General features: G+C 39.5%; 2 protein-coding genes and 1 non-coding gene across 13 annotated transcripts; 1 reads left to right on the top strand and 2 right to left on the bottom strand.

The window, feature by feature from the left end:
- Window positions 1–125,565: 125,565 nt before the first annotated feature.
- Window positions 125,566–177,209, bottom strand: NEDD1 (NEDD1 gamma-tubulin ring complex targeting factor). 2 transcript variants are annotated; one of them, XM_019961130.2, is made up of 15 exons: window positions 177,080–177,209; window positions 174,791–174,934; window positions 170,591–170,685; window positions 166,762–166,878; window positions 164,798–164,938; window positions 154,894–155,123; window positions 150,232–150,433; window positions 149,678–149,873; window positions 146,488–146,616; window positions 140,555–140,602; window positions 139,193–139,395; window positions 138,002–138,155; window positions 136,678–136,834; window positions 126,617–126,683; window positions 125,566–126,173 (listed from the first exon to the last, which is right to left on the bottom strand). In XM_019961130.2, exons 2-15 carry the CDS (start codon window positions 174,924–174,926, stop codon window positions 126,069–126,071), a joined length of 1,980 nt encoding a protein of 659 aa, XP_019816689.2. In that variant the 5' UTR covers window positions 174,927–174,934; window positions 177,080–177,209; the 3' UTR covers window positions 125,566–126,068. The 2 variants fall into 2 exon arrangements, with proteins under 2 accessions (XP_019816689.2, XP_019816690.2); XM_019961131.2 differs by lacking the exon at window positions 177,080–177,209 and adding an exon at window positions 176,716–176,856.
- Window positions 177,210–220,352: 43,143 nt separating this feature from the next.
- CFAP54 (cilia and flagella associated protein 54) lies at window positions 220,353–533,239 on the bottom strand. Of its 10 annotated transcripts, XM_019961126.2 has the most exons (68): window positions 532,876–533,238; window positions 522,714–522,819; window positions 518,385–518,528; window positions 514,793–514,964; window positions 510,272–510,330; window positions 505,403–505,546; window positions 503,488–503,601; window positions 503,268–503,369; window positions 496,458–496,656; window positions 493,675–493,856; window positions 493,431–493,587; window positions 492,269–492,354; window positions 491,164–491,298; window positions 489,324–489,474; window positions 484,613–484,689; window positions 479,783–479,911; window positions 479,309–479,435; window positions 471,871–471,957; window positions 471,658–471,779; window positions 460,987–461,163; window positions 456,930–457,022; window positions 456,482–456,667; window positions 446,553–446,689; window positions 442,684–442,831; window positions 440,610–440,765; window positions 435,112–435,234; window positions 424,269–424,397; window positions 422,479–422,593; window positions 420,510–420,599; window positions 419,586–419,712; window positions 410,637–410,748; window positions 410,183–410,283; window positions 404,385–404,615; window positions 401,962–402,104; window positions 400,112–400,293; window positions 398,366–398,593; window positions 389,897–390,120; window positions 389,661–389,796; window positions 387,184–387,292; window positions 367,083–367,235; window positions 364,769–364,963; window positions 362,566–362,653; window positions 362,065–362,274; window positions 358,648–358,714; window positions 356,330–356,512; window positions 353,876–353,962; window positions 347,279–347,401; window positions 341,760–341,813; window positions 336,396–336,603; window positions 332,903–332,982; window positions 331,137–331,306; window positions 318,618–318,723; window positions 316,306–316,450; window positions 315,352–315,509; window positions 315,001–315,180; window positions 314,774–314,900; window positions 301,524–301,679; window positions 300,132–300,237; window positions 299,179–299,275; window positions 291,781–291,879; window positions 291,136–291,277; window positions 282,536–282,709; window positions 280,858–281,081; window positions 275,652–275,825; window positions 255,327–255,433; window positions 252,274–252,415; window positions 243,205–243,279; window positions 220,353–220,553 (listed from the first exon to the last, which is right to left on the bottom strand). In XM_019961126.2, exons 1-68 carry the CDS (start codon window positions 533,193–533,195, stop codon window positions 220,434–220,436), a joined length of 9,510 nt encoding a protein of 3,169 aa, XP_019816685.2. In that variant the 5' UTR covers window positions 533,196–533,238; the 3' UTR covers window positions 220,353–220,433. The 10 variants fall into 10 exon arrangements, 7 of the variants coding, with proteins under 7 accessions (XP_019816685.2, XP_070645667.1, XP_070645666.1 ...); XM_070789566.1 differs by lacking the exon at window positions 275,652–275,825 and having other exon boundaries at window positions 532,876–533,239; XM_070789565.1 differs by lacking the exon at window positions 341,760–341,813.
- Window positions 403,938–404,009, top strand: TRNAC-GCA (transfer RNA cysteine (anticodon GCA)). Its single transcript has one exon. It is a non-coding gene; the product is annotated as a tRNA-Cys (tRNA).
- Window positions 533,240–576,716: the final 43,477 nt, after the last annotated feature.

Below are 576,716 nucleotides of genomic sequence, written 5' to 3'. Positions count from 1 at the left end.
TTCTTTTCATCACCTTCCCATATTTTCCACAATAGAGTTATGAATATGCTATCCCAGTCCTTCTTCCCATTTGCCTATTTATAGTTCAGTTACCCTTTTTAAAGATTTATTTATGTATTCCCTTCTTTATTTTTGGCTGTGCTGGGTTTTCATCATGTACAAGAGACTTTTCTCTAGTTGCAGCAAGTAGGGGTTACTCTCTAGTTGCAGTGCGTGGGGTTCTCATTTCAGTGGCTTCTCTTCTTGGGGAGCACAGGCTCTAGGCACACAGACTCAGTAGCTGTGGCACACGGGTTTAGTTGCCTCAAGGCATGTGGGATCTTCTCAAAACCAGAGATCAAACCCATGTCTCCTGCATTGGTAGCCAGATTCATAACCATATGACCACCAGGGAAGCCCCTATAGCTCAATTACATTTATCTCAGTAACCATTTCTCACCACTACACATTATCTTTAATTCATTTCCTTGCCTACTTTCTCCTAACACTAATTTCTTCAGAAAAGATTTAAGGTTTCAAACATATTATAATAAGTGATTGAAAGAATTTTAAAAACTTCTCTGAGATAATAAATATTTAAAACTTGAAAGTTTTTAAGAGAAGAGAGAATTAGCACTTTTAAAATACTTTATTCCCCCCCAAAAAAAATCCAAAAATAAAATACAAATGAGTGAAACTGGGCTTTTCAGAAACAATTACCCACTATTTGAATAGTTTGAAGTATGTTACAAGAAGGGCTGAGGGTGTGGGGGAATCAAGTAGAAAATGAGACTATTCAGTGACAGGTAATGTGAAGTCCTCTTTAAAATGACCAAGCAAGAAAAGCTCAGGATCAGCATAAGCCACGTGTCAGAAAATAATTTTAATTAAATAGCATCAATTCCAAGGAGAAAAAAAAAAAAAAGATGTAGAAAGCAAAGCTGAGAGTTGCATGGAGAAAGGTAGTTTTCCTCTCGATTTGGAGAAGTGATGGAAGGTGAGGACCTAAGATTCACTAGGCCCACAACCGGTATGTGTACTTGTGCAGGCTATGAATTGGACAAAGGCTCTCAGTGAAGGTGTTGAGTAAGGCAGGATCCCGACGGTGTTCCCTGGTGTGTGCTTCACAAATCCGGAGAAAGGGGTAGTTTTTTCTTGTCTCAAGGGATATGTCTGTACCATGAAGCATCTTTTTCTAAATAGTGATTTTATTTTTTTAATTTATTCAAAGTGAAGTTTTAGTCACTCAGTCGTGTCTGACTCTTTGCAACCCTATGGACTGTAGCCCACCAGGCTCCTTTGTCCATGGAATTCTCCTGGCAAGAATACTGGAGTGGGTTGCCATTCCCTTCTCCAGGGTATCTTCCCGACCCAGGGACAGAACACAGGTCTCCCGCATTGCAGGCAGATTCTTTACCATCCGAGCCACCAGGGAAGCCTATTTTTATTTACCTGAGTTGAAATATAGTTTATTTACAATATTATATTGGTTTCATATATACAACATAATAATTGGTCTTTTATAGATTATACTTGATATAAGGTTATTATAAAATATTGGCTACATTAGCTTGGCTGTATAGTACATCCTTGTAACTTATCTGCCTGGTAGTAGGTACCTCTTAATTCCCCTCAGCCACTTTTCTCCTCCCCACCCACCTCCCCTCTGGTAACCACCTGTCTGTTTTCTGTATCTGTCAGTCTGTTTCTCTTTTATTTGTTCCTTTGTTTTATTTTTAGATTCCACATATACGTGAAACCATACAGCATTTGTCTTTCTCTGTTTGACTTATTTCACTAAGCCTAAGACCAACAGGTGGAGACTTTTTAAATTGCTTCCAAATTCTTTGATATTCCACCTGTCAGAAAGTGAGATCTATACTCCACTCCCTTTGAACCTAAGCTTTTTACTGTTCTATCCATAGAATATTGGAAGTGACAAAGTGGCAGCTTCCTCCTGCTGCATTTTGCAACATTCACTCCTGGAAAGTGACCACTATGCCCTGAGGATGGTCAGACAGCATGGAGTTGTCACTTGCAGGTGTTCTGCCTCACAGTCACATCTAAGGTCTTGGTCAATAGCCAGCATCAACCAGCAAACACAAATGGGAAGACACCTCCAATGGATACTGAGCTACTGCATCACCTCCACCCTTCTAGTCTCTCCACCAATGCCCTAGATACTGTGGAGTGGAGACAAGCCATCACTGCTGGGCCCTGTCTAATTCCCTGATCCACAGAGTCTGGGAGCATAATAAAATGTTGTGTTTTTTTAATGCCACTCTGCTTTGAGTGGTTGGTTCTGCAGCAATAGATAACTGGGACATCATCCACCAGGACCTATTTCTAATTCATGCAGAGGCTCTGTACAGGCTAGGAGCCACCCTGACTTAAGCTCCTTCTAAGTGCTAAGCCAGGAAACAGGTTACTGAACTGAATCCTCAGGCTCATGCTATTGTTAAATATTTCCATTTCATGAAGCCAGGTCTCTACAGCAAAAAGCCTCAGCGTCATCTCGTTGTGTACAAGGCCCTTGGCTTATCTCTCTTGAATTATCTCTCTCCAGCTCCCAAATCCCACACTGCATTCTACCTACACTCACAGCTTCCAGAACACAGCTCTCTCTTGCCTCTGGGTCTCTGTGTAAACTGATGCCTCTCTCTGAAACATCTTTCCTACCTTCCCACCCCCTACCTCCACTGTTGTTTTCTCATGCTCTACTTTAACTTTCTAATACCAAAACTGTCAGTAATGCAAGTGGGTTCTGTATTCTTTCATCCTAAACTTACTATCACTCTGGAAACTTCTTCCGTAATACATCTTGTTCAATGGCTTCCCAAGAAGCCTCCCAATGCACCTCCTCCACTAGAAATGCCCTCCAATGGTAGCAAGGCGAGAAACATGGCTGCTGGCCAGATTCCAAGAATCACCGTCTTAATATCTGTCACCCTGAAGCAGGCACAGATGAAAAGCTTGGAACCTCATTCCCACAGAGAAATGATGCAAATTCAAAAAGTCATAAAGTCAATTTTATCCCACTTATGCAAGGGCATGTCTCACAAGGGCTTCAGGATGTTTAAATCTCTTACTGACTAGAACCTTAGGAGTAAGCAAAAGTGGAAAAGAGCCTAGAAATCACATTTAGGCTTCGTTGCATTTGGCCTGAGAAAAGCTGTTACGAGGTGGCGTTGAACTAGCAGTAACATGATGACTCGCAGCCTAACCTGGCTGCAGTGGGCATTTCAGATGACTAAGCTCGAAATTAAGGCTCTGGAAGTTTATAAGAACAACTTAAGAGCTGGGAATAGGGAGAAACTGATTTCTTCCTGATGAATTTTTCACTCTTAGTTTGGTTTCTTCTACATGTAATCCCCACTGTGAGACAATTAAAATAAAACCAAAAGTGATTGGATATGAGAAAATGATAACTTTGATGTGGAAAAAAATGTACACAGAATGAAATGAATGCTGCTCTCAAATAAAACCTTTCAGGTATTGTGAAACAAGACAGACCTAATCTCTCAAATAACAAAGATTAAGCAAAAATGATAGAATGTGAAAGTCAAAGAGACTCACCGGTATAACTGGAAAATTGATAGACACCCGGGAGTTTCCAAAATGCTTTTTAAAAACCTGAACACATTCTTTGATACAATACAAAATCTGTGGCATTCCATGGGAAAATAAATGTTTATTTCCAATCTTAGCTTTCAAATATTTAAATGAAAGCAGACAGGCTCTTTTCCCTAATACTGAAGGCACTGGCATGCTAATAAGCATTTCAATGAGAAAAAAAATACATGTATCTCTCTGAATTAAAGTGAAGTCTATCTCACTCTTCCTCGTCTACCTACCTTTTTTTCCCCTTCTGTCAGGTCTATTTTGTCTGTCTTCCCTATCTCTCCTTTTATTACTAATATAATAGTAACAACTGTCCTTCCATTTTCCGTCTCACTGTAACTCTATTTTCAATCAAATGACCTATTCATTGTGATCCTACCCTCTGGGAGTAAATCTGCTAGCCCTCAGGACAAACATGAATACATTGTGGGGTTCTCATCAGACTGGAAAGTACAAACAAGCTGAAAGATAAGACAGGAACCAGATTTCCACCATACCAAGCAGCATCTGACCGTAAATGCTGGCATGTTTCAAGAACTGGGCCCTGGACGATGACCCTAAGTAGGAAGAAAGAACGTTCACCCAGGGAATTTTGCAAGCAGAGATATAGGGGTAAGAGAAGGCATTATTTGCTAAGAAGTTCAGTCCAGTAGACTACTTTGCCTTAAATGAAGAGTTTACATAGGCAGGTGGTGAGAGAGGGTTGCAAAAGCAGAGGGGATGCAACTGTGAATGAGTAAGTGAGTGAGTGAGTGAGTGAAAGTCTCTCAGTCTTGTCTGACTCGTTTCAACCCCATGGACTATAGACTCCATGGAATTCTCCAGGCCAGAACACTGGAGTGGGTAGTCTTTCCCTTCTCTAGGGGATCTTCTCAACCCAGGGATCAAACCCAAGTCTCCTGCATTGAAGATGGATTCTTTACCTGCTAAGCCACCAGGTAGGCTGCCTTGAAAGCCAGGTAAGGGATTTAGACTCCACTGCCCACCAGAGAAAGCCAATGGTGTTTTTTGGTGGGGTTTTAAAGATTTGTCTTTGAGATCCTCCCCTCCCTCTCCTTTCATTTTAGCCAACCATCATTTTTCTGTTATTTGTTACACTTACAGAATAAAATGCACTCCTTATGCTATTCTCTATTATAAAATCAGGTGAGCTAAAGGCTTCATATTACCTTTAAAAGTCATATATATTGCTGGACTTCTGTAAGTAACCAATAAATAAATGACACTCAGTTCTGGTCATTTAGATAAATAAGATTTTGAAGGTTATCTCTCAGATGAAAAGAAAAGAAAAAAAAAACAGATGAGATAAATCCAAGTCCAGTATAAAATCCAGGAAATGTCATTTAGGATATCTGACATTTCCCATGGGCTTCCCAGGTGGTACTAGTAGTAAAGACCCATCTACCAAGGCAAGAGACTAAGAGACACAGGTTCAATCCCTGGGTTGGGAAGATCCCCTGAAGGAGGTCGTGGCAATCCACTCCAGTACTCTTGCCTGGAGAATCCCATGGACAGAGGAACCTGGTGGGCTACAGTCCACGGGGTCACAAAGAGTCAGACACGACTGAGCGACTGAATGCACACACATATAGTTGCTTTAAAATGCTATGTTTGTTTCTATAGTACAACAAAATGAATCAGCCATAGATATACATATCTCCCCTCCCTTATGGACTTCCTTCCATTCAGGTCACCACAGTGCATTAAGTAGAGTTCCCTGGACTACAGAGTGTGTTCTCATTAGTCATCTATTTTATACCTGGTAGTAATAGTATACATGTGTCAGTCTTGATCCCCCAGTTCCTCACGCTCCCCATTTTCCCCTTGGTATCCAGATATTTGTTCTCTATGTCTGTGTCTCTATTCCTTCTTTGCAAATAAGATCATTTATATTTCTAGATTTCACATATATGTGTTAATATACAATATTTGTTTTTCTCTTTCTGATTTACTTCACTTTGTATGAAAGTCTCTAGGTCCTTCCATACCTCTACAAATCATCCAATTTCATTCCTTTTTATGGCTGAGTAATATTCCTAGTTGACATACTTATAAAAGTCATAGAAAAATACAAAATCCACCCTGCCATCAAAATAAAAAAGAGTTAGAAACAACTATTACTAGACTCTTGGAAGTATTTTAGTCGGCTATATGGCTCATGGATTAAAATGTTTGCTTGCCGGGCCACTGAGACACTGGGCTGAAGGGCAACCTGAGCAGCCAAGGCTGTTTATTCCCTCTCCCTGCTCTCTTCCCACCTCCTACATCTCACTAAACTCTCTCAATTTCTTCAGACTGGAAATCCTAGAAAATCCTAAGGCAAGAACTAGAGAGTAGCTGGTGCGTGCTGTCCTCGTGCTGCACATTGTGGGAAGACCTCTTCCCTCCCAAGGGTGCTTGAAACATCACATGGAAAGGTGGAACAGAAAACATCCTGGATCTTCAAGGAAGAACACACTCCTTAAAGTGCTTTACTTGAAGTAGTCAGAAAAAATTCTAAAAATTAACCTGGCAGTCAATTGTACAGTATTTGATACTGTCCAAGAGGCTGTGCCCACAAAGATATCCATAAAGAAAGCTATCAGGAAAGCAAAGATTGAGGAAAAAAAGACATAAGAAAGCAATAAGCTGAGTGCAAGAAAAGCTGGGTGGAACAAGAAAGACTTTCAAGAAAACTAAAACTGCCATAGCAGAATGAAAGCATACTGAAGACAGTAAAAAGTTGAATTCGCATTGTAAAAAATCAAATCAGAAATAAAGATGGGGAAAACATGAGTACTGCCCTCTTTATGAATGTCGAGTAAAAAGGCAGAACAACTAACAGCATGTGATTAGCAAGACATTGGTTGTAATAAGAGATGTAGGCAAAGGCAGGAAAGATCAGCAATGCAACTCTTGATCTGCGTGAAGAACTTGTGGATGAGTCAACAGTTCAATCAGGCAGCAAAGAAGTTGGAAAGGACGTTAACTACAATCTTAGTAGCTGTACTATGAAACTAAAGGCATAACCTGAACCAAGGAAAGGCCACTCCTCTCCAGAGGGTTTGGACTCAAAGCCCCATCTGGTTTTAGCAATGATAGAAAAAGAAATGGCATTTCATAGTGAGTAAGCCTAAAGACACTGCCAGGGTGAAATCCTGGCTCCCTCACTATGTGAGCTTGGTCAAGTTACTTTATTTCTTTTTTTGCCTAAAAAATTAAATTTATAATTAAATTATAAGATGGAAATAATCGTAGTTCCTTCCTCATGAGACTGCTGTGAAGCTGAAAAGAGTGATATTATGTACATCACTTCATCTGGCACGTAGCACAGTGCTCGGTGAGTTGTTGCTATGCTGCTGTTATCATTATTCAAATCAGAGGACAGATTTATATACATGGCCCTAGAGATGAAGAGAAGTACACGAAGATAACTTAAAGAAATGCAAATTCCAAACAGGCAGTCTTGGAACTAGCTGCAATACTAGGTGTAAGATACCCCCTGCTCAGATCCAAAAAAAAAAAAAGAATTGAATAATTCAAACCAGAAGGAACAAATCTCATCTAAAGGCAGTGGATCAGGAGTCCCCTGTTGTCGTAACAACAGTACTACGCCATCACCCTAGACCCTATGCATCCTGGTCAAAAATCTCTAGCCAAAATGCCTTCTCAGCCAGTTGATGAAACACAGCACCCAGGTCTCCCTGGCTTCAACTTGTTTAGATTGGCAACCTTGATTTATTTTCCATAATAAAATCTAGTAGGTAAGTGTCTTTTCCCTCCAGGAAGTCTGCATTAAATATAGAAATGATAACGTAAATCAAACCTACAGAACTAATACTTTTATAGTACATGTAGGAATTGGTTTCAAATCATGGGGCAGTATTTACAAATGTAGTTTACAAAGAGGTTTAATGTTTAATAACATATGGCATATCAGTGAATATGACAGATTAGCCTCAGAATTCCAATTTAAAAGGGGTAATTGGGTAATGGATTTTAGACTTTTACCTTTAAATGGAAAGATTTAGAGAATTTAATCAAGTTTGAAAGTATCAGAATGGCTAGGAGAACATGTGATTCATTATTTAAGGTTAATTTATTAGATTTGCTGGTGTTGTTAAGACTTGACTGGTAGGTCAGGCATTTGAAAAGCTTAAAAAAGAAAACTGAAGGTATTAAATGTATAAATGGATTTTTAAATACTTAAGGGTATTTTATTAACTAAGTTGTAAAGGGACCTGCTTGAGAGTTTAATGTGTTCAACATAAATTGGTCAAATATTATACAAAGGCTCCCTTGAAAGCAATTGTTAAAATTTACTAGATTCATAAATCAAGTAATAAAGTGTGCAAGGTGGACTTCAAGGTTTGAGAAAACTAGATTTCTAAAAAACTGTACCTATAATCAGTGAATACTAAATTCAAATCTTGAATAACAGCAGAGCCTTTTTCTCTACACAAAAGCAGCCCTCAGACATTAAAATATCACAATTGACAAGGATTTAAACTAAGAATTATAAATGTTTCTGAAAATGAAACCATATATGTGAAATAGAAGGAACAAGCAGACATGATTAGGAATTACTTTCCAAAGCTAGAAAAAAAAATGATTTGAGTATACACGTGAAATGGGCTTATTACGTTCTAGGAAAAATTAGGAACTAATATTTTACACTTAAAAAACTGAATTACAAGGTGAAAGAAGAACAAACTCATATTAGACCCCATGTAGAAAAAAATGTAATACACAAGGGAAAAAAATCAGGCTAGCCTCAGACTTCTCTTCTTTACAATAAAGGGTACAGAAAAATAGATCAACAACTACAGGGTTTGAAGGGGAAAACTTGTTATCCAAATACTGCCACTTCACCAGCTTCCTGTCCATGTATGAAGTAATGATAAAGACATTTTCAGATAAGTAAGAATTCTAAAAACAGGCTAGAAGATATATTTCCATGAACAAAGATGAAGTAAAATAGAAGCCTGGAAATCAGGCAGTTGTGTATAAGAGGACTATGGTGAGCATTCAGTTCAGTTCAGTCACTCAGTCATGTCCAACTCTTTGCAACCCCATGGACTGCAGCACACAAGGCTTCCCTGTCTATCACCAACTCCTGGAGTTTGCTCAAACCCATGTCCATCAAGTTAGTGATGCCATCCAACCATCTCATCCTCTGTCATCCCCTTTTCCTCCTGCCTTCAATCTTTCCCAGCATCAGGGTCTTTTCCAATCAGTCAGTTCTTCGCATCAGGTGGCCTAAGAATTGGAGTTTCAGCTTTAGCATCAGTCCTTCCAATGAATATCCAGGGCTGATTTCCTTTAGGATGGACTGTTTGGATCTCCTTGCAGTCCAAGGGACTCGCAAAAGTCTTCTCCAAGACCACAGTTCAAAAGCATCAATTCTTCGGTGCTCAGCTTTCTTTATGGTCCAACTCTCCAATCCACACATGACTACTGGAAAAACCATAGTTTTGACTAGACAGACCTTTGTCGGCAAAGTAATATCTCTCCTTTTTAATATGCTGTCTAGGTTGGTCATAGCTTTTCTTCCAAGGATCAAGCTTCTTTTAATTTCACAGCTGCAGGCACCATCTTCAATGATTTTGGAGCCCAAGAAAATAAAGTCTGTAACTGTTTCCATTGTTTCCCCATCTATTTGCCATGAAGTGATGGGACCAGATGCCATGATCTTAGTTTTTTGAATGCTGAGTCTCATGTGAGCATTACATGAGTTAAAAATAAAAAGTTAAGCTTATACATCAGTATCTCTTTTGCTGTCTCGTATACAGGGTTATAGTCTTTTGGACTCTGTGGGAGAGGGAGAGGGTGGGATGATTTAGGAGAATGGCATTGAAATACGTATAATATCATATATGAAACGAGTCACCAGTCCAGGTTCGATGCACGATACTGGATGCTTGGGGCTGGTGCACTGGGATGACCCAGAGGGATGGTATGGGGAGAGAGGAGGGAAGAGGGTTCAGGATAGGGAATACATGTATACCTGTGGTGGATTCATTTCGATATTTGGCAAAACCAATACAATATTGTAAAGTTTAAAAATAAAATAAAATTTTAAAAAAATAAAAAATTAAGCTTAAATAATTGCATTTTTTTTCAGGCCAAATGGCATGGAAACGCCATCAGTGTTCATGGGCCCCCACAGACATCGTGCTTCCTTAGACACCAGAGCACACGGGTGTTCTTGAGAGGCACAGATTAGGGACAGGAGAGGCACTGTGCAGGGAGCCATGCTCTCTGATATCTCCACCCACACACTCTGGCCAACCTCCAGAATATCTTCCCTTGGGGTGACTTCACTTGAGTTCTTCACATGTCTTTCTCTAGGAATCCAGTCCATTCCACAGCCTGACTCCATTGACGGGCCTCCTTCTTACTTTCCTCCCAGAAGCAAGCCAAGGACATAATTGTTGTTGTCCTTCTTGACACCAAGAGAGGCTGGTCTTTTCAGAGCCCACAAAGAACCTCAATGGATATCCCCTTTCTGCAAACCAGTCACACATTTTCCCCATCTTTTGAGTTAGAGTTTCAAAACTGAGTTTTTCTGTTTTGTGTGAAATACATCATTCACATGCATATCTGCTCATATCTAAATAATCAAAAGTAATTTTTTTTGTTGTTAATAGCTTCTCTGGGATATAGAACAGCCAAAACCCATTAAAAATAATCAAGAACATTTTTATTCATCAATTTAACAAATATTATTTTTGACTTACAAGATGGACATTACAAGAGCTACTAAAATGAGTAAAACTTTGGTCCCTGCTCTCAAGTACAGGAGAAAGAAGTGAACAAAAATAATTGTGGTAAAACAGTGTATGAATTAAGTATAGTAAGTGTGGTACAAATAATGAAATATGATAATTCATTAAAGGAAAAAAGAATTTCAAAAGAATAATAAAAGCATCTATTACATATAAAATAGACAACTAATAAGGATCTACTGTAGAGCACAGCAAAAACTCTATTCAATACTCTGTAATGGTCTATATAAGAAAAATAATCTAAAACAGAGTGGAGATATATATATATGTATGTATGTATGTATAACTGATTCACTCCGCTGTATACCTGGAAAGTAATACAAACTTATAAATAAACTACATACCAATAAATTTTTTTTTAAAGCATCATTTTGGGGCAACATTAAAATGGACTTTCCCTGCAGTCCAGTGGTTAAGACTTTGCCTCCCAAGGTAGGGGGTGAAGGTTCAATCCCCAGTGGAGGAGCTGCTGCTGCTTCTACTAAGTCACTTCAGTCGTGTCCGACTCTGTGCGACGCCATAGACAGCAGCCCACCAGGCTCCCCCGTCCCTGGGATTCTCCAGGCAAGAACACTGGAGTGGGCTGCCATTTCCTTCTCCAATGCATGAAAGTGAAAAGGAGCTAATATCCCACATATCTTGTGTCCATAAAACCAAGACGTAAAACAGAAGCAATACTGTAACAAATTCAATGAAGACTTTAAAAATGGTTCACATTAAAAAATTTTTAATAAATAAATACATAAAATTAGTGTAAACAGAAACATTTCAAGAGAAGGCTGTGAGGTTTTAATTTGTTGCTTTTTAAAAAAATGTAACCTAACAATTTATTCATTTTTTCTTCCCAGGTGGCTCTGCAGTAAAAAAAAACTGCTGCAATTCAGGAGACCCGGGTTCGATCACTGGGTTGGGAAGATCCCCTGGAGAAAGAAAGAGCAAACCACTCCAGTATTTTTGCCTGGGAAGTCCCATGGAGGAGGAGCATGGCAGGTCACAGTCCAGGTTAGCGACTAAACAACAACAACAAAGGTTTATTCACTATATTTTGTAAAACTTTAGTTATGGATTTTACTAGTTGGGACTTGCAAATCTAAGAAATCTGATTTGAACTTTTTAGTTTAGAGGAAAAAAGGAATTTATTTTTTTAGAATAATACTGGAGATGTCTCAGATGATCAAGAAGGGTGGAGGGCAGAGTTCTATAATAATTGGCCCAGTTTTTATTAAGTAACCAACCCTGGATCAGAGGCTGAGTACATGGACATCTTTTATAACAATGGCAGTTCCTAGAGACCCACAAGTTTGAAATAAAGGAAGTAAGAGTTTACAAAAGGAAAGAGAAAACTGTAAAGCCCTGCTTGCTCAATTGTATAAAATCTTAGTTCTTTAACACAGAAGAAAGATTTCTCTCTGAGCATTATTCAATATCACATAAATATGGCTGGGCAGCCGCCTCCTTGCTTCTATTTCAGGTATAAACATAGACTATAAAAATCAACGGAACAACATGTACCATAGGGAGAAAAAGGAACACCTCTAGGTATGGCTGCTTATCCTGAGTACAGAGAAATCTCAGGTACAAACTTCTCAGAGACCACCAAAAATAAAGGCTTTGATGTGATCTATTTTATGAGATGACATTAAAAACAAAAGATACTCACATCTCCTTGAAGTTTTCCAGTTCCATAACCAGGCTATGAAAAATGTAAGTTTCACGCAGGCCTCTTCACTGCATCTGTGAACAAGTTAAAATTTTATTTAACATCCATTTCACCTGGTCAAATCTGAAGACAACCACCCTGAATCCTAGTGTTTCACCACTCCCAGACTGCGACCTCATATAACTAAGACACTCGGTAGGAAAGATTGATTAGCTCGGGATCTTCAGAACCCTCCCCCAACCCAGAAAACTCTATGCCTACTGATGTTCACTTTTATACAGTAAGATGGTCATTAAAGGTATACGTATTAGAGAACAGCAGGCTTTGCTCTGATGAGTGTCAGCACACAGTACAGGAACATTCATGGTCATTACTAGTACTCCCGTGAATTTTTCTGAGATAATTAAAGGGCCGGAGGCTCAGCACACAGCACCACACGCAACTCTCAGATTATTCCCTGAGCCCCTCAAGGAATGCTGCCAGATTTAGCAGATAAAAGTACAAGGCATCCGGTTCAAGCTGAATTTCGGATAAATGAGCAATTTTTTCAGTAGAATTATGCCCCATACAATAGTTGAGATTTACTTCTACTGAAAAATTAACTATTATCTGAGATTCAACTCTAGCTGGGTATCTTGTATTTTATTTGGCAATTCAATGCTCCAAGTTCCCTTTGGTAATACCTTCAGTCCTTTTCCTGAAAGGTTCGAAGAATTAAATTTCAACCAGCTTTTTGCCCAAACTCTAACACTTTTTTACTTCCTCAATTTTGTGGTCACCAAACTCTGAATTCAGAGAATACCCAAGGTATGAGAGAAAAGAGGGAAAGCAATAAATAAATAATAAATAATTTCTTTCCTCTGGTATAAGTCTACCCCCAAAATAAAGCGCTTGGAGTACTGATGATTATACCTTGCTGCTGCTGCTGCTGCTGCTAAGTCGCTTCAGTCGTGTCCAACTCTGGGCGACCCCATAGATGGCAGCCCACCAGGCCCCGCCGTCCCTGGGATTCTCCAGGCAAGAACACTGGAGTGGGTTGCCATTTCCTCCTCCAATGCATGAAAGTGAAAAGTGAAAGTGATTATACCTTGGGTTAGCCCTATTTCAGACACAGTTTATAGGATGGTAGAAATCTCCCATGGAAGTGTGCTGTTGTTACCTCCTACGATACTGACAAGGCACGCTGACAATACCAGATGCATTCTTGCCGGGATGCATGAGCCCCAGTACAGAGAAATGCTACTGCCCCAGCCGTTCCCTGTCCATATATCATAAGCATGTGCACATTCTTACAATGGGCCTGCCACAAAGGACGGAGGAGGCCATACATCACCTCTCAACACCTAGAATTTATATTTAAAGCTACCTTTGCAATGTCAGGTCTGGGAGGTCCTTGTATTAAACACAAATCATAAAATACTTGAAGAATGAACCCAAAAACCATAACTCTGCCTTCAACCCAATGCCTCTACTGTCACTTCTATTTGAGAATTTTTAGTAGTTATTGTTGAAGTCAGGATATGTATAGCAAGGTAAGGGGGCTACATTTATCCAAGAAAACAATATAATTCTAGAACAGGGGGACAAAAGCTTTTCATCAAAGACCTTAGCAAATAAAGTTTAAAAACAACCCCCCAGGTCACATTCATTAAGTGGCCACAAATCTGATTGCTGGAGCTGCAACATGTGACTCTGTAGGCTGACAATGAAAAGAATGAATTAGGATTTATTCTGCTTTATGGTAGTACTTCCTATATTTCAGGGTAATCAAACAGTTAATGAGGGAAATTCCTTCTTTATGGGAAAACTCTCCATTAGTAAATGAAGAAGCTATGATAAAACTAAGCCATCACATTTTGCAAGCTCTTCAATGAAATAATAGATCTAGACCACAGTCATCAAGGACCCAAAACTTGATAATGAGAGGACGAGGCTGCCACACCTGCCCCCACTCATCCGTCTGAGCATCACTTCAAGGGAAACAACCAGAACTTCTAGCTTCAGGACATGAAACAATAGGAAGTACAGAATACCCACCACCCAGCAAAAAGCCTTGTCTGCAAACTGAACCTGAATCTACTTGAACCCTCAGATCATTATATCATCCTCTCTGCTTTTGTGTATGTTTGAAATTTTTCATTTAAAAACCAGGTGTTGAGGATGTTCTTGGAAACCTTTGCTTCGACCTTTGCTTCAGATCCTTCTAATATGCATTAGTTCCCTTTCCAGCCTAAATATATTCACCATCCAGAATAGCTGAGTTTTCCTTTGATGACTGAGGTCATCATTTCAGGCTTAATACAACAGACTTCAAGTACAAGTTTCCATAGTGACTGATTTAAATCATGTAAAGGAGATGGCACTTTATATTAATCCCAGAATATTTATTCATTGATCATAAATAGTTTTCAGGATCTTTTCACATACTAAGTATTGCTACCATCTATTTTCTTGATGTCTGACCTTTTTTCTCATGAAAATTTTAAAAATATTCTAAACCACAGTGAGTGGAGGTGAGAACTGCAGCTGTTAAAACATACTGGTTCATTGGAGGTTTACTTTATATAAAAAAAAACTTATGGCAAAGGATGGGGAGGCTTGGGCAAGGCAATATTCTGTAAAGGTGCTGCTACCCACTCTTCCCCTTCTGCATGCCAGACTCTTGACTGAAAAATACGATCAACTGTATGTAATAAAAGCTGTCTGCAAGTGAGGCTAACTGGTTAACTGGTAACTTCATGAAGATAACTAGCACATTGAGAATGACTGAACTTTGTGTACAGGCTCAGTTACTTCAGTTGTGTCTGACTCTTTGTGGCTCCATGGACTATAGCCCACCAGGCTCCTCTGTCCATGGGATTCTCCAGGTAAGAATACTGGAGTACATTGCCATTTCCTTCTCCTGAGCCAGGGATCGAACCCAGGGTTCCTACATGCAGGTAGTTTCTTGTATTGCAAGAGGATTCTTTACCAACTAAGCCACCAGGGAAGCCCTGACTGAACTTTATTCACACATAAATATAAAGGAAAGTGAGTAGGGGTCTAAAAGAAACACCTTGTAGTTCTTTTATGGAAAAAAAAAAAAAAACTGCTGGAAACCCTTAGCCACTGAGGGGAGGGAACTGTGCCTCTGATACAATCTCAGTTGTTCTTCTTCCTCCATTCTTGCCATCCTCTTCTCACTCCACAATGGAGTAACTGCATTTGTCATCAATGTCCTTTGGTTAAACTTCTCTTAATGCACTTCACAAAGTTCACTTCATGCGTCCTCACTATCAATCATTTTGCTGAGGATAATGCGATTCCTGCCAGTAGCCTCTCGAACATGCTGGCTGCTGACCTTCTGTATTAACCACTGCCATACACTGTTTGTCTCTCAGTTTATGATGTGTTGTGACTTACTGCCTGTCTACTCTCTGAGCTCTTGATGGGCTATTCTGTATTTTTTGTCTGACTGTAGCAAAGGAAACAGAACAGTTTGGTTTTATTTTTGGTTTTATATTTGTGGGAAGGGCAACTTTCTGATTGCTGAAAACTGACTTTTTTCTTCCTTAACCTATTTATGTTCCAATGCCACTGGTCTTGAATACACCCATCTCCCCTCTGGCTTCCCCTGTGGGGGACTGTATGTTTCTCACCATGCCATGCCCAGTACAGAATAGACTCCAACCCCTCTGAGGATGGCTTTGCTTTTTTTCAAATCCTACAAATTACTGAAACTTTGCTTATGGGTAGAAGTAGAGATCAAGGCTCTAAGAAAAAAAAGGAAATTCTACAAAACCCAGAAGTGAGTTTAATAGGAAAGAATCCCTCTCTCTGTGATCCTTGCCCTTTTCTGATAAGAATGAAATGAAGATCTCTTGCCTCTTTCTTCCTTAAATACTCCTTTTCTCCCACCTTCAACCCTATTTCCTAGACACAATAAAGCTTGAAGATTAAGACCACCAAGCATCTGTGGCTCAAGAGGTACAATAAGTAGAGACTCAAGTTAAAGGCTTGTGAAAAAATGCCATTGCCTAAAAAGGATATGGTAAATTCAGAGGGAAGAGACGTAAGTGCTAATGGATGCCTCTGGAGGAATGAGGGCAACGAGCAAGAGTCCAGGAGAAAAACCCAAGACTTCACAAGAAAGTAATTATGTTGCAGATAGAATAGGACCAGAATCTATTTTTAAAAAATGAAAAATCCAAGGGCCAAGAAAAATGGGTCTAAAACCAGGGACAATCATCCTGAATGTATTGAGAGAAAAAAGGTGAGAATGGGGAGGTTGGACAAGTGAATGGAAAATCACCCAAATACGAACCTGAAATATGGTGCTTCTCCCTAATGATCCTTGTATCCAGCCAGAGGAAGAAAGGACATTCAGAAGAAATTGACAGACCACTCTCTTCCAGATGACAAAAGGGAGGCTAAACATAGAAACAGCTCCACTTTGGACTGAAGAGTAGAAGCAAGGTGAGTGAACCAAGATTCAAAATTGAAGGGGACAGAAGCAAGGGAAGAGGCTGTGGCAGGAAGTGGAGATAAATCTCTGCCATTACCAACACAATGAGAGTGGGATTTAATGTTCCGAACTTGGGTGGGGTGAACTGAATAAAGGCAGCTCTCTCCATGGAGGCCCCTTGGCTTTCTCACTCCCAGAGTCTTCAGTTCTGCACCCAAGCTTTCAAGATGGGCTGAGCTGTAGTGGGTGGAGCAGAGGTTAAGGAGATGCCATTGAGGTGGAGGGAAACAGAGTAGGAACAAGGTAGCTGGCAGCCCAGAGAGATCAATTTTGAAGGGAAAAATTCTCTGTCCTGGATGTCTTAAGAGAAAGAATCTAAGGTTACTCAATGCAGCAATATGTTTAAATCCAGACTTATAGCCAACAATCCTTTAATAACTAGTTACTGATCACCTACCACATTCAGGGCACCAGCAGTCAAAATATGAAAAGAATCAAAAGAAAATAACCTGTGATGGATTCATTTTGATATTTGGCAAAACTAATACAATTATGTAAATTAAAAAAAAAAAACTTCACATAACACCCAGTAAAAAAATAAATAAATAAATAAAAATGTTAGTGCCTTAGTGAAAAAAAAAAAAAGAAAAGAACGAAAAAGGTGGTCTAGAAGAAGAATTAATTTCCAAGATGGAATATTAGTAGCCTTGGGTTACAAACAATCTTGGACTGTTTCATTTGATCTAAATACAGATTCTATGCATCCATGCATCTAGCCAAATATCCAACAAACAAGCATGCGGAACACCTACTATTTGCCAAGATTTGTACCAGGTGGTGGGAACAGAAAGATGTTAGACATGATGCCTAACACGAATAGCTCTGCCCAGTAGGGAATGAGGGGGGAAAATGTTTAAACCAACATTACAGTGCAACATAAGCACAAATTAGATAGATGCCCAAGGTACTATGAGAGCCTGGGAACATCCAGATTGTAAAAGGGGAGGGAGGCACTCCAGTCAGAAGGAACAGCATGGGCAAAGACAAGAACAAGACCAACTGCAAGGCAGGTTCATGAGGGGCAAGTAGTTCCTGTGACTGGAGTCCTGGAAGCACAGGAGAAATGGCAGACTAGATCAGAGCAGAGCTTCTTCAACTCAGCACTACATACATTTTGTTCCTCTCTTTGTTGTGGAAGCTGTCTGGTGCATTGTAGACTGTTTAATAGTGTCTCTGGCTTCTACCCACTAAATGACAGTACACACACACAAACACACACACACTCATGGTGACCATCAAAAATGTCTATAGGCATTGTCAAATGTCCTCTGTGAGGTAAAACTGACAAATTTTGATCCTGGTTGAAAATAACTAAATTACAGAGGTAGAAATGGGTCAATTTATGAATGGTTTTACATGGGATTTGGATATTTTCTTCTAAGCAGTGGAAATCGTGGAAGGAATTGACATGATCATATATGATCCTGAGACCTATCACTTTTGTTTGGAGGATCTGCAGAGGGACAAAGCTGGAGTAAGAAGCCCAGTCGGGGGAAGTCTACAGGAAGAGTCCAAGCAAGGGCAGGGGATGCAAGCCTGACCAGGGTCAGTAGCATTAGAGCAGAGAGAGGAGAGCAGAAGATAGGAAAGAGCTGATAAAATGATGTCATGTTCCCCTCCCTGCCTTCTCAGTCAAAATAATAACCAAAAAGCCAACAAAGTAAATCTTAAAATGATTAGAACTGGTAAATAGATTTACAATGTGATGATAGAAAAATGAATACTTCATGAAGCTTTCCTGAGAACGTATTACTGCTTTTTCGAAAATCATTTCACATTAAAATTAATACATTCATTTATTTAACAACAACACTATTAACTTCTGGGCTACTAGAAAATAAAAGAAACTATGTGTAAACACATGTAGGGTTACGTGTATAAAATGAAACCAGGAGACTTGCTGGGTCGGCGGCCAGTGAAACTTCAAGAGACCTCAACCCTCTCTCACCACTGCTTCAGAAGCTTACCTCATTCCAAGAACAAGAAAAAAAATAAAACTTCAGGCAAACAGCCCTGCCTTTGTCAAGGAGGTGCTCTTTCCTGCACATATGCAAGCGCACACTGTTCATGAACTTATATGGCACCAATTCCCCAGTGATCTCAAAGTGTCAAGGCATTGCTGAAGGCAATTAATTGTTTCCTCTGAGAGTATCTTCAAGTGGGAAAATTAAAAATGCTTTTTTTAGAGATGACTGTCAGATAGCGACACACAGGTATACCACTTATCATTACCTTCATGCCCATTGAGATCTGCAAAAGCAAGGCAGAACAAGAGTAGCTCATACCAACGACAAGTCATCCCACACACTGGGCTGTCCAATCATACAGCATCCCGGTGGTCCTCCAAAGGCCATTTTCAGCCTTCTCCCAGCACCAAACCTGAGACTTACATCCACTGTCTCCTCTGTAACAGCTCTGCATCACGAAAACACAAGACCCTGTGTCTGCAGAGGCCATCATACAAACCGAAATCAGAGTAAAACCATAGTCAGTAGGTGAACCAGCCTTGAGTATCATTTAGGGAGGGGAAGCACTGAATTGGCTAAATTAACATTTTTCTCCTTCGAAGTCTTTTTTATTCCCTTACCTCTTCTATTTCATTTTCAGCATTCAGGTAATTGACATTAACCAGTCTCTCTGGAGACCGCTGGTCTTTCCAAGGAGACTGTTACAGGAAAAGCTTATTCCGCCCAAACTTACTATTACTGAAACACCTCAGGAGACATAACATTTATAAACTTCCTGTCACCCGATGTGCTGTTTAGAAGCCATTCATTTTAACTTAATTTGCAGGCCTGAAAATCTCAAGCTCACTCGCTATATAAAAAGTGACTTTTTTAGCGATTGCCCATTATCATTTTGCCTCCTGCCAATGGTACAAAGTTAAAGAGCACACAGAGCTGGAAATGTTTTGTTTGTAGTTAAACAACAAGCTGCAAGGCAGTTCTTACCCAGAGGGCAACCTTTTTCCCTCTTAAAGCCTAATAATAATACCAGTGCAGCAAGTCACTCCTTCTCTTAAGATGCTGAGACTGGTGATACACTACTTTAAGGTCAATGAATGTGTGTGTGTGTGTGCGCGCACACACACGCTCAGTCAGTCAGCAGTGTCTGAGTCTTTTCGACCCCATAGACTGTAGCCCACCAGACTCCTCTGTCCATGGAATTTTCCAGGCAAGAATAATGGAGCAGTTTGCCATTTCCTACTCCAGAGGATCTTCTCGACCCAGGGATCAAACCCAAGTCTCATGTCTCCTGCATTGGCAGGTCAGTTCTTTACCACTGAGCCACCTGGGAAGCCCAAGATCAATGAATACTTCAGGCAAATCTTTCCTGCGACCGCCTCTTCATTTGTTTCCTTTAATATCTATCTGAATTGCTATTATTTATGTGGAGAAGGCAATGACACCCCACTCCAGTACTCTTGCCTGGAAAATCCCATGGATGGAGGGGCCTGGTGGGCTGCAGGCCATGGGGTCACTAAGAGTCAGACACAACTGAGTGACTTCACTTTCACTTCTCACTTTCATGCACTGGAGAAGGAAATGCAACCCACTCCAGCGTTCTTGCCTGGAGAATCCCAGGGACGGGGGAGCCTGATGGGCTGCTGTCTATGGGGTCGCACAGAATCAGACACGACTGAAGCGACTTAGCAGCAACAGCAACAGCATGTGCAGAAAACCAAAATGCTTACCCTCAGAAAATTCTAATTGCTTATATAATAAAGTACCAATTTATGATACAGCAATGAATAAGCTAATCACATGACTCACATGTCCCTCCTCTAGTGAAAGTGAAAACCGCTCAGTTGTGTCCAACTCTTTGTGACCCCATTGACTATACAGTCCATGGAATTCTCCAGGCCAGAATACTAGAGTGGGTAGCAGCTCCCTTCCTCAGGGGATCTTTCTAACCCAGGGATCAAACCCAGGTCTGCCATACTGCAGGCAGATTCTTTACTGTCTGAATCACCAGGAAAGCCCAAGAATACTGGAGTGGGTAGCCTATCCTTTCTCCAGAGGATCTTCCCAACCCAGGAATCAAACCATGGTCTCCTGCATTGCAGGCGTATTCTTTACCAGCTGAGCTACCAGGGAAGAGATCACCAATTTACAACCAAATACTATCAATACCATTAAGATCCTTAATGGTATACAACCTAGATTCCTGAAAAATAATTATCTGGACAACCTTGGTATAGGTCATTTCTGACCTGGGGTCACTGCTACCCACCTAGAACCAGAAGTGACAAATAATGCAGTTGGTAGTTTAGGGGTAAGAATTCAAGATTGTGAAGTCATTATCCACTGAACTGCATGCATGAGTTAGGATCTTATATTTGGGATGAGAAACCATATTCTTTCCCAGTAACTTTGAATCCCTGAACCGATATTCTTAAGCCAGTCAAATAGAACCACACTATTTGGATATTTATGTGGTATTCATTCAACAGCTTCCCTGAAACTATTTTTGGTAGGATCACCAATGCCCTCGTTTTTTGCTAAATCCATTCACTGGACACTTTTAAATCCTCACCTTAACAGACTTTTATCTTTGCTTTTATCCTTTCTTGTCGGGCTACTTTTGGGGAAACTTCCTCAACTTTTCTCCCAATTACACTGGAGAGAATGTTCTATTTGAGCAATTTTCTTTTTCTGTGTTATCTTTGGTTTTGTCATCAGAGTGATGCTGGCCTCATAGAATGAGTTTGAAAGTGTTCCTTCCTCTGCAATTTTTTTGGGGTAGTTTCAGAAGGATAGGTGTTAACTCTTCTCTAAATAGAATGTTTGGTAGAATTCGCCTGTGAAGCCTTCTGGTTCCAGACTCTTGTTTGTTAGGAGTTTTTTAATCACAGTTTCAATTTCGGTACTTGTGATTGGTCTGCTCACATTTTCAATTTCTTCCTGGTTCAGTCTTGGGAGATTGTATTTTTCACTTTTCAAACTTCTTCTTATCCTTCTATGGAGACAATAACATGCCCTATCTTGTCAAATCTGAGGACAATAGAGTTGTTTTTAAATTATTTTTGTTTCCCTGAATTCTCTGTTTCTTCAGGGGTCAGTTTTTTGTGATTATCTTCTGCATTCTCTTCCAAGCTGTGAAAGTTCTGAAATACAAGACTAACTGGGAGCAGAATTTGTCCGCTCAAAGGCTTCTGTTTAAAGGGACAGGGTGAGGAAGTAAGAGCCAGCTTTACTTATGGGCCACAGAAGGACAGAATGCGAAGGGCTTGACTCCAGGGTGATAACACCCACACTAACAGCCAAGTTTTCCCAGAATGTATGTTCAATTTCTTGAGAAAAGAACACTCTGGTTTGTTTTGTTGCTGTCGTTGTATTTGCCTAAAGGAAAATGTTTGGTTTCTAGACTTTCTTAAGGAGAAAGTAGACTATGTGTTCTTATATAAACAAGTTCTTCAAATATAAACCTTTAATATTCCACTTTCTGGAAACTCATTCCCACTCAGTTATCTACCCTCTTTGAGCTTCAAGTATATATTCTTTTTTTCTTCTGGGTTTATTGAGATATAACGGACATACAGCACTGTATAAGTGTCAAGTGTGCAGCGTGATTTGATTTAGAGCCATCATGAATGATTATCACCTTAAGTTTAGTGAACATCTATCGTCTCCTATAATAGATACGAAATTAAATTTTTTTTCTTGTGATGAGAATTCATGATTTACTCTAACTTTCATATATAACATAGAGCAGTGTTAATTATATTGATTATGCTGTACATTACTTCCCTAGTACTTACTTATAACTGGAAATTTGTACTTTTTTGTCTTCATCCAATTCCACTCCCCCCACCCGGGCCTCTGTTAACCACAAATCTGACTCCTTTTTCTGTGGAGTTTGTTTTTGTTTGTTTTTGAAGTATAACTCACCTATAACACTATGTAAGTTTCTGCTACACAGCACAGTGATTTGGCATTTCTATACATTTAAAAATGATCACCACCATAAGTCTAATCACAGCATGTCACCATTCAGAGATAGTATGTTGTTTTTGACTACATTCCCCACACAAACATTTCACACCTGTGAGTCATCTATTTTGCAACGGGAAATCTGAACTGCTTAATCTCCCTCACCTATTTCTTTCCTCCTCTACCCTGTAACCCTATAGCAGCCACCTGTTTGGTTCCTGTACCTGTAATTCTGTTTTTGTTTTGTTAATTCACTTGTTTTGTTTTTTATTTATTTATCTATTTATTTTTGGCCACACCACGTGGCTTATGGGATCTTAGTTCCCTGACCAGGGATCTAACCAGGGCCGTCAGCAGTGGAAGCACGGAGTCCTAACTGGACTGCCAGGGAATTACCCTTGTTTTGCTTTTTGGATTCCACGTATACGTTAAAGTACACAGTCTCTGTCTCTCTCTGCCTTGTTTCACTTAGTGTAACACCTCCTAGGTTCATCCGCATTGTGGGAAATGGCAAGATTTCACTCTTATGGCTAATATCACATTATCTTTATCCATTTCTCTATTGATAGACATGGGGGTGACTTCCATTTCTTGGCTATAGCAAATCATGCTGCAATGAATCCAGAGGGGACTATATTCTTTCTAGTTAGTGTTTTTGCTTTCTTCAGATAAATACTCAGGAGTGGAATTGCTGGATCATATGGTGGCTCTATTTTTAGTTTTCTGAGGACTCCTCACACTGTTTTCCACAGCGGCTGCACCAATTTATGTTCCCACCAACAGCGCACAAAGGGTTCCCTTTTCTCTGCATCCTCATCAACACTTGTTATTTGTTGTCTTTTTGATAACAGCCATTTTAACACCTGTGAGGTGATATCTCATTGTGGTTCTGATTTGCATTTCCATGATAATTAATGATGATGAGCATTTTTTCATGTGCCTGCTGGCCATCTGTATGTCTTCTTTGGAAAACTGTATATTCAGATCCTCCTGCCATCTTTTAATTGGGTAAGATTCTTCTTGGAATATTCTAAACAGGCTACTCCTTCCTCAGCTACAACCTCCTCTGCAAATATTATGGCTGGAAGTTTTCTCCCAATCTATAATTTACTTTCCAGAACTGGAAACAGTTCATCTGTCACTGCTCTGTATGTAAACTGAGAACTCAGCATTGTCTCTCCTATCTTTGTTAATCCAACATGAAACTTGAAATCCACTTATTACTAAGTTTCTTGTAATGATTCCAGCAGAGGCCAACAGCTGACATATCTTTAATTATTTTTGAGAAATCATACAAGTGTGATAGTCTTTCTGAATCTTTGTATATTAGATAATGTGTTTGTTTGTTTGTTTGTTGGTTGGTTGGTTGCTTTCACACATTAAGATTTTGGATGAATACTTTGTTCAAAACTTTTTCCCTCATAATTGTTTTTTGGGGCTTTAAAAAACTTATTTATCTATTTTGGCAGTGCTGGGTCTTCATTGCCACACACGGGCTTTCTCTAGCTGTGGTGCGTGGGCTTCTCATTGTGGTGACTTCTCTTGTTGAGGAGCTTGGACTCTAGAACTCAGATTCAGTAGCTGCAGCATACAGGTTTAGTTGCCCCTTGGCACGTGGGATCTTAATTCCCTGACCAAGGATCGAACACATTCCCTGCATTGGCAGGCAGATTCTTAACCACTGGACCACGAGGGACGTCCCCCTCATAATGTTATTATCTACTGCTTTATATTATAGAGGTTACTCTATCACTGGTATTTAATATGGTAGAGATGAAGTCTGAATTCTGCTTGATTTCTGTTCCTCTGCAAAAACTTTGTGAATTCGAGATTTCATAGCAATGTTTTTGTCTATAAAGTTGAATTATTTTTGCTGGGACATGCCTGAAAGCAAGTCTTACCCTGTTTATTTTCTGTGGGAATTACTGAGTGCTATCAAATGCTGACTCAGTCTTTCTTCCATTTGGGAAGGTTTTCTTCTTTATATCTTTTAGTATTACTTTGATACCATTTGTGCTGACTTTATCTTCAGAAACTCCCTACACTCATGGTTTCATTATCTCATCTCTGCATTCCATATGGATAAACTTCATTATTACCATGTTCATCTCATTACTTTTGCATTCTAAAGGAGCCTCTCAACTTCCTCTTCATGGTAACTGACATCGTGTTTTCTGTCTCGATAATGTCCTTTCTTCCTTCCAAAGAAGATTTCAGAAATATGTTTTAGTTCCATTTAACAGGTCATTTCTCAAAGTATGCATTCCATATGTCTTCTCAAGACAACAGTCCCTTTTTTAGAAGTTGCAGAAACTATCCAAAGGTTCCATGTTGATTTTATTTGTTTGTTTGGTCACCCTTTACAGAAGAGTTTTATCCAGTTCCTCTCTTCAGATGGATAAGTTGCAAATATTGCTGTTAATCCCCTTTCTTCTCACCCCCAAATAAATACACCCTAGATTGCAAGCATTCCCTGTTGTCTAGATGCCAGTAGAATTCCCCTCTCAGACTCCAAAGCAGGGGGAAACAAAGGTGACTATTTTACATGCAATAGTCATATCCTTATGACAGAAGATTGTATTTCATTGTCCACAAAAGCCATGAGAATATCTGCTCTTCTATATGCTCTTCTATAATGTACCCTTACCTCTCCTCCATCAAGAGGTGGTATCTAACACCATCCCCTGAATGTGGGCTGGCCTCAGTGATTCACATACTATCAGAGCACAACAACACTGACTGCTTCATGATTTCTGAAAGTAGATCATATTATAATAGGCCATGTATTTTCCATCTGCTTGATCTCCAAATTCTCCCACTTAGAACCCAGCTGCTGTGCTGAGAGAAGTCCAAGCCACACAGGCCATATGTAGGTGCTGCGACTGACATTTCCAGTTGATCACAGCCTTCAAGTTATCCTCACCCAGGTGCCAGACATATGAGTGAAAATACTTCTAGATGATTCCAGCCCCAAGCCATCTGGAGGGCCCATACACTGTGGAGATGAGACCAACCATCCAAGTTACTGACTCACTGAATCCATGAGCATCATTCAATGGTTGTTGCTTTCAGCACTTATGTTACAGAGTGGTTTGTTACACAACAGTAACTAAAGCTTCCAACTAAATTTCTTATATGACTCAGCCACTTACCCACTATAATTTTGACAGGCTAAGAAGGAAAGAATTCTGGTTCCTGCTGTTTGGGGTACTATGACTAAGTTTATTTATTTATGGATACATTTCATTTGAATTTGGGAAAGAGTTGAAAGAAGGCTAACAGTTCTTGTTTTGATGTCACTTCTTATCTCCATTTCTTTCTATGGCTGACTTCACATCCCAGATATAGTGTTCCCTTGTCTGTCTGCTCCAAATGTCAGTCTTTTGCACGACTGAGGAGAAGGCAGAAAGGTCTTGCCTGCCTCAAGAAGGAATTTCCATGTGTGACTCTGAGGAGTATTCACATGGCTTTCTCACTAGTAGAGACCCCAGGGGGTACACAGTGGCATCAGGGGTGTCTCTTCCTGCCTTTGCCCTCTTTGGCCCTGCTCACATGTTTAGGAGTTCCACAATGCAGCCTCCTCTACAGTCGTCTCATTCCCACCCAAGCTTCCCTGTGTCACTGAAAACAGCCCCCCAAAACTGACAAACTATGGCTTTAAAGATGGGATAGAGAGTTTTCTTAAGGCAAGAAATCTCTACGTAGTGAGAAAATTATTTCCATTATTTAAAAGTTTTAAGATCCCTGACTGAATAGGGTGTTTCCCCCATGAGCACATAAATTTTGTCATTTTAGATCACCTGCAGAGTAAACACAGCTTAGCATTCTGTCTCAGACATGGGAGCAGTCCAAACACAAGATGCCAAAGGGGTGTAATTCACACTCAAGAACCATTGTGTCTCTACAATTCATAAATATATTATGCCTTCTGTGAACCTTTATTATTTTCAATCCAGACCCTATCTTGGGAATAACTTGTTTCAAAAGTTTATGACTCACTGTGTAAACTAATGTGTTTTTTTCTTCTATTTGTCCTAAATTTCTCTTCTTTCAGGCTTCAAAGAGTTCTCCCTGCCCATTCTTGTGCTTTGGAATTTGGTGAACTCAAACATTTTGATGCCCTTCATGGCTTTGTCGACTTTGATCATCTCCCCATGCAGCCTTCATCTCTGTGGGCTGAAAGTCTTAATCTTCTTAGTTTGACCTCATGTTTCAGCCCACATATTCCCTTAATTCTTTCATCTGCCCTTCACTGGCCCTTCTAAGAATCATATTTCTTTGTTAAGGGGTACTAACCACAGACACTATTTCAAGAGCAGGTGTTCCCAGCCTTATCTTTAACTCTCTCTAGTGGACTATTTAGTCAAGCAGACTTGTATGTTTCCAGGAGGTGGGGGCAAACAGGAAGGTAGAAATATTTCAAAGTCAATATCAGAGCACAGTTTGGAAATATTTTGTCGCCAGAATGATGCAAAGGGAAATTACTCCCTGGGCTCCTTTGGTATCTATTCAAACTTGAATAGCCTGATTTCCAAAGCATGTGGGAACTACAGCAGTAAGCACTGTAGGAAAAACAAAGAGCCTATTTTTATACAGAATGTTCTGGGGTGTGTGTGGGGGGGAGACACAAAACCAGAAAAACAACTCCACATTTTGTACATGGGGAAAAATTAAAAATAGGATGGCAGCTTCGTTTTGATATTTTGGTTCTTGGAAGCTGTTGTTTTTGTAGAAATGGAGAAAAAATAAACAAATGGAACAGAAGGTGTTATACACAGGAGGAATATAAACACAGACTCATAGTATGCTAGTGCTGTGAAGAGAACTCCAAGGCTCCAACACAACAGGGGCTTCCAGAAACCAGGCTTTGGACCAGAGATGGGCTGCCGCTGTGAGATCCACATAGAGGGGCTTGTTACAAAAGCCCATGGGGACCATATTCCTAAAATTACTGATTCAACAAATCAAGGGTAAGGTCTGGGGAGTCTGTATTTCTTTTAATTCCTTAGAATGATTTGATAATCAGGTATATTTGTGAAACACTAATCTAAGGCCAGTGGTTTCCTACCTTTAATCCTTTGCATTTTCATAGCATTTTGTTTTGGCAGAACTCTTCTCTTATTGAAATCCCACTTGGAATCTAAACACATGAAATCCTTTAAGAGCAGCTGCCCTGATGGGACTGGGGTGACCAGGCTGAGACCTCCTTTACAATTGCACCCACTTGCTCTTTAAGTGACCCTTCAGTATAACCAGGGAGTTCAAAAGGTGACACAGACACAGCGTGAAGGCAACTGCTCTGGTCTTGTTTCTTGATCATATGGATGGTGGGGCTAGAGCCCAGGGAGGTGGTGCCCACCAAGTTCACAGAGTAAATTAGAAGACGGGTCAACTGGAACAAAATCCCAGATTGTGTGCATAGCCCTTCCCTGGCATCCAACAGCAGCCACCAAGGCACTGGCTGGGCACAAGGTCCACCGTCAGCTCCCTCCTCAGCACCAGACCAGAGCTTCCTGGCGGCTCCAGGTTGCTCTCCCTTCAGAAGGTTGGGCCAGCCCCTCACCCCATGGCTGTCCTCAAGGAGCCCAAGGGGGATGCATACACTCATCCTCCAAAGGAAGGCTACCTCAGTGACAATTCCAGGCCTTTCCCTAGGCTTCCCGTTTTGATTACAATTCCAAACAAGGGCAATGCCAAAGAATGTTCAAATTACCATGCAACTGCACTCATTTCACACGCTAACAAGTTAATGCTCAAAATCCTTCAAGGTGGGCTTCAACACTATATGAACTGAGAACTTCCAGTTATACAAGCTGGGTTTAGAAAAGGCAGAGGAACCAAAGATCAAATGGCCGACATCTGTTGGATCATAGAAAAAACGAGGGAATTCCAGAAAAACATATACTTCTGTATCATGGACTATGCTAAAGTCTTTGACTGTAATCACAATGACATGTGGAAAATTCTGAAAGAGATGGGAATACCAGACCACCTTGCCTGACTCCTGGAAAACCTGTATGCAGGTCAAGAGGCAACAGAACCAGACGTGGAACAAAACTGGTTCAAAATTGGGAAAAGAGTATATCAAGGCTGTATTTTGTCACCCTGCTTACTTAACTTCTATGCAGAGTGCATGATGCAAAATGCCAGGACAGATGAATCACAAGCTGGAATCAAGCCGGGAGAAATATCAACAGCCTCAGATATGCAGACAACGCCCATAGCAGGTGCGTGCATGCCAAGTCACTTCAGTCACATCCAACTCTTTGCAACCCTTTGGACTGTAGCCCACCAGGCTTCTCTGTCCAGGGAATTCTCAGGCTTAAACACTGGAGTGAGTTGCCATGCCCTCCTCCAGGGAATCTTTCCAACCCAGGGATGGAACCAACGTCTCTTATGTCTCCTGCCATGGCAGGATTCTTTACCTCTAGGCAGATTCTTTACCTCTAGCACCACCTGGGAAGACCACCCATAGCCGAGCTCCTGCTAAACCAGGAAGAGAGCAAACCAGGAAGAAGGTACGTAGTACCTTCTGTAAGCTACCCACTTCCCTTTGATCAACTACCATCAGCTCTCTTTTTTAACAGAATATTTGCACATCCAATGAATATGTATGATGCAGATACAAGTTATGAATGAAGCACAGTAAAACAAATTCCCCTGAAACTGCCACCCAACTTAAGAAACAGAGTATTTCCAAAAGAAGTGTCCATGTGCTTCCTCCCCAAAGCCATCCTTGGGCTCCGACCCCTCTACCACTGCCACTACCATCCCGAGTTTGGGTTCTTTAGCCTTCTCTTGTGTTTATGTATCAAAATGTATCAAGATGTTTATGTATCAAAAATGCCTATGTCACTAAATATTCTATTATTTGGTTTTGCTCCGAACATTAAAAGGGGGCATCATACTGTTGTGATTCTTTTGTCTCACCTTTCACTTTGATGTTTCTGACATGAGGCCATGTCATACACATAACTGTTTCCTCACTCACGGCTGTCAGGTACCCCACATAACGGGATTATACACATACGCCACACTCATCGCTAAACAAATTGCTGAGTGCTTACTATGGACCAGGCACCATTCCAGGTGCTGGAGATGCAGCAGTGAACACAGACACACTCTCTCCCTTCACAGTGCTTAAATTCCAGGGGGAAGTGTGCACGGCACAACTTATCCTATTTTCTGTCGAGACACATTGGTTTGCTTCATTTTGTTCCAGGTTTTTCTGCTATTACTAACAGTGCTGCCATGGACATGCTGAAGCCCTTTGTGCTCCTGCACTGGAGTCTCTGCAGGGCAGTGGGTCACAATGCTGAGGGCATATGAGAGCTACCTGGGGAGTTCTGAAAACCATCAGTGTTCAGACCCTGCCTCCAGAGACTGTTTCTGAATGTCTTGGAAGGGACCTGAGAACAGGTTTTTTTACAGACTCCCGAGATAGCATATTCAAACGCAGAGACATTACTTTGCCAACAAAGGTTCATCTAGTCAAGGCTATGGTTTTTCCTATGGTCATGTATGGATGTGAGAGTTGGACTGTGAAGAAGGCTGAGCACCGAAGAATTGATGCTCTTGAACTGTGGTGCTGGAGAAGACTCTTGAGAGTCCCTTGGACTGCAAGGAGATCCAACCAGTCCATTCTGAAGGAGATCAGCCCTGGGATTTCTTTGGAAGGAATGATGCTAAAGCTGAAACTCCAGTACTTTGGCCACCTCATGCGAAGAGTCGACTCATTGGAAAAGACTCTGATGTTGGGAGGGATTGGGGGCAAGAGGAGAAGGGGACGACAGAGGACGAGATGGCTGGATAGCATCACTGACTCGATGGACGTGAGTCTCAGTGAACTCCGGGAGTTGGTTGACGGACAGGGAGGCCTGGCATGCTGCGATTCACGGGGTTGCAAAGAGTCGGACATGACTGAGCAACTGATCTGATCTGATGTGATTTTACTGGGTAATCTGCTCTAAGACATAGGAGTCTGCCCACTCCCTCTGAACCCACTAAGTTTCTTTAAGAAAGTACCAGTTCAAATGACACATCTCCTGTTCAGCCTCCTGTGACCACCCTCCCCCACACCATCCCTGACCCCCATCATGCATTCACACACTCAGAATCATTCTGTTCCTTTTCTGTGTGCACACTGCCTTCCTGTTCATGTCACCGTGTGATGTAGGATTGCAAATGTATAGTAACACCTTGGTCTCACTCATAATCTGTGAGCCTTATGATGGACAGACAGGCTGTCTCATTTGTCATTCCAACACAGTGCTTGGCACAGGGTAAATGTTGGCTAAAAGAATAAATAAATAAGAGATGTCTAATGTTTTATTACAAGTTATACTGAAAAATTACTTAGGAAATGGAAATGTAACAAAGCAAACACAACTGTGCAGACTGGAAGGAAAGGAAGAAACATCTACTTTCAATCTCTTGAGAAGGAAACCCAGTTGACTGTAACATATCACAGCTACTAATAACAGATCAATAGCTTAGAATTCTCAAAATGCAATTCACAACCTGGCCACTCAGGCAAAAATTAGCTGGGGAGCATACACAGTTCCCAGCTTCACTGGAGACAAGTGACTCAAGAAAATTCAAGACAGCCTGTTGCAGTAAAAAAAAAAAAAAAATATGGAATTGGACAAACTTGCTTAGCTTCCTGACATAGCATACTCAGTCTCTAAGTTGTATCCAATTCTTTGTGACCCATCAACTGTAGCCCACCAGTCTTCTCTGTCCATGGGATTTCCCAGGTAAGAATTCTGGAGTGAGTCGCCATTTCCATCTCCAGGGAATCTTCCTGAAACCCACATCTCCTGTGTTGGCAGGTGGATTCTTTACCACTGAGCCACCAGGGAAGCCTCCCTGACATGGCACATATATTTATGTGCACAAATAAATAACTGTCCTTTTTGAGGAGGTCTATGAAATGGGAATATTTGTCATTCCTAGCTCACAGGCATAGCATAATAACTGCCATCACTCTGTCAGTGATAGCTTCTGTTCGATGTGTTTGCCTTATGTCGGGCACTGTGCTGGGCACCCTGGAGATGTCCTTTCACAGTGTCTCAGGTGGAAAGTCTCCTCTCCACAGTAGACAAGTTAATGGACATCCCTGAGCTCCCTCAACCGGCTGTCCAGGATTTAAAATCTATCTGATCCCAGACTTTTGTGTTAGCAGTTCCAGATGAGGTCAAGTCCCTTAACCTTTCCGAGCCTGGGTTGCCTCGGCTGTAAAAAGGCAGACACTATTAGTAATTACCACATTCATTGCCACACATATTCAATGAGGCAATTCACATATTCTCAAAAAAACATATAAAGGGCTCAAATGATGCTCATAGCTCTTACATCTATCAACACCACTGCCTTCCTTTTGTGTTCATTTTTCCAGTTCTCTGCCTCACGGAGGACATCATCATCTGCTCAGTTATTCAGACCAGAGCATGTAAATAAGTCTTGATGATGCGCTTGCCCTGAACCTCCACGTCCATTCACCAAGGCCATCAGGTCTCTACCTCTTCCCATATCATTGCCACCTCACTACCTCGGGTGAAAGCTACTGCCTCTTTTCACCTGTTACCTCAACAGACTCCCTACTGATCGTCCTGCCTGCTTCCCATAAGCAACCTCCACCTTCCAGCCAGAGTGACATTCAAAGACGAAATCTTCTCCCCAAATGCTCCTGTTCAAACTCCTGATGAAGTCTGTCATTCAAGGTGATACTGTCCTCCACACCACAAGGGGGCACCTTATCATAAATTTATCCAACCCAGAATACTTACCCACATATTGTCACACATTTAAAAAAATTTATTTTGTTGAAGGACAGTTGATTTACAATAAATAAATAATTTTAAAAAATGGTAAAGTCTAAACTCCTCAGTACACAAGGACAAGTGCCAGCCTGATCTGATCTGACTTCTGTCTCCAGTCCCACCTATTACCATTTTGGCAAAACTCTATTAGTCTTTGCCTTGCTTCATTCCATATTCTAAGGCCAAATTTGCCAGTTACTCCAGGTGGTTTTTCCAGTAGTCATGTATGGATGTGATAGTTGGACTGCAAAGAAAGCTGAGTGTTGAAGAACTGATGCTTTTGAACTGTGGTGTTGGAGAAGATTTTTGAGAGTCCCTTGGACTGCAAGGAGATCCAACCAGTCCATCCTAAAGGAGATTTGTCCTGGGTGTTCATTGGCAGAACTGATGCTGAAGCTGAAACTCCAATACTTTTGCCACCTGATGCAAAGAGCTGACTCATTTGTAAAGACCCTGATGCTGGGAAAGATTAAGGGCAGGAGGAGAAGGGGATGACAGAGGATGAGATGGTTGGATGGCATCACCAACTCAATGGACATGGGTCTGGTTGGACTCCAGGAGTTGGTGATGGACAGGGAGGCCTGGCGTGCTGCAATTCATGGGGCTACAAAGAGTCAGACATGACTGAGCGACTGAACTGAACTGAACTCTGAATAGAAGTTAAATAAGCAAGTGACAATATACAGTCTTGACATACTCTTTTCCCAATTTTGAACCAGTCTGTTGTTTCATGTCCCTTTCTAACTGTTGCTTTTTGACTTGCATACAGGTTTTGTAGGATGCAGGTAAGGTTGTGTGGTATTTACATCTCTTGAAGAATCTTCTAGTTTGTTGTAATCCACACAGTCAAAGGCTTTAGTGTAGTCAATGAAGCAAAAGTAGACTTTTTTTTTAAATTTTCTTGCTTTTTCTATGATTCAACGATGTTGGCAATTTGATCTTGGTTCCTCTGCCTTTTCTAAACCAGCTTGTACATCTGGAAGTTCTCGGTTCATGTACTGCTGAAGAGTAGGTAAAGAATACCTGGATCTTAGCCTAGGTAGGATATCAGCCAGCATGTGCCAGGTGGCCAGATTATACGGCCCATGACCTTCAACTCAATTGGAAGAAACTGCCCATCAGGAAACTATTCATGGCTGAATCTGGGGGCAAATCCCAGCAGATAAATCTATCCTTTCTCAAAGCAGACAACACTGACTTTTAGCAAAGCTGAGAAGTGTCATTCTTTCCAATATATTCCAACATATTCCAAACCTCCTAACTCCCATTTTCCTTTTAAACCCCATGTGCCTCTGCAGGCACTAACTGGTGGCATGGCCTCCACTCCTACACTGTCTCCCAAATGCAGTGGGAGTCACCTCCTGTCCTGTGACTTGGGACTGCTCTGATTGAAACTGTAAGACTAACTTTTAGGGAGGTTCTTTCTCAACTCACATTTATTTCCACTGAGAATCATCCTCAGCAGATTCCTAAACTGTAGCTTCTGCAGTCTGAGCCCCTGGGAGTTTAGTGACAACCAATACCACTGGCCATTGCCACAGGCACACCAAGACAGTCTCTTCTAAGCCTTTGAATATTCCAGATGAATAAGCATTTCCTCATGCAACATCTTTTATTGTAGGAAGACATGCCTCTAGAGTTTTGTTTCCCTGCACTGCCTTTTTAATCCCATTCAAAAAGACTAAGTAGAGGTCATAACATCCTTAATCTCTTGAAGTGGTCCCTATTGTTCCAATATATGTAAGTCTAGTATCATTTTCTGAAAAGGAATGTCTCTTTTCCTTGACTGCCTCTTTGTTTTCTGGTCGAGGCATCCATTTTTCTAATATTCTTCTAAAGAGTCTAGTGTGAACTCCCAAAGTGAGAGAGAAAGTTATCAAGTCTGTGAATTTTGGGTCTTTTCGGTTGGCTTCTTTGTTCAAATAAATCTAGTCTCTTTTCTATCTTTCCTACCCCGATGGAATAATACCAACTAGAACATATGTTCTCATCAGATCAACATCAGACTCAAACTCCAACTATTAATGCCCAGATGGTCCCCATTAATGTTTCCTCTTGCATGAACCAAACTCACATCTGATTCTACATGTTGAGCATATGACCCAGGACCATCAGTTCAGTTCAGTTCAGTTCAGTCACTCAGTTGTGTCTGACTCTTTGCAACCCCATGAACCGCAGCATGCCAGGCCTCCCTGTCCATCACCAACTCCCAGAGTTTACTCAAACCCATGTCCATTGAGTCAGGGATGCCATCCAACCATCTCATCCTCTGTTGTCCCCTTCCCCTCCTGCCTTTCCCAGCATCAGGGTCTTCACATGAGTCAGCTCTTCACATCATGTGGCCAAAATATTGGAGTTTAAGCTTTGGCATCAGTCCTTCCAATGAATATTCAGGACTCATTTCTTTTAGGATGGATTGGTTGGATCTCCTTGCAGCCCAAGGGACTCTCAAGAGTCTTCTCCAACACCACAGTTCAAATGCATCAATTCTTCTGCACTCAGCTTTCTTTATAGTCCAACTCTCACATCCATACATAACTACTGGAAAAACCATAGCTTTGACTAGATGGACTTTTGTTGGCAAAGTAACATCTCTGCTTTTTAATATGCTATCTAGGTTGTCATAAATTTCCTTCCAAATAGTAAGGGTCTTTTAATTTCATGGCTGCAATCACCATCTGCAGTGATTTTGGAACCCCCCAAAATAAAGTCAGCCACGGTTTCCACTGTTTCCCCATCTATTTTCCATGAAGTGATGGGACTGGATGCCATGATCTTAGTTTTTCTGAATGTTGAGCTTTAAGCCAACTTTTTCACTCTCCTGTCTCATTTTCATCAAGAGGCTCTTTAGTTCTTCTTCACTTTCTGCCATAAGGGTGGTGCCATCTGCATATCTGAGGTTATTGAGATTTCTCCCAGCAATCTTGATTCCAGCTGTGCTTCTTCCAGCCCAGCGTTTCTCATGATGTACTCTGCATATAAATTAAATAAACAGGGTGACAATATACAGCCTTGACGTACTCCTTTTCCTATTTGGAACCAGTCTGTTGTTCCATGTCCAGTTCTAACTGTTGCTTCCTGACCTGCATACAGGTTTCTCAAGAGGCAGGTCAGGTGGTCTGGTATTCCCATCTCTTTCAGAATTTTCCAGGACCATTATATCACCTTAAAATTCACTCAGTAATTCCCTGGGTATTACACACTGATCTTCCTGGACTTCTCTTCTCACATCTGTTCAGGCTATCTGTAACCAGCTAGTATAGCTGTCAAAACTCTTGGGGAAGGGGCTTCCCTGGTGGCTCAGTGGTAAAGAATCTGCCTGCCAATGCAAGAGACACAGTTCCGATCCCTGGATGAAGAAGATCCCCTGTGCCACAGAGCAACTAAGACTGTTAGCCACAACTACTAAGTCAGTGCTCTAGAGCCCGTGAGCCAGAACTACCAAGCCCAAGTGCCACAACTACTGAATCCTGCACACCCTAGAGTCCAGACTCTGCAATAAGAGAAGCTACCACAGGAGAAGCCCAGGCACTGCTACTAGAGAGAAGTTCGCACATCAGCAAAGACCCAGCCAGCCAAAAATAAATAAATAAATAAAACTCTTCGGGGAGAGGGGAGGGATACATTCTCAATTGATTTTGGAGCAAACTGTGCCTGTAACTTTTTAAAAGGGTATTTCTTAATGCTTTCCTGGGTACTGTCTTTCAAGTTGGAATCAATTCAATGAACTCTTTAAGATCTTGCCTCTCTTCTCCAGATATTTTGAGCCCTAACCACCATTTTTGATCTAATAATAACTGAAACATCTCTAAACTCCATCTTTCCAGTTGCTGAGGCCAAAATCCTTAGAGTCAGCCTTGATTCTTCTCTTTTTTTCACATACCACAACCACTCAATCTGGGAATCCTATTGGCTCTTCCTTCCAAAAATATCCACAAGCTGGCCAATCTCTGTTGCCAACAACTACTTCAAGCTACCTTCATCCTTCTCCTGGATTACTGCAACAATCTCAGGATTCCCTTATTCTTCGTTCAAAGTAGAAGTCAAAGTCCTCACAAAAACTTTGAAGGGTCTTCTTAATATGGCCTCTTACCACCTCTCTAAGGTCCTCTCTTACTATCCCTCCCCTTGATCTCTTTCCCCCACTCCTACCTCACTAGCCTCCTTGCTCCTCATCAAACACACCAGATACACTCCTGGCACAGAGTGTTGGTATTGGCTATTCCCTCTACTTGTAATGCTCTTCTCCCTGAAGTCATATGTCTCATTCCCTCACCTCCCCCAAATCTTTATTCCAATAGCACCTTCTCTATAAGGCCCACCCTGACCACCACCACCATTTCCCTCCCAGGAACTCCTAATTCCCTTTACTACAACATATTTTCTTTTCTGTTTCTACAACTTTTTTTTCTGTTTCTACAACTCATCATTTTCTAACACATTATATGTCTGATTTTCCTCCTAAAATGCAAAATCCACAGAAATAGATTTCTTTTTTTATTTTTTTTGTTCAGTGATATCTTTCTAACACTCATGATCAGTGCCTGACACAAAAGAAGCATTGAAAAAACATAAGTGGTTATTGAGTGAAGGCCTTCCTTTTCTAGTACTTTTTACTGAAAGTGAAATTGAAGTTGCTCAGTCGTTTCCGACTCTTTGTGACCCCATGGACTATAGCCTACAGTTCCTCCATCCATGGGATTTTCCAGGCAAGAATACTGGAGTGGGTTGCCATTTCCTTCTCTAGGAGATCTTCCCAACTCAGGGATTGAACCCAAGTCTCCCTCATTGTAGGCAGACGCTTTACAATCTGAGCTACCAGGGAAGTCATTAGGAAGAAGTAGATCTGAAAGAACCTAATTATTTTGTATCTACCCCTGTCTTGAGAGTTATTGTTCTTATGTTCTTATGAATGTCTGTTTTAGTCTGACCAAGAATATCTCTATTTTATATGAGAAATCTCTCTTTTCCTCTAGTTAACCTATCTTTCTTGGTTTTCATTCCTCCACTGTTTCTGTTATGATAGCAAAACTTGAATATGTTTTCAGACAACTCCAAGTCCTGCCTGACTTTCAAAGCAAACCTGATTTCTAAGGTGTCCCACATACAGACCTTTTAAGTTGTCTTCCTGGACTTTAAATTGGCAAAAATTCCATCGAACTGTTTCTGCCCTGAAACCCAAGACTATGGCATATTCTCTTTATATTATGCCAGTCTTCCTTCCTTCCTTCCTTCCTTCCTTTCTTCCTTCCTCTCTTCTTTCCTTCCTTTCTCCTCTCTCTCTCTCTCCCTTCCTTCTTTCCTTCCCTCCCTCTGTCTTCTTTCATTCCTTTTCTTTCATGAAATCTAACACCTCTTTATGGATGAAGACACTCTTTCAGTCCTGAAAGTTTAAGTTCACGGCCAGAGCTTATATATACTTGGCACTCCATAGCCCCAGGTTCTGTCACCACAGATTCAATCAACTAACCAACTGCAGGTTGAAATTATTCAGGAAAAAAACAATCTAGAAAATTCCAAAAAGTAAAACTTGGATTGTTCATATGCCAGCAACAATTTACAAAGCATTTATATTGTATTAGATATTATAGATGATTTTAAGGATATGGGAGGATGTGCCTAGGTTATACACAGAAACCAGTCCATTTTATATGAGAGTTGAGCTTCTGCAGATTTGGGTATAGCAGGGGTGGAGGTGGTTGTGGGGAGAGGGCAGTGTGGGCAGTAGTTAACAATCCAAAGCCAAACTAAGATCACATAGTTGTCATGATCCTAAGGAACCCCTGGTTAAGAAAATAAAATCCAAGAGATTAGCTGTTTCATGACCATTCCCCTTGGTCTCAACACGAGAAAGGCCATTATTTGGAGAGTCCACCTCTGACACCACCTGAGGCTCATCACTGAAAGCCAGTGCTCAGAAGGGCACAGGGAATTCAGCAGCTGGAAGTCATCCTGGGAGACCTGCCTGAGAAATGGGCCAGAACCCTGCCAGGAAGGGGAAGAGGCTGAACTCAGTGGGCCCAGGTCCTATCCTGAGCTTACCACTGGGGATTTGGGGGCGGGGGGCGGTGGTGAGTGAAGGGGCATCAGAGGCCAGGCAGGAGGTCTAGTGGGTGTTTCTCCATATGGAGGAACCATCAGAACTGGTAGATCAGTGTTTTCACCTCTACCACATACAAATAGAGCTTCAAAATAGACTCGTAGCTCAGTCAGTAAAGAATCTGCTTGAAATTCAGGAGACCGGGGTTCAATCCCTGGGTCGGGAAGATCCCCTGGAGGAGGAAATGGCAATCCACTCCAGTATTCTTGCCTGGAGAATCCCATGGACAGAGGAGCCTGCCAGGCTACAGTCTCTGGGGTCACAAGAACTGGACACGACTTAGCAACTAAACCACCACCACATACAAATAAAGAGGTAAACAGACTTAATTTATCTCAGTCAACATTCCTGCCTGTTGAGTATCACTATGACCCACGGTGTTTTCTCTTTCCTTCTTCATGCATGCAATTTATTTTTAGTATTGTCTTGATATAACAAAACCAGGCCAGGGATCTTGCCTGTCTGAGGCTCCACCATAAGTGCAGATCCTAGCACGGTGCCTGGCACATAAAGGCCACTTCATTAGTATTTGTTAAATGAACAATTCAGATCAAACACATTACATTTCAACAAGAAGAAAATCGCTCGTACCTGATATATTCAGATGAATAAGGCTACAGTACACACTTTGACTATTATTGTATTATTTGGAAGCATGAATTAGCCCAATATTTGTTGTGGGACCCCCTCCTTTACTTTGTGTCTGGAGACAGACGCACAGGCTGTGAAATGGCAGGTGTTACAATTAATAAAAGAAACCATTGAATGAAATGAGGCATCTGAGTGTTTTCTTGCTGATAATTGTATTGTTTCAGGATATTCCTAACTAACAATCTAAGATTCATTCATGCAAGGAAAAACTATATTTACAATTATCCCAAATATACCTCCCACAGTGTTCACCAAAATAAAAGCTCCATTCCTTTCCCCCGTGCATCCACCCTTTCGAATCATAAAACGGATGTCATCACTGTTCAGCTCTTGACTCATGGGTTTAAATTTTCTGAGCTGAGCTGCGGGATAAGCTGTGTACTTTAATATCAGATTTAAAAGAATGTTTCAAGATGAGTTGATAGGACAAAGTACACACAGCCATGCAATGAGATGAAGCTGCCATAGAGTCCCTGACTTATGTAGAATAAAACACATCTTAGAAAATACAAACGTCAATCTTTGAGAAAATGTCAATTAAACATAAGGAGTCTTCACTTAACATCCCATTCATGTCTTCTTACTTATGTGAATTTTTCATCTAGTCTAATTGATCACTTTTTAAGACTTGTTTTACAGAAAATATTCTAAACGTATTACACACACCCCAACCTTTAAAGTGTATATATGTGAATTTTCAAATGTCCTCTCTCTGCTGAGAACTTCTCATGGCCGATTTAATAAGCTTTATAAGCTGGAGAGGGCTTCCTAGGTGGCACCAGTGGTAAAGAATCTGCCTGCAAATCAGGAGACACAGGTTCGATCTCTGGGTCGGGAAGATCCCCTGGAGGAGGGCATGGCAACCCACTCCAGTATTCTTGCCTGGAGAATCCCATAGACAGTCCAATGTGGTCCCTAGTGGGCTACAGTCCAATGGGTCCCAAAGAGTCAGACACGACTGAAGTGACTTAAGCATGCACGTACAAGCTGAAGAACTGAGAGGGGACCATTCCTTGACCCAGCCTTGCCCCTCTAGGTACCATCCTCCTCTTCATAAATTCCTTCAAAGTGTGGACCACACACTCCCCTTCACCACATCCTCACTTTTTGCTGCTCCCTTGACTTGAAAACTATTTCTGCTAGCCTACTGACATGCGTTAGCAAAAGTCTTCTATTCTTGAAGTCTCTGCATTTTATAATGAGGCTTCCAAGAAACTCTTAGCCTCATTCCTTGGCAATTACCCTCCCTGTTGTTTTTCTATCTGACCATTTCTTTCCAGTGATCCTTACCGCAGCCTCTGATGTTCCCAGGGTTCTCTTCTGAATTTACTGCCTTGCTTTAAGCAATTTCACCCTCACCACCACCACCTCCATCTGGTGGTCCCTCTTTCTTGGCCGCATCTTGACACCTTCCTCTTGGACACAGGCAGATCAAGCTAACAGGACCCAAACAGAGCTCACTGCCATCCTCAAACCCAACCTCTCCCCGGCCCCCCATATCCAAAGCTGGAAGCCTGATTTCTCTCTTCTCCGTCTTGTAACATCAGGTCCGAGTTTTCTAGGTAATGCCTCAGCTCCACTGGCTCTTCTTTATCCTGTTGCCAATGCCTTAATCTAGGTCCTCTTCTTTCTCAGTATTACTGCAACAGCCTTTTAACTGGATCGCTTTTTCTCTCCCATCTTGACAATTTTACAGCTATGCCCCTGTTACCAACAAAATTATGAAAGATCTAAATCGGATTCTGTCACCTCTGCTTACAAATCCTTCTCTGGCTCCTCAGCACATACAGGATAAAGGCAAAGTCGTTTGAAGGGCAGTTGAGGTCCATCTTGATTTGATCCCTGCCCCCTTCTCACCATTACTTGCCACCTATCCCCACCTCAGAATCTATCTTTCAGCAATTTACAGCTGCTTATAGTTCCCTAAGCACACGTAACCACTAAGCGTTTGCTTCATGATACACTTGAGAAACATCACATTTCTTTACTTTTCTAGATAAAATTAAAACAGGCTCAGCCTTTCTTTGCCAGGGTTGATGAGAAATCCAATCCCAGGGAGTAGAGTCTTGGCTCTCAGTCCCCCCACACACCCACTGAGCTCTTTAAGGACCCCAAGGCTCCCACATGAAGAGGCCTTGTCCCCAGGCCACAGGGCTGCCCTCCGGGGACCAACCTCTCTGCTACTAAACTCTCTCTGTCAAGGTTCTCTGCAGGCCCCAGGCACTGCTGGCCCCAGAGGGTAGGAACAGTGCTAGCCACTGGTGTCGGCAATTCTCAATATTCACTCGAGAGTCCTCATTAGCCACCTTGTGAGGCAGGCACCCTCCTTACCAGCCCTAGTGGGCAGATGTGGAAGCCAAGGCAGAGAGGTGCGGCAAGTAGTCCAGGGTGAGTGGCGGGGCTGGGATCTGACCCACCGGCCTGCCCCCAGACCCCTGCTCCTGACCACAGCCCTCTGCGCCCTCTCCTAAGCAGCACACAGCAGACTGGCTGGGGAGAAACTGCATCAGTGTCACCAGGGCTTATTGACCAACCCCATCCATGTGCCCCTTTCCTACCACATGACACCTCCATATCCTACACTTGAGAAAACAGCTGCAGCTCTAGCTCTCTCTCTCTCTCTCAAGTTCTAAGAGGTTACCTCACCTTTCTTGGGCTACTTTACTTTTCAATTCAAAATACAAAAATTTGCTTGCTTTCCCTCCCCTTGGAAACGCTCCAGATGAACTCCTTGATGGCCCTAAATGTTTTCCCAGGGACTCAGGCATTCAGCTATCTGTTCCTGTGCTCCCTAGTCTAGTCTCCAGCCTCCTCATGTTCCTGAAAAACACAGCAAGTTTAGATGTTGGAGGTCTTTACCTCAGCCATTCTTGCTGCCTGCTACTCTCCCCCAAAGACAGACTTTAAACTTAACACAGGTCTGTTCTTGGAGCACAGGGAGTGGGACTGGGGAGTTTTGTTTCAATGCTTTGGATCTACTGCACCACCGAGAATAAAACAGAAGTGAAGAGCTTAAAGTTTAGCCCACCCCACAGATCCTGCTGTTCCCTCTAGCTGCAGTGGCTCCCTCCCCCTGGGAAGGGCACCCTGGGAAGTTCTTGTTTCTTTTTCAAAATGCAGCTCCTGTAGGAAGCCTTCCCTGCTTGTCATTCCGTTTTGGGGGTTTCATTCTGTACCTTGAACATATTTTTATTGTTACACTGGACACAATGCATTCTAATGCTTTTTTTTTTTTTTTTTTTTTATAGCTGCCTCTTTTTTTAAGATTGGGTTCCTCAGGGGTAGGAACAGAGTCTTGTATAACTGGACCCCAGTCCCTGGCAAGATGCCTAGAAAACTACTAAATACCTTGACTTGTTTGGTAATTGAAGTCTTGTTTGGTAATTGAAGTTCTCGGGTCAAGTGCCCCAAGGCCAACACTGTACCTATCACTGTTTTACCGCCTGGCCTTCACCGCTCATCCCAGCTCCAGGTTTCTGTCATTTTTCTCTCAGATGAGTGCGGTGACCTCCCTGCTGACCACAGAGATCCCACCTTTGTCCCCTTGCAGTGTATTTTCAACATGACAGCCAGGATAATCCTCTTAAAATATAAAATAGATAATGTCACTCAAAACCTTCCCACCTCAATCAGAAAAACCCTACAATGGCCTACGAGATTCTATCTGATCTGCACCTGTTCCCCACTCTTATCTGTTCTCACCTCCTGCCACGGTGCTCATCACTCCAGCCACACTGCGCTCCCGCTGGTCCTCAAACACACTGGCCAGGCTCCCACCGCCGGGCCTTTGTATTTCCTGGTCCCTGTGCCCAGAACCACGCCCCCCAGTATATCCTCGTGGCTCACTCCCTCACTTCCTTCAAGTCACTACACAAACACCACCCTCCCTGAACACCCCAGTTTAAATGCCTTGCTTTATTTTTCTCCATAGCTTTTTTCACATTCTGCATGATACAGTATAATGTATACATGATATATATTGCATCATTTCTTCATTTATCTTATTTATTGCCTATCTCTTCCACACAGAATGGAAGCTCCAAGAAGACCTGGCACACAGTAGGCACTCAATAAATCATTGTAGAACTGAGTCTTAGACCAAGGAAGCCACATCCAGTCTTACCTCTGCCTCTAATTGAAGAAGGCACTCACTCTAAATGTCTTCAGCTGCTTCAGCTCTGAAACAAGGCTGGACCAGAAGATCCCTTAGGAGATTCATTGCAGAATTAGAAAAGAAAATCGATGATTCTTCCTACCAGCTGTTTTTCTTTTGCACTCTTTAAGCGAAAAGTGGCAGTCGGGATCACAACTTCAAAGTATTTTTGGTCCAAAACAACTGCATGAACATTTGACTATGGTATGATGGAGAAAATATGAACTATATGTTTTCACAAACTTTCTTCTAAGGAGAAGGAAAACACTCTGTGTCTTCGTGAGTTGACCTAGTAAAGAACGAAGGAAAATTGAGAGGAAAAAGAAAGAATTAGTTAACCTACACTAGAAGGAAAGGGTCTGGAACTGCTCTTGGAAAAAGAAAACTGACCCACAGGGAAGAGTAAATAGTGGCCCAGTGTGAAGGGGGTGGAGGTAGTAGCATTTTGAAATAAAGTTTGGTAAAAGAGAAGGACATAAGTCTTTGGAATTTAGAAAAAGACTTTATGCTTCAGTGGAAAATTCTGCACTGTCTACAGCACCCCCTTCTAGATTATCTGATTCTAGTTTTTCATTGCCATTAAGCCGGTTTATAACTATAAAATGCAGATAGCCAATAGCTATTCAAAGTAGTGCCTGTCTACAGACATGTAAATTCTATCTGACAGAAGTTCAACTGACTACCTTTCCTAGCATTGGTAACCCACTCCAGTACTCTTGGCTGGAGAATTCCAAGGACAGAGGAGCCTGGCGGGCTACAGTCCATGGGATCGCAAAGAGTTGGACCCAACTGTGTGACTAACTTTCCTGCACTTCCTAGCATGTAAAAATCCAGTCTCACCTCCATTTGGACATTTACATGAATATTCCTGACCTATAAGTGCATCTATTCTTTGAATTCTCCTTTGAACTGGTTATAACATCTTACATGCTCCCTCTTTAATGAGTTAAATAAAATCTTCAGCACATATTCATTTTATGTCTGCATGAGAGTCATGATTTTATCTTTTAAAAATTCATCCTTTAAATAAGTGAAGAGAATTTTAAGACTTTTATATGTATTATGCAATATGATCAAGTGTAGTAAAAATTTAGTTCATTTTTTAGATGTCATTGTGCTGAGAATGACCTGAAAGTGGCCAAATTATATTCGGATAAATGGAGATGACAGTGTTCCAGAGTTTTAGGAAATTGACACCCTTAAACTGGACTCATTGCCTTCAGAGTCATCCCTTTCAACCCAGCCCAGATTATTTTGCTAAAGTAATCTTCTAAAGGACTACTTTGATCATGCCAGTCCCTTGGCAAAAAACCATAAATACTGCTCCACTACCTAATGGGTGAAGCTCAGATGCCTTTACCTGACATTAGAGGCCAGACTGCAGTGAGTCTTGAATACATGCCAACTTTCCCTGCCTCAGCTCCTCACACAGCAGAAATCTTCTATACCATCCAAAAGCTTGCACTCAAAACCCATGAGTCTGCACCTCAGTTCACATATGTGACATCTCTTCTCCACTTAGGGAAATGCCATTCATTCACCCCTCAAAGCTCTCAACTCTCCACAAAGCCAGCTCAGAATGACTTTCTCTTTTGAATGCCTTGAACAACTTATCTATTTCCTAATTAATCACATCCTGCCCCAATGCCTACATGATCTTTTTTACACATCTAATTAGATTGTAAACTACTGATGGGAACACTATATTTTCTATTTTACTTGTATGTCCACAGAATTTGACTCAGCATTAGGCATGTGGTAAGAAGGATCTATTGATCCTTATACGTAAGAATGAGCCTCTGAGAGAAATCCAATCCTTTGCTCCAAGAGTGGCCTGATTTTTTATAAGGAGCCACACCTCACACATATACCACAAACACATAGCCTTCAGTGGGAAAGCATCACAAATACTCCTCCTCACACATACTACTCCTTACAGATATTCCTCCTCACAAATACTCCTCATCGGAACTCCCGTGCCCAGACTTCTGAATCTTTCCCATTTCTGCAAATATCTATCTAGTCACTCAAATCCTCCAGGTGATTCCAACCTGAAATGTATTCAAGGAATTATACCACATCCAGAAGTCTCCTGACGGGCCCCACTCTCTCCTTCCTCGGCTTCTGAGGAAGGGGGCTCCTCTGCTGGTCCCCCATCTTCCCACTTAATCCCAGGTGACTCTGCAATGCTGCAGCCTGTTCTGTTTCCCAGAACTCAGTAAGCTCTTGCACTGACCTTTGCTGATTCTCCTTCTGGGCTCCACACTGGCCACTGGGAAAGTGCCTTCACTTATGCAAATTCCCTGGTGGGGGTGCCAACTGTTACCCTTAACATATGCAAGGTCTCAGCTAGAACTCAGGTGAGATATAATAATGAATAAGACATTTTCCTTGCCCTCCAGGCACTTACAAGCTAATAACACCTATAGAACTAATTAACTTCTAAGGGAAAAGGAACTACTATCTTCAGAGAAAGAAATACTATCTTCACCTTTACTCAAATTCAGGTTAGACAAAGCCACATGAATGGCTTGTTGGGTCTTTGTGAAAGAATAGCAAGGGGAAACCACTGCCAAATCAATACATTTTAATTGGAAGTGTTTATGAAACCCAGGAGAGGTCCCTAAATGTATTAATTGCTTCCCAAGGAAATATAAAATTCACAATTACTAAAACCATGAAAATTAATACAATGACAGCTCTAAAAAGATTGCTTTGTAAACTGCTGCTAAATACATGGAAATAAACCAATTGACCTTTTAAAATGTGAAGAAAAAAAAAAAGCTCTAAATGATCAGTAAACAAGAACTGTTTGCCTTGAAACCAACCAACTTACTTAGGGCAGTAATACTAATGCACGGCAATTCATTTAAAAGAGACTTAATCAAGTATATCATTAGTTTTAGAAAAGTTATTTCAACAAAGAAGGTAACTAAAGGTTAGTTGTGAATTCTTCTCCCCTTCCTTCTCACACCCACAATATATTAGTACAGGTAAAATTAATTCTCTATTAATTCTGAATTTAGACTTGAAAAAGTAGTTTAAAGTGAAAAATAGCAATTATCTGTATCCTAAGATTCTTTTTCATTTAAAGTTTCCACCGGATTGCAGAAAATATGTTGATTCTCCATAAAATGCAGAACATGCAGAGCTTTTAAAACTTGAAATTACTTCCCCTAGAAAAGAGCCTCCTCATTTGCATGGCTACTTGTTCAAGAAACATTGTGAACAGTTTCTATACGTGCCTACTACTTACTGGGTTGGGCACTAGGAATTAAAATGCAGAGAGAGCCAGTCCCCAGCCCCAGGAGGTGCAGAGTGCAAGGAGAATGGAGGTTATTTGCTTTGCTGGCAGTACGGGCACTGGGAGGTGGGAGTCCAGGAGAGGAAACACAAGTCTCTTCACAGAGCACAAAGCACTTCAGCTGAGAACTCAAAGATAAAGATTACATTGCCAGGCAATCAAGATGGGCAAGGGCATTCCAACAGAAGGACCAACATGGATGAAACATAAAACGTGGCAGGCTCAGAGAAGAGCAAGTAGCTAAGACTGGGTCTTCCAGTAAAGGTGGGAACCATGGGACACATGGGGCTAGATAATCAAGCAGAACCAAAATCATAAGGATTAGTTTTGAGCACTTATTATGTGGTGCACATAGTGACAGGTGTTTCACATGGATTATTATTTATTATTACAAAATAGTCTCCCTGTGAGATAAGCACTAATATTATCCCTAATTTCACAAGTGAGTAAAATGAGGCACAAAGAGGTTAAGTTACTAGATCAAGGACTCACTGTTAGTCAATGGCTTTGAAACCCAGTATTCTTTCTCCAGAATCCACAAGCTTAACTACTTATCAAATTGTGAAGGATCTGGTACACCAGACAAGGGAGCTAAGAAAATATTTTTCAGGAAGTGGTGTTAGGGGAAGCACACTGATTGAAACCGCCCACCCAGGCCAGGCACCATAGGAACCATTTGCATGAGCTCTTTTACGACAGGAGGTCCTGGTAAGGAACAGGGAACTATTAAGCCTCCACCAACCAGAAGAGTTCATGAAAGGTCAAAAGGAGACACCACCTGTCCAACCACCTCCCAGAATCCTTCTCTCTGGCATCCATCTTGGCTGAACAAGGCATGCACCATCAAGAAGGACTCTTGAGTCAGAATGATTGGCTAAAGACAACCCGGAAAATAATCCCATCACCATAAGACTGCAAGCCATGAGACAGAGCTGTTCTCCTGGGTTCCCTTACCCTACTGCTCTCCACCTGGGTGCCCTTTACCAATAAAATCTCTTGCTTTGTCAGCACATGTGTCTCCTCGGACAATTCATTTCCGAGTGTTAGACAAGAGCCCAGTTTGGGGCCCTGGAAGGGGCCCTCCTTACTGCAACAGTGGGATGCCACCGATGGATATGAGCATGGAGTAACATCATCAGATGTGTACAATAAAATAACGAGTCTGATGATCTGGAAGACAAATATTTTTTTCAGTTTTGCTTGTGTGTATGTTGGAGGTAAGGGGGAAGAAGCAGCGAGGCTGAGGCACAAAGACCAGAATCCCAGCAAAGCAGAGAATGCGCATAAAAGAGAAAAACAGGCCTGACTTGTGCAGTAGCAGTGGAAACAGAGTGGAGGAGCGAATGCACTAGATATTTAGGAGGCGGATAAGAGAAAACCCAGTAATACCGATGGACACTGGGAGTAGGACAGGTGTCGACAAGTATCAGGAAAGGAACACCTCTTTCCCATTTCTAATGTTCCTCTCAACACAAAAGGACATCAATTGATATAAAACTCTTGGCCTCTCTCTGTTCTCTTATTTCCACCCACCTCAAATTATACCTATTGTCCGATGGTGAATTCAGTAGAGAAAGGAGACATGTGTAGCTCAGCCTCTTCTCTTTCCTCTCTCTCACAGGCAAGTTGCCCTTGGAAGCATTCAGAAGCATGCTTTCTATTCCGCATTTCCACAGAGCAGGGAGGCTCACAGTTAAAGAAAATAACCCCACCACCACTCAAAATAACTGATGCATGAACCAGAAGCATTGAGAAATAAGGCATGTTAGCATTTGAAGGTGGAGCCTGTGATTTGGGGCTGTCTGGGTGTGTAGCAGTTTACATGGTCCATGAGGCTGGTTTTGACAGTTACGCACTTGGCTTTGAACTGCCGAGCCTGCACAAGATGCCACGTACAGTCTTGGCTGATCTTTGCAGCTCATGGCAGCTCTGTCCACAAGCAAATGACTTTCTCCAGAGGCAGAGTGGCATGTGAAGAACTCTACCAAGGGCCCCAGGTACAACAAAGAGGAGAGCCTCAATGCTGGGAACTTGGTTAACCAAGTGGTTAATGCTGAGAAGAGGACAAAAGGATGGGAATCAATAGAAAGGGAATAGGTATTCTTCACTTCCCATGTTGCCTTTTAAGTGAAGGGCCATCAGTTAGTAGGACATACCCAGCCATGGTCCAGCTCTTCACTCTCTCAGCCTCAAGCCTACCATAGACCAAGCATAAGAATCTTTTTATGCTAGGAGAAGAGAAGTGCACATCCTTCTACTCTGCCATCTTGGTTCCATAGAGGAGATCAAACCAGTCAATCCTAAGCTAAATCAATCCTGAATATTCACTGGAAGGACTGATGCTGAAGCTGAAGCTCCAACACTTTGGCCACCTGTTGTGAAGAAGTGACTCTTGGAAAAGACCCTGATGCTGGCAAAGATTGAGGGCAGAAAGAGAAGGGGACGACAGAGGATGAGACAGTGGGATGGCATCACCAACTCAATGGACATGAGTTTGAGGGAGCTCTGGGAGTTGGTGATGGACAGGGAAGCCTGGTGTGCTGCAGTCCATGGGGTCGTGAAGAGTCGGACAGACTGAGCGACTGAACTGAAGAATCTTCCGGGGTGGGCCCCGGCATCAGCATGATTTAAAAGCTCTCTGGGTGATTCTAATATGCAGGCAGGACTGAGAATCAAAGAACTAAACGATCCCTACAGATACCTTCCAATTCTTAAATAAACTGCTGTCATCCTGCCAGAAGTTAGAGCAAATGACTTTAAGGCCTTTGGGACGTCCTTTCTAGTAGCCCTGAGGCTCAAATGCGTAGTGTGCAATCAGCCTTCTAATGGGAAAAAAATACACGAGCTTCATGAGTTGGTCCCAAAGCTTGCTTCTTAGGGCTTCCCTACTGGGTCACTGCCACACAATCAATGGTAGAACCGTTCTGAACTGTAACCCGAGAGGGAAATAATCAGGAACAATCCAGCCATGCCACAGCCTAATCACAACGACTGGTATTTCTAGGGCTGTGTTAATCAAGCATTCGTGTAGACAGACTCTTATGGTCACACTGATTCTAGGATGATTCTGCCTCCAGAGCAGGAATCTTTTATAAACTGAAATTCTCCGTTCAGCCTTTCCTCTCACCTAAGTGCAAAATCCCTCCTAATGGTAGCATCTGTTGTCTGCAGCAAACAGTGTTGATTACAGATGCTCTGAAAGGAATTTAAGTCCTTTCTCATGCTACTCAAGAGGTGATAGTGGGTAGAAAGCAGTGACTTTTCTGTTTAAAGAAAAAAAGATCTCTAGCTAAATAGTGAATGCAATAATAAGGTAAAAGATATATTGTTGAATAAAATATTAATATTTTTTGGATTTTTATCTTTTTCTTTGGTACTAAATACAACCAATAACCATACATGCACTGTCTCTTATAGCTATGGAGCAGGTGTGCAGGTAACTGGTTACCAAGCAACGTATTGGCTGGGGATTAGAGCACACAGTTGCATGGGCATAACTCTGAATAATGCAGACCTTGTTAAGTGATACATTTTTCATTATCCTAGCATCACATCAAGTTCTATACCACCTTTTTTCCCCTTTTTCTTTAATCTAGGGAACATATTCTATTAAGAACCTTGAAGAAACCTTACCATGAGTTATTTCTTTTTTATTAAAAACAATGAAAAGACCAGATTCATTATATCTTATCCATCACACTTGTTATCTACCTAAACATCTGTTCGGTTTTTGTTGTCGTGTTTAGAAAGAATAATTATCCAGCAGACCTTAAAAGAAATGAATTCCAATGGAGCGAATGAACTTTCCTAATGACTAGCATTTATAGCTCCTTAAGGAAAAAGTTACCTAGTCTCATAATCCTGTTGATTCTTGCAAAATGAAAAAGTCGTTGGTGGTTATTTTAGATCTTAGAGGGTTTTTAAAAACTAGTTCTCAACAGTCTTCTGATCCTTAATAAATATGATCAAAATATATTTAAAATGCTTGTGGTTTCTCAATTGCTGAGCATAGATAATGCTCTTTACCTCTACTTTCTGAATTTAAATACTAGCTGCATTAAGGACTCGAAGTAGTAACTAGAAAAGGTTTTGTTTATGGGAAAGTTCTCTGATGCATCACTGTAATGACTCATTTTGCCTTAAAAAAAAATCACAATTAAATAGGAAGGAGGAGTGGAAGGAAGGAAGAAAGGAAGGAAGGGAGGAACAGAGAAAAGGAAGGAGGAAAGAAAAGTATTCAAAAGGGATCCCTAATTCCCCATTCTTTGAAAACTAACAAGTAGATCTTTTGTAAGACCATTCCTTTTCTATACAGCCCATTACAACAGCTAAGTTTTAAAGACTTCCTTGTAATTGTTTAAGTGATTTACCCAGTCTAGAGAAAGGACTTCTTTGAAGAAATGGTATATGAAGTGATTTTGGTGCAGGGAAACAATGTAAATATTCTTGTCCTTAATTTTAAGGTTAGTCATCCAAGATACTAATTTTATTACAAAAATTGACAAACACATTTTTCTAAACCTGGATAGAGGCCAATGGAGTTTTGTTTTGATTCCAAGTGGAGAGAAAAATATATTTTAACCCAGTTCTCTGTGTCATTGTTAAGAACCTAAAGAAAAGCACAGTTGACACACCCCTTTGGAGTTCATGCAGGGCCGCATACAACTGCTTGCTTCAGAGAATGCAGGAGCAGTGGGAACTTGCTTCTGACCTGGTGACTTACTGAAGCTCTAACCAGCAATTTCATAAAATTTCAAGCAGCTTTGTAACTGTGTCTATTATTTATGATTCAGCATCTTCAAATTCATCTAAAGTGGACGTAACATGAGCAAAACACTAAAAACTGGGAAGGGAGGCAGCTTCAAATTTCCTAGAGGAAAGAGCTATGAGAGCTACGTTCTCTCTCTTCTCTCCCTACCTGCTCCTTTTTTAGGAAAGAAATACAAGATTCTGCATCCTGGGGATGGGATGGGAGTCAAGATATAATATTTTAAAATGAAATGGGCAGTTCTTTCCTTTACATTTAAAATGTATATGCTTGATACCAATCTTATACCTAAAATAAGTAACTGGAATCTATACCCTTCCAAAAGAGCAAAGTGGAATAGCTCCTTTTATTTTTCAAGATGCTGTATTTTTTTTCGAGATGCTCATTGGTGTGTTTTCTCCATCTATATTTCTCTTATTTTTTTCCCAGTCTACCCAGTCTTTTCCTGATAGGATTGTTGCTACACTGTCTGAAAGTGAAAAAAAATTTTTTGACTAGCAAGTCATCAGAGTTGTTTTTATAAAAAAAAAAAAAAAAAAACAAAACTAACTGCAAGCTACAAGATCTGTTCAGCTTTAACTTCTCTCTATGACTTTTCTGTTAAAACAAGGAAGATAGTCTTACAAATCTCTCCTTACTAGTTCAGGCTGGAGAATCAAGCATGATATCTATACACAGCCTTCTTACAACTTTAGGCTAGTTTAACGGTAACTTCCTCGTAAATGTCATTTCAACCAAAATCACACGTGAAAGATACTCAACAAGAAATCATGACTTTTTCATCACAGAAATGTGTGTTGACCCAAAGCACAGACAGACGATTCATACACGTACTTTGCTGACATTCCCCCATGCATATCATTACATAATGATCATGTAATAAAGATATGACACAGAATAACATATGAGTTGCCTGGTTCTATTCCTTATTCCAACAAGGGCTCTTTCTAAAATTGCCTGCCTCAGAATCAGGTAATAAATGAAAGACAGAAAAGATGGTCCAGAGTCTGTTTCCTTCTGTAATCTTCCATGCAGAAAACACCTGGGTGACACTCCGGAACTGAATCTTCAGATTCACAAGTTAGCAAGGACTGCCTCACCTGTTGCTAAGAAAAGGGCTATGTTTATATTGTTTTTCTCTCTACAATGAAAAGACCTTAGAATTTAAATCTGCAATAAATAATAATCGGTAACAAACTCATATTTTATATCAATTTTGAAACAAACAAAAGGAACACTTGTAAGAACCAAAATGAATTAATGGCACCCTCCATGAGCCTGTTTGACCTTGTGAATCACCTTTCCTCTTTTTCCTGTCCCCATGGGAGCTGCCCAAGCTTCACAGCCACGTTAGTTTGTTTGCTTTGTTCAGCAAAGAAAATGCTCGGTTTTGCCTTGAAGTCTGAATTTATTAAAAGGTAAAGAACCTTATACTCTAAATATCCTTATCAAAATGTTCCCCCTCAAAAAATAAGTTTAAAAGCAATCTGAGCACTGTTCTCAGAGTGGACACCTAAATAATCACATTTTCAGTTTACTGTATTTTTTTATGCTGCCTGAATCTTTTCAGAAATAAGGTAGGCCAAAAATTATATTATTTAGAGAACATTTATTAAAATGTCTATTATTCCCATATTTAAAATGTCAGCCTCATGATTCATTACCTTTTGTCAATTCTCCTGAGTACTTCAATATAGTAATTAACAGTCTTTCTTAAAATCTGCCAGCATCTTGAAGGTCAGAGGTTTTTTTAGAGGGGTAGGGGAAGGAGGGACACAGACTTGTGGTTAGCCCAAGTCAGGGCTGAAAAAGAGGTGAGTAGATCAGGTCACAGGACTGAAGAACACATGAGACAGATAGGAATGTACCTCACCACTCCCACCCCAAACAGGCCACGAGGACTAGGTACTGACCTCCTCATTGACTACTGACGCAGGAGATCTGCTCCCCTGAGAAACAGATAAAGGATGTCAGCATCCTGAATTGCATCTTCACAATACCAGGACCATTTTACTACCTACTAATAAACTCAGGCTATTAGAATATGTCCTTCTCATTAGCAACTACAAGTGTAGTTCCATCTGAGGGTATTTATGGATATATATATATAACCAACCTAGATAGCATATTAAAAAGCAGAGACATTACTTTGCCAACAAAGGTCCATCTAGTCAAGGCTATGGTTTTTCCAGTGGTCATGTATGGATGTGAGAGTTGGACTGCAAAGAAAGCTGAGAGCCAAAGAATTGATGCTTTTGAACTGTGGTGTTGGAGAAGACTCTTGAGAGTCCCTTGGACTGCAAGGAGATCCAACCAGTCCATTCTAAAGGAGATCAGTCCTGGGTGTTCTTTGAAAGGACTGATGCTGAAGCTGAAACTCCAGTACTTTGGCCACCTCATGTGAAGAGTTGACTCATTGGAAAAGACCCTGATGCTGGGAGGGATTGGGGGCAGGAGGAGAAGGGGACGACAGAGAATGAGATGGCTGGATGGCATCACCAACTTGATGGACATGAGTTTGAGTGAACTCCAGGAGTTGGTGATGGACAGGGAGGCCTGGCATGCTGCAATTCATGGGGTCACAAAGAGTCGGACATGACTGAGCGACTGAACTGAACTGATATAAAAGGGAATAAATGTTTGCCAAGAACATTCTTATACCCGATGCTTTATGTGCATTTTCTTATTTAATTCCTTCCATGACCCTTCGTGGCTATACTCTTATCCATCTATTGTACATGAGACACACAAAACACAAAATGCAAGAAGGCCAAGTAAGACTCTTGTGCAAAGGAAAGTGAAAGTCGCTCAGTTGTGTCCAACTCTTTGCAACCCCATAGACTATATAGTCCATGGAATTCTCCAGGCCAGAATACTGGAGTGGGTAGCCTTTCCCATCTCCAGGGGATCTTCCCAACCCAGGGATTGAACCCAGGTCTCCTGCATTGCAGGCGGATTCTTTACCAACTGAGTTATCAGGGAATCCCAACACCCTAATAAAAAATTGATCAGGGATTCAAACTTAGGTCAGGTTCCCAAGACCTCCTTCTTACTACAATGCCACAGAGGCTGGTGAAATACAGATTTCCTCACAAGCTGAGGAAATTGAATTTGGCAATGAACACAGTCATCCAACTTTTACCTCTGAAAATAGTTCTGGCAGCTCCTCAAGTAACTGATCTGTATTTTGTTGTATAACATCCATTTCCGTTTGATAACATTTCCAATATTTAAGTATGCTGAAAACTTTGTTGATCTGCTGACATTTAAATTAGCTTTTGCATGTCTTTCTTCCCGACCATTTTAGGTCATTGAATTTCAGAGTGGAGTCATCATTACAAGGAACAGTTTTCTCAATAATGTAAAAAGACTTCCATATCATACACAGCAGAAAAGGTCAAGGATAAAAGTCCAGCAATAATACACTTCACAAAATGGAGTCCAACAAACTCCTCTATCAGAATCACCTTGGTGATAAGATGCAGGTTACTGACCTCTGTCCCTGAGATATTGATCCCACTTGTAACTCTGTTATCCACATTTCAACATAAAAGTTCAGGAATTACCACTAGAGATAGTGCACTGTGAAAAAAGTATTGCAAAGACCCAAACCGTGGAAGTTTTCATGCTTCAAGAGTTTTGAATAAAGCCCTGTCCAGTTAATGAGGTCTTAGATTTGAAATAGACACAGATGAAATTAACTAGACTTCTCTGTGCAAATGCTCTATTTTGTTTTCTATTTTTTGGCCACGCCACATGGCATGCAGGATCATATTTCCCCACTGAGGTACTGAACCTGTGCCCTCTGCAGCAGAATCACAGTGTCTGAACCACTGGACCACCAGGGAAGTCCTTGCTCTAATTATTTTTATGGAAAAAACAATTGGCATTAAGCATGCCATTGTTGATATGAAGCATGGTAAATCAAATTCATCTACCCACATCCTCACCACAAACCAGCAAATTAACACAGGGGCCAAAACTAAGATGGCCTCTGGGCACAAGACTGATTCCTCCATCACTGTATGGTGATGGTCTTCTTTTTATCCTTGCCTCTTCACATTTCATAGTGATTTCACTTAAAACCTAACATGCCAGCATAAAAGAACTTTTGTTTATGTATGGTTTGTAAGGCCACGGGTCATCAGGCCCTGTGCCACCCCCCAGCATTCCTTACCTCTCATTTCACCCTAGAACAACGTCCAACTGTAGCTCACTGAACACCCAGTGCTGACTTACACTGCATCCTTCCCTTCTAATAAAATGGCCTTCAACCCAGCATCTTCCTTACCTGATTGATATCAATTAACCACTTGTGTATTGCCTCCTTCTGGAAGTCTTCCCTGATGCTCTGCAGACCCACTCTGGGTGAAGTGATCAGTTCTCATTTATGGCTGCACATCAGAATCACAGAGGTAGCTTTTAATATAAATACAGCCCCAAGGCAATGGCACCCCAATCCAGTACTCTTGCCTAGAAAATCCCATGGATGGAGGAGCCTGGTAGGCTGCAGTCCATGGGGTTGCTAGGAGTCGGACACGACTGAGTGACTTCACTTTCACTTTTCACTTTCATGCATTGGAGAAGGAAATGGCAACCCACTCCAGTGTTCTTGCCTGGAGAATCCCAGGGACGGGGGAGCCTGGTGGGCTGCCGTCTCTGGGGTCGCACAGAGTCAGACACGACTGAAGTGACTTAGTAGTAGTAGTAGTAGCTGTCTTATGATTACTGTTTGCATGCTATATCTCATGGTTACTGTTTGCATGATATATCTTGTTCCATATTTCTACTCTTAACCTATTTGTGTCTTTGAACCTAAACTACCTTTCTAGAAGACAGCATATAGTCAGGTCTTGCTACTGTATCAGTTCTAAAAGTGTTTGCCTTCTGATCTGAGTATTAGTTACTCCATTCACATCTGCTGGAATTATTGTTACAGGCAGATTCGTTCTTCCATTTAATGTAATGGATTTGCTTTACGATTTCATGTTTTAAATTTTCCATGCAACTGTTGATGCAGTTAGAGTTATTTATCTTTAGTATAGCTCTGAAGTCTGTAGTAGTAACTCCCAAATTTTTGTGTTTAAAATGTAGACAACAGGATCCGATAAGTAGGATCAGTATCCCTGTGATGGAGTTCAGGAACCTACACCTGAATAACTTCCCAAGTGACTGTTTGTTCCTATGTTCTTCATCTGCTGCCTTCTTCTGAGCTAACTATTTGTTAGGACACCATTAACACCCTCTTCCAACAACACAGGAGAAGACTCTACACATGGACATCACCAGATGGTCAACACCAAAATCAGATTGATTATATTCTTTGCAACCAAAGATGGAGAAGCTCTATACAGTCAGCAAAAACAAGACTAGGAGCTGACTGTGGCTCAGATCATGAACTCCTTATTGCCAAATTCAGACTTAAATTGAAGAAAGTGAGGGAAAACCACTAGACCATTCAGGTATGACCTAAATCAAACCCCTTATGATTATACAGTGGAAGTAAGAAATAGATTTAAGGGACTAGATCTGATAGATAGAGTGCCTGATGAACTATGGATCGAGGTTCATGACATTGATCACTCATCTAGAGCCAGACATCCTGGAATGTGAAGTCAAGTGGGCCTTAGAAAGCATCACTACGAACAAAGCTAGTGGAGGTAATGGAATTCCAGTGGAGCTATTTCAAAACCTGAAACATGATGCTGTGAAAGTGCTGCACTCAATATGCCAGCAAATTTGGAAAACTCAGCAGTGGCCACAGGACTGGAAAAGGTCAGCTTTCATTCCAATCCCAAAGAAAGGCAATACCAAAGAATGCTCAAACTACTGCACAATTGCACTCATCTCACACGCTAGTAAAGTGGTGCTCAAAATTCTCCAAGCCAGGCTTCAGCAATACGTGAACCGTGAACTTCCAGATGTTCAAGCTGGTTTTAGAAAAGGCAGAGGAACCAGAGATCAAATTGCCAACATCCACTGGATCATCAAAAAAGCAAGAGAGTTCCAGAAAAACATCTATTTCTGCTTTATTGACTATGCCAAAGCCTTTGACTGTGTGGATCACAAGAAACTGTGGAAAATTCTCAAAGAGATGGGAATACCAGACCACCTGATCTGCCTCTTGAGAAATTTGTATGCAGGTCAGGAAGCAACAGTTAGAACTGGACATGGAACAACAGACTGGTTCCAAATAGGGAAAGGAGTATGTCAAGGCTGTATATTGTCACCCTGCTTATTTAACTTATATGCAGAGTACATCATGAGAAACACTGGGCTGGAAGAAGCACAAGCTAGAATCAAGATTGCCAGGAGAAATATCAATAACCCCAGATATGCAGATGACACCACCCTTATGGCAGAAAGTGAAGAGGAATTAAAAAGTCTCTTGATGAAAGTGAAAGAGGAGAGTGAAAAATGTTAGCTTAAAGCTCAACATTCAGAAAACTAAGATCATGGCATCTGCTCCCATCACTTCATGGGAAATAGATGGGGAAACAGTGGAAACAGTGTCAGACTTTATTTTGGGGGGCTCCAAAATCACTGCAGATGGTGACTGCAGCCATGAAATTAAAAGACACTTACTCCTTGGAAGGACATCATGACCAACCTAGATAGCATATTGAAAAGCAGAGACATTACTTTGCCAACAAAGGTCCATCTAGTCAAGGCTATGGTTTTTCCTGTGGTCATGTATGGATGTGAGAGTTGGACTATGAAGAAAGCTGAGTGTTGAAGAACTGACGCTTTTGAACTGTGGTGTTGGAGAAGACTCTTGAGAGTCCCTTGGACTGCAAGGAGATCCAACAAGTCCATTCTGAAGGAGATCAGCCCTGGGATTTCTTTGGAAGGAATGATGCTAAAGCTGAAACTCCAATACTTTGGCCACCTCATGCGAAGAGTTGACTCATTGGAAAAGACCCTGATGCTGGGAGGGATTGGGGGCAGGAGGAGAAGGGGACAACAGAGGATGAGATGGCTGGATGGCATCACCAACTCGATGGATGTGAGTCTGAGTGAACTCCAGGAGATGGTGATGGACAGGGAGGCCTGGTGTGCTGCAATTCACAGGGTCGCAAAGAGTCGGACGTGACTGAGCGACTGAACTGAACTGAGGACACTATTATCATTCCTCTGTTGATTTTTATCCATTTTTAAGGTTATTTAATATGTGCATCTCTAAACTTATCACAACCTACTTCAGGTTAATATTGACTTCACTCTGGTAAAATATATCAACTTTATTTCAATAATTCTTCATTTCTTCCCACATACTTTGTGTTATTACTGTCAAATATATTACATTTGTACATTATAAATCCAACAATATAGTATTATAATTATTGATTTAAACAAGATTGCAGTTTTAAAGAAATTAAGAGAATAAAAGATAAAATAAATAGACAGATAGATCCTATACTGACCTCCACATTTACCATTTCCAGTGCTCCTCTATAGTGTAAGTGACTGGCATTAAGCTTCCGAGGTATGCTTTTCACAAGACATCCCTCTTGAATAAACAGGTTGTCAGCTGTATGACACAGCTACCAGCAAAACAAGTGGGCAAGAAACTAGGCCACCCCCCACCCATGAAAGTCCCTCTTTCAGAAATTCCTAGGTAATTAAGATAACTGACCACATGAGTGACTCTTCTCCCTTCCCACACCCATAATTCCTGCTCTCATGCTTGAAATAAGCCAATAAAGAGGAACCCACGAAACTCAAGCACACCACTCTCAAACCCTGAAAAAGGCAGAGCCCCAGGGTCTCCCTCTCCCTCTCTACCCACCCTGCTCCATGACCTCCCTATGTAGCCCTGGGGCATGCCATGTACCCTACAGCAACTGTGAGGAATAAAACTTGTTCCTGTAAGTTCGCTGATGGTTTCTGCTCTCATATACCAAAAGGCCAGTCCAACCACACACACACACACACACACATATATACATATATATATGTAAATACCCCCAATATAAATACACATGTAATACCAAAATATATATAAACCAAATGTAAATGTGTGTATACACACATATGGGCTTCCCGGGTAGCTCAGCTGGTAAAGAATCTGCCAGCAATGCAGGAGACCCCAGTTTGACTCCTGAGTTGAGAAGATTCCTAGAGAAGGGATAGGCCACCCACTCCAGTATTCTTGGGCTTCCCGGATGGCTCAGATAGTAAAGAATCCACCTGCAATGTGGAAGACCTGTGTTCAATCCCTAAGTTGGGAAGATCCCCTGGAGGAGGGCCTGGCAACTCACTATAGTATTCTTGTTTGGAAAACCCCCATGGACAGAGGAGCCTGGTGGGCTACAGTCCACGGAGTTGCAAAGAGTCAGACATGACTGACCAACTCAGCTCAGCACAGTGCGTGCGCACGCACACACACACCAAAAAAAAAAAAAAAGAAAGAAAGAAAAAGTACAACCTATCCCCAAAACTATTACTTTTTAACTTGGGAAAGTCTACAGCTAGATCTCCAAAGAACTTCTAGTAATTGTGAACATAAACAAAAAGAAACTTCATTGGTATTTTATAAAGAAAATGTAAAAAAACCTTAAGACATTTAAAAAACTACTTCTCATGCTGGCAAACACAGGCTGATCCCATAACTTACAAATGTAAAAGGGTCAGCCAGAACAAAGGTTTTCCTTTCTGTCTGATCCCTTTCTTGGTAAGGATGACCTATGCTTTGCCCCATGCCTGTTGCTTTCTAATTCTGCTTCAAAGATGAATCAGCTTTCCCAAGAACTTCCTCTTCAAGAATTTCCAAACAAACTCAATTGGGACTTATTTCACTCTTACCAAAAAATGAGATCATGTATGCAAATCAAGCAATGCATGAAACAAAGAACCTGCCATAACCATGAATTGCATGCTGATCCAAACGAAATGCACAGTAAGTATATATATGCTAAAAAGCATTTTTCACAGTGAAGACTGACTCATCCTTTGACAATATTCTCTTGCTGCCCATTTTTAAACTACTTAGATTTCTGGAATAATTGCGTGTTCCGACTTCTGATCTTCACCCATTTCAACTAAACTACTTCCATCCTCTCTGGAACCTACATTCTCTCATAGAAAAAACCTTAGAGCTACATTTTTTAAATGCACATTTTAATTGATGGCCAAGATTTGAAAAGGGCAGTTTTACGTTCCTTCTGTCTCCACCTCCAGAAGAAAGGATGGGCAAGATTTACCTCCTGCCTAACTCTGGTGCAAAGCATTTTTATGCCATAATTTAGCTCTGTTCAGCTCCAAGTCTTAATAAGGTCCGATTCTCCAATAATTGGCTGTAAGGTTATGAAGGACGTAACATTTCGGTCTTACTCCCTGCACTCCCAGCCCCATAATCTGCATCTTTGTCACAAGAATAATTGGGAGTCAAACAAGGCTGGTCACTGTACATGCTACGATGCCACCAGGTAAACAGCCTTGCAGAATAGAAGGTTCCAAAGGATCGCTTTTATGTTCTCTTCTCCCTCTGCCCCAGCACAGTTTTAAGAAATTGGAAATCAAAGCTGCTGGGTTTGATTTAACCTAATGATTGCATAGTTTGTGTAATTATTATCTTAATTCAAAATCGTGATAGAGGGTGAATTTCTGGTGTGGGATGAAAAGGAGCGCGGTATCTCTGAGAGAATATTGCTGTGCATTCACTGTTCTCGTCTTTCTTCCCCTCGGGAAATAGCTCTTGGGCCCATGAGGTCTTTCTGACCCACAGGAGAGGCTCCCAGAATCCCTGCACTGTGACAGTTCATGAGTCTCCTCTCCAGAAAACACACACAGCAAACTGTTCCCAATGAAAGGTGTTCTAATCCTCATGCAAATGCAGACCAGCACTGTTCTCATGAAAAAAGGCACAATGAAAAAGAATCCTGCTGCAAAACAAAGTCAGGCCACGCCCAGCCACCCCCACCCACCAGGCAAGGCAGCCTGCTGATGGCTGCTGCTGCCCCTCCAACACTCAGGATCTGTGTTAACTGAAAGCTTACCCTGGATAGTTGTATACCCACACCTGCATCCCACCTCTGTATGTGTGGCAGCCTCCTACTCTCTCCCTAGCTCACCAGGGTCTCTGCTCTAGTGTCCAAGTTTTCCTATTGCTCTCTTTGCAATAAAAAATTATCTGTCCTTCTTCTCCTATTCCATCTAGACTCCTGTGAAATGCTCACTCCCGGAGCCAGGGTACTGACGATTGAAAAGTGCTTTATAAGGTTCCCCCCTTCCTAAGATCCATGACTTATTTTTTAATGTATTTTTCACAGTGCTGGGTCTTTGTTGCTGCACTTGGGCTACTCTCTAGTTGTAATGCAGAGGCTTCTCCTTGCAGTGACTTCTCTTATTGTGGAGTACAGGCTCAAGGGCATGCAGGCTTCAGTAGTTATGACACAGGGGCTCTAGAGCCCAGACTCATAGTTGTGGCTCATGGGCTTAGCTGTTCTGCAGCACGTGAGATCTTCCCAGACCAGGGATGGAACCCATGTTCCCTGAATTGGCAGGTGAATTCCCAACCACTGGACCACCAGAGAAGTCCTATATAACCAACTTTTAAAGAAGCCTCTACTATCTTTACCCAAAGACATAAGCAACATAGACACTTCGGAAAAACTAGTGTGATGTGCCAGACAGAGAAAGAAAACTGTCTACTAATGTCTCTCAGATCATTCCATAAAGGATGCCCAGACAAGAGCAAGACACAAATGCCAAACCCATACATTTATCCACTGCTGAGATTCTACGAGGATAACAGCCTAAAGAAAGGCAGAGTATGAACTCATCAGAAGCACAAACAAAACAGAATGGTGAGTGCTAATGTATTATCTGCTCCGTATGTGCCTCATTAAATTAAATTTCATGGTACGACTTTTGCCAGACTTCCTTAGAAATTGTCACACTACACAAATATCACTACCTACTACAGGATAGCAGAAAATTCTGCCAATTCCACCTCTGCCAGAAGAATACCCACTCAGAACCTCAGGTTCCCCAAACATAAACTAGAGACAACAATACTAGCCACACTCGGCTGTCCTCAGGAATAAAAGAGATGGTGCCTGCGAATGTAGCAATTCCAGGGCCTGGCACACAGAAATAACCCAACAAATGCTCTTCATCTTTACCCCAACCTCAAGATTTGTTTCATTCCTAAAACCCTTTTTATGTGAACTTGGATACTCCTACAAGCCCATATTTTTCTCTTTTCAATAACTACTAACCCTCCTCCTGGCACTATTTGCCCTGCCTCTTGAGATGACCAATCTCAGTCTATTTCTCTGGGTCCTTCTCACACTGGCCACGCAGTGGATATGGAAGACCTGGTGTGAACTGCTGACACTTCATCAACAAGAACCTTGCGTGAACAATCTCCTAGCCTTGCCCTTGGCCCTATGTTGGTTCTAGAGAAAGAACAAGACTTGGTCCACCCACAGCTTCCAGCCCAACTGACAGAACTGCTAAACTTAGGAAAGGTAAAAGACAGTGTGAGACTATATATTTTCAGTGTGTATTATGTTAATAATAATAATAATGACAGCTAAAGTAATGAGTACTGAAACGAGCCAGGCAATAAGTTACATATCTACATCTATGTTGCCATCCCTACTAGGTAAGGAACATGAGAAAGATTAGGTAGTCTGTCCAAGGTCATGCAGTGACCACAACCGTCACTCAACTCACTAGAAAAGTACAAAACACTGTGCTTAGCATAAGGCATAGAGGACTGGATTAGCCTGAGATTCCTAAAGGCATGAATGGCATTTTCCTGATCTTTATTTCCACGGTAGACAGTCCATTACTGTGTGCTGACTACTGAGTGAGCGAAGTCTTACTGAGTGACATGGGGCTTGGTAAGTAAACTACAGAAGAGCACAGTGTTGAGCAGGCAGAGTAGCAGACTCACATGCTCAGACGCTGAATTCAACATAAGTATAGGCAGGAACTAGGAAGCAGACTCGGAGAAGGCAATGGCACCCCACTCCAGCACTCTTGCCTGGAAAATCCCATGGACGGAGAAGCCTGGTGGGCTGCAGTCCATGGGGTTGCGAAGAGTCAGACACAACTGAGCGACTTCCCTTTCACTTTTCATTTTCCTGCATTGGAGAAGGAAATGGCAACCCACTCCAGTGTTCTTGCCTGGAGAATCCCAGGGACGGGGGAGCCTGGTGGGCTGCCATCTATGGGGTCGGTCGCACAGAGTCGGACACGACTGAAGTGACTTAGCAGCAGCAGCAGCAGCAGCAGCAGGAAGCAAATTGACCTTAATGAAGCCCCAGGCTTGCTCTGAGGATAATGTTGGACACAGATGCACAGGTGAGACAGACAGAGACAATGGGGAGGTCTTAAAAGCTGAAGCAGAGAAGTACAGTGTTGACAACGTGGGCAACAGGGAACACCCACAAATCCTTGAGCATGGAAATGATCTGAGAAAAGTGGCAGTTTAGAAAGGTTGATCTGGCAAGAGTGAAACACTGGAAGAGAGGAGAATAATCCAGGTGTGAAATCAGGAGGCAGTGAATCTGAGTTTTCCAAATGGCTGAATTAGAAGGAAGAACTACAAGAATGAAAGCACGGAGACAAATAACAATTCAACAATTCCTGAGTGTCTTTTATGTCTGGAATGGTGCAAGGAGCTGAGGATAAAAGATGGAATTAAACACAATCCTCAGTGACTAACGACCAAGAAGAAGAAAATGAAATTGAGAGAGACCTGCCAAGCAGGTGGTATCTAAGTACGACACTGGAAGACATGTCACCCCAGAACCAAGATCAGAAAGTGAAAATGTTAGTCACTCAGTCATGTCTGACTCTTTGCAACCCCATGGACTGTAGCCCACTGTGCTCCTCTGTCCATGGAATTCTCCAGGCAAGAATACTGGAGTGGGTAGCCATTCCCTTCTCTAGGGGATCTTCCTGACCAAGGGATTGAACCAAGGTCTCCTGCATTGCAGGCAGATTCTTTACCACTGAGCCACGAGAGAAAAGATGAGAAAGTTGATGTACTAATACCAGATGTGTGTGTAGAGACAACTCACATTTGTCTCTAATCCTCTCATAAGTACTTATCTCTGATGAGATTTTTACATTTCTCTGAAAAAGGAGCCATATCACATCTTTCAAGATACCTAGGAGAGTATTCGGAGAAGGCGATGGCACCCCACTCCAGTACTATTGCCTGGGAAATCCCGTGGACGGAGGAGCCTGATAGGCTGCAGTCCATGGGGTCGCAGAGTCGGACACGACTGAGCGACTTCACTTTCACTTTTCACTTTCATGCATTGGAGACGGCAATGGCAACCCACTCCAGTGTTCTTGCCTGGAGAATCCCAGGGATGGGGGAGCCTGGTGGGCTTTCGTCTATGGGGTTGCACAGAGTCGGACACGACTGACGTGACTTAGCAGCAGCAGCAGGAGAGTATTGGAAATAAAGAAATCGTACTTTGAATACCTAGAATCCAGTAACTGTCATGAAATCCAACTGGAATTTCTTTTTAAAATTATTACAATAACCTGGCCTCTCTCTATTCCCTCATTATCATTTTACAGTCCTTCCCATCTCTTCTCCATTCCTTCACAATTACCTCTCTACTCCTGACAGGACATGTTTCCTGCTGCTCCAGCCATCTGGCACACTGTTTTTGAGTCTCAGAGACTCTATCAATTCAGAAATATAATCTTTCTTATATTTTCAAAAAATTAACCCAAAGAAAGAAAGAATGATGCGTTAAATCTGGAATGTGTTTCAGGAAGTAGTGGTGAGTGTTAGGAAGGCATACCATGTCGGAACTGAAGCTTCAGGAGTCGCAGGGCTCTGCCTGCATTATGACTTTCTGTCTTATTCCTCCTCATTTCCTTTCCTGGTGCCTGAGTTGTTCCCACCAAGAGAGGGAAATACTCTGGTCTAACATGTCCTCATAAAGAAGAAACCCAGAAGCCAGCACAGGACTCAGCAGAGCTGGCTTAATGTAAAAATCCACAATGGGTCGCAGGTACTTCTCCAGCATACTGTCTCACAGGTGATTTATAAATGTGGCATAGGGTACTTATAATGGATAACCAACAAGGACCTACTGTATAGCACATAGGAAACTCTGTTCAATGTTATGTAGCAGCCTGGATGAGAGGGGGGTTTGGGGGAGAATGGATATATGTAAGCTTATGGCTGAGTCCCTTAACTGTTCACCTGAAACTACAACATTGTTTGTTAATTAAAAATAAAAATAAATCCAGCACAGGAAAGGAACAGACTTAAAACAATGGACTGACTTCTCAATAATAATCTAAAGATTCATGATGAGGGACAAGATGCCAGTCGAAAGGCTGATGAAGATCCTCAGAACATCACTGCTCACCTCCTCAATCTCAGAAACAAAAGAAATGGGGGCTTAAGCCATTCCTGAAGGTATGAAAAATTGGCTTCAATTCTTTTACAAACACCAGTTGACAGACACTGACTGCCAAAAGCCTCCTGTTAAGGACTTTGGGGTTATGCTGGGCTCATTGGGAGCATAGCACTGAACTGATAGGTAACATCTAACATAGAGGTATTATGTTGGGCATATAAGGTATGGGCTTCCTTCATAGTTCAGTCGGTAAAGAATCTGCCTGCAGTGCAGAAGACCCAGGTTCAATCCCTGGGTTGGAAAGATCTCCTGGAGAAGGAAATGGCAACCCACTCCAGTTTTCTTGCCTGGAGAATCCCATGGACAGAGGAGCCTGGCAGGTTACAGGCCATGGGGTCGCAAGAGTTGGACATGACTTAGTGACTAAACTATCATCATCAACATGGTGGAGGAGGGTGACAATACATGTGCTGTTAGGAGCACAGCACTGAACTGATTGGTAATACCTAACACAGAGGGAGGGTGATGACATGTGTGCCGTTTGGCCAGACCTGGACACGTCCAGTCCCACTTGATAATCGGTGGATTGAGTTGAATTCACCAGTAAAGTTTCTAGGGATAAACTATGAGTGTTTCCTGAGTCATTGCTGGTGCAGAGCAGCATACAGTACACAGAGAAGTCATAGTGGAGAAGAAAGAGCACAGAAGAGAAACTCAGAACACCTGCAAGTTCATGCAAGCAAGCTCTACGACTCTAGGGAGACATTGCTCTCCCCTGGATTTCCATACGTTCCACCTGGAAATGGGCAGAGGGCATGCACTTGCTGATACAAAGTCCAATGCTTTTGTTTTTAATTGGAATACAATTGCTTTACAATGTTGTGCTAGTTTCTGCTGTACGACAATGTGAATCAGCTATATGTAGATGTATAGCGTGATTTGTAAGAAGAGTAAAGTGACAAAGTCTAGATATAGGAATGTCCAATATATAGATAGTGTGGTTAAATTATGATCACTCCCAAGTTCCATCTTTAAGGTAGACCTGTTTACCCCAAAACAATCCACACATTCTAATGAGAGTCTGTATATATGTCAACGCTACAAAATTCAAGGTTTTTAATTGCCCATACTTACAATTTATTCTCCATCAAAAAAAAAAAAAAAGAGCTGAATCTCATTATAATGTATGGATCATCATGGGGTAACCAAGTCTACCTTAAAGATGGAATCTTAAAGTGGGAGTGATCATCGTACAACTACACCACTATTGGATATTCCTACATCCAAACTTTGGTCACTTTCCTCTTCTGATAAATCATGCTATGTTTATCTTCCCCAAATGCCAGCCTTGTGCATAAGTAACATTTGCACTAGTTGGTGAATGATTATCTACTATGTAGGTGCCAAGAGTGCTGATGGAGAAGGGATTATGATTGGTTCTGAGACTGCAAATTTCATAGATGGGAAGGTTATGGTAAAGGAGAAAGAACTTGAAGAGAAAAGACTTTCCTGGTTTCAGATATTTTGATCATCACATGTTTAGGAGATATCTGGATAAAGCTATTCAGTGGATATGCAAGTCTGAGGCTTGGGAGAAGAATCTGGATCAGAGATGAGATTCAGGAGTCATCAACACATCGATGACAACTGAAATAATGAGAATGGATTGGATCAACCAGGCGGGAGAACATGCAGAATGGGGAAAATAGCTTGCTTAGGATAAAAAGAATGCCAGGATTTAACTGGTAAGCAGTAGGGGATCCTCTGAAGAAAACCAAGAAGGGATAGTTTGTGAGGTGTCATGACAACCAGAAGAGTGAGGTTCCACAGAAACTAGCAGCACAGAGGTTTTTATGAAGTATTGGCAAACAGCAGAAAAATCCAGAAAAGGACTTTTTTTAAAAGTCCAAATGGACCTTGTGATTAAAAAGCAGCAGGGATGCTAGCAAGAACTATTTCAGCAACATAAAGTTAAGCAGATGCAAATTAAAGTGAGGAAAATAGTATTTTACTTTTATTTGGAGGAGTATGTGGGTAGAGGATGAAAGATGGAAATTGAAAAGCTAATAGTAAGTACATAAATTCTACATACTTACCCTTTTCCATTGCCTGTGACTGGACAAAGGTGGGCTATTTTTTTGTTTACTGGCACGGGTCTATCAGAGGTTGATTTCAACTGGCTCATGGCTGGGAGAACTGACAGACCACACTAAGAAAGAAATAACTCAGTATCTCGGGAGCGGGGGAGGGCTCCCAAATCCCATCCCCTTGTCTGTCGTGTTCCATCTGTCAGGTTTTAAAACAGTCATTCAGCCTCTTTGTTGATCCATTTCCTTAGCTGTGGAATGGGAAAATAATTCCCTTTTAATTGGATCCTGAAGTGCTAAGGGCTTTTCAGACTGCCCGAGCCTCTGCAGTGTTTAGACAATATCCTAGCTCAGAAATTTCCCAGCTACTTTGTCCTATTTCTGAGAAAGCTACTTCTCTCTTCACATGAAATCCACAACCCAAATGCTCAAGATGTAAATTTCTTTCTGCAGGTTTGCATGACTTTGCACCTTGAAGCACCTCCTTACCACCTCATATTGTAGAACAGGCAAAGTAAAGTGGAGGACTGAGGAAATGACCTGGAGAATTCAGCTCCCAGTCTGAAGTTTGCCTCAGACTATTCATTTGTTTGACCAGAAAAGTTTACAAAACTAAATTCCTCCTGCATAGGCTAGGGCCTCAGGTTTATTGGGTCTGGGCAGCTTCATTTGCATTCTCTTTTTCTTTCCTCTTGAATTTCAGCCTCTACCAATTTCACGTCCCCCAGGAGCTGTCGTTAGCAGCCATATATCCTCTCTTGTAAATAAACCCCAACTGTCTGCTGGAAATTTCCACTCACATATCCAGCCATCTCATCAAAAGCAACAGACCTGAAATCAAATTCATCAATCTCTTTCTCAAAACTGGCTTCTTCCCAGACTCTCCCATCGCTGTCAACTGACATCATTCTCCCCGTCACCCTGGCTGAGATCCTCAGTGTCATCTCTGTGTCCAGACTCTCCCTTGTCTTCTGTCTCCTTTCCCCAAGCCTGAAAATTTTTCCACTGAAATGCTTGGCCCCCCTGAACCTTCTAGTTCCCAGTTATTTGCAAACCTCCCTGGTGCCAGACACCATGCTGAGAACACACCTCACCTCACTTAATCCTCATGACAAACCTATAAAGAGGTTGATGGGAATTTCCTCCATTTTGCTAATGAGAAACTGTTTCAGATGGTCATGGGGACTCTTACGGATTGAACATTTATGTCTCCCTAAATTGATAAGTTGAAGCCTGACCCCTCCATGTGACTATAGTTGGAAATAAGGCCTTTGAGGAGGTAATAAAGGCTAGATGAGGTCATATGGATATATTCTTAATTCAAAGGGCTAGTGTGCTGGTAAAATGAGAAAGAGATACCAGAGTGCACTCTCTCTGCCATGTGAGGGCCCAGCATAAAGGCATCTGTCCATCTAAGAGCCAAGAAGAGAGTTCCCACTAGGAACCAAATCACCCAGCACCTTGCTCTTGGGCTTCCCTGATGGTAAGAATCTGCCTGCAATGTAGGAGCTCAGTTCAATTCAGTTGCTCAGTCGTGTCTGACTCTTCGCGATGCCACGGACTGCCGCACACCAGGCCTCCCTGTTCATCACCAACTCCCAGAGTTTACCCAAACTAATGTCCATTGGTGATGCCATCCAACCATCTCATCCTTTGTTGTCCCCTTCTCCTCCCACCTTCAATCTTTCCCAGCATCAGGGTCTTCTCCAATGAGTCAGGTCTTCACATCAGATGGTCAAAGTATTGGAGTTTCAGCTTCAACATCAGTCCTTCCAATGAACACTCAGGACTTACCTCCTTTAGGATGGACTGGTTGGATCTCCTTGCAGTCCAAGGGACTCTCGTGAGTCTTCTCCAACACCGCAGTTCAAAAGCATCAATTCTTCAGTGCTCAGCTTTCTTTATAGTCCAACTCTCACATCTGTACATGACTACTGGAAAAACCATAGCCTTGACTAGATGGACCTTTGTTGGCAAAGTAATGTCTCTGCTTTTTAATATGCTGTCTAGGTTGGTCATAACTTTTCTTCCTTCCAAGGAGTAAGGGTGTATCAATTTCATGGCTGCAATCACCATCGCAGTGATTTTGGAGCCCAAAAAAGACCCAGATTCAATCCCTGGATTGGGAAGATCCCCCTGGAGAAGGGTAACTGGAGGGTTACCCCCTCCAGTACACTTGCCTGGAGAATTCCATGGACAGAGGAGTCTGGCAGGCTACAGTCCATGGGGTTGCAAAGAATTGGACACAACTGGAGAAGGCAATGGCACCCTACTCCAGTACTCTTGCCTGGAAAATCCCATGGATGGAGGAGCCTGGAAGGCTGCAATCCATGGGGTCTCTGAGGGTCAGACATGACTGAGCGACTTCAGTTTCACTTTTCACTTTCATGCGTTGGAGAAGGAAATGGCAACCCACTCCAGTGTTCTTGCCTGGGGAATCCCAGGGACAGGGGAGCCTGGTGGGCTGCCGTCTCTGGGGTCGCAGAGTTGGACACGACTGAGGCGGCTTAGCAGCAGCAGCAGCAGAGCAACTAACACTTTTACTTTCACTTTTATCTTATGCTTCTCAGCCTCCAAAACTACTAGAAAATAATTTTCTGTTGTTTAATTCACTCAGTCTATGACAGTTCATTATGTCAGGCTAAGGCAGGGACCATGTCCAGCCCACTCCTAGAAGACAGAGTAGGATCCAAAGTTAGGACCCCTGTCTCCAGAAAGTATGCCCTGAGCCAAAGCACTGTGCCCCTGCCTGTGCCTCAAGGCCAGCTCCCTAGCTCAGGCCCTGGTGACCACACAGGAAAGGCTCAGTAACAGCACTTGCTTCAAGTCCTCCTTGCCCTCTCTAGTTGGCCTGTTGCATGTCAGGTTTTCCTCAAATACAAGTTGGATCAGATCATTCCTCTGATCAAAACTTTCAGTGTCTCCCCACTGGCTACAAAATCAGAATTCAATCTTTAAACAGGCCTCCAATTTTTCTTTAGTTGGCCTGAGCCTTCTTATCCAGCATAGGGTCGCTTCATTGCCTATCCCAAAGATATCCATTCTGCTGATCAAAGTGGCATGAATTATTTGTTTGTGAGTTCCAATGAGGGCAGGAGCTATGCTGGTTCCATCCCTGTATGACTAGTGTCTGGCACATGGTAAGTGCTCAATAAACAGTGGTTCAATGACTGACTGAACGAACCGGTACATGCTATTCACCTGGCCCAGACATGCTATTAGTCCTCCCATCTGCAGTTCACCAGCCATCAGGACCAAGCTCAGATCCATCTCCATGACAGTGGCTGCTCCAGCCACCAGCCCACCCTGATCTCATCCTTCTCCAAGCTCTTCCTCTAGAACTTTCTTTCCCTGTAACTCATGACACATATCACTTACTGGCATGAACCAACATGACAGAACATGTTCAGGAATGCTCATTTTTGCATTCTTGGTAACAGTAACACATGGTAACAATCACCAGCTGCCTCCCAAATCTCTTCTACCTTTCTTTTTTAATATAAAAGCTCTGATCTTTAGCTAGGCCTATTCCCACCCAGCTTAAAATAACAAACAAAAACAACAACATCAACAAAACACATTTCTCAGCCCTCCATGCAGCTAAATATGGCATGGCCACAGAACTAAATTTTGGTCAGTGACAGAGAAGCCCATCTTTCTCCACCATATCCTCAGTCCCACCGACTGGAGTTCAGCTGTGCTTCTTATGTTCCAGCAGCTATATTGAGCCAGAAAGCAAAGACATGCCTGGGCAGTAAGCTGGCAAGAACCTGGGTATCTACCAGCACGAGGGAGGATCCCTATGCTGCCTCTCTGGCCTTCTTTCTCATGAGAGAGAAATGAATTTCTACTTTAGTTGAACCCTGTTATTCAGGCTTCTCTATTGACTGCAACTAAGCTGGAACACATTATAAATGCCTAGTATGAAAGAAATGAATGAATAAAAGTGGGTGGTTAAAAGAACTAGATTGACCGATCTACCTACCTCTCTGAGAGAAAAATAAGCCATATGTGCATTATATTTTTAATTAATGTATGTATTACTTTTATAACAAATGACAAAAATATTTCATGATAAGTATTACTCATTCTACTTAACATATGCTCTGCCTCTTCAATTATCTTTTAAACTTCCCAAACACAGACATAAAAACTTGTATTTTCTTTGTCTCTGCCACTCTCCCTAGCATATAACAATAGACCTTAATATTTGGTTGGCTAAAACCTATGGGAATCAGTCAAACACTGACTATCTGTACAGAAACACCAAGAGTAAATGTTGGGGATGGGCTTTAAAAATTATATCCTTCATCTGAAATAACACAGAGGACTTTCTACTCAGTTAAACAGTAATATGTTTAACTTATCATGTAACTCCCAGCTCCTCATCCACACCAAATTTAATTCACCTTTCAGTTAAAAAAAATAACTATTTTGAATTTTGAAATGAGAGAGAAATACTGGTGGTAAAGCTTAAGAGCAAGAGAGTCCAAAGCATGCAAAATAAAAATGCAAAAAGGAATAAAATGGAATTTCTTTATAATATATGGTTTGAGAGGTGGAATTAATATCCATCCATAGATTTACTAGGTTAAAACTTACTCTTATCCTAAGTATCTTGTGGTTATGTTTCAGCAGATAAGATTTCTCGCCTTCGGCAATGGAAATCCATCCTAATTTCGTACTCTTCACCAGAAGACATTGTTTGGTCCCCAGCAAGAGGTAATAGAGCACAGTACAGAAGTTTATTGGAAAAACCAGCTCTTGTTTATTTCATAATTATACACTTGACATTTGGAAACTCCTGCTTGTTACTAATCGCTTAATTAGGCACACCAAAGTTCATAAAAAATCACAGGTTTAACTTTGATGTAAAAGATCCTTTAACTCCTCTTGCTCTGAAATTTAATCTCATCCACTGTACATGCAATTACAACCCTGACAAATGATTGCTGATGATAACAGACTCATTTAAAGGAGACAAATATAAACACAAAATGATCTGATTTTTTTTTCTTAAATCTGTGTCCAAAGAAAGAATGGGTAGACCAGATAAATCAATAATAGCTAAAGAAAAAATGAAAATCCTAAGCATTGACTTTAATTCAGCAAATCATTCAGTAAAGTTTGAATTAATAGAGATTTATATAAATAGTCTGAATGCAGATGACCTTCAGGAAAATTACTATTAAGAGAAAGGCCTTTGCATGTCTCTTCAAAGATGTTTGACAAAGGAATGACTCAGCTGCATGTCTTCATTATTAAAGGTTTCATTTAGATCACCAGGACTTTTCCTGAAATATCTATCTATCTACTTCTGCTTCATTGACTAGTCAATACCTTTGACTATGTGGATCACAACAGACTATGGAAAATTCTTAAAGAGATGGGAATACCAGACCACCTTACTGCCTCCTAAGAAACCTGTATGCACCTCAAGAAACAACAGTTAGAACTGTACATGGAACATCAGACTGGTTCCAAATTGGCGACTAAGTCAAGGCTGTATATTGTCACACAGCTTATTTAACTTACATGCAGAGTGAAAAGTGAAAGTGAAAGTTGCTCAGTCATGTCCAACTCTTTGCGACCCCATGGACTGTATAATCCATGGAGTTCTCCAGGTCAGACTACTGGACTGGGTAGCCAGCCGTTCCTTTCTCCAGGGGATCTTCCCAACCCAAGGAATGAACCCAGGTCTCCCGTATTGCAGGCAGATACATCATGTGAAATGCCGGGCTAGATGAAGTACAAGCTGGAATCAAGATTGCTGGGAGAAATATCAATAACCTCAGATATGCAGATGACACCACCTTTAGGGCAGAAAGCAAAGAGAAACTAAAGAGCCTCTTGATGAAGGTGAAAGAGGAGAGTGAAAAGGCTGGCTTAAAACTCAGCACTCAAAAAACGAAGATCATGGCATCTGGTCCCATCACTTCATGGCAAATAGATCAGGAAACAATGAAAACAGTGAGAGACTTTATTTTCTTGAGCTCCAAAATCACTACAGATGGTGACTGCAGCCATGAAACTAAAAGACGCTTGCTCCTTGGAAGAAAAGTTATGACAAACCTGGACAAGCAGAGACATTACTTTGCCAACAAAGGTCCATCTAGTCAAAGCTATGGTTTTCCCAATAGTCATGTACGGATGTGAGAGTTGGACCATAAATAAGGCTGAGTGCTGAAGAACTGATGCTTTCAAACTGCGGTGTTGAACAAGACTCTTGAGAGTCCTTTGGACTGCAAGAAGATCAAACCAGTTAATCCTAAAGGAAATCAACCATGAATATTCATTGGAAGGACTGATGCTGAAGTTGAAGCTCCAATACTTCGGTCACCTGATGTGAAGAACTGACTTACTGGAAAAGACCCTAATGGTGGGAAAGACTGAAGACAGGAGGATAAGGGGACAGCAGAGGACAAGATGGTTGGATGGCATCTCCAACTCAATGGACGTGAGTTTGAGCAAGCTCTGGGGGATGGTGAAGGACAGGGAGGCCTGGCGTGCTGCAGTCCACGAGATCATAAAGAGACATGACTGAGTGACTGAACAACAACAATCCATCTATATCTGCCTCTTAGCTAAACAGTAGATTTGATGAATTTTGGCAGTTAGCAAACACACATACATATAACACCCAAAATTATATTTAGAAGTGCAAACTATAAACAGTATTTTTGTTTTCTTACAGTCAGTGATATTTAGTGAAATCAAGGATGACTTTAACAGTGAAAGTACTTTTGATAACAGGAGGTACTAAAAAAATGCAGACTACTACTTCAAGTAGTAGCTCCCAAAATCAGTTACAAAAACCCTGGTTTACCAATATACTCACACACACACACACAAAGCTCTATGGTGAAAAGAATGTGAAATATGATGCTTACCACATTCTCCCTTAGATATTCATACTAGCATATTACATTCTATAAGCATACTAAAAGACTCTGAAAAGCCCCGTAGTAAAACAACCTATGTACACTTAGCCAGATATTTTTTTCCCCAAATAACATATTACTGCTTCACTTTGGGAAATCATGCTCTAAATTAATAGTCTAACATAGCATTTTTAACTCTGAATTTTAATTCTCAACCAAAAGTTGTTTATTATGAAGGTTATATAAATGCTCACTATGGTTAAAGGGCCATAAGGAATAAGAGATGAATAAAGTAGTCTCTTTGATCTCCAGGAGCTTACATTCTAGTAGAAAACCTAATCAGCATATCCCAAACTGAATAATGTATCACTATAAGTGGTACATCATAGTTCAGTTGAAGAGGGAAGGTTTTAGAGTCTGTGGCATTTCAAAATGATTCTTAAACAATGGATGGAATTTCATTTAGGAAGAGATGGGGTGTAGAAACATGAGGTGCGAAGATGGCGGAGGAGTAGGACGGGGAGAACACTTTCTCCCCCACAAATTCATCAAAAGAGCATTTAAACGTCGAGTAAATTCCACAAAACAACTTCTGAATGCCGGCAGAGGACATCAGGCACCCAGAAAAGCAACCCAACTCTTCGAAAGGAGGTAGGAAAAAATATTAAAAACAAAAAAAAAGAGACAAAAGAGGGAGGGACGGAGTTCCGTCCCGGGAAGGGAATCTTAAAAAGAGAGAAGTTTCCAAACATCAGGAAACCTTCTCACTGCCGAATCTGTGCCGAGCTTTGGAAGCACAGAGGGCAACATAACAGGGAGAAAAAATAAATAAACAATTTAAAACTCGCAGATTGCGAGCCCTACGGTAACTCCCCCAGCAGAGAAGCAGCGCAGACGCCTGCATCCACCATTAGCAAACCGGGGCTGGGCAGGGAGGCGCGGCGTGGGCTGCATCGCTGAGAGTAAGAATCTGGCCTGAATACCCTGAGCGCTATCTGAGCGAAATAATTTGGGCTAGCAAACCAGACTGTGGGATACCTACCACGCGAAAAGCCAGCCCTAACCTAAGACCGCCAGGCCCGCGCACGGAACAAAGGACTGAACAGAGATAGCCGGCTGCAGACCTTCCCCCTCCGGTGACAGGCAGCCAGAGCCGGAAGGGGGCAATCGCAGCCCCAGAGAGACATTATCTATAAAATTGTAAGCAGGCTTCTTTGCTAACTAAAACTTCTTGGGGGTCTGGACGGTCAACATCTGCCTGAGAAGGTGCGCCGGTTTTACATCCAGATAACCGAGTGGCGGGGAGGCGATAAGTCGCAGCATTGGCGCTCGCCTAGGAAGAGCAAATTGGCGCTCGGACCTGGGAAGAGCACAAAACGCAGGCCCAACTGAGTCTGCGCCTCTGAGGACTACCCGAGTGCCTGAACCTGAGCGGCTTGGACCTGGGAGGTGCATGCAGCCCAGGGCCAGCCTCGGATTGTTCCCGGCGGAACAACCTAGAGTCTGAGCAGTGTGGACAGGGAGGCTACACGCGCCGTGAGCGGGGGCAGACCCAGGGTGGCTGAGGCACTGCGAGCCCACGCCAGTGTTATTTGTTTGCAGCATCCCTCCTTCCCTCCCTCCCTCCCCACAGCGCGACTGAACAAGTAAGCCTAAAAAAAAAAAAAAAAAAAAAAAAGTGTCCTCCACCGTGCCCTTTGAGTCAGGGCGGAAACCAGATACTGAAGAGACTAGCAAACAGAAGAAGATATAACAGAGGGAAACGCCTTGGAAGCTACAGGCAATAGATCAAAACCCTGTGGTTACTACAGACTACATAGGAAGGGGCCTATAGATCTTGAGAAATATAAATCTGACCAAGGAACTAGCCAAAAATGAACTGAACCCACAACACCCACAAAAAAAAAAAAAAAAAAAAAGTCCTAGATATATTTTTATTATTTTTACAATCATTCTTTCTTTTTTTTTTAATTAAAAAAAATTTTTTTAAGTCCTCTATTGTTCCTTTAATTTTCACTTTTATAACCTATTACTTTGCAAAAAAAAAAAAAAAAAAAAAGACCCTATTTTTTTCTTCTTCAGCAAACTTCATATATATATATTTTATAATTTTTTGACCTTGTTTTTTTTGTTTGTTTGTTTTTGTTTTTTTCTTCTTTTCTTTAACATTGTATTTTTGAAATTCCAAACTCTACTCTAGATTTTTAATTTTCGCTTTTTGGTATATGTTATCAATTTTGTACCTATAGTTTTTTTTTATATAATTTCTGTGACTTTTTTTTTTTTTCTTCTTCTCTGTTTCTTTCTCTTCTTCTTTTATATAACATTGTATATCTGAAATTCCAAACTTTACTCTAGATTTTTAATTTATGCTTTTTGGTATTTGATATCAATTTTGTACCTGTATTTTCTGTATAATTTTTGTGACATTGTTCGTATTTGTTTGTTTGTTTTCTCTCTTTATTTTTCTTCTTCTTTTTTTTTTTTTTTTTAACATTGTATTTTTGAAATTCCAAACTCTACTCTAGATTTTTAATTTTTGCTTTCTGGTATTAGTTATCAATTTTGTACCTGTACTTTCTTTATAATTTTCGCGACCTTGTTTGTTTTTGTTTGTTCGTTCTTTCTCTCTTTCTTTTCCTTCTTCTTTTCTTTAACATCGTATTTTTGAAATTCCAAACTCTACTCTAGATTTTTAATTTTTGCTTTTATGTATTTGTTACCAATTTTGTACCTTTAAGGACCCAATCTTCAGGACCCATTTTTCACTAGGGAGTGAGATTACTGGCTTGACTGCTCTCTCTCCCTTTGGACCCTCCTTTTTCTCCACCAGGTCGCCTGTGTCTCCTCCCTAACCCCTCTCTACTCTACCCAACTCTGTGAATTTCTGTGTGTTCCAGACGGTGGAGAACACTTAGGGAACTGATTACTGGCTGGATCTGTCTCCCTCCTTTTCATTCCCCCCTTTTATCCTTCTGGCCACCTCTGTTACCTTCCTCCTTCTTCTCTTCTCTGTATAACCCCGTGAACATCTCTGAGTGGTCTAGTTGTGGAGTGCACATAAGGAAGTGACTACTGGCTAGCCCACTCTCTCCACTATTGATTCACCTCATCTCATTTGGGTCACCTCTAACTCCCTCCTCCCTCTTCTCTTCTCCATGTAACCCTGTGAACCTCTCTGAGTGACCCTCACTGTAGAGAAACTTATCATCTTTAATGTAGATGTTTTATCAATGGTGCTGTATAGAAGGAGAAGTTTTGAAACTACTGTAAAAATAAGACCGATAATCGGAAGCAGGAGACTTAAGTCCAAACCCTGACTCCAGGGAACTCCTGACTCCAAGGAACATTCATTCACAGGAGCTCATCAAATGCCTCCATACCGACACTGAAACCAAGCACCACACAAGGACCAATAAGTTCCAGGGCAAGACATACCAAGCAAATTCTCCAGCAACAAAGGAACACAGCCCTGAGCTTCAAGACACAGGCTGCCCAAAGTCACCCCAAAACTATAGACATCTCATAACTCATTACTGGACATTTCATTGCACTCCAGAGAGAAGAAATACAGCTCCACCCACCAGAACACCGACACAAGCTTCCCTAACCAGGAAACCTTGACAAGCCACCTGTACAAACCCACACACAGCGAGGAAACACCACAATAAAGAGAACTCCACAAACTGCCAGAATACAGAAAGGACACCCCAAACTCAGCAATTTAAACAAGATGAAGAGACAGAGGAATACTCAGCAGATAAAGGAACAGGATAAATGCCCACCAAACCAAACAAAAGAGGAAGACATAGGGAATCTACCTGATAAAGAATTCCGAATAATGATAGTGAAATTGATCCAAAATCTTGAAACTAAAATGGAATCACAGATAAATAGCCTGGAGACAAGGATTGAGAAGATGCAAGAAAGGTTTAACAAGGACCTAGAAGAAATAAAAAAGAGTCAATATATAATGAATAATGCAATAAGTGAAATTAAAAACACTCTGGAGGCAACAAATAGTAGAATAACAGAGGCAGAAGACAGGATTAGTGAATTAGAAGATAGAATGGTAGAAATAAATGAATCAGAGAGGATAAAAGAAAAACGAATTAAAAGAAATGAGGACAATCTCAGAGACCTCCAGGACAATATTAAACGCTACAACATTCGAATCATAGGGGTTCCAGAAGAAGAAGACAAAAAGAAAGACCATGAGAAAATACTTGAGGAGATAATAGTGGAAAACTTCCCTAAAATGGGGAAGGAAATAATCACCCAAGTCCAAGAAACCCAGAGAGTACCAAACAGGATAAACCCAAGGAGAAACACCCCAAGACACATATTAATCAAATTAACAAAGATCAAACACAAAGAACAAATATTAAAAGCAGCAAGGGAAAAACAACAAATAACACACAAGGGAATTCCCATAAGGATAACAGCTGATCTTTCAATAGAAACTCTTCAAGCCAGGAGGGAATGGCAAGACATACTTAAAATGATGAAAGAAAATAACCTACAGCCCAGATTATTGTACCCAGCAAGGATCTCATTCAAGTATGAAGGAGAAATCAAAAGCTTTTCAGACAAGCAAAAGCTGAGAGAATTCTGCACCACCAAACCAGCTCTCCAACAAATACTAAAGGATATTCTCTAGACAGGAAACACAAAAACGGTGTATAAACTCGAACCCAAAACAATAAAGTAAATGGCAACGGGAACATACTTATCAGTAATTACCTTAAACGTAAATGGGTTGAATGCCCCAACCAAAAGACAAAGACTGGCTGAATGGATACAAAAACAAGACCCCTACATATGTTGTCTACAAGAGACCCACCTCAAAACAGGGGACACATACAGACTGAAAGTGAAGGGCTGGAAAAAGATTTTCCATGCAAATAGGGACCAAAAGAAAGCAGGAGTAGCAATACTCATATCAGATAAAATAGACTTTAAAACAAAGGCTGTGAAAAGAGACAAAGAAGGTCACTACATAATGATCAAAGGATCAATCCAAGAAGAAGATATAACAATTATAAATATATATGCACCCAACACAGGAGCACCACAGTACGTAAGACAAATGCTAACAAGTATGAAAGGAGAAATTAACAATAACACAATAATAGTGGGAGACTTTAATACCCCACTTACACCTATGGATAGATCAACTAAACAGAAAATTAACAAGGAAACACAAACTTTAAACGATACAATAGACCAGTTAGACCTAATTGATATCTATAGGTCATTTCATCCCAAAACAATGGATTTCACCTTTTTCTCAAGCGCACATGGAACCTTCTCCAGGATAGATCACATCCTGGGCCATAAAGCTAGCCTTGGTAAATTCAAAAAGATAGAAATCATTCCAAGCATTTTTTCTGACCACAATGCAGTAAGATTAGATCTCAATTACAGGAGAAAAACTATTAAAAATTCCAACATATGGAGGCTGAACAACACGCTGCTGAATAACCAACAAATCACAGAAGAAATCAAAAAAGAAATCAAAATTTGCATAGAAACGAATGAAAATGAAAACACAACAACCCAAAACCTGTGGGACACGGTAAAAGCAGTCCTAAGGGGAAAGTTCATAGCAATACAGGCACACCTCAAGAAACAAGAAAAAAGTCAAATAAATAACCTAACTCTACACCTAAAGCAACTAGAAAAGGAAGAAATGAAGAACCCCAGGGTTAGTAGAAGGAAAGAAATCTTAAAAATTAGAGCAGAAATAAATGCAAAAGAAACAAAAGAGACCATAGCAAAAATCAACAAAACCAAAAGCTGGTTCTTTGAAAGGATAAATAAAATTGACAAACCATTAGCCAGACTCATCAAGAAACAAAGGGAGAAAAATCAAATCAACAAAATTAGAAACGAAAATGGAGAGATCACAACAGACAACACAGAAATACAAAGGATCATAAGAGACTACTATCAACAATTATATGCCAATAAAATGGACAACGTGGAAGAAATGGACAAATTCTTAGAAAAGTACAACTTTCCAAAACTGGACCAGGAAGAAATAGAAAATCTTAACAGACCCATCACAAGCATGGAAATTGAAACTGTAATCAAAAATCTTCCAGCAAACAAAAGCCCCGGTCCAGACGGCTTCACAGCTGAATTCTACCAAAAATTTAGAGAAGAGCTAACACCTATCCTGCTCAAACTCTTCCAGAAAATTGCAGAGGAAGGTAAACTTCCAAACTCATTCTATGAGGCCACCATCACCCTAATACCAAAACCTGACAAAGATCCCACAAAAAAAGAAAACTACAGGCCAATATCACTGATGAACATAGATGCAAAAATCCTTAACAAAATTCTAGCAATCAGAATCCAACAACACATTAAAAAGATCATACACCATGATCAAGTGGGCTTTATCCCAGGGATGCAAGGATTCTTCAATATCCGCAAATCAATCAATGTAATACACCACATTAACAAATTGAAAAATAAAAACCATATGATTATCTCAATAGATGCAGAGAAAGCCTTTGACAAAATTCAACATCCATTTATGATAAAAACTCTCCAGAAAGCAGGAATAGAAGGAACATACCTCAACATAATAAAAGCTATATATGACAAACCCACTGCAAACATTATCCTCAATGGTGAAAAATTGAAAGCATTTCCTCTAAAGTCAGGAACAAGACAAGGGTGCCCACTTTCACCATTACTATTCAACATAGTTTTGGAAGTTTTGGCCACAGCAATCAGAGCAGAAAAAGAAATAAAAGGAATCCAAATTGGAAAAGAAGAAGTAAAACTCTCACTATTTGCAGATGACATGATCCTCTACATAGAAAACCCTAAAGACTCCACCAGAAAATTACTAGAAATAATCAATGACTACAGTAAAGTTGCAGGATATAAAATCAACACACAGAAATCCCTTGCATTCCTATACACTAATAATGAGAAAACAGAAAGAGAAATTAAGGAAACAATTCCATTCACCATTGCAACAGAAAGAATAAAATACTTAGGAATATATCTACCTAAAGAAACTAAAGACCTATATATAGAAAACTATAAAACACTGGTGAAAGAAATCAAAGAGGACACTAATAGATGGAGAAATATACCATGTTCATGGATTGGAAGAATCAATATAGTGAAAATGAGTATACTACCCAAAGCAATTTATAGATTCAACGCAATCCCTATCAAGCTACCAACAGTATTCTTCACAGAGCTAGAACAAATAATTTCACAATTTGTATGGAAATACAAAAAACCTCGAATAGCCAAAGCGATCTTGAGAAAGAAGAATGGAACTGGAGGAATCAACCTACCTGACTTCAGGCTTTACTACAAAGCCACAGTTATCAAGACAGTATGGTACTGGCACAAAGACAGAAATATTGATCAATGGAATAAAATAGAAAGCCCAGAGATAAATCCACGCACATATGGACACCTTATCTTCGACAAAGGAGGCAAGAATATACAATGGATTAAAGACAATCTCTTTAACAAGTGGTGCTGGGAAATCTGGTCAACCACTTGTAAAAGAATGAAACTGGACCACTTTCTAACACCATACACAAAAATAAACTCAAAATGGATTAAAGATCTAAACGTAAGACCAGAAACTATAAAACTCCTAGAGGAGAACATAGGCAAAACACTCTCCGACATACATCACAGCAGGATCCTCTATGACCCACCTCCCAGAATATTGGAAATAAAAGCAAAAATAAACAAATGGGACCTAATTAACCTTAAAAGCTTCTGCACATCAAAGGAAACTATTAGCAAGGTGAAAAGACAGCCTTCAGAATGGGAGAAAATAATAGCAAATGAAGCAACCGACAAACAACTAATCTCAAAAATATACAAGCAACTCCTACAGCTCAACTCCAGAAAAATAAACGACCCAATCAAAAAATGGGCCAAAGAACTAAATAGACATTTCTCCAAAAAAGACATACAGATGGCTAACAAACACATGAAAAGATGCTCAACATCACTCATTATCAGAGAAATGCAAATCAAAACCACTATGAGGTACCATTTCACACCAGTCAGAATGGCTGCGATCCAAAAGTCTACAAATAATAAATGCTGGAGAGGGTGTGGAGAAAAGGGAACCCTCTTACACTGTTGGTGGGAATGCAAACTAGTACAGCCACTATGGAGAACAGTGTGGAGATTCCTTAAAAAACTGGAAATAGAACTGCCTTATGATCCAGCAACCCCACTGCTGGGCATACACACTGAGGAAACCAGAAGGGAAAGAGACACGTGTACCCCAATGTTCATCGCAGCACTGTTTATAATAGCCAAGACATGGAAGCAACCTAGATGTCCATCAGCAGATGAATGGATAAGAAAGCTGTGGTACATATACACAATGGAGTATTACTCAGCCATTCAAAAGAATACATTTGAATCAGTTCTAATGAGGTGGATGAAACTGGAGCCTATTATACAGAGTGAAGTAAGCCAGAAGGAAAAACATAAATACAGTATTCTAACGCATATATATGGAATTTAGAAAGATGGTAACAATAACCCTGTGTACGAGACAGCAAAAGAGACACTGATGTATAGAACAGTCTTATGGACTCTGTGGGAGAGGGAGAGGGTGGGAAGATTTGGGAGAATGACATTGTAACATGTAAAATATCATGTAAGAAACGAGTTGCCAGTCCAGGTTCGATGCACGATACTGGATGCTTGGGGCTAGTGCACTGGGACGACCCAGAGGGATGGTATGGGGAGGGAGGAGGGAGGAGGGTTCAGGATGGGGAACACATGTATACCTGTGGTGGATTCATTTTGATGTTTGGCAAAACTAATACAATTATGTAAAGTTTAAAAATAAAATAAAATTAAAAAAAAAAAAAAAAAGAAAGTGAAATGAAGACCAAAAAAAAAAAAAAAGAAACATGAGGTGCAAAGAAACTCAAGACATTCTGCTGGATGAGGACTTGACCAGTTGGCTAGGGTAAAAAAGGCTTACTTTCGAGGAAGGGCTCTTTAAGCTAAATGACTGGAAAGCTCACCAGCAGTTTCAAGCAGAGGTCAGATGATAGGGATGCGTGAACACAAGGCTAAGGAAGGTGGGGTTGATTGGGTAAGCACTCTGGAGTAATTGTGAGAGTAGTATGATCAGAACTTGCAGAATGGTTGGCAATGCTGCCTATAATACTGAAGTACAGCAGACAGGTTTCTCCTCCTTTGCTTGGATAGCAACATATAATTTAAGATCTTAAACAAATCTGTGTTTCAAAGGTTCAGAGAGCAGTGCATTTTATCAGAAATGTTCACAAGCAACCGAGAGACCAGAAAATTATGGTTTCAGAATAACAGAGAAAGGTGATAAATTTCCACTGTCTTTCATAAATCCAACCTGATGGCAACACAAAAGAGTAAACCTGAAATATCACCCTGAGTCCTCCCACTCTCACTGGGGGTAGTAACCACGGAACGGCCTCACAGAATCAACGAGATCGATTTCACCTAGCAACTTGTATCAGTTATAAGAGGTTATCTTTATCCCTCAAAAGCCATACAGCAGTAAAAATTTAAATGGAGAAGAAGGATGTCATGTGAGGAACATGTGGGTTAAAAACAAACTGGCAATGCCATACTCTTAAATACCAAAACAGAAAACACAATTTGATTTTTAAAACCCAGTGACTGTTTGAAATAGAAAACTGTTTTTACTACTATAATTGCCTTCACATCTACTGACATAATTTAGGTAATTAGGAATCTATAATTGTGCTTGCTAGGAGGGTGAAAAAGGTTGAAATGAGACAAGGAGAATTTTTTAACAATTAAAATATAGGTGGTCAGCATCTGCAATATCCAGGATGGCTTTCTTCTATATGGGGTGTTTCCCTGGGAAATGAAACTGTATTACCTACGAAGCACTCTATGGACTTTCAAAACAACTGGCCACAGAATATGTCTGAAGTCTTGACTAATTACAGTAGGTGGTATAAATAGGAATTTAGGCTCATTAACCAGGTAACTAAAAATCACTCTTTTTCCTCCCAGTCCTTTTTGCTAAAAAGTCCTTTCTGAAATCAATTAATCTGTATTAATAACCTGCCTTATCAAGTGCATTATCTAGACCAGTGATTACCAAACACCAAACTGGTGCCAGCCTGGCTATATCCAAATCACCTGGAGAGCCTCTGAAAAATGCAGATTCCTGGTCCACTTCATCCACTCCCCTGGAAGTCCACACTTCCATTCTGATCCTGCGTGGGTCTAAGTGACGTTCCAATAATATTTTTTAATAACTCAAATTTTGGAGGCTTCCTGGGTAGCTCAGCTGGTAAAGAATCCACCTGCAATGTAGAAGACACAGGAGATGTGAGTTTGATCCGGGGGTCAGGAAGATCCCCTGGAGGATGAAAAGGCAACCCACTCCAGTATTCTTGACTGGAAAATCCCATGGACAGAGAAGCCTGGCAGGCTACAGTCCATAGGGTTGCAAAGAGTTGGACACAACTAAGTACACACATGTGACGCAAAGTTTTGGAAATCACTAATCCAGTTCAGAATCAGATGTTTGTTACATGCTTTTGAATATCAGAAGAGCCATAAAGACCTCAGGATTTTATGTCTCTGCTGTGACAGAGACCATGCTAGGTGGACACCAAACCCCATGTCCTTTCCTTCCTGGGCGCAGAGCTGGACTGTATCTCTCAGCCTCCCTTAGTTAGGTGGGGTCATGCAATTGGAATGTGAGCAGAACAGTGGGCAGAACCACTTTCAATCCTGGTCCCTACTAACTTCTCAAAGACTCTTCCAGGCTGGCTGTCTTCCTTTGTTTGCCAGTCTTGTTCTTTAAATTCAGTGAAAAACTGAGATTCTAGAAGAATTATCAGAGCCACAAGGTTATCTGAATGAGGGTCTGGAGCAGAAAATCTGCTCTCCCCACTATCACTGCTGACTCCCACTGCATCATGAAGTGAATGAGACGTCATCTTTTATTATGATAAGCTATTAAGATGCAGGGACTCTTTGTTATAGCCCTTAGCTTACTCTTACTAATACAACTCCCTTAACACTTTTAGCAGATTTTTCTGTTAAGCATTTCAAAATCATAAAGAGATTTACTTATATTTTAACATCTAACACAGTTGGAATTAGGAATAACATCTAAAAGGCAAAGGACCATAGGACATATTTAATCTTGAAAAGCAACTCTGATATGGGCATATTTTTCTATGGTTTTCTTCTTCCTTCTACAAGTGGAATATAGGAAAGGAAAAAAAAAGAAAAGAAACATCTGGCTAATTGAGAGTTCCAGGTAATAAGATTTCAATTTAATAAGGTTTTATAACAGTTTCAGGAATAAAAACGAAATATAGCAACTAATAACTCTGAATTTTCAAAGACCAAATGGATACAAAATAAAAGCTGGTGAAAATTTTAAGACTTAATAGAATCACACAACCTGAAGAGTATTCAAAAGGTCATGATATTTATTTACTGCTGAAAGAATCTGTAGGAAGAAATTCTACCACTGAGCTCATCATTGTCGTCGCTTTGGAGGCAGTTTTACAGTAAAATGTTAAGAGGGCAAGGTTAGGAATTAGAGCTGGGTTTAAATCCTAGCTCTCCTCACTAGTTGGGAAATCATGAAAAAGCCCTCTGAGCCTCACTCTCCCTATCTGCACAATGGTGATGATGTAATTTGCTTCATGGGTTGTTATGTAAATTTATAAGGCATGTAAATTTCATGTGGCACCTGGTAAATATTTAATACTTACCTACATTACTTTAGTAGTTAATTGCAAAATACCTTTTTTTCTTAGGACAACCTTTTATTGTCTACATGCATAAAGAAGATCCTGAAAACTCATGAGCTGTAACTAGCTAATTTTTATCCCCAAAGAAAGAAAAATGAGAGGGCTGGTGGCGGCCATGCCTAGAATTCTACATAGCTTTACACTGTTCTTGTAAAGCAATAACGAGTGTGCTAATATCGATGCTTCTTAATCCTCTGTCTGCCAACCATGAAGACCAATAAGTCCTGAGCAAAGATCACTGGTGCTTGAAGCTTCTCTAAAAATGGTAAAGAAGAAAAGAAAAAACCTCTCCCCATTCTTGGAGAGAAGTGCAGGGTGGCCTGTCATCGTTGTCCAATCTCAGCAAGCTTGAGCAGCTGGAGCCCTTCCTATCCAGCCCATATCAAGAATGCACCAGGTGCCAGGGGGAGCAGAGATGATGTGAAGGGGGTGCTGTCCGCCTCCCTCCAACCTGGCTGGCCGAGACAGCGGTGGGAGCCTGCCACCGCATTTCTTTTGATAAGCTACTGAGAAGACACAGTGTCTCCTCGGTTTTCTAAGTTTTAGTTTGAAAATTGAATTCGGGAACTTGTCAACTCTGACAGCAGAGCTTTAACATTCAGTTCAAAAACAATCTGCTTGTACTTTATAAAACCCGTCTTCTGACTTCAGAGCAGTAGGACTTTTCAAAATCTTCACTATGTAGTGAAATGAAAAACTTCAGTTTTCCTTCTTTCCAATTAAACTTGGGTTCTTTATAAAAAACATTATTATTTACTACTCCAATCTTTCTCCCCTAAACTGCCTCTTTCAGCCAATAAAGCTCAGTCCTACGTTTCAAAAAGACTGAGACTTTGCTGTAATGTGGGACCCTCCTCATCAGCAAAGACTACAGACAAAAATGGATAATACCCATGGGATTAATCGCAAATCAATGCTGTTCAAGTGACAGGATTCATGACACTAGAGGTTTTAAAAATAATAAAAAGCAAAGCCCGGGGAAGAAATCCCTCCATGCCTTAAAGTTACAAGTCACACTTGGCAGCAGAGACCTCCATTGGAGGCTATATTGAGAAGTAAAATTACTGGCACTCAAAGGGATAGGTCAAAACCCTAAACATGGCAGGAAACCAAAGGCAAAATCATGATCCAATGACAGATGGCAAAGGCCTGTCAATGCCTGGAAAATTACACGGTGAAATTCATTTCTGACATTTCATTCACACAAGAATAACAGGACCCTGAAGTTAAACAATGACATTCCGAAAGGAAACACCTCTGTAGGTGACACCTCTTGCATAGTTCAGCCTCCAGGGCATACACCCACTCATGTAGCTCATGTGTGTGTGTGAGAACGGGGTGCAGGGAGAAGGGAAGGAGGAGACAGGGAGAGAGCAGAGAAGCCAACAAGAAGGAGAGAGAGGCACAATCAAAGCCAAGCGGGGATGAGGGTGACAGTTCATTCCTGCTCCTTCCCAAAGGATTTGAGTCGTCACTACATAATAAGTTTTTTTAAGTGACATTTGAAAGGTGCTGCAATCATCCATTGATTTGGGTTCTGTCTGGCCTTTAAATGTAATATTTCAACCGAGAGTTCAAGCCGTGGGAGTCTGAAATGTTTCCATGAGAAGTAACCAAGGCAGACAGTTCCTATGGTCAAAGAGACCCTGTCGAAGGGGAGAAGCACTAAAATTAACCTCCCAGGCTAATTTTATTGCTCAGGCTCAGTGGCACCAGCCTTCCAGGCTGTTCCATTCCACCTAGCAGGGAGGTACTAAAAGGAAACAATCCTTCAACTGCAGAGAAATCCAGTGAGGTGGGGGAAGGAGTGAGGGGAGAGGCAGGGGCATGTATGTATCTAGGAGCCGTTTTCATCGACCAACACAGAAAACAAAGGAAAGTGGTTTTTGTGATAAGGAATCCAAGAAAAATTGTGCCCCATTAAATTTCAAAGGCAGACTCTTAAGGTTTAGCTGCTAATCTCTGTCATATTACCTTCCATTTGAATGATGATAATTATTTTTATTAAGATTTACTTTATTTTTTAAATATGTCCCTTTTTATTTTAACTATTTGCTTTTTTTAAAATTTTATTTTATTTTATTTTTTAACTTTACAATATTGTATTGGCTTTGCCATATATCACCACCACAGGTATACATGTGTTCCCCATCCTGAACCCAGATTTACTTTAAATTTGTTTCCAAATGGCTTCAACAATGGATTTTGAGTATACTAATATAATGTACTAAAAATCATCTCGTAAAACATAAAAAGCATCAGGAATGATTTCTTAACAATGTCACACATACCTACATACATACACACTCCAAAAAGTTCACTTTTGTTTTCTTCTTTAGATAATATATACAAGCCCAGGTGATACTGAATGGGTCATGCACATGCATAACTATTTTAAAAAGGTGATTTACACACACCTATTACTTCCACCTGAAACATCAGACTAGAGAGACTGAGTTTCCCCAGTGAGTCTCAGAAACACAAAACAGGATGTTTAATTTGTTTAAGTTTCCAAAGCAATTTACTGGAGACAAAAATAAAATACCGTGGCATTTTGCTGGCATCTTAAAAAAAGAAACCCTGTCTGAGAAGTACAATGAACCTCATGAGATCTCCAACGCGAATTCTCTATTTGTATGCTCACATCCTTTTATGACTTTGTTCACTGAAGAATAGTTTAACATATTCCAACCCATGCACTTAGAGAAAGAGAAGCTTCCAACAAAACAGGTCTTTTTATGAGGCAGCCCCCAAGGTCTCCAACAGCTAAATGGGCTCAGACAACCACCCACACCCACCTATTCCAGCCTCGGTAATCAAGAGATTCTTTTCCCTGGATCGTCTTAATTTGAGTAGAGTTTCTATTTAATGGAGTTAGAGCTCCATGCCAGCACCAGTTCTGAATTTAAACATCTTTAAAGAAAACTTCTGTGCCTGTGAGTAAGGTACTCCATCTATGCTTTCATTATTTTAAAATGAACCTTGAGAAGAATGATTTTTTTAAAAGACAAGAAATTATTCATCTGCAACCCCTGGCTTCAACATTGTGCAGAGCAGCCCAAGGAGGTCAAAGGCTGGCATAGTCTCAAAATGGTAGGTTATTTTTTTTTTTTTAACCTGCTTTGTGAGGTTTGCACTTGATCTGCTGCCACTGATGCCCTACCATACTGGAAAACTTTATTTCCTTGCTTGAGAGTGAGTTCTCAAGCTCTCTGTGGGTCTATCAGTTCTCTTCCCATTGCAGTGAAACGTCACCACAAGAACCCTCAAATGTACAGGGTTCTCTATAATACTGCTTCTGCTTCCTCCAACTTGACTCTCAACTTACTAGATGCTTAATAACCAAAGACAAGATTTATAAAGGAATTGCCAAATGACGTGTCATCTGACATATCTATGCTAAACCATCAGTTATTCCACACACACTTTAGAGTTCTTTGATAGTGAGCAACAGAAAATTACTCTGGCTAATTCCAGCAGAAAAGGACTGTATCAAAAGGGTATGGTGGAGTTCACAAAACAGACAACCTGAGGATCTAACATTAAAAAAAAGTGGGAACCCAGACACATTTGAGGAGGAGATCTAGCTAACAGGACCGTCTGAATGAGGCTTTGCTCCTAGAATAAATGAGTTTGACTAATTTGGGGGGTTTGTTGCTTATACAACATCACTGATGTTTCAGGGTCTCAGAAGAGAAAGTCAAGTTGGCTCAGACAGGGTTTATCAACCTGTGCACTACTGACATTTTGGATCAGATAATTCCTCTTTGGAGGTGGCTGTCTTGTCCATTGTAGGATCCTAAGCAGCATCTCTGGCCTCCACATGCTAGATGGTAGTAGCATTCTCTATAGCTGTAGCAACCAGAAATGTCTCCAGACATTGTCAGGTGTCCCCAGGGAGAGAAACTCATCCCTAGTTCAGAACCACAGGCTAAGACTGAATCACAACATTGACCTCCTAATGGCTTAGGTAAGGCCAGGCATCTTGATGTAGAATCCCACATGACAAAGTGGGAGCATGGATACGTCTCCGAGAAGAAAGTTGGATCCTGTTGCCAAATGATTGGGGCATTAAGGCTCGCTGTCCATTTCCACATTAGTAAGCAGAACGTTACGGTAGGGTATGTTTTCTAGTCCAATGCATTCAGAGAACAAGAAAAAAAAAAAAATAGAACTTAAACTTCTGAAAACAGATGGTGGGAAACATAATCCATCAGAATGCTGCATCAGTCCTTCACAGTGCTGTGACAGCATCCGTGTGCTGGAAAAGCACAGTCCTAGTGAGGTGGGTCTACTTTTCCATTTTTATTCACATTCTCCATGGTCCCCATGTGTTTTTAAATCCTGCCAGATCTTTTTCCAGCTCCTGGTATCTATGGGCTTGTGGTAATTGACATGGCTAATTTAAGGGAAACTGATTCCAAATCCCAGAGAACACTCAATGCATCTCTCTATTAATTAGTCAGTTAACTCTGTTGGTTCCAACATGGTGCTAATGAGACCAAAGATACAAATGCAACCCTCATGCCATATGGGCTTGTTCAACAGCCAGCTTGGAGCCCCACTCCTATCAGCCAACTGACAGATAGATATATATGGCTACTGGCCGGGACATGGGCTGATGGGTGGGGGGTGGGGGGTGGGAGAGAGAATGGATGTGTCCTGACTGGCCCATCCCCACTGTGAGGAGCCCCTCATGCACCAGGCTCTGCCAGGAATGGGGTCTCTTCTCACAGAACACAGAGCACGGCACACACCACAGTACCTCTCCCCAACAACCCAGCATGGGTTCACTTCCCCTTCCAGCTCATACCTACTCATCTTAGGTTCCCTTGCTGCTTCCTCTCCCTTCTCTTCATTCATATTTCTTAACAACTGAAGTGCAGAACTTCATCTCCAACCTGCGCAGACTCTCAATTCTTTGATCCTACCATCGGCAGCAAGACCGGGCTTGTCTCTTCTTCCGTTATTATTTCTGACAGCCCCAAAGAAATCACTTAATATTCATTTCAGCCTCCTTTTTCAGACAGTCTTAAAAATCAATTTAAAAATTTTTCTTCTTGATCCTGTCATTTAGCACTTAAATGGCCTAAACTGATTACTCGGGAGCCTTAGCGTTTCTCCCTTCTTCCAGGATGTCAGCTTCATTTTGTGAGTCTTTTCTGGTATGATTTAAGTTGGCTTTCATTTCAGGGTTGTTTTTCACTGAGAAACATGAGTTTTTTAAGCTATATTTGTAGAACAACTTTCAATTATCCTTAAAAAAAAAAAAAAACAACGCAGTAAAGAATAGGCAAAGCACTCTGGCTGAGAGAAAACTCAATTCAATGGGTGAAAAAAGAAAAAAAAAGACTTAAAATTACAATTACTCTAAAACCATCAAGAATGCCCCATTAAAAGCTCTACTTTCCAAACAGCAAATTAGTAACTGTAACATTATCTTATTTATTAATAAAAAGGAGTTAAAATAGCCATTCATAATGAGACACTGAAAGCTGCAAGGAAGCCAAGAAAGAACAGGGAGAAAGAGGTCTGAAAGAGAAGAAAAAGGTAACATCAGCTCTTATAAAGATGAAAAAAAAATTCTTTTGTCTCTGCTACCATTCTGTGAACAGCCTAGAGAACTCAGTTCATTGTTGTTGGCTGCCCTTCTCCTTTGCTATAGTTTTTGTTTTTCAGGTTGTCTTTAATTCTCTAAGTAATATTACTAGAGAACAGGAGAGGTTGAAAACCACCAGGAAGACCAAGGAGGGAAAAACCTAACTAAATGAAACTTGTCCAGAGCGTTTTATTCCCTAGCCTGTGTTTTCTTTTCTTAGGAAAGAAAGGAGGATTTTTAAACTAAGGAAAGCTGCACACAGACATGACATTAAAAAAGGGTTGTGGCCCTTTCTGAAATAGTCCTCCAGCTTGGTAATCAGAACCACTTTTTTTTTTTTTTTGCTCTAACCTCTTAAGAATCTCTGCTCTACTTGTAATTCCACCAACTTGTTATTTATATTATTGCAGTAGACTGACAGACCTCCCCTCATCACATCACAACTCTGCCCTGAAAAAAAGAAAATATCTGCTAAAATGATGAGGGAACAAAAGCCATCGGCATGAACTGCAAGATGCAGAACAATTGGATTTTTCTTACAGGATCAAAGAGTCAAAAATCATTCTTTCCAGGACTTTGGAACATCAAAGATTGGGACTTAAAAGTGTTACCTCAGGAATTAACAAACACCAGCATGTGCGTCCAGCCCTAAACCACTTTTTGAGACTGAAGATAAACTGGGGGAACCCATCCACATCACAGTGAATGTCATCAAACGGATTTTGAAAAGGCACACTGACTTGTGGGCACAGCACCCTGCATCTTTTCTGCCTCCAAACGTGTAGTTGTCCGCGCCAAGCAAGTCACCTTCCGGTGTCACCAGGAAGCCACTTACAGGACAGACCACAGCACAGCCCTGGATTTTAGGCTGACTGCATGCAGTCAGCCCATGACTATAATGGACTAAAAATCACTGACCACAACCAAAGAAAGGTGAGAGTACTGCTACTTGAATGTTAAGTGAACATCAGCACTGCACTGACTCTCCACCTACAGCACTGCCCCCCTGCTAAGAGGTCACATATCTCCATGGATGCGCAGGTAACCAGGAGATGCCTTGTCAAAAAGAAAAGTAGGAATCGTTTAGATTACTGACTTTTTCAATAAATGACTTTATTTTTGAAGACTGGGGTGGCAGCTGAGAGAATACAGATCTTCAACTAAGTCGTACAGTGAGAACAGATGAGTACTGCGTCTACACCAGAATTTTTCCCTCAATTCTGCCAGACTTCAAGCAAAGCTGATAGGAGAATATTCATCCATACATTCAAAATTAGGTTATGATTCACTTTACCAAATTTTCATTTATTTTACTAAGGGATTTACTTCTAAATTCTCACAAATAACATTAGCTCTCTGAATGCATTTCTAATTAAATTAGAATTATAAGCATTTCAAACTAGACTCACCCGTCAGAGACAGAATATCTGAACTGCTCGTGTAATTAACACATGTACCCAGGCTAACAGGCCTTGAAATAGGACCCTGCATGGGGATGACACACCCTTAATCTAATGATGCTGGGCTTTTAGCCCATTGGTTGTCATCTCACGTTTCCTTACTATGCTCCAGCATTTGTAGAACTGTCTTTGATTCCAATAAATGAGTGTAATGCAAACTTAATGAAGAATCACACAGCATTTTCATCAGCAGGTAACTTTCAGTTCAGTTCAGTTCAGTCACTCAGTCGTGTCCGACTCTTTGCAACCCCATGAACCGCAGCATGCCAGGCCTGCCTGTCCATCACCAACTCCTGGAGTTCACTCAAACTCATGTCCATCGAGTCAGTGATACCATCCAGCCATCTCATTCTCTGTCGTCCCCTTCTCCTCCTGCCCCCAATCCCTCCCAACATCAGAGTCTTTTCCAATGAGTCAACTCTTTGCATGAGGTGGCCAAAGTATTGGAGCTTCAGCTTTAGCGTCAGTCCTTCCAATGAACACCCAGAACTGATCTCATTTAGGATGGACTGGTTGGATCTCCTTGCAGTCCAAGGGACTCTCAAGAGTCTTCTCCAACACCACAGTTCAAAAGCATCAATTCTTCAGCGCTCAGCTTTCCTTACAGTCCAACTCTCACATCCATACATGACCACTGGAAAAATCATAGCATTGACTAGACGGACCTTTGTTGGCAAAGTAATATCTCTGTTTTATAATATGCTATCTAGGTTGGTCATAACTTTCCTTCCAAGGAGTAAGCATCTTTTAATTTCATGGCTGCAGTCGCCATCTGCAGTGATTTTGGAGCCCCTCAAAATAAAGTCAGCCACTGTTTCCCCATCTATTTGCCATGAAATGATGGGATCAGATGCCATGATCTTAGTTTTCTGAATGTTGAGCTTTAAGCCAACTTTTTCACTCTCCTCTTTCACTTTCATCAAGAGGCTTTTTAGTTCCTCTTCACTTTCTGCCATAAGGGTGGTGTCATCTGCATATCTGAGGTTATTGATATTTCTCCTGGCAATCTTGATTTCAGCTTGTGCTTCTTCCAGCCCAGCGTTTCTCATGGTCACCTAACAAAATGTTCCTCCAAGGCTCAAGGCCCTATGGCACATGCAAGACAGACTCGCTTAAGTATATCCACTGACAAGAGATAACTACCTTCCAAGGCTCTATGTGTCACTCAACCACAATGGCACAGGACCATGTATAGAACAGTTAACACTGACAGATGAACAAGCCAAGTTCTACCATACATTAACAAGGGGACAAGGGGAGACCATATTTTTATCTTAGTCGTCTGTGTTCTGCTGAAATACTAGTTTCCCAACCCTTCCATTGCAAATATTCTAAGTAACTTCACCTGCATTTGAATCCCTTCCATTACACTGTCCTCAGATTTATTATCTAAGTCATACAAATGGCAGCACCAAAAATCCCAAATACTTGGGACAAATTTCTTGTAAATCATCCATCAAATTAAAACAGCACATTCATTCACCTAAGGAGACAGAGTGCCAGGAGCCTCACGGAGACACAATGGAGAAAAAAACACTTTGGATTCCGCAAACGCTTTAAACTTTTGAGTCTGGCATTCTCTACCTGGGAGAAGATCCTGGCTAACAGTTCCACAGACTAATAATTAATTGCCAACTATTTGTGGAAGGCCTTTTTGGTCTAACACTGGGCTAGTCGTTGTGATGAAATAGGAAAAAATGCATATCAGACATGTTTCTTTCCTATCAAAGATCTTCCATCATCCCACTGGGGAGACAAGACTAATGTACAAAGTAAAGGAATATATCATTAAACTAACATTTGTTATGTGTAATTGAAATAGAAGAGGGATAATTCATGGATTTGCTAATTATACTTCTGTGCCATACACATTAGCCCTGAATTGCTTATCCCTGGCTTAACCTGACTTTAAGGATATTTCATCAAGCCCTTTCTTGATTTTTCCACACGTTTAGCTGAAAACACTTCATAAGCACGGTTCCTTATAGAACACACTGATTTGGTGGCTCCTCTAGCTCTTCCTTATTCATGGAAAGCAAATATGAAAGTTAAACACTTTCAATATCAACCCTGTACAAGTTTTCAAATTTTTCTGTGTCAACATGCAAATAAGCTTTCAAAACCTAAACAGCATTTTCATATAAATAGATGTTAAGTGGTTTTAAATACTTACAAACAATCCCTTTCACACCCTGTTGTTAGATTTTTTGCACAATGTTAACAGGGGGGAAAGAAATAACAGGAAAAGAAAAATAGCCCAAAGTGAGCAGCAACTGAAAGCCTGAAAGAAAACACAGTAAAGAAATACACATAAATTGTTTGCATGAATCCTTAGTCTCCCTCTTCTTGGATTTTAGCCTTACAGGGTTCAATTTCACACTAAACACAGCAGAGATGGCTGAGACAAACGAGGGAGAGAGTAAATCGTTTAATGTACATTCTAGAAGAAAATAACCCCATTCTTTTCTGAGCAAATTCACTTCAACTTCCTCTCCTCTGCGGATGAATAAAAGCATTTTAAAATAAAAAGTTACCATAAACTTTGATGTTGTAAAAATAAATCCCCCAGACAGCTTGTGTAGCTTCAGGAGTAGAAAGCTTCCAAAGCATTTACTCTAAATGTAATAGCAGACTCTACAAGAATACACTGGGCACTAAATCATAAATAATTTATATGCACATTTCATACTTCATTTTTTAGGATAACTGAGGCCATGAGTGCAATCTCTTGAAAATACAAAGTTTTGGCAAATAAACTTTTAAATGTGTTTTAAAAAATTAAAGGGTGCTGTCTGACTCTGTCTGGAGTTATTACATAAAACTAGAGAGAACAGAGAGATTTTTTTAAGTAGGGGGCAAACTGACAATAAAAATTTAAAATATTATAAATGTTCATCACTGAAAATATAGAATACCATAACACCTCAATGAATATTAAAATATATTAGGTAAAACTATTTCAAGTTTGGATCCCAAAGAATCACAATTACAGACTATGAAGAGTTCCTTGGCAAAACTGAAGGAACTTAAAAAAAAAAAAAAAAATTTTTTTTTTTGAGACAGCTGTGCCCTCTGGAGGTGGCACTTGGGAATTGAATAAGTCTTTCCTAAACCAACAACAATGACTTTTCTAAAGAATTGAACATGCGCTTGGAAATGCAAAGAAGGCTCAGAAGGTTTCATTCATGTTCCTTTCTTTGTGTCAAACCAGTTTTCAATGAATACTAATTTAGAATTTCAATTTAGAAATGTTCAAATGAGTGCAAAACATTTTGGTAGAAGGGATTAAAAATTGGTGTTCAATATCTGGAATACAACGATTAGGGACATGCTGAATATTATGAAAGGAAAGAACGGTAGTTCCAAATCAAATACCCTCAAAACCTCTTATAGTGAACAGTGCATGAGAGCAGACTGCCTTCCCCCTTCAAACCATATTTTCCAACACTCCCAGAGAAAATCGAATCATCTGGACCAGCAAATGCATGTATTCTATCTTCTCAGAACAATTCACCTCCTCCCGTTCATTTTCCTTTTGTCCTGTAGGTTTTTACTTCATTCCTAAATTTCTCCATCTGGGGAATATATTATTCCAGTGGGAGAAGCAAGAGGTAAGTATTTCTTGTTGGAGTTTTAGAGATAGATATTAATAAAGTTACAATTTCAATAGACAAAAACCAAAAAAAATTAAAGATGTAATTATGGAGTGGGGATCAAAAGCAAAACAACCCCAAAAGTAGTCCTTACTTGATACGAAAACAAGAACAAAGCCACCACTTTTAAAGAGAAAATGAAGACATCTTTTTGGTTGTGAATCTGCCTTGGATGTGAGTCACATATCTCTTTTGTAAAGAACTGGGAAGGAAACTAAAAGGATTGAGTAAGGCTGGTGCGTGGAGCGAGAGTAGAACTACTGCGCATCGGAGTGTAAGAGATTACACCCAACTACCCTGAGCGCACTTGCGTTGACAGGCGGGACTACGACAGAAGGTTCTGGAAAATGGATGCAAAGGTCTTACTGCTTCTGGTTTTGGGCCACTCTTGCATTACAGGTTCTGATCATCGGCCCAAAGACAACTTCACTCCCACCTCCCGCGTCCTCGCTCTTCCTCAGAGGGAAGTCAAGGAGCCAAGACAAGGAGCCGGAGTTCTTGAACCTCAGCCCTGTCGGCTTCCCTCGTGCCTCTGGTTCCCAGCCACCCAGGCAATTGTAAACGCTTCAAGTTCTCCTGACCCTTGGTCGAGCGCCCATCCAGACGCCGATTCCTCAAAGAAGCCCAAGACTACATGTCTGAAACTCACAAATGATGTCCAGGTCCCATTTAGGGAACGGCTGAGCACCCCCAAACGTGAAAGCCAGCACTCAGGCCCCACAGCCACTCGGGGGCACCCTCCCCGTGCGCACCTGCACATCAGCAGGAGCAGGCCCGTGCGCCACCCGAGCGTCGCCGACAGAGGGCGTCCGTGGGCCCACAAGCCATCCCGGAGGTCCAACCCAGGGTAGCCAAGGAGCCAGGGAGATGGGCTACTGGGTAAGGAAATGGACGAATGTTTAAGACATGAGGAACTTTAAAAAAAAATTTTTTTTTTATTTTATTTATTTGGCTGCACCGGGTCTTAGTTGTGGCACACAGGATCTTTAGTTGTGGCATGCGGAATCGAGTTCCCTGACCCAGCTCCCTGCATTGGGAGCCTGGAGTCTTAGCCACTGGAGCACCAGGGACGTCTCTGAACTTCTTAACTTCTCTGAACCTCAGCCTCCTAATCTAAGAATATGGTGACAACCCTAATATCTAAGCCATCGTGCTCATGTATTCATGTATTCATTCATTCACTCAAATATGCCTTGAGGTCCCCACATGTTCCAAGCAATATTGTGGCACTAAGGATACCCTGACAATCAAATTGGAGCCAGCCTCTGCCCTCTGAGTGTACATTCTAATAGGATTAACCCAGAGCAGCCTAAATGAGGTCATGTGTGCATGTAGCCATCTTAGCCCAACTCCTAGAACATGCTCAGTCTTTGGAAACTGTTAGGAGTTATTAGGTGTTTGAATCTACATCAACTTCATCCAACCAATTGTGGGAGAGAGGGTTTGTTCATTCCTGGCTCTTCCATGGGAAAGCACAGCCTTCTTTACCTTAAAGTTAATAGATCAATGGTAATGGAAGGGATGGGCTTCCCATGGCTCCGTGGTAAAGAATCTGCCTGCAGTGCAGGAGACTCAGGTTCAATGTCTGGGTTGGAAAGATCTCCTGGAGGAGAAAATGGCAAACCACTCCAATATTTTTGCTCAAGAAAGCCTGTGGGACAGAGGAGTCTGGGGGTTACAGTCCATAGGGTCGCAAGAGTCAGACATGACTTAGCCACTAAACAATAACAAAAAGTACCATAGACTGGGTGGCTTAAACAAACAAACAAATTTTATTTCACATCATCCAAGGTCAAGGTGCTGGCTGGCTCAGTTCCCAGTGACAGCCCATTTCCTGGTGTACAGATAGATGCCTTCTCATTTTATCCTCACAGCCAGAGAAAGTGATCATCTCTCTAGTATCTCTTCTTTTAAGGGCTCGAATATCTATCTCCATGACAGGCTCTACCCCTTGGAATTACCTTCCAAGGCTCCACCTCCTAATACTGTTAGGTTGAAGATTAGGGCTTCAGTGTGTGCATTGGTGGGGGGAGGACACAAACAGAACATGCATACCATGGGATGGGACGCTTTCAAGTCATCTTAGAATTCTGCCTGACACAGGAAAGGATAGAGGAAAATAAATCAAGAAAGCATAAAGCTATAGAATTGTGCTAATTTATGGACACCAGATTCCTATCTAAAATAACCATTCTCTAAAGGTCAAAGAGGCCTCAGTACCCAAAATACTTGCCTTCCATCCAGTCTTGAGCCCTCAGCCCTCTCCAACCTTCTCATTCCCCTCCTCCACCCCCTGCATAAGTGAGAGTAAGAGCCAAAGCTGGAGCTCAGAGGATAAAGGGTATTAACTGGGGGCCATAAAGAAGAAAGGCCAACACCCACCCCATGGTGCTTCTGGCTTGGCAGCAAGGCAGGAATTAGAAGTGGTGGGTCAGCAAGACACAGCAAGCCCAACTCTGCCACTGACTCACTTTTTAACCTTTCAGTCTAGTCACTGAATCTCTATTTTGACATCTATAGAATGAAAACAGGGGTTCTCTCAGAGTTGTAAGCATTGGATGAGATAATACACATCAGATGCTTTACACAGCACCTGGATGGTAAAAGTAAAATAAATGGAAAAAAAATAAAACAGGAAGTAACTCAGAGAAGGAGGAGTTGTTATTTCTCATCGTACCTACTGGGGGCTCAGAATGGTGTTGGGAAATGTGAGATTTACAGATTTCCATAAGGCCGGATGTCTACCATTGACACATGTACAATCTAGTTGGAAAGACAAACAAACAGATGCCCTTTCATAGAGAGATGGATTATGAACACAAAAGTTCTCTCTCAAGGACTTTTCACCCAGAACCTGCAAGCATTTGTTCCCTTGTGGTGTTCAAGCCAGGACTTCGGAGGTCTGTGTTGCCTCAGTAACTGGCAGATCTAAGTACCTGGACCAGATCCAAGGTCCCTAAAGTATCACACAGAGAACACCCTACTCACAGGACCCTCAGTCAGTGACACTCAGAACGTTCAGCCTACAACCAGAACTGGCTTCATTTTCTGCAGCCAAGTAAGAGTAAATACCAAATGACCCTGTCTTAGAGGAATTGGTGGGGCCAGAGACTGCAAACAATGCTCTATTATTCTCCCACTGCTGCTGTAATAAATTACTGCAAACTTAGTGGCTTCAAATGACACACATTTATTCCCTTACAATACTGGAAGTCAAAGGCATCGCTGGGCTAAAATCAAGGTGTCGGCAGGACCGTGCTCCCTCTACAAGCTCTGGGGAAGAATTCGCTTCTTTGCCTTGTCCAGCAGCTAAAGGCTGCCTGCATAGCTTGGCTCCTGGACCCACATCACTCTCATCTCTGCTTCTGCCATCCCACCTCCTTCTTATAAGGACCCTTGGGGTTATCTATGAGCCCACCTCAGTAATCCAGGATATTCTTCCTATCTCAAGATCCTTAATTTAATCATATCGACAAAGTCACTTTTGCCTTGTAAGAATTTGTGATACTCATTATCATGGACCAGGGTGGTGCTATGTATGGATTTTTAAATTTGTTTTATATACGCTGTTTTATATACCAGTACTCACAAGTTTGTGGGGTTAGGACATGGAAATTTTGAGGGGCCATGATTTTGCTTATCAACAAGTGCCTATTTCCCTGAGTCAGATGCCTGTATTTTTCTCCTCAAATGGTTCAGTAAAAAAACTTTTACTCTCTAACCTGATCAAGCCTACAAACAACTTGGGGTTTAAACTTACTTCATTAAAGTAAGTTTGCTGATGTTTAGTAAGAAAAAGTACTGTGTTCTGGACATCATGAGAGAATGTGCTGTATGCTCAGTCATGTCCAACTCTGCAACCTCATGGACCATAGCCCACCAGGCTCCTCTGTCCATGGGATTCTCCAGGCAAGACTACTGGAGTGGGTTGCCATTTCCCTCTCCATTACAAGAGAATAATTGGTCAGTAAAATCTGCTTTTAAGTGCAACAAATCGGCCACCACTGAATAAGATTTGAAAAGAGAACCTATATTTTAGGAGAGGTTCTGCTGCTGCTGCTGCTAAGTCGCTTCAGTCGTGTCCGACTCTGTGCAACCCCTGAGACAGAAGCCCACCAGACTCCCCCATCCCTGGGATTCTCCAGGCAAGAACACTGGAGTGGGTTGCCATTTCCTTCTCCAATGCATGAAAGTGAAAAATGAAAGTGAAGTTGCTCAGTCGTGTCCAACTCTTAGCGACCCCATGGACTGCAGCCTACCAGGCTCTTCCATCCATGGGATTCTCCAGGAAAGAGTACTGGAGTGGGGTGCCATTGCCTTCTCCAAGGAGAGTTCTAGCAGTCATTATTTCAATGTTTGCAAATTGTGATGCTCACTAACACCTGTGTTGCCCCACTCCATTTCCAACTATTCTTTAAATTGACTTGATACTGCATTTTTTTGACAATTCAGTGACAGCCACAAATTACTTCACTGTTACCGTGGTAACTAAGGGACCTCCAAAGAGAGAAAAAAATAAGATTAAAATAAAAGGGGGAAGGAATAATCTAAATTGGCATTATTGAAACGTTGTCCAAGTGTAGACGGGTATCAGTTGGTCAAGCTTTGGGAGTTTTTCCCAGTAAGGACCCCCTGAATCAGTCAGCCAGCAGGGGAGGTTGCTCCTATGAACAAGAATGCTTGTTTCCTGCAAGAAGCAATGGTTCAAAGTTATGGAACCTTCTACTCTCCCTTACTTATGCATCTCTTTTATTTGGATCATCTCCTTTGTTTTTCATCTCCTCCTGCTTTTCCCCTTCTGAACACATTAGTTACTATGGAAACATTGGTGTGAATGTCAGAAAGCTCAGCTCAGAAATGCCTCATAAAGTCAATTTATAGAATGGTCTGACATTTATCTCATGTTTGGGAAATTTAAAGAATTTATGATATTCATGGCCATGGACAGGGGTGGGTGGTAAACACTGTGCTATATATGGATCTTAAAATTTGTTTTATATACACTGTGAAAACATCAGGTTTTGTCTTTTTAGGGGAAGAAGAGCAACAAAAACAGGAACCTGGTTTGGGATTTGAAATTGGATTCATTTTCCATCAGTTCAGAAAGGATTTCCACTTTCTAAGTTTATAAGGCTGACTGGAATCTCTTGGGTCAAAATAAATGCTTTCTGGAAAAAAAAATTATGGTTGGCTTATTTTTTAAACTTTAATCTGACAATAAAACAAATGGCATTTCCCATAATAATGTACACAGGGCAGCTGCAATATTAGTTAAAGGCACAGAAATGTTAATATCCATGCTGTAAAAATTCCTACTTCACCATGGGGAATTTCAGAGTTAGTGTTACCCTATGGAATAATAATAATAATAACTAAAGTTTATAGCACACTTACTATGTGTCAAACCCCATTCTAAATACTTTACATGTATTAATTCATGGGGTCCTCAAACCAACCTGGTGAGGTAAATGCTACCATTACACTTGCTTTACACACACAAGAAAACAAGTACAAAGAGGTTAAGTAACTCATCCAAGAAAGTGGGTGAAGCAAAGATTCAAATGAAGGTAATTGGGTTCCAGGCTGTATATTCTTATGGTCTGATGAGGAGTTCAGTTTAGAGTCAATTTTGATTTTAGACTTGCAGGCTCATATATATTTTGGTACATATAAAAGAGCAATAATGTTTTGCTATATAATCAGCAGGAAAGTTATATGATCAGCAGGAAAGTTATATATCAGCTGACCAAATCAATTGATATTAACTCCACTGTATTCCATCAGAAGAATTTTAATTTCAAAGGAAATCCAGTGTCAACCCATGAATGTCTACATGAATGCTTTGCCACCCAACATTCCCCACGTCCTCTGGCAACAGCTCCCAGTTTTTGTTTGAGAAAATCCCATCTGCTCAGTTCATGTGCTTAACTCTCCTGATGCCAAAGTGCATCACATAACCAGTCTAGACCAATCAGCCCATTTCATCTCCCTGACCTCAGTGACAGATGGCATGTGACCAGATCAGAGCCAATGAAATGCAAAAAGATTTTTTTCTGGGAATGCTCCAACAGGAAACAGGGCTCTTTTTCTTCCCTAGAAAACTTAACTATGAAATGACCTGCCCTAGCCATCTTTGTCACCACAAAAGAGTTGGCTTAGAGCATACAGAGACAGAGAGACTGAAACCTCTGGAACAGAAGATGTGTGAAAGATTAAGAAAAACCAGCCAGATGGCATCATTTGATCCCTGAGTACAGCATTGTCCAAAATCTGCCTGCTAGACTTTTCAATTATTGAATCAATAAGTCACTCCAACACCAACACCTTCCTTTAAAAAAAAATCTAAACACATTGAACTGGCTTATAACAAACAGAAAAGACTTAATAGACAAAACATGAAGTGTCTGTGTCCTTTGAGGGAAGACACTACATATTACTCACCATTTTGTTAGCAAACAAACATTCCATTATCTGAGATTCCAAAATCCATAAACCTATGAAAACCAGAAGTCCCTTTGTAACTCATCTGGTGTCAAAACAGACATGCCCTTCATAGACATGAGGCTGCCCATGGTCCTCACTTATCCCATGTAATGTGACTATTTCTATGTTTTGCTAAGGAACAACTAGTGTGTATGTGTGTGTGCTTACAGGATGCTGCTACAGACCCTGCCAGGATGGTCAGACAGTCTAAGGCACAAACTCTTCATTTAATTAAATCAAAAAGTTATAAATTCCAAAGCCCCAAACAGTATCAGATAAAAGACTATGGACTTAGGGACTTCCCTGGTGGTCCAGTGGTTAAGACTTCACCTTTCAATGCAGGGGGTGCAGGTTTGATCTCTAGTTGGGGAGCTATGATCCCACATGCTTCCTGGCCAAAAAAACACCTGCCAACACATAAAACAGAAGCAATACTGTAACAAATTCAACAAAAACTTTAAAAATGGTCCATGTCAAAAAAGTAAAAAGGACGGTGGACTTAGAGTCACAGGATAAATTGAAGAAATAAATTGATTGAATAAATGAGTGCTTACTCTCTGAATAGGATGGAATCTGAGTGAGTTGTCACTCACTATCGTCAAGAACCACAAGAGTCAGTCATCCGTTACTCCTTGAAGGTAAAAGTATGCTTGCATATGCTGCTGCTGCTGCTGCTGCTAAGTCACTTCAGTCGTGTCCGACTCTGTGCGACCCCATAGACTGCAGCCCACCAGGCTCCCCCATCCCTGGGATTCTCCAGGCAAGAACGAACACTAGAGTAGGTTGCCATTTCCTTCTCCAATGCATGAAAGTGAAAAGTGAAAGTGAAGTCGCTCAGTCGTGTCCGACTGAGTGGACCTGCAGCCCACCAGGTCCCTCCGTCCATGGGATTTTCTAGGCAAGAGGGGGTGCCATAGACATCAAATCAAACATCAGACTGATAAACACCTGAACAAAGTGAAAATTCATAAGCAAAAAGTTCCTTATGAAAGCAAAAGAAGTTGAATGTCTCAAAGCATATTATCAATAGCTTCAAGACTGGAAAATTTGGATGAACAGAAAGAACGTGCTATCTGACTCCATAACAAGTTAACCACACTGTATGTGATATAAACAATAACTACAAGATGCTAAAGAAATATGAGTACACGTGACCACAGCATTGACTAAATCTTGAAATCCATACTCTATGTCCATGGGGGATTCATTCTTAAACTCTTCTCTCTGAGTCCTCACATTATACGTATAAAAAGTGTCATTTATTTTTTATTTGAGTACAGCCATAAAAATTATTATGCAATATCAAAAAGAGTACTGGAAACTAATTAAACACCACCTTCAAAATAGAAAAATTTGAGATCATGACTCATCTGTTTTCCTTTTTATATCCAGGACCTAAAACAATAAGTAGTGCACAGTAGATTCTTAATATGCACTTTATTAATAAATGAAATACATGTCACATTCTGATACCTCTGCCATCTGACTATACTGACAAGTCAGTGGAACAATGGACAGAGGGAGGGAGAAAACTAGCAAACCAAAAAGCCCCTAAGGATGGTGAAGTTTATACGTAGGAGTGAGATTTCTGGGTCATGTTGTTCTATGTTTAACTTATTGTGTGCTTAGTTGCTCAGTCGTGTCCCACCCTTTGTGACCCTATGAATGTAGCCCACCAGGTTCCTTTGTTCATGGGGATTCTCCAGGCAAGATTACTAGAGTGGGTTGCCATGCCCTCCTCCATGGTATCTTCCCAACCCAGGAATTGAATCCAGGTCTCCCACATTGCAGGCAGATTCTTTACCATCTGCACCACCAGAGAAGCCCAGGAATACTAGAGTGGGTAGCCTATCCCTTCTCCAGGGAAACTTCCTGACCCAGGAGTTGAACCAGGGTCTCCTGCATTGCAGGTGGATTCTTTACCAGCTGAGCTACCTGGAAAAGCAGGTAACTTACTAACTTGAGTAATTGCTATTCTCCAAAATTGCTGCACCAATTTATATTTTCATGAGCAATATATGAGGGTCCTAATTTCTCCACATCTTGGTCAACACTTGTTATTTTCATTTTTTAAAAATTATGGCCATCCTGATGGATGCAAAGGACCATGTGTTGTGGTTTTGATTTGCATTTGCATCAACAACTCGATGGACATGAGTTTGAGTGAACTCTGGGAGATGGTGATGGACAGGGAGGCCTGGCATGCTGCAGTTCATGGGGTTGCAAAGAGTTGGACACTACTGAGCGACTGAACTGAACTGAACTGAATGAATAATGACACTGAGTATCTTATCATATGATTTTTGGCTTTTTATATATATCTTCTTGGAAAAATGTCTATTCTAGTCCTTTGTCCATTTTCTAGTCCTTTGTCCATTTTTAAATTGGGTTGTTTGTCACTTTGCTTTTGAGTTGTAAGAGCTCTTTATATATTCTGGATACTAGACCTTTAATAGACATACAATTTGCAATTCGTTTCTCCAGTTTTGTAGGTTGACATTTTACTCTTGTGATAGTGTTCTTTGATACACAGATGTTTTTAGTGTTGATGAAGTCTAGATTATCCTTCTTTGTTATTGATGCCTTTGCTTTGGTATCATATATAAGAAGTCATTAAAAGAGGGAAAAAAAAATTTCCAAATCCAAAGTCATGAAGACTTGCCCCAATGCTTTCTTCTAAGAGTTTTAAAGTTTTAGCTCTTAAATTTAGGTCTCCTGAGTACTCATTTTGAGTTAATTTTTGTAAACAATACGAGACAGGAATCTAACTCCATTCTTTTGTGTGTGGATATTCAGTTGTCCCAGAACCATTTGTTAAGGAGATTGTTTTTTCCCCCATTGAATGGTCTTGGCATCTTTGTCACAAATTAGTTGACCTCCAATTAAAAGTAAATAATTAATTTTTTTTAATTCCATCCTTTGAAAAATATACTAAAAAAAAAAACCCGGTTGACCATAGATACACGGGAACACTTATTATCTCTTATGCAGATTTCTCTTCTGAGCTTAAGACCTATATGTATCCATCAGTCCATATAATACAAACACCTCGACATTTCCAAAGCAGACTTCATGGTCTCCAACATCCCCCCTGGAGAATCCCCATGGACAGAGGAGCCTGGGGGGTGGGGGGGACAGTCCATGGCATCACAAAGAGTTGGACTCAACTGAGCGACTAAGCACAGCATAGCACAGGGTTGAAGTGGGGATAAACAAATAGCTGTAACTCCAGATAAAAGTTCTTTATGAAAAAATATGATATGAAAAAGTCTTCTAAAAATTATCATGGGAACAGAGATGTTTTCTCTGAGAAAATCATCAAAACTCTACTACAGAATGTATAAATTTAGCTAGGTATTGAAAAATGAGTACGAATGGGAAAGAAGAGGTTTTCAGAGATAAGTATTTAGCAGTAATAAATTGTGATGAAAGACAGTGACATGTTTGGGAGCAGCAAGTGGCCCACACTGGTACACAGGGCTCGAGAGGGTAAGACTGGAAGGTGAGATTCCAAATTTAAAGCCCACGCCACAGCTGACAACGTCAGTCTTGAAAAACTGCCCCTTTCCCTCATTCTAAAAGATAAAAGTATAACTTTCTAATAAAACATTGATATGAGAAATGTGTGGTAATATAAAAAACTCTCTGGTGGAAAGATTCTAGGGAGGCCCCAGTGTGTGATTCTGCAGAACACTGCTCCCTGGTGTTCTCACTGTGTGTAATCCCTTACCCTTGAGTGTGGGTGGAACCTGTGACTTACTTGGAGCCCAAACAACACAGTGAAGGTGAAGAAATCTTGCCAATGAAATTAACGTTCTAAGTCAGTTGGTGTTGACCAATTAGAAGGGAAATTATTCGGGTTACAGCAGGGAGGAACTGACTTACTCCAATGAAATCCCTCAAAAGAGAAACTGGATGTTCTGTGAAGCAAGAAACTTCACTTGTGAGGATAATGAAGGAACTAGCCATGGCAGAGAAGGTAACAAAGAACTGTGGGCAGCCAGCAAGTGATGGCCAGTGAAAAGTGGGGGCTTTAGGCATGCGGCCACAAGAAAACAAATGCTGCCAACAGCCTGAATGACCTTGGAAATGAATTCCTCCCCAGTCAAGCCATTCTTCGTGAGAATGCAGCCCTAGCCATCACCTTGATTATCACCCTGTGAAACCCTGAGCAGAGAAACCAGTTGTGCCATGCCAGACACATGACAATAAATTGTGGATTGCTTGAAGCTGTTAATTTGTGGCCATTTTTTATGCATAAATAGAAACTAATGTATATTCTAAGCTAGTGAAGATGTTTTTGTTGTTGCTATGTGTTTCTTACTTATTTTCCTAAATGGCTTAAATACTATATGAATGATTGAAAGAATATATTGGTTAGAACAACATTTAAATGCTTTGTAGCCAATTCCCCAATAAAGTAAAGTGACTATTGAGTGCTTTAATTTGATTTGCTCTACTTTACAACAGGATGTCTCACTTTCCACCACCACCTCCACCCCCAACCCCCTGCCTTAGGCTTTCGTTCTTAGCAGTCTCTTTGGCTTTTAGTTTGTTGCTTTCAGATGAAAGGAAAAAAAAAAAAAAGACAGCAGTTTTAAGGATCAAAATGCAACCATAAAAAAACAAACAAACAGAAGAGTATACTTACCATACAATACACAGCAACACACGAAAGAGCCCGCAACCTATCCTGCTGCAATTCTTCCTTGCCTCTGCTGTCGGAGTCAGTGTTCTCCTAGGATTAATTCCATCACAAGAAGTTGATGACCCAGCATCAAATAAGTCATTGCTGTGACTGATATGGTCAATTTATATATAATAAAAGCAAAGAAGAGATTCAGAGCCACTGTAATAATTTAAAATAAAGATATTATGCTTCAAATTATAAAGATTGGCATAAAAAGACTGTTCATCTTGCTTATAAATTTACAACTAGCATAATCAACATATATGGTATAAAATGTCACTTTATAACATTATTTTTAATCTAACTGGTATGCTAGACTAGATAAATGTATTTAACTTAACCTAATTTTGTTAAGAAGCTAACATCCCCTATTCAAAAATCTGGCAAAGATAATTATAAATTTATATTGCTATGAAAATAGAATTGAAACACTGAAGTAAAATACAAGGGGGGAAAATACAACACTATATGAAAGGAGTAATCCTTCCTGACCATCTCTCAAACAAAAGATGGGTCCATATTCAAAACCAAATCACAGCAACTCGCATCTATAGATATTAAAGGAGGGGATGTTCGACAGATGTTAGAAACTATGAAATTTCTCTTCATAGCTTTAATGTTTAAAACACTTTGAAAATTAGGGCTTATAGGATAATTATTAAACCTTAAAAAGCCTTCTCAAATCAATAGCCCGCTTAATGTGTAACAAGCAGCTTTTAGATGCATTCCAGTTTAAACCCACTATCTTTTTGATCAAGCTCTGCTTATTTCATCCTCCAAATAGTCTTCCAATCTTTTGACGGTTCAGGCCTGGTGTGTTTCTTACCTGGAAGACTGAACAGTCTCCTAAATGATGAATGCTATGATCTGAATGTTTGCCTCCCCCCAAATTCATACATTGAAATCTTAATCCCCAAGGTGAAGGTGTTAGGAAGTAGAAGCTTTTGGAGGTGATAAGTCATGAGAGAAGAGCCCTCCTGGATAGGATTAGTGTTCTTATAAAAGAGGCCACAGAGAGATCCTTCATGTCTTCTCCCATGTTAGGACACAGCGAGAAGGTACTTTCTATGCACCAGAAAGCAGGACCATATTTGGTCCTTGATCTTGGACTTTCCATCCTCCAGAACTGTGAAAATACATCCCAGTTATTTCTAAGCCACCCCGTTATGGTATTTTGTTATAGCAGCCCAAACACTACAATAACATCACTGCTTTTAATCTAATTCGCTCAAAACCATTCTCTTCACTGTGATCTGAATCATCTTTCTAAAGCTGGTTGTGTCACATTCATGTTTAAAAACACTTGACTGGCTCCTCCAAAGAGAATCCTAGTACCTCAGTATACTCCCAAGCCTCCTGATGACCTGACAGGGCCCATCACTGCAATTCACATCCTGTTTCCCCTGCTTGGCCCTGGCAGGTCCTATGCCTATTTCCAGCCTCCTGTCTTAGAGGTACATCTTCCCTCTCCACCAGGTGTTTACCCATCTGTAATCCTCAGATGGGTAATCATCTGATTTCATCAATCAGAATCATCAGTTCAGGACTTTTACCTCCTATTTCCTCTAGGAAGCCTTCTCAGATACTACTCTCAGATTGCAGCTAATACCCATCTCTGCTGCCCTGTGCATATATCCCATTCCTCACTCTTAGCACGTGAGTATTCAGTTTCTATTAATATATCTGGTTTTTTCTGCTCAATGAGTGTGCTCTTCGGTATGATTCCCAGTGCTTAGCACATAGGACATGACTACAATTCACTGAATGAATGATGAAAAAAATGAAGACAAGGGAGCAGAAGTGAGTCCTGTCAGTTGAAACATCTCTCCTGAAGCACAGTCAAGAATGGAATCTCCCATGGGAGTTGCCCAGACACGGGGATAATGCCTGAGAGTATTATCTACCACTAATCCTGAGAAACCCCAACAAATCAAACTTCAATTGTCATTGTTGCCCAGTCACCAAGTTGTGTCTGATTCTTTGCAACCCCATGGACTACAGCATGCCAGGCTCCCCTGTCCTTCATGGTCTCCTGGAATTTGCTCAAACTCATATCCACTGAGTCAGTGATGCCATCCAACCATTTCATCCTCTGTCAATCCCCTTCTCCTCCTGCCTTCAATCTTTCCCAGCATCAGGGTCTTTTCCAATGAGAGGGCTCTTCACATCAGGTGGCCAACTACTGGAGTTTCAGCCTCAGCAACAGTCCTTCCAATGAATATTCAGGGTTGATTTCCTTTAGGATTGACCGGTTTGATCCCCTTGCTTTCCAAAGGACTCAAGAGTCTTTTCCAGCACCACAATTCAAAAGTATCAATTCTTCAGCATTCTATGACTCCCTTCTTAGACCACAGCTTCATTGCACCAAAGAGGCTTGGGCAACTCAATGAAGCTATGAGCCATGCTGTGCAGGGCCACCCCAGATGGACAGGTCAGAGTGAAGAGTTCTGACAAAATATGGTCCACTGGAGAAGGAAATGGCAACCCACTCCAGTATTCTTGCATGGAGAACCCCATGGACAGTACAAAAAGGGATATCATATATAGCACTCAGATCACCTCACACCCACACTCAGAGGATGTGCTATTTCATGTTCAAACTTACAAAGCCAAACTAGTACAAAGTGAATGTCAGTTACACTTACCTCACAAAGCTGAAGCTGGTGACCACACCTGAGTCTGCACACTTTCTAACAAGAAGAGCAGAAACAGGGCGGTCATTCCCCTCATTCCATCATCTATAGGCAAACATACCTCTGTTTATTGGATAAAGTCTAAACTCTTAGCCATGTCTTACAAAGTCCTTCATGATCTAGACCACCTTCCTCTCCAGTCTTCTCTTGTACAACCTTCTTTGTGTAGGCCACATCCCAGCAGTTCCCTATTAAATTTAGGCAACTGCGTTCTTTGCTAAAGTCAATGACTTTGCTATTTAACAAGAGTTCAATAATGATAGCAATATTTAGATATCCAGATATTCTTGTTCCTTCTTTGTCAGATAAAGATTTAGTGTGTATGATCATCTTAAAAAATGAGAAATAAAATGTTCTCTCATATCACTAGTATTCAAATAATAGAGTAGGTGTCTTTTGACATAAGATGTGCTTCAAACCAAATTTTGAGAAGTTCAATTTGTCTGAATGCAAAATGAAGCATAATTGATTTTTGACATTTTAATTTTAAGTGAGCTGGTTGTCAGATTTCACTTAAAAGGGACCCACAGTATCTACATATCAAGGGCATGTCAACTATCTTCAACCATTATTGTCATTTTTCTATGTTCATAAATGTATCCTCCTACTATAAATACTATTTGACATGTGCAAAGAAGGAAGAGTTATGAACCAAATTTCCAGTTTATTGCAAATATCATAAACACCATACAGAAATAATTTATAACAATCCCTACATGTTTTCCAATTATTTAACAATGGATAAAATTAGATGAAATGATATTGAACCTCTATGAAGTTTAAGCATCACACCAGGTATTGCATCTACAGAAAGTTTTCCAAAACTGCCTCTGCCTATGAGGAGAGGAACCTAGAGACAGACCATCCCAATCCTTTAAGAATTATAATGACAGGAAATTAATTTTTAGACGCATGGAAGAGAGCATGATTGTCTTTAGGTCATGGAAAAACGTCACAAAAGAGGCAACATGTGGTAAGTGTCCTGAAGGATCTGTAGGGGTTTCTCAGGCAGAGAGAATGAAGGAAGTAGTTGCCTAGATCTATGAAATGGCATGGTACTTTCTGATGCCCGAGATTGAAATATCTGGGGCAGGGTGTGCAGAGCAGCAGGAAGGATTAGGATGCCACGCCAAAGATTACATGTGGTCTTTTTCTGTGGACAATGAGACTTGCCTTTTGGGTGAGGGCAACACTAATAGAAGTGTATACAACAGATAAGAATAGAGGAAGACCCAAAGTCTAATTAAGAGGCTCCTGAAATAAATCTCAGCAAAGCATGAAGAAGCTCCAAATCACAGCAGCTGGAATAAAGGTGAGCCAAAATGTTAAGTTATCTATTGCTGCATAATAAACAACCAAGAAACTCCCAATGGCATACCATGATAGGCGTTTGTTCCCAGAGATCTAAGGGTCTATTGGGCTGGATTAAGCTGTGTTTGGCTGAGCAGCTTGTTTGAGACAGCCCTGCATCTCATCTTTCTTGGGACTAGCAGCTAGCCTGGGTAGCTTTTTGTTTAGTTTTGTTTTTTAAGGTCCATGTCAGGGGTACAAGAGAGCAAGTGGAAATATGTGAGAGCTCTGAAAGCCTGGGTTTGGAACTGGCACACCATCATTTCTGCTTTATTGGCCAAATCAAGCCACAAGGCCAAACCCAGTCACACATATTCCACCTCTTTAGCAGAAAGAACTGCAATGTCAAAGGGCAAAGGGCAGGAATACAGCTTGGGGTTTAGGACTGGTGACAAAAATGCAACACACCACACTCTGGCCTCCAGGCCACAGTAATTCATTTTATTCCCAAATGAAATATATGCTCACCCCAACCCTAGGACTCTAAAAGTCACATTCAATCACAGCATCAGGCTGTTTAAGATTTTTAATCTGCACTGGACTCTTCCCAGAGAAGGCAATGGCACCCCACTCCAGTACTCTTGCCTGGAAAATCTCATGGACAGAGGAGCCTGGAAGGCTACAGTCCCTGGGGTCACTAAGAGTCGGACACGACTGAGTGGCTGGTTTCACTTTCACTTTTCACTTTCATGCATTGGAGAGGGAAATGACAACCCACTCCAGTGTTCTTGCCTGGAGGATCCCAGGGATGGGGGAGCCTGGTGGGCTGCCGTCTATGGGGTCGCACAGAGTCGGACACGACTGAAGTGACTTAGCAGCAGCAGCAGGCTCTTCCCAGGTGGCACTAGTGATAAAGAACCCACCTGCCAATGCAGGAGACATAAGAGATGTTCAAATTCCTGGGTTAGGAGAATCCCCTGGAGGAGGACATGGCAACCCACTCCAGCATTTTTGCCTGGAGAATCCCATGAACAGAGGAGTCTGGCGGGCTATGGTCCATAGGGTTGCAAAGAGCTGGACATGAAGTGACTTAGCATGCATGCAGTCGATACTGTATTCAGATATGTTTCATCATAATAAAAACAATGCATTGCTCTTTGTTTAGAGAACAATAAACAGAAGAATGAGCTACTCCTGAGGTGTATATACACACAGAGAGCCTACAAACAGAGAAACTAGGACAGATCAGATCAGATCAGTCACTCAGTCGTGACCGCCTCTTTGCAACCCCATGAATCGCAGCACGCCAGGCCTCCCTGTCCATCACCATCTCCTGGAGTTCACTCAAACTCACGTCCATCGAGTCAGTGATGCCATCCAGCCATCTCATCCTCTGTCGTCCCCTTCTCCTCCTGCCTCCAATCTCTCCCAGCATCAGAGTCTTTTCCAGTGAGTCAACTCTTCGCATGAGTTGGCCAAAGTACTGGAGTTTCAGCTTCAGCATCATTCCTTCCAAAGAACACCCAGGACTGATCTCCTTCAGAATAGACTGGTTGGATCTCCTTGCAGTCCAAGGGACTCTCAAGAGTCTTCTCCAACACCACACTTCAAAAGCATCAGTTCTTTGGCGCTCAGCCTTCTTCACAGTCCAACTCTCACATCCATACATGACCACTAGAAAAACCATAGCCTTGAGTAGACGAACCTTTGTTGGCAAAGTAATGTCTCTGCTTTTGAATATGCTATCTAGGTTGGTCATAACTTTCCTTCCAAGGAGTAAGCATCTTTTAATTTCATGGCTGCAGTCACCATCTGTAGTGATTTTGGAGCCCAGAAAAATAAAGTCTGACACTGTTTCCACTGTTTCCCCATCTATCTCCCATGAAGTGGTGGGTCCGGATGCCATGATCTTCATTTTCTGAATGTTGAGCTTTAAGCCAACTTTTTCACTCTCCACTTTCATCAAGAGGCTTTTTAGTTCCTCTTCACTTTCTGCCATAAGGGTGGTGTCATCTGCATATCTGAGGTTATTGATATTTCTCCCGGCAATCTTGATTCCAGCTTGTGTTTCTTCCAGTCCAGCGTTTCTCATGATGTACTCTGCATATAAGTTAAACAAACAGGGTGACAATATACAGCCTTGACGAACTCCTTTTCCTATTTGGAACCAGTCTGTTGTTCCATGTCCAGTTCTAACTGTTGCTTCCTGACTTGCATACAAATTTCCCAAGAGGCAGATCAGGTGGTCTGGTATTCCTATCTCTTTCAGAATTTTCCACAGTTTATTGTGATCCACACAGTCAAAGGCTTTGGCATAGTCAATAAAGCAGAAATAGATGTTTTTCTGGAACTCTCTTGCTTTTTCCATGATCCAGCGGATGTTGGCAATTTGATCTCTGGTTCCTCTGCCTTTTCTAAAACCAGCTTGAACATCAGGAAGTTCACGGTTCACATATTGCTGAAGCCTGGCTTGGAGAATTTTGAGCATTACTTTACTAGCGTGTGAGATGAGTACAATTGTGTGGTAGTTTGAGCATTCTTTGGCATTGCCTTTCTTTAGGATTGGAATGAAAACTGACCTTTTCCAGTCCTGTGGCCACTGCTGAGTTTTCCAAATTTGCTGGCATATTGAGTGCAGCACTTTCACAGCATCATCTTTCAGGATTTGAAATAGCTCAACTGGAATTCCATCACCTCCACTAGCTTTGTTCGTAGTGATGCTTTCTAAGGCCCACTTGACTTCACATTCCAGGATGTCTGGCTCTAGGCCAGTGATCACACCATCATGATTATCTGGGTCGTGAAGATCTTTTTTGTACAGGATAACTGCAATAAACACTCGTATTTTAGAATGAGAGACTCCCAGCAGTCACTGACCCACAGCAATTCTGAAATCCAAGTGGGCCAAAGTTGCTTTATGGATGGGAAATGTTTCTTAATTAGACCTGCGTTCTGCCCCCTAGGGGTGCCTCCCAAATCCACTGTTCCCCACATTTCTGACTGCTCTTCAAGATGTCCTTCTTTTTTCTTCACTTCAGTCATTTCTGAAAAGGGCTTCGGAAGGCAGGTCATTTTGGCAACTTGAGTGACTTTCTCAGCCTACCTCCTGCATTACAAAGTTGAGGGGTTAGATAATTTTTTATATTTTTGAAAAGTCTCACTCTTTTAGTCCTAGGTGGCAGCAGTGCTTTTGCTGAATCTACCACTTAAAACACTTTGTAAATGTTTATACATTTGATAGTCTACTCAGTGAACCCGGAGAAGGCAATGGCACCGCACTCCAGTACTATTGCCTGGAAAATCCCATGGAGGGAGGAGCCTGGAAGGCTGCAGTCCATGGGTCACTAAGAGTCAGGCACGAACGACTTCACTTTCACTTTTCACTTTCATGCATTGGAGAAGGAAATGGCAACCCACTCCAGTGTTCTTGCCTGGAGAATCCCAGGGACCGGGGAGCCTGGTGGGCTGCCATTTACGGGGTCACACAGAGTTGGATACGACTTCTGCTTTATTGACTATCCAAAGCCTTTGACTGTGTGGATCACAACAAACTGTGGAAAATTCTGAAAGAGATGGGAATACCAGACCACCTGATCTGCCTCTTGAGAAATTTGTATGCAGGTCAAGAAGCAACAGTTAGAACTGGACATGGAACAACAGACTGGTTCCAAATGTAAAAGGAGTTTGTCAAGGCTGCATATTGTCACCCTGCTTATTTAACTTATATGCAGAGTACATCATGAGAAATGCTGGACTGGGAGAAACACAAGCTGGAATCAAGATTGCCAGGAGAAATATCAATAACCTCAGATATGCAGATGACACCACCCTTCTGGCACAAAGTGAAGAGGAACTAAAAAGCCTCTTGATGAAAGTCAAAGTGGAGAGTGAAAAAGTTGGCTTAAAGCTCAACATTCAGAAAACGAAGATCATGGCATCCGGTCCCATCACTTCATGGGAAATAGATGGGGAAACAGTGGAAACAGTGTCAGACTTTATTTTTCTGGGCTCCAAAATCACTACAGATGGTGACTGCAGCCATGAAATTAAAAGACGCTTACTCCTTGGAAGGAAAGTTATGACCAACCTAGATAGCATATTCAAAAGCAGAGACATTACTTTGCCAACAAAGGTTCTAGTCAAGGCTATGGTTTTTCCAGTGGTCATGTATGGATGTGAGAGTTGGACTGTGAAGAAGGCTGAGCGCTGAAGAATTGATGCTTTTGAACTGTGGTGTTGGAGAAGACTCTTGAGAGTCCCTTGGACTGCAAGGAGATCCACCCAGTCTATTCTGAAGGAGATCAGCCCTGGGATTTCTTTGGAAGGAATGATGCTAAAGCTGAAACTCCAGTACTTTGGTCAAGAGTTGACTCATTGGAAAAGACTCTGATGCTGGGAGGGATTGGGGGCAAGAGGAGACGGGGATGACAGAGGATGAGATGGCTGGATGGCATCACTGACTTGATGGACGTGAGTCTCAGTGAACTCTGGGAGTTGGTGACGGACAGGGAGGCCTGGCGTGCTGTGATTCATGGGGTCACAAAGAGTCGGACATGACTGAGCGACTGATCTGATCTGATCTGATCTGACGTGACTTAGCAGCAGCAGCAGCAGCACTCAGTGAACCAAAAGTCATATCCACAATTATTTTCCACCCACAATTATTTTCCAGATATGCTTCTCTCTACTTAATTACTAATAAATGCATATCAGACTCATGTGAGACCATGCCTTTAAGCTTCTTAAATGTCTTTTATACCACTTGAAAAGGCATAACACAGGTCCTAAATTTTCTTAGTATCAGCTATCTTTTGTACTATTAAAAATTATTGAAGATTCCAAACAGCTACTTTTGAAAATTCTAGAAAGTACAAGCATACACAAGAACCCCTTTGATTAGGTGTCAAGACAGTGATGTAACCACACTGGAAAACTTCACTTTATGCTCATGAGAAAATAAGAATGAAAAAGACAATGTCTTAAGTAGCATTACAAAAATAATTTTAACCTCACAGGGTCCCAAAAGGATCTTGGAAATTCTCAGGGCTCACTAAACCACATTTTAAGAATTATTGGTCTACCAAACATTTTTTTTTTCCTTTCAGCACTTCTAACTATAGTTTCCATAGCTACATCCTTGATTTTCCCACAAATAATCTAAGTCTGGACAGACTACCTCTTTATCTTTTTGTTTCTGTAGGATTTAAGAGCTCCAGCTAAGTATGTGGAACTTGATACATAAAACACATAAAATAATTCTTTACTAGAAATATACAGTGATTATCTACAGTATTAACTTGTCTGGCATTTTGTTAACTTCCACTGCAAACTAATACATCTAAACCTTACTGATATAAGGTGAAAAACAGAACTTGGAAAGAAGAGTTGGAGAGAGAAAAAGTAGAGTTCTTTTCTTGCCAAGTAGGACAGTCCTGTTGAACTCCAAGAGTTGTTTGCAACTCTGAAGGATTAAACCTTTAACATGAGAATAAACCAGAAACTTAAACTCAACTAGGAAGCACCTCAATCCCTGATTGCATTAAGGTGCCATGGGCATGTTCATTCCCCTAATTGGCTGCTTGCTACAGTGGAGGTAAAACTTCTCAGAGAGACGATAATAGCACTGAGACTCAAAGAATTCCTACAATTTTTTATGAAATCAACCATTCAATAAAGAAACATTCAAGAACAGATGGCACAATGTGATCAAAAACTGAAATAATGTAAAATAGAAACAAAAGCACAGGATATCCAGATATTAGTTATCAGACCAAGACTTGCAAATAACTAAGGGAGGAGTAAGATAGACACAGGGGATTAAGAGTTACAAACTGCTATGTATAAAATAGCATAGCTGTGTAGATCACAACAAACTGTGGAAAATTCTTCAAGAGATGAGAATACCAGACCACCTGATCTGCCTCCTGAGAAATCTTTATGCAGGTCAAGAAGCAACAGTTACAACTGGACATGAAACAACAGACTGGTTCCAAGTTGGGAAAGGAGTACATCAAGGCTGTATATTCTCACCCGGCTTATTTAACTTACATGCAGAATACATCATGCGAAATGCTGGGCTGGATGAAGCACAAGCTGGAATCAAGATTCCCGGGAGAAATATCAATAACCTCAGATAAGCAGATGACACCACCCTATGGGAGAAAGCGAAGAACTAAAGAGGCTCTTGATGAAAGTCAAAGAGGAGTGTGTAAAAGCTGGCTTAAAACTCAACATTCAAAAAACTAAGATCATGGCATCCAGTCCCATCACTTCATGGCAAATAGATGGGGAAATAATGGAAACAGTGGCTGACTTTATTTTGGGGGGCTCCAAAATCACTGCAGATGGTGACTGCAGCCATGAAATTAAAAGATCTGTACTCCTTGGAAGAAAAGTTACAACCAATCTAGACAGTATATTAAAAAGCAGAGACAGCACTGTATATAATAGCCAGGACATGGAAGCAACCTAGATGTCCATCAACAGATGAATAGATAAGAAAACTGTGGTACATATACACAATGGAGTATTACTCAGCCATTAAAAAGAATACATTTGAATCAGTTCTAATGAGGTGGATGAAACTGGAGCCTATTATACAGAGTGAAGTAAGCCAGAAAGAAGAACACCAATACAGTATACTAACGCATATATATGGAATTTAAAAAGATGGTAACAATAACCCTGTGTACAAGACAGCAAAAGAGACACTGATGTATAGAACAGTCTTTTGGACTCTGTGGGAGAGGGAGAGGGTGGGATGATTTGGGAGAATGGCATTGAAATACGTATAATATCATATATGGAACGAGTCGCCAGTCCAGGTTCGATGCACGATACTGGATGCTTGGGGCTGGTGCACTGGGACGACCCAGAGGGATGGTATGGGGAAGGAAGAGGGAGGAGGGTTCAGGATGGGGAACACATGTATACCTGTGGCGGATTCATTTCGATATTTGGCAAAACCAATACAATATTGTAAAGTTTAAAACTAAAATAAAATTTAAAAAAAGAAAAGAAAAAAAATAAAAAAGAATTCTATCTATAAAAAAAAAAAGCAGAGACATTACTTTGCCAACAAAGGTCCGTCTAGTTAAAGCTATGGTTTTTCCAGTAGTCATGTATGGATATGAGACCTGGACTACAAAGAAAGCCGAGCACCGAAGAATTGATGCTTTTGAACTGTGATGTTGGAGAAGACTTTTGGAAAATCCCTTGGACTGCAAGATCAAACCAGTCAATCCTAAAGGAAATCAGTCCTGAATATTCATTGGAAGGACTGATGCTGAAGCTGAAACTCCAATACTTTGGCCACCTGATGCATAGAACTGACTCATTGGAAAAGACCCTGATGCTGGGAAAGGCTGAAGACAGGAGAAGGGGACAACAGAGGATGAGATGGTTGGATGGCATCACTGACTTGATGGACAAGAGTGTGAGCAAGTTTTGGGAGTTGGTGTCGGACAGGGAAGCCTGGCGTGCTGTAGTCCATGGGGTCACAAAGAGTTGAACATGACTGACTGATCTGAACTGAACTGATATACAAAATAAACAAGCTACAAGGAAATACTGTATAGCACAGGAAATACAACTAATATTTTATAACTATAAATGAAGCATAATCTTTGAAAATTATGAATCACTATGTTGCACACCTGAAACACATACTATTGAAAATTAAGTATATCTCAGTTAAAAAAGAAAACAAAACATTTGCAGTTGGTTTCTGATATATTTTCTCAGCATAAAGAAAATTTCTTCTATTCAGTTTACAAGATTACCATGAATCAGTAGTAACTTTTATCAGATACCTTTCTGTATCTATTGAGATGATCCTTAATGTGATTTAAACTAATTGATTTGTTTAATGTTCCTGTTTTCTCAAGATAAATTCAAATTAATTTTAAGTGATAAACATACATATATGTTATATACTTCACACCTTTTTTCTAGTTTTGTTTCAGTATAGTTTACCAAAAAAATTCATTTAAATTAAAAAAAACTAAAATCAATATACTTAATTAGGAGATTTCACTGAGAATTAGAAACTATAAAAAATAACAAAATGGAAATTCTAGGATGAAAAATAAAATAGATGATATTAAATACTTACCAGATTAGGTTAACGCTAAATTAGGCATAGCTGAAGAGAAAAATAGTTTCTGCTCAAATTTTTATTATTACATTGAATTGGAAAATCAATATGGGAAAAACTGATATTTAACAATGTTGAACCTTTCAGTCTATGAACCTGGCATATCATTTACTTAGGTTTACCTTCTCTAAGTAATGTTTTGTAGAATTCAGAGTACAGGTCATACATAACTTTTATCAAATTTATACCTAAGTAGCACATCTCTGTCGGAGAAGGCAATGGCACCCCACTCTTGCCTGGAAAGTCCCATGGACAGAGGAGCTGGGTGGGCTGTATATCTATGGGGTCACTAAGAGTCGGACACGACTGAGCAACTTCCCTTTCACGCATTGGAGAAGGAAATGGCAACCCACTCCAGTGTTCTTGCCTGGATAATCCCAGGGACAGTGGAGCCTGGTGGGCTGCCGTCTATGGGGTCGCACAGAGTCGGACATGAATGACTGAAGCAACTTAGCAGCAGCAGCAGCAGCAGCACATCTCTGTAGTGATGTCACTTCTTTCATTCCTGATCCTAGTAATCTATGGTTGTTTGTTTCTTTCTCAGCTGGTTAGCTAAAGGTTTGACCTTAAAGCACTAGCTTTTACTTGCACTGATTTCCTCAACTGACTTTTGCTTTGTATTCTCTTTTTTCATTTGCTTCTTTGGGGGTTTTACTTGCTGTTTCTCTAACTTAAGGTGGAAGCTGAAGCTATTGAGCCCTTTCTTTTTCTAATACAGATATTTAATGATATAAACTTCCCTGTAAGTACTGCTTTAGCTGATTCCCACAAAATATGATAATTTGCTTTCATTTCCATTGTTCATGTACTAATTTTTTACTTCAACTTTTTGTATTTAAATTATTTGTATCTTCATATTTAAAGTGGATTTCATCTATTTCGTATACAGCTGGATAAAAAAATTCAATTTCATAAGGGTAGTTGATAATTCATACTTAATGTAATTATTGATATTGCTGCTTAAATCTACCATTTTACTGTTTATTTTCTATTGTCCCATTTATTCTTTGCCCCTTGTTCTTTGCTTTTTTTGGGTTTTTTGATGGCTACATTTCATCATCTTTGTTGATTTACTAACTAGAACTGTTCTGCGTTTGTGGTTGCTCTGGGGTTTACAGGGCACATTCTCAGCTCGCAGCATCCTACTTTTTGGTAGTACTCTGCCCCACAGTTAAGGAACCTTAGAGTGGTGTGCTTTCATTTCCCTCCTCCCACCCTTGAAGACAGATACGCTTGTCAGACATTTCACTTTACATATGTTACCACATAATTGTTATTATTTTTGTTTTAAATAGTCTGCTACCCTTTAAAGATAATTTAAAATAAGGGGAGGAAAGGTCTTATATTTGTTCACATATTTACCATTTTTGTTGCTCTTCATTCCTTTGCATAGAAGCAGATTTCTATCTGGTACTTTCAATGTTTCCTGTAGGGCAAAAGTTAGCTTGTGATAAATTCTTTCAACCTTTCTAGGTCTGAAGAAGTTTTAATTTTCATTTTTAAAGATATTTTATCTAGGTAAAGAATTCCAAGTTTATTTTTAAAAATTCAGTATTTGAAAACCATTTCAAGTATTTTGTGTCTTTTTAAAATTTAGTTGCACTGTGTAAATCTAATCTCCTATTATTCTATTTTGGCTACAGGCTAAAATTCAATTTTTGATTTCCCATTTTTACCATTTAAAATTTAACTTTTTTTACTTACTTAGCTTTTAAATTCCATGACAAAAAATGTTTCATCTGTATGCATAAGGTTACCAAAATTATTTTATTTATCTAACTTCTTTTAATATACATTATGTGCATTTATAGAAAAAGGCAATAGGAAAATATTAACAGATAATGCAAAACACACTTTTATGTCTTCTAAATCTCTTTGATAATGATATGACAAAATTTGTGACAAGCCACAATGCTTTCATTACCTGTCAGGAAAAAAAGATTAGCATCCCTTTATGCTTTGTGTGCTAAGTCACTTCAGTGTCTCCAACTCTCTGCAACCCTATGGATTGCCATCCGCCAGGCTCCTCTGTCCATGAGATTCTCCAGGCAAGAATACTGCAGTGCGTTGCCATGCCCTCCTCCAGGGGATCTTCCTGCCTCATGGATTGAACCTGGATCTCATGTCTCCTGTACTGGGAGGGGGGTTCTTTACCACTGGTGCCACCTGGGAAGCTCCCTTATGCTTTAATACAAATGTATTCCACTAAGACAAAGTAATTTATTTCTTGAAGTAATTATTAGTATTTTACACTTACTAAATACATCCTTTTCATATTGTTCATGGGGTTCTCAAGGCAAGAATACTGACTGGTTTGCCATTCCCTTCTCCAGTGGACCACATTCTGTCAGACCTCTCCACCATGACCCACCTGTCTTGGGTGGGCCCACAGGACATGGCTTAGTTTCATTGATTAGACAAGGCTGTGGTCCTAGTGTGATTAGATTGACTAGTTTTCTGTGATTATGGTTTCAGTGTGTATGCCCTCTATGCCCTCTTGCAACACCTTCCATCTTACTTGGGTTTCTCTTACCTTGGACGTGGGGTATCTCTTCACAGCTGCTCCAGCAAAGCACACCCACTGCTCCTTACCTAGGATGAGGGGTATCTCGTCACTGCTGTCCCTCCTGACCTTGAACGTGGAGTAGTTCCTCTAGGCCCTCCTGCGCCCACATAGAAATAGAGGAAAACAACAGAATGGGAAAGACTAGAGATCTCTTCAAGAAAATTAGAGATACCAAGGGAACATTTTGTACAAAGATGGGCTTGATAAAGGACAGAAATGGTATGGACCTAACAGAAGCAGAAGATATTTAGAAGAGGTGGCAAGAATACACAGAAGAACTGTACAAAAAAGATCTTCACGACCAAGATAATCACGATGGTATGATCACTCACCTACAGCCAGACATCCTGGAATGTGAAGTCAAGTGGGCCTTAGAAAGCATCACTATTAACAAAGCTAGTGGAGGTGATGGCATTCCAGTGGAGCTATTTCAAATCCTGAAAGATAATGCTGTGAAAGTGCTGCACTCAATATGCCAGCAAATTTGGAAAACTCAGCAGTGGCCACAGGACTGGAAAAGGTCAGTTTTCATTCTGATCCCAAAGAAAGGCAATGCCAAAGAATGCTCAAACTACCACACAATTGCACTCATCTCACATGCTAGTAAAGTAATGCTCAAAATTCTCCAAGCCAGGCTTCAACAATATGTGAACCGTGAACTTCCTGATGTTCAAGCTGGTTTTAGAAAAGGAAGAGGAACCAGAGATCAAATTGCCAACATCTGCTGGATCATGGAAAAAGCAAGAGAGTTCCAGAAAAACATCTATTTCTGCTTTATTGACTATGCCAAAGCCTTTGACCGTGTGGATCACAATAAACTGTGGAAAATTCTGAAAGAGATGGGAATACCAGACCACCTGACCTGCCTCTTGAGAAACCTGTATGCAGGTCAGGAAGCAACAGTTAGAACTGGACATGGAACAACAGACTGGTTCCAAATAGGAAAAGGAGTACGTCAAGGCTGTATATTGTCACCCTGCTTATTTAACTTATATGCAGAGTACATCATGAGAAATGCTGGGCTGGAAGCAGCACAAGCTGGAATCAAGATTGCCGGGAGAAATATCAATAACCTCAGATATGCAGATGACACCACCCTTCTGGCAGAAAGTGAAGAGGAACTAAAAAGCCTCTTGATGAAACTGAAAGAGGAGAGTGAAAAAATTGGCTTAAAGCTCAACATTCAGAAAACAAAGATCATGGCATCTGGTCCCATCACTTCATGGGAAGGAACAGTGGAAACAGTGTCAGACTTTACTTTTTTAGGCTCCAAAATCACTGTACATGGTGACTGCAGCCATGAAATTAAAAGAAGCTTACTCCTTGGAAGGGAAGTTATGACCAACCTAGACAGCATATTCAAAAGCAGAGACATTACTTTGCCAACAAAGGTCCGTCTAGTCAAGGCTATGGTTTTTCCAGTGGTCATGTATGGATGTGAGAGTTGGACTGTGAAGAAAGCTGAGCGACAAAGGATTGATGCTTTTGAACTGTGGTGTTGGAGAAGACTCTTGAGAGTCCCTTGGACTGCAAGGAGATCCAACCAGTCCATTCTGAAGGAGATCAGCCCTGGGTGTTCTTTGGAAGGAATGATGCTAAAGCTGAAACCCCAGTACTTTGGCCACCTCATACGAAGAGTTGACTCACTGGAAAAGACTCTGATGCTGGGAGGGATTGGGGGCAGGAGAAGGGGACGACAGAGGATGAGACGGCTGGATGGCATCACCGATTAGATAGACGTGAGTCTGAGTGAACTCCGGGAGTTGGCGATGGATAGGGAGGCCTGGCATGCTGCGATTCATGGGGTCACAAAGGGTCAGACACGACTGAGAGACTGAACTGAACTGAATTGAACTGAAATATATCCTTAAAATCTTTCATCACCTGGAAGGAAAAAGTTAGTAATCCAGCTAGACTTCTTTTTTATTTTAGTAAATACTTTCATCTCAAAAGTTAAAATTGAGCAGGAGTGCTATATACAAGGTATATTTTAAATCTTTGGGACAAGAGACTACAAGAGGTAAATAAGCCAGCTGCCCTCTTAATCTTATACCACTAAAAATGTAAATCACACCATGCAATATTCACATATTGTCAAAGAGGTGTATATTCTTTTGACAATTAACCTTACTGTTTTTTTTTTAATTTTTATTTATTTTATAGTGGGTCAGTAATATAAAAATATTACACACAGCACAAAAAAGAATTAAAGAAAGTTAATGATATAAACCACAGAACAAAATAAACCACACCTCATTTAGGAGAAGAAAAAAATGGACTAATACTGTAATACTTAGGATAATATGAAATTTTCACTAATTATTAAGTGGAATTATATTGACTGAAACATTATAGTATAAATTTTATGCTGTTAATTAATGAGATAATCACCAGATATGTAGTTCTGGTTGAGTCTTATAAACCCTTAAAAGTTTTCATAGGTAAAGTTAACTACAAAAAATATCAACCAGAGTAGAGACCAGTTAGAAGTATAGAAAAGTAATGCAATAGATATAATGTGATCTGTGCAATTCAAAATCTGAAAATTTTCTTATCAAATGTACAAGTAATAAATAATAGTTATACTTGACTTCACCAAGTTAACAAAATAATTACTAACCAACTTTGTGTTTTATTAGTCAATTGCTTAGAAACACAAAACACCAATTAAACTTATGTTCTCCATAAAAATAGAAGGTATATCAAACTCTTTAATCATTAAACATCCAAAAAAATTTGGAAGGCAACTGTCAACCAAAAATATTATGTTTAGAAAGGATGATTAAAAAACATACATAACCTATTTTTTTGCACAATTTTTTCATGAAAAAGGGCACTTAGTGTATAGCTAAAGCTTTCATAAAATAAAGATTCTGCTGGCTTTCCTCTCAGGCAGATGACATAGTGTACAGTTTTTAATATAAAAATATAAATATATTTGACAGAAAAGATGAAATAGTGATTGGTATAAAATCCCATCACCCTTTTACTGAAAAAAATTTTTTCTCCCAGAGGTTATGAAAACAATACTGATTTCATGTAGTTCTGTGTGTCAGAACCTTCCCAAATTACAAAACATCAAAGTATTCACTGAAATTTCAGAAGTGTGCCCGCAGTCTTTTGTTTTCTTCTCGTAGTCTTTCAATTTCTGCCACTAAACCTTCATTCACTGAGTATCTTTCCAACAAAGAGTGCATCTCATTCTAGAAAAGGGGAAAAAAAATTTTTTTAATTACTGGCATTTCACATTTATTTGACACTGCTTTACGCATTTTCAGCTATCATTTTTCTCATGTTCAATTAACTGAGTAATTTTTTTTTTCAATTTAACCACCCTTACTACTTTGCTAATATAAATGAAAGAGCACTGGTAAAATTTACATATTTGGAAAGCTTACATTTCCACATTTAGAAAGGTTTTTGCTTACTTACTGCCAAAAAAAAAAAAATAGCTGTGAAAAAGTAGCCTTAACTATCATAGGTTATAAAGAAGGGTGACTAGTTAAAATCTATTTTATTTACTAAATTTCTAAAACACTCTTTTATTTCTTAGCAATTAGATATAACTAAGTAAGAATACGTCACCCTTTCATGGACTTTTTAGCCACTGCTATGCTCACTTACAATAAAACATGTCAATACATACCAGTTGCATATGAAACTGTTTAATCATCTCCACTTGCAAATTCACAATGTCCCTATGGCATGCTTCTCTAGGGGAGAACATATAATATTTATTAGAATTAGAACAGTTTTACCAATTCTAGAATCACTCAAGAAAATGACTATACTCTTATTATTTCACATTACTATTAACAATTATTATAATAACAGTAAAAATGCCACTGCACCTAGTATTTATTTACTATGTGCTAGGGTCTGTGTCTTGTACTTCAGATGTAAGAACTCATTTAATCTTAACAACTAGGTAGAATTACTACCTCTATTTTACCCATGTAGCTGAGTCACAGAGAAGTTGTAACTCAACCAAAGTCACACAACTAGTATATGTTCGAGCTAGGACATAAACCCGGCTGTCTACTTCCGGAACTCTCATTACACTACATTCCTTAATACAGAAATCATCATTAAGGAAAGACACAGGTTTATATTACAAGGAAATACAGACAATGCTCTAGGTTACAATGTTTAAGTATTACCAATGTTTAAGCTATTAAAAAAAAAAAAAACTTCCAGTAGAAAGCAAAGAGCCTATTTATAACAGAGGTTTATTCAATAAAATGCAATTAAGTCATGCCTGCAAAACCATGAGTGGGAATTCCAAGGTGGCCCAGTGGTCAGGACTCTGGGCTTTCACGTCCATGGCTAGGGTTCAATCCCTGGTTGGGGAACTAAGATCCCACAAGCCACGTGGCATGGCCAAAAAGAAAGAGAAGGCATAAAAGTTATGAAATAATAAAAGGAATATCTGTGTGTCACCTGCCACAGAAATTATGGGCTAGAACATAACGAAAATCACAGAAGCTTCCTGTGGTGCTCCTCACTTAACTCTTGAGAGAAGTCCAAGAAAGAAGTCACTACTCTCTCAAATTTGTTTGAGCAAAGATATGTTTTTTAAAAAAAAAATATATATATATATGTATTTATATATTTTTACATAACATAGAATCTGTAGTCAATGTATTTTTGTTATGCCTACTTTTGAGCATTATAAAAAGGGTACCATATCCTATGTAGCCTTTAGTGTACAGTTAAAAATAATCCAGTATCATGCTTTCAAGGTCATATTCTATTTATCTATAATTCATTGATCTGTACTAGTGTATATTCTTCTGTCAAATTGAACTGTTTTTAAGTGTTTATTATTAAAATGTTGCTATAAACAATAATGTATATGTCTTCCAACCCACATGTGCCAATTTCTGTAGATAATATATCCAAGATGTGCTGAGTCACAGGTATGATCGAAAGGTACAGTGTTCAAACTTACAAAATAATAGAAATTATTTTACGAAGTGGTAGTATTAATGGACATGCTCATCATCAGAATAAAGAGTTCCTCTAGCTCTACATCCACACCAAGACTTGGTGTTGCCAGACTTTTTACAAATGTGTTTCCATATACTGGGTGTGAAATGGTAACCAACTGCATTTTCAGTTCTCTGGTTAATTTTCAGGGTTGAGCAACTTTCCTTATGTTCATACTATTCTTCAGTGAAATGCTTGTCTGTGTATTTAAACTATTGTTCTATTCAATGTCTTTTTAAAAGAAATTATTCATAACAGTTCTTTACATAATCTGATCCTCTATTGGTTATATGAGTACTGCAGATATCCTTCAGAGAAGGCAATGGCACCCCACTCCAGTACTCTTGCCTGGAAAATCCCATGGATGGAGGAGCCTGGAAGGCTGCAGTCCATGGGGTCGCTAAGAGTCGGACACGGCTGAGTGACTTCACTTTCACTTTTCACTTTCATGCACTGGAGAAGGAAATAGCAACCCACTCCAGTGTTCTTGCCTGGAGAATCCCAGGGATGGGGGAGCCTGGTGGGCTGCAGTCTATGGGGTCACACAGAGTCGGACACGATTGAAGTGACTTAGCAGCAGATACCTTTTGTCTTTTCATTTTATTAATGGTGTCCTGGATGAACACTTCCTACTGACATTCTCAAATTTACTAACCTAATATCAATGTAAATTTACCAATCTATTTTTATAGGTAGTGTACCCTCTTATATTTAAGTAACTTTCTAAACCCGAAATCATATATAAATTCTTCTACAATGCCTAAACTTTTTCCATTTCTATTTAAACTTTTACTCTGTATGGAACTGATTTTTTAAATAAATGGAACAGGGATCTATACATTTCCTCTGTGATATATCACATTTCCACATATATGTATATATGGGATACATATATGCTTCTTTGGGATACATTTGATTGCTTTGAAAAATCTGTCCACTCTGTGCTAATGCTACACTATTTTAATTATAGCTTATCTATCTGACAAACTAGTCCCCTTCAACCTTATTCTTCTCTGGTGCCTTAGTTATTTCCAGATCTTCCATTTTTCATATACATTTTGGAATTACCATCTTCTTCCAAAAAACCCAGCTGGTATTTGATTGGAATTGTATTCAACCTTGTAGACCAATTTAAAAGAACTGATAGCTTCACAGTATCTTCCCATGTATTTGTTAGTGCTTTCTAATACATTTTTGAGTTAAATAATGGAGTAGCCATCATGGTCAACAAAAGAGTCTGAAATGCAGTACTTGGATGCAATCTCAAAAACGACAGACTGATCTCTGTTCGTTTCCAAGACAATCCATTCAATATCACGGTAATCCAAGTCTATGCCCCAACCAGTAACACTGAAGAAGCTGAAGTTGAACGGTTCTATGAAGACCTACAAGACCTTTTGGAACTAACACCCAAAAAAGACGTCCTTTTCATTATAGGGGACTGGAATGCAAAAGTAGGAAGTCAAGAAACACCTGGAGTAACAGGCAAATTTGGCCATGTAATAAGCAATGAAGCAGGGCAAAGACTAATAGAGTTTTGCCAAGAAAATGCACTGGTCATAGCAAACACCCTCTTCCAACAACACAAGAGAAGACTCTACACATGGACATCACCAGATGGTCAACACTGAAATCAGATTGATTATATTCTTTGCAGCCAAAGATGGAGAAGCTCTACATAGCAAAAACAAGACCGGGAGCTGACTGTGCCTCCGATCATGAGCTCCTTATTGCCATATTCAGACTTAAATTGAAGAAAGTAGGGAAAACCACTAGACCATTCAGGTATGACCTAAATCAAATCCCTTATGATTATACAGTGGAAGTGAGAGATAGATTTAAGGGACTAGATCTGATAGACAGAGTGCCTGATGAATTATGGAATGAGGTTCGTGACATTGTACAGGAGACAGGGATCAAGACCATCCCCATGGAAAAGAAATGCAAAAAAGCAAAATGGCTGTCTGGGGAGCCCTTACAAATAGCTGTGAAAAGAGGAAAAGTGAAAAGCAAAGGAGATAAGGAAAGATATAAGCATCTGAATGCAGACTTCCAAAGAATAGCAAGAAGAGATAAAAGCCTTCCTCAGCAGTCAATGCGAAGAAATAGAGGAAAACAACAGAATGGGAAAGACTAGAGATCTCTTCAAGAAAATTAGAGATACCAAGGGAACATTTCATACAAAGATGGGCTTGATAAAGGAAAGAAATGGTATGAACCTAACAGAAGCAGAAGATATTAAGAAGATGTGGCAAGAATACACAGAAGAATTGTACAATAAAGATCTTCATGACCAAGATAATCACAATGGTATGATCACTCATCTAGAGCCAGACATCCTGGAAGGTGAAGTGAAGCGGGCCTTAGAAAGCATCTCTACAAACAAAGCTAGTGGAGGTGATGGCATTCCAGTTGAGCTATTTCAAATCCTGAAAGATGATGCTGTGAAAGTGCTGCACTCAATACACCAGCAAATTTGGAAAACTCCACAGTGGCCACACACTGGAAAAGGTCAGTTTTCATTCCAATCCCAAAGAAAGGCAATGCCAAAGAATGCTCAAACTACTGCACAATTGCACGCATCTCATATGTTAGTAAAGTAATGCTCAAAATTCTCCAAGCCAGGCTTCAGCAATATGTGAACCGTGAACTTCCTGATGTTCAAGCTGGTTTTAGAAAAGGCAGAAGAACTAGAGATAAAATTGCCAACATCTGCTGGATCATCGAAAAAGCAAGAGAGTTCCAGAAAAACATCTACTTCTGCTTTATTGACTATGCCAAAGCCTTTGACTGTGTGGATCACAACAGACTGTGGAAAAGTCTGAAAGAGATGGGAATAACAGACCACCTGACCTGCCTCTTGAGAAACCTATATGCAGGACAGGAAGCAACAGTTAGAACTGGACATGGAACAACAGACTGATTCCAAATAGGAAAAGGAGTACGTCAAGGCTGTATATTGTCACCCTGCTTATTTAACTTATATGCAGAGTACATTATGAGAAACGCTGGGCTGGAAGAAGCACAAGCTGGAATCAAGATTGCCGGGAGAAATATCAATAACCTCAGCTATTCTGATGACACCACCCTTATGGCAGAAAGCAAAGAGGAACTAAAAAGCCTCTTGATGAAAGTGAAAGAGGAGAGTGAAAAAGTTGGCTTAAAGCTCAACATTCAGAAAACAAAGATCATGGCATCTGCTCCCATCACTTCATGGGAAATAGATGGGGAAACAGTGGAAACAGTGTCAGACTTTATTTTTCTGGGCTCCAAAATCACTGCAGATGGTGACTGCAGCCATGAAATTAAAAGATGCTTACTCCTTGGAAGGAAAGTTATGACCAACCTAGATAGCATATTCAAAAGCAGAGACATTACTTTGCCAACAAAGGCCCGTCTAGTCAAGGTATGGTTTTTCCTGTGGTCATGTATGGATGTGAGAGTTGGACTGTGAAGAAAGCTGAGCACCGAAGAATTGATGCTTTTGAACTGTGGTGTTGGAGAAGACTCTTGAGAGTCCCTTGGACTGCAAGGAGATCCAACCAGTCCATTCTAAAGGAGATCAGCCCTGGGTGTTCTTTGGAAGGAATGATGCTAAAGCTGAAATTCCAGTACTTTGGCCCCCTCATGCGAAGAGTTGACTCACTGGAAAAGACTCTGATGCTGGGAGGGATTGGGGGCAGGAGGAGAAGGGGACGACAGAGGATGAGATGGCTGGATGGCATCACTGACTTGACGGACGTGAGTCTGAGTGAACTCGGGGAGTTGGTGATGGACAGGGAGACCTGGCGTGCTGCAATTCATGGGGTCGCAAAGAGTCGGACATGACTGAGCAACTGAACTGAACTGAATACATTTTTAAATGTTTTTCTATACAGATCTTTACCATCCTTAGATATCCTCCCAAGAATCTTATTTTTTCTATCGCAACAATTACAAGTACTTTTTAAAAAGTTTCTCTTCTGTTTTTAACTATGACAAATGCTGTATTGAAAACACAAAGTAACAAAAACAAGAAGTGAAGGCATCATAGAACCACTAAGGTAACCAGGGCTGGTAGCTTTACAGTCTTGTAAACAAGGGGATCTACTAGGTAAGCTTCACAACTACCTCTTCACCTCTGGGGGGTGAGCTGATTCCACAGTACGGGGAAAAGAGACGGGGAGGAAAGCAGTGGCCCAGAGTCTGAGACAGTCTCACTGGGTTGGGGAGTATTATAATTCAGAACTCCCAAGGCAGCCAGAGCTGCAAGGTTCCTGGGAAGGGGGTATCAGTAGAAAATAAACCTGAAACTGTGCAGTCTCCCCTCAAGACATCTTTGACTCCTAAGCTGTGCCTGTACTGAAGTTAGATGGCAGGAAACCAAACATAAAGTGGCCGCTAAAGAGGAGAAAAGGATCTGGGAGGCCTTGTGATGCTTTAGAATTGGAGGTTAAAGCTAGATAAAAAACCAGAAACAAACTACAAACCCAGGAAGTGATTTGCTTGCTAGAGGAAACTTAAATCTTGAAAGACAACAGAAGTAAACCTGCAGACTTCTGCTTAGGATGTAAGCTCTCCAACTCTAATAATGAGCACAAGCCAGATAACCTATAAAATCACACATTTCAAAATAAATTCAACTTTGAGTACAAAGAAATCTAAGTGAATTTAAATCCAGAAAATGGTGAGTCCCTCCAGAAGAAGAGAGACCCACAATTGTTTTCATCCTTGACAAGAGCAGTGTGTAAACAAAGCTGCCACTGACAGGGTAAAGAGAACTAGATGAAACTTCTCTAGATTTTTAAAGGCCAAGTGAAGACTGCCACAAGCTTAGAATCCCAAGGGAATCCCAGCCAAATGTAAAGTCTCCATTCACTCAACAACTTTTCACCATAGGCCTTCACTGAATGCTCTGTAAAAATTAGGGGCAAAGCAGGAGGGCTCAGAGAGAGTGCCCCTGGGGCACAGATGCACAGAGCCTGGTGAAGACTTAGGGCAGCAGAGGAGAACCCCTGAAGCATGAAGGCCCTCACGGAAAAGGCGGCCTCCAGGCTGAGAGGGAACAGCTATCAGACAGCCCCATCTGTAGCTTGTTCTAAGTAAGGTCTGGCTGGCAAGACCTACTAAAGGCTGAAGTAAGAGCAGCTGAATTTACAGAAATCCTCTGAGTCATTCCGGGTCCTCACCGGGTTTCTAAGCAGAGGCTGCGTATGGGTGACGGAGGGGAAGCAGAGTGGAGAGGGGCCCCTAGCCGCCCTCACTCCCTAGGTACAGGCACACAACGCAAGCTGAAAGCTGAAGGCAGGACAGTGATTTCTTTCTAAATTTGCCCCAATGTAACTGCTCCCTTTCTGTGTTTTCAACAACTGTTTTGTTCCACATTATATTACAGCTGTATCCAGATAATTCTGCTATTTTTTTCCCCACAGACACATTCCTGAAATAGCTCATATTTTTAAAAACTATGTATGGAAAATAATAGGACCAGATTTTTTTAAATGTGGTATGTGCATATAACAGAATATTATTCAGCCTTAAAACAGAAAGAAATTGTGACGTGTGACAACACGCATGAACCTGGAGGACACAATGCTAAGTGAAATAAGCCAGACACAGAAACACAAATACTGCATAATCCCGTGTGCATGAGATGTCTAATAAAATAGTCATGAGATATCGAATAAAACTCATGGAAGCAAGGAACAAGATGATGGGTGTTGGGGCTGGGGAGAAGGGGAAACAGGGAGATGCTAATTGAGGAACAGAAAATTTCAGTTTCACAAAATGAGTAAGTTCAAGAGGCCTGTTGTGCAACACTGTGTCTACAGTTAACAATACCATTATGCTATACACTTGAAGTTCCAAGAGAGTAGATCTCATAGCAAGTATTCTTACCATAACACTGAAAAAAAAAAAAAGAAAAGAAAAGAACACAATTTAAAGGAAAAGAACTCTGGAAGATCACTCAAAATCTATACAAACTTTGCAACCAGAGTGCTAACAGAAACAATTAAATCCTAATAAAAATACTAGCACAGCTTAAATATTGAATAATCAAAGATTTTACCCTAAAAAAAAGTGAGGGTTACTTGAAAAGGGGAAAGAAGGTAAGAGAAAGGACTGGGGCTCTCAAGCATGAAGGCAAAAATAAAATGCCCAAAGATGAGGAAAAAAATCACAAAATAAGCACTTCCTAACACACAGCACATAGCCAAATCAAGTTAAGAGGAAGGGAAGAGAAAGAGATGGACATAGACAGGTGGCTTGCAGCCTTTACCTGTGTTCATGTTCTTTGTTTTGACAGCTGTTACACAAACCAAGAAAACTTCCTCATCATACTATCATCGCTGCCCTATTTACAAATGAGTTACTTCACATCAAAGAAACACACATCACAGCAGGACACACTATACCTGTCTTAATTAAACTATAATGTCTTTGTGGGCAGATCACCTGTTTTTGTATCCTCAGTACCAATACATACGAGGCACATTATAAATGTTAAAATGATACAAGAAAATGAACAACCCAATCAAAAAGTGGGCAAAAGAACTAAATAGACATTTCTCCAAAGAAGACATACAGATGGCTAATAAACACATGAAAAGATGCTCAACATCATTCATTATCACAGAAATGCAAATCAAAACCACAATGAGGTATCATCTCACGCCGGTCAGAATGGCTGCTATCAAAGTCTACAAACAATAAATATTGGAGAGGGTGTGGAGAAAAGGGAACCCTCTTACACTGTTGGTGGGAATGCAAATTAGTACAGCCACTATGGGGAACAATGTGGAGATTTCCTTAAAAAAACTGGAAACAGAACTGCCATACGACCCAGCAATCCCACTGCTAGGCATACACAACGAGGAAACCAGAATTGAAAGAGACACATGTACCCCAATGTTCATCGCAGCACTGTTTACAATAGCCTGGACATGGAAGCAACCTAGATGTCCATCAGCAGATGAAAGGATAAGGAAGCTGTGGTACATATACACAATGGAATATTACTCAGCTACAAAAAGGAACACATTTAAGTCCATTCTGATGAGGTGGATGAAACTGGAGCCTATTATACAGAGTGAAGAAAGAGAAACACCAATACAGTATATTAACACATATATGTGGAATTTAGAAAGACTGTAACGATGACCCTATATGCAAGATAGCAAAAGAGACACAGATATAAAGAACAGACTTTTGGACTATGTGGGAGAAGGCGAGGATGGGATGATTTGAGAGAAAACCATTGAAACATGTATAGTACCATATGTAAAATAGATGACCAGTGCAAGTTTGATGCATGAAGCAGGGTACTCAAAGCCAGTGATCTGGGACAACCCAGAGGGATGGAGTAGGGAGGAAGGTGGGAGGGGGGTTCAGGATGGGGGGACACATGTGCACCCGTGGCTGATTCATGTTGCTGCTGCTGCTGCTATCACTTCAGTTATGTCTGACTCTGTGTGACCCCATAGACGGCAGCCCACGAGGCAGCCCCTGGGATCCCTGGGATTCTCCAGGCAAGAATACTGGAGTGGGTTGTCTCCAATGTGTGCATCTATGCTAAGTCGTTTCAGTTGTGTCTGACTCTCTGTGACCCCACGGACAGCAGCCCACCAGGCTCCTCTGTCCACGGAATTCTCTACGCAAGAGTACTAGACTGGGTTGCCATTTCCTTCTCCAGGATTCATGTATGGCAAAAACTACCATGATAGTGTAAAGTAATTATCCTCCCATTTAAATTAATTAATTAATTAATTTTAAAAGTCAAATTGATTATTTTTCTTTAGAAATATATTTAACATTTAATTTTTTTTTTCAAAACATTTTTAACATTAAAAAGAAACATGTAACAACAAAAACTGCACATCTTCTCCAACATTCTTGCTCATGATATCCCAAATCTGAGCAAGAGTACTAAGTAAGTAAAGGTCAGAAAGGGAAAAAAAAATGCAAAAAGATTCTGATAATTGAAAAGAGCTTTCAAAATATATTGAGAAGACACATAAAAGGAACTAACATTCTAGAACATTCTTACAATGTTCAAAATTCAGAATGAGAAGACAAGGACAGATCCAGGCAAGAACTTTTAAAAATTCTGTGTTAATGTTCTCTGTGTGTGTTAGTTGCTCAGTTGAGTCCAGCTCTCTGCGATCCCATCAACTGTAGCCCACCAGGCTCCTCTGGCCATGAAATTCTCTAGGCAAGAACACTGGAGTGGGTAGCCGTTCCCTTCTCCAGGGGTTCTTCCTGATCCAGGGATCGAACCTGGGTCTCCTGTGCTGGGGTCAGATTCTTTACCGTCTGAGCCACCAGGTATATTCTGACACATTCTATTTGAAAATATTCAGAATTCCTTTAAAAATGTCTTTCTCTACCATATTACTGCACATAGCATAGTTAACAGGCAGTCTATAAATACTGTAGGAATCCCATTTGAGCCTATCAGAATCTGTCCACATTTTAATGATAAAAGAATTCACAGTGGCAGCTAGCTGCCACACTCTCAAGTCCTCTGTTAACTGCCCCACGGAAACGTGCCTTTCCCTAGCTGATAGAAAATAAACTCGGCACTTAAAGAGTCACAAAACTCATCATGTCTTCTACGTTTTTACAGATCCTAGAACCTAGGCTAAAGTAGTCACCACCACCATTACTCATAGGTACGGTTTTACACCTAACAATAAAAGCTAGTCAAAGTCTAGATAGAAAGAGTAATTTCCCAATTACCTAAAGTCATCCAGAGTTTCCTGTATCATGTTCTGAATAAAACGGATCTGAACAGATGACAACGGTGCATTTGGCCGACTATTTCCAATGGTATCAACGATTTTTTCTGATAGTGAACCAGCAACTCCAGCAGTGACAGAGGATGCTATCTTTGGATCTGAAATAAAAATTTGAGAAAATATTAATAGTCAGCTTGGACTAAGAGACATCAAATATGATTCAGCATGAGAAAGCCTGAAAAACTGGCAACACCCACTCCCCACCAAAAAAAAAAAAACCAGTGCTCCCATGACATTTAGAAAAATTCACTGTCTGGAACACAAGTCTTAGAAACTTTCTATGATGTCATTTCTATAAGTCATTCATATATATATATAAATTGCCAACTGTCTAATGTACTAACATCTGACAGAGGAATTAAGTCTTAAAGGATCGCTGAACCATTATCTCTTACAAAAAATGAATGTGACGAGCTGCTGGATAAACCAAGACTATTAGAAACAAACAGAAGGGACATAGGAGTAAAGTAGTTCTCAGGCAAAGCCCTAGAGTTTAAGCTAATGCAATATATCCACAGAAACCTCAAAATACAGGTATTTATATAAAAGAGCTCCTTCTATACAAAGAGTTCTTTTGTATAGATAACTCCTATCGCTAAACCTAATATTGCTTTAAATGTGACCAAGTTTTTAGGGTCTCTACCATGAACTCTATATAGACACTTTAATATGGAAAAAGAAAAAGACATTTTCAGGTAGTTAATGACCCTATATTACATTCCTATCTGTACCACAGTAGACAAGACACTTACATATTGGATTGAAAATGAAATTCATACCCAAAGAATACCAAATTAATGTGGTTGAATTTAACCTTTCGTTTTATTGTCTTCTAGTAAGAGAGTCCAGAGAAGGCAATGGCACCCCACTCCAGTACTTTTGCCTAGAAAATCCCATGGACGGAGGAGCCTGGTAGGCTGCATGCAGTCAGTCCATGGGGTCGCTAGAGTCGGACACGACTGAGCGACTTCACTTTCACTTTTCATCTTCACGCATTGGAGAAGGAAATGGCAACCTACTCCAGTGTTCTTGCCTGGAGAATCCCAGGGACAGGGGAGCCTGGTGAGCTACCATATATGGGGTTGCACAGAGTCAGACACGACTGAAGTGACTTAGCAGTAGCAGTAAGAGAGTCACGCACTAGGGTCACAAATTTTAAATTCCTGTAACTTTTTCATCTGTGATCACTGTCAACTTATCCTTTACAAGTTAAATAATGGGAGTTTTCAACTTAACACTCAAACATCAGAAGTTTATGTTCTTACTTGGAGTTGAGGATCCATTGCCTGGAGGTTCATTTATTAACTGGGCTTCAATTTCTTTTTCTGGCTTTTCAAATTTCTCAGGGCTTCTTGTTTGGTTAGATGATGGAGAGGCATTTAGATTTCCAGTTTCAGCACCGGAGATCAACTTTGCAAACTTCACATTTAAAATAAATAATTAATATATAAATTCTGGTTTTATCCAAAGGACCTACTGTAAAGCACATGGAACTCTGTTCAATGTTATGTGGCAGCCTGGATGGGAGGGGAGTTTGGGCGAGAATGGATATACGTATATGCACAGCTGTTCACCTAAAACTATCACAACACTGTTAATTAGCTATACCCCAATACAAAAGTTAAAAAATTCTGGTTTTATCCATACTACCCATATAATTTGTATCTACTTTTCTCTATTTTTCCCCAGTAAATAGGGTCAGAAAAAGGAAGAACAGAAAGGAATCTTGAAGGAGAAAAGAAAATGTTGCTAGGGCCATGGCAAAATAATTAACTTTACTAATCAAAAACAATTTTGATGATTTTGATGATGACAAGGAAAAGCTTATTTACTAAGAATCTGCTGTTGAATATCATTTAAGATGGCAATCACAGGCCAAAAAGTAAATAAAAAATAAATCCCCAAACTCTCATGTGATAACTAGTCAGGAATATTTGAAAAATAAGTCAAAGGATTTTCATATTTCTTAAATATCTTTTCAATACCATTCTAAAAGATAAATATGAAAACAGACATACTAAACAACAGATTCTACTAGATTACAGCAGAAGGTAATATGATGAATCACATTCTCAGCACCGTCAATTTGCTCTAAGACTTAGGGTAAAAGCATCAACTTGGTGCTTTGTGCTGCAATGGAAATACATTCTAAAAGAATTCAGGGATAAAATATTCTTACAGACAGTTAAATCAAGTATCTTGTCTTAGGGAAAAAACAGTGTAAGATTATACCTGCTGTTACCTCCAACATATCCAAAGACAGATTTCAAAAGTGTTCTTCAGTTTTTAGCATGTGACATCAAGACTTAAGAATATTTTCCACCTAGTAAGTGCACAGCACTGTCAATAATTAGGACATATCCAGTGGCAGCTGCCTGCTTTCTAGTGATGAGATGCATTATACTTGCTAGTAATAAACACACGCAGTGAGTTCAATATCATTTACAGGCAGATACCTGCTTGAAGGAGTCTTTAGATTCCTGTTTTCCCAGATACATTTTCTTAGATTCAGCTGTCAGATCATGATTTTCATTTTCTTCTTTCCCAGGAGACCCCATAAAGACATTAAGAGGACTAGAATGCAATACTGAAGTGCTTGAAACTACTGGATTTTTTCTTGGAGGAAACACTGAGTTCAACTGTGGTAGAAAGTCAAGGCCTGAAAAAGAAGAAAAAAGCCAGCACTTACATGGACTGTCCCCCAGTCTTGCATATTTAAGAAAAGCACTTAACATAATAGATATGTTAATATAGTAGGAAGACATGGGATCTGGATTCAGAAGACAAGTTCACTTGTCAGCTTTACCCCTCACTTCATTTGAGTTTTTGGGGTAAGAGTTGTAAAACTGTTTGTGACTGTTTAAGTGATCTATAAGTATGAATGATGATATCCACTGCCCTAAATGATGAGGTATAAAAGAGAAACTGTATGTGAAGATATGCCAAAAACTGCAAAGCATGATGACTGTTTTAGTCAATAAAAATGTTTGATAAAACTGTCAATTTGGTATGTATCTGTGGTGGATCTTGGTAAACAGTCTCTAAGATGGCTCCTCAAGATCCCTGCCTCCTCCCAAGGATCCACAGCCTCATATAATCACCTCCCTTAGAATGTGGGTTGGACCTAGGAACTTGCTTCCAAAAAAGAGCACATAGCAAAAGTAGTGGACCTCACTTCAAACATACTGTGGCTTCCATCTTTAAAAAAAAATATTTTATTTATCTACTTTGGGCTGTGCTGGGTCTTCATTACTGCACACGTGCTTCTCACCACAGTGGCTTCTCGTGTTGAGGCGTACAGATAGGCCCTAAGGCATGGGCTTCAGGAGTTGTGGTGCACGGGCTTAGATGCTCTGCGGTATGTGCAATCTTCTTGGACCAGGGATCAAACCTTTGTCCCCTGCATTGGCAGGCAGATTCTTAACCACTGGACCACTAGGGAAGTCCTTTAGCGTCCATCCTGAGTGCTCTCTCCATCTCACAACAGCTCTGAGTGAAGTCAGCTGCTATGCTGTCAGCTGCCCACATGAGTAAGGACTGGTATCTTTAACCAACAGCCACATGAATGAATTTGGAAGCAGATCCTTGCCCAGTCATACCCTGAGATGACTGTAGTCCTGTTGACACCCTAGTTAAAGCATCATGAGATACCTGATGCCAAAGGCATCTAGCTAAGCCATGCTTGGATTCTTAATCCACAATTATATGATATAAATATTCTTTTAAGCTTCAAAATGTTGGGGTAATTTGTTACACAGACGTAGATAACACAAAATCACTTTTAACATTGATAAAAAATACTTCTCAACGGTTCTTACCATCTCCTTTGCCGATGGACTCATCACCTCCTTTGCTAACTACAGCATCTATAATAAAATTAGAAAATAAAATTTAAAAAATGCAAAAGAAGCCACAACAATTGAGGTTTCCTATCCGTTCCCTAAAGAGTTCAGAGACTAATGATTTTATGAAGAAAAATCTAAATGAAGGTACAGCTAGTACTCCTAAAAATTCTCTTTTCACTCTTTTACCTTCATGCATAGTAGCAAATATGAAAAGATAATTCTATGATATAGAGTCATTTAATGAGACAACAAGGTATACTAGAAAAAGCACTGGAGAAGGTTCCAAAGACCTGTCATCCAGGTCTACCTGTACCACTTAACAGTTTTGTGACCTTGGACAAGACTTTAATACAATTATGCTTCAGTTTCTGTACCTATATAATGAGGATAATGTCCCGACCACCTCAGAAAACTGTTTTAAGGATCAACTGAAATAATGTAAAAATATTTTGCAAACAACACAATGTTAATTAAAAATATAAGGTTTTATCAATATCTTTTCAATGACAGAATATGTTTAAGAATATTTCATTATTCATTTATCAAGTAACAACCAAAAACTGCTTATCTCAATTTTAATAGATTAACATAAAAATGGGGAAAGGTCATTTAAAAATTCCCCAGAAATTCAAATGGTCAATGAATTATCATACATGATTATCACATGAGTAGGACTCTCATCCATATCTCCATTCATTCATATCTCTGTCTGCATGTGTGTATTACATCTAGTAATCATACAACACACATTTTTAGAAGTTATTCATTTTTTCCTAATAAAAACAAAAGTATTATTTAAAAAATGAAGAAATTGAGGAAAAAAGATTAAGCCTTTTACCTAAGTAGTATTGACTCTTAGAGATTAAAATTCAAACCTCTTGACAGTGAAACCAGTACTATATTTAGTATCCACATTTTTTCTTATTAATATCAAACTCTAATAAATGGAAGGGCATATGGCTCAAATTCTAATCATATCTTCTTTAAACAGCAAAAGCAATTAAAAGGAAGTTTATATCCTGTACTTTACCATCAAACACCATTAAATAAGATTTATTTATAACTCAAACACTTCCAAAAAGCCCCTTTAATTAGAAAATTAAATTCAAATTAAAAATTACTCCAGCGATTCTCATAAACAAAGCTCCCCAATTGGGTACTAAACTCCAAAACCTTTCTGATCTCCAGCCCAAGCCACTTCTACCTGCTTTGCCCATATCTTTCCATGGGTGAATTTAACTCAGATGACCATTATATCTACTACTGCGGGCAGGAATCCCTCAGAAGAAATGGAGTAGCCATCATGGTCAACAAAAGAGTCCGAAATGTAGTACTTGGATGCAATCTCGAAAATGACAGAATGATCTCTGTTTGTTTCCAAGGCAGACCTTTCAATATCACAGTAATCCAAGTCTATGCCCCAACCAGTAACGCTGAAGAAGCTGAAGTTGAACGGTTCTATGAAGACCTACAAGACCTTTTAGAACTAACACCCAAAAAAGATGTCCTTTTCATTATAGGGGACTGGAATGCAAAAGTAGGAAGTCAAGAAACACCTGGAGTAACAGGCAAATTTGGCCATGTAATAAGCAATGAAGCAGGGCAAAGACTAATAGAGTTTTGCCAAGAAAATGCACTGGTCATAGCAAACACCCTCTTCCAACAACACAAGAGAAGACTCTACACATGGACATCACCAGATGGTCAACACTGAAATCAGATTGATTATATTCTTTGCAGCCAAAGATGGAGAAGCTCTACATAGCAAAAACAAGACCGGGAGCTGACTGTGCCTCCGATCATGAACTCCTTATTACCAAATCCAGACTTAAATTGAAGAAAGTAGGGAAAACCACTAGACCATTCAGGTATGACCTAAATCAAATCCCTTATGATTATACAGTGGAAGTGAAAAATAGATTTAAGGGACTAGATCTGATAGAGAGAGTGCCTGAAGAACTATGGAATGAGGTTCGTGACATTGTACAGGAGACAGGGATCAAGACCATCCCCATGGAAAAGAAATGCAAAAAAGCAAAATGGCTGTCTGGGGAGCCCTTACAAATAGCTGTGAAAAGGAGAAAAGTGAAAAGCAAAGGAGATAAGGAAAGATATAAGCATCTGAATGCAGACTTCCAAAGAATAGCAAGAAGAAATAAGAAAGCCTTCCTCAGCGATCAATGCAAAGAAATAGAGGAAAACAACAGAATGGGAAAGACTAGGGATCTCCTCAAGAAAATTAGAGATACCAAGGGAACATTTCATGCAAAGATGGGCTTGATAAAGGACAGAAATGGTATGGACCTAAGAGAAGCAGAAGATATTAAGAAGAGGTGGCAAGAATACACAGAAGAACTGTACAAAAAAGATCTTCATGAACCAGATAATCACGATGGTGTGATCACTGACCTAAAGCCAGACATCCTGGAATGTGAAGTCAAGTGGGCCTTAGAAAGCATCACTATGAACAAAGCTAGTGGAGGTGATGGAATTCCAGTTGAGCTATTTCAAATCCTGAAAGATGATGCTGTGAAAGTGCTGCACTCAATATGCCAGCAAATTTGGAAAACTCCGCAGTGGCCACACAACTGGAAAAGGTCAGCTTTCATTCCAATCCCAAAGAAAGGCAATGCCAAAGAATGCTCAAACTACCACACAATTGCACTCATCTCACATGTTAGTAAAGTAATGCTTAAAATTCTCCAAGCCAGGCTTCAGCAATACGTGAACCGTAAACTTCCTGACGTTCAAGCTGGTTTTAGAAAAGGCAGAAGAACTAGAGATCAAATTGCCAACATCTGCTGGATCATGGAAAAAGCAAGAGAGTTCCAGAAAAACATCTATTTGTGCTTTATTGATTATGCCAAAGCCTTTGACTGTGTGGATCACACCAGACTGTGGAAAATTCTGAAAGAGATGGGAATACCAGAACACCTGACCTGCCTCTTGAGAAATCTGCAGGTCAGGAAGCAACATTAGAACTGGACATGGAACAACAGACTGGTTCCAAATAGGAAAAGGAGTACGTCAAGGCTGTATACTGTCACCCTGCTTATTTAACTTATATGCAGAGTACATCATGAGAAACGCTGGACTGGAAGAAACACAAACTGGAATTAAGATTGCCGGGAGAAATATCAATAACCTCAGATATGCAGATGACACCACCCTTATGGGAGAAAGTGAAGAGGAACTCAAAAGCCTCTTGATGAACGTGAAGGAGGAGAGTGAAAAAATTGGCTTAAAGCTCAACATTCAGAAAACGAAGATCATGGCATCTGGTCCCATCACTTCATGGGAAATAGATGGGGAAACAGTGGAAACAGTATCAGACTTTATTTTGGGGGGCTCCAAAATCACTGCAAATGGTGACTGTAGCCATGAAATTAAAAGACACTTACTCCTTGGAAGGAAAGTTATGACCAACCTAGATAGCATATTCAAAAGTAGAGACATTACTTTGCCAACGAAGGTCCGTCTAGTCAAGGCTATGGTTTTTCTTGTAGTCATGTATGGATGTGAGAGTTGGACTGTGAAGAAGGCTGAGCGCCAAAGAATTGATGCTTTTGAACTGTGGTATTGGAGAAGACTCTTGAGAGTCCCTTGGACTGCACGGAGATCCAACCAGTCCATTCTGAAGGAGATCAGCCCTGGGATTTCTTTGGAAGGAATGATGCTGAAGCTGAAACTCCAATACTTGGGCTACCTCATGCGAAGAGTTGACTCCTTAGAAAAGACTCTGATGCTGGGAGGAATTGGGGGTAGGAGGAAAAGGGGACGACAGAGGATGAGATGGCTGGATGGCATCACTGACTTGACGGACGTGAGTCTGAGTGAACTCCAGGAGTTGGTGATGGACAGGGAGGCCTGGCGTGCTGCAATCCATGGGGTCGCAAAGAGTCAGTCACGACTCAGCGATTGAACTGAACTGAACCCCTCAACTATGCAGTATGACCTCTCATCATTTTGAAATAAAGGAATCCTTCTTCTTTTATTAGATAGAAGTAGGAATTTGGGCAATTTAAGGAGTCATTTTCAAGCCAGGGTAAGGCAGAAGACACGTGAAGAAAATTTTGAAAGACAATTTTAAAGTAAAAAATTAAATTTTATAAGATCATGAGTTCAGTTCAGTTCAGTTCAGTTGCTCAGTCGTGTCCGACTCTTTGCGACCCCATGAACTGCAGCACGCCAGGCCTCCCTGTCCATCACTGACTCCCGTATTCACCCAAACTCATGTCCATTGAGTCGGTGATACCATCCAGCCATCTCATCCTCTGTCGTCCCTTCTCCTCCTGCCCCCAATCCCTCCCAGCATCAGAGTCTTTTCCAATGAGTCAACTCTTCACATGAGGTGGCCAAAGTACTGGAGTTTCAGCTTTAGCATCTTTCCTTCCAAAGAAATCCCAGGACTGATCTCCTTCAGAATGGACTCTTGGATCTCCGTGCAGTCCAAGGGACTCTCAAGAGTCTACTTCAACACCACAGTTCAAAAGCATCAATTCTTTGGTGCTCAGCTTTCTTCACAGTCCAACTCTTACATCCATACATGACCACTGGAAAAACCATAGCCTTGACTAGACGGACCTTTGTTGGCAAAGTAATGTCTCTGCTTTTCAGTATGCCATCCAGGTTGGTCATAACTTTCCTTCCAAGGAGTAAGCGTCTTTTAATTTCATGGCTGCAGTCACCATCCGCAGTGATCTTGGAGCCCAAAAAATAAAGTCTGACACTGTTTCCCCATCTATTTCCATGAAGTGATGGGACCAGATGCCATGATCTTCGTTTTCTCAATGTTGAGCTTTAAACCAACTTTTTCACTCTCCTCTTTCACTTTCATCAAGAGGCTTTTTAGTTCCTCTTCAAGATCATGAGTGGACATAATAAATTAAACACACTGATGCCTCTGACATTTAGATTCACTTCTGTTTTTCATTATTATAAATAAACTGTAAACACAAATCTCTGAGGGTTTCTCTGAATATCTTCTAAGGTAAATTTATAGAAATGGAATTAACAGGACGAAAAGTATGAATATTTATGTCTGCCAAATTATCCTCTGGAAATTTACCCCATACTGTTGATAAAACTGTTGTTAGTAGTGAGACTATCCCATTAAAGCAAACAGTATGAACATTAGCACCAAAAAAAGTACAGCCAAACCATGTGCCTAGTTCATAGAAAGTAAACAACAATGATACATAATGTTCCTGTTTAAAAACTGGCAAAGGTTTTTTTGTTTCATTTTTTAGGCTTATTTCTTTTTAATGGCAATGCGTACTAGTGATGTGGGGAGAGGAGAGAGGGAGTGAGTGGGTAAGTATGTATGTGTGTGTGTGAACACCTACTAGCTATGGAGAGTGAGTAAGAGTGTGTGTGTGTGTGTGTGTGTGTGTGTGTGTGTGTGTGTGTGTGTGTGTGTGTGTGTTGGGGGTACTTTCATACAGTTAGTGTAAAAGATGAGGCAATCTAACCCCCAGCCATATTTCTCCATGAAAACCCTTAATACCGGTTCCTAATAATCAAAGAAACATTTTTTTTACGTTAGGAAGATATTTTCTGCCTATCAAAATATCCAAGATTTGGGGCAGACTTTCTTAGAAATAAATACAAGTAAAAGAATGTCTGTGGAGGCAGAATGTCCTGGAAGAAACTTCAGTGGAAATTAAAAAGGCTAACTTGAGAGCGATTTGTTTGGTTCCCATGTGAAAACTATTAGCATATATTTTAGAAAGATGGCATTTGAAATCTCAGGGCAAAGGGAAAGATAACACCTCAGGGACTGAGAAAATCAGCAACTGTCATGAATAGCATAAGACTGAAGCTATTATCCACATCTTATAGCCAGAATAAAAACATTATGGCCCCCAGAGCAAGAGAACATGATCCTCTGATCTGAACAGACTTACCATCTCTGACAGGTGAGAACATGTCACCTAAACTACTTTTTCCAGAATCATCAAAGTTGGAGAAATCCTGGTTTTTCCCACTCTCTGCTTCCTTTGATAAAGTATCGGTGTTTATGCTTCGAGGCAGACCTTATAGAAATTGGATATAAAAATAAGTTATTATATTGAAATAAGTTTATCATGAGAAGCTAGGAACTAAAAACTGTCTTACCTATATCATTGGCAACACTAAAACTAAACAACAGCTCAGTTAACCATCATTTTCATGGAATGAAGGGCTCCTCAAAAGCAACTAACTTATTTATGTAACACCACTTTTTAAATCTATTTTGATAGCACTTTTCTAAATATTTTTTGTAGTTTTCTTATACAAAGTATACTGAGCACAGCTTACTTTTGTTAGTGACTCAGGATCATCTACAATGATTAAAAAATGTCTCTAAGGCATAAAGTACAGCACCAAACACACAGCAGTATTCAAATGATGTTGATTCCCTTTCCCAACTTACAGTGAATGATCTCTTCTTTTCCCTTCTTTATCTTTTTCTTCACTAACAGTGGGAACCTAACATTGCTCTTAGCATTACTGACCTTAAAGGCCTTCACTAATCTTAGGACAGCTTCCAGACAGGAAGGAAACCAGAATACCAAACTCATAAAGAACAGCACAGTAGACTACTAATAGAGACACGCAGCTATGCAGAGAGTGTGCTTTCTCTCTCAATATGACTTTAGGGCAGGGACGTTTTAAGAGGAATTCTGCAGGCTCAGTAACCTCTTGCTCATTTCTGGGTCAAGGATTGAGTTCTAGAGAATCAAGAACTTTGATGAAACCTTGGCACTTGAATCAGTAGCATATTTCTGTCCTTTGTTTTTAAAGGTGTTTTATTTGCCATCTTGGTCCCAAATGAAACCTGAAAAATCCTGGGATAAAAACAAAGATTTGCTCTGTTCAAAATATTAAAAAATGTCCAAGCCTGGCTAATGAAATAAACCTAACTAATAGTACACTCATAGAAAGTTAAAATATGACCAAACATTTTTATCACCATCACAAAAGGGTGTTTATACCAAGTGTACAAACGGTTAAACGGAGGAAATTTCCTCTCTTTTTTCTAGGTCCTTAACATATTTGAATGACTAACTCTAGCCTCTGGAACTTTATGAAACAGAAGCTTGGTATCATTTGAAAATAGTGTGAAAGTCTAATTTTTCACTTCTTAAATGGCTGTTTCCTACAGAAAAAGAGCACTAGCAAAAAGCCTGCAGAGGTTGTTTTCAATAACTAAATTAGGATGCCTTCAGTAGAAAGCCATATGAACTGTTTCAATTTTTAAATTTATTTTACATGATGCTTAAAGTAATAGTAACAATAATGATTGTAATGACAATATTAACAACATTATAATTTATTGGGTGCCTACATCCACCAGGCACTTTTGATACATTTTCTCCAATTTTCACAATAACTCTAAATGTTAAATATTATCTACGGAAGAGAAAAATGAGACTCCAACAAGTGGTTAAGAAAACTGCCCCCAAAAAAGAAAACTGCCTAGCATCATCCAGGTAGGAAGGTGACAGTTCTAAGACCGAAGCCTAATATATTCTCAATGCTTCAGAGGGGGGAGAAAAATGTATATCTGTGTGTGTGAGCTGAGAGAGGGAAGATGATGAAGCAAATGTGGCAGAGTTTACAAAATGGTGAATCTGCTGAAGGACATACCAGAGCCCAAGAGTTCTTTGCAGTGTTATTCAAACTTTTCTGTAAGTCTGTGATTATTTCAAAATAAAATTAATAAACACAAAGTTCTAACTCTTTGGGAGTACACAGTAAGCATTCATTTTGCCAGAAACTGCTAATCAGCCAAGAATTATCATTAAATAATGGCCCTGTAGACCTAAGTCTAGAACATCTAATTAGTGTTGCCATTGTTACATATAACCTTCCTTATGAAAAATTAAATGAAAGACACTGAGACTTCAGCAAGCTTGCAATAAATGACAGAATCTTTATTTTGTTTAATTTTTGAAAATTATGAATAAAATAGTAATTTTGAAAAATACCAGTTCTCATAATATAGTTAATGCAACATTTATTCTTTTAAAGAGACAGCAATAGTATTCATTCCTGCAAGTTCTTAAATAAGAAACCTATTATTTTTATATAATTTATAATGATTTTTATGTAAGGATGATACAGATATTCACAGATAATTTATAGTGAATATACTTACTATTTGTTTAAAAAAACTATTCTACACTATTAAGACTAACAAATTAAAGTTTTGCTTATACTTGGAAATAGTAAATTTTTTTATAGGAAACTGAAAAAGCACCAAACAAGCATTTGTGTTCAAGTTAAGTACTTATCCTGAAAATCAAAAAAGACATGAGTAGTTTCAATTCTGATAAAAGTACTTCGGTGACATACTGGTATATCATGCAGATTTTAAAAAATATGTTGAAAGTTGACAGTACAGCATAATTTCTTAAAATAAAAACAAAAAGGCTTTCAGGAATTTAGGGAATTATTTAATGTAGGTGAAGAGTATTTTCTACAAGTATGGGGAAGCTTATCATCACATTATACCTTTACAAAGTCTAAATGAACTCTTATTTAAGAACTGATAAGATTATCAGAATAGAAATTATTTAAAAATTACAACATTTTCATTCCCTTTTATTTAACAAATGACAAATTTACTGCTTAATATGTGCCAGGCACTATTCAGCACTTAAATATATTCATTTCACCACCTGATTTACTTTCCATTTTGAAATATGAAGTAAAAGAGCCATTAATAGATTTTTTTTTTAAACTAAGAGATCAAATCATAATGAAACCATCAAAGTTTCATATTCTCTATTGATTCAGCTAAAGAATCTATGAAAAGTCATCTAGTCCATAGCAGTACTTCTGATTGGGCATTATTCTACTTTTAAGATAATATTTCTTAAAACAGAAGTTCAGCTAAACAGAATAAGTGAAGAATCTTTCATGAATTTTTTTAAAAAGTTAGAGCTAAAGTAGAACTTATCACTTTTTCAATTCTCATTATCTACTAATAATTTTACCCAAGTCCTCAAGTGAACTGAAATTCTAGGTTCTTGAGAAAAGTGATAATGACATTCATTTGGGGAGGAAACAGGATGGGAACTCCAAATACTATATATAAGCAACAGTTACCTGCTTTGTCCTGAGGAGCAACTGCTCCCTTCCCCACAGCGGCTGCCGTGGGCTGAGGCGGAACTGTGGCGATGGATGTGGTAGCTGCCTCTCTGACCACTCCAGGATTCTGGGCTCCTCCTCCGCCAGCGCTCACATTAGCAGTGCGTTTGTTCACAGCTGTGGGCTTATTTGAACAGCCCTTATTCAAACCTGACTGAAATGTAATGGAATATGTAAAAAGCTCAGGTTTCTAATGCTCCATACTATACATTAATATTTTATAAATCCCTATTCATTTAAAAAATATTTTTTTCCCTTAGAAATCTTAAGCTCACTGATGGATGTGAGAGTGTCCCTCTGAACCATAAAAGCCTTTTATAGTTTTAAAGAGAGAGAATTGTGAAAAGTACAAAAAAATAAATGAATAAAAGTTTTAAAACTAAGTATCAAAAGGATTTGTACTAAAATTATTAAAAATGTTTTGATATGAATGATTCTGAAGCAAAAGTATGACCTCTATACTCTGATCTAGATTTATTTAGTACAATCAAAAAATGCTGAAACTATCTTACCTTAGAAAGAACAGTGGAGTACTGAAATGCTATACATTGCACAGATGTCTTATGTGCACTGATGGTTTTAATTGGTGATTTCAGCATCCTTAAATCATATTGATATATTTTCCCACGGGAGGATCCAATAGCCAAAGTGGCTCCATCAGGCATGAAATCCACCGCGGTCAGGGGAGCATCAGCCACTAAAGTTTTCACGAGCCTTTGGAAAGGACAGCAAAGTATATATAGATATGTGGGTGTGTGCATATAAGCCTATACAACATAAATAACTGTAAACAAAAACCAAAGTTACTTGGAATTCAGCAAAGTTATTTACTTAGAATATCCATCTCAAATACCTGCCTAAAGCAGAAGTTTAGAATTAGACCTAGAGACATTTCTATATAAGGAACTGCTAAGCACTCCATCCTATTTTTCTATTCACTTCTAACAGATACATTCTGTACTTTCTAGAAACAGGACCTATTTCTTGAGTAATTATTATTTTGGCAGTGAATATGACTCCATATAGCCTCAGGGTTCTGGAGAAGGGAATGGCAACCCACTCCAGTATTCTTGCCTGGAGAATTCCATAGACAGAGGAGCCTGGTGGGCTATAGTTCTTGGTGTCACACAGAGTCGGACATGACTGAGCGAATAACACACATACACACACAACCTCAGGGTTAAGGAGGCTCTAAGTGTCTCCTTTCCATTTAGGGACCTGCTTAGGCCTCAAGAGGACTGTGACCTTTGACAAGGAAGCAGCTGCCACTTTGCTCTTAGTTCTGCATCTCTTAACCCAAAAGCTAGAACTCATGAGGCTTAACTCTGCTGGAAGCTAAGCTGAGCTCCTGGCTAGGGTGTCTGGTATATGAGAGGAATGGCTTACTATTAGGGTTTTCAGTAAATCAGCTCAAAATAAAAGAATAACAAAGAATAAGGGGAAAAAAAATAAGAAGAGTGAAATAAGTAACAGTAAACTTTAAAAGGGGGCTTACAGTAGGTCCTTCCCTAGTAGTACTATTACATCATTTCTAGTTCTCTTCACATGATACTGGTAGGTGTCTTGAATATACCTCCAGCACTCCTGAAGCTTTTTTTTGTTTGTTTTTTTAAGCTAACCAAGCACACTTATAACTGTAAGAAGGACAAGAAGGCATAACAGCCCTTGCTTCTCAGAGAATCACATACCCTTAGGGGTTCTCAACTGGGGGTAATTTTGCTACCTTTGCTAATTTGAGGAGGACTATTAACATCTATTAGGTGGGTGCCAACCTAACTGTGGTTTCAGACTGTGATTTTTAAATCATTATAACTAGGCTCAAACACATCTTTTTTTAAAATTAAAATAGGAACCATTAAAATCAACACATTTTTGCCAACAACAAGTAACTTTATCCCTGGGGCATTAGAATCCATGCTTCAGGGTTCAACGAACTCCAGGAAAGCAATTTTTGCATCCTGCTGGTTGTAGAAGCGTTTTCCCTGCAAAAAGTTGTCAAGATGATTGAAGAAGTGGTAGTCAGTAGGCAACAGGTCAGGAGAATATGGTGGATGAGGCAAAACTTTGTAGCCCGATTCATTCAACTTGTGAAGTGTTGGTTGTGTGACGTGTGGTGGGGTGTTGCCATGGAGAAGTGGGCCCATTCTGTTGACCAATGCCGGCTGCAGGCATTGCAGTTTTTGGTGCATCTCATCGATTTACTGAGCATACTTCTCAGATGTAATGGTTTCACTAGGATACAGAAAGCTGTAGTGGATTTGGACCACCAGATAGTGACCATGACCTTTTCTGATGCAAGTTTGGCTTTGGGAAACGCTTTGGAGCCTCCTCTTGGTCCAATCACTGAGCTGGTCGTCACTGGTTGTTGTACAAAATCCACTTTTCACTGCACATCACTATCCAAACAAGAAACGTTTTGTTGCTGTTGCATAGAGTAAAAGAAGATGACACTTCAAAATGATTTTTTTAATTTTCGGTCAGCTCAGGAGGCACCCACTTACTAAGCTTTTTCACCTTTTCAATTTGCTTCAAATGTCGAGCAATCATAGACTAGTCAACACTGAATTCTTTGGCAACTCTCAGGTAGTTGTAAGAGGATCAGCTTCAATGACGCTCTCAGTTGGTCACTGTCAACTTCTGATGGCTGGCCACTACACTCCTCAGTCTTCAGGGCTCTCGTCTCCTTTGCAAAACTTCTTGAACCACCACTGCACTGTATATTTGTTAGCAGTTCCTGAGCCAAATGCATTGCTGATATTGTGAGTCGTCTCTGATGCTTTCTGACCCATTTTAAACTCGAATAAGAAAATCACTCAAATTTGCTTTTTGTCTAACATCATTTCCATGTAAAGTGTAAAAGTGTTAGTCACTCAGTCAAGTCCAACTCTTTGTAACCCTATGGACTGTGGCCCACCAGGCTCCTCTGTCCATGGAATTCTCCAGGCAAAAATACTGAAGTGAGTAGCCATTTCCTTTTCCAGGAGACCTTCCCAACCCAGGGATCAAACCCAGGTCTCCTGCACTGCAGGTAGATTCTTTACCACCTGAACCACCAAGGAAGCCCAACATCATTTCCATAGTCTAAAATAAATATAAAATAAACAGCAGGGACTTCCCTGGTGGTACAGTGGCCAAGACACCATGCTCCCAATGCAGGGGGCAGGGTTTTGATCCCTGGTCAGGGAACTAGATCTCACATGCTACAATTAAGACCTGGCAAAGTCAAATAAATAAATAAAAATAAATATTTTTTAAAAAACAGCAAGTAGTCAGTTCAGCTCAATTCAGTCGCTCAGTCGTGTCCAACTCTTTGCGACCCCATGCACCACAGCATGCCAGGCCTCCCTGTCCATCACCAACTCCTGGAGTCCACCCAAGCCCACGTCCATCGAGTCAGTGATGCTATCCAACCATCTCATCCTCTGTCATCCCCTTCTCCTCCAGCCCTCAATCTTTCCCAGCATCAGGGTCTTTTCAAATGAGTCAACTCTTCACATCAGGTGGCCAAAGTATTGGAGTTTCAGCTTCAACATCAGTCCTTCCAATGAACACCCAGGACTGATCTCCTTTAGGATGGACTGGTTGGATCTCCTTGCAGTCCAAGGGACTCTCAAGAGTCTTCTCCAACACCACCGTTCAAAAGCATCAATTCTTCTGCGCTCAGCTTTCTTTATAGTCCAACTCACACATCCATACATGACCACTGGAAAAACCATAGCCTTGACTAGATGGACCTTTGTTGGCAAAGTAATGTCTCTGCTTTTGAATATACTACCTAGGTTGGTCATAACTTTCCTTCCAAGGAGTAAGTGTCTTTTAATTTCATGGCTGCAATACCATCTGCAGTGATTTTGGAGCCCAGAAAAATAAAGTCAGCCACTGTTTTCCCATCTATTTGCCATGAAGTGATGGGACTGGATTACATGATCTTAGTTTTATGAATGTTGACCTTTAAGCCTACTTTTTCACTCTCCTCTTTCACTTTCATCAAGAGGCTCTTTAGTTCTTCTTCACTTTCTGACATAAGGGTGGTGTCATCTGTATATCTGAGGTTATTGATATTCCTCCCAGCAATCTTGATTCCAGCTTGTGTTTCCTCTAGCCCAGGGTTTCTCATGATGCATATAAATTACATAAGCAGGGTGACATAAGCAGGGTGACAATATACAGCCTTGACGTACTCCTTTTCTTATTTGGAACCAGTTGTTCCATGTCCAGTTCTAACTGTTGCTTCCTGACCTGCATACACATTTCTCAAGAGGCAGGTCAGGTGGTCTGGTATTCCCATCCCTTTCAGAATTTTCCAGTTTATTGTGATCCACACAGTCAAAGGCTTTAGCAAATAAACAAACAAACAAACAAAGTGGTAAATGTGCATTAAAATGATCTATAACATAAGCTCCAAAACTCTGGCCACCTGATGCAAAGAGCTGACTTATTAGAAAAGACCCTGATGCTGGGAAAGATTGAGGGCAGAAGGAAAAGGGGACAACAGAGGATGAGATGGTTGGATGGCATCACAGACTCAATGGACATGAGTTTGGGCAAACTCCAGGAGATTGTGAAGGATAGTGAAGACTGGCATGCCGCAGTCCATGGGGTCGCAAAGAGTTGGACACAACTGAACGACTGAACAACAATAACATAACCACATTTATTTAGGAATGTATTTCAATATCAAATGGCAAATTTCAAGTGTAAAACCACAATTACTTTTGCACCAATCTAATAGTAAGTAGGGGCCAGGGAAGGTGCTGAATATCCCACAATGCTCAAGACAACTCCCCACAACCAAGACTCATCCAGCCCAAAATGTGAAGGCTTACAAACCCTGCTCTAGACACTGAAGTAATTTTAAAGCAAATTAATCATGTTGCTTTAAAAATATACAAATTTAGTTGTATTCTGAAGAGAATAACATGGCATGCATGTTAAAATAAAGATGTGAAATCATCAACATGCTATCTCTCAACATTCATCACCCAGAATTACTCTAAAGACTCATCAAGTTTTTTCTGCATATGGGAAGAAGAGAAAATTTTACCTTGTTAGACAACAAATATACAATCTCTAGATCTTTTAACATTCATCAGAGGTCTATGCAAATCACAAATATGGCTACTAGTGAAATAATTATTTGTTACTAAATTAAGAAATGAGCATGTTATACTTACTTCTTACTTGAAGTGTCATAGAGAATGATTCTTTTATCCAAGCCCACAGTTACAAACAGCAGTTCATTGACAGGAGAAAAACAGATGCCTGAAGCTGGAGCTTTATGTGTACTGTCAAAGTTATGGTATGGACTCTGACTATTCACATCCCAGAGAGTTACTATTCCATTATCTGAAACACTGCCCAGGAGTGATTTCTTAAATAAGGAGTACTTCAAGTGCCGAATAGACTAGGAAAATAAAAATAAATTTTATGTAATTGTAAGCATATGTAAGAGCATTTTATATAAGGTATAAATAATGGCCAAATACCAACCATATTATTCACAAGGGATTCAGAACTTCCCTGGTTTATGGCATAACAGGTGTCATAATCAGGACAACCATAACATCATTCAGTGGGCTATAAGATCCTAATTCTAGTAATTGAACAGTACTCATGATTTTATTATGTCAGAGTAGAGTTACTTCAATCACCTCTTTTACAGAAGAAAAATACAATATATTGAGGTAAACTATATTAATTCATCAGGATTATAACATTCCACCTAAATAAAAGACCCAGTCACAGTCAGATCATGAATAAACATAAGGGAACACTGGTAGAGAATAAGTAAAATAGTCTGCATTTGTTTTCAATATATATTTTTTATATTTGAATATATTTCTTTGAATCTGATGTGCTGGCAGTTCTACAGTGGAAGCACAATAAAAAATTAACTCAATATAAAGGGGGTATTGGCAACACTCTAGACTGGGGATGGCCTACCATTCTTTCAAAAGCATTGGCCTGAGGGCAACGCTAGCCTTTCTCTAAAACACTCATCTCTGGAGGCAGTGGAGACTTTTTTCAGTTTCTGCTGGACAAGAATAAACAAAGATCCAGTTTGAGTAAGCAGGTCTTCTGAGACTGAAAGTGGATGAATTTATCTACTTTTACTAAAATGTTACTTTCTAACTTGGCTGATACTATCATTTATTGTGTTGAGAATTAAATATTTCACAATTACCTGATTTTTTACATTTAAGCAAAATAAAAGTATAGAAATCAATATTAAGCAGAATCCAAAGATTGGGAAACTAGCCACAAGACACTTTTATTTATAGTCTCAAGGAAAGCAACAAATCACTGAATGAATCACAGTTGGCAGTTATCAGCTACACATACAGGTCCCAGATAAAACTGCCACAGAACAAAAGTCAAACCTGAAGGCTTTTTGTTTGTTCTATCTAATCTAACACACTTCAAAAAGACTTAAAATTTGAAATTTAGATTCCACTAGCTTTTACATATTAAAAACTCATATTCTACTTTAAGATGTTTCAAAATAGTAAATATTAGCCCTCAACAATAAAAAATATGTAAGAATAACATAACACAAATTCTGTCTAAGGAAACCAAGTATTTGCAACCTGACACCTAAGGTAAGATAACTACTATGTTGTTGTTTAATCGCTAAGTTGTGTCTCTCTGCAACCACATGGACTGTAGCCCACCAGGCTTCTCTGTCCATGGAATTTTCCAGGCAAGAATACTAGAGTGGGTTGCCAGGGGATCTTCCTGGATCAGGGATCGAACCTATGTCTCCTATATTAGCAGAAGGATTCTTTCCCGCTGAGCCACCAGGGAAGCCTTTTATACACATACACATTCTCATAAGTATTAATATATACAGTATCCCTTCAACTCCATTCCTCCCTCTTCTTCACTCACTTGTCTTCTTTCAAGCACCAATCATCTGTCACCTGAGCTACTGCCTATTTCCATTCTCAGTGTCTTGCTACCTACCCTTCATACCATTGCAGCAATAACTTCTTCAAAGCCAGAAATCTGAATGTAATTCTGTCTTGCCTAAAGTCCTTGTAACTGGAGGACTCTGAGAAGATAGAGGATACGACCGTGGCAGAGTTTTTCAATCTCCCTAAGTCCCTCCATTTGTTGTGTATGTGTGCACAAGCAGGCCTAAGACTGCTTATCCTTATAAAGTCCTGCTTTCAAGATGGGCCCTTGGCTGGAGTCTTCAAACTTGGATCTTTTGGGGGGTTCCCACCACCCTAACTGAAGACAGTGGCTCACTGACTGATAAAGAGTGGCTCACTGTGCCCAAACTGTTTGTGCAAAAGATATGGTTTATGGCTGAACCATGGATGAACACTTGCTATCATTATTAGAATTTGGAAATTCAGTACATGCTAGGCAGAGGATGTCAAGATAAGCAGTCTCCAACAAAGTCCCTGGCCAATCAGTCTCTAACAAGCTTCCCTGGTAAACCATATTCCATACATGCTGTCACAATTTGATCCTGGAAAAATTAAATACATCTACTCCACTGAGAGAAGACTCTTGGAAGCTCATGCCTGGTTTCCTTGGGACTTCACCCTATGCACCTTTTTCCCTTTGCTGATGTGCTTTGTATCCTTCCACTGTAATAAATCATAGCCATGAACACCACGTCTCTACACTGAGTCCTGTGAGTCCTCCCAGCACAGACTGTAAGTATAATGTGTGAGTGTGTATGTGTTACAGATAGCAAATCAGATAGCAAAACTAAAACCCCATGAACAACATTTACAGTAAAACTAGACTGTTTCAAGTATCCCCATGAGCCCCAAAATATCCTAGCAGATCAAACATTTAACAGCCATAGTCCTTCATAGTATTAGTATCTATGCAGGAGGAAGCAGAGGGAAATTATAGGGACTGAGAAAGATTTGAGAACAGGAAAAGCCCCACATAGCCAAAATGCATCCATGGGAAAGTGTGGTGGCCAATCTGACAATATCAGCTAAACCAGGAATACCCATAGAATCAGCATTAGTAGTTCTGTCCAAGAAGTTTGCAGAAAGGTCTGAAGGGCTAGAACACCCCCAAAACTGTCCAGCCAAGGCATCTCCTTCCCAGGTCAGGGCTCCATAATGAGGAGACACTACTAGCAGTGGAAACAAACCTGAACAGGTTGGAGTCAAGATAGTTGAAGCAAAGTGAAAATCCACATACAAGTCCAGGAGCAGAACAAAACCAAGCAATCTCAGAAGAGTTACCCTCTAAACTCCTTCTCTGTTGCAGAGTTGAGGGAAACGGACTTCACAGATGAACCCCAGACAAAGTTATTATAAGAACAAAGAGAACAAGAAAGAAGACATTCTCAACAGAGGCCCAAAAAGACAGGAAAATGATACAAGACGTTAAAAAAAACAACGTAAGTCAGAATTAGAAAACTCAAAAATGAGATGTCAGAACTTGGAAAAGAATTGTAAATTTTAATCCTTTAATCCTAAAGATGAAGTCTAAAAAAAAAAGAAAAGAAGGCTACATTACATAGCTTTCATTAAATGTATAAGGAATACAGAATGAAGAAATATAACAAATAATACCTTAAAGATAGGTCAAAAGGAAAGAATTTTTAAAAATCAAAAATGAAGAAAAAAGTTAAAAATGATATGAAAGTAGCAAATCACTGAAGAAGATTCAACAAAGAAAAAAACAAAGATAAAGAAAATATCAAATACTAAAAACCATAATTCAAGAAAACTCCCTGAAAGAAAAAAACATTTGAAATTACATATTAACTGATCATACCATGTACCTAAAAATAGCAATACGGAATAACCAACACCAGGACACAATCTAGTAGAATTACTGGATTTTAAAGGAAAAAAAATCCTCTGCACATATAGGAAAAGGAACAAATAACTTATAAGGAAAAAATACTTAAATTATGATCAGACACTTGAGACCAAAAATGATAAGAATAACACACTTTAACTCCTCAAGGAAAGAAAATGTAAGCCTGCTACAGAGTTACATTGAAAGAGAATTTTTAATCTCAAAGAAAAAGTCAAAAGCAGAAAACATATACTTATGGAAATAGTATTATGTTATTCACTGTGATTATAAAAATTTGGAAAATACCTAAAGTATAGGATTATCTAAATAAACTGTGCCATTTGAACAATGGAACATTATATAGGCACTAAAAATTATAATTGTGAACACTAGCAATATGAGAATACCTAGGATAGAACACTAATAAGAAAAAGCAGACTGAACCAATGGAACAATTATAAATTTATGGAAAGAAGACAGAGCTATATAGATAAACTGCAAGAAAACATTCTTCAAATCACTTCCTATTAAAGAAAATTTAGAAGAGAAAAACCAAAGGACAAAATAATACTTTAAGATGCAATATATAAAGATATGGAAGTTTGTTTTACACCAACACGTTAATCACAAAACTGCTCGAAAACATAAAATAAAGGCTAGAAAAGTGGACGAATACTAAGGAAATATATTGAGATAATCAAGGATGTTTTATACCATAATACACAACTGTATACCAATGTCCCCATATAACATAAAAGAAACCACTACTCTAGATACAAAGCTTTGTAGTAAGTCAAACTTTTTGAGTGCCAAAGTTCAGATATAAACAAAACCAGTCAACCAAGTCAACCAACTTGGAATTAAACTCATTCTTGATAAAATAATTATTTTTAAAATGTAACTAATAATTATTTACCAGATCTCTATATGCCAAATGCTTATTAATATTTACAGAATCTATACCTAAAATGTCAAAAATTTCACTGAAGAAAATGGACTTATTTAACATACACTGAAAATGTTATATTTAAAATCTCACAGATATTACATTTAAAGATCACTTTTAAATCTAAGGAATCAATAAAATATCCACATTTTAACTGCTTTCAGAAAGACTGCAGTCTGAGAAAGGCAACACAGGTTAACCTATTGGTGAGCCTAAGCTGCTGAGCTTGCCAAATAGTGACTTGCAATTATAATCTAAGGAGCGCGTCAGCCCTGGCAGCTCTACAGAAGCAGTAAGGCTTTTTGCCCCTGCAGATAGACACTGCGATCCACAGAAAACTAATAGCTTCAATTCAGCTCAGACACTTCAAAGTAAGATTCTAAATATATTCAGGCAATCTCATTTCTAATATGAAATTCAGTATAAAGATTCAGTGAGACTCCGTGGTTTTGTCACTTTTGCTAAGAAAGCAATTTGATGATTTTTAAAGATTTCAAATTCTTGATTGCTCATAGGAACAAAATTAGAAATTTTAAATTTAATCATTAGATGTGCCCTACCTACTATTTTTCTCAATAACCCAAACCCTATAGTAAAACTGATCAGCATAGGAACTTGGCTGGATGACAGTATACTGGAATTGGATTATGTCAATTTTTAGAGTTGAAATTTTTATGAACATTATTTGAATGTCTAAAATGAGTATTTAATATACTTGAAATCTTAAATGAATTTTGAGGAATCAATTTTTAAAACTCCATAGATTTCAATTATGCTGCTTGCAAAATGGAAATGTAAATATGCAGAATCATAACTTCAACTTTCTTCACTAAGAAAATAGACTGCATACTTACATACCTAGAGACCAACTGGTATTTACAGAGAGCCCATGCACTCTGCTTTAATGCTGTAGAGAAAAATGAAATAATATAGTACACGAAAAATATAGAAACATTTGTTCCAGGAAAAGAGAAAAAAACCAACATGCTCCAGTTTGATTTCTTCACCTTCTTAACGCTCTCCTTACTCTACATTGCTCTAAAACACAAATTATGATTTCTGAGGTCAAGTTACAACTGGTTAATCTGGAGGGAATGCATTAAACCTAAAGATGCAAAGTAGTCTGTAGAAGTTAACCACAAAAGCTATTTTAATAAATTAATATGATTATTTATCAAAAGTTCCCTGACCTCCTATCACATATTACAAACTATATCAGCATCTCATTTAGCCCTAAAAACAACAAAATAAAAACCTTATTGAAAGTATATTTTCATTCTCACTTGACAGTTAAGGAAAAGGAGACTTGAGAGTTAAGTCACTTGCCCAGGCTCACACAGCTAGCCCTCCAAATAAACGTGGGATTTACAACATAAAGCTGTACCCAGTAAAGCTCACAGAGAGACCAACTGCCCAAGCAGGAGGCAGCGGCAACATGAAAATATAGGTTCCAGTTCATCTGACCTTGCACAAGAGATAAGCTTTCAGCATTACTGTCTTCCTAAACTAGAAGATCGGAGAAGGCAATGGCACCCCACTCCAGTACTCTTGCCTGGAAAATCCCCATGGACGGAGGAGCCTGGTGGGCTGCAGTCCATGGGGTTGCTAAGAGTCGGACACGACTGAGCGACTTCACTTTCACTTTTCACTTTCATGCATTGGAGAAGGAAATGGCAACCCACTCCAGTGTTCTTGCCTGGAGAATCCCAGGGACGGGGGAGCCTGGTGGGCTGCCGTCTATGGGGTCTCACAGAGTTGGACACGACTGAAGCGACTTAGCAGCAGCAGCAAACTAGAAGATAAATTCAGGTCTGCCATGCAAAGTAATCAATGAAAATCCTTTGAAAATCAACAATACAGCAACCTGCCACCTAGCATTTTAAAATATATTTCTTTTATGTGAAGAAGAGATAATAAAATTTGGGACTCCTGCACAAAGTGACAAGAGAATGCTGCAAAGTTTCCTGAAGCTATGGATCCTCAAATACTTACACATTTAGCTGCCCCTGAGCCAGAAAGAGATCCAAAAGGAAACAATGCTACCAGTCTTCAAGAGTTGACCTTCAAGTCAGTCAATTAAGAATCTTGTGATCTCAAAGTCCTGGAATCTGAGTTTTCTCATTTTTAAAATGAGAATAACCTATACCTCAGAAGTGAGCAGCAAAGAATAAGTGAGAAAATATATATAGTGACAATTACTGTACTTGAAACACAATAATAGTGGTAAGAATTCTATAACGGTGATAACCTCTACCTGGAATGTTCTCCAAACCCTCTCATCACCTACACTTACCCCAGTGGCAGTCGAATGGTCTTTTCAATAAATAATGCTGGTATAAACATATACCTGTATGGAAAGATGAATCCCATCTCACACCACATACAAAAACTACTTTGAAATGGAGCACAAAAGACATAAATGTAAGAACTTCTGTTCATTTTTTAAAGGCATTAAGAGAGTGAAAAGGAAAGCCATAGGCTAAAAGAGAAGACATATGCAACATGTATATCCAAAGGATGACTTCATCTGGAAAACAGAATAAACTATAAATCAATCCGAAAAACACAACCCCAAACAAAAAGGAACAGACTTGAATAGTTACTTCACAAAATAAAGTATACAAAAATGTGCCCAACTCATTCAACAGAGAAATGCAAATTAAAACCACCATGAGATACAATCACACAACCATTAAAGTGGCTGAAGTGAAAAAGCAAGACAATACTTGATAAGAGCAAAAACGTGGAACAGCTGGATCTCACATACATTGCTTATAGACATATACAGTGGCACAAGCACTTTAAAAACTTTTTGACAACTTTTAATGAAGTAAAACTTAATGCCTACCCTAAGACCCAGCAATTTCACCCCTGAGTATTTACTCAAGAGGAATGAAAACATATTCACAAAAAGACTCATATGAGAATATTCATAGTAGCTTTCTCACAATAGATACAAATGAGAAACAGCTCATACATCCATCAATAGTAGAATGGATAAATGGTGGTATATCCATATAATGGAACACTTCACAGGAGTTAAAGCAGTATAAACTACTATTCCATGCAACAAACATAATGAAGACCAGAAGAAACCAGACACTACAATTCTTTTAAGAAATATGAGGTAGTGACTGGAAAGGGTTAAGAGGGAGAACTACGGTATGCCAGAAATGTTCTGTATCTTGATTTTGGTAGTATGTAGTAACACAGGTGTATGCACGTATAACAATTCATCAAGCTGTATATTTAAGATATGTGTACTTTACTGTATGTATCTCGTACATATCTCACCTTTTAAAACTTTAATATTTTACAGAGAATAAGGCCAAGAGCAATAACCAAAACTCTCTAGTAAAATACAGTAAAAACTTAAATACATGGCAGTATCTAACCTAATATTTGTTACTGAAAAGTCAACCCAGAATTTATAAATCTAAACTTATCATGCTTCTAATATATCATGCTTCTTCCAAAGAAGAGGAAGAGAAAGAGGAGAAAGAAGGAAGAAGAGGAGAAGGGAAATTGGGGGAGGGAGAAGAGGAAGAAGGGAAGGGGGAGGGAAAGGAAAAGAAGAAAGAAAAGAGGAAGGAGAGGAGGAAAGAGATGAAAGAAGTAGAAGAGGAAGAAGACTACTCTGTTTCTTTAAAAAGCAAGTCATCTATTTGAACACTAGATTTTTTTTTTCCAATAGTTCCAATATCTATGGGCTTAGGTTTTATGTCTCAGTTATAATAAAAATAACCAAAAAATTACAAAAACAAAATATTACTTCTTATCTTTATGGCCATATTAATCATTCTCTGTGGTAAATCACTTATCCTCATCCATAAAATGCAGAAAATGAGATTACCTCTAAAGGCTTTTTTCAGTTCAAGGATTCTATGGTTCTGACATTCAACTAATCAAAATATTCTGACTAGTTTCCTGTCTTCCAAAATAAAAGCCAAGCCTTCGGTCTGGCATTCAAAGTCCCATCAACATTAGCTCCTACTTTTCTTTTTCTCACATTAGCCCTATATAAAACCCATACACTTTCCTTTCTCTTTATTTTTTTTGTATGATTTCCTCCAAATAAAATACTCCTCTCCCAAAGTTCTTTATTAATGTATTAAAATCTTTATCTTTGAACGTGCCCATCCACTCACATATTTATTGGCGATCTTTCCCATGTAAGGCACAAAGTTAGACAACAGCTGAGGACAAGGAAACAAGACACAGTTCCAACTACTCTGTGGACACGCAAAGAGCTAAACCCAGCACAAGGCAGAATCAAATTACACAGGAGTAAAACAAAACCAAACCCTTAGACCGAGCCTGAGACCCAGCTCAAACTGTCCCTTCTCCAATTTTCTGTTATTCCCAATCAGATAGTTTTTTCTCTGTTCTAAATGACCATAAGATTGTTTCTCAACAATCTCTCACTTTCTCATAAACCTAATCATTTATATCTCTATTACCTCAATATACATGAAATCTGAGAAAAGACTTTTTTCTGTATATTTTTAATACTCGTTTAATTTTCCTTGAACACTAAACATAAACTGTTCAAAGAATGATTTTAAGGCTTTTCAAAACTGGAGCACTCCCGTATTTTACCTAAAAATACTTACGGCCAAAGTGATTACAATACAAAGTAAGAGTAAAAGAACTTGCACCTGATGGGAAATTCCTGTGGGTAATTTCATGTAAAGTTAGTCAAGAGCTAGATTTCTGAAGAAACTACATTTATTCTTTTAAGAATTTTACAGACTAATTTTTTATAAAGAAAAATTCAGTAACTGACTAATTTTGCTTTATAAAAGCATTTATAAAGTATTTCCTTTATAAAATATAAAGTATTTCCTTAAATACTCCTGTATTAACCTGAAATACGTAAATATGCCTTGGTACTGTAACTATCACAGACTTGAAACAAACAAAAAAGAAAAGCCTCTATTTGCCCTGTGCCTAAAAACAAATACTCCATGTCCATCAGAGTATTTATGAACATTAAGTATCTGTCTTGTAGCTGACATGGTTTAAGTTATGCGATACTTCTATAATTGTAATGTCACAGATTAATATCCATGTTTTAGGCTTAATCTATTAATAATTATTTATGTTTTTTATCTGCAGTTAAGTTCTAGGAGCATGTGACCATTCAAAGAATAACTAAACTCATATAAGCTTCATCATCTAATATATACTAGTTTTAAAATACTACCATTAAAAAATAGCTACCTGTAAGTTTTTCAAGCACGCTAAATGCAAATTTTAAATACTTAATTTTAAAAACTGAAATTCATTGCCTTATGTAAGATAATTAAAAATCTCTTACCAACTTTATTTTGAATAAACCCATACTGTACCTGGTTACTACCGTGACCAAAAGGAGTACTAGATAAATTAGTGGTTACACTGTGCAAAATAATTTCACCACTGAGAGATCCAGAAGCAATGTAGCAGTCATTCCAATTATATGTTACACAAGTTACTTCATCTTTATGATCCTGAATGAAAGAAATGACAGTAAATAGAGTGCCACACAACTTCCAAACAGCATATTTTTCATGTTTTTTTGTAAATATTATATATTTGTCAATCTAATATTTGCTTAACATTTTCCTCAAAATAATCTAAAAAAAAAAAAAAGTACACAAATGAGTAGTAAACTATCTGATCAGCACCAAGTCTTCAGGGAACAAACTTATTTTTCATAACCATAACAATGATCAGGCACTATGAAACAAGAGACAAAAAGGAAAGGTAATTTTCTAAATGGCATTATGCCTACATTAAAGAATTCACTTCCACTGACAAGTAACATTTATTGCAAGTTGACTATTATGAGAGTCTCTGCCCTTGAGAATATTACTGTTCAACTGGGAAGACAGGATGTTTAAGTAAACATGCAAATGGCAGAATGAATCCTAAAGGAGGGGCAGAGTCAAAGCGTCAGAGGAAAGCGAAAGAGGCTTCACTATGGCTGAGTTGACAAAGGAAGCTTTACAGAAGACAGGAAGCTTGAGTTCAACCTTAAAGAAAGCGATTAAGAGGTAAGTTAGGGGAAGGAGAATGAAACCTAACACTGCAAAATGGAAGAGAGCGGAAAAAAAAAAAAAAAAAAACCCCAAAGCCGAATTGAGAAAGCATGTTTGAGACTTGATAGATGCTGCTTCCGTCTGTTGAGTACCAACTTAGGCTGGAGTTTTAATTATTATTAATCTTTAGAACAAGCATGGGAGGCAAAGTCATTTTTCCTATTTTACAGATGAGTTAACTAAGGTTAACAAACTGCAAGCTCACAGAACTGCCAGTGGCAAAGCTCAGATTCAAGCTTATTTTCCTCCCATTATACTAGCACTGTCTCCCTGATCCACAGGGGAATCCACTTTGAGGAAATAAAACCGTTTAGAACAAACTGAGTTCACAAGGATTATGTTTTCCAAGACTAAATTAAAGGCAGCAGCCTAAGAGCACAGTGGTCAGCATAGTTTTTAACACTTTGATGTCACATCTTAATAACAGAAACAAACCAATCTTTGTATCTAACAATTAATGTAATAACAATAATTGTAGCTATAATATTCCACTTATTTTACAACTTTCTCAAATGGTCCCTGAAGCATGCCAGGAGATGGCTTTATATTTTAGGAAATTCTTTTTCCGTGTAGGTATGTGTGTATATATATAAAATATGTTTAAAATTTCACATGTTAAAACTTTTTTGAAAGACAGAAATTGAAAACAATTTTAAAGATGAACTTCCAAATACCAAAACGATAGAAGTCCAAAAAAGCAATCACAACCAGAGGCTTTCACAATGATTCTTTTCATTTTCTGAAACTGCAAAAGCTATTTAAAGAAACACTAATTATAAATAGTAAATTATTTCAGAAACATTTTATTACCAAGATGAAAATACACACAAAAATAACACAAATAGCAGCAGAGAACTAAGAAGCAATATCTCCAAACTGATTACCAGATTGAATACTATCATCCCAAAATCACTCTCACTTTTTCAAAGAGCCTTAAAAAAATCTTTAATGACAATAAACCATATTTTTTTTAAAATGAAGGAAGTGGTCCACTCAAGAGCAGAACAAAGTGAAAAAATAAGGAAAAAGTTTTAACCCCAGCAACACAGTAACATACATGGAAGGAAAAATAAACTCAAAAAAGTAAGCTTTTGGCTACACATCTTTATATTCCCTAACAAATCTCACTTCATTCTGAAGCTGCTTATTGTTATCATAAAAGCTCAAAATTAAATTTTGGTAATTACTAATAAACACATTTCTGTAAAGATTTTTTTTAAAAAGTTGCTTACCTTAAGAGATCGATGAACTCTTTTTGATTTTAAATCCCAAATATTAACAGTATTATTTAGGCCTCCGCTTACCAAATACATAGATGTTGAATTTAAACTGACACATGTCTGCTTTTGCTATTAAAAAAAAAAAAGTCATGTTAATAGAGACCAGAGCTGACTATCAATTCTCATCCAACACTTGGTAAGCACATGAAAAACATTTGAGTGAAATGCTATAGACATGTCAATTCTTGTACTAAAGATTCAGCTCTCATCATCTTTCACAAGAATTCAACAGTCTGCAAAGTGTTCAAAATGGCTTTAAGGAAATCAACCAGATTCATGTTCTTCTCACATAAAGGTGGTGACAGAGGAAGCTTAGGAAACCAGCAAGTCTCAGAGTCCCTTTAGGGCTTACTTGCCCTGCATATTTCCCTTTAACAAAACCTGCTCTTATACTCCACAGAATATCTCAAATCAAAATCAACCCACAGCTCAGAAAATTCTAAAGGTAGAGGAGACTTTGAAGAATGCCTAGTTTAAACCCTTCAATTTACAGAGGGGGAAGTTTTATAAAGAGGACAAGATACTAGTCCCAAGGCACAGTGCATCTCCCCCAAATGGACCAAATCTCAAACATCCTGTCATCAGAAACTAATTCTACACTCTTCCCCCCTACTGTAAGGTCCCATTCATCCAACTACTCAAGACAGAAGTTCAGAAGGAACCTTGTTTCCTTGTTCTCCCTCCACTCAGTCTATCAGCAAGTTCTCTAAACTCCAACCGTAAAATATACCCCACAGGGTGCCCCCCTCTATCGACGGTCACTGCAAGCACCCTGATCCAAAACTTGCCAAAGCACAACAGCAGCCTCCTAACTGGTTGTCTGCCTTCCACTCTTGCTTCCCTACATTCCATGTTCTATACATAGAGTGACCTTTATGAAATGTATATCAAATCATGTGTCTTAAAATCCTCAGTGGCTTCTAATCACACCTAAATTCCAAACTCATCATCAAGCTGGCTTTCAATGCCCTATTCATCTAGCCCTTCCTTAACTGGTCTCTCACCAGTTTCCTCCCCACCCACTGATTCTCTAGGCACAAGGACCATCTTCCATTCCTTAAATGTAATGACACTATATTTGCCTCCAGACTTCTACACAGCTATTCTTGCCTGGAAAGTCAATTCCCCTGAACCTTGGCTTGAATGACTTCACCTGATCAGTAGATATCAACTTAAATACCACAACTTCAGAAGACCCCTTCCCCACCTAACTAACTGCTAACTAACCACCTGCTAACTCAATAACGTACTTCAGCTCTCTGCATAACAACTTACCACTATCACTGGGTACTGTTTACTCATTTATTCTGTGTCTTTCACCAGAATGTTAGTTTCCTTAGAGCAAAGACCATATCCATGTTCAATAAATATTTATAGAACAAATGGCTAAAAATACAGTGGTAACCAAGTTTTCTCATAATGAGTATGTATGCATGTCATCTATCTGGTGGTATCATCAGTAACTATGCTACAATGTTGCACGGTTGTTGTTTTTTTCCTATTAACTTTCAGATACACTATATAGTTACATTAATTATTCCCACTCCAGCTGAACACCATAAGGGGGCAGGGCAGGGATAGAAATTAATTCCAAAGGGTACATTTTGTGACTGAAGGCAAATTACTTAGCTCTAGGCAAGTAATCTCATCTTTCTAAGCCTACATTTCTACCTTTGAGAAATGAGAGATGAGGACCTGATCTACTGTTCTTGATAGTCCATGCATTTCAAAAACATCCTCTGCTCAAGAGAGCACCAGATTCTTAAAAGGGTGCAGATGGCCTCCTCTCTCTCCCCCAAGGTTTCTTCCAGCTTTGAAATTCTAACCGAGTCAAAAGTATTAACACACAAAAATATCAGGGGCACATTACATCAATATTTCAGTATGGTCACTATAATTCTCTTGCAGACATCATTCGAGGAATTGACTTTGGTCTAAATAGACTAATAAAATTTAGAATCTGGTTATTACTGCAGATCAGGAGTTTACCTTTAAATAAAATAGATAAGAATGGCATCCATCAAAGATCAATATATTAAAATCCCAATCATCAAAAACAACTGAAATTATTCATAAGGGCGCAGAACAAAACCTTTATTTTTAGCTGCTTACCCTAATGAGAGGATTTTTTATGTTAATGTATTATTAATGTAGGTAGTGAACTTAAATAATTAATGGAAATTGGTTATTACAGGAATCCTGTACCCTAAGACAAAAGCAATGGGTAGAATCTTAAAATCTGAAGATAACATCAGGTCAAATTTCTAGGTTATCATATCCATTATCATACTGTCAAGACCAATCTGTCTACTTTAGAGAGGTAAAATACAAAACCAAAGAAAACTAGTATGGACTTTAAATAAAGTTCCACCTTAAACAGTGGCAGAAGTGGAGATCAAAACTGTTTTTGTTTTTTGACTTTTTATTTGTTTTGGCTGGATCAGGTCTTAGTTGCAGCATGCAGGGTCTTTTGTTGAGGCATGTGAGACCTCGTTCCTGGACCAGGGCTCGAACCTGCATCCCTTGCCCTGGAAGGATTCTTAACCACTGGACTACCAGGGCAGTCCCCAAATCAAGACTGTTTTGATGTTGATATTTAATTCAACAAATGTTAGCTGATCAACTTGGACATGATCTGAAGATCCAAAAATGACTAAGATGTTCTGCCTGCTCTTGAAGAGTACAGTTTACCTTTACCGCCCAGTGGCACTCTGGGGATGCAGATTCAATCCCTAGTCCGGGAACTAGATCCCACATATCTCAACTCCACTTACTGAGGCTGAAAGGCAAGTGCCATTCCTACCCTTAACACACATTCTATCTGTCCCAGTCTCCACCACCTGTGGGCTGGAACTGATGCTGAGGCCAATCCTACCAGACACCTTTAGGAAAGGACTGCTAGAAATAAAAGGACTGCTAGAAATTCTAAGTCATTTTTATTAATATGTTAGATGAACTCATATTGTGTAGTCCTGCTGTGTTCCACTTCAAAGCAACTGGAGGAGAACAATTACTAATTAGGCCACCTTATCTACTCCAGTGTATAAAATCATGACAACTCATTATGGCTTAGAGTCCACCATAAAACTTTGAAATTTAAAAAAAGAACCATCAACTACATATTCCTTTTTATTTAGATCTTATTTAAAATGGAAACAAATTTCAAGAAATATGTGATTGGAAATGAAAAAGCCAGTATTATCCTGAATCAGAGGGATAAACTTATGAAACAAAAGGGTAAGAATATATAGTGAGAAATTTGTTTAAATGCTCTGGAACCAAAGCTCATTTTGACAAAGCCTGTTCTGTTACAGGAGGGCTTGGAGAGGCTCAGGTAGCACCCACTGGACCAAAGCTAAAGCAGAAGGTCACCATCAGATAAGGGTCTTTAGCTGATGGTGCTGAGCCTATTGTTAGTAAGGGAAGGGCTACATCATTAGGACCCTTTTGGTCAGATCAACCTAGGAACCTTGGTGGAACATAGTCCTAAAAAGCCACAGCAATACCAGGAAACCTCCAACAGAGGGAAAATGGAGATGCCACCTAGCTGACGAAATCTAAGTCCTTGATTGCTCCCCTAGGATCCAATATTATTTTACCTAAAGATGTATCAGTAAGCACACTTATCTCACCTTCAAGTGTTAACTGTATTCTTTTAAGCTCAGGTTAAGAATAATGCTTTTAAACTCCTTTAAATTTAGTTGTTAGCACCATAATAAATAAGCAATTACCACGCAAGCAGGACTAAGATTTTTAAAAGTTTAAAAAAAAAATCACTTACCCCTTCACCAAGCTCTAAAAGCGGGACAGGTTTACATTTGCAACTTGAAACAACTATTTTGTCACCACTGGAAGATGCTGTCACTAGAAAGTTATCTAAATCAAGAGTTATGGAACATCAAACAATCCAAGAGCAGCTCTAGCACTCGACTATCACCATAAGAAATGTGATGATAAAAGCAAGCACACTAAACTAAGAAGACAAACAATGAACATAGTTGATACATTAGCTTTCAAAACTGGCTCAGATTACTAATTACTAAGACTAATTCTCTTTACTACTGCAGGGAAGAACTATCCTTTTTGACTTTGCTATCACTTGAAAGCTATTTAACCTGTGTGAAATACTACCCCATTTTCAAAGAGTAGGCCAGAAGGTCTAATTTTATCCTTCAAGAATGAGAACATGATAAAAGCAACATCAAGCAAATACCAATCAGCCTTTTCTTCTACACATATGGTTTAAGATAATTATTTAGTAATGCAGTGCTTGATACCAGTTTAAGCTAGGAAGCAAATGTCCATATTAGTCTCCTATTTTTCCACTAAAAAATAAAGCCTGATATTTCCTGGAATGGAATGGACTGGAATGCTTATGATAGAGAATTTCAATTTTTAATGTATTAAGAATATTATAGTGTATGTAGCAAATATAAGTAAGTGCGATTACACAGCACCTATGAGTTTTACTTTAACTTTATTTCGGCTCAATTAAATTTAAATTATTTAAAATACAATTTTAAATTATTAAAATAAGAATTATTTAAAATTTGATTTAATAATTTAAAATTAAATTTACCTTATTTCACATAAATAAGTGAAATAATCAGTAAACACAAAATAATGTAAGTATTTTTACATGACTAAACACAATAATACAACCAAGAACAAGAGCCTGATTTTGAGAGTCAAAACAAAATATCAGAAGTTTAAACATACACTTTTAACAAGCAAAGTCCAAACTGCATTACTTTAAGTGATTTGTAGAACATTCAGCTATTTTGTGAACAGACCATGGACTGTAATTTTATCATGACATATGATTCAAACAAAATCACTTCCACCTATCTAGATTTTACAATATTGAAAAAAATAAATCATTTTCCCTTTCCTTGGCTTCTTCCTATGTTTACTGTTACTCTTCTTTATAGAATATATTAAAGAAAGGACTGAAAGAAGATACTACAAAAGTATACTCAAGTTACTCCACTTATTTCTCATATAGTTTTAGAAGTCTTAAGAAAGTGAGGAGTGTTACCTGGAGGGCCAAAAAAATAATAAACTGATTTAAAAAAAAAAAGAAAACTGATCTTCATGGCTGCTGCTGCTGCTGCTGCTGCTAAGTCGCTTCAGTCGTGTCCGACTCTGTGCGACCCCGTAGACGGCAGCCCACCAAGCTCCCCCGTCCCTGGGATTCTCCAGGCAAGAACACTGGAGTGGTTGCCATTTTCTTCTCCAATGCATGAAAGTGAAAAGTGAAAGTGAAGTCACTCAGTCATGTCTGACTCTTCATGACCCCATGGACTGCAGCCCACCAGGCTCCTCGGTTCATGGGATTTTCCAGGCAAGAGTACTGGAGTGGGGTGCCATCACCTTCTCCCGATCTTCATGGCATCTCACCATTAACTCTGTCCTTGGAATCCATGCTAAGCGGTCCCCAAATATCTGAGTCTGGGAATCCCTTGGTCTTCAGTAACTAACCTCTAAGGAAGGCATCAAAGCCTCAATAGGAATAAAACTATACAAAGGTTTCCAGTGCACATGTACTTATACAAGAAAACTACAGAAATAAAACCAGTTTCCAAAACCCAAAGGACACCATCACATTGTCATAGTCACAGCAATTTTGTTGCTAGACCTTTAAGTGGTTTATCAGTAAATGCCAACTCCTGATAAAACTCCTTGGAATAAAAAATAATCACTAAGAATTGGTACTTTTATGCAGTAAGTAACAGAAAATTAAGCTCTAAACATAATAAAAATCTAATAATAGAAGCAACATCACATATTTGTCACTCTCTTTAAACATTTCCCCCCACTATAGATCTGCAGAGGGCTTCAAAAACACAGTCCCCTCACATGAGTTTGATTAACAGGGAGCCAAAGTAACTTACTTTGCTACTTTAATACAAAATCAAGGAATGATAAGAGGAAAGTTTAATTCAATAAGAAAACTTGTCATTTTTGTTATATATATTTACAAGAATAATTAGACTGGGCATGAAAACTTTCTAATGTTTTTGTTCATGAATCATTCATATTTTAAAGCTTTGATATTTTTACTTTCATCAAGAAGCCGAATATTACTACTTTGATACTGATAAGATCAGACACATGTTCAAGCTTAATCTGTTATTTAAGAAACACTGTATGAGTTCCACAAAAGAATGGTTATCTCTACCATACCAAGAATACAGAACATTTTCATACAAAAGGTGGTAACAGTACTTTGTTTCCAGCAATGGTTCTCAACTGAGGATGATTCTGGCCCCTCACAGAATTGATATGTGGCAATTCTGAAGATGCCTCGCAGCTGTCACCACTGGGGCTACTGGTATCTCATTGGTAGTGGTCAAGAAGGCTTCTAACCATCCTACAACACACAGGGCAGCCTCCATGACAAAACATTATCTGGCCCAAAATGTTAGTAGTGAGATATTGAGAAATCCCTATTTATGAGTTCATTTTATCCACCAGGAACTTCCCTGGTAGTCCAGTGGTTAAGGGTCTGCCTTGCAGTGGAAGGGACATTGGTTTGATTCCTGGTCAGGGAACTAAGATCCAACATGCCACTGGGGAGCACTACAAATAAAGAGCCTGCAGAGAGCCTGCACACCGCAATAAAAGACCACACGTGACTCAACTAAAACTCAGAGAAGCCAAATAAATGAACTTGGGCTTCCCAAGTGGCGCTAGTGGTAAAGAAACTGCCTGCCAATGCCAGAGACCTAAGAGATGTGGTTTCAATCCCATGGTTGGGAAGATTCCCTGGAGGAGGGCATAGCAACCCACACGAGTATTCTTGCCTGAAGAATCCCATGGACAGAGCAACCTGGTGGGCTACACTGCGTAGGGTCACAAAGAGTTGGACAAAATTGAAGCGACCTAGTACACAGAATTTACTAAGACAGGAAGGATAGGAATCAGAAACATAAAAACCTTAGGAAAATTCAATCAAGATTATTTATCTTTTTGGGAAACAAGACTATTTTCAACACAGATACAATGGAAGAGAAATACAGGAAATACCTCAGTAACATGGAAATGTTCTACAATTTTTATCTCCTCCCTCAACTTTGGCTTTTGTCTTCAAGTTCTGTCTTGAATTTCCCAACTAGATCCACAAATACGCAAATGGAGAAGGCAATGGCACCCCATTCCAGTACTCTTGCCTGGAAAATCCCATGGACGGAGGAGCCTGGTAGGCTGTAGTCTATGGGGCCGCTAAGAGTCGGACACGACTGAGCGACTTTACTTTCACTTTTCACGTTCATGCAGTGGAAAAGAAAATGGCAACCCACTTCAGTGTTCTTGACTGGAGAATCCTAGGGACGGGGGAGCCTGGTGGGCTGCCGTCTATGGGGTCACACAGAGTCGGACATGACTGAGGTGACTTAGCAGCAGATGCAAAACATCATTCCAGAACTTTCAGGATTATTTCCACCATTACCTACCTTATTCCATTTAATTCAATAATGAACTGTTGACACAAAACTCTATGGTCTGCAACTAGTAGCTAACATATATTTTTAATACCAGTGCTGTTAAATGTAGTGGGTTGCAAATAAATTTTTTTAATGAAATCAATGGAGAATATCAGTTTTCAATCACATGATATGTCATTGTTTAGTCGCTAAGTCATATCTGAATCTTTGCAACCCCATGGACTATAGCCTGCCTGGTTCCTCTGTCCATGGGATTTCCCAAGCAAGAATACTGAAGTGGGTTGCCATTTCCTTCTCCAATGGATCTTCCTGATCCAGGCATTGAACCCATATTTCCTGCGTGGCAGGTAGATTCTTTAATACTGAGCCACCCGGAAAGCCCCTATCATATGACATATTGTTTATTAAATTCCTATTTCATTTTATCTTTCACAGCTATGCCAAATATATTTCTCATTATGGATCACACAAAAAAGTTTCACTGCTACTGGATGTTTAACATAGTGGTTATTTTTGTTTTTTTTAAAAAAGGATACTATTGCTGCTCCAACACACTGAGCTGATAGCATGTGGTGCGGTGTGTGGGTTGAATTTATCCACCAGTGTCATAGATGAAGCATCCCATATTTTAACATCATCTCCCGATGAAGCAAATCTGAGGTTTTCCTGCATGACTGCACCTACAAATTGTTTAAAACAACATGCTTTAAAAACAATTAATAGGTTTAAAACAAACAAAAAAAAAGAGTTAAAATGAGGCATCTTATCCAAAACAAGTGGCTGCACACTTTCACTTGTGTCCCAGAGACTGCGCTCACCACAAAGATGAGTTACTGGATGGATCTTCCTAAAATGTAAACTGGATGGTCTTAGCTGACCTTCCCAATGGCTCTCCACAGCAGTTGCAATGAAATGTAGCCTCCTTAGTGTGGAGAGTTTCATAAATTGGCCTGATGTAACTTTCCTTTCTTCCCCGGGGCCACCAAACACACTGGCCTTCTTTCTCACCTCCAAGTGTTTCTGTTACCTCGTCTGCCAGGAATGACCTTTCCCAATTTCCCAGGGTCATCTCCTTCACATCATCCCAGTCTTAGCTCATGTTTCTTCCTCAGAAAGGCCTTCCCTGACCACCATGGCTAAACCCATTGTTCTAAACCCCATTCTCCTGTTCCACTTTTTCATGGCCCTTCCTGCTATCTGCAATTCTTATTCTCATAACATCTGTGGCCCTTGACTTGACCAAAACTGTCTTGTCTTGTTAATTACTGGTCATCAAACATTCCTGGCACACAGTTGGTATTCAACAAATAACTGTTGGTTAGGTAAATGCCTCATCTTGAAAAAAAAAAAAAGATATGATAAACTCTAGCACTCCTGCAGGTTAGAATCCCACCACTGCAGGTCTTCCAAATAACTCTAAAATTAGCAAATACAACCTGAGAAGATGTCACTAAGTCCCTATACCAACACCTGATCCACAATGCCTTCGCTTGTATTATCTATTCACAGTTCGAATCCATAATTCCTACAAAGTGATTTCACAAACCCAGGCCGTCTAAAAGACAAAACACACATAGTAGTGCATGATGGGTAAGAAGAAAAAAAAAAAAGGTCAAAAACAGCCTGGGAGAAAGGGGAAGGGAAGGGAAGGGTCTAAAAATATACCTTCACATCTTCCTGGTGTGGACAGTGTCAAGAGAGTGGCAGAGCTTAAGTGATGTCACAGGTTCCCAAGTCATCAACAAAACATCACATTTGTAAGGATATTTCAGAGGACAATTTAGAGACATAGTAAAATACAGGGCTCTTTCAACTCTCAAGAGACAGAAATTTTAATGTGTTTATAATGAGGCTGAAATTTCGTTAACTAGAAAAGTCACTTATGTGATTCACTCTGCTTCATTCAGCAGATAAAAACAGTTCTACTAAGAGCCCTTAGTCACCTGTTGAAATGTAGACACAGTGTTTGGATTTGGTGGCTTAACATGTTATAACTTATGCCCTTTGGATTCCTCCTCAACAACAATGAAATGCTGGAAAAGCATCTGTAAACCCAGGAAACAACATTGAAAGATGTCTTTACTGTAATCTTAGACCACACATGTTGAGCGGTGTGATGTAGCGGAAAGATCACTTTAGTCCTGGCTCAGATGACCTGCCCCTGAGTTAGGTGACAGTCAGTTTGGCCGAGTCACTCAATGTCTGTTTGCTCCTCTCAAAGGAGAGCGGGGAAAGGCCCATCAACCAGTGTTCTGAGAACTGAGCACACTTAAGGGCGCGGCATACTAGCCGCAGAAAGAGGCTCCCATCAAAAGTGAGCTGTCAGGACACACGACCGTAACACCATCAGCCTCGCGGCTACAAGAAACAACTCACTACACTGAGCTTAAGTAAAAGCTCTCCAACTTTCTTTCACCCAAAATGCATTTTACTCGCAGGAGTCTTGCTCAACTGGAGTTACCTTGTTAAATGCATTCGAGCGCCTGCTAAACGAGTCGAATTTGAGAGGTTTACAAAAAGGTAACGGGACTGCTAGCAAGCGCAAACTTTGCGGAGTCGGTGCAGCCCCCGGAGCCGCCCCCGACCTGCCCCAGTCGACCCGGGCCACCTCTCAGGCCCGACCGGAGGCGCGCGACCCCGGCCCGCGGCTCCGGGGCACTTCCCCGCCAACCCGGCCGCCGCGCCCCTGCCCGACCCGCTGGATCGCGGGGAGCCCAGGGACCTCCGACCCGCCCCCTGAGGTGATCGGAGGGCGGGTGGGGAACCAGGAGAGGGCAAGTACGCGGCGGGCGGCGGGCCCTACCCCGGAACCTCCGGAACCTCACCTCTCAGCCGCCGTACACCGGGGGCCTCGGCGCGGCCCGCTCCGGCGCTAGGCTTCCGGCTCCCGCCTGAACTGTTAAACTTCGGCGGCCGGAAGTCCCGCCTCTGAGTGGCGTCACCAGGAGAGGCGCTTCCCCAAGGAGGGGCTCAAGTTGACAAGGCAGAGCCAGGGACAGTGCTGGGCCTGGGTTCGAGTCCTGATCCAAGCGCCTGGGACGGAAGGGCGGGAACTGAGGGCCTGGGCGGCTCCTCTCTGCTCCAGGGAGGCGCTGGTGCCGCTGGCTGCTTCCCTTTTGTCATCCATTTGTTCGCTGACTGCCTCTTGCATGCCAGGCCCTTTGCTAGACTGGGTTTACAGTGCTGAGTTTAGCCTGGGAATACAGGGGTTGGGTCAGCGCTCTTGGTCTCTAGCCAGGTGGAGCTACAATCCAGTATAAGGGGCAGACGATCATAAATAATTACATACTTAAATGAAAAGCGGAAACTCTTGAGAGTTGCCTCAGAGAAAAGGTATAAAATGTATGAAAGGGAAATGAACATGGATGTGAGTTTGGGAAAGGCTTCCCGGAAGAGGAAACCATGGAGAGCCAAGAATACCCGATGCAATTTACAAACCAGGAGACACGATGAGAAAAGCTAAGAAATAATGGAAAGCATAAGTGTCTTCAGATATCAGACTTCAAAACCTGTGATTTTTTTTTTCCAAATCGTGCTGTGGGGTCAGGAACATTCCCATCTGGTTGGGAATTTTTTGGAAGGAGATGCTTCTCAGAGTGGAAAAAGGAGTAGGTGAATTGAGCTTTCATATGCTCCTTATACCAGGGCCCTTTTGTTTTTAAAGCTCTACTGACAATTTTTGCCGAGAGTCCTTATAAAATATAGGGCATTTCTTCTACAAACAGTGTTATTATTCTTTCAGCACAAGTACATACTTGGATTGTGTTTCTGAACTAGGTACATAAGCCCTGGTTATTTGCACCAATATTGCAAATAACTGGAAAACTAATAAGTATGGAGAAAACACTTTTTCAGAGCAGAAATTGAAGTCCTAAAAAAGCTGTAAAGATTGATAGGGAGCCTCAAAACGAAAAAGATAGGGAGCAGGAACTGCCTTAATTGTAGTGTACGGTTCTTGAGGTTATTAAATCAATTTTGAAAGGGATGGGAGCCAGAAAGTTGGGAGATAAAATAGGGTAAGAGTAGAGACAGGAAGGATAAGGGCAAAGAGAAGAAAGAAAAGACAGCTAAATCTCTGAAAATGAAGACAGAAAAGTGAAGATTAGAATATATGAAACAATAATGATACATTAATATATAACATTGATACAATGACATATATAATAATATTTATGGAGCACACACTTCGCTAAACTCTATATGTCTGTATATGCATAAAGTATATATATATATGTGTGTGTTATATAGTATAGTGTGTATAAAGTGTATATATGTGTGTGTGTGTGTGTGTGTGTGTGTGTATGTGTTATTATAGATTTAAGGCAGGAGGTGAAGGGGACGACAGAGGATGAGATGGTTGGATGGTATCACCAACTCGATGGGCATGAGTTTGAGCAAGCTCCAGGAGTTGGTGATGGACAGGGAAGCCTGGCATGCTGCAGTCCACGCCATCGCAAAGAGTTGGACACGGCTGAGCAACTGAACTACTGAAACTCTTAGCATGATGCTCTTTATAATATACAAATCTGATCATATGACTACTTAAAACCTTTAGAATAAAGTCTAAACTCCTTTGCAGGTGGTGCTAGTAGTAAAGTGTCCACCTGCCAGTGCAGGCGATAAAAGAGATTCGGTTCGATCCCTGGTTCAGGAAGATCCTCTCGAGGAGGAAATGGCAACCCACTCCAGTATTCTTGCCTGGAAAATTCCTTGGACAGAGGAGCCTGGTGGGCTACAGTCCATGAGGTCGCAAAGAGTCGGACACGACCGAGCGACTGAGCACTAGGCCCTTCACTGCCTCATGCTGTTGTTTGCGGCTCCTCTCTGACTATCTGTTCAGCCTTACTGATCACATATGCTATGCATCACTTGTCCAGCCTTTGCCCTTGGAGAGGGCATGTTAAAACACGTCCCTCTGCCTCTCTCCAATTTGATCAAGTGGCAAAGACTGAGAAACTGTCCTCCCCTGCTGGCTTCTACCATGGCATGCTGGGCCTACCCTCATGGACTATAAATCATGTGTTCGTCTACTCATTGACCCCCAGACTAGACTCAAAGCTCACAGTGGCTGCATAGGAAAAATATTTCTTTGTGTTCCCAGTTCCTAGCATGATGCCTGACACAAAGGAGTTGTTTAATAAATGTTTGATAAATGAACGAATGAATGCATAAATCTGTTTTTCAGAACCCTGTTTTTAAATTTTACCAGTAAAGTGGAAAATGGACTGCTGGTAGGGAGTCTGAGAGCATGCCGACTAGTTAAGAGCTAATTGACATATTCCAGACAAGATGAAGAGGACCTGGACTCAGGCAGAAGCAATGGGAATGGAAATAAGGAGTCAGAATCAAGAGACTTTTGTTCCAAAAAACAAAAGATATTTTATGAGCAAATGCAATTGATTGAGCGCTATGTACTTTCTGAAGGATGGCTCCAGTGTTTTAAATTTAGACAAAAAGCTGGAAAGCCAGCCATACCCTGTGAGAAGCAATCAATCAACAAACTTCATGAAAGTGAGAAGAGGTGACTGAAGTCGACAAAGAGGTTAGCAAGGCACACAGAGTCTCTGATACAGAAATAAAAGTGAGTGTTTTAACTGCCGAAGAATCAAGAGACTGACAAGGAGAGTGAGGATGTTAGTGCAGAGGATGTAATAACTGGAAAAGTTTGCTTCAGCCCTTAATGTAGTAATAAAATTTGCAGACAGCTTACAATACCACACTAACTGTGAAGATATACATTATACAAGCTGCCTTCCATTTTGATGAGGGGGTATAAAAAATAAGCAAATGTATTTCTGGGATTTATTGGGAGAAAATAACTAACTTCCAGGGCATGTCATAGGATCAGGGCAGCCTCATCCCAGTTAACACTTGACATCTTCAGAGCTGTAACATGAAGTTAGCACCTACAACATCCCTAAACAAAAAGGTGCTGTTATAGTATCTGTGCTACTAGTCCAAGTGTGGAGAAAGGAGATGAAGGGATATTTCTTAGGCATCTACTGTGTGCGGGACACCATGGTTTATCAGCTCTATTTTTAAAAAATTAACCTAAGTTGTTAAGCTGTCATAACTGACTTTGGGAAATTCTTCTTGAGCTTTTTGTGAAAAAAAAAAGAAAATGTGTAATTGTATTTTTTTCTGAATAGGTAATGAATACATATTGTAAAGACATTGACTAATGAGTGCAAAGAGGTAGAGTTAAAAATAAATCTTCCTCTACCCCTGATACTGAGCCACAATTACCTTCCTTTAGGACAGTTGTTGTTCAGTCGCTAACTGGTGTCCAACTCTTTGTGACCCCGTGGAGTGCAGAATGCCAGGCTTCTCTGTCTTTCACTATCTCTCAGAGATTGCTCAAATTCATGTCCATTGAGTTGGTGATGCCATCCAACCATCTCATCCTCTGTCACCCCCTTCTCTTCCTGTCCTCAATCTTTCCCAGCACTAGGGGCTTTTCCAGTGAGTTGACTCTTTACATCAGGTGGCCAGAGTATTGGAGCTTCAGCTTCAGCATCAGTCCTTCCAAAGAATATTCAGGACTGATTTCCTTTAGGACTGACTGGTTTGATCTCCTTGCTGTCCAACCAAGGGACTCTCTAACATCTTCTCCAGCACCACAATTTGAAAGCATCAATTCCTCGGTGCTTAGCCTCCTTATGGTCCAACTCTCACATCCATACATGACTACTGGCAAAAACCATAGCCTTGACTACTGACAAAAACCATATGGATCTTTGTCAGCAAAGTGATATCTTTGCTTTTTAATATGCTTTCTAGCTTTATCATAGCTTTTCTTCCAAGGAGTAAGTGTCTTCTAATTTCTTGGCTGCAGTTACCATCTGCAGCAATTTTGGAGCCCAAAAATAAAATCTGTCACTGTTTCCACTTTTTCCCCATCTATTTGCCATGAAGTGATAGGACCTGATGCCGAGATCTTAGTTTTTGAATGTTGAGTTTTAAGCCAGCTTTTTTACTCTCCTCTTTTACCATCAAAAGGCTCTTTAGTTCCTCTTTACTCTCTGCCATTAGAGTGGTATCATCTGCATATCTGAGATTGTTGATTTTCTCCTGGCAGTCTTGATTCCAGCTTGTGATTCATCCAGCCTAGTATTTTGTATGATATACTCTGCATATAAGTTAAATAAGCAGGGTGACAATATACAGTCTTGACATACTCCTTTCCCAATTTTGAACCAGTCCGTTGTTCCATGTCCAGTTCTAACTGTTGCTACTTGGCTTGGTATATGCAGGCCTCTCAGGTTTCTTTAGGACAATAACTAGAAATAATTTCTTGTGTACCCTTCCAGGAATATTCTATGCATATGGCCAATTTTATATAATTTTTTCCAAATTTCTTCAGTGTACACGGAACACAAACATTAACTTCCTATATCTGTTTTGTGCTTTATTTTGTAACTTTGTCTTGGAGAGTTACCCATCTTAGTACTTATTAGTCTCATTCCTTTTCCTGGCCACATGATATTCCACTCTGTGGATGTATCATATTTTATTTAGTGAAGCCTCTGTTAGTGAATACTAAAGATGTTTCCAGATATTCTTTATGCATACATAGTTTCTCATACATGCAAGTAGAACAATATATGTTCCACTATTCATAAGTGAGCAACATACAAAATTTCAAATGTGCTAGTAGTTAAAACAGACATTTAAAATTGTTCTTATTAATGTATTATATTTAATGCACTATTGTCATTTCAACATATGGTTGTTGTTTTTCAGTCTCTCAGTCATGTCCAACTCTTTGCAATCCCATAGACTGCAGAATGCCAGACCCCTCTGTCCTCCACTGTCTCCTGGTGTTTACTCAAATTTATGTACATTAAGTCGGTGATTCTATCTAACCATCTCATCCTCTGCCACCTGCTCCTCCTTTTGCCTTCAATCTTTCCCAGAATCAGGGTCTTTTCCAATGAGTTGACTCATTGCATCAGGTGGCCAAAGTATTGGATTTTCAGCTTCAGCATCAGTCCTTCCAGTGAATATTCAGGATTGATTTCCTTTAGGATTGACTGGTTTGATCTCCTTGCAGTCCAAGGGACTCTCAAGAGCCTTCTCCAGCACCACAGTTCTAAAGCATCAGTTTTTGGTGCTCAGCCTTCTTATGGTCCAACTCTCACATCTTTACATGACTACTAGAAAAACCATAGCTTTGACTATATGGATCTTTGTAAGTCATTATAAAAAAATTAATAATGAGATATTTTACATTTTTCTTTGTACTAAGTCTTTGGAATTCAGTGTGTATTTTATACATAATGTACATCTCAATTCAGATGAGCCACCTTTCAAGTGCTCAGTAATGAGATGTTGCCACAGGGTACTGTATTGGATAGCATAGATACATACATCCCCAGAAATGGAATTGCTCAGAAGAGTATGTGCATAAATTTTATGGTCATTGCCAAATTGTCTTTCAAAGAAGTTGTATCTGTGTACATTCCCCTCAGGTAAGAAACAGTATATCACTGAGTTTTAATTTGCATTTGCTTTATTACACATGAGGTTGAGTATCTCTTTACATGTTTAAAAGCTATTTATATTTCCTTTTCTGTGGATTATTTTTGAGACCTATGTCTGTATTTTTTTCCTACTGGGTTGGTCTTTTTCCTTATTGATGTATGAATTAAAACAATCCCTTTATGTGTCATAAATGTTGCAAACAGTTACCCTCTTTGGCTTTGGTTGTGGTATTTTTTTGCCACATAAAAATGTTTACATTTTATGCAATCAAAATATCACTATTTACAGTTTCTGAATTTGCTCATGCTTATAGAAGTCTTCTTCTCTCTAAGATTCTTTCCAAAACCTTTTCCATGACCTCTTCTAATCCTCACAACACATTTATGAAACTAGTGTCATTATTTCCATTTTACATAGGAGAGGATGGATGCTTAGAGAAATGTTTATAATAGATTGTGTAAAGATACCCATTTAATAAACAACAAAGTTAGTATTAAAATCTATCTGCCTCTAAAGGCTATGCTTACTCTTTTGATTAGCCTGTAAAGATCAATATAATCTGTGTTAGATGTCTTACTATTGTCCACTTCTTTTAAGTTCTAGTGCTATATTAAATATATCATTATTATCAATAACTAGAACATCACGACAATCTAACACCAGATACCCACAAAATTCCAGATACATAGAAACTAGCAGTTTAGACATTCCTGTGGTGTGAGAATTACTTGTCAATCTTGGGTGAAAGAAATCAAGAATAATCAACTGGAGGGCAGGACTTGGGGAGAAGAGCACATGCGGATGCGGGATCTGATCCTTGTTACAAGGGTGAGATAGAAACTGGTCATGGATAGAAAACAACAAGTTAAGAATTCAGAGATTTAACAAAAACTATTCAAGGGTTCAGTTTGAGGGTGCTGAAAGGGAGAACAAATAACAAACTTCAGTGAGACTACAAATTGTCTTGACTTTCAGACCAAAGAGCTTGGATATTTTCAAATCAGTAGTTCAAGTCATTGATAGATTTCGAAAAAGGTAGTGATATTATTGGAGTTATGCTTCAGAAAGATTAGTCTGGATGAATGTGTAAGAGCTACTGGAGGAGGGAGAGAGAGAAGGATAAAGAGGAGAGGAGGTCATTAGGGTCTTGGAGAGAAAAATCAATCTATCTCATTATTGGATTACATGATTGTGCTGTATGCCTCTAACCTGCCCTTTTCACCAGATTTTATTCCAAATGACAAATTAGGTTTTTTCAAAATTCAAATTAGCCCTTAAAAGACATGGATTTTTACCCCTTCAAGCCAGAGGCAAATTCAAAAGAGAATTTTCAAAACTGTCTTGTGCAGTAACATCACTGCTAAGATAAATGTACAGACTCCCAAAGGGAACACCTTGAAAAACTTTCTAGTGTTTTTATTTATTTACTTTTAAATCCTGTAACCTTATAATCTTCTCTCATGCCAAAACTTCAATTACCATAAAGGAGTGAAAAGCCTGCCTCTCTTATGTGTGACTTTTAGGGAATACATATATCTTAATCCATATGTTCAATTAATAGGCAAGCATTTTCAAAATGAAGCGCAGTCTATGAGAATGTGTCTTAGTTTTTGAATCAATATCTGTGACAGCTGAGTCTGAAAAGCTGACTGGGTTTCAACTGCAAACTGGCTTCCACCAGCATCATTCAACAGATTGTAGACATCTGTTGTTTTTAGTTACCCTCCATTCCTACCCTAGATTCTGGGAACAGCATATTTTCCTCCTCTTTCTTTTGGATCTATTCCTCCTTCCTCAAATCACATGATTTTGGTGGAGTAACCATTCTCAGTATCTTCCCCTTGCCTTAAGGGTAGGCTCATGATCCCGGCTGTCTTGACCAATCAGAGTTCTTTCTAGCAAGTTGTATATCCTGAAATAGAAAAAGAGACATTTCCACTCTCCTCTGGATTTACAGGGCTGAGAAAATACAAGCCCTGAGCCACCTACGGTTTGTCCCCCTCCATGGACAGGATGTTTGTGTGCAGTAGAAGAGAGTGAGACCAAACAGGAAGGACAGACTTGTAATGGTATGGGAGACTTGTAATGGGTTATGGTAGAGATAGGGAGAAAACAGTATTAATATTAATTAAGACTCTGGATCCTCCCTTCTCCTTCCCATTAACATGAACCAATAAATTCCTTAAGCTGATTTGAGTTTCTAGTGCTTGTGATCAAAGAGACTCAATTACTGTTCTCACACATTAGTTCCAATATATGCAGTCTGACTTCACAGTCTTTACCTCATTCAATCTCTTTGAAGTACGTATCTTCATTAGCTCTGTTCTCTTTCTTCCCCAGCTTTTATCCCACCTCTCTAGCCCCTCCATCATGGTCTCTTTCTTTGCCCTCTGGATTTTCATGCTATGCCTTTCTTCCTGTGAAATAGCATTAAAACTCATGGCTTCAAAAACCATTTGTACTCTAGTCACTATATATCAGATATCCCATGAGCATCTAAAATCCAAAGGGGCTGAAGAAACTCTATTTTTTTTGACACCAAATCTGCTCCTCTTCCTGCTATGTTCTGCATCTCAACCAGTTAACTCATCACCCATCCAAAGGGCCAAACTATATCCCCAAGAATCATTGTTAGAATCATCCTCCCCTATCTTCTCTCTCCCTCCACATTCTATCAATCATATGATCATATAGATTTCACTTTCTGTGTATCCTTCAAATTAGTGCCTTAACAATCCCCTGTGCTGTACTGTGTTTAGTTGTTCAGTCATGTCTGACTCTTTGTAACCCCATGGACTGTAGCCCACCAGGCTCCTCTGTCCATGGGGATTCTCCAGGCAAGAATACTGGAGTGGGTTGCCATGCCCTCCTCCAGGGAATCTTCCCAACCCAGGAATTGAACCGAGGTCTCCTGCATTGCAGGTGGATTCTTTACCAGCTGAGCTACTAGGGGAGTCCTAACAATCCCCTACTTTAGTCTGGGATATCACTGCTGTGGGAAATATCAGCAACCTCAGATATGCAGATGAAACCACTCTAATAGCAGAAAAGTGAAGAGGAACTAAAGAGCTTCTTGATGAGGATAAAAGAGGAGACTGAAAAAGTTGGCTTAAAACTCAACATTCAAAAAACTAAGATCATGGCATTCGGTCTCATCACTTCATGGCAAATAGTTGTGGAAACAGTGACAGATTTTATTTTCTTGGGCTCCAAAATCACTGCAGATGGTTGACTGCAGCCATGAAATTAAAAGACACTTGCTCCTTTGAAGGAAAGCTATGACAAATCTAGACAGCATATTATAAAGGAGAGGCATCACTTTGCAGACAAAGCTCTGTAAGGTCAAAGCTATGGTTTTTTCAGTAGTCATGTACAGATGTGAGAGGTGGTCCATAAAGAAGGCTGAGCAATGAAGAATGGATGCTTTGAAAATGTGGTGCTGGAGAAGACTCTTGAGAGTCACTTGGACAGCAAGGAGATCAAAACAGTCAATCCTAAAGGAAATCAACCCTGAATCTTCATTGGAAGGACTGATGGTGAAGCTGAAGCTCCAATATTGTGGCCCCCTGACGCAAAGAGCCATCTCATTGGAAAAGACCCTGATGATGGGAAGGATTGAAGGCAAAAGGATAAGGGGATAACAAAGGATGAGATAGATAGCATTACCAATTTAATGGACATAAATTTGAGCAAACTCTAGGAGATAGTGGAGGACAGAGGAGCCTGGCGTACTGCCAGAGCACATTCCTACAAAGTAAATAGGATTGTTTTACTCTTCTGAACATGCTTCAGGGAGTGACACGCAGAGCTTTTAGGATAAAGTTTTAACTCAGTTCAGTACACACAGCCATTTGTCAGTCAACTAATATTTAACAAATACTTATCATAACCCAAGTGCTACGATAAATGCTATAATTGCAGAAAACAAAAATTAGATTTCTCCTTAAAGAGCTATTTGTTTTGCTTATATTTTGCAAATAAGCTTAAAGTTCTTTGGAGAAAGTCACTAAGCAATGTGATGGAAATTTACAACACACATGCTGTGATTCATGTTTTCTTTACTCTTTTTAATTCCATGCTGCTGCTGCTGCTAAGTCACTTCAGTCGTGTCCGACTCTGTGTGACCCCATAGACAGCAGCCCACCAGGTTCCCCTGTCCCTGGGATTCTCCAGGCAAGAACACTGGAGTGGATTGCCATTTCCTTCTCCAACGCATGAAAGTGAAAAGTGAAAGGGAAGTCACTCAGTCATGTCTGACTCTTCACGACCCCATGGACTGCAGCCCACCAGGCTCCTCCATCCATGGGACTTTCCAGGCAAGAGTACTGGAGTGGGTTGCCATTGCCTTCTCCAATGCATGCAAGTGAAAAGTGAAAGTGAAGTCACTCAGTCCTGTCTGACTCTTAGTGACCCCATGGACTGCAGCCTACCAGGCTCCTCCATCCATGGGATTTGCCAGGCAAGAGTACTGGAGTGGATGCCATCGTCTTCTCCCTTTAATTCCACGAACAAGAGACCCCAACCTATGTTGTTTGCTGACTACAGACCCACTCTTACTTCTGGAAAAGATCAAAGGAAGATTAAAGGAAGATTCAATCCAAAGAGTGACTTTTTGCATTTCTTATAGCTAAGGATAGATAATAGCACTCAAGGAAGCTTGAACACCACAGCTCTAAACTCCTACATTTCGATGAAAAGTGCTTTGTCTGATTGTACCTGTGTAAGGTTCACCTTTGGGTCAGATATCTGTCCTATACTTTCTAAACACAAAATAAAAGACACTCTGTATCACTAGGTTTCTAAAAACATGCCACAGGCTTTGATGCCGCATCATGGGGTTGTACTATCTAATTGGTTCTATGCCTGCTTGCCATCTACTCCTACAATAGAGGATACATTAGGTTTGCTTTGTGTGTACAGCTTGACTTTGAATAAGAACAGCTGCTCTCATTTTAAACTAAAGAAAAAAACTAGGAATTATATCAGAGGGAACAATCCTTCACCTGATGACCTAATGGATTTTTTTTCTTGAAATTTCCGTTAAGTCCAGACCCATCTTTTGGAAAGAAAAAAGTGCTTCCCGGCTGTTAGTTTGACAACTGGAAATTTTTACTCTGGTTCACCTGGACTTTCATCACTGATTTCAGCTTATGAGGAGGAGGGAGTTGTCCCAGAAACTGTTTTTAAAGACTGACTAATAACGGTCTGAGGGTGACTCATGATGCAGGAAGGTATGCATCAAGCAGATGATTGAAATGAAAAAAAAAGTTGCTTTGATATGTTTTCTTCCCCTTCCTGAAGTATTGACCAGAAAAGGGCTTCTTGGGTACTAGTAAAACTCTATTTCTTTACCTAGATGCTGGTTACTAAGTTCATTTTGAAAAAATTCATTGAGTTATATATTTAGGATTTGTGCAATTTTCTGTATGTTAAATGCAAGGAGATCAAACCAGTCAATTCTAAGGGAAATCAGTCCTGAACATTCATTCATTGGAAAGACAGATGCTGAAGCTGAAACTCCAATACTTTGGCCACCTGATGTGAAGAGCTGACTCATTGGAAAAGATCCTAATGCTGGGGAAGATTGAAGGCAGGAAGAGAAAGGGACGACAGGGGATGAGATGGTTGGGTGGCATCACGACTCAATGGACATGAGTTTGAGTGGGCTTCAGGAGTTGGTGATGGGCAGGGAAGCCTGGCATGTTGCAGTCCATGGAGTCACAAAGAGTCAGACACAACTGAGCAACTGAACTGAACTGAACTCATGTTAAAGGTCAGTAAAGAGTAAACAACAACCCAGAAATGTCCCTTTCCCACCTGGAAAATAGACATACATTCATGTCCCAGGAACACACATGCTTCCTCTTCACGCAAAAGGATCACTTTCTTAAGAGCATCTCTTTTTCTATTAGACTATAACTTCTCTTTCTTTATTAGACTCTAAGTTCCTTGAGAGTAGGCCAAATGTTTTATTTAGTTTGTATTCTATGGGAGCTAGGATAGAGAAGCTACTAGGTAAATATAAACATATACTGCAGGAATGAATAAATAACAAAACTAAAGAAATTAGGAACAGGTGTTAATGTCTCAGAATAAGAATACAATGAATTAGTATTCTTTACATTGTAAAAGACAATTGTGGGAGAACTCCCTGGCAGTCCAGTGCCAGGGAATTAGGCACAGAATGGTTAGGACCCTGTGCTCCTACTGCAAGGGGTGCAGGTTCGATCCCTGGTCAGGAAACTAAGATCCCTCAAGTCAATTATGTTCATGATTATCTTAGACATTGGTCATGTTCTACAAAGCAGCTTGAATCTCATAATCCTGGTAAGTATTATATACAATGTTTAACCAAACCAGTCTATTCCTCAGTTCCTCAATATTACCAGATAAAGTCAGGAAAAATAAGGTTTCTTACTGAGTGACTAACGTTCAAGGGTGTTGTAGCTGCAGTGCTGTAGGGCAAGATGGATAGGCTTAGAATTGGAGTGAGGGATACATCACACAGCACTGCCTCCCTCCCCCATGTTACGATACCTCAATTTATGTCATGAGAAGAATCATTGGTATTAGAGGGATTGGACCTGTCATGTACAATTTACTAGTATTTTTTTTAACCTTTATCTTGAAAAAAAAAAAAAATCCAGGCTTAGAATATTGAAGAATTAATAGCATACAACAGGCAGACTGTTTTAATATATTTCTAATTAAACATCCTCATTATTGTTTTTACATTAGGTTTTTATTTTTGGACATGCAGCTTGTAAGATCTTAGTTCCCTGACTAGGGATTGAAGCCATGTCCCAGGAGTGAAAGTGCTGAGTCCTAACCACTGGACCACCAGGGAATTCCCATATTAGGGAGGTAGGAAATTCCCATTATTACTTCAGAAAGGCTCTCTGAGGTAATGGATACCAAGGCCATAATTTGAGAAGCAGGGGTGGAATGGTAATATATTAGTTTTGTCTTTCTGCTTGACAAATTTATCCAGAAAACAATGGTTTAACATAATAAATACTTATTATTTCTCATAGTTTCTGTGAGTCAAGAATTTGAGAGCAGTTATGTTGGGCAAATTGAGACTCAAAAAAGATTAGTTGACTAGCCTAAAGTTATTTAGCTAATAAGTAGCAAGGCCAGGATTCCAAACAGGTTTTCTGCCTCTTAATGACCAAGCATCACCCTAGTGGTCAGGATACCAATTAGCAAGCTATTGCAATAGGAGAACCAAGAAATAACTTGGGACGGTTGTAACTTACAGTCAAGGTACAGGTGGAAATATTTTGGCCAATTGCAGAACTATGCTGAGAGCCAGGCAAGAGGGCCTCCTGCCCAGGGCATGGTGCTTTAGAAAAGTGTTCTCTGGCCACTCCCCTACCTGCAGAGCAAGATCCATAGGCCTAAGGGTGAAACAGGAGGGAGGGGGGCAGGGCAAAATCTTTAAAAGAATGGCATAGCCCAACGACACAACATAAACTCATTCAAATTAATTAGGTCCAAGATGGTGGATGAGTTGACTTCCATAAATGGGAGAAGGCAATGGCACCCCACTCCAGTACTGTTGCCTGGAAAATCCCATGGATGGAGGAGCCTGGTAGGCTGCAGTCCATGGGGTCGCTAAGAGTCAGACACGACTGAGTGACTTCCCTTTCACTTTTCACTTTCATGCATTGGAGAAGGAAATGGCAACCCACTCCAGTGTTCTTGCCTGGAGAATCCCATGGATGGAGAAGCCTGGTAGGCTGCAGTCCATGGGGTCGCACAGAGTCGGACACAACTGAAGCGACTTAGCAGCAGCAGCAGCAGCAAGCTAAATGACCCACCCCAGACACCATGACATTTCCATAAACGTCAAAAAGTGGGTAGTGGCCCAAACCTGGAAATCTCCACCTCTTCCCCCAAGTAGCTATAATACTCCTCCTACTCACTAGCCTATGAAATTACCCATCCATATAAAAACTGACAACCCGTACCCTGGTGCAGCTCTCACCTTCTAAAATGGCCCCCACTCTGTCTGTGGAGTGTTTCTCTCTAAATAAATCCACTTCTTACCTATCACTTTGTCTCTCACTGAATTTTTCATCCAATGACACATTAAGAACCTGAGCTTCAACCTGGATGGGAGTGGGGTTTGGGGGAGAGTGGATACATGTATGCACATGACTGAGTCCCTTAGCTGTTCACCCGGAACTATCACTACATTGTTAACCAGCTATAACCCAATACAAAATGCTTTTGGTGTTTAAAAAAAAAAGAAAAAGAACCTGAGCTTCATTAAGTCCTGAGACCAGGTGTGTGATCTCAATTAAAAGAATGTGGATTCAAGTCTTGGTCTGGGTTTTGCCTGGGATGGAGTCCTGGTGCATGGGTTCAAGTCCCACTCTGAGTTGTATGGTTTTAAGGGCACTGGCCTGCTGAAGTCCACGCGTCCCCCTTTAACCTCAGGTGCACAGATCCATTCCCTGCCTAGACTGCCCTCAGCGAATATCCAGATCCTTCATGGAATTCTTTTCCAGGCTCTTTCAGTTTGGGCCAGAACTTGCTATTTGTATACACAACACAGAGCAGCAGCCATGATTGCCAAGTTGCCAAAGGTTTGGACAGAGGGTGGGGAGGGTAGAGGGGATCAAGCACACATATATGAGGTCTCACAGTCCTGCATGGAGCCAGGTGTGAGAAGAAGGACAGACAGCAGCCCAGGGCATCTTACCCTGTCCAGCCAAAGTCCTGCACAGAACCTCAGGGAATCTGAGAATCCTACATCCAGATCTGGCCTTACAGGTCCTGACAGAAGTGTATTTTCCAAGTTAGGATGATGGAATACATTTTAGTCTTAAAAAATTATAGCTTGATTTGTATTCTTTATTTGTATTTATTTCTATTTATTTGTATTCTTTTATTCTGTATTGAATATATGCTTTATATGCCTCTAGTCGTGCATGTGCCCTACATTGCTTCAGTCTTGCCCAGCTCTGTATGATCCTACGGACTGCCATCCTCCGGGCTCCTCTATCCATGGGATTCTCCAGGCAAGAATACTGGAGTGGGTTGCCATTTCCTCCCACAAGAGATCTTCCTGATCCAAGGATTGAACCTGCAACTCTTAGGTCTAACCTGCATTGGCGGGGCGGGGGGGGGGGGGGGGGGGGGGGGGGGTTTACCACTAGCATCACCTGGGAAGCCCATGCCTCCATACCCCATTGATTGAATATGATCATACTGGAAATGTATTTTTCTGGCATTACTGTTGGCCATATAATCCACAAATTCTCTGTGAACCCCTAGAAATGCTGGTTAAATGTAACAAATATTCCTTTAAGTAGTAAGATTTCTTATTCTAAGAAATCGCCAAAGAAGGAAAGGGAGACATGAAATCCAAGGTAAAGAGAGTATGAGCTGATCCTGCAATCTCCCTGGATGAAGTATTTGGTTTGGTTAACCTAAGGATGTGGATTTTAATGGGCTTCTCTGGTAGCTCAGACGGTAAAGAATCCACCTTCAATGTGGGAGTGGCAAAGAGTCAGACACGACTGAAGTGACTAAGAATGCAAATAGGTTTTAATAACTGTGAGGCCTGGAACTTCAAAGAATGGCAAGTGAGAACAAAGATTCTGGTATAAAAGCTGACATTCTCAGAAAACTCTGTGGTTCGAAGAAAATAACTCCTCAAAGAGTTCTATATCCTAATGCCAAGAGTCTGTGAATGTTACCCATCACATTCAGACAGGAAAGAATCTACCTGCAATGTAGGAGACACGGGTTCAACCCCTGGGTGCGAAATATCCCCTGGAGTAGGAAATGGCAACCCACTCCAGTATTCTTGCCTGGAGAATTCCATGGACAGAGGAGCCTGGCAGGCTATGGTCCATGGGGCTGCATAGAGTCAAACAGGACTAAGTGACTAACACTTTAAAATAACAAGATTATCCTGGGTTATCTGAGTGTTACTAATGTTATTGTTGTTGAAAGCTTGGCCTCTGTATACCAGTGTCAAATCAAATCCCAGAGACAGAGATTTGGGTGAAATAGAAAAGGATAGCTTTATTGCTTTGCCAGGCAAAGGGAGACACAACAGGCTTCTGCTTCAAAACACTCTGTCTCCACCCCTGAAAACTTGATTAGGGTTTTTATAACAGTTGTTCAAAGTTGAGGTCTCTGACAAGATTAGGGTGTGAATAGGGCTTGAATCCTTTGATCTCACCTTTTTAAAAATATAATTGTATTTATTTTTGGCTGCAATGGGTCTTCTCTGCTGTGCTCAGGCTTTCTCTAGTTGAGGCAAGCGGTTGTTGTTCAGTAGCTAAGTTGTGTCCCACTCTTTGCAATCCCACACTGCAGCATGCCAGGCTTCTCTGTCCTTCACTATCTCCCAGAGTTTGCTCAAACTCATGTCCATTGAGTCAGTGATGCCATCCAACCATCTCATCCTCTGTCACTCCCTTCTCCTCCTGCCCTCTATCTTTCCCAGCATCAGGGACATTTTCAAGGAATTGGCTCTTCACATCAGGTGGCCAAAGAACCGGAGCTTCAGCATCAGTCCTTCATATTCAAGGCTGGTGTGCGGGGCCTCCCATTGTTATGGTTTCTCTTATTGCAGAGCACAGACTCTAAGGTGCATGGCCTTCAGTAGTTTCGGCAAGGAGGCTCGGTAGCTGTGGCTCCCAGGCTCTAGAGCACAGGCTCAATAATTGTGGCACATGGACTTAGTTGCTCTGGAATCTTCCCAGGTCAGGGATCAAACCCGAGTCTCCTGCATTGGCAGGCGGGTTCTTTACCACTGAGCCACCAAGGAAGCCCCCTTAATCTCATATCAGGTGGTCAGTCTCCTAATCTTGATGAACTTCTCTGGTCCCTTTAATCTTGTGTTAGGTGATTTCTTGGCTATTCCTGCCTTTATTAGCAACTGTTCAAATTCACCCTTTGGAATCCATCAAAGGTTATAATGGCTGGAGTCTTCCTGCAAGAAATGGGGGACAGAAAGACCTCTATGCCTGGGAGTCCCACAGGGCCCCATTCAGTTTCATTGTCACGAGGGTCCTTAAAAGTGGAGGAGGAAGACAGAAGAGACTGTCAGGGCCATGCAGCATGAGGAAGACTAACCCACCACTGTTGGATTTGAAGATGGGAAGGGACCACCAGCCAAGGAATGTGAGCAGCCTCTACAAGCAGGGGAAAAACAAAGAATGGCTTCTCCCCGGGAGTCTCCAGAAAAAAAAAAAAAACAGGCCTTCTGACACTTCAATTTTAGCCCAGTGATATACATCTTGGCCTTCTGACCTATAAAACTATAGCAACAGTAGGAAATGAACATAGACTTCACTCTCCACAGGTAATAGACTAGAAAAAAGTGTGCTCATTAGCACAGGTAAAGAACAAGAAATCTTATCTAATTTTCTATGTCTTTCGGTTAAAAAAAAAAAAATCTCCCCTGAGAATTTGTTGCCATGGCCCAGCTCTTCACTATTTGATCTGGGACTCTCAAACTGAGAAATTAACAACATAATTGCTCTCTCAGAGAGAGGTTCCTGGCAAAATCCCCTCTGGAAAAGCCCAAACTTAGCCCAAACCACACAAGATTTACACAAAATCTGAATTAGCAAACTGAAAGGTAAATTTAAAGACATTATCCAGAAAGACACCTGGACAGAAAATTTAAGACACATTAAGAGAGAGGACAGAATGAAAAGACTTAAAACATGTATAATAAAATAAGAGTTTCCAAAGAAGAGAAGAGAGAGAAAACGGGGGGAAAAGCAATATCTAGGAAACAGAAGTCTATGTCTTAAAACCAAGGTGAAGTAGGTGCTAATGGAGACAATGACATGATTATTAAGTACCAATCTCTTGACTCTCTTTTCTGGCATGATTAAGGTAAATAGTACCACTACATATAAATAATTATTGTCATTATTGCCTATATTGTTTATCATAGGTTTTTCCCTGTCAAAATATAATTTTTAAAAATTAAAACACTATACTTATAGAAATATACAATGAATATAGGACAAAGACTTTCTTTAATTCATTAATTAATGAGGGAAGCTATAAGATGCTGTCTTATTCAAAGAACATTGTTTAAATGTTAGAGTAACTTTGTTGTTGTTTTTGTTCAGTCACTAAGTCATGTCCGACTCCTTGTGACACCCATTCCCACCCCTGCCCACACTGTAGGCTGCCAGACTCCTCTGTTCATGGGATTTCCCAGGCAAGAATACTGGAGTGGGTTTCCATTTCATCCTCCAGGAGATCGTCCCCACTCACAGATGGGACCTGAGCCTCCTGTGTGGCAGGTAGTTTCTTTACTGCTGAACCACCCGGGAAGCCCTGTGTAATAGGCTACTTTCACTTTATCATAAAAATTGACATCAATACCACAACCCTAAGGAATATTTGCAAAGATTAATATGCCTCTCCCTTGCCCACTTTCAATCTAGTATCCTTACTGCAGCCACAGCGATCTCAAATGCAAATCTGATTGTTATTCCGGAGCTTCAAGTCCTTTGTCACTGTCATAACTCCTTAATAATGCAATACTCCTACAATAATCTGTGACCAGGTGCCTCTCCAGCCAATCCTCTCACAGCCCTGACCTGTACCGCCCAGGCTTGTTCTGCTCCAGGAAAATTGAACTTCTTACAACTTCCAGAAAAGTCAGCCTCCATTTTGCCTTTGCTGCTAAGTCACTTCAGTCATTTCCGACTCTGTGCGACCCCATAGACGGCAGCCAACCAGGCTCCCCCATCCCTGGGATTCTCCAGGCAAGAATACTGGAGTGGGTTGCCATCTCCTCCTCCAATGCATGAAAGTGAAAACTGAAGGTGAAGTTGCTTAATTGTATCTGACTCGTAGAGATCCTATGGACTGCAGTCTACCAAGCTCCTCCGTCCACGGGACTTTCCAGGCAAGAGTACTGGAGTGGGGTGCCATTGCCTTCTCCGATTTTGCCTTTAGGTGTCCAAATATACTATTGTCTAAGTCTAGACTATTTTCCTCCACCTACAGCTGCTATTTCTTACCTGTACATATAGAGGATTAGTTTAAAACTTGTCTTAGCCCAGGTTTCCTAGACAACAGAATTAAAGGCCAGAAATCAGTTCTGGTGCTTTATACAGGAGACAGAGAGGGGTAATCTTAGGTTGAGGGAGGAAGACTTGACTGAAGGAAGAAGGGTTGTGAACTGTGTTACCACACTGGCCACTGCTTCATGGTGAGCCTGGAAGAGATATACCAGTTTGCTCAGCAGATGTGTTTGTGGAGTATTTAGGATTCCTCAAGATGACTGTAGAGAGAGAAACAGTGCCTCAGACTGAGGGGACGGGAGGAGGGCAATCTGCTTGTTCTGACCCCTACCTCTTGCTTCCCAGGACAGAGTCAACCCAAGTCAGGTCAGCTGCCCTGCTCTCCCAGGACATGTCATCTGAAGCCTCTCAGGATACCAGATTCCTTACCCCACAGTGTAGTGTCTAGGGGATCAAAACATGCCACCCTGAAATATGCCACTTCAGGATAAGGATTATTTTGAGCTGAAAGCATTTGAGATTCAATAGATGCAGAAAGAAAGCTTCCCAGAGATTTTCATGTCTGTTGAAAAGCAGAAACTTCTGAGAAATGATGATTACTGATAAATCCCCTCTCCCAGGGAAGTTTATGACCATGAAGAAAACAGAAAGTTAGCACCGAGATGGCCTGCACAACAAGAAAGACCCATCCCGGACTAGGGTGCATGAGGGAAGATGATTCTTAAACTGAACTGGTTCAGAGAATTCTGAGCCAAAGGTGATATAAAAATGTAAAGTGCAATCCACTCCCAGAATCTTGGAAATACACAGAGCTGGCAAGAGACAGAAACTAACCTACAGTCTTGGGGGAGGGCATGTGATAAGATGGAATTACAGCCAAATTTACTCTAATGAGGAGAAGGCAATGGCACCCCACTCCAGTACTCTTGCCTATAAAATCCATGAATGGAGGAGCCTGGTAGGCTGCAGTCCATGGGGTCGCTAAGAGTTGGACACGACTGAGTGACTTCAGTTTCACTTTTCTCTTTTATGCATTGGAGAAGAAAAAGGCAACCCACTCCAATGTTCTTGCCTGGAGAATTCCAGGGACGGCAGAGCCTGGTGGGCTGCCGTCTATGGGGTGGCACAGAGTTGGACACAACTGAAGCGACTTAGCTTAGCTTAGCTTAGCTTTACTCTAATGATGGGCTAACTCACCTAATATTGCATGTTAGAGATGGTTTTTATGTTTGGCTGTTACTCTGAGTTTGGCATAAAGATTTTGAGTTTTTTTGTGACACCCAAACTTTAGACTATTTAGAGATGCTTCTCTCAGTCACATTTAAAAGATTTCTGAAAGTCTATTCAGATTCTATTCTGAAAATCCTTGCAGAAAGTGGAAATAGCCACATATGTAATTTTTAACTTTTACAAAAATTTATTTATTAGGCTGCATATGGTATTCATTGCAACATCCAAGATCTTTGGTTGAGGCATGTGGGATCTAGTTCCCAGACCAGGGATTGAACCCAGGCCTCCTGAACTGGGAGCTCAGAATCTTAGCCACGGGACTGCCAGGGACATTCCTTAAATTTGTTTTTAAATGCAATAAATTGTTTTGTGATAACCAGAATGGAAATTTGTCCTGCTTCCCTAGACTGCTCACTGACTAAGTGACACAGATACTGAGGCTGGCAGGTCCCTATGAGATGTGGGACTCCTGTGAAAAGTGACTCTGGCTCTAAGATTTCCCATTATCCAGAAAGATCTTCCCTGTCTCTGCCATGATTTTTATCATTTCCTGCCTTCACCATTGTTCTTCTTTCCCCCTCATAGTTGTTTCACTTTATGAATATCTTGGACATAAAATCCAGTTCTGAATCTGCTGCTCACAGCATCCAGTATTTTTCACCCCTCACTCTGGAAACACTTGTACAGGAGTAAAAAATTCTTCTCTACCCTTCTAGGTTCACTGACTCAGGTTCTCTCTGAACTAGACAACCAAAGACAGATTAGCATTACAGTATTCTTGCCCAGGAAATCCCATGGACAGAGGAGCCTGGTGGTCCATGGGGTCACAAAAAGTTGGACACAACTTAGCTACTAAACAACAACAATATGCTGTATAAACAATGGACCATTTTCTCCAACTCTTCTGTCTTGAGAAGCACTGAGCTCTACCACCAGTCTCCGAAGTTATATAGCTGAAGCAAGAGATCAATTCAAAGATAACTGAAAAGTAGTTGATAAACCACCTTCTTCCCCTCTCTTCCCTAGTTCCCTACAGAGGTTGGTGAGGGGGCACTGCCCCTCCATCATGCTTGGGATGGGTCTCAAGGCAATTTCAAAGGGGAAAGGGAACAATATATTCCTCACTAAATAAACTATGCTTCCCTCCCCACTTTTGAAAGCAAATTCTCCTAAAGTCAATTTTGGTTTTTAAATAACACATTTTTGTCCTCTTGATTTCACATCTGTTACATCGCTATACCAGAACAAGTTTAATAGAGAAGTCCATGCTAATCATTAATTATGATACCAATATGCCGGTTATATTGTATTCTAATGTAACTCGCACTTGTGGATTTCAAAGAGCTTGCGCCAGATTTAATTAATCCTCAGCTTTGCTAATGAAAAGCATCGTTTCTACCCGGCATGAATTTGGGTTTCCAATCTGTTCCTTAAGGTCACCTCATTTTTCTTGAAAATGTACATTTATAATTTAACATTTCAGATCTTTCACATTCCCTATTAAGCAATTATTTTGATTACTTCATTATCTTTCTTTTTTTTTCTCCTAGACTATTTAGGTTCTGTTTCTGCCTACCGCCAGCCAAGTGTAATTCCGACATTCTCTCTCACTCCCTTTATTAGCATGATTTGCATTAGCAAGGGATTCATTTTCATTCTGAAGACTGAAAACAATTTCATTATCTGATAAAAATTATCTTCTCATATGCTGTAAGAAGCAATTCTCCTCATTTATGGTCTCATTAGGCATTTCATCTACCCAATACATCTTCTCAATTCTTCCTCCTTTTGGAAGTAGTCATTCTGGTGGCTCAACTAACAGTATCTTGGGTTAGGGACTCTCATTTTTGCCTTTCTTCCCTCTTTTGTTCTTTCTTTCCCTAAAGGAGTATCCCCCTTATCTCCTCTGTGAACCCTTGTTCGTTCCCTCTCTCCCTAAATATTTGGTTCAGGCTTCTTTCTAACATCTATATCGTTGTACCATGAATTTTAAGTCTGCATTTCTGTTGTCCTTAATAGACTGTGAGCATCTTATGGGCTGGACCACAGCTCACAGATCTTTGTATTTTCAAACTCTGACAATGTGTCTAGTGGATAGCAATGATAAAAAAAAAAATGTGTATCAGTCACAAACAACAATCACCATCAAGATCATCATCATCTTTAAAATGAGGAGTGGCTTTTTCTTAATACTATTTAAAATGCAAATAAGTGGTCTTTAGAATAGTTTTTGTTCATCGGTCCCAAACATTATGTTATCATTAAAACCAATATGCTTGCTTGCAAAAAATAAAAACAAAAAATTTGTATTGAATAAATGAAGAACTAAGTATGCAAGCAAAATGCATTGTTATTTTGAAATTTTGTTCTTTTCAAAAGACAGATATGACTGGAGAAGCTAAAGCAACTTGATAAGGAAGTAGATCATTGGACATGCTGAAGAGACAGATCTGTAAGTAACAGGGAGGGAAGTAGTTAAACTGCCTCAGTGAGAGCTAAGACATCCTAATGGCTATAAGAGGCCAGTTGAGCAAGAGAAAAATCTCAAAGCAATATCTGGAGCACTTGGATACATCATAACTGATCAGGTGGAGCAAGATCCAAGTCTGAACTGCAGCCTTCTGTGCAAGCAAGATATTGAATCATGTCTATTTCTTCTCACCAAATTTCCAAAAGCTGACAGATATTGCTGAAAAATTCCTCAGTCTAAGGTCACAGTCTTGATTTATTTCTAAGTTTTATGCATCCCTTGAGGAGGAAAAAAAGAGCAATCAGAATACTTCCTTTTCACCATAAGTGTGCTAGAAATATAAATGGTCCCACAAGGGATCGACTCATGATTTTTCGACTTTACAATGGTGCAAAATCGATATGCATTCAGTAGAAACCATACTTTGAATTTTGATTTTTTCCCAGGCTAGTGATATATGGTATAGTAATCTCTGGTGATACTGGACAGCTGCAGTGAGCCACAGCTCCCAGTCAGCCACGCGATCATGAATGTCAACAGCTGATACACTTACAGCCATTCTGGACCCATAAAACATTCTAGTTTTCACTTTCATTATAGTATTCAATAAATTACAGGAGATATTCAACACTTTATTAGAAGATAGGATTTGTATTAGATTACTTAGCCCAACTGCAGGCCAATGTAAGTGTTCTGAGCATGGTTAAGGTAGCCTAGGCTAAGCTTTGATGTTCAGTAGGTTAGGTGTATTATATGCATTTCTTTACTTATGATACTCTCAACTTACAATGAGTTTATCAGGATGTAACTCCGTTGTAAGTAGAGGGATAGCTATTATAAGGATTGCTGAAGCATCATCCGATGGCACTGGGGTAATTCCATGGGAATGCATACACAGACACACACACCCCCACCCCCACACCCACACACACACACCTACCCATCCACCCACACACACACACTGTCACACTCTCCTTTCCCTGAGAGTCTTCTGGGACCTCCTGGCACTCTGATGTAAATAATTTTTTTAATGTTTGTTTATTTATTATCTTTAATGTTTATTTATTTATTATCGGCTGTGCTGGGTCTTCATTGCTGTACAGGCTTTTCTCTAGTTGCGGTGAGGAGGGGCCACCCTCTAGTTGTGATGTACAAGCCTCCCACTGAGGTGACCTCTTTTGTGGAGCACAGGCTCTAGGGTGTGCAGGCCTCAGTAGTTCAGCCCCTGAGCTCTAGAGCACAGGCTCAGTAGTTGTGGCGCACTGACTTAGATGACCCGTGGCATATGGGATCTTTTCAGATCAGGGATGGAACCGTACCTCCTGCATTGGCAGGTGGATTCTTTACCACTGAGTTACCAGTGAACTCCTGATATAAACAATTTATAGCAGATATTTAAAGAGCAATTCAGTGGATAAAGAAGATGTGTTATATGTACACAGTGGAATACTATTGTGTATTCAGTCACAAAAAAGAATTAAATAATGCCATTTGCAACAATATGGATGGACCTAGAGATGATCATACTAAGTGAAGTAAATCAGATAGAATAAGACAAGTACCATATGGCATCACTTACATGTGGAACCTAAAAAACAATACAAATGAATTTATTTACAAAATAGAAACAGACTTACAAATATCAAAAACAAACGCTCTTTATTCTCTGTTCCTCTCTTTGTAGGGTGAATAATGACTTCAGACTGCCTGGGACTTTTTCCAGTTTAGAGAGTATTCTGATTTTTGCACTGAAAGTTCCACGCCCCAAGAAAATATCTCAGTCCTGGGCAAACTGGAAAGATTGTTAACTCTATCTTTTTGTCTCAAGTTAAGTAGTTTTACCTACCTCTCTGGTGGCTTCCCTGGTGGCTTGGTGGTAAAGAATCCACCTGCCAATGCAGGAGATGCAAGAGATGTGGGTTTGATCCCTGAGTTGGGAAGATGCCCTGGAGGAGGAAATGGCAACCACTCAGGAATTCTTGACTAGGAAATCCCACAGACAGAGGAACCTGGTTGGCTACAGTCCATGGGTTTGCAAAAGAGCTGGACAAGACTTAGTGACTAAATACCACCACGTCCCTTTCTGAAGCAGCAGAGCCAGCCCACACCCATGACTCACAGAAGCCACTTGTTCCAAGAGACATATCAAACATTTTCCAAATCAAGGCAACTCTCCCTATACCAGATGTTGAGAAAATAAACATTTATCAAATAGATACATACACACTTAGGATTATATCATCTTAATGAATTGATGCTTTTATCATTTTGAAATGTTCTGTTTTGCCTCTGGCAGTAATCCATGCCTTGAAATATATCTTGATGTTAATAAAAGTCACACCAATTTTCTTACATTCACTATTTGTGTGGTATACATTTCTCCATCCCTTTATTTTCTTCTTTGATACCTAATTTGCTGTTAAGTTCATCCAATGAATTTTTAATTTTAAATATTTTAGTTTTCAGCCCAAGGATTTCTACTTTTAAAAAATTAGTTTCTATATCTTTCTTGATATTCCCATCTCATCAACCATTATATCAATCTTTCCCAGTAGATTTGTTTCTTGTATATCATAATTATTTTAAAGTCATTATCTGCTAATTCTAACCTTTGGACTTTGTGGTTCTGTTTCATTGTTTTTTCCCTTGACTGTAGACTGTATTTTCCTGCTTCTCTGAATATATAGCAATTTTCTGTTGTATACTGTACACTGTGAGCAATATGTTATAGAGGATACATTATCTACCTTTGGGATGCGTTGAGTTTTGTTCTAGTAGACTGTTGAAATGCTAATGAATCACCTTGATCTTAGGGAGGCTTGACAGGATGGGCTCCTTGTTGTTTTGCTCTTGGGTCTCAGTTGTAGTACTTCCTCCTGCATCTTTATTTTTAACATGTAGCCCTCTTAGGATTTCAATGAAAAGCACAAAGAATTTAGTAAGTCCTTTGCTGGACTTGAATTCCAAACCTTGTCTCTCCAGCATCAAGCATTTGATGAAATCTCTGCTTAGAATCTTTAACCCAAGGGTCTGAGCACTTGAGCAACAATTCCTCTAACCCCAAGGTAGGAACCAGGCTGCATAATAGGAGGTGAGCTGTGGGAAAGCAAGTGAAGTTTTGTCTGCATTTGCAGCTGCTCCCCATCATTTGCATTACCACCTGAGCTACACCTCCTGTCAGATCTACAGTGACAAGAAGCACAAACTTTACTGCTTCTAGGTTGCACTAGACATCTGCTTCAAGAGATCTGGGTTGCACATTGCTATGAATCCAAAGCCTGATGATCTGAGGCGGAGCTGAGGTGGTGATGCTAGTGCTGGGGAGCCGTAGCCATTGTCTCCCATCACCCCCAGATGGGACCAGTTAGTTGCAGGAAAACAAGCTCAGGGCTTCCACTGATTCTGCATTATAGTGAGTTGTGTAATTATTTCATTATACATATCACAATGTACCAATTGGAGAAGGAAACGCAACCCTCTGCATTATTCTTGCCTGGGAAATCCCATGGACAGAGGAACCTGGTTGGGGGGGGCTACTGTTCATGGGGTCTCAAAAGAGTTGGAGACGACTGAGTGACTAAACAACAAAAATGTAACAATAATAGAAATAAAGGACACAATAAATGTAATAGACTTGAATCATCCCCAAACTTTTCCCGCACCCCCAGCCCACCACGTCCGGTCCATGGAAAAATCATCCTCTGGGAATCCAGTCCCTGGTGCCAAAAAGGTTGGGGACCACTTCTTTGACCTTTCCACTGGTGCTTTCCACTGGACTCCCTGAGGTCTCATTGTGAGCACCTGCAGTCTGGTAGTCAGCCAACAATTTGAGAGAATTTGTGCACAGACAGGGGGCACTCCATCCTGCCTCCCTGTATTCTGGAACATCCCTCCTTAATTCCAGAAATTCTGGCAATGCCACACTCTGACCTCTGAATCCTTAATCCAGTCTGTCAGCCTCTTCCTGAGCTCTCTTCCTCAACTACAATACAAAATGAGGCATGTCCTCAAGGAAAAAGCTGTCCAGTGTGGCTCTCACCTAGTTGGTCTCCCTTATTGCAATAATCATGTATCCTCTAGTATCTGCATATTTCCAGTCATTCCCCAGGAGCTTCAGTTATTTTAATTCGGATCTTATAATTGTTTATGCTGATTTTTTTGAAAATTCAAAATTGTGATGAGCAGATGGTCATTCAATAAATGCTACTCTACTATTGTCAGAAATGAACTCCCCTTATTACTAGGAACACAAAATTCTGGTCTTTTTAGACAGAACTGAACTTTCCTGGAAGGTGTATATAATAATATAAGAATGTGATAATGGTAATGATAATAAGAGATCACTGTTTTTGAGTATTCAGTATCTGCTAGACCAATGATTTTGGTGCTTTATCTGTCCCCAGTTGACAGATAAGCAAACAAGTTCAGAAAGTTTAAGAAACTTGCCCAAGTTCATAAGGATGGTAACTAGGGAAACCAAGACTGTAACTCACATGACCTGATACATTGGTCCTTTTAACAGTGAGGCTATGATGCTACTTAAGTGGTGCTTGTTGTTCCTTGATGGAGACATTTCAAAGGGGATTAAGCTTAGAGAATTCAACTGAATAACCTTTATAGTTCTTTTAAACCTATGAATCGACTAGTCTAAAAAAAATTATAACCCTCAATCAGCAAAAAATGTTAAGTTTTTATGTAAGAAAAATTATGTCCCTTCAATCCAGAAAAAGCACACAAAATAAGAGTATTTGCATGTCTACCCAGCTATTGCAAAAGTCAATTCTCTTTTCTCTGTTTTAGAATTTGACTTACAGCACCTCATGTAGCACAATATACATTCAGAAAACGAAGATCATGGCATCTGGTCCCATCACTTCATGGGAAATAGATGGGGAAACAGTGGAAACAGTGTCAGACTTTATTTTTCTGGACTCCAAAATCACTGCAGATGGTGACTGCAGCCATGAAATTAAAAGACGCTTACTCCTTGGAAGAAAAGTTATGACCAACCTAGATAGTATATTGAAAAGCAAAGACATTACTTTGCCAACAAAGGTCTGTCTAGTCAAGGCTATGGTTTTTCCAGTGGTCATGTATGGGTGTGAGAGTTGGACTGTGAAGAAAGCTGAGCACCAAAGAATTGATGCTTTTAAACTGTGGTGTTGGAGAAGACTCTTAAGAGTCCCTTGGACTGCAAGGAGATCCAACCAGTCCATTCTGAAGGAGATCAGCCCTGGGTATTCTTTGGAAGGAATGATGCTAAAGCTGAAACTCCAGTACTTTGGCCACCTCATGCGAAGAGCTGACTCATTGGAAAAGACTCTGATGCTGGGACGGATTGGGGGCAGGAGGAGAAGGGGACGACAGAGGATGAGATGGCTGGATGGCATCACTGACTCAATGGATGTGAGTCTGAGTGAACTCCGGGAGTTGGTGATGGACAGGGAGGCCTGGCGTGCTGCAGTTCATAGGGTTGCAAGGAGTCAGCCACGACTGAGTGACTGAACTGAACTGATGGCTGAAGTGCTGGTTGCATCCTGTGTTGATTCCAAATGTAATGTCAAGACTGATAAACCAACTTACTTCAAGTAATTCAGAGCATCAGTCTTTGAAGTTTTGAAAAATAGCCATTTGGGTGTTTTTCCATGCCACCCCATATATTCAGAAAATATTTTTAACCAGTGAAATTGCTCTAAGGGGAAAAAAAAACACATTGAAGTATTTTTCCTTGGACAAAAATGAAACTGTTCTTAAGATCAATAAAAATATCCCTTCCTTGACATCCATCCCTAGCTACATGCCTGCCAAATTGTTGTAAACTAATTAATCGGAAATGGATACGGTTTTGCAAAAATAAAATAAATGAAAAACGCTTGAAAGAGAAGTCTACGGTCCTTGAAATAATCCATGAAATGTGTTATATTTTACTGTAGGCTGCTGCTGAACTCATAGTTTATTTAGAGCATATTCTCATGAGGATCCTCAGCAAAAACTGTTTTCTGGAATTAGTACCAGGAACAGCAGCACTTCTTCAAAGTCCATGGTCTGCTTTCTCCTCATTACAAAGTTGATCTTGTAATGTGTTGTATTTACTTGCCAACACATGCTGCAGGAAAGCACACAGCTATCTTTGTGGCTGATGACTAGTAAGACTAAAGCTTGTAGCAGCATCTTTTTTCAAGAAATTAATACAACTTCTGGCTCCATCTTACTTTTCTCTTTTTATTTGTTTTCTTGGCCTCATGCTTCTTATCTGGTTTTAACAAATGCTTATTTGTAAGTCCCCTTAAATCCCTTTTTGAAAAAGTCTGAATAAAACTAAATGCTCTCAATTTGACTACCACAGTTTTAAAAATAAGAACTACCAAACAGTAAATGAAAACTAAGAGGCAAATAAAAACCTGACCAAAATATACAAGACATATAAAAAAAGGTGAAAAGTCTTGATTGTGAAGAATATTGGAAGTCAACAAGAGAAAACTATGTGAACTGCAAGTAAAAAACTGGGGAAAGGTCCAAAAAAGATACAAGAAGAGAAAAAAATGCAATGGGCAGATAACAATGTGGAAAAAACCCAACCTCAGTTTTAGTTCAGGAAATGCAAGTCAAAACTTGATGAGAAACTCCCATAAACAATGGGAAAATAAATTGGTTTCCTTGGAATTGTCAACTTAAAAAAATTTGTACAATGTGAGAGTTGTGGGTCATTTTATTTGGGAAAAAAATGAGGACAATAGAAAGCCTGGGATACAACACCTCAGATAGCTCTGAGAAACTGCTCCAAAGAGGTACTGGGGAGGTCAGTATACATGTGAATCTGGTGAAGAAGGAATACATGCAATCAAGCACATGTTTTTTTCCAGAAGGTTTCTGCTAGTCACAAGAAGCAGATGTCACTATGAAGGATTTTAGTGCTTTTCTAGATATGAAGAGATACAAGAATTGGGCTCATAAAATCAGCTCCTGCAAATATCTAACTCTCTTCTCTGAAGACCTGTTCTGCAAGTTTTCCCCCTGAGCAAAGAGTGCTTCATTTCTGCTTTCTACCCTGAAACTCCTTTCAGGGGGGGTTGAAAATCAGCAGCTGTAGCAGCACATGATTTAATCCTTATAGAGGTAGATGAAGTGAAACTGTTAGTCGCTCAGTCACGTCTGACTCTTTGCAATCCCATGGACTGTAGCCCACCAGGGTCCTATGTCCTGGGGATTCTCCAGGCAAGAATACTGGAATGGGTTGCCATTCCCTTCTCCAGGGAATCTTTCTGACCCACGGGTCGAACCCAGGTCTCCTGAACTGCAGGCAGATACTTTACTGGCTGAGCCACCTGGGAAGTCCTGTAGAGGTAGATGGTAAGTGCCAATTTGTAGTTGACAGAATTCACCTACCTTGTTCCCTGACCTCAAGGAGGGGAACAGACATGCAGATAAGCATGTATAGGATAGAGTGGCTGTGACAGAGTATATGTGTGTTTACAAGGAAACACCAGAGGGAAGATAAAATACAGGCTCATGGTTGGAGAGATCCCAGAAGAATCTGGAAAGAAGAGCTGGGATCATTAGATGTGAGTTTTTGAAGGCAGGGACTGCCTAAGTGGCATTCCTCAAGTGCACAATCTCTGGCATACAGAAGGCACTTGATAAGTCTTTTTTTAGATAAAAAGAGTGAGAAGGGACATTTCTGCCGGGAAGCAAAGGCCCAGAAAAAAATCCATCAAATGAACAAATGGGTCCATGAATGAATGAGCTGTTTGTCAGGGACATACTAATGCATCTTTGAAAGAATTAAATGACCAGCCTCCAAAGGACAAAACTAACAGCCTCCAAAGGACTTTTTCCCCCTCCTATGGATCATTACCATACATCTTATTACTTGAAAGGAGAATTCCAAACCATTCAACAGTTCCTTTGGATTCACTTACATCCTGATTTTTCTAACTGCATTTCATCCCAACCACCAGGATTAAATACTCCCAACTCAGAAATATTCCCAGTCAAGACTCTGAAAAAGCCCATCTGAGCTAAACCTTAGGACATATGGGTAGTTGCCATAAATCTCGATACTTTTCAGCTGAAGGTTTTTTTTTTTCTTGGTTATTAGGGAAGACAGATGTGCTATAGGAAAAACATTTAAAAGCTAACATTGGTTGTTTCTCAGTAGAGGATTTCTGAGTAACTTTTATTTTCCACTTTGTACATTTCGGTATTTTGCAAATCCTCTCCATCAGTTCTGAATCGCTTTTATAATGACAAGAAGAGAAATCAGGTCAAGAAATGCATGTGAATCTTGTTGTGGAGAATTAAATTAGAAAAGTTGTGGAATACTTAGAAATCAACTGAGTTTTCACATTGTGGACAATTTAAAGGGAGGGTTCAGGGTGATTAGCCCTTGGGCAGAATATGGTTTTAGACATGTTCTATTCTAAGCTATTAAATACAAAATGTATAAATGTTATCTTAAATATCAAATATTACCAAAGGCAATTTAATAGCAATTAATTTTGTGTCATCTCAAAAGCTCCAGTTGAAAACATCTTTGTTGTAATAAAATTCCTACATCTCTTAACCCAGCATTTTAAGTAATGAATTTAATTATGAAGAAAACTGCTGTCATTAAACCCTTCTTCTTAATCATGCCTGTGTTTATGGCAAAAAAAAAAATCTGTTGCCATGGAAATTTTAGTGTCAAAAGTTGCAACTCATAAAGCTTTACAGAAGTATAAAGTAAAAATAGGAAATGATCTTTAGCAAGGTGAAACTTCTTCCTTAATATATTTTTAAAAACACTTAAATTATGGACAGGAGGTAGATTTTACAAGTGAACCTCATTTTGTATAACTAAGCAATCATGAAAAGTTTGGCATTTATCTCATTTTGGAAAATCAAATAAAGTATAATTAGGGAACTTATAAAAGATAAGAATTGCACTGGTAATCCACCTCAATTTAATTAAACATCTATTGGGGCTCTACTATCTTATAAAAATTAATATTTTCATGGGCTGAGTTTTCTAAAAGTGGGCACTTACATAGTTTGACATTAGTTTTTAAATTATTTTTAGCTGTCATTAAAACCCCAAATAATGGAACTAGATGTGAACATTGCAGCTATAGTTATACAATGAGACCAGAGTCATAACTTACATTTAAGAGTTATTTACTAATAGGTGAGCCCATAGTTATATTAAGCTTGTTGGCCAACAAGATGAGGAAGGTAAATGATGTGTTTCTTTTTAATTTATGAAATATATTGTGTATGCAAAAAAGTAGAAACCAATATGACAACCACTCAGTTTAAGAAAGAAAATTTTGCAGGTAAAATCTCTGGGGAATTCTTACTTGGCCTCATTTTCTTCCTTCATCCAAGAGGGAACCACAAACTTGAATTTAGTATTGATCTTTACTTAATTTGACTTTAAAAAGTTTAGTATATAGCTATACATCCGCAAATACTATGTAACATGTCATTTTGCTTATTTTCAAAATTTTTTTTTCTAATTTTATTTTTAAACTTTACATTATTGTATTAGTTTTGCCAAGTATCAAAATGAATCCGCCACAGGTATACATGTGTTCCCCATCCTGAACCCTCCTCCCTCTTCCCTCCCCATACCATCCCTCTGGGCCGTCCCAGTGCACCAGCCCCAAGCATCCAGCATCGTGCTTCGAACCTGGACTGGCAACTCGTTTCCTACATGATATTTTACATGTTTCATTGCCATTCTCCCAAATCTTCCCACCCTCTCCCTCTCCCACAGAGTCCATAAGACTGTTCTATACATCAGTGTCTCTTTTGCTGTCTCGTACACCGGGTTATTGTTACCATCTTTCTAAATTCCATATATATGCGTTAGTATACTGTATTTATGTTTTTCCTTCTGGTTTACTTCACTCTGTATAATAGGCTCCAGTTTCATCCACCTCATTAGAACTGATTCAAATGTATTCTTTTTAATGGCTGAGTAATACTCCATTGTGTATATGTACCACGGCTTTCTTATCCATTCATCTGCTGATGGACATCTAGGTTGCTTCCATGTCTTGGCTATTATAAACAGTGCTGCGATGAACATTGGGGTACACGTGTCTCTTTCCCTTCTGGTTTCCTCAGTGTGTATGCCCAGCAGTGGGGTTGCTGGATCATAAGGCAGTTCTATTTCCAGTTTTTTAAGGAATCTCCACACTGTTCTCCATAGTGGCTGTACTAGTTTGCATTCCCACCAACAGTGTAAGAGGGTTCCCTTTTCTCCACACCCTCTCCAGCATTTATTGCTTGTAGACTTTTGGATCGCAGCCATTCTGACTGGTGTGAAATGGTACCTCATAGTGGTTTTGATTTGCATTTCTCTGATAATGAGTGATGTTGAGCATCTTTTCATGTGTTTGTTAGCCATCTGTATGTCTTCTTTGGAGAAATGTCTATTTAGTTCTTTGGCCCATTTTTTGATTGGGTCGTTTATTTTTCTGGAGTTGAGCTGTAGGAGTTGCTTGTATATTTTTGAGATTAGTTGTTTGTCGGTTGCTTCATTTGCTATTATTTTCTCCCATTCTGAAGGCTGTCTTTTCACCTTGCTAATAGTTTCCTTTGATGTGCAGAAGCTTTTAAGGTTAATTAGGTCCCATTTGTTTATTTTTGCTTTTATTTCCAATATTCTGGGAGGTGGGTCATAGAGGATCCTGCTGTGATGTATGTCGGAGAGTGTTTTGCCTATGTTCTCCTCTAGGAGTTTTATAGTTTCTGGTCTTACGTTTAGATCTTTAATCCATTTTGAGTTTATTTTTGTGTATGGTGTTAGAAAGTGGTCAGGTTTCATTCTTTTACAAGTGGTTGACCAGATTTCCCAGCACCACTTGTTAAAGAGATTGTCTTTAATCCATTGTATATTCTTGCCTCCTTTGTCAAAGATAAGGTGTCCATATGTGCGTGGATTTATCTCTGGGCTTTCTATTTTATTCCATTGATCAATATTTCTGTCTTTGTGCCAGTACCATACTGTCTTGATAACTGTGGCTTTGTAGTAGAGCCTGAAGTCAGGTAGGTTGATTCCTCCAGTTCCATTCTTCTTTCTCAAGATCGCTTTGGCTATTCGAGGTTTTTTGTATTTCCATACAAATTGTGAAATTATTTGTTCTAGCTCTGTGAAGAATACTGTTGGTAGCTTGATAGGGATTGCGTTGAATCTATAAATTGCTTTGGGTAGTATACTCATTTTCACTATATTGATTCTTCTGATCCATGAACATGGTATATTTCTCCATCTATTAGTGTCCTCTTTGATTTCTTTCACCAGTGTTTTATAGTTTTCTATATATAGGTCTTTAGTTTCTTTAGGTAGATATATTCCTAAGTATTTTATTCTTTTCGTTGCAATGGTGAATGGAATTGTTTCCTTAATTTCTCTTTCTGTTTTCTCATTATTAGTGTATAGGAATGCAAGGGATTTCTGTGTGTTGATTTTATATCCTGCAACTTTACTATAGTCACTGATTAGTTCTAGTAATTTTCTGGTGAAGTCTTTAGGGTTTTCTATGTAGAGGATCATGTCATCTGCAAATAGTGAGAGTTTTACTTCTTCTTTTCCAATTTGGATTCCTTTTATTTCTTTTTCTGCTCTGATTGCTGTGGCCAAAACTTCCAAAACTATGTTGAATAGTAATGGTGAAAGTGGGCACCCTTGTCTTGTTCCTGACTTTAGAGGAAATGCTTTCAATTTTTCACCATTGAGGATAATGTTTGCTGTGGGTTTGTCATATATAGCTTTTATTATGTTGAGGTATGTTCCTTCTATTCCTGCTTTCTGGAGAGTTTTTATCATAAATGGATGTTGAATTTTGTCAAAGGCTTTCTCTGCATCTATTGAGATAATCATATGGTTTTTATTTTTCAATTTGTAAATGTGGTGTATTACATTGATTGATTTGCGGATATTGAAGAATCCTTGCATCCCTGGGATAAAGCCCACTTGATCATGGTGTATGATCAAATTTTTATTTAAATGGTATCTCCTATATATATTTTTATGTCACCTCATTTTTTTTCTCTTGCTAAACCTACTTTTTGAAGCATATCCAGATTGATATGTCTCTTTAATTAATTTACAGTTGCTCTGTAGTAGTCTATTATTCATTCATTTATGTGTTCTGTATGGGAGAAGGCAATGGCACCCCACTTGCCTGGAAAATCGCATGGGCAGAGGAGCCTGGTAGGCTGCAGTCCATGGGGTCGCTAAGACTGAGAGACTTCACTTTTACTTTTCACTTTCATGCATTGGAGAAGGAAATGGCAACCCACTCCAGTGTTCTTGCCTGGAGAATCCCAGGGACAGGGGTGCCTGGTAGGCTGCCGTCTATGGGGTTGCACAGAGTCGGACACAACTGAAGTGACTTAGCAGCAGCAGCAGCATGTGTTCTGTATAATACTCTACTGTGTGATTACACTATTATTTATCCATTCTTCATATGAGGGATATTTGGCAGGTTTCCTTTTTTGTTTTGCTATTGTAATCTAGGCATTAGTGAACACTTTTACATGTTTCGTTGGGCATATGGGTGGGAGTTTCTTTCAGGGATATATCATGAGCATTTCAAACATGAGAAAATGAGAAGGTGGTTAAACAGTGGACTTCTGGATCCACTATTTTCTTCCCTAACTCCCAGTTAGTGGCTTGTCCAATTCTATGCACACATAGATAATATTTAAGTTTAGAATATTATTTTATTTTTCTATGGATTGAAGATGTCCATCTTATGTATATCTCACCCAAGTTTCCAGGCCTTGTGGACACCCTGTAGCTTAAAAGATGCATCACCCAACAATGACGTACACATTGTTGTACACATCAAGCCAAATGAAGGCCAAAGGACTGTGGGGTGGGCTCACACTTATGACACCCTTGAGCTAAAGTCATAAGACTTCACCGTGAAATATAACAATGCAGAGCTATGTGCTCTTGGGCACTGTTAAGAGCCATATGATCAGGGCACCAGGAAGCACTTGAAGAGTTCTGGAAGCCCTACGCTCTGTCATCTGAGCTGCTCTGTCATCTGTATAACACTGTCCAGGGGGGGAAAGAAGGGCAAAGCAGACCAGAGGCTGAAGCCAAGTTTCTAGTACTCTCCAGAAATGTACCATTTTTCTCCCTCTGCAATGCAGTGAAGAAGAACAAGTCAACCGGGCTGGGGAATATGGAAAGTGCCTACATGTGTACTGAACCGAGACTATTGCATTTAAGGTTTTGAATAGCCAGCAGGTGGTCAATTTCTAAAGCAATCTCTTGGAGATTGATAGGGAGAAAGATATGGGGAGTGCTGGGGTTTTATTACCCATCACTTAGCTGCTGGCACTGGCTCCTCTTCTCTCCCTCCTTGCTTCCCTCCCCCGCTTTCTCCTTCTCTTCTTTCCATTTCACGTTGTCTCCTGTCATTCTCTGTTATAATTAAATAGAAAACATTGCAGGTGCCTGCTATAAAGCATCTGTAGACACTGTATGTTACATGGGGGAAAAAAAGCAGCTGCAAATTGTGTAATTTGGTCTTTAAAGAAAAATCTGAAAGACATCTCTGGAAACAAACACATCTTTCATCCTAGTAGATTTTTAATTTCTATTTGTTTGTACTTCAGCTAGTTCATCACATTTCCTCACTGCCTTACACAGAAAGTTAGAAGAAATGGGGAATTTCTGGAATGGTGGCTTAAAGTGGGGAAACTGTGATTGCAGGGTCGGTGCCATTTCAGACAGTATTTCTCTCAGTCAAAACAACACCCACGAACGACAACATCTGTACATTACTAAATGTGGGGGAGAAAGTAAAAGATGTGCTGAAATATTATCAGTAATATTAGGAAGTGTACAGTGTTAGTCACTCAGTCGTGTCTGATTCTTTGTGAACCCATGGACTGTAGTCCGCCAGGCTCCTCTGCCCATGAAATTCTCCAGGCAAGAATACTGGAGGGGGTTGCCATTTCCTTCTTCAGTGGATCTTCCCACCCCAGGGATTGAACCAAGGTCTCCTGCATTGTAGACAGATTCCTTACCTTCTGAGCCAGTTGGGAAGCCCAATAGTAGGAAGGCACCTACCTTTCTCAAAGGAAATCAATATACTGGCACAGATCACACTGGAGACACCTCATGACTTTTTTAGTTATTCGTTCAGGTCTATGAGTGATTTTCAACTGTTTCCAGAGTGTTCTCCAATAGGTATTCCAGTTCTAGCTTGAGGTTCAGCTATGTCCTCCTCTCCCTTGATTTTCAAATTTTCCAGAGCAGTAGAGTAGGGAAAAGGGCTGGGGAAGCCAGGTCAGCAACAAAGAGTCAAAATTCTCCAGCCAGATCCTGGCTCTATCTCTGAACGGGATCACTGGACAAGTTGCAGAACTGCTAATGTGCTTTTTCCCTCATCTGTGACCCAGAGTCAGTTGTCCTACATGCATCATCATCCTAATTCTTGTTTTTGAGTACAAACAACCCAATCAAAAAGTGGGCAGGAAATCTAAAAAGATATTTCTCTAAAGTAGACATACAGATGGCCAAAGGCACATGAAAAGATATTCAACATTGCTAACTACTGGAGAAATACAGGTCAAAACTACAATGAGGTATTACCTCACACCAGTCAGAATGGCCAGCATCCAAAAGTCTACAAATAATAAATGCTAGAGAGGATGTGGAGAAAATACACTATTGGTGGGAATGTGAATTGGTACAGCCACTATGGAGAAGAGTATGGAAGTTCCTCAAAAAACTAAAATCAAGCAACTATATGATCCTGTAATCTCTCTCCTAGCCATATATCTTGAGGAAAACATAATTTGAAAAGATACATGCACCCCAGTGTTCATAGCAGCACTATTTACAACAGCCAAGACACGGAAACAACCTAAGTGTGCATCGACAGATGAATGGATAAAGATGTGGAGATATATATATATACACACACACTGGAGTATTAGTGAACCATAAAAAATTAAATACTGACATTTGCAGGAACACGGATGGACCCAGCAATTATTATACTAAGTGACATAAGACAAAGACAAATATCATATATTTCTTATATGTGGAATCTAAAAGACTATACAAATGAACTTAAGTAAGACATAAATAGACTCACAGACATAGGAAAAACTATGGCTACCAAAAGGGAAAGTGGGCAGGGGTGATAAATTAGGAGTTAGGGATTAAAATATATATAAAATACATAACCACCAGTGACTTATTCATATAGCACAGGGAACTCTATTCAATATCTTATAAAAACCTATAATGCAAGAGAATGTAAAAAATTAATATATATATGTGACATATATATGTATGTTAATATATATATGTTTGTGTGTGTGTGTCTGTGTGCATGTGTGAATCACTTTGCTGTATACCTGAAACTAACACAACATTGTAAGTCAACTATATTTCAATTTCCAATAAAAAATTAAAAAGAAAGGCCATTTTAACATGAACAGTAAGCAGAAAATCCATCTTCAAATAAAGAGTAGTTCATTGAACACATTTAACTTTAGAAAAAATATATTTATGTTTCCTTATTTTTTCATTTTACCATGAATATGCATGCGTGAGCCCATATGTAGGAAACACTTGTGTAAAGCATTCCTTGATATTAAACAAAGTGGGTCAGGATGCCCGATCCTCTTCCAGTTTGGCAGGGAAACGACAAGTCCTAGCATGATGACTATTAATACTTCAGCTACTATCAAATCAACAAAATTAGAAATGAAATTGGAGAAATCACAACAGACAACACAGAAATACAAAGGATCAAAAGAGACTACTATCAGAAACTGTATGCCAATAAAATGGACAACTTGGAAGAAATGGACAAATTCTTAGAAAACTATAACTTTCCAAAACTGAACCAGGAAGAAATAGAAAATCTTAACAGACCCATAACAAGCACAGAAATCAAAACTGTAATCGGAAATCTTCCAACAAACAAAAGCCCAGGACCAGATGGCTTCACAGCTGAATTCTACCAAAAATTTAGAGAAGAGCTAACACCTATCCTACTCAAACTCTTCCAGAAAATTGCAGAGTAAAGTAAACTTCTAAACTCATTCTATGAGGCCACCATCACCCTAACACCAAAACCAGACAAATATGCCACAAAAAAAGAAAACTACAGGCCAATATCACTGATGAACATAGGTGCGAAAATCCTTAACCAAATTCTAGCAAACAGAATCCAACAACATATTAAAAAGATCATACATCATGACCAAGTGGGCTTTACCCCAGGGACACAAGGATTCTTCAATATTTGCAAATCAATCAATGTGATATACCACATTAACAAATTGAAAAATAAAAGCCATATATATGATTATCTCAATAGATGCAGAGAAAGCCTTTGACAAAATTCAACATCCATTTATGATAAAAACCCTCCAGAAAGCAGGCATAGAAGGAAAATACCTCAACATAATAAAAGCCATATATGATAAACCCACAGCAAACATTATCCTCAATGGTCAAAAAGACAAGGATGCCCACTCTCACCACTTCTATTCAACATAGTTTTGGAAGTTTTAGCCACAGCAATCAGAGCAGAAAAAAATAAAAGGAATCCAGACTGGAAAAGAAGAAGTAAAACTCTCACTGTTTGCAGATGACATTATCCTCTACATAGAAAACCCTAAAGACTCCACCAGAAAATTACTAGAGCTAATCAAGTTGAAGGATATAAAATTAACACACAGAAATCCCTTGCATTCCTATACACTAACAATGAGAAAACAGAAAGAGAAATTAAGGAAACAATTCCATTCACAATTGCAATGAAAAGAATAAAATACTTAGGAATAAATCTTCCTAAAGAAACAAAAGACCTATATATAGGAAACTATAAAACAAATCAAAGATGACACAAATAGATGGAGAAATATACCATGTTCATGGATTGGAAGAATCAATATAGTGAAAATGAGTATACTACCCAAATCAATCTATAGATTCAATGGCAATCCCTATCAAGCTACCAACAGTATTTTTCACAGAACTAAAACAAATAATTTCACAATTTGTATGGAAATAAAAAAAAAACCTCAAATAGCCAAAGTAATCTTGAGAAAGAAGAATGGAACTGGAGGAATCAACCTGCCTGACTTCAGGCTATACTACAAAGCAACAATCATCAAGACAGTATGGTACTGGCACAAAGACAGAAATATAGATCAATGGAACAAAATAGAAAGCCCAGAGATAAATCCACACATCTATGGATACTATCTTTGACAAAGGAGGCAAGAATATACAATGGAGAAAAGACAATCTCTTCAACAAGTGGTGCTGGGAAAACTGGTCAACCACTTGTAAAAGAATGAATCTACAACACTTTCTAACACCATACACAAAAATAAACTCAAAATAGATTAAAGATCTAAACATAGGACCAGAAACTATAAAACTCCTAGAGGAAAACATAGGCAAAACACTCTCTGACGTAAATCACAGTAGGTCCTCTATGACCTTCCTCCCAGAGTAATGGAAATAAAAGCAAAAATAAACAAATGGGACCTAATTAAAATTAAAAGCTTTTGCACAATAAAGGAAACTATAAGCAAGGTGAAAAGACAGCCTTCAGAATGGGAGAAAATAAGAGCAAGTGAAGCAACTGACAAAGAATTAATCTCAAAAATATACAAGCAACTCCTGCAGCTCAATTCCAGAAAAATAAGAGACCCAATCAAAAAATGGACCAAAGAACTAAACAGACATTTCTCCAAAGAAGACACATAGGTGGCTAACAAACACATGAAAAGATGCTCAACATCACTCATTATCAGAGAAATGCAAATCAAAACCACAATGAGGTACCATCTCACATCGGTCAGAATGGCTGCTATCAAAGTCTACAAACAATAACTGCCAGAGAGGGTTCAGAGAAAAAGGAACACTCTTACACTATTGGTGGGAATGCAAACTAGTACAGCCACTATGGAGAACAGTGTGGAGATTCCTTAAAAAAACTGGAAATAGAATTGCCTTATGACCCAGCAATCCCACTGCTGGGCATACATACTGAGGAAACCAGAATTGAAAGAGACACGTGTACCCCAATGTTCACTGCAGCACTGTTTACAATAGCTAGGACACAGAAGCAACCTAGATGTCCATAGGCAGATGAATGGATAAGAAAGCTGTGGTACATATACACAATGGAATATTGCTGAGCTATTAAAAAGAATGCATTTGAATCAGTTCTAATGAGGTGGATGAAACTGGAGCCTATTATACAGAGTGAAGTAAGCCAGGAAGAAAAACACCAATACAGTATACTAATGCATATATACGGAATTTAGAATGATGGTAACAATAACTCTATATATGAGACAGCAAAAGAGACACTGATGTATAGAACAGTCTTTTGGACTCTGTGGGAGAGGGAGAGGGTGGGATGATTTGGGAGAATGGCATTGAAATACGTATAATATCATATATGAAATGAGTCGCCAGTCCAGGTTTCACGCACGATACTGGCTGCTTGGGGCTGGTGCACTGGGACGACCCTGAGGGATGGTATGGGGAGGGAGGAGGGAGGAGGGTTCAGGATGGGGAACACATGTATACCTGTGGTGGAGTCATTTCGATATATGGCAAAACCAATACAATATTGTAAAGTTAAAAAATAAAATAAAATTTAAAAAAAAAGAAAGAAAAACACCAATACAGTATACTAACACATATATATGGAATTTAGAAAGATGGTAACAGTGACCCTGTATGCAAGACAGCAATAGAGACACAGATGTAAAAACAGACTTCTGGACTCTGTGGGAGAAGGTGAGGGTGGGATGATTTGAGAGAATATCATTGAAACATGTATATTATCATATGTGAAATAGATCACCAGTCCAGGTTAGATTCATGAGACAGAGTGCTCAGGGCTGGTGCACTGGGATGACCCTGAGGGATGGGATTGGGGAGGGAGGTGGGAGGGAGGGTCAGGATGGGGAACACATGTACACCCATGGCTGATTCATGTAAATGTATGGTGAAAACCACCACAATATTGTAAAGTAATTAGCTTCCAATTAAAATAAATTTTTAAAAATTGGGTAAAGAATTGGGAGGACAATATTACAAAATATGATAAAATTTAAAAAATAATCCCATTCCTAGACACGTTTCTTTTTTTTTTTTCTCTCTCTCTAATTTTATTTTATTTTTAAACTTTACATAATTGTATTAGTTTTGCCAAATATCAAAATGAATCCGCCACAGGTATACATGTGTTCCCCATCCCGAACCCTCCTCCCTCCTCCCTCCCCATACCATCCCTCTGGGCCATCCCAGTGTACCAGCCCCAAGCATCCAGCATCATGCATCGAACCTGGACTGGCAACTCGTTTCCTACATGATATTTTACATGTTTCATTGCCATTCTCCCAAATCTTCCCACCCTCTCCCTCTCCCACAGAGTCCATAAGACTGTTCTATACATCAGTGTCTCTTTTGCTGTCTCGTACACCGGGTTATTGTTACCATCTTTCTAAATTCCATATATATGCGTTAGTATACTGTATTTATGTTTTTCCTTCTGGCTTACTTCACTCTGTATAATAGGCTCCAGTTTCATCCACCTCATTAGAACTGATTCAAATGTATTCTTTTTAATGGCTGAGTAATACTCCATTGTGTATATGTACCACAGCTTTCTTATCCATTCATCTGCTGATGGACATCTAGGTTGCTTCCATGTCTTGGCTATTATAAACAGTGCTGTGATGAACATTGGGGTACACGTGTCTCTTTCCCTTCTGGTTTTCTCAGTGCTAGACACGTTTCTTAATCCATAATTCAAAGGAAATATACACTGTTTGTTAAGATAAGTGTATCCCCATGATTTGTAAAAATAATATTAAACCAAAAAAAATATATACTTCGGCTACTGAAGAACCTTTTAATCATATCACTTAATTTAATCCTCACAGCCATTCTATTAACATTCCCATTCTATAGATAAGGAAAGGAAGTCTTAAAGAATGTATTACTTTCTCAAAGTAGCAAAACTAGCAAGTGGTAAAGTTACTATTCAAATTCATGTCTATATAGTTCCACAGTTCATGTTCTAAAACTTTATGCAATGCTATCTCTCAGAAGTATAAAATATGAAAAGTCTAATTCACTGTAGATTTCTTCTCAAGCCACACCTACAAACTTCTAAAGTTGACTGATTACTTTGAGTTGACTTGAGGTATATTAAGAGATTCTTAACCTCGGCACAGGTAATTTCTGCCAGATAATTATTGATTGGTTGTGGGGGGCTCTTCTGGACATTGTGGACCATTTCACAACATCCCTGGCTTCTAGCCACTAGATGCTGGTAGTATTCTTTCTGAGTGCTTGCATGTTCACTCAGTTGTATCTGACTCTTTGCAACCCCATGGACTGCAGCACTCCAGGCTCCTCTGTTCATGGAATCCTCAAGGCAAGGAATATTGGAGTGGGTTGCTATTTCCTTTTCCAGGGGACCTTCCTGACTCTCGGATATAACTAGTGTTTCCTGTGTCTCCTGCCTTGGCAGATGGATTCTTTACCACTTGGGAAGCCCACTCTCTTTGGAGTTATAGTAATAATAATAACAAAATATCTTTGGACACTGCCAAATGCTACCTGAGAGGCAAAACTGCCCCTGGTCAAGAACCACTGACTTAATTTTCAGTCTTGCTGTATGGGTGCATCCAAAGACAACCTCAACATTATACAAAAGTAGGAATAGTTGCACTATGAACAAATATATTTTCCATGACTGGCTCTGTAAGACAGTTTTTAATAAGCAACAGCTTTACCTTTTAATTCAAATATCATTGAAAACATTACTCATAACTATGATTTTTAGATAAATTTAGCTTGTATAAAAAAAAGCAATTTTATTTTGCTTAGTATAAGAGGATAGCTCTGAAAGTTTATTACAAACCAAGTGAAGAAATAACAATCCCTTTATAAGGCTAACATACAAAGGATGTTCAGGGAATAATTGATACCACCCAGTTGAAAAGGCTTCCTCCCGATACGATACAGCCACTAGCAAGATCAAAAAGTCTCTCCAGACTGAATATAGATGGCAGCGAGACATCAAATGGGACCTGAGAAAAAGCATAAAAGCGTTCATGAAATGCATTGTTTCAAACTGTTGACTGAAGTAACAATCTCAAAACACACAAACACCAATTCTAGGTAATGATCTTATGTGAAATATTCTTAACTCTTGCCTAAGATAAGACACAAAATTTCACATCTCTACTTTGCTGAAATGTCCTATATATCATTTTCTATCCTAATAAGACTCATATCTATGAATATATAAAAGTGGCATACAGATTCATGTCTGTAAATCTACAAAAATGAGACTATAAAATGGTAGACATTTCTAGAAATATGCATCATTTGATTTTATATAATCATTGCATATGATTTTAAGTTTAGGAATTTTAGTCCAGTTCCTAATGAACCACTTCTCTTCAGAACACATTGCGCAGTGAACAAATCTCTCCCCCTCATTTTGAGTTTAAATTCTGACATGGTGAAGCGAATTATGTTTGGAGTTCCTTCTTTCTGAAAGAAACACACAGTTACCATGTTGAGGACTAATGCAGCCAAAGTCATCTGAAAAATGGAAAATAAAGATTGTTTCTGGGGTCATGGCACACTGGTTATTTAAGTGGGAAGAATGGCAAGAAGGAAAGTGGGAAGATCAAACATGAAAGAAAGAAAACAAGTGTTCACTTGTTTCTAGGAAAGCACTTCATGCAGACTTAGATACTTGTGAAGATACATGAGCAAATAGCATGTAGAATGGTCACCATGAATTAAAGCCTTGGGGCCCCAAATCCTTGTAAGAAACTAGAAGACAAGTTTTATTAATGTCTTTTCTTGTTAAATGAAACTTTTATTCTGAAGAAAATACAATGAACTTAAAAATAGAGGCTGGTTTTCATTTCTTTTTCTTCACTCAATTGGATTAAAAAATAATAAAAGCATTCCAATACTTTCTATAACTTCAGATAATAAAGACTTGGAAAATTAATAATATCATGCTTTCTTAATTCTGAAGTAATTAGTGTTAGCAGTTTAAAGAGTATCTTTCCAAAACAACAGAGAATGAGATAGTTGGATGGCATCACCAACTCAATGAACATGTGTTGAGTAAACTCTGGGAGTTGGTGATGGACAGGGAGGCCTGGCATGCTGCAGTCCATGGGGTCGCAAAAAGTTGGACACAACTGAGCGACTGAACTGAACTGAACATGTTTTTTTGATATTGGGCTATATAAGTTGTTCATATATTTTGAAAATTAATCCACTGTCAGTCTCATCACTTGCAAATAATTTCTCCCATTCTATAGGTTGTCTTTTCACTTTGTTTATGGTTTCCTTTGATGTGCAAAAGCTTTTAAGTTTAATTAGGTCCCATTTGTTTATTTTTGTTTTTATTTTCATTACTCTAGGAAAAAGTGAAAGTGTTAAGTTTCTCAATCATGTCTGACTCTTTGCGGCCCCCTGGACTGCAATCTGTCAGGCTCCTCTGTCCATGGAATTCTCCAGGCAAGAATACTGGACTGGAGTGGATACCCATTCCCTTCTCCAGGGAATCTTCCCAACCTAGGGATTGAATCACAGTCTCCTACATGGCAGGCAGATTCTTCACTGTCTTGAGTAACAGATGGAGAATCCCATAAACAGAGGGGCCTGGCAGGCTACAGTCCATGGGGTGGCACAAAGTCAGACACATCTGAGTGACAAACACTTTCATTTTCTTTCAGTAATATGGTCATTTTAACAATATTAATTTCTCCAGTCCATGAACACATAATATCTTTCCATTTATTTGTGTCTTTTTCAATTCTTTCATTAGTGCATAATACTTTACAGTGAACACAACTTTCATCTCCTTGATTAAAAATTTTTCCCATGGTCTCTGTGGCACTTTGGACACTTCTCCAGTATTAGCTTTCAGAAATTTTATGGACGGTTCTGGGTTTTCCCTAAAGAATTTCTCAGGAAAAGTTAGGTTCCAAGTGAAATTATAGAATTTCTTTATTTGTCATTCAACAGAGATAATATTGGCAATCATATAATTATTGAGAAGTATTGTATGTGTTTAGTAAATAGTCTTGAGCCCAAATTGATATGGATAAGATAGCAGAGAATCTTGGTTTCTTTACCTGGATTAGGAAAGGTTTTATAGAAATAAAGGAAAAAATACCTTGATAGGTAGCAGACTGTAATTTAGTTCAAGTAGATTTTGATTCAAGGAGCAATATCAAAGACAGGATGATGATTTTGCCTGCCTAGAGAGGATAAAAGTATGAAAGAGTACAAGGAAGGCAAAGGAAGTTAATCAAGGTGGACCACACTGAAGGGGTTCATTAAAATCTGGCCTGGACTTGAACTTGTTCAGAAGAGTTCTGAAAGCCATTGGAGAGTTAAAGGTTATTTGCCAATGCTGTATTTTATATGAGTTTCAGCATGAAAACTAGATTTTACCATAATGAAAGATTTATTACTTTTGTTCCTTTGCTCTTACTATTTTCCTTGATTGAAAGAAAAATTGTTTTGTCTTCAAAATATCTATGCGTTTTCTTAAGCCACTAAGTTTTTTACTGAGCACCTTCTTTGAGACCTCTGCTTATTTCTCTCAGCCCAATGTCAGTTGCCTTTTCATTGATTTTAAGTGTTAATGACTAAGAAAAAAGGGAGAAAGCCAAATAACCACTAAATAATTAGATTTAGAGATAGGAATACCAGACCACCCGACCTGCCTCTTGAAATACCTATATGCAGGTCAGGAAGCAACAGTTAGAACTGGATATGGAACAACAGACTGGTTCCAAACAGGAAAAGGAGTACGTCAAGGCTGTATATTGTCACCCTGCTTATTTAACTTATATGCAGAGTACATCATGAGAAACGCTGGGCTGGAAGAAGCACAAGCTGGAATCAAGATTGCCGGGAGAAATATCAATAACCTCAGATATGCAGATGACACCACCCTTATGGGAGAAAGTGAAGAGGAACTAAAAAGCCTCTTGATGAAAATGAGACAGGAGAGTGAAAAAGTTGGCTTAAAGCTCAACATTCAGAAAACGAAGATCATGGCAACTGGTCCCATCACTTCATGGGAAATAGATGGAGAAACAGTGGAAACAGTGTCAGACTTTATTTTTGGGGGCTCCAAAATCACTGCAGATGGTGACTGCAGCCATGAAATTAAAAGAAACTTATTCCTTGGAAGGAAAGTTATGACCAACCTAGATAGTATATTCAAAAGCAGAGACATTACTTTGCCAACAAAGGTCCGTCTAGTCAAGGCTATGGTTTTTCCAGTGGTCATGTATGCATGTGAGATTTGGACTGTGAAGAAAGCTGAGCACCGAAGAATTGATGCTTTTGAACTGTGATGTTAGAAAAGACTCTTGGGAGTCCCTTGGACTGCAAGGAGGTCCAACCAGTTCATCCTAAATGAGATCAGTCCTGGGTGTTCATTGGAAGGACTGATGCTGAAGCTGAAACTCCAGTACTTTGGCCACCTCATGCGAAGAGTTGACTCATTGGAAAAGACCCTGATGCTGGGAGGGATTGGGGGCAGGAAGAAAAGGGGACAACAGACGATGAGATGGCTGGATGGCATCACTGACTCGATGAACATGAGTTGGAGTAGACTCCGGGAATTGGTGATGGACAGGGAGGCCTGGCGTGCTGTGATTCATGAGGTCGCAAAGAGTTGGACACGACTGAGTGACTGAACTGAACTGAACTCTTATAATTGGTAAGTGGAGGAGGGCATGGCAACCCACTCCAGTATTCTTGCATGGAGAATCCCATGGACTGAAGAGCCTGGCAGGCTACAGTCCATGGGGTCACAAAGAGTCGGACAGGACTGAGCGACTAAGCACAGCACAGCATAATTGGTAAGTGGGATATGAAAAATTGCAAGCACTGTGATACAGATGGATTTAACTTTGTGTCCTTTCAAGAACCTTAAAACAGAGTCACAGCCATAAAAAGAATAGCTTCAAGGTAGGAAAACAAATACTATTTTTATATAGCATTCTCACATGTCTTTTCCTACCATGTTTTCTATATCTTCTTTATTTATATCACCTGAATCTTTGAAGTTAGTGATTTACTGGATTTTTTTTTTTTTTTTGGATCAGGGAAAAAAGATGCATTTCACAGTAGAAAGGATAATGTGATACTAACTTACTTAAGAGCTGATATCATGAATGACTAGTGACCCAACTAATAAAAGTTTAGATGAAAGGGAACCATTAACAGATGTATTTGGTTTCTCGATACTTTATATGACCAAGTGGATCCCATTACAACCAATAATGTTATTCTTCCCAGTCTAACAGAAATAGCACCCAACTCTAAGGAATACGAGAAAGGCTTATAAACAACTCTACCAGACATAGAAATTTCACACTTTTCTGGGAACAAAATTATCTTTTTCATGAACCGAATTTTTGTATTAATAAAATTTAAATATAACAGAAAAGAAGTTTTTTAAAAAAACATAATATCGGATCAAAGAGTCAGACTGGTAAGATAATAGAAATCTTTTAAAATTTAAAGAAATAACATTGTTAAAAAGACATTTTGCAGAGAAGAAGAAATTTAAAAATTGAAGATAAGATTATGGCAGAGAAAGCATATGTTCCAAAAACTGGTTCAATAGTCGTACTGCCTAAGAATAGGATCTATTCTTAAATCATGATGCCCATCACCATCACTGCACTGACACTCTACAAACACTGAACCCTGGCTATGCATGGTGTTTCCTTGAGCTCTTGAGTAGAGTTCACCTTTTAATAAAGGGCTATTCTTGCTCAGACATATCGCCCCTTATGATCACGAAACCAAAGGTTTCAGTCCAGCCGAAAATATTTCTGCAACGTAAGGAGCCCCGTCTCCATTTTCACATCTAAGTAGATGCCAAAAATGTTCAGGACAATGGCTTCTTTATTGAAATACATGAAGAGCACCTCCATGAGAGGAGTTAATATTGAGGGGGACTACATTCATTGGGATATATGTTCAAAAATCAATGTTAGGTGATGTCCATACTTTACAGTTATGGCACAATAATAAATAAATATTTGGTCTATGTCCCTGATTTTTTTGTATAGAGCTCCTAAAACCTTGGAAATTTTCTTTCATATGCTTATAAGATGACTAACGTGAGGAACGACTGAAGCAACTTAGCAGCAGCAGCAGCAGCAAGGTGAGGAAAGATGCCTAGATAGCTTCAGGATGTGGTTGGTCACCAGGAAAACCAAGCATGTGTTTAAAGAGGTAAACATCCAGTCTAATAACTCATCCTTTGGGGAGGGAAGAGCAACTGAAGATGGAGTTCAATCACCAATGTCCAATGACTAAATCAACCGTGCCTACATAATAAGACCTCAATAAAAACTCCATGATGAGGACTTCCCTGGAGGGCCAGCGGTTGAGACTCCATGCTTCCATTGCAGGGGGCATGGGTTTGATACCTGGTCCAGGTACTAAGGTCCTACATGACACACAGTAGGGCAAAACACAAACAAACAAACAAAACAGAAAACAAAATGCTCGCAAACATTTTAAGGAGTTTCTTGGTTGGTAAACAAACTGATGTGCTGGGAGGGTGATGCACCCAAGGAGGGTATGGAAATTCTGCTCCTCCCAACCCCTATGTCTTGCCCTAATGCATCTTTATTTGGCTATTCCTCAGTTGTAGCCTTTACAAAAAACTGGTGCATGCTGAGTGTGCAGTAAGTTGTTTCAGTGTATGACTCTTTGTGACCCTATGGACTACTGGCTGCCAGGCTTCTCTGTCCATGGGATTCTCCAGGCAAGAATACCAGAGTGGTTGCCATGCTCTCCTTCAGGGGATCTTTCTGCCCAAGGGATTGAACCTGCATCTTTTATGTCTCCTGCATTGGCAGGCAGGTTCTTACCACTAGTGCCACCTGGGATAATAAACTAGTAAACTTAAGCAAAGTGTTTTCCTGAGTTCTGTGAGTTATTATAGCAAATTATCGAACCTTAGTGAACACTGGGGGAACTTCTGAATTTGTAGTCTGCTGTGGCAGAAGCATGGGTATCCTGGGCACCTCATTTAAGCTGGCATCTGAAGTGGGGGCATTCTTGGACTGAGCCCTTCACCTGTGGGAGTCTGTGCTAACTCTTCAGAGTGTCTGAAATGAACTGACTTGCTGGGCATCCAGTTGGTGGCAGAAAACTGTAGAATCAGCTAGTGTCCAGAAACTCCTGTAAGACTTGTATCTGCCATTACATAGATTAGGGCAGTGTTTAGCCACTGAATGCCTTTGGGCTTTCCCTTCACTCTTCCTCCTCCTCCCTGGTACCCCTTCTGCACACATGGCCTGCCCTTCATACCCTACCCCAGGCTGAGCCAAGGCACTATGTGATGAAAAATAATAGCACTTGCACCGATAGCTCCGTTATGGGTATATGCTTTTTATACGGAACTACTTAAGAAAACAATCCTTTAAGACCAAAAGAGACCATTAAGAGAAAAGTAAAAAGTTTTGGCTGTACATATCCAGGCTTATTTTGAGGACTCAAGAGTCTAAGTCCCAGAGAAAAGAGCTTTTGAAACCTGACCCCTATTGTGCAGAAAGAACGGCTGGTCTCTCACTCCAGCAAAGTCTTTTTCACCAAATAAAGAACTAATAAAGGGTATCAAACAGGGCAAATCCCCTTCAAAACATCAGACTCTAATCAGAACAGGAAGCAGGAGTTATACAACCAACAATGAAGTACATAAGGCATAAAGGCCAGATGCAAGTTCATGACCAAGGATTCAGTGCTTATAATCAGGGGTTGGAGGAAGAATTAAAGGAACAGTGTTCTGGGGTAGGTGATTGAATAGAAATGCTTATACTCAATGTACTGTAAAACTGAGTGTCTATTCCTCACTGTCTGTGGAGATGTATAAATCCTGATATTGTTCTATATGTGATGACATTGTTCTTACCTCATTGCCTTTATTTTCATAAGATGGTTTTAAAGTTTTATCAAGTCCTTTTTTTTAACTCCGGGAAAAAAGTGTTTCTCTGAAAAAGGAAGCCTGTATTTACTGAGGACTGGATATGTGCTGGAATCATTGCTTTACAGACTTTATTTCATTTGTAAATTAACTGTTAAAATGGAGGTCAAAGGAAAATGTGATTGAACTCTGGATCACACTGTAGAATGTATTTTTAATCATGAGTGGGTGACTTGTGTATGATGTTTTCCCCTCACTTCTACATTAGAAAATAAACTTTAAACCAGCAAGAATGTTTCCAACTTCCTTTAGAACTCTTCCAGTTCCAATATAAAGATTAATTGAGCACTCTTATGAACTCATCACCAGTTGGGGAATCTTCATTTTTTATTTATTTTTTACTCATTGTCGTGGTTCAGGTTCCTGGGAAGCAGAGACTGAGATAGAACTTAGCTTTTAGGAAGTTTATCAGGGCAGTCCCTTGGGATCAACACCCATGGGGAAAGGAGAGAAAGCAGGATTCGGCAGAGAGAGAGAAGATGGGCTGCAACGTGGTCGCAACAAACCCCACGCCAACCCCATGGGAAGCGGTGAAGCTGCAGTGGCCCTTTAGAATTGTCCTAAATTGTGGTTTTGGGGGGTCGGGTCATTTCACCATGTCAACCAGTAATTAGATACAGACAGCTTCCTGCCCCCACCAAAAAAGACCATGCCTTTAGGCATGGATTCCTGGAGAGTGTTGAGAATTGAAGGCTATTGGTCCACACATTTCCACAGCTGGGAAAACAAGTTCTTCAGGGGCCACAAAGGCATAAATATTTAATTGAGTGGTTAACTCTGTGTGTGTGTGTGTGTGTGTGTGTGTGTGTGTTAGTTGCTTCTAACTCAGTTGTATCTGACTCTTTGCAACCCCTTGGACTGTACCCGCCAGCCTCCTCTGTCCATGGGATTCTCCAGGCAAGAATACTGGAATGGGTTGCCATTTCCTTCTTCAGGGGATCTTCCCAACCGAGGGACTGAACCTGAGTCTCCTGCATTGCAGGCAGATTCTTGACCATCTGAGCCACTAGGGAAGCCATTAAACAAATGGCAATATGGCAGAAAAACACATACTAGTATATAGCCAATATGAGCATATGGGAGATTTAATGTATTGAAATTTTTTATACTAGATTTCTAGAGACTTATTTTCTGGGTCATGGTAAAACAAACTTAATACATTCCCAGTATTATTTCTATTAATCACTTTATTTAATTACCCTCAGGAACATTTCCCCCTCTGGAGTATGAGGAAGAGAATTAGAAACTAAAGAGTAGGAAGAAGATTCAGAAAAAATATCCTCCCTCGAATAATGTCCTCCCATAACTTGAATATGAAAAAATTCAATAATTTTGCCTGCAGCTTAACTTTTCTTGAGGAATTCCCTATGGAAGGCCTAGAACCTTACATAAAAAAATTTTTCCCCCAAAAGCGGGAGCTGAAAACAAGTCCAGGGGCCCCACAGAGCCCATGGGAGGAGAAGGGGACTGGAGTCAGGTGGATGTGGGGGGAGAGGCTGCCCATGACAGGGGTATTTCATGTTTTATATGCACTGCAGGCAGAGTTCAAGGGCAGCTGAGCAGTAGGGCAGAGGCAGTGCTGCACAGTGGTTAGAAACATGATCTGGGAAGCCAGTCTGCCTGGGTATAAAACCTGGCTCTGATGCTAACCAGTTAAGGGACCTTGGGCAAGTGACTTACATTTCTCACATGTAAAGATTTTTTTTAATAGAAATCTAAACAGAAACAGAAACCTAAAGTCACATTCTCAATGAACTTCAGAGTGTAGTGTGGATTAACTGCCTACTGCTGCTGTAACATACAAACCTGCGGCTTACAACAATACAAGTTTGTTCTCTTACAGTCCTGGAGGTAAGAAACCTGAATTCATTTTCATGGGGCTAAAGTCAGGGTGGAGGAAGGGCTGGTTCCTCCTGGAGGCTGTCAGCAAAGAATCTGTTTCTTTGCTTATTTTAGCCTCTAGAGTCCACTTGTCTTGGAATATGGCTGCCTTTTCCATCCTCAGACCACATCACTCCAATCTTGGCTTCCATCATCACTTTGCCATCTCCTCTTCTGCTATCAAATCTCCTTCTGCCTCCCTTTGACAAGGATACTTGGGACTACATTTAGGGCCCATGCAAATAATTCAGGATAATCACTGCCACCTCAATATCCTAAACCTGATCTACAAAATCCGTTTGGTCATATAAAATAATGGGTTCTAGGGGTTAGGGTGTACACATCTCTTGGAGGCATGATTCAACCTACCAAAAGGTGTGATTAAATTAGACAGCTTAGTTCAAAAAAATATCACATTTATATCATATCTTCTCAACAGAGTTTTGGTAATTGAAGTTACTGAATTAAGTGTTTAAAAAATGCATGGCATTTCTGCAGATGCCTTCAGTGCCAGACATTATTAGTGCTCATTAAACAAAGTACATACTTGTTCCTCCATGGTTCTCTACATACATCCTTGCACATTAGGGTGAGGCCAAGAGGATCAGAGCAGAAATTATGACACGGATTCCATGCTGGCTCTTATAAATGGTCACCTTAATTTATTGCCTAAACTGGGAGACTTTTGAGAATAAAGGGAAGTATATTAACTACTGGGCCTCCTTGGTAGCTCAGCAGTAAAGAATCTGCCTGCAGTGCAGGAGTTCAGTTCGGTTCAGTTCAGTTACTCAGTCATGTCTGACTCTTTGTGACCCCATAGACTGCAGCATGCCAAGCTTCCCTGTTCATCACCAACTCCCGGAGCTTACTCAAACTCACATCCATCACGTCGATGATGCCATCCAACCATCTTATCATCTGTCGTCCCCTTCTCCTCCTGCCTTCTATTTTTCCCAGCATCAGGGTCTTTTCTAGTGAGTCAGTTCTTCACATCAGGTGGCCAAAGTATTGGAGTTTCAGCTGTTCAATATACCAATGAATATTCAGGACTGATGTCCTTTAGGATGGACTGGTTGGATCTCCTTGCTGTCCAAGGGACTCTCAAGAGTCTTCTCCAACACCAGAGTTCAAAAGCATCAATTCTTTGGCACTCAGCTTTCTTTATAGTCCAACTCTCACATCCATACATGACTGTTGGGAAAACCATAGATTTGACTAGATGGACTTTTGTTGGTTAAGTAATGTCTCTGCTTTTTAATATGCTGTCTAGGTTGGTCATAGCTTTTCTTTCAAGGAGCAAGTGCTTTTAATTTCATGGCTGTGGTCACCATCTGCAGTGATTTTTGAACCCCCCCAAATAAAATCTCTCACTGTTTCCATTGTTTCCCCATCTATTGGTCATGAAGTGATGGGACCAGATGTCACGATCTTAGTTTTCTGAATGTTGAGCTTTAAGCCAACTTTTTCACTCTCCTCTTTCACTTTCATCAAGAGGCTCTTCAGTTCTTCTTCACTTTCTTCCATAAGGGTTGTGTCATCTGCATATCTGAGGTTATTGAGATTTCTCCCGGCAATCTTGATTTCAGCTTGTACTTCATCCAGCCCAGCGTTTCTCATAATGTACTCTGCATATAGATTAAATAAGCAGAGTGACAGTATACAGCCTTGACATACTCCTTTCTTGATTTGGAACCAGTCTGTTGTCCCATGTCCAGATCTGTTGTTTTTTGACCTACATACAGATTTCTCAGGAGACAGGTCAGGTGGCCTGCTATTCCCATCTCTTTAAGAATTTTCCACAGTTTGTTGTGATCACACAGTCAAAGGCTTTGGCATAGTCAATAAAGCAAAAGTAGATGTTTTTCTGAAACTCTCTTGCTTGTTCGATGATCCAGCAGATGTTGGCAATTTGATCTCTGGTTCCTCTGCCTTTTCTAAATCCAGTTTCAACATCTGGAAGTTCATGGTTCATGTACTGTTGAAGCCTGGCTTGGAGAATTTTGTGCAGTACTTTGCTAGCATATGAGATGAGTACAATTGTGTGGTTGTTTGAACATTCTTTGGCTTTGCCTTTCTTTGGGATAAGAATTAAAACTGACCTTTTTCAGTCCTGTGGCCAGTGCTGAGTTTTCCATATTTGCTGGCATATTGAGAGCAGAAGTTTCATAGCATCATCTTTCAGGATTTGAAATAGCTCAACTGGAATTCCATCACCTCCACTAGCTTTGTTCATAGTGATGCTTTCTAAGGCCCATTTGACCACATTCCAGAATGTCTGGCTCTAGGTAAGTGATCACACCATCGTGGTTATCTGGGTCATGAAGATCTTTTTTGTGTAGTTCTGTGTATTCTTGCCACCTCTTAATATCTTCTGCTTTTGTTAGGTCCATACCATTTCTGTCCTTTATTGTGCTCATCTTTGCATGAAGTGTTCCCTTGATATTTCTGATTTTCTTGAAGAGATCTCTAATCTTTCCCAGTTGATTGCTTTCCTCAATTTTTTGCATTGATCGCTGAGGAAGGCTTTATCTCTCCTTGCTATTCTTTGGAAGTCTGCATTCAAATGGGTATATCTTTCCTTTTCTCCTTTGCCTTTAGCTTCTCTTCTTTTCTCAGCTATTTGTAAGGCCTTCTCAGACAACCATTTTGCCTTTTTGCATTTCTTTTTCTTGGGGATGGTCTTGATCACTGCCTTCTGTATGATGTCATAGTTCCTCACGCACTCTATCAGATCTAATCCCTTGAATCTATTTCTCACTTCCACTGTATAATCTAAATCGATTTGATTCAGGTCATACCTGAATGGTCTACTGGTTTCCCCTACTTTCTTCAATTTAAATCTGAATTTGGCAATAAGGAGTTCATGATCTGAGCCACAGTCAGTTCCCAGTCTTGTTTTTGCTCACTGTATAGCAATGCAGGAGACAAGGGTTCAATCCCTGGGTCAGGAAGATACCCTGAGAAGGAAATGGTAACCCACTCCAGTATTTTCATCTGGGAAATCTCATGGACAGAGGAGTCTGGTGGGCTATAGTTCATGGGGTCACAAAAGAGTCAGACACAGTTTAGTGACTAAACCACCACCAACCATATCAGCTATTACACCAAATCAACAGGTATACACTGTGATTGCTACAGGCAAACCTGAATATCTATAATCACCCAACTTAAAAACATCCTGCAAAATCCCCCAGCCCTCTTCTCCTCTGACTGGGAGGCCAGGTAGTCCAGATAGCAGAGTTACAAGTTGAAGGTGAGTTGCCCTCCCCTTGCTGACTTTTATGAGAAATAAACCTTTATTGCCAGTTCACAGGGTATTTGTTCGTAGAACACAGCCTAAGCTATCCTGACTCAGACACGTACACTCTGGCAAGCTTGCTCTCTCCTCATTGTATTTCTGAATAGGGGACATTCCATCAGTGTAAGGGTTTGACTCCACTTAAAGGTCAGGTCATTTGCTCTCAGCAGCAAAGTTACAGGAAGAAATGCTCTAACTGGGTATAAATGCCGACACTGGGTTCCCTTCTGAACAGCTGTGACTGGTCTGCTTATGGGCTTTTGACTTGGGAGACTGAAATGAAAACTCCAGAGTTTGAACAATACTTGGCATTTCTTGATGCTTTTTTTATGAAGGAGTTCAGTGAGCTTAACATCAGGCAACTCTAAACAGGGGGCTCTTTTTCAGAGCAAAGACTTACAAAGAATGTGAACTGATGTTGGCATTTTGTTCAGGGGACTTTGTTGGTGAGAATGAAAGCATGAAGGGCTTTGTTGGTCAGCAGCTCTCACTGCAGCAGAAACTAGAGGGTAGCCCTGTGGGCTCTAGTGTGTGGAGGGAACACTGCTCATGCTAACTGCTTTGTTCACATCCATACACACCGCAAACAGCTGCCAACCATTCTTACAGCGTGGCCACCACTGACTGGCAATTTCTGATAAGAAGTGTAGCAGAGCATACAATTTACAAAGCAATTTCACATAAAGTATTTCTTTTTAGCTTTTTTTTCATTATCTCTAACCTGAGCAATCAGCCTTTGGTTTGTCAATATTAATAAGAGGATGTGGAGGGGAAGGGGGCAAGGAAAGAGAAGGAGGAAGGGGAGGAGGAGAGGCAGTAAAAAGATGAATCAAACAGAGTGGGATCCACCCTGAGCCCCCCTGAACATCTAAACCCATATTGTGTGCCTGATACCACTTCAGGCACTCTTGGGCTAATGCTAATTGTGTGGCCAAAGTAAAATGTGTCAATATTTATATGGATTTTTTTGTTCATCAAAAGCATAGTTTAATGGTTCTCCAGACAATTAAGCTGAGAGGGAAAAAATACCAATCCTCAAAGCTTACGTACTGTATGGTTCTTCTAATATAACATTCTTGAAATGACAAAACTATAGAAATGGAGAATAGATCAGTCATTGTCAACAGTCAGGGACAGGGTGGGGTGTGAGATTGGAGGTGACTATAAAAGGACAACAGGAGGGGTCCTTGTTGTGATGAAATTGTTCTGTAGTCTGACTTTATTAATGTCAATATCCTGGTTGTGATATTGTAATATAGCTTCATGCTGTACTACATTATTATGTTATATTTTTATTTCATGGGAGTCTATAATGAAGAATGGTTGAAAAATATTTGGCAAAACTAATACAATATTGTAAAGTTTAAAAATAAAATAAAAAAAGATTATATTAAATGTCTATTTGCTCTTTGAAAAGTTGCAAGCATTCAGATAGGCCAAAGGTCACTAATGCAGAGAGTTACTAATGATCAAATGAAGAAATGACTCATTTCCCATTATTTTAAGTCTGGGGAAAAAAAGATGGCTACAGTGTATTGGAAGTTTACACATGGTGTTGACAGGCAGTATATCAGATGTGTTACACACTGTCTCTAATGTAATCCTACACGAGGAGGAGCTATCATCAAAGTAATGATAAGGAGCTGAAGCAGAGAAGGAAATGTGAGTAGCTCACCATCACATCATAATAGATGGTGGAACTAAGAATCAAATCATGCTTTTATCCACTGAAATACATTGCTTCTGAAACCTTCAACAACATGGAATTGACCTGAGGTCTTTAAGGACAAATGGCTTGTCCACAGGAGTAACACTGGGGCTTGAGTGTTCATACAGCACTCTTTCCACCATGCTGTGCTCTCACAGGTGGTTGAGAAGAGAATATAATGGCAGTATCAGCTGCCTGAGAGACAGGGGAAATAAGGGCAAAAATCTCAACAAGGCTGGTGTCCAAAGTATAACAAGGAAAATGGGTAAATTTACATGAGTTCCTCCTTTGTAGATTTATTTGAATATAAAGAACTCTAATTCAGAACATTTCAAAAGATCTGTCCTCTGACTCAGAAATATGGGGCAAAAATCAGCATCCCCCTAAAGTGCATTATAATCCCACTGTTAAGGGACCAGTTTTTTGATCAAGACAAAACTGTTACCAAAAAATGGATGAAGTGAGTGAAAACTAAGCACTTAATTCAGTTTGCAGTGAGATAGAAAGCAATGAACAGATCTGCTAATAATGTCCTTGCCTCTCACCGCCTTTGAGGTCATACAAAGTGACTCAACTTTGGGAAACTGTCCTCTTGATTCTGAAATACAGCTGTATCTGAAATTAAGCCAGGCTTGCTTTCTCAAGCAGCGCACACACTTGTTACCACTTTTCCAGTAAATACACAATATAAGGTTCATGACTATATTTTGGCTTAAATTACATCCAAGTATCATTATACCCCCAATTGCATGTCTGACAAAAGTGGGACCAGTGCTTTGAGCACAGACAACACAAAGGCTCTTGGTTCCTGGATGAGTGAGAGCTGTTTCACCTTGACACTGTTGCTGGCAAATCTCTGAGAGATGAGCGTTTTGAAAATGCTATAAACAGCTTAGCCTTTTCTTAGTATTTTGAAGAGCACATTAATAGCCTGGCCTTTTCTTAAGGGCTTTCTTTTTCCCTTAGCCAAATTTGACAGTTGGAAGTGAACAGTGAGCGGATGGAATCAAAGTCAGAGCTGTGTCTTAAAAGCAGTGTGGAAATGATGTCATCCGGCATTGTCTTCAAAAGAATATAAGAATATTAAGTGGATGTCTCATGAACTTACATACAAAGGATACTCTTCACTTGAGGACAGAATGATAATGTCTCACAGAAGAAAGATGTAATTCTTGATACCCATAAAATCTATTCAGACAGCTCTTAGCTGGTACCAAAAAACCCTGCAACTCTCAACCAAAAGAAGTTATATTAATAGAATTAATTTTTTGATACCTAATAAGCTATAGAATAGCTTGTTCTCCATGCTGTAAATGACAGTTTAAAGATGGTATTGTCATTGTTACCATTTGGGAAATTTTGTTAAAAAGAAACCAAGAGGTATACGGTCATGTAACAGAATTAGCCAAAGGAAGTTAAAAAGCATAACACTACCCTCTTAGACTTAACAGCTTCCCAAAAAGTTATATGGAAGCTCTCCTATATAAACAGGGACACATGCAACCCCATCCAACACCCAGAAAAACTGCAGAGCTTATTTCAAAGGGTATGTTGAGAATCCACCTAGTTTTTCCCCTGTCTTCTGTGTATAAACACACAGCAACTCCGTAGCAGCTGAATTTTTAAACACTGGCTGAGCAGTTTGCCAGGAGCGGTGTCTGCTTACAGCAGGAAGAGGCCTAGAAATTAGGAATGCTTTATCAGATGTTGTGGCCAACTGCATTTTCCCAAAATAGCTGCAACAATGTTCTGCATACAGCTGGAAGTCAATAATTACCAATGAACAGAGAGTTGTATAAGATGACTTAGTCCTCCCCACAGTTAGTCACAGCAAGAGCGGAAAGAATATTTTCAGCGTCATATTTGAATCCTATCTGACAACTTGGAAACTGTAGTAATTTGAACTTATGTAGGCAATAAAAGGATAGCTTCATTGCTGGCACACCAAAAAGTATACCTAACTGTCATTTGCATTCTGTGCTAAGAAGGTCAGCATGGAGCACTCATTCTCTTGCTTCATTTCCTTGCTAGTCGCAGGTTCTTTTTGTCACAAGCTATGTGGCAATATTTATTTTAATCAAGAAGAGGCAATACAAGCAAAGGCAATTATAACAGGTAGGTTCGGTAAGGAACTAAACAGCAAGATCTCATCCCAGTGACCAAAAAAAAAAAAAGCATGTAACTGTATTTGTCTGACAATTTATTTCTTGGAACAAGCTTGTAAATGCCCATATGCTCATGCTCCATCCAGCACTATCAGGTAAGTCTAGCTCTCAGTGGAGGGGTTAGCATGGGGTCAATTGGAGGTACCTTCTCTTGGACCAAAGACCGAAGATTGGGATCTCATGTTGGAGTCTTGCACCTTGATGGAATTTCTCTAAGCTCTAACAGTGATTTATATTACAGGAACAGAAAATGACTCCTGGTTTTCTCCCTATCTTTAGCACCATTGCTCTCCTTTTCTGTCAATGTTTCAGAACAAATTTGTATCTTAAAAATCAGTTGAAATTAGTTGACTAGAGCTTGAAGAATTCAAACATAGAAGGCAGGACTATGGTAAAGACGATGATGATGACAATGAAATAGTTAATAATTTACTAAACATTTATTTGCTCTTTGAACTTCCAGATGCTCCAGCTGGATTTAGAAAAGGCAGAGGAACCAGAGATCAAATTGCCAACATCCGGTGGATCATGGAAAAAGCAAGAGAGTTCCAGAAAAACATCTATTTCTGCTTTATTGACTATGCCAAAGCCTTTGACTGTGTGGATCACAATAAACTGTGGAAAATTCTGAAAGAGATGGGAATCCTAGACCACCTGACCTGCCTCTTGAGAAATCTATATGCAGGTCAGGAAGCAACGGTTAGAACTGGACATGGAACAACAGACTAGTTCCAAATAGGAAAAGAAGTACGTCAAGGCTGTATATTGTCACCCTACTTATGTAACAGATATGCAGAGTACATCATGACAAACGCTGGGCTGGAAGAAGCACAAGCTGGAATCAAGATTGCTGGGAGAAAGATCAATAACCTCAGATATGCAGATGACACCACCCTTATGGCAGAAAGTGAAGAGGAACTAAAAAACCTCTTGATGAGAGTGAAAGAGGAGAGTGAAAAAGTTGGCTTAAAGCTCAACATTCAGAAAACTAAGATCATGGCATCTGGTACCATCACTTCATGGCAAATAGATGGGGAAACAGTGTCAAACTTTATATTTTTGGGCTCCAAAATCACTGCAGATGGTGATTGCAGCCATGAAATTAAAAGACACTTACTCCTTGGAAGGAAAGTTATGACCAACCTAGATAGCATATTCAAAAGCAGAGGCCTTACTTTGCCAACAAAGGTCCGTCTAGTCAAGGCTATGGTTTTTCCAGTGGTCATGTATGGATGTGAGAGTTGGACTGTGAAGAAAGCTGAGTGCCGAAGAATTTATGCTTTTGAACTGTGGTGTTGGAGAAGACTCTTGAGAGCCCCTTGGACTGCAAGGAGATCCAACCAGTCCGTTCTGAAGGAGATCAGCCCTGGGTGTTCATTGGAAGGAATGATGCTAAAGCTGAAACTCCAGTACTTTGGCCACCTCATGTGAAGAGTTGACTCATTGGAAAAGACTCTGATGCTGGGAGGGATGGGGGGCAGGAGGAGAAGGGGACGACAGAGGATGAGATGGCTGGATGGCGTCACCGATTCGATGGATGTGAGTCTGAGTGAACTCCGGGAGATGGTGATGGACAGGGAGGCCTGGAGTGCTGTGATTCATGGGGTCGCAAAGAGTCGGACACGACTGAGTGACTGAACTGAACTGAACTGAACTGATGCTGTGCTGAGTCGTTTCAGTCATGTTTGACTCTTTATGACCCCATGGACGGTAGCCCACAAGGCTCCTCTGTACTTGGGATTCTAAAGGCAAGAATATGGAGGGAGTTACCATGTCCTCCTCCAGGGGATCTTCCTGACCCAGGGATTGAACGTGCATCTTTTAGGTTTCCTGCATTGGCAAGCGGGTTCTTTACCACTAGCGCCACCTGAGAAACCCCTATTTGCACTAGACCCTACTCCCAATACTAACATACTTTATTTACTTTAATCCTCAAGATTGTGAGGCATTATTGGTATTATTATCCCACTTTATATCTGAGAAAACTGAAGCTTAGAGAAGTTAAATAATTTGCCTTGGGTCAAACAAGATCCAAGGCTGGGATTTCAACCCAGGTCTGTCAGGAGCCAAAGCCCCTAAATGTTATAAATCATGTGTCTTCAAAAACCAATTTTTTTCTGTGACATACTCTTGCATTGCAGGCAGATTCTTTACCATCTGATCCACCAGGGAAGCCCTCGTAAACCACAGTTTGTACAAAATTATATTTAAGCCTGATTTTTTAATTACCAATGGTCTGCTGCAGTTATTCTACACATTTCCACAATAAAAAATTAAGTTCTTCATTTAAAAAAAATGGAAAAATAATGAATGGCTAGATGAAAAAAAATCAGATATTACATTTCAGGTATTGAAAATTAAAGATAATTTAATTCAGTTCCAGAAACATTTACCAAGTCATGTCCTGTACAAGGCACTGTAAGAATTCATTCAAAGATTGAGATAGCATCGCCCCTGCTCCAGAGAAGCCAAAGCACTCGTGGTAGGGACACAGTGTAATGTTTCAAGTCTTACTAAAATATAATCTCCTAAGAGAAGTCTCCCCTATCACCTATCTAACCTGCTGACCCATTCTCTGTTACTTTCTATCACAGGGATGAGCATACTTTTTCTGTAAAGGGCCAGATGGTAAACGATTTAGGCTTAGTGGGTTATATGGTCTCTGTCAAAACCACTCAGCTCTGCTGTTGTAGTTTGAAAGCAGCTTTAGACCCACTGGCAAACAAATGAACATGGCTGTGTTCCAATAAAACTTTATTTACAAACAGGCAGTTGGCCAAGTAACTGTGCCAACTGGGCACTGTTTGCCAACCCTACTCTAACATCTCACTCTGTTTTTTCCTTTATAGCACTTAACAAAGTGTGGTATTATCTTATTTATTTATTTACTGTTTCCCTCAACAACAACAACAACAAAAAATAGCAGCTCCAAGAGAGTGGGGTCCTTGTTGCTTGTTCACAGCAGGCTCTCTAGGGTCTATAAAAGAATTCCTGACACCTAGGCAACTCACTCTGTGTATTTGTTGATCAGTTACATGAATGAACACCATTCCACAAAAGGAGAAACACGGACTGCCAACAAAATATGAACTATATTTGGCCTTACTGTTAATAAATATAAAATAATTGAAAATGTCATTTTTTACTTGTTAGATGTACAACAGTTAGAAGAAGAGAATGATGAGGAGGGGAGGAGGGGTGTAAGGGGGAGGGAGAGAGAGAGCAGAAAGAGGATGAGAACTAGTGTGGATGGGTATGTGGGCAAACTGGACCTCTCACTACTGCAGGTAGGAGAGAAAACCGGTGGCCATTTGCAATTATACACCAAGTTGTATCTGCCCATTCAAAAAGGGCAAAGGATTGAACAGACATTTCTCCAAGGATATACAAAAGGGTAATCGGCACATGAAGGATTCTCAATTAAATTAGTTTTAGAGAAATGCAAGTCAAAATCACAATGAGGTACCACTTTACATCCATTAAGATGGCTATTTTCAAAAAAGAGAAAATAAGTGTTGGTGAAGAAATGGAGATTTTAGAACCCTCTTGCACTGTTGATGGGAATGTGAAATGGTGCAGCTGTTGGGCGTTCCTTAAAAAGTTAAGCACAGAATTACTATATGAGCCACCAATTCCTCTCCTAGGTATATGCCTGGATACGTATACACTCATGTTTATAGTAGCATTATTTACAAGAGCCAAAAAGTAAAAACACCTTGAATGTTCATCTATCCACAGAAGAGTGGATAAACAAATATGGTATATGCATACAATGGAATATTATTTAGTCTTAAAAAGGAATGCAGTACTGATACATGCTAAAACATGGATGAACTTTGAAAACATTGTGTTAAATCAAGTGTGTGTGTGTTGGTGGCTCAGTCATGTCCAACTCTTTGTGGCCCATGGACTGTAGCCCACAAGGCTCCTCTGTCCATGGGATTCTCCAAGCAAAAATACTGAAATGGGTTGTCACTTCCTATTTCAGGGGATCTTCCCATCCCAAGGATTGAACCTGCATCTCTAAGTCTCCTGCATTCGCAGGCAGATTCTCTACCACTAGCGCTACCTGGAAAGTCCAAATGAAGTAAGCTAGCCACAAAAAACCAATATTGTATGATTCCATTTATATGTAATATTCAGAACAGGCAAATAGTAGAATAGAGGTTATCAGGAACTTGGGGAGGAGAGGAAATGAGAGTTATTATTTAATGGGTACAAAGTTTCTAACTGGGATGGTGAAAAATCTGTGGAGATGGATGGAGGAGATGTTTGCACAATATTTTGAATGTACTTAATGCCACTGATATATACACTTTAGAAATGATTAAAATTATAAATTTTATATTATATATGGTTAACCACAATAAGGTGTATACAGATCTTTCTTGATTTAGGGAGGGGTTGTGAAAAGTGTCCAACTCTTTGTGATGTCCCAATAAATGGGTCAATAAGTGGATCTGCAAAGAGATCAGACCAGTCAATCCTAAAGGAAATATGATTCAAAGAGCTGAGTCATTTGAAAAGACCCTGATGCTGGGAAAGATTGGGGGCAAGAGGAGACGGGGACGACAGAGGATGAGATGGTTGGATGGCATCACCGACTCAATGGACATGGGATTGGATGGACTCTGGGAGTTGGTGATGGACAGGGAGGCCTGGCGTGCTGCAGTTCATGGGGTCACAAAGAGTCAGACACGACTGAGTGACTGAACTGACTGAAAGGAAATCAATCCTGAATATTGGTCGGAAGGACTGATGCTGAAGCTGAAGCTCCAATAGTTTGGCCACCTGATGCGAAGAGCTGACTCATTAGAAAAGACCCTGATGCTGGGAAAGACTGAAGGCAGGAGGGAGAAGTTGGACAAGTTGGACAAGGCAAAGGATAAGTTGGGTGGATAGCACCACTGACTCAATGGAGTTGAGTTGAGCAAACTCCAGGAGCTGGTGAAGGACAGGGAAGCCTGGCGTGCTGCAGTCCATGGGGTTGAAAAGAGTCAGACACGACTGACCAACTGAACAGAAACAATAAATGGATAAACTCATCGTGGGTTGAAAATATTTCAAGTCAAAAATATCCTTAATATACCTAACTTACCAAACATCAGAGCTTAGCCTAGCACACACCTTAAAAGTGCTCAAAACACATACATTAGCCCGTAGTGGGACACGGTCATCTAAAACAAAGCCAACTTTACAATAAAGTGTTGAGTAGCTCCAGTACTCTTGCCTGGAAAATCCCATGGACAGAGGAGCCTAGAAGGCTGCAGTCCATGTGGTCTCTGAGGGTCGGACACGACTAAGCGACTTCACTTTCACTTTTCACTTTCATGCACTGGAGAAGGAAATGGCAACCCACTCCAGTGTTCTTGCCTGGAGACTCCCAGGGACAGGGGAACCTGGTGGGCTGCCGTCTATGGGGTCGCACAGAGTCGGACACGACTGAAGTGACTTAGCAGCAGCAGCTTATGCATGGAGAAGGCAATGGCACCCCACTCCAGTATTCTTGCCTGGCAAATCCCATGGATGGAGGAGCCTGGTAGGCTGCAGTCCGTGGGGTCGCTAGGAGTCGGACACGACTGAGAGACTTCACTTTCACTTTTCACTTTCATGCATTGGAGAAGGAAATGGCAACCCACTCCAGTGTTCTTGCCTGGAGAATCCCAGGGACGGGGGAGCCTGGTGGGCTGCCGTCTCTGGGGTCACACAGAGTCAGACATGACTGAAGTGACTTAGCAGCAGCTTATGCATACTTATTATGCACATTTATTGCGTACTGTACTGAAAGTTAAAAAGAGAATGGTTGTTACATGTGTGGATTCTTTCCTCTTGGGATCATGTGGTTGATGGGAGCTATGGCTCACTGCTGTTGCCCAGCATTACAAGTATCAGACTGCATTGTCACTAGCCTGGGAAAAGTTCAAATTTCAAAATTCGAAGTACAGTTTCTATTGAATAGGTATTGCTTTCACAATATTGTAAAGTTAAAAAATCAAAAGTTGAATCACTGTAAATCAGGGACCACGGGTATATGCTTTTTACTCTAAAATCCTATTCCTAACAATTAACGTGGAGGATGGGTAATGCAGAAGGGTGAAATAAGTATGTACTAGAATCCATCAACTTCAAGATCCATGAATAAGGATCTAATTATATAAATAAAGCCTGACATGACAATACACAAAAGAAACTATTATGTAGGCATTAAATTGAACAGGGTAGACTTTTCACAAAAAATATCTCCATTAACACTATTGCTGAATAAAAAAAAAAGTTAAAAAATGTGTGTGCAGAATGATCTCATTGATGTAAAAATTCTAAAGTCTAATTATATATGAAAAATATGTAAGATATTCTCCAAAATGTTAATAGTGGTTATTCTCTGAATGGAGGGTTTGAGATGATTTTAAGATTATCCTCTTCACAATTTTCTGTACTATTTTCTAACAAAAAATATGTCTAACCAAAATAACATGCTGTTATAAATTCATGTTTATCACTTTTTTCACATTATTTAAGGAGGGTTAGGCCCTTGATACTTTCATAATAGATGTTTTCTGCATTTCCATTTCCATAGCAACAACATACTTGTGAGAGAATCAGATATAGTTTTAAAAGAGATACATACCTCAGATAGTGGAGTTGCCATTTCATCACCCAAAAACAAAGATACTATTTCATTGCAACAGACAATAATCATGTTCTAGAAATAAAAGACAACATAGTGAGGTTGATCTTATTGGTAAAATACTGGGTATTTTAGTTACAAATTATTTGTCTCATTTGTCTTTTGCTACATCATTCTCTAACCCTAATTCCCAGGATGAAATTTAGAGATATTCAGAGGTCACAATCTTTAAAGTAATTATGGTTACTTGAAAGATACAGAATAGCCACAAAATATAAGATTTAATGATGAATAATAAACTATTTTAGGATTTTTTTCCTGCAAATTCACCACTAAAATTCATATGTTACAGAGGTACAGGTAAAGGAATTTACACCAAAATAAGATTTTGGAAGACCACTTTTCTTCTGAGAAGAGAGCCCTGGAATAAAGAGGGTTGGATCTCAGAAAGTATTTAAGAAAAGATGAACAGTTGGGAATTGACAAAAAAAAAAAAAAACAAAAACTGGAAAGCGTAAATAAAGAGGAAGAGAGCGGTGGCACGTAGACTCTTTCAGCTGTGGCACGTGAACTCTTAGTTGTGAAGTCCCGTGTGCTGCAACTAAGACCTGGCAAGGACAAATAAATAAGTATTTTTTTGTTTGGATATTTTTATTTTTTTAATTTAAATTTATTTATTTTAATTAGAGGCTAGTAAGCCAGAAAGAAAAACACCAATACAGTATACTAACACATATATATGGAATTTAGAAAGATGGTAATGATAACCCTGTATGTGAGACAGCAAGAGACACAGATGTATAGAACAGTTTTTTGGACTCTGTGGGAGAGGGCGAGGGTGGGATAATTTAGGAGAATGGCATTGAAACATGTATAATATCATATAAGAAACAAATCGCCAGTCCAGGTTCAATGCAGGATAGAGGAAGCTTGGGGCTGGTGCACTGGGATGACCCAGAGGGATGGTATGAGGAGGGAGGCGGGAGGGGGGTTCAGGATTGGGAACACGTGTACACCCCTGGTGGATTCATGTTGATGTACGGCAAAACCAATACCATAAGTATTTTTTAAAAAGAGGAAGAGTCAGTATCGTCCTCAGTCCATTGTTGAAGACACTGCTGCAGCTCCTACTGTATGGCCACAGCTGTGTTTCTGAATGGACACTGGACCCAAGAAAGATCAACCCATCAGATTCTCCATCATTGTGATTTTTACATAAGGAAAGACAACAGAAGAGCACTATCAGCAGTACTGGCTGCATGAGCTGAGAGGTCCCAACAGGAGTTGGAGAAGGCAGCCCATGGACTAGACGTATAATGAGTAAGAGGAGGAAACAGAGATAAAGGAGAACTTATGCCCCTGTAGGTCTGTGTGCACTCTTGGCTCCTGACTCTCCAAGTTTCATTTTCTGTGGGGTCCACTGTATTTTGTCCCTGGTCCTTGGTTATGCAAGAGCTTACTGACTATGCCCTGCCAAACACTGCCTCCTTATCAAACCTATTTCATTTGGGTTAGTGTAAGTACTGATAGTTGTTCTTTACTTACAACTAAAGGAGTCATGATCATAAGACTGTCAGAGATAAACTATGCTTATCTCACAGTGTTGCTCACATCTTTCAACAATTTGCTTTTATTTCAGTAGTATTAGTATGTACATGTACTAACATCCAGAAATATGAAAATGATCAAAGTGCATTCATTTTTAAATTAACACTCACCAAGGCTGGCTAAAAGCCTTAAAATAAAGAAACAATTGAACTCATATTAAAGTTTTAACAAATGCAGAAACATAGAAAAGATCAAAATTTGGAGTTCCAAAGCTATAGCTAATTCTATTCACTTTAACAAATATATCTGAGGCATTCTACTAGGCACTGTGGAGCACAAAGATAAAGAAACAGACCCCATCCTCACCAAGTGTATAAGAGCTGAAAAAAAAAATAGATTCATACTTGACTAAATAATATGCCAAGTAGAGCATGGTCAGAAAATGGGTAGCTATGACATGTTATAAGAGCCTAGAGATGGGAGAGAGAGTAATATGTATATGGAACAGGGAACATTTCCTGGAGAAAGGGAACTGAGACATGAGGAAGTAGTAGCTGGCAGAGGATGGGGACAAGGATAGAGGGAGCCATGTAAGCAATGTAACAGCAGATACTCAAGGAACATAAAGAGCCTGGCATGGTCTTTACCACGGAAGTGTATTGGAAGCTTGGTGGTAAGAGTGGTGAGGAATAAGACTGAGAGGTATACTTATAACAGGACATGTAAATGTAAGGAATTTGGGTTTTGTTGCTTAGGAAATTGAGAGGCACTGGACTGAGGGGATAATGATTGCTTTAAGAAAATATTAATAATTCTGGCCATCTGGCCACTGTTTAAAGGTTAACTAGACTAGGAAGAAAAAAGAGAATGAAATTAGCTAGGAGGCTTCTCAAATTGGGCAGGAAGCGATCATGACCAGAAGTAGGGCAGTGTTCATGGGACCAGAAAGGATGGAAGGCAGCAGGACATCCAGCACTCATCGGGGGTCACCAGGTCTCTATGGTGAACTTTGCAGTCTGGTCCCCTCTACTAGATGGGGCAACATACATCCCGGAGTGTGTTCTTACATATTCTTACTTGTCCCTATTTCTATGTTTCTAATTGAGTTCTTAGGACCGGTTAAAGTATGTTTTCTTTTTATACAAAAGGTTGCAATAATAGCTGTGATGGGCCGCTGTCATGATTTCATCAAGAGCTATCAAGCAAAACGACACTGTCTGTATCATTAAACATTTCACATAACAGATGGAGACACCATGTTTCCTGATAAATGCCTTCCATGGTCTGTCTCAACACATAGTGAACAGAAATTTTGCCTCAACAACGTTCTATTTCTTTGGTGTTATTTCAGGTAGACCACTTAAACGTGTCAGAAACTGGCTGATTCGCTGCTGGGCTGTGAGGGACCTCCTGTGACCTTTCTGCCTAGAAATGAAGACAAGGGAAGCACCAAGCTCATCAATTCCTGGGAAGGCTGCCAGAGGGATGCTGCAGTTGGCAAGGGGGGCCGGGAGGGCACAGACGGTCTCTTGCTCAATATTTGCCATTTCCCCCTTAAGAAGGAGCATCTGTTGATTCTATGAGTGGTGGGCCTCTGAGTTACTACAAAACTAACAGAGCCAACATTTTGACTTTGAAGTTCCCATGGTCATTCATCAGTTTTATGAACAGAAAAAAAAAAAAAAGAAAACCATTCTAAATTGCTTTCCTTCCTCCAAACTCTTGCTTCCCACATCCCTCCTCCACATGCCGTCAGGGTTATCTTAGCAAATCTCAGGATGGGTCAGGGGATGCTCTTCTGGGTGCTGGCCACACTTTCTCCAACCCCCACCCCTCACCAGCCCTGCTTTCCCAGGGTCCTACATTCACCCTGCACCCCTGACACCCTGATAAAACATCCAGCCCCAAGACTTCACATGTCGTCTCCTGCTGGATCCTTGGTCAGGAGTAGGCGCTCTCCACAGGTCTCCAGTGAGAAGTTTCATGAGCAACTACTGAAGAGGCACTACGTGTCAGTTACCGGGTGAGGTACTGAACATCGAAAGATGGAGCAGACCCCCGAGCAAAGGAACTCAAAGTCAAGAGAGAGGAAGAGACACAGAAAGAGATAATGGCCAAAACAATATGCAATAGTAAGGGGGCACAGGATATTTGGGGGTTTAAAGAAACATGGTCTTTATTTCAGTCTACAGGCTAATAGAATGCTGCCTGAGCTACTGAAGCACAAAGTCTAGTTCAGCTTTCTCTTTAAACACACACACACACACACACACACACACACACACACAACCCTATGTGAATGAGATTTGTTTAAATGATAAATCAGAATAGTTGCCATCAACAGTCCCCCCATTGAGAAGGATTCTAGCAACCTTGCCCTTTTGTGTAAGTGTAGCACTCAGAATGGAGGAAACAGGAAAACGGGAAGGTGTCAGAGAGACAAGGCGACTTCAATAATCAAGAGCTGAGCCAGAGTGGGAAGTTGAGAGGAGGCAAAACACTCCATGCAGACTGAGTTGGAGGGAGTACATGCTTAGTTGCTCAGTCATGTCCAGCTCTTTGCAACCCCATGGACTGCAGCCAGGCTCCTCTGTTCATGATATTTTCCAGGCAAGAATACTGGAGTGGGTTGCCATTTCCTACTCCAGGGGATCTTCCCAAACCAGGGATTGAACCCACATTTCTTCCATCTCCAGCATTAGCAGGTAGATTATTTACCACTAGCACCACCTGGGCTGGAGGGAAAGGTTCAGAGGTTAGAGAGCAGCCATGGAAGCCAGGGAGGCACGAAGAACAATACAGTTGGGAGAAGGAGATTTAAAAGAAGTTATGCTGTATATGATGAAAGGATTCCCTCTCAGATGTTCTTATGAGAAGCTCCATGAAGATTTAGATGTATTTTCAACTGTTTTGAATATTAAATTTCTGTTTCTTTGAATGGCAGACTTTTCTTGCTAAGGGCCACCAGGCAGCTGGGCTCATTATGAATCTGGGTACCTATGACCATACTCAGCCAGTGATTAAGCTCCTCCTGACAGGGACTTAATTGTACTGATTTCAGTATGTTCTTATCTCCTCCAGCCTAGAAAATTTTTGCACATACCAGTCTCTCAAAAATAATGTGTTAATTCATGCTAATGCTTTGTATTTTGTTCTATGTTTTCATAGTACTTTGATATTTGGGATATGTTAACTAACTTTAATTGCCTTATACAATTGGGTGTCCCACACATGTTTACTAAACTCATTTTAGGTGACCTGGTAAATATATTTTAGGCTTTTTATATTACTATGTTGTTATCATTCCAAAAAGGTGTTTCTGTCTTAAAATCAGAATGGTTTGTATCTTTCCTATGCTTTAAAGCACCTGATAGGCTCTGAAGATACCCCATAAAGCGAAGAATGACAGGTTAAAATAACCCAGTGATTCAGAGCCAGGGTTGTTCATTTTGGAAGAAGGACATGTTTTCAAGCCATAAGTGACTGGAACACCTGTTCTGTAGCCCTCCCAAAACATCTTAAATTAATATCTGTGTTCTCAAGTTTTTGGCTTATTCCAGACCATAGGGATTTGGAGGGGAAAAAAGAAAAAAAAGAAAAAAGGAAGGGAATGAGAAACATAACAAGATGCACTACCTCCCACATCAACAAGATGCACTACCTCCATATCAACCAAAGGCACATTTTCTGAACCTTTATGTTTAACAACCCAGCAAAAATCTATACTGTGATAGAAGTAAATATATTAGATTACAGAGGTTATGAAATCCTGTCCAATTCCCAACCAGAATCGATCTCTTCAAGTGTCCTAGTTAAATTCTAATTAGCTCCAACTGAAGGTTGTCATGACAACGAACCAGCAGATTTTAGTCAATGGAATGTATTTGATATAACTCAGAACCTAGGTGCTTTTTTCCCTTACATGTTGGTTAGGATATTGGAAAAAAAGAAAATGTTATATTTCACAACTTTCAAATGTTGTGAATTAATTTGTTTGCTAATTCACCTACACTAAAAATATTAGTTTTTTCCTCACTTTGTGACATTCCTGCATATATAAATACCAACCAGAACTGGAACACATTTCACAATGCCCTAATTAAAGTTGAAGAAACATTTTTAAGTTGGAGAATAAAAGAAACTCAAAAATACAGAGGAGAACATCAGGACTGAAAGGAGTTTATTTTCCTCAAGAACTGAGCCACTCATATATATCACTCTAGTCAGGACATGAAAGCAAGATGCAAAGCTTGACTCAGGCAAGGTGGGTCATCTGGATTCTCCCCTCTGCCTGCCAAATGCCCCCACTTTCCCTGTTTATTCCTAATTTGTTTGTATTCATAGTCAATTTCTTGACTCAGGAGCTGGGCTCATGGGGATGAGCTTGATACCGACATCTGACTCCCAGGGAAATTCTGATGATTCATTCTCATCAAGGAGCCATCTCTTCATCTCAATGGTATCTGAGTGAAAAGATCATGGCTAGAGACAAGGAGAAATCTAGTCCCAGGGAAGGTTAGGTGACTAACCCTTGGTATAAAGCTGAGTGGCAGGGCACAACCTAGAATGTTTACTCTATGGACACTCAAACTCCTGTCTCAGACAATGTCAGCTGGGAAGACAAATGGGTTCAGGAGAAACACAATCACTTTCCTTTTACGAATTATCTAATAATGGATTCAAGGACAATTTCAGCAAAGAGTAGTCTAGGTTATGGCTCAGGGACAGCAACCTGTTAAGTTTGGTCTATGACTAAAAAACTATGATTGTAAGAGATTTATGAAAGAAGTTTAAAAATGAGTTCTTGAAAACAGATGTGAAAGGGCAACAATGCACTTTAGGAAAAGAATTACGTATATGAATCTCATGAGCTTGAGGTATCTGATCTACCAGGAGATTTATTGTAAGTTCTCAGGATAGTATTACTATCGTTAAACATCTGGTAATTTGTGCCATAACATTTGGGGACCTGTAAAGGATGTGCAACTAAAATTCTAAGCTATCAGTTCTATGATAAATGTAGGCACAGAGCACAGGTGATACAAACTCTGGAAAGTTGTTTCTTTGCAAAGACTAACTGTTCTTGCCTGATAATCCTCTTACGGGACTGGTGCTTTCACAACCGGGAAAAATGCACTCATTCACGTCACTGGTAAATTTAGACCAAAAAACACCCACGTGTATATTCTGAAGATCAGGAGAGTTGCTAGATTTTGCACTTTCCCATAATTGGTGTGAAGATGAGGTAAACAAGAAAACAAAGTGAGCCCATACCAATCATACTCTTTGAGAATTAAAAATGTTTTCTTATTGGTAACCAATTAAATATCAAACTAGCAAAAAGTGATTAAAAAAAAGATTCAGCAGCTCAAAAATAAACGAAAGATGCTAAAAGCTAACAGAGAAGTCAAACAGATATGGGACCCAAGTGGCTGGGAATTCAAACAGAAAAGCAGCAGAGGGAGGTCCCAGAATTAGAGGTGTGCTACCGGCATTGGGGGTGACCAGTCCTTAACCAGAGTCAGAGAGGGGCCTCCAGGAAGGGAAAGAAGAGTTGAGACATAACTATTTATGCTTGGGTAAAAAAGTTTATGGATGAACATGACAGACCTCATGTAATGATCAGAGAGAAGCTAAGAAAAAAGACAGATAGAGGAAAAATCAAACCTTCTACAGGAAAGGAAAATAACCACAGTACCCTCTAAACTGTGAACACTGTTTAGAGGGTTATAATAATGTAAACACTGAATGCTGGCTTAATTAAATTCTGTGATATAACAATATTTAGAAAGGAAGGGGAAAGGAACAGTTGCGAAGTATAAGGGATTCAAGTCCTTACACATAATAGTAAAATCAAGAGATACTATATGGAATTGATACATCAAAGGAGAAAACTAATTATTTTTGGCTCTCAGTAGCATTATTCATCATTATTCCGGCTTTCCTCTTGCCAAGTTGGTAGCAGAATTGTTGGCATGGCTTGTGAATTATTCATCCAATGACATGTGAAAGGAAGTGACATGATGTAAACCTGCAGAACCAGGCTATGCTGTGCTCCCTTTCTTCGCCGCAGCCCAGTGCCTGGAGATGCTCCAGAGAATGGGTGCTCTGCTAGCCTGGAGGCTGGTGTGGGGAGCCGTGGAGCCCAGTGGACTCACTTGGATTTGAAGTTGTATTGGTTGCCTTGTTTTTCGCAACTGATTCTGCAAATTATTTATAGACTTGGAACTAAATAACAAAAGGAACAGATGAAAGAGCTGCAAGTGGACTGCTTGCAGGACTGCAGGTTGTGGACATGTTGGGCAGGAGACTGTCCCTTTTCATTTAAACCTTGTCCATCTATTTCATCTTTTTTTTTTTTTTTTTTCCAAAAAAAGTTGCTGCAGTAACTAGGGAACACATATCTCAAGAAACTGGAGGAATGTACAAATGGAAATTCAAAGAGCAAGTGGTTAGGGGAGGACACGCATTCTCTGCTTCTCTCATTTTTCCATAGAGGATTAGGAACTCCCACTCCACTCCTGAGAAGGAGGGACACTTGTAGCTCCTTTCAGACCTAGCCAGGAGAGCAGAGTCACTTATTTGACTGATGAGTCTGAGAAAAGCAACAGAGTGTGCTAGGCTCAGCCCCATCAAAGCAATCTTTGCTTACATTTTTGGAGGCACCCTGCCTACAGGACTATTATTCTCTGCTCCTCCATGTGGTCAGCCTTCCAGGGGCAGGAGGGGAGTGGTGGAAATCCTATGGTCACACAAGTATGCTAGATAACTGTGTAACTAGGTGGGCAAGTCTGGCTAATTCAGGGGTGGAATGGTGATAAGCTTATTTGGCCATAGATCCAGTGCCATGTTTGTTAATCAGTTTTATCAGCAATGATGCTGATGTTTTGACATCTCCATATACAGTATCCATTTCCTGTGTCGCATTTTTCAACAGGTTTAGAACACAGAAGGAATAAAAGAGAAATAACCCTTTCCTCCAAAACATGAACTCCATCACAAAACCATTCAACTCTGTAATCAGATGAATAACACACTATAACGTTAATATAATATGCCTTTTTTTCTAGTTAGAAAAATACAGATGTGCAGAAAAAGTCTGAAAGATACATGCTTATCTATATTTTCTAATTTTTCTTCACATATTATTTGCATAATAAAAATGCTCAAATATTAGACTTAGAGTGAAAAATTAAAAGTAACATTATAAAGCTATAGAGGATTGTTTCTTAGGAGCCATGGTGATATCTGAATAATTTCTCTTGGTTGGCTTTGTTTTCATTACCATCTGATTCTTAGTATCAGAAGAGCTTTGAAGAAAACATTACTTATGTGTCCAAAAGTTGGGTCATATTTGGTTCTCTAAGTAGAGAAAGTAAAGGCCAGAAGAACCACATGATCTACGTTTAGTTATGTAGATAATGTTATCTACGTTTCATTCTTCTCTGACAAAGTAAAAAATAATTTAAATGATTATGGATAATGGCATCCATCCTGCAATATAATTTTCCATTAACTTACTTCCATTTCTGCATCAATTGATTTCTCTTCTGTTTCCTCTACTTCATGTAAATTTTCATTTGAAGTAACTTTAGGAGTTGTTGGCAATGATATTTCAGCAATTTGCGTAAGATTAGATAGTTTCTCATGAACTGAAATAACTCTAAAAATAATAAACACATATGCATTTTATTTTAAAAGAAAGGCATTCATTTATTCCCAGAATCAATAATATGTGTAAAATAAATCCTTAGTTATTTAACACTTAGATTTCTGGCAACCGCCCCCACCCCACAAACATCACTCATTCAATTATTCCTTCATTCAAGAGACATGAGCCAAGAGATGTGATTCTTGTCTGTATGATGTTTATGATTTAGTTATATACCCTGATTTATAATTATAAACTTGCAAAGGCATAATAGAGATTCCCTGGAGGAGGAAATGGCAACCACTCCAGTATTCTTGCCTGGAAAATTCCATGGACAGAGGAACCTGGTGGGCTATAGTCCATGGGGTTGCAAGGAAATGGGTATGACTAAGCACAGCAGCATAAGCACAAAGGCATAGTGAGAAAAGGAATGTAGACAGCCAAAATATTGCTTAAGATGAAAATTAAGGAAATAAATATCTACTTGGGCAAAGAAACACCAGGTAGTGACAAAAGATCCACTCCTGCTTAAACTCAGTACCATCTCCAATTGGCTGGCTGGTCTGAAGCTAAGAATTAGGACAAGTCAGCCATGGCTCTAAGAGACCAATCAAGGAGCCCACACAGTGACATGTATCATGTGGGGAGTGGGGGTTAGGGAGAAGAATCAAGAAAGAAGAAAAAGCAAAAGCCAAGGGTGAGGGAAGAGGACAGAGTGGTAATTACACTGAGGCCAGAAAGCTTCTGGAGTCACAGTCCAGTGACTTGTGGAGGTGTCAAAGGCAGGAGTTAACTAGTCAATGAGGTCAGAAGCTGGAAAAGCAATGAAACAGGGAAAGGAAGCAAACAGCCACCTGCAGGGCTCCCAGTGACTCTAGGATCCAGGTATGCAGAGAACAGGTGCGTGCATAAATGTGCATGGATCCACAGGTCTCTATCCAGGGATGGAGGTAAATTTTTATGTAAAAGAAGTAGACGATGCGAAAAACCAAAATGACATCAGGAACAAATGCAGGAACATCAATTCCCCAGTTTTCCACAGCATCCTCTTACTTTGCCTTCTAAAGGATGGTTAACAAGAGCAACTCCCTATAGACTGCCCTTATCTTGACCCCCATAGGAACGCAAGGAACTCCACCCTGGGTGAGAGAAATAGTCTATTTTCACTGTATCACCACGGGATGAATCAGATGAACATTTGTCAGTTACCTTCCCCAATAAGAGCCTCAGTAACAGGGACATGTCCCTAACTTTAGTCTACTAAACTGTTGATCATAAACACACCAAAATCAAGAGCATTTTGTAGTTTTTTTTTTTTTTTTTAAAAAGAATCCTGTCAGTTTCATTACATTCTGTTCTGCAGAAATTATAATCTTTTTCATCACGCAGTTCTAAAAATAAATCCTGCTACCTTTTGGATGTACAAGGTAAGAGCAGAATTGGGCATGACTTAGTGATTGAACGACAACAAAGGTAGGAGCATGATTTCCCAGTGTTGTGGCTTAGTGGTGCTAGCACAGTCTTATGTCTAAGATTTTCTGCCATTTCACCGAAAAAAAAAAAAGGAAAAGAAAGTTGACTGAATAATTAAAAGTATGCCAGTTCTTGAAACATCTCTTGTTTTATTCCCTTTCATGGTGCGGCCAGGAAGTCTTTCCAAATGGAAATCAGGAAGCAGGAACCAGACTCTCCTCAGAAGGATGGAAAAGCACCAAGTCTATGTTCACTGAGCACTTAGTAGGTGGTGAATAGGGGGAGGAGCTGAGGCTGACAGGTATAGGAGGCCGTGAAGAAACTTGACATCTGCTCAGTGCTTTTGGTTTTACAAAGTATATGCATATATTATACATGCATGCACCACATATGCATATACTGTCTGACTTGATCCCAACAATAACCCCCAAAAGTAGGCAGAGTATTATTTCCATCTCAGAAATGAGAAAATGGAATGGGTTAGGCTTAAGGTCACAATAGTAACAAATAGTGGAATCACAACTAAATTAACTAAGCAAAGAAAAAAAAAAGAAAACAAACAAGGAATTGAATAAGGTGAAATCAGAAGAGACAGAACCCAGGCATGAGCGAAAGTTAAGAGTCTCCATCCACTGTTGGATGAAGAGGGAGGTAAACAATGTGGCTGATGCAGAGACTTCTGATGGGGGAACAGATAGGATTGGCCAACGTATAGGACTGGGCAGAGAGGGAAGGATGAGGCTGGGATGGGGATGGAGTTTGGGCTTAATTACAACTTAATACAGAGTCACATTAAGTTATTTTTAAAACACACCCTAAACTACAGGCAAAACTACAGACAACATCTTTGTACTCCCTGTGATCTGTTAATGAAGTACTAGAACTGTTACTCCAATTTGTTGTGCTTAGTTGCTCAGTTGTGTCCGACTCTTTGGACCCCATGGACTGCAGTCCACCAGGCTCCTCTATCCATGGGGATTCTCCAGGCAAGGATCCTGGAGTGGGCTGCCCTGCCCTCCTCCAGGGGATCTTCCCAACCCAGGGATCAAACCCAGGTCTCCCACATTGCAGGCGAATTCTTAACCTTCTGAGACACCAGGGAAGCCCCACAATACTAGGACAATACTCCAACACATACTCCAGCAATACTAGGTCCTATTATTATTCTTATTTTATTGATAAAGAGACTGAGGCACACAGAAGTTAAGTAGCCTGGTCAAGGATACTAAGATAGGGAAGGCCACACTGGCATGTGAACCAAAGAAGACTGAAGTCAGAGTTCATGCTCTTAACCACTGAAATATCATACTTCTCTAAGTAAAAGGAAGATTCTTCCAAAAATGTCTTCCAGAAGTTCTCCTGGATTTACCTTGTATATTACTGAAACAGCCAACCTTATGAAAATATCAGCAAAGAGGGTTAGAATTGCAGATAATCCATCTTTACTTGCCTTTTTAGTGGAACCCAGAAAGAGCCTACGTACACACAGTTGCAAGCAGCAGATGCAACATCAGAAATATTCAGGGGCTTCATATTATATGCATACAACAATAAAACCTGTAAATGAAAAGACATCTCAAATGTGACATCAAAATTACACTCCACCTCAAAAACTACAGCATTGGCTCTCAAAACAATGTCATTATACTTTAAATGGCTTTTCTTTGAAAGAGAAAAAATGAGGCTTTCCCCCCAATTCCCTTTAAAGAGAAATGATATGAACAAGAATTGTGCAAAGGTTATGAGATGAAAATAAATGCTAGTTGGTACTAAGATTATATTATTTTTAAAGACTGACATTTCTTACTGCAGTTAAGTTTAAAATTTAGCCTTTGAAGGTCCTCTGCAACAAGTCTAATATATACCTGGTAAATATCCAACTTGGTTTCCTGTTCCTTCTCAAAATGCCCCTTTCCCCATCAGTGGTCTTGGCTACTTTTGTGCACTCAGGCGATTCCCTTCTTCTTCTCTTTGTGCGTGCAATCCACACACAATTTTTCAGCCCCCACCTCTAAGATGAAACGTCTCCTAATGACTCATGCTTTAGTAATTTACCTAATGTTTGACCTCTTGACAGTTCTTAGAGTCAGGCCTATACTCTACGGCACCTCTTTATAATGAATTTATAGAATTTGAGATTCAGAGAAACTTAGAGGTGGTCCGCTCTAAGTCCTTCATTTTAGATATAAGAACGCTGCACCCCAGAGTTGATAATCAAAATTGACTAATTAAGTGCATTCATTTATCTCTGGTTCCTCTCAAGTCAAACTAAAGTAAGAGTAAAGGGATGTGGGAAATTCCCTGGCAGTCCAGTGGTTAGAATTCTGCACTTCCACCCCAGGTGGCATAGGTTCAATCCCTATGAGGGGTCAGGGAACTAAGATCCTGCAGTCTCCCAATATGAATTAATAATAAAAAAAATTTCTTAAAGTCATAAATTCACAAAGACAGAAGCAAAAGAGAAAATGAAGTAGATGAGAGATGGAAGCAACACTGTGAAAGCACCTGGAAGAGCATAGCTGAGTCAGCAGAGAGGAAAGGTGGTGTCCCACCTGGCCTCAGAGGGGCTGCCGATGACAAGCATGACCAAGAACCCCAACAACCTCAGGAATAATCTCCCTCCCATCCCTTCTCTGAGCTCTTGCAACCAGGAGACTCCCTTCCTCCTTTTCTGCCTCTTCTACGCTGCCCAAACTTCTTTCACTGTTGAGGTTAAATCAGAGAAGATCTACGAGATGCAGACATAGGGAACAGAGTTGTGGACACAGTGAGGGAAGCTGAGGATGGGATGAATTGAGACAGTAGCACTGAAACATACAAATTACCATATGTAAAATAGATAGCCAGTAGGAATTTGCGCTGTGATGCAGGGAGCTCAAATCAGGTTCTCTGTGACAGCCTAGAGGGGTGGAATGGTGTGAGAGGGAGGTTCAAGAGCGGGGAGACATATGTATATTTATGGCTGATTCATGTTGATGTATGGCAGAAACCAATACAATATTGTAAAACAGTTATCCTCCAATTAAAAATTTTAGAAAAAGAAGATATATGCTCAGGAAGGACATTAGTCCAGGATTGAAATGCTGAATTGAAAACATTGATAAGTGCAAGTCCATATTCTGAACAAGAGGCATCCCTTTATCCCACTCTAGCCCCTACCCAGAATGTAGAAAACCAAGCAGGAATCTAGAAGATCCTCTTTGGTAAAATTTACCAGATGAAGAGAAGAGAACTTCAGATCTAACATTTCAGGATCCTCCAATGAAATTGCTAGCTCAGCTACACTGCAGTGAGGCCAAAAGTCCATAAGCCTGACTAAATATGATTCTCATTTTCTCAAACATGAGTGAAGAGCCAAGGGTCACTAGACATGAAATGAAAGGTAGAGACCAGAACTAATGTAATAAAGGGACTTGGAGAATCAGATACAGGACAGAGAGCAGAAGAAAATGTCAATGAAACCATAATTAATATTCTCAGACAGAAAAACGCCAGCGTTGCATCTAAAAATTAGAACACAATGCTATTAAAATGGAACAGAGAATAAGCACTCTTAAATTTAAAAAAAATGTATGATCATAACAACTAATCAATAAAAGATTACTGAAATATAAAGTTAAATATATCTCCCCCCAAATAAACCTAAATTTAAAAACATAAATGGTGGGGTCAGGGGAAGATGAGAAAAGTAAACACTCAATCTAATAGGCTCACTATCTGAATAACAGAAATTCCAAAAATTGCAGAGATCATTAGAGGGAGTGAATTATAAAAGAAACAAATCTACATGAACCAAAGAATAAACTTCATATATTGAAATAGGCACCCTAAGGATCCAGAACAATACCCACACCAAGGTGCACCATGCAACTTTAGAACACAGGGGACAGAGGGGAGATCCCCAGAGTTTGCAGAGGAAAGACGTCACAAATAAAGAACTAGGAATCAGAATGGGAACAGAACTCTCAACAGCAAAGCAGAATTCCCAGAGGCAGTGAACAGTGAGTGCCTCCTACATTTTGAGGGAAAATAATTTTCAACCTAGAATTCTATGCTGAGACAACAGTGAATTAAGTATTAAAATGATGACCTTTTGTCAGGTATACAAGGTCTCTTTACTTCCTATGTAAGTGCAGGAATAATCTCAATACATTGCCACCTTGGTAACCATCTCAGAGGACTGAAATAATGGAACTGTTCCTTGACCAAAGCTGAATGGAATGTACTAGCAAGTAATTAACACAGCTCTTTTTTGGGGTGTGAAACACACCAGGAGGCTGCCTGTGTCAGCTTACCAGCACTATTTTTTTTTTTTTTTGAGAAAATACACATGTTGATTACTTACATCTGGAGTCTATTTTTATCATCACTTCTCTCATTGATAGCCCCACAGTCTGGTTTTGACTACATGATCAGAGACATGAAAGAACCCTCCCAAGTAAGATAGCAGCTTTCTTGAAACCAACATATCTCACCATATTTCAGTGGTTCATGACCCATAGATAGCATGTGTGCCAGAGACCAGGAGACCAGGCAGCTCCTCCTGGGTACCTGAGTCTCTCTAATGGCTATCTGTGCTTTCTTCTTCCTGCCATGCTTTATTCTTTACTAGAGCCTTCCATGGATGCAATCTGTGGAGTCTGGTGAGCTCGGAATTACCAGAACCTCCAGCACATTCTTTCTCGGGAAGATGGAAGATGTGTTCATTTAACATGAGAGAGCAAGCCAAGTCAGAGAGAAACATGGGAGCAAGGGAATCCAACTCAGAGAGGAAGGAATTATTAGGAGGATGGATAATGGGCTCTGAAGATGATATTTGAGCCATGAGAGTAATTGGTCCAGTTTGAAGCATGTCTCTGAAGGAAAGAAAAAAGGAACTAAGAGACAAGCTCATGAGTTTGTCCACATGGAGAAGAACTGTATAGTTATTTGAAACCTTAGGAAGAATAAGAGATTCTAAAATACAGAGAATACTAAGTGAAACAAAAGTGAGGCAGGTTTTTTTTTTTTTTTCCTGCAGGAAAGAAGACAAGAAAGGAAATAGTACCTTATTTGGCTCAGCAGTGAGTGACATTTACATAGTCATAATGTAAACACTGACTATGCTTTAAGAATTGTGATAGGACTCAGTTAGGAGAATGTGCAGAGAAGAAGAGTGTGTAAGGCTGATCACTTGAGAAATCATCACCTGAGCACATAATTTAGTTAAATGGGTGAAAGCAAAACAACCAAACAAAAACAGTTGAAAGAGTTTGAAGCAATTACATCTGAGGAGAGAGATTCAGGGAGAAGGAGAGCTAGACAGAGAATTGTTCTTTTTTTACTCATTAAAAATATTTGACTTTTCAAACTTTGGAAAATTTAATGAAACGTTTCTGAAAAGAAAATGAAATGAATCCCAGAGAGAGTAGCTCAAGATCTCCCAGTGCTTAGTGGTGTTTGCTCTCAGCCTGTGTTTGTTAACCTTGACTCCCAGGCTAGCACATACAATCTCTGAGGACAGGAGTGATATCTTGTACTTCTTTAGCAGTGTTTACAGCATCTCCTTTAACTTTTATTTTATGTTAGAGTATGGCTGAACAACAGTGCTGTGAGAGTTTCAGGTGCACAGCAAGCAACTCAGTCATATCCCTGCTACACGTTAACATCTTTATATTTCTGAAATTTCCATTAATCTGCTAAGAACTAGTCAAATTCCCCAAAGCATGTTAGTTGGAAATTTTAAATAGAAGCCACGCTTTATATTTAACCCCTGATTATGGAAATGACACTCTCCCTCCTAAAACTGATACTTGTCAATGGTTTTGCAACACAATTTAAAGACTTCTTTAACTGCACTTAACTGAAGCCTGGCATAGATAATTGGATTCAAAGTATAAAAGCCTGAAGTCAAAATTAACTTGAATAAAATAGGGCTGTAATTAAATAATAAAGCACTAAACTCAGAGTTGTTGTGAACCTGAGCTCTGGAGCCAGGGTGCCTGGGTTTGCCTCCACCACTTACTGGCTGTGTGATCTTGCGAAAATTATTAAAACATTATGCCTCTGTGTTCTCATTTGTAAAGTAGAAGATATGGTAATCTTCATCCAACGGATCAATGTGAGGACTGAGTCAATGTGAATTGCTTTAAGTGGTATTTAGAGCATTATTGTTGTCATTTGTAGCACCATGATCATCCCTGGCTCCTTAACCTGACCTGGATACCTCACTTCCCATATTCTCTTAGATCTGCTGCTAATCCCAAACCAGCTTCCCATCTGATCCCGCAGCCTGTTCTCATCTAATCCACTTAGTTTTCAGTTGAGAACAGTGTTTAGTTCTATTCCCAACTTGTCTTTACCCTCAGGGATAAATTATATCACCTTGCATATCCAGGACTGGATTCTTCAGGAGGTAATACACCCATGAAAAATTTTCCAATGCTTCCTTAATCACTTCTGAAAAGACTTTTTCAATGAAAAAAAGGTGATGTGATTTTTTACAAACACTGAGGGATACTATATTTAAAATTGTCTTGTATGTACATCATGATCAACTGAGATTTATCTCAGGGATGCAAGATGACTCAGTATTTGCAAATCAATCAATGTGATGCACCACATTAACAAATTGAAGAATAAAAATTACATGATTATCTCAATAGATGCGCAAAAAGTTTTTGACAAATTCAACATCCATTTATGATGAAAAAAAATTTCAACAGCATGAGCATAAAAGAGAACATACCTCAACAATATAATAAAGGCCATATATGACAAACTTACAAGTAACATCATGCTTTTCCTCTAAGTTCAGGAATAAGACAAGAATGCCCACTATGACCACTTTTATTTAATATAGTGTTTGAAGTCCTAGGTACAGCAATCAGACAAGAAAAAAAGATAAATGGTATCCAAATTTTAGAGAAAAAAGTAAAATTGTCACTGTCTGAAGATGACATGATACTATATATAGAAATCCTAAAGACACCACAAGAAAAACTATTAGAACTAATATAAATGAAGTTCGATGAAGTTTCAGAATACAAAATTAATATCCAGAAATATGTTGCATCTCTATACACTAACAATGAACTATCAGAAGGAGCAAAGAATCCCATTTACAATTTCATCAAAAAGAATAAAATACCTAGGAATAGATCTAACCAAGGAGGTAAAAGAAAGACCTGTACTCAGAAAACTATAAGATATAGATAAAAAGAAACTGAAAACAACATAAACAAATGGAGAGATATACTGTGTTCATGAACTGGAAGAATTAAAACTGTTAAAATGACCATATTTCCCAAGACAACCTACAGATTCAATGTAATCTCTATTGAAATACCAATGGAATTTTTTACAGAACTAGGACAAATGGGGAAACAATGGAAACTGTGAGAGATTTTATTTTTGGGGGGCTCCAAAATCACTGCAGATGGTGACTGCAGCCATGAAATTAAGACCCTTGCTCCTTGGAAGAAGAGTTATGACCAACCTAGACAGCATATTAAAAAGCAGAGACATAACTTTACCAACATCTGTCTAGTCAAAGCTATAGTTTTTCTAGTAGTCATGTATGGATGTGAGAGTTGGACTATAAAGAAAGCTGAGCGCTGAAGAATTGATGCTTTTGAACTGTGGTATTGGAGAAGACTCTTGAGAGTCCCTTGGACTGCAAGGAGATCCAACCAGTCAATCCTAAAGGAAATCAGTCCTGAATATTCATTGAAAGGACTGATGCTGAAGCTGAAACTCCAATACTCTGGCCACCTGATGTGAAGAACTGACTCAGTGGAAAAGACCCTGATGCTGGGAAAGATTGAAGGCGGGAGGAGAGGTGGGTGACAGAGGATGATGAGATGGTTAGATAGCATCACCAACACAATGGACATGAGTTTGAGTAGCCTTTGGGAGTTGGTGACGCACAGGGAAGCCTGGCGTGCTGCAGTCCATGGGATTGCAGAGATGGACATGATTGAGCAACTGAACTGAACTGAATCTTGATAAATAAGAACAAAGCTGGAGATATCATGCGCCCTGATTTCAAATCCTACTACAAAGCTATATCAATCAAAATAGAATGGTACTGGCACAAAAACAGACATATAGATCAATGGAACAGAATAGAGAGCCCAGAAATAAACCCACACTTATATGGTTAATCATTCTACAACAGAAGGCAAGTATATACAATGGGAAAAAGACTACTTCTTCAATAAATGGTGTTCAGAAAACTGGACAACTACATGCAAAAGAATTAAACTGGACTACTCTCACACTATATATACAAATAAACTCAAACTCAAGTGGATTAAAGACTTAAATGTAAGACCTGAAACCATAAAACTTCTAGAAGAAAACATAGGTAATATGCTCTTTGATATTGGCCTTAGCAATATTTTTTTGAATCTGGCAAATTATATATCTCGTAAGACATTAGTATTCAAACTATCCAAAGAACTCAGGCTACTCAACCTCAAAAAAAAGCAACAAATTAGAAACCTGGTTAAAAACTGGACATCTGAGAGGATCTCAGACATGTTTTCAAAGAAGACACACTGATGGTCAACAGGCACGTGAAAAACTGCTCAGCATCAAAAATTTTTAGGGAAATGCAAATCAAAACCACAGAGAGATATCACCTCACACCTAAAAGGGCAGCTACTATAAAAAAGACAACAAATAACAAGTGTTGATGAAGATGTGGAGAAAAGGGAACACTGAAGCACTGCTGGTAGAAATGTAAACTGGTACAGCCACTATAGAAAACAATTTTTTTTAATTAAAGATAAGTTGACTCATTGGAAAAGACTCTGATGCTGGGAGGGATTGGGGGCAGGAGGAGAAGGGGACGACAGAGGATGAGATGGCTGGATGGCATCACTGACTCGATGAACATGAGTTGGAGTAGACTCCGGGAATTGGTGAAGGACAGGGAGGCCTGGCATGCTGCAATTCATGGGGTTGCAAAGAGTCAGACACGACTGAGCGACTGAACTGAAATGAACTGAAAGACAGATCTACCATAGCATCCAACAATCCCACCTCTGCAAAAAACACTAATTCAAAATTATATATATGCCAATGAAAATTATGTATTTCTCAGCCATAAAAATACTGAGATCTTGCCATTTGGGACGACATGGATAGACCTAGAGGGTATTATGCTAAGTGAAATGAGTCAGATGGAGAAAGACAAATATGACAAGATTTCATTTATATGTGGAATCTAAAAAACATGATGACACATAACAAAACAGAAATAGATTCATAGATACAGAGAATAAACTTTTGGTCATCATAGGGGAGGGGGGTTGGGGGATGAGTGAAATAGTTGAGGGAGATTAACAGCTACAAACTTTCAGTTACAAAATAAATAAGTCACAGGGATATAATATACAACATAGGAAATATAGTCAATCATATTGTAACAACTTTGTATGGTGACAGATGGTAACTAGACTTTTCATGGTGATTATTTCATGATGTATAAAAATATGAAATCATTATGCTGAAACTAATATAATAATAATTTTTAAAAACAAATATCACTTTAAAAAAAAAACTGTCTTGTCCTTACAGCCCAGGAACAATGAAAGAAGAATCTACTTTCCACTTCCATTAGATCAAGCTGATTTGTAATTTCCTCATCTTGATATCTTAATCGCCCAACAAAATGCTTGGCATACAGTATGCACTCAATAAATGCTTTATTAATTAGTTAGCAAGCAATTAGTTATACACATTTTATATAGAAATTAATATTTAAAATGAAAAGACCTAGGTTTGCATTCTTATTTTTTGTCACTTACGAGTTGTGACATTGGTTATTTGACCCCTATGGAACTTTGTTTCTCATGTGTAAAACGAGAGTGTTGCTTAGGTATTCTAGTTTCCTTTCAGTTCTGACATGTGACTTGGGTGGGACCAAAAGAAATCAGAGGTTACCAGTGGAGCCCACTATATGAATTGGCAATAGAATACTTCTTGGAGAGTCATCTGTAGAGTATAAGTGCATTGGTATCACCAGCCTAGACCAGTGTTTCTCAAACTTGAAAGTGCATACATTTTGGAATGTGCAAGTAAAATGCATACTCTGATTCAGTGAGTCTAAAGTGAGATTCAAGATTCTGCATTTCTAATGAGCTTCCAGGGGTGCTGGTGGTATTGGTTCCTGACCACACTCTGCAAGGGCCAGGGACTCTCAGATGCCAGTTCCTGCCTCACTTATCCAGCTTTTGTCTTCCCCAGTTCCCAGAAGCTGGTGGTAATCTTGGGCCCCATATGCAGGACCAACTCTAGTTAATCACTTAGGCAACAAGTCCCAAAATCTAGAAGACCTCAGGGGAGGTCCTGGGCATCTGTATGATCTTAGTTATAGCACTCCTAACATCCAAGTTAATAACATTGAGCTTCTGCTTTTATTAAGACTTGTTAGTTTTCCCAGGAATCTTAACTCATCCTTTACCATCCAGCTAGGCCTCAGCTTGTGTTGAATGCATAGCCTGTTTGTTTGGGACCCTGAAATAGTGTCTTGCTCTTCTTAGGGGTACAAAAGCCTCCAGAAAAGAGCACCAGCTCTGTATTTCTTGTTCCCAGACTTGTTGGGCTTCTGAATAAACTTATCTCCAAGAACTATTTTAGCTCTGTACAAATCTGTGTTTTCACTTGCCAGATGGAGTCTGGCAAGCTTTGCCAGATCAGACTTCTTTAACTTGATCATGCTTGTCTGCCTACCACTTCCATGGCCTCTGAAGAACATGCCTTGGGCTGTGCCTTCAACGCAATAGCCCCTGCAGTCGTTTGCATCCCTCCAACTTAGGTCTCAGGCCAAAAGGAAGGGCCAGCTATGGAAGCTTTATTGCCCCTCCCCTGCCCTGCTTGCTCTGGGTTGCATTCCTTGAGCCTTATCAAGTTATAAACATAACTCCAGTCTCATTCTGAACCTCAAATAGGCTGGCTTGTGAGCTAAAGCATTCTACTGGTTACCCTGTATGCTAAAAATAGCAAGAATATGAGGTGCTTTAAAGCTAAAGGCCCTAAAGTGTAATTTTGAGACAAATTTGGACCATCAAACCTTTGGTCATGGTTATATTTCCTTAAGGCTAAGCTGTAGTCTTCTTTCTAAATCAGCCATTCTTACAACGCTTTTTAATGCCAGTGTCTGGGAGGTTCATTAGAATCATAAGCTCTAGCAGTCTCTTCAGTAATTGTCCTTAGGAGACACTGAAATGGTTCAAAAGATGCTTTGCTTGTAAAGAAGTTTCAATGAATAACATGTGTGGTTCTATTATATTCTACTAAAGGTAATTCTGTTAAATAGGATAGTATAATTTATAATCTAGGGTTTCTGCATCCATGGATCCAACAACTTGGGAATCAAAAATATTTTTAAAAATTCAGGAAGTTTCAAAAACCAGCATTTGAATTTGCCATGTTCTGGCAACTACCTACATAACATTTACATCATATTAGGTTTTATAAGTAATGGGGAGATGATTTAAAGTATACATAAGATGTGCAGAGTGTATGTGCAAATGCTATGCCATTTTATGGGGCTTCCCAGGTGTTACCAGTGGTAAAGAACCTGCTTGCCAATTCAGGAGACATAAGAAGTGTGGGTTCGATCCCTGGGTTGGGAAGATCTCCTGGAAAAGGGCATGGCAACCCACTCCAGTATTCTTGTCTGCAGAATCCCAGGGACAGAGGAGCCTGGTGGGGTACAGCCACAGTGTTGCAAAGAGTCAGACACGACTGAAGCTACTTAGCACACACGCCTGCCATTTTATATAAGGGACCGGGCATCTCTGGATTTTGGTGGATATCTGAGGGCCTTCTGAACCAATCCCCTGTGGATACTGAGGGACAATTGTACCTATCTCATAGAGTTGTTGTGAAGTTAATGAAGTAGAATACCTGTATCATCTTGTGGGGTTTCATGAGCTTCACCCAGTTTTTCCAACGTTAAACTCTACACTGAAGGTCTAAGATAATGAATAGATGAATGTTCACAAATAATATTTAAATCATCAAAAAAATTTCAGTGTTATCTTCTGAAAAAATAGACTCTTAGATTTGAGAACATCTAGCTCTCCTAAATCAGCATTTCCTGATTGTGTAGCTGAGAATTATGGCAGCCACTGCATCTTTTATCATGACCCAATACATACATACTTATTGTCAAAGGTGGAAAAAAATGTCCCTGAACTAAGATAGGAAAACTGTGTGTTCTGTGTCTTTGCTTGTGGCTTACGAAAATTACTCAAGCAACCTGTTTAAATTAGAATTTGTTAGTTGGTGCTCCACTTCTAATCTCTGTCTGACACCAGTTCATGGGTCCATGCTAATTGTCAGATTTTATTGTCGATGCATAAAACCTTGTTATTCTAATTATCAGCCACAGATGCAGTCTTAGCATTAACTCCCCCAGATCATCCTGCCCTAGACTGATAGGGATGTGATATTTCTATGGCTTTGTGAAATGAACTTTATGCTTTGTTCTTCATTTTTTAAAACTAACTGTTGGGGTAAACAATCTGTTTCCCAACCATGCCATCCTTCTGTTTCCAAACCCTTTCTGAATGGAAATCCTCTTTTATCACTCTGTTTGTTCTCTTGTCAGCCAGTAAACAAATTCTTCAGAATGCTGAACGTCAATCTAGAAATGCTCTTTTTAACAGAATCTATCCTGAAACAAATGTTTCAGAAAACACTTCCACTTACTGTATGTGGTGCATTCTGATACTGCCTTCTTATATTTAATTTCTTAAAAAAAAAAATACCACTTGTGACCCACTCACTATATTGACTCCATGACCCATGAGGATTCTTGGAACGGTGATTTGAAAACTACTGCACTAAATTCCCCCAAAAGAGACCACAGATTTTTTATTTTAAAATGCATGTGGAATATCTGGCAAGGATTGAACATGGAAAGGGTAGGAAGGCGAGTACTTTCAAAATATGATAAACAGCTTTCAATGTTTCTGGGAAGTTAGGTGTTAAAGTTTCTCTTTTTTGTATGGTAGGAGGGATATATAACAGACCCGGAGTTAGCCCTAGGTTGCCAGCCTAGAGGCGCAGAATGGAGGGGCTGTTGGGAGAAGCTGTGCTTGAGAGTAAAGAAAGGGTGGGCTCTGGAGGTTTTACCATCTGACACAGGTCACATGAGTCAAGGAGCAGCAGAAGCTACCAGAGGCACCGCTAGAGGGGACAGCACTCAAGAGCTGGGAGGTGCAGGAGCAGTCCACTGCAGGAGGCAAAACAAAAAAAAGATAAAAAGTGCTGAACAAGGCAAAAATATACAGGAAATGTTTCATGGGAAAGAGCCCGAGGCCCTTCTTAGAGACAGCAGAAATCAAAGGATTGCTATAGTGGAGGGTTCCTCTGTAAAAGGTGATAGTGACCAACTGTCCCATTTTTCAAAGCTTGACCCGTCTTCAAGACTCTCCCAGAACTGGACTCAGTGTTCCGTCTCCAAAGAGTTCAGGCACTGATACTGAACTGCTCCCAAATTCTTGCCCACCTCTCCTCCTGCTCCCCAGTTAGCCCTATTGCAAACATCTATACACATGTAAGAACTAGACATGGATAAAGATATAGAATTAAAGATAATAAACATTAAAATGAGTTATGCTTGTGATACAAATTTTTAAACAGCATTCAGAGAGGAATTAAGTTTTTTCTCCCATTTACTATACACTTCGGTTTTGCTGGTTACTCAGATTTTACTCTCTTTTCTGTACAACATTGGCACCTGAAGTATCTCTAGGGAAATATTGCTGGTACACTTTATTTTTTTAATTTTTTTTTCTTTTCTGTTGCAACTCTCTCCTCTTTTTTTTTATTTTATTTTTAAACTTTACAATATTGTATTGGTTTTGCCAAATATCAAAATGAATCTGCCACAAGTATACATGTGTTCCCCATCCTGAACCCTCCTCCCTCCTCCCTCCCCATACCATCCTTCTGGGTCGTCCCAGTGCACCAGCCCCAAGCATCCAGTATCGTGCATCAAACCTGGACTGGCGACTCGTTCCATATATGATATTATACGTATTTCAATGCCATTCTTCCAAATCATCCCACCCTCTCCCTCTCCCACAGAGTCCAAAAGACTGTTCTATACATCAGTGTCTCTCTTGCTGTCTCATATACAGGGTTATTGTTACCATCTTTCTAAATTCCATATATATGTGTTAGTATACTGTATTGGTGTTTTTCTTTCTGGCTTACTTCACTCTGTATAATAGGCTCCAGTTTCATCCACCTCATTAGAACTGATTCAAATGTATTCTTTTTAATGGCTGAGTAATACTCCATTGTGTATATGTACCACAGCTTTCTTGTCCATTCATCTGCTGATGGACATCTAGGTTGCTTCCATGTCCTGGCTATTATGAACAGTGCTGTGATAAACATTGGGGTACATGTGTCTCTTTCAATTCTGGTTTCCTCGGTGTATATGCCCAGCAGTGGGATTGCTGGGTCATAAGGCAGTTCTATTTCCAGTTTTTTAAGGAATCTCCACACTGTTCTCCATAGTGGCTGTACTAGTTTGCATTCCCACCAACAGTGTAAGAGGGTTCCCTTTTCTCCACACCCTCTCCAGCATTTATTGCTTGTAGACTTTTGGATTGCAGCCATTCTGACTGGCATGAAATGGTACCTCATAGTGGTTTTGATTTGCATTTCTCTGATAATGAGTGATGTTGAGCATCTTTTCATGTGTTTGTTAGCCATCTGTATGTCTTTTAAAAGGTGCTTTAAAAATGATGCTTACCGAGTGTATCATATATATATTTGAAGTTATTAAACTTTAAAATAGTGTAATACTGTTAAAATTACATAATAATAAATAACAACTACTATTTAGGTTCAATTCAGTTCAGTTGCTCAGTTGTGTCCAACTCTTTGCGACCCCATGAATCACAGCATGCCAGGCCTCCCTGTCTATCACCAACTCCCAGAGTTTACACAAACTCATTTCCATCAAGTCGGTGATGCCATCCAGCCATCTCATCCTATGTTGTCCCCTTCTCCTCCTGCCCCCAATCCCTCCCAGCATCAGAGTCTTTTTCAATGAGTCCACTCTTTGCATAAGGTGGCCAAAGTATTGGAGTTTCAGCTTCAGCATCAGTCCTTCCAAGGAACACCCAGGACTGATCTCCTGTAGAATGGACTGGTTGGATCTCCTTCCAGTCCAAGGGACTCTCAAGAGTCTTCTCCAACACCACAGTTCAAAAGCATCAATTCTTCAGTGCTCAGCTTTCTTCACAGTCTAACTCTCACATCCATACATGATCACTGGAAAAACCATAGCCTTGACTAGACGGACCTTTGTTGGCAAAGTAATGTCTCTGCTTTTCAATATGCTATCTAGGTTGGTCATAACTTTCCTTCCAAGGAGTAAGCGTCTTTTAATTTCATGGCTGCAATTACCGTCTGCAGTGATTTTGGAGCCCCAAAAAATAAAGTCTGACACTGTTTCCACTGTTTCCCCATCTATTTCCCATGAAGTGATGGCACCAGATGCCATGATCTTAGTTTTCTGAATGTTGAGCTTTAAGCCAACATTTTCATTCTCCTCTCCTCTTTCACTTTCCTTTTTTTTTTAGTTCCTCTTCACTTTCTGCCATAAGGGTAGTGTCATCTGCATATCTGAGGTTATTGATATTTGTCCCAGAAATCTTGATTCCAGTTTGTGCTTCTTCCAGCCCAGCATTTCTCATGATGTACTCTGCATATAAGTTAGGTTACATTTACACAATTAGGGCTTTCCTGGTAGCTCAGACAGTAAAGAACTCGCCTGCCAATGCAGGAGATATAAGAGACACAGGCTCGATTCCTGGGTCAGGAAGATCCCCTGGAGAAGGAATGGCAACACACTCCAGTGTTCTCACCCAGAGAATTCCATGGACAGAGGAGCCTGTGGTCTACAGTCAATGGGATCGCAAAGAGTTAGACACAACTGAGTGACTAACACGTTTACACAATTATCTCTGGGGTACTCATGATACAGAAAACTTATCTACCAAAGGTCACAAAATTACTAAGTATAATAACAGAACTGGGATTCAAAACAGGAGTTTGATCTGCCCCATTCTGAGGGCTCTAGAACCTATGTTCTTACCACTGCACTAATGAAAGCAAAATAAATAAAAAGAAGACCATTCCTAGTAAAACTGTGCAAAGACCGCCTCCAAAGTGGTTCATCAAAGAAGTCAGAATATTTTTTAAAGCAACAGCAATTTGACTCTTAAGAGCAACACTGGAAATGAGTAAGTAACATTTTCAATGTACTAAAAGAGAATAATTTCCAAGCTTGAATTCTCTACTCCATAAAAATTTACTTCCTAGATAATGTAAAACAATGACATTTGTCAGGCAAACAAAAATTGAGAGTGTTTGCCTCCAGAAGATGGTCACCAAAAGAAATTTCAAAATATATACTTCAACAGAAAGAAGTGATCCTAAATGGAAAGTCTAAAATGCAAGAGGGAATAGAAAGCAAAGCAAATGTTGAATATATATAAAATTCTAAAGGAAAATAACTCCTGTATAAAATAAAAATAATATTATCTTGGTTACTAAAAAGAAAATGTACAATAATATAAATCATTACAGGAATAAAGACATTATTCATTGACTTTAAAATTGATAAGTATGTATGTTGTCCTGAGGGGTAACCACTAAAAGCACAGCAAAAGCGTGCATCATTTCAAAATTCAGAGAGTAAAAATGCATGAGAAAAATAATCAATCCCAAAATGAGAGAAAGACAGAAAACTGAGAGAAGTCATAGTTTAAAATAATATGGTAGATTTCAAAACAAATAGAGTAGCATTTATATTAACTGTGACTGAATTACCTTTGCTAGTCAAAATACAATGTTATCAGACTGCATTTTAAGATATCCAAGCATATATTCTTATTTAAAAATACAACTAAAACACAAGGACACAAAAGGGCTGAAAGCAAAAGGCTGGAAAAAGAAATACTGTGAAAATAATAATCATGAGAAAGTCATTTTCCTTTAGTAATATCAGACAAGGCAGACTTTATGAGGGAAAAAGTATTCTTATGAAAAGGTCAGAAGTCACTTCAAAATGACAAAATACTGAAATCGCCAAGAAGTCACAATGCTTGTCAACCTGATCGTACCTAAGAACAAAGCCTCTGATTACATAAAGCAAAATTTGACAGAACTACACGAAAAAACCAAAGAACAACAATCTCAGTGACAGAATTAAATGGTAAAATCTCTTGAACACATAGGTTTGAATTGTACAGGTCCTACTTTATGAGGATTCTTTTCAATAAATATGTACTATTATACTATTATACACAATCCATAGGTGGCTGAATCCACAAATGTGGATGTGGAAAGCCAACTGTAAAGTTACACATAGATTTTTCATCTGTGTGGAAGGCCAGCAGCACCCTGACTCCTATGTTGTTCAAGGGTCAACAGTTCTTGATTTAAAAAAATAAGAAGCCAAACAAAAATAGAAAAGTCAGTAACGATACAGAGTACCTGGATAAGACTACACAAACTGGCCTATTGCACATATATCAACACTGCCTCAACAACTGAGGAGAGCACATTCTTTTTAAGAGCAATGGAATATTTACACAATAAACATTTCCTGGTGAAAAAGCAAGTTTCAACAAATGTCAATCATATAGAATATTTTTTATTAACACAGAACAAAATAATCTAGGAATAAATAACAAAAGATAACTAGAAAAACTTCATGTAAGTTGTAAGAAACATGTTGAAATGACTTGTTAAGTCAAAGAAGAAATCATATTGGAAATTTAAAAAGTTATTTTTTTACTGAAAGATGATGACAATACTATAATAAAAATTTGTAGGATGAAGCCAAAACAAAATTTAGAGAGAAACTGATAGCCTTAAATGCATAGATTAAGAAAGAAAGGACTAAATATTGAGCTAAACATCTATGTCAAGAAGTCAGTTAGGAAAAGAAAACACATACACACATTACAAAAAAAAAAAAACAGTAGAGGAAAGATATGTAGGATTAATGAAATAAAATTGATTAATGAGAAATCTCTGGTGACAATAACCAAGAAAAAATGCACCGATAAGCAATATATAAAGTTTCAAAAGGGGCACTTCAGCTACAAATACACAGATTGGTTAAAAAGATGAGCATGAGTGCTTAGTCACTCAGTTGCGTCTGACTCTTTGCAACTCCATGGATGGTAGCCCACCAGACTCCTCTGTCCATGGGATTCTCCAGGCACAAATACTGGAGTGGGTAGCCATTGCCTTATCCAAAAAGATGAGACAAATTTTAAATAAAATGGAAAATTTCCTAGAAAAAGAAACTTTAGACAAAACTGAGTCAAGAAGAAATAGAAAACCCTAATGTCACAGGGGTGACAGTTAAAATACTTAAAACTTGTTTTGACACATGCACTTACAATTAGAACAGATATTAGCCCAACCAGAACTGATACCAGCTCTGAAAACCAGCATGTTGTTAGTACTATTGCCTAAAGACTGCCTCTAACTATGGAGACTTACATCACTAGTCTTATATTGCCTCACAACAAAAACATAAATGCTTTACTTTGATAAACTCTTAGCAAGTATCTGAGAAAAAGGGTTACTCCAAACTTACAACCCTGGACTGTGTGGATTGCAACAAACTGTGGAAAATTCTTAAAGAAATGGGAGAGATGTCTATTTAGTTCTTTGGCCCGTTTTTTGATTGGGTCGTTTATTTTTCTGCAATTGAGCTGCAGGAGTGGCTTGTATAACAAACACATGAAAAGATGCTCAACATCACTCATTATCAGAGAAATGCAAATCAAAACCACTATGAGGTACCATTTCATGCCAGACAGAATGGTTGCGATCCAAAAGTCTACAAGCAATAAATGCTGGAGAGGGTGTGGAGAAAAGGGAACCCTCTTACACTGTTGGTGGGAATGCAAACTAGTACAGCCACTATGGAGAACAGTGTGGAGATTCCTTAAAAAACTGGAAATAGAACTGCCTTATGACCCAGCAATCCCACTGCTGGGCATACACACCGAGGAAACCAGAATTGAAAGAGACACATGTACCCCAATGTTCATCGCAGCACTGTTTATAATAGCCAGGACATGGAAGCAACCTAGATGTCCATCAGCAGATGAATGGACAAGAAAGCTGTGGTATACATTGTGGTATACATTGTGTATACACAATGGAGTATTACTCAGCCATTAAAAAGAATTCATTTGAATCAGTTCTAATGAGGTGGATGAAACTGGAGCCTATTATACAGAGTGAAGTAAGCCAGAAAGAAAAACACCAATACAGTATACTAACACATACATATGGAATTTAGAAAGATGGTAACGATAACCCTGTATGTGAGACAGCAAAAGAGACACAGATGTATAGAACAGTCTTTTGGACTCTGTGGGAGAGGGAGAGGGTGGGATGATTTGGGAGAATGGCATTGAAACATGTATAGTATCATATATGAAATGAATCGCCAGTCCAGGTTCAATGCAGGATACAGGATGCTTGGAGCTGGTGCACTGGGATGACCTAGAGGGATGGTACGGGGAGGGAGGTGGGAGGGGGGTTCAGGATGAGAAACACGTGTACACCCGTGGAAGATTCATGTTGATGTATGGCAAAACCAAAACAATATTGTAAAGTAAAAAATAATAATAATAAATAAATGATAAATGGTTAAAAAAAAAAAAAGAAATGGGAATACAAGACCACCTTACCTGCCTTCTGAGAAAGCTGTATGCAGGTCAAGAAACAACAGTTAGAGTCGGACATGGAACAACAGACTGGTTCCAAACTGGAAAGGAATACGTCAAGGCTGTTATTGTCACCCTGCTTATTTAACTTATATCCAGAGTTCATCATGAGAAATGCCTGGCTGGATGAAGCACAAGCTGGAATCGAGATTGCTAGGATAAATATCAATAACTTCAGATATGCAGATGATACCACTTTTATGGCAGAAAGCGAAGAACTAAAGAGCCACTTGATAAAAGTGAAAGAGGAGAGTGAAAAAGTTGGTTTAAAACTCAACATTCAAAAAACTAAGATCATGGCATCTGGCTCCATCACTTCATGGCAAATAGATGGGGAAACAATGGAAACAGTGACAGACTTTATTTTGGGGGGCTCTAAAATCAGATGGTGACTTCAGCCATGAAATTAAAAGATGCTTGCTCCTTGGAAGAAAAGCTATGACCCACACAGACAGCATATTAAAAAGCAGAGACATTACTTTACCAACAAAGGTCCATCTAGTCAAAATTATGGTTTTTCCAGTAGTCATGTATGGATGTATGAGTTTGGCTATAAAGAAAGCTGAGCACCAAAGAACTGACACTTTTGAACTATGGTGTTGGAGAAGACTCTTGAGAGTCTCTTGAACAGCAAGGAGATCCAACCAGTCAATCCTAAAGGAAGTCAGTCCTGAATATTCATTGGAAGGACTAATGCTGAAGCTGAAACTCCAATACTTTGACCACCTGAAGCGAAGAACTCACTCATTGGAAAAGACTCTGATGCTGGGAAAGATTGAAGCCAGGAGGAGATGGGGACAACAGAGGATTAGATGGTTGGATGACATCACCAACTTGATGGACATGAGTTTGAGCAAGTCTGGGAGTTGGTGATGGACAGGAAAGCCTGGCATGCTGCAGTCCATTGGGTAGCAAAGAGTTGGACACAGCTGAACGACTGAACTGAACCAAGTTCAGTGGTAAAGAATTCGCCTACCTTGCAGGAGATGCAAGAGTCTCTGGTTCGATCCCTAGGTAAGGAAGATCCCCTGGTGAAGGAAATGGCAACACACTCCAGCACTCTTGCCTGGAGAATCCCCATAAACAAAGAAGCCTGGTGGGCTACAGTCCATGGGATGGCAAGAGTTAGACACAACTTAACAATTATATCACCACCACAAACTTACACAAACTTCACTATTGAACAGAAAACCATGATTTTATTTATCAATGAATTTTATGAGCCTAACAAAAGGCTCATACAGAAAATATCTGACAAAGATAGCACAAAAAGGAAAAACTATAGCCCAACATTACTCTTGAGTGAAAGTCACTCAGTTGTGTCCAACTTTTCGCAACCCCATGGACTATACAGTCCATGGAATCCTCCAGGCCAGAATACTGGAATGGGTAGCCTTTCCCTTCTCCACGGGATCTTCCCAACCCAGGGATTGAACCTAGGTCTCCCACATTGCAGGTGGATTCTTTACCAGCTGAACCACAAGGGAAGCCCCATTTCTCTTGAAAATAGTGGCAAAAATTCATTAGGAAACATTAGCCAACCAAATCCAATAAAATTAATACATCATGGCCAATTTCAGGAGCACATGGTTGATTTAACATATAAAATCAACTACCATATTAAAAGAGATCAGTCATAAAGTCATCTTAATAGATATAGTAAAATAGTCACAATAAAACTTTCTATCAAAGTGGAAGTATGAAAAAATCTCCTTAATGTGATAAAGGGTAACTATAAGAAAACACTAAATGTCACATATAATGGTGATACACTGAAAAGTTTCTTTTTAAGTTCAGGAAAAAGGAAAACGATCAACAGGAATCAGACATTCTCAAGATTTCTTAGTTACTTGCACAGTTATTTTACTAGACAATATAGATTCTAAATTGCTGGACATTTCTGTGTATATGACTAGAGGATATTCTCTACTCTTATAATGGCTCCGTTAAATTTTACATCCAAATCTAAGATTTAGCTTTGTAATTATGTTACATACCATAGGTTCTGTTTCCTTTGGAGGTTTTTCCAGGGGAGGAATGTACCACTGAAAACAAAGTTCTTTGTTTAAAGCTTGTGTTGCCACAACTGGTGGCACCACGTCTCCATACAATGTGCTGCTAACGGTCTTTAGTGATAAATCGGAGCATAGAGAAGCATTGGTTACTCCTGTCTGGGGAACGAAGAGAAACATTCACTTTATTGCTGGCAATGAATGTATTCAATATTTAAGACATTCATTCAATTTTCATTCAATAGTGACTATACTGGAAAACTCTGGGAATCATCTCAGCTTGCTTTATGGATGTAGGTCTTAAAAACCTCCCGATTACCACAGAGAAGACTCTTCTGTGGAAAAAAAATATGCTTCAAAACCCAGTGGACTCAACAAATGTCTGCCACTTTGGTGAATATCCAAGAATAACGATCTAGAGGGGAAATATCAGTGCTATCACTTCAGTCTCAAGATCACCATAGAGTCTAAGAACATCTACTTTTCTTCTGGTTTATTCATTGGTATATATATACTAAGGGTTTGGTTACAATTTATTATCTGCTTTTCAACAACATTTTTTTTTTGTAGTACCTTATGAAAAATTAGACACAGTTTTTGCTCTAAGAGGTCAAAATCCATTACTTTCATTCCCTCTTTAAATGAATATGGCTGGTTTGCAAGTTTAGTCTTGCTTAATCTGGGCCCTGCTCATTTGATAGAACTTGGTCACTGAATCAGGAGTTTTCAAGAAGCATAAATGTATAGATTGCAATTGGTGATTTCATAAAATATTTACTTAGTTCTTTAAGGTAGCTTAAAAACGTAAAGCATGATTGCTGTTAACAAAAGTAGAGTCTAGCCAGAAAGATAATAATAATGATAATATCTCACTTCTAAAAAGGACTTTCTTCAGTGGAGTGTAAACTATTTTCAAAATTAAATTCTCATTATTCCCAAGATTACAGTGTGGTAACTGGAAAGCAATTCTTCTGCTAAATCTTGACCTCCAAAGGCATCTCAAGGTTTGGTGACCAAGGGGAACATGTCAGTGACTGTAAAGAAAGGCCTGGTGTTTCTGTAAGACTCTCTGCCTTCCACTTCTGAGCCTGTTCAAGATACAACTGAAGACTGTCAATGCAAAGTCTTCAAAATAAAATAAAAAGAGAAATAAATACACTGACCTTTCTGGTTGTCTACTGATAAAAGAAAAAAATATGTCTTGACTGAAAGGTAATGCTAGGGTGAAAACTATTTTAAAATGTCTAGAGACTATCATAAAAGGATATGATAAGCCAGAATCCTCATTTATTAGCACTAGGATACTAAAAGCATGACCAACATGCACAATAAATAAAATTATTAACTCTACATCAGGCAGTTCACCAAAAAATCAGGTAAATAATTGATTCAGGAAAAATTATTCATTTTTTTCCATATTTGAGTGCCTTTCAGAGCTTCTGACAACTATTTTAGAAAATAATTCATATTTAATAACTAGCTAAGTGGAGAAAAATAAAAAGTAAATACCTATGTCAACATAGATATAGTGTTTATTCATACAATAGCATAATAATAATGAACTGCAACAGAAATCAATATTAATATAGGCATTTAATTTTCTTTTCTCTTTTAAAAAACACAATATCTAATTCCTAATGGGATTAATTACATAAGCTAGTCAATGGGCTATACACCAGGTACTTTCGATATGTTTGATTTATTCTTTGAAAGGAATGAAACAACAGACCTACCAGAAGCACTCTTGCTTCATCATGTACTATAAACATCAAATCACTCTGCACTAATCAAATGTTTGACCTTACACAGTCTGTCACGGGCACACAGACTAAACATGGATAACTCAGCATTGTGCACCATTTTAATCACGTCCTTTCTGGAATTTTTAATGTAATTTGTTTGGCGTCTTTGTTTTTCCATCATAAAGCTTCAATAGACTTGACGATAGGCAGACTCACAAAGCTGATGAGCATGACATGTATATATGATGGTTCTGGAAATGTATCTACTTCTTTGTGGGGGAAAAACAGGTTTAAGTACAAAATTATGGGAAGGGCTTGATTGAAATGGCCTCCTGAGTGATTAAAGGCTCAGAAATGTTATTATAAAAGTCAGCCAAGCTTGGAGTTTACTTTTAAAAAAATCCAAAAGGCTTTATGCTCGTTAGCTGTCTACCCCAGTGAAAAGAACACATGATTAGGTGGCTTGCACCTGTCAGGCAAGCGACAGTGATCTCCAGGGCTGATTATTCTGGGAGAGTGTTCCACTAATTATATCAAAATAAAGAGCAAACACGGTGAAACAACTCTTTGACATCATTACTGTGTTAGAAATACTGTATGTATTCACACTGTGTTCAAGGTTGTATGTTTGGAGCACCATCCTTAGGAACTGGGTAATGATAGGCTGCCCTTAGTAATGCAATGCTCAGCAAAGCTCCTTTCAGAACAGTATTTAAGAAATCACATACATTAGTTTCCAAACTCTTATAAAGTATTCACAAGACTACATCCACTGAAACTATAGTTCTCAACTTTCTCATTCTCTCCTATTCCAAAACACCTGAGGTATCTGGGACACATGGAAGGAATCCTCAAGGCAGTCTCAGGTCCTAGGAGGGGTGACTCAGACAGTTGTGTTAGATGGAATGATCTGATACTACTCTACTGGTTCCCGCCAGGTGGAGGGCCAGACGTTAACAATATATCCCAGGCCTTTTCACCTTCTCTCTGCTCCTCTCCCTAGAGAGTTACTTGACCGGTATCCAAGAAAAAGAATTTTGGATATGCATAATTCTACCCTTCTTCCGAGCATATTGTTTTCAGGGAGTGAACATCCTCTGCTCCTTCATGCGACAGATTTTAAAGGGGTTTCTGGCCCCACAGGTTTTAAAGAGACCTGTAATGACCCCACTCTCCACCAAAACCCATCAGCCTGGACTGGTAGAACTGTCAACTTTGCTAATCACTATTAGGGAGACCATTTAGCCGTAAATATAAACCATTTCCTACAGTATCAACACATGACTCATAAAGTAAGGTATTTTTTAATCTCAGTATGTCTTACTCTTTTATTTCTCAAATGACTTAGAATCTGAGACAGGAAATAGGGGCATTGAGTTTGGGGCATTCCAATACTTCCAGTATCTAGGAAGTAATCTGAAAAATCCTCCCGTGTGGATTGCAATACACTGCCGTGGGGGCAATAACCCTAGTTGAGACTCACTTAACTGAATCCATAAATATTCCTTAGTGGGTCTTTCCACTACTTTTTAAAATCACTCTCCTCTCTTGTTCCAAAGAACGATCTTTTTAAAATTTTATTATTTACCCCAAACACAAGGGTGAAAGTGAAAGACAAAGAGTCAGAGACAAAGACTATACATGGACTGTATAGTCCATGGGGTCACAAAGAGTCAGACATGTACAGTCCATGGAATTCTCCAGGTCAGAACACTGGGGTGGTAGCAGTTCCCTCCTCCAGGGGATCTTCCCAACCTAGGGATTGAACCCAGGTCTCCAGCACTGCAGGCGGATCCTTTACCAGCTGAGCCACAAGGAAGCCCGGGAATATTGCAGTGGGTAGCCTATCCCTTCTCCAGGGAATCTTCCCCACCCAGGAACTGAACCGGGGTCTCCTGCATTGCAAGCAGATTCTTTACCAACTGAGCTATCAGGGAAGCCCTAAACATAAGGCTACTATACTCCAGTAGGATAAGATGAGCAAAGGTTCCCGTTGGGAACAAGACACATTTTCAGGTCACTTCTCTGGGACAGTTGACAACAGAAACATGAATGTGTCTGGTATGGGTATAATTGTAAAAATTAAAGGGCTATATGGTGAAATCCAAAGTCAAGATAAATCAGTGGGTTTTTTCCCCCTAGTTTTGAAAGAATTCTATGCAAATGACTTGATTTATTCATTTCACAAATACATATTGAAAATGTACACTATTTTCTCTTGGGTTCTCTACTATAATTTCAAAGCAGAACATACGAGCCTTGTCCACAAACATTCTCACTCTCCTGCCCCCATTGTATCTGCTAATGGTGTCATCATGCTCTAGGGATCACAGACAGGGGTTCCAAATGATGGGATAAAACTTTTCTCATTCCCTCTTCTTTTGCCATCGCCATAGAGTCACTAAGGTGTTTTTTTTTTTTCAATTTTACGTAAGCAACATCATTTATATCCATCTCTTCATTCCCATTCCTCATGACCATAAGCTTAGTTGTTTCATCATCTCTTTCTCGGATAACTTCCTTTCACTTATACTTTGCCAATCAGCCTTACGTGCTATTGACAGTAGAACTAACATTTTGATTTTCATATTCTTTCTGCTATTAACCTGGCCATGTTTTTCTTAAAGAGCATCTGTGAGGGGCTGTCATTTTCTTTTGTGCTAACTCTACCAATCTTTCTCTACTACCACACCAGAGACTATGCTTTATCCACTCCTGCTTTCTCCACCACCTCAGAGTGTCTGGCATATTGTTAGTATCCAACATATGTTTGTTGAACATACCAAATTTGAAATAAATCTCCATTTTTACTGAAACTCTTTATACTTTTTCAGTATCTTCCAATCCACCCGTTTTGGTAGTTTATTTAAAAATTACTATTATTCAAGACCCTAGTAGCTTGTTCAAGACCCTCTTTTACATCTCTTCACTAGATATTTTGGGGAAGTCCATCCAACTGAATAACACTTTCCCTCCCCCAACCACAAAATCTTCAAACTTTTAATTTACTTAAAAACTTGCCATTTACCCTTAGCATACTTATGATTGCTAACAATAAAAATGAATGCTTTTTATTACACATGTAAAACAAAGGTACAGAAATTGGGTATAGATTGAGAAAGTCTCAGTTTAATTTCCTTATAGGGTATTATATTGAAATTTGTATAACTTCTTGGCAAAATGACTCTGAGAGAAGTTGTGATGTGTAGGAATACAGAAAAGTCTGGGACATTTTGAAGGCTTATAAGAGCAGCAAAACAGAACATATGAAAACAGAAAACCAGCATGTCTGGTTGGTTTTTCTCTGTGGTAAAAGTTTCCTCAGGTAAAACCTCTGAGGAAACTAAAAACCTTTGTGTCAGTATGGAGGTTAATGTGCTTCTTTCGGAAATAAAAGGATGATTAAGTCTTCCAAAAAATGTATAATTATATAATGTTTTAAACATTACCTTGCTTGCTGAATCATATAAGACTTTTTCTAGAACAGGTGGATGTTCCATGACTTGAAATAGTTCTTTTGGAAATTCATCAATACAAGAAGAAGAATATAGCTGTAAGAATCTTTTAAGGAAAAAATGCATTTCTTTTTGGCGCAAAATCAATCCAGAGTTAAAAAGAGAAGTGAGAAGAGTGTCATCTGGCAAAGACATCCCAGATCCTGGCTTCAGAGATGCTTAAAGGAAAAACAAAAACTACTATAGAATCATGTTAGATAACAGAATGGTCTCAATATTGCTGTCCTTTGCTTGCTAATCTCATTCCTGCACATTCCCACCTCACCCAGTGGCTGCCCATGACCTTCCTCCATTTTTCAAGCTTGTACACTAACAGAATTGCTTCTGGTCACAGGAAGGAAAGAACACCTCAGAACTCTGTGATCCTACTTCTGGTTTCAAGCGTATCAAAGCAAAACATTCAATCTAGCTGTCTTATTTGTCTTATCCCCAGCCAAAAAAAATAATAATAATAAAGCAAAAATTCAGGTTCAGGTAATTTATTTGAAAACTGATCTGAAGTGAGAGAATGGGAAATGTGTGACAGAAAAGAAAAGAGTCAATGACAACAAGTTAGGAAAGGGCTCCAGCTATGGACAAGGAGAGCTCAGTCCTGCTGAGGGCCTCCTAAGAAAAAGCATGGAAATCTGTTCCATCAGGGGGCTGGCATGCTGGAATACCTATCAACCAGTTCCCTCCCTCAGCAGTTTCGGGTTACTCCTGAATGTGTGCAGTCCCTGGTACTTCCAGGCTATCCTGCCTATATGCTGGGCCTCAGTCATTTCTAAGAAAGCCCAGGGCAGAAAGAAGCAAAATGTGCACGATTGACATGGGAGATACCAGCAGGTGAATCCAGGGGGAGCTGAATCGATAACAGGAGGGCATCACTGGGGCCCACTGTGCTGGATTATATCCACTTCCTTCGCTACTGAACTGGCCCTATCACGATGCACCTTTTACCCACCACCTTTCCCAGTGCTTGCCTCTCCCGTCACTAACTCTGATAACCAGGCTGAGCCGCTCTGTGACTTAGCCTCTTTGCCCTGCTGATTTCCCCATCACTGGGTGCTGCTTTAGTCAAGCTGTCTTTCCCAATTGTTTGCCCTCATAAGCAACACTGGCTCACCAATTTCATGGGCACAGATAAATACATCATCACAAAACCACAAGAGGAGAGAATGTGACTTAGATTACAACAGTTTTTTTGGCTATTCTTTAGAGCACCAATGATTTTAAAATAAAAGCAACAACAAACAAAATTCAAAACTTCAGAGTTAAATATCCTGTCTTTCTCTTTAAATACTAGATATTCTTTCTCTCCTTAATGCCAAAGGTTTCACCTTGTTCATTTTATAAGCTGTCACATTAGGGTCACTCTGATTCTTAACTGTTTTGAGTCACATAGCACTTCAGTAGTCTTGGGGGAAGTTTCTGGATGCCTCCTTCTAAGGATGTTTTTAAATACATTGAAATACTGTTCTTTTCAAAGGTCCCTGTATATCAGGCAAAGAACCCCTGAAATTTCCATCTTCTGATGAGAGTTCACTCAGAAAGATGTTAAACATATTTTATAGTTCTAAGTAAGAAACATGACTTAATGACTGGAAAGGAATATATTCTTTCAAAGGCCTACCTAGCAATTTGCTCATATTATTAATTCTTTGTAGGTGAATATAGTAGCGCAGCAGAAGAATCCATGTAATATCCACTTTAATTGGGTTTTTTTTCTGAGAATCTACATCTTCATGTATCTCTTCACTAACGTAAGAAAATGTACAACCAGTCTGGAAGACAACTTGGTAGTTATCTGAAAGTGTAAAAAAAAAAAAAATTAGAATACAAATATTATGTTTTCCTTGTAAAATAACCATATGTGAAAAAAGTAAAGCACAACTTATAAAGGAAATATTGACACTTAGGATTGCATTCAATTAAAAAAAATTGTATCACAAAAGACACCAATCATAAATAACAAACCATGGACTGAGAAAACATGTTTAAAAAATCATAAATTATCTTCTCTCTACTATGTAATCAATAAGAAAAAGTCAGATAGTCCAACAGAAACATGGGCAAAGAATTTCAACAGGTAACTTGTAGAAAAGGAAAACCAAATGGCCAAAATTTTTAGCATCATAAAAAATCAGATAAATTAAGATGAAATACCATTTCACATTCCTCAGCAATTAACAGAAACTAAAATCTGAAAGCAATAAATGTGAAGATACCATAATTCTCATATACTACTTGGGAGAGCAAATTCCTGGGCAGAGGCTAATAAAATTTTAAATGCAGATACTCAGAGACATGTACCAAGAGTCCTGCACAAGATACTCATGGCACCACTGTTTGTGTTACAAAAAAAAAAAAAAGGAAACTTGAACAAATATAAGGATTAATTTAATGGCACTAATTAGAATTAATTAGATCTATAAGGAGAAACTCTAGTCTATGAGCCAAATTAGGTCAATGCATGTTTATGTAAGACCCATAAGCTAAGAATGGTTTTTATACTTTAAAGGGTTTGAAAAAATTAATATTTTGTGATATGTGAAAGTTATATGAAATTCAAATGTCAGTGTCCTTAAGAATGGAATACAGCCATGCTCATTTACATTTTGTCTATGGTTCCTTCACATTAACACAGCAAAGCTGAACAGTTGCAACAGAGATCACAAAACATAAAATATTACTATTTGGCCCTTTACAGAAGATATGTGCTGCCTAGACTTTGCTCATGAAGGATAAAGTGAGGAAAAATATCTAAAGATAATTAAGTAATACAGAGCTATCAATAGCCTCCATACACAAAAACAGCAACCAATAGAAAGCTAATGAAAAAATTCTGCAATACTACTAATAAGATAAAAATCTGAGAAGTAAGTCTAACAAGAAGCATATACGATCTACTTAAAGAAAATGTTAAAACACTCCTAAGGGACTGATTTTTTTTGAAAAAAAGGCATGAAAATGAACTAAAAATATAAGACATACAATATTCTTGGTTAAGATGACTCAACAGAATAAAAACATGTTATTTCTAGGATAAAATATAAAGGTAATGCAACTTTAATAAAATTATGAGAGAACTTTCTTAAACTAGACAAGTTGTTTCCAAAGTAGAAAAAAAGAGCCATAAAAGAAATACAATTTTGAAAAGAAAGAGTAATAAGTGAGGATTTACTCTAATAGATACTAATTATATTATAAGGCTATAATAATTAAAATAGTGTGGTATTGAATCCTGAATAGACAGATCAATAGAAATTAGAAAAAAGTACAGAAATAGGATAGCCATTTGGGAAAACTAAAATTGTATCCATTTGTTATTTTTTACATATTCCGAATAGATTTCCATTAACTAGTAAAAGGGTCCATGCCTTTTCCTTAAATACTTGCAGAAGCTCTTTATTGGGCTTCCCAAGTGGCTCAGTGGTAAAGAATCCACCTGCAATGTAGGAGACAGGAGTTTGATCCTGGGGTCAGGAAGAGCTCATGGAGGAGGAGATGGCAACCCACTCCAATATTCTTGCCTGGAGAATTCTATGGACAGAGGAGCTTGGCTGACTACAGTCCATGGGGTCGCAAAGAGTCAGACACGACTGAACGACTAAGCACACACACATACACAGAAGCTCTTTATTATAGAAATAAACCCTTTAACTGTGATATTATTTGCAAATACATCTTTTCAATTATCACATGTTATTTAACCCTCTTTATGGTAATTGTGTGCCATGAAGAAACTTTTCATTTCTAAGTAGTATAAACTATTAACCTTTTCTTTGATAACTTTTGGATTTTTGCCATAGTTAGCGCTTGACCATAATCTGAGACTCTAAGTAAGTAAGGAAACATTCTCCCTTAATGCCTCCAGAGGAAAGTAGCCTGCTGACACCTTAATTTTAGCCCAATAAGTCCTATATTGGGCTTCAGAACACCAGCACTGTAAGAGAATACATTGTGTTGCTTTAAGCCACTGAATTTGTGGCTATTTGTTATAGGAGGAATAGAGCATTGATATGGTACTAGTGGTTCCCTGGTAGATCAGTTGGTAAAGAATCCACCTGCAATGCAGGAGACCCCATGGTTCAATTCCTGGGTTGGGAATATCCCCTACAGGAAGGCCTGACAACCCACTCCAGTTTTCTTGCCTGGAGAATCCCATGGACAGAGGAGCCTGGTGGGCTACAGTCCATATAGCTGCCAAGAGTTGGACACTACTGAAGCAACCTAGCATACACACACGCATTCTGACAACACTGTTTGCCTCTGGGGAAGAGAACTGAGTCACTTGCAGAGAAGATGGAAGGGAGACAACTCTTTCCATACCCTTCTATGAATTTTGAATTGTGATTCTTGAAAATAAATGACCTATGCAAAAAACTGAGCTAAATTAAAAGCAAAAAAGAACCTCTACATTTATGTGGCCAATATTATGTAGTCTTTAATGTCACAGAGAAAAAATAAGACCAGTTTAGTTTTTGTTCTTTCGTAGAAAGTTTGCTTTTTCTGTTTACAATTATTTTGTCTTTACAATCCATAAATGAGGCCAAAATTTGTCCACGTATTATCTGTGCTATCTGTAAGTTTATCTTTAGAAGAATATTTTGGAGGGAGCGTCCCTTATACCCTGCATTGAGAAGCATCCCTTTGCAATGGTTTCCACCACCTTCAGCAAGGACCGCCTGGTTACACTGACTTGGGGCCTCTGCTTCACTGAGGATAATTCTCATTGTACCCTCATTGTCTGAATTGTTGACAATCTGAATTGGTGCAGCACGTGAGCACACACATGCATGCATGTATATAATCAGTATTTCTAGCATGAATAATTTATCTCCATTCTCACCTGTATGTGGTATAATTATTTGGGATTTGAAGATATAATGTGTCCTTCTAGCTCCCCACCAGTATGGGAAATTTGTGTCTCGGAGGAATAGAAAATAGGATAGCAGTAGAGGAATGATATCCCAGTTTTCAGTTGGCACTGACCCATATCTCTGAGCCAGGGACAAGGCAGAACAGGAAAGACAAATCACATTTTTTCCAGGATGGAAAGTTTTCTCCATCTCAAGAGGCAAAACATGTATTAATACTAAGGATCAGTTGATTCTTGGTTCTGCTCCATAGATTTCTCTTTATGTTCTGACAGTAGGTTCATCAACATTCATTTTTGGCATGACACATATTTATATTTTTCTGTGTATCAAGTGTATTTAGTTGTGAGAGGCTGCATCCAGGACCACTGACCCTGAATGTCACTTTTAATTCAAAACATATTACAGAATTTAATAATTTTTAATCCTAGCAGAATTTTTTATTAAGGCTGCAAGAAAATCAAGACAAAAAGATGGAATATATTTGAATATAACGGGGCCCAAAGTAGATATTGAGTAGGTGTTTTCTGCATTCACTCTAAATATGGTCCCCTGTTGCCAGTAGCATCATTTCAGGGTCTGTATTCCTACACGACAATGTAGAAGAAACCTCAGTAAATTGGGCCGGCTGCATCACTCAATTCTCTTATTGTTCTATAGACATCATACAATTGCTCTCTGGTCCTGGCAAGATGATCTTTATTCCATCCTCCACACATGACTGGTCTATTCTGTCACCATGCTTCTCTGTCAACTGCTCAGAGTGCTGAGAAAATAAGCTTCCCTTCTACCTGCTCTCCATGCCTCTAGTCCATTTGTATCTGCCTCACATGTACTTCTTCCAGAAAAAAAAAATGTTCCTAATAAATTCAAATGCCCACCCAGCCTGTGTCCAGCTTTAGCTTAAAATATGGTCCTCTTAATAAATGCATTTATATCATTTCAAAGTGGATGCCTGCTCTGATTGCTAAAGACTAGAAGTTTATGGGTGGCAAGACCTACTCCTTGGTGTGTTCTTCCCTCTGGACAGAAATAGCTGTATAGTGCTCTACACATGATAACAATGAATATCCTTTACCACATAGTGTACAGATCAATGCTAGTGAAGATAAGATGAGTGAAGAGGTTTTCTCCTGGATGCTAATGTATGCTAACACAAGGAAAATCAAACAATTTTTATTTGTTGTTGTTGCCCTTTAGCAATTCATTATAATATGAACTTCACTGCCATCTGGGTATTTGAAGCAATCAGTTGGGGATTCAATATTTCTTTCCAAGCCAAATACTGAAATGAGGGAAATTGTAACAGTAATTTATGATCAGACTGCTAGAAGAATAGTGGAGAGCAAAATTATTATTCTTAAGGCAAAATACAAAATGAATTGGGCTTAAAAAATTTGGTCATTACAGGGCTTCCCTGGTGGTCCAGTGGCTAAGAATCCATCTTGCAATGCAAGGGGCATCCATTTGATCCCTGGTCTGGGAAGATTCCATATGCTGCCGAGCAACTAAGCCCGAACACCATAACTCCTGAGCCCACACTCTGCAACTACTGAAGCCCGTGCACCTGGAGCCTACACTCTGCAATAAGAGAAGCCACTGCAACACGAAATCCGTGTACCACAATGATGAGTAACCCCCTGCTTGCTGCACTAGAGAAAGCCCTTGTGTAGCAATGAAGACCCACCACAGCAAAAAAAATAATTAAAAAAGAAAAATACATTTAAAAAAATCAGGTCATTTCACATTAGAATCTTTGTACAATAATAAAGGAATGTTAATGGGTACAAAATGGAAACAGAAAATTGGAAGATGCTACCAAAACCACTGAAACAGAAAAGTAAAGCATAAATTCTAGTATTAGGCACCGCTGAGATGAAGACTATTAGCCCAATTGGATCAACTAAGATCATCTGGTTAGGAGATGCCATTCCCCACTGTGTGGGCCCATGCGTGACACCTAACTGATCACCGCAGCATTTTTTCCAGTCCTTGCATGCAGCAGTTCAGAATTCTTCTTAGGTGGCTACCAGCCGAGATCCAACCAGTCCATCCTAAAGGAAATCAGTCCTGAATATTCATTGGAAGGACTGATGCTGAAGAAGAAACTCCAATACTTTGGCTACCTGATGAGAAGAACTGGCTCATTTGAAAGACCCTGATGCTGGGAAAGATTGAAGGCGGGAGGAGAAGGGGATATCAGAGGATGAGATGGTTGTATGGCATCACTGACTCAAGGAACATGAGTTTGAGTAAACTCCGGGAGATGGTGTTAGACAGGGAGGCCTGGTGTGCTGCAGTCCATGGGGTCACAAAGAATCAGACACGACTGAGCGACTGAACTGAACTGAGCCATAGTGTGGATTAGGTGTGTGTGCACTCAGTCATTCAGTAGTGTCTAACTCTTTGAGACCCCATAGACTGTAGCCCGCCAGGCTCCTCTGTCCCTCTCCAGGCGAGAATATTGGAGTGGGTTGTCATGCCCTCCTCCAGGGATCAAACCCATGTCTTTATGTCTCCTGCGTTGGCAGGCAGATCCTTTACCACTAGCGCCACCTGGGAAGCCCAGTAGTTTGGACTATCATCCCACAAACATTCACACCCTCTTCCTTCCTCTGCAGAGTCGGACACGACTGAGCAACTTCACTTTCACTTTCCTTTCTCTGCAGGGAGAGTCTAATTCCATGCCTCACTGACATTGTACTTGGCCAGAGGACTTGCTGTGACTAATGGGATGTAACGTGAAGAGAGGTCTTGAGTGTGCTTCTGTGCTTGGGCTTGGTCTTGTGTTCTGGTCTGTACCGTGAGAAGAGGACCCCCTAAGCAGTCACTGCCTCTATACCCTGGGTCTCATAACAAATGTACATGAAGTGCACTGGAACTTGGCCTGCAGCCTGAAGCAGAACACAGGAGACAAGTAAAAGAAAGAAGTCATGCCGTTCTTGCCACTGAGTTTTAGGATTATTGGGTATACACTGCAATTTTGGCAATAACTGATTAACACAGAATTTCAGATCTAACTTATTTGTTATCTCTGTCCTAAAAACTTAAAGCATGAGAAAACAGAGCAGGATAAAGTAGACCAGATCTATCCGAGGCAATAAGGGACCACTGTGAAAAAGAAATAGCCATGTTAGTAGTTGGAATCACAGTCTTAAAATTCAGATTTCAGTCTTCTTCATAAATAAATCTAATTCACTCAGTCTAAAGATTAAGGACAATGAGGCTGAGAGAAATTCAACGGTTTGACAGGATCAGGGTATAAGCTGAAACCTCTTCATTATTAATACTGCATTCCCTTTGTGGCAAAACAATAATGTGTGTTTCTAAGAGGACTGCCTTCCTGGCATTCTGAAGCAGGGAGAACTGAGTTGCCAAGCCGTATCAAGAGAAAAAAGCAGTGACCAGCCCCTACTGCTATACTGCCCTGCTTTGTCCCCCAAGAGCCTACCTTTGGGGTCTCTAAGGAAAACCATGCACCCTGTCTGAGATCCAGGTCATGGACCAGAAGTCTGATGAAGCAAAATCTCACCAGGAAATAAAAAGAAGAAGATAATACCTTAGCATTAAAAAAATCCATCTGATGGTTTAACCTCAGAGCAAACCATTTTAGTTTGGAAAACAGTCTGGGCCACCTAGTCTTCAGGAGAGAGAGAGCCAAAGAAGGAGATGATTTCAGACACAAACTCTTCAGCTAAGGTTGACTCAACCCTTCAGCAGTAAGCTCTGGCCTACCAGAGTGATTTCAGAGGCTTTAGGAAGACTACCTCACCCCATCAGGTTAAAGTTAACATTTTTCATCCCCTTTGGCTCAATGCTCACCCAATGACAAGCAAAATTAGATACTGTTGTTACTAAAATATCCTTCTGGAAGTAAAATTCCAGTACCTTGCTTCTTAGGACCTATCCAAGTGCTTAGCACAAAACAGCACTCAATATTTTTTGAATGAATGGGCAAAAACATAAAATGACTGTTCAATATTTATGTTATTGCTGGTATGACTTACAGATTTATACTACAGTTTACTGTAACCAACAGCAGAGTTACAAATTTTTAAAAATAGAGTAAGGTTAAGTTTAAATTACACTAACTTTTCATTCATTCATTTAACAAATATTAATATCAATCCTTGCTATGTATAAGTAATATGTGATTTTCTGTAGTGTGTGCTCATGCTCATTCATGTCCAATTCTTTGCAACCCCAGGGACTGTAGCACACCAGGCTTCCCTGTCCATCACTGACTCCCAGAGCTTGCTCAAACTCATGTCGATCAAGTTAGTGATACCATCCAACCATCTCATGGTTGGATGAGATGTCCCCTTCTCCTCCCACCTTCAATCTTTCCCAGCATCAGGGTCTTTTCAAATGAGTCAGTTCTTTGCATCAGGTGGCCAAAGTATTGGAGTTTCAGCTTCAGCATCAGTCCTTCCAATAAATAATCAGGACTGATTTCCTTTAGGATGGACCCATTGGATCTCCTTGCAGTCCAGGGGATTCTCAAGAGTCTTCTCCAACACCACAGTTCAAAAGCATCAATTCTTCAGGACTCAGCTTTCTTCATGGTCCAACTCTTAAATCTATACATGACTACTGGAAAAATCATAGCTTTGATTAGATGGACCTTTGTCGGCAAGGCAATGGCCCTGCTTTTCAGTATGCTATCTAGGTCAGTCATAGCTTTTCTTCCAAGGAGACAGCATCTTTCGATTTCATGACTGCAGTCACCGTCTGCAGTGATCTTAGAGCCCAAGAAAATAAAGTGTCTCACTGTTTCCATTGTTTCTTCTTGTCTCTTGTTTCCATTGTCTCTATTGTCTCTAAGGAGAGCCTTTAGCAAATCAAATAGCTAACTTCCCTGCCCTCAGGAAGCTGATGATAGTTTAATAAGAGAAAAAGCTTAAACATGCACAAGCACACACACACACACACAAACACACACACACACACACACACAAAAGAACTAAGAAAAGAAACAGGGAGCTAAATCAGAGTGTAAGAGTAGGTACACATTTCAGAGGCTCAGAGAAGGTCTCTCAAATAAATAATCCCACAAAGTTTCATTTCAAATGGGTGAACTGGAAAATAAACAGGCCATCAGGAAATATCACTCTTTTCCCACATAACCCTGCACCTAAAATGCAGCAGTGAATGGAATAACATATACATACATACAGCAAGCGGGGGCCCCTATGTTTTAGCAGCTAGACCCTAAGATTTGCCCTTTCAGGGTCTTAGAGGTTTCCCAAACCATTGTTGTTTTAAAGTTAAAACCCAACAAATCTCTAGAATTAAATCTTTGAAACTTGATTATACATTATATGTATATAAAATGCCCAACATCCAAACATACCAAGCAAATAATCTGTGTATGAAGACAAAAGATCCATGGAAGCAAATTCTGGAATATTTGATAATGCCCCTTGGCTAACTGTATCAGTTCTAGCATTCTTCTTTCCAATAAGTAGATTAATTGCCAGCACAGCCTCACTGACCTAAAATTAATGCATAATTAGAATTCATAAATGCAAGCTTTTTGATTCATAGATATCCATTAGGTGAAGAATATGAAAGAGCAAATTCATAATGTTTGGTATATACTGTAGGAAAAATAAAGACAATCTGAAAAACAATATGTGATCCCCTGCATGTACTATGTATCATAGTCAAACAAATCATGATTGTTGACAATTTAATCAATAAATAAGTCACTCTGAATAGGCTCCCTCACCTAACTGTAACAGATATTTCCCAAAATATGTGCACATGTGTATCTGCCAACACTTTCATTAAAGAAAAGTTGAAACAAACAAAACCAAGTCTGGCTAATAGAGATTAAAAACTCTACACATATAAAGAGCACTTCTAATCGCCCCAAAGAAATATCATTGGCACAAATCTCTAAGAATGTGAAATTTTTCTTTCTCTCAAATAAATAGATTGTGTTGCCTTAACAGATGAGACAGTAAAGAAAGAATTAAATAAAAATCACACCAACCTGTGCAGCAGCTCTTATTGCAATCCAGGCAAATAAACTGTACATTTCATGTTTATTTACTACTGGTTCTTTAATAGAACTATGCCTTCTGGGAAGAGCCTACAAAATATGGCAAATATTTTATGATAAAGACAGATAAAGATATCCTAAAGTTTAATGACAGATTTTCTAATCTTCTGAAGATGAGATTTTAGTGTAACACTGTGTAGCCATTAAGAATAATAATGTACATGCATCTATCAACATGAAAAGATATCCTAATCATATTAGCAAAAGAAAAGTGTAGGTTACAAAATAGCATGCAAAGTATGATCCCATTTTTTAAAAGATAATATATATTTTTCTGTATACACAAACAGAGCAAATTATCAACAGTCGTTATCCCAGGTTTTATGGGTAATTTAATTATATTTAACTTTTTGGTGTGATTTTCTAGATAAGCTTACATTATTTGAATATCAATAATATAAACAGAAATGGCACTTTAAGTGTTATTTACCATTTTAATAGAGGATCTATAAATTGAATATATATTGTGTGTAAAGATGTCAGAAACAGGAATACTACTTAAAGATTTTTGATAGGTATTTGCCATCAGCTTTCTAACTACAGAACTGTTAAAAGGATGACTGTAATCATGAAGTTCTACAAAACAGCAAAAAGTGACAATGAACGGAGATACATGCAATGTGAGGGTGTGTGTGTGTCATGTGTGTTCAGTTTTTAAATATAAAAAAGTCAAGAATACAGAAGTAAACAGAAACCCTGCCAGCAACATAGTAGCTGTCTGTTTTACATTTTTAAAGTATTAATAGTCAAATTTAAAGATTCAACTAATCTGGAAAAACTATTCGATTAGATGGCTTATTCTAATTTGTTGACATTCATATTTTACCTGATTTTTTAGATCTTCAACAATAAAATAAGCAATAATAAAAATACCTTTTTTACTTCTGGCAATAAGACTCCCAAATAAAAGGAAAAGCAATGAATAAAGCTGATGCCAGAGCAGGAAATACAATGCACAAATGTGACTAGATCAAGTTTTAAACTTGGAGACAGGTGATACCTGGAGAGATCCGTCCATGGGGAATCTAAAATCTAAGCAATGTAGCCCTGTCCCAAATATGAAGACCATCCTCACTAGCTGTAATAACACTGCTTAGGCTCTGGGGTAGCCACTGCCAGCTTACTGACTATAATCTTGGGCAATTTACCTATTTAATTCTGGACACAAGGCTAATAGGCATTGAGTACAGAATAACATTAAATAACTATATTGTAAGAACAAGTAGTGACACAGACATTCAAAAAAGAAAGCTCATTTTGAATTGAGAGGAAGGCTTTATTGAGGCCAAACTTGAGCTCAGAATGAAAACAGGAAAAAAAAATATGATGGGCATTTTTTTACATGGGAGGTGTTCAATACTGCATATGAGATACAAGCCTATACAAACAGGTAAGAAAATTTTTAAAATGCATCTAGAATAGGAAATGAAATTAAATTGTTTGCAAGGAACATGATCCTATATGTAGAAAATCCCAAGATACACACACACACACACACACACACCTCTAAAATTAACAAATGTGCTTAGCAAGATCACAGGATACAAAACTCAATATTCATAAATCAATTGTATTAGCTATGAACAATCTGAAAATGAAATTAAGAAAATACCCATTCATGATAGAAATAATCTTAACAAAAATTTATAAAATGTGCATACTGAAAAGTAAAAAAAATATCAAGAAAAATTAATATCTAAATAAATGAAGAGAGTTCATATACATGAATTGAGGATTCAAAATTGTTAACATGCTAAATGTCTACAAATTACTTGTAGATTATTTGGTACATAATCTGTACCAAAATTCTGCATTTTGGCAGAAACTGACAAGCAGATTCTAAAATGAAGAAGAAAATGCAAAAGATTCAAAGTGAAAATAATTTTGAAAAGGAAGAACATAATTGGAGGACAAATACTTTCCAATTTCAAAAAACTTACTACAAGCCATACAGTAATCAAGACAGTGGATACTCACATAAAGGTAGAATTATAGATCAATGGAATAGAATTGGAAGTCTAGGAAAAATATTTAGACTTTTGATCAATAAATTTTTTGACAAAGGAGCCAAGGCAATTCAATAAAGAAAAGATAGTCTTTACAACAAGTGATACTCAGACAAATGAATATCTATGTGCAAAAACATGAATTTAGAGCCTTACCTCACACTTTACACAAAACTTAAATCAAAATATACCATGATGGACTTAAGCATTAAAGCTAAAAAACTTTTAGAAGAAAACACAGGAGAAAATCTTCAACATCTGGGGTTAGGTAAGGTGGTACTAAAACCACAAAATATATTAAAAAATGATAAACTGTACCTCATTAAAAGTAAAGACTCTTGTTTCTGAAGATACAATTAATTGCATGAAAAGACAAGCCATCAACTGGAAAAAATATCTATAAATTATATATCTGATAAGGGATATATATCTAGAACACATATGTTTTAAAAGTTATAACTCAATGATAAAAAAGATAACTCAATTTAGTTTATGGGCAAAAGATTTGAGTAGATATTTTCCTAAAGAAGATATACAAATGGCCATTAGGGATATGCAAATCAAAATCCTAATGAAATACTGCTTAATACCCACTAAGATGGCTACAATCAAAGAGATAAATAATAACAACTGTTTGCAAGGATGTGGAGAAACTGAAACCCTCATACACTGCTGGTAGGAATACACAATGGTACAGCACTCAGGAAAACAATATAACATATCATCAACAGGCTAAACAGAGAGTCAAGTATGACCCAGAAATTCCATTCTTAGGTATACACCCAAAGGAATTGAAAACACGTTCACATGAAAAATCTGTATATGGAACTGAGAGAGTAGCACTGAAACATACATATTACCATATGTAAAACAGACAGCTAAAAGGAAGTTACTGTATAACACAGGGAGCTCAATGTGGTACTCTGTAACAACCTAGATGGGTGGGAGGGGGTAGGGGTTGGGGGGAGGTTGAAGAGGGAGGGGACATATGTATACTTATGGCGGATTCACGTTGTTCTACGGCAGAAGCCAACACAATATTGTAAAGCAACTACCTTCCAATTAAAAATAAAGTTTAAAATATTTAAATCTATATATGAGTATTCAAAGCAGCATCATTCATAATAGCCAAAAGTGGCAAAAATTCATATATCCAGCTCCAGTTGAATGAATCAAGAAAAGGTAATAAAACTATATAAAGGAATACTACTCAGAAGTAAAAGGAACAAATACTGTTACATGTTACAACATGGGTGAACCTCAAGAACATAATGCCAGGTGAAGGAAGCAGGCATGAAAGATTACATTCTGTTTGATTCCATTTAAGTGAACTATACAGAAAAGACAAATCTACGGAGACAGAAAACAGACTAATGGTTACCTGGGACTAGAGGTAGAAATGGGAATGATAGCAAATGGGCACTTGGGATCTTTTGAAGATGAGGGAAATGTTCTAAAACTAGATGGTGATGATAGTTACACAACATGTAAAATCATTAAACATCTATGAATTGCACTCTTAAAATAGGTTAATTTCATAGATATAATTTATGATTCAATAAATCTGTTTTCTAAACATGTGTTTGATAATCTCTCTCTTTGGACTATTTTTTCTCTCAATTCCTTGGAAAACTTCTACTTATCCTCCAAAACTCATCTCATCTGTAAAGCTTTCTCTTACATTCCCCCAAAGCAGAATTAGCCACTTTGCTCTACTTTTCTACTTGACCTATCTTATTATAGTCCTCAATACATCACAATACAATTATTTCTTTCCTTTGCTCCTCTGTGCTTCTTAGTGGAAGAGAGTAACATGCTTGGCATACATTAAGCACTCAATAAGTGTTGGCTTGATTGAATGAATACATGAATGAATGTTCAAGAAATAGTTCAACTAACAAATAACTATTGGAGATCTGCTGCTACTGCTAAGTCACTTCAGTCGTGTCTGACTCTGTGCGACCCCATAGATGGCAGCCCATCAGGCTCCCCCATCTCTGGGATTCTCCAGGCAAGAACACTGGAGTGGGTTGCCATTTCCTTCTCCAAAGCATGAAAGTGAAAGTGAAAGTGAAGTTGCTCACTCATGTCTGACTCTTAGCGACCCCATGGACTGCAGCCTACCAGGCTCCCCAGTCCATGGGATTCTCCAGGCAAGAACACTGGAGTGAGTTGCCATTTCCTTCTCCAATGCATGAAAGTGAAAAGTCAAAGTGAAGTCGCTCAGTCGTGTCCAACTCTTAGCGACCCCATGGACTGCAGCCCTCCAGGCTCCTCCGTCCATGGGATTTTCCAGGCAAGAGTACTGGAGTGGGGTGCCATCGCCTTCTATGTACAAAATACTTCAGAAAGATAAAATGTTGGAGTCTAGTCAAAGTTACATAATGATAAAGGATAGTCCCTTCACCTCTTTTTGGGTTTTCTTTTGGGTATTTATTATGTGCCGAGTCTTTTATTTTACTTAATTTTCCTAGCTACTCTAAGGGGTAAGCATCCTCACCTTCATTTCACAGATGAGGAAACTTGGGTTAGAAAGGCTTTGCTCCCACTGCTGTGTCATGAAGATAGGATTCCAACCCAAACCAGGGTGACAGTCACTATACTCCAGACTCTCCATGTAAGTGAAACAATAATGTTTTCTTTTCAGCATTTATATAGCAATTGTCTTTACTAGGACATATTTTAAATTTTCATTTCAATGGTCTGAATATGCCTAGATGAATTTTTGTTGTTTTTGACTGTTTTCTGTGTGTCTAATAATTGTATGTCTTGCTAAAATATTTATGCCATGTCAAGATATACAGAAAATAATGCTCATATTGTGTTTGTTGTTGCTGTTCAGTCACTGGAGTTATACTATTCTTTCATTCAAATCTTATTTGTTTAAGCTCCTAATTATAAACAGCTCCCTAGAGAAGGCCCAAAAGGTGATATATTTTCTATCCTAGCATCTTATTAATTTGCATTGCAAACTGCCATGGAAACAAAGATTTCTGTTTTCTCTTATTGGATGTAAAGATGTGTATCATATCACAAAAGTAAGTTTTCTATGTAATTATTTTGATGAAAAAAAAATAGCTGTTACCCACCTAAGGCAGCAACCATTTAAGTTGTTCCAACTGACTGAAAGCCTATTTGTCTACAGAATTTAAATCATGTTTATGTTGTCTCAAAGATTAGAGATTTTACATCAAAATTTTCTGGAGAGATTTTTTGGTGGGTCAGAGGATTATTTAATGAGAATGAAATATATAAAGCCTACTGAAATCTAAAGAATAAACAATTAGATGGTATTTTTTGAAAAATAAAAATCAAGTTTTCAAAAAAAAAAATTAACACAAAGTTCCCCACCCAACTTCCTGCCTAAAAAATCTCCCTCTCTGGGGTGCTCAGGGCTGGTGCACTGGGATGACCCTGGGGGCTGGGATGGGGAGGGAGGCGGGAAGGGGGTTCTGGATGGGGAACACATTTGCACCTGCTACTGAATCATGTCGATGTATGGCAAAACCCAGTACAATACTGTAATCAGCCTCCAATTAAAATAAATACATTAATTTTTTTAAAAAAGAAAGAAAATCTCCCTGTCTGAATCCTGGGTACTCAGGTGTGGCCCACAGACCAGGAGCATTGGCATTTCTAGGAGCTCCTGAGAAAGGCTGAACCTCTGACCTCAACAGGATCACAGGATCAATGGAGATGTTTCTGCCCCTTATTTGGAAGAGCTGCTTGATGGAGTGCATGCCTCTGCCACCCTGCAAGGCTCCCTCCCAAATGATCAAATCTCACTTTTCACCTCTTTCCACTGCAGTCATTCACAATCCCACCAACTCAAGTTATTTCTTAATCCTAAACTTCACCACCTAAAACAACCCCAACCCTTCCTTCCCTTCTCTTCCTTCCTCACTCCCTCCCACCTTTCTTTCTTTACAGGTTTATTACCTGTCTCCCTCCACGGAGGAGTAAGTGCGTGGGAACAAGCACTGAGATTGTCCTGGACTCTGCTTTATCCAGAATACGGTCTGGGTTATAGGACATGCTCAATAGATATGTGATAAATGAATGAATGACTTTTCTTATCAAAAGATGATCTGTTTGCCAGTCACATCAGTAATGAAAACCATACTTGTCTATCAGCTTAAGCAATATGTCATTTCCTGCAAACATCTGATCAATCCTAATGACTGAGCATATTTATATGCACCTACATTTCATGGAGTACATCATGAGAAACGCTGGGCTGGAAGAAGCACAAGCTGGAATCAAGATTGCCGGGAGAAATATCAATAACCTCAGATATGCAGATGACACCACCCTTCTGGCAGAAAGTGAAGAGGAACTAAAAAGCCTCTTGATGAAAGTGAAAGAGGAGAATGAAAAAGTTGGCTTAAAGCTCAACATTCAGAAAACAAAGAACATGGTATCTGGTACCATCACTTCATGGCAAATAGATGGTGACACTGTGGAAACAGTGTCAGACTTTATTTTTTGGGCTCCAAAATCACTGCAGATGGTGATTGCAGCCATGAAACTAAAAGACACTTATTCCTTGGAAGGAAAGTTATGACCAACCTAGACAGCATATTAAAAAGCAGAGACGTTACTTTGTCAACAAAGGTCCGTCTAGTCAAGGCTATGGTTTTTCCAGTGGTCATGTATGGATGTGAAAATTGGACTGTGAAGAAAGCTGAGCACCAAAGAATTGATGCTTTTGAACTGTGGTGTTGGAAAAGACTCCTGAGAGTCCCTTGGACTGCAAGGAGATCCAACCAGTCCATCCTAGAGAAGATCAGTCCTGGGTGTTCATTGGAAGGACTGATGCTGAGGCTGAAACTCCAATACTTTGGCCACCTCATGCGAAGAGTTGACTCACTGGAAAAGACCCTGATGCTGGAAGGGACTGGGGGCAGGAGGAGAAGGGGGCGACAGAGGATGAGATGGCTGGATGGTATTACTGACTCGATGGACATGAGTTTGAGTGAACTCTTGGAGTTGGTGATAGACAGGGAGTCCTGGCGTGCTGTAACTGATGGGGTTGCAAAGAGTTGGACACGACTGAGCAACTGAACTGACTGACTGACATTTCATGGATAACATTTTAACAGGCAAAAATCTCCAAATGAAATCCATTTCCAGAATCTTATGTAAAAATGTCCAAAGAGGTATCTAAATATGAGTATGAGCTTAAAATAATGAATTAATTCCTCCAAGTCACAAAGAAAAATGTCTCTTTATATCCATAGCACAGAGGTAGCAAAATAAGCAAGCTCAAAGGCAATATACTTTACATTTAATACTTTATATTTCTAATAAAATCATTTATTACCTTAATACTCATCAATGGTGACACTGAAAGTTTGCTCTTTAACTTCCTCATGTGTAAAAATAATAAGGCTATTTCAAGGTAGGAGTCTCTTATCAACCTAAAACAATAAAACATTGTACTTACTACATAGCCTCACTACTCAGAAGCATCATTTTGCATCATGTGACAATTTCTGAACAAATGAAGGTAAAAACAGGCAAAACTAGCATCTGTTCCAAACTGACCCTTTTTTCATAGCACCTGTGGCTTAAACACTGGCATCTTCCTCCCTACTGAAATCAGAAGCTCTTAAAGACAGCTGTGTGTTCTTCCTTGTCCTGTGCTGTCCTCCTGCCATGACTGCAAGGAGTCCAGCATCAAGACCATTCTGGAATATTCCAGCACACAAGGCACTACAGAAGTGATAGTCAAGCCTGGAAAACCAGGTCTATGTCTCTACCCTCCTACACTGATTAGATTCTAAAGAGACACACAGAGTTATGCTGAAAGTCATGACTTGGTGTGGGTGAGGGCTGTGCGTTCACTACCAAACCTGTCAGACAGGGTCATTTAAATCAGTGCATTAAGTCAATTATACAGAATTGAGTCGCCCAGCCTTGGCACTGATGAACCAGCATGACACAAATCCCTTCTCGATACAATTTCACATCTGGTGGAAATTCCTGTATCCTTGGACTGATAGGAGATCAAGCTGAGTATAGCCCGGAAGTGATTTACAATCCAGTATGACACCAGGCTAACTGCTGTCATCAATTGTCACTGAGAATGAAGCCTTGGGGGCAGAGCCAAAAGCAACAAGCTTGAAAAGGAAGTCAGTGAACCAGTTGGACAATGAACACCCCAAACTAGCCCTGCCATGGGAAGAGAGTGTCCCAGTCATTTCAGCACACATCCAGAACACGGGACTCAAACCCAAATGCATATTGTGATAATGAAAAAGTCTTTTTTTTTACCCTGAATTTTGATCATTTCTCAAGCTTAGCTGTATAGCTTCAAACAGACTCTCAAGTTGCATAGTTGGAGGTTTCTCTTCCATCAATATTTGACATTCTATTTTGCCTGAAAGAGAAAAAGGATATACAAAGATGCATTTTCTTTTTCCTATCATTTAGGACTTCAGAACAAATATTTTATGCTGGAAATTTGGAAAACTGGATGTGTTCTCCTTGCTTGCCCATCTCTCGTTTCCTGCTGGAAGGTACGCCAGTGGGGAAAGAGCTGCTGCTTCCTTCCCTGGGCACCTCGAGGTTCCCCTGCCTCCTTTCACTGTTCGGACACAAGTGTTATCATCCTATTTTCCTTCCATTTCCTTACTTTGTGCTCTCACTTCCTCCTGCAGTGTATTCCTTTAATCTACATCCATTTTCTTCTTTCCTCAATCATTGCAGGCATCATAGGAAACACCTTTGCTAGAAACAAATCCTAGAAAATCAGCAAACGCTGGAAAACCAACACAGATGATGAAAATGCTCTCGCGTGCACACAGCTCCCCCTTCCTCATGGTAAGCTGCAGCCTTCAAATGCCAGGCGCTGGAATGCTACTTCTACAGCCAGAAGGACTGGAAAGGGAAATCTCATAATCACTGTGAAAAGGATTGACAGTTTCCATGCAGCATGTGGACAGAGCATAGAGCCACCTCGTGTGAAGTTCATATCTGGGCATTTAGTAGCTCTTGACTTATAGATGGTTATTTACCCAGACTGCCCTCATCTGCCAACCAGGATTGATCATGCCTAACTCGTAGCACTATTGTAGGAACTGGCAATATGAGATGTAAGACACTGATTATAGTGCTTTGTACCTAGTAGATGTTCAATGAATGATACCAATTGTCGTCATCACTTTTCTCAGGGCTAAAATGGCCACAACAAAGTTATATGAATGCATTATGCAAATGTGTATTTCAAGTTATAAGTATAGATATGCTATAGCTATTTAAATGGATAGGTATCTTTTACAGAAACTGGCTATTTTAGCTAAGTAATGAAATTATGCATAAAAATATCTTCTGAGCATTCTTTAAGTAACATTTTTCATAGCTAAATGGCTGATAATGAGATTTTTGTGTCAAACGTGAAACTTTGCATAAGGAAAGCCAGTCATAATTGTAAAAGAAATGAAAATAGGAGTCTTTTTTCCCTTTCTAGATGTAAACTTAATATAAGCATGTTCACTTTATTCAAAACGGAGTTTGGCAGAGACATCAAGGTGTTTGTCAACACCATGCCCTTTGTAAAATCAATATTTTATATAATCAGTGACCAGATTTTTAAGAAGCCCTTTGTTAATAGGAAAAAAAGTTTTGCCAAACTTTATCATAGTTGTGACTCCAAATACATCTTACCTTTCTGAAAAAAGATTTCAGCTTCCACCTCATGTTCTTCTGTTCCTGATGTCCTAGCGAGCTTCAAAGCTATTTCAAAAAAATGAAGGGCAGGTAACCACTTTGAAGAATCCTTCTTTTTACTGGTATAATATACTTGCTTGGCCACTGTATGTCCTAAAAGAAAGATGTTAGATGAAGAGGGAGAAATATACAGAGTGTTCATAACAAGGGCTTCGCAGGTGGTGCTAGTGTAAAGAACCGGCCTGCAGTGCAGGAGATGCCAGTTCGATCCCCGGGTTGGGAAGATCCCCTGGAGGAGGGCATGGCAGCCCACTCCAGTATTCTTGCCTGGAGAAACCCATGAACAGAGAAGCCTGGCAGATTAAGGTCCATGTGGTTGCAAAGAGTCGGCCACGAATGAAACGACAGCACACGCACACACCCATTCATACCCAACCTCCCAGTTAACAGACTCCTCTCACAGTAGGTGCAACTAAGAAGTCTGGGTGTGTTGGGGGACGAGGGTCCCTGGTAGCCTAGTGGTTAAGATTCCAGGCTTTCACTGCTGTGCCCTGGGTTCAATCCCTGGTCAGGAAATGAGCTCCCACAAGCCCTTAGCAAGGTCAAAAAAAAGAATAGAATTCTAGGTGTCTTTAGTTTTTAGCATTGAAGAACACTTAAAGGAAACTCAGTACCCAAATATTTCAATGAACTATAAACAACAGCCTTTTAAAACTTGGTCTTTGATAAATTTCAACATTTTTCTCATTTTTAAGATGAAGGATAATCTCTTGAGTCTTTTTCCGTTCTAAAAGTTCATAATGCTCTACCTAACTTCTGGGTTCCAGAGATAAGGTTGTTAGTAGTGAAACACCTGGACGTTTTATAAACTTTTATGTTGTTCCCAATAAAAGTTGCATATATTAATAGGCAGTAATTTCTATTCAGTTCTATAGTGGTTCCTCATGTTGTATATTTTCTCATTATAACTTGTTTGCAAACCCATTATGGACAAAGAGCTCAAGTCATACTTCTGGTATGGTCCCATCACTTCTTAACATAATAAAGGATTATTGTATTATTGAAGGGGCATTAGATTTAATTTCTAATCACCCCAAAGACAGCCAGACATTTATTCCACAAATATTTTCTGAATTCTTAGGCACTGGATAAGAAAGAGAAAAGTGGAAAATAAGAACTAAGGTTCCTACAATGCCAGGTACCATCCCAAGTACTTAAGCATTATCTCATGTAATCCTTCCAACTCTGAGTGGATATCATTATTATGCTCATGTTACAGAGGAAAAAGCAGTGGCACAGTGAAGTTTAAATAAATTGCCCAAAATCACACCATCTGAACCTAGGCAGTCTAGCTCCAGGGCCCATACCCTAAACCCTGACTCTGCAGCAAACCTCTTAAGTGAGAGACCATGGAGCTTAATGTCTAACAGGGAATGTGAACGGCCAGAGAGGCAATCAAAATACTGTGTGGTGGACTGTGTAGGCAGTGAAAGCTCAGGACACTGTGGTAGCAGGTTATAGGAGCCCTGGGCCAGACCTGAGAAAGGTCAGGGCTGCCTGCCTACGGAGTACGGCCATCAGGGCGGGCAACTGATGATCACCTTGTTATGTTTCAAGAAGAAAAATGTTGAGATAAAAGCAAAAGGCAACTGGGTGGAAAAGTTGTATTGATAGAATAGCTTAACAGGCATAGTAGGGGGAATATGAAAAGAAAGGTAGTGTAAAATTGCAGAATGTGTAGGATTCCAGCTGAAATGCTGGGTACAAGCCAGTCATTGGTGTTACTGTGTCACCAGAGCCTTTGAACAGGTCCCTACATGCCACTGAGCACTGAGGCAGCAGAACTGGAAACTATCTGAGGTTTCTTCGAGTTCTGAAAATTTGAAATCCAAGACGCCAGGCCCTACAAAGAGTTTTTAAGAAGCCTAGGGGTTTTTTTGTTTGTTTGTTTGTTTTGTAAATGTATAGCTCAGGAATGAGCTATTTGAGTAGAAGGATGGTGGAAAAAGGGTCTTTCTCCCTCCCTCTCTCTCTTATCCAAGGAGAAGTTACACAGCCCTTCCTCTGGACAAGGCACTTTGCTGAGAAATGGAGATGAAGAAACTGAAGGCTTGCTTCCCGGGCTTCCTAAGAGAGTAAGGAGGCCAGGCATGGAACAATGAGAATAGCTGACGCCTATGAAGTTCTAAGAACAAACCAGGTGCCCTTCTAAACGTGTTACATATTCCATTCACTTCATCCTGTGAGATTGGTACTTTTCTTACCCACATCTTATGAGAAAGGAAACTGAAAACACAGAGAAGTGAAATGATTTCCTGGAGGGAATTGGACCAGAATTCTTTCTCCAGAGCTCATGCCCTTAACCCCAATAATCACCAGCAACGATCAGATGGCAGGCAAGAAAGGTATGCTAATGCCATTTGTCCTATACCATCTCACAACTCAATACCTCTCCCATTCTGACATGTCTTGCTTATTGTTTCAAAGTATACTACAACTGTTTATTAACACAAAACAAAAATATCAAGTCTCTTCATGTCATTGAGGCACTTATATACATGTACAATATGTACTATAGTACTATAAATAATTACTGACATATAATAATAGTACTTGTTTTCTATGTGTTTGTTAAAACTAGAAAAAGAATTGTTACAGAAATTGACTTTTCTTTCTCTCTCCTAACTAGATAACAGATCCTTTGAAGGCAAAGATGATGGTTCCCAGTTATATTCCCACTCTCCAGCATTATTCTTGAACCTTTCTTCAATCAGTAATCTACTTCTTCAACTAATAAGGAAGCTCTAGGTTCAGTCATTAATGGGAAAAATCATCTTTAATAACCATGATACTTATCTTTTTGTTGTTTTAGAAAAATAATCTCAAAATGTCTTTCTCTGTAAGAGGTTTTCACAAAGAAAGAAAATAACATAAGTGCCTCTGTTCTTGCAATGCAATCTATACTATCACTGAAAAGGAAAACTGTAGAGAAACATCAAATCAGAGGATTTTTATGCTTCATAATATTGAAGCGCTCCTTTTTGCAATAAACATCAACTCTGTGAAAAAGATGTTGTGAAGCTGACGTTATTTTGACAGAAGAGCGGCTTTTGGTTTTTGTTCTTTAAGTTGGTATTTAATATAACATAACAGAAAGCAAGCTGTTCTGCTTCAAGTGAGTCTAAAAAACAGCAGCAGTATTGCCACTGAGTGGTGACACATCTTCAAGATCAGTAAGGCAGGAGAGCAGAGAATACATGTAACACAATCTGTACAATTTAACACAATCTGCACTTTAAGTTCTTATAGAAATCAAATATATTGATAATATAAATTGTGGGCTAAAAATGTAGGAAAATAGCTCTCATGGGATCAGTGAACAGGATAGGAATTCTGCAGGTCAGCTAGGCTAGCCTAATTTCATAAATAAGGAAACATTAATAATAGGGGTGAACGGATTTCCCTACAGCAATAAAATTCATAAATGATGATGATAATCATGAAATAATGATAATCATCATGAGGAGGAGAAGAAGGGGAACAAGGGGGAAAGATTCTGGGCAGTTTGAACACACTTCTGTTACCCTCCCTCCCCAACTCTAGTCCAATCACCAGCCTCTCCTGAGCTGAGCAGCTGCTAGAATGGGAGGTAAGTGGGGCCCAGGAGGCGAGGGGTGATGTTTCAAAATGTTGGTTTGGTTGTTATTCAAGTATGACAAGGTCAACAGGTCAGGAGATGATTGCCACTGGAAAGACTAGTTTCTCTTTGCTCAAAGTTCTCAAGAGGAGGAGGGCACACATGCCATGCAGGGCACCACAAAGAAGCATGAGGGTCAGTCAGGAGGTAGAAATGTTACAGGAAAGAACAAAATCTTACTCCTGTTGGATCTGTTTCTTTGATTTTAATCTTTACTTCCTATTGCTTTTGTTTATTAAAAGGATAGTGTCTATACATAATGGCCTGCCTCAGGGAACACTGCCCCTCTGTCTGAATGTTAAGCCAAAGTGCCTTTGTTCAGGGAGACTCCCTGGTCCTATCCACCTGTGGATGGCTACAGAAAGGAAAAATTAATACACATACTCTGTGAGGCTGGCCATTCCAGGAGATATTTGGAGGATTAATGGCCTTTTCACTGTAATTCCTCACCCTCCCCTGCTCTGTGTTCTATAAAAGATACTGGCATCCAGACCCCGATAAGATGGCTATTTTGAGACATTAGTCTGCCATCTTCTTGGTCAGATGGCTTTCTGATTACAGTCATATTCCTTGCCTCAATACCTCGTCTCTGATATGTTGGTCTGTTGTGTGGCAAGAAGAGTGAGCTTGGATGGGGTAACAGAAGGGGCAAGGAAAAAATGTGGGCAAGAGTCTTTATTGTATTTTTTGTGGAAAGGAGTGGGTGTGTAGTGTAAGCAGACCAAGGTTTAGGATTGGCTAGTTTATACAATTTCAGTCGTCTCTGCTAGTAGTGTATAATTGTCTCTGGGGTGATTAGGGCAGAGAAATATTGGCCCCAAGGTAAGAACCCAGCAAGCTCAGTAAAGGTTTTGGGTGTGGGCTCTGGAAAAGCTGATTTGCATATAAAAGTCACCATCACAAGAAAGTGGTTAACTAATCTCTAAGAATTGGCTAACCCTGAGAAGGGAAGTCCCTCCCTGGTCAGCAAGATTCCGGATGTCAAAGCATCAGGAATACATTTTTATTTTTTATTTTTTTTATTTTTTAGGAATACATTTTTTAAAAATATTTTTATTTATTTATTTGTTTTTGGCTGTGTTTTGTCTTTGTTGCTGCACTGACTTTTCTCTAGCTGTGGTAAGTGGGGGCTACCCTCTAGCCCCTTGCACTGCAGGGGCTTCTCATTGTGGTGACTTCTCTTGTTGGAGAGCATGGGCTCTAGGGCACGTGGAATTCAGTAGTTGCAACTCCAAGCTCCAGAGCAAAGGCTCAATAGTTGTGGTGCATGGGTTTAGTTGCTTGGTGGTTTGTGGGATCTTTTCAGATCAGGGATTGAACCTGTGCATTGGCAGGTGGATTCTTTTTTTTTTTCTGAAAAACACCTTTTGCTTTATTTCACAGCAAAATTAATAGAACTTGATTCTTACAGTGGCTTGGATTTTAAAACAGTATAGGAAGTTGTTCATTTCATAAAGGAACATCAAGATTAGCCTCATTTTATAACCTGAGCTTCCCTAAATGTTCCAGCTAACTCAGCCCTTTATGTCTCTGAACCTTATGTAGAGCTGTGATTATAATATTGAACCAAAAGCTAAAAGCATAAGAAACTAGGAACCTGAATATCATCCACCTTTAAAGAAAATCCCTATAAACAGCCTTGCCTGTAAATTTTTTTTTTTTTTCTAGATACCAGTGCTGGTGTAGTTAAACGAAAATTAAATTTGATCACTGAAAAATCAGTGCAAACCTTTGTTTCAAAGATGACAATGTGAAATAAGCCTTGGAAACTTATTTTTTTTTTTTTCTCCCAAATCTTCCCACCCTCTCCCTCTCCCACAGAGTCCATAAGACTGCTCTATATATCAGTGTCTCTTTTGCTGTCTCGTATACAGGGTTATCGTTACCATCTTTCTAAATTCCATATATATGCGTTAGTATACTGTATTGGTGTTTTTCCTTCTGGCTTACTTCACTCTGTATAATAGGCTCCAGTTTCATCCACCTCATTAGAACTGATTCAAATGTATTCTTTTTAATGGCTGAGTAATACTCCATTGTGTATATGTACCACAGCTTTCTCATCCATTCATCTGCTGATGGACATCTAGGTTGCTTCCATGTCCTGGCTATTATAAACAGTGCTGTGATGAACATTGGGGTACACATGTCTCTTTCCCTTCTGGTTTCCTCAGTGTGTATGCCCAGCAGTGGGATTGCTGGGTCATAAGGCAGTTCTATTTCCAGTTTTTTAAGGAATCTCCACACTGTTCTCCATAGTGGCTGTACTAGTTTGCATTCCCACCAACAGTGTAAGAGGGTTCCCTTTTCTCCACACCCTCTCCAGCATTTATTGCTTGTAGACTTTTGGATCGCAGTCATTCTGACTGGTGTGAAATGGTACCTCATAGTGGTTTTGATTTGCATTTCTCTGATACTGAGTGATGTTGAGCATCTTTTCATGTGTTTGTTAGCCATCTGTATGTCTTCTTTGGAGAAATGTCTATTTAGATCTTTGGCCCATTTTTTGATTGGGTCATTTATTTTTCTGGAGTTGAGCTGCAGGAGTTGCTTGTATATTTTTGAGATTAGTTGTTTGTCGGTTGCTTCATTTGCTATTATTTTCTCCCATTCTGAAGGCTGTCTTTTCACCTTGCTAATAGTTTCCTTTGATGTGCAGAAGCTTTTAAGTTTAATTAGGTCCCATTTGTTTATTTTTGCTTTTATTTCCAATATTCTGGGAGGTGGGTCATAGAGGATCCTGCTGTGATGTATGTCAGAGAGTGTTTTGCCTATGTTGTCCTCTAGGAGTTTTATAGTTTCTGGTCTTACGTTGAGATCTTTAATCCATTTTGAGTTTATTTTTGTATATGGTGTTAGAAAGTGTTCTAGTTTCATTCTTTTACAAGCGGTTGACCAGATTTCCCAGCACCACTTGTTAAAGAGATTGTCTTTAATCCATTGTATATTCTTGCCTCCTTTGTCAAAGATAAGGTGTCCATATGTGCGTGGATTTATCTCTGGGCTTTCTATTTTGTTCCATTGATCTATATTTCTGTCTTTGTGCCAGTACCATACTGTCTTGATAACTGTGGCTTTGTAGTAGAGCCTGAAGTCAGGTAGGTTGATTCCTCCAGTTCCATTCTTCTTTCTCAAGATCGCTTTGGCTATTCGAGGTTTTTTGTATTTCCATACAAATTGTGAAATTATTTGTTCTAGCTCTGTGAAGAATACTGTTGGTAGCTTGATAGGGATTGCATTGAATCTATAAATTGCTTTGTGTAGTATACTCATTTTCACTATATTGATTCTTCCAATCCATGAAGATGGTATATTTCTCCATCTATTAGTGTCCTCTTTGATTTCTTTCACCAGTGTTTTATAGTTTTCTATATATAGGTCTTTAGTTTCTTTAGGTAGATATATTCCTAAGTATTTTATTCTTTTCGTTGCAATGGTGAATGGAATTGTTTCCTTAATTTCTCTTTCTGTTTTCTCATTATTAGTGTATAAGAATGCAAGGGATTTCTGTGTGTTGATTTTATATCCTGCAACTTTACTATACTCATTGATTAGTTCTAGTAATTTTCTGGTGGAGTCTTTAGGGTTTTCTATGTAGAGGATCATGTCATCTGCAAATAGTGAGAGTTTTACTTCTTCTTTTCCAATTTGGATTCCTTTTATTTCTTTTTCTGCTCTGATTGCTGTGGCCAAAACTTCCAAAACTATGTTGAATAGTAATGGTGAAAGTGGGCACCCTTGTCTTGTTCCTGACTTTAGAGGAAATGCTTTCAATTTTTCACCATTGAGGATAATGTTTGCTGTGGGTTTGTCATATATAGCTTTTATTATGTTGAGGTATGTTCCTTCTATTCCTGCTTTCTGGAGAGTTTTTATCATAAATGGGTGTTGAATTTTGTCAAAGGCTTTCTCTGCATCTATTGAGATAATCATATGGTTTTTGTTTTTCAATTTGTTAATGTGGTATATTACATTGATTGATTTGCGGATATTGAAGAATCCTTGCATCCCTGGGATAAAGCCCACTTGGTCATGGTGTATGATCTTTTTAATGTGTTGTTGGATTCTGATTGCTAGAATTTTGTTTAGGATTTTTGCATCTATGTTCATCAGTGATATTGGCCTGTAGTTTTCTTTTTTTGTGGGATCTTTGTCAGGTTTTGGTATTAGGGTGATGGTGGCCTCATAGAATGAGTTTGGAAGTTTACCTTCCTCCGCAATTTTCTGGAAGAGTTTGAGCAGGATAGGTGTTAGCTCTTCTCTAAATTTTTGGTAGAATTCAGCTGTGAAGCCGTCTGGACCTGGGCTTTTGTTTGCTGGAAGATTTTTGATTACAGTTTCAATTTCCGTGCTTGTGATGGGTCTGTTAAGGTTTTCTATTTCTTCCTGGTCGAGTTTTGGAAAGTTGTACTTTTCTAAGAATTTGTCCATTTCTTCCTCGTTGTCCATTTTATTGGCATATAATTGTTGATAATAGTCTCTTATGATCCTTTGTATTTCTGTGTTGTCTGTTGTGATCTCTCCATTTTCGTTTCTAATTTTATTGATTTGATTTTTCTCCCTTTGTTTCTTGATGAGTCTGGCTAATGGTTTGTCAATTTTATTTATCCTTTCAAAGAACCAGCTTTTGGCTTTGTTGATTTTTGCTATGGTCTCTTTTGTTTCTTTTGCATTTATTTCTGCTCTAATTTTTAAGATTTCTTTCCTTCTACTAACCCTGGGGTTCTTCATTTCTTCCTTTTCTAGTTGCTTTAGGTGTAGAGTTAGGTTATTTATTTGACTTTTTTCTTGTTTCTTGAGGTGTGCCTGTATTGCTATGAACTTTCCCCTTAGGACTGCTTTTACCGTGTCCCACGGGTTTTGGGTTGTTGTGTGTTCATTTTCATTCGTTTCTATGCAAATTTTGATTTCTTTTTTGATTTCTTCTGTGATTTGTTGGTTATTCAGCAGCGTGTTGTTCAGCCTCCATATGTTGGAATTTTTAATAGTTTTTCTCCTGTAATTGAGATCTAATCTTACTGCATTGTGGTCAGAAAAGATGCTTGGAATGATTTCTATTTTTTTTGAATTTACCAAGGCTAGCTTTATGGCCCAGGATGTGATCTATCCTGGAGAAGGTTCTATGTGCACTTGAGAAAAAGGTGAAATTCATTGTTTTGGGATGAAATGTCCTATAGATATCAATTAGGTCTAACTGGTCTATTGTATCGTTTAAAGTTTGTGTCTCCTTGTTAATTTTCTGTTTAGTTGATCTATCCATAGGTGTGAGTGGGGTATTAAAGTCTCCCACTATTATTGTGTTATTGTTAATTTCTCCTTTCATACTTGTTAGCATTTGTCTTACATACTGCGGTGCTCCCGTGTTGGGTGCATATATATTTATAATTGTTATATCTTCTTCTTGGATTGATCCTTTGATCATTATGTAGTGACCTTCTTTGTCTCTTTTCACAGCCTTTGTTTTAAAGTCTATTTTATCTGATATGAGTATTGCTACTCCTGCTTTCTTTTGGTCCCTATTTGCATGGAAAATCTTTTTCCAGCCTTTCACTTTCAGTCTGTATGTGTCCCCTGTTTTGAGGTGGGTCTCCTGTAGACAACATATGTAGGGGTCTTGTTTTTGTATCCATTCAGCCAGTCTTTGTCTTTTGGTTGGGGCATTCAACCCATTTACGTTTAAGGTAATTACTGATAAGTATGATCCCGTTGCCATTTACTTTATTGTTTGGGGTTCGAATTTATACACCATTTTTGTGTTTCCTGTCTAGAGAATATCCTTTAGTATTTGTTGGAGAGCTGGTTTGGTGGTGCAGAATTCTCTCAGCTTTTGCTTGTCTGAGAAGCTTTTGATTTCTCCTTCATACCTGAATGAAATCCTTGCTGGGTACAATAATCTGGGCTGTAGGTTATTTTCTTTCATCATTTTAAGTATGTCTTGCCATTCCCTCCTGGCTTGAAGAGTTTCTATTGAAAGATCAGCTGTTATCCTTATGGGAATTCCTTTGTGTGTTATTTGTTGTTTTTCCCTTGCTGCTTATAATATTTGTTCTTTGTGTTTGATCTTTGTTAATTTGATTAATATGTGTCTTGGGGTGTTTCGCCTTGGGTTTATCCTGTTTGGGATTCTCTGGGTTTCTTGGACTTGGGTGATTATTTCCTTCCCCAGTTTAGGGAAGTTTTCAACTATTATCTCCTCAAGTATTTTCTCATGGTCTTTCTTTTTGTCTTCTTCTTCTGGAACCCCTATGATTCGAATGTTGTAGCGTTTAATATTGTCCTGGAGGTCTCTGAGATTGTCCTCATTTCTTTTAATTCGTTTTTCTTTTATTCTCTCTGATTCATTTATTTCTACCATTCTATCTTCTAATTCACTAATCCTATCTTCTGCCTCTGTTATTCTACTATTTGTTGCCTCCAGAGTGTTTTTAATTTCATTTATTGCATTATTCATTATATATTGACTCTTTTTTATTTCTTCTAGGTCCTTATTAAATCTTTCTTGCATCTTCTCAATCCTTGTCTCCAAGCTATTTATCTGTGATTCCATTTTAATTTCAAGATTTTGGATCAATTTCACTATCATTATTCGGAATTCTTTATCAGGTAGATTCCCTATCTCTTCCTCTTTTGTTTGGTTTGGTGGGCATTTATCCTGTTCCTTTATCTGCTGGCTATTCCTCTGCCTCTTCATCTTGTTTAAATTGCTGAGTTTGGGGTGTCCTTTCTGTATTCTGGCAGTTTGTGGAGTTCTCTTTATTGTGGCTTTTCCTCGCTGTGTGTGGGTTTGTACAGGTGGCTTGTCAAGGTTTCCTGGTTAGGGAAGCTTGTGTCGGTGTTCTGATGGGTGGAGCTGTATTTCTTCTCTTTGTTCAGTCGCGCTGTGGGGAGGGAGGGAGGGATGCTGCAAACAAATAACACTGGCGTGCGCTCGCAGTGCCTCAGCCACACTGGGTCTGCCCCCGCTCACGGCGCGTGTAGCCTCCCTGCCCACACTGCTCGGGCTCTAGGTTGTTCCGCCGGGAACAATCCGAGGATGGCCCTGGGTTGCATGTACCTCCCAGGTCCAAGCCGCTCAGGTTCAGGCACTCGGGTAGTCCTCAGAGGCGCAGACTCAGTTGGGCCTGAGTTTTGTGCTCTTCCCAGGTCCGAGCAGCTCAAGTGATGAGGTGTTTGGCGAGCACCAACGCTGCGACTTATCACCTCCCCGCCACTCGGTTATATGGGTGTAAAACCGGCGCACCTTCTCAGGCAGATGTTAACCGTCCAGACCCCCAAGAAGTTTTAGTTAGCAAAGAAGCCTGCTTACAGTTTTATAGATAATGTCTCTCTGGGGCTGCGATTGCCCCCTTCCGGCTCTGGCTGCCTGTCACCGGAGGGGGAAGGTCTGCAGCCGGCTATCTCTGTTCAATTCTTTGTTCCGTGCGCGGGCCTGGCGGTGTCTTAGGTTGAGGCTGGCTTTTCGCGTGGTAGATATCCCACAGTCTGGTTTGCTAGCCCAAATTATTTCGCTCAGATAGTGCTCAGGGTATTCAGGCCAGATTCTTACTCTAAGCGATGCAGCCCGCGCTGCACCTCCCTGCCCAGCCCCCGCTTGCTAATGGCGCGTGCAGGCGTCTGCGCTGCTTCTCCGCTGGGGGAGTTACCATAGGACTCGCAATCTTCGAGTTTTAATTGTTTATTTATTTTTTCTTCCTGTTATGTTGCCCTCTGTGCTTCCAAAGCTCGGCACAGATTCGGCAGTGAGAAGGTTTCCTGGTGTTTGGAAACTTCTCTCTTTTTAAGACTCCCTTCCCGGGACGGAACTCCATCCCTCCCTCTTTTGTCTCTTTTTTTGTCTTTTATATTTTTTCCTACCTCCTTTCGAAGAGTTGGATTGCTTTTCTGGGTGCCTGATGTCCTCTGCCGGCATTCAGAAGTTGTTTTGTGGAATTTACTCGACGTTTAAATGCTCTTTTGATGAATTTGTGGGGGAGAAAGTGTTCTCCCCGTCCTACTCCTCCACCATCTTCAGAAAACTCGGCAGGTGGATTCTTTACCACTAAGCCACTGGGAAAGCCCCAGATATACTTTTTTTTTTTTTTTTTTTAAGGCATGATTAATATAGGTTAGAACAGACAGAGCTGTTACAAGATTTTCAGCCCTCTGAGACAGACAAGAGCCTTGGCGCTAGAGGCACATAGCTTTGGGTCAACAGTGTCTGTGAGCTCCTGTGAAGTGTAGCAATACTGGTTTCCTAGGAGTTATATGGTAAACAATCTGCCTGCCAGTGTAGGAAATGTAAGAGATGCTGATTCGATCCCTGGATCAGGAAGATCCCCTGGAGAAGGAAATGGCATTCCACTCCAGTACTCTTGCCTGGAAAATTCCATGGGCAGAGGAGCCTGGCAGGCTACAGTCCATGGGGCCACAAAAAGTCAGACACAACTGAGCAACTGAGCACACACATATATACCTCTGACTTACTGGTCTACCTTCTACAATCAGGTCCTCCACTGGCTGGCTTCAGGTTATCCTCCAACCTATTCTTCACCCAGCAGCTAGGGTAATCCTTTGAAACATAAACTGTTCCCTGATCACCTCCTCCCTTTAGGCTGCCCCTACCCAACTCTGCTCTGGTTGCACTGGTCTCCTTGCAGTTCTGGAATATGTCAAGTGTGTCCTGACCTCAGAACCTACAACTCACTGCTCGCTCTGCCTCCACTATGCATGACTCCCTATGCATATTCATGACTCTGCTATGCATATGCATAATACTTACAGTCTAGAGTTAAATACCACCTCCCCAAAGAGACCTTTCCCAATTATTCTATTCAGTACTTAAATAGACACCCCTTCCTTTGCTATTCTTTATCAACAGACCTTATCCACATCTTTATAACACTAATTACAATTACATACATAAACATAATTCATCATCATGTTTAAGCTTACTATATCCTTGCAGATTTCCTATATAGTTGTTATCAAATACAGATTTCTATAAAATATGTATTGTATTAAATTTTCTAAATATTATAAAAATGTATAAATATTAAATAAATATTAAAATGTTTTATACAATATTTATAATATGATAAATGATATAATATTCATTCCTGTATATGATTTGTTTACTTGTTTATCTCTATCTTCAAGGTTAAGAGTAGGAACTACATCTGTTTTCATCTCCAGTAGTGTCCTAGGACCTCATATGGAGGCTGGCACATGGTAGGTGATCAGATGTCTGTTCTTTCATCAGCAAAAGGAAGAACTGAGTACATAATTGCTTTCTAACATTTCCACTATCAAGTATCCTTTTCATACAAACTACTTTTCAACTAAAGGATTACACTGTGTAAAGAGCTTTGTATAACCAGCTATTTAATTAAATGCCTTTGTGTGAAAGGAATAACATGGCACTAATAATAATTTTTTCAACTATTTTTTAAATAAATGGAATCTGGGTATTCATAAATATTGCCCCAAATTAAATGCACTCACAAGATAGCCTGTTTGAAAATAAATTAAACTTTTTCATCAGTGTCTTGAATATATGTTTAAGTGTCCTTACCAATTCTCATTTTTGTTTTGGCCAACAACATGACGTGAGGAAGATAAATATTTTTCAAAGGCAGTAATGGACTTGCATAGTCAGTGTTTGATGAAGGCAATTCAATTGTTTCTCCAAAAGTTATCATCTGTAAAAGAAACATCATACTAAGTAATTAGCTATTGTGGTCTGCAATAAGAAAAAGAAGAGTAAATTTCTAAATCTTTTGGACAGTAAAGCTTTCTCACCTGTTCTATAAGAATGTTGTGAGACTGAGTCAACAAATACAATTTTTCTATTTTCGAAAAAGGAGTTTCCTTGAATTTCTCAGCTTTTGTTAAATCATCCAGCAAAAGCATGCTTCTCACCAGGGTTAAATGAGATCGAGGAGAAATAAAGTCATGCCCTTCAAGCAACTGTATTACCTCCTATTAAAATAAAATTATTATGTCTGATAGTACCATTTACAATTCACTGAAATAAGAGCTGGCCATATTGACTGCCATACAAGCAGTAACTAATGGAAATTTAAACTCTCTCCTTTTATTCTAACCAGAATCCTTTGGTAAATATCAATGTGAATGAGACTGGCTTCCTACCTGAAGGCTTTTTATGATGTCTGCCTTTAAATGCTTTTCTTGTAGGCCGATAATTACAGCTTGCATCAAGAATTCAGCCTGTAGCTCCCTGTCACCTGCAGCTTTTGCCTCCACACACACTTCATTGATAAGGCTCACGTAATCTGTTATATCGTTTTCTAAAATAAACAAATGCAGTTACTTAAAATGCACCAAGAAAGGAAGAAACTGTATAAGCATAAAATCCTCAAAGTTTATCACAGGAATATTGTATAAAATAGAAGAAAAGGAAGATGCAAAGATGGAAAACAAAACTACATGAAATATTGAAAATAAACATAATTTGAGGGGAAGTACTTTAGAGTATTCAAACGCTGCCAAAGTAATAATGATATTGCATGAAATAATTTAATTTGGGAGATGGGTAGAGATGGGTAAATAGATAGGTTCACACACAGATAACTATTAACCTCTGCCAGCACTAATATTTGTATGTGCCAGGTTGTAGTCTAAGAACCTTAGAAATTTAACCTATTTATCCTGGAAATAATCCTATGAAGTAAGTACCCTATTTCTATTTTACAGAGGAGAAAACTGGGGCATAGGGGGACTAAGTGATTTGGCCAAGATTACACAGCAAGGAAGTGGTGGATAGAGTATTTGAACTCAAGGCAGGGTGGCTCCAGAAACTGCTCTCTGGACCCCTGCACCAGGCTGCCTTCCTAGATGACTCTGAAATCTCATTGCCTGCAATGCATACATCAGTAACATATATGCCATTTTCAGTGATACAAGGGACTGCTGAAAATTATTATCCTCATTTAATATCTCAATTTTTAAAATTCTGGAAACAGATCAAGCTAAGAAGTTATAAAATGTTAATGTTATAATAAAATACATCCCAATAAAACCTCTGTTACCTAAATAAAATTAAATTTTATGAAAGCTTTGATTGAAGAGAGAGGGTATTTGTACCTTTCACGATTCCAATGCCACGAATCTGGGCAACAAATGCAGTCACCAAGGCTAAGCGGCACCTCAACCACAGATGAATGTTGAAATATTCTCGAGAATTTAAGGAAATAGGATCTAAAAAATTGTCGTCTTTACTTTCAGTCGCCTAAACAATATCAAAATGATGATTATCTTTCCACTTAAAAATGTCCAAGTTCTAGCCTAGTGTTAAATATAAGTTAAGGGAAGCATTGATACCATTTAATAGCATTAAATTTTTGATTTTAGAAATTATCCTTTAACATTCTATAAAACATAAAAGATATATAAAAAACAAGTAAAATCACTATTAACACTGATCCTCATTTAAGTGCTTTCTTTTTCTCTGTGTACCCACCGTTGAAAACTAGATTTACAGTCTGAATTTTTCATTGCAAACTATATCATCAGTTTCCATACCTTCAAAAATTTTGTGACCATCATTTTAAAGGCTGAAAAACAATAATACTGGCTAATTATTGAGTGTGCGAGGGGCTGTGCTACATGCTTTATACATATTATCTCACTTAATCCTCCTGACAAGCCAAAGAGCGGTTATTGTTATTCTCTGTTTTTCAGATTTGAGAAGTGAAGCCTGCTGCTACTGCTGCTAAGTCGCTTCAGTCGTGTCCGACTCTGTGCTACCCCACAGACAGCAGCCCACCAGGCTCCCCCGTCCCTGGGATTCTCCAGGCAAGAACACTGGAGTGGGTTGCCATTTCCTTCTCCAATGCATGAAAGTGAAAAGTGAAAGTGAAGTCGCTCAGTCGTGTCCGACTCCTAGCCTAGGGAGGCTAACTATTTGCTTAAACCCCATCATATTCTGGCAGAGGATTCACACTTGTGTCTTTCTGAATTTAGAGCCCACAGTCTTAACTGACTAAGTTATATTGCTAGGTGCTGCTCACATCCCGAACATATTTTATGACTTACTATCCTTCTTGTTTCACTTTACAAAGGAAATGACCAATGGGAGGGAGGTGACAAAGGAACTCTTCCAGAGCTATCAATCTCAGACACTTCATCTAGAACAATGCCTCTTTGTTCCAGGAATTTCCTGCTATGCATCTCTGACAGTTCACCATCTCCAGACAGTCAGCAACATCTGTTATCAAGGAGCTGTGACCTGGACTTGATGGGGGTTAAAGTGACTGACAGGTGAGGTGCAGACGAGGAGAGGGTGAGCTATTCCTGGGACCAGAGTAAGAAGGGAACAGAGAACCAGGGAGAGGATCATGATTAGAATGAGGGATCTACTACTTAGATTAGATTTACAGGAAAAAATACCTATCTATGTACCTTTATCTTGGCCTACATGCCTGTTACTATCGAAAAGCCAAGTCATGCTTAATCTAAATCAGGGCTTCTCAACCTCAGCATGACTGACATTTTGGGCCAGATACTTGTTGTGGGGGAAGTGTCCTGTGTGTTACAGGATGTTGAACAACATCCCTGGGTTCTACCCAGTAGTTGTCATTAGCACTGCCTCTAGTTAGAACAACCGAAATGTCTCTAGGCACTGCAAATGTCCCCTGGGAGGCAAAATCGCCTCCAACTGACAACCACCACTCTAAGTAAATTTTCAGAATCAGATTGCTTTTTAGCATACATATTGCTTTTAATATAGTAAGAAATGAGTCAATTAGTTTTATTTTGTAAAGACTTAGATAGCAGCAATTTTATTAGTAAAGCTTAAGCTTTATTTTATTCATTTTAAAATGAGCAAGGGTTTAGTGTACTGAATCTTTATATTTTAATCCTAAACAACCCTGTATTATTAAATTACTTGGTCTAATTGAAGTCCATAAAATTTCAAAGAACGTGAGATACCAGTTGCCATATAGATTTGAGAGCTGAAGTGCAGAAGAATCTAATTGTGAGAAATTCAAGATGGGAAACAGCACACATGTCACACTGGTAATGCTAAAGAAGAAATATAATCGAAAGTGAAATGAAGACCAAGTATTGTGAAACAAGTTCATTTACTGGTGACACCAGATCTAGAAGACTAGAATGATATATCTGGTAGGACTCCAGTCACTATTACATCCAATTCCATAAGTTCCTAAATGAGATTACATAGCTCTTTAAAAAAAATGTTAAGGAACTTGCCCAAGGTATACTGACTAATAAACAGCATCAACATGGGACTTAAACACAGATCTTTTTATTCTGAACTCAATTTTTCAGTACTTTACCCCTTTGTTTCATTTAAATAATGAGACAATGTCCTAGTATGCCAATAATTATTCCATAATAAGTATTATAAGGATAAACATTAAATTCATACATACATAACTTTCTGAAGAGGTGCAATTCTCTGAGTCATCTTCTACTACTTTCTTTTTAAAAAGTTTTGAATCCTGGAGAAGTTTAAGTGTGGAAAATACTATCGCAGCACTAAAATAGAGAATATAATTTAAACATTATTAGTATTACACTTGTGGCATTTGTACCTTATTTCCTAAGTCTCTTCCTCCAAAAAACCCTCCCCATATTGCCACCCCCACCCCAATTAGGTGCCCTGTCTGTGTGCCCTAGTGTGGTCTTAACCACAAGATGGTACCTAGCACATTATTTAACTGCCTGCAAACCCCTGTATAGTCTCACCTAATTTTATCTTATTCCTTGCTGAAAACCAGCATCTAGTGGCTCAGACACAATAGAAGTTAAAAAATATTTTTAAATGAAAAGTGTGAACAAAAGAATGAATGTTTCCATGATCTAAAACAAAATTTACTCACACATTCATTAATAAAATGAGCACAGATGTATTTTCCATACATCAGAATATGGTTCTCTGGGGTTATTTGATGCCATAAAACTGTGTTGCTTAATGCTATGCACTTGGAAAATCTTAAGGAAAATTTTTGCTCAATCAGTATCTAGCAGTGCCAAGAGGTAAAGGTACTTAATGAAGAAAATAGAAGCCAGGAGAGAGGACTCTTCTCACTTCCTGTTGCCCGGGATGTAAGTTTTTCTTCACTTTAATCCATCCCATCCTCTTTCCCTGTATGATGATATACATATAACTGATGTCACACTTTTTCAAAATATTTTAATAATATATGTCAACAGGCCTTCTCATTGGAAAATCTAGACCAAAACAAAATTCAAATGCAGAATAATCTACCTGACAATGCTTGTTGTTATGCTACTTTATACACAGAAAGATTGGCTGAAAGCCAAATGGACAATATATCCATTTATCTAACTGATCACTTGATATCTCCACTTGAACAGTAAATAACAATCGCATTTAAGAGGTGTTATGAGCTAAACTGTGTTGAGGTCCTAACCCTCTGTGCCTCAGCATGCATTCTGACCTGGAAATAGAGTCTTGACAGAGGTAACCAAGCTAAAATAAGGTCATTGGGGTGGACCCTATGCATGTGCTACATGCTGTGCTAAGTCGCTTCATTGTGTTTGACTTTTTGCGACCCTATGGACTATAGACTGCCAGGCTCCTCTATCCATGGGATTCTCCAGACAAGAATACTAGAGACAGTTGCCATTTCCTTCTCCAGGGGATCTTCCTGACCCAGGAATCGAACCTGTGTCTCTTACGTCACCTGCATTGGCAGCTGTGTTACCTGGAAACCACTAGTGTTACCTGGAAAGCCCCATTCCAATATAACCAGTGTCCTTACAAATGGGGGGAATTTGGACAGAAAGACAGACATGGACAGAGAAACAGACATGCCCAGAGGGAAGCTGATGTGAAGACACATGGGGAGAAGGCAGCCCATGACTGGAGTGATGCACCTCTCCATCACGCATAATGCAGAACACCGAAGATCGCTGACAAGCAACAAGAGGTGAGGAAGGGCTCCCTCCAGAGCTGTCAAAAAGAGCGGGGTCCTGCCAACGCCCTGATTTTTGGACAGTCAGCCTCCAGAACTGTGAGACTATAAAATCCTGTTGTTTTAAGACACAGTCTTGGGTACTCTGTTATGTTAGCCCTAGGAAACATGTTGTTTAGTCGCCCAGTCATGCCCAACTCTTTGTGACCCCATGGACTGCAGCACGCCAGGCCTCGCTGTCCCTCACCCACCATCTCCCGGGGTTTGTCCAAATCCACATTTGTTGCATTGGTGATGCTGTCCAGCCATCTCATCCTCTGACGCCCTCTGCTCCTTCTGCCCTTGGGAGGAGGGAATAGCAAATCTGCCCACTGGAGGAGGAAATGGCAAACCACCCCAGTACACATGTCGTGAGAACCTCATGAACTGTTTAGAAGGCCTAGGAAACTAGGATGGATTAAAAGCAGAGCCCCTCCACCTCCTTCTCCCTTCCACCTCCTCCACCAAACCTACTCCTCCTTCTTGTTCTCTACCCCAGATCAAGAGCCCAGTATCACCACTGCTTCCCCTTTGCCTCCCGCTCCATGTTCAATCTGTCAACAAGTTCTGTCGGCTTCACCTTCAAATCTGGATACTATCCAGCAGCTCCTTCCTTCCTTCACTGCTACTGCTAATGCCTCCATCCAAGCCACCAACATCTCCAGGCCAGACAGCTGTGGGAACTTCCTGGCCAGTTTGTCTGATATGGCTCCCACCCCTGTGGTCCTGGTTCCTACTCTGGTCACATCGATCTCTCTTCAAGATGTAAATCAGATCATGTCATTTCCCCAGTCCTCCTTCCAGAAGCCTCCCTGGCTGTGGCCAGTACACCATCTCCTTTGGGTGAGGTTTCTGGCCAAGAAACCAGCTTCATCAGGGTCCAGGGATACTTCTAAGAAGGTATAGTCTCTGTGTATAGGCCCCCAAGGTATGTACATATGCTCAGATCTTCATTACATTTTAAAGCCTTTTTTTTTTTTGGTATGCATCCACGTGTTGTATTAAAAGATATCCTCTGTCTCGTCTTCCCTCAATCTTTTTTTAAAATGGTAACTGGTATTTACTGTGTTTACCACCTGCCAGGTGCTATGTTAAGTGCTTTCTGTGAATTAATTGACTTAATCCCCACCACAAACCTACAAAGTATGTATTATTATCATCCCTATTTGATAGATGAGTTAATTGAGACCCAGAAATGACTTGCCTAAGGTGACTCATGGAGAAGGAAATGGCAACCCACTCCAGTGTTCTTGCCTGGAGAATCCCAGGGACGGGGGAGCCTGGTGGGCTTCCGTCTATGGGGTCGCACAGAGTCGGACATGACTGAAGCGACTTAGCAGCAGCAGCAGCAAGGTGACTCAATGGGCATGAGTTTGAGCAAACTCCAGGAGATAGACAGGGAAGGCTGGCATGCGGTAGTCCAGAGAGTCACAGAGAGTCACACACGACTGAGCCACTGAACAACAACAAAGGTGACTTGGGTAGAAAGGGGAGGCAGGATCAGAACCCAGGCCACTGGCGCCTGCCGCATTCTCAGATTCATCCTTCTTCTTTAATGTGGCCTTTTCCTTTTTACAATTCTAACACACTGCGTTTTGTTTATCCTGGCACAGGGTTACTTGGTCCCACATTTATATTACTATCTAATTATTGTTAACTGTACCTTGCACGATATAAAAGGCCCTCTTTGTTCAGCTTTTTAATGTCTTTTGCCTTCATTCTACTCAGTAAGCTTCATTAAATGGGGTTATCTTAAGGATATTAAATGAGGTACTTAGTCTTTTATATGCTCAAAAATATGTATTGAGCACCTGCTATAGGCCAGAAGCAAATGTAGGGGTTATGGATACAGTACCTGACCTCACGGAGTTGACATTCTATTGAGAGCAGGATGCTCTCAGCAAACAGGAATGCTCAGCAAACAGACAGTATTCAGTGCTTCCTTGCTATAATCCTCCTAGCTGTCATTATTGTATAAAGTTGGACAGGGAAAATGCAAGGACTAAATTGATTTTTTTTCTGAGTTGTTAACCAGCATCAAAGCTTTTCAGCCATTACTGAATTTCAAACTCTCAGGATTTTACTCCGTCATTAAACTGGTTTAGATACTTGTATTTTCTAAAATATGGCTTGTGATGATCTAAACTTACTATTTAAAAGAAAATTAAAATCAAACAAGCAAGCAAGAAACAAACAAACAAACAAAAGTATAATGTTTATGGGGTTTGCATACAGGTACAGAATCTCCTCTCCCCTACACCCTTCCTCCCTGCAGGCTACATACACATTTCTAATGCACTTTGTTTATTCAGTAGCTTCAGAGTTAGCACAGGATAGCAACTAGAGACCTTGGAAGAAGAAAACAGTACTTATCTCACTCTTCTGATCTGAAGGCCTAATTCTGATTTCAAGAGAAATGAGATACAGGGTTTGGAATCTTGCAAACCCCAAAACTTAGTGAATAAAATATAAACGTACTGGTATGTCTTAATCCACGTGGTACTGCTTAGTTGCACAATGGAAAACTTCTAGTTTCTCCTCTGCACTAGGCAGACAGAAAGTGTAAGAGGATTACTGACTATAAACAGTCTGAATCCCAACAGAAGGACATTTCATTCTGACACAAAATTAAAAGGCTCAAATGTTATCCGACTTAGACAATAAATTAAATACAAAGGAGAACAGAAAGGAACATTTAAAAAAAAAGAAGACAAGATTCTGAAATAGAGAGGCAGCCCTGAAAGGAGTAGAAATACTGTTTGCGTAACTTTGATCCCATTTATTTCTTATTAACATTCATGACAAACATGGTCAGTTTGTTCTCATAAAATCTATGTGGCTCACTCCACCTGTCACCCAAGGGAACGTGCCTTTCAATTTCCTTGACACATAATTTTATTAGAAGAATCATGAAATGTCAAGCTAACCATCATTTGGAAAAGGGACTGTCCAACACTCTCAGCAGTGCCCAAACAGAAGCTCACAGAGGGTGAAGTTCACCTGCAAAAACACATTCATCCTGACAGTAGGCTTTCCCAAGTGACAATGCTGTCACTAACAGCCAGCAGTGGCAAAGTTTTTGCAGGTTTTGTCCCAAGGGCCTGGCTCATGGACTTAAAATTGGTGCGATTCTGGTATACTTGCATATTATTTGCATACATCTATCTGGTTGTCAAATTAAAGTTCTGTTGTGACATTCCTTTCTATGCTATTTTTTAATGTTTAGTTTCTCACTTCATTCTTCTTCACTAAAAAAAAAAAAAAAATCACTCTTATCCTCCACACTAAAAGGGTATATATAAGACATGTAGAGAGCAGGGCAAACAAAGAAAGTAAGAGACAAGAACTATTTTCCACAGTTGCTATTGCTCTCTGAGACACAGTTTGGAAAAAACAGTTCCATTTGCCACCATGGGAAATCATATGTTCATTATTTTCCATATATAGATATACATATATATTCTATATAGTGATAACACACAAAATCATATATATAATACACATTAAGATACATAAATATTTTCTAAATATATATTTACATATTATATATTCAAATCATTTATTTTCTATAGGAAATAATATAGTAAAAGTTCCTTTGTCTTCAAACTTCAGTGGGGAAAATGGTGTATTATTATGCCGTCTCTGGGGCTGCACAGAGTCGGACACGACTGAAGCTACTTAGCAGCAGCAGCAGCACTACTTAGTCGCTCAGTCGTGTCTGACTCTTTGCAATCCTTTGGACTGTAGCCCACCAGGCTCCTCTGTCCATAGAATTTCCCAGGCAAGAATAGTGGGGTGGGTTGCCATTTCTTCCACCAGGGGATCTTAGCACCCCAGGGATCGAAGCCATGTCTCCTGTGTCTCCTGCATTGCAGGCCAATTCTTTACCCTCTGAGCCATGTAAGCCTATTTTAACCAACTACCAGTATAGTTTAAAGATAGTTACAAATGTGACAATACTTTAACCCAGTGGGTCCCAAGTTTTTTTTAATCTCAACACCCATTTACATTCTTAAAAATTATTGAGAACTATCAAAGAGCTCTATCAATATTTACCATATTGGAAATTAAATTGAGTCATGTTTAAATTCATTAACATTTACTAATTCATTTAAAAATAAAAACTCATTAATTTTAATATAAATAATGTATTTTATGGAAAATATATTTTCAAAAACAAAAAATAGTGAGAAAGATGCCACTGTTTTTGCATTCTGCAAATCTCTTTAATATCTGACTTGAAAAGAGAAAATCTGCTGAATAGAAGACTAGTCAGTCTGTTCTGACATAATGTTTGGTTGAAGTACAGAAGACTTTGCCTCACACAGATAGTGACTAGACATGGGAGGAGTATTTTAAGAGCCTCTTCGGATAATTGTCAATATTCCTCCTTGATACTATACCAACATGTGACAAATGATATGCTTAGTTGCTCAATCATGTCAGACTCTTTGTGCCCCCATGAATGGTAGCCCGCCAGGCTCCTCTGTTCATGGGGATTTTCCAAGCAAGAATACTGGAGTGCATTGCTGTGCCCTCCTTCAGGGGATCTTCCCAACACAGGGATCGAAGCCAGGCCTCCCACATTGCAGGCAGATTCTTGTCTGAGCCACCAGGGAAGCCCAACAAATTATAGTTTCTTAAGTTTGTTGTTACGTGAAATGTAATACCATCCACTGATGCGCTTTTCCTACTCAGTTACATGAAAACCTAATGGTCTTTCTTGTTAACCAGGATTTGGGAACATCATATGTGGTCATTTAGAAAACATAAGCTCCCTGAATTATACAGATCCTCTTGATGTTGAAGCATTTCATTATACAATTTTTAAAAAGCAATGCCCATTAATGTCACCACCAGTCTCATCCAAAAAATCTAAGCATTTGAAAACTGTCAAACTCATGATGGCAAATACAAATTTTCCAAAACTCCAGTTTTCTCATGCAAGTTTAGATTTTATCACTGGCAACAAAAACAATTAGTTGTTTTCCTAGAAATGGCATGTTCATTTCACTCATTTTCAACAAAATGCCTGTCAAATACCCAAGTCTGAATAATCATGGTTTTTCAGTTGTTTTTATAAACAAAAATGTTGTTCCATGAGAAAAACAGCTTATCCAGCTCTCAATTCATCCACATGCATTCTCTTCCTCAAGACAGCCATCAGACTATGCTACGCAGTGAAAGTGCTTGAGGTACACTTCCCACTTAATATATTCCCACAGATTATTACAAATTTATTTAAGAATAGGTATTTATGAATGTAACAGATTCTACTGCTTCAGCAAAAGCATTCTTAAAGTGAATCTGCCTTTTTTTTTTTTTTTAATCGCAAGCACACAGCAGTGAAGAACAGAAGGACAACTAGTTTGCTTTGGTGTCACTGCTTTGATTCATGGTGAGCTGATGGAAGTTGCAAATAACAACACACAGAAAAGGCAAAAAAATCTTCATTTTATAAACTATTATACACATAGTTTACTATGTTATAAACTACTATAAAAATAGTTCTAACCTCACAGACCTCCCTGAAAGAGTCTCAGAACATCCAAAGATCTGCAGACCACATTTGAAAATCACTGCCCCAAACAGACTTTATGGATTTTCATCGCTGCTTAGAAACCACAAAAATTTATAAATTCCCCCAAACCTGTACTGTCTCCAACATAAAATCAAATTTAGATGTGGACTCAGTAGAGCCCAGCGAGCTTACAGTCTATGAGGTTGCAATTTAGCAATTGAACAACACCAACCATGGAAAAGCCTTCAATCAAGGCAATAGTGAGATGATTGTATGTTACCAATCTAAGTACAAGCAAAGGGGGGGTTCTGCTGAACTGACTTCCCCTTTGTGAAGGCTGCAGGAATACTTCTCCTGTTTAAAGAGAATGTCCATCTAAAAAAATTAAGTCCCTTTCCAAATTCTGGACCCAATGCATAGAACCTAATGCACAGAATTTCAGTATACTGAGAAAGGAGAGGAAAAAAATTGTTTCCATCTAATTTTATCATTTCTTCTTTTCATTCAATGATATTTTTCAGTTCTAAAATCTCTAGTTTTTTTCCCCTAAATTCACCTATTTCTTTTATAATCTTGTCTCATTCTCATCCATCCTTCACATCTTTGAACAGTTCATTTCTTGGGCTGCAAAGTCTGCCATTTATTGTCTGCTCTCTTCTGAGGATGTTTCTTCATTTGGTTTATGATATTTGCCTCTGTGTTAGCTTTACCGGCAGTTATTTTCCATGGGAGTCCTGCATTTCCTAAGTTAATCTCTATGAGACAACTTTGGCTTTGTCTTTGCTCCAGCTTTGTGATGTCAAGGCCAGTTTCAAAGTTAATATCTTAAGGTTTCTGCCTCTCACTGTCAGTGCCAGTTTGGACCCTGCACTTGCCAAAAGCATCCATCTGAGGAACTTATTTGTCTTGGGCTACTCTTTTTCCAACTATACTCAGCGCAGGCAGAAAGCAGGTTCCTGGCTAGTCCCCAGAGACCTTTCTGAAATCCCAACCTAGGGGATAATTTTATTCTGTATTAGAGAAACAGAGAAGACTGGACTGGGATCCTACCCTACTGTGTACAAATTATATCAGAGCATCGAATTCACTCTCTCTACTGGGTCATTTTCATCAGTATATAATACTGATATTATCAGTGTATATCAGTATATAATACTGATATACAGTATATAATACATTATTGTTGCTCTTATCTCAAAAAAACTTGTCTTGATCCTACTTCTACCAACTTTACCCTATTCCTCTAACTTCCCTTTACATGAAAATTCCTCAAAAGAATCATCTTTACTTGCTCATTCCAATTTCTCTCCTCCCGTGTTATCATAAAACCACTCTAAACATGCTCTTTCCCCATTACCTTCTAAAATTACTCCTGTCAAAGTACAAAATACTGGTGATGTCCACATTTATAAATCATCCAATTGCCAATTCTATGTTCTCATCTCAATCTACCTGGAGCTCTTGGCACAGCTGATCGCTCTATTCTCCTTGACACACTTTCTTTACGTGGCTTTCCGGATTTCATAATCTCTTGGGTTTTTTTTTTTTTTTTTTTTTCTTTTACTAGTCATTTCTTCTCAGTTTCCTTGGCTGGTTCCTCGTTTTCTCCCCAATCTTTTACCATGCCCAACCCTCAGTCCTTGGTCTTTTTCTTTCATTCATCTACTCACACTCCTTAAGGAATCTCATTCTTTATAAAGGCTTTAAGGGACTTCCCTGGTGGTCCAGTAACTAAGATTCTGCTGCATTCCCAATGCAGGGGGCCCAGGTTCAATTCCTGGTCAGGGAACTAGATCCTACATGCCCCATGCCACAGCTAAGACCTGGGGCACCCAAACAAATAAATAAATACATATTTTAAAAAACAGAGGCTTTAAATACTATCTATATTCTAAAGACTCCAAGAATATTTGATATTGCCAATTGTACCTCAAAGGGACATCTCAATCTAAACACATACAAAATGTAACTTTAGATCTTTCCCCTAAATAAGCTGCACCTCTGCAGTCTTCCCCATTTTGGTGAGGGACAATTTCTTTTGTAACTCTTCTCTCTTTCTCACTACTCTACAGCTAATGCATCAGCAGATTCTAACGGTTCTACTTTCAAAATATACCCAGAATCCAATGGCTTATCACCATCCTCAGTGCTACCACCCTTTTCAGAGCCACTAACATCTTTCTTTTTATAACAGCTTCCCCAGCTGATCTCTCTGCTTTCAAACCCTTTCTCTCCTACAATCAATTCTCCACCTAACAACTGGAGTCATCCCTTGGAAGTGAAAATCAGATCATGTCATTCTTCTGCTCAAAACAATATAATGACTCCCTAGTTCTCTCAGAGGAATAGCCAGAATCTTCACCTTGGCCACAAGATCCCTTATGATCTGCCTCCCCCACCAAGTACATCTTTGAGGATCTCTGAAAACTCTCACTTGCTCCATTCTAGCCTCAAGAGACCCTGTGCTATCCCTCAAACGTGTATTAGGCATGTTCCCACAGCCTGCAACACTCTGTCTACAAGTATTTGCATGGACAACCCCCGTATTTATTTGTTCAGATGTCACCTCATCATAAAGTCTACCCTGACCACACCAGATTTGGGTTATATGTCAACACTGATGCCAAGCACATCAAGAAGACTACGAAGAGGATGATTACTTCCATAGGGAAACTATCCAGGAAGAGCACAGCAGCCTCCCAAACAGGTTGAAAATGTCTAAAGAGGAAAGAGAAAGGTAACTGACTGGGCTTTATGGTGGTTAACGGGCGGTGCTGGGTTAAGGTTTCCCACATGTGGGTCAGGGTCTGTGTGGTTTAGACTTCCCACCAGCACCAAAGGAGGGGGCGACTAGGCTTTCTTCTCTGCTTGTCTGGGCATGGGGCACGAGAAGGGGGAGTGGGAGCAGTCAGTTAATGAACATCTAAGTGGAGCTTGTCTGGGCATGGGGCACGAGAAGGGGGAGTGGGAGCAGTCAGTTAATGAACATCTAAGTGGAGCTTGTCTGGGCATGGGGCACGAGAAGGGGGAGTGGGAGCAGTCAGTTAATGAACATCTAAGTGGAGCTTGTCTGGGCATGGGGCACGAGAAGGGGGAGTGGGAGCAGTCAGTTAATGAACATCTAAGTGGAGCTTGTCTGGGCATGGGGCACGAGAAGGGGGAGTGGGAGCAGTCAGTTAATGAACATCTAAGTGGAGCTTGTCTGGGCATGGGGCACGAGAAGGGGGAGTGGGAGCAGTCAGTTAATGAACATCTAAGTGGAGCTTGTCTGGGCATGGGGCACGAGAAGGGGGAGTGGGAGCAGTCAGTTAATGAACATCTAAGTGGAGCTTGTCTGGGCATGGGGCACGAGAAGGGGGAGTGGGAGCAGTCAGTTAATGAACATCTAAGTGGAGCTTGTCTGGGCATGGGGCACGAGAAGGGGGAGTGGGAGCAGTCAGTTAATGAACATCTAAGTGGAGCTTGTCTGGGCATGGGGCACGAGAAGGGGGAGTGGGAGCAGTCAGTTAATGAACATCTAAGTGGAGCTTGTCTGGGCATGGGGCACGAGAAGGGGGAGTGGGAGCAGTCAGTTAATGAACATCTAAGTGGAGCTTGTCTGGGCATGGGGCACGAGAAGGGGGAGTGGGAGCAGTCAGTTAATGAACATCTAAGTGGAGCTTGTCTGGGCATGGGGCACGAGAAGGGGGAGTGGGAGCAGTCAGTTAATGAACATCTAAGTGGAGCTTGTCTGGGCATGGGGCACGAGAAGGGGGAGTGGGAGCAGTCAGTTAATGAACATCTAAGTGGAGCTTGTCTGGGCATGGGGCACGAGAAGGGGGAGTGGGAGCAGTCAGTTAATGAACATCTAAGTGGAGCTTGTCTGGGCATGGGGCACGAGAAGGGGGAGTGGGAGCAGTCAGTTAATGAACATCTAAGTGGAGCTTGTCTGGGCATGGGGCACGAGAAGGGGGAGTGGGAGCAGTCAGTTAATGAACATCTAAGTGGAGCTTGTCTGGGCATGGGGCACGAGAAGGGGGAGTGGGAGCAGTCAGTTAATGAACATCTAAGTGGAGCTTGTCTGGGCATGGGGCACGAGAAGGGGGAGTGGGAGCAGTCAGTTAATGAACATCTAAGTGGAGTCATTCTCTTTACTACAATAGCACAATTTTAAAAGGATAACCTTCCTCCTCCTCCTGCCTTCAGATATTCTCCGTAACACTTATTTTTGGCCACACTATACAGTTTACCTAACTGTTAGGTTTACAGTTTATCGTCAGCCTGCTTATCTTCTATTAGATTATAAACTCTATGAGGGTAGGATTTTTGTCAATATTGTTATGTACTTTTTGTCTACTGGGATACAGAACTTAGGACGGTGCCTAGCATATTGTAGATGCCCCTAAATTATTTTTTGAATGAATGAATGTTAATATAAGAAATTTGCTCATTATTCAAAACATCACTATTGAAAGTATACTAATGATAGAGGTGATTATCATAACTGATATGGGAAGCTCTTTAAAGTATATTTCTATATTATTCAATATTAAAAAATCATTGAGAAGTATTTTAACCGTCTATGAGCTTTTGAATACAGAAACTGTATTCTATTCATCTTTGTATCCTCAGTGTCTAGAACAGAGCCCTACAGCAAGGTACTCAGCAGATGAAAGAAAGTGAAAAGTGATCTAACTTAGGTTTCCCACACTACAGACAGGTGGGAGAAGCCCCCGGTGGCACTAGTGGTAAAGAACACGCCTGCCAATGCAGGAGACGTAAGGGATGTTGTTACAATCCCTGGGTCGGGAAGATCCCCTGGAGAAGCACATGACAACCCACTCTAGTCTTCTTGCCTGGACAGTCCCACGGACAGAGGAGCCTTGCAAGCTACAGTCCATAGGGTTACAAAGAATCAGACACGACTGAAGCGACTTAGCAATGTCAACAGATACTGATCACTATAAATGAATCAATCAATGAACAGATGAAAGGAAAAATCTGACATTAGCAATTGCATCACATTTAAAAAATCTGCCACTTACAACAGTTTATTCAATGATTCAGCACAGCATAGTTCATAGTAACTTTTTTAAAATAGAGTTAATTTTTAATATTGTTATTGGTTGGAAAAAATACTCCACAGGTGTAATTTGTAAAAAGCTATAAGGAATTTAGATTCTGCCTTTTAAAAAAATAGATTAAAAAAAATAATAATAGAAAAATAGATTAATTCTGAAAAGGAGAGATCTGTGAATTTGCTAATGTTTGACATAAAACATCCGAGCTATGTGCTTTAATAAACCAACTCATTTGTTGAGGACTATAGTTTTAAGTGTAGTAACATGTGAAAAAAAAAACCCTGAATCCTAAGTCTGCTCTATTAATCTAGGAATTTTTGAAGCTTACATAAAATTGAGATATATTGAACAAATCAGGGTGAGGAAGAAATCATGTGTGCAGATACTCGCCTGTATGCTGCCCGGTGTCTCTGCAGGGCAATGGCAGCCAGCTGCAGTCTGACCTCCACTACAATCTCCAGTTCGCCAGCAGAACACTGAGAGAGGTCCTTATGGCTTAGATGGTCCATCTCCGACAGAAGGGTGTTGAGTCTGTCTTCAGCTTCTGTCAGTAAAATTGACTAAAGAAAGAATACCACGCAGTTACCCAAGTCCAGACATAATACAAACCATGTCTCATCCTTACTCAGCAAGCATTTTTTACGTACTAAAAAGTAACAATGAATGGAAGAGCAAAAAGGAAATCTGAACAAAAGCATCAGAGAAGAGAGCTCAGTGAACAGGAAAAGTTAGCAGAGAATGAAAAGGGCAGTAATGGCAGGAATAAGGTGCAGGACAGTGGCCCTTTACTGCACACACAGCTGATGCCCATACTTGCTTATTCACAGAAGCTGTGTTCTAGAAAGTTCCTGCCAACACTGAGTCAGTGAATGCTGAAGCATTACTCCTAGGGGAAATACAGGGATAGGTTCCTACAAGCCTCTGGTCACACCATTTTTTGTCAGCTGATCAATATGTAATCTTGTTTAATGTGTGTCTATGTTTAAAGACATATAATTGAATATATAATGTAGATTCATTATCCCTGAACTCACAGCCAGGAGCTCTATAATTCATGCCTGACTGAAGCTTGTCTAACATACACATGTTCTCCAAAAGGCTCATCACGGCCTTCTTGAACTTAGGATTACTAGACAGCACTTCAGCTTTATGCTTAGGGGCCATTTCAAATAATGAAATGACAAAACCCCCACAAAAATGTGAAAAGTTTGGCAATAAATATACCATGAAAAGGGATACTTGTTTATAGTATGAGAGTGGAAACAAAAAGTCACCATCGTGTTGTTCAACTTGGCTGAGAATGTGCATGTCAGAAAAATCCAATTCTTCTATGCTCTGTGCAGGTCCCCAAATGACCACCAAAGAGCCAAGGGTTTTGATTTGGAGGTTACAAGTAACTTTTAGCAGATAAGCAAATCAGCAAATACTGAATCTGTAAACAATAAGGATCAACTGTATTTCAAATTAAACTATGCTCATCTAACTTGTAATGTGAAGATAACAAGATTTTAAGGTGGACAATAAGTACTAATTAGAGAAAAAAGAGAAAGAGCCCAACCAAACTTTCAAGGAACAGGTCTCTGAAGACTTCTTTGTATAGGGCAGTAAATATTATATAAGGACTAGGGTAATTTAGTATAATGGTTAAGAACATGATCTGTATTTTATCAATTACATGGCACTAGTGAATTTCTTACTGTCTAAGCCTCAATTTATTCATCGTTCAGCACAATATAGTTCAAAAATGATTAACAGGTACATCACGGAGTTGTGAGAATTAAATATAATGCAAAGTGCCTGTCATGTATAATAGTAAGTACCAAATAAATGGTTCTGTTGTTGTCGCTGTTGTGAATCACTGTTACGATTAGGAGATGCCAAACAGGGTATGGAGAGCTTAGATCCCGTCAAATAATAAATCTTATTTTCCCCACCAACTTACCTGAGTTAAAAGGTCAAAGTCTGACACCACTCAGCATCTGCTTTTTTCATGGGGAGTAGACCCATCTCTGGCCCCAACCCATGCTTGGGAAAGAAAAGCTAACAGATTTCCCAACAGTAAGCACAAACGTGAAGGTTGGCCTGGCCAGGGCCTAAGAGTGGGCATTGTGGTAACTGATTCACTATGATTTGAGAATTTTTTTTTTTAAACTTACCTTTAGTGTGCTAAGAGCAAAGTTCTCTTTCAATTTTGTCAGATGACAAAGTGAGCCTCCCTCATCCTTTAAACACATCTCTACAAAACACAACATTTTAGAAGAACTACATATATCTATGGTTAGCTTAAATGTGAATTCTAATTTATAAAACTTATCATTAGTTGGAAAATTTAATGTTTAAAAATCAACCACAATGATAATTAGAAATATATTGCTATATACAATGGTCCTCAAATATCATACTCTATAGAAGACTACGGCTGATTCTTAAAACAAATTGTGTGTGTGTGTGTCAGTCACTCAGTTGTGTCCAACTCTATGACCCCATGGAGTAGCCCACCAGGCTCCTTTGTCCAAGGGATTCTCCAGGCAAGAACACTGGAGAATGTTGCCATTTCCTTCTCCAAGACAATTCTGAAAGGATCTTTCATATGTTTGTTGATGCCATTCAAGTTAATCAATCACTGATACAAAGTAGTGGTTCCTCACCTGTGACCCTATATGGTTCTCAAAGTATTCTGAGACTTCTAGATGTTTATAATATCTCAGTAAGATCTCCTTGGAGGTGTCAGTACTGCTGATCTGCACCAGCCCCTCACTCTAAGACCAGAGAGTGAGACCATTTGGAACAGCACAACCTACACTCCTCAAACATCTTGACATTCCTACCTACGATCCAAAGCCAGCCCTCATTCTGAGCAAGGGAGAACTGAGACAATTTATATCGCAGTCTTTGCCTGCTTTAGTAAGCCTGGCTTCTAGACTACAAAAGGGAGAAAAATGACAAGTCCTATTTGACTAGGAATTAATGCACAAATGACGCACGTAAAGAGGCTAAGTTTGCCAAGTGGAACAGGGAGTCCTGAATATCATGGAACTGAACACTCTTGACTTCCTCCCTTCTTCCAACTTCAACCTACCTGGCTCTTCTCCTAAATTAGGAGGCTCTGGAGCTAAGGGTCAGCTGAGGATGGAGGGCCCAGAAGAAAGATCTGGGTTGTGGTCTTCTTCCCTAAGGGAAACTGTGAGAGAGACAAGGATAGAAGACAAATGCCTGAAGGTTGGTATGGAGAAACCCCGGGAAGAGTCTGACCCACATCTTCCTCTGGCCCTCTCTGCCTCCTGAGCAGCGGTCCCATGTTGTATTAGGCCCCTCCCTCTTGGGGGCTCTAAGTAACAAACTATGTTTTCACTGGCAGTCAGTTCCTGATCTGTTGGCCTTAAGCGTTTGTGTGAAAGTGTTAGTCGCTCAGTCGTATCCAACTCTGTGATCCCATGGACTGTAACCCGCCAGGCTCCTCTGTCCACAGGATTATCAAGGCAAGAATACTGGAGTGGGTTGCCATTTCCTTCTCCACAGTTGGCCTTACCATACCTGAATAATAATAAAACTTACACTTTAAAACAGAGGTCAATATTATTCTGATACCAAAACTAGACAAAGACATCATAAGAAAAAACTACATAATATATCATATGAATATGGATGCAAAAATCTTTAAGAAAATCCTAGAAAACAATCCAGGAATATATATAAAGATTTTACACCATGACCAGTGGGATTTATCCCAAGAAAGCAAAGATGATTAAACACTCAAAAATCAACCAATACACCCTATTGATAGAATACAAAATAAAAAACATATAATCATCTTAATAGACACAGGAAAAACATTTAATAAAATCCAACACTATATTTAACTTATATGCAGAGTACATCATGCAAAATGCTGGGCTGGATAAAGCACAATCTGGAATCAAGATTGCCAGGAGAAATATCAATAACTTTAGATACACAGATGATACCACCTTTATGGCAGAAAGCGAAGAGAAACTAAAGAGCCACTTGATGAAAGTGAAAGAGGAAAGTGAAAAAGCTGGCTTAAAACTCAACTTTCAAAAACTATGATCGTGGCATCTGGTCCCATCACTTCATGGCAAACAGATGGGTAAACAATGGAAACAGTGACAGACTTATTTTCTTGGGCTCCAAAATCACTCCAGGTGGTGACTGCAGCCATGAAATTAAAAGATGCTTGCTCCTTGGAAGAAAAGCTATGACCAACCTAGACAGCATATTAAAAAGCAGAGACATTGCTGACAAAACTATGGTTTTTCCAGTAGTCATGTGTGGATGTGAGAATCGGACTATAAAGAAAGCTGAATGCTGAAGAATAGATGCTTTTGAACTGTGGTGTTGGAGAAGATTCTTGAGAGTCCCTTGGACTGCAAGGAGATACAACCAGTCCATACTAAAGGAAATCAGTCCTGAATATTCATTGGAAGTACTAATACTGAAGCTGAAACTCCAATACTTTGGCCACCTGATGAGAAGAACTGACTCATTGGAAAAGACCCTGATGCTGGGAAAGATGGAAGGCAGGAGGAGAAGAGGATGACAGAGGATGAGATGGTTGGATGCCATCACTGACTCGATGGGCGTGAGTTTGAGTAAACTCCAGGAGTTGGTATGCTGGGAAGCCTGGTACGCTGCAGTCTATGGGGTCGCAAAGAGTCGGACACAACTGAGTGACTGAACTGAACTGAACTGAACACCCTTTCATAATAAAATCTTACTCAACAACTTAGGAACAGAAGAGAAATTCCTCTACCTGATCAAGGACAGTTAATATCATACTTAGTAGTTAAAAAAAACTATTTTAAGGCAACATTATTACATTTGCAAAATGCTTATATAGTTTTGTATGTATATATGGGCTATAAATTCCATCCATGGATATCTTATCCCATAGAAATATATACTATAATATGGATATGTAGTGCTTCTGCATATCCCTGGATATGGCAGTATCTAGCGATATGCAAATACTCCATATCCTGGAAACAAAATGAACATACAACAAAGGAATGGTTGAATAAATCATGGGATGTTCACAGCATAGAATACCACACAGCCAAGATAGGAGACAAAGCAAAGCAGTTGACTTGGGGTGGCTTAGCAAAGTTTTCTACATAAAAACTGCAAAAAGCAGAAAAATTAAAAATACGTCATCTCTTAAGCAAATGACAAATCTGATTTTGTATGTGCACCTGACCGTTGATCAACATAGAGGTTAGGGGCACTGACCCTCCATGCAGTCAAAAATCCATGTATAATTTATACTCGGTGCTTGGTATAGACAGTCCTCTATATCCACAGTTTAGCATCTGCAGTCAACCAACCACAGATTTGCAGTATTGAAATATTCACTATTGAAAAAATTTAATAAACCAGTGGACCTGCGCAATTCCAACCTGTGTTGTTCCAGGGTCAACTGCACATAATGTAAAAAAAGTAGACATATATGCAGATAAATTGGTGGATATGGCACCTAGACATAAGCACATATGTGTGTCATTAAGTGAACTCAGAGAAAACTATGAAAGAATACCTGCTAGAATGTTTATATGGACTATAGTGGGTAGAGTGGGGAATTGGAAGGGAAAGGAAATAAAAAGAGAAATAAGCAAAAATAAAATAAATCGTTACCTTTCAAGTTTGGAAGATTTGGTTTGCTTTTCTCATTCATAACTCCATGGCCGACTGGTTTCATTGTCTGTTCTGGGACACAATTTATTGTTGCAGCCACATTTATGAAAAAGTATGCTTTAACAACTAAAAACTTATTTAAGAGATGTTGCTGGCTGACTGTAGTCAGAATTACAGGCATTCCTTTATTTATTAAATCATCAAGTGCCTAAAACAATGGAGAAAAAAAAAAGAAAATCAGGAAAAGTAGTAAAATACTGTTCTCAGATATTATTAGCTTCAGTCCTTCTACAGTCCTTATTTGGCACAGGATGAAAGAATGGAGGGCTAGACACGAGGGACTGTAATTGGCAAGTCCATTGAGAGAAACATGATATCACAACAATGCCAGCAGGTCCACAGTACTACTGCCGTTCCTCACCAGTGGGTGACCTGCCCCACAAGGTCAGCCCTGCCACGCAATGAGAGTGAACCTGGTGCTGGCATCGAGGAGGGGACAAAATAGAGCAACTAAAAAAGCTCACCAGCCAGGCATGTTGGCCGCTCTGCTTTAGCTCAAGTGAATTAGGGCTCACAGGTTGGAAGAGGAGGAAGAGCAGGTAGACAAGCAACCCCTTCCCAGCTTAGATTCTGGGTCAATCATGAGAATGCCCAGCTGAGGACTCCCTCAACTTCCTGGCCCCCTCCCTTGCACACAGACACTTCCTTGGCAATTGTTCTAAGTGGTCCCACTTTACATTCCTGACCAAGCCTCAGTGCCACCTGTCATCATCCTACATTTTCCCAGTCCATTCACTCTTGCTCTCTCCTTAGACAACCACTTCATGCCCTTTTTGTTTCTAAATTCTAACACTTCTTCCCCCATGCCCCTCCCAGCAAATAACCGTGCTTCCTCTACTCAAATGAGCAAATTGAAGCAGTCAGAGTAGTGCCCACAGACCCCGCAGCTCCACCTCCCCACGCACCTGCCTCACTGCCCTGCCTTCCTCCCTGCTCCCTAAGGCTGGTGCCGCTACTTAGGTCATCAGTCCCATCCCCACCAGTCTGATAAGCCATTCTCTCCTACAGTGTAAGTGTTCCCTTTCTGACAAATGCCACATGATATCACTCACACGTGGAATCTAAAATATGACATGAGCAAACTTATCTATAAAACAGGAACAGACTCACAGACACAGTAAACAGAATTGTGTTTGCCAAGGGAAGGAGGGAGGGAAGGGATACACTGAAAATTTGGAGTTAGCATATGTAAGCTATATTATATGTGGAATGGATAAACAACAAGGTCCTATAGCTGTAGAATGCAGAGAACTAAATTCAGTATCCTATGATAAACTGTAATGAGAAAGAATATGAAAAAGAATGTATATATGTGTATAACTCAATCACTTTGCTGTACAGCAGAAATTAATACAACATGGTATATCAACTATACTTCAATTTGTAAAAAATGTTTCCTTTCTACAGAGACATTCTCATCAGTACTCTGTCTTCTCCATTTTAAAAACCGATTAACTCTCTACATTCTGACTTCCCTCTCCATTTACTACCCGAATTTTCTCTTTTGTTTACAACAACAACCTACAAGGTTGTCACTATTCCAATCTCTCTCCTTTCATTTTCTTGTAAACATACTTCATCCTTACATTGAAATCCTCTGTTCAAAGTCATCAATGGCCTACTCTAGGCTAAAGCCATTGTTCAATTCTTAGTTTTCATAGGCAAGAATACTGGAGTGAGTAGCCATTCCCTTCTTCAGGGGATCTTCCTGACCCAAAGGAAGGACCCAAGGAGTCCCTTCCAAACCTGGGACTCCTGCCTTATAGGCGGATTCTTTACCGTCTGAGCCACCAGGGAAGCCTGCTTCATATGCTATGTTATGTTAATCTAAGACACCATTATTTTATATGCCAATTAAACATTCATATGCCTGCAACTGTAAAATGCATTCTAACTGCAGAGCTATTAAATGTTTTATTAAAATGAATGTTTAAGACTTGGTGAATTACAGGACTGCATTTGTCAGCAATATTTGACACTATTAAACCTTCCCTCTTTTGAAAATGTTCCTCTCTTGGCTTCCAAGCCACCACACTCCCTTGCTTCTTTTCCTACTCTATCCACTCCTCCTTTTCAGTCTTCTTTGCTGGTTCCTCCTCTTCTCCTAGACCTCTAAGTATTGTAGTGTCCCAGGGCTTGGTCCCCTTCTGTATCCTCATTCTCTCCCCTTAGATGATCTTAATCAGGCTCATGCTTTTAATCTCATCTAAATGCTAAGTCCTACATTTTTGTGTCTAGCTCCAACTTCTCTTCTAACTCAAGACTCGTGTAATCAACTTCTGACTCAATTCTTACATCTCAAACTCAACATGTCCAAAATTTTATTCCTGATTTCCATCCCCCACCACACACACACAAAATATAAGCTCTATGAGGACTGAGAATTTGTCTATATTGTTTATTGGCTAATGTGTCTGATTGACAGCACCATAATAGTACCTGACACACACAGTAGACTCCACAGATTAGCTAAAATGATCCCTTTAAAACATAAGTAGGGCTTCCCTGGTGGCTCAGTGATAAAGTATCCGCCTACCAATGTAGGGGACATGGGTTTGATCCCTGATTCAGGAAGATCCCACATACTGTGGAACAACAAAGCCCACGTGCCACAACTACTGAGCATATGCTCTTGAAACCAGGAGCCTCAGCTACTGAGCCCACGTGCTCTGCAACAAACGAAGCCACTGCAATGAGAAGGCCATGTACCACAACTAGAGAGGAGTCCCTACACTCTGCAACTAGAGAAAAGTCTGTGCAGCAGAGAAGACCCAGAACAGTCAAAAATTAATAAATTATAAATTTAAAAAAAAAAGTAGATCAGGCTACACCTCTGCCCTGAATCTTCCAGTGGCTCCTCCTTTTGTTCAGAGTAAGAGCCTGGATGATGAAAGCCCTACAAGGCCCTTCTCCATTTGGGCACCCCATCACTAGCCACCCCGTTACCTCTCTGACCCGTCTCCTACTGTTCTCCCATCACTCACACAACTCAAGGAACACTGGCCAAGGTGTCCCTCACTAAGTAGGCGATCCTGCCTCAGGGCCTTTGCACCCACTGTAGCCTGTTCTAAGATTATTCTTTCTCCAGATTTCATATGACTTGCAACTTTATCTGCTTCAGGTCTGTTCACCAATGTCACCTCAGTGATGACTAAGCTGATTGCCTCATTCAAAATTACAACTCCAGCGTACCCTCTTTATTGGCTGCTAGGTTCATTGTCCCCTGCAGCATGGTTCACCTTCTAACATACTACATAATTTACTCATTTATAATGTTTAGACATATATCATGTTTATTACTAGTCTTGCCCACTAAACTATAAGTTCTCTGAGGGCTTGGAATCCGTATTGTTGATTAACTGATGCATTTATTTGACAGCTCAAGAATGTGCTTTGTACACAACAGGCTCTTGGTAAATATTTGTTAAATTAATATAAAAAGCAGATGCCAGGACTATCGATTCTAAAAAGAAGGAAATTATTTGCCTTATGCAAACTGAAAAATAAAAATCTCATCGTTTGAGAGATTTTGAGCCAATGCTGGCAGTGGGGAGGTCTGTTGCTGTTGTTCATTCTCCCTGCTTAACCTCTTGTAAAGGGTGGAAAACAATATCCACATCAGAACCAGACATGGAGCAACTCTGAGACTGATTTGGTAACAAATGGGTGTACTAGGAAAATGGCTGACATTCTCCATCTAGAAAAAGGAACTTCAGACTGGTTAGGGGTGGAGGGATGTGTAGGAGAAGGTTTCTCTTTTTTATCCACAGCAAACAGTGATTTAATGAGCCCTGACAATTACACACAAACACTTGAGGATCAAAAGAAGATTAATTAGTAATGCTATCTAACACTCTTTTCTCTCTCTTTCTACAGAAAATATAAAATGTAATCTGAAGCATCTTAAGCAGACCAGCAGTTCTGTTTTAATTAATTAGCTAATAGAAATCGGTTTTCCATTATACTGTCAGTCTCTTAAAAAAAAAAAAAATCAGACAGACATTCTGTTTATACCCCAAACCACTTTTATAACCAAAACCAAAAGAAGTGTTTTCAGGATGCCCTGGCATTTATGACTGGAAAGAAATAAATATTCTGAAACATTCCAAGGTCTCAGAACACTAAAATGAAAGTTGAATATGTACCTGTATCTTCCTAATACCAGCTCTTCCATGTCAGGCAACTTGGTTGTAAATTAAAACAAATTTTAAGACAAAAACAATGAGTCACCTGAAGGATAATTAAAAGTGAAGTTTGTGGAATAAAATGAACAATAATAGAAAAGTAATAAGATTACATATTTAATAAAAGGTGGATATATCAAAATTATGGAAGAAAAAATAAAGCAATTTTGAGGAAATGTCTCTCAAAATTATTTCATAAAAATTAATACTTAGTGAAACAGAATGCTATTTCTGAGCAAAAAAAAAAATGAAAACTACATGTGTCTGGCTAGATGCATTAACCATCACCTAGCTGTATGAACCACTCACCTATCTGCAATTCCATTAACAATGATCACCATACCAACCTTCCACATTAACACTTTCTAGTGGAACAAATAGTTGGTACTCTTAAGATTTTTTTTAATGACTTGAAAAAATATACTTAAATGCTCATAGGACATCAAAAACTTAAAACCCAATCATTCAATTATTGACAAGAACAAACTTAATGAGATGGGCAATCTGGTCCTCTCTTTGTAAAAAGTAGTGGGAAAGTCAGAGGAATTGTTTATGAAAATGCTATATGAAAATATTCCTTTAGCTAACCCTGCAGGGGAAATCATAGTGCAATACATAAAAGTATCAAATCAATGCAGTTGTGCACCTCACATTTACACAACAATATGTGTTGATTACATTCCAGTAAAAAACTGAAAAAGAAAAGAAAAGAAAACCTTCCAAACACTGGTTGAGAGGCCATCTCAGACTGGGGCAAGGGTCTAAGTAAAAGCAGTACTGAACAGGTGGCCCATTAGAAAATCCTTTACTTATGATCAAAGCTACTAGGTAACTAAGATAAATATTAGATGTTTGGCGTGGCTAGATAAGACACTGACGATGCATGTATAACTGAAAAATTGAGGAGCAATAATTGATGCTTGTTGTATCTGAAAAGCAGATCAGTTTGGGTCCAACTGTACCGCTGGCTTCAGTATTTGGAGGTAAAACCCCTTTACTAGAATAGAAGAATATATTCACAGCAGTGCTCAAAAACAAAGATTATACACACCAAATAGATGGAAATGACTCAAAAATTATCCACACTAAATAGCCAAGGTTTATAAAATGTTATCCTTACCTGCAGATTCTCTTTACTAATAAGAGGTTTTCCCGAGTCAAATGATTGAAATAGCTGTCAATATACAAAATGTTAACATTAGAAACAAGAGTACTGAGTGGCCCTTTAGATGAAAACGTTAATGTGTTCTAAAGCTATTTTAAAATACCATTTTTACTATAAAAGTAATACATGCTCTAGTCAGAAAAGGCAAGTATAGTATAAAGAAGAAAGCAAAAAATCTTTAGGTTGTTAATGTTAATATCTTGGTGTCTTTACTACCAACTTCCTTCTGATGTATTTTAAAGCTTTATACATGGATTTGTGTTCCTTTTCACTAAATGTTACATCATAATTATTTTCTCAAGCCATTAAGTTATTTGTAAACCTCATCCAACAGCTCAATGACACTCTAGCCTACGAATGTACTGGTGTTGGCCAAAAGTTTGTTTGGGTTTTTCTGTAACATCCCATGGAAAAACCTGAGAGAACATTTTGGCCAATCGCAGTAGCATAATAACTTATCCTCTTGCCTATTGTGAGGCAAAGAGGACCACTTCCACCTTCACCCCACCATTCAGCCCTGTACTAAATAATATTGGTGATGAGTATTTCTGATTAGCACCTTTGAATAGATTCCTGGAAGCAGAAGTGCTGGGTCATAAGAATAAGAGGCTTCCCTGGTGGCTGAGACAGTAAAGAATCTGCCTGAAGTGCAGGAGACCCGGATTCCATCCCTGTGTTGGGAAGATCCCCTGGAATACGAAATGGCAACCCATTCCAGTATTCTTGCCTGGAAAATCCCATGGACAGAGGAGACTGGCGGACTATAGTCCATAGGGTCACAAAGAGTCAGACATGACTGAGCGACTAACACACACTCACAGCTCAGTTTACCTTCCACCCACATTGTATGAAAAGGATTAGTGCAGTTTCAATGGCATTGCATATTAGCGCCTATATTTTTTTTTTTTTTGCCAGTTTGAGGTAAAATTGTATTACTCTTCAGAATGATGCTTTTTGTGGTTCTTTCCTTGTTTGTGAATTACCTGCTAATATGTTCTAAATATAATGTTGCCTTAGAAAACATTCTATTCATTTGCTGCAGAACATTGTTGTCTCATTATGAGTGTGCATCCCCCTTGGTACGGAAGACCTTTTTAAAAGGCACTTGTTCTCAGGCATCAATACTAATACCTCACTCACATCCTCTTGGTCACCTGGAAGTCACCAGCATCTTCCATGAATAGGTCACTCATATGTGGATGGTATCCTACTTCAACCACCTGGACCTCTCTACCTGAGGGTGGTCTGCGGCCATAAGAGAGTTTCAGGAGAGGCTGGACACGTAAGGAGCAGCCACTACCCATGAGGGGTGAGGGACTGTCTCTCCGTGGCCCCGACTGCCATGGCAGTGATCTCATTAACACTCTTTGGAGTGGTTTTCCTTATTTCGCTGTCTGACTTTCCCCCTTACTCACAGTTCTTCCTGGAGTCACCGCCCAAACACACTGTGAAAGTGAAAGTTGATCAGTCGTGTCAGACTCTTGTGACCTCATGGACTATATTTATATAGTCCATGGAATTCTCCAGGCCAGAATACTGGAGTGGGTAGGCTTTCCCTTCTCCAGGAGATCTTCCCAACTCAGGGATCAAACCTAGGTTTCCCACATTGCAGGTGCATTTTTTACCACCTGAACCATAAGGGAAGTCCCCTGACCACACTACGTGTTCCCAAATCTTTATTTCAGGATCTGCTTTTGAGGGACCTCTAAATCAAGACATCACACATAGCTCTAAAGGGAAGAAAGTGTTGGTAAGCGTTTAAAGACATTTCTTTTTTTTTTTTTTAAGATAGTCTTTATTTCCTTGAATACATTGAAAAGTGAGTAAGCAAATCCATGGTGAGACTTCTGGTGATATAATTTAAAGAAGTTTAATGACAGGACTTTAGATTTGGTGATGAGAACAGAAACTCAATATGAGTATGTTTAAAAATAGAATTTTTTAAAAGCCTGTGAAAAGTCCAATCATAATCTGTAAGATTTTTTTTTCAGTAACTGCTTTTACACTGAAATCTAATTCATTAATCCTTTCTTTAAATAACTAGCCTGCAGCCTAATAACATTGGCACCTATTTTAATTATAAACCCTGAATGCACTTCCTCTTTTAATTACGCTTTCTAAATTCCCAACTGAAGCTGGAAAGCTGCACAATAACTTTGAGAATAAAAAATATGAAGTCACAGTCCATCAGGAGACAATTTGCCCCCACTTTTGTCTTACGCAAATGAGTTGATTAAAAAAATGAAGTTTGGAATTTATCTGTATACATAAGTTTCAGTTTGGATTGGCGGGCTATATAGTCCATATGTCACAAAGAGTTGGACACAACTGAAGTGACTGAGCACGTGAGTTTCAGGCTGCTTGTTTATTTGCTTTGGTGATACCAGTGACTACTGAAAACTTTCTCTTGCTTCCCATTCTACCCAGCTGACTTCCCTTTCCTTCTTGTCTTCTGGACCCTAAGTGTGGAGGATCCCAACATCCAGTCCTCTGACTTCTACTTTTCACTCTGCCTTGGTCCCCAGCTGATTTCATCCAGTCCCATGATTTTTTAACTCTCTGTTAATGCTCCCAAATTTACCTGCAGCCCTCCTCTGAATCATATACTCTCTGCACCTACACAGGCAGCCTCTCCACCTGTTTGTCTATTAGGAATCTCATACTTAACATGCTCCACCCTGCCTCAGAGCAGCAGGACTCCCCATTTCAGTCAATGAAAACACTTTCCTACCAGCTGCTCATGTTGAAGCTGTGTGGTCATGCTTAACTTCTTTCTCTTACCTCCTATATCTCAACCAGCATCAGCAAATGCTGTCAGCTCTGCCTTAGCTACACATCTAGAACTTCACCACATTTCTTTCCTTCCACCCCGTTTACCTCTAACCACTGTCATGTCTCACTCAGCTCATTTGCAAAGCCCTTCTCCCTGGTCTCGCTATTTATACTCAACCTCATCCACCATCCATTCCCCAAATAGCAAGCAAATGGTTCTATGAAACTTACCACTATTGCGTCAGTCCTCTTTCAAAGCTTTACCAGGTTTCTCATATTCACAGCAAACTCTAGTCCTCACCCAGCCCTGTGTGATCCAATATGACCTAGCTCCTGGGTGCTGCCCTGTCCTCTACTTTCTCTCCAGTCTGGGCCCAGCCTCATGTGGCCTCTCTAGTTTTCCACAACCACATCTTCCAGGCCTTTCCTCTTGTACTTCCTCTTATTTGGAAGGTTGTTCCCTCAAATCTTCTACTCCTTATTAGATTTCCCAAACCACCCTCAATAAGACATTCGCCCACCACTCTGGCCACTTCCTATCCCCTCAACTCAGCTTGATCAGCCTTCACGCCATTGTCACCATCTGACATATAGTTGTGTGCTTAATATGCTTATTATTTGTCTTCCTCACTAGACCATCCAATGGTAATGTGCCTTCAGCAAGGCAAGAACTCCATTTATCTTTCCATGGTTCTGGCTCCATGTCTGGAATAGTGCCTATATTCAGTCAGCATTCAATAAATAATTTTCAATGAATTAAAATATGATTTTAATAACAAAACTATTTCAATAAGGAAAGGTTGTTGCTTGAGAAACAAACAAGAAAACACTGATCATTTAACCCAGGTAACAAGATAAATTATTTGGGCCATAAAATTATTTGAACCAAAAAACCCAACAGACTCCCAGATAGACAGCTAACTAGATAGAAATACAGTGGAGGACTGATTCCAGGATTCACCCCCCAACCTCCTTTACCAAAATCTGCAATGCTTAACTACTTACATGAAATAGCACAGTATTTGCACATATCTTAGGTGTATCCTCCCATATACCTTAAATCATCTTTAGATTATTTATAATGTCTAATTCAATGTAAATGCTATGTAAGTAACTGTAAATACAATGTAAATGCTATGTAAGCAATTGCTAGCAGGCAAATTTATATTTACCTTTTGGAACTTTCTGGAATTTTTTTCCGAATATTTTGAACCATGGTTGGTTGAAACTGTAGGTGTATAGACACACACACACATGCTATCACCTACTGAATGTCCCTCTTAGGCTAAAAAGTGAAAAAATCAAACCTGGGTCTCCCACATTGTAGGCAGATCCTTCACTGTCTGAGCCACTAGGGAAACCTTCCTCTTAGGTTACCTCAGTACAATAAATATTAACAATGTAGCAGTCATATTGAGAAAAAGTAGCAACATTTTAGTGGGACACACTGAAGTAATGTGTGCATCATATGTAAATATACTGTCAGCCTATGCAAGTATTTCTCAAGATGTATAGCCACTGCACAGTTTCTTTTAGTTCCTCCAAATCTGAATCCCACCAGCGTGTGTTGTGCCTGTCAGTCTCACTCCTCACACACATGGTCCCTCCTAGGAAACTGACTTGTTCCCTTCTCCTGTTTCCTTTATTGCTGGCCTGTGTATGAGCGTCCAAATATCTAACCTAAGCAAGATCATCCAGTGATTCCCAGATCACCAAAAACACCAAAGCAGAGGAAAATGATGATAGCTCACTCTGATTTAAATTTAAAGGTCAGTATTCAGTCCCTGGGTTGGGAAGATCCCCTGGAGAAGGGAATGGCAACCCACTCCAGTATTCTTGCCTGAAGAATTCCATGGACAGAAGAGCTTGGTGGGCTACAGTCCATGGGTCACAAGGAGTCAAACACGACTGAGTGACTACACACACATTCATTTTCAAGGATGCTTCACTTACGCAATTTACAAATACCAATTAAGCAAGCCAGGTAAAACTCTCTCCCAGTCCAATAAGGCTTGACAAACTAGAACATTTTCTCCTCATAAAAATCAGAAGAAATTTGAACATGTGTTTAACTTTTTGGTATAAAGTATTAATATATAAATAAAAATATCCAAATAAAACTTGAAGAGAGACTGTTTTGACTAAAAATATTAATTAGAAATTACAAGCTCAGATTCAAAAGTCTAAGAGGCAGTGGCTAATAAATATGTCCCTTGAGACATTCCATGATAACACAGAGTCAAAATTCCACAGTCAAAACCTACACCCAGACCACACTCCCATCCCTGTCTTGACACCCACCCCTCCATTTTAGGCAAAGGAAGCCTTGTGCATGTCTGCGGTTAGCTCTAATCAGTCTTGGTGGCTCACACGGTTAAGAATCTGCCTGCAATGAGGGAGACCAGGGTTTGATCCCTAGGTCAGGAAGATCCCCTGGAGAAGGGTATGACAACTCACTCCAGAATTCTTGCCTGGAGAATTCCATGACAGAGGAGGCTGTCATGGACAGAGGAGTCCATGGTGTGGCAAAGAGTCAGACACTACTGAACGATTAGTACAATAATCAGACTTAAAAGAAGCCTGCAGTGCCAGAGACTTGTAAATACCATTAGTGGAAGGATTTCCTAGATTTTAGGAATGTAGTTTTCAAAATGACCTTGAAAAGGTTAAAAAACAGCTTTGAATTAAATCGGCAGGATTACCTTCATTTTTCCAGTAGGTTTACAGCTGGTGGGTACTGAAGAAGGTGTGTTTTTCGCATAAAATATCTGGGATAGCTCATGAAAGGCTTCGGAAAAGAATCCTAAATCTGTAAGGACTTCTATCTTTAAAGGAAAGAAAACAAAAGAGAGATACTAAATTAAACCATTTGTTTTACTTACAAAATTAAAATTTTAGAGAAAAATCATCAACTTTCTGAGATCCAAGATGTCTGCTTCGTATTGGTAATGCATTACAAGGTAGCATTCAGACAACACGGTTGTGGAGATGCATGTTTCTGTCCCTAAGCCAGCTCATGTGTACAGAGACCAAGAAAACTAGGGAATCACAGCAAGTGACTTTTCAAGACAATGGCCATTCATCAGTAATTACAGATGCAAACACATTTAAAGAAATAAGATAGACATGGAAGCATTTTAAATAATTTACTTCATCCTTTTGTCCCCATGGTAAAGTATGGCTAACACTTTGGCCACCTGATGTCACCAACTCATTGGAAAAGACTCATCAGAAAAGACACTGATGCTAGGAAAGATTGAGGGCAAGAGGAGAACAGGACGGCAGGGCATGAGACAGGTGGATGGCATCACTGACTCAATGGACATGAGTTTGAGCAAACTCCAGGAGACAGTGAAGGACCGGGAAGCCTGGCATGCTGCAGTCCATGGGGTCACAAAGAGTTGGACATGACTGAGCAACTGAACAGCAACAACAAAATATGGTTTCAAACAAAGACAAAACAGGGACTTTGCTGGTGGCCCAATGGTTAAGAAGCCACCTTCCAATACAGGGGACTCTCCATTCCTGGTCGGGGAATTAAGAGCCCACATGCCATAGGGCAACTAAGCCCATTTGCCACAACTACTGAACTGGCATGCTCTGAAGCCCGTGCAACACAATTAGAGAGAAGCCCACAAGCTGCAATGGAAGATTCTGCATGCCACATCTAAGACCCAAGGCAGCCAAATAAATGAAAAAGAAAGACAAAACAGAACACTTCTGCTTTCTCTAATACTCTGAGGGATGTCAAACAAACCAGGAGATGAATTCCACAGTACATCAGCTGTTCATTTTCTTATCCACAATGAACAGACACTGTCGATTTTACAGACATGTACTTAAAAGCATTAGTCAATTGGTAACTATATATTGTACATGGTTTATTTTGAATATAACCTAGCAAGACTTTCAATAAGGAAATTACAGGAAGAAAAGGAAAGATCCTGATCAAATACATGCATTTGTTCAAAATGTAAATTGAGCTTCTCTTCTGCACAGAGCCATCTTGAAGGTTACATCCACTGGATAAATTATTAGCTAAATTTAAGGGATACATGAAGATATATCCAGTATGAAAAGACATAAAAGGTACTGACAAAATACTATGTTTCAAACTGTGATCCGGAGGGACTTCTCTGAGAAGAAAACTTTCAAGAGAATATTTGGGAAATGATATGATGGAGGGAGATGTGAAAATCTGCTGAGGGCACCTTGAATACAAAGGTCATGTGGTGACAGAAGCAATCCTGGGGTCCTGGTGTGTTCAGGGACCAGCAGCAGCTTAGAGAGAGGAGAATAGGGTTGGCAGCTACGTGTGAATGGTGGCCAGTCAACCAGAGTGGACCCTTGGGATTTGATTCTATGCATAATAAGTGATTGAAGAGTTTTTAACAGGGCAGGGTCTGTACCTGACTGATGTTTTGAAAACATCTAGTGAATCACAAGCTGGAATCAAGACTGCCAGAAGAAATATCAACAACCTCAGATATGCAGATGATACCACTCTAATGGCAGTGAAGAGGAACTAAAGAGCCTCTTGATGAGGGTGAAAGGGGAGAGTGAAAAAGCTGACTTAAAATTCAGCATTCAAAAAAATTAAGATCATGGCATCTGGTCCCATCACTTCATGGCAAATGGGGAGAAAGTGGAAACAGAGACAGATCTTATTTTGTTGGGCTCCAAGATCACTATGGATGGGGACTGCAGCCATGAAATTAAAAGACACTTGCTCCTTGGAAGGAAAGCTATGACAAAACCTAGATAGCATATTAAAAAGCAGAGACATTGCTTTGCCAACAAAGGTCCATCTAGTCAAAGCTACGCTTCTTCTTGTAGTCATGTAAGGATGTGAGACCTGGACCATAAAGAAGGCTGAGCACTGAAGAATTCAGGCTTTCAAACTGTAGTGCTGGAGAAGACTCTTGAGAGTCCCTTGAACAGCAAGATCAAACCAGTCAATCCTAAAGGAAATCAACATTGAATATTTATTGGAAGGACTGATGCTGGAGCTCCAATACTTTGGCCACCTATGCAAAAAGCCATCTCATTGGAAAAGACCCTGATGCTGGAAAAGATTGAAGGCAAAAGGAGAAGGTGGCAGAGGATGAGACGGTTGGATGGCATCACTGACTCAATGGACATGAGTTTGAGCAAACTCTGGGAGATAGTGAAGGATAGCAAAGATTGGTGTGCTGCAGTCCATAGAGTCGCAAAGAGTCGGACACAACTTAGCCACTGAACAGCAATAAGTGACTTCATAGAGGACAGAAAATAGTAAACTTGGAGCAAGGGGTAAAATACACACTTTGATGAAGGTGACATATATCTAAAACAAAATCCAATTTATCCTTGACACATATACTCATCTTACTCTCTTTTCCTTTATATTATCTTAGGAATCTCAAGAGTGTACCAATTTTAAAGAAAGAAAAAGAAGGTGAGTTAGAAGGAAACAGGATGTGAGAAGAACATAAAAATAAAACATACAAAGTCAGGAGAATATTTTTAATGAAGAGAAAATGGCTTGCCTATTGAGTTGCCCACTTTGGCTCTTCCCTAAAACACTTTGGGCTCTAATCTCCCTGGTGTCATATAATACCAAAGCAGGCATTAGGGAGTCGACTGAACTCTCTGCTCCTTAGAGGAAACATTTCCCCATATCTATGTGAGGTCAGTCTCCTCTGGTCTTGAATGTGAGATTGCTATACGTGGACCACTTGTAACTGTTCAGGCTACCTCTCGTTCAGTTTATTAAATGAATCTGACCACTTGAAAAAGCCATGGTGATAATAATAGACATGTATTTTCAGAAACATTGTGAACATAAGCCAGGTGGAAAAAAGAACCACCCATAAATCAACTATTCCATCATACAAATACAGAACTATTGGTACCCTTCCCAGGAATGCTGGATGTTTTGAGAGTAATACATCTTTTAGGAAGCCAGACAAGTTGATCATAAAGAGGCCTTAAAGCTTTCCCTGAAAGACATTAGAGCACTGGTAGAGACTTAACAGTGTGATTTACTGCTGTTTGATTTGTCAGAAAGCATCACTGTTTATTGTTTTCTGACTGTGACTTTTCTCTTTTCCCACTCACTGACCCCAAGTTTAGTTCGGGAAGGTCAGACAAATTACTCACAGGGGCTGTCATTCTTTCTTCTGTATGATGCAACAATTGCCCCTTTTCATGGATTCTGGCAATGCTGTAGTTGAGTTTCCAGTCATGCTATGCCAGTAAGATCCTACTCTCATCTCACTCTACTCCTAACACTCCTACCAGATACATCTGATCTCGTCCTTCTCCTGATCAAAACTGTGTCATGAATTCCCCCTCTCAGCACAAGACTACAGGAGACTCTCCATAGTTCTCACTGACTTTTAAGCTACTCTCATACAAAAAGAGTTGCTGAGTGCTAACAATCCAATAAAAAATAGTCACTTAATCAAAAACTTTGTTCCAGATTCTTTCAATGCCTTTCTGATCTCCTTCTGACATGCTACTGATGATCACTGCAACCTGCAATGCTTCTTGTCTCCTAGTGACACCAGGATAAAATTGTCACCCTACTCTGACTCCACACCTCCTCATCTCTCTCACTGCTCACCCTCCACATTACGTCTCAGCTTAGAGTTCAAGACTGGACCCACGGTCTCCTCCACATCCTGGGCCTCTGGTGTCCTCATGTCATCTTCTCCAAACTGCCTACTCAAGACCCCCACTCCAGTCTAACCAAGCCCCCTCAGCCCCCTAAAACAAATCAACACTTTCTCACCTCTATACCTTTCACACAGTTGTCGGCTGACAATGTTCCCTTCTTCCTCTCTCCTGCTCAGTTAGTTCTACTCTTTTCAAACCTAAATCTTATCTATGTACTTGGTAAAGCTGATGGCACCCCACTCCAGTACTCTTGCCCAGAAAATCCCATGGATGGAGGAGCTGGTAGGCTGCAGTCCATGGGGTCGCTGAGTTGGACATGACTGAGCGACTTCACTTTCACTTTTCACTTTCATGCACTGGAGAAGGAAATGGCAACCCACTCCAGTATTCTTGCCTGGAGAATCCCAGGGACAGGGGAGCCTGGTGGGCTGCCGTCTATGGGGTCGCACAGAGTCGGACACGACTGCAGCAACTTAGCAGCAGCAGCAGCAGCAGCAGCAGAGACCCAAAGCCCTTTTCCCCTCTTTCAAGCTCCTGGAAATGGTGTTCATCACACTCATCTGGAAATGATCAACTGGGAGGTACACATATAACGTCCTGTCTCTTCCCCGTTTTCACTTCCTTACAAGCAAGGTATATGGGTTACATTTCTTCGATCAGAGTTACTAACGGTGCCTTTATTAGGAGATACTCGAGAAATGTTGCTTCAGAGATAAAGCAGTAAACATTTACCAAGTATCTTCTTGATGAGTTCCCACTGAACACCAAGGAGAGTGTGAACAGTAGGCACATGATATATGTCTGAAGACTTTAAATTCAATTTAATAATTAATTACTGAATATCAAATATATGAATTTACTACTCAAGACACTATAGGGAACCAAAAGATGAATAAGACACATGCCCTAGCCTCGAGAATTTTTCAGTTTTGAAGAGAGTACTATCTTAAAATCAGAGAGAGAAAAGTTGTATGCGGCTTTTTAAACAGTGTTATTGAAATTCAAAAGTCAGAGAACTCTTAAAGAGTTCAGTAACTCAGAATTCGTGGCTGAAAACCAATTATTTATTCCTAGGTTAAAATGTATTATCTTAAGAGCACCAGAATTTCTCTTAGAGAAGGTATTATCTTTATTAAGAAATAGGATGTGATAGACTATTTGGTCTGAAAACACAGGCTCACAGGTTGGGTCCTGGAGAGAGAGGATCTGAGGAAGGAGGGTTTTTCCAAAAAAGGAGAAGGACAGCTCAGCCAAGGGAGTGTTGGTGCCACTCACCCCCAACTGAGCGTGCACATCTTGTCCCAACCCCATGTTCAGTAACGCCTAGTTGGCAGGCTGAAGTCAACTGCAGTGGGAGTATTTATCCCATGGAAATTGCAAATGCTACAAATCAAGGCTTTTATATTTTTTTAGAGTGGGCTGTGGAGAATTTACCAGCATGAAATATTTAAATTTAGAGATGCCAAATATTCTAAGTTGCAAGTGCCTCCCTAGTGACTCCATGGTAAAGAATATGCCTGCCAATGCAGGAGACATGGGCTTGATCTCTGGGTCAGGAAAATTCTTTGGAGAAGGAAACAGCAATCAATTCCAGTATTCTTCCTGGGAAATCCTATGGACAGAGGAGCCAGGTGGCTCCTCTGACTACATGGCTACTGTTCATGTAGTCACAAGAGAGTCAGACATGACTGAGCAACCAACCAACTTGCCTTACGTTCCCAAATTTCAGTAAAACCTGATATAGAAATAAAGACCTTAGGGAAATACAATGTGTGTATGTGTGTTCTCCGTGTGTGTGTGTTGCGTGTGTCTGTGTTGCGTGTTTGTGTGTTGCGTGTTTGTGTGTGTGTGTGTAAAATATGGAATAGGGTTGGATTCTGTATTAGAGATGAGGAGGTACAGAACAGGGAGCAAATTTGCTGGCTATTGAGAGGATCCAGGTGCAAAACAAATTCAACATAAGTGGGAGCCTCTGACAATGGGTGACCAGGGAAAAAACAGAAAAGGAGATGCTTGACATTCTGCACTCCACATGGGGCTCAAGCCAACTACACATGAATCTTGAAGGTAGAGAGCCTCCTGACTTTTAGGGGTTACATAATTAGTTGTAATTTGGTATTTGTGAATTTTATCACTTCAACTACCTATGCCATGAAAAACTCTTGTGCACCATGATATACAAAAGATCCTTAGCAAAAACAACTCAAAAACTTTGGAAAATGACTCATTAGTCTTCATGAGAAACCAGTCATTCAGAAATGGTGATTTCTGGACTGAATGTTGTTGGGTTAGCCTGTTATCAGGCGTAGCTGTTCCTCACTTTACTGTGGGCCCGAGCATAAAATTGCCCAGAAAATCCCATGAACAGAGGAACCCGGTGGGCTACAGTCCATTGGGTAGCAGAAGAGTTGGACATGACTTAGGGACTGAACAACAACAAAACAAAGCATAAAATGATTTAAGATTTCTACCCAGCTCTTTCTTACACTTTATGATAATGTTGGGTAAGGTTTTTTAATATCAGTTCAACACCATGTATTGCTATCAGCTTATGATTATGAGTATTAGAACCAAAGTAATTTAAGATGACATCTTCAATAGTTGAAAAATATCAAATGTCTTAAAAGCTTGAAACATACCTTGAGGATTCTTGCTTCCAGATTTTTGACTAGGTCTTGGCAAATTACAGAAACAAAATATTGGTACAATGCAAGGAGAGGCAGAATCTATCAAGAGAAAAACACTCTTTGTTTTGAAATATATGTTATCAAGTTAATAATCTAACAATACAATTTAACCAAATATTAATGCAAGAGATATTGTACAAAATCATGATTTACTTTTTCCATATTATAAGACTGTACTATTTAGTATAAGTGAAATGACCTGCCTAGCATATGCTTCATGATTTTATCAAAATTTCAAAGTGCTATCAGTGACTTATAATTCCAAGTAGATGCCATTTGGTACCCAAACCTAGGTTTCACATTTCCATAAGCATGGAAAAATAAAACTCAAGTTAATCATCCTTCTTGAAAAAAATTAATTCAACATATATGCAGAATTTAAAATAAAGGAACTCACATCCATGTCCCCTAATAGCTCCTATTTATTCATCTCAATGTCAACTGCTATTGTCTTCAACTGAAATATCTCTATCAGCAAAAAAAGTATAACATGCCTGTCATATGAATGTCAGACTTTGTTGAATGAGGAAAAAATCTAAGTCCTTGCCATTGCAGAACATATATTCTACTGCTTAAAACTCAAGCTTACTCTTCACATAGTATTTTTATTTTCCTAGAATTAACCCCAAAGTTCAAGTCTTCTTGATGTCCCACAGATGTATGTGAAAGCTTGAAGACTATCAACTTCTCAGTTGGCCTAACGACGATTCAGCTAAAGGCAGGTGTTGAGGAATAGTTTGGCCTGGACTTTTGAACAGCTCTTAACTGCAACTTAAAACTGAAGTTCACTCCCTGCAGCTGGGTCCTGCCCCATCAAAGGAAGATGGAGCAAGAATGGGGACTTGGATCCTTATTATTTAGCAAACTATTTCCCATTATTCCACAGCAAGGGGTCCCTTGGTAAATTTTACATATTATAGCAATCTCCTTAGGTACTTCTAGAAGGTAGTGTAATACAAAATGGAAACTGTTTACATCTTGCAAGTTCAGCTAAGGAATCTCTCATTGTCAGTCAACTGGCAGCTGCTAATAGCAACAGCTTTTAAAGAGGATTAGAACTGGCCTTAAATGATTTCAAACATAACACAATACATTTTTCTATAATGATGCTCTACAAACATAACAATACCTTTTTCTACAATTAACGCAGTGCAAAACAATAAGTCGGCTATTACCTTTGAGATTGTATCTTTTCTTTAGTGAGAAATAAAAACACACCATTTTATTGCTTCCAACTGCTCAATTATTCAGAAAAATGTTCTCAATTTCTTAAGCTTCAGAGAAAAAAGTCTCATTTATTTTCCAGTGCAGTGATATGTATTATATATGAATAGGACTAGGCAGCTAAAGGTTACCCAGGGAATAGGTAAAACTATTTTCTAAATCCAGAAATGAATCCTCTTAACAATGAGAGGAACACCATTTTTGTTATTTTTTTCTAATAAACATTTTTTTGTGTGCCAAATCTGCCAAGTATTACAAGCATGTATCAACCTTTTCACATTAACACATGACATTATAATTTAACAACTAATATCAGGGGACAATAAATCTTTTCAAAACCAGAGAGTTAATTTAGAACAAGAGAACAGAAAACAACGTATGAGAAAATAGTAAGTATTAAAATTACAGAGGAAAGGGAAAGAAGCAGAAAAAGAGAAAGAACAGATATTAAGAAGCAAACACAGTGGGAAAAGACATACAATAGTAGAGGAAATAGCACAGAGGAAGAAAAAAGAAAAACTAAGATAAAGGAGGAAACAATAAATATAATAACCAACAGAAAATACTAATTTATGTCTAAAACGAAATCAACTTCAAATTTATGATTTGTGACTTATTTTCCCAAAGGAAATGAGTTTTTATTTGAGAGTTTTAACTTCTTAGGATATTAAGAAGTGTCTTTAATTTCATATTTAGAATCTGTTTTTCACTTAGATGTGCCCTTAACATAGAAGAAATGAGACAGATACAAAGATAAGTTTGTCTCAATAAAGAAATACTCCCATAGTTTTGATATTGATATTCCTTCATGACTTAATAAAGTGAAGTTATAAGTCCACTAGATTTCTGTGTTCCAGACCAGTTAAACATTCTAGTCAATTTTACCATATCTTAAGGGGGAAAAAACAATAAATAATAGTGTTTAAAAAAAAAGAGAGAACCAAATCAAATAGACCTGGCTATTGTATCCAAAATGGCATGCAAATAGTGATGTTAAAAAAAGAACATTAATTATTTTATTTTGAAGTACAGATCAGAATCCTGAAAATAGAGTTTAAAAGTTTAACAAGAATTGATCACAAGAACAATAGTAAAATTTAACCCTGCCAAGTAAAAAGTACAATATAAGTGGGGTAAGATATCACCATGAATTATAATTTGTTGATTTTACAAATCACTTACTACTAGATTTTGCTTAGCAAAGTGCAGCTCGCGGATGACGTAATATAAACTCGCAATGACGGAGCAGATGTCAGCCCGATATCTGTCTGAGAAGAGCTCGATGCCCGGGAGAAGCTGAGTGATTTCATACTGAGCGTAGCAACGTTCAGCTTTAGGATGCGGCAGTGTGGTTCTAAGCAAACCCTGAGGACGAAAAAGGTGAAATGAACAGCTGGAACTTGCATTTGTAACAACAAGAAAGATAAGTATTTAAAGGATATAAGGAATAAGTGTATTCCTTCCCAAAGTGTTTTGTGTTGCCTAGCACATTGTACCCTATAATAAAGGGCTGTTTGTTGTTGATCAGTTGCTAAGCAGTGTCTGACACTTCGTGACCCCATGAACTACAGCACACCAGACTTCCCCGTCCTTCACTATCTCCTGGAGTTTGGTCAAAATCATGTCCATTGTCAGTGGTGCCATCCAACTGTCTCATCCTGTCACCCTCTTCTCCTCTTGCCCTCAATCTTTCCCAGCATCAGGGTCTTTTCCAATGAGTCAGTTCTCCACAACAGGTGGCCAGAATACTGGAGCTTCAGCATCAGCATAAGTCTTTCCAATGAATATTCAGGGTTGACTTCCTTTAGGATTGACTGGTTGGATCTCCTTGCTATCCAAGGGACTCTCAAAAGTCTTCTCTAACACCACAGTTTGAAAGCGTCAATGAAAGGTACTTATTTATATTCTCATCACTACAGGTTCCAAATGCTTTATCACTGACAATGGGCCTTTTAAACCCCATGGTAGTTGGATATTTATTATTTTAAGAATAAATTATCATTATTTTATCATTTGTTGAGAGTTGACTTTGTGTTGGGCACTCTTAGTTTATTCCTCATAAATATTATCTCATTTAATCCTCACTTAACCCACCCCTAGAAGGAAGACTTATTATCTCACAAGTGATATAATTGAGGCTGAAACAATTAACTTCTTTGAGGTCACCCAGTTAATGCTGGCAAAAAGAAGATTCAAAAATTTTGACTATTTGACTCAAAAATCTGTTTTCTCCCCTCTACCAACCCACAAGTAGAGGAAAGAAAAACATACTTCAGAAGTCTAAATCAAGCACAGGTAATTCTAAATTTTTAACTGAATTAAGTGAAAAGGTAATCAGTTTAATTTGACCACTATTTCTAAATACAATTTATATGACCAATATTGTGCCAGACATTCGGAAACAAGATGAATACACAAAATCAAATTGTACATTTAGGAGTGCTTCTTATGTTTTCTTAAACAATGACATTTCTTGATGACAAATGCATCATCAAATTATTTTAATGTATGTATCAGGAATAACTTTAATCAGACTGCTCATTAAACTTATACCTAGTCTAAAATATTATGCAATTGTTTAATTTTTAGTTTAAAATCATGAAAAGAATGAACAGACTTTTAAAATAAATCCCAGAGCTAATTTTTATTTTAGTTGTCGAATTACTAAGAAATGCTGTCTACATTTAAGCAAAAAATTACTTATTTTCTAAAACATAAACAGCATTATCTTCAAAAATGAGGAATATCAGGAGAAAGTAAAGGATGCAACAGAAGAAATCTGATTCGGATTATCATTCCTTCTGTATCCTTGCCTCTTCCACCTCTTCCCTTTGAAACATTGGCAAGAGGTGTATGGAACATAAGAAAACTAAAAGATCTGGCTATATACTCCAAGAAACCTGTCTCAAAGATCTTATACACCCAGATTTCATAAGCTATCAGACTCTCAGAACAAGGGTGTTCCATCCTTCAAAATAAATAGGACCTCCAGGAGATTGCAGAAACCCCTGGCTACATTCCTGAATCTCAGAATGTCTTATATTTTGGATAAAAGCTCCTTTCTTCTTCAGTAAAATCAAACTAAGAACTGCAGACACTCTACTTCTGTAGTCTTCAACATATTTTTGGCTTGCATTATATGGCGTATTTTACATCATGCAATTAAGCAAAAGTTTATTTCAAGATAAGGCAGGGCAACCCTTTAGACTCAATCAGACTGGCTTCACTGCTCCATGAAAGAAGGACAGGAGACTCAGTTTCCTCATCTATAAAACTTCTCCATCTACAGTGAACAAGAGAAAACTGACCTGCTGAATACTAAAGGTGGAAATGCCACAGGGGCTCAGTCATCAAAGGAAAGATGGGTGTGGGATACTTAATCAAGGTTTATGGTATTTTCCTAATGTCAGTTTTATGAATGTAATAAATCACTGCATTTTTTAAAATTTTTACTAATTAAATGGCTGTGCTACTACAGAACGATATATATGAAGTGTTACCTGAAAGAGTAATGCTGATAAAAGGCAACAATTGGTTCTCTTTTCAACATCCAATGTCTGAATAAATCTAAGTATAAGAAAAAGAAACTGATTCAGAGACAATGTTCCAAGAATATTTTTACATAAATACAACTCTAATACTCATAGATTTTAACTCAAAATTTAAGTAGCCTTTAATAAAATTAAAAATTAAAAATTTAATTTTTAATTCTAAAAGTGCTACATTCTCATGTAAGATTTAAAACATTCAAAGACAGAAAAAAATAAAATGAGGAATTCACCAATAAGGCTACCACCTAAACATGATTGCAGCAGCAGCAGCAAACATAATTACCAGTAACATTTCAGTCACTTTCCTTCTAGATTTCCTTCTACATATAATTATACAGATGCACATTCACATTAAGACTGAAATTAGGCAATACACATTTTTATAAACAAATTTTCTATTATTGAACATAATCAGTTATATAATTATTTTACAGAACTTTAATATTTTTATCAGACACATGTACCAGAGTATTAAAATATTCATCTCCATTTGGATTTTTTCCATTGTTGAAACAAACATTGTCATACCTACATTTTTGAGCACTTGTCCTATTACTTCCACTGGATAAATCCCTAGAAGTGGAATTTTGGGGAAATGGAGGTGCACAGTTTTAAAATTTTTTAAGGAGCACAATTAATTAATTTCTTCTCATAGACTAAAACACTGTATTTCCTCACCAGCAGTACATTATGGATCCATTTATGATATTAAATCTTTCCACCAAAGATTGAGGTAACTCTGTGTTTATTACTGTCTCATTTTATGTCCCTTAGTAGAGTCTGAGTTTTCTTTACATTTATGACTCACAAACTCACATTTGTGACTATAAACCACATTACCTTCTCCCAAGTCTTATTTTAACACCAGTGGACTTCACTGTATTAATAACACCAGTCTGAGTTCAGCTTCTTTGTGAGGTGCTTTGCCTGCTGAGCAGTGGGAGAGAAAAGTTTCTTCTCCTCAGGGAGTCTCCAAGAATAGCCAAAACCCCTGGAGTACCTTAGAGCCTGTGGAAGTCAGACTTCCAGCTGGGTAACCCAGGAAATGACTTTCTGTTGACTGAAAATCACGAACAACTTCAGAGGCCCAGAGACCCTAAGGTGTCCTCTGGCAGGAAAGCTGTAAGCTGTTCTTTTCAAGCTGGGAACCTTTCTCAGCTTTTCTGTTCTCTGCTGACAAGTGCTACTAAATTATAAACTCAGACTTGTATGGGGACTCTGTGTGTGTGCGTGTGTGTGTGTGTGTGAAAGGAAGAGTTCCTTCTCAGAAGAGCAAAAGAAAAATCAGAGTTGTTTTTTTAAATCTTTGAACGTTTTATACTTTTAAAATGGTAATTCCATACTTCCCTTGCCCAAATGCTAATTTTCTGAAAACAATGTGATCGTGAACTAAGACAAGTTACTATTTTTAAAAATTTTCTCTACAGCTCAAAATATTGTGCACATATTTTGCCTAACCATGCCCTATAATGTAACTACAGAGGTAAGGGAAACCTGTACCTCTACTCTCTTCATACATTTTATGTTTTTCACCTTAATCAAATATTTAAGATATTTGTGAGTCCTAAGTAGACATAAGACATTGTGATAAGACTTCCACATACGCCATGTGTGGGAGGCTGAAAAATGGCTGCCCAATGATTCCAACATCCTAATTCCCTAAATCTATGCATATGTTGCTCATGTGGCAAAAACCAAAAAAAAAAGGGAATTCCCTGGTGGTCCCACAGTTAGGACTCAACGCTTTCATTGCTGAGAGCCCAGGTTCAATCTATGATCTGGTCGAGAAACTAAGATCCTTCCAGTTATATGATGCAGTGAAAAAAAAACAAAAAACAAAAAACCTGCAGATGTGATTAAATTAAGGGCCCTGAGATGGGAGGGAAAGTTCTACCAAATTATCCACATGGGTTCAATCTAATCACAATGGTCCTTTAAGAGAAAGACAGGAGGGTCAGAGTCAGAGAAGATGTGAGGATAGAAGCATACTGACAGAAAGGAAGATGAGAGTCTGTGGGTCCTGAAGACAGAAGATGAAGAATGCAGGAGGCCTTGGGAAGCTGAGACAGGCAACAACAGATTCACCCCCAGAACCTCTGGAGGTGGCTCAGCCCTGCCAACACTAGGATTTTAGGACCTCCGCCCTCCATAACCATAAAACAATAAATCAGTATTGTTTCAGGCCACTGAATTTTGTGGAATTTGTTACACCATCAAGAGGAAACTAATACAGTCTGTGATATGGGCTTAATTATATGCCCCACTGGGTCTTCCCTGGTGGCTCACTGGTAAAGAATCTGCCTGCCAACACAGGAGACCCGTGTTCAATCCCTGGATCAGGAAGATCCCCTGGAGAAGGAAATAGCAACCCACTCCAGTAGTCTATGGGGTCGCACAGAGTTGGACACGACTGAAGCAACTTAGCAGCAGCAGCCAGTATTCTTACCTGGAAAATCCCACAGGAAGAGAAGTCTGGCGGGCTACAGTCCATGGCATCTCAATGAGTTGGACACGACTGAGCCACTGACACATAAGCACCCCTGCATACCCAAAATTCCTAAGTTGAAATCCTAACCCCTAGTAACCTCAGAATGTGACTAAGAAATGGGATCTTTAAAGAGGCGATCAGGTTAAAAGGAAGTCATTAGGGTAGGCCATCATCTAATATGAGAGGTGTCCTTACAAGAGGAGATTAGGACACAGACACACACAAAAAGGAAGAACATATGAGAAGAGACTGAGAAGAGAGTTACCTACAAGCAGGGAGAGAGGCCTCAGAAGAAAGCACCCTGGGAACACCTTAATCTCAGATGTCAAGACCCCAAGATTGTGAGATGGTAAATTTCTCACAGATTGATATTCTGTCACTAGTCTGTAGTAGCAAATGAATATGGTATGTCATGTGATTTCTGTCACCATGGTTTACAGATGAGAATAGTTAGGCTCAGAGAGGATGAGTAACTTGCCAGGGGGCGCCCAGAGTTATTAGGAGGCTCTTAAATTAAGAGTAGTTGGCCTGCCTCCACGCTGTTATTCTTGCTCACCTACCAACTGTTATCCACTCAGTCATTCATTCAACAGTTACTGAATGCCATCTCCATGCTGGGCACTTGGAATACACTGGTGAACAAAGCAAAGACCTGAGCCCACGCAGTGCTCACATTCCAGAGGTAGCCCTGGTTACAGGAAAGGAGACAGCCATAAACAAGCAACAGCACAAACAAGTAAAGTGTATAATAAGCCTATAGGATATGAATGGAGCTGCCCAAGAACCCAGTGTGTGTGAGGCACCCTACATGGCCCGGGTGGGTAGCCCATGAAGGAAGGCCCCAGGTCCTACGCAAACGGCTCCAGCGTCATACTCACTGTGCTATCTTTGCTGATATCACCGCTCCCTGCAAACACCCCCAGATGCCGCCTTTGGACAGGAGCTCCTCACTGTAGTCTTTGGAACCTGGAGGTGACCAGCCATCAGTGGCACTGGTGAGTGAGCTGCCAATCTCCTTCCATGTATGGAGCACATCTTCTTTTCTGAAAATTTCATCCAGAGCTTGACTCCAACACTTAAAAGCAGCCCTGAAACAGAAACGGGGCATCAGGCAGCATGAGATCTGTGTTGTTAAATCTATCTTTCAAAAAGGAAAGAAAATGCATTGAATAAACATTTTCATCAAAATGTTAGAGAATGGATCTGTGCCATTTATTGCTCATAACCGTTTCTCTCCGGTAGCATTTGATGACTAAAACACAGCAATGGAATATTATCCAAGAACTAAAATTTATAAAAGATGGTGCTTTTTTTCACAATAGTTAAACATTTTTCAGGTGAACAGAGTTCTCCCTGTTTTACTGACTCCTATAAGCTACCTTTTCTTCTGTGCGAAGATGAGAAGATTTCCAAGTTCATGCAACGCCTGCACATGAAGACTTCTTTGATTGCTGGTTTGAAGAACATCTGTATTTTTAATCAGGTGAAAGAAAAATGTCAGTCCCTGTAAAATATTTCCTTTATATGTGCAAGAATATTTTAAATTGCTTTATACCTTGACTGTGTAGATAAGCAAACTTCAAGTTAATAGACCCTCTAAATGTCACACAATATAGCTATAGAGAACAAATGATGTTCTGTTTGAATGTTAGGGAGTAGGAAAGTGGATCTAAGAGGGAGGAAACAAGATTGGATCTAACAGGTAGGAAACATGAATAAAGTAGATAGCGTAAGAGTGAGGCAGGTCAAGATGGTGAAGGAGGAAAAATCTAGAAAAAGCATACAAGGGAGATCGAACTGGGTATAAAATATAGAAATGTCATATGTGGCCAGAATATGGTTTTGGGGGAAGTTGAAGAAGCCGTAGTGGTAAGATTACTGAGGCATCTGAATGCCAACTGGAAAAATGTGAACACTATTCTACAGCAGATGGGAAGACTTGAATGGTTTGGTTTTGATCAGAGATGTGACAAGAGTGCAGCATATCAGATTCTTCCTTCACCCAAATACAAAAAAGCACATCTTTACTATCACCTGAATTTGTTGTTGCTTTCTGAGGAATGCATGCATTCCAAGATGTGTAGCCAAAAAACCCCATCTAACATGGCACTGGTTCCTAATGAGGGTAGCTCTATTGGCTAGTGGGTATTTTAGAAATGTAAGGGAGGGGGCTGTTATTTGTCACAATGGGGCAACTGCTAGTGTTTCCTCAGTGAGGACCTGGCACTGGGGGGCCCTGCAGTGTACAGAACCTTCCCCTACAGGGAGGAAAAAGATGAGAAACTTGTAGATAATTATCTGAGTCTAACATCTAACTTCATTTTATACATAAAGGGGTATTTTTACATGTTTTCAAAATGCGCAGTTTTCCAGAAATGCAATCCCTGTAATATTTTGGTTTTTGTTCAGAATGCCCTACATTTGCCATTTTAGAAAATCATGGCACCAAAATTAACAATGCTGATAGTACCTGAGTCACCAATATAATACACTTGTATCAGTCTGCATTTGCAGCTGCCATATTCCTATGTATTCTGTATATCTTACATACAATATATGAGCATCTGATTGACTCTCTGTACCTCTGGCGCCTAAGCTCTCGCTGCAACTGTTGTCATTTAGTCACTTAGTCGTATCTGACTCTGCAACCCTATGGACTTTAGCCCACCAGACTTCTCTGTGTAATTCTCCAGGCAAGGATACTGGAGTGGGTTGCCATGTCCTTCTCCAGGGGATCTTCCCAACCCAGGGACTGAACCCACATCTCCTGCATTGGCAGGCAGGTTCTTTATCACTGAGCCACCTGGGAAGCCCATCTAAGCTCTTACATATTAACAAACAGATTCTTTTATTATAAAGTGATTTCATTTAATTTATCCTTCAATTTATATTTAGGACTTCATATTTATTTTTTTAAATAATCTGTATAGGAAGAGTATATTAATACAAATTTTATTTCAGGCACTAAAGGGGGAATATTTTCTGTTGTAAAAAATAGGGACATTGGATCTACAACATGTTGAATTTATACTGCTGAATTTGTAGAAACGCCAAATCAAGTGGAAAGACAAGGAAAACGGAACCAGCTGGGGCAAAGCAAAAGCACATAACAGTGGCCACATCTCAACAAACGGTTCACAGATTCAGTTAAAGTGGGATGAGCGGGAGGGCGCCTAGAATCTCGCAATGGTAACAGCTAGGCTGGAGAGACGATCACAGGAGGCGGGTGGCAGCGGCCCGTCTCCTTACTGCTCTGTTACTGCCTACAAGGGTGTGATGAATAGAGTCTATGTTCAAGCTCTTTCATCCCACTTCTACAGATGATATTTCAGTTACTGTACAGCACAGGTAACTATATTCAATATCTTGTAATAACCTATAATGTAAAATAATCTAAAAAATATATACACGTACAAATAACCAAATCACTTTGCTGTACAGATGAAACTAACACAATATTGTTAATCAACTATATGTCAATAAAAAATATATTAAAAAAGGTATCATTTCAAGACCAAATGCAATCTCAACATTAATGTGGCAGATTATATTGAAAATGAACATGTAATGAATAAACCTTACTAATAGTTTCATAATAAGAAGAAATTACGAGTCCAAGTTGTGAGGAGGGAAGCTTGCTCTTCTCCACTGAGCTGAAAACTCGGAAGTGCTCCTGAGAAAGGTCGGGGGGTGTTGGCATGTGCATCTCTTCTGTCCCCATGGAAAACTCCACCTTCCCAGTAGCAAATTTTAAATTGTTCACTCCTCCTTTGTCTCCTAAATTCATGGGAAAATTTTTAAAAGAAGCTTAAAAATGGAGAAAGAAGGGAAGTTTAAGAGGAGGGGAAAAGTAGGAGAAATAGAAAGGGAGAAGGAAGGGTTTTACATAGAGTTGAGCCTCATTTACAGTTAGAAGGACTCTGTTTCTTTAAACTTTGTGTCTGGAACCATTTCTGAAGAGCCCGGGTGTGTGTCGATGTGCTCTACACTCATGTTACCTCAGAAGGAGTAGTACAGAGGGCAGTTTGCTGGAAAGTGAATGCTGAAATAATGCTTTGCTCCTCCTGGGGATCAGGGGGAGAAGTTGCACAGTTTGAGTTTACTTTTTTAAAAAGAGTTTCCAACATTAAGATGTTAGTGTGCCTCTGGGGCAGAGACCTCTGGGATAGGCGCAATGTACAGGTAGTTCTGACCTAAGGGGAAAGAAATAGGAAAGAATCTGTGTCTGTGTAAGGTCAGAGAACACACAGGGAAAAGAAAGGGAAAAATATTCTTGGGGAAGGAGTTTAAAACCTCAGAGAGAGAGAAGCTAAAATGGATTTAGGTCTACAGCCAAGGACGGGAGATAAACTTCTGAGGGTATTAATACTAGGTGAAATTCAGAATGAAGTGGTATAAACCATCCTTAGGAATTGCATCTGCTTTTTTTCAATTCATGCCCTTAACCACTGTTAATGCACACCATAACCAAAGGAAGTTTAAACATGATATGCTGTGCTTAGTCATTCAGCTGTGTCCCACTTTTTGAGACCCCATGGACTATAAGCCCTCCAGGCTTCTCTGTCCATGGATATTCTCCACGTGAGAATACTGGAGTGGGTTGCCATGCCCTCCTCCAGGGGATCTTCCAAACCCAAGAATTGAACCGAGGTCTCCCGCATTACAGGCAGATTCTTTACCATCTGAGCCACAGGGAAGCTCCAAAACATGATATGGAGGGCTAAGTGTGTCTGTGGACAATACAACCAAAAACTGTGGGCACATATCATAACAAGTGCTTTCTCGGGGGAGAAGGGGAGCAACAATGACACATATATGCATTCATACATGCATACACACATACATTATATATATATACATATATACATACATAGATACATATATTATATACATAAGTAAACTTTTGTCAGTAGTTGTAAAAAAAATTGGTTTAATTTCTAAAAAATCAGTTCAGAGAATATTAGCATCTTAGATGCTAAATTTAAATCTATTATTAATAACTTTAAAATATAATAATTATTTTAAGTTTATTAATATAAATTTATTTTCATTATTCTGATAAATTTGAAAAGTAAGGATTATAAACATAAATTAGGATTTTAGATTACCTAAATGTAGGTAATTTGGGATTTCTTAACCTACATTTGAGTATCCTTTTTCTCCCTGAGGTTAACCACTTGAAGCCCTGCTTTGACTGAGTTTACAAATCAATAGATTTTGAGAAGGGAGAAAACAAGTGTAAAGTAACCAAACATAATGAATATCTTTTTTTTAAGCTAAGATGAAAATCTATGGTATTAATAAGGAATTTTACTGGTGTGTATATTAAAATGCATCTATTTCTTTGACATTGATAAGTAGTGCTTTGGTAAAAGACTGTGTAGTTAATTCTGTATGAATCAATTCATCTACTTATGAAAATAAAACAAGACTATAGCACCGTACTTGCAAAGCAAAGAGTAAGGACACAGAGGTATAGAATCAAACATTAACACTGCTTTTGTATTTACTCCACTCAAGGGAGTATATTCAGAAGGCATAAAAACATGAGGGAGGCAGTGCTTTGGTTGGAATCAAGAGTGGGAAACAGAGGTGTGATCCACTGGACAAGAAGAAAGAGTGAAAGGCAGCTGAAAGCGGGCATGGAAGTGGGGGAAGGAGGAACCTAGTACAGAACATGGTAGACCCACAGGATGATACCCTGTGAAAATAAAGAGACAGGAACACAGAGCAAGTGCAGTCAGCCCTCTGCTTCTGGAGATGCAGAGCCATGGATACTAGGGAGGGGGGAGCTGACTGTAAGGGACATGTGCATCCAAGATTTTGGTATCCACAGGGGGTCCCAGAACCCGTTCCCCACAGGTGCACAGGAACAACGGGAATGACTGTATTTCACCTTGTGTCTGTGCGAGAAATAACGAAAGCAACTTTCTGCTGTGCCGGATTGATCTGTTGTGATATTTGGATTTTTCCAAGGTCTCTCTAAAACATCTCAGAGTGTCTGTCACGTCCACAGGCACACAGAGGAGCTCTTTGGCTCTGCTGTATTCTAAAAGGAAAGGGAAGAGTGACGTTAGGAATGAAATGTTGCAGCAAGCCAAGGAGCCTTTCTAATTCAGAGAATTTCTTGGGTGTAAAAGACTTGCAGTTGATCCTTATTGAGTGAAATTATTATATTTGCTACTTATTTTCTAAAAAGTTCCACACTTCCTTTTTTCCTCCTTTTATAATTAATTGTGCCACCAAGCTGGGATAAGATAAAACTACTTTTCTTGGGGTCACTGGTAGATGGAACCAATGGGCCTTTTTGTCACAAGCATCCTGTAGGTGTATGTTTTATGGCAAGAATAATTTAATCTCATCTTTTGGTAATATTAATCCTAATTAACTGACCATTTAAAGTCTCATACACTTCAACAAGAGCTAACTCTGTCTCATTAGTCAACTTTCTCTTAGAACTGGAATTAGGATCAATTTTTAAGCAATCAAATAAAGGCTTTAAATCTGCAGTAGTCAGTTTTAAATGAGGGCGTATCCAATTAATGTCCCCTAATAATTTTTGGAAATCATTTAAAGTTAGTAAACAATCTCTCCACAGCTTCAAAGGGGCATTATCAGTTTTTAAAACTTTTGGCACACCTAAATATGAGAAGCAAGTAAAGAGGTGTTGCACAACATGTTTATAAGCTTCTCCAGTTAGTTTTGTAAACCAAATCTGGTCTATAGCTTTTTAGATGACAAGTAACCATCTAATCTTTGCTTGAATACGTCCAACAACAGGAAACTCACTACTCTTCAAGGTTTTAAACTCTCCCTCACCTTTTTTTTTTTTTTTTTTTACAGCATTCTCACCCCGCATATCACTTTCTCTAATCCCACCAACTCATTTTTAGTATTATACGTGGGCCAGGAACTAGGCCAGTCTTTCCCAGCAATGTTAAGAGATGTCTGTTCCTGTGTCTAATAGCCCTGACATTTTATTTTCTTGAATTAAAAGATCTTTTAAAGGCCTTGGAGCTGTAATTCCCTGCACCCAAAAAGCTAGATCACTAAATCTAAATGCTCTGTGGCTCTTAGCTTGAGAAGTCAAGGTTTTTCTTGTCTAATAGTAAGGTAAAAGCAAAAACTGTGTTATTCTTTGACCTTTATTAATTTGCACAGTTTTAGTAGGCGGTGAGAACAAAACTTTAATTTCTCAATATAATCAGAATCTACTACACCATGCACCACCGAAATTTTCTTTTTCTTTTTTTTTCTTTCTTCTTTCATTTATTTATTTATTTATTTATTTTAAGAAAGCGAGCTACGCCCTAGCACAAGTCCTACAATGCCCTCAGGTAGGGGGCCAGCCACTCCCGTTGGAATTGGAGTAACCTCGTCAAGGGTTAATATTGTTGCTAAATCCCCTTACCATTGGGCTTTTCTCTTAGCCTGGGTGAGACCCCCCTGAGGGGGTTTTCTCCAAGGAGCAGGCTCTGCATATTGTGCATGCAGTCTGTTTTAAAAGCTCCACTGTTTAAAAAACTTTTTATCTTTTTCAGGCTTAGGCAACACTTTGAGAGGCTTTGGGGGCAAAGTGGGGAACTCTTGGGCCCTGGAAGGCGCAAACGGAGGCGGCGGCTATCGCCCCAAATCAGAAAGTGGTGGATAAGTTTTTTTTAAAAGTTTGTGCAGAGGGGGAGGTAGCTCGCCAGGGCGTCTGGCCACAGTGTCCTGTAAGTCCTCTCCTCTCTCCTCTGCTGATTTTTTCTTCCTTCTTCTCTTTAAATCTTTCTCAAGTTTTCTTTCCCTCACTCTCTTTTTTCCTTCCTCTTCTCTTCTCTTTTACTTTCTATCATTTCCTTCTTGTTTCCCTCTTTCATTCTCCCTTCTTCCTTCTCACTGTCTTCTCTTTCTTTCATTTCTTTCCTTTACCGTCTTTCTCTCTAACTTTTTCTTTCCTCCTCCCTCTCTTTCTCTCTGTATCTCTTTTTCTAACTTCCTTTTTTCCTTTTCCTATCTTGCTGCATTCCCTGATTTCTTCCTCCTCCGTTCCTCTCTCCTTTTCACTCTTTAGTTCTTTTTCTATCTTTAGATCTTTCTCTATTTTCTTTCCTTTTTTCTTTTTCACTTTTTCCTTTTTTCTTTTTCTCTCTTTTTTTGCTTGGGTGAAGCCCCCCTGAGGGGGTTTTTCTGCAAGGAGTAGGCTCTGTATATTGTGTATTTTTTAAAAGCTCCTTTCTTTAAAAATAAAACTTTTTAATCTTTTTCAACCTTAGGCAATGCTCTGGGAGGCTTTGGATGTAAACTGGGGAATTCCTAGGCCCTGAGAGGTGCAAGCGGAGGTGGGGTAGTCGCCTTAAATCAGAAATTGTTGGACAAATTTTTAAAGGTTTGTGCAGAGGGAGAGGGGGCTCGCCAGGGCGCCCGGCCGCAGCGTCCTGTAAGCCCTCTCACTCCTCGGGAGGTAGAGCACAGTGTCCCTCCTTTTTCTTGTCAATGGCAGAAAATATGATCTGCGCAGAAGGTGGAGACCCACTACCATCCACCGCTATAGCCTCTCCCATAGGTCATCCCACAGCCTCATGATGAGGGTCCAGAACATTTTTAATCATATTTATAGGATAAGTGTTCAGTTGTTTTTTTCACCTTCACCCAAGTATCTAAATTAACAGTAGCTTTAACAGTTTCAAGATTACTTGTATAAAGAGTTGCCATTCTTAGTTTCAGTGTTATCCATGTCAGAAAATTAAGTATAGTAAAAGATTTTGCTTTAAGCTATCAAAAGATCAGGCTTTTCTTTGGCCTTTTAACTTCAGAAACCATTTTTTCTCTCTAACTCTAACTCTTTAACACTTTCAACACTTCCCACTCCTACTCGCCCTGTCTATCCTACAGGGGGGTCCGCGGCACCCTGAGTGGGGTCCTATCCGTCCCTAAAATTCAACACTGGGGAAAGGGTTGGGGACCTACCTTCGAATCGTCCCTGTATCGGGCGCCACCTGCCGGGGACCTGCCCCGGCTGATCCAGGGTATTCGAAGCGGGGACGGCGTCGGTGACCTATTTATTTATTTAAATATTTTATCAAAGATATAAAGAGTAATAGGATGAGGATAGCTCAGTAGGAAAATTCAGTGGAGAAAAGAGGCTGAGTAGCTTGGTTTACGCGGGAGACCAATAAAACTTCAAGACAAGAAGTTTGCACCACTTACGTAGGCCGCAGGCGTCCTTCCGTTCTCCCGAAGGAGAGGAGACACTGAGGCCTCCCCGGTCGGATCTTAGAAGCCCAGGCATAATTAGTAAGCATGGTGGGTTCCGCGCTCCAGATGGAGACTCAACCAGAGTGAGAGAGAGCGACATGGGGAGACCAGTATTTCGAGAAACTGATCCCAATTCTTTATTTTCCAGAGTCTGTTTTTATACACTGAGATGTTATACAAAAGTCACGTGGGGACAGCAGTCCTGACTTTTATTAAAGTCAGGTGCTTCACACAAATGTATACAGAGGTCTTAGGGGTGTTACATCATCTTCTGGCCAGGGGGGCCTGCTGACAATTTATGACCCTCTCCTTGTGACAGCGGTCAGTCAGTCAGGACACTTATTTCTCCAGGGCTGATTAGTCTCAAAACAGACGCCACCCAAATAAGGTTACATTCCTACAGGGTGAGGGTGTAGTGGGTTTTAGTTAAGGAAAGAATTTACTTAGCCTAAGGTCTAACGTGATTAATATCAAAGGTTAATTCTATATATTCATTAATGTGTGTAAGGGCAGGGGATATGGAGACTTAGCAACAAACATTGGCTCAACAAATGAAAAACCCTTCACCAATACAATTTCTAATCAGCCCGTTATACTTATACTAATAGTTTTCTAACTTCTCTAAAGAACCCGTTTTTAGAGGGTTTAAAGCATCTTGTGCCTCTCACGGTTGGGAGGCTGTGAGCAATCACATGTGGCCGGACGAGCCTGTCAGGCAGGCTAGAGAACCTTCAGAGGAGTTTGTAGGTTAAAACACTCTTATCATGCCCAGGAATTATTATAAACTGGAGCTCTAAGTTAACTCCTTCTCCAAAAGAGGTGGTGGGGGACAGCCCCCCGTAAAGTCAGAGGTGTAGGTGAGCACAAAGTAGTAAAGTAGGCAGGCTCTGGTTATGGGGGTAGATGCTCGAGGAGTTCCAGGGGGACTCCTGAGGCTCGATCCCGCCTTTGCGTATGTCGAGCCTCCTTCCTCATGACCTTTGTCACGGGCGGAGTACCTCACTCTGGCCCCCAACACTTGGGCCCAAACTAAAGCTGCTAAATTCAAAGCCCCCAGGTCTGCAGCAGGTGTTTCAATGTTCAGATCAATTTTTTTTTCTTGGTTTATTTGACAGTTCTTTTTTTAAAAAAGAAAAAAAAAACTTAGAAAACTTTTGATTCGTATGAAATGCAAATAACTTTAGATCTTGCCAATTTTCCTTATGAAGCCTCCTACTTTTTCCTTTGCTGATCATAAAAGATGAAATAATCTGCTCCTTTTCAGCAGCCTCTTCAAAGCCAAGGTGCCTTGGGAAAGAGACGAAAGGAGGAAACAAAGCTTGGAGATGGGCAACTGCTCTCTTAAGAGAGGAAAAGACAGCTTTCTAACACTGGAGAAGGCAGAGGAAAAGAAGATGAGGCCATAAACATGTAGGGAACTGAAAAGCCATCCTGAAAAGTGGCCAGAAGGGCAGATGTTGGCAGAGCTGCCGTGAGGTCTCTGGAGAGGAAGTGCCAGACCCATGAATTCAGCTGCAGACCAGCTGCATATGCTATGAAGCAGGCACGTGGGAGAGAGGACACACAGGCTTCAGACTGAATGACAAACAAATTTACCCCTTCAACAAATGAACAGGTCAAATACCCCCTGTCAAATCTGAAGTCCTGAGAGTCCAGCAACTTGCTAGGGAACAGGGCTGTAACAGCTTAAGAGACATGACCTTTGTCCTCAAGAAATCCACCCTTTAGCTGAAGCTATGAGGGCATTTTAACACTGGCGAATGAAAATCACACTGACAGAGTGTCTGGGGACACGCCAAAATGATGGAGAGAAAGAAGAGAGATCAGTGCAGGAAGGAAAGGATGAGCAAGAAACAGTTCATGGGGGGAAAGACATGCCAGCTGTGTCTTAGAGAACAGGGAAGACTATCAGGAAGTAAGGGAAGGGGTTTCAGATAGAATGAGAAGAGCTGAAGCTGGGACATCCCTGGAGGTCCACTGGTTAAGACTTGCCCTTCCAATGCAGGGGTTGGGGGTTTGATCCTTGATCAGGGAACTAAGAGTCCACATGCAAAAAAGCCAAAACTTAGAAGGATTATCGAAACAAATTCAATAAGGACTTTAAAAAATGGTCCACATTGAAAAAATCTTAAAAAAAAAAAAATAGCTGAATCTGATTGAGTGTTTATACTATACCAGTAACTATTCTAAATAAACACTGTGATAGTCTTATTGAATTCTAGCAACACTCATTGGAGAAGGCAGTGGCACCCCACTCCAGTACTCTTGCCTGGAGAATCCCAGGGATGGAGGAGCCTGGTAGGCTATAGTCCATGGGGTCACTAAGAGTCAGACACAACTGAGTGACTTCACTTTTACTTTTCACTTCCATGCATTGGAGAAGGAAATGGCAACCCACTCCAGTATTCTTGCCTGGAGAATCCCAGGGATGGGGGAGCCTGGTGGGCTGCCGTCTATGGGTCGCACAGAGTCGGACATGACTGGCGCGACTTAGCAGCAGCAGCAGCAACACTCATAAGAGGTATGTCCCATTATATCCTCTTTTTACAGATGAGAATCAGGCATAGAGAAGTCTCAGCTTCCCTTGGGTCACAGAACCAGCTTGCACAGGAGAGGGTGGAATCAGGATTAAAAGTGGCAATGCAGGGCACAGTGAGATGACACGGCCAGTTCTTTTGAACCAAGAAGGGTTTCCAGAGGCCTAAAGCCCTCACTGCGTATGTGGCCTTCATCCTCTTTAATGGGCAGCCAAGAAAGCGTTTTGAGTAAGACCCCAGCAGAAGGAGATTCATATTTTAGGAAGCGTGAGCCAGCAGTTGTATGCACAGCAGGCTGCAATAGAACGAGGGTGGTGGCTGAGAGGTTATAACGTTACAACACCAACATAGTATGATTTGAACTTGATTAAGATGGTAGCAGTGAGAACAAGGGAGGGACACAGAAAATTCCAATGTTAGAAGTGATTGGAGAATGGTTAATTGGCTACTAGGCGAAGAAAAAAAAAAGGTGTGGAAATTGCCTCTTGTCCACCTTTTAGGGCTGATGACCTTGCTTCCTACCTCACTGGGAATAAACGGAAGGAATCCAAATGGATTTCCTGCAAGCCCCTACCCCTAGACCCACACAGCCCCCAGTTCCCATGCTATCTACACTGCAAGGTCATCACTCCAGCAATTCTCCTCTCTCCTCCCAGTCACCAGTTTTTCCCTCTGCTGAGTCAACATCCCGTTTTGCGTTTTTTTCTATTTTTAAAAATCATCAAAAATTTTGTGTTCACTGCAGCATTAGTTACAGTAGCCAAGATATGGAACAACTTAAGGGTCCATCAACAAATGAATGGATAGAGAGAATGTGGTATTTACCCAGTGGAATATTATTCAGAGCCATAAAAGAGAAGGAAACCCTATCATTTGTGACAACTTGGATGAGCCCTGATCAGACAGAGAAAGGCAAACAGTGAATGATCTCACGTACATTTGGAATCTAAAAAACTCAAACTCAAACAAACAGAGAAGAGACTGGTGGTTGCCAGAGGCAGAGTTGTGGGGTGATGGGCAAAAATGGGTGAAGGTGACCCAAGGTATAAATGTCAATTAAAAGACAAATAAGTTCTGAAACTGTAAAGAATAGCACAGAGACTATATTTAAATTTCTAAAAAAAAAAATTTTAACCCTTTCTCTTGACCCTTCTTTCCCCTCAAGCCACCATCCTATCTCTCTGCTCCATTTTATAATTAAACTCCTCAAAAAGTTCTATTTTCATTGTTCCCCATTCTCTCTTGCTGCTGCTGCTAAGTCGCTTCAGTCGTGTCCGACTCTGTGCGACCCCATAGACAGCAGCTCACCAGGCTCCCCTGTCCCTGGGATTCTCTAGGCAAGACCGCTGGAGTGGGTTGCCATTTCCTTCTCCAATTCTGTCTTAAAACTGCTTAAATCACACTTTTCCCCCATTATTTCACCCGAAGGATCGTCACTAGAATAAATCTAGTGTTCGATTTTTAGGCTTTATCTCACATAAATTTTCAACAGCATTTGACCCAGTTGCTAACTCCTTCCTCGTAATACTTTCTTCACTTGGCTTACAGGTCCTTTACCAACCTACTGACCCCTCCTTCTTAGCCCTCTTTGCTAATTCATCCTTGTCAACCCAAATTCTTAATATTTGAAAATCCCAAGGCTCAACCCTTAGACTGCCTCTCTTTTCTTCTTAACTAACATTTGAGACAGGCTGGAACCTGGGACCCTTTACTGGAATACTTGCATCTGGACAAACGTCTCCTCCAGCAATAGAATACAAAGAAACTTCCAGTACTCTTGCCTGGAAAATCCCATGGATGGAGGAGCCTGGTGGGCTGCAGTCCATGGGGTCGCTAAGAGTCAGACACGACTGAGCGTCTTCACTTTCACTTTTCACTTTCATGCATTGAAGAAGGAAATGGCAACCCACTCCAGTGTTCTTGCTTGGAGAATCCCAGGGACAGGGGAGCCTGGTGGCTGCCGTCTATGGGGTCACACAGAGTCGGACACAACTGAAGTGACTTAGCATAGCATAGCATAGCATAAGCGACTAAAAACAACTGTGTGCATGCACAGTTGAGGCAAATCATGAACAATAAGATACACAAAGGCCAAAACCCATCTGCCATCTCTGGGGCCTGGAGCAAAAGCAGGGTACTGCACACAGCACCACCAGGGCACGGGGAGACCAACCTCAGTGACTCCCCTGCCAACACACTGACCTGCTCTCACACCCAATTTAAGAAACTAGCCCCCCTGTCAGTTGGAGATTGAGGAAGGGAATCTATTACTTCTTCTCATTCCTTTGTGCTGTAGCCTAAGTCCCAATGAAGCCTTGCCTGAATTCCTCATCCTCTCTCTTATCAATGTCTATTGATTAACGAGTTCAAGAACCCAGTTCAGTAACACATTCACCCCCTTGATGATCTCATCTAGTCTCATGGGTCTAAGTATCTACATGCTATCTCTGGCCCCATCTCTCTTGAAGTCCAGGCTCATTTATCCACTGGTCTCCTCTGCTGGGCATTTAATGAACATCTCACACTTAGCATGTTCCCAACTGATTTCCTAATCTTTCCTCCCTAAACCTACTCCTTTCATAGTCTTTCCTCATCTTATTAAAGGGTGGTTCTATTTTTCCAGTTGCTCAGGCCACAAGCTGGCATCATCCTTGACTTGTTATCTCATCTCAAGCCCCAAGTCAAATTCACAACAAATCCTGGAGGCTCCCCATTCAGAAAATGTCTGGAGTGCCACCATCTCTCCCCAGATCTACTCACCACTTCCATTCCACTGTGTTCCAAGACCCGACATCTCTTTCTGAATCACTGTGACCACCCCGAAGCAGTCTCATTTCTACCCTTGCCAGTCTCAACAAAAAAACCAGAGGACCCCCTTTAAAATACAAGTTATCCCTTTTAAAATATAAACTATCTCATGTCACGCCCCTGTCCAAGACTCCCCCATCACCTAGAGAGAGAACAGTGTCCTTGGAGTGACCTCTGAGGCCCACCAAGAAGAGGTTCCCTGTGACCTTACTATTCTCCCCCTTACTCCCTCCCACATTGGCATGCTTCCACCCAAGGGTCTTGGCACCAGTGGTTCACTTTGTCCTAGAACATTCTTCCCTGAGATATCCCCAGGTTTGATTCCTCAACTCCTTAAGCTTATGACTTCACTGTTAACTCCTCACTGAGGCCTTCTTTGATCACTCTCTTTAACATTGTCACAACTTCTCTTTTCTTCTCAGCACCCATTAGCTTCTGACCTACTATGGGTTTTACTTATTTATTGATTGTCTCTGACCACTAAAATGCAAGTTCTGTGAGAGCAGAGATTTTTGCCCATTTTGTCCACTGAATTCACCCCTGGCCTACAACTGTACCTATTACAAGGTATGTGCTCAATAAACATTCATTACGTGAATGAATGACAACAGTTTTCAAAGCTAAATGCTTGGGACAAACTTTATTAATAATCACTTCCATAGGCATTAATCTCAATTTATTGTCACAGTATTTTACAACTAGTAGAGATAAATATCACTCATACTTTACAAAGGACGAAAAGTGAATTTGAGGGACAGTCACTTGTCTTAACTGGAGAAGGAAAAGGCAACCCAACTTCAGTATTCTTGCTTGGGAAATCCCATGGACAGAGGAGCCTAGTGGGCTACAGTCCATGGGGTCACAAAGAGTCAAACATGACAGCAATTAAAAAACAACAACAACACTTGTTCTAAGCCCTTACAAGATGAGAGAGAACCAGTGTTTTAGTCTGACGCCTTTCCCAAATAGTTTCCCAAAGGGTGTCAGATTTGGGGAACAGGCAATGATCCTAATTTAAGGTGTGCTCCTGTGGGCATAGAGACACTTTGAGAATAATACAGATTAAGCCTGGGGTCCTTGTAAGCCCAGTGAGGTCTTGGTGAAATTAATAACATGGGGTCACATTCAATGACCGTGGAGACACATCTTTCATTACACCTTGATGTCTCGAAACCCTGGAAGCTCTGGTCAAACCAGGAACATGGCTATGTTGAGAGGTGCATCTGTGCCCCCAGCAAGTTCACTCATGACTCACTTCATGACACACTTCCCTGTCATACATTTAAGAGGATCAAATAATGAGGCACAGGTCACACTCTTCTCCTGCCAACTTCGCTCTCCTGTCCCCCTACCTTGTCTCCACCACCCCTCTCTCCTCTAAGCATGCACAGTCCTGCGTGAGTCCTGACAAGGCATGCCCTCACCCCTCCCACCCCAACCCTTACGCACAGCACCCTGAAGATCATAGGTTTCTGCTCCGTTTCTCCACTTTTCCTGCCAGAATTCAAGAGCTTGGCTTTCATTTTTCTTCCGTAGAGAGTGAGATGAGGGAAAGAAGTTCAGCAAAGCAAAGGAAAGGGTGGAAACTGGAAGCCCTCACATATTAATATTTTCAGACAGTAACTTTCTCAGGAGGCCTTCATTTGCAAGATCTGTTAAAACTGGGATGGTAAGATTTACCTCCAAGAGTTATTAGACTACGTTTTAACCCATTTGTGACAGGTCCAGCACAGTATTGGTCATGGAGGAAGCATTTAATAAATAGCTCACATTATATTTTAAAAATGTCCACTGAGAACGTACCAGTACTAGGTGCCATGCCAGGCACTGAGCAGGTACAAATGAACAAAATAGACACGCTCCTTGCTCTCCCAGAGCTTACGTTCTAGAATAAAAGTCACAAAGGCATGCCAGTGATTACAGATTATAAGAGGGAAAAGAGGAGATGTTTGCCATCTTTAAAACATGGGCTCTGAATAAAATCATCCTGCTACTTTTTAGCAAATATATGCTTATAAATAATTTCTTTTTGTTGTTTTCCTAAATTATATTTTACCTTACTTTTTTCTCTTCTTTCAAGCCCTAGTATACCCTTTTTTCTTATTGTCTAATTAGGCTTCTGTTGGTGTTTTGGTGGTTGTCTACAGGAGATAAATGATGCAAAGCAATAAGGAAATATCATTAGCTTGCAGGCCTTATTCTGCCATCTCTGTCTCAAGGGGTCCCTCTCTGAGAACTTCTATGGATAATTCAGAAGCTATTTTAAAGGCACTAATAGCCTCAACAGTTTGAAATAGGTAAAAATAAGGAAGAGGAGAGAAAAGACTAGATTTACTATGTCTCTCGTGTACCAGTGTAGACATTAAAATTGAAATGCCAATGACTCCAGAGAGATGGTCTCAATAAGGAAGAATCCCAGTGAGTGATATAAACTTTGGGCCACTTTCTACACCTTCGGTGACATCAATCCAAATGCCCAGAGGCCCTAATAAAACACACCAGCCAAAGGGTTCAAAATTCCAACACACGTGATGGCTGAACTATCCTGTTAGAGAACTTAGATGCCAGTAAAGTCAAACCTGAAGAAAGAGATCCCAGACAGAAAGCAAAAACAGCTACAATAAAAGGCATATCCATAGAGTTATCACCCCTTTGAAGCTTAACAAGCAGGTGGGTTACTCATCCATACAAAAAATCATCTATAAAGTAAGGTATTCTCACTCCTCCAAATCCTACAGAGACTGTACCAAATTACATATGCATTATTAAATAGCTAGAGGGAGAATAGAATGCTGTTAAATAATGAGAATACCAAATGTTCCTAGGCACCGGAGCGTTACAGTATCTGTTCTGAAGAATTAAACATATCAAGCATTACCTCCAAATGCTATTATGCCAAAAGAAAATCTATGATGTTCTAAAGCAGCGATCTGGGGTGGAAACCATCAGGAGTATACTTGTTCTTTTTTTAAAACTCTTTTAAGAATTTCAAACATGTCATGGTGATATAAGGACCATCATGCTTATAAACACATTAATGATCTGAATTTAGTACACTAAAAAAAAATTCAGCATCCTAAAAATTTGCCTAATAAGCCCAAAAGCGCAGCCCAAATTATGCTCCTAGACACAGAGGTCCTAGAGTTTCATAAGGAGGTATCAGGTGGATGCCAAGATTTTAATGATAATGGTTCAGTGTAAAACCTGTAGTAGTTATGCAGGATCATCTTAAAATTGTGCAACTATCATAACAAGTAACAATAAAATATCTGTTTCCCCATGACTACTGATATATAGCAAATTTTTTCTTGAATGCTGTAAGTTAAGAAGAGAATCTAACCTGAAAAGGGACAAAGGACAGACAGACCTGATAGCTCAGTGGAGCCCTGTGAGCAATCAGACCGACCAGAGTTTGAACCATGATTCCAGCACTCACTTGTAACATTTAATTATCTAATGTGTAATGTAAGTATAATAATATCTACCTCCTACAATTGTTGAAGAGTTAGTCGCTCAGTTATGTCTGACTCTTTGCAATCCCATGGACTGTATGTAGCCCGCAAGGCTCCTTTGTGCGTGGAAATCTCCAGGCAAGAATACTGGAGTGGGTAGCCATTCCCTTCTTTAGAGGATCTTCCTGACCCAGGGATTGAACTCAGATCTCCTGCACTGCAGGCAGATTCTTTAACCATCTGAGCCACCAGAAGATAATAAAGTACTGGCTCAATCAATTATTACTGCCATTACAATATTTTTTAGATCTTATCTATTTGAATACTCCTACTCTGTCCATGGGCTTCCTAAGTGACTCAGCAGTAGACTCCACCTGCCAATGCAGGAAATTCAGGTTCAATCCCTGGGTTGGAAAGATCCTCTGAAGAAGGAAATGGCAACCTGCTCCAGTATTCTTGCCTGGAGAATTCCATGGACAGAGGAGCATGGAGGGGTACAGTCCATGGGGTCACTAAAGAATCAGACATGACTTAGAGACTAAACAACAACAACAACTCTGTTCATTGCTCAAACTAGCTCTACCTCCACCACCATTGAGAACCATCTCAAAGGATCACTGAAGCCTGATGACCCCATCTTTCTTTCTGCCCTACCACCCACCCTCTTGCCTTTCCAAATATAACCTAACAACAGACTGGCAACGTGCTTTCCTGACACATTGCAGCCATTGTCATTAAGCACCTACTGGTCACATGGGTCTAGAGTTTTCCTACATATGCTTTTCCTAGATCTTAGATGTTAGTCACCATTTTGGTAACAAGCATTTTCTTTTTTTGTTGTTGTTGGAGTATATTTGATTTACAATGTTGTGTTAGTTTCTACTATATAGCAAAGTGAATCAGCCATGCATATACATATATCCACTCTTTTGAAGATTCTTTTCTCATATAGTTCATTACAAAGAACTCAGTTCAGGTCAGTTCAGTCCCTCAGTTGTGTCCGACTCTTTGTGACCCCATGAATCACAGCACGCCAGGCCTCCCTGTCCATCACCAACTCCCGGAGTTCACTCAAACTCACATCCATCGAGTCGGTGATGCCATCCATCCATCTCATTCTCTGTCATCCCCTTTTCCTCCTGCCCAGCATCAGAGTCTTTTCCAATGAGTCAACTCTTCACATGAGATGGCCAAAGTACTGGAGTTTCAGCTTTAGCATCATTCCTTCCAAAGAATACCCAGGGCTGATCACCTTTAGAATGGACTGGTTGGATCTCCTTGCAGTCCAAGGGACTCTCAAGAGTCTTCTCCAACACCACAGTTCAAAACCATCAATTCTTCAGCGCTCAGCTTTCTTCACAGTCCAACTCTCGCATCCATACATGACCACTGGAAAAACCATAGCCTTGACTAGACGGACCTTTGTTGGCAAAGTAATGTCTTTACTTTTCAATATGCTATTTAGGTTGGTCATAACTTTTCTTCCAAGAAGTAAGCGTCTTTTAATTTCATGGCTGCAGTCACCATCTGCAGTGATTTTGGAGCCCAAAAAATAAAGTCAGCCACTGTTTCCACTGTTTCCCCATCCATTTCCCATGAAGTGATGGGACCAGATGCCATGATCTTCATTTTCTGAATGTTGAGCTTTAAGTCAACTTTTTCACTCTCCTCTTTCACTTTCATCAAGAGGCTTTTTAGTTCCTCTTCACTTTCTGCCATAAGGGTGGTCTGCAGGTCCTTAATAGTTATCTACTTTATGTATGCTGCTGCTGCTAAGTCACTTCAGTCGTGTCTGACTCTGTGCGACCCCACAGACGGCAGCCAACCAGGCTCCCCCATCCCTGGGATTCTCCAGGCAAGAACACTGGAGTGGGTTGCCATTTCCTTCTCCAATGCATGAAAGTGAAAAGTGAAAATGAAGTTGCTCAGTTGTGTCCAACTCTTAGCGACCCCATGACTGCAGCCCACCAGGCTCCTCTGCCCTTGGATTTTCCAGGCAAGAGTACTGGAGTGGGGTGCCATTGCCTTCTCCAACTTTATGTATAATAGTGTGTATATGTTAGTCCCAATCTCCCAATTCACTCCTCCCTTCCCCACACCATACCCCCCACTCCCCCACCCCCTGTAACCAGAAGATTGATAACAAGCATTTTTGACAAATTTTCTCACATTTGTTGCCAGTTCTTTTTAGGATGGAGGGGACAGTATAAATCACATTCTGAGTTACAGATCCCAAGTTGGAGGATCTCCAGAGGTTTGACAGACAAGATGAAGAAAAGGACAACACACCCAGGAAGAAACATGCTCTTTGGAACTATTCACACATGACTGATGAGGGGAAGCTGGTCCTCCTGCTGTTCACTGAATATGAGGAAATAATTTATCATTGGCAGTAAAACCTACAAGTTCATGGTCACCAATGCTACTCAACTGGATCGTCTACACTGCTCTGCAGCTCTCCTATCTTCCTTTCTCCTATTTTCCAGTCCACCACCTCACATCTCTCCTGGAATCTCAACCTTGGCTGTGCTCTCAACTCCTTGCTTCATTAAGAACATCTCTAGTGCCCAGTAAAGATGCCTTCAAATTCTACCACTAACATCTACAAATTTTCCTGCATTTGAACCTGTTCTCTCCTTCCTTTCTTATCTAGCATCAGGGGTGTCCCAACATCCTAAGTCCCATATATCCCATTTTCTGCCTTGTTTATCCTCAAGCTCCTTGCCTGATCAAATATCTTTATCTCTTGGCTCTCCCTCTCTCCCGGATCTTTCTATTTAATATAGAAATATTCTCCTTCTCTTCTACTAAAACAACCACACAAATAAAACAAAGCCTCCCTGGGTTCCACTTTCCCTTCTGGCCGCTCCTGCTTTTTTCTTGTCACTTCTAAGCTTCATCAAAGGCAATTCTCATTCAGTGACTCTGTGCAGGCACAGCTTACCACTACCACACCCACCACTCAAAACACTGCCATTACCCTCCCAACCATTTCTTTGAAACTACTATTGTTAAAGTCATTCATTCAGCAAGTGGACACTGAGTTCCTACGATGTGTCAGGTACTGATGAAGGCATGTAGATTCCATCGATGAACAAACCAATTGTCCTTGACCTCACAGACCCTACCTTTTACCAGCAGAGACAGACTAGTAATCAATAAATATAAGTTTTAAAAAACTGAGTTATAGAATGTGATAAGTGGCTATAAGTGCTTCAGGGGGGAAAAAAGAAAACATTTATTAGGGTAAGGGGAATTGGAAGGAAGGAAGCAGGATGCAGTTTCAAATAGAATGGTCAGGGTAAGCCTCACTGAAAAGATGAGATGCACACAAAGATTTTAAGGAAGTGAGGGGTTTATCAGAGAGCCACCTGGATGGGGGAAGAGCACTTCAGGAAGGAGAAACAGCTACAGCAAGACCCTAAGGTGAGGGTGTCATAGCAGAAAGGCCAGGGACAGTGACCTCCCAAACACAATGGACAGAATCCCTCATCTTAGTTGACCTCTCTCTGACTGTTGACTCATACGCTCTCTGTCTCTCCTCGGCCTCATTTGTAACACTCTCAGCTCCCGTACCTCCCACCTCTTAAGCCACATCCCAATTTCTTTCAGATATGAGCTCTGCCTCTGTTTTTTCCATCACAGTCACTAGGGCTTTTCACATAGTCCATCTTTATCCTTGGGGTACAGAGTACAATCACACTACCCTCCCCTTTTGAAGTTAGATGTGGCCACATGACTTTAGCCAATAAAATTGCAGAAAATGTGTCACCTTAAAGTATCAGCTTGAAGAGCCATCATCTGACTTATATATAAACTATGAATATAAAATTATAAAATATGAAAAATATACAAAATATTATTTTTCCTGGTTAAAAAATGGAGACAACAGCAAACCTACCTCATCAGGCAGTTGTAAGCTAATACTCACAAAACATTTATCAGAGTGCCTGATGTCCAATGAATTTTAATGGGGTTGTTATAATAAAACAATCCACATAAAGCCCTTAGCACAAAGTGTATGGTATATGTGTGTGGTCTCACTTCAAAGTCTTAACCATTTACTATATGCCTCCAGTTATAGCTACCCTAGAGGATAACACTAGTGTTCTGTCTCCTGCCTCTAAAACCATCATGGAAGCCTGTGTCGAGAGGGACATTCCATCAATCCATGATGAGCTGCTCAACCTCACTGAACACAAGCATGAGCAAAAAACAGACTTTTCCTTGTCTTATGGCAATGAGATTCAGGGATTGTTCATAACTGCTATGTACCCCAGCCCTTTCTGACTGACACAGATTCCAAAGTGATGGCATCCTCAGGACCATATTCTTAAGAACACCCTCTGGGTGACCTTGTTCAAGCCTCTGATTTCAACCAATACCAATGCACTGGTGGTGAAAATACAAACCTGCTGAGTGCCTCACTGATGTATCATCAGTTCAGTTCAGTCATTCAGTTGTGTCCAACTCTTTGTGATCCCATGGACGGCAGCACACCAGGTCTCCCTGTCCAAAACCAACTCCCAGAGTTCACTCAAATTGAGTCGGCGATGTCATCCAACCATCTCATCCTCTGTCATCCTTTTCTCCTCCAGCCTTCAATCTTCCTCAGCATCAGCGTCTTTTCAAATGACTCAGTTCTTTGCATCAGGTGACCAAAGTATTGGAGTTTCAGCTTCAGCATCAGTCCTTCCAATGAACATTCAGAACCAATATCCTTTAGGATGGACTGGTTGGATCTCCTTGCTGTCCAAGGGGCTCTTGAGAGTCTTCTCCAAAACCACAGTTCAAATGCATCAATTCTTTGCTGCTCAACTTTCTTTATTGTCCAACTCTCACATCCATACATGACTACTGGAAAAACCATAGCTTTGACTAGATGGACCTTTGTCAATAAAGTAATGTCTGCTTTTTAATATGCTGTCTTAGGCTGGTCATAACTTTTCTTCCAAGGAGCAAGCGTCTTTTAATTTCATGGCTACAGTCACCATCTGTACTGATTTTGGAGCCCCCTCCCCCCAAAAAAATACAGTCTCTCACTGTTTTTGCTATTTCCCCATCTATTTGCCATGAAGTGTTGGGACCAAATGCCATGATCTTAGTTTTCTGAATATTGAGCTTTAAGCCAACTTTTTCACTCTCCACTTTCACTTTTATCAAGAGGCTCTTTAGTTTTTCTTCCCTTTCTGCCATAAGGGTGGTGTCATCTGCATATCTGAGGTTATTGATATTTCTCCCAGCAGTCTTGATTCCAGCTTGTGCTTGATCCAGTCCAGCATATAAGTTAAATAAGCAGGGTGACAATATACAGCCTTGACGTACTTCTCTCCCGATTTGGAACCAGTCTGTTGTTCCATGTCCAGTTCTAACTACTGCTTCTTGACCTGCATACAGATTTCTCAGGAGGCAGGTCAGGTGGTCTGGTATTCCCATCTCTTTCAGAATTTTCCACAGTTTATTGTGATCCACACAGTCAAAGGCTTTGGCATAGTCAATAAAGCAGAAGTAGATGTTTTTCTGGAACTCTCTTGCTTTTTCCATGATCCAGTGGATGTTGGCAATTTGATCTCTGGTTCCTCTGCCTTTTCTAAAACCAGCTTGAACATCTGGAAGTTCACGGTTCACGTATTGCTGAAGCCTGGCTTGGAGAATTTTGAGCATTACTTTACTAGCATGTGAGATGAGTGCAATTGTGCGGTAGTTTGAGTATTCTTTGGCATTGCCTTTCTTTGGGATTGGAATGAAAACTGACCTTTTCCAGTCCTGTGGCCACTGCTGAGTTTTCCAAATTTGCTGGCATATTGAGTGCAGCACTTTTACAGCATCATCTTTCAGGATTTGAAATAGCTCAACTGGAATTCCATCACCTCCACTAGCTTTGTTTGTAGTGGTGCTTCCTAAGGCCCACTTGACTTCACATTCCAGGATGTCTGGCTCTAGGGGAGTGATTACACCATCATGATTATCTAGGTCATGAATATCTTTTTTGTATAGTTTTTCTGTGTGTTCTTGCCACTTCTTCTTAACATCTTTTGCTTCTGTTAGGTCCATACCATTTCTGTCCTTAATTGTGCCCGTCTTTGCATGAAATGTTCCCTTGGTATCTCTAATTTTCTTGAAGAAATCTCTAGTCTTTCCCATTCTATTGTTTTCCTCTATTTCTTTGCACTGATCACTGACTGACTGGATGATTCTACTCAGCTATTATTTAGACACCTCAAACTCAGTAATAGCAAAGAGATGTTTTCCTCTAACCTGCCCCCCACTTCAGTACTTTTTAATAGAGTGAAGATACCACAACCACTTAGCCACCTAAGCCAGAAACCAAAGCAACTTGAACTCCTCCCTTCCTCATGCATCCCCCTCACCTAACAAGCATTCAACTGCCCACCCCGCTGTTCTCACTAAGTCCAGGACCTCATCATGTCTGTAAACCCATAAGCAGGTAGCAGCAGCTCTCCTGCCGCCATGTGGTCTCCTTCCAACCCATTCCCCACGCTGCTGAAGTGTCTTTCAAGAACACAAATATGATCATTTCATTTTCCTTCTTTAAACCCTTCTAACTAGCTCCCTTCAGCTCTCTAGATGAATCTGAGCCTCTTTACCCTACCTTCTAAGACCCCTTATTATCCAATCCCTGCCGACCTTTCTACTCTCAACTTTTGCTTTTTACTTTTATGATAACCCCACTAAATTACATAGAGTCTCTCAAAAATGACACTACCATTAACTATTATTGTTTATAGCAGCGGCAGGAGTCACAACAGTATAGATCTTACCACTCTACACTACCATCTCTGGCTTATTTATCGGTCTCTTTCAATGGGCTGTAAATCATATAACAAATCTTTAGTCCCATTCATCTTTGTATTCTCAGGACCTCAGTTAGTCATTCAGTTCAGTCGCTCAGTTGTGTCCGACTCTTTGTGACCTCATGGACTGCAGCAAGCCAGGCTTACCTGTCCATCACCAACTCCTGGAGCTTGCTCAAACTCATGTCCATCAAGTTGGTAATGCCATTCAACCATCTCATCCTCTGTCATCCCCTTCTCCTCCTGCCTTCAATCTTTCCAAGTTTCTCAGGACCTAGTATAGCACTTAACACATGGTAGATACTCAAGAAATATTTGCTGAATGACTGAATGGCTGCCTGACTTAAGAAATGAATGAATGAATGAATGCATAAATACATACATACACACATACATACCTAAAATCAATAGATAAATAAGTGAAGGAATCCAAACACATCAAGGCTTCCCAGATCATGCTAGTGGTAAAGAACCCACCTGTCAATCCAGGAAATATCAAAGGGAAGACTTGCATTTCTTTCCTCTACCCAAAACAGAGACAGGAAAAACACCACTGAGAGAGGCATTACTTCCATTTTCATCCCTTCCCATCATCTCATTCGTATAAGTCACATTGCCAACACACTCCAAGAGGCCTCACCAGCTAAAAGCAAAGGAGTCATAATGTTTCAGAATCTTCTGTTGTACTCTTGTTTAAAAACCAACAAGTTAACCTTGGTAACACCAGTAGAAAAATAATCCATACTGATTATGGAAATGGAAGTTATTATGAGGATCACGATAGAACCAAGAAAATAGCAAAAGATCAGTTTAAAGAGTTCCCAAATGAGATTAAAAATAGAGAAAAACTTGTGAAACAGTCTTTTCTCATATTTAATTTTTCCCATCAATTTCCTTTCTCCCTCTTCTCTCATATCCCTTTTTTAACTTACAGATTAAACTAATAAAAGACATGAGTTTTAATTCCCCTTAAGTGACATTTATAGCAATATAAGATGGTAAATATCAAGTGGATTATTTTCAGTCAAATCTGCAAAAGAGCTTTTGCGAACACTTTAATTATGGGAGACTGGACATGCAGAACACAACAGCAAATCTTGTTTTAAAGAAGAGAGAAAGAGCTTCAAGCTAAGATTGGTTCCAACCTGAATAGATAAGCTTTCTAAGGACATCTGCTCGCTGTCCTATAGCTGTCCCTTTATTGGTTGGAGGATTAATCTTGAGCTGTATTCCAATGAAATTTCGGCAGGTTATCTTTAAAAAGATAGGAGAAAACAAATATCACTTAGGTATTTAGAGCCAAAATTTTTGCTTACTTGAAATGTTCATCTTATTTTTCATTAGCCAAAAAGAAGAGATACAAAAAGATGTTACAAATAAAAGTTCCAGAGTAACATTCAATCATGAGAACTTTTGAGGGAAAAAAAAGTGGCTACATAATTTTTCATATTTCTTATGTATACCACAGCTGGAAAAGCATTAGGCAAATTATGTAGAGCAATTAGAATAATTTCTCTGATGTTCTATAAATTCACTAGTCTAAATATATCTCCCATTATGTAAGTTGAAACATATTTAAAATAGAGGCTGCTTTTTCAATGGCAGATTTCCCCTCTACTCATAATTAACACTATTTAAACTTCCCTGGTGGAGTTTTTCAGAACTAACGTCCTCTGTAGTATTTTTTAACAGATAATGAGTCCTAAAATGAAAAAGACCATTTTTAGACATAAGGTAATTCTTTTAAAAGGTCCAAGATCCTCTTCTCTCCATTTCTCCACCCCACCTCCCACACCCCTGCTCAAAATACAACCATCCTTGAACCCCAGTCTGACGTAGATGATGCTTCTTTATTATCGTCCCTTGTAGTTACCTCTATAATGAGATGCAAGGACAGTCTAAGAAAATGCAAATTCCTTCCCCCAGCCTATTAAGATCTTACTTGACCTAGTCCTTCCCACCTCTCCAGCTTCATTTAAAAAATCTTTATTGAACACCTATTATGTGCCAGGCACTACTCTAAGCTCACAGATGATATAGCAGAAAACAAAATAAGCAAAAATTCCTCTTCTTGTGGTACTTATTGTCGTGGAAATAGACAATAAACAAAATATATAGAGTACATGATAAAGTAGACTAAGAGTTATAAATGCTATAGAGAAAAACAGACAAACAGACACGTACATTTAAACAAGGCAGTGAGGAAAAAGTCTTCACAGAGAATGTGATGTTCAGTCAAGACTGGAAAAGGTGTGGGAAAAATCAATGTGGACATTTGGGGAGGGGAGAGACAGCTGTAACTAATTTTGCTTCTTTGATTGAACCCTGACTGATACAGGCAGTTAGATACGTCAGCACAGAATACAGGAGAAAGGTCTAGACAGGAGATGTAATTTTGGTAGCCATCATCATAAAGATGTTTACTTTGAGCCACAGGTTGAGTTAACTCTCTAACAGAGAATACCTAGCTAGAGTACTAGAGGACCAAGAACAGAACGTTGGGCTGTACTAACACTGGGACACTGGGGAGAAGAGGAGGAAGCACCCAAGAAAATGCCGAAGAAGCAGCCCCTTCTTCTCATCTCTCGTCTGCTGCACTGCAGGGTCTGGGCCTCCTTCCTGTCCCAACTCAGGGTCTTTGATCCTGTCCTCCCCTTAGGCTGGAATGTTCTTTTCCACTATAGGGCTGGCCCTTTCCCACCAAATGTAACCATCTCCAAGAGACCTTCCCGATCACCTCTGCTCAACTTTTCCACCTCTCACCCCAGCCTATCTCTATCCCATGTAGCTGTTTTATCTTCTTCAGAGAATTTATGCTGATAATAAATCTTTTTATCTGTTTACATGTTTATCCACTGGTCCTACCTCCCTACTTCTGAAACTAACCTCCATAAAGCAAGAACACAGCTCTCTACATAGAATATGCAAGAGGCAAGAATATGCCAAGACCATAAGCAGCCTTTGTGAGAAGGAAAAAAATGTGAGCCTTCTCTGGGGGGCTACAAGCCCCTCAAGCCCACATGGATTAGTGTGTGGGGCAGGGGCTGGATTCAGCACCCCAACGTATGCCAAGTGCCCAAGGGCAGGACACAGACTGCACAATTGAATGCATCAGCTCTAATCTTAGGGAGTCAATACATATTTATTAAGCTAATAAATGAGAGAATAGATGTATCTCTTTCCTCCCTCAACTTAAAGCTGCAACATGTCATTCATGAGCCCTAAGTACTTTTGCCGTCATGGGCCTACTGCTCCATCAAAAAATATTATTAAAACTGTAACGCTGTCTTTAACATAAAAGTTCCTTTTTTCTTCTGATTGTAAAATAAATCAAAACATTTAATGGCTCCTAAAAAAGTGCTATGTCTCCAGCACTCTTTTCACTGTGCCTAATGCGTAAATCAGCTTTGACCTGGATATAAGCTCCTCGTGTACAAGGACTTAATTTTTGTTTTCTCTGTATCTGGAAAATACTGGCAAACAGCGATTCTCAACAATGTTTGCTGATTTGAATGATAAATGCCTAAGTGAAAATAGCAACATTTATCTGATCCCAAATCTTGCTAGTTATATGCATACTAATAAGAAATGACAACTGCATGAATAACAGAGCCTAACCTACCTTCTGTTTGTATTCAGTCTCATATCTTACACAAGCCTGTTGGCTGATGTCTGGGCCCTTGCATTTGGATATTTGCAGTAGAAGCTGGCGCTGTGCGTAAACCAGCAGTGGAGTCACTTGCTCTGTGTATCTTTCACTGGATAAGAGTAACATATATATTAGAAACAAACATTAGTAAAGACACGTTCTTCTCAGTGAAGTCTATCGCTGTTAGCCACCCTTTCAGAGGTACTTACTGCGAAACTGCATTGAACTGAATGGCAAGTGATACGAGTGTTTCCCATTTTTCTACTTGATAGACAAGTTCCAGAGATTTTAATACAAAGTCATGGATCCATTTCAAATCGACCACATTGACGTCATCCAGAGGATGCTCAAAGGTAAGGCTGGAACCACCGTTATCATTTTTAATATTTCCATAGCAACTCGGGACACTGAACTCTCCTTTTTCATCAATAGTCTGCAAGTAGCACATTGAAACAAAACTCTGAAATTTCATATTTCCCTACATGTTTCGTCTGAACACAAAATGAATAGCTAAAAATATAACATGGAAAAGAACTGAAAAGAAAAAAATTGAATATATTTATTATGCAAATCAAAGCTAGATGATACTGTTCAATAGCTCTTCTGTGATGAAGGAAATGTGTTACATTTGTGCTGTTCCATACAGTAGCCACTAAGCACATGTGGATACTGAGCTGTTGAAGTCTGACTACGGCAACTGGATTTTTAAGTTTATTTAATTTTAATTATTTAAGCCAAAATATACATAGCCACATATGGTTAGTCATTACTATACTTCCTGGTACATAGTCACTATTTAAGTAAGAACATTAAACCAATAAATAAGGTAAAGTTATGAGGAAAAACAGGCTATAGTATACATAAATATTTAAATTTCCTTAATATATTGGTTATATTCAGTTTGTATACGAAAATTTGCCCAGTTCCCTGATGCAAATGTCAAACTTAGGGAGAAAAAGTCTTCTAAATTCACTTCAGTTCAGTCGCTCAGTCGTGTCAGATTCTTTGCGACCCCATGAATTGCAGCACACCAGGCCCCACCATTCATCACCAACTCCCGGAGTTCACTCAAATTCATGTCCATCGAGTTGGTGATGCCATCCAGCCATCTCATCCTCTGTCGTTCCCTTTTCTTCCTACCCCCAATCCTTCCCAGCATCGGGGTCTTTTTCAATGAGTCAACTCTTTGCATGAGGTGGCCAAAGTATTAGAGTTTCAGCTTCAGCATCAGTCCTTCCAAAGAACATCCAGGGCTGATCTCCTTTAGAACGGACAGGTTGGATCTCCTTGAAGTCCAAGGGACTCTCAAGAGTCTTCTCCAACACCACAGTTCAAAAGCATCAATTCTTCGGTGTTCAGCCTTCTTCACAGTCCAACTCTCACATCCATACATGACCACGGAAAAACCATAGCCTTGACTAGACGGACCTTTGTTGGCAAAGTAATGTCTCTGCTTTTCAATATGCTACTGCTGCTGCTGCTGCGTCACTTCAGTCGTGTCCAACTCTGTGTGACCCCATAGATGGCAGCCCACCAGGCTCCCCTGTCCCTGGGATTCTCCAGGCAGGAGTACTGGAGTGGAGTGCCATTTCCTTCTCCAATGCAGGACAGTGAAAAGTGAAAGTGAAGTCGCTCAGTCGTGTCCGACTCTTCGCAACCCCATGGACTGCAGCCCACCAGGCTCCTACATCCATGGGATTCTCCAGGCAGGAGTACTGGAGTGGGGTGCCAGTGCCTTTTCCGCAATATGCTACTAGGTTGGTCATAACTTTCCTTCCAAGGAGTAAGCATCTTTTAATTTCATGGCTGCAGTCACCATCTGCAGTGATTTTGGAGCCCAAAAAAATAAAGTCTGACACTGTTTCCACTGTTTCCCCATCTATTTGCCATGAAGTGATGGGACCAAATGCCATGATCTTCGTTTTCTGAATGTTGAGCTTTAAGCCAAATTTTTCACTCTCCTCTTTCACTTTCATCAAGAGGCTTTTTAGTTCCTCTACACTTTCTGCCATAAGGGTGGTGTCATCTGCATATCTGAGGTTATTGAGATTTCTCCTGGCAATCTTGATTCCAGCTTGTGCTTCTTCCAGCCCAGTGTTTCTCATGATGTACTCTGCATATAAGTTAAATAAGCAGGGTGACAAGATACAGCCTTGATGTACTCTTTTTCCTATTTGGAACCAGTCTGTCGTTCCATGTCCAGTTCTAACTGTTGCTTCCTGACCTGCACATAGGTGTCTCAAGAGGCAGGTCAGGTGGTCTGGTATTCCCATCACTTGAAGAATTTTAGATAGTTTATTGTGATCTACACAATCAAAGGCTTTGGCATAGTCAATAAAGCAGAAATAGATGTTTTTCTGGAACTCTCTTGCTTTTTCCATGATCCAGCGAATGTTGGCAATTTGATCTCTATTCCTCTGCCTTTTCTAAAACCAGCTTGAACATCTGGAGGTTCATGTATTGCTAAAGCCTGGCTTGGAGAATTTTGAGCATTACATTACTAGTGTGTGAGATGAGTGCAATTGTGCAGTAGTTTGAGCATTCTTTGGCATTGCCTTTCTTTGGGATTGGAAAGAAAACTGACTTTTTCCAGTCCTGTGGCCACTGCTGAGGTTTCCAAATTTGCTGGCCTATGGAGTGCAGCACTTTCGCAGCATCATCTTCTAGGATTTGAAATAGCTCAACTGGAATGCCATCACCTCCACTAGCTTTGTTCGTAGAGATGCTTTCTAAGGCCCACTTGACTTCACATTCCAGGATGTCCAGCTCTAGGTGAGTGATCACATCATCGTGATTATCTGGGTCGTGAAGCTCTTTTTTGTACAGTTTTTTTGTGTATTCTTGCCACCTCTTCTAAATATCTTCTGCTTCTGTTAGATCTATACCATTTCTGTCCTTAATTGTGCCCATCTTTGTATGAAATGTTCCCTTGGTATCTCTAATTTTCTTGAAGAGATCTCTAGTCTTTCCCATTCTGTTGTTTTCCTCTATTTCTTTGCATTGATTGCTGAGGAAGGCTTTCTTATCTCTCCTTGCTATTCTTTGGAACTGTGCATTCAGATGTTTATATCTTTCCTTTTCTCCTTTGCTTTTCGCTTCTCTTCTTTTCACAGCTATTTGTAAGGCCTCCCCAGACAGCCATTTTGCTTTTTTGCATTTCTTTTCCATGGGGATGGTCTTGATCCCTGTCTCCTGTACAATGTCATGAACCTCATTCCATAGTTCATCAGGCACTCTATCTATCAGATCTAGGCCCTTAAATCTATTTCTCACTTCTGCTGTATAATCATAAGGGATTTGATTTAGGTCATACCTGAATGGTCTAGTGGTTTTCCCCACTTTCTTCCATTTCAGTCTAAATTTGGCAATAAGGAGTTCATGATCTGAGCCACAGTCAGCTCCCAGTCTTGTTTTTGCTAACTGTGTAGAGCTTCTCCATCTTTGGCTGCAAAGAATATAATCAATCTGATTTCAGTGTTGACCATCTGGTGATGATCATGTGTAGAGTCTTCTCTTGTGTTGTTGGAAAAGGGTGTTTGCTATGACCAATATGTTCTCTTTGAAAAACTCTATTAGCCTTTGCCCTGCTTCATTCCGTACTCCAAGACCAAATTTGCCTGTTACTCCAAGTGTTTCTTGACTTCCACTTTTGCATTCCAGTCCCCTATAATGAAAAGGACATCTTTTTTGGGTGTTAGTTCTAAAGGTCTTGTAGGTCTTCATAGAACCGTTCCCCTTCCGCTTCTTCAGCGTTACTGGTTGGGGCATAGACTTGGATTACTGTAGACCCTCTTTTCACCAAAATTAAAGAGTTACTATGTAACTATTGTATTCATTTCCTTAAGTCCTTGCTGCATTTGAAACACCCTAGAGATGTTTTCTTTTAATTTAAAAAATTTATTTATTCTTAATTGAAGGATACTTGCTTTACAACGTTGTGTTGGTTTCTGCCAAACATCAGCATTAATTGGCCATAGGTATATATATATGTCCCCTCCTTCTTGAACATCCCTCCCACTTCTCTCCCCATCCCACACCTCTAGGTTGTTACAGTCCAGATTTGAGTTCCCTGAGCATACAGTAAATTCCCATTGGCCATCTATTTTACATATGGTAATGTTTATTTCCATGTTACTCTCTTCATATATCCCATCCTGTCCTTCCTCCTCCCTCACCATCAGTCTGTCCATCAGTCTGTTCTCTATGTCTGTGTCTCCTTTGCTGCCCTGAAATAATTTCATCAGTACCATCTTTCTAGATTCCTTATATATGTGTTACTGTACAATATTCATTTTTCTCTTTCTGACTTACTTCGCTCTGTATAATAGACTATAGGCTCATCCACCTCATTAGAACTGACTCAAATGCACTCCTTTTTATGGTTGAGTAATAGTTCATTGTAAATCCATACCACAGCTTCTTTATCCATTCATCTGTTGATGGACATCTGAGTTTCTTCCAGGTCCTAGCTATTGTAAATTGTGCTGCAATGAACATTGGGGCACATGTGTCTTTTTCAATTTTGGTTTCCTCGGGGTATATGCCTCCTAGTGGGATTACTGGGTCATATGGTAGTTTTATTCGTAGTTTTTTAAGGAATCTCCATACTGTTTTCCATACTGGCTGTTATCAATTTACATTCTCACCAACAGTGCAAGAGGCTTCCCTTTTCTGCACATCCTCTCTAGCATTTATTGTTTGTAGATTCTTTTTGATGATGGCCATTCTGACTGGTGTGAAGTGATATCTCATTGTAGTTTCGATTTGCATTTCTCTAATAATGAGTGATATTGAGCATCTTTTCATGTGTTTATTAGCAAAATCCTTTAGATCCACCTACTGGCCAGACTATCAGAGAAGGGCATGGCAACCCACTCCAGTGTCCTTGCCTGGAGAATCCCATGGACAGAGGAGCCTGGTGAGCTACAGTCCATGGGGTCGCAAAGAGTTGAACATGACTGAAGCGACTTAGCACGCACGTACTGGCGAGACTATAGCCCAATAAAGTTAGTAGGGCTTCCCTGGTGACTCAGCATTAAAGAATCTGCCTGCCAGTGCAGGAGACATGGGTTCAATCCCTGGGTTGGGAAGATTCCCTGGAGAAAGAAATGACAACCCACTCTGGTATTCTTGCCTGGGAAATCCCATGGACAGAAAAGCCTGGCAGGCTACAATCCATGGGGTCAGACTAAACAACAATAACAACAAACCAAGTCTCAGTTCAATTCAGAACATTCCCTCCCATAAGATTCATAGTCCTTGAATTTGGAAGAGACCTTGAAAATCATCTGCTTGTGAAGGTATGAATAATAGGTGTGATATACATGACCTATGTGAATTTGCCCCCTTAGCACAGCGTCTGGCACATAACATGCTCAATAAAAGATAGATGTCATTTTGCTGATGTTATAAGCTCCGCCCTTATAATCTAATAATCAAAAGTCAAAGAAGTCAAATGACACCAGTTCCATTTATCTAAGTTCTCTTGCTGTGTGGATGAAAAATGGAATAATTTATGATTATAGGTGATAGATCTAAAGTTATTGCCAGATTTGTTAACATTTCTCCATTTCTAAACCGTTCATAAAGAAAATCATACATGGGGTGATACCATCCTTACGGTAGTCTAGTAGAGCAACCACACTGTCTAGATTCATATCTTCACTGATAAAAAAACAGTAGTTGTTTTTAAAAATTAGCAAGGAAATGCTTGATTTATTTTTCAGACTCTCTCACAAAAGGTTTTATTCTTTCTGGCCTCTGTTCTTCAAGTCGGTCTCTGATTGAACTCATGGAATCTTTTCTTTCATTCATTTTTTAAAATTTTATTTATTTTGGCTGTGCAGGGTCCTTGTTGCTGCTTGAGTTTTTCCTTAGTTGCAGCAAGTAGGGGCTACTCTCTAGTTGCAGTGCAGAGACTTCTCTTTTTTTTCATATTTTAACATATTTTATTTTATTTTATTAATTTAAATTTATTTATTTTAATTGGAGGCTAATTACTTTACAATATTGTATTGGTTTTGCCATACATCAACATGAATCTGCCATGGGTGTACATGTGTTCCCCATCCTGAACCCCCCTCCAACCTCCCTCCTCGCACCATCCCTCTGGGTCATCCCAGTGCACCAGCCCCAAGCATCCTGTATCCTACATCAAACCTGGACCGGCAATTCATTTCTTATATGATATTATACATGTTTCAATGCCATTCTCCCAAATCATCCCACCCTCTCCCTCTCCCACAGAGTCCAAAAGACTGTTCTATAATCTGTGTCTCTTTTGCTGTCTCGCGTATAGGGTTATCATTATCATCTTTCTAAATTCCATATATATGCGTTAGTATACTGTATTGGGGTGTTTTCCTTTCTGGCTTACTTCACTCTGTATAATAGGCTCCAGTTTCATACACCTCATTAGAACTGATTCAAATGTATTCCCATCACTTCATAGGAAATAGATGGGGAAACAGTAGAAACAGTGGCTGACTTTATTTTGGGGGGCTCCAAAATCACTGCAGATGGTGACTGCAGCCATGAAATTAAAAGACGCTTACTTCTTGGAAGAAAAGTTATGACCAACCTAGATAGCATATTGAAAAGTAGAGACATTACTTTGCCAACAAAGGTCCGTCTAGTCAAGGCTATGGTTTTTCCAGTGGTCATGTATGGATGCAAGAGTTGGACTGTGAAGAAAGCTGAGCGCCAAAGAATTGATGGTTTTGAACTGTGGTATTGGAGAAGACTCTTGAGAGTCCCTTGGATTGCAAGGAGATCCAACCAGTACATCCTAAAGGAGATCAGTCCTGTGTGTTCATTGGAAGGACTGATGCTGAAGCTGAAACTCCAGTACTTTGGCCACCTCATGCAAAGAGTTGACTTATTGCAAAAGACCCTGATGCTGGGAGGGATTGGGGGCAGGAGGAGAAGGGGACGACAGAGGATGAGATAGCTGGATGGCATCACCGACTCAATGGACATGAGTTTGAGTGAACTCCAAGAGTTGGTGATGGACAGGGAGGCCTGGCATGCTGTGATTCACAGGGTCGCAAAGAGTTGGACACGACTGAGCGACTGAACTGACTGACAATCCATCTTGGTGAACACACTATGTGCTTTGTTTCCAACCTCCCTCAGTGTACTACACATCAGTGCTGACACTAATTACCCCACAGTTAGGGTCAGATTCCACAGGTTTAAGAAGGGTCTGTGCTCACTGGAGATGCCAGTCACAGGTCCTCTGGCACCTGAACTCCTGACTGACCAGTTGTAAACTCAGGTCAGTAATTTCCTAGAATGACTCAGAACTCACTGACACAGTTTTCTTATGAAGGATATAACCCAAGAATAGCCAAATGCAAGACGGGCCAGGTCTGGATGGGTCTAAGATAAGGCATTTCTGTGACCTTTCCTATGGACTCAGGGCCTGAGATCTGCTTAGTATATCAATGTGTCCACCAAGCAGAATGTTTTTCAAGCTTTGGGTATCCAAAGTATATTCTGAATCTCTGTTATTTGGTATATACACATTTATGATTAGTATGTCTTTCTGATTAATTGAGCTTCTTCTCATTATGAAGTGTCCCTCTTTATCTTTCAAAATACTTTTTGACTTGAAGATCATTTTATCTAATATTAATATAGCCTCATCAACCTTTCTATGCTAACTATTTTTGTAGTATAATTCTTCCAATTACTGTTTTATTTTCAATCTATCTGTTTCTTCATATCTAGAGTGCTTCTCTTATGGACAAGTACACGTCTCTCTTTTTTTAACCCAGACAATCTCTGCCTTTTAACTGGGGTATTTAGTCTACTTATATTTAATACAGTTATTGATATAATTGGGCTAGGTTATTTGTTATCTTCTATTTGTTCCATGTGTTTGTGTTCCTCTTTCCCTGCTTTCTTTAGTTAACTGACTATTATTTAGTTTTCCATTTTAGTTTTAGCTTTCATTTGGCCTTTTAGCTATATCACTTTTTTTGGTAGTTACTTGGGGGATTATTAAATGCATACTTAACTTATCACATTCCACTTAAAGTTAATACTGTATCACTTTATACTTATATAAAGTTTAAAAACGTATTCAGTTTCATTTTATTTGCCCTCCCAGTCTTTTGTACTATCATTATCATATATTTTACATCTGAAAAATGTTATAAACCCCATGATTCAAAATATTTATGTGTTTACTAATTTTTAATGTGTTTAAGTTATATGAGGTTTGCTTTTTTTTTTTTCAGTTTTATTTTCATGCTTTAAACTACCGTGTGGTAGATTTGAAATGGCTGCAAATTCTACATCTAGAGAAACAGAACAGGGACTAAAACAAGTATCAATCAACAAGCTACATGATCTGTTTTAAGGTCTGTTTTTTCTCTGTCAAATGATTGCCATGAAGATTAAATGTACTTTGGTTAGTTTCTGTAGAAGCTGGAGCTCAATAAATGCTACTTTCTTTTCCATTTAAGAAACTGATTTTCAGGCAGATATTTGTAATTAACATCAGCACACATTATATACTGTGAACCAAATAACAAAGCAAATAAAATTAAGACAAACCAAAAAACAACTCAAGCAAAATATAAAATTTCTACTTATCCCAAGCTGTATGGTACACACACACACACAAAATTGTTAATCAACTACAATAAAGAGAATTGCCCAAATACTCTTACCTTAATAGAATCAGTATTCTGTAGTTCTATTAACATGTCAATAAGTAATTCTGCTCCCAAATAGAATGGTAAAACAGAGATACAGAGGAAACTATCCTGGCTAATAGGAAATGTCTTATACAGATCCACTGCTTGTTTATGCAGTATTTGTAGCTCCTGAGTAAAGTTCCAAAGGGCCCGACAGCAGTTCTGAAGCAGAGTCCAATAGCCACCACGATGAGCAAGAACCTAAGACAAGCACAACATTCAAAAGATGCCAAAGTTACAGATCTCTGAGTGACTTCACATCTCTGCTAATATTCTAAGTCAGTAATAAAAGTTGTTATATGCTACTTACAGTGCTAAACACCATGGTAAGACATTTATATTCTAATATAACATTCTATATAACAACTCCTATGAAGAAAGTATGCACTAGTATTCTCATTTTACAGATGAGGAAATGAAGGCATGGGGCTAACTTGCCCTGGGTTATGACTCCACTAAATGATGAGCTAGGACTCCAACATGCCCATTGTTCTAAGTGCCGGGAATGTCTCAGTGAGCAAGGGAAACTGCGCCTGACCTTGTGCTGCTTTTGATTAGGAAAATCCAACACTATTAAGCAGACATATCAAAGTACAATTTCAGGGAATGGTAAGTGTTATAAAGGAAATTAAAGTAGAAACTACTCACCCTGGTAAGGGTGAGAGGACAGGGTGGTCAGGAGAGAAGTCCTCTCTAAGGAGGTGACATATGAGCAGAGCCCAGAATGCTGAGTGGAACAACTCATGTGAAGGAGAGGGTGGGGTTATCGGGAGGAGAAGGGCCTTTGGGGCTGAGGGAACAGGAGGTGCAAAGTATGGATAGTGAGCCTGAGGACTGAAGAGGGAGGTTCTAAAGCACACTTAGTGCTTTCAGAACCACAGAGGGGAGAGTAGACTGCACCAGGGAGAGAGGAGCTGAGTTCTGAGAGGTAAGTAGGACCCAGACCCTCCAAGCCCTAAAGCTGCTAGAAAGGAGGATGGGATGCATTGTTAATGCCCATGGGAGATGATGTGAGATGACTTTACATATTTTAGAAAGTCACTCTCTACTCCATGAAGAAATATGGGAACTTAAGTCTTTTTTTCTTGTCCAGAAAGGATAGATTTCTTCTCATCTCTTGAGAAGTTTGACGTACCTCCGCTTCTTGCTATGAGAAAAAGGAAATTAATTTCTTTGTAGTTAATTCCTATTCTGAGTTTAATAATCTATCAGATAACATTTAAGAAGGAAAAAGAGAAAAGCAGTTGAGAGAAGACACAAGTAGCCTGTAGAAGCAGGTCGGGGGAAGGGTTAGGGCTTTCCTATACCTAGAAAGATATTCCCCTTTCCTAGAGGAGAGAAAGGAGCATGTGCTGCCCAGGAGGGAGCAACAGTCTAAAGAGGAACCCCTGGTCTCACTGGAGAAGCCCATGTTCCAGGTGTGGCTAGAAAGCAGCAGAGGGGTGTCTGAATATTCAAGGAGACTTTGTAGACAAGGACAAAGGGCACCTCAGCTCTGGATGATTGGATGACTAATGACAAAAGGGGTTCACCGTCTCCCTCACAACTCTACCACTCTACTACTGAGACCTCAGTGCTGTGGCAAGCCTCACGGATGATTGATACAAAATCCAGCAGGTTTAGTCTCACTGTTGAAATCAAAATTATGAATAATAAGGAAATAAATATATCACACATGCCCAAATTCATGGGCTGAGATTCGAAGAAGGACCAACTTACCATTGCTCTCCTGCAATATAAAAAGATTTTCATAAAATGATCCAAGAGACCCACATTTGCAGATCGATCCTTTTCTTTACTGCTAAGTCCCGACTGAGAGTCTGATTCATAAACCGTTTGGGTCTTGGAAACATTTTCACCACTCATTTTGGAATTAAGAAATGCCAAAAATTCTTCAGCATCTACAGTATAAAAATAAAGTATAAAGTTATTGAAAGTAGAGAGTTAAGCTTCAGAAAACACAATAGGTGACTAGCATCAAATAAATAATTCAGATAACAACTGCTACATTAGTTTGGAGAAAGGAGAAAATTGTTATGGATGCGATGAACCAGGGAAAGTTTCCAGAGAAGGAGGTGCTTAGATTAGCTCTTAAGGGTGAATCATGATTTAGCTGTGGGGGAAGAGTATGGAGAGCATTTCAGGCAAAAATGATTGGCCAAAGGAATGAAGCAGAGGTAGGAATGCCATGTTTCAGGGGAGAAGAATGACAGGATCCTAACTTCCCTCCAAACAGGCTATTCCCTGGACACATACACTGGAAGATGAGGAGGATCCCCTGCAGTTAGGCAGTGCAGCAGCCCTGATCACTCATCCTCCCGTTGCTGTGCTATAAAAACCACGGAGGACTTCTGCCACAAACATTCTCTTATTAGAACTCTGCATTAAACGCTAAGTCTCAATTGCAGAATCTATTGTAAATTTCATAGGAGGTCTTAGGGAGCTAGTTGAAAAGAAAACTCAAGAAAATATATACATATATATATAGTAGTCTACATATGAAAACTCGGACTCTTTCTATGTCTAGGGAATTTACTTTTAAATACTTTAATAGTCATAGAATGACATGTAGGTACCAGTAAAACTATACCCCAGAAGAAATTAAAAACATGTCAAGTACCTCAAATACGAATCAAAACTCCTGGGAAAGTTAACCAGCATATGAAATACTTTGTCCCGCAATAAGCCAAACAGCATTTAAAGTGTCATTTTTTAAAAATCTATATAAGAGGGTTTGCAATAACATAAAGATATTGGAGATAAATGTTTGCTCGTGAAATGAGTGGTATTCAAGGTAAGTGATTACTCAGGAATAGTGTCATCAGTGCAACACCCAAACAGAGAGCCCTGCTCACATACATCTCTCCACCTCTTGGGAGCCCTTGTCACCTGACCAGAAGACAGTATTGGCTGGTCCTACCATTAGAATATTATCTCATTCATCTTGGAGTAAACTTTCATGGAAGGTGCCGACTGAAGATCCTAAGGCAAGATCCTGAGTACAACTAGAAAGTCATGCCTGCTTGCAGCAGTATATTTGGTGGAATTTTTCCTGAAACTTGCGTGCATGTTCAGTCGCTTCAGTCATGTCCGATTCTTTGCGACCCCATAAACTGTAGTACACTAGGTTCCTCTGTCCATGGGATTCTCCAGGCATAGATACTGGAGTGGGTTGCCATTTCATCCTCCAGGGGATCTTCCCCACCCAGGGATTGAACATGTGAGAGCAGGCAGGGCTAACATTTGTTGAATGACCCAGTGAGTGAATACACAAAGGGCCTAGAACCAGGCACGGTATATCATCGATACTCAGTACAGGTTCTGAGTGGATCCCATAGGTTCTGCCTCCAAAAGGCATTCTTTCTGTTTGTGTTTCTCCATCTTCACCAACTTTGCCTCATCCAAGCCTTCATCACCTGAGAGTAAGTTTTCACTTACTTTGGCCACTGAAGGCTATGAATATTTTTTAAAGAACATTATATTTGTTGAACGGGCAAATTGGGGTAGGAGAAAATTCAATATAAAAATATCTAAAGACAATTTGATAGTATATAACGTATTTATTTTACCTGATGGTAAGTGAGCCTTTCTTTTTTTAGCTGTAAGAAGGAAATCAAGCATCACTTTATAGTTTTCTAGAGTCATTCTTCCTGTTGGTAATACTGTTCCTGAATTATACAGTGAGAACATAGTAGGGTCACATGATCGGAAACTGCAAAGGGAAAAAAACTCATTGAAAAAACAATAGAAGCAAAATTGAATTCTGTCAAATACTAAATAAATAAATAAATGTTTCAATGAAATTGGATTTAGCGCCAAGTTACCCTGATTCAAACCTGAGGGAGTTAAAGTCACTGAGTTGTGTCCAACTCTTTGCAACCCCATGGACTGTACTCCAATAGGCTCCTCTGTCCATGGAACTCTTCAGGCAAGAATACTAGAGTGGGTAGCCATTTCCTTTTCCAGAGGATCTTCCCAACCCAGGGATTGAACCTGGGTCTCCCACATTACAGGCAGATTCTTTACCATCTGAGCCTTTCAGTCATTGTGTGATTGGACAGCCAGAGAAGAAGAGTTCTCCATGTCCAGAGGATAGTAAGGAAGCCCATCTGATCTGAACTGTTTTCCCTTTCAGAGCCTCAAAAATGGGTCACTTTGCTGAAAGTTTTCTCTGTCAAGAAATCTAAGTACTTCCTAAATGCTAACTTGGTCTAGTCCACATAGACCAGAATTTTATTTTAACCAAAACTCTGGAGAAACAGAAACTGAATTCAAGTTCCTTGCAGATTTCAACCTGCATATTTTATCGCTGGATTACTGAAATAAATACCCTCTTAATTCATATCCCTATCATCAGTCTCTCCTTCCTCCAATCCATCCAGTATTTTGCTATCAGAAAAATTTCTTATCATAGCCCTGTTTAAAAAAAAACCTTAAAATGGTACATAAATTAAAATTCAGATTTATAGACAGTTAAGACTATCCATGTTCTGGTACCGACATTCTCTTCCGATCATTTCTGACCACTCATTTTCAGATGCCCTAGACTCTGGTCAGACCACTAGGGGCTCCTGTCCTGAGTTTCCTACCTGGGCTGTGACTCGTTCTTCCATCATCCCGGAAAGCTTGTTTCTCTACCTGCATATTTTAAAATCTTGCCTGTCCATCAGGACCCAGGCCAAGTAGCTTCTCCCGTGAAACCTCTTCTGGTAGTCTCAGCCAGTAGAAAGCCTCCTTCCCAGGTACAAAGACTTTATACCTAAAAGGTGTAGTTCACCTTTTACCTTAATTGACTATTATTTGTGAACATTTATGAGCCACTCTACCAGATTCCAACTTGTAGATCCTGTTCATCTCAGAATGCACCTCATGCCTACCTCAGTACCTTGTTTCTAATAAGTGCTCAATGAGGGTTTTGTTTTGGTTTTGGCTGCGCTGAACTTCCCAGGTAGCTCAGCGGTAAAGAGTCTGCCTGTCAAGCAGGAGACACAGGTTCGATCCTTGGATTGGGAAGATCCCCTGGAGAAGGAAATGGCAACCCACTCCAATATTCTGTGCCCACTCCAGTATTCTTGCCATGGACAGAGGAGCCTGGTGGGCTATAGTCCATGGAGTCACAAACGGTCGGACACAACTTGGCCACTAAACCACCACCACATGCAATTTGTTGGATCTTAGTTCTCCAACTGGGATCAAACCCCTACCCTGTGCAGTGAATGCATGCAGTACTAATAACCAGACTTCAGGAAATTCCTTCAATGAGTAGTTTTTTTAAATGAAAAACTCTGGTTACATAAAGTTACTCTGGTTACATGGTATTCTGTATTATGTATTTATCTTATATTTTTACCTCCCATTTTATCTCCTCTAACACTTTAACCAAAAATAAACAAGAACAGGAAAATATCTTTTGAGTTAATGACAGAAAGTATAAATTATATAAGAAAGTATGACCTGTGTTTATGGAGGCTTAAAATATACCTCTAATGAAACAGAGATTTGCCTAAGGCCTACTAATATTTTGGTTACTATACAGTTAGGGGGATCCCTGGTGGCTCAGTGGTAAAAGCATCTGCCTGCAATGCAGAAGATGCAGGTTCGATCCCTGGGTTGGGAAGATCTCCTGGATAAGTAAATGTCAACTCACTCCAGTATTTTTGCCTGGAAAATTCCATGGACAGAGGAGCCTGACAGGCTATAGTCCATAGGGTAGCAAAGAATCAGACACAACTGAGAGACTGAGCATGGAGAGGTACAATTAATATTAAACTTCTCTTGGAAAATTCACTTTCTCCTTTCCCTGAAAGCTATATTGAATAACATATTCAAATGTATGTAAATTAGTACTTATATCCAGCACTTGTTTGGGAAAGATTCTGAGATAAGAAATTTTTAAATATACCAAAGTTATCATCAGCATTGGAGCCCTGAACATACAAACACTATCCATGTTTCTGAGACTAAAACAGTATTCATTGATAATATACTATACCTGACCATTATCGGTGAAGAACCAAATTTTATCTTTGTACGTTCCCCTAGCTTTGTTAAAAGCAAGTTGAAGTGTGCGCTTGCCAGATACAGATTCATCTGAGCTTTCCAGGGCATCTCCTCAAGAAATATTTGATGGAACCTCTTCTTTTTAACATAACTTAATATTAAAGGATTCAAGTTTTCCACCAGGAATCGATGTGCTACTTTTCGAACATCAGCTCTCTTATTTCTGTAGAGGGAAAAAGAAGTTTTGCAATTACAAGAACTTTTAGACATTTTATAACAAAGAATAATCCCTGTCTGTACAAAATACAGCAAGAAATCACTTGACTGTCCTTATGCAAATGTGTCTGGCTTATTTGTCATCTCCTTAGTGCTAAAAATGTGAACCAGGACAATGAAGAAGGCATGAGGGTAAACACTGAGGACAAGGACACTACAAATTGCCTTCGATTCTCTCTGCTGTCTGTGTCCTAGGCCCAAACCAAACAGCTTTTCTTTTCCGTCACCGAAAGACCACTGAGATTAGACAACCAAATTATAAGGTAATGTTCACATTCATCAACTAACTTCAATATTAAACAAGAAAATCATTTCTCTGTTCTTTTCCTTAAGGAAAAGAAAAACAATGGAGCCAAATTTTTCCTATCACTATCTAGATTACAGAGGAAATAAAACATCAGTCAACTCTACATGCAATAACTTCATACATCCATACCCAATGTGCTCTGAAAAACACTAAAATCTCAAGTTTTGGCTAATAGTTCAGATTTTAAGGATAATACATATTCAATTTGTTTCAAATTATTTCTATCAAAATCTCAAAGTAGCCCATCTAATTTCATAGTTACATAATTGTTTATATGGCATGACTTTATTTCTTCAAAATACTTAATCTGTTTTTTTAAAACAGTTGATGATGTTGCTGCCTCATTCTACCTGATTTATACTGAAAAAGGGGGGAAAAAAGATCTCAATTTGTAAGTTAAAGAATCTTGCTCACTTTAAAAGTTAACAAGTATGAATCTGAGTCAACACACACACACAGAAATAAAGGAAGGGAAATAGGGATGGATGGATGCAAGGAAGGAAGGAAGAAAGGTAGACCTTGCTGCACTGGAAGGACAGATATTCTAGAGAATAAAGGAAGGAAGGAAACTATTTTTGACATGCAGTGTTGATATTATCATTCAGTGTGGAGTTATTCTGTATTCGTTGGTGACTGACTTCCTTTGAATCCAAGGTTTTCTGAGCTTTTGCTGTTGTTTGGTTATCTTTGGTTAGCTTCTCTGATAGCTCAGTTGGTAAAGAATCTACCTGCAATGCAGGAGACCCCAGTTCAATTCCTGGGTCAGGAAGATCTGCTGGAGAAGGGATAGGCTACCTACTCCAGTATTCTTGGGCTTTCCTTGCACTTCAGCTAATAAAGAATCTGTCTGCAATGTGAGAGACCTGGGTTCAATCCCTGGGTTGGGAAGATTCCCTGGAGAAGGGAAAGGCTACCCACTCCAGAATTCTGGCCTGGAGAATTCCATGGACTACAGTCCATGGGGTCACAAAGAGTTGGACACGACTGAGCAACTTTCACTTCACTTCACTTCACTTGGTTGTCTTGGTAATGGCATGTGATTTCCAAACAGAAATGTTTTAAATACCTCAACCCTAAAAATTAAAACTATAATTTCCAAAATAAAAGTCAATCTTTTTCTTGTGTGAGATGGTTGTGAAAGTGAATTCGCTCAGTCGTGTCTGACTCTTTGTGACCCCGTGGACTGTAGCCCGTCAGGCTCCTCCATCCATGGGATTTTCCAGGCAAGAATACTAGAGTGGGTTGCCATTTCCTTCTCCAGGGGATCTTTCCATGTGAGATGGTTAAGTCACTTCAAGAAGCCAAGGAGAGTGACTGAACCAGAGGCATCTTCCCTGCTAGAGAGGGTAGGATGGTGAAAGCTCTCGCTTTCGCGTTAGGATTATTTTGAGCTGGAGGTAAATGAAAATCAGTAGATGCAGAAGGATGCCTTCTTGGAGATGCCCTTATCTAAGGGAAAATAGAAACTTCTGAAAAATATGAAGAATGCCATAAAACTCCTCTCCTGGGAAATTTTATGACTATGAAGAGGGAAAAACAGCACCTAGATGGACCTGCCCAAACAAGTCTTACTCCATTTGTTTTCTCTCATATTTCTACCACAGTTTGTTGCCCTTGAAAGCCTACACCCCTGGTCATTCTACTGTAAATTCATTGTCCTTTTGAAGATGCCCTAAGCCCAAATCCTAACCACCCCTTTGAGTTACTCATCACTGAGTTCTCCCATGCATAAGCATATGTTAATAAACCCCTGCTGTTTTTCTCTTGTTCATCACTCTTCTGTTAGTCTAATTTTACCAAGTTCCAGCTGAAGAATTTAGGAGAGTAGAAGGAAAACTCATTTTTTCTTTTTTTGCCTTAAGTCTCAGTGAACCTGTTTTAAAAAAGGAACTGGGAAGTAATAAGTATAAAAGCAAAAATTAAGGGAAAGGAAGATAAACACAATAAAGAGGACTGACAAAGACAAAATTTGGCTCTTTGAAAAAATGGGGGGAAAATAGACAAACCTCTGGCAAGATAAATCACAAAAATATGAGAGAAGACAAAAATTAATGAAGTTAGGAATGAAACAGTGTGCAACTGTAGATATAGCAGAGATTCAAAGGATAACATGAAAACATAATAACGTTTTATGAATAACTTTGAAAATTTGGTAAAATGGATAATCTCCTAAAACATAGAATTCATCAAAAAGAACTAAAACAAAAATCACAGACTCAAATTGGCTATTCATCTTAAAAAAGTTGAATCAGTAGGTAAAAAAAATGAATGTATGTGGGCAGACCTAGAATGCTATAATAAAATATATATATTTGGTCTTTGTCTTTTATTTCAGGTATAGAGCTCCTAAAACTTGGAGTTTCCTGAGTGACAGGAATCTCCTGTTATTCATGATGCACTCCTTTGGAATACACCTGAGTCTAGTAAGGTGACTCAGGGTTGGGCTGTTAGAGAGCCTCAGCATAGAGGTTGGTCACTAGAAAAATCAAACACATGATGAGTAAGTGGAACTTTCAGTCTCAACCCCCAGTCTCTGGAGAGAGTAACTGCAGACTAGGTTTTTTAAAAAACCTATTAACAATGAAGTTCAGAGGGCCTCCAGTTTGGTGAACACATCCACGTGCTGGGAGAGTGACACATCACAACTCCGTAGAGACAAAGGCTCCTGTGCTCAGGACCCTTCCAGACATCATCTTACGAACTCCTTCATCTGGCTGATCATTTGCATCCATTATAAACCAGTAAACATAAGTAAAATATTTTCCTGAATTCTGTGAGCCATTCTAGCAAATTACTGACCTGAATGAGGGGAAGAGGAGTTATGGGAACCCCCTACTTGGAATGGACTCAACAGAAATGTGTGTACCTGGCCATCCTATTTGTGGCTGGCACCACAAGTGGGGCAGGGTCCTTTAACTTGTGGGACTAAGGCTGTCTCCAGGTAGATAGAACTGAGTTTAATTTTTAGGCTATAGTTCTACAAGGTGTTACCACTAGGAGAAAACTAGGTGAAGGGTGTATGGGGGTCTCTCAGTTCTCTCAGTTGCAGTCAGAGAATTGGTTGGTTTTGCATCTTTGGATATAGGATATCCTTTGGGGGCAGTTTCCAGTTTTATTTATTGATGGTTGTTCTGCAGTTGTGATTTTGGTGTGCTCGAGTGAGGTGAGCCCAAGGTCCTTCTACTCCACTCTCTTGTCCCAACTCCCTGAGAAGTGGTTGGTTCTGGAAGACACCCCATTGGAGTCAAAGGTATGAGACAAAGACACTGCACATAGTTTAACATTTACATATTAATGTAATTTGACTGCACAGATTAAAAAAGAAAAAAATCTCAGTGGAGAAATATTCAGCAAAACTAAACACAATTCAGAAGAAAATTTTTAGAAAACAAGAAATCAGACAATTTCCTAAATTTGATACATATGACAACTTGCTAAATGACAAAAATGAAAGAATAGACTACTCAATAAAAAGAGTTATTCAATTGGGTATAATGAAACTTTAAAAAAAAAAGGAGAGAGAGACTCTTCCTCTCACCATTCACAAAAATTTATTCGAGTTGGATGAAATTCTCAATTGTAAAATCAAATATTTACATTGAAAAAGAAAATATTTTACTCAGAAAAAATTTCAAAAATAATAAAATGAAATGCTGATACCTTTGATCCCATTAACAATTACAACTTTTAATTTAAAAAAGAAGACCTTTAAAATGCAAATGGATGAATGACATCTGGGAAAAGCATTAGTATCCAAACCTTTAAAAATAAATGAGAAAACAAAAGTTGTAAATGAGCAAAGGATCTAAACAAGCAGTCTTGAGAATAGAAAAACTCTAGGCTTTAAACAAATATGAAAAGCTGCCTAAACTCATTCATAATCAAATAAATAAAAATTCACAGCTCATAGGTCCACAAAAATTTGAAAATTTGATACTAATAGTAAGTATCAGGGAAGATGCTGAATAATGGAAACCTGACACACCACTGATGAAAATTTTAAAGCAATTTAGCAATATCTAGAAATGTTAAAATGTTCATATCCTGGAAACTACAGTCCTAAGTATTTACCCCAGAAACTCTCAAATGTGCATGTGGAGATGTATACAAGAATGTCCTTTGTAGCACTGTTTACATAATGGAAATGTGGACTGGACTTATATATAATCAACATGAAAAAAATCTCGCAAACATAATATTGAGGTATAAGAGCATATTAGCAAAACAAATTGTAAAAAATAACACCACATGTTCTTTAGGGGCATACACATATATATAATTGAAGTATAAAGCCAGTCATAAGCATGATAAATGCTAGGTTTTGGATAATATTACTACTGGGATAGAGGGGGGACAGAAATGCATTCCAAATGTTTTATATGGCACATTGCATATTGAGTACATGTTCATTTTTTATATCATTTTCTATACTCACCTAAATTATACCATAATTTAAATAAAGAAAATGAAGGAATAATCAAACAGATTGTGAGGCAAATGCAAACAAAAAGAAAATGAGAGTGGTTTCATTAATATTTATATGCTGAACATTACAATCAAAATCACTAAGCAGGTAAAGGAAGACATTACATAATGAAAGTAAACGATATAAAGAATCAAAACTGTGTACTCATAACAATAAAAGCTAAACATACCACAGTATTATGAAAGTGAAAGTCGCTCAGTCATGTCCCACTCTGCAACCCCACGGCATGGAATTCTCCAGGCCAGAATAATGAAGTGGGTAGCCTTTCCCTTCTCCAAGGGATCTTCCCAACCCAGGAATCGAACCCAGGTCTCCCGCATTGCAGGTGGATTCTTTACTAGCTGAGCCACAAGGGAAGCCCAATAAGTATTATAGTTTTAGTTTTAGAAACAAGAACACCATTGGCCAATACTTAGAAGTAATTTACCAGTTTGACATCCTGGCCACTCTTAATCTAATTTACTGCAGCCACCAGCTCTACCCCAGGACAGTTACTCTCTAGTATATCATCCTGTTCATTTATTCTATAAAATTTATCAAAATTTTCAATTTTCTTGCTTATTTGTATGTTTGTTTATTTTATGTTCCTTTTAGTAGTATGTAAGCTCACTGATGGCAGTGATCCTATCTGTTGTGTCTACCAGTGTATCCCTGGTGCCTAAAATAATGCGCAACACATGTAACTCTCAAGTGAACATTTAATTAATTAATCAATCAATACCTTTCATGCTCCGGCATTTCAGAAATAAAGGGATTTTTATTCAAAAATTCTCTTAGAGTTTCCTTTCTTTTAGCTTTTTTTCTTTGCTTCATTTCTGTAGTCTTAACACAGAAGATAACAAAAATGTTACAAATTAAAATCTGAACACAAATCTGAGTACAACATAATTTACTTGTATTCTAATGCTTACCTCTTGACATTACAACAGTGATTTCTTTATGCCCTTCAATTAAAATTATTTATCAAAAGTAACAGAAGTACCACTGTAGATAAAAGATTATAAAAATATCCATATAACTTAAGAATTAAAATATATTGTATAATTAAAAGTTTATGCTTGTTGGTATTACCTTCTGTTTAATATTATAATAAATTATAGTGCAGCCAACCATCTCTAGATACATGAATCTCTTAAGTTCACTAACTGAAAATTCAAAATTTACATGAAACTTACTTTTCCAATCTCCACTACTGCAGCTCTGTACTTCTTCACAGGTTTGATGACCTTTTTAGACAAAGTATCCTTGTATTTCAGTTTTTTTATTCCAAGAAGGGACTCATTCCTCCTATTACAAAAAGATAAAGTCAGTTAAAAGGATATGCAAAAATTTGCAAAACTACCCCAAAGTAATAAATTTTTAATGAGTATTGTCACTGAAATTATTCTAGAAGCATTTCCAAAATTGGTTGCATTCCATGCATAAATGAGACTGTGATACTCCCAGTCCCATCAAGGAATAGCTGGCCTCTCAAAAGAGCAAAATGTAAATCATAGCATCAAATGTGATGAGAGCTGAAGTATCGATATGATATAGAACAAATAGAATCGAACTGGAAAAAAAAAAAAAGTGAACACTTTCCTTTCAAACTAAGTGACCCTAAACAGGATATCTTGCTTCCAACAGATTCAGTCCCTTTAGTTCTACCATGTGCAAGCTCCCAGCCACTACCACCTTCGGACATCAACAGGAGCTAAGCATTTTAGATTACTACACTCATCCATGGGGATCTGCAGGGGCTTGGTTCCAGGACCCTCTCAGATACCAAAAGTCAAGGAGGCGCAAGTCTTTATATAAAATGGCATACTATTTACATATAACCTACACATATCCTCCTGTTGCTGCTGCTAAGTCACTTCAGTCGTGTCCGACTCTGTGCAACTCCATAGACATCAGCCCACCAGGCTCCCCCATCCCTGGGATTCTCCAGGCAAGAACACTGGAGTGGGTTGCCATTTCCTTCTCCAATGCATGAAAGTGAAAAAGTGAAAGTGAAGTCACTCAGTCGTGTCCGACTCTTAGCGACCCCATGGACTGCAGCCTACCAGGCTCCTCCATCCACGGGATTTTCCAGGCAAGAGTACTGGAGTCGGGTGCCATTGCCTTCTCCGCACATATCCTCCTATACAGTTTAAATCATCTCTTTAAATCATTTAAGTTGCAATGCAAATTCTGTATCAGTTCAGTTCTGTATAAATAACTGTAAATACAACATAAATATTATGTACAAAGTTAACAGGAGTGTGGCAAATTCAAGTTTTACTTTTTGGAACTTTCAGTAATTTTTTTCGAATATTTCTGATCCATGGTTGGCTGAATGCCTAGATGCAGAATGGATGCCAATGTCCAACAATATTAAATGTCCTCCCTTTCCCCTAGCTGGCATTCATTTTGGCAAATGTTTTGTCTGCCTGAACTATAACACAAAGCTTGGACCATTGATCAGAGGGAGACTTGGGAATCCCTTCTGTGCTCTGCTACTTACATTCTGAGCCTAGTTGCCTGCTATTTTCCAACCAGCCTGGTCTCTCCTCTACCTCCTATCTCTCCCACCCCACCAGAATGCTTTTGTGGCTGTTATTCCAGAAAAAGCTGGAAAGAAGAGGAGGTTATGGAGCACCATCTTCCCAATCCTGTCAGCAATCTCCTCCATGCTCTGCAGAATGCTCTTCCACTGAGTAAACTCCTCCACTTCTCCACCTCTTCATAGAATGCTTTCTCCTAGCTCTGACTGCTTTCTATTTTGCTGATGGTGTGTTATGAAAAATAATATTTCTAAACTTTCATATAATCAATGTTATTGATCTTTGATTTCATGGCTTATTCATTGTTTTGGTTACATACGTCATGCCTGCTTCTGACCCAAAACATTGATTTCCAATGACTGTCTGCCTATTAATTCATAAACACAACTCTGTTATACTTTATTCGACAGAAAAGCCTCTCTTTTCACCCTTTTTTATTCTTTAAATATATTTCATTACTCTAGCCCATTCCATACAAACTAATCTGATTGGAATTGCATTAAACCAATAAGTTAATTTGAGAATAATAGAAATCTTTACAATATTCCATCTGCTCATCAAGTAATGTACTATTTCTCTCCATTTATTCCAGTCATTTTTTAATACCTCTTAGAAAAGATGTTGGTCTTTTTTATATTAGCCTAAATCCCCTCACAATTTCTGATAAACTTAATCCTGTACTTCACAACAACAGAATTGTCTTTCCATTATACTTTCTAGTTGACATAGCAAAGCATTGATTTTGCATCTACCCATCCTATGGAATTCTATTGTTAGTTCTGATAGTTTTTAGTTAACTTGTTAAGTTAAAAATAATAATAACTTGCAGATATCAATCCTTCTATTTTCTGAGTACTTCACCTTGGAATTCACTTGGCAAACATTTTGGGGACCCTATCATATGACAATCATATGAATTCTAATCCTAATTTCTATTTCTTACTTTAAAGCACTGCCAATAATGTTCAAAATGGTATTTTTTAATAAAAGATAGGAGGAATAATAGGTTTCTGTGTGGTCCTGCATATTTTAACAGAAAATCTTCTTCTAATCCTGATTTGCTAGGAATTGCTGTTGCTGAACTTCATGATATGACTTTTCAGCACAAAAGATTCCTTTGACTACTAGTGATAATTATATTTAGACTTCTTATGATATATTGAGAACAAAATCTACATTCTCACAGCTAAATTTATAAGCTAGTGTTTTATTTTGATTTTGTATATTTCTAAATAAAGTCAACCCCTAATTTTCTACTTTTTTATTCTCTTTTTACACATGTGTTATCAGAGCCTGCTGTAAAAATTTACAAGGAAACTACAACTACACTCTGAAGTGTGTGTGTGCTCAGTCATGTCCTACTCTTTGTGACCCCATGGACTGTAATGTACCCTGTCAAGTTCCTCTGTTCATGGAATTCTTCAGGCAAGAATACTGGAGTGGGTCAGCATTTCCTACTCCAGGGGATCTTCCCACCCAGGGATCAAATCTGAGATCTCCTGTGTTTCCTGCATTGGCAGGTAGATTCTTTGCCACTGGGCCACCTGGGAAGCCCTGAAGTAGCTTTATGTAAAACAAAATTATTTGTTCCTATGAGAGAACTTGCTTAAAAAGTTTTTGATCTCTCCAAATATTTTTTAATTTTATTTTTAAACTTTACAATATTGTATTGGTTCTGCCATATATCGAAATGAATCTGCCACAGGCATACATGTGTTCCCCATCCTGAACCCTCCTCCCTCCTCCCTCCCCATACCATCCCTCTGGGTCGTCCCAGTGCACCAGCCCCAAGCATCTAGTATCATGCATCGAATCTGGACTTGCGACTTGTTTCATATGTGAATGGCATTGAAATATGATCTCTCCAAATTTTTTACTGCTTCAATAAATTCATATAATTAAAAATTTTCCAGATAATCATCACTTTAAGTTAGATTTTCAAACTGATTCATGTTAAATTACATACATTGTTTTCTAAAATTTAACAACTTCCAAATTTATGACTATTTTCTCTTTGGATTACTTACATTTCACTTTTTCTTATTTTGTTGGCCAGAAAATTACCTAATTTATTTATATCTTCAAAGACTAAACCTAGCAGTTACCATTGGACTATTTTAAAACCAATTTATAATTGATTAATTTCAACTTATTCTATTTCTTCTTTCTACTGTCTTAGATTTATTTTGTTATTTTACCAATTTCTCGAGTTCAATAAAAGCTAATTTAATTTTATTTTACTCTTTTAGTAAGTAACAGAAGCTTCTAAAGCTAAAAATTTGTTTTTACTGCTTTGAATACATTTGATATTGGACTTCTCACTAGCATGATTTTCATGCTCTATACTTTTAGATTTAGCCTAAGGGAGAGAATGGGGGCAAGAGGAGAAGGGGATGACAGAGGATGAGATGGCTGGATGGCATCACTGACTCGACGGACATGAGTCTGGGTGAACTCCGGGAGTTGGTGATGGACAGGGAGGCCTGGCGTGCTGCGATTCATGGGGTCGCAAAGAGTAAGACATGACTGAGCGACTGATCTGATCTGATCTGATCTGATAGTTATATATAATTATATATACCAGTCATCATTTTGTTATAATATTTCAGTTGTACTGTATGAATTGCATTGTATGAATGTGATCTTTACAAATTTTAGACTAGGTGGTCTACTGAGATTTATTTTGCAGTTTAAAAATTACTTTTCTAAAATTTAATAAGTGCTATAATATAAAGGGTGTTTAGTCTCAGTTGGCTATATATATTAAATTAATCTTATTAGTTATATACATTTTCTATGTCCTTATCTCTTTTTAAGTATCATGTTTAACTCTCAATATCATTATTTTCTATCAAATTAGCCTTCTTTTCATCAGTTATTTCCATATACTTTTATTTTTTGTTATGTAGAACATAAAAATTCACTAAATATCTTCATTGTGATTTATAAGCATTATTAATAGAATCAACAATGTGAAAAGTTAGCATTAAAAATAAGTAACAAAGAGATTACTTTTAAATGTTCCCAAGACAAATAATTAAAATTTTAAAAGAAAAAACCCTAAAGTTTAATCTAAATCCTTACACCAAAATAAATTCCATATGGATTAAAACACTAAATCTAAACTGTGAAACTAAAAAGTTGGAAGAAAACATTGCTGCATATTTGTCTGTTGAAGTAGAAAAAAAGTTTCTTCATGCAAAAATATGTCAAGCATACAAATACAAAAAGAAAATAGATATTACTAACAAAGTAGAGATCAAGGACTTACTTCTGCCCCTCCTCTGTATTTTTTGACTTGAAGAACATCCTAGAACATCTGCCAAGGCTTAAATGTTGAAATCATTACCTTTGACTTGAACTCACTTATACTGTTCAATCTCCAAACTCATATCCTTTTTTGTACCACTGGTCTCAAACACTTATTCTATTTTCCTATTTCAGATTATCTATTCTTCTTCAGTTGGACCTCCATGGTCAGCCCTCCAAATTTTACTGCACACTGAAAGTGCCTTCTGATTTTCTTTGGTATCAAGAATATTATTTACAGCTTCCAAGGTTCTCATTTTGGCTATCGTTTATTCAATTTGGTGGGACTTTCTAATTCTGTCCAGCTCTCTCATTACAATGGCCTGCTTTCATGTAATGAAAGCAATTTCCTCTTTCATCTTTTGAAAATACAAAGCACATGTATTTCAAGCTTTTGTTCTAATAAATGAAGTGCCTATTTTAGGAAGAATATTTTCCTGTAGGTTTTTATGAGAATGTTCCTCTTTGACATTTTTAAAGTAGATCTTGTGTTACTGATGTTTTTCCTACAATGAGATAGATTAGACCTATGTCCAGTTTTAAAATCAAAACCCAACTACTGGAAGAAAAGCTGAATTCATTTGGCGTCTCTCATAACTAGTTGGCACAAAACACAATTTTCCTTGGGGGCAGAGAGAGCCATTTAGGCTTAGTGAATAAAAGGGTTAACTTTAAAGTTTTACTACTTCTATTTGAGGAACTCCATTCACATATACATACGGGAACCCCAAGGAATGACTGCTTGCTACTGTAGAGAATTAGAAAAGCATAGTACATGGCCAAAACCAGACTTCAAAACCACACCATACACAAAAATAAACTCAAAATGGATTAAAGACTTAAAGTGAAGAACCTGAAACCATAAAACTCCTAGAAGAAAACATAGGCAGTATGCTCTTTGACATGAATTTTAGCAATATATTTTGGAGATGTCTCCTCAAGCAAGGGAAACAAAAGCAAAAGTAAGCAATCATTTTAACCTGTTAAAATAAGTTGTAAACACCTTAAAGAAAAAAAAGCATAAGTAAACAAATGGGACTACATCAAAGAGAGGGGGAAGGGGAATTACTGATGATAGCCCAAAGGCACAAACTTCAGTTACAAGGTAAAGAACAACTAGGGATGTAATGTACAACATGATAAAGATAACTAACATGCATGCTACATGTTACAAATAAAAGTTTTTAAGAGGGTAAATCTTAAGAATTCTCACCATAAGGAAGAAAAAAAATTTTTCTGCTTTTATTTTTTTTTAATCTTTTTTTCTTTTACTTTACAATATTGTATTGGTTTTGCCATACACCAACATGCATCCACCATGGGTGTACACGTGTTCACCATCCTGAACCCCCCTCCCACCTCCCTCCCCATACCATCCGTCTGGGTCATCCCAGTGCACCAGCCCCAAGCTTCCCGTATCCTGCATCACACCTGGACTGGCGATTCATTTCTTATATGATATTATACATGTTTTAATGCCATTCTCCCAAATCATCCCCCACTCCCTCTCCCACAGAGTCCAAAAGACTGTTCTATACATCTGTGTCTCTTTTGCTGTCTCACATACAGTGTTGTTGTTACCATCTTTCTAAATTCCATATATATGCGTTAGTATACTGTATTGGTGTTTTTCTTTCTGGCTTACTTCACTCTGTACAATAGGCTCCAGTTTCATCCACCTCATTAGAACTGATTCAAATGTATTCTTTTTAATGGCTGAGTAATACTCCATTGTGTATATGTACCACCGCTTTCTTATCCATTCATCTGCTGATGGACATCTAAGTTGCTTCCATGTCCTGGCTATTATAAACAGTGCTGCGATGAACATTGGGGTACATGTGTCTCTTTCAATTCTGGTTTCCTCAGTGTGTATGCCCAGCAGTGGGATTGCTGGGTCGTATGGCAGTTCTATTTCCAGTTTTTTAAGGAATCTCCACACTGTTCTCCATAGCGGCTGTACTAGTTTGCATTCCCACTAACAGTGTAAGAGGGTTCCCTGTTCTCCACACCCTCTCCAGCATTTATTGCTTGTAGACTTTTGGATCACAGCCATTCTGACTGGCGTGAAATGGTACCTCGTTGTGGTTTTGATTTGTATTTCTCTGATAATGAGTGATGTTGAGCATCTTTTCATGTGTTTGTTAGCCATCTGTATGTCTTCTTTGGAGAAATGTCTGCTTAGTTCTTTGGCCCATTTTTTGATTGGGTCGTTTATTTTTCTAGAATTGAGCTGCAGGAGTTGCTTGTATATTTTTGAGATTAGTTGTTTGTCAGTTGCTTCATTTGCTATTATTTTCTCCCATTCTGAAGGCTGTCTTTTCACCTTGCTTAGAGTTTCTTTTGTTGTGCAGAACCTTTTAATTTTAATTAGATCCTATTTGTTTATTTTTGCTTTTATTTCCAATATTCTGGGAGGTGGGTCATAGAGGATCCTGCTGTGATGTATGTCAGAGAGTGTTTTGCCCATGTTCTCCTCTAAGATTTTTTATAGTTTCTGGTCTTATGTTTAGATCTTTAATCCATTTTGAGTTTATTTTTGCGTATGGTGTTAGAAAGTGTTCTAGTTTCATTCTTTTACAAGTGGTTAACCAGTTTTCCCAGCACCACTTGTTAAAGAGATTGTCTTTTCTCCACTGTATATTCTTGCCTCCTTTGTCAATGATAAGGTGTCCATAGGTGTGTGGGTTTATCTCTGGGCTTTCTATTTTGTTCCATTGATTTATACTTCTGTTTTGTGCCAGTACCATACTGTCTTGACGACTGTGTCTTTGTAGTAGAGCCTGAAGTCAGGCAGTTTGATTTCTCCAGTTCCATTCTTCTTTCTCAAGATTGCTTTGGCTATTCAAGGTTTTTTGTATTTCCATACAAATTGTGAAATTATTTGGTCTAGCTCTGGGAAAAATACCATTGGTACCTTGATAGGGATTGCATTGAATCTATAGATTGCTTTGGGTAGTATACCCATTTTCACTATATTGATTCTTCCAATCCATGAACATGGTATATTTCTCCATCTATTAGTGTCCTCTTTGATTTCTTTCACCAGTGTTTTATAGTTTTCTACATATCGGTCTTTAGTTTCTTTAGGTAGATATATTCCTAAGTATTTTATTCTTTTCGTTGCAATGGTGAATGGAATTGTTTCCTTGATTTCTCTTTCTATTTTCTCATTATTAGTGTAGGATACCGGAGTAGGAATCCTACTAATCCGGAATTAGGAATGCAAGGGATTTCTGTGTATTGATTTTATATCCTGCAACTTTACTATATTCATTGATTAGCTCTAGTAATTTTCTGGTGGTTTCTTTAGGGTTTGCTTTTCTAATGTCGCATTTTTATGAGATGATGGATGTTCATCAAACCCACTGTGGTAATCATTTCATGATGTACATAACCCAAATCATTATGTCGTCCACCTTAAAATTTATACAGTGCTGGAGAAGGCACTGGCACCCCACTCCAGGAAAATCCCATGGACGGAGAAGCGTGGTAGGCTGCAGTCCAGGGGTTCACTAAGGGTCAGAAACGATTGAGTGACTTCACTTTCACTTTTCACTTTCATGCATTGGAGAAGAAAATGGCAACCCACTCCAGCGTTCTTGCCTGGAGAATCCCAGGGACGGGGGAGTCTAGTGGGCTGCCGTCTAGGGGTCGCACAGAGTCGGACACGACTGAAGTGACTTAGCAGCAGCAGCAGCATGTCAATCATATCTCAGTTAAACTGGATGAAAAAATTAAGTAAATAATTGGACCCCAAAGTTTGTGTGAAAGATGCTAATGGCCTAGAAATTCAATCATCCAACATGTCTCAATAGCAAAAGGGATAATTTATTTCCTACTAGAAATAAGAACATGCTCTATTATTCCTCAGTTCAGGTGCACAAACATTTTTGTGTGTATTTATTTATTTACCCAGACACAGATACTCACTACCTTCTAGATGCCTGTTTTAACTGCATAGACTCCACTGTCTTTATCATCCATCTTATATATCTTTTAGAGCTTTCCTGGTGGCTCAGATAGTAAAGAATCTACCTGGACCCAGGATGGATCCAGGTTCCATCCCTGGGTCAGGAAAATACCTGGGAGAAGGAAATGGCAACCTACTCCGGTATTCTTGCCTGGAGAATTCTATAAATGGAGGAGCTTGGTGGGCTACAGTCCAGGGGGGTCACAAAGAGGCAGACACAACAGAGCAACTAACTCATAACATACCATATATCTTTAAGGAACAATTTTACTCATTTTTTAAAGTTGTTAATGCTAATCAAACAAATATTACAGTACCTTTTCAAGAAGTCATAGACAGGATTTGTTATCTCCACCATAGGTTGAAATTTTTCATCATGCATACATTTTTGCATAACTTGTGTAAAGAATTCCAGGAATCTAGGTCTCTGCTTAAATTTCATAACTGTGAAAACAAGGAAATTCACGTATAATCACCAATACACTTGGTTAATGGCATTGAAAGGATACTACTGCTATTAGTCATTTTGTTCTAATAGGCAAGTTTATTAACCTGCTTTTTTTTTTTGGGGGGGGGGGGGGGCCATGCCATGCAGTATATGGAATCTTAGTTCCTCAACAAAGAATCAAATCCATGGTCCCTGCATTGGAAGCATGGAGTCTTAACCACTGGACTGCCAGAGAAGTCCCTTCATTTCTTTCTAGATTTCTTACTTTTTAAAAATGTATAGGAGTAAATGTTGTGAGACTATTGTTTTCCTATGATCAAACAATCCTTTATAGTCTAAATTTCTTTTATTTTCCAAATATCTCAGTGTTTGGAAGATTTCCTAAAAGTTCCCTAACATACGACTAGGTGGGGGTAAATATACTGCTGATAACTGCCAGAATAACTAGTCATCCTAATTTTTATTATATTTCACTCTGAGATAAACAATAATGCTGCTATTTCTTCACAGTTGAGCTTAAAAATCACTAACACATTGTTCAGTTCCTAGTTTTTGTAAGCTTCATAACAACACAACATCAATTACTGCCAAAATAAGTCAACATAAAGGTTCCGCATTTTCAGATTTTAAATCAGGTACCTATTTTGGTCTCTTTCCTTACTTGACAATCAAGCATCTGCTTTATTCTGAATGGGTAAGAACCTGAAATCTTCTGCCAACAATAGAATTCATGGAATAAAAGATCTTCAGCAGTAAGGTGAGCAAGCAACATATGTATGACAAGGTAACCTACCTTCTTTCACAGCACCTTTGACCGACCAGTTTAAAACTATAGGGTAAAGAAATATGGGATCTTCTGCTCCTGAGAGTTCAGTTGTAATATCTAAGGTTAAAAAGAATTAGTAAGTTGTTGATTTTGTTTAATATCAATAACCAAAAATGAAAATCCTTTGGTGGAGGGTGAAAAATAGGAAAATACCCAAGTAAACATTTCAGACATCCTAAATTCTTGTCTTAAAATATAAATTACATATTTTTGAGATTTAAGAGATTCAATAATTCAATTATTTTCCTTTCATTTTTTCCCCTAAAGGCCAAGGAGTCTATTACCAAATAGGGGAAGAATCTCTAAAGCATGAATCTTTATTACTCAACAGCTATTGTCTATCAGCAAGTATCAGACACAGAAACCAGATTCTCAGTTTGATACTTTTTTTTCCGGCTGCACAGCATGTGGGATGCAGGAACTTAGTTCCCTGACCAGGCATTGAACCCACACCCCTGCATTGGAAGCATGGAGTTTTAACCACTGAACCACCAGGGAAGTCCCTAAGTCTTACATGTCTTAGTTATGAGACCTTGGGAAGTTACTTACCTTCTCTGTGCTTCCCTTTCCTTATCTTTAAAATGAAATAATAATAGTAGCTTTTTCATATGGCTGTTATATAAGGACTATATAAGTTTTAATATGAATAAAACACTTAAAATAGTTCTTGGCACACAGAGAGCCCTGTATAAAACTGTTATTTTTATTATTGTTTTGTTACTGAATCTATTGTTTAGCTCCTAACTTTACATTGTGCTCCTTAGTGAAATGTGGAGGGGGTGATAATATGAAAATAAATAATTCACATTTCCAGAACCCTTTACACTTCCAGAACCCTTTCTATAATTTAAGGAATTATAATTTTTATATGTAACCAGACAATTAGAGCTTTCCCAAAACTAGGTTTATAGGTTTTGTGAATAATAGAGCATTGGGTTCAATTCATAAGTTCAGCTGGAAACAGAGACATGGAGTGTGTTTAAATAAAGTAAGAGATTCAAGTCAGGGAATTCTGAAACAGTACAACCACCTATATATAACCGAGGCACAGAGTAAGACAGGTGAGATGGGGACACAGAATTCTACAAGGGTAGTGACTTCCCAAAAACCAAGGGGCCAAAAGTGCAACCTTCTAATGAGAGAAACTTATGTACTCTTTTATTCTTCTAGGTCTGAAGTGCTGCTTCTTAAAAATGTGAGAACAGTTGTCATCACCAGAAAGTAAATCAATTTCTTAATCAGATTTCCAAGATGCAAACTCCAAAACTCCAATAATCGTGTCAGCATTTTGGTCTATTACTAAATTACAATACAGCCCAATGACCTAAAATCAGTGTTTCACTTGAGTGTTTCACATGGTTCAAATCACTCGTATATTAACACCTCTCATGCTATCCCTTTCTTTCTCAGTTACATTTCTGCCTTCAGAACAGTGATTCTCAACGTTGTGTTCCCCTTCTACAATACATTTGCCAACACTTGTGTCACAGCTGGCGCTGGTGGGGGATGGGGGTAGGGGAGACAGTCCGGAGGGGATGGTGTGCTATGCATCTCTGGACAAAGGCCAGAGATGCTGTTTTACATCCACAATGCCTAAGACAGTCCCCCACAGCAAAGAATTATCTGGCCCAAATTGGCAATATTGTCGAGGTTGAGAAACTCTGCTTTAGAATGAGAAGCTTTAAGCTCAAATCCAAGCCAACTATGTAATCCTAAATAAACCGCTTAATCTTTATGAGCTACATCTGTAAAAATCAGGTTAGCAATCCCTTATTAACAGAGCATTGTTAGGATTAAGGACATAATGTAAAAGCACTGCATAAACCATAAAGGGCTTACCAAATGCTAATCTCATTCTAATCCTTTTAACAAAATATTTTCTTATTTAAAAAAAAAAGCTAAACAGAAGTATACAGAAAGAAAAATAATAGATTACATTGCTTTGTCAGTTTGAGTAGATGTGTCTCCAATAAAACCAGCTGTTCATTTATTTTTTCAGGTACTAATACCTGCTGTGGCTTCTTATTCTTGCAAGACTTCTTGGAAGAACCCTAGAAACATTGGTTAAATGTCAGAACGTATTTCAATATGTTTCAAGAATTGTCATTTTCAAATAACATTCTTTAAATTATGTTCATGCTTTCATACTTGGTAGACCAAGTTATGAATCTACATAGCTAAATGTACTAATAATTAATTAATAACAACCCATTGTAGTCTAACTAAATGCCAGATACAATACAAAGTGTTTTATGGAGGTTGACCAAAATAGTTCTTCTCTTCCCTTTCCCTTCCTCCCTGTAACTTCTACTCCCCTAAGCAGCCCCTTCCCCACTACACACACCCTTTTGAGAGCACTTGCAGATACAGCTCTCAAAATCCTCAAAAAAAATGCTTTCAGAAATATATCCTTTTCTTTCCTTCCTTTTTTTTTTTTCCCTTGCCCCAGAGGGAGCTTCCTTACAACTAAGCTAATTGCTTTTGCTACTTTGCCTTTCATTGAACGTAACATGATCAGTAATTAGTGGATTAAGAATTGGTGGGTCTGCACTCAGGCTCCCCACCATGTTTTCAACTGTCTGAGCCTGAGAACTGACTGGTTCATGTCTCCCACTCTCTGAAAAAATAGACCTGCCAAGATCTTTTGGCTTTGAGGGACCCCAGATGCTTATAAGAATTCCTGACTTCTATAAACTAGATACTAGATTCTCAATCCCCACAGTCTTACTCTGAAAGAAGTATCACAACCTGCTGCTGGACTAAAGGCTCCAAGGAAAGAGGGATGGGGTCCTGTCCTGCCGCTTTGCGAAGGGGCAGGGCCCTGAGTCAAGGCCTCAGTGACATGAAGGGGCTGGCTGATGGACTCTGAGAGTGGACAACACTTGGTGAAGAAAAAAATCCTCAAGTCACTTTCAGCTTAATCAAAACTTTCTCTAGAATCCCCACACACACCCCAAAAAGTATTATGGCTAAAAATATTCATCCAGGGAAACTATGGGATTTTTCTTAAGCTTTTTCCACATATAATAGAGATAGAGCTACTCCAATTGAAACAGGCTTAGGGGTCATAGTCTCAACCCCAATCCTGATCACAAAAGAGGCTGCAAGCAGTTCCCAGTACTCTTCAGAAACCAGATAAACTAAGCAATGTTTCAAAATTTGATCTACCTACAAAATCATTTAACCACATACTTTCAAGAAAAGGCAATAACGATCTAGTAAGACCCATGCTTGGAGTCAGCATGGGTCTTACTTAAAAGTTATCTCAAACATTAGAAGCCTCATAAGGAAGACAATGTAGGTGTTACAAGAAGTTCAGGAAATCTACTTGGTGCACAGCAAAAAGCTCTGACATATTTATTGCATTCAGTGACCCACCGAAAATAATAAAAATCTTCAGTCTGGGAGAGACCTTTGAGGGCTTTCAGTCTAATGTCCAACTGGGTATAGGAAGCTCTCATCAACACCTAACTGATCATCAATACTAGAAACAGGGGGCTATTCAATATTCTAGCATAGAGACCTTTTAATTTTCTGGATAGTAATTAAAATTGAAAGAAAAGGAAGGAAAACAGAAGCTCTTCACTATACATTCATCCTCTTTTATGTAAATATGACAAACTAAAAACTAATCAATTATCTAACATATTTACTAACACTACATGACCTCTCATAAAATTCAAATAATGTATGTTTAAAGATGAGACACAAAGAACAAACAATTACCTCTTCTTGCATTTCCTCTAGGTCTGTAGTACCAAATAGAGATTTGCAACCTGATGAGATGTCCAACACCTTTTTTCCATAATTTATAATCATTACTGCCAGGTCATATTCCTTCCATGAACGCAGGATCTGATTAAAAATATTAATTATCTCTGTTGGAAATTCACATCTATTTTCAAGTGCCATGTATCACCTTCTGGAAATTCATAAGTTTCATGTTTTGGATGTAATGCCCCTGTTTTTGCTATGTAAGCATACCTCCAGACCATATTTCTCTAGAATTCAAACTGTATGATTTCAGTATTTTAAATAAAGGACCAAAAACAAACAAACAAATGAAAAACCAGGAATTTCATCAGTAACGAATTCTTGGTATCTCTGGGGCTTCCCTGGTGGCTCAGATGGTAAAGAATTCACCTGCAATGCAGGAGACCTGGATTCGATCCTTGGGTTGTGAAGATCCCCTGGAGGAGGGCATGGCAACCCACTCCAGTATTCTTGCCTGGAGAATCCCCATGTACAGAGGAGCCTGGTGGGCTACAGTCCCTGCGGTCACAAAGAGTCAGACACAACTGAGTGACTAAGCACAGCACAGCACAGCTGGGACATACATCTTTTGGTATAGTAAGCCAACTATTAAAAAGCATTTCCACTTAAAAGAGCCACGCTAAAACAAAATCATTGTTAAAGGCCATGTAACCACCACTTCTTGTCTTGGGTTGTCTTCTTTGTGAAATGACACAATTACTGACCTCATGACATCTTGGGGAACATTTTTAGCTGTGAATGATATACATGACCTTCGTGTTGAACTAGGCTGGAGATCAGCTGGTTTGGGCATATTCTCCATGAGCCCTGGGAAGTACACGCTGTACTCAGAATATGAGAAGGAGCCGCTCTGCCACCCAGTCTCATCCACATTCCTGGTTACAAACTGTTATCTGGCCTCCTCTAGCCTGGTCCTTACCTCCCTCTCCAGTGTCATCTTCCAGTATTCATATCCATGTGTTGTACTTTCAGCTTACAAAATATTGAATCAAGTATCAATCCTGATACTCACCATGGTGTCAGGACTTCATGCCTCCCTACAGGGGAGGTTTATCCCAGAACAGCTTTCCCTCCTTATTTATACAGCTTTAACCTGGTCATTAAAACCTGGGATCTAACATTAACCCAGGAAAGCGTCCCTGGCCTACAATCTGATTTGCATAGACCCTGCTCTAGCAAGAGATCACACAAGGGGACACATTCACCATGAACCCCCAGGGAAACTCTCTTAGGGTATAAATAAGTCTGTATGAACTTATCTGTAGATGTATTCTGTTAGGTTGAATAGGTTAGTATTTAAGATAACTGGATTCTTTACCACTGGTGGTCAGTGGTAAAGAAACTTCCTGACAAGCAGGAGACACGGTTTCAATCCCTGAGTCAGAAAGATCCCCTGGAGAAGGAAATGGCAACCCACTCCAGTATTCTTGCCTGGGAAATCCCATGGACAGAGGAGCCTGGTGGGCTGCAGTCCATGGGGTCCCAAAAGAGTCGGACACAACTTAGCGACTAAACAATAACAATTTAAGATAGGTAACAACTGTGACTTCCCAGGAAGTGAAGGATATGTAAGTGGCTGAAAAGCAGTAAGTGCCTGCTTATATCTGATAAGACCTACCTAAAAACATCTATTTCTGCTTTATTGACTATGCCAAAGCCTTTGACAGTGTGTATCACAATAAACTGTGGAAAATTCTGAAAGAGATGGGAATACCAGACCACCTGATCTGCCTCTTGAGAAATTTGTATGCAGGTCAGGAAGCAACAGTTAGAACTGGACATGGAACAACAAACTGGTTCCAAATAGGAAAAGGAGTACGTCAAGGCTGTATATTGTCACCCTGCTTATTTAACTTATATGCAGAGTACATCATGAGAAACGCTGGACTGGAAGAAACACAAGCTGGAATCAAGATTGCCGGGAGAAATATCAATAACCTCAGATATGCAGATGACACCGCCCTTATGGCAGAAAGTGAAAAGGAACTAAAAAGCCTGTTGATGAAGGTGAAAGTGGAGAGTGAAAAAGTTGTCTTAAAGCTCAACATTCAGAAAACGAAGATCATGGCATCCAGTCCCATCACTTCATGGGAAATAGATGGGGAAACAGTGGAAACAGTGTCAGACTTTATTTTTTTGGGCTCCAAAATCACTGCAGATGTTGACTGCAGCCATGAAATTAAAAGACGCTTACTCCTTGGAAGGAAAGTTATGACCAACCTAGATAGCATATTCAAAAGCAGAGACATTACTTTGCCAACAAAGGTTCGTCTAGTCAAGGCTATGGTTTTTCCTGTGGTCATGTATGGATGTAAGAGTTGGACTGTAAAGAAAGCTGAGCACCAAAGATTTGATGCTTTTGAACTGTGGTGTTGGAGAAGACTCTTTTGAGTCCCTTGGACTGCAAGGAGATCCAACCAGTCCATTCTAAAGGAGATCAGCCCTGGGATTTCTTTGGAAGGAATGATGCTAAAGCTGAAACTCCAGTAGTTTGGCCACCTGATGCGAAGAGTTGACTCATTGGAAAAGACTCTGATGCTGGGAGAGACTGGGGGCAAGAGGAGAAGGGGATGACAGAGGATGAGATAGCCAGATGGTATCACCGACTCGATGGACATGAGTCTGAGTGAACTCCGGGAGTTGGTGATGGACAGGGAGGCCTGGCATGCTGTGATTCATGGGGTCGCAAAGAGCTGGACATGACTGAGCGACTGATCTGATCTGAATGCAAGTGCTAAGAACTAGAACTATTTCTGTAAGACCAGGGGAGTGGTGTTCAACTAATGCTGACTATGGGACAGAATGTGGGAAGGAAAACGGTGAAACAAACTTTACAAAGGCAGTAGGGGTTTAGGCCAAGTAGTGCCTTGAATACCAAGTAAAACAGTCCAACTCATTGTAAAATTGATATGAGAGGGAATGAGATTTGTTATTATAAAACAGAAATGAGATAACATTTGCACCTTATTCACCAAAACATATTTGGTTTATAGACAACTGTGCAATCTTTTCCCCTTGTTTTAATATGCCAGTGGAAAATACTAAATGAGAATGAATTTTTTCCAATCAAAAGAAAAAGAAAACCAGTGCTATTTAATATACCAAATGACAAACAGAAATTTTTAAAATGTGCCAGATGTTTGGCATAATAAATTTTTTTAACAACTCAAAAATAATGAAACACAAGATGACACATCTCAGAAGTGGCACTTTATTTAGAATTATGATAACTTTTAGAAAAAAAAATACTGCTACTTAAAGAAGAAAGACTGAACCATCTGGAAAGATTACCAAGCTTTAAAACATAACAGAGAAAAGAAACAGGGTCATTTGACTAATTGGGCTTTACATGTCCTAAGAGAAAATCTGTAGAAAATATATATTTATATCAAATGAATACCTCATATCTGGGATTGAGTAGTCAGGTTTCTTGGTCTATTCGTCAGGCTGGAAGAAACATGAAATGATGATTCTCCCAGCCTATCAGTTTGTGAAAAAAAAATCAGCTCTAGTATCAAAATTCTGACATTAATATTGGGTTAGCCAAAAAGTTCATTCGGGCTTCAAATGCTCTTCCAGGAAACTCAAACTTTTGGCCAAGCCAATAAATCAGTCAGTTCAGTCACTCAGTTGTGTCCGACTCTTTGTGACCCCATGTACTGCAGCATGCAAGGCCTGTAGCACCGACTCTGGGAGCCTGCTCAAACTCACGCCCAACGAGTGAATGATGCCATCCAACAATTTCATCCTCTGTTGTCCCCTTTTACTCCTGCCTTCAATCTTGCCTAGCATCAGGGTCTTTTCCGATGTCAGCTCTTTGTATCAGGTGGCCAAAGTATTGGAGTTTCAGCTTCATCATCAGTCCTTCCAATGAATATTCAGGACTGATTTATTTTAGGATGGACTAGTTGGATCTCCTTGCAGTCCAAGGGATTCTCAAGAGTCTTCTCCAACACCACAGTTCAAAGGCATCAATTCTTTGGCACTCAGCTTTCTTTATGGTCCAACTCCCACATCATATATGACTACTGGCAAAACCATAGCTTTGACTAGACAGACCTTTGTTGACGAAGTCATGTCTCTGCTTTTTAATATACTGTCTAGGTTTGTCAGAGCTTTTCTTCCAAGGAGCAAGTGTCTTCTAATTTCATGGCAGCAGTCACCATCTGGAGTGATTTTGGAGCCCCCCAAAATAAAGTCTGACACTGTTTTCATTGTTTTCCCATCTATTTGCCATGAAGTGATGGAACCAGATGCCATGATCCTAGTTTTTTGAATGTTGAGTTTTAAGCCAGCTTTTTCACTCTCCTCTCTCTCTTTCAAGAGGCTCTTTAGTTCCTCTTCACTTTCTGCCATAAGAGTGGTATCATCTGCGTATCTGAGGTTATTGATATTTCTCCCAGCAGTCTTGATTTCAGCTTGTGCTTCATCCAGTCCAACATTTCTCATGATGTCCTCTGCATATAAGTTAAACAAGCAGGGTGACAATATACAGCCTTGATGTACTCCTTTCCTGATTTGGAACCAATCGGTTGTTCTATGTCCAGTCCTATACGCAGGTCCTTCGTGACCTACATATAGATTTCTCAGGAGGCAGGTAAGGTGGTCTGGTTTTACTATCTCTTTAAGAATTTCCCAGTTTGTTGTGATCCACACAGTCAAAGGCTTTGGTGTAGTCAATAAAGCAGAAGTAGATGTTTTTCTGGAACTCTCTTGCTTTTATGATCCAAAGGATGTTAGCAATTTGATCTCTGGTTCCTCTGCCTTTTCTAAATCCAGCTTGAATATCTGGAAGTTCATGGTTTATGTACTGTTGAAGCCTGGCTTGGAGACTTTATTATATAATTCCTGCCTCTGTGAATACCTTGTATGCCCCAAAATTCAATATATTCAAAACTTATTATCTTTTCCCCCTTTCTTACTCAGGGTTCAACAAACTGCATTCACCCAACTGTCTAGACATCTGGATTATTGGGGACTCTTCCCTCTCCCTCCCCAACCCCCTCTATTCAATTCCATCTGATAAACAACTCTTGAAACATTTTCAATTCTATCTCCCATTTTTCCACACTAGCTTCATTTATCATCTCTTGCCTTCTAACTCATTTCCTGCCTCAGGTCTTATTCTTCTCTAATGATTAGCTGTTGCACAACCAGAATAATTTCTTTTTTCTAAATGCAAATTTCATTACAGCATTCCCAGGTTTGAAATCCTTCGATGGCTCCTATCTGACTTCATTAGATGGCCATTCATCGTCTGGTACTGGTTCACTGTCCCACTTTTTAAGCTGACCAAAATATTTAATCATATCCTCCATACTTAAAAATCAGTCTGATTCTTCTTTTCCCAAACTGTGAAATTATTTCCTATTTTCATATTGATTACTATCTGAGGCAATGAATGTTAATAATCCTGCATCTGTTGTATTTTCAAAAACTACTTGTCTTGAAGCTTATTTATAGTGTCTTGCCATAAACAATTATTTTTTACTTATCATGTAATCTATTTATCTACTTTTTCTGGTACCTTTTGAATTTTGTGCCCTGTTATAGAAGGTCTCCCATGATTTCAACGCCAACCAAATATCCTCAAATCCATCTGACTTCATTTTGTTTATGGTATGAGAAAGGACTCTGGCTTTGTTTATTCTAAAATGAATAGTCAGTAATATTGGCACCTTTTATTAATAAATTATCATTTTCTCAATGAACCTAAATGCCACCTTTGTCTTATATTAAGTCCTTCCTTTGACCCAGGGCCAGTTTTTCCTAGAATCTCTATTCTATTCCACTGATCTATTTGCCCATGACTCTGTTAAGACCATTTTTCACTGGAGTGAACTTTTGGTAAATTTTAATACCTACTGAGAACTTCTAAATAATTCTAATCAGTTTCAAGGAAACATCATTGGGATTCTGATTAAGGCATCATTGCATGTAAATATTATTTTAGGAAACATTTATTTTACTATTACAGTAAGTCTTCTTATTCAAGAACTTGGTGTGGCCTGCCATATGTGCAGATCTTATTTTATGTCTTTCAGTAAGATTTCACATTTCTTTTACTTAGGTTCTTCAACATTTTGTTAAGTTTAAAATACTGTATATCATTATAAGTGGTATATTTTCCCCTGTCCTGGCTACTGCTCACATTAAAAATAAAAACAAGTTTGTATCTTATGTAACTTTATAAATTCTCATTTTAATTTTAGTAACCTTTTGCTAGATTCTCATGTGTTTTTTGAGAGCCTACAATTTCAGACAAATTATGCTTTTCTAATGTTATAAAATTATTTCATGCCCTTATCTGTTGCATGAGACAGAATCTCTACAAATAATGAATCACAGTATTAAGAGTCAATATCTCCTGTGCCTGATTTTAAAGAAATGACTTCAGAAACTTGCCATTTAGCATGATATTTGCTAAAAATTTTTGGTAAATGTCTTTATCATTATGCAATAACTTCCTTCCATGTCTAACCTACTTAGAAATTTTATTAGGAAAGGCTGCTAAGGTTTATCCAGTGCCTTTGTAGCATTTTCATATAACCTGTTTTTCTCCTTTAATTTGCTGCTATAAAAAATGAAGTTTTGTTTTAATTCAGACTTGATCTTTAATACTTGACAATGAGACTGCCCTATGACTGGAAAGTGCCAGAGGCCATCCAGAAACAGACAAGGGTGATCATCAGAACAGAATGGATGGACATAATGTCTCTCTTTATCCATTTAATGTTTTGGACTCTGAATTCTGCTTTTTCAGATATGAAAATTGTCACGCCTCCTTCACTTCTGTTTGCATTTTCCCAATATGTGTCCATTTATTTTTCAAATTCCTTGTTATTTTGTTTTACAGGGTGTCTTGAAATCATACACATTTTGAATCTAACTTTTCAGCCCATCTGACAGTCTCTGTCTCTTGAGTTCATTCACTCTTAGTGAAGTAATTAATGTACTTGATTTTATTCCTTCCACCTGAAATACAATCTCAATTTCCTTCTTCTTACTTTTGTTAAATTAGCCGTTTCGTCCCCGCCACTTTTTTTTTTGTTCTTTTTTCCTCCCTGTCATTCCTCTGTTTGCTTTTCCTTCTTGACAGTTTAGAAGTCCTACAGTATTTTAAAGATCAGCTCATGCCTACATATTCCTGAGTCATCTTTAAATATACATATTCTTTCAAAAGAAAATAATAAAGTTATACAATATGTACTTTTACACTATGTATGTTTTTAACACACTTGCACCAAGAATCCATAGCTGCTCATCACTCCCTCAACCCTAAACAGGAGAGAAGCTTTAGCTCTAGGTTACTAATAGGTTTTTCTTTTCATGGATGACTCTTCTATTTCAAGACTCCCTATTTAGCATTTATATTACAAAATCCTAGTCACATCATTATTATCCATTTAATTTTAATAATGCATATATTGCAAGATTCATTGCTCCCATTATTCCTCTCCTTTTCATCTTTCCCTATCTTGGGATTTCTGTTCTGAACCAACTGTCATTTGATAGAGTACTTCCTCAAGTGTTTTTCTCAGATAAATACATGGATGGAATACGTTTTAAATGCCTGCACTTCAGAAAATGTTTATTTTGCCCTGACAAATGAATGGTATCTTTTCCTGGTTATTAATTTACAGGCCTTAAGTCTTTTTCCCTCAGGATTCTACAAATGTTGCTCCAGGAATTTAACTTTTAGTGTTGCTGATAAAAAGTCTGAAGCTAATTGATTCTCTTTTCATTGCAAGTAAGTAACCTGTTCTTTTGGTCTCAAATATTAAGATTTGTCCTCGGATTTCAGGAATTTCACCAACATGTGTCTACATATATATTCTAACATTAATCCTGCCTCTGACTCAAAAAGATGATTACTTTTCTATGTATTTCTTTTCTACTTCCAGACTCCTTTTATTTCATGTTATGACTTCTGGATCTGTCTTCTGAATTTATCTCTAGGTAATACTATTCAACATCTGCAGGTGTTTCTTGAGCTTCCATATGTGAATCAAGAAGTATAATCGCAATCTTCATTTGTTTCATTTTTAATCCAAAATTAAATTTATTATATGTGAAAGTTACTATGGGAGTAAATTCTTAGAGTGCTTATCACAAGAAAAAACATTTTTTTTATTTCTTTAATTTTGTATCTTTAGGAGATATGCATGTTCACAAAATTTCTTATGGTAATCACTTCATGATATATGTAAATCAAGTCATTATGTTGTACATCTTAAACTTATACAGTGCTGTATGTCAGTTATAGCCCAACAAAACTGGAAGAAAAAATTAAATTTGTTCTAATTGTACTGCTTGAAAGGTTTCTTTTTCTTTAGTAATCCCTGATCCTTTTCAACACTGTAAGAACAAATAACACAATTATTCTAGTTTTTGGCTTGTTCTTTCTCCTTGGGTTTCTCAGTTCCCATAAGTGAATTATTATCATTTCTTCTTTCTAATGGCTTATGCTCCCTCAGCATCTACACAGACCAGGGCATAGAGGTCTCTCTACAGTGGCAAACCAGTGAGTGATTGAAGGAATATGATTTTCTACTCCTGAGGTCATGACATGACCTCTTTGCTAAGGTAGAGAGTAGAGGCCTCTCTGTTACCAGACCTCCACAGAAGTAAATTTAAGTCCCAACTAAAGTAATGCAGAAGACTCTTGAGATTCTCTTGGCCTGCAAGGAGACCAAACCAGTCAATCCTAAAGGAAATCAACCCTGAATATACATTGGAAAGACTGATGCTGAAGCTGAAGCACCAATACTTTAATTACCTGATGTGAAGAGCCAACTCACTGGAAAAGACCTTAAGCTGGGAAAGATTGAAGGCAAAAGGAGAAGGGGGCAACAGAGGATGAGATGGTTGGATGGCATCATCAACTCAATGACCTGAGTTTGAGCAAACTGCAGGAAATAGTGAAGGACAGGGATGCCGGGCATGCTGCAGTCCATGGTGTTGCAAAAGTCAGACCTGACTTAGCAACTGAATAACAACAAAGTAATGCCTCTGAATAATAAAAAAGTAATGGCTCTGAATAATAACAAAATCGTACTATTTTAAGTATTCTAATCACTGTGATTAAAAGTAGTGCAAATAATTTCACAATTTGTATGGAAATACAAAAAACCTCGAATAGCCAAAGCTACCTTGAGAAAGAAGAATGGAACTGGAGGAATCAACCTGCCTGACTTCAGGCTCTACTACAAAGCCACAGTCATCAAGACAGTATGGTACTGGCACAAAAACAGAAATATATATCAATGGAACAAAATAGAAAGCCCAGAGATAAATCCACGCACCTATGGACACCTTATCTTTGACAAAGGAGGCAAGAATATACAGTGGAGAAAAGACAATCTTTAACAAGTGGTGCTGGGAAATCTGGTCAACCACTTGTAAAAGAATGAATCTAGAACACTTTCTAACACCATACACAAAAATAAACTCAAAATGGATTAAAGATCTAAATATAAGACCAGAAAGTATAAAACTCCTAGAGGAGAACATAGGCAAAACACTCTCCAAAATACATCACAGCAGGATCCTCTATGACCCACCTCTCAGAACATTGGAAATAAAAGCAAAAATAAATAAATGGGACCTAATTAAAATTAAAAGCTTCTGCACAACAAAGGAAACTTTAAGCAAGGTGAAAAGACAGCCTTCAGAATAGCAAATGAAGCAACTGACAAACAACTAATCTCAAAAATATACAAGCAACTCCTGCAGCTCAATTCTAGAAAAATAAACGACCCAATCAAAAAATGGGCCAAAGAACTAAACAGACATTTCTCCAAAGAAGACATACAGATGGCTAACAAACACATGAAAAGATGCTCAACATCACTCATTATCAGAGAAATACAAATCAAAACCACAATGAGGCACCATTTCACGCCAGTCAGAATGGCTGTGATCCAAAAGTCTACAAGCAATAAATGCTGGAGAGGATGTGGAGAAAAGGGAACCCTCTTACACTGTTAGTGGGAATGCAAACTAGTACAGCCACTATGGAGAACAGTGTGGAGATTCCTTAAAAAACTGGAAATAGAACTGCCTTATGATCCAGGAATCCCACTGCTGGGCATACACAATGAGGAAACCAGAATTGAAAGAGACACGTGTACCCCAATGTTCATCACAGCACTGTTTATAATAGCCAGGACATGGAAGCAACCTAGATGCCCATCAGCAGATGAATGGATAAGAAAGCTGTGGTACATATACACAATAGAGTATTACTCAGCCATTAAAAAGAATACATTTGAATTAGTTCTAATGAGGTGGATGAAACTGGAGCCTATTATACAGAGTGAAGTAAGCCAGAAAGAAAAACACCAATACAGTATACTAATGCATATGGAATTTAGAAAGATGGTAACATTAACCCTGTATGAGAGACAGCAAAAGAGACACAGATGTATAGAATAGTCTTTTGGACTCTGTGGGAGAGGGAGAGGGTGGGATGATTTGGGAGAATGGCATTGAAACATGTATAATATCATATATGAAACAAATGTCCAGGTTCGATACATGATACAGGATGCTTGGGGCTGGTGCACTGGGATGACCCAGAGGGATGGTACAGGGAGGGAGGTGGGAGAGGGGTTCAGGATGGGGAGCACGTGTACACCCGTGGCAGATTCATGTTGATGTATGGCAAAACTAATACAATATTGTAAAGTAATTAGCCTCCAATTAAAATAAATTTATATTTTAAAAAAAGTAACTTTCTAAATCTTTAGGGCTCCTAAGTCTTATGGCACTAGTGAAAGAATGAGGTAGATACCTTTGTTATGTAGAAGATACAGCAAGCTATCATATGCTGTACACTTTCAAAGCTTGCAAGATGTTTCTTTGAGTGGATGACATTTGGTAGTCCTTGCAAAACTACCACACACTTTATCAAGATCTGAAAAACAGAAACACAGTGCTTTTTGTTGAAAATATCTTTACTCATTAAAAAAATATCCTATTTAAATCATGCAGGTTTAAGCCATCACATTTTATTGTTGTTAATAATTATGGACCAATTGCTTATCTTGTACAAAGAAGTGTACCCTGAGATAAAATTGATAAATTCAATGTTCAGATGAGTACGTCATCTAAAGTAACTTGAAAGCTAGAGGAAAGGATAAAATAAATACAAAAATAGATAAAACAAAGCCCATACTGACAAGTACTACAAAAGATACAGGTAAAATGTTACATGTGTACAAGACACTAAAGATGACATTCAGGCTTAGGAGAACCTTGAAAAAAACTTACAGAGAAGGACTATTACCATATTAAATATACAGCAATATGGGTACTTGGTATAACAGCTTCCTTTAAAATAAAACCAAGCACTCATATCCCAGGAAATCAATTAATATTGGCACTTCAGTTCAGTTCAGTTCAGTCGCTCAGTCGTGTCCGACTCTTTGCAACCCCATGAATCACAGCATGCCAGGCCTCCCTGTCCATCACCAACTCCCGGAGTTTACCCAAACTCATGTCCATCGAGTCGGTGATGTCATCCAGCCAACTCATCCTCTGTTGTCCCCTTCTCCTCCTGCCCCCAATCCCTCCCAGCATCAGGGGCTTTTCCAATGAGTCAACTCTTTGCATGAGGTGGCCAAAGTATTGGAGTTTCAGCTTCAGCATCAGTCCTTCCAATGAACACCCAGAACTGGTCTCCTGTAGAATGGACTGGTTGGATCTCTTTGCAGTCCAAGGGACTCTCAAGAGTCTTCTCCAACACCACAGTTCAAAAGCATCAATTCTTCGGTGCTCAGCTTTCTTCACAGTCCAACTCTCACATCCATACATGACCACTGGAAAAACCATAGCCTTGATTAGATGGACCTTTGTTGGCAAAGTAACGTCTCTGCTTTTGAATATGCTATCTAGGTTGGTCTTAACTTTCCTTCCAAGGAGTAAGCGTCTTTTAATTTCATGGCTGCAGTCACCATCTGCAGTGATTTTGGAGCCCCAAAAAATAAAGTCTGACACTGTTTCCACTGTTTCCCCATCTATTTCCCATGAAGTGATGGGACCAGATGCCATAATCTTCATTTTCTGAATGTTGAGCTTCAAGCCAACCTTTTTACTCTCCACTTTCGCTTTCATCAAGAGGCTTTTTAGTTCCTCTTCACTTTCTCCCATAAGGGTGGTGTCATCTGCATATCTGAGGTTATTGATATTTCTCCCGGCAATCTTGATTCCAGCTTGTGCTTCTTCCAGCCCAGTGTTTCTCATGATGTACTCTGCATACAAGTTAAATAAGCACAGTGATAAGATACAGCCTTGACGTACTCCTTTTCCTATTTGAAACCAGTCTGTTTTTCTATGTCCAGTTCTAACTACTGCTTCCTGACCTACATATAGGTTTCTCAAGAGGCAGGTCAGGTGGTCTGGTATTCCCATCTCTTTCAGAATTTTCCACAGTTTATTGTTATCCACACAGTCAAAGGCTTTGGCATAGTCAATAAAGCAGAAATAGATGTTTTTCTGGAACTCTCTTGCTTTTTCCATGATCCAGCGGATGTTGGCAATTTGATCTCTGGTTCCTCTGCCTTTTCTAAAACCAGCTTGAACATCTGGAATTTCACAGTTCATGTATTGCTGAAGCCTGGCTTGGAGAATTTTGAGCATTACTTTACTAGCATGTGAGATGAGTGCAATTGTGTGGTGGTTTGAGCATTCTTTGGCATTTGCCTTTCTTTGGGATTGGAATGAAAACGGACCTTTTCCAGTCCTGTGGCCACTGCTGAGTTTTCCAAATTGGCACTTACTTCCTTAATTACTCTCCATATCATGTGATCCTGAATTTGATCCAGAGCTAGACAATTAAGTTTAGCTTTCAATATTGCCACACACTTCTGAGCAATATTGCTATCAGAAGAGCAGACTTAGATTGCATCAATCTATTCATCTTTCAGATTATCCCAAAGGACAAATTAATATATGGAGGTTGGTCCTTTGTGGGCACATTAATTGCTTCAAGCCATCACTCTAACAATATTATTACTGTTGTCACAGAACTCTTATGAATTATTTTCAATGCAGCTTTAATTCCTCCCTTCCACCATCACCATCTCCCAACCTACTGTTCCATATCCCCGAATCAAGTTAACCACCTAGCAGTTCTGTAGTTTTCTCTGGGCTCATGTAATCCTATGTGTGTGTGTGTGTGTGTGTGTGTGTGTGTATTCTCCAGTATTCTTGCCTGGAGAATCCCATAGACATGACTGAGCAACTAACACTTTCACTTCACTTTCACATGCACTTTCACTTTCACACACAGAGAGAGTTAATGTTATTTTACAAAGTGAAATTAAGCACACTTACTATGCATTTCCCCTTCAGGCATATCTTGCGAAAAATCCCTCCAAGTCTACAGGTATAGATTTAATTCATCATTTCTAACGGTTGCCTACTATTATTTACTGTAAACCAATGATAATTTTGCAACCATTTTCCAGAGCCTTCCTGTTGCACAGTTTTAAGGTTGATGTTTTACAATCTGGCAGTTCTGGCCATCCTTCAATTACTGCATGTCCTCTTTGTCTCCAGATTTTTTGACTTCACCAAGAAAGCTACAATAAACACCCTTACACAGGGAATTCCCTGGCAGTCCAGTCGGTTCAATCCCTGGTTGGGGAGCTAAGATCTCACAAGCAACACGGCATAGCCAAAAAAAAAAAACACAACAACAACCATCCTTCTACCTATTCAGTTGCCAAAATGAGCAGCAAGTGAGGTGCCAGCTTTGAGACGATACCTAGGGAGGGTGAGGTACCATCCTCCAGGGTACAGTAGACCCTCTAAATCAATGCCATTATGTGGTATTGTGTCCCCAGTAGGTAGAACAGATGGAAGCAATGGTGGAACTAGGGGTGATTTTAATCCATGGGATAAATCATTAAGAAAGGAATTGCTGGGCTGTGTAAATGTACTTTTTAATTTACTAAAATATTATTCCATGAGATAAATTACTAGCGGAGGAATTGCTATGTTAGGCATATTTGTTTTTAATTTTACTTATACTTAGTTTAATTAAAATTAGGTTTGTATCACCAAATTCTAAAGACTATAACAGTTCACATTTCTCCCATTGATGAATGAGAATACCTTTGCCCCACATCCTCACCAGCAATAGGAGTTACAGATCTTTTCAATTCTGCTAGTGATATTATATTGTTGATTTAATGGGAATTTCTATGGATATTCAGAATCTGAGCATCTTTTCCTATGTTTTTTTGCCACGTGGATTTGCTCTCCTATAAACTTCATATTGTTATCCCATGCCCATTATTTATTGTTATTAAAAGACTTTTTGTTATATATAGTTACCCTCATTAGTGTTGGATACCTTTCCCAAATCCATAAATTGCCTACTATCTTTGTTATGGCTCCTTTTGCCACACATTTAAATACAGTCAAATATTTCTTATATCTAAGAGTTCTATTTTGGTTAGAGTTCCCCAACAGTGACTGTACATAGACTCTAGGGATTATTTTTTTCCAAAAGATTTTGCTTTCTTTTACATTTAAGCCTTTAATATATCTGGACATTTTACATATGGTACAAAGTAGGGGTCAAATTCTACTTTCTTTCAGAGGAATATCCTGATGTTTCACCACCATTTACTAAAAATATCCATTATCTTCCCACTGAATTGGAAAGCCAATTCCATCACACATTACATTCTTCTACAGTGAGGCCTATTTCTGGCATCCATCCCTTGTTCCATTCATCTTTTCCTGCTCTAAACTATATAATTTAATTTAAAAACTCCTTTCCTACGTCTTTCCCTCATAGCTATAATCCACTTTCTGAGTTAAATGCATCCTGAATCAGTAGGATCCCAGAGGATGACAGGGGACTACCCTCAATTCAACCAAGGAAGCAGCAATTTCAGGCACTGTTCCATTGTGGTATCTTTGCTGGAGCACTTAAAAGGGAGTTTGGGGGAGAATGAATAAAAGGAGTATACGTATGGCTGAGTCGCTTACCCGAAATTATCACAACATTGTTAATTGGCTATACTCCAGTATAAAATAAAAAGTTTTTTTTTTTTTAAAAAAAGGAGTGGGGGTGCCTTGAGGTGGCTAATGTTGCCTTTTTTATCTTATTGGACAGAAATAATATCCTATGGGGAAGAAGTATCTGAAGAAGCTCCAATTCACACCAAGCAGATAAAAACATGCATTTAGAGTCTTGATCTAGGGCAGTGATAATGCTTCTACTCTCTGACCTAATATTTTATGAAAGGACCTTAACTTTGTGGACATGTCTCAAAACAAAACACTGGACCACTACATCAATAAATCATGCTAACCAAACCTAATAAACAAGAAATGGCAAGTATGTTGAAGATGTGAGATGCTTGCCCTCCAGAGGATAGAAATAAACCCTAAGAAGAGTCAGGGGCCTGACACATTAATGAAATGTCTGGGACGTGCCCCCACTCCAAAGTAGGTCTGACATCTCTAATCTCTCACCTCTAAGAAGAAAGGACGATGCTTTAAGAAGCAGACTGCCATGTTGTGGAGAAGGGCATGTTGCAGGGCACTGGTGGTCAGCCTTTCAGAACTAAGGGACTCATCACATGGCCGCAATGGAATGAATCTCTCAACAACCAATGAATTTGGAAGAAACCTAAGCCTCAGATGAGACCACAGCTCTGGTCAACACCTTGAATTTAGCCTGATGAGATCCTGAGCCAAAGATCCAGACAACCTGTATCCAGCCTTCTGACCTCCAGAAACTATGAGATAGTGAATGGGTGTTGTTTTAAGCCATTGAGTGTTGGTGATTTGTTAGGAAACACAGACAACTAATACAATCCCTTCAGCCAAGTTTATCAACCTTTTTTCCAAAAATTCCAATTTAACCACAGAGACATCAAGTTTATTTTCTGGTTATCCATCAATTTGTTTCCCCTCAGTGATGGCTTTAACAGTATGCCTTGAATAAATATTGCTGTTTCTAACATTACAAGATCATAAAAATTGAAATGACTTTTAAAAAACAACCTAGAAAAGTATGTACCCATATTTAAATATGGACAGCAACAGGGCTGAATGTTTTCAGGGAAACACATTTTAAGTTCTTATTTATTCCCAGACATATAATTTAAATTATTAAAATGTCTTTCAGTTAACTCACAAAATGTCATAATACTCATTCTTGACCTATTTGTACTTTCTAAGAGACACGTTGCATTTTCTTTTCCAAAATGCAGTGTTGACTTGCCTTTGTAAAAAAATACCCTTATGGGGAGGGGGTGAAATCCTTACCTGTACAACAGGTACCAAAACAATATTGTGATAAATGATAGGAGCAAGGAGGCCGTAACACTGAGTCACAGCCTGAAGGGCATAACTGGAATCATTTAGGTAGTTGCTCAGTTCCAATGCCACCAATACTCTCTCACATTCAATTAGTCTAGCAATCTGTAAAGAAACAGGTATTGTTACTCAAGCTGAACACCAGGTACTTAACTTGTGTGTCTCTAATGAGGTGAAGGGGTAGGAAATGTGACCTTTGTAACTTAACAATAACATGAATGTTGATAAAAAGAAAAACCTAAATTCAGAAACAACTCTAACTCCCCAATAATGCTATTGATACATACGGATGACACAATCTTAGAATTAAACTTAAAATCTTTTTATGAATTGCAATCAAATACCACTAGTAACAGAAAAGGCACCAATCTTTTTTGATTGGTAAGATAAAATCTTGGCTATATTTTAGGAGGAAAACTCTAGCTTTTTCAAAAACATAAACTATAACAAATAATAATTAAAATATAGAATTGCTGTAATATGGCCCCCACTTGATTAATAGAGTCTTATTTCTCTCCTGGATTTGTGAGAAAATGGTAAATTTTTTGTAGACCAACCTATCTTCTATTATACTTCTGCTGCTGCTGCTAAGTTGCTTCAGTCGTGTCCGACTCCGTGTGACCCCATGGACTGCAGCCCACCAGGCTTCTCCGTCCATGGGATTCTCCAGGCAAGAACACTGGAGTGGGTTGCCATTTCCTTCTCCAACGCATGAAAGTGGAAAATGAAAGTGAAGTCGCTCAGTAGTGTCCGACTGTTAGTGACCCCATGGACTGCAGCCTATCAGGCTCGGCCATCCATGGGATTTTCCGGGCAACAGTACTGGAGTGGGGTGCCATTGCCTTCTCCCATACTTCTACTTAAAGCAAAATGTAAGGTTAGGCTCTTTGTGATTAAACATCACTTAAGAAGAGTAAGAATCCTATCTTACTCTTTTTTCTTTCCTGGGGAGACATTTCATTGAAAGAAAACAATATGAGGGGCAACCAGAAATTTCTATATAGCAAACTGTTATTAGAATGGTAGTCCAGCATTCTGGAATTCACTGAAGTACTTAAAGATTGTCCTCATTTTCAGACTAGATGATAAAAATAAAAGAAGCCGAATGCAACTTAGTAGGACAGGTCAATGGCTGTGAATGCTTGGGCTCTACAAGAGTGTGAACTTGTCTTAGGCAGAGAGTCATGTTTGTTTGTTTTTTTACTTTCATAGCCACAGAAATTGGCACAGTCTCATGGAACAAGTTATTGGCTAATTAATTAATGAATAAGTGGATTGGTAGGAAAAAGCTACTGTAAAAGAAAAACAAAAATGACTAAAGTCTCCATATATCTAAAGTAAGTAAAGAAGGAAGGGAGAAAAAGAAGAGTGAACCTCAATTTAGATTGAAAAAAATAATGTAGGATTGTTACTAAAAGCAAGAGTATTGTAAGGCTGCAGGTGTAACAGAGCAACATTTATAAGTACCTTGAGAACATATCAATAGGAGATAAGTTAAATTCCTGTCTCTGCACAGGATGCAATATTATAGTTTTAAAAAATGTACTAGATGGATATGTACCAGCATGAAAGTATGTCTAAGATAAATTATAAAAAGTATTCAAAAAGCAAGTTACAGAACAGTGAGTCCATCAGGATTCTGTTTTTGTAAGTAATAATAGCATATTTGTCTATGCGTATTTTTAAAAATGGGAGAAATCACAGGAAAACAAGAATGTAGCATTCTTAGGGATAATGGGATTCTAATAGGTTTCACTTTATACATTATAAATTTTGAATATTTGAATTTATACTACTTTTATACAGGAATATATATATATAAATAGAAAAGAAGGGGGGAAAAAACCATGAGCCTAGGCCTGTGAAATCTACAAACAATATCAAATAAACCAGCACAATCATACAAAGGTCTCTCAGTCCGTTCACAAGTGAGGATATACAATCCCCACAGCTCATAAACTTGAAACATCAAGAAACAAATCAAGGGAAATCAATGCATTTGCAATGATTTTAATTCACTTACTTGTTGAGAAGGGAAAATCTCATTGCCTTTAATATTATCACAGAAAAAATTTTCTTCTTTAATTTTAATGTCACTTGTTACAAAGATATTTCTAAGAAAAAGATATAAGAGAATTGAAGAACTCTCTGCCAAAATATCTGAATGTAATCTGCAAAAAGAAGTAAATGATGTTACAGGTATAAGGTGATTTAGTATGTGAATTCAACTTTGTAGATTGATTTGTTATACCAACACAATTATCCCAAGATAGCAGCAAAAGTCGGAGAAGGAAATGGCTGGTGCTGCTAAGTCACTTCAGTCATGTCCGACTCTGTGTGACCCCATAGACGGCAGCCCACCAGCCTCCCCCATCCCTGGGATTCTCCAGGCAAGAACACTGGAGTGGGTTGCCATTTCCTTCTCCAATGCATGAAAGTGAAAAGTCAAAGTGAAGCCAGCTGCTCAGTCGTGTCCGACTCTTAGCGACCCCATGGACTGCAGCCCACCAGGCTCCTCGGTTCATGGGATTTTCCAGGCAAGAGTACTGGAGTGGGGTGCCATTCTTGCCTAGAGAATCCTGTGGACAGAGGAGCCTTGGTGGGCTGCTGTCCATAGGGTTGCACAGACTCAGACACAACTGAAGCAACTTAGCAGCAGCAGCAGCAGCAGCAAAAGTATGTAACATAGTAACTCTTACACAGCTGTTTAATAAAGACTGTTCTTAACAACAAGTTCATAACTAAGAAAATTAAGCTATGGACATATGTCATGGATATATAAAACATAAACCATTGGCAAAATTTTCTGATTCTAAAATATATAGCTCTTTTCTATCAATATAATTGAAATCATTATAGATACTCAGAAGTTTGGAAAATAGGCCCAATATTTCAATCAATAAACTTTCTGAAAGTGGGGGTTATTTATAGCAAAATCAGCCATGGTTAAAGAGAAGTAGAGACAGATTTGGGCTTTCCTGGTGGCTCAGATGGTAAAGAACCTGCCTGCCAACGCAGGAGATGTAAGAGATGTGAACTTGATCCCTGGGTGGGGAAGATGTCCAGAAGAAGGGAATGACTACCCACTCCAGTATTCTTGCCTGGTGAATCCCATGGACAGAGGAGCCTGGTGGGCTACAGTCCATGGGAGCACAAACAGTCAGACACAACTGAGCTATTAACACACTGCCATGTCTCAGTCATGTCTGACTATAGCCCGCCAGGCTCCTCAGTCCATGGAATTCTCCAGGCAAGAAAACTGAAGTGGTTAGCCATTCCCTACTCCAGGAGATCTTCCTAATCCAGGGATCAAACTCCGGTCCCCTGCAGTGCAGGCAGAGTCTTTACCATCTGAGACACCAGGAAGCCCTACAGAAGTAGAGTCACTTCAAATTATCTTTTCTAAATTACAGTCAACAGTGCCCACCACGGGCAAAACTGTGAAATCTGCAGTCTTCCTTCTCTGTTTCTGTAGTCCCTTCCTTGCCCTTAGGCCTAAGTTGGTGACAAACCCTCTCTCCTAAGCTTCAGGTCCCTCCACTCTCCCTATAAAACAGGAAAGGATCCAACATCAGTAATTGACATTAAAGATGATCTGTTTCACCACCGTGTTAAACTCTGAAATTGTCTTTGCCAGGAGGATTTTAGTTATCCTGCTTCTACAACTCATACTAAACTTTCTTTGTCATTGCTGACCATGAGTAATTCGACACACACAGCAAGTCCAGGTTATCACCTCCTCCTGGCTCTAGTTCCTCCAGTACCCAGCTTGGACTCTGATTAGTCATTTCCACAGTGACCTCTCTAGCACTTTAGATTCTGCACCCCATAATTTATGCAATAATAAACTTGCCTGACCTTGCATAGATGTCATCTGATTTTTTTTATCCCTCCCATAATGGCCAATCAATTAATCACTTATTTATTTACCTCATTCCTTTTTTGTTTCATTCAAACTAGCATTTGCTCAACACCAACCATGTATAAAATCATTATTCTAGATCCTAGAATATAAAGGTGAATCATATGTAGCCCTCAGCCACAAGGAACTGGGCTCTGCTATTGATACAATTCATGTTACATAACATCAGCTGAGCCATGATTCTCAGCAACACTTCCGTCTATCCCTGATGCCTCCTTATTCGTATTCCCCATAGAAAATGATATAAACTTCCTGTTCTCCACCTCCACGTGCTCTAGGATCTTTGTAGCCCCACCACCATACATTCTTAGGCTCTCCCTTGCCACTGGCTCTCTTATCTCAATCCTCCAAATTCTGTCCTTAAGCAAGCTTGCCTTCCCCCAAAAGCCTCTGCAAACTTTCCTCTGATCTTTACCACCAAACTTCACATGGGTAGTTTTTGCTTGTTACTATTTTCCATTTTCATTTATTCCTTAACTAACTGCAATATATTTCTGGCCCATCACAGAACAGAAATGGCTTTCTTCAACTTACCAATGTCTTCCTATTTGCCAACTCTAAAAGCCTCTTCTCGGCTTTCATCCTACCCAACCTCTTTGCAGCATTTTCTTAAGTGACTACTCCATCTGACTTTGCACCAGCATATAACAGTGCTCGTCAGGGCCTCCATGATAATCTTCTCACTTCCCTTGGCAATGCACTTTCCTGGACTTTCACTTCCAGAACTGATCCATTTCAGTTTCCTTCCTTGATTCCAATTCCTACTTCTATCTCTTAAATGTAAGCAATGCCCCAGGATTCAAGTCCAGCCTTCTACCTTTTCTGCTCAACAGTCATTTCTCGGAAGCTATCACTCATTGTCAAAATTCCAACAATGACCTCAGTGAACAATTTACATAAGTCTCTAGCCTTGAGCTCTCTCCTGAGTGTCAGCTCATATCTACAGAGTTGTCCTGCTGGAAAACTGAACTCCATACATCCCCAAATTCGTTCTCTTCATCCAAAAACTCACTCTACCTTTCAGCTTCCCTTAGTAACATCAGAGGCTTACCCTCGCTGGAAATCCCAGTAGGCTTCCCCTCCTTCCTCTGTCTTATCCCCACAAGTCACATAAAATCTGCCAAGATCTATCTCTTCCTCTTCTTTAATGCCTCTTGAATCCATCCCCCACAGCACTGAGCATCCTCATACATGGTAAACACTAAGTTTATGTTTGTTTAATTGAATGGAATTATACATTTACATGAATAAGTGTTACCAATGTCTTGCCTCATTCAGCATTTGCATTTTTAAACTCGTTACCTTTGAGGAGTGAAGAGTTTTGCCTTATTAAGGGAATTTTAGGCATTATCAAGCAGGTAAAGGAGACTGTTCTTTTTTTTTTTTTTTTTTTTTTAAGGAGACTGTTCTTACTGAATATGTTGAGACAGGCTGAAATTATACCAATGCTCATTTCTGATGCTGCCCTTAAACTTTGGTTTCTTAAAGAAAAAATGGCAAAGGATAGCCTGTAGCTTTCTATGGCTTCTATAGACCTATTTGCAGTTGATGGCCTAATCCTGGGTGCCTCTTCAAGCAAAGGAAAAGCCTTCTTACCCTAAGAGCTCACCCACCAGACCCTAACCTTAATCTCAACCTGATCTTTCTCTGTGATAAAGGTTCCCAATACGTATTTGTGTCTTCTAGTAAAACTGACACTACCTTGGTTAGTATTTGGGGTTTTTTTCCTCATAACCTCATTAGCTTATATTCAGAATGTACCTATATGTTTCCAGTGTTTTTTCTGATTCTAACAAAGCAAGTTCTAAGAAGGACCCAAACCTTCAGAATATCTACACTTTACTTGTTGGAAGTAGTTTTACATATACCATCTCAACATGAACTTGAAAATAAATTAACTCCAGGCTTCACAGCTAATACCTATCTTTTCAATAAGCAAAATAATATTTTAAAAGAACATTTCTAATTACCTTCTCTGTGTAATAGTCATTATATTGCTTAAACAAATAATGGATTGGTCACCCTGAGGTGGTGAAGCAACAAAATAATCCCAGACTGGTGAGAAAACTTTCTTAGCCAGATCATAGTTACCAGTCTGATAGGCGACCTGCAACAGAAAGCACATTCTCTTAGGCATTACTTGAATTTGGGGAGTGTATACTTTCAACAAGAATTCTGAGAAGGTCCAATCACACTCTAATTTCCTACAAAGTTATTCACATTGGCTGTTCTGTTCTACAGGGCCACGGCAAGGGAGAAAGACACATTTTGAAATCTCTTTTATTTCTAAATTGCATGGAAATTTGAAACTCTGTAAGGATGTTTCAAATTCTCATAAGCAAAACAAAGATCACATCTGAGCCAAATTAATTTCATTTCCATCTATCTCGGCAGTGCACTCCATTTATTACAGACACTGTTATAATGAACAATCTGTTCCAAGAGAAACAATCAGATTTCCCAAACCCAAAATATGAAATATACTTCATTTTTCTCTGGTTCTGACTGACGCTTTCAGAGCTTTTTTTTTGCAACAAAGGCTTCAGAGCTGAAAAGAGTGATTAAAACACCATAATGTGTTTTAAGTTTCACACATTCAACCAGTTGGTAAAATAAATGATTTCACTGAAAAAACTTAGAAGCTTGCAAGAAAAAATCATCAACTTACCTATTTCTTTTGGTGGGATATATTTCTTTAACTATATCTTTAAAAATCACTCTATCCAAATATGTGTAACGATATGAAATCACACCACATGAGTTATATGCTGCTTCAAATTCTCAGTGGAAGCAGGTAGGATATTAAGTATAAATAAATTCATTAAGTATGTAAATGACATGTTACTAGACTATATTCCACACAAGGGAATAGCTTACAGGGCCAGAACTTTTAAAATCTGCCAAGTCAATACTCCTAATCAACCAACCAGTAAACTTTTATGAAGTTTCTACTTGGTGCTAAGCACTGTAAATCTAGATTCTTCAAAGCTTAAAACAATTTCATACTCCATGAAACTGTAATCAAGTTACAGTGGTAAAACACATGAAATTACAGAAAAATTGCAAATAATCACATCATAACTGTGGAGACTTAAAAAAGGAGAAATGAAGACTTCAAGGAGGAATCAGGGCTTGATGTAAACCCTAAGGCAGGGATAAGGTTCAAATGGGCACAGTTTAGATGGAATCTGAAAAAGGTCCTGTGAAGGAAATTGCCACAGGGCATTTGAGACTGGAAAGACAGGTCAGAATTTGAAGAAAAGTAGGGCTTCCCTTGTGGCTCAGTTGGTAAAGAATCCACCCGCAATGCAGGAGACCTGGCTTTGACCCTGGGTTGGGAAGATCTCCTAGAAGGAAACGGCTACCCACTCCAGTATTCCGGCCTGGAGAATTCCATGGACAGTATAATCCTTGGGGTCACAAAAAGTCGGATGTGACTGAGTGACTTTCACTCACTCAGGCAGTATGGTGGGCTTTCCTGGTGGCTTAGTTGGTAAAGAATCTGCCTGCAATGAGGGGGACCTGGATTCAATCCCTGGGTTGGGAAGATCCCCTGGAGGAGAACATGGCAACCCACTCCAGTATTCTTGCCAGAAGAAAAAATGGACAAAGGAGCCTGGCGGGCTGCAGTCCATTGGGATTGCAAAGAGTCAACATGACTGAAGCAACTAAGCACAACACAGGCAGTATGATTGGACAGGTAAAGTGAGACAGGATTTCAGAAAGTCTTGAAAATCAGATGTGTGTGTGTGTGTGTTGGCTCAGTCATGTCCAAATCTTTGTGACTCCATGGACTGTAGCACACCAGGTACCTCTTTCTATGAGATTTCCCAGGCAAGAATACTGGAGTGGGTTGCCATTTCCTTCTTCAGGGAATCTTCCTGACCCAGGGGTTGAACCCACATCTCTTGCATTGTGGGGCAGATTCTTCACCACTGAGCCACCTGGGAAGCCCTGAAAATCAGATGGAAGTATTTAAAGATATCAGGTCCTGGACCAAGCATTTCACATGCATTATGGCATTGACTCTTCATTATAGCTCTGTGAAGTGAGCTCTATGAGTGTCCTTGTTTTCCAGATAAGGAAACTGGGGTATTGACAAGTAGAATAATTTGTACAGAGCCAAATACTCAGTAAAAAATAAATAAAATGAAAAAGTAGAATCAAGACTTAGTGTGATAGATGAGGTCCCTTCTCTGGGCCACATTGGGCAAAAAAGTGGGACTAAGTGGTCATTAAAACACCATTATAATTCTAAGATTCACCATGGAAAATGATAACAGATGATGTGTAAGGGAGTTGGTGAAACTATAATTGAATGTTCTTTCCTTTTAAAATATAGCTTTTTAAAAATAGTTATTTCTGAGTCACTTTGCTGTACAGCAGAAATTGGCACAACACTGAATCAACTATATTTCACTTTTTATAAAAAAGGGTGAAAACATAAAAATAATGTTATTTGTTCAGTCAGTGGACATTGCAAAACAAGAAAAAAATGCTATGACAAAATTAAAGGTTTATAAATTCATGAGTTTGTCTGAGTTAACAGAGGAGTGCTTGATATTCGTAGGTTCAAAGATGGTTAAGTAGTAGTCATGTGCAGAATAGACTTTAGAGGGGGTGAGGTTAAAATGAGAAATAAGCATTAAAAGAGGGACTTCCCTGGTGGTCCAATGGCTAAGACTCCACACTCCCAATGCAGGGGGTCTGGGTTCGATCCCTGGTCAGGGAACTAGATCCCAAAATGTTTATGTGGGTTTTTCCATAAGATGCTATGGAACAAACATTTTGGCCAACCTAATACATTCCTTTGCAGCACCTTGGCAAGCTCCTCCTCTTCTCTTCAATCTCATGATACTGGCGTTCCCCAGGGCTCAGTCTTCTGACCTCCTCTCCTCAGCACTCATGTCCTTGCTGCTATTATCCAGCCCCACGGCTATAGTTGTCATACAACTACTCTCAATTCCCTCGGCTGCCCAGACCTCTCTCCCAAACTCCAGATTCACGTGTCTAACTGACTACTCAACAATTCTCTCTGAATATCTAATAAACATCTGACCTTAACACGCCCCCAACTGAATTTTTTATCTTTCTCTGCACCACCCACAGCCATCCCCAACTCAGCTGTGGCCCGAGTCTGTCCTTCTAGTTAGTTGGCTAAACACCTTCAAGGCATCTCCTATTTTTCTCTATAAATTGTTTCCAACAGGAATACTTGTTAACTCCTCCTTCAAAATATATCCAGAATCTGACCACTTCTCATCACATCAATTACTATCACCCTGGCCAAGCCACTCCCACCTCTGGTTGGATGACAGCGGTAGGTATTCAACAGCTCCCTCTGCTTCTATACTCATGCCTTATGGTGTGTGCACAACACAGTAGCCAGGGTGAGCCTTGAAACAGAAGTCACGTTATGTTGTCCTATTATATCAAACTCTCTCCAGTGGCTGTCCATTTCACTCACAGTAAAAGCCATACTTCCTACAATGGTCTGGAATTCTTATCACGATCTACTTTCCCCCCATCCACTCACCTTTTACCTCCCTAAGCAATCCTTCAGGCCCCTCTAATCCAGTCATTCTGGTCTCCTTGCTATTTATGTTATACCAAGTACAGTTCTGGAATCCTTCAGGCTTTTCTTCTAGCTCCTTCTGTGGAATCTTCTTTCTCCAGAGCTGCTCCCTCACCTCCTTCAAATGTCTGTTCACATCTCATCTTCCAGATGACATTTTCTCTGTTCAGCTTACTTAACACTGTAACACTGTAATTTACCTTCTTCACATTTATCCCACTTCACATTTCCAATTCCTCTGACTGTACTCTACGCTATTTTTCCACAGGACTTACCTTCTAACATACTATTAATAGGCAATCTATTTCTTTACTATGTTCATTGTCTATTACCTACCTCCTACCATGGCATTTTGCTCACTTCACTTAGAACAGTGGTTCTCAAAGTATGGTCCCTGAACCATCAGCATCTGCCTCACCTATGAACTTGTTATACATGCAGACTTAACAGGTCCTATCCCACACCAAGTGAACCATATACTCTGTCAGTGCGGGCAGCAATCTCTTTAGGCCAGCACTCCAGATCCTTCTGATTCAGGCTCAAGTTTTACAATCACTAGCCTACAGCAATGCCGGGCACAGAGTAAGCACTCAATAATAATGTGTTAAATGAACTTAAAATTCTGCTTTTCCTGATAATTTCCCTCTCTGTACAGAAGAGAACACCCAGGAGGTATGCTACAAAATAACACAATTGACTGGCCCAGGGTGAGTGCCTGACCCAAGCTGGGTCCACAGCAAAGCAAGATGGACCCCATACATACACATACACAGTCTGCTTCAGGTGTTAAGGCTGAAGACATTACATGCACCAGGAGGATCTGAGAGAAAGTTTATTATTCACACAAGGGACTCCCAGGGAGAGTCCCATGGGCAGGCACAGGCAGGTCCAGGTTTTCCTGGGCAGAGCAGAAGGTTGGGCTTTGTTAGTGGCTGGACTGGGCACAGTTCCTGCTGGCTGGGACCTTTAAATTTCCTGCAGGAACCAAAGGAAAAGGTGAAGTCAGAGACCTCCTTAGTAGCCTGCTCAGATATGGGGCCAAAGGAACAAAGAAGGGTGAGATTTAAAAACAAGTCAGTGGCCAAACATTAAAAATGAGATCAGACTCTTACATTGGGTGAACCAGTGCAGGTCTCTTTCCCAGAAATTTGGAATCAAGATTAGGTCATAGCTAAACAGTCCCAGAATATGGCTGAAATTGAGAAATACACAAAAACATTCAAGGGGCTGCCATATTCCCTCCAGAGATGGAAAGGAAAATCAATATTTAAAGAGGGAAAAAGAAAGCAAGTGATATAGAGAGTATCAGAGGTATGAGGCTTACAGCTGCCTGAACTTTGCAGCCTTCCCAGGGCTTGGCTGCATTTCCCCAAGGGAGGCTTTCTTGCAATCGGGGTCCTAACTGAAACCATAAGTCAAAAATCAACTAGAATGAGGATTACTGTTGTGGTGATGAGACTGATTTAAAAAAAAAAAAAAAACACAGTTCAAATGAAAGAGATGATACCTAACATAGAACCTGGCACAAAACAAACATTGAATTTTTGTTTGTTCAAAGAGGGAAAAGAAGAGTTGAAACTTCTTATAAACTTAAAAAATTGGGATGACTACATTTTACTTGGTAGCTCTATACTTTTTAATGGTCATATACAAAAGGCGAAACTCTATTAATAAAAGGGTTTCAATGAATTCATACATGAATTGGAAAAAATGTACAAATTTCAGTTTCCTGCCACCATTGTGATTCCCGACCCAACATCAAACTCTACTGCTCCCACAGATCATGACAACCTATGGAGTACACCAACCTAGGAAGAGAAGAGATGGGAGAGATGTAAGCTCTAGATGAACTTTGCACATGTTAGATGGTGAACACATGATTTCCTGGGAACCTGGACAGAGCAGTTGAAAGGCATGAGCTGGTTCAGATGGCAGGCTTACCATCTACCACCAGAGTTCAGTTCAGTTCAGTCGCTCAGTCATGTCCGACTCTGCAACCCCATGAACCGCAGCACACCAGGCCTCCCTGTCCATCACCAACTCCCGGAGTTCACCCAAACCCATGCCCATTGAGTCGGTGATGCCATCCAACTATCTCATCCTCTGTCATCCCCTTCTCTTCCTGCCCTCAATCTTTCCCAGCATCAGGGTCTTTTCCAATGAGTCCGCTCTTTGCATCAGGTGGCTAAAGTATTAGAGTAACCTTGGGTAAATTACTTAACCTCCCTAAGATACTCTTTCTGGAATAAAATGAGATTGGCAGAGGAAGGGTTAAATTCATCTGTTTCCTGAACTTGAAAGTAATACTACCACCTCTATCTTTAGAATTACTGTAATCAATGAAATAATAAATGTTAAAATGTCTGTCAGGCAACAGTTTTTTAATAAATGATATTCCTCACTTTCTCATTTCAACAAGTCATGGTGCCCACTTGCTATTTGATTTAGTAGTTCAATAATCCAGCAGTATGTGGCATTTGGTCTTGTATCCGTTTTACAGACAGGGAAATTAAGACCAAGCAATTTGCCTAAAATCCTACAATCCTGCTCACAGATTTCTAATTGTCTATATTTTATATCACATTATCTAGTCATTCCCAACTTAAAAGGGAATAATAAAAAGAAATGAGGCTATAAAGGGAATGAAATTGGAAAATAAATGTAGACAATATATAATTCATAAAGGTTCCTCAAAAAATTTTCCAGATAGCCTAAATTATTATAGTTTTCTACAGTAAGATAAAAATCTAGTAGAGATTTACCTGACTTTATAGACTTTTTATTTATAAAATAATGTTTAGTAAAAAGTACAACTGAAAACTCTAAGCCAAGTTATTCATAAACATTTAGCAAAGTAACTCCATATTTTACTATAAAATATTTATGATATTTTTTAAAGAACAGAATTATCTTGAAACTAAAAGCTAGCCACTCTTACAAAAAACAGCAGCTTTTCCTCACAGTTCCAAAAGAAAGGTACGTTTTCCTGCTAAAATTTAAAAGCTTAAACTCAAATTTTAAATGGAGGAAATTTTGCTTATCCAACTTAACATTATGAGAGAGAATGATTTTAGACTGTCATAAATGAACTACAGTACTGCAAATACAGTAAAGAAACACAGGCCATTACTTTATGACACTTCTCATTATCCTAGCAGTATAGCTAGGACTTCGTTTTATTAACTTTCAATGAAAGTTATGCCAAATGAAGCCCAAGAGTCAAACCACTCCCTGGAGAAAAATTAGACCTTGATGAAATATTCGGTGCCTTACTTTGAAATAACTCCATCACTGCAAATTAGGAAATATATTAGATTCCAAAGAAATCAAAACATCAGAAAACCATGAGCCCAAATGACATGCTAAACCAATGCTAGACAAATCCTAGCAATTCTCTCAATTTAATTTTCTTTGAAAAATATGATAATATAAAATTCCAGTTAGACTTTAGCCTATAATACTAATCAACTATTAAGAGGAAAAATAGCACAATAGAAATGGGATAAAATTTGGAAAAGCCAACAATAAACTTAAAATTATATGCTTGAGACTTGGGTCAATGAGTCATTTTTTTCTAGAATCCCATTCACTTGGTGACATGTTTTATTTAAGTCAGGCAATTATTTCAGCAAAAATGTCAATTCACAAGTATATCCATAACTAAGAATCACAATAATATTCATTAAATGCCTACTGTCGGGTAAGTGCTATGGTTAAATGTTTAACAAGCATAATTCCATTTAATACTCATAACAGTTCTGGGAGGTAACTACTATTATTATTCCACTTCATAGATGAAGGTTAATTGACTAATATCACACAGCTAGTGTGAGGATCTGCATCTTAAACTCAGGTCTGTCTCTATGAACCCAGAAAAGTCACTTCTATAAACCAATCCAAAGAAAATAATCATAGATGCAGTGAAAGATGCTCAATATCACCAATTATTAGAGAAATACAAATCAAAACTACAATGAGGTATCATCTCACTGTATGGCCATCTCATTGATGGCCATGTCAGAATGGCCATCGTCAAAAGTCTACAAACAATAAACACTGGAGAGGGTGTGAAGAAAGAGGGAACCTTCCTACAGTGTTGATAGGAATGTAAATTGGTACAGCCACTATGGGAACTGGATGGAAGTTCCTTAAAAAACTAAAAATAGAACTAGTTTATGATCCAACAACCCCACTCCTGGGCATATATGTGGAGAAAAGTATAATTTGAAAAGATTCATGGACCCCAATCTTCATTGCAGCACTACTTATAATAGCTAAGACACAGAAACAACCCAAGTGCCCAACAACAGATGATTGGTTTAAGATGTGATGTACACACACACACACATGCAAACAGAATATTACTCAGCCATAAAGAAGAATAAAACATTGCCATTTGCGGCAACATGGATGGGCCTAGAGAATATCATAGTAAGTAAAGCAAATCAGGCAGAGAAAGACAAATACTATGCATCACTTACATGTAGAATCTAAAATACAATGCAAATGAACTCATCTACAAAATAGAAACAGACCCACAGACATTGAAAACAAACATGGCTACCATAGGAGAAAAGGAGGAGGAAAGGGATAAATCACGTGTGTGGGATTAATAGATATGAACTACTATACAGAAAATAAACAATCATCAAATATTAATATTTACTGTATAGCACAAAGAACTATATTCAATATCTTAAAATAACTTACAATGGAAAGTAATCTGAAAAAATACATATATATGTATAAAAATCATGTTGCTGTACACCTGAAACTAACACAATATTGTAAAACAACTGAAATATATTTTTAATGGAAAGAATAATTATTTACAATGTTATATTCGATTCTGGTGTACAGCAATTCTGGTGTACAATTCTGGGGTACAGTGATTCAGTTATATAGACACATATCCTTTTTCATAGTCTTTTCCATTATGATTTATTACACAATATTGAATCAGTTCCCTGTGCTATACAGTAGAACCTTACTGTTTAACCATTTTACATACAGTAGTTTATATCTGTTAATCCCAAACTCTTAATTGATCCTTCCTCCACTCCCTTTCCCCTTGGGTAACCATAAGTTTGTTTTCTTTGTCTGTGAGTCTCTACTTTTGTTTCACAAACAAGTTCACATATGTCATATTTTAGATTCACATATAATGATATCATATGGTATTTGTCTTTCTCTTTCTGACTTACTTCACTTAAGTATGACGATCTCTAGGTCTATCCATGTTGCTGCAAATGGCATTATTTCATTCTTTTTTTATGACTGAGTAGCAGTCCAGTGTGTATGTGAGTATACATGTATATACACACACATATATATATACTACATTATGACATTTTTAAGATGAAATACCATACAAATGTTAAAAATTATGTTTTGAAACAATACTTTAATGGAATGGAAAAAAGTTAATTATGTAGTAAATAACAATCAGATGTAAAATAATATGTACACTATAACTAAAATTATATATTATTCATAAATTTACACACGTATATATGTGTCTACACACATGTTGTATGTAGACATATACATATGTGTGTGTATTTGTATACATACAGGCTTCCTAAGTGGTAAAGAACCCTCCTGCCAATGCAGGAGACGTGTGTTTGAACCCTGGGTGGGGAAGATCCCCTGGAGATGGAAATGGCAACCCACACCAGTATTCTAGCCTGTGAAATCCTATGGACAGAGGAGCCTGGTGGGCTACAGTCCATGGGGTTGCAAAACAGTTGGACACAACTTAGCAACTAAACAACAATGTACACATATGCCTGCAAAGAAAAGGATATCTCTGGATTAGGGCTTCTCAGCCATGGCACTATTGACATTTTGGACCAGATAACACTTTGTTGAGGGGAGGAAATGCTGTCCTTTGCTTTGTAGCGTGCTTATCAGCATCCCTGGCCTCTACCTTCCAGATGTTAGTAGCACTCCTCTAGATGGTGACCACCAAAAATGTCTCCAGACATTGATATATGTTCCCTGGGGGCCCAAACTGCTTCAGGTTAAGAACTGCTACTGGTTGACAGGAAAACAGGCAACATTTATTTCCAAAATTCTAAAATCAGTATGTGTTGCATTTAAATGTTATTTAGTGCAGGAAAAAAATGTTATTATATAAAGCAAACTCATGAGTGAGAGAAATAATGATTTATATTTTAGGAGACTAAACTGTGGTCAAGGAAAATATGTATTACAGGAGCTTCAGAATATCTGCTGTGACTGTTTTTTTTTTATCAGAAATTACTTAGTAATTGGTTAACAGTATAAAAAATAGAGGAAAAAATTAGGAGAAATCTCATCTACCTGCGTCAATAACATCCGAGTAGTAACAGCAGAAAGAGGTGGGTAAACCAGAATTGGTTTAGTTGTCTCGCCAATAGCATCACCAATCAGCTTTCCTTTAGAACAGTAAGCCGCAACTGCAAAGACGTATTTTTCATTGGTTTCTAAACCTTTTACCTCAAAAACGCTTTTGCCATCTGCTGGTATCTATTAACAAAAACATATTTCAAGTTATACATGGAAAATAAAAGTAAGGGGTTTTTTTAATATAATTAAGTGATCTTTATAGGTTAAAAAAAAACTTTCCATTTACTGTAACATTTTAGTTATGACTCAAGTTGAAATCAAGAGAAATTCACTGAAACAGTGATTACATAAAGGAAAAAAAAAAACCAGCAACACTCAGTTGTAATTAATGAGACTTTTGGTAAGACTTCCTGACATTCAAAGTTTTTTCAATTCAACGTACCGCTTCTCCTGAGTTTGGGAGATGATTATCGTTTAGTCTTACTTTTCCATAGCTTCCTTCTGCTTTGCGACCCAAAATGCAGTACCAGCAGACCTGCCAAGGAGAGAGATGCGCCTGTCATCTCTAGTCAGTTTACACAGCATTTGATTTCTTTTATCATGATGTGGCAAAAGGAATACTTTTCTATACAAAAATATAACTATTCAAGTCTTAAAATATGAAACCTCAGTTTACAAAGACACTTAGGTTTACACTTCTTAAAAATACAAATATAGTTTATCTGGGACCAAGACTAAAATATTATTCATTATTAATTACTTTTAGCTCTTATGAAGTGAGCAGTTCCTATGTGTTAAGCAGTGTTCAGACAGTGGCAGAGAGTGACTCCAAAGATGAGCTCGTCTTGATGACAAAAAGACCAACACGGAAATGATTTTTACATTTTATTTAATAATAAGTGACAAAAAGTAAGTGGTAAAAGAACCAAGGCTCTAAATTGTAGTGTTTTAAATAAAATGTAAAAGTGCATATGAAAAAGCCTAGAATAAAACATTTCTAAATAAGAATAGTAGAGTTTGGATGATAAAATGGTAACATTATGGGTAATATTTTTTCCTCTGGTCTATAAATTTTCTGAAACATTGTATTCCTTTGATAATTATTAAATACAGATGTAAACCAAAAGCAAAATGCAAATTGCACAGAAAAAAAGCAAACTTAAAACTTGACTAAATGGTTAGACAATAATGGTCTTTTTGCCAAAACGTCAAAATAATGGGAGATTCCTCATCATCATGAATTATTCTCACTGTAGGGAAAGGGGGAGAGGTGATACTTAGGAAAAAAGCATCATTAGGAGGTATACTGTCCAGGGGTAGGTGATGTAGGGGTCGTCATCAATGTGGCGTTTCATTCCCTTTTCCGCAAAGGCCCCACCTCACAACATCTCAACTTCTAAAACTAGAAAAAAAGGGTAGGGGGCGGGGAATGTAATTGTCTCAGAAGCAGCTGCCTTTTACAGCTCCGCCCACTATTTTTCCCTCTGGGTCAACAGAAAAATACTAATTGTGTATTGTCTGAACAAGTAGTTCTCCACTCTGACTATGCAACAGAATCATTTTTTAAAATACAGTTTGTACATAATCAACCATTAAAAAAAAAAAAATTACATCTACCCAAGCCTACCCCCCTCAGTGAATATGAATACCTAGTACAAAATAGCCGAACTCCTGTGTTTTTAAAGAAAATGTCTCAGGTGATTAAAGAGCACTAGGAAAGGTAGAACTTCAAGGACAGAAAACACACTGAAGGAACTTGGAAGATGGAGGCCAGGAGAAGAGGAAAAAAAAAACTCAGCATGACTCTCAGGAAAAAACTTAGAAACTAACTTTCCTTGACTTTTCATGTAAAAAAAGTGCCATAGAGGTAAAAAAGGAAGAAATGTACTGTTTTATGACCTGGATCATTATTGCTCTAAGTGAAGCTCTACATATTTTGAAGCTCTACAGAATTTGAAGAGTAAGTTTTCTCTAAAAGCATTTTTAAAAGCAGGCTTTATATTTCTATTTTGCTACCCAGATGAAAACATCTTAGTTTATATAAGAACAGTAAGTCCTTAGAATCTATATAAGAGTAAGGACACATGGAAAAATCACCACTAACTTCGAAAGTAAAATTTTATAAACTGCATTAATATTTTCAACTATTAAAACAGATGTTAATGCAATGAATGCCTTAATAAGAGGATTTTGGTAAAACAAAAGATGGCTGAAATCACAAACTAGAAAATGTATTTAAGCCCACAGCACCATCTAGTGCTAAGGAGTAGGTAACAGAAGGTGTCATTTCCAGCAGCATGCATCTCTCCCAACATAGAACATACATCAACCTCACGTCATGTGCTGAGTAACAAGTCTTACAGCTGCAGGTCAAGAGTGGGATTCTTATGTCTTCCTATTTTTAACATTATGAAATAAACTAGTCACTAATTTGAGATACATAAAAAATAAGAACCTGGTTAAATAAATCAAAATATTTACATAAAAACAAACAAAAACTCTTGGGAAATTATCCAGTCTTAGTTCTATCCTGAATTTCTAAAGCCAATGAATCCTTATTCTTAAAACAGATCCCCCAGATCCAAAGTTGAATTTTAATAGTGCTAGAAATTGCAATAATGCATTTATCATAGCACAGTTGGGTATAAGATGAATGTTGTTACTATTCGTTCAATTATAAGGCATTAGGAAGGTGGTATTACTTCTCACTGATGTCCACCTCCCATTAGTCTGTTGCTGCTGCTGCTGCTGCTAAGTCGCTTCAGTCGTGTCCAACTCTGTGTGACCCCATAGACGGCAGCCCACCAGGCTCCCCTGTCCCTGGGATTCTCCAGGCAAGAACACTGGAGTGGGTTGCCATTTCCTTCTCTAACGCGTGAAAGTGAAAAGTGAAAGGGAAGTCTCTCAGTTGTGTCCAACTCTTAGCGACCCCATGGACTGCAGCCCACCAGGCTTCTCCGTCCGTGGGATTTTCCAGACAAGAGTGCTGGAGTGGGGTGCCATTGCCTTTTCCGCCCTTTAGTCTAAAACTCCTCAAAAAATGGAATCGTGCTTTATTTGTGTTTACTTCTATACTTTACCTCACATAGAGCTTAACAGATAACAGACACTCAATAATGATCACTGAACAGAATTTATGAAAAAAAATCATCAGATAATATGATCACAGAGTGTAATCTCATTAACTGATTTTAGCAAACCTTATTACATAAGGTTAATACAAGAAATGTAGGGACCTTGGTTAACATGCCAAGAATATGATATAATATCCCATTTACTTTTCACAGCAGAAACATTTTACAAATGAAAAAGTAACAAAAACAAATTTAAGAACGGTTCAGAAAGTATATTTAGATTTCCTAAGGTCATACTGCTGTGCTAGAGTGAGAATTTTATGTCTGTGTTTGTCTCACTTCAAAGCCCATGCCCTTTCCACTGTATCGAGTCAGTGTAAGTTCAAACAGAACATCCTAAGGATAATCAAAGAAACAACTTTGTTTTTTATACAACATCAAAGAGCATGTGTTCATCACCCAAAAGAGGAAATGTAATATTTAAAATATGAATTAGATGGAACCAAATGCTTGTGAGGAAACTAAATCTCAAGTTATAGTCACACACAGACTAATTTCAAGGCACTGGGGCTAGGAGAAAGAGCTTCAATAAACACATAGAGTTATGACTTATAATATGGATGGAATTATTGTTTGCTTTCATTAAAAGACTCTTTTAATAAAAATTTAGTCTGACTCTTTGTGACTACATGGATTATACAGTCCATGGAATTCTCCAGGCCAGAATACTGGAGTGGGTAGCCTTTGCCTTCTCCAGGGGATCTTCCTAACCCAGGGATCGAACCCAGGTCTCCCACACTGCAGGCAGATTCTTTACCAGCTCAGTCACAAGGGAAGCCCAGGAATACTGAAGTGAGTAGCCTGTCCCTTCTCCAGCAGATCTTCCTGACCCAGGAATTGAACCAAGGTCTCCTGCATTACAGGTGGATTCTTTACCAACTGAGCTATCAGGGAAGCCTTTTATTAAAACAATCCTCATTTACTCAGAAGAACTTCAGAAAGAGCCTCTAAATTCACCACCCCTCAATTTTCTTGTCTTCAACATTGGTTCTCAGAGTAACTTTTATCCCCTTCAAGTGTCTGACTCTATTTTAATGAAACCTTCTTGATACTGAGCACTCTAGTATATCAGTGTATGACTGTTACAGTGATAAAGGTACTTCAAGAGAAATGCTTGTCTCTTATTTCTCCTTATTATATATTTGGGTGTAGCAAAGCTATATGGAGCCAAACGGGAAATAGCATAAAGGCAAAAGGGTCATGAAGAAACTAAGTTTAGTTAAGATATTAAAATACTAATCTCAGTGTTCAGGGTTTATAAATAAGATTATCCAAGTGCTAAAAGCAATAAAACTATCAATCATTACAGTTATTGAATTACCTTTGATGCTTTCCTTGAGGTAAAGATCAAAATAGACAACATACCTTAACATCAGAAACAAATGGGGCAGGTTTTAATGTCACAGAACGGTAAGTTCGGGATAGCAGGATGGGTGGAGGAGGGACCCTGCTTTTCTTTCTTTTGGCAGTTTCCACATATTTCTGATATGAATATTGTATACTTTGTTCTGATTCGGTCTTCTCAATCAAAGAATATGCTTCCTATAATAAAGTGTGAAAATAGGAAAATACATTTCAAGAGCTTGAACTTCGTTTTATTGGAGAATTCTGGTGATGTTAAACAACATTATCTTGATGCATGTATTTTTTGGGCCTCGGTAGTATACATATTTCAAACATTGAATGATATTCCAGAAGTAAAAACAAACTACTAAACAAGACAAGTAAAAAATAGCTATTAAGACAATTATACTGTATGTCTAACATGTTTATCATTATTATTATACATTAATATAAGACATTTCAGTTTCAGATCAAGTCCTCTGAATATCTGCCATCATATTTCACTGTCCTTAAAAATTTTTGTAACACAATTATCTGCATTTATACTTATGAATTGTATATTTACACTTAATGCAATTTGAAATATGACTCTCAAGTAATGATCATTGGTACATGTGGTTTACAAAATTAATGTTATTGAGGGTTTCTTACTATCAGCAAAAAGAAATAAAATATACACAAATATCTATTCTATAAACCTAAAGGAAAGGCAATAATCTTTTTAAAGATTACACATTTAGTGACAACAATAAAACAAAAAAAAACATAAATATCAGAAAATCTAAATACATCAAAAGTAAAACTAACTAAATCAACAGTAATACATGTAAATGAGATAAACTCCTTTTATATTAAATGAAAAATCAAAGACTCTGACAGAGTACTAAAGCAAAAACCCATGTAAAGACTAAATTGAAGGATAGAAAATAGAATACCCTTTCAAACAAACAGTGCTTGGATGATTAGATATCCATGTGCAAAAGAAAAAAGAGGGAACCATATATCACATTATATACACATAGTTAACTCAAAATGAATTAGGGACCCAAATGTAAAAGCTAAAATTATAAAATACTTAGGAGAAAATATAGAAACAAATATTCACAACCTTGAGTCAAACAATGCTTTCTTAGATATGACACCAAAAGCACACCAACAACAAAAAAAGCAGATAAATTTAAATTCATCAAAATTAAAAACCTCAAATGATATCATCAAAACAATAAAGACAGCTGACAGAATGGAACAAAATATTTGCAAATCATATATCTGATAAAGGAATTGTATTCAGAATATATAAAGAACAGTCGCAATAATAAAAAATAATAAAAATAAACAATAATGAAAAAATTCCATTAAAAAATGAACAAAGGGTTTACCTGAGGAAACCAAAATTGAAAAAAGACACATTTATCTCATTGTTCATTGCAGTACTATTTACAATAGCTAGAACATGGCCACCTGATGTGAAGAGCTCACTCATTTGAAAAGACCCTGTGTTGGGAAAGACTGAAGGCAGGAGGAGAAGGGGACAACAGAGAATGAGATGGTTAGATGGCATCACCGACTAATGGACATGAGTTTGGGTAAACTCTAGGATTCGGTGATGGACAGGGAGGCCTGGCATGCTGTGGTTCATGGGGTTGCAGAGCTGGACATGACTGAGCGACTGAACTGAACTGAACTGAGAACATGGAAGCAACCTAGATGTCCATCGACAGATGAATGGATAAAGAAGTTGTGGTACATATACACAATAGAATATTACTCAGCCATAAAAAGGAATGCATTTGAGTCAGTTCTGATGAGGTGAATGAACCCAGAACCTATTATAGAGTGAAGTGAGTCAGAAAGAGAAAGATAAATATCATATTCTAACATATATATATATGGAATCTATAAGAATGGTACTGAAGAACTTACTTGCAGGGCAGCAATGGAGAATCAGACATAGAGAATAGACTTATGGGCATGGGGAGAGGGGAGGAGAGGGTGAGATGTATGGAAAGAGTAACATGGAAACTTACATTACCACATGTAAAATAGATAGCTAACAGGAATTTGTAGTATGGCTCAGGAAACTCAAACATGGGCTCTGTATCAACCTAGAGAGGTGGGATGGGGAGGGAGAGGGGAGTGAGGTTCAAAAGGCAGGGGATATATGTATATGTATAGCTGAGTCATATTGAGATTTGACAGAAAACAACAAAATTCTATAAAGCATTTATCCTTCAATAAAAAAATAAATTTAAAAAAAATGAACAAAGGGTTTGAATAGACATCTCTCCAAAGAAGATAACACAAATAGTCAGTGAGCAGATGAAAAGATGCACATTATCACTGATCACTGGAGATGGAAATACAGAACCTAACTCAAAAATACAAAAGCAAAAAAACCTCAACACAGCAATAATGATGAAAGAAACTCAGATATCCAAAAACCTACTTCCCACAAGTGTCAATCTTAAATGATATTATTAAAAGTTAATATTTCAAATCTCAATGAACTGAAAATTCCTATGTCATTTGCTAAATTTGTAACTACAGAGAAAGATAGACAGCTTCTTAAATAATATTCTAAAACTATTACAGCTTTGATAACAAAACCTGAAAAAATGACTGCACTTAAAAACATAGAGAAATCTTTTTACAAATACAAATGCAAACATTCTAAATAAAATACTAATTCACTGATCTAATAATATATTGGAGGAATAGTGTACTGTAATTATGTTGTCTCCTCAGGAATAAAAGGATGATTTAATACTAGGAAATCTAGGAATATAATTTAACTTATCCATAAATCAAATGAGAAAAAATATGATTACAGGTTCAATGGCCAAAAATACATTTGAGCAGTTTTTAAGATTATTAATTTAAAAAGAAATCAAAAGGGAAGTCAAAAAGTATCTTAAGACAAGTGAAAACACAGCATACCAAAACTTACAGGATTCAGCAAAATAAGAGAAGGTTTGTAGTGAAAATGTCCACCATAAGAACAAAGATCTCAAATAAACTATCTAACTTCACACCTCAAGGAAACAGAAGAACAAAAATCCTAAGATCAAAGTTAGTTGACGAAATAACAAGGATCAGAGGGGAAATAAATAAAATAGAGACCATAAAGACAATAGAAAATCTCAACTAAAACAAAAGCTGTTTTTTAAGATTTAAAAAATTGACAAACTTTTAGCTAGATGAATAAAAAATAGAGAATGACTCACATATTAAAGAAATGAAGGAGGAGACAACTGATACCATAGAAACACAAAGAATCATAAGAAACTGCTATGAACAATTATATGCCAAAAATTGAATAACCTAGAAGAAGTGGATAAATTCCTAGTAATACACAACCTACCAATAGTGAAATACCATAAAGAAATAGAAAATACAAACATACTAGTAACAAGTAAGAAAATGAATAAGTAATCAAAAACTTCCTGATAAAAGTCCAGGACTAGATGGTTTCAGTGGTAAACTCCTGCCAGAAGTTTAAAGAATTAACACCAATCCTTCTCCAATTATTTCAAAAAACTGAAGAGAAAGGGACACTTACACACTGATTTTACAAGGCCAGCATTACCCTGATACCAAAACCAGACAAGGATAGTACAACACAAGAGAAGAAAACTACAAACCAAGATTGTTGATGTGTACCTGAAATTAACACAACATTGTAAGTCAACTATACTCCAATAATTTTTTTAATTTAAAATAAAATAAGCTACAAAGATATATTGTACAGCACAGAAAATAAAACTAATATTTTATAATGACTATAAATGAAGTAGGGCTTCCCCAGTGCTTAGTAGATAAAGAATCCACCTGCAATGCAGGAGATACAGGAGACACGGGTTCAATCCTTGGATCAGGAATATCCCCCAGAGAAGCAAACAGCAACCCATTCCAATATTCTTGCCTGAAAAATTCCATGGACAAAGGAGCCTAGAGAGCTACAGTCCAAAGGGCCACAAAGAGTCAGACACAACTGAGCAACTAAGCATGCACATAAATGGAATAGAACCTTTAAAAGTTGTAAATCACTATATTGTACACCTGTTACTTACATAATATTGTACAGCAACACTTCAATTTCAAAAAATAATTCCAAAAAAAACCATACTGTTTTATTGCCACAATAGTACTGAAGTCCAAACTACAATCGTTTGAATGCAATCTCTCTCCCTATAGTTCCCATTAGAGAACATGTGACCAACTTCTTTTCGTAAGCTACTCAATACTTAAAGGGCTTCCCTAGTAGATCAGCAGTAAAGAATCTGCCTGCAATGCAGGAGCCAGAGGAGACACGGGTTCGATCCCTGGGTTGAGAAGATCCCCTGGAGAAAGCCATGGCAACCCACTCCAGTATTCTTGCCTGGGAAATCCCATGGACAGAGGAGAGGCAGGCTACAGTCCATAGGGTCACAGACAGTCAGGTACGACAGAAGCAACTTAGCATGCATGCAGCATGCATGCAATGCTTATAAGGACAGATTGATGTTAAATATATCTGAAAATGCCTTAACATCCACAGTACAGCAGAACACTTATGGAAAGATGTAATGCAACTTTGAAGGGCATGATAACAATCATAAGACTGGAATGACAAAGCACCATATTTATTCCTCATCTAGTAGATCTCTCAAAGTATATTTTGGGTTCTCAACAATATTATGTACATTTCAGAAGGAGATGAAAAGTAGGTTAAGTCATATCCAAGAATCCTAACAAAGAATATTGCTGAGAATAAAATATACAACTTATAAGATCTAAGAGAAAAGACAGAAAAAAATGTGTAGTTTGCTAGAGAAAAATCTATCGAAAGCACCAAAAATTATTCTGATACGACAAAACAGAATATCCCAGAGTGCTTAAAGTGGAAGAGAGAATAGAAGTAGTAGTAATAATAATGGCTAACATTTACCGACTGCATATACTGTGCTTAGTCGCTGTTTGTGGACTGTAGCCCACCAGGTTCTTCGATCCATGGGGATTCTCCAGGCAAGGATACTGGAGTGGGTTTCTGTGCCCTCCTCCAGGGGATCCTGCCAACCCAGGGATCAAACCCAGGTCTCCCGCACTGCAGGCAGATTCTTTACCATCTGAAACACCAGGGAAGCCCTTATTGACTGCTTGCTGCTGCTGCTGCTAAGTCGCTTCAGTCGTGTCCGACTCTGTGCGACCCCATAGGCGGCAGCCCACCAGGCTCCCCCGTCCCTGGGATTCTCCAGACAAGATCACTAGAGTGGGTTGCCATTTCCTTCTCCGATACATGAAAATGAAAAGTGAAAGTGAAGTCGCTCGGTTGTGTCCAACTCCTAGTGACCCCATGGACTGCAGCCTACCAGGCTCCTCCATCCATGGGATTTGCCAGGCAAGAGTACTGGAGTGGGTTGCCATTGCCTTCTCCATATTGACTGCTTACTCTGTGCCAAATGTTAAGTATTTTATAGGCATTTCATAAAATCTTCCCCAAGATCACCCATTTTACAAATGAAGAAAGTAAAACTTAAGACAGCATAAGTAACTTGACCTTGGTCATATAGCTAGTCAGCAGCAGAACCACAGCTCTAATCAAGATCCTTCTACGTCTAACCACTATGATTTCTTGTCTTAATGCAAAGTGAAGTTTAAAAGAAGCATGAAAAGGCAACCTAGATGATGTTTTCACTGCAATAACCTCAAAATATTTAAAAGAAAAAAATCCTAAAATGTAAATATGCTAAAAGACTGAAGTCTTCTTTTGAAGACTTGGGGTCAAAATATGACCTCATAAGAGGAAGGTCAGAATCAAAAAGGGGTTTACTCTTTATGAGGAAGATTTTAGCATGGAACAATTTAAAAGAACTGAGAAGGTCTCTGAAATAAATTGGCTTACATATACTTTTCCTCAAAAAAGCAAATAGGATTGATTTGACTAGAATGCTACAAAATAGGGAAAATCATTTCAATTGGTAGCATAGTTAATACAATAGTATTTAGGAGCTCTGCATTGTGCTCAGTCCCTCAGTCATGTCTGACTCTGCCACCCCATGGGTTACAGCCCACCAGGCTCCTCTGTCCATGGAATACTCCAGGCAAGAATACTGGAGAGGGTTGCTATTTCTTCCTCCATGGGATCTGCCTGACCCAGGGATCAAACCCAAGTCTCTTGTATCACCTGCATTGGCAGGCAGATTCTTTACCACTACACCACCTGGGAAGCCCTGAGTTGTAAATTCAGGAAATATTAAAACCAGGAGTGATTAGAACTTCTAGTGGCTGGGCTTCTTCATTAGTTATGGTTCCAAATTAGGGCCATAAAATTAGATTTTGTGTTGATTATAAAAAATAATCTGCTAATCCATAACGCTCTCTTTGCTTAGAGTTGAAGCACTATAACTGAATTTTGGAACAGTCAATTACTGATTTAAGTTTCAACAAACAGTACAAGATCACTATATGCATCAGTTAGGGTTCTTTGGTAACAGAAGCAACAGGAAAATGAGACTTTGACCATAGCAGGACCAGAGGCAAGAGGGTCCTCAGAATACAACTGAAAGAATCTGATCAGGACATGGGTATCAGAATGAATGAATGCCAACTGTGTGTGTGTGTGTGTGTGTGTGTGTGCGTGTGTGTGTGCTCAGTCATGTCTGACTCCTTGCAACCTCATGGACTATAGCCCACCAGGCTCCTCTATCCATGGAATCTTCCAGGCAAGAATATTGGTGTGGGTTGCCATTTCCTCCTTCAGGGAATCTTCCCAGCCCATGGATTGAACCCGTCTCCTGAGGCTCCTCCATTGGCAGGGGGAATCTTTATCATTGAGACGCCTGGAAAGTCCTGAATGCCAACTAGTTTTTGTCTTTTTATCCCTCTGCTCAAGATTCAGATTCCAAGGAGGGAACAACCTATCGGCCTAGCTTGCCTCACCAGTCATCCTCTTGGCTGGCTGAGAAGAGTGGCCCTGAAAAGTCCCACCTGATTACCTCTAGTGGGGAAGAAGAAATTCCTCCAAAGGTGACATTTGGAAAGGAAAGTGGATGCTAGACAGAAAACAGCAGTATATAACCTGCCCTGGTACCCTTAACACTTGCATTGAAGAGTATTCCTGCCTCTGCCCAGTGAGAAATTACACTGTAAAGATGCTCAGTGTTGGAGTGCTAGACTCTGAAGTGAACTAAGAGTGAAGATCATAAGCCATATGCTGATTCCTCTATTTGATCAGAAGTAGAAGATCAGGGACATCTCGGGCTGGTTCTAGATGCAAACCATTAAAATAAATCAGAGGTATAGTGTGTAAAATGCCAACAAGGACTTTCAGAAGTCAAATAACCAACAGAGGAAAATGAGAAAAATTAATCCCCACAATAAAAAAAAAAAAAGCCAACCATCTCATCTGGAAGGCTAACAGGTTCTTATCAAAAGGTGGTCCCTTATCTGTGGCAACAAGCTGCTCCACCTTTAATGGACTTAGAATAAAACAGACACCTGATGAGAGCATTCATCTCTAAGAGGTCAGGAAACTTCTGAAAAACTGAAACATGATATGAATTATTGAAGAGTTCTGCAAAGACCCAGGCTTTCCTAATCTTTTTTATGGTATCAGGTGACACATCAGATACTGATTTGGGGATAATTCTATTACCAGATGATGATAATGTAAAGCATGCTGTAATATAGCCCAAAAAAAAAAAAAAAATGATTGCCAAGGGAGAGAAATTTATTTGTCTTCTTTAAGGAAAGAAATTCTGGCAATTATTTGATCCATAACATCGTCATTTATCAGAGTACCCTAAGGACTAATCACTAAGCTTTTTAACACTAGGATAAAAAATTGCCATGAAAGAGCAGAGGTGGCGATGGACGATTTCAGGACTTCTAAAAAAATATTCAACATTTCCCAGCTGGTGACAATCCTATGGAGGGCTCCTCATAAAAAAAAAAAAAAAAGTGGAGCCTCTAAATGCTTCTCATGAGTTTAACAGAATATTTTAATTTTTCTTAAGTTAAAATAGTTTCACTTAAGAAATAGAAAGAAAAGATACACAAGGAGAAGAAAATGAACACTTCAGCTTTCCCACATCTCCAATGTGTTTCCAATCACGATAGTGGGAACATAGAGACATAACAGGGGAATGGGTATATTATGATAGCATTTCATGCATTGGAGAAGGAAATGGCAACCCACTCCAGTGTTCTTGCCTGGAGAATCCCAGGGATGGGGGATCCTGGTGGGCTGCCATCTATTGGGTCACACAGAGTCAGACACGACTGAAGTGACTTAGCAGTAGCAGTAGCAAAGACAAAATTGTGCCATAATAAAACAAAAGGGAAAATCCTGGAGGATTTACTCTCTCTGAACTCTAAGAGGCCATGAAAGAAATGAGTCCTGAAAGAAACAGTTCTAAAAGATAAGCTTTACTTGCCATCGAAATAGTACTGCAGTACCAATGTCCTCCAAACACTGGGTAATAAAGATTGGTTGTAGAAGCAGCTGCTAAGAAATGGAATCCTGAACGCACCCCAGGAGTCTTCCGACAGAGATCACTTACTGCTTGGCCTGGTCAGCTGAGATGATCCCACACCATCATCAAATTCCTTCATTCAAATGCTGGAGATTCTAGTGTATCAAGGCTCTCCCTGAATACGGCCAGGACAGACTTTCTCCCCTTGAATACTGGCAGCATCCATCCAGAATCCTTAGATTTCTTTTGAACTAGACTCTACTTTCTTTCTGGGCTCACCTTTTACTATCCTTTCCAAACACCCCTCTCCCCTTTGCCACTGCATCTTAGCTTCTGTCACACTGAATGACCTATAGAACTACAAGCATTCTATGACCCTTCCAGCCTCAGGACCTTTGCACAAGTTGTTTTCTCTTCCTTGCATGTCCTTTCCACCTTTGTCTTTCTCCGTCTCTGGCAACTCCTGCCTGTCTTTCAGTATTCAACTTTGTGTCATCTTTTCCGAATGTTTCCTCAAACATTCTCCACTGTTGGGTTAGGTATTCTCTTCCTGAATTTCCCTGGCACTCTTGCAATTAAAGCACTTATGACAATGACTCATAATCACTTACTTACATGTCTATTTTCCCATAGATCGGATTTATCTTGAAGGCAGAAACCACAAAGAGTAGGCAATCCATCAATATCAGTTGAATGAAGAAAGAATCTTTGTTTTTATCCCCTGTACTCAGCATAATACCAGGCACATAGTCAACTTGCTTTGAAACATTTGCTGAATGGATCACAGGCCCTCAAAACCATTTGCTGGATAAATGAAGTGACAGACTCATGATCAGGAAACTCTACATGCCAGAAATCTGAAATTCCAATATTCTACTTCCTGACTTCAAACACCTATCCTTCTAACTCTCTCAAATTCTGATTTTATGGCCCCCAACCTCATACAGAGGCCCGATCTCTTGATATCTCCATAGTCTGCCACATCTTTAAAAGTTTAAAAGCCTTCGTGGGTGTTACTGCCTTCTCTACTCAATCTGTACCCATTTCTCATTGTGAACTTTTAACCTATACTTCCATACTTTTGAAAAAGTCCAGTCTGGTACAGATCTCTGTCACAAGTATTCTACTGTCACAGCTACTAAGAACACCACACCAGGATAACATCATACCAGCATGCAGATGGGGCCTTCTGGAAATCCATGGTCTTCAGCCTCAGCTAGAACTTCAGAATGCTGGCCAGCCCTTTATCTTAGAGTTCGCTCCTTCATCCATTCCTCTCCACTCTCCCATCACCTTCTCTCTCCTCAGTCCATCTACCTAGCCCCACATTTCATGGTTGGCAGATTTCCTTGCCTCCTACTTTAACAGATGATTAAGATAAGAAAGTATCCACTCAACTCTCTGCCTCCACAACAGACTTATAGAAATCTATATCTGTCTGTTGCTCCTTGCCTTCTACATCAGAGGGATGAGGTGTCTGCTCTGCAGTCCACCCTCCTTGAAGAGGAATCGCTTTGTATGTGCTTTCAGTCTCATCTCCTTTCCCTCTTCTATTATAGGATCCCCACTGGATGTCAGACTCTTCTTCAATGCTGTATCCTCCCCCTAGCTTTGACCTACACTCCTCTACCCTGTGTCAGTCAAGCTACTGGTAGTCTCTAATTTATCATGTGCCATTCATTCACCCAACACAATCAAAGTTTTGTGATGCATAGGGACAAAATAAAACAGAAATGTGATTCCCCTCAGAAATTTAAACTCTAAAATCAACATAAATGAATTAGTAAGAAGACAGAACCATTTCCAGGTCACAGAGAGACAGCAGTAAGGCAACTGGTCCATAAATCAGCAATCTCCATCTTAGGAAAGTGTCTTAGCCCAAGGACTTTAAGTATTTTAGTTCCATAGTAAGGAATGCATTTATGCATACACAGTGTCACTTACATTCTACAGTTTACCTCATTTTGAACCCTTCTGATTTTATTTGGTTCCCTATGTAAGGTCCCCCCTGCAGAAGGAGAATCTCTCATTTCAAGAGAGTTCAAGGCAGGAGATATACATTAATTTTCCTGTTTAGAACTATTTCACTTCACAAAGAGAGGACTAAACATGGAAAATCTGAAAGTTCATAATCTAATGTTAAGGGCAACACATTATTTTTAGAAAAGAGCAATAAATCATTCATTTTTACCAGGGGTTTCAAGTCTGGACTAAAGTAAGGAATGGTATACACTGTTACCGTCAAGTAGTTCTGTAGAGAAGAACAGGTTGCATCTTTCTCAAATATTAGAAGAGTTTTCTGCATCAAATAAATCGCTTTAGATAGCTTATTCTTCCTTATTTTATTCATCACACTTAATTCTGTAAAAGCAGACAAATGTTTTACCAAAAGGGCAACATAAAAACTATCCTGAAGAAATTTGGAAAAGCATTTTATCCAAATTTTAATTACCTGTAAAACAATCAGGGCTTGCAGGTTTTTTTAGCTTCTCTGTACCTTTGGTAGATGTATTTTTGCTCACCGTTGGAGTCTGCAAAACTGAAGAAGAAAGAGAAGAAGACTGTCGTTACAATCAGGCTTACATTCAAGAAAGGAAATATTTTCTAAACACTAAAGAGTAACTATCTATTTGTAAAATTATTGCTTCCTCTATCATTCAGTTCAGTTCAGTTCAGTTCAGTCGCTCAGTCATGTCCAACTCTTTTTCAACTCCATGGACTGTAGTACGCCAGGCCTCCCTGTCTATCACCAACTCTCAGAGTTTACTCAAACTCAAGTCCATTGAGTCGGTGATCGATCCAACCACCTAATCCTCTGTCATCCCCTTCTCCTCCCACCTTCAATCTTTCCCAGCATCAGGGTCTTTTCAAATGAGTCAGCTTATCACATCAGTGGCCAAAGTACTGGAGTTTCAGCTTCAGCATCAGTCCTTCCAATGAATATTCAGAACTGATTTCCTTTAGGATGGAGTGAATGGATCTCCTGGCAGTCCAAGGGACTCTCAAGAGTCTCCTCCAACACCACAGTTCAAAAGCATCCATTCTTTGGTGCTCAGCTTTCCTTATACTCCAACTCAAACATCCATACACAACTACTGGAAAAAATCATAGCCTTAACTAGATAGACCTTTGTTGGCAAAGTAATGTCTCTGCTTTTTAATATGCTGTCTAGGAGGAGGCAATAGCACCCCACTCCAGCACTCTTGCCTGGAAAATCCCATGGATGGAGGAGCCTGGTAGGCTTCAGTCCATGAGGTCGCTAAGAGTTGGACATGACTGAGCGACTTCACTTTGACTTTTCACTTTCATGCATTGGAGAAGGAAATGGCAACCTACTCCATTATTCTTGCCTGGAGAATCCCAGGGACGGGGGAGCCTGGTGGGCTGCCGTCTGTGGGGTGGCTCAGAGTCGGACACGGCTGAAGCAACTTAGCAGCAGCAGCAGCAGGTTGGTCATAACTTTTCTTCTAGGGAGTAAGCGTCTTTTAATTTCATGGCTGCAATCACCATCTGCAGTGATTTTGGAGCCCAAAAAAATAAAGTCTGACACTGTTTCCATGGTTTCCCCATCTATTTGCCATGAAGTGATGGGGCCAGATGCCATGATCTTAGTTTTCTGAATGTTGAGCTTTAAGCCAATTTTTTCACTCCCCTCTTTCACCTTCATCAAGAGGTTCTTTAGTTGTTCTTCACTTTCCGCCATAAGGGTGGTGTTACCTGCATATCTGAGATTATTGATATTTCTCCCAGCAATCTTGATTCTAGCTTGTGCTTCATCCAGCCCAGCATTTCTCATGATGTACTCTGCATATAAGTTAAATAAGCAGGGTGACAATATACAGCCTTGACGTACTCCTTTTCCTATTTGGAACCAGTCTGTTGTTCCATGTCCAGTTCTAACTGTTGCTTCCTGACCTGCATACAGATTTCTCAGGAGGCAGGTCAGGTGGTCTGGTATTCCTATCTCTTCCAAAATTTTTCAGTTTGTTGTCATCCACATAGCCAAAGGCTTTGGCATAGTCAATAAATCAGAAATAGATCTTTTTCTGGAACTCTTGCTTTTTCGATGATCCAGATGATGTTGGCAATTTGATCTCTGGTTCCTTTGCCTTTTCTAAAACCCGCTTGACCATCTGGAAGTTCACGCTTTACATGCTGTGTAGGGCCACCCAAGACAGATGGGTCATGGTGGAGAGTTCTGACAAAATGTGGTCCACTAGAGAAAGGAATGGCAAACCACTTCAGTATTCTTGCCTTGAGAACCCATGAACAGTATCAAAAGGCAAAACATAGGACACTGAAAGATGAACTCCCCAGGTCGGTAGGTGCCCAATATGCTACAGATCATCAGTGGAGAAATAACTCCAGAAAGAATGAAGAGATGGAGCCAAAGCAAAAACACCACCCAGTTGTGGATGTGACTGGTGATAGAAGCAAGGTCTGATGCTGTAAAGAGCAATATTGCATAGGAACCTGGAATGTTAAGTCCATGAATCAAAGCAAATTGGAAGTGGTCAAACAGGAGATGGCAAGAGTGAACGTCGACATTCTAGGAATCAGCAAACTAAAATGGACTGGAATGGGCGAATTTAACTCAGATGACCATTGTATCTACTACTGTAGGCAGGAATCCCTTAGAAGAAATGGAGTAGCCATCATACTCAACAAAAGAGTCTGAAATGCAGTACTTGGATGCAATCTCAAAAACGACAGAATGATCTCTGTTCGTTTCCAAGGCAAACCGTTCCATGTCACGGTGATCCAAGCCTATGCCCCAACCAGTAATGCTGAAGAAGCTGAAATTGAACAGTTCTATAAAGACCTACAAGACTTTCTAGAACTAACACCCAAAAAAGATGTCCTTTTCACTATAGGGGACTGGAATGCAAAAGTAGGAAGTCAAGAAATACCTGGAATAACAGGCAAATTTGGCCTTGGAATACGGAATGAAGCAGGGCAAAGGCTAATAGAGTTTTGCCAAGAGAACATACTGGTCACAGCAAACACCCTCTTCCAACAACACAAGAGAAGACTCTACACGTGGACATCAGCAGAAGGTCAACACTGAAATCAGATTGATATATTCTTTGCAGCCAAAGGTAGAGAAGCTCTACACAGTCAGCAAAAACAAGACCAGGAGCTAACTGCGGCTCAGATCATGAACTCCTTATTGCCAAATTCAGACTTAAATTGAAGAAAGTCGGGAAAACCACTAGACCATTCAGTTCAGTTCAATTCAGTCGCTCAGTCGTATCCGACTCTTTGCGACCCCATGAATTGCAGCACGCTAGGCCTCCCTGTCCATTACCAACTCCCGGAGTTCACTCAGACTCACGTCCATCGAGTCAGTGATGCCATCCAGCCAACTCATCCTCTGTCGTCCCCTTCTCCTCCTGCCCACAACCCCTCCCAGCATCAGAGTCTTTTCCAATGAGTCAACCCTTCATGTGAGGTGGCCAAAGTACTGGAGTTTCAGCTTTAGCATCATTCCTTCCAAAGAAATCCCAGGGCTGATCTCCTTCAGAATGGACTGGTTGGATCTCCTTGCAGTCCAAGGGACTCAAAAGAGTCTTCTCCAACACCACAGTTCAAAAGCATAAATTCTTCATCGTTCAGCCTTTTTCACAGTCCAATTCTCACATCCATATGTGACCACAGGAAAAACCATAGCCTTGACTAGATGGACCTTTGTTGGCAAAGTAATGTCTCTGCTTTTGAATATGCTATCTAGGTTGGTCATAACTTTCCTTCCAAGGAGTAAGCGTCTTTTAACTTCATGGCTGCAGTCACCACCTGCAGTGATTTTAGAGCACAGAAAAATAAAATCTGACACTGTTTCCACTGTTTCCCCATCTATTTCCCATGAAGTGATGGGACCGGATGCCATGATCTTCGTTTTCTGAATGTTGAGCTCTAAGACAACTTTTTCACTCTCCACTCTACTTTCATCAAGAGGCTTTTTAGTTCCTCTTCACTTTCTGCCATAAGGGTGGTGTCATCTGCATATCTGAGGTTATTGAGATTTCTCCCAGCAATCTTGATTCCAGCTTGTGTTTCTTCCAGTCCAGCGTTTCTCATGATGTACTCTGCATATAAGTTAAATAAGCAGGGTGACAATATACAGCCTTGACGTACTCCTTTTCCTATTTGGAACCAGTTTGTTGTTCCATGTCCAGTTCTAACTGTTGCTTTCTGACCATTCAGGTATGACCTAAATCAAATCCTCTATCATAGGTCATCTTTTTTCATTAATAGATAAAAATTCAAACAAATATAATAGAGTTTTATCATTAAATTATTTTATTAGCCACAGTATGAGGACATGAAGAGTTTTCAAATTATAAAAATATTTTATTTTCTATTTCACTTTAAATAAAATCATCTTGAATGTTGATAAATAGGATCCAACCTACTCTTGGTCACTTTCCTTCCTCAAAAGCTTTTCAAAATTGCTCCATCCATGGTCCCTGCAAGAGTTCTGGGTACCACATGAAGATCTCCACTTTGCTCTCTGTGGCTGATAAAATCAGAGTCTCTCAAAATTTTCAACTAACACACAAATTATTGCCAGCTGGTTATGAGCAGTGAGAGATCCTCGTGTGTAGCTGAGACTGACCATCATGGTGGTCCAGGAAAGAGGTAGCAGGATGAGGGAAAAGAAGATGAAGGTATGCTGACCCAGGGAGGTAGAAAATATATCAAGAAACTTTCTTGATTTTCTAGATCTAGTTCTCAAAAGACCTGGAAATAGGGTACCTGTAATAACCTTACAATAAACCCTTTTATTGAGGTTTAATTATTTGTGCTAATGCACATGAGCCACCACGGGATGATGACTGCCTGATGAAAAGATGTCAACAGACACCATTTAAAAATATAAAGTTTCTTTAATGGCAAAGGATAAGGAAATTTACCTGCATGGAAAACAGAAAATAATGCACCATTCTCTCAGCACCTAGGGTATTATAAATGCTAATTAATTGATAGTTCTCATGATTATAATCATTGGAGATAAGAAAGATGAGACTGCAAGAAAAATTTTAATGCCCAATACAGGAGTCACACTTTATAGCACAATCATCAACAGACACCCATTGTAAAGTTCTTGAATAAGAATGACAAAAGCAGTCTTTAGGCAACATTAGTCAGACGGCAGCATAGACAGTAATGGATGACAGGAGGAAAAAGTGATCATCTGTGCCAGGGTGGCAGTTCAATAAGGCAGAGAAAAATATCAAGCAGATCCAGATACTGCAAAGAAATAATAATTAATTCCATGTAAATATAAGTATGTACGTACATATTTCCAAAATATATAAAGAACTCATATAACTTAATAATAAAACTCTGATTTTAATGGGCAGAGTAACTAAACGACATTTTTCTAAAGAACATATACAAATAGCTCTCTAGTACATGAAAAGATGCTCAACGTCACTAATCATTAGGAAAATGTGAATCAAAACCACAAGGAGATACTACCTCATGCCTATTAGAATGGCTATCAACTAGAATGGTGATAGCAAACTAGTTAATCCTAAAGGAAATCAGTTCTGAATATTCGTTGGAAGGACTTGATGCTGAAGCTAAAGTGCCAATATTTTGGCTACCTGATATGAAGAACTGACTCATTAGAAAAGACCCTGATGATGGGAAAGATTGAAGGTGGGAGGAGAAGGGGATGATGACGATGAGCTGGTTGGATGGCATCACTGACTCAATGGACATGAGGTTGAGTAAGTTTCTGGAGTTGGTGATGTACAGGGAAGCCTGGCGTGCTGCAGTTCATGGGGTTGCAAAGAGTTGAACACAACTGAGCAACTAAACTGAACTGATCATCAAGATGACAAGAGATAACAAACACTGGCGAAGATGTGGATGAAAGGGAACCACTGTGCACTATTGGTGGGGGTGTAAATTGGTTAAGCCCCTATAGAAAACATTATGGAGGTTTCCAAAAATTAAAAATTAAAAGAACTACTATATGATCCAAAAATCTACTTCTGGATATATCCACAAAGGAAATGAAAATAAGATCTCAGAGATATCTATGATCCCATTTTCAATGCAACATTATTCACAACAGCTAAAATACGGCAACAAAGATATCACAATGACCTAAGTGTCCATCAATGGGTGAATGTAGAAAGAAGATGTGATGTACATATAGAGGCAGATTGATATAGATATATATCACATGCACAATGGAATATTATTCAGTCATGAGAAAGAAGGAAATCCTGCCATTTGCAATAACATGCATAAAACTTGAGGGCATCATGCTAGGTGAAATAATCATACAGAGAAAGACAAATATTGGATGGTATCACTTTTACAAGGAATCTAAAAATGCCAAACTCATAGAAACATAGAGTAGAGTGGTGGTTACCAGGGGCTGAGGGAGTGGAGAAACAGATATTGGTAAAAGGGTACAGACTACCAGTCATAAGATGAATAAACTCTGGGGAGCTAATATATAGCATGGATCATAGTTAATAACACTAGAGTATATATTTATAAGTTGCTAAGTGAGTAAATCTTAAATATTCTCACCACAAAAAAAGAAACAGTGATTATGTAATGTGCTGGAGTTGTTAGCTAATGCTATAACAATAATCATTTTACGATGTATTAGTATAGCAGATCTGCACATTGTACACCTTGAACTTACATAATGTAATTGTCAATAATATTCTTAATAAAGCTGAGGAGAAAAAAATCTGCACTCAAATATTATTTAATTAACCAACATTTGATTAAATCTAGTTTCAAAACAGTCAATCCTAAAGGAAATCAGTCCTGAATAGTCACTGGAAGGACTGATGCTGAAGCTGAAGCTCCAATACTTTGGCCACCTGAGGCAAAGAGCTGACTCACTGGAAAAGACCCTGATGCTGAGAAAGACTGAAGGCAGGAGGAGAAGGGGACAACAGAGGACAAGATGGTTGAATGGCATCACCAACTCAATGAACATGAGTTTAAGCAAACTCCAGGAGATGGTGAAGGAAAGGGAAGCCTGGCATGCTGGAGTCCATGTGGTTGCAAAGAGTTGGACAAAGTCACTGAACAACAAACCGTGTATATGATGCAACATAATCCAACTCATCTAGCCTCTGACACTGCTGTCAGAGATATCTCTCTAAATTTTTCAATTCAGTTCAGTTCAGGTCAGTTCAATAGCTTCAGGATAATATATAAACCCTTTAACCCTTCAAGCTCTGTGATCTACCTCTAGGCTTAGTTGTGTCAGTCTCCCACGTGTGCTCTTTACTGCAGCCATAAGAGAATTCCAGCAGTTTCTATACTTCATATAATTGCTTCCACCTTGCTCAAAGTTGCTTTCTCCATTCGAAATGACTGCCTCCTTTTCAATTTTCTTCATAAAGACACTTGCTAGCTTTCTGGTCAACTCTCATCTCTTTCAGGAAGCCATCCCTGACTTTCTTGTCAGTTATATTCTTCTGTGTGCCAAGAGCAAGCACTCTGAGTCCACTTCCACTGCATTTATGAACCTTGACTCTTACAGTTGGCTTACTTATCTAGAGCTCAAAATTAAAGGCTGTGTCTTTTTTGGACCAAGCCTAAAAACAGTTCCCAGATCTTGATATTCACTTCAATAAATGTTTGCTTAATTAAGAAAATACCAAAAGTTTACTATAACTCAAATAATTTAATTTTTCAGAAGTTTACTGATTTGCTAACCAAGGTGTAAAGAAATAATGAAAGCTATCTATTGATATTAATCAGGGAAGTAAGAAAAAACAAAGCAACAAAGTTTATCTGAAAAACACCTGGTCAACAAGAACATTATTCACAAATAAAATTGATTCCACGCTTGAACATGTCTTAAAATAGATTCAGAACAAGTTATCTGCTTTGATGACTACTACCTTGCAACTGGTCAAGAAGCACAACAGCTATTCGGTGCTGGGCTTGAATTAGTTCAAGATGCAAATCCATTATGAAATTATTCGGTGTGACTGGTTTGCACATGTCTCCATCTATATAGTGGTTGTGCTTCGGTAGAATTGAAGCAAAAATTAAAAAGGAATACAGTTATCGAAACATATAAAAATAGCTCTATCCTATTATTATTCAGGTTATCATTTTATTCTTAGCCTTTAAGTTATGCTCACATCTTAACCCTTTAAAATCTGGCTTACACAATAATTACTCTGCTTTCCACATTCACCAATGGCCTTTCAATGACAGGTTCAAAGACTCCTCACCCTCCTTGATTTCTTCTGAGAGGAGAGAAATGTATTTCCAGTCTGTGAGAGGGGAACCACCATAGATCATTCTTTACTTACCTATGCTTCCTAGTTAAGGACAATAAGTCTAATGTAAGAGTTTCTCATTCTCACCGTGGCATAGCAATGGTCAATCACTGATGATCCATTTGGCAAAGCAGTTAACATGCAGTTCAAATTTATGCCATCAATGGCTTTGTCAAGAAGTTCATAGGCCATAAATAACTGTTCTTCAGGTTTTTTCTAAAGTAATTTTATAAACAAAACAGAAAATTCAGATTTAAAGGAAAATCATATACAACACTTCCAAACTTCACAGTAATTCAAAATCCCCACCCCTAGGAAGCCACTGTCCTTGAATTTGGTTTCCATTCTTTTGCATGTTTTAAAATTTTTACTACATATGTATGTGTCCACTAACAAGATGCAATATAGCTTTGCATGTTTTTGATTCTCTTGTGAAATTCTGCAGTTCATTTTTTTCACCCAACCATATGTCATTGAAACCTTCTCCTGGAACTTAGGGTGTCTGGCAGGGTCTGGTTAAGAACACAGAGCTATTCTAAGTATTCCAAGCAGAAAGGGATTTAATGGACAGAACTAGAAGTGTCCATCACTGCTGGAAGCCCTAGGGGAGCAAAGATCAAGAGAGCTGTCAGGGATGACTTTAGTGCATGCAGCAAGCTAAGAATCCAGGAGCCAGGTGACAATCTCAAGTGTCTACCACACTGAAACAAAGGAACTGCAAGGGCTTGCTAAGCAAGGCTGATCAATTATCTTCTTGCATCCTCCTCTGCAGTATAAGAACTCTCTCTTCCCTTGTGTGTAACAAATTCATTCAAATAACCCTAATTGGAAGACTAACCTAGAACCATATGGAAATGAGATGGTGGGAAATGTAGCTCCAGGTCTTTCTCGCTCTAGTGTGAAGCTGATTACGGAAGGGGATAGCAATGATACCAGCTGACTCTAGTTCAAGGCCACTGCAGCTGATTCACCTTCATGGCTGGGATGAAATGGTATTGCTAAGGACTGCATCACAATTCACTTATCCACTCTTCCCCCATGAACATTTAGACAGCTATTACTAAAAGTGTGCAATGTTACTAGACTAGTCTGAGACTTCTTTACAGGCCTACCTTTTCTTCTGCTTCTCTTTTTTCACACAGCTAAGACCCCTAGGGCATGTTGATTAGAAGAATGACAGACATCTAAGTTTGTACATCGGGATAAAGGGATTACTTTTAATCTTTTACCAGAGGCGTAACCGTCATTAAAGGTCTTGGTTGATACCCTTTATGGGATACAAAAGTTCTCTTCTATTCCTAACTTGTTAAGGGTTATTTTTTAAAAGGTGATTGTTGTTTTTGTCAAATGCTTTTGTTGCACCTCTTTATCTGATGATGTGGTCATATTTTTTCCTTTTCATCTGCAAATGTAGTATACTGCATTATGGAATTTCTAGTGTTAAATCATCCCTGCATTCTGGAATATACATAGTTTGATTACACACATCCATTCAACATATGTATAGCTAGATATCTCCATTCAAGAATCACAGGTTCATAAACAAGGTCCTACCATACAGCACAAGGAACTATACTCAATATCTCCTGATAAAACATAATGGAAAAGAATACAGATGCATAATGAATCACTTTGCTGTACAGAAGAAATTAACAACATTATAAATCAACTATACTTCAATAAAAGTTTTTAATTAAAAAAGAAAGGAATCACAGGCTCCAAGAGTTTCCTAAGCAACCCAAGCAGTGTAAATTTGAATGACAGACCAACATGAGGGCAGACCCAAATTATTAGGAAGAGAGCCTTTCTCATGTTTACTCCACTTCTCAGTACCCAAACAGAAACCTCCTTACCGAATAGGCAGATACTTTCCTAGTTGACCTTTTCCTGGGATAAGTCTTGTAGGCTCTAACTAAATGTGTGAGTCTGAGTTTCAAGCCCCATCTCTCATATGTCCAAGGCTCATCTCTTTTCCCTTAGTGGTGGTTAATTTAAATTTCTTTGTAACTGAGACCAACAACCTACTCCAGCATCTGTTTATAAACTGACCATTCTGGTTTTCAGTTCTCCTTTCTATTTTGGCTCCTGGGATTTACCTTACTTTCTTGTGAACTCTGTGGTGTGCTTGAGGATATTTGTTTAATTTTCTCCAAAATTTCCAGGTATTTTGCAGCAAGAGCTTTTTTCAGGTCGTCTAGTTTCCCATTTAGCCACAAACAGAAGTCTCTGAGCGCAGCTTTTAACACCAAAAAGTTTCAAAGACCTCCCACACACACACACACATTCTAGCATCATCATCACCACCACCGTCATTTGTCAACGTTACAGCTAGTGAAAATGGAAGTTAGTTGCTCAGTCATGTCCGACTCTTTGTGATCCCATGAACTGTAGCCTGTCCATGGAATTCTCTGTCCATAGAATTCTCCAGACAGGAGTACTGAAGTGGGTTGCCAATTCCTTCTCCAGGGGATCTTCCCAACCCAGGGGTTGAGCCTGAGTCTCCTGCACTGCAGGCAGAGTCTTTGCCGTTTGAGCCACAATGGAAGCCCAGCTAATACTGTAATATCATTACAGCTAATATTGAATTAAAATGTGTTCCAAGTGCTAGGCTAAATGCTTTATGTGGACTAATTTTTAAATTACCATAATCCTATGAGGCACTTATTATTCTCTGGTGGGAATGGCTACCCACTTTAGTATTCTTGCCTGGAGAATTCCATGGACAGAGGAGGCTGGTGGGCTACAGTCCATGGGGTCACAAAGAGTTGGACACGACTAAGCAACTAACACTATAATCCATTTGTCAAAAATAGCCATGAATTCAGTAAAACTTTAAAGTAAATTTTAAAATATATATATATATAATCACAATAGTACCCTATATATTTTTTAAATAGTTCCATGTGTATATGCAAGATATCATATCTTGGCCACCTGATGCCAAGAGCTGACTGATTAGAAAAGATCCTGATGCTGGGACAGAGCGAGGACAAGAGTAAACGGGAGCGACAGAGGATGAGATGGCTAGATGATATGGCATCATCAACTCAATGGACATGAGTCTGAGCAAACTCCAGGAGATAGTGAAAAACAGGGAAAGCTGAAGTGCTGCAGTCCATGTGGTTGCAGGGAGTGGGATACAACTTAGGGACTGAACATTAACAACAAACATGAAAGATACACAGTTTACCCCACCTGCAGACTTTGCTAGGTGAGCATATGGATTTTGGACTCTCCTTACAATAAATTCTCACTCCTTCTCCCCACTTCACTCCCTTCCAAATAGCTCTGAGACTCTAGGTTGAGATTCAGTGCCCTTTGTGAAATGTAAGAGAAAAACTGAGTTGCCACCATGTGCCACGATGTTATCAACATCTCATTTGGACTGAATCACTTAAAAACTACCAGTAGGATAGATATTACTGTTATCATCTTACAAAGGAGGACACACATTCAAACAGATTAGTTTATTTAAGATCACACAGTCAACATTAAAGTCAGAATTCAACTCCAAGTCCCCCAATATCAACTGCTACGCCCTTAGGCCATATCAGTGAATCACCCCTACTCCATACACCGCACACCCCCATCCAGCTGAGCAGGTAGCGTGTGGCAAAAGTTTAGAGGTGCTATTCACACTCTAGTCATCATAGACTTCTATGTTGACAATTTCCTAGCAGATGGCAATAAATTATATCAAGAAAAGAGTGCATTTTTCTAATTTAAAAACAGTAGCAATAATTCATAAATGATTTTCAGTTTCTTCATGGTCACTTTCTAAGAAATCCATTTCATTTAGTGCCTTTAATCGCCAGAATTTTTCTATCCAAGTCAAAATCTAGTACTTTGTAACTTCTACTACTATTCCTATTCCTGTACGAAGCCTCACAGAATAAGTGCCAGTACACTAAGCAAGTAATTCTTAAATTCTAGTTTCCTTAAGAATTTACCTGGCAAACTTTTAAGAACCTCACACCTGAATTACAAACTTTTGAGAACCTCATACCTGAAATTATGATTCACTATGTCCAAAATGGAAAAAAGGAAGCTATGTATTTAATAAGCACTGCAAATGATCCCTAGAAAAGCCACTGGCAGACAGCTCTTATGCCCCCTCAATCTCTTACACAGTTCAAACATCTTCTGTTGTCAATTTCAAATTTCTCAGCTCTCAAGACACAATGCAGCATAGAAAACTCAAAATTGCATTCCCTGAAGCCTTTTATTAGAGATGAATATAATATTCAAGAAAGTTCTGATATACTTATGATATTTGATTTATAGCCAGTTTCTTAGCACTTGCATTTTTGTGTATTAAAAAAGTATACTTTATACAAGTATTCTGAAGACACTCTTTTTTATAATCAATGGACAGCATAGCATAGTCGCTAAATGCCTGAACTTTGAAGGAAACACTCTAACTTCAAATCCACTTAGCTGTACAACCTTGGTCCAATAAAATGTAGTAGTGAAAATGATCACTGTGACTATATAAATCAACCTCACAAACACAGCACTAAGATAAAAAGTGAGCTACTTTTTTGAATGTTGTAACTCATGGACTCATAAAGCAGGTAAGTGCTAAGGAGGACATCCCTGCTCTGTGAGTCTATGAAATACAACATTCAAAATACCAATAGTAATATAACTATAACTCCTTCTAAGACCCTTTATCTAGCTTATTTTTGAAGTTGATTGGATTTTTTTCTAAAGTAAAAACAAAAGGTAGAAAAATATTCCTATAGTTCTCAATGTATATAGAAACCATAATTTCTCAGATAGTAAATACTCAAAATTACTTCTATAACTAATCATTGTACATTTACAGACGTAATAGTATTTTTAAAAATTAAATTTTAAACATTTAAAACTAAATGTTTTTAACTGTATTTTCTAAAATATTTTGCAGTACCTTACCTTTATTATTGGAAGAATATCTATGCTCCCTTTCGAACCCCCAAAGATTTCACTAGTCCCTCTCTTTAAAGATACATCTGAAAAACAGAGAGAAAGAGTGGAAGGAAGGAAAGAGGAAGAAAGAAGGGAGGGAGGGAGAAAAGGAAGCAGGGGAAAGAAGGAGGGAGTTCAGGAAAAAGAGAATAAAAGAGAGGAAAAATAGGAAGAAGAGAAGGAGTGAGTAGGAGAGAAAGAAATGGAGAGAAAGAGGACCAAAGGAAATAAAAGGATGAAAGAAAAAAATGGGAATTAACAGTGAATCACAATCATGAAAAAACATTATCCTATATTAGTTATCTTTTTAATTATTCATGAGTTTAGAAATGATTCAACACTTAGAAGTTGCATACCAAATTATTTCTTCCAGCTAGTTATATTTTGTCTTTATAAAAGTAAATTTAAGAGTATTTTGTAATACAACAAACCAATTCAAAAATCTTGATTATCAGCAAGGTAATATTATGGTAAAGAGATTGTCTTTCTGTACATTCTATGGAAAATCCATTGAAAAGCATTCATAAACTAACAGTAAATTTAGACAAATGTCAGAGAAGTCTGGCTTTAATTAAAGGAATACAAATAATAAAAATGTATATGACAATGCTAATTTTCCAGTCTAAAAATTTTTCAGTAATTCCAATTAAACAATGAATTACTTAGTAGACTAATATTAATAAACATCTTGAAGCAGATTATCATAATTAACTTAGAATGACTTGTACTTTGTGTTTTATGTGCCAATAAGATGATGAGAGTAACATTGCTTGAAAAGTTTAAATTTACATATCTAAATGGGTACAACTGCTCATGACATAAATGTAGATGTTTTCAAGTTTACAAATGGATCATGTTCTAATATTGACTAGTTCTTCAGAAATCAAATATTTTAACAAAGGATCAGTATAATCAGTTGTATGAAGCCTATCCATAACTAAAGAATATAAAATACAATAAAACATTAGTCTCCCCAAAGTAAACAAAACAATAAATTTAATTAGACTTTTTTTTATAAAAGCAATCATTAGACTTTTTGGTTCTAGTAACAGATATTCTGGAAACATTCCCCTGGCTGGAAAAGCTGGAAAAATGCAGGGTTGGTTTTTGTGGGTTTTTTTTTCTGCAAGCTAAGAAAATAATGAAAATATCAGTACAGAGCCAGTATCTTGGAAAGAGAGTATCCCCTGGATCTTGGGAAGCAAGCCCGGGGCCTAGAGAATGTCCTTCGAGCTACTTTTCCCTCCGAAGATTTTCGTCAGTTTTGGAAAGGTAAGCTGAGAAGCTGAATGGTGCTTTGACAGCCTTGAGGAGCTAAAGCAACAGAGATTGGTATCCAGGGCCCATCAAGGGTGAAAAGCCAGAAGGGGCTACATCCTAGGAGTCAGAGTAACTGAAAATAGGCTGAATAAAGAGCATCTCAGCTTTAAATTATCTTACTATCTCAAAGTGGATTAATGGGAACCTGAAGTTGCAATGCCTTCATGTATCTGGCAGAAGCAAGCATAAATCTTCCCTGGAAGAACAGATCATCTAAGGCTTCAAGTTACTTTTATAAAATATTAGTAGCAAATATAGTGTATGGATGTGAGAGTTGGACTGTGAAGAAAGCTGAGCGCCGAAGAATTGATGCTTTTGAACTGTGGTGTTGGAGAAGAATCCTGAGAGTCCCTTGGACTGCAAGGAGATCCAACCAGTCCATTCTGAAGGAAATCAGCCCTGGGATTTCTTTGGAGGGAATGATGCTGAAGCTGAAGCTCCAGTACTTTGGCCACCTCATGCGAAGAGTTGACTCATTGGAAAAGACTCTGATGCTGGGAGGGATTGGGGGCAGGAGGAGAAGGGGACAACAGAGGATGAGATGGCTGGATGGCATCACTGACTCGATGGACGTAAGTCTGAGTGAACTCCAGGAGTTGGTGATGGACAGGGAGGCCTAGCGTGCTGTGATTCATGGGGTTGCGAAGAGTCGGACACGACTGAGCGACTGAACTGAACTGAAATAGTGTCTACCACAAGATTTAAAATAACCAGATTAACCAAATAGCTGATGAAGCAAGTTCTGCACTTAAGAAATCAACAGAATACCTACGGATGAGATGATAGAAGTCGGAAGCCTCTTCTGGCTTCCCTCCACCCCTACTCCAGTAGCCTTTAACCAATGACAGATATAGGTCCGACAAACACCCCAGCCTACCAGCTCTTTAAGGGACATTCTATACAGTCTTCTGGAAGCCCCTTGTGGGACTAAGTCCTATACCCACAACAGCAGCCTTCTCACGAACTTCCAGTACCCTGTACTGGCTTCCTTTCCTTCTGTCCCGCTTCACCCCACCACCCTGCTTCCCTGGATAGCAGTCCAAATAAACTGCTACACTCAACTCTGTCTCAGAATCTGCTTCTGGGGAAACCAATCCAGGAAAAAGTTCAAGGTGACAACACCTGAACTCACTGGTAAATCTTTGCATCATAACAAGTGAGACAATCAGGCATTACATACCTCCTGACTCAATGCAATAGGGAGTATGCATGAAGTATGCTTGCCAAAAAAAATAAGATTGACAAGAAAACTTTTTGAAAATGTATCACTTGAATATAACCAACCTGACAGATCTAACTATCAGGTAGAGAAACAAGTTAACACCATAAGGACGCAAAAAGCCAAATCCAGTATGTGGGAAATCTTCCAGGGAGATGATTCAGTTTCTTCAGGGGTAAGGAGAGGAGGACTGTAGGTTACAGAGAGAGATTTAAGAGACATGATGGAAAATAAAATGTATGGGCTCAACTGGATCCTGATTGAAACAAACCAACAAGAGATTTTAATACAATCATGGGCATAGGGATGTTTGCTAACTTTGTAAGGTATAATGTATTAATAGCATTGTGGTTGTGTAAAAAGAAAAAAAAAACCTTCTGTTAGATAGACCAACACACACACATGTATGTGTATATGCTGAGGTATTTGTTGGTGAATGACATGCTGTCTGCCTTAAAACTGTCCAGGAAAAAAGAAAGTATTGCCAAGAGAGATTAAATAAGGTTGGCAAAATGTTCATAATTACTGGTACTGGATGATGAGTACTGTGACTTATTTAATGTCTCTATTTGAAAATCTACATAATAAAAATTTTTTAAAGGAAAAATGTTTTAAGACAGGATATGTCAAAAAGTATGACTTCAAGACAGAGAAAGCACAATATCACATGACACCCCTTATATGTGGCATCTAAAAAGAAATGACACCAATGAACTTACTTACAAAAAGAAAAAGACTTACAAACTTTGAAAATGTACTTATGGTTGCTGGGGCAGGTCATGTACACACTGCTATATTCAAAATGGATAAGCAACAGGACCTATTACATAGTACATAGAACTCTACTCAATGTTACGTGCCAGTTTGGATGGGAGGGGGGTTTGGAGGAGAATGGATACATGTATATGCATGACTAAGTCCCTTCACTGTTCACCTGAAACTACCACAATATTGTTAATTGGCTATACCCCAGTACAGAATAAAAATTATAAAGTTAGAGAAAAATAAGGCTTCAAGTCATTGAAAGTGTTAGCCAGAGAACTCTAACCAGTGGTCCTCAAACTTCTAAGTGCATCAAAATCACCTGGTAAGCTAATCAAGACTAGAAAGGTCCATACTAACTGAGGTGCAATAGAACTGAGCCTCGTATTTTTAACAAGTTTCCAAGTAATACTTATATCAACCAAACTTTGAGAACCACAGTTATCTAATTCAATCTGCAAAGCTGAGCTCAACAATGGAGTGCCAGATTAGCGAATCTCTGGGAGAACAATTATTACAATAACTTTTATTACCGAATCCCTCAGATGTTACACACACACACTATAAGAGGGGTAAGACAGGAAAGCAAGCACCCCTATGCTCCTCTACCTCACTTTCTGTATGTGAGTTACCTGATGACACAGACAACTCTGGGGTTCAATCACAGGCAGAAGAAAGAATGAGGAGGTCAAAGCATCCTCTGAGAGAAGGCATCTCCCAGAAGGAGAACAGAATAGTGGCAGGAAGGGATTGGACAGGGAGAGGAGGAGAATGAGTGAGAAAGGGGGGCAAAAAGAGGAAGAAGATAAAAAGGGAAAAGAAAAGAAGAAACAGGACAAAGAAAGAAGAAGAATTTTCAAAGGAGGGAATCAAGAGAGAAGAGACAAAGGAGACAAAGGTAGAAGGACATGGATCCACTCATTCCAGCTCTTCCTCTGTGGCAGGCAGCATGATGGTGTCAAGAATTATGGTGACCAGAATACATTCTCTTCCTTCAAGAACTATACACTCTAGCAGGAAATGGAAGAGGAGGAAGTAGGATTAAAAGGAGGAGAGGAAAGAAAAAAGGAAGAATGGGGAGGGAGGGTGAGTGGTGTAGGTGGACAATGAGGGACAGAGAAGGGAAATATACAAGTGAGGAGAAGACGCAAAGATTTTCATTTGCCACTGAACCAGAAAGCATATAACCTTTTTTTTTTTTTTAACATCAACTTGGTTGAACCTATATTACTTCTATCTTTGATTATAAATCATCAGTGAAGCATAATACTGAAATGTCTGATTTCCATTAACAGATGTTAAACAGTATTACAATTTGTGCTTATATATTCATATATATATATTAATAACCTCATGCCTTTTAATTCAATATTTTACCTAGAAATTTTTTAAATTTCCTTCTTGGGTTTCCTAAAGATTCCAATATTTCACTTAATCGTAACGTGATCTCTGCCACCATCACAACATCAATGTCTTCCATCTTATAGCAGTGAATGATTTCATTTATCTGCCACAGAAGATAAAGCCACTAAAAAGAGAAAATACACAGTAAAATCAATTGAAAGTGCACTACATTGTAGAAAGAGTCACATTTCATAAAATTGAGTACTTTCTTGAAATCGCCACCTTCTAATCATATAATGTTATACAGGTACTAGCTCCCCTGGTGACTGAGATGGTAAAGAATCCGTCTGCAATGCAGGAGACCTGATCCCTGGGTCAGGAAGATCCCCTGGAGAAGGGAATGGCAACCTACCCCAGTTTCTTGCCTGGAGGATCCCATGGACAGAGGAATCTGGCAGGCTACAGTGAATGCGGTCGCAAAGAGTCAGACATGACTGAGCGACTAACACCTTTTTATCAGTGGATCTTAATTATAAGTAATAGAAAATCAATAATCCTAATAAGATGATAGTTAATGATCACTCTGTTTATACATATTCTTGAAGAAGAATTATTTAGCTTGTAGTCTGCATATGCTATGCTATGCTATGCTAAGTCACTTCAGTCGTGTCCGACTCTGTGTGACCCCATAGACGGCAGCCCACCAGGCTCCCCTGTCCCCGGGATTCTCCAGGCAAGAACACTGGAGTGGGTTGCCATTTCCTTCTCCAATGCATGAAAGTGAGAAGTGAAAGTGAAGTCGCTCAGTTGTATCCGACTCGTAGCGACCCCATGGACTGCAGCCTACCAGGCTCCTCCGTCCAAGGGATTTTCCAGGCAGGAGTACTGGAGTGGGGTGCCATTGCCTTCTTTTATCATCTGACTTTTTTATGTATCAATGAAGATTATCTGTATCCTCAAAATTGTCATTCTCCCTTCAAAAAGCAGCAGTGACTATCACTATCAAAGTCCTCCCAAATAGTGAGGGGGAAGTAGGTGTTTCAGGCTCTACACTGAGTGCCTTAGAAGCTGTCTTTCATGCCTATAACCTCAAAGCTTAGCACATAAAATTAGCCATCACATTTTGGGAGTTAAAATGGGAAAACAACATTTATGCATCAGATCATTGTTTCTTTAGAGTATATGATAAAATTATGTACATGCATCCTAATATAGCTAATCTTAGGAGGCTTCAGAATCACAGAAGACTGAGTTATTGTTAAAATACTCTCTCCTAAGTTTCTAGGTTATAATATTGACCTGCTCCACTTTTTCCTTTCCATGAGAGAGCTCTTTAGTCTAAATAGAGTATTATTACAGAAAGTGAAAGTGAAGTCGTTCAGTCCTGTCCAGCTCTTTGCGACCCCATTGACTGTAGCCTACCAGGCTCCTCGGTCCATGGGATTTTCCAGGCATGAATACTGAAGTGGATTGCCATTTCCTTCTCCAGCAGATCTTCCCAACCCAGGGATCGAACCCGGGTCTTCCACACTGTAGGCAGATGCTTTACTGTCTGAGCTACCAGGGAGCTAAAATGGCTTATCTATTTGTTTTCTGTTATTCACTTTCTTAATGAATTTATTCAAGTTCATATAACCTTTAAACATACCATATTTATTCCTCCCTGAAAAAACTGAAACACCTCCCTGTTTCCCAAAACTAAGCTGGAGCAGAAGTACAGGGAATACACTTAAAGGAAAGGTTCCCTCATTACCACATTTAAAGAATAGTAATTATGCAGGTGGGTAAGTAGGGAAAATTTAGATTTGAAATGTGCATCACAAATGAAATTAGCAATAACAAAAAGCATATGAAGGGAAACAAAAAGGAATACTTTATTAGTACTGATCTTCTGGGTAAACTTTGAGTAGTCATTTTTGGACACAGTGACCCGCTGCATTCCTAATTTGCATTTCTGCCACAGGAACATTATCATGTCCACAACGATTTCCTTATCCGGCTGAGCATTCTGAAAGCAAAAGTGGTAAAGTAAATAAATAAGAACAATAAGATATATAGATATGGACATATGACATTTAATGTGTGCCAGACAACATTCTCAGAGCTTCATACATACTGCACTGAACTGAATGGTCAACTCAAAATTCCTATGTTGAATTCCTAACTCCCAAAGTGATAGTATTAGGAGGTGCCCAGGTGGCTCAAATGGTAAAGAATCTGCCTGCAATACAAGAGACCCAGGTTCAATCCCTGGGTTAGGAAGATTTCCTGGAGAAGGAAATGGTGACCTCAGAGATGCTCTGAGGATCCACGGAATTCAGTTTTAAAACCAGAGCTGCACTGCTGCTACTGCTACTGCTAAGTCGCTTCAGTCGTGTCCGACTCTGTGTGATCCCACAGACAGCAGCCCACCAGGCTCCCCCATCCCTGGGATTCTCCAGGCAAGAACACTGGAGTGGGTTGCCATTTCCTTCTCCAATGCATGAAAGTGAAAAGTGAAAGTGAAGTCGCTCAGTCGTGTCCGACCCTCAGCGACCCCATGGACTGCAGCCTACCAGGTTCCTCCGTCCATGGGATTTTCCAGACAGAAGTACTGGAGTGGGGTGCCATTGCCTTCTCTGCACTGTATGCTAAGTGACTCCAAACAGTAACTAGGCTTTGCATTTAGGCACTGGAAAGGAGGGTTTCATTAAGAATATTAACTCTCATCAAAACTACTGCTTCATTTCCTCCATTATCAGAAATATAACTGGCCTTGAAATTTCCCTGAAAGGAAAAGATAGATGTCCAAAATGATAACAATAGTAAATATAAATTTAAAATTACAAGTCAGGATATAACTCAATGTCTTATCCTAATGACTGAACAGTATAGAATTTCAGCAAGGTGAAATTCCTGTGATTTTTAAATATGGCTTTAAATTACAGAGAAGAGCCTCTTTTGACACTATTACAAATTGTCCAAAATAACTTTTTCACCTGTGGAGAGTCACAGACACAGGAATACAAGGTTGTCGCCAAATGGAAAATGTCTTCTGAGTATCCACAAGACTTCACATAAGTATCTCAATTTATAAAGTACAGGAAATGAAGCACACACACAAAAAAAAAAGTTACAAAATTTCAAGTAGAAAATGCATAGAAACATAGAAATTCTCCAAAAATAACAAAAATGATATCTGGGCAAATATGTCAATAAGACACTTTAAATGCTTCCATTTGAAAACTAATCTAAGTAGGCTTTAATTCAATTAAAATGGACTATTATCATTTTCATTATCTGCAATCTGTATACCAGCTATGTCCATAATGGAATTGAGGTTTATAATATTAAAACATCTGTGACTGTTGAAATAAAAATAACAAAGATATCTATTCAGAAACCACTAAAAGAAAAAAAAAAAAAGCATCATTACTTGGTACAAATTATTTACCACAATTGAGCAGCCATGCAACGCCTTAAGCATGTGATAAAACATAAAACATGGGATTAAATAATTCTCTAAAAGACAGAGGCTGCAGATGTTCGTTTATATACACAATAACTCCTAAAACTGAGTTTCAGAATGGAAAACTCTGCATACTGGAAAGAGACAGGAGACCATCAAACTTTTCCTTGCCAAAGTCAACTGATACCTCTGATTCAATGCCCTGCTGACCTCTCATTAATAAGGCAGCAGCTAAAATACAGCCTCATTTTTCTACCCAAAATCATGTTGCAACAGAAAAATCCAGAGACTTCCCTGGTGGTCCAGTGGTTAAAGCTCTGTGCCTCCACCGTAGGCGGTGTGGGTTTGATCAGGAAACTAAGATTCCGCATGCCCCATAGTGTGAACAAAAAAAAAGTTCTTTAAGTAAATAAATAAAATCCAGCACCTGTACAAGGCCTAGGAACCTGCAAGATCAGGCATCCAGCTATTTCTCTGACCTCAGTTCCTACCACATTCTCAAAGGCCAGCACCACCACCAGAACACTCCAGCCACATCTGCCTCCTTGCTGTTCCTTCAACAACCAAGCACACTCTCACTTCAGGGCCTTTACACTTTTGCTCCCTCTACCTTGAATATTCTTTCTCTCATTTCACCTATAGAGAGCGTATAACGTCATCTTAAGCTTTCAAAGAGGCAAATAAACACTCACCATGAACAGCAATTTTTTTTACATAGACTTGACCTTCTTTGTAGTTGTCAAAAGGAAAGATCAAACCTTTGTTTCTCTTTACATTGATCAAAGGTTCTATCGCAACAAGAAGAATTAAATTCTTTTCCGCTTTCTTTGACGCTGGGTCATCCTGCCTCTAAGGAAAGTATATCTCACAAGTTAATTAGCACTTCAACGTCATGTTAATACCATAAAAACAAAGCAATTGTTTTGCATGTATTACCTGGAGAAAATCAATGAGCTGCCCAGCCGCAGATTCAAATAAACTCCATTCCTCATACATGAAAGCTAATTTTATAAATTTCACGGCAGCATTCACAGAAATAAGATTCTTCTTTTTTATAATAAGTTCCAAAAGATGTGCTTTTGGAAAATCAAGTATGCCATCTGCACCAATATTTGACACTAGAAAAGAAAAGAGAGGGTCATTTGTGCAAAGAAATATTTACCAAACATTAAATATCAGGCACTTGAGAAACAATGAGGGAAAAAAGCAAACACAACTCTCGCCTTCACAGAACTCACACTCTGGCGGGGAAAACAAGAAATCATAGTGGGCAAGGACTTCCCTGGTGGTCCAGTGGTTAAGATTCTAGGCCTCCGGTGGTAGATACACAGGGTTTACTGTACATTCTACTTTTGGTTGTGTTTGGAAATTTTCATAATAAAGTTTTTTAAAAGAAAAAAAAAAAAAAAAAGACTCTGTGCCTCCACTTCAGGTGGCTCAGGTTTGATCCCTGGTCTGGGAACTAAGATCCCGCACACTGCACAGCAGCCCAAAACACAATGCATAAATAAAATATAATATAAAAATTCAATTCCTGGGTCAGGAAGACACCCTGGAGAAGGGGTAGGCTACCCACTCCAGTATTCTTAGACTTCCCTTGTGGCTCAGATGGTAAAGAATCCACCTGCAATGCAGGAGACCTGGGTTCAATCCCTGGGTTGGGAAGATCCCCTGGAGAAGGGAAAGGCTACCCACTCCAGTATTCTGGCCTGGAGAATTCCACGGACCATATAGTCCACAGGGTTGCAAAGAGTCAGATGCAACTGAGTGACTTTCACTTTCTTTCAATATAAAAATAAAATATTTTTTAATAATTTTTTAAAAAATCTAGTAGGCAAACACAGGATGCTCTGGGGACAAATAAGAAGGGCCTCAAACCTAGGTGTGGGGTAGGAGGTTCGGTCAGGAAACATCACCCAAAGGGACAAAGAATGTGGAATCTCAAAAATAGAGAATTAGCAAGAGTAAACTAGCAAAATACACAGCGGGATATTACAGACTAGGAGCTCAGAAAGGAGACCTAAAATAGGGACAGAGCTCCAGAGTCATCACATAGGCACTGTAAGTAAGTGGATCAGCTGTGAGCAATGGAAGGCTGCCAAAAATAGAACAGCAAAGAACCCCAACAAGTAAGAGAAGGGCAGGTGGGGAGAAAAGGCTGCAAAGGAGAGTATTTAAAGAGAAAGAAGGTGTCATCAACAACAACTGCTACAGAAAGCAAAGGAAGGAAAAGCACTGACTTTCAACTGAACAATAAGGAAGTTGTCCACGACATTCTCTGTCCATGACAGCAGACTGCCAAGTATAAGTAGGAGGGGAAGAATATGGAACAGTGAACAAAGGCAATTCCTTCAACAAATCTGTCTCTAACAAGAGGAAGAAATTCAGGGAGGAAGTTGGATCGGGATGAAGGGGCAATTTGCAGAGATATGGCCCAAAGACCTAAAGGGAAAGAGGAAGAACATCCCTTCCATTTTAATGAGAGACAGTGGAAAGGAAAGGTGCAGATGAAGGTAAATTTTCAGGTGTGGGAGAAGCAAGTCAAAGGAATTCTCCTTTGAGATCTTGTATTTTCCTCGTGAAGAAAAAACGAGACCGAACTGCAGTACAGAGGCTCCTTGCCCACAGATGGGCACACACATGTACACACATGCACATCTTTACGCTCACTTAGAAGATGACAGGGCTTCCCAGGTGGTGCTAATGGTAAGAATCCACCTGCCAATGCAGGAGACAGAGGCGATGCGGGTTCAATCCCTGGATAAGGAAGATCAGAGGACAGCAAGGCAACCCACTCCAGTATTCTTGCCTGGAGAATCCCACAGACAGAGGAGCCTGGCGGGCTACAGTGCATAGGGTGCAAAGAGTCAGACAGGTCTGGAGCGACTTAGCACACACAGAAGGTGATGATGATGTCATAAACTATTCTATGAAAATTTGAAAATATAGATAAAATCAAAGTAGTATTTACCAAACAGAAGATTTTTTAAAAGAAAATGAAATTCTAAATCATTTTGTATCTATAGAAGAAATAGAATCCATAGCTAAAAACATTTCCATAGAGAAAATTCCAGGTCCAAATGCCTTCACCAGCAAATTCAAACTTTCAGAAAGAAATAACACCAATCTGACAAAAACTCTTCCAGATAATAGAAAAAGACGGCAGAAAGCTCAACTTTTGTTTGAGGCCAACATGACCTTGAGAGGAAAATCCAAAAAGGACTTTGTAAGAAGAGAAATCTAATTAACAGAAACATTAGCCACTAGGAAGAAAACCAAGAAATATATCAAAAGAATAATTCTCACCTCCAGATTAAGATTATTCCAAAAATATGCAGTGAATATGAAGTGGTTAAAGATTATATAAGTAATCATTGTAACTCACCATATTAATTGAAAAAAGTTCATCCATTTGATGAACTCAATAAATCTCAAAAAACCCAGAAAAAGGTTTTAATAAAATTCAACAACTATTCAGAATTTAAAACTCTTAGCAAACCAAAAATACAAAATCAAACAGAAGCAATATTGTAACAAATTCAATAAAGACTTTAAAAATGTTCTACATCAAAAAAAGAAATCTTTAAGGAAAAAAAGATCAATAAATTGGTATTGGTTTCTTATGTGTCAAATATCATGCTAAAATTTTTGTTATTTATGTTCCACCACAAAATAGTATTTTTATTTTTTATAAAATACTATTTTAATAACTTATTTACTTATTAAAAGTTCTTTTCCTGCCATAAACAGTTCTGAGACAACATCACGAACTTCTACTTCATCTGTAAAAACAGGTCCAGTCTGTAGTATTCGCCGATTTGAGTCAGAGAGCGCTTCCAAGACAGCCAGAAACCGGGAGGCAGTGCTATCAAACAACTCCTCCAACAGCTTTTCTGTGGCTGTACGCGGCCATGGCATCTGGGGAAAAAAAAAAAAATACAGCCCACTTTTTTAAAGTTCTACAATGTCTGATGGCATAAGGCAAAGATGAGTAAGGTGCGCTTTATTAATGCTAACAGAGAGACTGGATGGCCTGTCGATGAGACAGCTGCTTCTAGGGTTTCCATTTTTGAGATGTCACTCCAGATTTTATTAAAGTTTATGTTGTGCTACCATTACATCAAAGACTTTGCTTTTTCTTCTTCCAACTACAATTTTATTTTATTTTTAAACTTTAAAAAATTGTATTAGTTTTGCCAAATATCAAAATGAATCCGCCACAGGTACACATGTGTTCCCCATCCTGAACCCTCCTCCCTCTTCCCTCCCCATACCATCCCTCTGGGTCGTCCCAGTGCACTAGCCCCAAGCATCCAGTATCGTGCATCGAACCTGGACTGGCAACTCGTTTCATACATGATATTTTACATGTTTCAATGCCATTCTCCCAAATCTTCCCACCCTCTCCCTCTCCCACAGAGTCCATAAGACTGTTCTATACATCAGTGTCTCTTTTGCTGTCTCGTACACAGGGTTATTGTTACCATCTTTCTAAATTCCATATATATGCGTTAGTATACTGTATTGGTGTTTTTCTTTCTGGCTTACTTCACTCTGTATAATAGGCTCCAGTTTCATCCACCTCATTAGAACTGATTCAAATGTATTCTTTTTAATGGCTGAGTAATACTCCATTGTGTAAATGTACCACAGCTTTCTTATCCATTCATCTGCTGATGGACATCTAGGTTGCTTCCATGTCCTGGCTATTATAAACAGTGCTGCAATGAACATTGGGGTACACGTGTCTCTTTCCCTTCTGGTTTCTTCAGTGTGTATGCCCAGCAGTGGGATTGCTGGATCATAAGGCAGTTCTATTTCCAGTTTTTTAAGGAATCTCCACACTGTTCTCCATAGTGGCTGTACTAGTTTGCATTCCCACCAACAGTGTAAGAGGGTTCCCTTTTCTCCACACCCTCTCCAGCATTTATTACTTGTAGACTTTTGGATCGCAGCCATTCTGACTGGTGTGAAATGGTACCTCATAGTGGTTTTGATTTGTATTTCTCTGATAATGAGTGATGTTGAGCATCTTTTCATGTGTTTGTTAGCCATCTGTATGTCTTCTTTGGAGAAATGTCTATTTAGTTCTTTGGCCCATTTTTTGATTGGGTCATTTATTTTTCTGGAGTTGAGCTGTAGGAGTTGCTTGTATATTTTTGAGATTAGTTGTTTGTCAGTTGCTTCATTTGCTATTATTTTCTCCCATTCTGAAGACTGTCTTTTCACCTTGCTAATAGTTTCCTTTGATGTGCAGAAGCTTTTAAGGTTAATTAGGTCCCATTTGTTTATTTTTGTTTTTATTCCCAATATTCTGGGAGGTGGGTCATAGAGGATCCTGCTGTGATGTATGTCAGAGAGTGTTTTGCTTTTTCTTTATGTTTGTGTTTCCAAGACAGCCTCTAAAGGCCCTTTATTAATAAACAACAGCATTGGTCTCCACATGCTTTGCGGCGACTTAATTACAGCCCTGAGGAAAAACTCGAGTTGCCTGAGAATCTCTCAGGAGAGCTTTTTAGATTCACCAACCAAATCTCCAGACAGTCAGTGAGTCTGGGTGGAGCATTTTTAGAAAACCGGGTGGAAATTCTAATGAAGAATGTCCCCAAACTCAAATTGGAAATAATATTTTATCGTATAAGTAACGGGTCTTGTGGCAGCTAACTGTAAAGAAGAGTTGACCAACTGGATACAAAGAAGCAGGTGCCACTCACATCCCCATGCGGATCCCCGGTCACTCTACTTTGTGTCGGCCTGAAAGGATTTCACTCCTGGCAGATGGCCTACCTACACACTTCATTCTTCTCTCTGACTAATGACCTGTTCTCTGTACTTAGATTACCAGGAAATAAGAAAGATAGCTTTAGTTGGCTTTTCTAGAATCCATGTCCAGTTAGTGGGCATCCACATTTCCTATGATTTCCTTGCTTTATTCATCTTCCTGAGGCAAACTGAGGAAGACAGAAAAGCAAAAGCAGAAATAAAGCTGCTTTGGACTATTTTTCTCCAAACACCAACTTCCCTGCTTATTAGAGTCTATGTGTTTTCAACCCTTAGGTTGACTGATATGTTTAAAAAAAAAAAAAACCTCAGTAAATAGACTCATCTGTACTGTTTTTCGAGAAGGGGTGGGTGGAATGAATTGGGAGATTAGGATTGACATACATACACTACTACCGTGAAACTCCAATCCTTTGGCCACCTGATGTGAAGAACTGACTCACTGGAAAAGACCCTGATGCTGGGAAAGATTGAAGGCAGGAGGAGAAGGGGACAACAGAGGATGAGATGGTTGGATGGCATCACTGACTTGATGAACATGAGTTTGAGCAAGCTCCAGGAGTTGGTGATGGACAGGGAAGCCTGGCATGCTATAGTCCATGGGGTCGCGAAGAGTAGGACATGACTGAGTGACTGATCTGAACCGTGTGTAAAATAGATAGCTAGTGGGAAACTGCTATATAATACTGGGAGCTCAGCCCGATGCTCTGTGATGACCTAGAGGGATGGGATGGGGGTGGGGTGGGAGAGAAATCCAAGAGGGAGACGGTAAATATATACATATAGCTGATTCACTTTGCTGTACAGCAGAAATTGATGCAACATTGTAAAGTGATTATACTCCAATTAAAAAGAAAAAAAAACAGTAAAACTTGAACTTCAGGCCTCTTGCTTTACAAACAGAGGTCAGGGTTTCTTCTAAGATATTTGCTATAGGTTAAAACAGAAGTTTAAAAATTTATAGTTAAACAACATAATAAACTTCCTAATAATTAGAAGTATTCAAAATGAAATGGTAAATCCCAGATAGATTACACTGAATTTTGTTTTTTAAAATATTGTAGAGAAACTACAAAAAGTGAACTAGAATATTTATCAGATCTATAGATGAATAACAAGCAAATGATTTTAAAATAGAAATATTTAAAAGATCTATAAAAAGATTTAAAGCTAATGTAATAAAAATACACTGAATTGTCAAACATGACAAAATATTAATGTCTATAAAAATAATGAGCCCATTCAAATACAACTCAAAAATTAAAATCTCTAGTAGATAAATGGTCAAAGACTGTGAAAGATAATTCACCTAAAAAGAAAATATAAAGAGTAAACACAAATGTAAGGGAAAGCTGGTTGAAAACAATAAAGTTAAAACAAGCCATTTTATGAACCCTTAATTATTTTAAAGATTAAGAAATAATATCAAAATGATAATGGTGAGATTGGCATATGCAGATTGTCACCTTGGAGAACTCATTTCAGAAATTCAATCTGGTAATATACATCAAGAGAAATAAGAGTGTTTGTAACTTTACTCAAATTCTACACCTTAAATTTTATCCACAGGAAACAAAAGAAGGAAAAAATAATATACTTGAAGATGTTGACTACATCAATATTTATAATAGCAAAAGATTGGAAAACAACTAAAATATTAGTAATAAAAAGTACTGGACAAATCTGGTACATGTACTGCTTAGGGTGAAAAGTGACAGTGAAAGTCATTCAGACATTTCTGACTCTTTGCAACCCTGTGGATTATACAGTCCATGGAATTCTCCAGGTCAGAATACTGGAGTGGGTAGCCTTTCCCTTCTCCAGGGGATCTTCCCAACCCAGGAATTGAAACAGGGTCACCTGCATTGCAGGCTGATTCTTTACCAACTGAGCTATGCCTAGAGTATACTAGACATCTTTTCAAATGTCAGGATGGATGAGAAGCTGAATGATACAACCCATGCAGTAAGTTCCAATCCTGAATACCATGGCTCCCATGAGATCTACGCCATTAGACTTACTGTGTTAATTTCTCAACATAATACACCCGCCCTGTTCAAGCTCAGTGTCACTGTCTCACTGTGTGCCAAAAGCCTTTGCTTACTTCTGCCTCCAAACTACTATCATGCTCTTGTCCTTTACTTAGAATGTTTTTCCTGTTCTCCCTGTCCAGTCAAATCCTGCTTCTTATTTCAAAGTCATTCAAAAAAGACAGAAAAAGTGACTCCCATCTTTTCTATTAATATGTGCCACCACTCTTGGACCACAGTAGGCCTTTGACACATGGTTACTAAATGAATGAATGAAAAATAAATAACAGTAACAGCTAATACTACTAAGGCTCTACCATTTGCCAGGAACATTCTAGGGGTGTTACATGTAACTCATTTAGTCACCACCATTATTTCCTTCTTAATTCTTATCACAGGCTTTAATTTACTTATTTATTCTGTAATTTCTCCACTAGAATGTAACCTCTACATATTTTGTTCACAGAGAAGTTACTTTAAAATATTTATTGAATGAATCACTAAATGGTCAATTATCAGAAGTCTGAATTAATAGTCCTACAAAACAATCCTTTGAGTCAAAATGATTTACTGCAAATTAACAATTGACCTACAAACTCAGAAATTTTTTATAAAATAGATTTAATGCATATTGAAATCATTTTCTTTTGTAGAAACATAATAAAATGATTTCATAAGCATAAAGCAGAACATTCTGCAAAATATGACCCCTGCTCTCTAACAAACACTATAGCATAACTACTTAATGATACCAGATGCAGGCTACTCAGCAGCTCATCCAATGGATTATCTACAATTTGGCAGGTTACCACCCTTGACCAGTTAGACACCATGAGTCAGTAAGGGGTACAATTTAAAAGGATGTATGAACTGTATGTCTGGGCTCACCAGTCAATATACCACGGACACTAAGTAGCAATGAAAAGTTACTGTGTCCAAATAATATTTTCATTTAGTATTTGAATTCATTTAAAAGAAAAGAGAAGCCCTCTCAAATGTTTATAAAAAGAAATGAGGAAAGAGAACAGCAGTCATTGGATTATTTAGAATACCCTGGGCTAGAGACCTGGGTTCTGGTTCAAGGGTTGCCAGCAGCTGGCTTAAATACTCTGGGATTTATTTTTCCCATTTGTAATAGAAAAGGACTGACCAAATGATTTCCAAAATCCCTTCCAGGTTCTGAGATTCTACATCTCTTCTGTCAGAAAGTGTTCATATTCTTCCCCTCCACTTTCATTTTCAATCCTTACACAGAAGCTCATAGAAGAGAGTTTACAGCTATCCACAACAGTCACAGGGCACTGCGAAGATATATAGAGCTGGGATTTAAGGAACACTGAGACTCTGAATGGCCAAAGGGAAGACAGTGGGAGAGGGAAAAAGACAGAAGGGAGAAAGGGCAGAAGAACCCACAGGCATATGTATGTCCCACTCTCCTCCCTTAGTGCAATTGGCCAAACATACTTGTGGCCAACAGGGGCTGTGTGAGGGGTTTTGGCTGGTGAGAAAGAAGACTGTAGTCACTTCCATACTGAGTATCACTACCTACGTGAAGTCCTCCACAGCTCCCCTAGGTCCACTCTGGCAGAACGACCTAGGTCTCCTCTGGCAGAACAACCCAGCAGTTTTCCAAATGAGGACCACCTCTCGATTTGGCCCTGAGCATCAGTCATGAGCAGATAACTATAATAACATTTGACTCCAGTGGGAAATAAGTTTTTGTTTTAAAGCCCCTGAGACATGGGGGTCGTTTACTACTCTAGTGCAACTACATCCTGTTGTTGTTATTGTAGTCACTAAGTTGTGTCCGACTCTGGCTTCTCGGTCCACAGGATTTCCCAGGTAAGAATACTGGTGTGGGTTGCCATTTCCTTCTCCATGGGATCTTCTCTAATCAGGTATCAAACCCATGTCTCCTGCATTGGCAGGTGGATTCTTTTACCACTGAGCCATGAGGGAAGCCCAACCTACATCCTAAATACTCCAAAGATGAAACTGGAAGTTGATAAGAAAAGGTGCCTCCACTTCCTCTCCATCCTCAACACCTTCAAAACTGACACCAAGTGGTCAAAAGGCTTCTGCGATCTTACTCAGAAGGCTGTAAATTTGAACTTTTCCCAGGCTTTTCTTCAGCTTCTTGTCCTTTAACATTACAAAACTAGGATTATGTGAAGGTACAAAAGCTCTGAGGAAAGGATGAAACAAGACCATGTCCAAATTAGGAAGACATTCTTCTATTTGCAGGGATTGGGGGCAGGATTTTTTTACCTGGAGGATAAGAATGTTCTTTACAATGTTTGTTGGTTTCTGCTGTACAACAAGGTGAATCAGCTTTTATACATACATCCCCACCCTCTTGAGCCTCCCTCCAACCCAGCCCCCATCCCACCCCTCTAGGTCATCACAGATAGGGGGTCAGGATTTAATATTGAGTGGTGAAAGTGTTAGTTGTAGGCCTGTTTGCAACCCCATTGACTGTAGCCCACTAGGCTCCTGTCCACGGGATTTTCCAAGTAAAGAGTACTGGAGTGGGTAGCCATTTCCTTTTCCAAGGGATCTTCCTGACTCAGGGATCAAACTTGGGTCTCCTGCATTGCAGGCAGATTCTACTCCATCTGAGCCACCAGGGAAGAATAATGATCAAGCATTAAGGACACAGAGGTATAACATAAACACTGTAGAAATAGTCTGAGACACAGAAGATATTCTGAGACTTACAGTTTGTGCTTCCTTTATGTTAACTCTTATCTTTGGTCTAAAGAAACTTTTGTTTTTTCTTCTAGATTCAAATACTCCTCTTTTGAAGATCATGACTGCCATCTGCCTCAAAAAGAAGAATTACTTATGAAGCATCAATGGGATACACTTCTCAACTACTGATATTAAGTACTTCATCATCTGTAGAGTACAGTGGATTTATCTCATGAAATTTTTATACCTTTATTGTGGCCTCTCTATAATATTCTCTGGATTCTTCCTGTGGTTGTGAGGAACTCATTAATTCCAGTTGCCGTAACTCATCAATTTTAGCTAAAGCACGCCGAGCAAATGCCTACATGCAATTAAAATAAATTTAATTCATAAGACGTTAGAGTACAGTGATTAAAAATGTATCAAGAGAGTATGTTTTACTCTCCCAGACATTTGATTTAATTTGTGAATTAAACTAGGCTGATGCTGACTTTTTCAGAACATAGTGGCTGACCCATCAATCATTTCCTAGAAGCACCACTAATTTCTGTAAATCTAAAGTCAATGAAATGTTGGCTATACTAACTTTAGAATGCAGAAAAGTAAAGAAATTCAAAAAAGTAAGGAAATTCAAATTCTGGGTTACAGAGTAGCTTCTTATAGATGATCACTTCTCCGGTATTGCACATGCATGCACACACACACACACACACACACCCCTCCTCGGTGCTCTTCTCAAATTCTAACTTTTCCACCAAAACCAGCTGTATTATCTATTCAACTGTACACATTGTCAACTAAATTGTTAGGTCCTTAAAGGGCCTTGTTTTATATTTCCAGTACCCAACATATAGAAAGTGTTTATTAATATCTGAGGAAAGGAAGAAGGTGGGCTTGCTTATTTAATCAGATCACCATTATTATAATTCTCTATTGCTATGATAGAGATAATAGCAAAATGAGTTTCATTCCTGTCATTTATTTTAGCAGTTCTTTCAAGTATTTTATTTATAATTTATGATTTTTCATGAAGATGTTTCTAGAACATAATAGTAACATAAAGGGTTACACTTTTCAATAAGAAAAAAATTGCAATAGGAATCAAATGGTTAAAACTATGCAAACATGTCTATCCCTGATAAATTTAATAGCTACAGCAATATGCCACCACTAGTACACTAAGACTAACTCTGCATATATGGTGAATAGTTTCTAGAATGTATCCTAGGCAAGAAAAGTATCCCACAAGGACTGAACTAAGCTATTCTCCTGCTGAAATCCAGACCCCACTGCACTCACCAAGTTACGCTCACTGGTGCAGGGATGGGATGGTCCAAAGGAAGGAATGCCTGTCTCTAATTCTTACCGGTCTATTGACAAGCAGAGTACTACATACTATAGTGAGGGTACCGGATTTCATTTGCACAGAGATGTGGCAGAGGTCAATAGAAGCTCCAACCAGTTAAGCTACATTTCAAATATTTCATCAAAAATATATACAGGAAAAGAGGAAAAATAAGAAATAGAGTATACTAAATAAATGGTGGCTGGAAGCAGAGAAAAACAAAACAAACAGATAGTAGACAGCTTGGAACACAAAAACTAAACAGGGAAGGACAGTGGCTTGCATACAAGAATATAAAGCGGAAGGGAAGATATCAGAGATCTTATTCAGAAAAGAAGCAAAGATGGTGGAAGTGAACAGAGAATAAACGGGGAAGCAGAAAGTAAAAGCAAGAGATTCACAGAATGGAGAAGCCAGGCAAATGTCTGCAAATAAAGCCTGGGACTTGTATCCCTGCTTCATCCCAATTCTTTGGCTTTTGTTGGTTTGCTTGTTTTCTTGCCACTTATCTAATGAAGAAAATGCTAAATATGTTGTATTTTTAAGTATTAGCATCCTCATAATTAAAAAGTGGCCTGCACGCATGCACGCTAAGTCACTTCAGTGTGTTTGACTCTTTGCAACCCTATGGACTATAGCCCAACAGGCTCTTCTGTCCATGGGATTCTCCAGGCTAGGATACTGGAGTGAGTTGCCACATCCTCCTCCAGGGGATTTTCCCAACCCAGGGATTGAAGCCACATCTCTTACATCTTCTGCATTGTCAGGCAGGTTCTTTACCACTAGTGCCACCTGGGAAGCCCAAAAAGTAGCCTACCTCTCCATGAACACCAGCTTGGCAGTCATAGTAGCACTGGCAGACAGCTGTGTAAAGAGTAGCTCTCCACGTCAAGTACCTGATGGACAGGAGAGGCACTGAAGACTCCATACATATACTGGCCCACAGGAGGTATTCCAAGGCCTAAATCAGAAAGGGCACGATTGAGTGTCTTTTCATTTTAAGGGAATAATGCCAATTTTTATTCAATATAATCAAACGAAGAATGGTGAGCACAAGTCACTGACGCTAAAAATACACAAATAATGAGTCAACTAAAAAATAAGCATTTAAAAGTTAAAGAAGAATTTCAAGAACTCAAAATCTCAAGTTAGCCATTTTACGATGTCTTCCTGCCTAGCTCCTAGAGTCCTATGAACTCAGCTTATTCTTCTTAACACTTACCAAATGTCAACACTAGTCGAGGAGCTAATTATGAAAGGCATGAAAGTGAAAGTGACTCAGTCGTGTTTGACTCTTTGTGACCCCATGGACTATACAGTCCATGAAATTCTCCAGGCCAAAATACTGGAGTAGGTAGCCTTTCCCTTCTCCAGGGGATCTTCCCAACGCAGGGCTTGAACCCAGGTCTCCCACAGTACAAGCAGATTCTTTACCAGCTGAGCTACACAAGGCAAGCCCAAAAGTACTGGAGTGGATAGCCTATCCCTTCTCCAGGGGATCTTCCTGACCCAGGAATCAAACCAGGGTCTCCTGCATTGTAGGAGGATTCTTTACCAGCTGAGCCACAAGGGAAGCCCAAGGAGCTAACTGCAACAATGCAATTGTTATTAGCAACAAATTTCTGTTGATTGATCGACAACAGACCTTCATTGAAAAGTTTCAGTTCCTGATGCTACATATTTCTAGTAATCATAGCATCAAGGGGCTGAGAATCTAATTTCATTCCCTCAACATCACCAGCACCACCACCTGATGTCCCTCACCTTCTCTGCCCACAATCAACAAGGAATGTGCCACGTGGCATAAGAAGACACTTCTAAACATGATCTTCTTTAACCTGAAATGCAATCATTTTGATACACCTCCAGTGCATTTGTTCTAGTTATGCCTTCTAGAACAGCACAAGCCCACTCAAGACTCAACTTGAGAATTATACAGCCTTCCAAGAATCTGAAAGCATCTATGCAGGCTGCCGCTCCCCCAGCACTCTCCAGGACTAAGATCCCCAAGCACTTCTATCCTCCCAGGACAAAGCTTCCCTCTCTTACCATGGTATTATTTGAGGTGGCCAATGTCCCTGTACAGTATATGACTAGAGCACAGTAAAATGAAACTCTCACTCTCTGGTTCTGGTCCCTATATCTCTATTAAGTCAACCTGGGGTTGCTTTATTGCTGCTTTAATTGTTTCTGTCATTGTTTGCTAATTTTGCCACACTGTGAACTAAAACAGAATTAACAATTATCAAAATTCTTGAGTTTCACATTATCTGCTGTAAAGAAATCCTATTGTGGATTTTTGCATTCATATAGTTGTGTTTTGCGGGGCGTGGGATTAAATCATGTACAAATTTTTCCCCCTTTATATCCACGTGGCTTTCAAAGCTCTCAGGATTCCTGGTATTCAAAACTTCATACTTCAAAATAAAACTAGCTACAGTTACCAGTTGTTCACATAATATTTGGGTGTGGTCTCAGATTTAGTATAAAAGATCCCACATCACAGATTTTTAGTGCCAGACAGAACCTTAAAAGTAACCTAATCTGACTCCAAGAGGCTAAACTGCTTGGAAGTGACAGAGCTGGGGCTGGAATTCGGGTCTCTGGACTCCTAAGGGCAGCAGGATTGTTCCCACTACACAGGGCAACTTCAATGAATAGAAGAAAAGCCATCATTCCACTGAGGGTTCTGAGAAACCATCGTTCAGGTTTCGAAGCTGAAATGCCATTTCAAAAAAAAACTACTTAATTTGATTGCAGCATTTTTTTCTCGACCATAAAAGAAAGAATTATTTCTATTAACAAAAATTTGATGATTTCAACAGGACTAGTCTCTTCATTAAAAGAAAACAGAACAAAACTTTGAAAAATACAAATTTTAGGAGCCTAGCAAGAGCATGGTTAAGGTGTCCAGTAGGAAGAACCACACAAGGATTAACCAGCCGAGCCACAAGATGGCAGTGCAGCGTCACTTATTTCAGTTCACAGCCTTTGAGGGGAGCAAAGAGAGGCACTTTAAAGTCTGGACTTGAACTTGATGTGATGGTCTGTGGAAGAATCTGACAACCATCGTTCACGCATCGGCTCTGGCCTCAGCTACATCTCTGACTATCCTAACTAGATATGCAACCCTTCCAAGCCTCAGCTTCCTCATCTGTAAGATATAAGTGATAACGCTACCTTCTCCAAGTGCTGGTGAGAATTCAACGAGTAATATGTGAAAATGGCTTAGAAGCATACCTGAGAGATGGTAAGCATTCATTCAACAAAGGACAGTGATGATAGTCTTAAGGTCTCACCCTCGTAAGACTACCAAGGCATTATTGTGTACACAGAGCCCTTCACACAGCACTTAACACATAGTAGGGATTCGATAAATATTCAATAATAACAAGTGGTAATCATAATTACCAAATCCTGTAGGAATAGGAGTTTAGATTGCTCTGGGGTGACACCACTAAAAACCTAAGGACCCCATGTCTGTTTCTCCTTCTGTTTTGGACTGTAATGGACTTGAACTCTAAAGTAGCTACAAAATCAGGAGGATTCAGATGGGGCCGGACTGCCAAGGGCTTGTCCCCATTAAATGGACCCATCGAGTCCATGTAGAGTCTCAGCTCAGGAGTTGACTCATCAGCTGAGGGTTTGTGAGTTTCAGGGTAAAAAATTAATTTCCTTGAATCTTATTACACTGAACATACATTGAAAGAATTCCAGCCTGATCTGCAAGTGCCAATTGTGCAGCCACCCACCATCTCAAAATTCTTGCATTCCTCACTCCCCCGACTCCCACTCCACAGACTGGGTCTATGAAATGATCCTCCTTCGGGCCTTCCTTATTCTGTCAATGAGAAACTCACATTATATGAGGGGGAGAGAAGAAATCTTACACAGAATATAAATAAGGAATTATTTTAAGATGGCTATCACGTTAAATCAAAATTCCCTCAGCATTAGCAAGTACAAACACCAACAGTTAAATGTTGGCACAGACATCTCTGCCCTTCAAAGCCTTGCCAGACGAATGTTATAAGCAGACCAAACTATGGTGATTCTGTGGAGCAGTTATTTGTTGCCACAGCAAGCACAACAGGAGATTTCCTAAATTCCTTTCAGGAAATCATCTGGAACTGAATAGAGAATCATTGGAATAGTCTCTAGGCCAAATTTACATTAAGCATGGTACAGCCTCTCCTTGTTTTAATTCACACTCAAAATGCTGGCATAGAGTTTGTTAAGTCACTGTCAGTAATAGAGCTTTTAAATGCAAGGAACAAAACAGAGAGAGAGAACACACAATTAATGCTATCCATTAAGCATGCAAATATCTTGGCATCTGTTTTTTTAAGTGTTGTCAGTTTTTAAGATACTTGGCTATGTTTTGAGGAAATAAGGAAAATAATATCTGTCCCGAGTGTCCAAATATTCAGAGCAAGTTTTTACATACAATAGAGAAGACTCATGGAGAAGGAAATGGCAGCAGCAGCAGAGAAGACTCAAATAGCAATGCTGCAAATGCCAGCAACAACTCAAGCATGGTCTCGAGGACAGAATGTTGTCCTTTCTTGGCCTACATTCCAATGACTGAATAGTGAACACAGGGAATAAATATGTCTCCTGCAGACAAAGGTGCTACCAACATGGTAAGGAAGTCAACAGAAGCCATTCCCTCCAGCTAAAACTAAGCAGTGAGTACTGGTCAGTGCGAATCTTACTAAAAAATAACGTCAGCTCATGACTTACATAGCTGAGGTGTTTGTTCACCCATCGAGTATCTGGGCCATTGGTACAGGAAAAGTTCTTCAAGCAAATGTGGTCCGAGCTCCACAGCAAGTAACCCACAGGCTAACCATAGTTTACCATCCAAACTACAATACTTTTAAAAGTAAAAGTGAGCACTATTAATAATTACTCCAGGACAGCAGGCATAAACCAGGACTGTCCTGGACAAGCTAGAATGAATGGCTACCCTGCTGCTACTGCTAAGTCGAATCAGTCGTGTCCGACTCCGTGCGACCCCATAGACGGCAGCCCATCAGGCTCCCCCGTCCCTGGGATTCTCCAGGCAAGAACACTGGAGTGGGTTGCCATTTCCTTCTCCACAATATGATACTGAATATCCATCTAATAACTATATCACCCCACTCCAGTACTCTTGCCTGGAAAATCCCATGGATGGAGGAGCCTGTTAGGCTGCAATCCATGGGGTCCCTAAGAGACGGACACGACTGAGCGACTTCACTTTCACTTTTCACTTTCATGCATTGGAGAAGGAAATGGCAACCCACTCCAGTGTTCTTGCCTGGAGAATCCCAGGGACGGGGGAGACTGGTGGGCTGCCGTCTGTGGGGTCACACGGAGTTGGACACAACTAAAGTGACTTAGCAGCAGCAGCAGCAGTATCATATTGACAAGTTACAACTAATCTGAAAGACTGAGGGACCCTGGAGAAATATCTATCCATTTGGGAAATTCTTTCTTTTCATGAATACTTTAACTGTTTACATTTTTATTTATGATCATGTTAAAGGAAAACTAAAAACAGTATACCTAGTAATACAAATACAGCCACTAACTTTTGTGATACTAAGTCATTAAATTTTCTTTGTTTAGCATTCAATGCTAACAAAAGTCTTAAGAAAACCAGGAAATACAGGGGAAGATATTCTGACAGTAAATTTCATACCTTGGAAGAATGACCTCTGATCATCAATTTTCTGCAAATAGTGTAAATGTAAATGGTACCTAGATGGAGAAAAAGATTAGTATGTTTTATAGTCACATGATAGAACTTTACATTCCACACTCTGTAGTTTAAGTTGGTAGTTCTCAAAACAAATGACTCTCTTATAAGAAAATCTGATAATGACCAAAGTTATAATCATTATAAAACTTTTTATAACTTGCAGCTAAATTTTTAAAAGAATTAATATGACCATATTTTTAAAATGTTAACACAGGAAACTTAGTCTTACTTTAAAGGCATTTTAAAGTACTGGTCAGTAAGAAGTGAAAGTGAAGTCGCTCAGTTGTGTCCAACTCTTTGGGACCCCATGGCTTCTCAGTCCATGGGATTTTCCAGGCAGGAGTACTGGAGTGGGTTGCCACTTCCTTCTCCAGGGGATCCCTGGATCCAGGGATCGAACCTGGGTCTCCCGCATTGTAGGCAAATGCTTTACCCTCTGAGCCACCAGGGAAACCCAACCCTTACTATAAAACAAAGCCAGCTCATGACTGGAACACAGCTGAGGTATTTGTTTAGCCAACTAGTATCAGGGCCATAAGTTACAGTCCAAGCTCTTCCAGTAAAATGCAGATCAAGCTCCATAGTAAGACATAAGTTTAAGTTTTGAAATATACTGAACAAAAGGATATTTTAATAGCATAATGTATGTACTTTGTGGTTTTATTAATTCATATAAAATTTTATTGGTTCCCATGGTTTCCTCACAGTTGCATAACTAAAGATTTATCTCCAAATAAGACTAGGATACATATTTAATCATATAGCACAATACTCAACAAAGAAACTCATAACTTAAAACCATAATGCATAATAGGTTACATTATATTCACTTGCTGTTTCATATAATATCTACCCCATTATTAAGTACGTTCCATAAGCACTCTGATGAAAAATGACATTTCCAACTCCTATGTAAGATCATTCAAGTACGATCATTTTTAAAATCAGGCCAATAATTAAATGAAGATAGACAGCTCATTTCATAGCAGCATTTGGAGGACAAGTGGAGAATGGCATCACCGTATATCTTTCTATATAGAAAACATATTATCAGGCTATAAACATAACCCAAAAGACAGTATGCTGCTGCTGCTAAGTCACTTCAGAAAGACAGTATAGCATGCTTTAAAAAGGCATTTAATTATAATGGCAAGCAATCTAAATATTTCCCATAAAATATCTGATCTAAAATTCATAAGCGCCACAATTCAACAATTACAAATCCTATGTTCACTTTTAAACTTAAAAAGCTTCTAAGAAAATAGCACCTGCTCCAAAACACACATCCCTTGATTACAATACACCTGCAGGCATAATAAATATGACACAAATCAGTGACCAAAATATACAGAATAAAATCTTAAATACTTAAACAACCATAAAGTTCACAGAGAATGCAATTAAGTCCTTCACATTCAGAGCCTCAGCATTCTTAATGTTCCTGCTCTCATGACGTAGAATTGTTTATCTGCAGTAAGATCCAGTAGGGAAAAATTCCTCAGCTAGTAAGAGCTCAGGCTCAGCATTCTTAACTTGGCTTTGTTGACCTGATCTGTATAACTGTGTTACTTAGGAAAAAAATCACCTAGAGAGGATATGCATAGGAGACATGTAACTCTTCACAAAACACATGACTCAGGTGTGAGCAGGGAACTCAAGACAAACATTCAGCAATGGGAACTGGGGGACTTCAGAAAGCCCCAGGAGACCACCCTCAAGAATAACAAGGGCCCTTGGTATTTCAAAGATGTACCTTTAATCTTTGCACCCCTAGTACACCCTGACCATAATGGAATTCTTCCCTGATGGTTCAGGATATTGGCATGGCTTACAGATTCCACCGCAGAAGCCCACTGGACAGAGTAAATGGTTCAAAATGGAACACAGACTGAATCTTTATGATCTCAGAATGCCTCTGGAACTTAGTTTGATGTTTTAACCAAATCCCTGATACAGAGTGACTTGTGACAAGTGATTCCTTGACATGTGACTCCTTTTCATCAAAGACAGTCACCACCAAAATAATCTATTTGAAGGCTTAAATGATTTGTGTTCAGGTTAGTTGGGAAGTCAGATATTATCCAATATTATCCAATATTCATTTACCCAGTTAGATTTTGTGAAAGAACCAAGATTGATTAAATAACTTAAGAAACCAACTCTTATAATTGTATAATAGTCAATTAAAGAGTGTTAATATTTAGCAGGAAAGTTCGAATGTATTTTAAGAAATTGACTGGGCAGGTCATTTTTTCACAATTCAAATTCCAAAGTTTTAAAACTACAAGGCCTTTGCACTTGCTAATCTCCCAGTCGGAATGCCCTTGCCCTGAATGCTCAGATGTCTCAGCCAGGTGTTTGTTCAAATCTCCAGTGAGGTCTACCCTGACCATTCTATTTAAAATTGCAGCCCAGGCCCCAGACCAGCCATCACTCTCACTAATCCCTTTCTAGACTTTATTTCCCTCCATAGCGCTCATCATCAGGGGCTTTCCAGGTGGCTCAGTGGTAAAAGAATCTGCCTGCCAATGCAAGAGATGAAGGTTTGATCCCTGGGTCGAGAAGATCTCCTGGAAAAGGAAATGGCAACCCACTCCTATACTCTTGACTGGGAAGTCCAATGGAAGAGGAGACTGGTGGGCTGCAGTCCATGGGGTTGCAAAAAAGTCAGACATGACTAACGATACACACAGATAGTCCTCATCACCACCTGACACATCACTTAGTTTTGACTTGTTTATCATCTCTCTGAAGTACTATGGCAGCATGAGAAATAGGGTTTTTGTGTGTTGTCCACTCCTGTATCCCTAACACCTGGAACAATGCCTGGCACTTAAGTTTGAGATGAATTAATTAAAACAGGGATGGCAACTAATGACACTAAGTGCATGTATCTCCCACAATCCAGCAACCACTCCAGGGCACACGTCCCAGAAAACTCTCACATGGGTCTACAAGAGGACCGATGTGAGGATACTCACTACAGAATTATCTGTGAGGTCAGAGAAGCAGGGCAAACGAGGTGCCCATCCTTATTATGGGTCTCTGCCGAATACAATTCAGCAGGCAGTTAACAAACCAGGTTTACATATAGGAACATGGCTAGATTCTAAAACCATAGAGTTGAGCAGGAAAATATTTAGGAAACAGGATAAAATCTAGAACATGATGCCAAAGAAAAAGCACCCAGCAGAATAAAGGATGTGGAAGACACAGGGATTGTCCTTTTTAAAAAGAAAATGGGAGGGGGGTGGTTTTGTGGGAATTTTTGAAGGATTTCTGATAGGGAGTCACACTGCATCATCTCCACCCCTTAAGCTGAGCCTGACCCCAGGGCCCAACCATCAGGTTGGGTATCACCCTTTCTTGAGCACAGAAGCTCTGCTCTGGCTCAGTCCCTGCCAAGATGCATGAGCAATTCACCCAGAGACATGGCCCTGGCAACTCTGATGATGATGGGATGCAAAAGTTTAACAATCACTGACCTGAAAAATGTCTCCCAGAGACACTCTCATCTCAGTAGCAAATGTAAGGTCTGATTACAGTCAAAATGTCAAAAAAAATTATTTGGGGACAGTGAAGAAGGAAAAGACTAGGAAACATACTGTCAGCTACCATGGATGAGAGGAAATCCAATATGCTTTCTTTCAAGTTGTTTTGCCCTCATCTTATAAACTCAGAACAGACTGTCATTCTTTTTCTTACAAGAATATGTGATCCAGAGAACAATATTATAGGTTACTCCTTATAACTTCAAATTGTAACTTTAAAGAGAATTTAAATTGAATTTAAATTGTAACTCTTAAAAGAAAAAAAAGGTTACCTTTTTATAAGATTTAGAAAAGATTCATTTTATGAGACATACATAATGCATACATACGTCTATCTATATAACGCATATATGTGTATATAAATAAACCATATACACATATACATGCACATTCTCAGAGTTCCTCACTCAAAAACAAGTAGGAGGAGAAGGTTGATATGTAGGAAGCCCTAGTCACTGGCCAAAATATTTGAGGAGAGGACCGATAAGTAGATGATGCTTAGAAATAATCTAACCTGCAAGGGCCCTCTGATCCTTCTCCACTTAGATTTATTTGGCCAAAAAGTTTGTTCAGGCTTTTCTGTAAGATGTTATAGAAGAACATGAATGAACTTTTGGCCAACCCAATATCGACTTACTAACTGTGGCCCCGTATTTTGTTTATATGTGAAACTGATTATCTCCACAGCTCTGATCCTCCCTTGAGCAGAAAATCCACACACTTGCTGTATGAGTCCCTGCTGGTCAGGACAAGCTAAAATGTGATAAAAATGTAACAAAGCCCACCACTGTCCTCTTATGAAATGAACATTATCTAAATCACAAGGTAATCAAGTCACCATTGAACTTGGCAATTAAATGACTTCCTGAAAGACACAATGAAAAATAAAATATTGAACACTGATATATACCATTGAAGATAATCCAGCACAGGTGCTCCTGTGGCAAAGCCACCTGCATGATGAGCCTGAAGGAGGACAAGATTTGCAGACAGTGGGTCACAGATTCTTTATTCTGCAGGTTCACATCACTGTCACAGACCAGCTGGTAGTTGCAAATATTTTTGCCATTTAAAGCATGAAACTGAAACATATGAGAAAAAAAGAATATAAATAATGCTTATACAACTTAGGAAAGCACCTCTTAAAATGCAAAAAACTAAAATGGAAACAAATTATGCATAACTAACTCAATAGATCAGTAGAGTACAGGAGACTGAATGTTTGTGTCCTTCCAAAATGTATATGTTGAAACCTCACCAGCTGCCATATGAGAACATAGCGGGAAAGCAGGCCCTCACCAGACAGAGTCTTCCAGCCCCCCTGATCTTGGACTCACCAGTCTCCAGAACCACGAGCAATAAATGTTGTTTAAGCCATCCAATCTCTGGATTTTGGCTATAGCAGCCTTAGTGGACTAACACATGGGAAGAAACTTGGTAAAATAAGTTTATTCAAACCATGCATTTAGTTAAGATCATCTTTCTTTAGTCAAAAAAAAAAAAGTCTTACTTCCAAGAATATAGGATTGAAACAATTTTTAAAAGTCTCCCTAATGGCATGTTAACATATTAATTCAGATGTTATGTATGTACACAATTCTGTCGGCAAATGTTTGTTGAGCACCTCTGTTTGCCACACTCTGCTAAGCAACAGGGAGTCAAAGATGAGGAAGACAAGGCTCTTGACAGAGGAAAAACCCTTCCAGGCACACACAGTGTTAGGGATGCTTAAGGTGACTGCTGTGGTCACTGAGCTGAAAGTCTTTTTTAAAGTTGGGTAAGAAGGTTTAAGACAAATTGAGCTATAGAAGTGGTCCATGGTTAGAACATGGACACCATTCCAAAGAATGTGGACTAGTATTTGATTTACACTTTTTAGAAATGAATTCTGACAAAAGTATGAAAGATGCAAAGCAGATGGGGGACAAAGCTACATGCAAGAGGCTAGCAGAGATCAAAGGCTTCTGAGGTTGTCCAGAGACAAAAGGGCCCTGAAATGGGGCTCTGAAAGTGGGGATGAAGAGAAAGGAAAGAGCTAAGTCTTATCTAAGATCCATGACATTTAGTGACCAATTAGAAGTGAGAGGTAAGAGAGAGGAAGAGGCTTGCAATGGTTTCCTGCTTGGGTGATGGACTGGAGCCAATTATTGGAGAAAAGATGTTTGTTCAATTTGGGACATGTTGATTATGAGATTATGATGTTACCTTGATAGATGGGGAGTTCAGGAGAGTGATTTTGGCTAGAGAAACATCAGAACTACTAAAGCTGTGCGAGTGTACACTTATAATAACACAAATGAGCCTTATTCTACCAGGCAGATTGTCTGCTTGGATAAATGTATTTCTAGCCACCATGAAACTGATTTCACAGCTAGGGAGGTTGAGTCTAAGCATGATAATACAATAGTATAAGAGATATGGAGGCCTGGGCCAGGGTAGTAGGGGGTGGGGGGGCTCAAAAGTTCCAATTTTTCATTCAGCACTCTTCCCAATGGGGCACTGAGATATTACAATTTATAAGAAATATATATTTGGCCACTCAGATGGCCAAAATATGTTTCTCATATATGTTTGTTCTTCATCCACAGTTTCTAGCTCACAACCCCCCCAAACCCTTGGAATTGTTTTAAGTGTTGAGAGTGACAAAGATCTTTGGCTATGTTAATGAGGTGACTTTTGGAAAGTGGCTAAGGATGGAGGTTAAGTTGCCAATGGAGCCAACCATGTGATTAGAGGTTTAGCACTTTCAGTCCCACCCCCTGACCTCCAGGGAAGGGAACAGGGGCTGGAAGTTGAATCTACAACCAATGGCCAATAATTCAATCAATCCCAATTATGCAATGAAGCCTCTCTTAGACTTCAAGGAGACCAAACCAGTCAATCCTAAAGGAAATCAACCCTGAATATTCATTGGAAGGACTGTTGCTGAAGCTCCAACACTTTGGCCACCTGATGGGAAGAGCTGACTCACTGGAAAAGACCCTGATGATGGGAAACATTAAAGGCAAAAGAAGAGGCAGCAAAGGATGAGATGGTTATATAGCATCACTGACTCAATGGACATAAATTTGAGCAAACTACAGGAGACAGTGGAAGACAGGAGAGTCTGGCATAATACAGTCCGTGAGGTCTTAAAGAATTGGACATGGCTTGGTGACCGAACAACAACAATGAAGCCTGCGTAAAAACCCAAAAGGATGGTGTTTGGGAAGTTTCCAAGATGATGAACACATGGAGGTGCTGGGAGTGGGGTGCCCACAGGGGCCATGGAAGCACTACGCCCTTTCCCCATGCCTTGTTCTATGTATCTCTTCCCTCTAGTTCCTGAGTTACATTATGTCCGTTTATAATAAACCTGTAATCTAATAACTAAAACGTTTTCACAAGTGCCATGAGCCACTACAGCAAATTATTGAACCCAAGGATGGGTCGTAGGAACCTCTGAGGTAACAACTGGAGCTTGCAACTGGCATCTGAAGTGAGTATGGGATGTGGTGGAATGGGGAGTGGTCTTGTAAGACTGAACCCTTAACCTGTGGAATCTGACTCCATCTCCTCGTAGAGTCAGAATCGAGTTCAGCTGTAGGACAATCAGCTAGTGTTCCAAGAATTATTTCTTGGTATCAGGATCCCTACCCCTCCCCTCCATATTAAGCACTAACTCACATTGCCCAGTATTCTCATTCATGCACTTGTGTCACAGGCAAACTAAATGTGCCTTCAAACATGCTTCAGCATTTCTGCTTATTAAACCACATGTTGTTTTCAAGACCTAGAACAATCATTAAGTTTGGAATAACACAGCCTCGGATTCAGATGAATTAGGGTTCAAACACCAACTGTGTCTATTGCTTAAAACAACTAGGTTTTTTACTCTCCAAAAAGCCTCAGTTTCTTATCTGTAAAAGAGGCATAATCGTACCCATCTCTTAGGACTGCAATGAGGCTGCAAGATAACAGTTCATATAAAGCATTTAGAAGACTACCTAGCACATGATAACTGCTCAACCAGTGACTCATCGGTAGCAATTAACATAATAATGCTGGTATACTAGAAAAAAGCATATTTTTTTTTCATATCAAAAGATCTATGTTTCCTCTCCAGAGTCACTAGTTATTATACTGTGTGATTAGCTTTCTTTTTCTCTCTTATACAATAGGGATAATAACAGTATCTAACTCATAGAGTTATTGTAAGGAGCCAATGTTTTCCAAAGTACTTTGAAGAGTAAAAGCATTCTACCAATATTAGTTATAATAATAATAAAACTGCCTACTGGATGAATAAGCGATTATAGTGACGAAATCTCCAAAGCATCTTTACAAAAGTTAATAAGTGCACTTTCTCATCCAGCACAGAAAATATTTATTAAGCAACTTATAGTACACAGGTAAATACCACGCTAGGCAAATGAAAGACACTGAGAAGCTGTCAGCTAAAGGACAGACTGTTGCATAGCTAATATAAACGGTAGCTATTTTAGCTACCACTTTCATCTTACTGTATGTGCTGCAGTTTTGTCTCCAAAGCCTTTTGGGAAAAAGACAGTTTTGAATTGATTCACGTCTGCTTTATTCTCATCAAAGCTGATGCTGAACTCCTGAAGATATCTGCCATAGCACTGTAAAAGGGCCAATTTATATTCCTGAAATAAAAAAAAAAGGGCTCGATGAAGGTTTTAAAATACCATTTTTCTTATCATTATTAAAATTAGGTGATATTGGGTTTCCCAGGTGGCGCTAGTGCTAAAGAATCCACTGCCAATGCAGGAAACAGAAGAGACGTGGGTTTGATCCCTGGGGTCGAAAAGATCCCCCAGAGGAGGGAATGGCAACCCATTCAGGTATTTTTGCCTGGAGAATCCCATGGACAGAGGAGCCTGGCAGGGTCACAAAGACGCAGACATGACTGAAGCAACTTAGCACACCCAACGTTCATATTATTCTCAATGATGGCAATGTTGATAATTACTATGATCACCATTACTTCCACCATGACATCATTACTAACATTATCACAACTATTTCCAAACACACACGTAACAGACACTGTTCTTGGCAATGCATGTGCATTATTTAATTCTCCTCACAACAAACCAATTGTGACATGAGACTTCAAAGACGGGGATACTCCCCAGGGCATTGTGTGTGGCAATACCTGGATATACTCAAAATCCAACAGGTTCAGCCTCAACAGAGGATAGTAATCCACCAACTCAATCACAGAGGTGGAGGAGCTGTTTAACCAGCCTTGCTTCTCTGATACCTCCTAAGCTCCAAAAAAGAAAGGACAGGTTGGGGAGGGCAGCTAGGGAGCTAGGGAGAGGAGAAAAAATGGGGGTGGGTAGAGAAAAGAAGGAAGAGGAAAAAAAGGAAGGAAGGAAAGAAAGAAAGGAGAAGAGAAGATTGCAGGTGATGAGCTGGCTCTTTCATGTCCCATTTCTGAAGTTACATCAGGACCAATCAGTCTGTGCTGTTGGTAGTTAAGGATTCTCGTCAGTTCTGATGCATGCTTAGTTTCCCATTACAAAGTCAGATGCCTCATTTCTGAAGCCCACAGGGCACAGCTGACCCAGAGAGTTTCAGGGCGGTGGATGCCAGCAAGGCTCCACAGATGAGTCAGCTACAGCCCTTCCTCTGCTTCTTCCCATGCCACTGTGTTTCCAGGAAGAGCAGCTGCCCTGGGTGTGAACTGCCTCTTGGGTTACCTTGCCCCTCCACAGATTCAGAGTTAAAATGCTCTTTTGTTCCTATTTCTATTGACTTGTTTGTCACTTACTCACTAATTAATTCTGAATCTTTTCCATTCTAACTTGATTCACATAATGAATTCAAATCTAGGTTCAAAACAAGAGTAGTCCAACAAGATGAGCTTTACTGTAACTAAAATAAAAATAGATTCTAGAAACCAAAGTAACCACTCAAGTTTGTTTCCAGGGTTATAAATACCTTTACCGGCCCACTTTCCCATCAGTGAAAAGTATTTAAAACATTCTGTTTCTTTAGTAAATCTTTTAGATAGTCTACCTGAAATACTCTGAATTCTTGGCCAATACCCATTATCAACTTGCTTTATCAACTTCTAACATGTTCCTTCTTCCTCCCTCCACCCATCTGGATACTCCTGAAACAACCTCAGACCGTGTTGTGTATCACCAGCTCCTTATTATGGAATTCTACAGGCAAGAATACTGGAGTGGGGTGCCATTTCTTTCTCCAGGGGATCTTCCTGAACCAAGTATTAAACCCAGGTCTCCAGCATTGCAGGCAGATTCCTTACCATACGAACTACCAGGGAAGCCTCATTATATTGAGAAGACGCATAAAAACAAAGAGCCGGGCACTCGTCTAATTCTTGTGAAAACTGTTATTCCATTTCACATGAATATAGCTTACAAGTTGGATCTCACTTGGTTTCTTTTTCTGTAGTTTCCCAAACTCTGTATTTTCAAGTCTCTAAGAACCATGGTCCAATTACATGGAGCTGAGAGGATTCTTTAATTTGGGCAGCTGAAAATAGATCTTAGTGCTCCCTTATGCAAGTTCCTCTGCATCTTTGCCTCCATTCGGTAAATTTCCAAAAAGATTCAAGCCCAGAAAATAGAAATGGAGGAGGAAAATGAAGCTGAGAAACTGTAGACTTAGAAGATTTGAAACTGTGCCCCCAAAGAGGTAAGAGAAGCTCATAACAAAATAGAAATTCATGAGCTTGTCTTACAGAACAACAGATAAGGGAAGAGTTTGTTAAAAGCCCTTGGTTTGTAAACTACCTTCACTGATTAAGGTAGCTTTAGTTATTTTTTTCTCTTTCTTTTTCTTTCCTTAATTGTGTACCTTCCCACCTTCATGGCAGAAAGCGAAGAACTAAAGAGCCTCTCGATGAAAGTGAAAGAGGAGAGTGAAAAAGTTGACTTAAAACTCAAAATTCAAAAAACAAAGATCATGGCATCTGGTCCCATCACTTCATGGGCAAATAGATGGGTAAACAATGGAAACATTGTGATAGACTTTATTTTGAGGGGGTCCAAAATCACAGCAGATGGTGACTGCAGCCATGAAATTAAAATACCCTTGCTCCTTGGAAGAAAAGCTATGACCCATCTGGACAGCATATTAAGAAGCACAGACATTACTTTGCCAACAAAAGTCATTTAGTCAGAGCTGTGGTTTTTCCAGTAGTCATATATGAATGTGAGAGTTGGACTACAAAGAAAGCTGAGCACCGAAGAATTGATGTTTTTAAACTGTCGTATTGGAGAAGACTTTTGAGAGTCCCTTGAACTGCAAGGAGATCCAAACAGTCCATCCTAAAGGAAATCTGTCCTGAATATTCATTGGAAGGACTGATAGTGAAGCTGAAATCCAATACTTTGGTCACCTAATGGGAATAACTGACTCACTGGAAAAGACCCTGATGCTGGGAAAGATTGGAGGCAGGAGGAGAATGGAACAGAGGATGAGATGGTTGGATGGCATCACTGACTTGATGGACATGAGTTTGAGCAAGCTCTGGGAGTTGGTGATGGACAGGGAAGTCTGGGGTGCTACAGTCCATGGGGTCGCAGAGTCAGACACAACTGAGCAACTGAACTGAATGGACAGCTTCAGGCTGTCCAGTTGTTTTACAGGAACTAGAGTCAGCTCTTGCCTAGAGCCAACCAACAGGGGGAAGGTTGGGACCCCCAACCCTAAAATTAGGCCTGCCCAGGCATCTCTTGACCAGTCCTTTTGACGTCAGAGGCTGAAAAGCTCTGGGCTCCCATCAGGCTATGCACCCCATTTTGAATACACACATAACCCAGGTGCACCTGTGCAGAACTCCAACTACCTCCCTCACCTTTCCCCCTACCTCCAATCACCTTTCCCTGAGCCTAAGATCACACTGTTGATATCTCATAAATATCCCAACTCCCTCGCTTTCCAGGAGGCAGATCTGAGACTTATTCCTCGCCTGGTTGCCTTGTGAATAAACTGTTTCTCTGCTGCAAACCTCAGCGGCTCAGTACTTGGCTCGCTTCATGTCAGGAAAACAGACCTGGCTTGGTAACAGACAGAATACCTCCCATGTCTGGCCTAAAATCACTTTGTATAAAATAACACTTGGTCCAAGGAGCCTATTAATACACGTGCCAAAGATATCATATTTAACTTGGAATAATTTGGGCCCAAGCCAGAGGTTATAGGGAAAAATTCACATTTTCATTAACTGAAAACCCAGCCTCAGTGTGGTCTTATCAAACCAAATCCATGAGTCCGCAGCAATCCAAGACCCGAGCATTGATAATGGAACTAGAAATAAGGCAGGAACTCAGTTGGAATACAACACTGAGTAAGAACTGGGGCCTGTATGGAATGACTGCTGCAATTACATATGGCAAAGTGTTGAGAAGGAGCTGAAGGTCATTGCAACAAGGCACCTGGAAGCAAGCAACACAGCAGCAAGGCCCTGCAAGGGTTGTGGGCAAGGTCAGCCATGTGAAAAACAACAGGAAGTGGTGTCTGGGCTCCTTTGTATGAGGTAGGAACATGATGACTCAGCATTTCCTGTTGGGCGCCTACCACACCCTCTGCTAACTATGGGCTGTGCTCCTGCTCAGCCTCAGCCAACTGTCTTTCTGTTCAGGAACCTCTCACCTCTGGAGAATCCCAACTACAAAATTTTAAAGTGAACACTTTTTCTGTCACTGTGCCTCATTAAAATTTTTACATATCCCCTTGGATTTTTCCAACAACAAAAAATCAAATCGTGTAAAAGAGGAATGCTATCCAATAATAATAATAATTAGCCAAATGAGTTTCATTTGGGCTCTTTTTACTCCAGAGGTACTTACTTTCATTTCACAAAGGCTATCTCCAACCTTCAGAAGCTTCTCGTTGTAATAGGCAGCTGGCAGCCGGGGGGCGTATTTGGTCCAGATATTAAACAGAGAGGTGGCACTGTAAAAATTATAAAATAAAACGATATCTTCAAAGTCAGCAGGAAGCCTAAATTAATTGGCAAGCAATCCTTAAAAACTTACCTTGTGCTAAGTCTTCTTTTTTTAACTTTTTATTTTGTATTGCTGCTGCTGCTGCTGCTAAGTCGCTTCAGTTGTGTCCGACTCTGTGCGACCCCATAGACGCGACCCCATAGACGACAATTAACAATGCTATGACAGTTTCAGGTGAACGGGGAAGGGACTCAGCCATACAGATACATGTATCCATTCTCCCCCACACTCCCCTCCCATCCAGGCTGCCCCATAACATTGAGCAGAGTTCCCTGTGCTGTACAGTAGGTCCTTGTTGGTTATCCGTTTTAAATATAGCAGTGTGTACATGTCCATCCCAGACTCTCAAACTATCCCTTCCCCCCATCCTTCCTCTCTTGTGCTTTCCAATGTGCCATACTGTCAATGTCTAATTATTGATAAATGTAATTACGGTTATAGTATTATTTCCTTTGTACCAAGCACTGACAGCTCTTAATGTGCATTTTTAATTATTTTAAAATTTTAATATTTTTATTGAGATATAGTTTGTTTCAGATGTACTACATCGTGATTTAGTAGTTTGTACCTCTTAATCCCCTACCTCTATCTTGCCCCTCACACCTTCCCTCTCCCCACTGGTAACCACTAGTTTGTTCTCTATGTCTGTGAGTCTGTTTCTTTGTTATTATAGTTACTAGTTTGTTGTATTTTTTAGATTCCACATATAAGTGATATCATAAAGTATTTGTCTTTCTCTGGCTGACTTCTTTCACCTGGCAAAATGATGCCCTCCAAGTCTATCCATGTTGTTGCAAATGGCAAGATTTCGTTCTTTTTTATGGCTGAGTAATATTCCTGTGTGTGTGTGTGTGTGTGTGTGTGTGTGTGTGTGTGTGTATGTGTGTGTGTGTGTTCATGTGTGTATCACATCTTCTTTATCCATTCATCTCTTGAAGGACACTTAGGTTGCTTCCATATCTTAGTTATTATAAATATTGCTGCTATGAACACTGGGACTGACTCTTTGTATGCATTTTTAAAAATCAACTTTATTTTTTAAAGTAGTTCTAGATTCACAGAAAAACTGAGCAGAATATATAGAGATTCCCCCATATACCCCTATCTCTGGCACATGCACAGCCTTCTCCATTATTAACATCACTCACCAAAGTGGTACATTTGTTACAATTAACACATTGACACATCATTATCACCCAGTGTCCCTAGTTTACATTAGGGTTTATTCTTGGTGCCGTCCATTATATGGCTTTGGACAAATGTATAGCGCCATGTATCCACCATTGAATCATAGAGAGTAGTTTTGCCGCCCTAAAAGTCTTCTGTGCTCTGCCTATTCATCAGTCGCTCCCCACTAACCGCAGACAACCACTGAACTTTCTACTCTCTCTATAGTTTTGCCTTTTTCAAGATGCCATATAGTTGGAATCATACAGTATCAATATGTAGCACTTTCAAATTGGCTTCTTTCACTTAGTTATAAGGATTTACGAATCACCCATGTTTTCCCGTGGCTTAATAGCTCATTTCTTTTTACCACTGAATAATATTCCATTGTCTATATATGCCACAGTTTATCAGCTTACTTACTGAGAGACATCTTGTTTGTGTCCAAGTTTTAGCAATTTGTATAAAACTGTTGTAAACATCCATGTGCAGATTTTTGTATGGAATAAGTTTTCAGCTCCTTTGGATAAATACTAAGGAGCACGACTGCTGGATTATATGGTAAGAATATGTTTAGTTTTATAAGAAAACATCAAACTGTCTTCTAAAGTGGCTTTACCAATTTGCATTCCCACCAGCAATGAATGAAAATTTTCCCATTGATCCATATCCTTGTTAGCATTTGGTATGGTCAGTGTTCTGGATTCTGGCCATGCTAATAGGTGTGTAGTGGTATCTCACTGTTGTTTTAACTTACATATTCCTGATAACATATGATTTGGAGCATCTTTTCATATATTTATTTTGTCATTTATTTATCTTCCTTGGGTAGACGTCTGCTAAGATTTTTGGCTCATTTTTAAAATCAGGTTGTTCGTTTTCCTATTGCTGAGTTTTTAAGAGTTCTATGTATATTTTAGATAGTAGTCCTTTATCAAATATGTCTTTTGCAAGTTTCTTCTCCCAGTCTGTGGCTTGGCTTTCATTCTATCGACAGTGTCTTTCACAGGGCAGAAAATTTTAATTTTCATGAAGTCCAGTTTATCAACTCTTTCTTTCATGGATCATGTCTTCAGTGTTGTACCTCAAAAACCACTGCCATATCAAAAGTCATCTAGATTTCTCCTATATTATCTTCTAGGAGTTTTATAGCATATAATTTACATTATGTTTGTGATCCATTTTGAGTATTTTGGGGAAGGGTGTAAGGTCTCTAGCTAGATATGGTTTTCACATGTGGATGTGCAATTGCAGCACCGTTTGTTAAAAAGACTTTGCTTCATTGTATTGCCATCACTCCTTTGTGAAAGACCAGTTGACTATCTGGGCTCTTAATTCTGCTCCTTTGATCTGTTTGTCCATTCTTTCCCCATACCATGCTGTCTTAGTTAATGTACCAAGTCTTGAAGTCAGGTAGTGTCAGTCCTCCAAATTTCTTCTCCTTCAGTATTGTGTTGCCTAATCTGGGTCTTTTACCAACATGAGTATTTTTCATTCCATTTTCACAACTGAGATGGGTAATATCAATATCCCAAATATACAGCTGATCAAACTGAGGCAGGGTACATCTATACTCTTAGCCAGCATATAACTGTGCCTTCCAGTCCTCTGGAATCTAAACTCCCTGAGAACAAGGACTTCATCTGTTTAGTCATTGCCCAGCCCCAAGAGTAGTGAATATCTAGTATATGTCACCACTCAATAAACACTTTTTGACAGAAAGAATGAATGGATGAAGGACTAGGGAAAAGAATTCTTTGTTTTTATTTTATGCTTTTCTATAAAGAGTTCAAAGGTCCAACTGCCCAGTCAGTCCATTTAGGGTTATGTTTCCTATGTGGTTTCTAACCAGAGTTCAAAGGGAAGCAGATCATTGCTTATTTTGTTCACCCATTTAGTTAATATTTACTCCTTCCCTCTCTCTTGGAAATTATAAATGCCTCTAGGAAAAATCTAAACTTCTCTTAATAGTTGTCCAATCCTATCTCATAAATTTTTGGTAAGAAAGGTATTATACACTGAATGTGAGTGCCTCCTCAAAATTCACATGTTGAAGCCCTAATCCCTTGTGTGGCTGCATTTGGAGGAGGCTCTGAGGAAGTAATTAAGGCTAAATTAGGTCATAAGGGTGGGGCCCTGGTCCACTGGGATTAATCCATCTAAGAAGAGACATGAACAAGTTCTCTGTGTGTGCTTCACAGAGGAAAGACTATATGAGAACAAAGTGGACATCTTTTAAGCCAGGAAAAGAGCTCTCACCAGAAACTGACACTGCCAGACCCTCATCTGAGACTTCTAGCCTCCAGAAAAATAAGAAAACAAATTTCTGTTGTTTAAGTCACCCAGTCTATGGGATTTTGCTATCGAAGCCCAAACTGACTAAGTTAATAATTGACTATGCCAAAGCCTTTGACTGTGTGGATCACAACATACTGTAGAAAATTCTTCAAGAGATGGGAATACCAGACCGCCTGACCTGCCTCCTGAGAAATCTGTATGCAGGTCAGGAAGCAACAGTTAGAACTGGACATGGAACAACAGACTGGTTCCAAATAGGAAAAGGAGTACGTCAAGGCTGTATATTGTCACCCTGCTTATTTAACTTCTATGCAGAGTACATCATGAGAAATGCTGGACTGGAAGAAGCACAAGCTGGAATCAAGATTGCCAGGAGAAACATCAATAACCTCAGATATGCAGATGACACCACCCTTATGACAGAAAGTGAAGAGGAACTCAAAAGCCTCTTGATGAAAGTGAAAGGGAGAGTGAAAAAGCTGGCTTAAAACTCAACATTCAGAAAACTAGATCATGGCATCTGGCCCCATCATTTCATGGCAGATAGATGGGGAAACAATGGAAACAGTGGCTGACTTTATTTTGGGGGGCTCCAAAATCACTGCAGATGGTGACTGCAGCCATGAAATTAAATGATGCTTACTCCTTGGAAGAAAGGTTATGACCAACCTAGACAGCATATTAAAAAGCAGAGACATTATTTTGTCAATAAAGATCCATCTAGTCAAAGCTATGGTTTTTCCAGTAGTCATGTATGGATGTGAAAGTTGGACTATAAAGAAAGCTGAGCACTGAAGAATTGATGCTTTTAAACTGTGGTGTTGGAGAAGACTCTTGAGAGTCCCTTGGACTGAAAGAAGATCCAGCCAGTCCATCCTAAAGGAAATCTTTCCTGAATATTCATTGGAAGGACTGATGTTGAAGCTGAAACTCCAATACTTTGGCCACCTGATGCAAAGATCTGACTCATTTGAAAAGACCCTGATGCTGGGAAAGATTGAAGGCAGGAGGAGAAGGGGATGACAGAGGATGAGATGGTTGGATGGCATTACTGACTCGATGGACATAAGTTTGAGTAAGTTCCGGGAGTTGGTAATGGACAGGGAGGCCTGGGGTGCTGCAGTTCATGGACTGCAAAAAATCGGACACAACTGAGCAACTGAACTGAACTGAAGTTAGTAATTGGGCTTCCCATTTGGTAAAGAATCTGCCTACAATGCAGGAGATGCAGGAGATGTGGGTTTGATCCCTGGGTCAGGAAGATCCCCTGGAGGAGGGCATGGCAACCCTCTCCAGCATTCTTAGTAGCTCAAGCTGACTAATAGGAAAGAACTTAAGGACTGAAGATGGCTCAAGTACTTATCAGGTACACATCTGGGTATTAACGGAACAACCTCAATAAAAACATGTAAAAAAAAAAAAAAGTCAATTAATTACCTAAATGATGGGGCTTCCCTGATAGCTCAGTTGGTAAAGAATCTGCCTGCAATGCAGGAGATCCTGGTTCAATTCCTGGGTCAGGAAGATCCCCTGGAGAAGGAAAGGCTACCCACTCCAGTATTCTGACCTGGAGAATTCCAAGGACTACAGTCCATGGGGGTCTCAAAGAGTTGGACACGACTGAGCAACTTTCAAAAAAAAAATTAAATGATAATAGCTCAGTGACAAGAGAGGAGGCGGATACAGGGTATTCCTGCCTTCATGGACAGATTAATAATATTTAAGGGTAGTAAAATATATACATGTAATCATGCCAAATAAAGAGTATAGAAAACACAGCCCAGAGAAGTTTAAAAAGGTAAATGTGTTTGGGTTTGTTTTGCCTTTTTCCCTTTGATTTCTGCTTCATGAAATGCATTATAATAAATATAGTAAATCCAAGAAATTTAAGATAGAATTCTTAAATTACATAGTTGAAAGAGTTCTTTCCTCCCAAACCTTACAGATGAGATAATGATGAGTAGGTCTGTTACTCATAAAAGAAAAATACCAACTTCATAAATCACTCAAGGTTACGTAACAGAATTTCCTTTTTTTTTTAAAGTGAGCCATAAGTTCAAGTTAAAATTGCTTATTGGGAAATGGCTTACATAATGATTAAATAGGGAAAATATAACATATAATATGTAACACACATCATTTAAGAAAGTTTATTAATACACTTTTGATTGCTATTTGATTATAACTATTGCAGAGAAGGCAATGGCACCCCACTCCAGTACTCTTGCCTGTAAAATCCCATGGACGGAGGAGCCTGGTAGGCTGCAGTCTATGGGGTCGCTGAGGGTCGGACACGACTGAGCGACTTCACTTTCACTTTTCACTTCCATGCATTGGAGAAGGAAATGGCAACCCACTCCAGTGTTCTTGCCTGGAGAATCCCAGGGACGGGGGAGCCTGGTGGGCTGCCATCTATGGGGGTCGCACAGAGTCGGACATGACTGAAGTGACTCAGCAGCAGCAGCAAAGCAGAAAAACATAACTATATAAAAAGAATATAAAAATTTTGTGTGCTTATAACAAAAGCATACCTTTAAAATACATTGCACTCTAAATTTAAGGACATTGCTGGTATGATCAAAATCTGTATGTTAGGTACTACAAATTTTATACTTATATGAGACTCTACAGTTATAAAAATAAGCAATTTTTTATTTTAAAAAATTACCATCTTGTCAAATATGTTATAAAAGCAACTCCTACCTCCAGTACTCCTAACTGGTTTCCACATTGCCATCATTACTCCATTTGTACTAAGTCAAACAACATTTTTTTTTTTTTTAAATCACATATGGTTAATTCTTTGCCAAAAACTAAGCAACGATTTCTCATTGCATTTGGAGTAAATGTAAACTCTATAAATGGCCTCTAAAACCTTGCATACCCCGATCTACTCCTCTAATCTCATCTCATACCACTGCACCCACACTCTCCACACTGTGCTAAATAGGCTTCTGTCCACTCCTCCAAAGGGCCCTGCCTCTTTCCTGCCAAGATCCTCCCACATGATTGTTCCTTCTGTTTATCCTCTTTTTCCTTGCTGGTTGACTGCCAGGCAGCCTTCTAATCTCAGCTTCATGTCACCTTCCTCACCATTCATTTGAAGGCAGGTCTCCACTATGTTCCCATTAAGCCTATGCTCAATTGTTACCTACTCTAATCACCTTATTGAAGATTGCAACCTCCTGTCTCCCACTCCATAACTTTTCCTCTCTTTTTCTCCCTAGCATTTATCACTTTCTAGGACACCACAAAATGTACTTATTTAATACGTTTATCGTTTATGTCCCCCTCTAGAATATAAGCACCAAGAGGGCAGGAGGTTTTTGTCTGGTTCATTGCTGTATCCCCAGGACTTAGGGCAATACATGGCACATGTAAATTCTCAGTAGCTTCTTCCTTCACAGCGCTTGTTGTTTGTGTGTTGACTTATTAAAAGCCTTCACTTATTAAAAGTGACTCATTAAAAGCCTGTCTCCCTCTCTCCATGAGCACAGATTCCCATATCTATTTTGCTCATCACTGTATAACTCATAATTGGTGCAGGCCCTAGAGCTTCCGTGGTGGCACAGTGGTAAAGAATTCGCCTGCCAAGCAGGAGATGGGGGTTCCATCCTTGGGTTGGGAAGATCCCCTGGAGAAGGAAATAGCAACTCACTCTAGTATTCTTGCCTAGAAAAATCCCATGGACAGAGGACCCTGGCAGGCTACAGTCTACAGGGTCACAAAAGAGACAGACGTGCCTTAGCAACTAAACAGCAACAACAACAGTGCAGGCCCTGGCATATAGTAGGCACTCAATAAAAATTACTCTGTAAATAAATACCTAAGCATGTGAGAAGTTAGAGGCTAAGGTCCGTGTCAATCCTTAATGTTTGTGAGTCTCTGTTTAAAGATGGGGCCGCTGCTGTACTTACCAACTGACCCAGATCAACAATTATTGAGAACAAAAAGGATAATTCTTAAATTCTTTCAATGCCAAATATTCATTGAATGTTCACAATATCCCAACCCTCAGGCTAGGTGCTAGATATACAGCAATGAAAAAGTGGATCACCATCTCAACTCAACAGGAAGCTTACATTCTAATGGGAGAGATGGACAATACATAAGAAATGAATATTCAATAAAAGTATAAATTGATGGGTAAACCCTGTGTTAGATATGAAAGGCCTCCTAAGGAGGTAACAACCAAACTAAGACCTGGAAGAAAAGGAGCCAGATACTTGAAAAATTGAGGAAAGAACATTTCCAACAAAGGAGGGAGCAAATATAAAGCCCCTGAGATGATAAACAGAGGTCTGTTTTCCCGGAAAGTCCTGGGAGAGAAGTGAGGGATGAGCTAAGATGAAAGAGGCAGGCAAGGCCAGAGCTTCAGACCCTGAAAGACACCAGAAAATGTCGTAATTTTATTTTAAAAGCAATGGGAAACAGAAGTCTTTAGATAAGGGAGTGGGTGATTTGTTTATAAAGGTCACCCTGATTGCTACGTGAAGGATATATTTGAGACTCAAGCGGCTGCAGAGAAAATTTGAGATGATGATGGTTTGAACTGGAATGTTGGTAGTGGAGATGGAAAGGTGAACTATTATCTAAGGCACAAAAACAGAAACATTTTAAATATAAACATATGTAGCTTGAGCTTCGCAGGTGGCGCTAGTGGTAAAGAACCCACCTGCCAATGCAGGAAATGTAAGAGATGCAGGTTCCATTCCTGGGTGGGGAAGATCCCCTGGAAGAGGGCATGGCAAGCCACTCCAGTATTCTTGTCTAAAGAATCCCATGGACAGAGGAGCCTGGCCAGCTACAATCCATGGGGTCGAAAAAAGTAGGACACAACTGAACCAACTTAGCACACATGTGCACACATGTAGCTTAGCCATGTAATGTGCTTTCCTTAGTCAATTCTTGGTTCTCATTTTACTTGGCCCATCAGCAGGATTTGCCACAATTGACTGATCATTCCTTCCTTCTTAAAGCACTTTCTCTACTTGGCTTCCAATACACCACTGGATTTCCTCTACCTCTTTGGCCACTCCTTCTTAGTCTCTACCAGTTTCTTCCCATCTCCCCCACTTGTCAGTGTTGGAGGGTTCCAAAGTTCAGTCCTTGGACTCTTTTCTTCTCCATCTATACTCACTCCCTTAGCTATTCCATCCAATGTCAAAGTTTAAATGTCATCCATATGCTGATGAATCCCAAAAGTATTTCTCCTCTGACCCCCAGACTCCACATATCCAACTACCTACATAATAACTCTACCTGGATGGTGAATTACATCTCAATCTTAATATATCTAAAAACTAACTCTTCATCTCCCTTACTCCTGCCCAAACATGTTCATCCCACAGTCACAATCGCACCCCAGGACCTTCACACTTGCCATTCTCCCAGCGTGGCCAACTCTTTGTACAGAAATCTTATCATTTGCTACCATACCTCCCTCTCATCTTTATCAAAGGTCACTTTTCCTGACTTTCCCTGACCATGTTCCCTGCCATCCCATTTTAAATTATAACACCCACCTGATATCATTATCTTCCTCCCTGCTCTAATTTTCTAGCACTTACTTCAGTGTAAAATAATTTCCTTACATATTTGTTTACTGGCTGTTTGTAGACACAAAAATACATATTCCATGGGGATATGAATTTGTATATTTTTTTAACTTGATGTTTTCCTAGTTCCTGGAATGGAACCTGATATTTAGGAGGTGCTCAATAAATATGCAGTTAAATCCATGAATGAATAGTAAATATAAGTTAAAACTATTTCTTCATATTAAATACATGGATGAAAAATATAAGATGAAACTACTGACTATTCTAGTATTCTTCGCCACTTGCCTACATTTCTAACTGTTCCATTTGCAATGTGTTTTGACTGGGAAAGAAAGATGGTTAACACAAACAGGAAAGAGCCTTAAAAACAGGTAGTCTGCAGTTTGAGATAATAACATGGTGATGGAATCCAAAAAAGGCAAACGTGCAAAATGAGTCACAAAATCAAGAACAAGTTACTGTGATGCTATTAATAGTAGCAGTTGAAAAAGGAATAAAGTACAAATGTTCGCAGAATGACATACTTCATGGCATCAAGAATTAACTTTTTCATGAACCTAAGTGACCTCAAAGTTATTCCTTTCCCTCCATATACAAAACTGTACCCACAACATGGAAAGTTGTGAAACCTGTGAGTCAGCCAAAACTTCATTGGCATGCACTGGCAATTAGAAGACAGTCAGAACAAATGCTGAATCATGTGAACTTGTGAAATATGAAACATTTCTTTGTTGACTTTTATTCTGACCCGAGCAGGAAGTCAAGACACATTTACCAGGCAATAAGGATTGTAATAGCGACGAGTCTTCACTTCTTAAACTTTGTGATTATCTCCGGGCCCTTTGGCCAGGTTCTGCATCCGCAACACCGACCAGCTCCAGGGACCACCGCCTGCCTCCTCAGAGCATCTCCTCCTCTGGCCCTGGGAGTTGTCTTCTCCGGACAGCACCCGCCCCCAGGGCCCTGCCTCTGCTTACCAAAGCCGGTGGAACTCATATTTCTGTTCCTCCGTTGTAGCTAAAGCCTTCTTTCTCTTCATGAAGTCTAGCAACTCCTGAATCTCCTTCTCACAGGAGGCCAGGAGTGGGTTTTTTGCGTCCAGCGGCCCATAAAATACTGCGAGGGGCAACAAGTCCTCGTGGCCGGCCGAGCGAGACTGTGGGCTCAGAGAGCTCGCCTTCGAGTCCACCAGGGTCGACTTCGAAATCCCAGTAGAGGGCGGGGGCGGAGTCGGCGGCGACACTGAAGTGGGAGACACGTTTGGTGAAGAGACCGAGCAGGTGCCTTGCGCCGCCATGTTGACGAGACCCGGGCCCGTCCCGGGGTGTGTGTGTACACGCGGTTGCCTGGCGACGGTCTCGTGGTAACCAGGCATCCCGCGAGCTTTCGGGGAAATACAGCGGCCCCTGGAGGGCAAAAGAAGAAAAACCTTGTCCAGAAAGCAATGTTACTCCTGAGGTGTTTTTGCTCTCCTGCTCACCGCTAGATGTTATAACTGAGAGGATTCTGGAGATAGAGCGAATAGGAGAGCCAGAAACTTAGGATCACATATCCAAACTATACTTTTTCCATTTCTACCACTTAATAATGATGCTCATTAATATATGCCAGGAGTTATTCTAAGCATTGGAAACAAGTAATCTCATTTACTCCATTTAATCATCATTATAACTTTGCGATTTAGGATATTACTAGTATCTCCATTTCACAGTTTAAGAAACCAAAGTTTAGGGAGGTTTAGCCATTTGACAAAGGTCAGAGTAAACCGTTGGAGGTTTACTCTGAAGGCAGGGACCTGCCTTCAGACTCCAAAGGCTGTGCTCAAAATGACCTTCCCCACCACCATGCACTCAAACTAAGGTTAGCAAAAGAACTAAAAATAGTTTAAGAATCAATTGCATGCAACTGATCCACTCTGGTCCCTCTTATCGGACCTTGAGGTCTGTAACTGCGAATGATATTGGTGTCTAGTAGTTATGACTACTCTGTTTATTCATTTGTATTTCAGCCTTATCACTATATTTTAAATTCATAAGCATTTAACTCAGCCTTAACCTGTGGACATTAATGTGTACTAATGCTTGAAGTGGTAACTCAAAGAATTTTGCATTTTAAATGGGGATTTTAGGAGACTTTGCTTCTGATGGGGAAGCGATGGCCTCAAGGGAACTATCTGGGGGCAAGAGAAGTTCTTTCTTTCCCTAAATTATGGGCAATAGTAAGTTTATTTATAAATTTAAAGTATGAGTTTCCAACTAGTACAGAACTTGCTTTCTTTCTAAATGTTATGCAGTGCCAAAAATTGTCTAAGAGAAGGATCAGAAATATTTGATGGCTTAGGAAAAGGGGTCCTTAACATTGAAAACTGTTACTAGTCCTGTAAAGAGAGTAACCTTTACACCCTGTGAGCCCAATTTCCCACCTGAGATTAAGAAGCTTATTGGACCACAGACTGATTTCTTTCAGGGCTGACCTAATTTCTTGCAGACTCTCTGGACCTGTGCTAATTTGCAAGGTTGGCCTAGTACGTCATGTGTACTGTACCCTAATATTCTTTGAAGGCAAATGATGATGATTTTGCATTTCAAGGCAGGTAATTATGGCCCAAGAACCTTCCTGGCAAACAGCAAGCTCCTCTGACACCAGACTACCAGGAATTCAATTCTCCAATAAGAATGTAGAAATATTCTTTGATTAAGATGTTTATCTTGTCTCTAAGTGAGCAGTAAAAATGCTAAGATTTTAAAGAATTTAGGCCTAAAGAAATAATTTATCTTTGGGGCATTTACAGAAAGTATTAATAGACCTTTTTAAAAAGTCAGCTTGGTAAGTTCTTTCTCTTCCCATCCTCTTATTCTTACATAACAGACATGTCCACTGCAGATCAAAAGCTGGTATAATTTGCCACTGAGTACTGTCTTTTATATTGATGAAAGTGAAGCTGCAGGATAAATGTAAATTAAAGTGGTCAGAGAGGAGGAAAGAAAATAAAAATAAAACACATAAAGTAGATTTATTCCCCCTTGATCTGACTGCTCTCTCAAACAGCTTTCATAGCTCAGACACATATCAGTCACTGGTAAAAGAAAATGTGACTAATTAAATTCAAATACTTGAATTATGAAAAATTGTATCTTAGTCATTTTCCTCCTTGCACACACACTCAAGCTAACAATGCATAACTTTCAGTAGTTTTTGAAAGCTCATCTGCATATTTAAATGGATGCTATACTCTGAATCATCACTGTGGTAAGGTGGATATTTCCATTTTCTTCAGTTTAAATTATATTTAAATCATGTTTTTTAAATATTTTTGAGATGTTATCTTTCTGATAATGAGAAGCAGCTATTAGGATATCTTTTCTATTTCCTTGTCACTTCGCTTTATTCTTTTTACTGTAGTGAAAGAATAGAGCTTTGCAACTGTCTGACAGCTAAATAATGTAAATAGCTTCCTTATAAATAATGTAAATTGCTGTTTCCTTATAATTAAGGAAATTAAGTGTCTGCAGGCTGCAGGGATCCTTTTGTCCGTTCAAGAGTCTTTATCATTTAAAGTTACTGTTAGAGAAAGAATAAATAAAGTTAAAATTCTTTCTATTCCTAATGTGGTTGTTAATCATTTGGACTGTCTGAAGTATGTAAGATATTTTTTTAAAAAAGCACAAAGATCTACCTTTCCTACCTATCTAATATTTAGACCATTCTTAATTTCATGCTTTCCTTCAGTGAAATAACAGCCATTTCTTTCGATTGAGTTCAGTCGCTCAGTCATATCCTACTCTTTCGGATGCCATGGACTGCAGACACCAGGAGACGAGACACCAGGCCTCCCTGTCCATCACCAACTCCAAGAGCTTGTTCAAACTCATGTTCATCGAGTCAGTGATGCCATCCAACCATCTCATCCTCTGTCATCCCCTTCTCCTGCCTTCAATCTTACCCAGCATAAGGGTCTCTTCTAATGAGTCAGCTCTTAGCATCAGGTGGAGCATCAACTTCAGTATCAGTCCTTCCAATGAATAATCAGGACTGATTTCCTTCAGGATTGACTGGTTTGATCTCCCTGCAGTCCCAGGGACTCTCAAGAGTCTTCTCCAACACCACAGTTCAAAAGCATCAATTCTTCGACACTGTTTTCTTTATAGTCCAAATCTCACATCCATACAGGAGCACTGGAAAAATCATAGCTTTGACTAGATGGACCTTTGTTGGCAAAGTAATATCTCTGCTTTTTAATATGTTAAGTGGGTCATAGCTTTTCTTCCAAGGAACACGTGTCTTTTAATTTCATGGCTGCAGTCACTATCTATAGTGATTTAGAGCCCAGGAAAATAAAGTCTGTCACCATTTCCATTGTTTACCCATCTATTTGCCATGAAGTAAGTGATGGGACCAGATTCCATGATTTTAGTTCTTTGAATGTTGCATTTTAAGCCAGCTTTTTCACTCTCATCTATCACTTTCATCAAGAGGCTCTTTAGTTCTTCTTCTCTTTTTGCCTTAAGGGTGGTGTCATCTGTGTATCCCAGGTTATTGATATTTCTCCAGGTAATCTTGATTCCAGCTTGTGCTTCATCCAGCCTGGCATTTCACATGATGTACTCTACATAGAAGTTAATGAGCAGTGTGACAATATACAGCCTTGATGAACTCCTTTCCCAATTTGGAACCAGTCCATTGTTCCATGTCTAGTTCTAGCCGTTGCTTCTTGGCCTGCATACAGATTTCTCAGGAGGCAGGTCAGGTGGTCTGGTATTCCCATCTCTTTAAGAATTTTCCACAGTTTGTCAAGATCTACACAGTCAAAGACTTTGGTGTAATCAATAAAGCAGAAGTAGATGTTTTTCTGGAATTCTCTTGCTTTTTCTATGATTCAACAGATGTTGGCAATTTGATCTCTGGTTCCTCTGCCTTTTCTAAATCCAGTTTGAACATCTGGAAGTTCGTGGTTCATATAGTGTTGAAACCTGGCTTGGAGAATTTTGAGCATTACTTTGCTAGTGTGTGAGATGAGTGCAATTGTGTGGTACATTGAACATTCTTTGACATTGCCCTTCTTTGGGATTGAAATGAAAACTGACCTTTTCCAATCCTGTGGCCACTGCTGAGTTTTCCAGATTTGCTGGCATATTGAGTGCAGCACTTTCACAACATCATCTTTTAGGATTTGAAATAGCTCAACTGGAATCACATCACCTCCACTAACTTTGATCATAGTGATGCTTCCTAAGGCCTGCTTGACTTTACATTCCAGAATGCCTGGCTCTAGGTAAGTGATCACACCATCATGGTTATCTGGGTCATGAAGATCTTTTTTATATAGTTATTCTGTATATTCATGCCACCTCTTCTTAATATCTTCTGCTTCTGTTAGGTCCATACCATTTCTGTCCTTTATCAAGCCCATCTTTGCGTGAAATGTTCCCTTGGTATCTCTAATTTTCTTGAAGAGATCTCTAGTCTTTCCCGTTCTATTGTTTTCCTCTATTTCTTTGCATTGATCACTGAGGAAGGCTTTCTTATCTCTCCTTGCTATTCTCTGGAAATCTGCATTCAAGCGGGTATATCTTTCCTTGTCTCCTTTGCCTTTCAATTCTCTTCTTTTCTCAGCTATTTGTAAAGCCTCCTCAGACAACCATTTTGCCTTTTTACATTTCTTTTTCTTGGGGATGGTTTTAATTGCTGCCTCCTATACAATGTCACAAACCTCTGTCCACAGTTCTTCAGGCACTCTAGAACTGAAGTGCCTGATTAGATCTATCAGATCTAATCCCTTGAATCTATTTGTCACTTCCACTGTATAATTGTAAGGGATTTGATTCAGGTCATACCTGAATAGTCTAGTGGTTTTCCCTGCTTTCTTCAATTTAAGTCTGAATTTGGCAATAAGGAGTTCATAATCTGAACTCCTTAAAGTTCAGATCCCAGTCTTATATTTGCTGAGTGTATAGAACTTTTCCATCTTTGGCTGAAAAGAATATAATCAATCTAATTATAGTATTGACCATCTGGTGATGTCCATGTGTAGTCTTCTCTTGCGTTTTTGGAAGAGGGTGTTTGCTATGACCAGAGCATTCTCTTGGCAAAACTCTGTTAGTCTTTGCCCTGCTTCATTTTGTACTCCAAGGCCAAATTTGCCTGTTGCTCCAGGTATCTCTTGACTTCCTACTTTTGCATTTTGCCATTTTTTTAATATGTCATAAATGCATAAATGAACCACATATTCCCTGAAAGAAGCAGATGACACATACACAACTAACCCTGAAGAAGGCATACTATGAAACATGCTGTCAAATGCTATAGGAACCCCAAAATGAAGTTTGGGACTAGAGAGAGAATAAAGGATTCTAGAGGAAGTGATGTCTTGACCTTGAACCATAACCACTCTTCATTAATAGAAAGGTCTTTGCAATAGGCTTTTGCCTAATTACTGGGAAGCACTGATGGCTCAGCAGTAAAGAATCCACCCTCAATGGAGGAGATGCAGGTTCAATCCCTGGGTCAGGAGGATCCCCTGGAGGAGGAAATGGCAACTCACTCCAGTATTCTTGCCTGAAAAATTCCACGGACAGAGGAGCCTTGTGGGCTACAATCCATAGGGTAACAAAGAGTCAGACACAAGTGAGTGACTGAACACACATGTCATAACCTAGCACTGAAGACTGGCCGCTGGCAGAGTATATAAACGAGTGGTGCTGGTTTAGTCACTAAGTCGTGTCTGACTCTAGTGACCCCATGAACTGTATAGCCCACCTGACTTCTCTGTCCATGGAATTTCCCAGGCAAGAATACTGGAGTGGGTTGCCATTTCCTTCTCCAGGATATCTTCCCAACCCAGAGATCAAACCTGCATCTGCTGCATTGCAGATGGTCTCAGTCATTGCAGGCAGATTCTTTAACCAGGGAAGTCCCCATATAAATGAGTGAATGAAAAGAAAAAAAGCAAGATGAAGAACATTTCGGATATTCCTGACTGAGAGAAAAGACTGAGTCAGGAACAAAGTCATAAGCGCACACAGCAAGTTAAATAAGAAAATTTGCCTAGTGTGGTGAGTCATAGACAGCAGAAGATGAGGTGGAAAGAGAAGCATGATCAAATCAAATAGATAGTTAGAAAATATGCTAGAAATTTTGACTTAGTTCTGTATTCAGTGAGGAACCTCAGTTAGAAAAACAATGTCATGTAGAGGTTAAAAATCCAATTCCAAACTAATATCAGGCCAGAAATCATGGTTAAATACCCAGTTCTTCCAAGTTACTTAAGCTCAGTGTGCCTTGATTTCTTTATCTGTAAAAAGGGAATGAAATAATAATACTACCTACCTCATAGTTTTGTTTTGTTTGGAATTAAATAAGTTAATATATGTAAAACCCTGAAAACAGTGCCTGGCACATAGTGAATGCTATATTGTTGTTGTTTAGTCACTAAGTCATGTCCAATCCTTTGCAACTCCAAGGAGTGTAGCCTGCAAGGCTCCTCTGTCCATGAGTTTCTCCAGGCAAGAATACTGGAGTGGGTTGCCATTGCCTTCTCCAGGGCTCTTCCTGAACCAGGAACTGAACCTGCACCTCCAGCATTGACAGGTGGATTCCTTGCTGCTGAGCCACCAGGGAAGCCCCAAGTGCTGTATAAATGTTTGTTAATATAATTATTCAGTTGGGAACCATCGAACATCCTTAAGCAGAAAAGAGTATATTTTATGTATTTTAGAAAGACAACTATTATGGTATAATGAAAGATGTGCATGAAGAAGGTTACATCTGATCTAAGCCCCACAGATCATGACAACCATTATACACAGTCAACAACGAGACAGAATCAGTCAAACTAAAACCACAGATATAAACAGAGCTGGAATCAGTAGGGAACCAAATTCAGATCAATTAAGTAAAATGAGAGTCATGGAGTAATACATAATTTATATAACAATTATATTAAATGTAATATATATTTTGTTTTATATCTCATTATATATATATAAACATCTGTTGTTGTTGCAAAATAGAAGAAATTCTAACAGAATGTATTTATAATCTTACAGTAAAGTCTTCCCTAAAAGCTACAAAACTGAAAGACAAAAAGGAAAATACAGATCAATTTGAATACATTAAAAGGCAAACTTTTGGAAGGAAGAAAGATACCACCACAGAAGTAGAACAACAAAGCATATATTGGGAAAAGATATTTTTAATGCATAACATACTGTGTGGATATTGTTTTGATAAATATCAGGAGAAGACTAATAGAAAGACTAGATAGGGCTTCTCTTCTCTTCATGTCTTTTGGGTCGACCCACCCTCACACCTCAAGGATGTATTTTCCTTTGCTTTCTAAATAAAACTGAGATGTAACACAGAGCTGTAACACTGGTCTGTCCGTCACTTCAAATGTTTGCTGCAGTGAGATGGAACCAAGGAAATTACACACTCTCCTGACATATGTGGTGTTGATTCTCGGATTTAACCTGGCTGAAACAACCTCGGCTTGGCCCCCTCCCCCTCCTCTCCCCGAGGCGGAAGCCAAGCACAGCAGAAGCCCAACTCAGTGAAAGCTCCCACAGTAGAAGCTGAAGATGAAGAAAACACAGCGCAGGGGAAGTGACAAGAAGCCCAGCATGCTGGAAACTGGAACAGCAAAAACAAACTCAGCAGAAAGCTCATGCAGCTCAGACTCAGATTCCAGAAGACCTCCTGTTAAGCCTGAACCTCCAGTTTAATTGAAACAGAAGAAACATTGTTGGAATGTGGCCGAAGAAGAGATCAAGCCTTGAGCCTTTGGAATGGGAGCACTGACTCCAAGACCCGAGATGACCAGAGAACTAACCCTAGGGAGTATCAAATAGTGAGAACTCACACAAAGGAAACCACTTGAACACAAGACCACACAACCACCAGTAGTACCTTGTGCAGGACACCTCATCTAAACAACAAACAAAAATGCAAACCATATCATCAGCAGACAGGATTACCACCTCACTCAGCCTTGACCATCAGAGGAAAAACAAAGAAACAAAAAAAAACTCAGCACAAATCTCACCATATACGAAGCTTACACAAACCACTGGACCAACCTTAGGAGGGCAGAAACCAAAAGGAAGAAAGAATTCAATCTTGAAGGCTGGGAAAAGGAGATATCAAACACAATAAGTTAAAAAAAAATTTTTTTAATAATGAAAAGGCAGAGAAATACTACACAAATGAAGGAACGAATTAGAAACACAGAAGTCCAAATAAATGAAGAGTAAATAGGCAAACTACTTGAAAAAGAATTCAGAATAATGATAGTAGAGATGATCAAAAACCTTGAAAACAAAGTGGAGAAAATGGAAGAATTGATTAACAAAGACCTAGAAGAATTAAAGAATAAACATACAGAGATAAACAACACAATTACTGAAATCAAAAATACTTCAGAAGGAATCAATAGCAGGATATCTGAAGCAGAAGAACAAATCAGTAGACTGGAAGACAAAATGGTGGAAGTAACTTCTGAAGAGCAGAATAAAGTATAAAGAATGAAAAGAACTGAGGATAGTCTCAGAGACCTTTGGGGCAATATCAAATGCACCAATATTTGAATTATAGGGGTCCCAGAAAAAGAAGAGAAAAAGAAAGGGTATGAGAAAATTTTTGAAGAGATTATAGTTGAAAATTTCCCCAGCATGGAAAAGGAAATAGTCAATCAAGTCCAAGAGGCTCATAGAGTCCCATACAGGATAAACCCAAGGACAAACATGCCAAGACACATACTAATTAAACTAACAAAGACTAAACACAAAGAAAGAATATTAAAAGCAGCAAGGGAGAAGCAACAAGTAACACACAAGGGAAACCCCATACGATTAACAGCTGATCTTTCAGCAGAAACTCTGCAGGCCAGAAGGGAATGGCAGGATATATTTAAAGTACTGAAAGGGAAAAATCTACAACCAAGACTACTGTACCTGGCAAGGATCTCATTCAAAATTGATGGAGAAATCAAAAGCTTTTCAGACAAGCAAAAGTTAAGAGAATTCAGTCCCACCAAACCAGCTTTACAACAAATGTTAAAGGGACATATATAGTCAAGAAATACAACAGGAGGAAAAAGATCTACAAAATCAACCCCAAATAATTAAGAGAATAGCAATAGCAACACATATATCAATAATTACTTTAAATGTAAATGGATTAAATGCTCCAACCAAAAGACACAGACTGGCTGAATGGATAAAAAATAAGACACATATATATGCTGTCTACAAGAAACCCACTTCAGACCTAAAGACACATATAGACTGAAAGTGAGAGGATGGAAAAATATATTCCATGCAAATGGAAAGCAAAAGAAAGCTGGAGTAGCAATCCTCATGTCAGACAAAATAGACCTTAAAATAAAGAAGATTACAAGAGATAAGGAAGGACACTACATAATGATCAAGGAATCAATCCAAGAGGAAGACATAACAATTGTAAATATCTATGCACCCAACATAGCAGTACCTCAATACATAAGACAAACACTAACAGACATAAAAGGAGAAACTGACAGTAACACAATAATATTAGGAGACTTTAACACCCTGCTTATACCAATGGACAGATCATTAAAACAGAAAATTAATAAGGAAACGTGTTAAATGATACATTAGATGAGATGGAGCTCATTGATATCTTCAGGACATTCCATCCAAATGCAGAAGAATAAACCTTCTTCTTAAGTGTACATGGAACATTCTCCAGGATAGACCACATCTTGGGTCACACATTAAACCTCAGTAAACTTAAGTTGAAATCATATCAAGCATCTTCTCCAACCACTACACTATGAGACTAAATATCAATTACAAGGGAAAAGAGAACTGTAAGAAGCACAAACACATGGAGATTAAACAACACGTTTCTAAATAACCAACAGGTTACTGAAGAAATCAAAAGGGAAATAAAAAATTTAAAGAAACAAATGACAATGAAAACATGACAACACAAAGCCTATGGGATGCAGCAAAAGCAAATCTAAGAGGGACATTTCATAGCAATACAATCCTACCTCAAGAAACAAGAAAAAACATCAAATAGACAACCTAACTTTGTACCTAAAATGACTGGAAAATGAAGAAGAACAACAACAACAAAATAGTAGAAGGGAAGAAATAATAAAAATCTGAGCAGAAATAAATGAAAAAGAAATGAAAGAAACAATGGTAAGGATTAATAAAACTAAAAGCTGGTTCTTTGAGAAGACAAACAAAATTGACAAACCTTTGGCTAGATTCACCAAGAATAAAAGAGAGAAGAATCAAATCAACAAAACTAGAAATGAAAAAGGAGAGATTACAACAGACAATGCAGAAATACAAAGGATTTTAAGAGACTGTTGTGAACAGTTATATGGCAATAAAATGGATAACCTGGAAGAAATGGACAGATTCTTAGAAAAGTTCAATCTTCCAAGACTGAACCAAGAAGAAATAGAAATTATGAAAAATCCAGTTATAAGCACTGAAATTGAAGCGATGATAAAAAGAAAATCTCCCAAAACACAAAAGCCCAGGACCAGATGGCTTCACAGGAGAATTCTATCAAACATTTAGAGAAGAGTGAATGTCTATCCTTCTGAAACTTTTCAAAAAATTGCAGAGGAAGGAACACTTCCAAATTCATTCTACAAGGCCACCATCACCCTGATACCAATAACAGACATAGACAACACAGAAAAACAAAACTACAGGCCAATATCACTGATGAACATAGAGGCAAAAATCTTCAACAAAATTTTACCAAACAATTCAGCAACACATCAAAAAGCTCATACACCATGATCCAGTTAGGTTTATTCCAAGGATGCAAGGATTATATGCAAATCAATCAATGTGATACCCCATATCAACTATTTGAAAGATAAAAACCATATGATAATCTCAATAGATGCAGGAAAAGCCTTTGACAAAATTCAGCACTCATTTATTATTAAAACTCTTCAAAAAAATGGGCATAGAAGTAACCTACCTTAACATAGTAAAGGCCATATATGATAAGCCTACAGCAAACATTATTCTCAATGGTGAAAAATTGAAAGCATTCCCCCTAAGATCAGGAAGAAGACAAGGGTGCCCACTTTCCCCACAATTATTCAATGTTGTTCTGGAAGTCCTAGTTACAGCAATCAGAGAAGAAAAAGAAATAAAAGGAATCCAGATCAGAAAAGAAGTAAAGCTCTCACTGTTTGCAAATGACATGATACTTTACATAGAAAACCCTAAAGTTAAAAAAAAAAAAAAGTACTAGAATTAATCAGAAAAGTACTAGGATTAATCAATGAATTTAGCAAGGTTGCAGGATAAAAAATCAATACACAGAAATCACTTGAATTTCTATATACTAACAATGAAAAATCAGAAAGAGAAATTAAGAAATCAATCCCATTCACCATTGCAACAAAAAGAATTAAATATCTAGGATTAAACTTACCTAAGGAGACAAAAGAACTATACACAGAAAATTATAAAACACTGATGAAAGAAATCAAAGATGGCATAAAGAGATGGAGAGATATTCCATGTTCCTGAGTAGAAAGAATCAATATTGTGAAAATAACTATACTACCAAACACAAGCTACAGATTCAATGCAATCCCTATCAAATTACCAATGGCATTTTTTTATAGAACGAGAACATAAAATTTCACAATTCATATGGAAACACAAAAGATGCCAAATAGCCAAAGCAGTCTTGAGAAAGGAGAATAGAGCTGGAGGAATCTACCTTCCTGACTTCAGATTATACTACAAAGCTACAGTCATCAAGACATTATGGTACTGGCACAAAAAACAGAAACATAGACCAATGGAACAAGATAGAATGCCTAGAAGTAAACCCATGCACCTATGGGCACCTTATGTTTGACAAAGGAGGCAAGAATATACAATGGGGCAAAGACAGCCTCTTCAGTAAGTGGTGCTGGAAAAACTGGACAGCTACATGTAAAAGAATGAAACTAGAACACTTCCTAACACCATACACAAAGATAAATTCAAAATGGATTAAAGACCTAAATGTAAGACCAGAAACTATAAAACACTTAGAGGAAAACATAAACAGAACACTCGATGACATAAATCAAAGCAAGATTCTCTATGACCCACATTCTAGAGTAATGGAAATAAAAACAAAAATAAACAACTGGGGCCTGATTAAACTTAAAAGCTTTTGCGCAGCAAAGGAAACTATAAGTAAGGTAAAAAGACAGCTCTCAGAATGGGAGAAAATAATAGCAAATAAACAACTGACAAAGGATTAATTTCGAAAATACACAAGCAACTCATGCAACTCAATACCAGAAAAACAAACAACCCAGGCCAAAAGTGGGAAAAAGACCTAAACAGACATTTCTCCAAATAAGACATACAGATGGCTAACAAACACATGAAAAGATGCTCAACATCACTCATTACTGCTGCTGCTGCTGCTAAGTCACTTCAGTCATGTCAGACTCTGTGTGACCTCATAGATGGCAGCCCACCAGGCTCCCCCGTCCCTGGGATTCTCCAGGCAAGAACACTGTAGTGGGTTGCCATTTCCTTCTCCATGCATGAAAGTGAAAAGTGAAAGTGAAGTCGCTCAGTCATGTCCGACCCTCAGTGACCCCATGGACTGCAGCCTACCAGGCTCCTCCATCCATGGGATTTTCCAGACAAGAGTACTGGAGTGGGGTGCCATTGCCTTCTCCGTCACTCATTATTAGAGAAATGCAAATAAAAATTACAATGAGATATCACCTCATACCATCAGAATGGCCATCATCAAAAAGTCTACAAACAATAAATGCTGGAGAGGGTGTGGAGAAAAGGGAACACTCTTGCACTGTTGGTGGGAATGTAAACTGATACAGCCACTATGGGAGATGGTATGGAGATTCCTTAAAAAATTAGGAATAAAACCACCATATGACCCAGCAATCCCATCCTAGACATATACCCTGAGGAAACCAAAATTGAAAAAGACACATGCATCCCATTGTTCACTGCAGCACTATTTACAATAGCTAGTACATGGAAGCAACCTAGATGTCCATCAACAGATGAATGGATAAAGAAGTTGTGATACATATACACAATGGAATATTACTCAGCCATAAAAAAAAAGGAATGCCTTTGAGTCAGTTCTAATGAGGTGGATGAACCTAGAACCTATTATACAGAGTGAAGTAAGTCAGAAAGAGATAGATACAGTTTTCTAATGCATATATACGGAATCTAGAAGAATGGTACTGAAGAATTTATTCCCAGGGCAGCAATGGAGAAACAGACATAGAGAATAGATGTGTGGACATGGAGAGAGGGAAAGAGAGGGTGAGATGTATGCAAAGAGTAACATGGAAACTTACATTGCCATGTGTAAAATAGATGGCCAACGGGAATTTGCTATATGGCTAAGAAACTCAAATATGGGCTCTGCATCAACCTGGAGGGGTGGGATGAGAAGGGAGATGGGAGGGAGGTTCCAAAAGGAGGGGATATATGTATATCTATGGCTGATTCAGGTTGAGGTTTGACAGACAACAACAAAATTCTGTAAAGCAATTACTTTAGTCGCTCAGTCGTGTCTGACTCTCTGTGACCCCATGAACCACAGTACACCAGGCCTCACTTTCCATCACCAACTCCCAGAGTTTACTCAAACTCATGTACATCGAGTTGGTGATGCCATCCAATCATCTAATCCTCTGTCATCCCCTTCTCCTCCTGACTTCAATCTTTCCCAGCATCAGTGTCCTTTCCAATGAGTCAGTTCTTCCCATCAGGTGGCAAAAGTATTGCAGTTTCAGCTTCAGCATCAGTCCTTTCAATGAATATTCAGGACTAATCTCCTTTAGGATGGACTGGTTGGATCTCCTTGCAGTCCAAGGGACCCTCAAGAGCCTTCTCCAACACCACAGTTCAAAAGCATCAATTCTTTGGCACTCAGCTTTCTTTGTAGTCCAACTCTCACATCCATACATGACTACTTTGACTAGATGGACCTTTGTTGGCAAAGAAATGTCTCTGCTTTTCAATATGTTGTCTAGGTTGGTCATAACTTTTCTTCCAAAAAGCAAGCATCTTTTAATTTCATGGCTGCAGTCACCATCTGCAGTGATTTTGGAGCCCAAAAAAATAAAGTCTGACACTGTTTTCACTGTTTCCCCATCTGTTTGCCATGAAGTGATGGGACCAGATGCCATGATCTTCATTTTCTGAATGTTGAGCTTTAAGCCAAATTTTTCACTCTCTTCTTTCACTTTCATCAAGAGGATCTTCAGTTCTTCTTCACTTTCTGGCATAAGGGTGGTGTCATCTGCATATCTGAAGTTATTGATATTTCTCCTGGCAATCTTGATTCCAGCTTGTGCGTCATCCAGCCCAGCATTTCTCATGATGTCCTCTGCATATAAGTTAAATAAGCAGGGTGACAATATACAGCCTTAATATACTCCTTTTCCTATTTGGAATCAGTCTGTTGTTCCATGTCCAGTTCTAACTGTTGCTTCCTGATCTGCATACAGATTTCTCAAGAGGCAGGTCAGGTGGTCTGGTATTCCCATCTATTTCAGAATTTCCCACAGTGTATTGTGATCCACACAGTCAAAGGCTTTGGCATAGTCAATAAAGCAGAAAGAGATGCTTTTCTGGAACTCTCTTGCTTTTTGATGATCCAATGGATGTTGGCAATTTGATCTCTGGTAAAGCAAGTATCCTTCAAAAAAAAATTTAAAAATGAAGAAAGGCCAGATAAGGAGACTGAGTACATAAAACAGCTTTACTTATTACAGTCTACCAGTGGAGGTCAGTGTAGTCAGGCTACACAACAAAGATATCAGCATCATTATCCAGGAGAGATCGGAATATAAATTTCCATGATCTAGCATCCTCACCAGTGATGCACAATGCTGGATGGTAATATCCAGGTGTCTTTTAAGTCTCTGATGGGGAAACAATGGAAGCAGTGAGAGACTTTATTTTGAGGGGCTCCAAAATCACTGCAGATGGTGACTGCAGCCATGAAATTAAAAGATGCTTGCTCCTTGGAAGAAAATCTATGATAAACCCAGATAGTATATTAAAAAGCAGAGACATTACTTTGCCAATAAATGTCCATCTAGTCAAAGCTATGGTTTTTCCAATAGTCATGTATGGATGTGAGATTTGGGCTATAAAGAAAGCTGAGTGCTGAAGAATTGATGCTTTTGAAGTGTGGTGTTGGAGAAGACTTTTGAGAGTCCCTTGGACTGCAAGGAGATCCAACCAGTCCACCCTAAAGGAAATCAGTCCTGAATACTCATTGGAAGGACTGATGCCGAAGCTGTATCTCCAATATTATGACCACCTGATGCGAAGATCTGACTCATTTGAAAAGACTCTAATGCTGAGGAAGATTGAAGGCAGGAGGAGAAGGGGATGACAGAGGATGAGAGGGTTGGATGGCATCACCAACTCAATGGACATGAGTTTGAGTAAGCTTTGGGAGTTGGTGGTGGACAGGGAAGCCTGGCATGCTGCAGTCTATGTGGTCACAAAGAGTCGGACATGACTGAGAGACTAAACTGACTGACTAAGTCTCTGATGCTTGAAGAAATGTCTGCAGTTCCTCTGGAGTGCAGTGTTGCTTCAATTTAATCATACAGTTTCAGATACCTCCACTTGGCTCTTCTACCAAACTCTAATGCCACAGGTTAGGAATCCCATGTTAGGGTTCTGCTAGATACTAAGTCTCACCTTCAATCAGAGGTTTTGAGTTTTGAACGGCCTGAGATCTGGAAACTAGATGAGGAAGCACGATTTTCCATTGCAGTAACTAATATCAGACTTTTGCTTACCATTTCTTAACTTTTCTGATTATACATATCAAGCAGCAAATTTGTTGCCTTCTCATCCATCTATCTTGACCCTGTAACACCATGATTCATTAGTCAACACTGCATATCCCTATAGGTAGAGACACCTTGGTTGTCACTCTGGCCTGGGCTGTCCATTATGGTAATGACATCTCATGCTGGCCTTTGTTAACTGTTACTACCTGGCTTTGCCATTCTGGAATTACATCATCCCCACTAATATTATAGGGTTCCCCAGTGGCTGAGCAGTAAAGAATCTGCCTGCAATGTATGAGGCGTAGGAGACATGGGTTCAAGCCCATGTCTCTGGTCAGGAAGATCCCCTGGAGGAGGTCATGGGAAACCCACTCCAGTATTCTTGGCTGGAGAATCCCATGAACAGAGGAGCCTGGTGGGCTACAGTCCTCAGGGTCACAAAGAATCAGTCATGACTGAGAGACTGAGCACCACTAATATGATGAAACTAAAGTTCATGGCAGAATCCCTTACTGCCCACAGCCCTGGCCCACAGACAGAAAACTTCCAAACTTCTCCAAAGTTGCTGTTACTCACCTTGTTACATTCCTTGCATTCTCAGTGGAGTCGTCCTCTGACCAACTAGGGGAACATGGCCAAAAGGTAGGTTCTTTAGGACATATGTAATAAATCCATTCTAACATTTCTCTCTCTCTGAGCTTTCTGGCCCTGTCTTCAAAATCATGTCAAGGAAGTGCTGCATCTTCATTTCATTTAATGTAGAACATTATCAGATCCACACTTCCAGAAACTACCTTGTTATGTGATTAGGAATTCTGAATCATGGCTGAGCCCCTCATATTGGGTTTCCTTGGTAGCTCATTGGTAAAGAATCTGCCTGCTGATACAGAAGAAGTGGGTTCGATCCCTGAGTTGAGAAAATCCCCTGGATAAGTAAATGTCAACTCACTCCAGTATTCGTACCTGGGAAATTCCATGGACAGAGGAGCTTAGTGGGCTAGAGTCCATGGGGTTGCAATAGAGTCAGACACAACTTAGCAACTGAACAGCAATAACAACCCCCATATTAATGAATTCTACCCCATCCAGCTTTGTCTTCTGGTCTAGTGTACTCAAAATACCCTCTGAACACATGTTACCCCCAGTTTCAGCTAATCCCTGTAAGCCAGATCCTGCAATTCCTTTGGCATGTGGGCTATTTCTTCCCAGAACACAGCTTGTGTTTTCCTGTTCAGGCTGTGCTGAAATGTGTTTGATTTTTAGCCAGGAGGTAATGAAGGATGTTGGGGGCATATCTAGAGGGAACAAGAATCATCTTGAAAGGCACCTGCTTCAGATTAGGTCATTGCACGTTCCTCCAGGCAAAAAAAAAAAAAAAAGACTCTTTTTCTCTGGCAGGTGGTTAGAGGATGTTTCTGCAACCCTGGAGGGTTCAGAGGAATTCAAGAGCTCAAAATTAGACTTGTCTACCTAAAAATCTCCATTTTATATCTCTGAATCCCATTATTTTCTTGGAACCTCTGCTACATAATCAGATGTGGGCCCAAGTTTTAGCAGTCTACACTGTCATTACTCTGAGCTGCAATAGAGGCAATCTGACTTTTAGAGAATGCTTGAAGAACTTCCAGTGCCTCAAAGGAATCCATCCTACAATCCCTTTCATTAATATTGCCCCATACTGACTAACTACAATAGCTATTTGACCTCCCTATACCTTGCTCTCTACCTACACCTCATCACAATGAAACCATGGGTGAAATCACTGCATGCCAACCCAACTTATGACCACAGTTGGCTCCCTATTGCTTTCAGACAGTGAATGATTCAACCCTAAAATCCCATCCTGGGGAGTCCACTTTTCATAGCTCATTTTATAGATCATTACTCTGGACTTCCCTGGTAGCTAGGTCGGTAAAGAATCTGCCTGCAATGCAGGAGATTGGGGTTCGATCCCTGGGTATTGAAGATGCCCTGGAGAAGGAAAAGGCAGCCCATTCCTCTACTCTTGCCTGGAAATTTTCATAAACAAAGGAGCCTGGTGGGCTGCAGTTCATGGGGTTGCAAGAGTTGGACATGACTTAGCAACTAAAACCGAATCACTGTGTTAACCTGGGTTCTCTAGACAACAGTTCAGTTCAGTTGCTCAGTCATGTCCGACTCTTTGTGACCCCATGGACTTCTCTGTTCATCACCAACTCCCGGAGATTGCTCAAACTCATGTCTATTGAGTCAGTGGTGATGTCATCCAACGATCTCATGCTCTGTCGTCCCCTTCTGGTAAAAGCTTAAGTGCTTGTGGTTTGTTTGGAAGTGATTCCTCTGAAACAAGAAGTAGGAGAAAAGGAAGTGCCATTAGCTCTGATGTTAATTTCATGTGTCCACTTGACTGAGCTAAGGGAAGCCCAGCTAGCTAGTAAAACATTATTTGTGGGTGTGTCTGTTAGAGTGTAAAATATTAACATTAGAATCAGTAGACTGAGTAAAGAACAATGCCCTCATCAATGGAGTGGGCATCAACCAGTGCACTGAGGATCAAAATAGAATAAAAAGACAGAGGAAGGGCAAATTTGTTCTCTCCGCTTGAGCTGGGAAATCTTTTTGCTACTGCTTTGATATCAGCACTCCTGGTTCTCAGGCTTTGGTGTGAACTGAATTACCCCTGCCTTAAATGGCAACCCACTCCAGTATTCTTGCCTGGAGAATCCCACGGATGGAGGAGCACGGTAGACTACAGTCCATGGGGTGGCAAAAAGTTGGACACGACTGACTGAGCTTCACTTCACTTCCTGGTTCTCCAGTTCTCAGACAGCAGATAATGGGGCTTCTCACCTCCATAGTTCCGTTCAGTTCAGTCCCTCAGTCGTGTCCGACTCTTTGCGACCCCATGAATCACAGCGCGCCAGGCCTCCCTATCCATCACCAACTCCTGGAGTTCACACAAACTTATATCCATTGAGTCAGTGATGCCATCCAGCCATCTCATCCTCTGTCAACTCCTTCTGCTCCTGTCCCCAATCCCTCCCAGCATCAGGGTATTTTCCAATGACTCAGCTCCTCACATGAGGTGGCCGAAGTACTGGAGTTTCAGCTTTAGCATCAGTCCTTCCAATGAACACCGAGGACGGATCTCCTTTAGGATGGACTGGTTGGATCTCCTTGAAGTCCAAGGGATTCTCAAGAGTCTTCTCCAACACCACAGTTCGAAAGCATCAATTCTTCGGCGCTCAGCTTTCTTCACAGTCCAACTCTCACATTCATACATGACCACTGGAAAAACCATAGCCTTGACTAGATGGACCTTTTTTGGCAAAGTAATATCTCTGCTTTTTAATATGCTATCTAGGTTGGTCATGACTTTGCTTCCAAGGAGTAAGCATTTTAATTTCATGGCTGCAATCACCATCTGCAGTGATTTTGGAGCCCAAAAGAATAAAGTTTGACACTGTTTCCACTGTTTCCCCATCTAGTTCCTATGAAGTGATGGGACCAGATGGCATGATCTTAGTTTTATAAATGTTGAGTTTTAAGCCAACTTTTCACTCTCCTCTTTCACTTTCATCAAGAGGCTTTTTAGTTCCTCTTCACTTTATGCCATAAGGGTGGTGTCATCTGCATATCTGAGGTTATTGAGATTTCTCCTGGCAATCCTGATTCCAGCTTGTGCTTCTTCCAGCTCAGCATTTCTCATGATGTACTCTGCATATAAGTTAAATAAACAGGGTGACAATATACAGCCTTGACGAACTCCTTTTCCTATTTGAAACCAGTCTGTTGTTCCATGTCCAGTTCTAACTGTTGTTTCCTGACCTGTGTATAGGTTTCTCAAGAGGCAATTCAGGTGGTCTGGTATTCCCATCTCTTTCAGAATTTTCCACAGTTTATTGTGATCCACATAGTCAAAGGCTTTGGCATAGTCAATCAAGCAGAAATGATGTTTTTCTGGAACTCTCTTGCTTTTTCAATGATCCAGTGGATATTGGCAATTTGATCTCTGGTTCCTCTGCCTTTTCTAAAACCAGCTTCAACATCTTGGAGTTCATGGTTCATGTATTGCTGAAGCCTGGCTTGGAGAATTTTGAGCATTACTTTACTAGCGTGTGAGATGAGTGCAATTGTGTGGTAGTTTGAGCATTCTTTGGCATTGCCTTTCTTTGGGCCTGGAATGAAAACTGACATTTTCCAGTCCTGTGGCCACTGCTGAGTTTTCCAAATTTGCTGGCCTATTGAGTGCAGCACTTTCACAGCATCATCTTTCAGGATTTGGAATAGCTCAACTGGAATTCTATCACCTCCACTAGCTTTGTTCATAGTGATGTTTCCTAAGGCCTACTTGACTTCACTTTCCAGGGTGTCTGGCTCTAGGTGAGTGATCACACCATCGTAATTATCTGGGTCATGAAGACCTTTTTTGTACAGTTGTTATGTGTATTCTTGCCACCTCTTCTTAATATCTTCTGCTTCTGTTAGGTCCATACCATTTCTGTCCTTTATCGAGGCCATCTTTGCATGAAATGTTCCCTTGGTATCTCTAATTTTCTTGAAGAGATCTCTAGTCTTTCCCATTCTGTTGTTTTCCTCTATTTCTTTGTATTGATCGTTGAGGAAGGCTTTCTTATCTCTCTTTGCTATTCTTTGGGACCCTGCATTCAGATGCTTATATCTTTCCTTTTCTCCTTTGCTTCTCTTCTTTTCACAGCTATTTGTAAGGCCTCCTCAGACAGCCATTTTGCTTTTTTGCATTTCTTTTCCATGCGGATGGTCTTGATCCCTGTCACCTGTACAATGTCACGAATCCCCGTCCATAGTTCATCAGGTACTCTGTCTATCAGATCTAGTCCCTTAAATCTATTTCTCACTTCCACTGTATAATCATAAGGGATTTGATTTAGGTCATACCTGAATGCTCTAGTGGTTTTCCCTACTTTCTTCAATTTAAGTCTGAATTTGGCAATAAGGAGTTCATGATCTGAGCCACAGTCAGCTCCCGGTCTTGTTTTTGCTGACTGTATAGAGCTTCTCCATCTTTGGCTGTAAAGAATATAATCAGTCTGATTTCGGTGTTGACCATCTGGTGATGTCTATGTATAGAGTCTTCTCTTGTGTTGTTGGAAGAGGGTATTTGCTATGACCAGTGCGTTCTCTTGGCAAAACTCTATTAGCCTTTGCCCTGCTTCATTCCATACTCAAGGCCAAATTTGCCTGTTACTCCAGGTATTTCTTGACTTCCTACTTTTGCATTCCAGTCCCATATAATGAAAGGATGTCTTTTTTGGGTGTTAGTTCTATACAGCAAGAAGAGATAAGAAAGCCTTCTTCAGTGATCAATGCAAAAAATAGAGGAAAACAACAGAATGGGAAAGACTAGGGATCGCTTCAAGAAAATCAGAGATACCAAGGAAACATTTCATGCAAAGATGAGCTGGATAAAGGACAGAAATGATATGGACCTAACAGAAGCAGAAGATATTAAGAGATGGCAAGAATACACAGAAGAACTGTACAAAAAAGATCTTCACAACCCAGATAATCACGATGGTGTGATCACTGACCTAGAGCCAGACACCCTGGAATGTGAAGTCAAGTGGGCCTTAGAAAGCATTACTACAAACAAAGCTAGTGGAGGTGATAGAATTCCAGTTGAGCTATTCCAAATCCTGAACGATGGTGCTGTGAAAGTGCTGCACTCAATAGGCCAGCAAATTTGGAAAACTCAGCAGTGGCCACAGGACTGGAAAAGGTCAGTTTTCATTCCAATCCCAAAGAAAGGCAATGCCAAAGAATGCTCAAAATACCTCACAATTGCACTCATCTCACATGCTAGTAAAGTAATGCTCAAAATTCTCCAAGCCAGGCTTCAGCAATATGTGAACCGTGAACTTCCTGATGTTCAAGCTGGTTTTAGAAAAGGCAGAGGAACCAGAGATCAAATTGCCAACATCCGCTGGATCATGGAAAAATCAAAAGAGTTCCAGAAAAACATCTATTTTTGCTTTATTGACTATGCCAAAGCCTTTGACTATGTGGATCACAATAAACTGTAGAAAATTCTGAAAGAGATGGGAATACCAGACCACCTGACCTGCCTCTTGAGAAATTTGTATGCAGGTCAGGAAGCAACAGTTAGAACTGGACATGGAACAACAGACTGGTTTCAAATAGGAAAAGGAGTTCGTCAAGGCTATATATTGTCACCCTGTTTATTTAACTTATATGCAGAGTACATCATGAGAAATGCTGGACTGGAAGAAACACAAGCTGGAATCAGGATTGCCAGGAGAAATCTCAATAACCTCAGATATGCAGATGACACCACCCTTATGGCATAAAGTGAAGAGGAACTAAAAAGCCTCTTGATGAAAGTGAAAGTGGAGAGTGAAAAAGTGGGCTTAAAGCTCAACATTCAGAAAACGAAGATCATGGCATCTGGTCCCATCACTTCATGGGAAATAGATGGGGAAACAGTGGAAACAGTGTCAGACTTTATTTTTCTGGGCTCCAAAGTCACTACAGATGGTGACTGCAGCCATGAAATTAAAAAGCGCTTACTCCTTGGAGGAAAAGTTATGACCAACCTAGATAGCATATTCAAAAGCAGAGACATTACTTTGCCAACAAAGGTCCATCTAGTCAAGGCTATGGTTTTTCCTGTGGTCATGTATGGATGTGAGAGTTGGACTATGAAGAAGGCTGAGCGCCGAAGAATTGATGCTTTTGAACTGTGGTGTTGGAGAAGACTCTTTTGAGTCCCTTGGACTTCAAGGAGATCCAACCAGTCCATTCTGAAGGAGATCAGCCCTGGGATTTCTTTGGAAGGAATGATGCTAAAGCTGAAACTCTAGTACTTTGGCCACCTGATGTGAAGAGTTGACTCATTGGAAAAGACTCTGATTCTGGGAGGGATTGGGGGCAGGAGGAGAATGGGACGACAGAGGATGAGATGGCTGGATGGCATCACTGACTCGATGGACGTGAGTCTCAGTGAACTCCAGGAATTGGTGATGGACAGGGAGGCCTGGCGTGCTGCGATTCATGGGGGTCGCAAAGAGTCGGACACAACTGAGCGACTGATCTGATCTGATCTAAAAGGTCTTGTAGATCTTCATAGAACCACTCAACTTCAGCTTCTTCAGCGTTACTGGTTGGGGCATAGGCTTGGATTACCATGATATTGAAGGATTTGCCTTGGAAATGAACAGAGATGATTCTGTCGTTTTTGAGATTGCACCCAAGTATTGCATTTCAGACTCTTTTGTTGACCATGATGGCTACTCCATTTCTTCTAAGGGATTCCTGCCCACAGTAGTAGATATAATGGTCATCTGAGTTAAATTCACCCATACTACTGTTGAACTGAAGTGAACAACCTCCATAATCACAAGTCAGTTCCTTGTCAATTTATGTATATTCCTTATACATATTTCCTATTTGTCTGTCAATGAATTTTTTCTTTTGATCATGCTGTCTGACATGTGGGGCTCTTAGTTTTCTGCCCAGGAATCAAAACCATTCCCTCTGTATTGTAAGCTGTATGAATACCTTAAACTGTGGAAGTAGCTTTGGAACTGGGTAATGAAAAGAGGCTGGAAGAGTTTTAATCTGCATGCTAGAAAACACCTCCATTTCTCATGAATGAACCTCTCTAGAAAGTCTAGAGAGGACTCAGAGAGAAAAGAGGACAGGAGATGTTGCAGAGAAAGCCTTAGTCTTCTTAAAGAATAACTAAGTAATCTTGAACAGAAGTTTGGTACATATATGGATGGTAAGTACCATTTTGATGAGGTCTCATTCAGATGGAAATGAGGAATATATTACTGGACAACAGAGGGAAGGTCATTCTATGAAAGTGGCAAAGAACTTGACTGAATTGTGTTTGTATTCTAGTATTTTGTGGAAGGTAAAACTTGGGAACAATGAAATGAATATTTAGCTGAAGCAATCTCTAAGCAAAGTGCTGAAGGTACAGTGTGGTTCCTCCTGACAGTCTATAGGACAATGTGGAAAGAAAGAAATGACCAAGCCAAAAGGAAGCTTAAAGATTTGGAAAATTCTCAGCCTATTCATAGGGTAAAAAATGAAGAAGAGTATTTGAAAGAGAACACAAAGAGATCATTCGATAAGGAGTTTATTATGGATCAGTCATCTCTACAGAACCTAGGAGCTGCTGTTCAAAACACTGGAAGAATGACCACATGGGCAATTCAGAGATCATCAGGGATGGTGCTTCCATGAGACCCAGTGTGCATGGGCCCAGACACAGAGCCATTTCCCAGGAGGGCACTCAGTGTCCAGCACTGCATCACAGTTCGAGCTCTTCAGTTACCCTAGATGCAACTTCAGTGGGCGCCAGTGGCTGCCCCTCCAGCAGGGCACTTGAATGTGCTCAGAACACTTACGTTAGCCTACAGTTGGGCAGAATCACCCAACACAGCCTGTTTCACAATGAAGTGTTGAATATCTCATGTAATTTATTGAATACTGTATTGAAAGTGAAAACAGAATGGTAGTATGTGTACAGAACGGTTGTCAATGTGTCGCTTGTTTACCTTCCTGATCATGAGGTTGACTGGAAGCTATGGCTCACTGCCACTGCCCACGAGAGAGGAGCAGATCACCATTATCACTAGCCTGGGAAAGATCAAAATTCAGCATTCAAAGAAGTTTCTACTGAACATGTATCACTTTTATGCCATCATAAAGTCAAAAATTATAAGTCAGGGACCATCTGTAGTAGATCTTTCTGTTTTGACATGAAAATAAATTTAAGGCTTTTTATTTATTTTTTAAGGCTTTTTATTTTTAATTAAATAAGAAATTTTGGAATGATGTAAACAATATGTTGTCATTTATCTATATGAAAGAACCACAAAATGATACTATAATATTTGTATTTATATGTGTGTATATATTATAAGAGCCCCAGGGAAGATGGGAGAGTGAAAGAGAGGATAAATGTGCTGAGAGGTTCTGAAAAAATCCTCAATAAATTATTAAAATGGTTATGTCTGGCAGGAAAGTAGAATTGAAAATGGGGATCCAGTGAGATTTTAGCCTTATCTTTTTTTTTTTTAACAAAGAAAAGATCTTCCTGTAGTATCAATGTAATTAAAGTTAATTTTAAAATGTAACAGTAACTGTAAAGTAAAACTTTTCTTTTTTTCTTTTTGGCGTCCCTTAGAGAGTAAAGTAAAACTTAATAGTTTTACTTAACAGTAAAACTTCAGGTTATGAGGATATTTGTTCTGTGTTCTTTTTGGTATATTTGTTTTTCTACAATGAACATGTATTACTTTCATTGTAAAAAAAAAGCATACTTTTTTTGAAAGAATGAAGGTACATAACAATATACATACAAACTAAAACTAAAAATTTCGTATTCCTTAGCTAGACAGAATTTTCACTAACTGCATCATTTTGGGGGGAAGTATTTAGAAGCACAATCTTGGACTACATACTATTTGCTTTGTTTCCTGAATCTCAGAAATAGGAGAAAATGTTTGGTTTGAGGGTACCTCCCTGATATTACAGTGGATAAGAATCCACTTGCCAGTGCAGGGAACACGGATTTGATCCCTGGGCCAGGACTATTCCACAAGCCTAGGAGCAACTAAAGCCCACACACTGCAACTGCTGAGCCCTTGAGCTCCAAGTGCCTAGAGCCTGTGCTCCGCAACAAGATAAGCCACCAGGATGAGAGGCCAGTGCACCACAACAGAGAGTAGCCCATGCCCACTGGAACTAGAGAAAGCCCTTGTGCAGCAGTGAAGACCCAATGCAACCATAAATAAATAAATAAGAAAATGTCTTTGATTCATTTTGATTCACTGTAGCCTGGCAAGTTACAGTCTGTGGGGATGCAAACTGTCAGACATGACAGAGCAACTAAACAGCATGGCTATTTAAGACTGACCTCCAGCCCTTAGGGTCGACATGGACCCCACCAAATGTCCTACCTGTCCTTTTCATTCTCTCTACCACCAACTTTCTTCATTTACCATGAATTAAAATACTATGACTTCTAGTGTATTACAGGCAAGAAATAAAGAAGAATATACGAGAGGTGTGGAAATCCAGAACAATAGATCTCCTAAGGAAAAACTTAAGCAGAGTGGAGATTGGAAAATTACTGAAAAGAAGCCTCTCCAATGATCTTATCTGTCACATAACAAGTTGTTTAAAGAAAAAAAAAAATTTATCTGACTTTCTGGATTGGTCGTAAAACCTCAGTCTAATTGTTACCAAACCTTTTTAGTTGAATGTATAATCAGAAATAGAAAGAGCATTATGACCATAATTTCAATTTGGTTCCTGTCAGGGAGTTGCATTTAAATGCCTTTGGTTTTATCTGCTACCAAACTGGTATTAAAAACTTGCAAAGTCTTAAGGTTTTTGTACTGTTTCATTCTTCCTCGCTTGAGAATCAGCAGATTATTTTCTGATCTCATATCTTTCCTCTTTAACAAATTATTTATTTTGGTTGTGGTGGGTCTTCGTTGCTGTGTGGGCTTTCTCTAATTGTGGGTAGCAGGGCCTACTCTCTTGTTGTCATGCTCGTGCATCTCGTTGCTGTGGCTTCTCTTGTTGCAGAGCATGGACTCTAGGGCACTCGGGCTTTCGTGGTTGTAGATTCTGGGCTCTAAAGTACAGGCTCAGTAGTTGTGGCACATGGGCTTACTGTGAGGGGTCTTCTCAGACTAGGGATCAAACCCACGTCTCCTGAATTGGGAGACAGATTCTTTAGCACTGAGCCACCAGGGAAGCCCCTCCCACATCTTTCTCGTGGTACCTTGGCAACTACAGCCAATAGCAACCAACACATGCTTTTTGTTTCCCTTCACCTAGAGCCCCAAGTTTATTCAGTATATTTTATGCTACCAAGTTATTGCAGATGTCAGTTTTACCAAATGTTTTATCACAAAATAACACGAGCAGTCATCTTTCTAGGCTCCAAGAACAATTTCCTTGCTTCCCACTCTCTGGCTCTGTAGTCAGTGCTACACATCTTAAATTTCTGTTAAAGCAGCACCCTAATTTCAGTACAAAACACTACATCAGTCTCCTTAGACTAAATTATGCTAGAGTAACAAATAATACTGTATCTCCATGGCTTACAAAAACAAAATTTTATTCTTTGCTCACATTTATGAATAATGTAGTTCAGCTAATCTCTGCTCCACATACTCTTCGTCTTGGGACTAAGGCTGGAAGAGCAAGCCGTATGTGGGACGTTGTAAAATCTGAAGCAGAGGAAAAATGATCGAGGAACCATTCAATGGCTCTTTAAGCTTCTGTCCCAAATTGGCACCAATCACTTTCACTTACACTTTATTTTCAAACACAACCCAAACTATCAAGGCTGTTCTCAGTGGTGCCAGGAATTACAATCCTCCCACAGGGAGGAACAGGTAATATTTTGACTAATATAAGCTACCAGAGTACCTCAACTTTAACATATCCAAACTAAACACACGTCTTTCAATCTCCTCCTTTCCTGCTTTCTCTCTCTCACAAGTGGAGGCGCCAGAATTTTCATACTAGAAGAGGGTTGATGTAGCAATTAGGTTAGAAAGAAGAGCTAGGAGACTAGTTTTAAAGCTGCATCTTCCAGGCAAGCACACAATTGTTATTTAGACTGCATGGTCATTTTAGTCAGCTTGATGGAGTTGATTGAAGTTATGAATTGGCTGCGGTCCCCTCAACTCACTCTCTTGGCCCCTCCTTTGGATATCACCATTGCAGTTACCCAAATAAGAAACAGTGTTATCTTTGAGTTCTTCTATCCTATTCAGTCCTAGTTTTAGACCTGTGCTATCCAATATGGCAGCCATTAACTCCATGTGGATATCAAGCCCTTGAAAAGCAACTAGTAAAAACTGAAATGTACTATATATGTAAAATACAAGACAGATTTTTAAGACTTTGTAAAAAAAAAAAAAGAATATAAAACATTTTTATATTGATGACATTTTGAAATGACAATATATTGGCTATATTGAGTTAACTAAAATATATTATTAAAATAACTCTACTTATTTTTACCTTTTTAATATGCTGCTAGATAATTTAAAATGACATACGTGTCCCTCATTTGTGTCTTGCATTGTATTTCTATAGGACAGCACTACTCTAGGCTGTCTTTTTCCTCTCCATCTCCATGGTCCTAGCCTTAGCTCAGGCCTTCATCCTATTTCAGTGAGGTTCTACAAAAGCCTCCACATTCGTGTTTCTGCCTCCATTCTGACCGTTCTCCAACTTTGTCTTCAAAGGGGCCAGAATGATCTTTTAAACTGAAAATCTAGTCAAGCTAACACAAATAGTTTGATATTGTTCTATGAGTCACCGTTGCCTTAATCTCGTAGTTTCATATTTAAAGTTGAAGCAACAGTTAGAACCAGACATGGAACAACAGACTGGTTCCAAATTGGGAAAGGAGTTCACAGGCAGTATATTGTCACACTGCTTATTTAACCTATATGCAGAGTACATCATGCAAAATGCCAGGCTGGATGAAGCTTAAGCTGGAATCAGATTGCCAGGAGAAATATCAATAACCTCAGATTTGCAGATGACACCACCCTTATGGCAGAAAGTGAAGAAGAACTAAAGAGCCTCTTGATGAAAGCAAAAGAAGAGAGTGAAAAAGCTGGCTTAAAACTCAACATTCAAAAAACTAAGATCATGGTATCCTGTTCCATCACTTCATGGCAAATAGATGGGGAAACAATGGAAACAGTGACAGACTTTATTTTCTTGGGCTCCAGAATTACTGCAGATGGTGACTGCAGCCATGAAATTAAAAGACACTTGCTCCCTAAAAGAAAAGCTATGACCAACCTAGTGAATGAAAGTCACTCAGTCATGTCTGACTTTGTGACCCCATGGACTATACAATCCATGGAACTCTCCAGGCCAGAATACCGGAGTGGGTAGCCTTTCCCTTCTCCAGGGGGTCTTCCCAACCCAGGAATCGAACCCTGGTATCCCACATTGCAGATGGATTCTTTACCAGCTGAGCCACAAGGGAAGCCCAAGAATACTGGAGTGGGTAGCCTTTCCCTTCGCCAGGGGATCTTCCTGACCCAGGAAGTGAACCGGGATCTCCTTCATTCCAGGCGGATTCTTTACCACCTGAGCTATCAGGGAAGCCATGACCAACCTAGACAGCGTATTAAAAAGCAGAGACATTACTTTGCTGGCAAAGGTCCATCTAGTCAAAGCTAGTTTTTGACTAGACTGCTAGTTTTTCCAGCAGTCTTGTAAGGATGTAAGATTTGGACCATAAAGAAAGCTGAGCACTGAAGAACTGATGCTTCTGAACTGTGGTGTTGGAGAAGACTCTAGAGAGTCCCTTGGACTGCAAGGACATCAAACCACTCAATCCTAAAGGAAATCAGTCCTGAATATTCAGTGGAAGGACTGATGCTGAAACTGAAGCTTCAATACTTTGGCCACCTGATGCGAAGAACCAACTCCTTGGAAAAGACCCTTATGTTGGGAAAGATTGAAAGCAAGAGGAGAAGGGGATGACAGAGGATGAGATGGTTGGATGACATCACCAACTCGACAGACATGAGTTTGAGTAAGCTCTGGGAGTTGGTGATGGACAGGGAAGCCTGGCATGCTGCAGTCCACGGAGTTGCAAAGACTTGAACATGACTGAGGAACTGAACTGAACTGACAAAACCAACCCCTAGTTTTCAACCTAGGGCACTCCTACTCCCTAGAATACAGCAAGACTTTCCAAGGGTCTGGGCATACCTGGTTTTAAGTGAGTCAGTTTTCAGATCTTCCACTTACATATTTCTGTGCCTTCAGAGGCACCTGCAGTCAAAGTTCTCTTCCTTTTTCCCGTTGACTGTTGCTCCATTCCTCTAGGTATTCTTGACAAAACAAAAGTATCTAGAATCTTACTACAAGGCATTGAAAGAACAATTAACCAATTCCTTTAAACAAGGTGCCATTATTGCCTGCCTACCCATTATAAGATATATTGCCAATACAATATTCACACCATGCTGCAAATTTCTTCTAAAATATATAAGGAAATATAGAATTTTGGGAAATGCTTTTAGGGAGTAAACAAGAAAGTCCAAAGACCATTATGTAACTTATCTCTCATGACACGCTACCCATATCCCCACCATCACCACTTCTGTCCCCAAAACACAAACACACATATATACCTTCTCAGCTCCAGCTTTACTCAAGAGCTTGCCCTATTCAGCTAATTGGCTTGGGCTCATCAGGCTGCTCTCCCTCACCTTCCTCCCCTAGGCAACCACTTACTACAATTTCTGCTCATTTGATGGCATCATTAGAAGAGGTTACTTTTCAATTTTGTTATGCAGAGGCTTTTGCGAGGAGCGAGCTCCACCCGTGGCAAAGGTCATGAGGAAGGAGGCTTGGCATACGCAAAGGCGGGATCAAGCCTCAGGAGTCTCCCTGGAATTTCTCGAGCATCTACCCCCAAAACCAGAGTCTGCCTACTTTCTGCTTTGTGCTTTCACCTACACCTCTGACTTCACAGGGGCCTGTCCCCCACTACCTCTCTCTGAAAAAAGAGTTAGCTTACAGCTCCAGTTAATAATTCCTGGGTGTGACAGTGTTTCAACCTACAAACTCCTTTGGAAATCCTCTAGCCTGCCTGAATAGGTTTTTTCGGCCACATGTGATTGTTCAGAGCCTCCCAACTGTGAGAGGGAAGAGATGTTCTAAACTGTCTAAACACAGGTTCCTTTGAGTAGTTAAAAGATTGATTAGAAATTGTATTGGTGAAGGGTTTTTCACTTATTGGGCCAATGTTTACTGCTAAGTCTCCATACTCCTTACCTACTGTGTCCTTGGCAGTGTATTGATTGATATAATGGGTGTATAGAAATGTAAGTAGTAGCCTCAGTGTTTGTAACCTTGGACCCTTGAGTTAATTCTTTTCTTGATTGAGCCCACCTCACCTTTGTCCTATAGGAATGCAGCTTTGTCCAATGCTTTTTTGGAGGCTGGCGCCTGACTTTGGAATAATCACCTTTAGAGAAAAATAAGTTCCTTAAAATGTTAACAGGCCTCCTGGCAAGAAGATGATGTAAATCACCTGAACTTTTGCATATGATAAGTTTGAAAGCCTGGCTTCAATTAGAACCAGGAACTGCTGTCCTTGCATGACTCCATCCCTTCCCCCATTATCCTCTATGCACAACTTAAGGTATAAAAAACTATTTTGGAAAATAAAGTGCGGGCCTTGTTCACTGAAACTTGGTCTCCCCATGTCGCTCTCTCTCTCAAATTCTGGCTGAGTCTCCATCTGGAGCGCGGAACCCGCCATGCTTGCTAATTATGCCTGGGCTTCTAAGATCCCACCAGGGAGGCCTCAGTGTCTCCTCTCCTTCGGGAGATCGGAAGGACGCCCGCGGCCTATGTAAGTGGTGCAAACTTCTTGTCTTGAAGTTTTATTGGTCTCCCGCGTAAACCAAGCTACTCAGCCTCTTTTCTCCACTGAATTTTCCTACTGTGCTATCCTCATCCTATTACTCTTTATATCTTTGATAAAATATTTAAATAAATAGGTCGCCGACACCGTCCCTGCTTCGAATACCCTGGATCAGCCGGGGCTGGTCCCCGGCAGGCTTTACCAATTTTTTTCCATTAGGTGAACTTTGACTTTTATTATACTTTATGAGATGACTTTGAAGGGAGAAGCAAGCAATTTCTAGCCAATGAATTTTCATTATCTTTGTAGTACCCTACACCAAGACTTCTCTCTTTCAGTAAAGAAAAAAAGTTGTTTTTTCCCCCCAAATTTGCCTGACCAGTTTAAGTGTTACTGAAAGAGTACTTTCAAGCAGTTGTTACTCAGGTGTTTTTTTTTTAAACAAAACAAAAACAAAGATTTAATTATTGAAGTTATATGATAAGCAAACATTTGTGCATATGTTCAGTTCAGTTCAGTTCACTCAGTTGTGTTCAACTCTTTGCGACCCCATGAATCGCAGCTCACCAGGCCTCCCTGTCCATCACCAACTCCTGGAGTTCACCCAAACTCATGTCCATCGAGTCGGTGATGCCATCCAGCCATCTCATCCTCTGCCGTCCCATTCTCCTCCTGCCCCCAATCCCTCTCAGCATCAGAGTCTTTTCCAATGAGTCAACTCTTCGCAGCAGGTGGCCAAAGTATTGGAGTTTCAGCTTTAGCATCAGCCCTTCCAATGAACACCCAGGACTGATCTCCTTTAGAATGGACTGGTTGGATCTCCTTACAGTCCAAGGGACTCTTAAGAGTCTTCTCCAACACCACAGTTCAAAAGCATCAATTCTTCAGCGCTCTGCTTTCTTCACAGTCCAACTCTCACATCCATACATGACCACTGGAAAAACCATAGCCTTGACTAGATGAACCTTTGTTGGCAAAGTAATGTCTCTGCATTTGATTATGCTATCTAGGTTGGTCATAACTTTCCTTCCAAGGAGTAGGCGTCTTTTAGTTTCATGGCTGCAGTCACCATCTGCAGTGATTTTGGAGCCCATAAAAATAAAGTCTGACACTGTTTCCACTGTTTCCCCATCTATTTCCTATGAAGTGATGGGAGCAGATGCCATGATCTTAGAGTTCCTAAAACTCTGCACTCCAAATTACATCATAGGTCTACTGAAGTAATGTATTTTTACTCCAAAGGCTCACTGATGAGTACTCAATCATCTTACCTGGAATTCCATTTTGTATGTCCATATTTCAAGAATAAACAGTTTTCCCTGAATTTTCAGGCCCTTTGATACCCTGGTTCTACTTCCAAAATTAGTCAATCTCTAACTCCTTACCCATGATTCTGTTAAACCACAAGGATCAATCCGAATGGTGTTGAGTCAAGGCTGTAGTTGAAAAAACTGAAAGGCAAAGCCAGGAGTGAAGAATCAGTAAAACTTGATAGTGAGGCCAGGGATTTCTCCTGGGAATCTGAAACTGAGATTCTGCTGCGCATAGTAAAACTGCTTGTAAGAGTGGTCAAGTCTTCCAAGAGCTTGGAAAAACAGAGAAAGTTGTCTCGAGAGAGAAAAGCAAGACGTCTTTGAAAAGCAAAGGCAGAACCTGGAGACAGAGTATTGCCTACGTTAATGAGAGTTTTCTGGTCCAGATTCTATTCCCTCCCAGAGGCCAGCTGCCTTCATGCCATTGTTTCTGGATATCCTTATAATAAATTCACTTTGGGGGGAAAGAAGACAAAGTAATCAGATTTATTTTCTGGTGCTCTGAGTCCAGAATCATTGATTAGACAGGGCAGCAGATGATTGACTCATTTTGGGATATGTTAAATCTGCATTTTCTTTCCTTCTTCAGAAATTTTTTTTTTTTTTAACCCCATTTGGCCCATGTGTTCCGACATTCTTCATTATGTCTTCAGTAAATTACCAGGCCTTTTTCTTCCTGTCCTGTTAGGAGATATCTTACAACACAAGTGCATTTTTACTACCTTAACCTCAGAAGAGAAAGTACCCTTGCTTCCCAAATTTCTGAGCCTTATGACATCCGGCTGTTTATAGTGTATAGTCCTGAAAAAGGAAAGCTTTTAAGAGGTGTATGATTATCAGGAACTTCTCTGGTGGCTCAGATAGTAAAGAATCTGCCTGCAATGTGGAAGACCTGGGTTTGATCCTTAGATTAGAAACAAACACTATAGACAGTGTTTTTGTTTTTTTCTTTTTCTTTTTTTTGTTTTTTATTTTACTTTTTAACTTTACAATATTGTATTGGTTTTGCCATGTATCAACATGAATAGATAGGGTTTTTGGTTTGTTCTTTTTTTTTCTCTGTACATGTGTCTACAAGGCATGATGGTACTGTCTTGGAATAAGAGAAAATAGAGCAGAAGACATATAGAGGAAATTTGAACCACAGAATATTATACAAGCAGTGAAATGCACGTCATTTTTCTAATCTCTTTGTGGCTTCAACATCTTGAGAAAAGCCTGCAAATTTGAAACCACCTCTTTGCAAATTGATTTCTTAATGTCACCAGGCTCCACACACTCTCCGCCCACGCTTTTTCAGTTGCTAAGTGCACTGGATTGTCACAGTATGTTCCAGAGGCTCCAGGTTTCTCTCCAATGCAAAAGATGTGCTTCTAATTGGAAGCAAAGTCCTTGTCTTTCAAATACAGTGTTCTCTAGAAACAAAGAAACAGTACCCATTAGATTTCAAACAGTTCAAATTGACTCATTTCCCCAAACAAGGGAAAGCTTATAAGCTCTAAAATTCGATAATATTATTTTACAACTTGAAACCTAAAGATGATTTTTAGATTAGTTTTGCAGTATTAACTTCACTTCATTAGAAACAAAAACCATGATAGGCCATTAAATATTTATTCATAGCATGCATTGATTACTACTTAGGAGACGTATTACGAAACACTTTCAGTTTTCTAAATCAATGATATCAACAAAATTTGAGGCAAAAGTTTAAGACTTTTTAAAAGGGAGAAGGAAACTATAATAAGAAATATAGTTCAATTTAATGGGAATATATGCATAAGCTTAACACATATTTATTGATGGAATCCACAGTTACAGAGTAGAAACTGATCAGATAAAAATGCAGTGCACAGACCTGAAGAGTTTAGAGATCAGCAGAAGAGGCTGGTGATTCATTCATTTTTTCAACAAATTTTTACCAAGTGTTTGCCATAAACAAGATACTTGGCTGGGTACTAAATCTTAATGATTACACTGTAGCATCAATAGCATGGGATCACTTCCACATGTATCATCAAACTTAAACTTTTACTTTAAGATTTTTATTACATTACAAGGGATATTTTTTGAAAAACAATCAAGCCATACAGAAAAAGCTATCACCACTAGATGGGGTAACCAATATTACATTGCAGGATATCTTTCACACTTCTTAAAATAATAATAAAAATGCACACAAATACTTTTTTCTTTTAAAAAAAATGATTTTGTGCTATACACAGAGCCAGTATAGCATACTACTTGAGAACATGGGCCTTAAGTAATACCACCTCAATTCAAATTCCAGCTCAACCACATACTAAGCTACATTTGTGAGTTACCACACATTTCAATTCCAAAATTTGCTGATCTTAAAAATGAGAATAATATTAGTACATACCTCATACCACTGTTGGGAAAATGAATACTCAATCACTTAAAAACAATTCAACAAATGTCAGCTATTATTATGTAACTTGTGTTATATTTACTCAAGATTATATTGTGGACCTCCTTCCACCTCACTTTTTTTTTTCTCAAAAAACAGATAGTACCATGGCATAGATTTATTATAATTCATGTGATACATTCTTCTGCTGGGATTCATACAGATTGCCCCAATGTGTTCATAAAGAATGCTGCAAATAAAACCATTGTGTCTATACTTCAATATTTCTAAAGAGTAAATGCTTAGAAAAGAAAGAGATGGATCAAAAACAATACATACAATACATATTTTAAAGTATATTTCAAATGCTTTTGAATTTCTCTACTAGGACATGTCAATTTATATCCTGTTATAAAATATGAAAGTGACCTTTTCCCCATATAGGGGGTGTGATGTGTGTGTATGTATGTGTTAGGTGGGTTGAAAATTGATTGTGAACAAATATTCTCCTACATGTATTTATGGTACTGTCACTATTTTGTGTTTCATGGTTGTGCTTTTAACAACCTAGATTTTGGAGTATGATATAAGGCAGAAATCTACCTTTATTTTTGTCCAAATGGGTGAGCACTTGTTCCATTACCATTTACTAAACAGTGTATCCATTCCCAACTTATTTGAAGTGACACTCTTATCATACACTTAATTTCCACACATGCATAGTTCAGTTTCTACTCACTATTGTTTTCTATTAATACACTGTTCTTTCTCTATGAGTACCATATTACTTTAGTTACTATAATGTTGTACCATATTTTAATATCTGTTAACTTTATGTTCTTTTTTAAAATTTATCCCTGGAAATTCCCTTGTACCATATTTTAATATCTGTTAACTTTATGTTTGGAGAAGGCAATGGCATCCCACTCCAGTACTCTTGCCTGGAAAATCCCATGGATGGAGGAGCCTGGAAGGCTGAAGTCCATGGGGTCGCTGAGGGTTGGAAATGACTGAGCGACTTCACTTTCACTTTTCACTTTCATGCATGGAGAAGGAAATGGCAACCCACTCCAGTATTCTTGCCTGGAGAATCCCAGGGACGGGGGAGCTTGGTGGGCTTCCGTCTATGGGGTCCCACAGAGTCGGACAAAACTGAAGCAACTTAGTAGTAGTAGTAGTAACTTTATGTTCTTTTTTAAAACTTATCCCTGGAAATTCCCAGTGATCCAGTGGTTGGTTAGGACTTGGCACTTTGACTGCCAAGGGCCTGGGGTTAAATCCCTGGTTGGAGAACTAAGATCTTGTACACTGCATGGCACAGCCAAAAATAAAAAATAAATAAATAAAAGCATTCCTGTACTCTTACTGTTGCAGATTATGGCAGAGACAGCCAGCTGACCACCAAAACCTCATGCTCCTCTTTCATAATGGTCAAAGCAAGGATCAACGCTTTCAGATCAAAGCTTCGTTGCCAGCAGGAAACTACCTATTAATATCTGGGGACTACATGTTTCAGCTCCCCTTCCACCTAAAGAGGGTCATATGATGAGTTCTTGCCAGTGGAATGTGAGCAAATACAGTGTCCTTTTCAGGTCAAAGGGATGGGGAAACAGTACACCTCCTTCACTGTCATTGTCCCCATTCAGGTACTCCAACGACCTAGCAGGAGGCCAGCGCCACAGGATGAAAGATACCTGGCTTTCAGTCAGCCTGACCAGGAACTCTTGCATTAACTGTGAGTTAATGCTTTTGAATTGTGGTGTTGCAAAAGACTCTTGAGTCCCTTGGACTGCAAGGAGATCAAACCAGTCAGTCCTGAAGGAAATCAGTCCTGAATATTCATTGCTGATATTCATGACTGATGCTGAAGCTGACGCTCCAATACTTTGGCCATCTGATGCAAAGACTCGACTTCTTAGAAAAGACCCTGATGCTGAGAAAGATTGAAGGCAGGAGGAGAAGGGGACGACAGAGGATGAGATGGTTGGATGGCATCACTGGCTCAATGGACATGAGTTTGAGCAAGTTCCGGGGGATAGTGAAGGACAAGGAAATATGGTGTGCTGCAGTCCATGGGGTCACAAAGAGTCGGACACAACTGAGTGACTGAATAACAAATGGAAGAAATAAATCCCTTATTGTATTAAGCCACTAAGGTTTGGGGATTTATCTGTTACATTCGTGACTATGCAGATGGTGTATTACAAATGGTGCTTTAAAAATCCAGATAGGATTTTAATTCGGATCACATTTTACTTACAGATTAATTTAAGGCAAGCTGACACCTTAACAATACTGAGTTTTCACATCTAGGAGAAATCACATCTTTACATGTATTCTGCTCTTCTTTTATAACCTTCAGTAAAGTTTTGTTGTTTTCTTTATGTGGATCCTAAAGATTTCTTGCTAAGTTTATTCCTTTATATTTTCATGCTTTGATTGTATTGTGTCTGCAGTCCTTTTCCATTACATTTTCTATTTGATTATTGCTTGTACATAGATTATTTACTTTTGTAACTTCATCTTTTATCATCTCACAGAATCTTGTTTGTGTCATTGGCTCATTGGTTTCATTATTTCTAGTGAATAATGGCAGTTTTGCCTCTTCCTTCCTCATATTGATAATTGGTGCTTACATCACTGAAAGGACAACTTGCTTCTGCAGTGAAGATCTGGACAGTTCCCTATGGTCTTTCCTGAGGTTTTGCTAAAGGAAGACCAAACTGGAGGATTTAGAATTAAAAATTTTTTTCATAGCCAAGAAAGGATAAGACTGTTCTTTGGCCAAAGACCCAAATTGTGAACAAGAAACAAACCCTGAATTATGGATAACTCTGAGGAAGTACAAATGCTCTAAAAGTCCACTAATAAACAGCCTCAATCTGTTTCTGAAAGTTGGCAAATTAGTGATAGCACCTGGCTTCTGAAACCAGCCAATTAGGAGTGAAAGCCACAGACAGCCTGTCAATGACAGACAATTCTGCCCTTCTAGCCAACAGCCCATCAGCTTCAAACCAGTGGATGAACCACAGCCCGGCTCCCATGACCACAGGAATGCACCTGAAAATCTGTCAATCCCTGAACACTCCTACCTTTAAAAGCCCACTAAACCCTGAATGCCCGGCTTCCTAAAACCTTACATAAGATCAGCTTTGGCCTTGTTTGGGGAAATGGTCTTCTGAGTACAGCTCTCCCTTTCAGGGAAATCTGAAATTCAGTTTTTTGTGGCTTTTTTTTTTTTTTTTTGCATTGGACAGTTTGATTTATCATTAGTCCATTAACTTTCAACCTTTCAATGCTTCAAACCCTGTTTATGTGAGCTGCACTTGTGAGTGACAGACGTGTTGATGCTGTGAGATAAATTCAGTCTTCTCAGTTCTGGCATTGGTTGCTATTATCTTTTATCTATTTGAACCCCAAACTTGAAAATCCACATGTAAATTTTGCGCTGCATTTTCTAAATAGTGGTCTTTTATTAAATAAGGAGGTCTTCCTAGGTGATGCTAGTGGTAAAGAACCCACCTGCCAATGCAGTAGACATAAGAGATGCCAGTTCAATCCCTGAGTTGGGAAGATCCCCTGGAGGAGGGCATGGCAACCCACTCCAGTATTCTTACCTAGAGAATCCCATAGACAGAGAAGCCTGAAGGGCTACAGTCCATGGGGTCTCACAGAGTCGAACAGGACTGAGGCAACTTAGCATGCATGCATTAGATAATGAAGAAGTCATTTTGAAGCTCTCAGTATGCAACTGTTTACTCAATATCAAAAATAGCAGAAAGTCAGATACTAACCGATATATACCAACAACTAAGCATAGGAGATGTATCCCTTACTCAACTATTACCAAAGGAAGTGATAAAATAACAGTATTTTATTAAGAGAAATTCAGATGAAGAAGATAAAATAATTGTACCAGAAGCTGTAATAACCTTTCATACCATGTATCAGTATCAGCATTTCAGCTCCGATGATCTAGCTAAAGTACCCCCATTGCTTTAAAAACAAACAAACAAAAAAAAAACCCTTGTTAAGTGTGTTTTCTTTAAAAAACAGGTGAAATATTTATCCCTCTAAGTGTAGAGTTTATTTGTAAATGGAATAACACGATTTATGGACAGGAAAAGAAATTCCAACATGACATAGATAACTAATATGGCACTCCTGACAGTTTAATCACTTGAAGGATTCTATTCTTTCACAGGGTGATACGAAATTCTCTTCCAGTATGGCAACAAGTGGAATCATGTGTAGTGTTGTAGAAGAGGGAATAAAAATCAATGACATTACTCTTTTTTGTTGGTGGGCATTTTTAAATGTTATTGATCAAAGCATCGCAACATAACTCTAAAAAATAGAAAAGCAAGTTGTGGCTGAAATATTGTATTACTGTATTGTCTGCTTCAACTTTCTTAACATTGTTAACTTTCAGTACACTGGCTCACATTACTAATGTTGAGAATGTTTTCTCAGTAATGAATGTTCAATGGACAAAAGAATGAAACAAATTGACAACTGGAGAAGCTATGTTGTATAAATGGAACATGGACTGTAACTGAAAGGCATTTTATAAGCAAATTTGGCATAACAAAGAATCAGTAAGGATAGCCAAAGGAAATGCAATTAAAGGAAGAAGTATGAAATTTAGATACTTAGAATTTGTTTCAGATAAATGTAGTTTTTTTTGCATAAGTATGCAATATTTTTTTAAGTTAATGTTCTTAAACACAGGAGCTTCGCTGGTGGCTCAGTGGTAAAGAATCATCCAGCCAATGCAGAGGACGCAGGTTTGATCACTGGTCTTGGAAGATCCCCTGGAGAAGGAAATGGCAACCCACTCCAGTACTCTTGCCTGGGAAATCCCATGGACAGAGAAGCCTAGTGGGCTACACCCTACGGGGCCACAAAAAGTCAGACATGACTTTTAGCAACTACACAACAACATATTCATAAGCAATTAGAAAGAATTAAAATTTAGCTGAGTGTCCTTTTTCTAGTTTGCTCAATCTTGTAACCATAAAGGAGGGACAATTCTTGTTTTTTAATTTCCCAGAACTTAAATTGCTTGTTTTAAAAATAGCAACCAGTTCTTGCTTTATAGATATAATAAATTTGTGCGGATCTTTCAGTTTCCTGCATTAATTCTGTTTCCACACAGGACATTTTTGTTTCAATAGTGTGGTGTCACTCAGGCTGTTGAAATGTTCAGGAATCCTCAACATCTATCACACTTATAATTTCAGGTTTAGATTGACCTATTTAGGTAGCTGGAGTATTTGAACTCATAAAATTCTCGTGTTCTGGGCAATCTTTGCAATTTTGGGGGTAGGAGAGAGTGACTGTATTGACAAGTGGGCTTTCCTTTGGTGGTCTCAGTATCTCTCTATCCCTCAAGGCCCAGGGAAATGATGTCCTGGTTTGCCTAGGATGGTCACAGGTTACATTTCTTATCCTGGAATAATTATTAATAGCACTTGCTTTTACTCAAAAGTGTCCCAGTTTAGACAACAGATTTCATTTTCATCCTTCTCATGACAGATGGAAGTTAGCTGAGATACTGTCCCATTTCTCTCTTTGGCCCCGGCACCCACCTTGGAGAATCTGGCAGCCTATATACCAGTTAATTTAGGGAGCAGAATTCATGGCTTTAACCTGGGGACAAGTGGTACAGCAGCCCCTTGCAGAATAAAAGACTGATATAGCTACTTCACATCCCTGTAATTATCCAACTGGCTGCCTTCTTCTGCCCTTATTACTTAACATCTTAGATTTCTTTTTCAGGGGTCATCAGAGCTGTTATCTTTCACCTTAATAGGATTATATGTTGTGTGTGTGTGTGTGTGTGTATTTTAATCCCTGGTGGGTGTTATCAACCATGACTAACAGACCCATCTGTTTTAATATTCAGTATTAAACCTACAATAACAATAATTATGGGCTTCCCAGGTGGCTCAGTGATAAAGAATCTGCCTGCCAATGCAGGAGATGTGATTTTGATCCCTGGATTGGGAAGATCTCCTGGAGAAGGAAATGGGAACCCACTCCAGTACTTTTGCCTGGGAAATTCCATGGACAGAGGAGCCTGGGGGGCTAAAGTCCACAGGGTTGCCATAGTCAGACACAACTGAACACAACAATAATTATAGGCGAGATGTGAAAACTTATGTGTCAGGCACTGTTTAGCACTTGAATTGTATTAATTCTCAGAGGTAGGTACTTTCATTTTCCAGATAAGGAAACTGAGGCATAGAGAGGGAAAGTAATTTACCCAAGGGCTAGAAGACCCAAAGAGAGTAGGCAGCTTACTAAGAACCCAGCAGTTGGTTCCAGGGCTCATATTTTTAACCACCACCTAAATCCCTCATATCAGACAATAGCACTGTTCCTGGCTTTCTAGAGCTGTTCTGGGTTTAGCACTTCTATATTAGTTCTGTCATTTCTGTGGGGCTTTTAAATGAAAAGAGAAGTTAACTCATGAGTTCAGTTAACTATTTAACTGAATTTTTTTTTTTTCAAACTCAGTGTTTTGTCATTTTAAAGAAAGGTTTCTGGTCTAAAGGATTATTTTCTGTCATGTAGTCAGTCTCAACCTTAGCTAGCATTTGCTAATATGCACAAACATTCACACATGACTTCCCCCTGCTTTATCAATCTAGAAAGCTGGGTAAAAATCTGGCGCACACACACACAAAAGCAGGAAATTATACCTTGGAAATTTCCACACAGCCCCTGGACACTCCACTGTAGGTATATTATGGGTCACCTCAGGGTCCTAATTATGTATCCCTTTACAGTATACAATCCCAAAGCATATTATTTAAATCAGAAAGGAACAGTGAAAATCCGAGGCCAATCCCATTATTTTGCAAATAAGAAAACTAATTTCAAAGAGATCAAGTGATTCACCCATCATCTCACAGCTAATTAGTATCATTAGTGACAAGGCCAAAATTACCACCCAGTATCCTAACTCAGAGTTCTTTTCATTCTATCTCCCTGCCTCTCTATTTGGTTGCTTTGGGAACCGAATTAGGAAATCATTAAAATCATGTTATTATCTAGATTTTCATCTAGAAATGATTATTTTATGTAGGTTTGATCTACATCCGAACCCATATTTTAATGAAAATTATTATCTCAATTTTAAAGGAAGCCTTTAAAAGTGATTATCATATCTGTCATGGTTCCCTGCAATGTTTTCCAGGTTTTCCTGAGTAATATACATGCCTGTACAGTAAACCATGTTTCTTTTCATTCCCAGAATAGCATTGACTCATGTCTGTTCAAATACATTAACATTTTCATCTCAACTGACTCATTTGCCAAGAGCATCAGGTTTTTGTGCCAGTTCCTAGGGTCATCTGTATCACCCCTCTAGTGAAATTTGAGAAATGAAAGCTTTTTTCTTAATTCTTGTTTTTCCTGATAGCAATTGACTTTCTGTGTTACAGATATATTCTAGAAATTGCAATATTTGAAAAGTTAAAGGAGAGGCTTTGAGATAAAGGAAAAGGGGGAGAATTAAGAGATACTTCATGATTTATCATGAGATTAATATTTCACATTCTAACAGAAATAAAAATGACATTCTTGGGACTTCCCTGGTGGTCCAGTGGTTAAAACTCAGTGCTCCCACTGCAAGGGGCATGGGTTCAATTCTTGATTGGAGAGCTAAGATCCCACAATGCCACATGATGCAACCAAAGGAAAAAAAAGACCTTCTTGTACAAGACCAAAAGGAGACGTTATAGAAGGAAAAGGGGGGTAAAAAGGTAAAAATAAGCTTATGCATTCTATATTTTGTTATAAGGAAGAAGTTATAAGGAGACAAGATACAGGTATTAAGTGATAAGAATTATTGCTTTTTATCTTGAATTTATAGTTTTATGAATAATTTATAATTATGAACAACAGACTCTTTAGAATTTAGTTCCTAAGTGAAGTCGCTCAGTCGTGTTGCAAAGATCGGACACGACTGAGCGACTTCACTTAGGAACTAAATTCTAAAGAGTCTGTTGTTCATAATTATAAATTATTCATAAAAGCTATAAATTCAAGATAAAAGGCAATAATTCTTATCACTTAATACCTGTATCTTGTCTCCTTGACTGTCTCCAGTTAGAGCTAGTCAATCTGTGAACATTCTCTTTGAGACATCCAGGTTACCCACAATTCTCTCTGAAGATGCACTTCTTTGCGATCAGCAAACCCCCTCATTCCATACCACCCCTAATCACCTGGCTTGCCTTTTGCCTCTTGACACTGATGTCTAAAGTTGGAAGCACCAGAGCAATATCCTACCTACACTGCTGTTAATTCTCGCTAAAACAGCATCCTTTCCTGTTTTCTTAATAGCTGTTTTTTGCGCTTACAAATTATCTCATTTATTTACATAATTGTTGTCTGTCAGCCCTGTTTAGAGAAGATTTTTGCCTATCTATTTTACTCCACATGCAACTCCAGTTTCTAGAACAATGCCTGACACCTAGGAGGTGCTTGAAAATATTTGCTGCATGAATAATTTATTTGGCTTACTTCAAGCTTCAAAGCGTCCTGTCCTCTGGAATACCAAAGAGCAGCTACCAACTTCAACACCCACTTCAATTATCACTTGGAAATGTCCCATATCTGAAATCTTAAACCCCATGGAAATTCATTCCAACTGCTACCCCCAATTTCTTGAGTACATTTTCTACTGCTTTATTCCAAACAGCTCAAGACTCCCCAGTTGTAACACAAATGCTCCACCAATTATAATACTTCTTCATTCCTTCTGCAGCTGAGGCTGGTGAAAGCATAATTTACACCCACTAGCCTGATTTCACTGTCTCCCACTCTCTCTCAACCCAGGCACTCTGTCTTCTCTGTTCCTGCCACTCTAC

Source organism: Bos indicus, chromosome 5 (genome assembly GCF_029378745.1).
Source record: "Bos indicus isolate NIAB-ARS_2022 breed Sahiwal x Tharparkar chromosome 5, NIAB-ARS_B.indTharparkar_mat_pri_1.0, whole genome shotgun sequence".
Classification (NCBI taxonomy): Eukaryota; Metazoa; Chordata; class Mammalia; order Artiodactyla; family Bovidae; genus Bos; species Bos indicus.
Note: the sequence above shows the minus strand (reverse complement) of the source record. Positions and strands in the feature narration are given on the sequence as shown.

Excerpts from the sequence above, each read along its gene's own strand:
- NEDD1 (XM_019961130.2), bottom strand. The coding sequence starts at position 174,926 with ATGCAGGAAAACCTCAGATTTGCTTCATCGGGAGATGATGTTAAAATA. Across the intron at positions 150,434-154,893 it reads TATGACACTTCAAGTAAGAA|GCTCGTGAAAACTTTAGTGG; the intron begins GTAAGTATAACA and ends TCCTTTCCAAAG. Across the intron at positions 126,684-136,677 it reads GAAACTCTGGATGACTTTAG|AGAAGCATGCCATAGGGACA; the intron begins GTAATTGGGAAA and ends GTTCTCCCCTAG.
- CFAP54 (XM_019961126.2), bottom strand. The coding sequence starts at position 533,195 with ATGGCGGCGCAAGGCACCTGCTCGGTCTCTTCACCAAACGTGTCTCCC. Across the intron at positions 493,588-493,674 it reads AGCTCATTGATTTTCTCCAG|AGGCAGGATGACCCAGCGTC; the intron begins GTAATACATGCA and ends TACTTTCCTTAG. Across the intron at positions 489,475-491,163 it reads AGAAGATCAGTACTAATAAA|TGGCTTTATCTTCTGTGGCA; the intron begins GTATTCCTTTTT and ends TTCTCTTTTTAG.